We start from the raw sequence: 576716 nt of genomic DNA on the forward strand, positions 1-576716 counted from the left end.
ACATAAATTGTGTGAAAGTAAACCTTAAAGTTAATTCCCAACTCCCGATTTAAACCACTATAATATAGAAAAATAAGTATATAGGCAAAATTAGTTGATAATGACCCATTTTAGGTTTTTAAGCAATATAGTCAATTATTGATATAATAAAATAAAAAAAGTGATTTAGCAGTCTAGGAGGATTAAGTAAATATAAAATAAAATCTACTTTTGTTTTAATTTTTCTTCGCAGTCTTTATCTACATATTCAAACTGTATATAACGAACATAAACATATGTTTTATATAACAGCAGAATAGTATTGTTTCTTAGCAGACGGTGTGCTACCTATTTAAGACATTTTTCTTTCAATACAATCTAAAAAATAGCTTTGTCTTGTATATGTAATATTGTTACACTTCGTTTAAATAACTTTATTCAAACTCCAATATAATTTCAATACTTTAACAACTTTTACAAAACTGACAACTTTTAACTTCGAAATCTCAATAGCAACTATTCAGTATGGTGCAAATGAAAGGAATAAATTCGTTATTTCGTAACCCGGCGACTTTACGGAAAAATCCCGAAATAGGTCGATTTTTATTTTTAAATCATGATATTTTGGCATATATATCACACAAGTGACGTCATCCATCTGGGCGTAATGACGTAATCGATGATTTTTTTTAAATGAGAATAGGGGTCGTGTGCTAGCTCATTTGAAAGAATATTCAATTATCTATTCAGTAATATAAACATTAACATCGTTATTTATACAGGGTGTCCAAAAACAGTTTTTTTATAATAAATTAATTGACAAAAAAAGAAGAATGTATGTAATTTATTTAATTCAAAATATATTTACTACTGTCAGAAAACAAACAGGAAAAAATGTTTATTCGAAAAATTAACATTGATTTTCGCTTAAATTAATTGTTCAAACTTCCAAAAAGCAGGTACCGAGGCGGGAGCTGGCTTGAACATTGAATTTAAGCGAAAAGCAATGTTTATTTTTCCAATAAACATTTTTTTCTGTTTTCTGAAAACAGTAAAAAGTATTTTGTAATAAATAATATGTCAATAATTTAATTTAAAAAATTGTTTCTGGACACCCTGTATAAATAATTATGTTAATGTTTTCATACTGAATAGAGAATTGAATAACCTTTGAAATAAGCTAGCATAAGACCCCTATTCTCATTTAAAAAAATTATCGATTACGTCATCACGCCCACATAGATGACGTCACGCATGTGATATATTATATGCTAAAATATAATCTAAAAATAAAAATCGACCTGTTTCGGGATTTTTCCTTAATGTTGCCGGTTTACGAAATAACGAATTTATTCCTTTTATTTGCACCATACTGTATAGTCGTGTCGCCAGGGGGGTACAACGGCCTCCTTAATTCAGATGAACTTATCCAAGTTTTTTTATGTGATCCTATTTTGACCCGTAGGACACGAATTTTTTGGGTAACAGTTGATCCGGATGTCGATAAGATTGTTATAAACAAAGAAATTGAGGAATTACATAACGGCGATTTTTCGCAAAACAAAACCTTTTTTTTTGTATTTTTTGGGTGATTCTAAGCAAAAAATGTTCTTACAAGTTTGTTCGTAGGATGCATAGTTTTCGAGATAAATGCGGTTAAACTTTCAAAAAATCGAAAAATTGCAATTTTTGAACCCGAATCACTTTTGATTAAAAAATAAAATAGTAATTCTGCTTACTGCATTGGAAAGTTGTCAAATTCTATCGGTTTCGATTAATTGCATTGCTAAAAATTAATTTTTTTATTGTTAAACAAAGCTATAAACACGTAGTGTTTCCCGTGCCCAATGCATGCGTTTTAAGGTACGTAATCTACGTAGAAATTGTCTGTATGAGCGCCTACTCGTTCGAATTTAAATGAGAAATGCATTGAAAACATCATTCGAGCAATTATGTGTTTATAGCTTTGTTTAGCAAAAAATTAATTTTTAGCAATGAAAATAATCAAAACCGATAGAATTTGACTTGAACTTTCAAATGCGGTAAGCATAATTGCTATTTTATTTTTTAATCAAAAGTTATTCGGGTTCAAAAATTTGCATTTTTCGATTTTTTGAAAGTTCAACCGCGTTTATGTCGAAAACTATGCATCCTACGAAAAACTTGTAAAAACATTTTTTGCTTAGAATGACCCAAAAATTACAAAAAAATGTTTTGCTTTGCGAAAAATCGCTGTTATGTGATTCCTTAAGTTCTTTGTTTATAACAATCTTATCGACATCCGGATCAACTGTTACCCAAAAAATTCGTGTTCTACGGGTGAAAATACATAAAAAATACTTGTGTGAGTCCATCTGAATAAAGGAGGCCGTTGTACCCCCCCCCCCTGGCGACAGGACTAATATGGAAAATGTCAAACACATGTGTTTATTGGCTGTGAGTTTCGACGGTAGCGCAATCTCGCGGTTTGAAACTTATACTTTTCTGATAAAATTTATGTATGTGAAATATACAAAACGAGAAAAATAGATACTTATCTAGAAAGACACAAATTATGAACTGAAATATTATTGTAACCTGATTACTAAATGAATACACAGAATTAATAGTAAAATTAATTATGTTTTTTTATTTTATTCATTATAATTTTAATATTTAATATATAAGTTCGTGCGACTGGATGACTGATTACGCAAGAGACCATTGAGAAAAAGAATAAGTTTAAATGAATTATTTAACATTTTAAATGTTACCTCTGTTTATTTTTGTGTGCTTACTGATTTGCTTATTAAAATTTGTAATTTGTATGAATTGTAATTTGTTTGAATTCTATCAAAATGGATATTAAACATATTGGATTCAAGTCTTATTTCCCATGATATCCAATTTCAATCAGCAACACCAAAAAAGGAAAGGATTTAGTTGATGCAGGACATGTACGCAATGTTTCCGAATATAATAAATGCATCCAGTACTGTTATATTCAGTATTTTTACATAAATCAATACAACAGCTGCAATATCCTGTTTTCTTTTTTGAAAAATCCGTATTATCCGCCATTTCAGTTTATAAAGTTTATCAAATGCACAAAACAAAACTGCCAACTGCCACTAACACAGCGTTGCCACATTTTATTTAGAAAATCTACTGTAAGTTTAGCTTACTAAAATCTACTTATCAAAAACTAAAATACAATATACTATAAAACTTTATTAATATATTTGTATATAATTTAGAACTTTCTATAATAAAAATAACAGCTGACTAACTAGAAATTTTTTTATTTAGCTAATGCCTCGACAACTAATGGGCATTGGCATGGTGATGGTACAGTGGATTTTACCAATTAGGTAGCTAGTGTTATGTGTAGTGTGTGTGTTTAGTAAGTGTCTTGTTACTTTGCAAAGTCGATGTCATTGTCTTTGCAGAGACGCTAATTGTATCCGAACGTCTGCGGTCCCTCCGGTGGGTACCGATCCCACAAGGATAGAAACTATTTTCATTTATTAATTTATAATAAAAGAAAAATTCTCTACCCTGGTGAGATTCGAACTCACGACCATTCGGTCCTTTCGATCCAAAGGTAGGCGCTCTTACCACTGAGCCACAGAGGGAGTTTAACTAGAAATTAATATGACTGTTTGTAAACAAAAACCAAACTTTTTTATAATTTAACTGGGGAAAAAATGACCAACTATTATTAATTTTTATCAGTTTTATATTTAATATTTGTATATAATATTTTGTCATCCACTGATTTTAACATCTGCATGTCTGGATCATATTCTTCAAACAATTATTTCGCATGTTACATTAGAAACACGCAAACACAACATTTGTTGTTTTGCAAAGTTACATATATTATAATTTTAATATTTAGATATTTTAGTTTTCCATCGTTAGCTTCTAACAGGCTCACCGAATGCCAGAACTCTTCAATAACACCTGAAATAGGTACTGATTGCACTGCTACTTGAAATCTACAAGTTTGTTACACCAGAATCCAGTTTCATTTCTGTTTAATATTCATCATCTACGTCCTGGAGCTAGATTCCGTGCACTGTAGATATCTACACTTCGCTTTCTATGGATGTCAATTGTCGTGAAAATATTTGAATTTTTAGCTTTAATTGAATTATTTTCTAGTTTTGCTAGTTGATGCTGAAGTGACACTTAGTAAAACCAGAAAATATTTGAATTAAAACTAAAAATTCAAATATATTGACATTGATAGAAAGCGGTCGGCGGTGTTAGCGATTGTACACAGAATCCCACCCCTGTATCTTATTTTCGGTAATGACATTGGGAAATTGTAACAAAATGTCTAAAAATTAATTTAGAAATGGGGTAAATACTATTAAAAAGCAAATTTTATTTTTGTCATAAGGAAATGTTGAAATATACCAAAAATCTACTAAAAATTATTGCCTACTAGAATTTTTTAAAAAATATCAAAAATCTACCAAAAAAGTAGAAATCTACTAAATGTGGCAACGCTGCACTAACAGCGCTGGAGAAAACCGTCAAATCCCCTCTCCTCTACCCATGGCGCGCCATTTAAATTTATCAGATAAATGCACAAAACTGCCACTAACAGCGCTGGCGAAAGCTGTCAAATCCCCTCTACCCATCGGCTCATGGCCAATATAGATTTTCTGACGTTCTAGATGTCACCAGACATTTCTGGGTTATTCCATGACGTCTAGAACATTCTCGTACGTGACTACTTCTTCTTTCACGCTAAGGGACTTTTTCTATGTAGGATCAATCTACGGAACTGTCGTAACAATGCTCCCTCTTTTAAAGTTATTCGCCTCGAATAACAGGTCTATCAGGGTCTGGTTGAAGCCAACAGGGTGCATCAATTCCATGATCTGGGGCTAATCTCTCAATATGAACTACTTTGGGTTTACTTCTAGCTGAAAACTGGATGCGGTAGACTAGATCGTTTATTCTCTTCAAGACAGTGTATGGGCCTTCTCAGTTTCGTTGAAGTTTCGGAGAAAGTCCTTTTTTGCGTGTGGGATTGTATAACCATACTGGGTCACCTCTTTCGAAAATTGTCCAAGTAGCATGCATATCGAGCCTGGACTTAGCTTTATCACTTTGAAGTTTTAAATTGTTACGAGCAAATTCGTAGACTTTTTCCAATTTTTCTCTTAAGTTTTCAACGTATGTGAGGAATAAAGGTTCTTCTTCGTAGGCAGGCAATCTTCCGAAAAGAAGATCTTCAGGAAGCTTCGTTTCTCTTCCGGTGATCATCATCGATGGAGAATAACCGGTTGCTTCATGTTGTGAACTTCTGTATGCTAACAGGAATAGAGGAATTAAAGTATCAAACAAACAAACAAAAAACAAACAAAGGTATTGACAAATAGTTATATTATATCTTTCCATCATTCCGTCTGATTGTGGATGAAGAGGCGTAGTGCGAGTTTTCTTAATACCCAAGATTTTCATTAATTATTGCCATAATTCTGATTTAAAATTTCGTCCTTGATCAGAATGCAACTCTAAAGGAACTCCATGTCTTGATACGACGTGTGTTATGAATGCCTCTGCTACTGTAGTCGCTTCTTGATCAGGAAGGGGTGCAATTTCAGGCCAATTTGAAAAATAATCCATTGCAACCATTAAGTATTTGTTACCTCTCCCTGTCGTCGGAAGTGGACCGAGGATATCCACTGAAAGTCGTTCAAAAGGCTCTCCGGAAAGATATTGTGCCATTTTACCACGACTTCTTGTTTGAGGGCCTTTTCTACCGTTACATACCTAAGTCGCATTTCTTAGATCACTCTTCTACACCTCGGCGAAAATATTAATCCAGTAAAATCTGTCTCGAACTCTGGCCAGTGTTCTTTTGACCCCAAAATGTCACACGAAGTTCTTTCAACACACTTTTAATGTGTGATCTTGGCAGTACCACTTGTTGAACGGTACGTACTATTCGAAAGATATAGAGATTTTCATTGAGCCCAGTACGTCTTTATAGTTCCACTGTATTTTGATATTTCCTGCCAAATACGTCGTACTCCATTTTTAACCCATTCTCGTAAGTCGTTATCTTTCTTTTGGCTCTTTTAATGTTTTCAAGGGAAGTCTGATCATTATCTTCTTCCTGTTCAACTGTGGTCATACGGAGACTTACTTCTTCGGTTTCGTTCTCTTTTTCTTTAAGTCTTTTACAGCATTGGCATTGTCTTTCCAAACAGGGTCATCTAGAAAGAAGATCGGCATTATTATGGAGACACCCTTTTCGATGTACTATGCCGAAGTTATACTGTTGGATTCTCTCATCCACCGAGCCACTTGTCCTGGTTTTTTAAAATTCATTAGCCACTGCAAAGCGCGATGGTCAGTTCTGATTGTAAAGTTTCTGTTACAGAGGAAGGTATGAAAATGTTCAAGGGCTTTTATAATAGCTAGAAGCTCTTTTCTGGTAACGCAATAATTCTTTTCAGCCTTCCCTATTGTTTTACTAAAATATGCAATAACTTTTTCTTCGCCTTCTTGTTCTTGTGATAATACGGCGCCAATACCATGCTGAGATGCATCACAATCCAACCGGAATTTGCCATTTTCTTGTGGATAGGCTAGGATAGGTGCTGTTGTAAGTCGTTTTTTTTTTAAATCTACGAAGGACTTTTGACAATCCGGTGTCCAGCCAAATTCATTGTTGTTTTCGGTTAGTCGATAAAGGGGTTTAGTGATGCGGCCAAAATCTTTAATAAATTTTCGGTAATATGAACAGAGTCCAAGAAAACTTCTAATTTCTTTTTGAAGTTATACTTCTTTACCGGCGATAGAGGGTAAATTTTTATATGGGAAAACCTAGCGACCGGGCGCATGCGCATTATAACTTTGTTCTGATTGGATGTTCAAATGACATGTCAAAAATTATTCAATATGGCGGCTGTGGCACAGCTGTAGTTAGATTATTTATGGTTGTTGCGTTTTAAAATTTGTGTGAAAAGAAACAACAAACAAAAGTTAGTTAACAGTTATACTGCCTTTTAAATAGTTTTCATATACCTATATTTTTGGACTTTTGGACTATTTTGGACAAGGAAAACTCATTCTAATTTGGTAGGTAGTTTTTATTATAATCATATTGTAATTATACATTTGGATTAGGTTGAAATACATACATTTATTTTCTCAAGAATGCGGATTTTAGAGAGAAATCCCAAATTAGGTTCGATTTTTATTTTTAAATTATGATTTTTTGGCGTAGATTTATTTATCTAGTAGGTATGTAATGCTTTGATTTACATACTTAATTTGATTACCAACAAAAGTTCTACCAATCTTCATCTAATATATTGTTTTCTCACTGTTTTGTTATATTTTTATATTTTCTTCCACAAAATTTAAACTAAATAATTTAGTTTTCAAAACAACTGTCAAACAGTAAAACGTTCAGTTACCGTATTTTTCCACATGATAAATAATGTGGGATTGGACGATGAGTGAGTCTACGCTTCGATTACGAGTCAAAGCGGCACGAAATTCAAGCGTTCAATTCCCGATGCAAGTTTTATTTTTTTATTTTTTTATGCATGTTATGATTGTAAGTATATTTGTTATATAATTTTTTTTTTTTAGAAAATGCGTATTTAAAATTGTTGCCAACAATTATTATCGTTCAGAAATCATTTTTTCTTTGTGGCATTTTTCAATGTGTTTGTGTGCGTTTTATTCTTTTATTTTTTTTTAATTTTTGGTATTGTCTTAAAAATCACATAATATGTAGTAGAAGAATAACTTCTTGCGTGCGTACAAAGTACACACACATTCTTGTTTGTTTCCTGGTTTAGGCCAATCTTTAATAACTGAAATCTTCTCTGGATCCGTTTTAATTCCATCTGCTGAAACGATATGTCCTAGATAGTACGCTTCTCTTTGAAATAGTGAACATTTCTTATAATTGAGCTTTAAATTGGCATTTCGCAATCTGTCAAATACCTCGTTTAAGTTTTTCAGATGCTCATCAAAGGTTTTGGACACAATCATTATATCATCAAGATATACTAGACATGTTTTCCACGTAAATCTTCTTAAAACCATTTCCATCAGACGTTCAAACGTAGCTGAAGCATTACAAAGACCAAATGGTAGAACTCAAAACCTGTACAGACCACGGCCAGTTGAGAAAGCTGTTTTGTCTCGATCATCAGGATGTACTTCTACTTGCCAGTAGCCACATTTTAAGTCTAGGGTCGAAAACCATTTAGCACCTGATAAAGTATTTAGTGTATCATCTACTAAAAGCGAGTAGATCCGTCTTTCTTAGTTACTAAGACTACTGGTGAACACCAGGGGCCTGAAGCTTCTCCGATGATATCGTTATTTATCATGTCTTGTATTATGTTTTCGACTTCTTTTTGTCTAGCAAATGGTAGTCTCCGTGGTGCTTGACGAATTGGTCTTGCATCTCCAGTATAAATTCTATGTTGAACTAAACTAGTACGCCCTATAGAGTTCTTGGATTCAAAAATATCGTAGTTTTCATTAATAAATTCATTAACTTTTTCTAATTCCTGAGTTGTTAAGTGATCAACATTTTTGATTATATCTTTCGTCAGGTTAGCGTCAACTTGGTAACTTAAGCTGTATTATTTTTCAAATATTTTTGACACTTGAATATTTTTCCTATTGGCGTGTAGAGTGATAATTGTTGTTCTTTCTTAAATTTTAAAGGCTTTTTGGACAAATTAGCAACCCTTACTGGAATCATGTCATCTACATTCACGGGACACCTGGCTATCAAGATTACGTCATTAATAAGTTCCTCGCTTTCTACAACGCCGAAATGTAAACCTTCAGGTTTTTGACTCAGTTTCGCCAGGACTATCAAACTCACTTTCAGAATTTTGAGGAATTTCTGTATCTTCACTAACTATAACTCTTACTTGAGGTATCGATTCTTCAAAATTTAGGACGATTTCTTCATTTTCAATAAACAAAATTTTATTTTGAAGATCTATGATAAATTTGTTCTGCATAATGTGCATTCCAAGAACGCATTCATCTTTAATATCGGCTACAAGAAATATGTGTTTGATCAAGGTGTTACCAATCTGTATGGATGCCGATATTTCTCCATGAATTGGAATACTGTGACCTGAAGCTGTTTCCAGAACTAAGTTTGTTTTAGTTGGCTCCAGTTTTCCATTCAGAAATCCGGTTCGAATAAATGATCTAGTTGCACCGGTATCAATAATAAAGGTGCATTCTTTATTGTTAACGTAGCCCTTAAGTAGCAAATTCTGTTTATTTTTATTTAAAGTATAACCGTTGTATAACTGCGAATTTGGTGGCTTTTATTAGATACAGCCGACGCCCGCCCCTTAGTGTCGACTTTTATTCATTTCCCTGGCTATTGTTTGGATATCTGTGGTCAGTTGTGGGAGATCGATTTCTTAGATACCTATCTATCTCTACTAGTATTTCTAGTAGGGCTATGTGATGGGCTTCTGGATGTCGATCTAGGCGATCTTCTGATCTCATTATGGTATTCTTCTTTTCGTATTTGGGAGCGGCTTCTGCAATTGACTTGCAAATGTCCCATTCTTCCGCAGTTAAAACATCTTCTGTTTTGATTTTGAGCTTTTTGTTGAAGATTTTGCAGTATGTTTAACATTTGGGACAAAATAGGTTGTTGGATATCTGTGGTAGTGACTTCTTCATTTTCCCGAAATCTTATTTCTTTTAATTTTGGGCGAGATCTGGAAACACTTTTTGCTTCAAACTCTTGAGCTGAGATTAGTGCTTCATTTAACGCTTGTAATTTAACTATTCTATTATTAATGTGACTTCCTCTTCTTGTCTACGCTTCTCCTTTTTCTCTTTCTCTTCTTGCCTACGTTTCTCTTCATTTTCTTTCTATTCTTGCCTTGTCATTTTCCTTCTCTTCTTGCCTACGTTTCTCTTTCAACTCTTCCATTTTTAAAAACCATGCTGGGGGCCCGGTTGTGTCCATCTCTTTCTCAAAATTAGTAGATCTTGTATTTACCATAAAAAAATTACCTAATGTCTTCTTATCCCACCGCTGTCGCCAATGTTACACTTCGTTTAAATAACTTTATTCAAACTCCAATACAATTTCAATACTTTAACAACTTTTACAAAACTGACAACTTTTAACTTCGAAATTTCAATAACAACTATATCGAAAATGTCAAACACATGTGTTTATATAGATTTTCTGACGTTCTAGACGTCACCAGACATTTCTGGGTTATTCCATGACGTCTAGAACATTCTCGTACGTGACGACTTCTTCTTTCACGTCAAGGGCCTTTTTCTATGTAGGATCAATCTACGGAACTTTCGTAACATATAGTCATCCAGCCACTGTTGAACATATGCCTCTTTCTCCTGTTTAAAACCCTGTCTATCTTGCGCCGCTCTCATCCAGTTTTTATTTAGCCTTCTTAAATCGTCGGTCCATCTTGTAGGTGGTCGACCGACGCTTCTCTTGTCTTCCCTTGGTCTCCATTCCAATAACTTCTTTGTTCATAGCCCATCTGTCATTCTGGCTGTGTGTCCTGCTATCTCCATTTTAGTCGGGTTATCCTTTCAATGACGTCAGTCACTTTGGTTCTTCTAATGACCTCTTGGTTTTTTGTTCTGTCTTGCAGAGTTATTCATATATATAGTAAAAAACTTCACTGAAGAATTTATCACTTCATGCTAGTGAATTTGATAGCACTCTTCGGAGGTATAAAACAAACAAACAAACAAAATATACATGCCTATATTTTTTCGTGTATCTTGTCAGTGACATGACAGCCATTATATCAAGTTCTTTTTTAAATGTTGTGTCTATAGGATGAGGGCTGCTTCTTTGCATCTGCATCTTGCTAAATGAAGAAAAATGTGAGGATAGCAAAATGTAAAACACAAGTCATCATCATACACATATGCAGCACAATACACAAAAATGTTAGTCCCAACAATTGATAACTTATGAACATCCACAAACATAGAATCACACATTATACAATAATTATTACATTCAAAAATACACAGAATAATCAGAATTTGATGTATCATATTATTATACTATAAAACATCAACCCTTACATCTTTTCAGCCAACGCTGGCTGTCACCTAGAACAACATAGGTACTCGAACCTCAGTGTGTTGACGAGTTGAATGCAGTTATATAGAAAAATAAATATTCTAAGAACAATCTTCCACGTTTTTTCCTCAGTTCTGACATTTATTTGTAATACAATAGTAAAGAATAATATTTGACTTTGAAACATAGCCGAGATAAGAAATCTGTCTTTCTTTTTTGGAGCTTAAATATGTTACATACATGTAACAGATTTAACTATGTACGAAATTTTTAGCTCGCGTCTAAAAAGGTACATTTCAAATTAATTCGACATACCAATTTACCTAACCATTGAAAAATAGATCATTATCAACTCCTATTTAAAACAATAAACAAATAATTCAATACTATTCTTTTAAGGAACCTATACATATACATATCTCACATTCCAAAAATTACAATGTCACTAAAATGAAAAAGATTATACACTTAAGAATAAACATGAAAATATATAATATATGTTTAGCTTAGTTTTTTTGGTACTTACACTTATCAAGACTAAAACATGAGAAATTCGTCGAAAGTTTTTTTTTTAATTTCTAATAGAGTAACACACCTACAATGAAAATCCCTGGAAATACTACAATTTTTTAAATCCCCTGTATTTTAATTGCGTATTTCTATTGTCTTCATATGCAAATACCTAGTAATAAATACGTTTTTATCTAAAAATCAGTGCCAAACAAAAGTGTATGTCCGTTGATAAATATCAAATTGAATTCCATCTTTACCACGTTATAAAAGATATAATTTGCCAAAAACTGTTCCCAATACAGAATAAGGTCATTATATTCTTAAGACCTATTAAAATAATTCACGGAAGAGTGTATATGAAACTGAAAAAGGTATATAATTAATCCAGTTATCTGAAAAGTATTTATAATAAGAGGCACATTTTGGTCACTTAATTATTATACCCTGTTTTTAAACCAGGAGGAGTAAAGTCAAAGACATATTCACACCCTATAATGTCACTAGAAAAATCACCAAATAGATCTTTTTTTGGTTGATCATGTGGGCCTTCGACGGTAATCCATAAATATGATATTATACTAATACGTTGCTAAAGAGTTATAAATTATGAGATAAAAGCAGACTAAAAATCTAACTAATCTAGTTAAAAGAATAACGCAGAAAACACAAAAATAGCCAATACAACGTAATTATTAACCTATGAAATGTCAATAGTGTCAAAATTTCATAAATGTCAATAACGTCAAAATTTCATAACAGTGGAGTAAATTTGCCTGAGGTTGCACTAATTACAAACAAGCATTACGGCACGGTAAATTTGAATTACTCCTCCTAGTTTAAGAACAGGATAGGTATACTTAAAAAATATTAATACTATGATTCTGAAAAGACGAGAGGAAGAGATCTATAAAACTAGTATAATAATACTAAAGATTTCATTAAGTACAAAGAACATATGTCTACATATTCTTTTATCAAATTTTGGTTTTTGCCGTTAAAAATATTCTTTCCTTCAGTAGAAAAAACCGGAAATGAAATTATGTGAAAATTATATAGATCAAGAAACTTTTGGTGAACGGTAGACTCAGAAAAAGAGACTTATTATCAAGAGTAATGTTTAATTTTTGACTGTAATGGCAAAGGGCAGAAAAGAACTTTTAGAATTATGAAATCATTAATTTCCGAAGAAAATCTAGAGTCTAGAAATAAATACAATCAAAATTAAGTGTATGAAAATACGTACACAAACTATGAAAAGCAAAATGAACATCTCACGTTCATAAAAAAAGCCAGAAAATATAGATTTAAAAGATAACAAGTTTTGTCTGACTGGAAGTACAAATTTACGATATAGAACACGAGAGTAGAGAAATTAAAGCAAAAGTAATGGACGGAAACATAAATTATGAAAGCATAGTGAATTCAAACTTCATCGGAAAAAAAGTCTACAAAATATATATCAGCAAAACATAGATGTTAAAAAATCAAAGAACACGGTTAAAAAGGTAGGAGAAAAATATTGAAAAGAAATAATATGGGGCAGAACACCATGGATGGGTGGAATAACATAAAAAGTAAACATTTTGATCTGTGCAAGGATTCAAGAATTACTAGATTTGTAAGAGCTCAAAGATTTCGATGCTATATAGGATAAGTACTGAATATGAAGAAAGTAGAATACCATAAAGATATCTTTAGTAGATGTCAAATTGATCAAAGAGAAAGATTGTAAAACAATCGGATTATATTACTTTCCAATTAGAAAAGAAGCTACCTACAAAAAACATGGATAACAATACTATAAATGAAATAAAAATGACGAATAATAAATTAAATTAAATACACATAAAATATATAGTGTTGGTTATGCAAGAAATTGAAAGTAAAAATTTAATATTTTTTAAGGTTGAATGCATTGTTAAGTAATTGTAAAAATATTATGTGTTGTTAAACTTGACACTCATTTTTAGATAAAATTACATATAGCAAATAAATAAATTCATCTACAAGAATAAAGCAAAAAATATTTCAATTAAGAGGTCGAATAATATTACATAATGGGTTTGTTCGGAAAAATGTTCTGAATCGTTTATTTTATTAAATGTTTCTTCGGTAATAATAATAATAAGTAATAAATTTGACATTTGGCACATTTTTGACATCTAAGACTTTAAAATAAACGAATCAGATAAAACACAATTTATAATTTTTTTTTGTCTGCTATTGCAAAATCAGTCTTGTTATTAAAATAAAGTTTTGTCTTTGTTAACTTTTTTGGCTTTGTCAATACTTTCAAATCGCGTTTTAAATCACTATTCTAGACGATCACAATAATTATAGTTATCACATAAAATAAAATATGTTGTCGGTATTGATCATTATACTTGGTTTTTAATTAAGTCCAAAACTAGATAACTATTTTTTTTTAAATTTCTATCTTGTATATCTAATTTAAATATTTAGATTTGATCAATAATTAATTGTTCATAAGATTCTAGATGTCGTGTGTGTACAAACGACATCAGAATTGTTGCAATTAGTAAATGCGTGTATCTACTTTCAATAATACTATAATTTTTTCAGGTAATTATGATAAATACCAACTTAATAGCTCACACACTTAAAGAAACTAATCAATTAATTTCAACTGAGAGGAAATTCGTAGTGTTTTAAATCCTTCAGGCAAAATTATTGTTTGTGCCTACATATAGACTACTATGTCTTGAAAATTGGTAATCCTTCAAATGGGCTTTGTATAATAAGAAGAGCCCAACGAGGATAATAGGCAATCCCAAAAGTCCGCAAATTAGTTCACCAGTAATTGAAGGAGACCAAACTAAAATACCTAAAATTTGAATAAAGTAAGTATACACCTGTAATAAGGAATAATTTCTTGAACTTAATTTTTTAGCAACATAATGACTATATTTAAAGCATGCTATGATAACAATATCAATATTTCATCATTATTTATATAGTAATAGTTGGTCAGCCCAATAGATAAATTTGTTTGATTCTAATTGAGACAGTCACCAGATGTCATCACCATTTTTGTCAGGATCGCAACGTCACGCGTAACTAAGATACATCCAAATTGCATAGACACCAAGTTGGACACGATCCTATTCATAACACCCTAACTCGCATACATATTAAAAAAAATAAATATATGGAAAAATATATTTAGAAATTGAATTAATGATGCCATGCTACTATACATTATACATATAATAGTAATACACTTACGTCAATTTTTGACTGAAAATAATTTGCAAGAAGATTTTTCTGAAGATTCCAAACTTTAATGAATTGTTTATTGAAGAATTTATCTCAAAAAACAGGTGACTCGACTTTCAATACAATACTTGCTCGTAACATTTAAAAACTAGATTATATTTTTAAGTTAAGTAATAAAATACATTATTTTATTGTAATTTCTTAAGAGCGTAGGCGCAAAATTTAAGGCCAATGCTTTTTAAATGCATTAATTTTTTTCGAATCCTGGGAAAACTAATAAATATGTACATATTTTTAATGAAAGATTACATTATTACAGAGAGCCGGTAAATATTTTGGGAATTTTTCGTAAAATGCTTAATTTCAGAGTCAACATCAACGCGCGCAAAACGCGGTCCAAGATTGCAGCTTTAATTTTGAAGATTTCGTCGAGATATTTGGCACACATGTTCGTAATACAGTAAAGAATGGCGGTACAGAGCCCAATTTGAGAAATATGTTAGTATGTGGAAATTACTCTATAATTTGTGCCTCGGAGAGCACGTTAAGCCGTCGGTCCCCCTGGGCTAGTGTACATCGGCACTAGTTACTTGAAACAGAGTTAAAGTTGTAAATGGCGCCGGAACTGTCCGAAAGGATCTCCCCGGCAAAAATGCCATACGATATTCGTGAGCGGCCGTGGAGTAACGGCATAATCGCTGGCCTCATACGCCAGTGCACGTGGGTTCGAGCCCTGCCAAAGACAAACCATTTTCATTTCCAATAATGACACGAGCCGTCTCACCGTGCCTCGGAGAGCACGTTAAGCCGTCGGTCCCCCTGGGCTAGTTTACATCGGCACTAGTTACTTGAAACAGGGTTAAAGATGTAAATGGCGCCGGAACTGTCCGAAAGGATCTCCCCGGCAAAAATGCCATACGATATTATTATTATCTATAATTAAATACAATATTACACAAACGAGCCTATACCGCCATTAAGAAGAACAAAAAATACACTTTATTTCAAGTAAACTTTTTTAACCCATGCCTAGATTGGAATTACTAAAAATCACATTGGAATAATTATGTAAATGGTGTCACATTGGAATTTCTAAAAATCGATTATCTGTAACAAGAAATCGAACTTAATTAACTTGGAAACATTTAGTGCGCCTATGAGTATAATATAATTGTTTTTGATAGTAGAAGTGTCACTGTCATTGTTGACGACACATTGTTGCCGCACTGTTGAAAGTGCACAGGACTTTCGAAAAACAAAAATATTGATAACGCGCTAATGTTTCCTCTTAAACGCAAAAAAATCCAATTTTAGCTTTTTTTCGTGGCCATTTTTTAATAAGTTGGACATCGAATTAAAAAAAATATGAGATGAAAGCTTAAGTCACGTAATTTAACGCAGTTTAAAATATCCATTAAAAAATTATGATACTACAATATTGCAGTAAAAAGGTTACTCAAAATGTACCACGGAACGGCAAAATGTGACGATCACCAAAAAGGCAATGAAAACAAAAGTAAGCTATTATCAAGTAGGCACTTCCCGTTGATAACTGTGATATACAAAGTTCAAGATGAGTTGCTAATTCCGATGGTACTCCACAGAGGGCGCTGAAACGTTTAATAGTTATGCACTAAGGACGGATATGTTTGGGGCCGGTGGCGCCCAAAATCCCGACACGTCAGAATCACGACAGCCCAAAATCCCGACACGCCAGAATCCCGACAGGTTTGATTAGTTCCTTTTTAACATATAATTACATTTATTTCTGGTTTTATTAGAAATTTTATTTAGAAAATTAGTTCATATTAAATGGCAAATACTTTTGTTTAGCAACAAAAGATAAAAAACAGATGGCCATAAACAAAAAAACAGAAATAAATGTAATTATATGTTAAAAGAACTTATCAAACCTGTCGGGATTTTGGCGTGTCGGGATTTTGGCCTGTCGGGATTCTGGCGTGTCGGATTTTCGCCGTCGGGATTTTGGCTGTCGGGATTTTGGCTGTCGGGATTTTGGCTGTCAGGATTTTGGGGTAGACCCGTTTGGGGCAGTTTATATTGCAGATTCACATTTTAAATAATCCTATGATTTCATGTTTAAGTATTAACTAAAATTTTTCCGCTGAAAATACATGGGGTACTGATGTCATGTATTTCGTTCTTTGTTTTCACTCCTCAGAAACAGTATTAAATTTATCAAGATGTATAATGCGTTATGTATTTTATATTTTCCTTTTTTCTACGGTTAATTCTTACGTAAGGTTAGGTTAGGGTTAAATTAGGTAAAAGGTAAAAGCCATACCTAAGTTATCGTGTTATTATTTCACCTATGCTCCGAAAGCCGTATTAGTTACGTAAGCTTTTTATTTTGCCTAGAATTATTAGTAGCATTTAACGTGTCTTGTTTTGTTTATTTCTACTGCATCTTGAATTTAAATTTAGTATAATTAACTATTTAGACGGGAAATAAGCCACAATTAAATTGAAAAAAAAAATATTTATTTTTTTTTTCAATTTATTTGTGGCTTATTTCCCATCTAAATTATTAATTATAAAAATGCCACAAGGAAATAGCTTCAGAACAAAATTTAGTATAGATATATTATGTTTTCGTCACGAATCTCAAATCACCGTGTATGTATTTACCTAGCTAATGAAGAATTAGTAGATACTGTCATAAATGCTGACAACGGAAGAATAACTGTCGATCAACAAATAATATATGCTCGACGATTAATTACACCCAATGAAAGACTACTGATCTCTAATGTCTGTCCTAGTATTCCTCATACTTTCACAGAATCTAAACTTAAAAAATTAGGCCCAATTAATTAACTACAATTAATTTTTTACGAATAGGTACATCAAACCCAGAATATAGACTAATACTGAGATTTAGAAGACACAAATTTATCTCTCCTTTGGAAGCTACACTAATCCCTCCCTCAATTGTCATAGACTACAATCAAACATCTTATCGTATATTCTTGTCTTTAGAAAAACAGATGTGTCATTTTTGTAAACAATCTGATCATTTTGTAGCAAATTGTCCATCCTATACAAATCCAAATCAAAATTTAACAACAACAGTACCAACTACTACTGTATATACAGTAGTATAATACTCTTCCACATGATGTCCCGATCACATTAGTATCACCGAATTCCTCTTCATTTCAATATTCGACTACACCTTCTCCCTTAACTATACCAATATTAACTGTATCCCAAATATCGCCGATAACATCATTCCCAAGTTCTCAAACTACATGTACATTTACAATCATAACAACTACCCAGCTATCAACAATACCTAATGTTTCACAACCTCACACATCAATCCCAAACTCTTCCTCAACTTTTGCATGTCCTACCAATAGCATATCAATAGATACTGCTGATACACTTGAAATAACGAACACAACCAGTAAAGAAGCAAATGCATCTAAGCGCGGCCTTGATGAAATTCTATCACCACCTTTACAAGATCCTAAGGAGAATGTAAAATGAAAGGAGAAATTTCGCGGCCTTGATGAAATTCTATCACCACCTTTACAAGATCCTAAGGAGAATCTTACAAAACCAATACAAAAACCTAAAAAATCCAAAACTATTGATAATTCTGAGACTATTGCTGACAGTATGTAACCTGTAAAAGTTTTTATGACTAATCAACTTGTAAAACCGATATTAAATTTTGAACAAATAACTGATTTTTTTGAAAATGCCTTAGGATCTCCTGATAAATTGAGTCTATCTAAAACTTATACAGAAGACACATCTGCCTTACTTAACTTGTTAAAAGAAATCTATTCCCACATTACATAAAAAAAAATGAAATCGCGATGTACTAAAAGATTAAATTCAATAACTAAACAACTAAAACCCCCTATTCAACCTGATCAGCTTGAGCTCAGTGACTCCTCCTTAGAACCTTCTTTATAAATTAACTTTCAAGTCTATTCTACAATGGAATTTGAATGGGTATTATACCCGTTTAGAAATTTTACAGTTAATAATTGCTCAAAATTCCCCTACTATAATTTGTCTACAAGAAACTCATTTTAAAAACAATAAAGTTCATAATTTAAGAAATTATTTAAGCGTATCCAAAATTAGGCCAAATTAAGAACATTTTTAGTGGTGGCGTCTCAATTTTTATCGAGAATTCCTACGAATACTGCAAGAAGCTACTGCTAGAAGCTGTAGCGGTGTCCTTAGTAGGTCAAATAAAAGTTAACATCTGCAGTCTTTACTTCGCTCCTAATTCTGATCCAAGTATAGCACACATTTCCAACCTTCTAAGTCAGATTCCTACACCTAGCACATATTGGAAGATTTTAAGACACACAATTCATTATGAGGCTAAAAAAAATCACACAAATGGGAAGAAAAATAGAAACTATCCTAAATAATCTCAATTTAAATTTATTTAATGACGGCAGGAATACCCGGTATAATGCAGCAACAGGAGAGTTTTCAGCAATTGATTTGTCAGTTTGCGAACCAACCTTGCAATCTAGTTTATCGTGGGACACTTTAGACGATATATATGGAAGTGATCACTTTTCCATCTTAGTTAACAATCTGTTGCACCCTAAGTGTAATACACATTTAACCAAATGGTCCTTAAATAAAGCCAACTGGACAATGTTTTCAACATTGATTTCTTCATCAGCTGTGGATCTTAGAGCAATGTTAGACTCAGAGCGAGATATTAATGAGAAAACATCATTTTTCAATAAAGTCATCATTGATGCAGCAAATAAATCCATTGGAAAAAGTTTTTCATCCAAAACATTCACCTGTACCGTGGTGGAACGTGGCGTGCAAACAGAGAATCAGCTTTTAATAGATATAAACGATATAAAACTACTGAAAATCATTTGGAATTTAAAAGACTAAGGGCTAAATGTAGATTTATTATTAAAAAAAGCAAGCAAGGGTCATGGCAAAAGTTTGTCTCAGAAATCAACAGATCTACTCCAATTGGTCAAATCTGGAACATGATTAGAAGTATATCTGGAAAAAAGTCACATCACTCTATAGAGTACTTAATAAAAGACCACCAGACCTATACGTCCGAGCTCAATATATCTGAAATAATGGCAAATCAATATTGCCCTGCTTCCAGTAACTAAGTACACAGCGAATTTGGTAGAATTTCTAAAAACTATAAGCCTTTTTAATAAACTTTAACATACTACCTACATAAATAATATGAAAATGTATACTGTGTAATGTAATTAATATTTTGTATCTGTTTATTATGTTATGTTTTTCTTTATGACTTCATCACTTTTTTGTAATTTTTTTTCTATACTTTGTTATGCTACACTTCGTAATGCTAATAACCCTAGTGGTTGAAGCAAAATAAATAAAAAAAATATACCGGTGCCTTAGTTTAGTTATCCAAAACTGTATTAAGTTTTCTGATTCATAAAATAATGGGTTAAGTGCACTTTAGACTGGCACTGTATACTCATTCACTTCGCAAAGAAGAAAAAATAGCAAAAATTAACTTACATTTTTTTTGACAGGATGTGAATTTTTATATATGACAGATTAGATTTTTAGCGATGTTCTTGGCTATCAAGAAGAGACCGAATTGAAAGCATATTCGATGGTTTTGGTTAAGAATTTTGATTACTGCTATTATGTACGTGGCCGCAGAACAAACGATAAAATGTACACTTAAGTAAAGAGACTTACTAAAGTATGTAAGATAAACAGACATGTTATTGGATTGTCACGTCGCGTCGCATGCTTAATGTGTTTTCTGCGAATGTCCGTTTATTCTCTCTTTTAAGGAACTCGGGCAAGAAAGGAAAGCAAATGACACATGTTACTTCTAAACATTGTCGGCATGTATGAATAATATGAAAATCCCAATAATGTGTTATTTTATCTACAAATACTTACCAATGGTATGTGGCGAGACATGGAAAAGCGACCACCAAATTCCAACCAGAGGTAATGACGTCGACATAGAAGCAATGGTATAAACTGCAGACTGAGTTAATATCAAAAACTTAATGGACATTACTACGAACAATACATACGAACACATGAACAACCATGAGAATATAAATACGTTACCACACGGGAATTGTCCCATGTTGGGAGGTAATGGTTTCTGGAAATGGCAAGCAATGCCACTAATAGTGTGGTTCCAAAAGTCACTGGCATTTTCTCCCTGAAATTAAATCAAGTTGTATGTTATTAAAACATAAATATTTAACGTTAAATAGTCATTTTCTGATGGAAAAACTGATAATGCCAATTTCAGTATAATCCAACAGAGCTCAATAAACATTTATTATTATTTTTATTTAATAAAAATAAATGTTGTTTACCAATAATACGCGGCTGAATCATTGGTTGTCTACTATTAGCAAATGCTGTCATGTATTGTAAAAATACAACAAGAAATAGTCAATTCAAGTTCTATTCGTTTCCGAAAATTATAAGCACTTTGTACCTACGGTTAATGTTATAAAGAATAGGAAATGGCTATTATCGGTGGACATATTTATTAAAGTTATAATGTACAGTTATATTTAACTCTATATACAGGGTGTCCCGAAAAGAATGGTCATACCAACCCCCCCCCCCAAACTTTTGTGTATGTTACAATTAATTCATTATTGTGGTACCATTAGTTAAACATAACGTTTTTAAAACTTTTTTGCCTCTTAGTATTTTTTCGATAAGCCAGTTTTTATCGAGATGTGGCTTCTTTTTAAATATATTTACATAAACATTTTATGGGGGTTTTGTTCCTTTAAACTCCCCAAATGTTTGTGTACGTTCCAATTAAACTATTATTGTGGTACTATTAGTTAAACACAGTGTTTTTAAAACTTTTTTGCCTCTTAGACTTTTTTTGACAAGTCACCTTTTATCCAGACGTGGCTTCTTTTTAAAAATATACCTAAAAATGTAAATTATAAATAAATTTTCAGATTATTAACAGGTCTCTATAATCGTACTTAACCATATACAAATATCTGGTGGATTCGACAAATATTCAAAATATGTTGATAAACACGGGCTTATCGAAAAAGTACTAAGAGGCAAACAAGTTTTAAAAACATTGTGTTTAACTAATCGTGCCACAATAATAATTTAATTGGAATGTACACAAAAGTTTGGTGGGGTTTAAAGGAACAAAACCCCCATAAAATTTTTATGGGGTGCACAAATTTCACTTTAATTTTTTTTAAAGATGTTGCTGCCATAAGAATGCCACATGTCCATTTTCAATAAAAATCTCTTAAGAGTTTTCGATATATGAAAAAAAAATCGATTTTAATTTTGTAACTTCAAAGGGCTGTAACTTTTTTTGTGTGCACTATTGTATTGGGACCGTGCAAGTTCGGAAAAGCGACACCTATTTCTACGCTCTGTACTTTTATTCGCACTTTTAATTATATTGGCCAATCATATGCTCCTGGTTACTGGATAATTGTCAAGGCCACAGTCCAAAAAAATAATAAGAAGAAAAAATAAGATATAGGTTATTTTATTCAAACGTAAGCAATTGTATGTAGTAAATAAAATTAGGTATTAAAATGCAGTATTGCAAGCAAAATACAATTAATTAAATTTACCTTTATATAATAATTGCTTATCATATCAATATTGTGGAGCAATATATAATGTTTCTTCTTAAATGACCATAGGTATAAAATGTAAGTCAATTTGACAATTTCAGTTGACAATATGAATTATTTAAGAAAGTTGCAATATTGCTCCGCTGTTCGCGCACGATCGTTTAGCGTATCCCTTCCAAGTACTTGCACACCGCGAATATAGGTAAGTGAGGTTCAATCAATCTATTTTTGACCCCAGAATCTGTGGTATAATTTATGACCAATGTTTTCGGGACACCCTGTATAATATAATAATTTAACTATATACGTTATAATATACATATTTAACGCAATATAAAATAAGCACAATGTAAGTTATAAATTCCAATAAACACAAATGCACTACTGGCACTGTCATTTAAAAGATAAACGTCAAAATTCATAGTAAACAAAGTATAAACGTAAAAAATATACTGACCCATTGTTACAGTTAAAATCTTTTAACCCGGGAGCAGTCGCGCTCACTTTTGTCACGTAATCAGTGGCGCGTAGAGAAAAAATTTAACAATATGAATTCAAATACGAATTTAAAACAAATTTCTATTTTATAATATTTTTATTTACTTGTTATATTAAAAATCTCTACTTCTAAAAATTTTAAAGCTAATTGGTTCTCACCAGAGCCATAAATTCCACAAAAAAAATTAAAAAATAAAAAAAAATTAAAAAAAAATTCCCACGCATTACTACAATCTTCCTCGAGGCACTTATCAGTGGAAAGTTATGTTGCAAAATTGTTCATCAAGTTATCACGGAAAAGGATAACATGGTAGATTTTTTCTAACGACGCGGCTGCTCCCGGGTTAAAAAAATTTCGAAGTTAATTATTGATATAAATTACAATAATTATTGTATTAAATAAACCAGTTTAAGTAATTTTATTAGCAGTTTATATAAGATTAATGACTAGTATATTAAAAACGGCGTGCACGACGTTAACCTAACTTCAGCCCGTGAGTAATGACCGTATGAGTAATGAACTATTACTCACGGGTAAAGTAATGGGTGTTCGTTCCAAGTGACATGAAAACCGTCCTTCGCACTGCCCTCGTCATGCGCATTATAAAAAATTCGTTCCAAGCAAGCATGAACGATGATTCGTATCGTACACTATGTTGTTCTAAGCAATCCATGTACCGTTTCGGAATCGGTAACTGAACGGTCTTTTTGATGCATGCCTTCAAGCAGAAACTATTTGTACTGACTTGCGCAGTTAAGATTGTTTTCATTTTTATACATCATTTATCACTGGTCACTGCTATCAGCTGATGATTCAATAATAGAATAATTTACGCCATTATACCTGTGAATCTCGATTTTCGTTTACATAATTGAGGCGCTCAGAACAACAGGGGCCTAACCCCAAAAACGAAGTTTTGAGATAAATGCAATATTTGCATTCGTATTTACATTGTACTTATGGGATGGCGCTACAAATTATGTAGCGTCATTTAGCCAAATATAGAGGTAGGTTGTGTAGACCCATGTTGCTGCTTTTATTGATAAAAATATTTAATTTGTGGGTTAGGCCACTGTTGCTCTGAGCGTCTCAATTATTAAAGCTTGTCACGCACTGGGAGCTAAACTATAACCATTGTTTATACAGGGAGATAGTTGGTCAGCCCAATAGGTAAATATGTTAGATTCAAATTGAGACAGTCACCAGATGTCCCCACAATTTCTGTCAGGGTCGTAACGTCAAAATGCATAGACACCAAGTTGGATACGATCCTATTCATAACACCCTAACTCGCATACATATTAAGTAAAATAAATATATAGAAGAGTATACTTAGAAATTGAATTAATGATGTCATGCTACTATACATTATATACAGGGTGTAACAAAAATACAGGTCATAAATTAAATCACATATTCTGGGACCAAAAATAGTTCGATTGAACCTAACTTACATTAGTACAAATATGCACACAAAAAAAGTTACAGCCCTTTGAAGTTACAAAATGAAAATAGATTTTTTCCGATATATCGAAAACTATTAGAGATTTTTTAATGAAAATGGACATGTGGCATTGTTATGGCATAAACATCCTACAAAGAAATTATAGTGAAATTTGTGCAGCCCATAAAAATTTTATGAGGGTTTCGTTCCCTTAAACCCCCCTCCCAAACTTTTATGTGCGTTCTAAGTAAATTATTATTTTAGTACCATTAGTTAAACACAATGTTTTTAAAACTTTTTTGCCTCTTAGTACTTTTTGGATAAACCAGTTTTAATCGAGATGCGGCTTCTTTTTTAATATGTTTACATAAAAATTTTATGGGGGGTTTGTGCCTTTAAACCCCCCAAATGTTTGTGTACGTTCCAATTAAACTATTATTGCTGTACCATTAGTTAAACACAGTGTTTTTAAAACTTTTTTGCCTCTTAGCCTTTTTCAGATAAGGCACCTTTTATCGAGATGTGGCTTCTTTTTTAATATAGTTCAAAGTATACCTCAATCTGTAATTTATAAATAAATTTTCATATTATTACCAAGTCTCTAAAATCGTACTTCACAGTACACAAATATGTGGTGGATTTGACAAAATATTCAAAATATCTGAAAAAAAGTAACTTTTCGAAAAAGTACTAGGAGGCAAAAAAGTTTTAAAAACATTGTGTTTAACTAATTGTGCCACAATGATAATTTAATTGGAACGTACACAAAAGTTTGGGGGGGTTTAAGCGAACAAAACCGCCATACAATTTTTATGGGGTGCACAAATTTCACTATAATTTTTTTTAAAGATGTTCCTATCATAGGAATGTTACATGTCCGTTTTCAATAAGAAACCTCAAACAATTTTCGATATAAATAATAATAATAATAATAATAATAAAGACTTTTTATTCATTTGGTATGTAAAACAAATAAGCATATAGTTACAGCACATTGAAGAATATAGAACAAAAGCAAAAAAAGTTAAACCCTATTGGGATAACATCTGGCGAAGTCTAGCTAAAGCTACTCTTACTTAACCAAATGTTAATCCCCGACGCTTCTAATTAATCTAAAAATAAACCTAAACTAACTAATTAAAAAGGAACCTAACTTACAATTATATATATATATATATATATATATATATATATATATATATATATATATATATATATATATATATATAAAAATAAATAAGCAAAATCATTGGCTAATACTCGTAAAGTGAATGTGAATTTAGTTGGAAATATATAAAATGATGAAGGGTCATCATTCCATACATTTCTGTGCAACTATATACACCGGTGTTTCGGCCTATTTGGGCTTCGTCAGTATAGTGTAGCAAGTTAAAAAAGTTGTTTGTTAACTTGTAAAAGGATTACTACAAGAGCAAGAGGTATTATATAATATAATTACAAGCCCAAATAGGCCGAAACACCGGTGTATATAGTTGCACAGAAATGTATGGAATGATGACCCTTCATCATTTTATATATTTCCAACTAAATTCACATTCACTTTACGAGTATTAGCCAATGATTTTGCTTATTTATTTTTATATTTGTACTCGATTATCCAACATCATTTTATATATATATATATATATATATATATATATATATATATATATATATATATATATATATATATATTTAAAAAAGTCGATTTTTATTTTGTAACTTCAAAGGACTGTAACTTTTTTTAGGTGCACATTTGTACTAAGGTAAGTTGGTTCAATCAGACTATTTTTGGTCTCAGAATATGTGATTTAATTTATGACCTGTATTTTTGTTACACCCTGTATATGTATATAATAGCATGACATCAGTAATTCAATTTCTAAATATATTTTTCCATATATATTTATTTTTCTTAATATGTATGCGAGTTGGGGTGTTATGAATAGGATCGTATCCAACTTGGTGTCTATGCATTTTGACGTTGCGACCCTGACAGAACGTGTGGGGACATCTGGTGACTGTCTCAATTTGAATCAAACAAATTTTCCTATTGGGCTGACCAACTATCCCTATAGAAACAATGCTATAACATATATTATAGATTTGTTCGCGCAGCATGCCCCGAACGTGCCCTGAACTTACCCAGAGGGGGTACGCCTGCTTCGGGCATGCTGTGCGAATAAATCTATATTATATACAGTGTGTCAATTTGAAAAGTTGCCACTCCCTATAATTTGGTCCTTATAGAAAATCCAAAAATATGTAAAAACACGTCAAATTTATTTGTGAGGGGGACATTTTGTAGACCAATTTTCAACTAAATTACATCAACCCTATAGCGGTGGCGGACACAACCCCCAAAATCTTTAATGGAAAGGGGGTTGAGTGATACCTCATTTTGAAGGTCATTAAATTACCTTTTCAAATATACCACATGCCTTATATTTCTTTTCTGTAGTTTTGGAAAAATCTTGGACTCAATACTCTAAAAAATTTTGGAGTTCTGAACTCGATACTTAAGAGGATCGGAACGTATTTCCGGCTGCAATGCTATTCAAATGGGGATTCATTTTTTTCAAATCCTGAGAAAACTAATAATAATTTTTGAAAAATTTAAACGCAGAATAAAAGATTACGTTATTAGCGAGGGCCGAAAGTCCCTGAGAACTTCTATAATGTTTATTTTAATAAGTTACAGGGATGAAAAACTAAGAGAAAAGTTAGTGTGATTTTTAATTTCAAATATCTCATTCAAAATAAACTTTTTATTTATTCTAAGGGACTTTCGGCCCTCGGTAATAATTTAGTCTTTCATTCTGCGTTTAAATTTTTCAAAAATATTTATTGGTTTTTTCAGGATTTGAAAAAAATAAACATAATGCCGTGGTAATATTTTCCAAATCTATCTTTGTCTTACAACGCACTCAGCCGAATATAATATTGTCAGCATATATTGTCAGTCAGACACTGACAATCAGTGACAATTTTAAATATTTGACATTGCATCGGGAATATGTTGAGTTATTGATTAAATATTATTGATATATAGTGTATTTGATAAATAATTTATTTAAGACGTGAACTTAATAAAAAGTTATTTATTGTGTATTATTTGTGGAAGATCCACGCAGAGAATACATCAGGATAATATATATTCTGTGATCCAAGTATTTTGTTGTTAAAGATGTTCAAAATTGTAAGCGTTTCATTTCAATATATTATTAAAAAAATCACTTTAACACTTTTCCTCTTTTCTCGATTGAGTATTAGTTTTTGTTGTACAAATAAATTATTACAATCACTGAATACATAGTTAGTGAAAAAATTATCACATTTATTAACTGAATTAATAATTTGCAATTATAAAAATAACAGTTATCCAAGAACATTCAAAAGCCATCTCTTTAAATTAATGATGACATTTTCAAGTAGAATGACATTCTAGTAATGTTTACATATCCATACCAATGTGAATTTTACTACACGTCATTTGCCGTGTAAAGACAGAAAAAGTAGGGATTCACGTAAAATATTTGCGAATTATGTACCCATAGCCTTAATATATTTACGGTTTTATTTGATTTTTCCAAAAATACTTCAAAAAAACACTCTAAATACTTCAACGCCCCAAAAAAATTCAATTTGGAGTTCAATACTCCAAAAAAATTTTTGGAGTTCTGAACTCGATATTTAATATCTGTACGGTTTCACTTGATTTTTCCAAAATTACTGAAGAGAAATATAATGTATGTATGTGGTATTTTTGAAAAGGTAATCGAACGATTTTTAAAATGAGGTAACACTCAACCCCCTTTCCATTAAAGATTTTGGGGGTTGTGTCCGCCCCCGTTAGAGGGTTAGTGTAATTTGGTTGAAAACTGGTCTATAAAATGTCCCCCTCACAAATAAATTTCAGGTGTTTTTGTATATTTTTAGATTTTCTATAGGGACCAAATTATAGGGAGTGGCAACTTTTCAAATTGACACCCTATATAGTTTAGCTCCCCGTGCGTGACAAGCTTGATTCTTTTTTTTTCGAATTAATCTTAAAAATATGGTTAATTTAGAAGACAGCGATTGTATGTCAGATATCGATACTGAGGAAGATTTTGAAGTTGAAGTGATGTTTAATGAATATGTAACCATCTAGCAAACCATCAACACATTCACGTGGTACTGGTACTGAAAATGGCTCCGGCTCAACTCGAATTTGAAATGGTACACAAACACGTTCCAAGAGGGTTACGTACCGGTAATCGGTTCGGTATCGAAAAAAAACCGTTCAATGGCGATTCTGCGCAATAAAACAGTCCAATCGATTTCGTAACGGTTCAAGGGATCGTACAAATCTATTATTTATTCAAAAAAAGTGAATACTGAGCATGTCATTAAACGGTCGTAGAAAAATATTATTGTAAATTATAATTTTAACCTCGAGTAGCTGATAATTGAAGGGGTTAGAAGTAAAAGGGCTTAAGTGCACTTTTCTAAAAATATCATCGAAGTACAGATTCGCATACTTAAATAGTATTATAACTTGGTGGTAAAAGGATTCAAGCATTTCGCAAAGGATTTCGCCCTAAGTCGCATCTATCGCCATTACATTTACTTTAATGAAAACAGTTGCATTGTGCATTGGTAGTAAACAAGTTTAAGTGAGCTTGAACCTTTTTACCACAAAACTATTTTTAGTATTCCGTAAAACCCGCATGTTAATACAGGAGTAATTTCAAGTATGTAAATAAATATTACATTTGTACCGAGTTTTGAAGACTAATTATGCAAACGTATTATGCAACGTGCCAGTTGTAGTTACACTGTGGATAACAGCTGGGATAAAAATGATTAGTAGTAGTTAAAATCTGCACTTGCAATGTTTTACCAGTATAACATTTATCAACACATGTACCGATTCAAGTACATTTTTTTAATAATTGAAAAAAAGGAAGGATATAGTAAGAGTAATAATATAACCTTATATTTTTATTATTTTAGAGAACATTGTACACTAGACATATTTTACTTTAATGACTCCTAGAATTTTTAAACCTCAAGCAACTTTGAAGCTGATTATCTCAGAACTATCAAAACTGCACTTAAACCCTTTTACGTGTGACCACCTCGATTATTACAATTTTTTACTAATTAAAATAAAGAATGTCGTAGAAAAAGTATAGTATTCTACTCGCATGGATGGCTATCACTCATTAAATGCTCGTCGAATAATACTTCTTCTTCTTCTTCAGGCGACATTTCCGCTACGGAGGTTGGCAATCATCATAGCTATTTTAATTTTTGAGGCAGTAGCTCTAAATAATTGTTTTGAGCTGCATCCAAACCATTCTCTCAGGTTCTTCAGCCATGAAATTCGTCTTCTTCCGATGCTTCTTCTGCCATCTATCTTTCCTTGCATTATGAGTCGCAGGATGCCATACTTCTCGCCCCGCATCACATGTCCCAGATACTGTAGCTTTCTTTCTTTAATTGTAAGTTCAACTTCCTTCTCTTTACCTATTCTTCTCAGTACTTCATTGTTCGTAACTCTATCTACCCAGGAGACCTTCATAATTCTTCTATAGGTCCACATTTCAAAGGTGTTAAGTCGTCTCATTGTCTCTAGATTTAACGTCCATGATTCCACTCCATAGTATAAGTACACTGTATACGTAAAATTTTGTTAGGCGTACTTTAAGAGTTATTGTTAATCTTTGCTACATAAAGAATATATTATTTACAGATAAATACTACAGTATTAGTTATTTTATAATTATATATTGAATAATTGTATGCTTTTCTGTATGTACATGCAATAATACTCCGGTCAACTTACAAATCCGAGGTTACAAAAATTACCAGCCAGCTGAAAATTGGCAGGATTGTTCAAAACACCATCATAAATGAAATCTAAAAAGTCCTCATAAATCCGCCCCGAGCAAAAAAATTTACGCGGTGTCAAAGGTCGCCAAATATGGTTTTTAGCGCTTTTCAGCGAAATGGTAAGTTTTATCATAAAATTAGTTCTAACAAAAAATGCAGATTAGATAATTATCTATAAAAAATGTTTCATTCCCTTTTTTTTAGCCACCGTTTTTGAGATATAACGATTATTAAAAAAGTTGTAATCGTCATAAAATGCACACGTTCCACACCACCTTTGAGATAGTGTACTTAGCGCGTTTTATAACATGGTTTCCCCAGTAGGCCTATTCCACGGATCTGTTATGATTCTGTTTAATTTAAAGCTATTGAATAATTGATATTGGCAAGGGTTAAAAATGATAAAAGTTATAAAAAGCGGTATAAATTAAAATAAAGGGAAATTTATCCAACTGGTTCATAATTTTCTAATACTTCTGCTTCCTCTTCTCCTTGTTCTTCTTCTTCTTCGCCTTCTAGGTCTTCTTCTTCTTCTTGTTCATCCTGGATGACATATTGCATGGCTCCTCGATAGAATCAAATGAATTCTCAATTGTTGGTGATTCAACATTGGAGCACGACCGGTTTTGACAATTAATACATGCTACCGAACAAAACAGTTCAACTTTTCACAGTTGCAAAAAATTGTGTTCAGGAGTTTTTCCGGCGCAGGTGGGAGTAAAGTTGGAATTGGTTCTAATTAGTGTTGGAAAATTCTCGAGAATGAAAAATCGGAGAATATTCTCGAGAATATTCTCGAGAATATTCTCGATATGGAGAATTTTCTGAGAATGAACCACATGACGCACTTAAGAATATTGTTGAAGATGAAAAATAGGGTTTTACAAATCATGATATTATATACATAATTATGAGACGAAACAACAGTGTTCTTTGTATATAAAAAAATACAAAAACAACAGAAAACACAAAATTTCTTTGATAAAAAAAATGAAATTTTCTTCGTAACAGCAAATAATCGATGTGGTATGATAAAAGATGAGACCTCAGATTCAGAATCTATTTCTACCATTAGCTCATCCTAGTCATCTACAATCTGCATTTCAATGTACTGATGAGTTGTGGATTTTGTTTTTCACGAGTGGCCAGCTCAGTCATGGATTGGTCTACGTCTAACAATTTTAAATTGTGAGCAATAAAAGTTACCTTACGAGCTCGTTCAGCAGTGAGCCGGTTTCTTTTAGAGGAGTGGATAAAAAAACCATAAGTACTGAAACTTGTTTCAGTCGCTGCACTGGATGAAGGGATGCTTAATATATCAACTACTATTTTAGTTAATTTTGTTCCGAAACATGTACCTTTTCACCATTTGATTAAGTCTAGTTTTTCAATTGATTTTACAACGTATGGTTTTCCAAAAAATCCCTCCTTAGACGATAAAGTGCCAAATCTGCCATTATTTCAGCCGACTCATCACCATATCTTAAAGTTGCTAAATTATCTACAAACTCAGTTTTGTCAACTTGTTCTTCTCTGCTTAAATGAACACCATTCTAAATATTTGCACGTTAATATTGCACCAAAACAATAAATATTGACGCTGTAAACACCCTTGCTAGTGGTTCATGGGATTAGCAAAAACAGTATACCTACATATTTTTTAAATTATAATAATTTGACCCGTATCTAGTTTTTATTTTTGTTTAGGTTTTTGAAATGTTTGCCGACAAAATTCTCGAGAGAATTTTCTGGCCGAGAATATTCTCTTCTAACATCACTAGTTCTAATGAACTGTCGACTAAGTTCCATCCCCAGTCTTTTGGATCTAGCTGATCAGCCACACTTGAACTTGGTAATATACCCGAAAAAGATGTTGATGAGCAGCCGCTGAGGTTGGGAAAAGATTAGATAACTGCAGTTGTTTTTTATTTCGAGTATTTTTAAAATAGTAAATGATTTGTGTATGTGTAAAAGTGTAAAAATAGTACATGATTTTGACACTGCAAAAGTAGATAAACTTTTCGATGGTTATATTTCCGTTTGGTGTTGAGCTTTTCCAGGTTTAAAAAAAGTTTTTTCGATTGGAGATCGAGCATTGAGTACCTAATACGAGCAAGTGTACATCTTCATCTACAACAATAGTTGTATTTGTTAAATTGAATTGCTCTATTATGGCTGTTTCAATTATCATTACGTCAGCATCAATGCAAAAGTAGATAAACTTTTCAATGGTTATATTTCCGTTTGGTGTTGAGCTTTTCCAGGTTTAAAAAAAGTTTTTTCGATTGGAGTTCGAGCATTGAGTACCTAATACGAGCAAGTGTACATCTTCATCTACAACAATAGTTGTATTTGTTAAATTGAATTGCTCTATTACGGCTGTTTCAATTATCATTACGTCAGCATCAATATATTTTCAGCAGTAAACAGAAAACAACACGAAATAAGTTAAAAACTATAGGTTTAACACGTAATTTCGCTCCGGAGTAGTACTGAAGACTAATTAATACCTCGAGGGTGTCATTTACCTGAAGGATTTCGCCACCCAGGAAGATTACGATGTAATTTGCATAATAGTTATAATATAAGACTAAATTTGCATAAAGTTTATTGTGTATTGTAATGTTTATTAGAACTTAGCAATAAATATTTTGCCTACAAAGTTGGCCTTGAATATGGTGTTCAAACCCTTCTGAGAAAAGAATAGGTAAGGTGTTTAGATTAGCCGACGTACCGATAGAACGTGTTTAGAATAGAATACTTTGTCATATCAATTTACTATTTTTGTTGGGAATTAGCCGTAAAATTGAAATAATAAGTCTTATGATTTTCGCGTTATATTCACTTTGTAAAGATTTTTTTTGTTGGTGTTGTAATATAATACAGCTTATACATCGCATCCCTCGGTAGACCGCAAGCTGTATAGTAGAAACGCCCCGGTAGACCGCATACTATAGTAGCACCTACGATCCTAGCCACGCAGACAATTGAATAGGAGATGTTTCTCAAGGTTACACTGGCGTGTAAAATGAGGGACAGGGTTTCTTTTTACCCAGCATTATCATATTTTTAATATCTTTTATTATTATGTGTAATATAATAATATAAGATATTATAAATATGATAATTACCGGAGAACGGCAGTTCTCGCCAGTGGCGCACAATACCCCTACATGCGACACTATATATACACGAAATTTTCGATTTTCTAAATCTGACTGAATAGAAAATTGGGCCAAATCCCATCTTAAAGTATAGACTTTAAGACTCACCCATCCATATGTCAACTCTCCATTTTGGTCCAAGGGTGTAGATTTTACGGCCCTTCCCATTTAGGATCTGTTTTTTGTTCTCGTCCCCAAAACTCCCAAAAATTTAAAAAATTTAAGTCCCACCTTTGCGGATTCTGATAGTACCTACTAATCATTACCTTTCCAACGCATGTCTAATTTTGAAAATCGGTTATACCATTCAAAAGTTACCGAGCTCAGAAGTATGACTCAATTTTTATTTAAAAAGGGGAAAATTTTTGTGGATATGTATGTATGTATGTATGTGTGTGGAAAAGTTACACCGATCTGAATATTTTTCATTTTCAAGTTACATGGAGAAAAAGGAAGATTTTTAAGAAAATTTAAATATGCACTCTATAATTTGATCTTATTTTTTTCAAAAACCATTCATTTTAAACCCGCTCAACTTTTTGAACATAAAAATAACACTGTAGTTAAATGTATTGTAGAAGAAAAACGATGCATTTAAATTCTTGTGGATGAGGGGTTAAATATACTTCTCAAGTTTTTTCTTAAAATTCGTTAGTCATAAATGTTTTGCAGAATATCTCGCTTAGTTTGAATGTAATCGACATTTAATATTGCTTATTTTAAAGGACTTTTCAAGCACAATAAAAGGTATTGGTAGCATTATACACCTAAAATCGACCGTTTCTCTGTTATTTCAAGTTGAATACACTGATTTGAGCACGCACCAAAAAAACAAATTCTTTTTACCTACCATATCTCTTTTTGTGTTATAACTAGAAGATTGAAGAAGGAACGAATCTCTTTGTTTTTTTATGAGCTACAAAAATGTTTTATATAATTTTTTTAGTTAGATGCATTGTTTTTAAGGTATTCGCAAAAAACCGTTTGAAAAGGTGTTATAGAATAGAATAGAATATAGAATAGAAATATGCTTTATTGTCACTGAAAATACAAATTTTATGGACAAAGCTTAATTAAAGTCAGAAAAAATAAATAAATAATATCTAACAATAACAATAACAAATACAATTTTCTGAAATTTGATAAATCGTCAATATAAAAAAAAATATACATACATACAAAATATAAGTTAATAAAGTAAAGAAAAAAAAAACAAAATCGATATATTGCAACAATTTATAGAAATTGCAAATGAAATGAATTATATTTCAATGAAAATGGCCAATTTTCAACCACGAATAACTCAAAAAGTATTGAGTTTTCGAAAAAAATTATAGAACAGTTTTTGCTTAGAATTAGGTTCTCTAGCAACTTCCGTAGTTGTTTAACCAAAAAGTTTTCCACCCCCGAGAAAGGGTGGGAACCGCCCCCCAAGACAAAAGCACACATCGGTATAGGGTAGACTTTGAATAAGGAGATATTTTCAGGCTATTCCTAAAATTTCATTAAAATCCATGCAGTAGGATAGAATTCGGAGGCAATAACCTATTCTTGCTCTCATTGACTGCCCTACTATAGGGCTAAGAAGATACAAAATGGCATATTTTTGGGCATATATATCTTAGGTTCAAGGAGAGACAGGAAGACCACAAATACACCAAATCTTGTTGAGTTAATCTTTCAAATGGTGCCTGAGCGGTCAAGATCATACCTACACACGGCTTAGTATAGCCGAAAAACTGAAGAACTAATCTTTGAAAATTTTGGTTTTTCGACAATTACTCATTTCAACCTACGATTTGCACCAATAACTGAGTGTTTGTAGGGGGACTCTAGACGCATCTAACGGTGTATACCACATATCTAGGAAAATTCAAATTTTTAAGTTATATGCTTCATAAGTATGATCAAATCTATTTCTTATGGGAAAAACGGTTTTTCAAGCTCAATAATTCCTGTAATACCTTCAGTTATCATACTTGACCTTGGAAGCATCAGATACTACTTGTCAATACGTTTTAAACTCATGTTTAATGATCAAAATCGGTTAAGCCGTTCAGAAGTTATAGAGCTCCAAAGGTATAATCCATTTAATCATTATCGCCGAAATAGTTTATGTAGTTGTAGTGCTTACGACGCTAAATTGATAGCGCAATCCGAGTTCATTTACCGGCCATCCGAATATTTTTTTAATCTATTTCGAATAGAAAAAAATCTAGTGTACATTCGATGGACACTAAATCATTTGAGAGATAATGCCATAAACGCGACCATTTATAACGCTTAACGTGGAATCCAGAAACATTACATTTAACTTCATACATTTAGTTTACAAATAACTTTGAAAAACTCCTGATACAAGAATAAAAAACCGCTAAACGCCGTAGAAATGAGTGGTGCATACAATATTCCAGCTACAAAGGAGCTTATATGAGTATTAGGTACGTGGCACGAAAATGTATTTTCATTTTGGTGGAAAATAAAATTCGAGTTTTGGCGCGTTTTACTTCAAATTTAGCAAATATTATGGAAACGTCTTTTAAAATAATACTAGAATTTTATTTTCCACAAAAATGAACATACATTTTCGCGCCACGTACCTAATACTCATATTTATATTATCAGCTCCTTTGTAGCTGGAATATTGTATGCGTCACTCATTTTTACGGCGTTTCGCGGTTTTTTATTCTTGTATAAGATATACGTTAAGCTGACCGATACAATAATATGTTTACTTGTATTACAGCTGCAGTGATGTATATACGTGGTGTACTAATAAATATTATGACGATTATAACTCTTTTAACTCTTTGAATCGTTGTATTAAAAACGGTGGCTCTTAGGAAAAAAAGTATTAAGAAATTCTTTATAGATAATTATCTAGTCTACATTTTTTCTTAGAACTAATTTTATGAAAAAACTTACCGTTTCGCTGAAAATCGCTAAAAACCATATTTGGTGCCCTTTGACCCCGCGTAAATTTTTTTGCTCGAGGAAGGATTTATGAGGATTTTTAGATTTCATTTATGATGGTATTTTGAACAATCCTGCCAGTTTTCAGCTGGCTGGTAATTATTGTAACCTCACTCCTATTTTTGAGTCTACTAGGCCGGTCTATAAGTGGCCAAACTATTAGGGTCAGTTGATACATTTCCATATTTTTTAGTTTAAATTGTTATTTTGAGAACAGAATAGGTGTATTTTGAGAACAAAATAGGTGTGCATACTGTTTTATATTACTTTTTGTATTGTTTAATACTTTTTATGTGATAACATTATTACACCGCATTCTTTATGAAAGACGTCTTTTAAAACGCATTTGGTTCTATGCTGTTGTCGAGGTGACTCATGATGTTAGATCATTGTAAAAATTTTCAAATCGTTTTTAAACAACTGCAATTGGTAAAACAACACCTGCATATATCTGCATAAGGCTGGAGTCAAGTAAGTAAACTTTTTACAATATTTACCAAAAGGTGTGCTTTTGGTAGACAAGTGCATTCGTCAGACGACGCTCGAACTCGAGGGAGCAATTCCACTCCGACTGGCTTGTAGAAAGGGTTAAATATCCAATTAATATCCCGGTGTGGTCTGTTACCTCGGTAAAGGGTACAGGGAGCCTATACAGTGGGTCAAAGCCAAATGGAAGAAATTCATTATTTCGTTAATAAGCAATTTTGAAAAAAAAATCCGAAACAGGTCGATTTTTATGTTTAAGATTTTTTTGCTAGTGACGTCATCTATCTGGGTGTGATGACGTAATCGATGATTTTTTAATGAGAATAGGGGTCGTGTGCTAGCTCACTTGAAAGATTATTGAATTCTCTATTCAGGAATATAAAAATTAACAAAAATAGTCTATATAGGGTGTACAAACAATTTTTTTTAATTAAATTAATTGACACATAAAGAAGAATGTATGTAATTTATTTAATTCAAAGTATATTCTACTGCGGTCATACAACAGAAAAATATGTTTATTTGACAAGTAGACATTGCTTTTCACTTAATTAAATGTTTAAACTGCCAAGAGGCAGGTGAGTGGGCAGTGGCATTTTCTGTTTTATGGCAGCAGTAAAATATACATATTTTGAATTAAATAAATTACATAAATTCATCTTTTTGTGTCAATTAATTTAATTCAAAAAAATTTTGTTTTGACACCCTGTAAAATAATCATTATATTAATGTTTATATTACTGAATAGAGAATTGAATAACCTTTCAAATGAACTACAATACGACCTCTATTTTCATTTAAAAAAATAATCGATTATGTAATCACGCCCAGATGGATCAGCATTAGCATGATATAATATGCAAAAAAATCATAATTAAAAAAAATCGACCTCTTTCGGTCTTGTTTGGGCTTAATTAAAAAAACTTCTCCACGAAAAAATGAATTTATTCCTTTGGCTTTGACACATTGTATAACGTTGAATGGACTATGAGATACAAGCGCCTACTTGAAGCTTCACTACTATGCTTTGTTTTTAAACCAGGAGGAGTAAACTAAAAAGACAGATTAATATCCAAGAAAGTCACTAGAAAAATCACCAAATACATCTTCTTTTTTGGTTGATCATGTCGGCCTTCGACGATAATTCATAAATATTATATTATACTAATACGTCGCTAAAGAGTTCTAAAAACAGCTGTTTTTTATATAAAAGCAGACTGAAAATTTAAAAATTAAAGAATAACGCAGAAAACACAAAAATCGCCGATATAACGTAATTAACCTATGAAATGCCAATAGTGTCAAAATTTCATAAATGCCACTACTGTCAAAATTTCATAACAGTGGAGTAAACTTGCCTGAGGTTGGACTAATTACAAACAAGCATTACGGCGCGGTAAATTCGAATTACTTCTCCTGGTTTAAAAATAGAGCATATCACAGCTTAAATTATGGTTTAGTGCAGCCGATATGTGAAACAATTGTGCATTTAATGATAGAAGTATATAATTTGGACCACATATACTACACATATAAAGGTTCAAATTTAGATATAAGGCCATCTCAGATTTTGCCCGTTAAAAAAATGGCGGGCATTCAAAATGGCGACTATACATATGTGACTAATAACACGATAACTTTTGAACGAGACGTCAGATTTTAACCAAATTTGGTATGTATGTTCTTTTTTTGATGTATAAGATCGAGGTCTTGAACCGGAAGAATCGGTTTACCAGAAGTTGTGTTCTTCCTGGTTTTTATGTAAAAATATGTTGTTTTTTTTTCAATTCTTTCACCCTGTATGTATTAATTTTTCAAAAAGTTAATACCGCCATTAAAAAGAGCGTAAAACTATTTTTTAGGAAATATTTTAAACTTTTTAGTTATGTTAATTACCATTTAATAAATGCATAACGTATCTTCACATGTACCTATGTGCGGCAGATTCGTGGCAAATATAAGAATTATTGAGCATTTAATAGTAGAAACATATAATTTGGACCACATATACTACACATATAAAGGTTCAAATTTAGATATGAGGCCATCTCAGATTTTGCCTTTTACAAAAATGGCGGGCATTCAAAATGGCGACTATACATAATATGTGACTAATAGCACGATAACTTTTGAACGAGACGTCAGATTTCAACGAAATTTGGTATATAGGTACTTTTTTTGATGAATAAGATTGAGGTTTTGAACCGAAAGAATCGGTTTACCAGAGGTTGTGTTTTTACTCTTACTTTATGTAAAAATATGTTGTTTCTTTTTCAATTATTTCACCCTGTTTATATAAATTTTTCAAAAAGATAATACCGCCACTGGAAAGAGTGTAAAAATATTTTTTAGGAAATATTTTTAACTTTTTAGTTATGTTCATTACCATTTAATAAATGCATAACGTATGTTTACATGTACCTATGGGCGGCAGATTCATTTTGAATGCCCGCCATTTTTGTAAAAGACAAAATCAGAGACGGTCTCATATCTAAATTTGAATCTTTTTATGTGTAGTATGTGTGGTCCAAATTATATGCTTCTACCATTAAATGCATTATTAAATTATTATATTATTATTGGGTATATTGGGTATATAGGTACCTACACGTGAAGATACGTTATGCATTTATTAAATGGTAATTAATACAACTAAAGAGTTCAAAATATTTCCTAAAAAGTATTTTTACGCTCTTTTCAACGCCGGTATAATCTTTTTGAAAAATTAATATATACAGGGTGAAAGAATTGAACAAATAAACAACATACTTTTACAAAAAATCAGGAAAAACACAACTTCTGGTAAACCGATTCTTCCGGTTCAAGAGCTCGATCTTATACATAAAAAAATAACATATATACCAAATTTCGTTGAAATCGCACTTTTCGTTCAAAAGTTATCGTGCTATTAGTCACATATGTATTGTCGCCATTTTGAATGCCCGCCTTTTTTGTAAAAGGCAAAATCTGAGATGGCCTCATCTAAATTTGAACCTTTGTATGTATAGTATATGTGGTCCAAATTATATGCTTCTACCATTAAATGCACAATAATTCCTATAATATATGCACGAATCTGCCGCACATCGGTACATGTGAAGATAAGTTATGCATTTATTACATGGCAATTAAAATAACTAAAAAGTTCAAAATATTTCCTAAAAAATATTTTTAAGCTCTTTTCAATGCCGGTATTACCTTTTTAAAAAATTAATATATGCAGGGTAAAATTATACCTAAGAACAATTTTAATAAAAGGATAAACGATCTACTCACTTTTCCAATCTCTGGCAAAAAATCTGTCCAGAACATGGCTAATGTGAAAACGACTCCAAAAATATGTATCCACATAGCCAGATGAACCACAGACTGCTTTTTAGTTAGATGTGTGGTATAATTTGGACCATTACCAATAAACTGTGGTGGTGGCATACTGCTAGTATGTGGAAAAGAGACAGATCTTGACACGGTACTCAGAAATGTTGATGGAATTGTAATGTTTTGAATATCCTGAAAAATAAGTAATACATATATTAAAAACATACTATACTACTATCTAAAGTTGGATGTACATATAACAAAAAACATAAAAGGTATATACTATGTCTGTTGGAATAATTAGGAAAACGATATTACTACATTAAAACTCATTAAAGTGGTACTACAAATATATAGGTAAAGAGGTCATGGACCTATAAATAAAGATATCTTAATGAATAAAGAAAATCTTTATTTATAGGTCCATGAAAGAGGCATACTCGTATGTATAAAACTGTCTAATAACAACAAATTTGTCTAAAGGACTAAACCAGGGTTGATATTAGTCGTCCTTTCTTAAGACTTTTTAAAAAATGTACCCGTAAAACCACTAAAACGTAGGTTAAAGTCGATTTAAAGATTTATCAAAATCTTTTTGATAAAATTGTACTTTGTTTTTAATAAGCCTACCATTTTCTCTTAGGTTGTGGTCTCCAATAAATGCAGTAGGTTGCGTACAGAGTCACGCCGTAGGAAAATTGTTCATTTTCGTTACTTTTAACAAACTTTGAGGGACAAAAACTATCTTACAACCGAAAATAGTTAAACAAGAGAACAAATTCAAATTACGGGGTGTATTGAAGTGACCACTGACTTAGCCGGTTGTCTCCAATAGACGCCGTAGGCTGCGTACATCGTGTATTGGAGACCACCACCTTAGGGTTAACAATGCTACCATCGTGTATTCGGTTAGAACTAATAATATTGCAACCATATTGAATGTTAAAAAAGTGAATTTGCTAATGGTTTTGAAAACTGTACAGAAATATTTAAGTGCTATTTGGATATAGACTAGGATGACCAAACGTCTCGTAAAAACGGGATTTTCCCGTTTTTTAACGATGGTACCCGCGGTCCCAAAAGTCTTCCGGGGCGCCTAAATGCCCCATATTTACGTGGGGTTGATGATACACTTTTGTCGCGCCTCTCTTTGTCATTTTCGATTATTTTACTTCCACCTCTAAGTCAGGGTAAGAATCACTCCAACATTTTTAATGGCAAAGGTGATCAAATAAGATATCGTTTGAAAGCCCTTGCAATTATCTATACATTATTCTTTAAATTTTTTAATTCGGTCCAGTACTTTATTCGATTTATTACAAAAAAAAAATAATAAATTTTAAAATCTATATTTTTAGCTAGTTACGTAGTTCTCAGTTTACCAAATGGTGAAACTTGTTCTTTCCTTCATAGTGTTTGTATTTCTTTTTTCATTTTTCTTAACCCTCCGTTACACATCGACGACAGAACTATTCATTTGGGGTTTGCAAATAACCTATTAAACAACATATTGTTATACTAGTACTTTGTATTTTGTATCTGTTGTTTTCCAATAAAACATTTTCAAACATATTTTCATTTCTAAACACAATATAAAATAAAAAAGACTCACTCTAAAGAGAAAAAAGTTTTCACTGTAATGGCATATAAAATAACATGTTACTCTACATCCCACCAGACTGAAAATAATGGGAACCTTCTCTGGTTACACCTCCCAGACTTCTACAATTTGCAATCCATGCGGATGCTGAGACTAATAGTCTAGGCGCCAAATAGAGGTTACCGTGTCCTTTTCAATTCTGATGGACAAACTCAACGGTTTCTTATGGATTTTTGGCTGCTGATTACGAATTTCGAGGGTGGATTTCGATCCGAGTGGTCAAAAAATTGTTATAAACAATTTAATTGTTTATAAGACTCTGGCTCATAAACTAAAGGAAATAAAAAAGAATGTTTCAAATAAAATTTGTTCGTTGATAAAAAACGAAGAAAAAAACGTTTACTAAACGTAAATCCAACAATTAGAACTCAAGATATTGTAAAATTAGTGCACAATGCAAATTGCAAATTGGAAAATAAATATTTTTCGAAGCTTTAACGATCCTATCTCGGCTTCTATGCATGCAAATGAGCCTTAGATGGTCTAATTTTTAAGCTCTATTAATAGGCTTCCAAATAGAGTTTGTTAAATTATTTGATCTTCATTTGTTTTAAAGTTATACCCATTTGAAGTAATAATTTTCTTAAAAAAAATGTACATTAATTTTTTTATAAGGGTTTCAAGCAAAAAGCTATAAACATTTATACTTTAATTACCAATAATGATAGAAAAACTCAAAAGGAACATTTTGAACTTACGAAAATGTTTGTAAGTTTATTTTTGGCCAAGATATCGATATTTTAATAGTGCGCTCTGAGGCGCAAGATCGGCTCACCGCGTAAAGGTTCACGCGCTAACTTCTCGATGCAAATTATAATTTCTATGTAAATACGTTATCTTCATTTTTCATTTTTGAAGATCCTAATAAACTTTTATCATATAATTCTTATAATTAGGTCATCATACTGTACCTCGTATTACCTTTGATTCTATTTACTTTGTCTTCTATTTTTTGTACTAAATGAGAAAAAAAAACATTAAAAACTAATATTTCAGAAATAGAACTAAAAAGTAAGTTGAAATTATTTATTAATACTATTTTTACACACTTTTCGTTTCATGCATCTGAATCGAGATATACAGGGAATCTCAGCTTTTTGACATCTGCATAATAGGCTATTGATTATATTCAAAATAAGATAGCTAAAAGGAACTAGAACGTTAACGGGGTTTTATTACTTCATATGGTCAATTGACGGTTTATATATGAAAAAACCGCGGAGTGCTACCATTTAAAGGGGTGCGTTTTTGAGAAATAAGTGAATTAGTCCCTGGGCACAGGTTACATTAGGGCGAGTTCTATGCACTTTTGGTACAAACATATCTACATAAAAATTGTTCCTGGTTAAATTTCCTATCTAAATATCACTTTTTAAAGTCAATGATACTTTTTTTAAATATATTCAAAAGAAAAAGCACAAAGAAACCCAAAAGAAAGAAATTTTGTTTTTTGTCCACGAGGATATAGGTATAGGCATTGCTTTACAGAAAAAAAACCTACATATTTCTTCTTTAAAATGTTGTTTAGTAGAGGTAATTAAAATTTATAGTTTTCGAAATATGATTTTTCAAAATTCGCCACTCACAGCAATTTTGGGCAATTTTCCTTGTTATTTCGCAAATATTGTTCTGTAACTTTTTTCTACTTAACTTTAGGTATATGCAATGGTACACGTAATAGGAATAGAAATCAATTACCTTTAAAATGGTCTACTGTATAACATTGTACGACTTTTTTAAAGAGATTATGGTTTTTCAAGGTTTTATACTTTTAACGATTTTTTATAAAATAATATAAAAATAAAATATTATTATATAATATTATATTATATAAAATATAGTATAAATAATATAATATTATATTATATATTATACAATTTAAATGAACAACAAGATGATGATGACATAACATACGAAGAATACAGGGAAGCGATTTTAAAATTAAAAAATGGCAAGGGTGCAGGACACGATAATATTAAGGCTGAGCTAATTAAATATATGGAAGGAGAAGGATTACAATTACTATAGAAGATCATAAGGAGCTGTTGGCGTACCGGATGCATACCTAGAGATTGGACGCTTGCAACTATTCTACCATTACACAAAAAAGGCGATAAACATAAGTGTTCTAACTATAGAGGAATATCATTGTTGGTAGTTGCTAGTAAAATCTACGAAATAATACTAGAGAAAAAGCTGCGAGAAAATATCGAGGACACACTGGATGACAGCCAATGCGGCTTAAGGCCAGGGCGAGGTACAACCGATCTCATATTCACGGTGAGACAGTTATCAGAAAAAACCCTAGAGCATAACAGTAAGTTGTATCTCTGTTTTGTGGACTTGGAAAAAGCATTTGATCGGGCGCCACGTAACAAGATCTGGGAAATATTAAACCGTAGAAATGTGAAACCGAAGTTAATCCAAGCAATAAAGAGTATATATAAATGTACACGTAATAATGTAAGAACGAACAATTGCTCATCTCTAGAATTCTACACAAGGACAGGTGTAAGACAAGGTGGTGTTCTGAGTCCTTTGTTATTCATCACTCTAATGGACGAAATTGCAAAAGAATGCAGGGGTAAGGTAAAAAGAACTAGGGTTGGGGTGTATAAACTTCAACAAGTTTACGTGTCAGAGTTGATATATGCCGATGACCTGGTAATTGTGGCAAAATCAGAAAAAGACTTGCAAGTGAATGTGAATGTTTGGAATGAAGCCTTAAAGAAATTTGGGATGAAAATAAATATTGAAAAAACAGAAGCTTTAGTAATATCGAAAACACAAGAAAATATAAATGTTAAGTTGAATAATGAGACCATTACACAAGTTGGGGACTTCAAGTATCTAGGATCAACAATGAATGGGCAAGGAAATATAGAACCAGAAATAAACAGCAGGGTAATGAGTGCAACAAAATTATACTATGCACTAAATAAAAGTTTTATTAGGAAGAAAGAAGTAAGCCTGAAAACAAAAATTAAAGTATTTCAAACCGTATACGAGCCGGTGCTACTCTACGGTAGTAAAACGTGGACAGTGAACGACAACATGCGTAGTAAAATTCAAGCATGCGAAATGCGATATTTACGTGCGGTATCCGGGGTGACCAGACGTGATCGTATAAGAAATGAAGACATACGTGAAAGGTGCGGTCTTGGAAGGACCTTAGACAGACTTGAAACGAAACAGTTATCGTGGTTCGGACATATGGCGGGAATGAGTGAAGGTAGAACTGTAAAGAGGGTATGGAAAGCGGCATCTGACAACAAACGACGAAGAGGCAGACCAGCAAGAACGTGGAATGCAAATATTGGAAAGGCTTGCGGAAAAAGAAATATTGGGTGGAGAGAAGCAGAAAGACTAGCTACCGACCGAAAGGCATGGAGACGTCTCATTACTCCACTTACCTCGACACCGTAAGGTACAAGAGGACGGCTTAAGTAAGTAAGTAAGTAAGTATTATATATTACATATTATATGTTATATATTATATATTATATATTATATATTATATATTATATATTATATATTATATATTATATATTATATATTATATATTATATATTATATATTATATATTATATATTATATATTATATAATATATTATATATTATATAATACCTAATATAAAAAAAATATTATTTTTTTACATTTTTTACGATTATTTTTGAAATTTCTCATTATAACTTTTTTTCTTGAACATGAATATACTATACAGTGAGCACGTAAAGGTTGGAATAAATTTATTTTCTCAAGAATGGATGATTTTGGAAAAAATCCCGAAACAGGTCAATTTTTATTTTTGAGTTACGACTTTTTGGTATATATATCATACTAGTGACGTCATCCATCTGGGCGTGATGGATGACGTCACTAGGATGACTGACGTCATATGGAATTCAATATCTTCCTCTGACACCTCAGTTATCTTAGAGTTCACACAATTAGTACCCATGCACATGCACCCTTTGCAGAATATTGAACAACTAATTCCTATCTTCCTACAACCGCAGTTTTTTGTATATCCTTTGGTACATTTACATGCTATTTTTTTCAAGCAAAGCTTGTGGTGCAGGGGCTTTGACAGTAAATATTGGAATTAATCCATATTTTGAAGTTTGCCCGGCCGAGTCAAGTGGATCCAAAGTATTACCTATAAAAAATAAGATTCAATCATAACACACAATGACATAAAAAGTTATAATGATAAATTTAAAAAATAATCCTAAAATCAAAAATCGTTGCAAGTACTTATTACATTTTGAAAAAGCATATCTTATTCAAAAATAATCGTAGCATTTTTATAATATACCATTTTAAAGTAAACAGAATAAGCTTACTTTTTTATTATAATATATACCTAAATGTAGAAAAAAAAGTTATAATGGGAAATTTAAAAAATAATCGTAAAAATTATAAAAACTCGTTAAAAGTATAAAATCTTGAAAAAGATAACCTCTTTAAAAGAAGTCGTACAACATTATACAGTAGAACATTTTAAAGGTAATTGATTTCTATTCCTCTTACATGTACGTAGGCATATGCCTAAAGTTACGTAGAAAAAAGTTACAGAACAATATTTGCGAAATAACAAGGAAAATTGCTCAATATTGCTGTGAGTGGCGAAATTTGAAAAATCATATTTCGAAAACTGTAAATCCTAATGACCTCTACCAAACATTTTAATGAGAAAATATGTAAGTTTTTTTTCTGTGAAGCAATGTCTATACATATATCCCCGTGGACAAAAGTTATGGGACAAAAAACAAAATTTCTTTCTTTTGGGTTTCTTTGTGCTTTTTATTTTGAATATATTTTTGTAAAAAAAGTATCTTTGACTTTAAGAAGTTATATTTAGATAGAAAATTTAACCAGGAACAATTTTTATGTAGACGTGTTTGTACCAAAAGTGCATAGAACTCACCCTAATGTAACCTGTGCCCAGGGACTAATTCACCCATTTCTCAAAAACGCACCGCTTTAAATGGTAGCACTCCGCGGTTTTTTCATATATAGATTCATTGACCATATGAAATAATAAAACCCCGTTAACGTTGTAGTTCCTTTCTATAGTACATAATCAATAGCCTACAAGTTCTTAGAGCAATTTTTACAGTTACATGGTGGTACTAAGTCTGTTCTTGTAGGCACTAAAACTAAAACTTTCTGGGGCTTCAGAGTCTAATTATCTAATATGATATAGATATAATCAATATCATATAGATATCCAGTGGATAGTGGATAGTATCCACATAAAGTGGATCTAGTTCTTTTGCAGCATCATCAAGGCACGTCAATTGTGTGTATGCCGCCACAACATAAATGCTCGTTTTATATGCAATAATGGTGCTGCAAAATAACTCGATACATTTTTATATGGATATCATGTATTGGCCCATTTGCATGCCTAGAAGCCGAGTTATGATCGATAAAACGTCGAAAAATACTTGACTGCTTGACATAGCGCGCCATTAAAATATCGATATCTTGACCAAAAATAAACTTACGAACATTTTCTTAAGCTTAAATTATTCATTTTGAGCTCTTCTATCATTATTGTTAATTAAAGCATAAATGTTTACAGCTCAAATTTGCTTGAAACCCTTATAAACAAATTAATGTACAATTTTTTAAGAAAATTATAACTTCAAACGGGTATAACTTTAAAACAAATGAAAATAAAGTAATTTAACAAACTTTGTTTGGAAACCTAGTAATGAAGATTTAAAATGAAACCTTCTCAGGCTCATTTGCATGCGTAGAAGCCGAGTTACGATCGATAAAGCTTCGAAAAATACTTATTTTGCAATTTGAAATTTGCATTGTGCACTAATTTTACAATATCTTGAGTTATAATTATTAGATTTAAGTTTAGTAAACGTTTTTTTCTTCGTTTTTTATTAACGAACAAATTTTATTTGAAACATTCTTTTTTTATCTCTTTTAGTTTATGAGCCAGAGCCTTATAAAAAATTTATAAACAATTAAATTGTTTATAACAATTTTTTGACCACTCGGATCGAAATTCACCCTCGAAATTCGTAATCAGCAGCCAAAAATCCATAAGAAACCGTTGAGTTTGTCCATCAGAATTGAAAAACACACGGTGACCCCTCTGGCGCCTAGACTATAAGGAAGATGAAGGAATTTTACAATTTATAATTCACGTCCCATCTGCCCAGCGCGGTAAAGTTCCAACGAGAATGGTTCCCTTCGTACTCCAATCAGAATAAACATATAAATCAAAAATGAATAACCAATTTCAATTTCGTTGCAAAACGAAAATACAGCCGCAACATATTCCAGTCCAATCAGAGAGTGCAGCAAGCACCTCTACCGGTTTCGAAACTTATTAGTCTCTCGCAACGAACGAAATGGCATAGATGCCCTAGCGGCAACTGCTAGCAAAAGACTAAGTTTTCACTCTAATGGCATATAAAATAACATAATGTTACTCTACATCCCACCAGACTGAAAACAATGGGAACCTTCTCTGGTTACACCTCCGAGGCTTTTACAATTTGCAAGCCATGCGAAATGCCCCCTAAGGAAAATGTCAACATGTTAGTTACATATTTGGGTTAGTTATAACAGGGGAAAATGAAGAAATAATAAGAACACATACTTCTCAAAGTAATTTAAAAAAAAAACGTTTTTTATTGTGTACCTAACACATATTTTCAAAAAAATATTTTATAATAAGTGCCGGTATTACCCAGCTTGGAAAAAGTGGTCCCATTTAGTAAATACAAAAGCATCGTTTATGTCATATCCCCTCCCTCCCACATCACTGGTTTGGATCAACCGATTTTACCGAGATTAGTGTCATTAGAAAGAGTGTGGATGAATTAATTTACATCTACTATAAAATAATTGCATTTAGTTTTAATTGTCATAGGTAGAGGGTACTTTCTAATAGAAAAAATTAAAATTTGTTTTTCTTCAAAATGCTTAATGGAAACACCTATTTATTGTATTGTAAATTATAACGGAACTGGATTAAATTCGTAACAAAATGGCGCAAACCGCTTTTGTCGAACTCAAGATATGAATAAAAACGCATAAACATAAGTAAGTATAGTATTGACTCACCCTGTATTATAAATTAAATTAAAAAATAAGTCAGTAGGTACTTCAAATTTTTTTTATAGTAGAAGAATCTTAATGTTGATACCTATTTTGAGCATTGTTATTTCATACGATTAAAAATAGTTTTTTCGAAACTAAGTAGGCTACGACAATGAATTTGACGGGGAGTTCATATTGTTTGTTTATTGACAGCAGTCAAAACATTGTTGAGAAGTGTTATATTATAATTCGAATTGAAGATTGCACTTTTTTCAATAGATATTAATAGTAATATTAGTAACTAATTATCAGTACTAATAATTCGTGATGAGTACAGTAATACTCCGGACTTACGCGATAGGTGGGACCGAGCAATAACCGTGTAAGTCGAATTAGCGTAAGTCGGGGTATAATTTTGCATATGTATATATATATAAATTATCTTTAATTGGGGCCGAAAGCTAAAAAATAGCTATTCACCCAAAAAACGTTTATTAAAATCTTAAAATAAACACATATAAAATCGCCAATTGAACGTTCACATGTGTATTAAAGAACGATTAAAGCTATAGTATTTTTACTACAAAAACGTTATTACGTAGGTCAAAATTTTTGACGTAAGAGAACTGTCAAAACATTAGAATGTGACTTTTCATTATTGCTATGTTTATTATAAACACGGCAATAATGAAAAGTCACATTCTAATGTTTTGACAGTTCTCTTACGTCAAAAATTTTGACCTACGTAATAACGTTTTTGTAGTAAAAATACTATAGTTAAAGTTGCAGGAGGATGACCTGGTGTGCCGCCGACGGCATCACTGGAGTTTGTTTAGATTGACAATAACGTTCAACTTTCGGCATGAAATGATTACCAAACCAGTCCTAAAAAAGGAAATCTCTCACCCAAGCTTTATGATTAGACTTACAAATCACAAGGAAGTCAGTTTTAGATTCAATTTTTAATGCCCTTGCGATAAACTAGAAGAGGTTTTAATTTACAATGACTAGCTGGAATCGTGCCAGCTAACACTGTAAATTGATCTTTATCAGCTATAAAACCTGGATGGTTTTCTCTTCGTGTGGAAGAGAAGAAGAAAAAGAAGAGAATTAACTCTTTGCTACATAATAAAAGTTCTTTTAGGAATCTTCTTCCAGAACTGGATAGCAAGATGCTTCCTCTTTATCAGCACTTGCCGCTTCTCCGTTTTCTGCAATGCTATGCCAACTACAGTCACTTTTGAATCGGCTGAACCAACTGTTCTAGCTTTAAACTCTTCATCTTTAGCTATCTCCCCAGCATCCTCTTTCAGTCTCCCAAAAATCAGCATTCGTTAGGAGCACACTGTGTCCTGATCAATAGGGCAACTTTTTCACGGTTACTGATTATTACACCATAATTTGAACATTGTTTCCATCTGGGCTATAATACCGTGACGTATACAAACAATGGCTGAATTTAAAGATGCACTTTTCAAATCTTCATGAATTTTTTCTTTGCTCTTTATTATTGTTCTATCCGTAGATTACGACAGATCAAACTTCTTTGCTAATTCACCAAGTTTCACTTTTGTATCAAAATCTTTAACTATGTTAAGTTTTCATTTCAAAAATAACATGTTTTTATTCTTGTTCAATGCAGGAGAATCAGTTTTACCTCATTTGGATGACATTGGTAGTCTTTTGAGTCTTCGCAGATATAAAATAAAAAACCTCCGTATAAAAATAACAATACGCATTCCGTACACAACCGTAAATGAGAAATACGTAAGAAATTGTGTAATTTAACACTCTGAAGAAAAATCGAAAAGATTTGAAAATCGCATAACTCCGGGTTCGCGTAAATCGGGGTAGCGTAAGTCGAGGTATTACTGCCTCACGTATATATTCTGTAAGATATCCTGCCAGGAAACATTATGGCAAACAAGTATTTGAAAGAAAAGCAAGAAGATTAAGAGAAACTGGTAGTTTTCATCGTCCTTGTTTTAAACGACGTAGTAGATGTATGACCGAAGATAATTCAATCAATGATCTTGCTTTAATTCAACAGAATCCACATATAAGTAGTCGGCAAATCTCTATAGAATTAAACATACCCAAAACTACTGTTCTAAGGATTTTAAAACATCACAGGTTGGTTTTTCATATTATAAAGTGAACGTTTAGATCAGAAACTTAAAATTCCCTTTAAACTTTAAATTCAACTGTTATTTTAATATTTCTTAAAAATTTTCCGTTTCTTAAAAATACTTAAGCACGATTTATCTTGTGAAACAATTGTGGATATTTCAAGATTTTTTGAGTTTTAGTACCTAAATATAGTGGTTTCTTTTTCACCAATATTTATTGTTCTGTTTTTTTTTAGACTGCATCCTTATCATGTAGTTCTCCACCAAGCTGTACATGAGAGAGATTTTGATGCAAGGCTGGATTACTGCAATTTGATGTTAGGTCTGCTAGAAGAACAAAGGCATATCATGTCGAAAGATTTTGTGGACAGGCGAGGCTACGTTTAATAGTGCGGGTGGTGTTAATCTGCATAATATGCATTATTGGGCTGAAGAAAATCCGCACTAGATACAGGAGGTGCAGCTTCAAGGTAGATGGAGTCTTAATGTTTGTGTGGTATAGCGTTGGAAAGATCCTAGGTCCATATTTCTTTGATAGAACTTTAAATAGCGAAACTTATTTGGATTTTCTGGAAAATCAGTTGCCTGTTTTATTGGAAGATATTTCCTTACAAACAAGAAGAGATATGATATTACAACATGACGGGTGTCCTGCGCACTTTTCCAGACGAGTTCGAGATTATTTGTATGCAAGTTATCCAAATAAATGGATTGGAAGGGGAAGTATATTTTCATGGCCAGCTAGATCTCCAGACTCAACATGTCTGGACTTTTATCTGTGGCGAAGATTGAAGGACTTAGTGTACCAAACTCGACCAACCACGCGAGACGACATGAAACAGCGCATTATAAACGCAATAAATAGTATATCAACAGCTGAGATTGAAGCAGCTGTTATGTCTACGCGCGAAAGATTTCTTTGTGTGGACAACGATGGAAAACAATTTGAACATTTAATTGAACATTAAGTTTTAATGATTGAGATATTTTTGTATGGTTTTTCTTCCACATATTTAATTTTAAGTTATAATAAAGGGTGAGTCAATACTATACTTACTTATGTTTATGCGTTTTTATTCATATCTCGAGTTCGACAAATGCTATCAACATGCGGTTTGCGCCCTTTTGTTACGAATTTAATCCAGTTCCATTATAATTTACAATAAATAGGTGTTTCCATTAAACATTTTGAAGAAAAACAAATTTTAATTTTTTCTATTCGAAAGTACCCTCTACCCATGACAATTAAAACTAAATGCAATTGTTTTACAGTTGATGTAAATTAAATCATCCACACTCTTTCTAATAACACTAATTTCGTGAAAATCGGTTGATCCAGGCCAAAGTTATAGGTATTTATCCACAAATACTTTCCCACTTTCCCCCACCCTTTATTTGAAAAAAATAAAAAAAGTACTTGAACAACTTTGTGCAGAATTTAGGCCTCTTTCTAGTTTACTTATTTAACACTTGGTATAATTGGGCATATTTCACAAAAAACTGGTTTTCAAATTTTTCTTCACAGGTTACGCCCCTTAGCGGTTAACCCAGAAACTTAAAAGTTATTTCCTGCGATTTCTCTTGGCCACTTTACTAAGGAATTTTTTCTCCTAAAGTTATAACATGAATAGTTTCTGAAACATAGCCGAGAGATCGGCTTATTGGACCACCCGGTACATACCTTATGGGCCCACTGGCCGTACATTACACATTTTAATCAAATTTCATTATTTTTTCCAAATTCCAGTTAGGAGCGATCTAAACAAATGGCACAGAACAATTCTAACCTGGAGACCATACCAACACAAAAGACCCAGAGGCAGACCTCCTATGAGATGGTCAGATGATCTGAAACGGACAGCCGGGAAAAATTGGCTACAAATAGCGTACAACAAAAAACAATGGAAAGGAAGACTTGAAGAGGCTTATGTTCAGATGTGGACGTGAATGACTAGACGAAGAAGAAGAAGATAAATTATCGAAAAATATTGATACCTCTTGACGATTAAATGCCTTAATTCGGTTAATACCAGTTCCTTCCAGTTTTCTTAAGGTAATATTTTGTCTAGACGTGAATCCAGCGGCCCAGTCCTTACCAGCCAATTGTTTTTCTTGATTGAATGGGACATTGATATTGTTGGATTGTGCATAGTCATATGCACATCTCCGAACTTCAATGGGTGTTAAACGTTGAGCCAGCTTTTTAATTTCCAGAAACAATGTAAAATACGTGTGTACATTCGGATCGATGGACTAACAATGCTATATACAAACTATGTATATTACAATACTTGAAATATACTTAGTAGTCTATGAATTTACGTATTAGTTCATCAATTACTAGTAATCAAATCGTCAACACTTACGTTTGAAAATGCCAGTTCCTTATAGCGGCACGAGCAAAACACGATTTGTTCACAATAACCATCGGCACATACACACAGCTCGGGATTAAGCTGAAGACTGCGTCTGTTGTGCAGTGCTTGAAACCAAGCTATAGTCGATTCGCTAAACTCAGACACAACTTGCTAGTGATTTTAGCAAGTAATTTTGCCAATTTGGTAAAATTGGCAAAAAAAATAATTACTATACAATTAATAATTACTAAATAGATAATAATTTTGCCAAAATTGGCAAAAAACAAAAAAAATACCCGCTAAAATCACTAGCCAGTTGTGTCTGAGTTTAGCGAACCGACTATAGCAATGAGCATGCCGTTCGGTTTTTGCCGATTACCTCAGTGGCCGTAATCCCCCGCTGTAGCCTAATCGCCTTTTCTGATTTTCTAAAATTCCTAATTTTTTCTACTACTAGTACTATATTGACAAACCTTTAACATGAATTTGGTTTCAACTGCTGTAGGTTTTCTGCGCAATGATTTGGATATAACTTTTACTGCACCAGTTTCGTTAAAATTTTTACTAATTTTTATTTTTGATTTCATAGACAGAATAAATACTTTACCTGATCATTATTAGCTAAAATATAACGATCCAATAAAGTAAAATAAGCTGCAAATACAGCCAAACCAGCAATATAAACAGTTGTCCAAATTGCATGGGTCTGACCACTCCATGCTCCAGTATCCTCAGAAATCTTTTCTCGTTCATATCCTCGGCAACGAAATTCATCACACAATCCATAATCTACTGTTATAAATATACCCACTACTATTGTTGTAGCTGAAAATATTCTCTGTAGACCCATTACTAAAAAAAATATGTAAAAATTATACATAGGTACCTACATTTTAATGTACACATAAAAATTATAAATAAACAATATTTAAAAAATTATATTATTTATCAAATACTTTGTATAACGAAAATGTTGTAGATGAACACCTTAGGTACCTATATAAACAAAATACACAATTGTGCATTACTCCAGTCCACCAGAGTGTTATCTCTGGTAGACAGTTACCTATATATTTCATTTAGTTATCAATATCTGTATACAGTGATGAGTGCCCTAATAGCCCGCAAAATAGCGGAAAAGGTGGAAAATATTTTAAGTTATGAGGTAGTACGAGATAAGATAGTTCTTATACGTGGCTAGTTGACTTGTCATAAATATATATATGACGTCTAAAAACATTTTATTTAAATATCCCATGTTATTCGTTTCGGCTGACACAAATAAAGGTCAAATCGAAATATAAACGTCAAATAAACTTAATTTCAAACTAAAAGTGTGGCTTAATCAGATTGCGTAATGGTCGGCAGTTATCCCTGAACGATAAAAGTTTTTACTTTTTTTGTATTTGTCCCATATCAACTTCAAATTGTAGGTGAATTAGGGATTTTTCTTTATTCTGAGACGATGAGCTGGCCAAATACTCAAGTAGATGGAGGCCAATAAACGAAAAAAGAAGAAAAGACAGACATAACCTAATAAAACTAGGTTAGGAAGAACGACATGCGTACAGTATGACTGAAGTCTGACGTCTAAAGGTGGAAACTCTCAATAGTGGTAATGCAATTTAAATTAAATTATAGGTTTCTACCGATATTTTCTCACCTCTACTAGTTTTAAGTTTCATCTCTTTTTATTTCACAATGTTCGCTGCAATATTTAATGTATTGTCCTCAGACGGCCCTGCCTGCGTGAAAATACGGCCTCTTAGTGGCAAGTTGATGTTTTAGTCAGTTCATTTCTTGGCTTTAAAGAGTAAACATGTGATAACCTTAGTGATAAAAATATATACAGTCCATTCAAATCGGTAATTTCATTTCATAATTCGGAGAAAAGTTGCGTAGGCAGCCTAAACATTGGTTATCGAGCTGGATTCAATTACACTGATAGCGGCCTGTACAGTAGATACGATGTGAATTGAACCAGAGGACGTTTTGGGGTCCAGTCAATAATTCTACGGCGAGCATAGAAATAAAGATAAACCATTCATAAATATTTGCAATTGATCATTCCTTGTAGCAGTCCACATGGACACGGGTGTGGCTTATTACTTTCTAACGTATCTTATTGGGCAATACTGAAGTGTAATTGGTCAAATTGTTCGGAAATGCTTACACTTAAATCGTATCGTTATCTGGCCAAATTCCTTCTCATGTTTCAAAGGCGGCAAGCAATATAAACTCAATATAAACAGTGTCGTCGTCATAGCCTTACAATTATTTATTTTATTTGTATAATAAAATTGTTGTCTCATTTCGTTAGTCCTTAAATTAATAAGCACATTAAATTTCATTTGTATTATATACTTTTAATCATCAATTTTAAATTTTAATAACTGTAATATATGTTTATACAGGATGTTCCATATATTTTACAAGATTTGATGACGCGAAATTGCGCAGATTGGATATCGTAATTAATGGAATTTTGTTATAGCAATCATCACAGTGACCAATAAGAATTTTTTGACTATAATGGTCATCTTCAGTTAGTATGGGCTAAATAGTTTCTTATAATATAAGAGGTCTTTTGAACCCTGCAAATTCTTTTAGATTTGCTTTGTTCATACTATTTAAACCTTCAGTTGTTATATTTAACCGCTGGGTCTAGATACACGCTAACGTGTACGCAAATAAAAAAGTTAGGTACACGCTTAAACTTCATCAAGCCAGTGACGTCATTATTTAGCGTACGCAGTGACTGTATAATTTGGTACCTACACGCTATTTTGATATGTTTAGTGTTTGTTTGATAGAAAAATATTTGTTATTAAAGGGAAGGGAAGCAGAACTATTCAGATGTTTCAAACTTAATAATTGTAATAAATCAATGTATGTATACATACAGGGTGTAACAAAAATACAGGTCATAAATTTAATCGCATATGCTGGGACCAAAAATAGTTCGATTTAACCTAACTTACCTTAGTACAGATGTGCACGGAAAAAAAGTTACAGCCCTTTGATTTGAAGTTACAAAATGAAAATCGATTTTTTCCAATATATCGAAAACTATTAGATATTTTTTATTGAAAATGGGCATGTGGTATTCTTATGGCAGTAGTATTTTAAGAAAAAATTATAATGAAATTTGGACACCCCATAAAAATTTTATGGAGGTTTGGTTCCTTTAAACCCCCCCAAACTTTTGTGTACGTTCCAATTTAATTATTATTGTAGAGCCATTACTTAAACACAAGTTTTTAAAAACTTTTTTGTCTCTTAGTGCTTTTTTCAAAAGTCAGTTTTTATCGAGATATTTGAATGTTTATCAAATCCACCACATATTTGCATATGGTAAAGTACGGTTATGGAGACTTGGTAATAATATGAAAATTTATTTATGATTTACATTTTTAAGTATATTTTGAACCATATTAAAAAAGAAGCCACATCTCGATAAAAGATGCTTTATTAAAAAAATACAAAGAGGCAAAAAAGTTTTAAAAACACTGTGTTTAACTGATGGTACCACAGTAATAGTTTAATTGGAACGTACACAAACATTTGGGGGGTTTAAAGGAACAAAACCCTCATAAAATTTTTATGTAAACATATTAAAAAAGAAGCCGCAACTCGATAAAAACTGCCTTATCGAAAAAATACTAAGAGGCAAAAAAGTTTTAAAAATATTGAATTTAACTAATGGCACCACAATAATAATTTATTTGGAACGGACACAACAGTTTGGGGGGTTTAAGGAAACAAAACCCCCATAAAATTTTTATGGGGTGCACAAATTTCAGTATAATTTTTCTTTAAGATGTTCTTTCCATAAGAATGCTACATGTCCATTTTCAACAAAAAAACCTCTAATAGTTTTCGATATATTCAAAAAAATCGATTTTCATTTTGTAACTTCAAAGGGCTGTAACTTCTTTTGTGTGCATATTTGTACTAAGGTAAGTTAGGTTCATTCGAACTATTTTTGGTCCCAGAATATGTGGTTTAATTTATGACCTGTATTTTTGTTATACCCTGTATATAAAAGTATATTTTCAGGTTAGCAAAATAAATATCTATTTAGTTGACATGACACGTACAAAATATTGTTAAAATAATTTTTATACTCAAGTTAATTATTATAATCGCAAAATAAATATCTATTTAGTTGACATGACATGTACAACATATTGTTAAAATAATTTTTATACGCAAGTTAATTATTATAATCCACTATTCTAAATGGGAAATAAGCCACAATTTAACTAAAAAATGATTTTATTAACGTTTTGACGTCCTACCCGATGTCGTTGTCAAAATACAAATATTAGTCAGATTAAATAAATTATTAAAAGAAATTTTTTACTAAGCAAGAACATTATTATTTAATTTATTAATATTTTGTATTTTGACAACGACGTCCAATTTGGACGTCAAAACGTTAATAAAATATTTTTTTAGTTAAATTGTGGCTTATTTCCCATTTAGAATAGTTGATTTCAAAAATGTCACAAGGAAATAGCTTCAGAACAAGTTAATTATTATTGTGAAAGCTTTAGGTCTTCCTTTTATTTTAATTTTGGACGGTAATACTATGTCACTTATGACTAAAAAAATATATATTAATTTATAGTCTCTTATCTTTTTTATACTGTTTTAAAATTTTGTTAAACTCATTAACAGAACTAAATAATTTTCCACACTCCATAGTTAATTTAAAAACAAACACTAAACAAATAAAACATAAGAAATCTCTTTACTAAGCAATATTAAAGTGTAAACACAACGCGATTAAACACATTCTAACACTATGACTTACTGATACTCGCGGTATATTCTTACCACAGCATACACGCGGCTCAAGTTAGCGTGTACGCAAAAAACCAGTAACAGTGCACGCTAAATAGTGACGTAACTGACTTGATGGCGTTTCGCGTGTACGTAACTTTTTTATTTGCGTACACGTTAGCATGTACCTGAGTACCACTCAGTGCCACACTGACTCTGAGATTATGTAAAAAATTCTATCTAATGTTGATCCCAAACCCCTTTTTTCAGTGAGTAATAGATTATCGAATTCTCCCTAATGCATTACAGTTGGAAGTGACAGAAAAAACAACGTTCCTAGGTGATTATTATGCATTGAACTTGGACAATTATGTATTCGTTGACGGGTATTTGCATATTAAAAAATAACTTATAGATGTAAAATTGGTTGGCGATTACAGTACTCTAAATATATAGCTAATCAATGATACAAATAAAGATAATTTGACACAAAAGTAATGGATCGTGACAGCATTTTCGCAACATAGGCTCATTTGTGTAGGCTCATTTCTTTAGTTCTTAAATTAATAAGCATGGTAAGTTGCATTTGTATTATGTATTTTTAATCATCTTTGGTGTCAATTGCATAAAGAAATGAGAATAATTAACAATATTATTACTGTTTAACAAATTTTAGACCATAATTTAAAATAAAAGTTTACTCATTAATATCTATTGCGCCGCCTATGTTTTACAAAAGATGCCGACACTCGGTGTCGAATTTTGTTTTTATACTTGTCCAACTGACATCGTATAAACTGTACATTGTTCCAATAGCGCTAGATTCAAGTTACACTGATATGGTCACGGGAGCAGATTAGAAGTATTAATAACAAACCTAACTAGGGTACATCGTCAACGTGGTTACGTAATAAGTAAATAGTTTTATTTAACTTCAGTGAAATCAGCAAACAAGGGAAGGCTCAGACAGACGGCGCTTGTTGCAAGTTCAAAGGAAAAATATAACACTGGAGTTCGAAACGTTTAGAAACAGTTTACTTGTTTAGAAACAACAGACAAATAGCATATTAATACTGTTCCACTGTTTTGGATAAAATAATAATAGACTTAAATGTGGGGATTCCTCTTCGGACGAGTCGCTGAATTCCGAAACTTCATAGGCATAACTTCGGTAATTATTTCTTACTTTGTAGTTCTCCTTCTATATAAATGGAGTATAATTATTTTGCAAATTTTTCTGTTTTTTGAAGAACCGTATTAGACATTCTATAATAACAATAAAATTTTATTTTATTTACCATTTTACTTGGGAAATTTTTTTACATATTTTAATTTACAATCTGCTTCATCGAAGTTATAAGTAAATAGTTTGAATGTTAAATACATGAGGGAGAAGCTGCCCTGTGGCAACCCTCCTATTATAATTTTTACATTAGATCATAATATATTTATTTAATTTATTAAATCTGTTGGCCATAGTTTCTTCAGTCGTCTTGCGAATTCGGGAGGAGTGTTTAGCAGTCTTGCTTCATCATTTGGATGACTTCTCAGTCCATCAAGGTAGCTCTTTGTGATCCTTTGAATTTCTTCCTCTACCAAAGGTGTAGCTGAGTCCTCGTGTAGGGTTTTATTGCTTACATACCAGGGTGCGTTGAATATCATCCTCAATATTTTTGATTGGACTCTTTGTATTATCTTGACATTTGATGGCTTTGAGCAACTCCAGAGTTGAACACCATAGGTCCAAATTGGTTTTATCATAGTTTTATACAGGAGCAGTTTATTTTCAATATTGAGTTTTGACTTTCGACCAATAAGCCAGCTTATTTGTCGTATTTTGATGTTGATCTGGGTTTTTTTGGCTTGAATGTGCGGCTTCCATGTTAATCTTTTGTCAAGGGTTAGTTCCAAATATTTGACTTGTGTGCTGACTGGTAATTGTGTATCATTTAATGTTATTATTGGACATACATCCCTTCAGTTTGTAAATGTAACTTGGGTTGACTTCGTTTCATTTACTTTCACCTTCCATTTGTTGAGCCATGTTCCCAATTGGTCAAGGTGGATTTGCAGTTGTGCAGACGCGATAATGGGGTCCTCATTGACAGCGATTATGGTGGTGTCATCAGCGAATGTTGATATTTGGGTTGTTTCAGTGGTTGGGATATCTGCGGTAAATAATAGGTAAAGGAGAGGACTCAGGACGCTACCCTGCGGTACGCCTGATTTAATGGGAAAATATGTGGAAGTTGCTGTGATATATTTTACTTGGAAGTAACGATCTTCAATGTAGGATCTCATAATTAGGTAGTAGGGGGTTGGAAGAATACTTTTGAGCTTGTATAAGAGTCCAGTATGCCATACTTTATCAAATGCCTTTTCTACATCTAAGAATGCCGCTGTGCAATATTTTTTTCCTAATAGCAGTAACGATTTTTGTTATAATTCTATGAGTCTGTTGTGTTGTGGAGTGTCTCTCTCTCTAAAACCAAACTGGTGTGTGGGCATTTCTACATCTAGATTAATGTCCTTCTTCAGTCTATCTTCTGTAGTCTTTCGAGGATCTTAGACATTGTCGGCAACAAGCTGATTGGTCGATAGGATGATGTTTTATTTGGAGGTTTACCCGGTTTGTGAATCATTATTATTTGCGCAAATTTCCATGTGATTGGGAAATGTGTCAGTCTGAGTGCACTATTGTATAATATTGTAGTTAGCATGACCAATGCTCTTCTCGGAAGATGTTTCAGTATTAATCCTGTTATTAGGTCAAATCCGGGTGCTTTGTGGCTATTGCATTTTTCTATTTCTAGTTTAACTTCTGATGGACTGAATGGTGTTATTGGGAGCGTCATAGGGCAAGCACTATCCAGGAAGTCTCTTATTAAGTTTCCATAGTCATTATTCTCTGCTTGGTGTTCTTTAAAAATACCAGCTAAGTATTCTGCAAATGTTGAAGCTTTTTCCTGGTCTGATCTTCCCCAAGTACCATCATCTTTCTTAATTGGCGGGTTGTGGTCTGTAGGTCTCTTTAAGTGTTTTGTTACCTTCCATATTGAGTGATCTTCTTTAGACAAGGTACTAATGTAGTGTTCAAATGTGGCATTGCGTGCATCATTTAGCGCTGTTCTTAATTGTCTGGTTAGCCGATTATACAGGGTGTTTCATTAATAATTGTCCATATTGTAACTGGAGAAACCTTAGAACAAAATACGAAGATTTAACCTAAAACACTTAAATAAAATGTGGTCCCTTACTGAGTTACAGGGTGTTTTATCTAAAAATTTAAAAACTATTTTTGCTCAACATTTTAAAACTATTCAACGTATCCTTTTCATACTTGGCAGAAAGTGCGACTACTATACACCCAACTAAATTATGATAAACAAACGTTTCTAGCTACTACCAGAGGCGTACGACAGGGGATAGTGAATGGTTGACCCTTCTCAAATTCTACGCCACTGGAGGAATTACTATTTTAGTGCCGTTTTTAGATTCTCCAATACTTTCTACGTAAATAATATACTCTTCATTGGTAACGATAAAGTCATTCGTTTTCCAGATATTTGAAGTTAAATATGAAACGGCACAGTTATTTTGATGAATTTATGATATATGATTCGTATGATTAAAATTTAAAAAGTATTTGTACCCAGTACTTTAAAACTATTTGGCGTATCCTTATCATACTTGGCAGAAAGTGTAGGTACTGTGCACCCTACTAAATTAAGATAAATAAACGTTTCTAGCTACTAGCAGAGGCGTACGACAGGGGATAGTGGCTGGTTGACCCTTCCCAAATTCTACGCCACTGACGAAATTGCTATTTTAGTGTATTTTTTTGATTTTCCAGTACTTTTTATGTAAATAATGTACTCTTCACTCGAAACGATAAAATGATTAGTATTCGAGATACTTGAAATTAAAAATGAAGCGACACAATACATTAATCAAAATAACTGTGTCTTTCATTTTTAAGTTCAAAGATCTCGAAAACTAATGACTTTATCGTTATGAATGAGGAGTATATTATTTTCATAGAAAGTATTGGAGAATCCAATAATTAAACTAAAATAGCAATTCCGCCAGTGGCGTAGAATTTGGAAAGGGTCAACCAGTCACACTCCCCCGTAGTACGCCTCTGGTAATAGCCAGAAACGTTTGTTTATCATAATTTAGTAGGGTGTCTAGTAGTCGCACTTCCTGCCAAGTATGAAAAGGATACGTCGAATAGTGTTAAAATGCTGAGCAAAAATAGTTTTTAAATTTTTAGATAAAACACCCTGTAACTCAGTAAGGAACCACATTTTATTTAAGAGTTTTAGGTTAAATCTTCGTATTTTGTGCTAAGGTTTCTCCAGTTACTATATGGACAATTATTAATGAAACACCCTGTATTCGTGTTTGTCATTAATATTGTGGCTTCTTCGCCATCTACCTCTTGCTCTTCGTTTTTCGACTATTAGTTGTCTAATATTTGTCTAATATAACACCGGAGTGGTATTTGTGTTTTCTTGCTTTGGAGTTGATGGTGTAGCTCGATATGCAGCTTGCTGAATTTGGCAGGTGAAGTGGTTTATAGCTTTATCTATGTCATCTTTTTCTTTTAGTCTGATTCCAAGATTTATATTTGTGTCAAGCTGGTACTTGAATTCACACCAATTAGTTTTAGGGGAAGTCAACTTGGGTATTTCAGATCGTTTGATTATGTGGGTGCTGATTGTTGCTATGATTGGCGTGTGGTCAGACGAGAGATCCCAATTTGCTTCTATGTTTGTGTAGTTTGCTGCAATTCCTTTTAGGATGAAGAACTCGAGTAGATCTGGTAGTCTATTTGTATTGGATGGCCAGTATGTTGGTTGTCCCGTCGATAAGTAGGTGCAGTTTGTGTTGTTGATGGCATCTAGTAGGCTTCTGCCTTTTGGTGTAATGAGTCGTGAACCCCAATTCGTATGCTTAGCATTCCAATCACCTCCAACAATGAATTTGTTACTTAGCTTGTTGAATAGTTCTTCATATTCTTCAGTTGTGATTCTATGTCTAGGAGGGCTATAGAGGCTCGGTAAAATGTCATGGTTGGTATAGCAAAATTTAATGCGATATCTAACAAAGATATAAAATCATGTTTTCAGCGAATAGACAAAGATATCAATCGTATTTCCCCTTGTCCTCCCCACCACATTGTTCATGCACGCCCATCAGCGAATGTCAACACGAAACACGATTATTACCGATCCAGGTATTATACGTAAAATGCAGGGTTGCTATTACATATTTGAATTAAAACATTAAATTGATTCAAAAAATTGGACTGAACTGGGTGAGGATATTAAAAATTAAACACTAATTGACAAATACTGCTACAAAATTTCTCAAAATCATGAGAAATTTACAGATTCGCAGTTTTATTTGACGAAATTGTAACATAATTTCCAATAAAACACGATAATTTTGGCAACATAGTACCATAATCATTAATCCTGTCAGTTACTGACACCGCACCGCTTCTCCACTCTTCAAAGTTGTTGTGCTCAAGGGCGGTCATATATCTTAATTCAGGGGGGGGGGGGGCCATTTTGTACAATTAGATATTAGCTCTCAATTTCAATACAGACACAAAACGCAGAATGGGATGTTTTATATATTGAAAAGAGAAAATAACAATAACTCGAATGAAATGAAATTATAAACAAAAAACTAATACTCTACATGACGAACTCTATGTTTCGGCTCACTCCACTTTTAGCGAAACGTTCTATTATTATTGTCTTCGTTAATAACAATGTCCTTGTGGACATGCATTAGTGCAAGGCCAGTTAACCGTTCTTCACCCATATTGGCCCTCAGCCAACTCTTAAGTCTTCTCAGTCCTGAAAAACTCCTCTCTGCAGATGCAACACTTACTGGAAGAGTACACAATATTTTTAAAATTTTATTAATGATTGGATACATCATTTCATCACATTGTATGAGAGCATTTAGATCATCGCTCGGAATTTCCGATTCTTTGCTGTGTTTCCATCTCATTTTCCATAAATGTAGCTCTGCAATAAAAGTTGACTTCAGCACGTCTCTAACTGTCTCAAACAAACTTCCATATTTTGCAATCAAAATTTCTACGGCGGAATGGATGTCATCTTCATTTGAATGAATTAATATAGCAGGAACACATATTTGCAGATTAAATACATCCATGGTTTCTTGCTGGAAACGACACTCAATGTCGGAAATGATACTTTCAAGTAAAGGAATGTATATCGTTATTCGAAAGTATTCTGTGGAGGAATGAATATCTGGATTAGGTCGATTTTTCATGAATTTATTCACTCTTGGAATACATAAATCTATATTCAAATTTTCTAGACATGGCATTATTTCTTTAAGCAAAGCATTGAAATTTGTTTCTGCATTGTTGCGTTTGTCTTTCAAAACAAGCAGCGTATTTAGAACAGCATTCTGTGTAGAGCTTATAGCCAAATTTTTTGTTTGCAATAATTTGCTCAGAGGTAACGTTATTGCGAGTACTTCATTTAGACAAAACAAAGTGATAATAAAGCTGCAATTTGATGAGATCGCAAGTATATGCGTCCTAGCTTTACTGAAAGATTCTCTTTCGTTCCATTCGGAAATCAAATTCAAAGCTTGCAAAATTTTTTCAATCGATGCTTTAAACTGCAGAACGGAGTCGTGCCGTTCTACCCATCGCGTTTCACACAATCCAGAGAGCTGATCACCCAATGTTTGTTTGAGGACATAATTGCGTTTAGAAGAGGCTTTGAAAAAAGATATTATTTCCTTCATTACCCCTACAGCATTTCTCACACATTGAACGTTTGATGATTTCGACAAACTCAAATTTAAAGCATGATTGAAACATGGACATCGTACAGCTATAGATATTCATTTCTTTTTGAATTTCTTGGACGGCTCCTTGTTGTTTTGATGTCATTACGCTGCATCCGTCTGTACAAATTCCTACACAATTTTCCAATGGTAAACGAAATTTTTGAACTTGTTTTATCACTGATTTTCCTAAAATAGTACCATTCAAAACCGGTTCCAACGTATCGGGACTGAGCTCATAGTTCTCAGAATGACAATCTATGAATGACACAAAATCCTCCCGCACGTTGTTACCTTCTAAGTATCTAATAACAATCGACATTTGGGAAACATGTGCTATGTCAGTAGTTTCGTCAAACATAATGCTGTAATATTTAGCATCACTAATTTTTTTCACGATAACAGACAAAATTTCGTCTTTACAACATTCAATCAACTCATTTTGCGTTCTTTTGCTAATATATGTGGCACGTGACGACGTGTTTCTTAAATGCTCTTCTAAAGTTTTGTCTCCTGCTTCGATTCTGAATCGAAGAAGCTCTCGGAAGTTTCCCTCATTATTTGTCACATTGCTTTCTTCTAACAATGGCCCGTCATCTCTATGGCCACGGAAAGGTATACATTGTTTGGCTAAAAAAATTATAGATCGAATGATTGGTTTGAGCCGATTTCGATTATCCTCTATCTGCCTGGCTCGAGCACTATCTATCAAATTTCTTATATCTAAAGATCGGTTTTCGTAACATTTTATAAAATTATCGCTCGATAAAACCGCTTCAATGTGATATCGATTTGTATTATGTTTATCTAGCACACCATCCATTCCAAATAATTTTGCAAATTTTGTAACTGGTGTGGTAACCAAACTTTGCAAACTTGTTGCTTTATTTTTACCACCTGAATTTGCGAAGATAGCACAGTGCTTACAAAAAAGTCCTTTCTTCAAGTCCGAAAACGCAATCCAGTTATATTTTTGGAGATGATCGTATCTCAAGTACCGCTTAACTAACTTGTTATTTTTGTTATGTTCAGAAAATGGAAATGAGTAGTTTTTTTCCGGAACCCACGTATTTTTCAAATAATTATATTTTTGAAAGTCTCCCAAACCACTCAAACCATCAACAACTCGACCAATGTCGTAGTTACTAACTTCATTGGACTTTTCTACAGCGACTTGCTTTAGAGTATTTTCATTATTAACTGATGTTTGTAATGATACTGTTGTAAGTCGTTCTGGCACTACGAGATTCTGTTGAGAAGACGATGAGGAAGATGACCGGGATGACCCATTATCACCCACATCTTTAATTACTTTCTTCGGAACAACAGAAAAATACGAATTCAACGTATTCGTATTGTTTGCCCTCTTCATTTTCTAAAAAAAAAGAACATTTGTGACTCCGGCCAAATGAGAGATGGATATGCCCAGGTTTTTTCATTTGAGCCTAATAATAATTTGCAGTCACTTTTCGTTCAAATCGGAATCTATTAACTTTTGTATTTCGAAATAGCATCCTATATAGCGAACATCTGCGCTGGACGAGAGAAAACTGCAGAGTATTATTTACTCATTGCTGATGTATTCGTTCCGTTAGCAAACAGAAAATTATTCCTAACCTATCTATGGATTTTTACTCACCTGTCACCCTGGAATAAAATGATGATTACAATCCGGCAATATATATAGTGCACTGCACCTATGTCACCTCTATAACTACGATACGATAGTGTATATCGGGTAGACGATAGATACTTCAGAACGTTCAAATTTCTACACAATACACAACGATATAACTTCCATAAAAAAATATGTACATAGGCATTCTTATGTTTCTGTTTCTACACTGGACGTCGCCGGTGTCGAAATTCGCGCGGGAGGCGATGCACTTGCATTGGCGTAACCAGAGTTGAAGAGACAGGCATTATGATTAATTATCATTATTACAGATTGCAGTATCTAGGTATTTCAAAATCCGTATGTGAATCCATTCAAAATAATTAATTTACAGAGTAAATAATTTAAAATATTTTAACATAACATTATCCTGTGTTACTAGACAAGTTTATTTAAGGTGCATTGCCACCTTTGGGGGGGGCCATGGCCCCCCCCTTATGACCGCCCTTGGTTGTGCTTCACATAATGTGCTTAAAGCGACGCGAAGTCAGTTCGCTATTTCTTTTTAGAGGTAGACTTGGAGGTGTTAACATAAAAATTAGGAATTAAAATACTGTTTATACAGCTGAAGAACGAGTACAAATAATAAAATTGTACTGTCATCCGGACCGTTCAGTACAAGACACTATCAATGAATTCATTGTAACTTTTCCAAATAGGCCAATACCTACCTGCCGAAAAAACTGTATTGGCAATTATTCACCACTTTGGAAAGTTTGGCTGTACTCATGGCAGGTGTAAAACATGCTGCCCGCCAGATCAACCTCGCGAAAAGAAAATCTCTGAAGAACGAGAAACTAGAGAAATTCAGGTCTGTGCATTGGCAGAAGCGACGCCGTGTTCTAGTCGACAAATCGCCGATGAAGTTGATTTGATTGCAAGAACAGTGAGGAATATTTTGAAAAGAAATAAATACCATTGCTATAAAGTGCAGACGACTCAGGAAATATTTCCTGATGATCATTTTAAACGGATGGTTTTTTGTGTGATGGGGAGATGCAATAGAAATAATAATTTTTTGAAAAATATTTTATTTACAGATGAGTCCTTCACTATTCACAAAAAACATAATTCATCCGTTGTATGTTATTGGTCTCAGGCAAATAAGCATTTGAGTGTGTCTGTACGTACACAGTATCCACAAAAGTTAAATGTTTGGGTTGGAATTTTGGGAGACCATAATATTGGTCCTTTTTCATCGAAGGGAATTTAAACGCTGTCAAATATCTTGAATTACTGCAAAATCAAATTATTCCTGAACTTGTACATCTTCGAATTAACTTCAGCCAAACATGGTTCCAACAAGACGGCTGTCCTGCACATAATGCAAATGCTGTTAAACATGATTTATCTTTAACTTTTGGTAAACGTGTCAGTACAGACGGTACAATAAAATGGCCCCCTCGGTCACCCGACTTAGCTCGCCTAGATTTTTATTTTTGGGGGATGCTAAAGAACAATTTGTACGGGCATGAGTTCGAACGATCCACCAACTTAGATCAACTGAGAGAAAAGATTATCCAACTTAGCCAAAACATATCGGCAGATGAACTCAACGCCATGAGAAATGCGTTGTATAACAGATTTGGTTATTGTTTGCAACAATATGGTGGATTGTTTAAACATTTAGGTACTTCCCTAAGAATATAATTTAGTTTAGAATTTCTAATTGTTTGGAATTATTGTTAATTTCAACAGTAGTGTTGGAACTATTTTTTATTTCAACAGTAGTTTTATTTTTTATTTGATTTAATTTTTTTAGAACAAATTTTATCTTTTCTAATTCATTTTTATAGAACTAATTTTTATTTTAACACCTATTACCTCCAAAAAATCTTAAAGAAAATATGGTTTCAAAGATATTATTTGGAAAATACCAAATAATACCTATCTTATTTTTACATAAAAAACGTAATTTTTTCTCCAGTTTAAATTGAATTCAACACACGTTCCCTCAACAGATGAATGAATACTAAACTTTAACCTTATACAGGTTAATAGAAATAGACACAAGTTCGGCTGTGACCACACCCACCTGACACCTGACCACCTGTGAATGATATACACAACGTTGCCAATTAATATTTTTCTGAAACTTTTTTTCTTGTGGCATCTTAATGCAATTTACTATTGGAAATAAGGCACAATTTTAATTTAAAAGAAGTTTTTGATGTTTAGATTTCCACTTCGGAAATCGTTCCGAAAATACAATACATTAATACATTTTATTTATATAAAACGATTTCCGAAGTGAAAATCAAAACAAGTAATTAATTGGACTTCAAAAGTTCTAGGTTTTCACCTAAAGTGATCGAAAGTAGAACCTAAAGTCGATATTTGAAATCGACGCAAAGTTATAACTTTGCGTCGATTGATATAAGATTTCACTAATTTGGCGATTGAGTCATTTTTACTAAACTTTCGGTCATATTTATTGTTTAAACAGAAATTAGGTACTTCAAAACCGGAACTAAAGATTCAAGCTTGACGTTTCAATACGCGTCGATTGATATGTTACATGTATAATTTCTGCGACTATAATATGGCACTTCCGGTTAGAACTTTTTTAACCGGAAATGATTTAAACACTAAAAGTATAGGTTGTTCTTATCTTGCTCAGGTACGTCGAATATTATAGGTATCGCTTATACTGTTTCGGTGACTTTAAAACGGTACTTCCGGTTACAGCTCTAAAACCGGAAGTGCGAGGTCAAATTTGTCATCTTTAATACCATCTTCGAGTTATAAGCTTTCATTCGACACCCACTTGTCATTCTAAACGAAGGATATTTCGCGGACGGACGGACAGACAGTCATGAAACCGGAAGTATATATTTGTTCTCGTCTTGCTAAGGCGCGTCGAATAATATATTGCTTGTACTATTCCGCTGACTTCAAAACAGTAATTCCGGTTGCATTTCTAAAACCGGAAGTACTAGGTAAAATTTCTAAACTTTAGTACCATCCTTGGATTATAAGCCTTTCATTCAACACCTCATTTGTCATTCTACCTGGTATAATGACGGAGGAGTTGTGTTTGCGGTCGGAGGGACGGACAGACGGACATGGATAATTCAAACTTTTCACATTTTTTCAAAATTGGGTGAAAACAATATTAATTAGAGTAAGATTATTTTAAAGTACAATTGTGGCATATTCCCAATAAAAATAGTGAGCTGTCATTTAAATCAATTCGCCCAAATTTGATTGTCATAGAACATTGTTCAAATCCTGAAAAGACGACATGCAACAGGTCAAGTAAAAACAATAAGTTTGGCAACAACGTCAAACCTCTCCTCTCTAGGTACTTCCACTAATGATTTTTTGGACAATATTAGGCGGACCTAATATACCTACCTCTTTTTAAAGTAGCTGTTTTTCACTCCCTCTCACGTAAGGTCAATACCAACCATGAGAATTTGCCCAGTCGGTATATTGCAGCAATTTCGAAGTCCCAAGGCCTGGCATTTATATTAAGTATTGTTGCTTGTATCTTATCTGTTTTATGTTCCGGCATTTGATGATGTTGTATATTGTTCCTTATAATTATTGCGGATCCTCCATGGGCTGTTCCATCTGGGTGACTAGTGTGGTAGACTGAGTATTAAGGTATTTTAATTACGCTTCTTTCTGTGAAATGCGTTTCGGATACAAAGAGGATGTCTATTTTGTTGTCCTCTAGGAATTGGATTACTTCTGCTTTATGGTTTGCTAAACCATTTGAGTTCCACTCGACTATTAGAACAGATCTAATGAATTTTATTAATTAATGTTGTTAGCGTGGTAAGGATCATGCTGTTTTGATTCATTAGTTGGGTGAACATTGCTTTAAATTCGTTTAAGAATAAGTTCATTTGAGACCCTATGTCAGCTACTTGATTTCCTGCTCTTACTGCTTGGGCATAGGATTGGGTTCCATTCTGTTGTTGGTACTGTGATTGTTGACTCTGATACTGTGAAGTTGGTGCTGGGTTAACATTTTGATGTGGGTTCTGATTATTATGGGTTGACTGATTTCCGCGTTGTCGATTATTTCTTACATTTTGAAAGTCCTTGTAAATTACGCAGCCTCTATAGTTTGCAGTGTGTTCTCCGTTACACAGAGCACATTTTGCTGGTGTATTTCTGGGTTTTGTACATTCTGGCGTTGGATGACTTCCTCCACATTTCACGCTTGCGTAAGGTCTTGTACAGTACGCTTTTGTGTGTCCATAACGTTGACAGCGCTGACACTGTGTTATATTTTTCTTTTTGTGAGGGGGTTCAAAGCTGACTTTCATGTTGCCGATATGATCCAGTGTATAAATGTGTTTGTTGTTTTCTTTCAGTTCTAGGTCCACATAGAACATTGACAGAGGTGTTTTATTGACTCTGTGTAAGACGTTAATGATATTACGGACAGTATGCCCCGATTTAGCTAGTTCACTTTTTATTTGTTCAACTGGCATCGAATGGTGTAAATTTCTTATAACTACCCTATAAGCTTCATCTTGTTTTGCTTGGTATGTGTGGTGAACTATTTTACTGCTATTTAAATGCTGTATAAGTTTTCTGTATGATTCAATAGTTTTGGTGTTTATTTTTATTGTATAATTTTGGAGAGCTTTCGACTGGTAGTCTTCTGCTTTAATGACTGTTGATAGGTTTCAGTCATTTTTTTGATAGCATTTACCCTATAGATAAATATAGGTGGAGGTTTAGGTGTTACTGGTGTGTTATTACTATTGGTTAGGTTTTCTAATGGTTCAAATCTGTTGTTTGTACTCACTTGCATTGTTGTTGTGTTATCAACTTTGGGGTTTTCTTTCCTTTTTTTGGAAATTTTTTTGACTGTTTGCCAATCGTGAATGTTTTCTATGGTTTCGTCGTCTTCGTCGCTCGAGTTTTCCATGATAATTTCCTCTTCACTATTGGGAAGCATTTGATGTATTTGGTTGATCCATTGGAGGTGCAGGGAGGTTACGGTTATATTGGTGATTGTTTGGGAATGTGTATATATTTGGGGCACATTATACAACTCCCCATTTGGCACTTGATTTTGGTGGTACATTTCCCTAATATAGGGTGTCCCAAAAGTAGTGGAACGGTCGAATATTTCGCGAACTAAACATCGGATCGAAAAACTGAAAAATACGTTTTCAATCATTTTCAAAAATCTATCCAATGACACCAAACACCAACCCCCCCTACACCCACTGGAGGTGGGGTGGGGGGTAACTTTAAAATCTCAAATGGAAACCCCTAGTTTTTCTTGCAGATTTGGATTCGTTACGTAAAAGTAAGCAACTTTTATTCAAGACATTTTTTCGAACTGTGGATAGATGGCGCTATAATTGGGAAAAACGATTTATCCTGATACCATACGTAAATTATAGAAACGGTCTAATATCTCGAGGAATACACTTCCAAATGAGAAACCAAAAAACAAGTTTTTAATATTTTTCGAAAACCTATCGATAAACACCAAAAATGTCCCTCCAACCCACCCCTGGAGACGGGGTGGGGGTAAATTTAAAATCTTAAATAGCAACCCCCACTTTTTATTGCAGATTTAAATTCGTCATGAAAAATTAAGCAACATTTATTCGAAACATTTTTTAAAATTGCTGATAGATGGCGCTAATAAATCGTATTTTTCCAATTAAAGCGCCACCTATCAACAATTCTAAAAAATGTTTCGAATAAATGTTGCTTAATTTTTCATGACGAATCCGAATCTGTAATAAAAAGTGGGGGTTGCTGATTAAGATTTTAAAGTTAGCCCCACCCCACCTCCAGGGGGTGGGTTGGAGGGCCATGTTTAGTGTTATTCGATAGGTTTTCGAAAAGTATTAAAAACCTTTTTTTTTGGTTTTTCATTTGGAAGTGTATTTCTCGAGATATTAGACCGTTTCTATAATTTACCTATGGTATCAGGATAAATCGTTTTTCTCAATTATAGCGCCATCTATCCACAGTTCGAAAAAATATCTTGAATAAAAGTTGCTTACTTTTACGTAACGAATCCAAATCTACAAGAAAAACTAGGGGTTTCTATTTGAGATTTTAAAGTTACCCCCCACCCCACCTCCAAGGGGTGTAGTGGGGATTGGTGTTTGGTGTCATTGGATAGATTTTTGAAAATGATTGAACACGTATTTTTCAGTTTTTCGATCCGATGTTTAGTTCGCGAATATTCGACCGTTCCACTACTTTTGGGACACCCTGTATAGTACGCCATTGAGTTCAAAATTAATCACATAAATAGTCATTTAAAATTAATCACTTAGATAGTTTTTTACTTTTTATTTCAATAATTACCATAAATAAACTAGTCCCGGCCGATAGCCGAGACCGGCAGAAAAACTTTAATCTCGAGAGCGATATGGTAGGTACGTGTTTACTTCTCGGAATCCAAATACACACTACTTGGGAAATAAGCCACAATTTAAGTTGAAAATTCAATTTATTTCACGTTTTGCCTTCCACTTCTGAAACCGTTATCAAAATACAAAATATTAATATCACGTTCCAAAGTGGAAGTCGAAACGTCAAATAAATTGAATTTCCAGCTTAATTCCTGGCTTATTTCCCAAGGAAAATAGTAAGTCTCATAAGGTACTACAAAGATATAGCTTCGGACCAATGTTTACTTTATTTTGTGAGACAAATAAAAAATACCTGTCAAAACACACATGATAATTTAATAATTATACAGGGTGATTCATTAAGAATATCCAATCTCTGAGTTGTAGACTCTAGACCTCAAAATATTACGATTTAACCCAAATCACTTAAATAAAATGTGCCTCGTTACCGAGTTACATGATGTTTTATTTAAAAATTTAATAACTATTTTTACCCAGTACTTTAAAACTATTTGACATATCCCTGTCATACTTGGCAGAAAGTGTGGGTGCCGTACACCCTACTAAAGTATGATAAACAAATGTTTCTAGCTACTACCAGAGGCGTACGACAGGGGACAGTGAATGGTTTACCCTTCCCAAATTCTACGCCACTGGCGGAATTGCTATTTTAGCACAATATTTCGATTCTCCGATACTTTCTATGTAAATAATATACTCTTTATTCGTAACGATGAAGTCATTAGTTTTCGAGATATTTAAACTTGAAAATGAAACGACACAGCTATTTTGATTAATGCATTGTGCTCTTTTTGATTTTTAACTTCAAATATCTCGAAAACTAATGATTTTATCATTATGAATGAAGAGTATATTATTTACATAGAAAGTACTGGTGAATCTAAATATTGCGCTAAAATCACAATTCCGCAAGTGGCGTAGAATTTGGAAAGGATAAACCATTGACTGTCCCTTGTCGTACGCTTCTGGTAGTAGCCAGAAACGTTTATTTAACATAATTTAGTAGGGTATACAGTACCCACACTTCTTGGCAAGCATGATAGGATATTTGAAATACTTTTAAAGTACTGGGTACAAATAATTTTTAAATTATGCTGTAACTCAGTAAGGAGCCACATTTTATTATTTAAATGATTTGGGTTAAATATAAAATATTGGTATCTAGTACCTTAAAAGTATTTGACATCTCCTTATTATACTTGGCAAAAAGTGTAGGTAGTGTACACCCTACTAAATTATGTTAACTAAACATTTCTGGTTACTACCAGAGGCGTACTATAGGGGACAGTGAATTGTTTACCCTTCCCAAATTCTACGTCACTGGCGGAATCGCTATTTTAGCGCAATGTTTAGATTCTCCAGAACTTTCTATGTAAATAATATACTCTTCATTCCTAATGATAAAATCATTAGTTTTCGAGATATTTGAAGTTAAAAATCAAAAAGAGCACATTTCATTTTCAACTTCAAATATCTCAAAAACTAATGACTTTATCGTTACGAATAAAGAGTATATTATTTACATAGAAAGTATTGGAGAATCGAAGTATTGTGCTAAAATAGCAATTCCGCCAGTGACGTAGAATTTGGGAAGGGCAAACCATTCACTGTCCCCTGCCATACGCCTCTGGTAGTAGCCAGAAACATTTGTTTATCATAATTTAGTAGGGTGTATGGTACGTACACTTTCTGCCAAGTATGACAAGGATATGTCAAGTAGTTTTAAAGTACTGGGTAAAAATGGTTATTAAATTTTTTATTACAACACCCTGTAACTCAGTAACGAGTCACATTTTATTGAAGTGATTTGGGTCAAATCTTAATATTCTGAGGTCTAGAATATACAACCCAGAGATTGGACATTCTTAATGAATCACCCTGTATAGGTCTTAGATTTAATTTTTGGGTAATTACTTATGTGTTTAAATAAATAATAAATAATTAAAATATTATTTTGATACGCCTCTGAAAAGTTAATAAGAGAAATATCGGTTGCTCGCTTCAAGTACGATGTTGCCAATGAAACACCTTTAATTAAAAATGGTTAGACATAAGTGTCAAAGTCATGTCCAATAGAAGGTTATGTAAGATTTTTGTTCGTTTTTTTCTTCTTCTTTTATGGCCTTTGAGAGCTGTGCTTATTTAGCCAGCAACATTTCTTAAAATTAACGCCTAACTAAACCTACCATACACCAAAACTATTATATATATAGGGAGGGGAAAGTGAAGTTGGTTAAAAAATAAACTGTCGTTAAAACATAAACTAAATAAATAAAATATAATTTGAAAATAATTTGACAGTACAGGGTTATTCACTATATTTTGACCCCCCTGTTAACTGCTTTATTTACAGAATTAGAAAAAAATGTCAAATACAAAAGTTATTCGATTTTTAAAATATGATTTTTTGACATATATAACATATTAGTGGCGTCATCCATCTGGGCGTGATGACGTAATCGACTATTTTTTTAAATGAAAATAGGGGTCGTGTGCTAGCTCATTTGAAAGGTAATTCAATTCTCTATTCAGTAATATAAACATTAAGATAATTATTTATACAGGATGTCCAAAAAATTTTTTTTTAATTAAATTAATTGACACAAAAAGAAGAATGTATGTAATTTATTTATTTCAAGATATCTTCTACTGCTGTTAGAAAACAAAAATAAAAGTTTATTGCACAAATAAACATTGCTTTTTGCTTAAATTCAATGTTTAAACTGCCAAGAGGCAGATGGGTGGCAGCTTGAACATTGAATTTAAGTCAAAAATAATGTTTATTTGTTCAATAAACATTTATTTTTGTTTTCTGACAGCAGTAGAATGTATTTTGAATTAAATAAATTACATAAATTCTTCTTTTTGTGTCAATTAATTTAATTAAAAAAAATTTTGAACACCCTGTATAAATAATTATCTTAATGTTTATATTACTGAATAGGGAATTGAATTACCTTTCAAATGAGATGGCTCTCGACCCCTACTCCCATTTAAAAAAAATAGTCGATTACGTCATCACGCCCAAAAGGATGACGTCACTAGTACGATATATATTATGTCAAAAAATCATAATTTAAATATCGAATAACTTTTGTATTTTACATTTTTTTCTAATTCTCTAAATAAAGCAGTTTACAGGGGGGTCAACATATAGTGAATAACCCTGTACATTTAACCTCCAATAATATGACAGACGTCGCGTCCGTTACCATTTACAATCTCACCAAATATAATAATGGCGTCATTTAAACTAGTCACTAATTTTAGCGAATGAAATGCTCGCTTTAATAGGAATGGCATGTCAGAAAAATCTGATTATCCCCTATATATTTTTTCAAATTTAGAATATGACAACAATAGGAAAATTACGTGCATTCCTTATTGTTTGACTTTTCCTATACTTTAATTAAAATATAATTTATCTATTTACAATTTTTAACTTTTATGATTCGCGACTTTCAAAATTACGACTGGTCCTATTCACAACTTATTAATTTTACATTTTAAACCGTTATTTATAGTACCGCAAACATCCAGAAATTTCCTTCTGTTTCGCGATCCCTCGCTTGAACCTTGTTTGACAGGTAATTCGAATCCTCTCGAATGTAAACAGTAGGTAAATCGAATAATCTGGCATTTGCTATTAGGTAGATTTTATAGCGATCGAAGACAATTTTTTAGGTAGGCGAGACGTCTCGACCCTTATTAACCGTAAAGAGGTTCATGGTTTACAAAAGGGGTCCGACCCACGGTCCGACCGAAATTCGTTGGCAGACATTCCCAACAGTATTAATTAGCTCACAAGTCGTTGTTCTAAAGGCTTGCTTATATGCAGGCGGTTTGCCAACGTCGACTGCGCGGTTTACCTGTTTTACGTGATCTCACCATAATGCCGCCTTTGAAGTTTCACCCTAATACCAAGTAAAACAGGGGGAAAACAGGTAAACCTCGACGTTGACGTTGGCAAACCGCCTGCATATAAACAAGCCCTTAGCCTTACTGTTGTAGGTAACAGTTTAAGATGGTCTCGTACTACTTCTAGACGTGCGATAGTTCTTGTTGCACTTGTATCTACCAAAAACGATCTACATTTATTATTGATATGACCCTCGATGTACAACTTATGAATTCCAGCGGAGGACGTAATGTTAACAGTTACTATGGGGGCTCTGCTCTAGTTCTCGATGTCGGCAGTGGCCCCTGGCTGTCGACCCGCTCTAGTTTTCCGACTGTTATACGATCTTCTTACAATTATGGTGAATGTGACCTACGTCGCCGCAATTCCAACACCTAGGCCCGCGTCTCTTTGGCATCGCGTTACGAACTACTCTCCATACCATTTCCTCCAGACGTTCCAACGCAATAGCAAGCGCTTCATCCAAAGCTTCCGGTCTTGCTAGTCGTAAAGCTTTCTATAGTTCACTCTCTTTCAACCCATTGACGAAAGTGTCTACTGCAATTTCTTTCAACACACGAGCAATATCTGCTTCAAATTCTTGCAGACTTTCACTTGCCTGTTGAATTCTACTTCCGCAGTTGTGCTTTGTATACTTGTTGCAGATGGGCATCTCCATGGCGTTTTTCCAGACAAATGAACAAGGTCTGGTAACATTTTTCTGGACCTTAATATATTTGCAGCATCACCTCGTAGAGCAGCAGCCAAGGAAACAGCCTTTCCTTGTTCGGTCCAATGATTGGCGGTCGCAATAGCTTCAAATTGTCTAAGGTATATGGACCAAGAAGAATTCCCATCAAGTGGTGGCAATTTGAATCTCATATGATGCGAGGTATCGTCTCTAGGTCATTCTTATTTTACTACAGGTCTAAAACTACTACACTAACTGGAGCTTGCACTTTCGTATTGGTTATGATGCTCTCTAATCGTTTGATCTTCGCTTCTACGTCTAAAACTATTGCATTAACTCGTGGTAGCACTTTTGTACTGGTTATCATGCTCTCTAATTGTGGGATCTTTTGTTCTAACATTTCTACATTTTCTACACTTTTCTATATCTTATTGAATGTTATAGAAACTTCATCAAAATTCTCATGATGCTGTCTACTTACTTCATAAATTATTTGAGAAGTTTCATGAAAATTCTTTCTAGAAGTTTCTTCAATCATTTAAGAAACAGTTTCAAATTTCTCATCATTTTTTCATAGAAGTTCCTTCAATCTGTCTAGAAGTTCCTTCAATGTGTGTAGAAGTTTCTTCAATATTTCTAGAAGATTCTTCAATTTTCGTTAATACTACTTCTTTTGCTGATTGAAAATGGAATGCCATCAGGGCCATATCCATTCTTCTTGAGAACATCTCTCAGTCGTTCTTGAAGGATTTTTTTGGACCCGTTGATATCTTCATCCCTTTCTTCTAGTTGTTCACGCAACTGTTTCACTGAAACTTCTAGTAGGAACATTTTTGGTTAGGCACACACGTACTTTTTAAATGTTCCTTCTTTTTTTTTTTAAATTGTCTCTAGTCTTTCCGAATACCCCGATATAACCGTTTCAAAGTCCAAACGTCTTTTCAACAAAAGTCACTAATTTATTTGAATTAAATGTTTACTCCACGGACCTGATACCAACTGTAGCGAGTTACAGTTAAATAAAACTAATGGTTCGATTTATATGTGATTTATTTGTAACTTTTCAGTTTGAACTTATACACTAAATTTACAAAATATTATTTGTTATATAATATACAAAAATATAGGAATCCTCGAAAGTTCCAGAAGTTCCAGGAGAAAGGATCATCCGCCCATCTCTATTCTTACTAGTATTTCGACGTATTTCGCATAGTTTCTGGAGCACATATTTCTGTGGAGCACAGTTTCTTGAGTAGAAGAACTTTGATCGGACAGTGTGTTCCCGTGACTTTAATTTGCTCTATGAATAAGGAATACCGATGAGGAATCATCGAAGTCGAAGTATCCAAAGGAGTTTGTTGAGATAGTCATTGAAAGATGCCAAGATCTTGATCATGAACGAACAGAAAAAGTGAATAATAATTTTGTTGTAAAACTAAAACTAGAGACGTCTTATATTTCAATTCATACAGAGACTGTCAAAAACACCCTAACCGGTTTCAAGCTCCTAAGCTATCATCAGAGAGTATATATATATATATATATATATATATATATATATATATATATATATATATATATATATATGTCTTCATATCAAGGCGAGATCCGTTTGTATCATAAGCTATACAAGATGAGATCCGTTTTGCAAGGCGAGATCCGATTTTGGATCTCACCTTGTATTCACGTGTATATAGTGACATCTCGATGTAACAATGGTTAGGGTACAAGGAAATCGATTTTTGTCTGGACCTCATTTTGCATCCCTTTTGGTGAATTTTATATTGCAGTGGTTCCACTAAATCCGCTGTAGAGGGCAGCGCGCGCGATCCGTTGTGTATATGGTAAATATATATTTTGCAGACAACCCGAGATCCGGTAAATTTGGAAACATCGCAAATGAATTTCACGGTCAGCTCTCTCACTCGGCTTATGTCTAGCTTGAATAAGAATGTTTACATTATTTAAGGGCTCTGTCCAGAAAGGCGATTGTTAAATATCTCGAGAACTACACGGCATATCGAAAAAACGTTGGAATGCTTTTTGAATGGTTTTTCAAAATCTATATACTTATGCAATAGCAGGGTTCTTATTCTGCCTGCGAAAGCGGTGGGTGTAGCAACTTTGAATTTTCAACTGAAACACTTTATTTTTAATTAAATAGTTGAAATTTAGAATTAAAAATACACAACTTTTGTTTGAATCGATAATAGCTTCTTTAATCCAGTCGGAAGAGCTTCAAAATCGTCGTTTTGATGACATTTTTAGGGTTTAGGGGTACCTCAGGTAGTTAGCTTAAAACGTAAGAAATAAATTTGAATAGTTAATGTTTATTGATAAACAAAGCTCCAATTCTATTTTACTTCAACTCATTTTAAGGCTATTTCAATAAACTAATCGGTTCTTTTTTCAGTTTTTTGGTAAAACATTGTAACTTATAGACGAAAATTCTTAAAATCGGCTATTTTTCATTTAAATTGTCAATAAATAATTAAATTGGGAAAAAATTGGTCAGATTTACATAAATTTTGTTATTCCGTCCATATAGAAACTAAAACAATTGTTACGTAGTTACACTGAGTGTCATAAAAACCGTGTATTTTTACTCATTTCTTTGAGCTATTTCACGTAATATCGAGATATAAGTTGTATTTTTTACATAAGTTATATTAACGTTAAACTGACTTAATTTATAGTTTTATAAGCAACAATTAAGTATAGCGAAATTTATAAAACCTTGTTTAAATTGTTTTACATGCTCTATAATGCGGTTATCTTAAATTTTGTTTTGAATGTTTTTCTTCTTACTGGTAGACAAAAAATGGCAAAATGTGCATTTTTGACATCAAATTGTTGATAACCAACATAGTTACTACTCAAAATATTAAAAAAACTAACCGTCGGTATAACAGGTTACCTGGAAACCAGATGCAGAACAGTACCATAAATGTTTTAGACTTTTTAGCACTTTCTTTAAGTGAAATTTAAAATCATTTACCACCCATGTACACTCATTACGGAATCTGTTACAAGAATTTCAGCGATTTCAGCCATTTTTTCAAAATTTATTTGGATTTTCTCTAGTAATCCTTCCAAAAGACAATACATAAATGGTGAATACCTTTTACACCAACTTCAAGGAGGGTAATTTATACAGGTACATACCTGGAATTATTATATGGACCGTTCACTCTTGTTAGAGTATAGTTCGCTCAAATATGAGCTCTTTTAATCCATTTCACGCGGTAAATTAGTCCGCTTTTCCTTTAGGTCTTAGTTCATAGGTTGTGATGTTTTTTTGCCCTCTCTACTATCTTCTTCCACTCTCTCCGGTCCTGAATCTTTTCTCTCCAGTTTGCAATTTCCATCTTTGATATATCGTCTAGCAGTTGATCTTCCCATCTAATTTTTGGTCTTCCTCTTGGTCTATTTTTTACTGGTTTCCAGTTCATTATCTTCCTGATCAGTTCTTCTACCCCTCTTCTTTGTGTGTGCCCAAACCATCTGAGGCTTTGTGCTTTAATGAATTTTACTATATCTTCTCCTTCATTTATATTTATTATTTCATGGTTCATCAGCTTTCAATATTCCCCTGTTTCTGTCTTTACTGGGCCATGTTTCCTTATAATTTTTCTCTCAATTATTTTTAACTTTTCTTCGTCTTTTTTCGTAAGGCACATTACTTCTGCTCCATAGGCTATCACTGATCTGATTGCTGCTGTGTATATTTTTGATTTTGTTTTTTTTGCTCAGGTTTTTGTCCTTGAGTAGTTGGTGATATTTCCAATATACTCTATTACCTGCTTTAATTCTGTCGTTTATAATTCTATCGTTTATATTCTGTCTATACTCCTTCCGTTTTTGCCGTCCACCATCACCCCCAGGTATTTGAAGCAATCTACTCTCTGGAATGTATTTTCAGCTATCTTTATTTCTGCTATTCTGTTTACATTGTCTCGTGTGCTTATAAGATATTTTGTTTTATTCTGATTGATTATTAGTCCTCTCGTCTTTGCTTCTCTTACCAGGGTTAAAAGTGCCTCTTCTAGTCTTTTTTTATCTCGTGATACCAGTCCCAGTTCATCTGCATATCCTATGATCTGTGTTGAGCTTTGAATAATTGTCTTTTTCAGCCCCGTGTCCCTAATTACTCCTTCTAGAGCGATATTAAATAGTGTCGTTTGTCGTTGACAGACTGTCTCCTTGTCTTACTTCAAGTTCTATTTTGATGTCATTTGTATCGCCCTCATTTGTTTTAACTTTTGCTGTTGAGTCTTTTATTGTCATTCTAGTTAGTCTTATTAATTTTGCCGGTATCTCCATTTTTTTCATTTCTTTTAATAATTGTTGTCTGTATATGCTGTTGAAGGCCTGTTGGAAGTCGATGAATAGTATGTGTAATTCTATGTCATGTTCATATCTTTTTTCAATTGTTTGTGTCAGTACGTGTATTGCATCTATTGTTGATCTTCCTTTGATCTATTGTTCTAAAACCCTGTTGATATGGTCCTATAATTTTTTCTGTGTATTGATTTAGTCGGTTTCTTATAATTGTGGTCAATATCTTATACGTTGTATTCAGTAGCATAATTGGTCTGTAGTTGCAGCACTTAGTTGGATCTCCTTTCTTAAAGATTGGTGCGATGTGTCCGTTTTTTCATTCTATGGGCATGCTTTCGTCCTTCCAAATTGTAACCATTAACTTGTGCATTCGCTTCGTGAGCTCCTCTCCGCCGTTGATGATCAGTTCGTTGTTGATTTCATCTGGCCCTGGCGTTTTGTTTACTTTTAGTTGTTTTAATACCTCCATGAATTCCTAATAAGTAGGTGCGACTTCCTCTTCATCTCTGTTATCTCTTATATCCTCATCCTCTGAATATGCCTTATTGTCGTTTTTGTATAGGTCCGTGAAATGTTTTTCCCAATCTTTTTTGTTTATTTTTGTGACAGATTTTTTGGTACTGTGTTGGTGTTTTATCTATTCGAACAATTTCTTGTTGTCTTTATTATTCGTTTCTAATTCTTGCATTTGTTCAGAGATCCATGTGTTCTTCTTTCTTCTATAGAGTTTCAATGCTTCTTGTTTTTCTTTTCTATATTGGTCCAGTTGTTCCTGTTCGGCACTTTGTAGCCATTTGTTTCTTGCGAGGTGCTTCAGTTGACTTTTTTGGTGACATTCCTCATCAAACCATTCTTTCGATTCTTTGTTTTTTTGGAATCCTATTATTTGCTCTGCTGTCTCTATTATGCTGTTCTTTATGTTTTTCCATTCTCCTTCTATTTCTATGTGCTCGTACTGACCCAATTTCTGTTCCAGTTGTTCTGTATATTGTTGCTTTGTTTCTTGCGTTTTCAGATTGGCTATATTCCATTTCCTCCTTTTTCTTTCCTTATGATTATTTGCTTTGATTATTTTCATCTTAAGTTTTGCTATCAACAATATGTGGTCAGTGCCTCCATTTGCCCCTCTATATGACCTTACGTCTTGTACTATTTGTGTCCACTTTTCCGAAATTAGAGTATGATTTATTTGGTTTCCATCCATTCTTCCTGGTATCATCCATGTTATTTTGTTTTCTTTTTTATGTTTATGCCCAGTACTAACTATATATGTATTTGTTGCTGCTGCTAGGTTGTAGATTTCTCCTCCATTATCATTCGTAGTTTCATGAATGGTTTCTTTGCCAGCTACATTACGATTATAGTCCTCCTTTCCGATCTTTGCATTGAAATCACCCAATATTATTAATATGTCATTCCTCGGAATATTTTCACAGGTTTCTTCCAGGATGTCTTAGAATTCTGTTTTATCTTCTTGGTTTGCTTCTTCGGTGGGTGCATAGCAATTGACTATCGAGATGTGGGCTTGTTTATTTTCTTATGTAAGATATCCTTTCATTAACTGCTTTGAATTGTATCAGTTTTTCCCTCATTTTTTTGTTCACCATAAATGCCGTACCATTCGTTCCCTGTTTGTTTTCTCCCGAATAATACATGCTAAAATTTTTCTTCTCAATTTTTCCTTCTTTCTTCCATCGTATTTCCTGTACGGCTAGGATTTCTAGTTGGTATTTTTTCATTTCAAGAGCTATTTCTTGCATCTTACCTGCTGCCAGCATGGTTCTAATATTCCAAGAGCCCATTCTAATGGGTTTTGTTCTTTTCTTCTTATTGAGATTCTTTCTTTATTTTGTGTGCGTTATTTTGTTTTCGTTAACCGTTTGCATTTCCGAGTCTTTTTTTGCCATGTCAATATCATATTTCAGCCGCTGTTCTTCGTTTATTAGTTTTTTGAATTTTCTATCAGCTGTTCTCTCTCTTCGTCCCATATCTAGATTTTGCCATTTACTATTAATTTCTTGTAGCCGATTTTCGTTTGTTTACCTTTGCTTCTTTCGTCCTTTGCTATTTTAGTTATTTCCTTTTGTATTTCTTTTTCTTTCGATGTCCAATCGTTGTTTATATAGATACGATCTTTATGCTGTTTTAGTTTACGTTTCTTGTTTAGGATTTCCATTTTATCCGTGAGGGCTTCTGTTTCTATTGCGCATACTGTTTCTCCTATTTTTTTTGCACTTCTTAGTTTTATTTGTATTTGCAACTCTTGGGCTCTGAAATTTTCCATTTCTTCTTTTAATTTCTTATAATCATTTGTTTCTACTTTCAACCCAGTTACGATCAAGCTTTTCTTTTTGCTAAATTTCTCCAGTTGCTCCATTCATTCATGTAGCTGTTTTACTTCTTTTTTTAGTTTTTGTTTCTCTGCTTTTACACCCATTAACTCTTTATTGGTTTGTTGTTATTCTTTCCTTATTTGTTTTATTTCCTGAAGCATTTCATCGTTTTTATTCATTAGCTCTTTCATTATTGTAATCATAACATTTTCCATGTCTTCCTTGTTTTCGTTGCCTGCTTTGCTTGGTGACCGTTTTTTAATTTTACTTCTATTAAAACAATCATCCAAGTTTTCTCTTTTGCGTTTCGTTTCATCATCGGTTTCACTTCCTGTGACATTTTTTCCATTTTCTAGGAGTGCAGCGCTAAATACCTGGAATACCGATATTAGATTATCAACAATACTTAAAAAATGAAAGTTACCAATTCACCGGTAGTTAATGCGTTATTTAAAAATTAACTGCGCACCAGAGTTGCCAGTTGGTCTGTAATTAGGATGGGGATTAAAATAGATACGAATTCACCGGGACCCGGAAATATGCACACCCTGATATTCTAGTTACGTAAGCTCGTCCGATTGGCGCATGACGTTAACAACAGAGTAAAGCATAGTCCCGTCTATGCGTTCGTAATACGAACGCGAATGAAATTTGGGAATAGTACAAATGAATGAATTATGACTAAAAGAAACTAAGTGATTTTTATAGTTTAGAGGAAAATTATTAAACTATTTACTTTTATTCAAATTGATTTTCAGTTATTTGTAAAGTTCCCAGTTTCTTGATTATATTGGTATCCGGAAAATAAAAATATTCATATAATCGATATCTACTAAAATTATTATATTTCGTTAGTTTTCAAAAATTGATTAGTGGCCTACACATTAGTAAATATAATTTTTACCAAGGGGAAGAAAAGCCCCAAAATAAAACCATAAATTTAATGGATTGATAAAAAAACAAAATTTTTTACTTTTTAAATAATGTATTTCATCAGATTTAAGTAAGAGGCTTGGAAAAGACAAAAATAAGTTTTACAGTTTTCATGCCATGCAATTTATTTAAATTTTGTGCATGTGAAATAGACGTACATACAGCAACTATGTAGCAGTTTTCATAATTTTTCTTTTACGCAATGTCAGGTTGTTAAGAGACTTGTTTAATTCTTTAATTCGGAAGTACATCCGAGACCTAAAAAATAACTTGTTCGCTTTGTTAGAACAGTCTACAGTTACACTTTTGGACATACGGTTTTCTAAATAATTTTTAGTTACCAAAATGGAATCACCATTCATGTGGAAGGAAAAATTGTCTCCAGTTACTTAATATATGACAAGAGAGTGTCTGATGGTTTACATAAACCACACTTACTCAAATGATCAACCCACGTGTACGTTGAAACATCTTCGGATTGAATACTGGAGTCCTTCAATTTATGGCAGATATAACCAGCCAAATTCTCCAAACCATCATACTCGAGGTCACTAATGTTTTTTCATTCTAACTCTCATTGAAAACTTGAAAATCCACAACTGTTTCGTTGTTAGAATCCAGCCTTTGGATCAATTGTCCAGAAATTGGTAAATCTGGGATGTCGTCTGTTTAAACGTTCGAAAATTCGTTCCGTTGTCTCTCCTACCCATATATAACTTTTATAAAATAAAATAAAGCTTTTTGTTAACACTTTAAAAAAATTTTAATGGGTTTTCCCCGAAAAGAGCTTCATTTTTTGGTACTATGTATCACGTTAAAATATTTGATTTGGAATTTGAAGGATAAGATCGTCTTTTTTATGAGCTACAAATTTACTTTTACTGGTTCTATAGACTAAGAATATACCATTTTTTCGTTTTTTTTATATGCTACATTTTTTCCAAGAATATTTTTTCGATACAATACTTACTTTTTGAGTATTTGCGAAAAACCGCCGAAAAACGTGTTTTTTTTGTTGAAAAGTAAATATTTTTAGTCGCAAGTGACTCTAGTACCTACTACTAAATTAACCTAGTACCTAAGTTAAAAAAACTCTATAGAACAAAAGTTGCTTAAACTTAGTCAGATCTGTTTCCGGACTTATTTTAAACGTATATTTTTTCACCCTCCAAGTAAAAGCAATCAACGGCACAAATTCAACTTTGAAGTGGGGGATGGGTAGAATCTAAATCCAAATTTTCATGCAATTAGGAGTTGACCCTGAAAATTATGTGTGTTTCTTTTTATCTTTTAAATCATTTTACTTAAAATTATTTTTTAACTATCAAATAATAATTACATATTGAGTTATTTTATTTTTTAAACTTTAATAATATTTATAAAAAATTTTACTTTCTTGTAATGTATTTTTAAAACAAGCAATCATTTAAATAATTATTTTGTAACAATTTGTATTATTTAAGAATATAATAATTACATTTTGGTTTCGTAGTAAGTGTTTTTTAAGAATATTAATGTATAGTTTTAAAATATTGTATTGCAAATAATTATCATTATTAAATGGTTATTATTTGTCAAGTATTCTTTTTCTTTTTTCACACCCTGATGTATGTAATAAAACTAAGGGACTTTCTGAAAGGTCAATCGTAGACTTTAAATACACAAAAGAAGCGATACTTAAAAGTTACGCCCATTATATATCTTTATATCGTGGGAAATATACAATACAACACGAGCTCCAACCGCTCGACTAATACTCTTTAGAGCTGGCATCAGTGTGTGATCTCGCGTTGAACGGTAAATATCTAAAATTTCGTATATAAGTCCTCCCCTTTACTTTTCAGCGACGGATCTCGCTTCGCTGTAAATTTATCAGAAAAATTTAAGTACAAAAATATTTTCCCCTCTAAGTGTGCCATGATTAATCTGTTAATTATAAAGATACTTATGAACAATATACTCCAATAATTAATTTCCTATTGGTGGATCTCGGGTTGTCCTCGATTTAGTCGGATCTCGCCTTGATATGAAGACGTATATATATATATATATATATATATATATATATATATATATAAATAAATAAGCAAAATTATTGGCTAATACTCGTAAAGTGAATGTGAATTTAGTTGGAAATATATAAAATGATGAAGGGTCATCATTCCATACATTTCTGTGCAACTATATACACCGGTGTTTTGGCCTATTTGGGTTTCGTCAGTATAGTGTAGCAAGTTAAAAAAGTTGTTTGTTAACTTGTAAAAGGATTACTACAGGAATTACTATAATTACTATATTGACGAAGCCCAAATAGGCCGAAACACCGGTGTATATAGTTGCACAGAAATGTATGGAATGATGACCCTTCATCATTTTATATATTTCCAACTAAATTCACATTCACTTTACGAGTATTAGCCCAATAATTTTGCTTATTTATTTTTATATTTGTATTCGATTATCCAACATCATTATATATATTTATTTATATATATATATATATATATATATATATATATATATATATATATATATATATATATATATATATGTCTTCATATCAAGGCGAGATCCGTTTGTATCATAAGCTATACAAGATGAGATCCGTTTTGCAAGGCGAGATCCGATTTTGGATCTCACCTTGTATTCACGTGTATATAGTGACATCTCGATGTAACAATGGTTAGGGTACAAGGAAATCGATTTTTGTCTGGACCTCATTTTGCACCCCTTTTGGTGAATTTTATATTGTAGTGGTTCCACTAAATCCGCTGTAGAGGGCAGCGCGCGCGATCCGTTGTGTATATGGTAAATATATATTTTGCAGACAACCCGAGATCCGGTAAATTTGGAAACATCGCAAATGAATTTCACGGTCAGCTAGCTCTCTCACTCGGCTTATGTCTAGCTTGAATACGAATGTTTACATTATTTAAGGGCTCTGTCCAGAAAGGCGATTGTCAAATATCTCGAGAACTAGACGGCATATCGAAAAAACTTTGGAATGCTTTTTGAATGGTTTTTCAAAATCTATATACTTATGCCATAGCAGGGTTCTTATTCTGCCTGCGAAAGCGGTGGGTGTAGCAACTTTGAATTTTCAACTGAAACACTTTATTTTTAATTAAATAGTTGAAATTTAGAATTAAAAATACACAACTTTTGTTTGAATCGATAATAGCTTCTTTAATCCAGTCGGAAGAGCTTCAAAATCGTCGTTTTGATGACATTTTTAGGGTTTAGGGGTACCTCAGGTAGTTAGCTTAAAACGTAAGAAATAAATTTGAATAGTTAATGTTTATTGATAAACAAAGCTCCAATTCTATTTTACTTCAACTCATTTTAAGGCTATTTCAATAATAAACTAATCGGTTCTTTTTTCAGTTTTTTTGGTAAAACATTGTAACTTATAGACGAAAATTCTTAAAATCGGCTATTTTTCATTTAAATTGTCAATAAATAATTAAATTGAGAAAAAATTGGTCAGATTTACATAAATTTTGTTATTCCGTCCATATAGAAACTAAAACAATTGTTACGTAGTTACACTGAGTGTCATAAAAACCGTGTATTTTTACTCATTTCTTTGAGCTATTTCACGTAACATCGAGATATAAGTTGTATTTTTTACATAAGTTATATTAACGTTAAACTGACTTAATTTATAGTTTTACAAGCAACAATTAAGTATAGTGAAATTTATAAAACCTTGTTTAAATTGTTTTACATGCTCTGTAATGCGGTTATCTTAAATTTTCTTTTGAATGTTTTTCTTCTTACTGGTAGACAAAAAATGGCAAAATGTGCCTTTTTGACATCAAATTGTTGATAACCAACATAGTTACTACTCAAAATATTAAAAAAAACTAACCGTCGGTATAACAGGTTGCCTGGAAACCAGATGCAGAACAGTACCATAAATGTTTTAGACTTTTTAGCACTTTCTTTAAGTGAAATTTAAAATCATTTACCACCCATGTACACTCATTACGGAATCTGTTACAAGAATTTCAGCGATTTCAGCCATTTTTTCAAAATTTATTTGGATTTTCTCTAGTAATCCTTTCAAAAGACAATACATAAATGGTGAATACCTTTTACACCAACTTCAAGGAGGGTAATTTATACAGGTACATACCTGGAATTATTATATGGACCGTTCACTCTTGTTAGAGTATAGTTCGCTCAAATATGAGCTCTTTTAATCCATTTCACGCGGTAAATTAGTCCGCTTTTCCTTTAGGTCTTAGTTCATAGGTTGTGATGTTTTTTTGCCCTCTCTACTATCTTCTTCCACTCTCTCCGGTCCTGAATCTTTTCTCTCCAGTTTGCAATTTCCATCTTTGATATATCGTCTAGCAGCTGATCTTCCCATCTAATTTTTGGTCTTCCTCTTGGTCTATTTTTTACTGGTTTCCAGTTCATTATCTTCCTGATCAGTTCTTCTACCCCTCTTCTTTGTGTGTGCCCAAACCATCTGAGGCTTTGTGCTTTAATGAATTTTACTATATCTTCTCCTTTATTTATATTTATTATTTCATGGTTCATCAGCTTTCTATATTCCCCTGTTTCTGTCTTTACTGGGCCATGTATCCTTATAATTTTTCTCTCAATTATTTTTAACTTTTCTTCGTCTTTTTTCGTAAGGCACATTACTTCTGCTCCATAGGCTATCACTGATCTGATTGCTGCTGTGTATATTTTTGATTTTGTTTTTTTGCTCAGGTTTTTGCCCTTAAGTAGTTGGTGATATTTCCAATATACTCTATTACCTGCTTTAATTCTGTCGTTTATCTCTATACTCCTTCCGTTTTTGCCGTCCACCATCACCCCCAGGTATTTGAAGCAATCTACTCTCTGGAATGTATTTTCACCTATCTTTATTTCTGCTATTCTGTTTACATTGTCTCGTGTGCTTATAAGATATTTTGTTTTATTCTGATTGATTATTAGTCCTCTCGTCTTTGCTTCTCTTACCAGGGTTAAAAGTGCCTCTTCTAGTCTTTTTTTATCTCGTGCTACCAGTCCCAGTTCATCTGCATATCCTATGTCTGTGTTGAGCTTTGAATAATTGTCTTTTTCAGCCCTGTGTCCCTAATTACTCCTTCTAGAGCGATATTAAATAGTGTCGTTTGTCGTTGACAGACTGTCTCCTTGTCTTACTTCAAGTTCTATTTTGATGTCATTTGTATCGCCCTCATTTGTTTTAACTTTTGCTGTTGAGTCTTTTATTGTCATTCTAGTTAGTCTTATTAATTTTGCCGGTATCTCCATTTTTTTCATTTCTTTTAATAATTGTTGTCTGTATATGCTGTTGAAGGCCTGTTGGAAGTCGATGAATAGTATGTGTAATTCTATGTCATGTTCATAGATTTTTTCAATTGTTTGTGTCAGTACGTGTATTGCATCTATTGTTGATCTTCCTTTGATCTATTGTTCTAAAACCCTGTTGATATGGTCCTATAATTTTTTCTGTGTATTGATTTAGTCGGTTTCTTATAATTGTGGTCAATATCTTATACGTTGTATTTAGTAGCATAATTGGTCTGTAGTTGCAGCACTTAGTTGGATCTCCTTTCTTAAAGATTGGTGCGATGTGTCCGTTTTTCCATTCTATGGGCATGCTTTCGTCCTTCCAAATTGTAACCATTAACTTGTGCATTCGCTTCGTGAGCTCCTCTCCGCCGTTGATGATCAGTTCGTTGTTGATTTCATCTGGCCCTGGCGTTTTGTTTACTTTTAGGTGTTTTAATACCTCCATGAATTCCTGATAAGTAGGTGCGACTTCCTCTTCATCTCTGTTATCTCTTATATCCTCATCCTCTAAATATGCCTTATTGTCGTTTTTGTATAGGTCCGTGAAATGTTTTTCCCAATCTTTTTTGTTTATTTTTGTGACAGATTTTTTGGTAATGTGTTGTTGTTTTATCTATTCGAACAATTTCTTGTTGTCTTTATTATTCGTTTCTAATTCTTGCATTTGTTCAGAGATCCATGTGTTCTTCTTTCTTCTATAGAGTTTCAATGCTTCTTGTTTTTCTTTTCTATATTGGTCCAGTTGGTCCTGTTCGGCACTTTGTAGCCATTTGTTTCTTGCGAGGTGCTTCAGTTGACTTTTTTGGTGACATTCCTCATCAAACCATTCTTTCGATTCTTTGTTTTTTTGGAATCCTATTATTTGTTCTGCTGTCTCTATTATGCTGTTCTTTATGTTTTTCCATTCTCCTTCTATTTCTATGTGCTCGTACTGACCCAATTTCTGTTCCAGTTGTTCTGTATATTGTTGCTTTGTTTCTTGCGTTTTCAGATTGGCTATATTTCATTTCCTCCTTTTTCCTTCCTTATGATTATTTGCTTTGATTATTTTCATCTTAAGTTTTGCTATCAACAATATGTGGTCAGTGCCTCCATTTGCCCCTCTATATGACCTTACGTCTTGTACTATTTGTGTCCACTTTTTCGAAATTAGAGTATGATTTATTTGGTTTCCGTCCATTCTTCCTGGTATCATCCATGTTATTTTGTTTTCTTTTTTATGTTTATGCCCAGTACTAACTATATATGTATTTGTTGCTGCTGCTAGGTAGCAGATTTCTCCTCCATTATCATTCGTAGTTTCATGAATGGTTTCTTTGCCAGCTACATTACGATTATAGTCCTCCTTTCCGATCTTTGCATTGAAATCACCCAATATTATTAATATGTCATTCCTCGGAATATTTTCACAGGTTTCTTCCAGGATGTCTTAGAATTCTGTTTTATCTTCTTGGTTTGCTTCTTCGGTGGGTGCATAGCAATTGACTATCGAGATGTTGGCTTGTTTATTTTCTTATGTAAGATATCCTTTCATTAACTGCTTTGAATTGTATCAGTTTTTCCCTCATTTTTTTGTTCACCATAAATGCCGTACCATTCGTTCCCTGTTTGTTTTCTCCCGAATAATACATGCTAAAGTTTTTCTTCTCAATTTTTCCTTCTTTCTTCCATCGTATTTCCTGTACGGCTAGGATTTCTAGTTGGTATTTTTTCATTTCAAGAGCTATTTCTTGCATCTTACCTGCTGCCAGCATGGTTCTAATATTCCAAGAGCCCATTCTAATGGGTTTTGTTCTTTTCTTCTTATTGAGATTCTTTCTTTATTTTGTGTGCGTTATTTTGTTTTCGTTAACCGTTTGCATTTCCGAGTCTTTTTTTGCCATGTCAATATCATATTTCAGCCGCTGTTCTTCGTTTATTAGTTTTTTGAATTTTCTATCAGCTGTTCTCTCTCTTCGTCCCATATCTAGATTTTGCCATTCACTATTAATTTCTTGTAGCCGATTTTCGTGTGCTTACCTTTGCTTCTTTCGTCCTTTGCTATTTTAGTTATTTCCTTTTGTATTTCTTTTTCTTTCGATGTCCAATCATTGTTTATATAGATACGATCTTTATGCTGTTTTAGTTTACGTTTCGTGTTTAGGATTTCCATTTTATCCGTGAGGGCTTCTGTTTCTATTGCGCATACTGTTTCTCCTATTTTTTTTGCACTTCTTAGTTTTATTTGTATTTGCAACTCTTGGGCTCTGAAATTTTCCATTTCTTCTTTTAATTTCTTATAATCATTTGTTTCTACTTTCAACCCAGTTACGATCAAGTTTTTCTTTTTGCTAAATTTCTCCAGTTGCTCCATTCATTCATGTAGCTGTTTTACTTCTTTTTTTAGTTTTTGTTTCTCTGCTTTTACACCCATTAACTCTTTATTGGTTTGTTGTTATTCTTTCCTTATTTGTTTTATTTCCTGAAGAATTTCATCGTTTTTATTCATTATTGTAATCATAACATTTTCCATGTCTTCCTTGTTTTCGTTGCCTGCTTTGCTTGGTGACCGTTTTTTAATTTTACTTCTATTAAAACAATCATCCAAGTTTTCTCTTTTGCGTTTCGTTTCATCATCGGTTTCACTTCCTGTGACAGTTTTTCCATTTTCTAGGAGTGATTATCAACAATACTTAAAAAATGAAAGTTACCAATTCACCGGTAGTTAATGGGTTATTTAAAAATTACCTGCGCACCAGAGTTGCCAGTTGGTCTGTAATTAGGATGGGGATTAAAATAGATACGAATTCACCGGGACCCGGAAATATGCACACCCTGATATTCTAGTTACGTAACCTCGTCCGATTGGCGCATGACGTTAACAACAGAGTAAAGCATAGTCCCGTCTATGCGTTCGTAATACGAACGCGAATGAAATTTGAGAATAGTACAAATGAATGAATTATGACTAAAAGAAACTAAGTGATTTTTATAGTTTAGAGGAAAATTATTAAACTATTTACTTTTATTTAAATTGATTTTCAGTTATTTGTAAAGTTCCCAGTTTCTTGATTATATTGGTATCCGGAAAATAAAAATATTCATATAATCGATATCTACTAAAATTATTTTATTTCGTTAGTTGACAAAAATTGATTAGTGGCCTACACATTAGTAAATATAATTTTTACCAAGGGGAAGAAAAGCCCCAAAATAAAACCATAAATTTAATGGATTGATAAAAAAACAAAATTTTTTACTTTTTAAATAATGTATTTCATCAGATTTAAGTAAGAGGCTTGGAAAAGACAAAAATAAGTTTTACAGTTTTCATGCCATGCACTTTATTTAAATTTTGTGCATGTGAAATAGACGTACATACAGCAACTATGTAGCAGTTTTCATAATTTTTCTTTTACGCAATGTCAGGTTGTTAAGAGACTTGTTTAATTCTTTAATTCGGAAGTACATCCGAGTCCGAGACCTAAAAAATAACTTGTTTGCTTTGTTAGAACAGTCTACAGTTACACTTTTGGACATAAGGTTTTCTAAATAATTTTTAGTTACCAAAATGGAATCACCATTCATGTGGAAGGAAAAATTGTCTCCAGTTACTTAATATATGACAAGAGAGTGTCTGATTATGTACTTACTCAAATGATCAACCCACGTGTACGTTGAAACATCTTCGGATTGAATACTGGAGTACTTCAATTTATGGCAGATATAACCAGCCAAATTCTCCAAACCATCATACTCGAGGTCACTAATGTTTTTTCATTCTAACTCTCATTGAAAACTTGAAAATCCACAACTGCTTCGTTGTTAGAATCCAGCCTTTGGATCAATTGTCCAGAAATTGGTAAATCTGGGATGTCGTCTGTTTAAACGTTCGAAAATTCGTTCCGTTGTCTCTCCTACCCGTATATAACTTTTATAAAATAAAATAAAGCTTTTTGTTAACACTTTAAAAAAATTTTAATGGGTTTTCCCCGAAAAGAGCTTCATTTTTTGGCACTATGTATCACGTTAAAATATTTGATTTGGAATTTGAAGGATAAGATCGTCTTTTTTATGAGCTACAAATTTACTTTTACTGGTTCTAAAGACTAAGAATATACCATTTTTTCGTTTTTTTTATATGCTACATTTTTTCCAAGAATATTTTTTCGATATAATACTTACTTTTTGAGTATTTGCGAAAAACCGCCGAAAAACGTGTTTTTTTTTTTTTTTGTTGAAAAGTAAATATCTTTAGTCGCAAGTGACTCTAGTACCTACTACTAAATTAACCTAGTACCTAAGTTAAAAAAACTCTATAGAACAAAAGTTGCCTAAACTTAGTCAGATCTGTTTCCGGACTTATTTTAAACGTATATTTTTTCACCCTCCAAGTAAAAGCAATCAACGGCACAAATTCAACTTTGAAGTGGGGGATGGGTAGAATCTAAATCCAAATTTTCATGCAATTAGGAGTTGACCCTGAAAATTATGTGTGCTTCTTTTTATCTTTTAAATCATTTTACTTAAAATTATTTTTTAACTATCAAATAATAATTACATATTGAGTTATTTTATTTTTTAAACTTTAATAATATTTATAAAAAATTTTACTTTCTTGTAATGTATTTTTAAAACAAGCAATCATTTAAATAATTATTTTGTAACAATTTGTATTATTTAAGAATATAATAATTACATTTTGGTTTCGTAGTAAGTGTTTTTTAAGAATATTAATGTATAGTTTTAAAATATTGTATTGCAAATAATTATCATTATTAAATGGTTATTATTTGTCAAGTATTCTTTTTCTTTTTTCACACCCTTATGTATGTAATAAAACTAAGGGACTTTCTGAAAGGTCAATCGTAGACGTTAAAGACACAAAAGAAGCGATACTTAAAAGTTACGCCCATTATATATCTTTATATCGTGGGAAATATACAATACAACACGAGCTCCAACCGCTCGACTAATACTCTTTAGAGCTGGCATCAGTGTGTGATCTCGCGTTGAACGGTAAATATCTAAAATTTCGTATATAAGTCCTCCCCTTTACTTTTCAGCGACGGATCTCGTTTCGCTGTAAATTTATCAGACAAATTTAAGTACAAAAATCTTTTCCCCTCTAAGTGTGCCATGACTAATATGTTAATTATAAAGATACTTATGAACAATATACTCCAATAATTAATTTCCTATTGGTGGATCTCGGGTTGTCCTCGATTTAGTCGGATCTCGCCTTGATATGAAGACGTATATATATATATATATATATATATATATATATATATATATATATATATATATATATATATATATATAGACTTTAGTTTTTTATTGAGGTTGCAGTCATTTATTTCTAAGGGGCAGGGTAAGAGAAACTCTGTGTTATAATCAAGCTTTCGCAAAATTTATTTGCTTCGTCAGGATTAGCTAAAATTATTATATAGTTATAAATAAATACAACGAAATGAAAGAACATTGCATAAAAATTAGTACAAAAACTTACAACGTGAGGTTTGTTCCTTAATTTGACATTTCTACAAAACATAAAATATCTAAAAAAATCTTTATCCTAATGGTTTTCAAGTTCCAATGTTTTAATTTTTACAATTCATGATAAAAAATATGATTTAATAATTTAGTTCTAAATTTGACTAATGCCAGAAAGACACTTAAATAATGTCAAAATACGATGTCGTCAGCGTACCTTAGGTGATTTAAATATTGGCCGTTAATAATGATTCCATATTCTTCCCATTGTAATCTCTTAAAAATGTCTTCTAGTGCTTGGTTAAAGAGTTTCGGCGAAATCGTATCTCCCTGTCTAACGCCCCTTTTGATTTTGTATTCTGAATGTGTATTCTGTTTCAAGTTGGATCGTAGTTGTGGCCTTACTATATATATTAGAGATTAGTTCTGTATACCTGTAATCTACTCTGCTATTGTGTAGTGATTGTTTCACTGCCCAGTGTTCTATAGAGTCGAATGCCTTTTCAAAATCTATAAATGCCATATATATGGGTATTTGGTATTCATTCATTCATTTACATATTCATTTGGTATTTAATATATTTTTGGTTATTGGGTATTTGGTATTCAATATATATACAGTGGAACCCCGATAAGTCGGCCCCCGATAACCCGGAAGTCCGGCTAACCCGGACCGATTTTCATCAGATAAACATTTTGATTTTCAATATTTTGTATTTTTCAATTTAATTGTGGCTTCTTTCCAATCAAAATAGTTAATTATCAGACAATCCTTTCAACAATAAAAGTGTATGTAATATAATATTTGAGAGATAATCAGCCCTATTCTGTAACTTTTAACAAATCGAATAGAAATGACCAAGTCGAATCGTAATTACCCAAAATCGGAATGTTTGATATCTATCGCGTCATTTTTGTGTTTGGATCGGTATTCTGTAACTCGTATCGTAATCGAAATCTCTTGACTTCTATTTCACGCGGTTCTGAGGAGGTGGCAACCGCGCAGTAACCAGCGAAATTGTGTTCTGTGACCTATTTTGTTACTTGAAATATGACACCGTTGCCATTTCCTCAATGTTTTCATACTTTCTTCATACTATCCTCAAAGTTTTGAGAAGTAAATAAAATATTCGTGTAAATACTGGATGCAAAAAGCTCAAAAGAGGATAAATGGTTTTAAATTAAAGTTAATTAAAATTGATATAAAAAAGAAGATAAACTGATAAATAAAAAAGATAAGTGAAGATAAGAAGTATAAATGCTTTTAAATCAAAGATATTTAAATTGATGTTATTAATTCATTATTATTAATAAATTATTTAAAATTGATATTACTAATAATATGCAATCTTTAAGATTCGATTCCAGTTGAAATAACTGCTAAACAGCGTTTCCCAAAAATGGCATCTTTTCTATAATTTGTTCAGACTATGAGCGTTGACTGATAAATATACAAGTATACGCTGTGAGCTCGTACGTAGAAGGGATATTTACAAATTCTCGAGCGCCAGTAGTGACAAGTCTGTAAACGATTACTGGAAATTTGACATAAATGTCAAAGTGATTAATTTAAAATTAAAATTAAAAACATGAATTATAAAAAGTATTATTTTGTCAAAGCTGTGTTATATATTTTTACCTTAAATATACAATACGTTTTAAATACTGAATTTAAGTTTTTTTAATGTTCCGTAATATCTAATTATAAATTAATATATTAATCTTACCGCCATCTATACGATAATTGTGAAAGTATCCGAAGTAAGAAATTCATATTTTATCAATAGAACGTCAAAATGATTAGCAAAATCTTAAAAAAATCGATTATAATTTAATTACTTTTTTGCGTTGTAAATATTAAGCGATAACAATTAAATAATAAATTTAAAAATTACCAGTGAAAGTTGATTAGTAATCCGCCAGGAGCGACACCAGCGAAGCTCACAGCGTATACTGGTATAATATGTATTTATCAATTAACGCATAAGAAGTCTATCGTATGCTATTCTTGTGCATTATACCATTGATTGCAATTGTACAAGAAATATGCGAACAAAATATGGCAACAATGTGAATGGGAAACATTCAGACGCCAAGTAGCAAATAAATATGGTTAGGTCCAATTATTCATACTCGTACAACATGTCTAAATGAAATATATATAGTTCTCTAAACAAATAACACCACAGACTAAAAATTAAGCAGCTAAAAAAGGTACAAATACTATAAATAATTATAAATAAGTAGTATGTAATTAATTATTTTTATATATAAAATATAAACGTCAAAACAAAACAAAATGCGCTTGCGTCAACCACAATTCCGATAATCGAAATCTCATCTCGACAGGGTAAATGCTGTCGAAGTGATTTCTATTCACATTACGATTGTAGAGATTCCGAAGTAGTTATGGAATACGGATTTGGACTATTTCTATTCGACTTGGTCACTTCTATTCGATTTTACTGACTTCTATCATCGAAATGAGTTACAGAATAGGCATGATTGTGTCTAGACTCTCTGTGTCGTGTACTTATGTGTGTAATTTGAACACGAGATTAAAAATTACTCATAGTACACGCCCCAGAAACAACAGCCAGCTGTCTGTAGTATCGATTCCTTTTTATTTCAAACTGTCAGCATTGTTTAGGAAAGACTATTTAAAAAATTCTTTTATAAACAATGGTCTTTAGTATTGTGTGTCTTGTATTGTTTGGGTTTTTTTAGAATTGTAATGAGTAGGTAATATGTACTGTGCATATTTATAAAAATATTTCATGTTATTTCAATTCTAACGGAGTTTATCTGTAAGTATACCGTATTTTATTAATTTTTACCATATTCTCCGGCTATCTCGGATTTTCGATAACCCGGATCGGTCGTGGTCCCGATTAATCCGAGTTATCGAGGTTCCACTGTATCTATAACTTCTAAAATTTTAAAATGCACAAACAAGTAATAATCAAAAATCTAGTTCTTAACAACTTAAAATCAAATAAACAAATACCTACGAGTGTCTTTTTGACATTATTTAAGTGTCTTTCTGGCATTAGTCAAATTTAGAACTAAATTATTAAATCATATTTTTTATCATGAATTGTAAAAATTAAAACATTGGAACTTGAAAACCATTAGGATAAAGATTTTTTTAGATATTTTATGTTTTGTAGAAATGTCAAATTAAGGAACAAACCTCACGTTGTAAGTTTTTGTACTAATTTTTATGCAATGTTCTTTCATTTCGTTGTATTTATTTATAACTATATAATAATTTTAGCTAATCCTGACGAAGCAAATAAATTTTGCGAAAGCTTGATTATAACACAGAGTTTCTCTTACCCTGCCCCTTAGAAATAAATGACTGCAACCTCAATAAAAAACTAAAATCTACATATTATCAGTCAATAATACCAAACTTCTTTATATATAATATATATATATATATATATATATATATATATATATATATATATACATAAAGATGGTGGTATTCTTGACTGTAGATATAAATATCAAGTAGTGACTCTTGAGGATGCAGTCAGTCTATTTGGCCCACAAGACAAAGAAAACTCATTGACTTACTGTCAAGCTCTCGAATTGCTTTAATTATTTTTCAAGACATGTACAAAATTTCAAAATATAAAAAAATGATGTACTTACAATTTATTTTTCTAACTTACTAGTCGTGAGATTAAAAGATAAAGTTGAAACTTCACAAAAAACGACAATCACGCACATATTAAAATATTTTAAACAATCTATAAAACATTATGTTGTTTCCATGGTTCGTTGTTCAACATTATATGAATTGTTTACCATTTCTTTAGAAGGAAAGTAAAACCAGTAACGATAGTTGTTTTTATTATAGATATTAATTTGATGAAAAATAAATTAGTCCAGTCAATTGGTCTCCAGCATATTAGGAATTTTTAATGATGGAATGTAGATAGAAAATCAGATTATGATGTTGTGCCAAATGTTTGTTGATATGCTAATATGTAGCAATAAATGTTACTTAATTTGTCTATATCTGACTTTCTATTTATGCAGTTTTTATTTTTCTGGATGTGTCATTTCTACAAATAATCTCTTCTGTTCATTTTTCACCCTCTCTAAGATTGACGCTTGTGAAAAATTAAATGAATGATTTAGATTAATTGAGTGGTCGGCTAATGCACAAGCTTGCGATTTGTTTGTGTTAATATCACTTCCGTGAGAAATGATTCTGTTGTGTAGTGTACGAGAAGTTTCTCCTATATAAACCTTATCGCAGTCTGACGAAGGTATTTGATATATTACTTTTGAACTTTCCTTAGTTGTTAGTGGATCTTTAGTTTTGGTGTATAAATGTGCTATAGTTTTAACGTTTCTAGTAGAAATTTTTATGTTTTCGAATCCTTTAAATAATTTAAGAAGTTTTGGTGTTAAGATTGGAATATAAGGTAAAGATCCAAATATTTGTGGAGTTGTTGGTACTAAGGTATTTGTGTATATATATATATATATATATATATATATATATATATATATATATATATATATATATATATATAAATCCTACCATCATTGCTGCATCCTTTTACCATAGGTATGTTTGTGCGTCCACTCGAAAAATTGATGTATATCTATATTTTAGAACATTGTTGGATATCCTGCAACCATGGCTACTTCGGCATCAACTCAGTTTTCTATATACACTAAGAATAAAGGAGATGAGTTTTACTTTCACTGCGATAGCAATTTTGCAGCCACATATTTTGCTATCGTTGGAACGTCCAAATATACCATATTACAGCAAGCCGGCATTTCTGTGTCCGCAAAGGGTATCTTTGTTCATAGGGAAGCTATTTCTGCGTCCGCAACGTTGCCACTATCAAATACCTCGGTCCAGTTTATCATTTCATTTTAATGTGATCCTAAATGCTATTTGTGCTCTGTTAGAATATGTCCGTGTAGAAAAGGTCATTTTATTTTCTCAAGGTTGTTTGCTAGATAATGGGTACAATAACTTGTATCTTGGGTTGCAAGGTACAATACAAAGCATGCATTGTTTCCGAAAAACTCAAACTTATAGTTTTCTAAAACTTTTTTTGTTATTTTATATACATGTTATAATAAAAAGTTCTTTTCAAAGATTTAGCCGCTAATTGTTTATTAATTGTTTAAATAATAACAATTTTTGTATATAAATAATTTTAGAAACAAGTAAGTGGACTTCGTAAGTCTTAGCTTTTCACCCAAAGTAATCGCAAGTAGAACTGGAAGTCGATAGTTGAACTCTTCGTGTAACTTTGCGTCGATTAATATACGATTTTACTAATTTTGAGTCATATTTATTTACATTCATATCATATTTTGAGTGACTTTAAAACAGTACTTACGATTGCTTAACTCTAAAACCGAAGTCCTTTGTCAAATTTCTCATCTTTACTACTATCCTTGGCTTATTAGCTTTCATTCGACACCTCATTTGTCATTCTATCTGTATTAATAATGGAGGAGTTGTATTCGCGGAGGGACGGACAGAGAGTCATGAAACCGAAAGTATATATTTGTTCTCGTTTTGCGAAGGCGCGTCGAATAATCTATCACTTGTACTATTCCGGTGACTTTAAAACAGTACTTCCGGTCGCATTTTTAAAACCGAAGTCCTAAGTCAAATTTCTCACCTTTAGTACCATCCTTGGATTATAAGCTTTTATTTGACACCTCATTTGTCAGTCTACCTGGTATAGTGAAGAGGAGTCTTATTCGCGGTAGGACGCATAGATGAACAGACAGACTAGGTTAAATTTCTCACCTTTAGTACCATCCTTCCAGGGTCGCCGCCATAAAAAAATTAAGGAAGGGTCAAAATCTTTAAGTCGATTTTCTATTCTAGAAATGAATGAAAAAACAAGAAAAATTTATGTTTCAATAATCATCATAAGTGATTTATTTTCTGTTAACATTTCTGTTAACATTTTAACTAAACGTAAAATTTTGGATTGTCGTACAATATTGTAAAATTTATTAATTGAGACGGATTTGTTTTATCTTAAGCTGTAATTATCCTGGGAGTTCGACGGATCCTTCGCTTATAATCTATCATTTGACACATCATCTGTCATTCTACCTGGTATACTGACGGAGGAATTGTGTTAGCAGAAAGACAGAAGGATGTATTTTTATAATTATATGATATCACATTTTTTTAAATGGATGAAAACAATATCGTTGAATTCATCAGTTGTCTTTGATAAAATATGTTTCTTTTTTTGTTTTTGATTACGCTGAATCCGAATATGGCATTACAATTTGAAAATTCAAAAAATTTTAGCTATTATAAAGTATGTCTGCGTAAGTAGGAACCATATGAGAAACTTTTTTATTACCAATCATACGAAAAAGTTATTCTTCATAAAATGCTCTGCATAGTCTAAAATCTAAAACTCAACCATCAGGTATAAAATTTTATCAATTTTATACAACGTATGTCAAAAATATGAATTTCGTTAAAGGGCAAATATTTAAATAATAAAAGGTTTTGATATTTCAGAATATCAAAAATTGTTACTATGAAAATAGTTTGTAATTAAAACTACGTTTTAATGTGCAATTACATCCTTCTTATTGAAAAAAAAATTGCAAACTTTTCTCAAATTACGGAGTTCCAACATTATTTTATTTCAATTATGATAGATAACTATTTTATTGCCAATTTTACGAAAAAAGTTATTCTTCATAAAATACTCTATCTAGTCTAAAATCTAAGATGCAACCATCATATATCAGACTTTTTCAATTTTATATGAGGTATGTAAAAAAATTTTCGTCAAAGGTTATGTTCGGTCGTAACTACTATATGGGGTAGAAGTTTGGACTCTAAAAGTAAAAAATTGGAGGCATTCTAAATGTGGCTATATAGGTGTATTCTAAAAATTCCTTGGACGGCAAAAGTCTCAAACGAAGAAGTGTTAAGAAGAATTGGACATGGCAAGAAGCTTATGAACACAATTAAAATAAGAAAAACATAGTATTTGGACCACATACTTCGTAACGATAAATACTCTCTGCTACACGTCATCATGCAAGGAAGAGTAGAGGGGAAAAAAGGCTTGGGAAGAAAGAAGAAATCTTGGCTGAGGAATATCAGAGATTGGACTAAACTCAGTGTTGAACAGCTATATCACGTTGCAAAAGACAGAGAAGCGTTTAAAAAAGTGACCGCCAATCTTCATTAGAAGACGGAACAGTTAAGTACTTTTATAGTTCACCATAATTGAATATTTAACCATAGTTTTTAATTCCAAACAACTTTTCTTAATAACCATTTTTGATATTCTTCTTCTTCTTCATGTGCCTTGTCCGTTGCGGACGTTGGCTATCATCATAGCAATTTTAATCTTGTTTTCGGCGTTTCTGAATAACTCGATCCATGTTGATCCACTCGGTCCAGTTGGAGTATATGATATTTATCATGTCTCATAATATGACCGAGGTATTCAAGTTTCCGTTTCTTAATTGTGAAAGAGATTTCTTTTTGTTCGGCGCAATACATTTACGTTGGTGGTGTAAGTCGTCCAGGATATTTTGAGGAGACCTCAATACACCCACATTTCGAATGCCTCTTACTTCCTTATTAATGTCTCCGTTAGTATCCATGCCTCTGCGCCATACAACAAGACTGGAAATACATAGCATTTTAGCAGCCGTATTTTTAGTGGGAGAGATATGTCGGAATTGGTGTCTATATTTCTCATGTTGTTAAATGTTGCTCTAACCTTTTCAATTCTAGATCGTATTTCGGTTGTTTGATCCCATTTAGAGTTGACGACTGTTCGCAGGTATATATACGAGTCAACGTGTTCAATTGATTGGTTTTTTATTTTCAATTGTCTGGCAGGTTTTTGAGTTTTGCTGACCAGCATCCATTTTGTTTTATTTATGTTGAGGTTAAGTCCTCTTTCTTCACTCGCTCTTTGCACCCTGTCCATAAGATACTGTAGTTCATCGATACTACTGGCAAGTACGACTGTATCGTCCGCATATCGGATGTTACTTGTCAATTCTCCATTGATTTTTATGTATTCGTTTGTTGCATCTAGTGCTTTTTTAAAAAATTGTCCGGAGTAAATATTAAAAAGGAGAGGGGAGAGAAAACATCCCTCTCGCACACCTTTTCTGATATCAATGCTCTCTGTGGACGCATTGCCGACTTTTGCCCTGGCTGTCTGATTCCAGTAGAGACTTGTCACAATTCGAATGTCCTTATCATCAATTCCTATATTTTGTAGAATTTCAATTAGTTGGTCATGTCTTACATTGTCAAGGGCCTTCGAGTAATCTACAAAGCACATGTAGACGTCCTTGTTCATATCTCTACACCTCTGTACTAATACTTGCAGATAAAACACTGCCTACCTTGTGCCCAAAGCGTTCCTAAAACCAAATTGTGACTCGTTGATTTCCGCTTCACTCTTGTAGATTCTGTTATATATGATTTTGGTGAACTCTTGGTGATATGTGAAATATTTTCGATATTGTGAAATATAAAGGTACTTTACTGTTGAGCGAAAATTCATATTTTTTTACATACCTCGTATAAAACAATAAAATTTGATATTTCATGGTTGCATCTTAGATTATATACAATGCGAAGCATTTTATAAAAAACGAGGGATATAAACAGATTAGAAGCCTTCGAAATGTGACTTTATCGCCGTGTCCTAAAGATACCATCGACAGAGAAAGTCACAAATGTAGATGTCCTTAAAAGAATCAACCAAGAGCGCCAACTTTTCGAAAACATCAAGAAAAGGAAAACGGCGTATTTGGGTCACATTATGCGAAACGAAAAATACCAGTTCCTTCAACTTATAATCCAGGGCAAATTGAAGGCAAGAAAGGAATAGGACGCAAGAAAATGCCCTGGCTCCGAAACATAAGGCAATGGACAGGGATTAACGACATACAATCTCTGATACGCATTACAAGAAACAGAGAGTTACTGGAAAATGTGATCGCTAACATCCTTTAGTGGATTTGCATCTGAAGAAGAAGAAGAAAACTGCATGTGGATTCGGTGGCGAACTCCTTTTATATTTTATCGTTTCATTATTCCACCTTCAGCCAAAGTGAAGACGAAGGTTTCGCCGAAAGTTTTTAGCTGAAGATTTATGCTGACCGAAGCTGGCCGAAACCGATTAATCGGTCAGTCTCTAAAGGTTTCTTCTATTCAAGGAATTACATGAAATAAAGGAAATAATTTTCTGAACGTCCTGAATGACTTCTTAGAATGTGCTTAGCATCTAGCAATTTTTTTCCATTCTCTTTTTTTAGCTTTTTCGTGGCGTATATGGCGTGAGACGTAATATTGTTCTTAAAAACTAATCCAGTGTTATTAGACTTCTCTAAATTTTCTGGACACAATAATACCTATAATATATATAATCTTTATTACGGGTGAAACATATCGATTTAAAGTAAAATATTTTCTTAGTGGTTTTCCCAACATGCCTTCATCAGAGTCTACATCCGATGTATCAGGGATACTGTCTGAACTGTAAAGCTGACTACATTTAAGCATATTATTTCATTATTCGTTACAAAACTGTCCTTCATTGAAAAGGAAAGTAAAATAAAAAAATGTACCCATCAGTAAATATAATTAAACGCATCATTTTCTTATAAAAACGCAAATATTTTAAAGAATGCATTATTTTTTCCTTATAAAAACAATTTTAATTTGTACTTATTGAACTTATTTTCGCAAAGGCCTACCTGAGTTTTGTGATGACAATAAAGATTTTATTTTCGTTATCCATTTCTTCCGTTGATCCAATATCGACATTTAAAATACTTGTATAACGGTACTTCAGACGGTTAGCAATGTTGCCAAATTAAGAAGACGCAGAATAATCGAAAGAATGAAAATAATATTCACCAATGAATTATACTCGATTGGTTCATGCGCCTCCTGAAGGAGATATCTTGAACTAATGTATACACAAACATTTCATGCTAATATTATTGATGCGTCACTTAAAATCCTCAATAAGTTTTTTGCTGTGCATCACAACTCTATGAAAATTGGCCACATTACTTGTTTGGATTACTAGTGTCCCCTTATATCACCTAAGAGAAATTGGCAACGACCATTACCGAAATATAAGCGATTGTAATACTGCGTCCGTATATTGACGCAACAATGCGGTGGATGCAGCATTACATGCAAAAACATAAATGTATGGACGCATCAATGTCTGGAAGATGTATATATATATATATATATATATATATATATATATATATATATATATATATAAATTTCACAAATTTTTTGGGTATTGAAGTCAAATTGGGGCTTTAAAGTATATTAATTTATTATATTATAAATATATTAATTCGAAAGCTCGAATATTAGACAATAGTATACTTTAAAGCCCCAATTTGACTTCAATACCCAAAAAATTTGTGAAATTCGTATTTCCAATCAAGTCAATCAAAATACTACTTGTATATATATATATATATATATATATATATATATATATATATATATATATATATATAAGATGGTGGTATTCTTGACTGTATATAATAAATATAAAGTAGTATCTCTTGAGGATGCAGTCAGTCTATTTATTGGCCCACAAGACAAAGAAAACTCTTTGACTTACTGTCAAGCTTTCGAATTGCTTTAATTCTTTTTCAAGACATCTACAAAGATTTCAAAATATAAAAATGATGTACCTACTTACAATTTATTTTTCTAATTTACTAGTCGTGAGATTAAAAGATAAAGTTGAAACTTTACAAAAAAAGGACAATCACACACATATTAAAATATTTAAAGCAATCTAAAACATTATGTTGTTTCCATGGTTCGTTGTTCAACATTATATGAATTGTTTACCATTTCTTTAGGAGGAAAGCAAAACCAGTAACAATAGTTGTTTTTATTATAGTTGTTAATTTGATGAAAATAAATTAGTCCAGTCAATTTGTCTTCAGCCTCTTATGAATTTTTAATTCTCGTGCATTACACAGCAGAATCATTTCGCACAGAAGTGATATTAACACAAACAAATCACAAGCTTGTGCATTAGCCGACCACTCAATTAATCTGAATCATTTATTTAATTTTTCACAAGCGTCAATTTTAGAGAGGGTGAAAAATGAGCAGAAGAGATTATTTGTAGAAATGACACACATCCAGAAAAATAAAAAATGCATAAATAGAAAGTCAGATATAGACAAATTGAGTAACATTTATTGCTATATATTAGCATATCAACAAACATTTGGCACAACATCATAATCTGATTTTGTATCGTACATTCCATCATTAAAAATTCATAATAGGCTGAAGACAAATTGACTGGACTAATTTATTTTCATCAAATTAACAACTATAATAAAAACAACTATTGTTACTGGTTTTGCTTTCCTCCTAAAGAAATGGTAAACAATTCATATAATGTTGAACAACGAACCATGGAAACAACATAATGTTTTAGATTGCTTTAAATATTTTAATATGTGTGTGATTGTCCTTTTTTGTAAAGTTTCAACTTTATCTTTTAATCTCACGACTAGTAAGTTAGAAAAATAAATTGTAAGTACATCATTTTTATATTTTGATATTTTTGTAGATGTCTTGAAAAAGAATTAAAGCAATTCGAAAGCTTGACAGTAAGTCAAAGAGTTTTCTTTATCTTGTGAGCCAATAAATAGACTGACTGCATCCTCAAGAGATACTACTTTATATATATATATATATATATATATATATATATATATATATATATATAGAAAAAACAAAAGATGTAGATCTTTGAAACACACTCAGTGATCAAAAGATCCACAGATACTGGTTTAACGACCACTCGTACGAAATCAAACAAATGAAATAGAGAATGTGGAAAATATATATATATATATATATATATATATATATATATATATATATATATATATATATATGATTGTTAATATGTAATGACTGTTGGAATTGTAATAAAAATTTTTTTGGGGAATGCAGTCAATAAATTTTTGGGCTATTCAGTGAAACACTTTGAACTAGTCGAGCTTTCGAAAATTTTATTTTCTTTATCAAGACTATCTACAAATAAAAATGTTTAAATTTAGATAAAACTCAAAAAATAAAACTTAACTTACTGCTCGTGGTTACAAATTAATAATTATACAACTTATATAAAAACATAAAAATTTCTTAAAAGTAATATGTAAACGTAAAAGTTTTGATAGTATGTCAATTCGACATCACTCAAAAAAATGTCGTTGGACTACTATAATAATTCGATGGGTTGGGAAAGAAATTAATGACATAATTTGTTGTAATTTATGATAGAAGAAATAAAAAAAATATATTTTAGGTAGAATTATTAGTAATATTTCAACAAATTTTAATAAGACAAAATGTTATTATAAATGATACTTAATTTATCAATGTCAGATCTCTTATTAATGAAATTTGATTTTTTTATCCAAACCATTTCTTTAAATTCTCTTTTGCGTAAATTAATTTCCCTTTCTAAAATTGTGGTTTCTTGAAACATGAAAACATGATCATCATTAATCACATGTTCTGCCAAGGCACAAGATGGGACATTTCTCTTAATATCACTTTTGTGTGAAGTTAATCTAAGGGATAAATTCCGTGAGGTTTGACCAACGTAACATTTACCACAAGTGTTACAAGGTATAGAGTAAATAAGATTAGAACTCTCCATAATTTGTAGTGGAGTCTTCGTTTTGGTGTAGACTGTTTAAAGTTTTAATATTTCTAGTGGCAATCTTAATTTTTGGATTTTGCCTAAATAACTTAACCAATTTGGGTGTTAAAGTTGGTATATATGGTAGAGAACAATAAGAAATGGTAGGTAAACTTTCTAATTCCCTTTCCTGTTGGTCAATATTGTCTTCATGAAGTGTTCTATTATCATTAGTGCTAATTTGTAACCACGAGCAGTAAGTTAAGTTTTATTTTTTGAGTTTTATCTAAATTTAAACATTTTTATTTGTAGATAGTCTTGATAAAGAAAATAAAATTTTCGAAAGCTCCACTAATAAGTTCAAAGTGTTTCACTGAATAGCCCAAAAATTTATTGACTGCATTCCCCAAAAAAATTTTTATTATATATATATACAGGGTGTCCCGAAAAGAATGGTCATAAATTATATCACACATTCTGGGGTTAAAAATAGTTCGGTTGAACCTAACTTACCTTAGTACAAATGTGCTCATAAAAAAAGTTACAGCCCTTTGAAGTTACAAAATGAAAATCGATTTTTTTCAATATATCGAAAACTCTCAAAGATTTTTTATTGAAAACGGGCATGTATCATTATTATCACAGGCCCACCTTAAAACCAAATTATAGTGAAATTTGTCCACCCCATAAAAAATTTATGGGGATTTTGTTCCCTTGAACCCCCCCAAACTTTTGTGTACGTTCCAATTAATTCATTATTGTGGTACCATTAGTTGAACACAACGTTTTTAAAACTTTTTGGCCTCTTAGTATTTTTTCGATAAGCCAGTTTTTATCGAGATGCGGCTACTTTTTTACTATATTTACATAAAAAATTTATGGGGGTTTTGTTCCTTTAAACCCCCCAAATGTTTGTGTACGTTCCAATTAAACTATCATTGTGGTACCATTAGTTAAACACAGTGTTTTTAAAACTTTTTTGCCTCTTAGTCTTTTTTTGGTAAGTCAACTTTTATCGAGATGTGGCTTCTTTTTCAAAATATACCAAAAAATTGAAGTTATAAATAAATTTTCAGATTATTAACAGGTGTCTATAATCATACTTAACCATATACAAATAGGTGGTGGATTCGACAAATATTCAAAATATCTCGATAAACACTGGCTTATCAAAAAAGTACTAAGAGGCAAAAAAGTTTTAAAAATATTGTGTTTAACTAATGGTGCTACAATAATAATTTAATTGGAACGTACATAAAAGTTTGGGGGGGTTTAAGGGAACAAAACCCCCATAAAATTTTTATGGGGTACACAAATTTCACTATAATTTTTTTTTAAGATGTTGCTACGATAAAGATTCCTCATGTCCATTTTCAATAAAAAAGCTCTAGGAGTTTTCGGTATATTAAAAAAAATCCATTTTCATTTTGTAACTTCAAAGGGCTGTAACTTTTTTTGTGTGCACTATTGTATATAGGTAAGTGAGGTTTAATCACCCTATTTTTGACCCCAGAATCAGTGGTATAATTTATGACCAATCTTTTCGGGACACCCATATATATATATATATATATATATATATATATATATATATATATATATATATATATATATATATATATATATATATATATATATATATATGTAAAATATTATACGGGAAATAAATATTCTACCCTCGTCTGTGCTGCCATCTTGGGAACGTTTTCGCTGTCTACAGCTCATCAGCCAAGCTCTCAGAACAGACGAAGATGTAGAATATTTCCTCCGTATACCCGAGGCCGTAAGACAGCCATGCAGTCCTTATGGGACTAGCGCAATCTGAGTTAGTTAGAAGCAACCTACCTTGCTCGTTTCGGTACGAAACCGATCTGTGCCTCTACTTTGAGGCCACGAGATGTCACCTGGTATTTATTGAAAAATACCTACGGCGTCAAACAAGCAGGAAATAATCGCAACTTTCTACTTTTTAAAAAGTATGAAAATAATATGTAAAATATTATACGGGAAATAAATATTCTACCCTCGTCTGTGCTGCCATCTTGGGAACGTTTTCGCTGTCTACAGCTCATCAGCCAAGCTCTCAGAACAGACGAAGATGTAGAATATTTCCTCCGTATACCCGAGGCCGTAAGACAGCCATGCAGTCCTTATGGGACTAGCGCAATCTGAGTTAGTTAGAAGCAACCTACCTTGCTCGTTTCGGTACGAAACCGATCTGTGCCTCTACTTTGAGGCCACGAGATGTCACCTGGTATTTATTGAAAAATACCTACGGCGTCAAACAAGCAGGAATCGCAACTTTCTACTTTTTAAAAAGTATGAAAATAATATGTAAAATATTATACGGGAAATAAATATTCTACCCTCGTCTGTGCTGCCATCTTGGGAACGTTTTCGCTGTCTACAGCTCATCAGCCAAGCTCTTAGAACAGACGAAGATGTAGAATATTTCCTCCGTATACCCGAGGCCGTAAGACAGCCATGCAGTCCTTATGGGACTAGCGCAATCTGAGTTAGTTAGAAGCAACCTACCTTGCTCGTTTCGGTACGAAACCGATCTGTGCCTCTACTTTGAGGCCACGAGATGTCACCTGGTATTTATTGAAAAATACCTACGGCGTCAAACAAGCAGGAAATAATCGCAACTTTCTACTTTTCCCTAGGTAGAATATTTATTTCCCGTATAATATTTTACATATTATTTTCATACTTTTTAAAAAGTAGAAAGTTGCGATTATTTCCTGCTTGTTTGACGCCGTAGGTATTTTTCAATAAATACCAGGTGACATCTCGTGGCCTCAAAGTAGAGGCACAGATCGGTTTCGTACCGAAACGAGCAAGGTAGGTTGCTTCTAACTAACTCAGATTGCGCTAGTCCCATAAGGACTGCATGGCTGTCTTACGGCCTCGGGTATACGGAGGAAATATTCTACATCTTCGTCTGTTCTGAGAGCTTGGCTGATGAGCTGTAGACAGCGAAAACGTTCCCAAGATGGCAGCACAGACGAGGGTAGAATATTTATTTCCCGTATAATATTTTACATATTATTTTCATACTTTTTAAAAAGTAGAAAGTTGCGATTATTTCCTGCTTGTTTGACGCCGTAGGTATTTTTCAATAAATACCAGGTGACATCTCGTGGCCTCAAAGTAGAGGCACAGATCGGTTTCGTACCGAAACGAGCAAGGTAGGTTGCTTCTAACTAACTCAGATTGCGCTAGTCCCATAAGGACTGCATGGCTGTCTTACGGCCTCGGGTATACGGAGGAAATATTCTACATCTTCGTCTGTTCTGAGAGCTTGGCTGATGAGCTGTAGACAGCGAAAACGTTCCCAAGATGGCAGCACAGACGAGGGTAGAATATTTATTTCCCGTATAATATTTTACATATTATTTTCATACTTTTTAAAAAGTAGAAAGTTGCGATTATTTCCTGCTTGTTTGACGCCGTAGGTATTTTTCAATAAATACCAGGTGACATCTCGTGGCCTCAAAGTAGAGGCACAGATCGGTTTCGTACCGAAACGAGCAAGGTAGGTTGCTTCTAACTAACTCATATATATATATATATATATATATATATATATATATATATATATATATATATATATATATATATATATATATATATATATATATATATATGAACTTACTCAAGTTTTCGATGGAATTTTTGCCACGCTGAGCAGGCAGGAAATGAGATGCAATTCATAGATCTCCCCAAGCCTTCTTTGCTATCAGCATTCGTATGGTTTGCAATTTATAGAAACCGCGAATGCGTTACCAGAAACTTGGTCTCAATAAAAGTTTTATTTTAATATTAATTTTATTTTAATTAAAGTAAAACTTTCGATTCTTGTAAGCAGATGCCGCCACGGTATCCGTATCGTGTTATTTTGTTGTAATTCGGTGCTAGCAGTCGGAATTCTTTTAGTTCATTCAGAGAAAGTCATATACACACTCTGATGATAGCTTAGGAGCTTGAAACTGGTTAGGGTGTTTATGACACTCTCTGAATGAATTGAAATACATGACGTCTTTAGTTTTCGTTTTACAACAAAATGATTATTTATTTCTATTAGTTTACTCCTAACAGAAAATACGGGACCAAGTTTTCGTTGGAATTTTTGCCACGGTGAGCAGGCAGGAAGTGAGATGCAATTCATAGATCTCCCGTAGCGCTCTTTGCTCTCAGGACTCGTATGGTTTGCAAATTATAGAAACCGCGAAGACGTTACCAGAAACTTGGTCTCAATAAAAGCTTTAATTTAATATTATTTTTAATTTTATTAAAGTAAAACTTTCGATTCAGAAACAGTGATGTCTATGCCGATACAATTTCAAGATGTTTTTGCTATTGATAAGAAGGATAAGTACAAACTAAGATAGTAACGCATAAAATAAATACCGGAGACGCTTAGCCAATCAGACAACGGCCCAGACGACTTACATTTGCGAAAAAGATGCCGAAGAGATTATCAAGGATATGGACAAACAAGGGGTAGTTGAACCGTCAAACAGCCGATGGAATCACCAGTAGTTCTAGTAAAGAAGAAAGATGGTTCAACGCGTTTTTGTATTGAGTACCGCCAGCTTAATGTGGTAACTAAAAAAGATAGTTATCCGTGTGCCCAGAATAGATGATACATCGGATACTCTCTACAGTTCTCGTTGGTTTTACACACTCGATTTAAAAGTGGATATTGGCAAGGTGACATGGAGCACGCCGATCAGGTCTTTGGCAGTTTACGGTTATGCCTTTTGGTTTATGTAATGCTCTTGCCACGTTTGAAAGATTACTGGAGGCAGTTTTAAGAGGTCCAACATGGAAAACATGCCTGGGTTACTTGGACTATGTAATTGTGGTTGGAATATCCTTTGATGAACATGGCAATAATCTAATAGAAACCTTTCAACGATTGCGGGTAGCTAATTTGAAGTTAAGTCCGAAGAAATGTCACATGTTTCGACGAGAAGTTATGTACTTGGGACATATTGTATACAATAATGATGTAACAGCTGATCCTGAAAAGATTTCAGCAATTAATGATTTGCCAGTACCAAAAGATAAACACGAAATTAGAATTTTTCTTGGCCTATGTACGTATTACCAATGATTTGTCAAAGGATTTGCCAATATCTCCCAGCACTTAACAAAGGTCACAGAGGAGGGCAAAGAATATACTTGAAGTGAAGAGTGTCAAAAAGCTTTCAAACAATAACTACAAATGGCTCTGATCAGTGCAGCGATTTTAAGCTACCCAGTAGAGGCAGGAAAATTTGGAAAATTTGTAATAGGAGCTTTTCTCTCCCAAATCCAAGATGGAACGGAAAAAGTCATCGCTTATTTTAGCAAAGTCCTGTCAAAACCAGAAAGAAACTATAGCATTACCAGGAGAGCTGCCAGGCTTTGTGAAGGCTTGCGAACATTTCCATAAATACTTGTATGGCAAAAAGGTCCTTATTCGAACAGATAACACTGCTGTAAAATGGCCCATATGATTTCGTAATCCAGAGGGTCAGATGGAAAGATAGTTAGAATGATTACAAGATAGAACACAGGGCTGTAAATGTTCATTCAAATGCTGATGCCCTTTCGAGAAGACCATGCAGTGCAAATTGTAATCACTGTGTTAAATTAGATTAACCACATTCATTAATGATCAATGACAGCCTCAACGGTTACAAGACTACCAAGCAGATGATCCATGTAAAAAAGAATAATTGTAACTATTTATAATGGGAAATAAGCCACAATATTATTAAAAAATGATTTTTACTAACGTTTCGACGCCCAAATCGGGTGCCGTTAAGAACATTAAGAATATAGCTTCAGAACAACATAAAGAATAATTGGATTGGATGCGTCAAGGTGAGAGACCTGGATGGCAAGACATCAGTGCATTTAGTCCAGAAGTCAAAGCATACTGGAATCAATGGTATTTTATTGCCTGGTACTAAAAGATGATCTTCTGTACAGAACCTGTGAGAACGATGATAGTACAGAATATAAGCTTCGATTGATTGTACCTAAAAGTAAAGTGTCAGAAGTACTGCTTCAGTTGCATGACAGTGAATCAGGTGGACGCTTTGATATTACCAAGACTCTGCAAAAGGGCCGAGAACAGTTCTATCCAATGAACTGTAAATATGATGTAATAAGATGGTGTCAGAAATGTGAACTGTGTGTAACCAGTAATTGTCCAGTTTGTAAAAAGAGAACACCCATGCAACAGTACAATTTTGGTAGTCCTATGGAAAATAGCAATTGACATTGCAGGTTCATTTCCAGAAGCCGATGCTGGAAATAAATATATCTTGGTGGCCATGGATTATTTTACAAAATGGACCTAGACCTATGCGTTACCAAATCAAGAAGCTGCTACCATCAGAGGTACTTGTTAAAGAATTCTTCAGCCAGTTTAGTGTTTCCATCGAGATCCACTCCAACCACGGGCAAAACTTTGAGACAGCCCTCCTCCAGAACATTTGTAAATTGATTGGTGTCAATAAGAACATAACTACACCCCTGCATCCTCAATAAGATGCAATGGTCGAGAGGATGAACCAAACAATGGGTTAAACACCTGTCCAAAGTTGTATCCGAGCATCAGCAGGATTGGGTTCAGCACATTCATTTATTCCTAATGACTTACCGCTCGGCAATGAATGAAACTACAGGTCAGACCCCAACCTGCCTGATGTTGGGGCGTGAAGTTTGTTCGTCCTACGACCTAGAGTTTTTCTGCAGGCCTTCTGAGGAACATGTTGCAGGCGAAGAATATGTTGGCCGCCTGAAGTTACAAATGACCAAACAAACAAAATGACACAAAGAATGAAAGATCAATATGATTCTCGATGCAAGAATGAAAAATTTGAAGTAGGTGATTTTGTCTGGCGTTATATAATCCACAACTTCGTCGATACTTGTCTCTTAAACTACAAAGACAATGGGAAGGTCCGAATGAAGTTAAAAAGAAAACAAATGATGTAACATACTGAATTAAGAAGTGCCATAAGGTAAACCAAAAGTTGTTCATATAAATCATCTTGCACCATACCTATGCTGGCTCAAATGAAACAAACGAATCATGAATCATCCAAGGTGAGATGAAAGATTACGGACAGCCCAATTTTAACGAATTTATGTCAAATTACACATAAATAAAGAGTGCTAGATTCAGCGTAACCACAGAAGCTCAGTAAGTTCTTTTTAGCAATCTGGAAAATGTCTCTATAGCCCACTGTGTTACCCAAGACCTTGAGATGACTAAAGGAATATTGTCTGTATTTCCCTGCAAATGCATATTTTCTAAAGTAATCCAAATAGTGACCAAACACAGAAACAGATTAAAATCAAAAAATGTAGGAGAGTCACTATTTTTGCATTATAATGATTTATTAAAATAAGCAATTTTTATGTTTACAATTTATTTATTTTATTTTATATTGTATTTTTCTTTTGTTTTGTGAAAATAAAGCAGTTTTTATTATTTTTAATAAAATCCCAGTTAACCTAGTTTGGACTATTTTTATTAATAATAATAAGTACCGAAGACCATTACCATTACCTTTTAAATAGCAATCCCTAAAGTCACAAATATTGTACCCTAACTAAAGACTAATAGTACCATAAGTAACGAGTATAAACTACCGGATATTGATATTTAAAGTATAGAATTGTCACAAATGTTCAAAGTAATGAAAAATTCCATCACTGCTACTGCTATTCATGTGTATCAAATTTTTTAAATAATCAATTAGGAAGTTATTTTTGAGGATACATAAAATAAATAGAATAGATGAATTTGTTGTTTGATTCATTAGAACAACAAAGTAATAATTAGATGCTTCAGAAGTCAAACGGTGTAAGTCACATTCTCCATAAAAATGACTTATGAGATGTAACAGATATTATTATATATGAGGACCCTAGAACACAAGGGGTGTAAGTGCCAAAAACATATGTTCAGTTTTCAGATGTAACACTTCTTGGCAACTAAAATATTCACGTGGGGCCCGATATTTCGTTACACTGGCGCACCAACGCACTTGTCTTATCCGAGGAATTGAGCTGTGAATTTGAGGTTTGGTAGCAAATAACAAGCATTAATAAATACTATTTTCATATATTTCATTTTTATATTCAATTTTTGCAGTAAATCTATATATATATATATATATATATATATATATATATATATATATATATATATATATATATATATATATATATATATATATATTTTTTTACCAATGTTTCTTGGGTTTAGGTTCATAAAAAAGCTTGTCTATGATGTTATGACCATATTTATTGATATATTATCCGACGTTTCGGCAGGAAATCCATGCCTTTTTCAAGGATTGACTAAAACAACATTTATTGAAGGCTACAATACAATTTAAAAGAAAATCGACTTACCATGCAATCGTAAATTTAGTTTTGAAACAAGTACACAAATAGACGTCACAATTAAAACAATGTTAAAATGTTAAAGCATAGGAACGGACCCACTAAGTCATTGCGTTAAGAGAGTAATGAACTGTGTCAAAAATTATTATGGTGTCTATTGATGTTTGATTTTATGTTAAGTCAAAATAGTTGTCTTCGTCTCATAGGCGTGCTGAAATATTATATAGTTAATTTTAGATTAAGTTGAAATATACCCTATTAAGGTTTTTGACATCCCGTTTATCATTGACAGCTTTGTTATTTTTTTTTTAATTTCTATGGACTCTAGCAGTTCCCTCTTCTTTTTGTTGGGTTCACTTTTTAGGATTTTAGTTTTGTCGAAATCAAATTTGTGTTTCTTTTCGTTTTCATGTTTTGTGAGGGCTGTAATGTTATTTTTGTCATATTTGTGAGACCGAATTCTAGAGTTTAGTAGCTGGCTGGTTTGTCCGATATATACCCCATCGCAATTTGAACAAGGAATTTCATATACAACATGTGATTTTTTTGATTGCGGGGTTTTAGTTTTAAGTTTAGTAAAATTCCTTTTCAAGAGATTATATCCTTTGTGAGCAACTGTAATGTTATGCTTGGCTAGGAGATTCGAAAGTTGATCAGATAACCCTTGTATGTAAGGCAAAGACATATATTTCTTCTTTTCCTTATTATTTTTGTTGTTGTTTTTGTTGTTGTAAAATGTATGTAGTCGTGACTTGAAGGTGTTTTCAATGAGGTGATGTGGGTATGAATTAAGTGTTAGTGCTGTTTTTGCTTTTTTTATAGCATGAGGTCTATTGATGGGATCAGACAATCTGATGGCTCTGTCGGCTAGGCCAATAACTACTGATTTCTTCTGGGACAACGGGTGATGAGAGTTGAAGTTTAGGTATCTTGACGACCAGGTTTTTTTGGTGTACCATGAAGTAGTTATGATGCTGTTGTCTCGATGTAAGGTCAGGTCCAGAAAATTGATTTGACAATTTTTTTCAACTTCTAACGTGAATTTGAGTTTTTGATGGAAGTTATTGAACTCATTTAGCAAAACATTCATTTTGTCCTCTGGTGCTGCACTTAAACAATCATCTATGTATCGAAAGAAAAAAGGAATATTGAAATCTATTTTATTCAACACAATTTCCTCTAGGTGCTCTAGAACTAATTGAGCTATGGCGCTAGATATGCTAGCACCCATAGCGCATCCATCTGTTTGTTGGAAAATTTTGTTTTTATATATAAAATATGTTGATTTTAATGTCGTTTCGACTGCTGAAACAAATTCTTCTAGAGGGATGTCTGTAAATACTTTTATTTCATTCCACTTTTTTCTAATGATGTCTTTCGCTAAATCTATGGGAATATTGGTGTATAAAGATACAACATCGAGAGACACTAATTTATACGTTGTAGGTAAATGTATATTTTTGAGTTTGGATTTCAGGTCCTCAGCGTCTTTTAAATAGTGCGGATTTTTGTTAATTACGTTAGAAATAATGTTCTTCAAATATTTAGAAAGGTTTTCAAAAGGAGACTGAATACATGAGACAATAGGACGCAGAGGCATACCTTCTTTATGTGTTTTGGGTAGACCATATATTTTTGGAGCTACAGCATTATGTATCTTGAGAGACTTTGCGGTGTTTGGTGAGATGTAACACATTTTTTCCCATCTATCAACTAATTCGTTATTTCTTTTTTGGAAGATGTTCGTAGGGTCATTTTTCATTTCACGGTATGTTGTTTTATCATTTAACAGAGAATCCATTTTACTGTCATAGTCGTTGGATTCCATAATGACAGTTTTGTTTGTTTTATCAGGATTCAGAACAATTAAATTTGGGTTCTCATTTAGAAAGGCTTTGGTTTTTTTAATTTTCTTATGCAATGTTTTGTCTTCAAATGAGAATTTGTTTTTGTTTTTAAAATTAGTCAAAATATTGCAACATTTTGTTCTGATATCATCCTGTACATTGCTACTTAAATTAGAAATGGAACTCTCAATTGAACAGATAATTTCTGATGTTGGAATATCATTTTTATTACGGATAGGAACTGCAAAATTATCTCCTAAACTTAAAACCTCTTGTACGTCACTGGGAATATCTACATTTGTTAAATTTTCCAACCAAGTATCTTTCATTGTATTTTTATGGTTTTTATTATTTGATGTTAACAATAGCCTATTAATTTTTTGGATGTTTCTATCTCGTGTTTGACAAAAAATACGCTCATTATATTGTATGGATATTTCTTTAAATGTATTTAAAATATCAGCTGGTAATGAATCGATTAGTTTTGCTTCCAGTTTTTCTAGGTCCGAGTCTAAAGTTTTTAATGAAATAGTGGTATCCGCTATGATTAAATTCAATGTTTGTTTCACGAATAGATTAAAAACGTTACCAAATTTACGCGCAAGGTTTACAGAATTCAAATTAATATGTTCTATACGTAAATTTAAAAAATTTGGTATTAAATTTTCTGTTTTACATCTTAGTAGAAAAATTCTTCGATTTCTTAGATTTGTCTGTTTAGCCATTAATTTATTGTAGAATTTCATTTGTTGGACGGTTGTCCTTCCAAAATTGGTTTCAATACCACGATAGAAAGGCATAATTTAGTCCGAGTCTAAAGGCCACTTTAGACTCGGACCTAGAAAAACTGGAAGCAAAACTAATCGATTCATTACCAGCTGATATTTTAAATACATTTAAAGAAATATCCATACAATATAATGAGCGTATTTTTTGTCAAACACGAGATAGAAACATCCAAAAAATTAATAGGCTATTGTTAACATCAAATAATAAAAACCATAAAAATACAATGAAAGATACTTGGTTGGAAAATTTAACAAATGTAGATATTCCCAGTGACGTACAAGAGGTTTTAAGTTTAGGAGATAATTTTGCAGTTCCTATCCGTAATAAAAATGATATTCCAACATCAGAAATTATCTGTTCAATTGAGAGTTCCATTTCTAATTTAAGTAGCAATGTACAGGATGATATCAGAACAAAATGTTGCAATATTTTGACTAATTTTAAAAACAAAAACAAATTCTCATTTGAAGACAAAACATTGCATAAGAAAATTAAAAAAACCAAAGCCTTTCTAAATGAGAACCCAAATTTAATTGTTCTGAATCCTGATAAAACAAACAAAACTGTCATTATGGAATCCAACGACTATGACAGTAAAATGGATTCTCTGTTAAATGATAAAACAACATACCGTGAAATGAAAAATGACCCTACGAACATCTTCCAAAAAAGAAATAACGAATTAGTTGATAGATGGGAAAAAATGTGTTACATCTCACCAAACACCGCAAAGTCTCTCAAGATACATAATGCTGTAGCTCCAAAAATATATGGTCTACCCAAAACACATAAAGAAGGTATGCCTCTGCGTCCTATTGTCTCATGTATTTCAGTCTCCTTTTGAAAACCTTTCTAAATATTTGAAGAACATTATTTCTAACGTAATTAACAAAAATCCGCACTATTTAAAAGACGCTGAGGACCTGAAATCCAAACTCAAAAATATACATTTACCTACAACGTATAAATTAGTGTCTCTCGATGTTGTATCTTTATACACCAATATTCCCATAGATTTAGCGAAAGACATCATTAGAAAAAAGTGGAATGAAATAAAAGTATTTACAGACATCCCTCTAGAAGAATTTGTTTCAGCAGTCGAAACGACATTAAAATCAACATATTTTATATATAAAAACAAAATTTTCCAACAAACAGATGGATGCGCTATGGGTGCTAGCATATCTAGTGCCATAGCTCAATTAGTTCTAGAGCACCTAGAGGAAATTGTGTTGAATAAAATAGATTTCAATATTCCTTTTTTCTTTCGATACATAGATGATTGTTTAAGTGCAGCACCAGAGGACAAAATGAATGTTTTGCTAAATGAGTTCAATAACTTCCATCAAAAACTCAAATTCACGTTAGAAGTTGAAAAAAATTGTCAAATCAATTTTCTGGACCTGACCTTACATCGAGACAACAGCATCATAACTACTTCATGGTACACCAAAAAAACCTGGTCGTCAAGATACCTAAACTTCAACTCTCATCACCCGTTGTCCCAGAAGAAATCAGTAGTTATTGGCCTAGCCGACAGAGCCATCAGATTGTCTGATCCCATCAATAGACCTCATGCTATAAAAAAAGCAAAAACAGCACTAACACTTAATTCATACCCACATCACCTCATTGAAAACACCTTCAAGTCACGACTACATACATTTTACAACAACAAAAACAACAACAAAAATAATAAGGAAAAGAAGAAATATATGTCTTTGCCTTACATACAAGGGTTATCTGATCAACTTTCGAATCTCCTAGCCAAGCATAACATTACAGTTGCTCACAAAGGATATAATCTCTTGAAAAGGAATTTTACTAAACTTAAAACTAAAACCCCGCAATCAAAAAAATCACATGTTGTATATGAAATTCCTTGTTCAAATTGCGATGGGGTATATATCGGACAAACCAGCCAGCTACTAAACTCTAGAATTCGGTCTCACAAATATGACAAAAATAACACTACAGCCCTCACAAAACATGAAAACGAAAAGAAACACAAATTTGATTTCGACAAAACTAAAATCCTAAAAAGTGAACCCAACAAAAAGAAGAGGGAACTGCTAGAGTCCATAGAAATTAAAAAAAATAACAAAGCTGTCAATGATAAACGGGATGTCAAAAACCTTAATAGGGTATATTTCAACTTAATCTAAAATTAACTATATAATATTTCAGCACGCCTATGAGACGAAGACAACTATTTTGACTTAACATAAAATCAAACATCAATAGACACCATAATAATTTTTGACACAGTTCATTACTCTCTTAACGCAATGACTTAGTGGGTCCGTTCCTATGCTTTAACATTTTAACATTGTTTTAATTGTGACGTCTATTTGTGTACTTGTTTCAAAACTAAATTTACGATTGCATGGTAAGTCGATTTTCTTTTAAATTGTATTGTAGCCTTCAATAAATGTTGTTTTAGTCAATCCTTGAAAAAGGCATGGATTTCCTGCCGAAACGTCGGATAATATATCAATAAATATGGTCATAACATCATAGACAAGCTTTTTTATGAACCTAAACCCAAGAAACATTGGTAAAAAAATATATCAAGGTTCAAGAATTAAACTCAAACAATATATATATATATATATATATATATATATATATATATATATATATATATATATATATATATATATATATATATATATATATATATATACAGCGTGTCTACTTGAGTTGGAAACATATGGGAAACTTTTTTATTATTAATTTTACGAAAAAAAGTTATTCTTTATAAAAAGTTCTGCATGCCCCAAAACCTAAGATTCAATCATCAGATATCAAATTTTCTGAATATTATACGAGGTATGTCAAAAAATATGAATTTCGGTCAAACGTAAAGTACAGTGGAACCTCGATAACTCGGATTAATCGGGACCGCGGCCGATCCGGGTTATCGAAAATCCGGGTTAGCCGGAGAATATAGTAAAAATTAATAAATAACCTCCATTACAATTACAAAAACATGAAACACATATGCACAGTACACATCTAAATTACGTATAGTTGTATAGAGTGTAGAGTTTTGTTCATTTCTTGGTAAAAAACTCAGTCATACTGTAGAGATGTACCGACACCATAATATGGTAGGTCTGGATCCTGCGTACAAAAAAAAATTGATAAATAGCAAGCTGAAAATTTGTTATTAGCTTAAGGGTGTCTAGTCGGACAAACATTAATATATGGGAACACTGGAACAGGGGAAGTTTTAACTGTGAAACAGGTTAAAAATTTGGAACGGTCAGACCACGAAAACGGCACATGTATTTTTTCCGACAGAACAGACTTAAACTCTCCGAACAGAGATTAAACTCTCATGCAAAAATCAGACTGCTATTTATCACCAAATTGGCGTTTTAATGAGTGGAACATGTAGAATATGTCAAATGACAGGAATTATGACAGGTGATAAATAGCAGTCTGATTTTTGCATGAGAGTTTAATCTCTGTTCGGAGAGTTTATGTCTGTTCTGTCGGACAAAACAAATGTGCCATTTTCGTGTTCTGACCGTTCCAAATTTTTGACCTGTTCCACAATTAAAACTGCCCCTGTTCCAGTGTTCTCATATATCAAAGTTTATCCGACTAGACACCCTTAAGCTATTAATAAATTTTTAGCTTGCTATTAATCAACTTTTTTTTCATACGCGGGATCCAGACCTATGGTAGCATAATATCATATTATGATGCTGCAATAAATTTATTTTAAAGATTCGTCTTTATCAATCCTACCTAATGTTTCTAGTTTCTTTTCCATTGTCACTGCAACATTTTTACGTTTTGTTACCATTACGTAGACAAAGCAAACACAATCTGAAGCACGATTACATTACAGAACGGAAGTGATTAATAGGCTGTACTACACACAATACAAGAATTTTTAAATAGTCACGTCTTTTTTAAACAATGCTAAGACAGTTTGACATAAATAAAGAAAAAGGAATACAGACAGGTGTCTGTTCTTTCCGATAAGCTGAGACGGTCGCTCTGGCTGCCGCCGTGTGCATGAATCATTTTTACTATTGTACTTATGTGTTCAAATTACACAAATACACATTATCTCTGAAATATTATTTGGCCTACATACATTTTTATTTGATAAAATTGTTAAATTGTTTATTTGTTAAATTTTTGTCTGATGAAAATCGGTCCGGGTTAGCCGGACTTCCGGGTTATCGGGGGCCGACTTATCGGGGTTCCACTGTACCTTTATTTCTCTCAATATCGAAAATTCTTATGATAAAAAGTTGTTTGGAATTAAAAACTAAGATCAAATATGCAATTACATGCTTCTTATTGAAAAAAAAAATTTTTCTCAAATTTAAGGATACCCAACATTGTTTTTAATTATTACAAATATGATAACTCGTTTATTATTCATTTTACGAAAAAAAGTTATTCTTCGTAAAAAGCTTTGCATGGTCTAAAATCTAAGACACAACCATGATATATCAACTTTTATTAATTTTATACGAGGTGTGTCAAAAAATATGAAATTCGCTCAATATTATAGCACCTTTATATTTCACAGTATTTCAATTAGAAGGATGTAATTGCATATTGACACATAGTTTTTAGTTCTAAACAACTTTTTTAATAACTGTTTTCAATATTGTGAAAAATAAAGGTACTTTACTCTTGAGTGAAATTCATATTTTTGACATAACTCGTATAAAATTAATAAAATGTGATATCTGTTGGTTGCATCTTCGGCCTTATGACCTACAGAGCTTTTTATAAAGAATACCTTTTTTTCGTAAAAGTAATAATAAAAGAGTTATCGTATGTGTAATGAATCAAAACGAAGTTAGTATCAATAAATTTGAGAAAAATTTGGAAAATATTTTTTTCCAATTAGAAGCATGTAATTGCATATTTGAGCTTAGTTTTTATTTCCAAACAACTTTTCAGAATAAGCATTTTCGATATTGAGAGAAATAAAGGTACTTTACTCTTGAACGAAGTTCATATTTTTTGACATACCTCGTATTGTAACGGTTACCCGTTGCCCTTCAATAATTTTTCTTCGCCCGCCTATGGCGACTGAGCAACCAACAGAGGTCGCTCCTCGGACTTGCTTGGCGCTGGGCAAGATCGTAAGCGAGGGATTAGAGTGTGGTCAGTATACTCGCCGCGGACACGTCTCGAGATTTTATTCTCATTGTTTGTGACGGAATTGAAACAGTGGACACGTCGCGTTGCGGGAAATATAATTCTTTTATATGAATATGTTTCCAGATGTATTCAAGTTTAATTTATTAGTTTTCCCACATGTATTAGGCGTTCGATTTCCTTTAAGTTACATTTCATTTGGTTTCAATTCCGTCACAAACAATGAGAATAAAATCTCAGACGTGTCCGCGGCGAGTATACTGACCACACTCTAATCCCTCGCTTACGATCTTGCCCAGCGCCAAGCAAGTCCGAGGAGCGACCTCTGTTGGTTGCTCAGTCGCCATAGGCGGGCGAAGAAAAATTATTGAAGGGCAACGGGTAACCGTTACATTCGTCACAAACAATGAGAATAAAATCTCAGACGTGTCCGCGGCGAGTATACTGACCACACTCTAATCCCTCGCTTACGATCTTGCCCAGCGCCAAGCAAGTCCGAGGAGCGACCTCTGTTGGTTGCTCAGTCGCCATAGGCGGGCGAAAAAAAATTATTGAAGGGCAACGGGTAACCGTTACAGTATAATATTCAGAAAATTTGATATCTGATGATTGAATCTTAGGTTTTGGGGCATGCAGAACTTTTTATAAAGAATAACTTTTTTTCGTAAAATTAATAATAAAAAAGTTTCCCATATGTTTCCAACTCAAGTAGACACGCTGTATATATATATATATATATATATATATATATATATATATGTTATCTATTTTGGTACTTTTTGACTAATTTTTATATATTAAACTATAATTTCATGTTATGGGTCAAAAAACTATTACCAATCTCAATAATTTAATTATATATTTCAACATCTTTAATTTAAAATACATTTACAGTTGCAAATATTGGTATTTTTAACATTTGGAACTTTTTACCTAGTTTTTTTGGCTAATTTTTATAGTAGAAACCTTCACATTAATGTCCACATGGCATTTTTTCTGTTTTTTCAATTTGGCCAGTTTTTTTTTTTTGGTAGTTGTTCTTTAATTACTTTCTTAGTTTGTCGTAACTTTCCAAAACCCAAGAGAATTTTTCCATTCCTTGTCATATTTTCTGTACTTTTTATACGTACTATTTCTTCTACGTTCTTTTCATAGGTATTACTGTGTACTTTAAAGTGCATTTAAATCTTGTTTTATTACTTATTTTCAATTACTTTTTACTTATTCTTATATTTCCTAGTTGTTTTCATAAATTTATTACCAATTTTGTACAACTACCAAAAATTTTTGTCGTTTCCGTCGAACTTTTTATTCGGATAGTATATGGTACTTTACTTATATAATAAAGACTAGGACAATTTTCAAGTTCTTTTCCTTTCATTGAGTTGTTTTATTGTTATTCTTCTTCTTCTTTACCTATTCAGAATATTAATTTAAACCATACTTCTTATATTTGTTGAATCTCAAAAATTTGTTCGTAAAGCATCATATTTTACAATTTTAAACTTTTTGCATAATTGCACTTATCTAGTTATGATAAACATTATATTTAACATCTTTTTTATTTAACAATGCCCTATTTATTTATATATTATTATTTTATTATTCTATTTTGGGTGTTGTACTGATTTTTGATACAGATTAGCACGAAAGCCTCATCCGACACTTGTAAGTTGTGTATGACAGGTATGGCTGCATAGACACCTAGTGTATTTTTTTCCTAGGGTACATATAAGTTATCCATATTGTTGGGCCAGATCATAAGTGTCTGAGTTCCGTTTTTTTTTTGGTCTTAATGACTATTGATATACAGTTTAATGCTGTTATATTATTTTTAGGATGATGTCTTTTATAAATTTTTTCTTTTGGAGTTAAAACAATTCTATGCATATCTACTTTTAGAAATCTGGTGTAGAATTGTGGCGCTTTGAAGTATGATTGTAGTTTAGCTACTAGCATTTGTTATTTTCCATCTTTCCAAATCATATTTATGCATTTTTATACATATATTTTGTTCTCTAGTGTAGATCTCTGGTATGCATTTGATGAACATTTGTATTATGTATCATTGTCTCTCTTTCTTTATTAACTTATTGGTTAAGTCTTTTATGACTAGTTTTATGCAGTTCTTTCAAACCCTTTGGTGTAGAACTTTGTCTTATTTGGCTTTCCATATAGTTGGTACTTATTTTTTTTTGAATAGTTTATCTAAAATTGCACTTGCATTTCTTTTTATTATATTATACGTATATTATCTTTATCTAGTTATATGCTTTTACTTACCTTGTCATATTGATTATTATTATATTATTACCTTACTTTCGGTACTCGAGTTATCCGAGTAGGTACTTGTTATTTTGTTCCGAGATTCAGTTCTTAGTAGCTCCATTAGCTATTTATTTTATTAAGGATGTGATATCCATTATATTTACTTTTTGGTTATATGCCTTCTATATTATAAAAATACCAGAATATTTGCAATGTAATTTATTTTTAATATGTCTACATTATTTGACTGTGGATACTTACTTACTTTTGGATTATTAGTTAAATTTGATTATTTCTTAGACTTTATACTATAAGTCTTTATATATTTGAATTGATTTTATATATTTTTTTAAAGTACATTTATTTTTTTCCAGAGATAGATATTCTCTGAAGTCATTTATTTATAATAAATAAATATTTTATAGTGTGATGAATACTACAATTCATTGGGTAATATTTTTATTTTCCCCAGAGTAACATCTGAAAATTATTTTGGTACTTTAAAATTTTTTATGATTAATAATTTAAATTAACTATATGCATTGACTTAATGATTACTTTATTATGAGTATTTATTTTTGATTTGTTCTGAACGATTACTACTGCATATATTTATGTCTGGTTAGAACTCTGACTTCTTGTTTTCTTTGAGAAAAATTTCTCACCTGTGTTCGAAATGTTTCTGATGAGTGGAGGGAGTGTGTAACATTCCTGTTTTCTTTGAGAAAAATTTCTCACGTGTGTTCAAAATTTTTCTGATGGGTGAGAGGAGTGTGTAACGTTACAAACGTCACATCTTTGATATTTTATTTTTAAATAATTATTTTACCTTATTTCCTTTAATATTTCATTAATAATTATCTTCTTCTATTTGGTTTACCCATTTCCCCTTTAAAAATCGGTTGGCGCCCGTTCTATAATAGGCAACCCTATTTACATTGTATCATCTCTTGTGTTCCATGTTCGTTATTTCAAATTTCGTCCAAGGTTCGTTGTCATGTCATTTTTATGACAGTGACAACCCCCATCCCCATATTTTATTCTCCAAAATAGTGGTGGTAATGTTTTAAAAGGCAGAGCAGCTTCAAAAATAAATCATTCTGTTCCATCAAATCATCTTCCTCTTGGGTTTTTGGATAAAATCACTTTTCTCCCTTCGGGAGCTTCAAGCCATCCACACCGGTGATGGAACTAGGGCTATACCACAACAACTGACCATGAAATCTAGGCTGCAACATTCAACATCTTTCGCTGCAGGGGCCTAGGGCCGGATATCCGCCCAGGCCTACGAGAAGTCTACAACAGCAGTACCATTCGACATCAAGAAGTTACCATCGAGCCGAATACCAAAAGCCATAAGTATAATCCAGAATTGTTAGTTTTTGGCAAGAATTTGAATACATTTGTTAATGCAATTTACTAAGTCATTTTATTTATTATATCTTTATGAACAATAAACATGATTAGTTAAAAATTGTTGTTTTGTTTGCTTCCATTCCAATTTTCATAGTTCATATCTAAGGTTAGGACAAGACGAACACACACCTGAGTGACTGAGCTAAGCTAAGGGTGTAACGATGGCTATCTTAGTTGGTTGGAGTAATATTTTCGAATATTGTTTCAATTAGCTGGGGTAGTCCATCGCTTACTCGTTTCAACACTGTTGGCCAATAGTTAAGTGATTTGCCACAAGATCTCAGCACCCGACAAACTGATCACTTACATCCCTAGTGATCACTTACATCCCTAGTAAACACCAGGTTTTCTGTGTTTGGGAGTCCATTTTTGTATTTGTTTTTTTTTTATTTCCACGGGACAAGCCCAATACAGTTACAATTTTTTACAAATTTTGGAACAATTTAGTAGATACTAAATATAAGTCATATTATATAACACATAAAATTTAATAGTTAAAATAGTTAAAAGAAATAAATTACATACAGAACAAATTAGAAACAGACTGGTAAGGGTGGACAAAACAAAACAATTAAGAGGCAATATTAATTTGTTGCAAGTCGCGTATATATTGGTTATGTGTGGAACTAAAATTAAGCCTCTCAGTATTTTGATTTGCTAAACGTAACATTCTAGTTATAGGTTCATTGAGGCCATAATTACATCGATGAAATGGTACATGAAAAGTGGTTTCAACTGCATTTCGAGTACTGCATGAAGGAACTTTAAAACCAACCTTAGACAATAAATAATGACTATTTGCTGTACCATTTAACAAACTATACAGAATTTTCAAATCATGGTGATAACGACGTTCTTCCAGGGTATTGATATTTATATATGCTCTAATTTCTTCATAACTGTAACACCTGTTACTCCCATTAATAGCTCTAATTTTAAATACCAAAAACCTAAGGAATTTATTTTGAACTTTTTCAATTTTTTCTACATAAACATTATAGTAAGGGGACCAAATACTACAACAGTATTCCAGGTGAGGTCTAACAAGAGAACAGTATAACAATTTTAGGGTATTGGGACTTTTAAAAGGATAGCAGTTTCGTTTCATGAAGCCAAGCATCTGTAATGCCTTTGAAATAATAGAATCGATATGATCTGCGAATTTTAGCGATTTGTCAAACAGTATTCCAAGATCTCTTATTGTATTAACACAATCTAGAGGTGTGTTATCGAGTTTATATTCAAACGGAATATACGTTCTACCTTGATAAAAACTAATTTTATGGCACTTTTTGACATTTAGCTCCATTTCATTTTCTTGACACCATCCTTGTATTTTATTTAATTGAAATTGCAGATTTTCGGAATCGTCAGGACTAGATAATTTTGAAGAGATTTTTAAATCATCCGCAAACAAAAGCTTACCACAGTTTATATCTGCAATATCATTTATAAATATAATAAATAATAGCGGACCCAGATGTGAACCCTGACGGACACCAGAACTAACAACTACATCCTGAGATAGACAATCTTGGATCATTACTGCTTGGTGCCTTCCTATTAGGTAGCTTTCCAGCCATTCAAACAGTTTCCCATTTACTCCAGCAGCTTCTAATTTAGACAATAGGATGTTATTATTTACCCTGTCAAATGCCTTGGAGAAGTCTGTATAAATAGAATCAATTTGATACCAACCCTCCAAAGCACTTGACAACACATCTAAATAGCAAAGAAGATTTAATTCCGCTGATTTGTGTTTCTGAAAACCATATTGCTCATCTACTGGAAACAATTTGAAACATTTCGAGAGGCAGTCCGACACTAAGCTTTCAAATAATTGTGGAATAGTACTTAATATAGAAATTGGTCTGTAATTTGTAATGTCGGATCTACTACCAGCTTTATGTATTGGCATTAAAAAACTTAATTTCCAAGGATCAGGAAAGTAACCAGTATAAAAAGAATTAAAAATTTTCCACAATGGTCCAGGACCAGGACCTCTGTTCACATCTAACGACATCATTTTTTCATATACCTACTTGAGATATTGTAATATTACAGGAATTAATTGTTAAATTGGTGGTGGGAGGTAAAACGCGTTTACTGATTGTTTTCTCAGAATAAACTGATGAGAAATATAATGCAAAAGCATTTGCAATATCACTTGGAGTTGTATAAGTGATATTGTTCAAAGACATTTCATTTGGCAAACCCGTCCTCGTTCGTTTAGAATTTATGAATGACGTTAATATGAATGGAATTCTCAGTTTTTTCTATAAAGTTATTATGACAAGTTTTTGTTAGAGATTTACATTTACTTTTAAGGCTCGAGAATGCATTATAATCATTTAGAGAGGAACTAACTTTAAATTTTAAATGTGATAACTTTTTTTCAATTACTAGTTTCTTTAGTTCTGGCGAGAACCCTTTTGGAAACTTTTATGTTGACATCATTTTTTTGGCAAAAAAATTTCAAAAGCACGGTACATGACTTCATAGAATCTATTTATCATTTTATCTAGACTTTGATTTTCAAGAATTTGATCCCAGTTAATACAAGAAAGGTAATCATTCAAGACATTAAAATCAGTGTTATTAAAATTCAAATAGTAAGAGCTGTTCTGGTTTGTTGAGCAGTTATTACTACAATGAAAGGCTTTTATGGCAATGTTCAAGGCAGGATGATGCCTATCTAATGGAACTAGTTCCTCATCAGAAGCTACAACTTGAACAGAACTGTCGTTAGCAAATATCAAGTACAATACAACCCCACGAGAATTGGATATTGTGTTGATTTGAAATAAATTGTGAAAATTACATAGATTTGACAATATCCAAGCAGATTTAGTTTCATTAGGAGTACAATATTGACTAAAAGTAACATTGGAAGACAGTTCATCATTAGACCACATAATATTTGGCAGATTAAAGTCTCTGAACAAAAATAGTTTGTAAGATGGATACTTCTCACTAACTTCATCAACACTTTCACTGAATTCGGTATATACAGCTGGTTCCGCTTTGGGTGGAATATAAACAGTTCCAAATATTGCCATAGACTGACCACTACCAATAGTAATAAACACCTGTTCAATATTACTGCTGCTTACAAATAGGGCACTAGAGATTGACTTCCTGACCGCAATCAAAACACTGCCACCCCTAGTGTGGATGCTAGTTTCACTTGATCTATCTTTTCGGTACACAACGTAACTTTCCATACAAAGTTCAGAGTCTAGAAAATCAGCAGTCAGGTTCAACAAAACAAGGTGAATCACTGAGTCACTTTGATTTTTCTGCAAATTTACATATAAAATAAAGTTTATTACTTTGCAAAAACCTCTTAAAATTCAGCAAAAACATGACACGACAAATTGTTCCATTTGTACTTGAGTGACTTGTTGAAGGTTGTATAACCCAATTTTCTAAAAATTGTCACTTACACCCCTTGTGTTCTAGGGGAGTATAATGTCCTTGTTTATATTTATGAATATAATACTTATATTGTGATAAATATAGATGGTTTATTTATTTTTAATGACTCCTTATTTTTCTGCAACTAAGTACTTTCACAAATATCTTCTTATCTCATTTTAAACATTTATTGACTTACTGAGGCATTGAATTATTGAAAACAAGTTTAGCACAGATTCAAGAGAATTACAAAAATTATGACATAAAATTAAGATATACTTACATTTTCTGCAGAAGAAAAAGTAATATAAGAGAGAGAACACCAGTACAATGCCTTTTATGGGATCTTGTAAATGGCAAACAACTCTTTTTCTATCTAATGCATAAATTATCATAAATCCACTCAAAAAGTATACTCCAGACAGCTGCAGTAGTTTCCAAAACTTAATTGGGAAGCTTAAAACTTTAACATTCCTGTATTTTTCACAAGCCAATTTAGCTATAACCATGGTTATAATAAATAGTACTGTGGAAATAACAGTATTGGTTAAAATTAATGAATAAACATTGCCTTTAACATTTATGGAATCAATGTATAGTGGTAGAAGAACTAACATTACAGTTGTTGAAAAAATTAAAGTTAATTTTGTTGTTAAAAACTCAAGTTTTGTATGGCTAAAATATGACAAATTTTGAGTATAATTTTCTTCAGGTTTGTCTATAGGAAGACATTGATCTTCTGTCTCTGACAGAGATTCATCATCTGTGCATTGCAATAGTTCATCATGATCGTCCTCTTCCATCTAAAAGGATTATACAGATTAATATTAGTCTAAAAACATGTATAATTATTGATTTGAAATTATAAAAAATTTCTGTCCAAATTCATTTTAAAAAATAAAAACACGCGTAAGTAAATCATGTAGGACGTGTTAAAACACATATTTACAAACGTTGAAAAAATATATTTTTTTATTCCTAATGATAACTTGTCTTAGGCATAATCTTGTTTAAAATTATTATTTCTAGTATTATACAAGCCTTATATAGGTAAATAATAGAAACATAACGGCTGTCCCAAGTAGAAACACTGTAAGCGCCAATTCGAAGAATGTTCACCAGAGTAGAAAACATAAAGTGGTGAAGTGAAGATGGAATGTGATATGTGTTTCATAGCATTGTTAAATTGTGGTTCTACTCATTTATTTTGTTTTCTTTGGTAAATGGTAGATAACAACACCCTAAATCCAAAAAGGCAATAAAAGTGATTTTGAAAAAAATAGATATACAGTGTTTCTACTTGGGGCAGCAATTTATGTAATATTAAAAATTTAGTGCAACTTCTTAACACAAAAAAACACAACGTACCTTAAATGATTTATTATTTACTAAAAATCTCAACGTTATTAAACCTTTGTTGAATTATTATTTTAACAATTTAGAATTTATCAACACAAGATAGACGTCACTGTCACCTTTGACATTTAATAACAGAATCCATTGACAGAATCAATGTCGTCAACATCTGAAAATCAAAAGCACAGAATTTACTTTTCAACGGCTATGGGATGTTGGCACCTCATTAATCGAATTCCGTAAAAAAAATTACACCACCTAATGGCGCGTCCGCATTGGTAAATTTTTCGTGCGTACCAGCTGTTCGTCGCAAATATTTGCGTGCTCGAAGTAAATTGTGCTAGTGTGGACGTGTTCGTCGCATAAAACGAACGCAAGAATTTTCGACGCACACAACGCACACGATCCATCGGTTGTCAGTATTCGAGCGAAATCAAATGATTTGCGTCGCATTCGTTTTCCAGTGTGGACGCCGTTCTTGGTACAGTGCACGGTTATCTATTAGACTTTATTACGGTTGTCTTGTCCGACGGTGGTGGGGAGACTTATATTTTTGACTTTATACGTCACAAGAGTTTACATTCCCATATTTTTAAATGCTTTTCGATCATTGAATGTGTGTTATTGTGTATATAATGTGTATTATTTGTGTTATTATGAAATAATTAGACAAATAATACACATTTTATCTTATACCGGGTGGTGAATCGTAAAAAGGGCCATAGGAAACTCAATGTAAAATTCTGAATTGTTGAATTCCTGCTTCCCTAATTATTTTACATCTCAAAAGTCATGAGAGAATACTTGTAGAGTTAAAATCTGTATTAAAATCAAAAGTTAAAATTGTTCTACGATTTAAATGCATTCCAAAATTTTGAAAAATATGGTACATTTGCCACAATAGGTATGCGTGTAAAAGTAAGGCCACACGTTACTACCCAAGTAGCAATTTTTCGACACATTGGTTGTCAGTACAAACAAATGCACTGTATATAACGTTGGCCGAGAGCATTTTCAGTTGTTTCAGCCAACTCCCCTATCCCGACTGACATTACGATGTTACAACTAATACCTTTACAACGTTTACAACGTAATACCTTTAGTTATACGGGCAACTAATTTATTACCATTGTGACAACTACATATCACAGTTCAGTTTTTTCAACAATCGCAACGACTTAAAAACGTTATAATGCTAAACTAATTTACGCCCTGGCCGATTTGGGTTTTCTGGCCGACTCTGAAGTTGTCTGTCACGACCCTAGGTGTTGTTCTAGGTGTGTGACACCTTTGCGGCAACTTCAGAAGGAGAAAAAGAATTTACTTTAAGGCTGTATGACACTATGCATTTTCTTGTATCATTTCTAATATCGTTTCTGATATGTCAAAAAAATGCATAGTGTCATACACAGATACAAGAAACGATATCAGAAACGATACAAGAATTTGTGTCAGGCACAGATTCTTGTACAATAACTGCGCCAATTTCTGCGCAGAGAGCAAAAACGTAAAACCTGCTGGTAAAACTTCTAAATGTCATAATGGCGGCTGAAAATGAGATCATATGATTTATGTCTTGATGAATTTATTTGTGTTTTGTAGGTATTATTTATAAATATTTTATTGATACTTAATATACCGTTTGGTATGGACTACTGTTCTACTAATAACCATTTATTTAGAATAACTTTGGGTTTCATATTGCATAATTTTTTAATAGAGGAAAATACAATAAGTTCCAATTTGGATCAAACTGAAGATAATTATAATACAAATATTTTAGCACAAATATCAAAACAAAATAAAAAACACAAATAATCAACAGTCAACGTAAAAATTCTAGTTATTATAACATTAAAATATTTGTTTTTAAAAGTTTATAAATTTTATAAAATCCTTAAAATCAGCTGTAGACGCAGTACTACCATACCAAATACCAATGTAACGTGACAGGGTGACAAACAAAGCCTTAAGGCTGTATGACACTATGCATTTTCTTGTATCATTTCTAATATCGTTTCTGATATCGTTTCTTGTATACATTTTCTTATATCATTTCTTGTACGTACATTTGTGCCCTGTATGACACTATGCAAGTTCTTGTATCGAAAACTGTATGAAATTCGGCACGTGATTGGTCGAAATTTGGTTTGTCACCCTGTCACGTTACATTGGTATGGTAGTACTGCGTCTACAGCTGATTTTAAGGATTTTATAAAATTTATAAACTTTTAAAAACAAATATTTTAATGTTATACCGAGCCCTGCTAACGCGATAATTAAATACTCTTTCACTAGAACCTTTAGGGTGAAACCCTGCATAAGTTTTCATTATGTTTGTAGACAGAGGAAATGCATCATCTGCCACAAAAATGAATGGGCTTTTTACATCACTCTTTGGAAGCAGATTTTCCGCAGGCAAATGCATTGTGTTCTATTCAAGAAATTTATTGAATACAGTGCTACTAAACACACCACCATCAGAAATACGCTCTTGGCATCCCACATTGGCATAAATAAAATTATAATTTGCATCGACTACGGCAAATAAAACAATACTGAAGAATCCTTTGTAATTAAAAAATTCACTGCCGCTATTTATTGGGGCTTGCAATGATACGTGTTTTCCTCCGTTACATCTGTATTCAAGGTTCAATATATCGATATCATCCTTTTTCAAATCTTCCATCAGATTAATACCGCTATACCGATTTCTACTTTGAAGACTTGGTCGAACCCAAAATCTTCTTTTACGCGATGATTTACGTTTTTTAGTTGTGATAATAACAAATGCGGCAAAAACAATAATGGCGTCATGTTCGTCACACATTTTCGTTTCGACTGTCGACAAATATTCTGCCTACCTGGTGTGGACATCGAAGCTTTTTCGATTTGTCGGTCGACAGTGTCGATAGACAGAGTCGATCGACAATGTCAACTCAATGAGGACGCCGCTTCACGCCGCTAATGGTCACGTTTTTCTCACTGGCAGCAAAATCTCAAAAGAACCGTGACGTCATGAATCAGCTGTTTGCTAGTTTGCTCATAGTGAAATTTGTTTCATGGTCATGTCTGTTTACGTTTTATTTTTGAGGCTATACCTTTGCTTTAACCCTTAACTACAGACATCCCAATATTAGCACGTAATTACAGATCCATCCCCGGTATTTTTTACCGGTCATTATAAAATAGAGTCAAAATATAAAGTTAATAATAAAATACAAAAAAATAGCATTATGAGTTTTTCTGAAGTCTCTAGATATGGGAAAAAATGGTAGAATGAGTGATTTTAATAATATAATACAAGATTTTCAAGAATAATCTATTAAACCAGAATTTTGGTAACATTTTTGGTCTATTGAAACAAACGGCCATAAATGCTATGAACAAAAATTTAGACTTTTTTTTAACAAATAAACGTAACATAGAATCACAAAGGAAACATAAAAATAGCATTTACAAAAATTTTTACATCCATGAGAAAAAATCTGCAAGGGGTAAAATTATCACAGAATTAAATGGCAATTCCATTTTTGCAAAGTGGCCTCAAAATTTTTATCGTCAAATTTAACCTTCATTGAAGGTCCAGGATGACTTCCGCAGTCCATTTCTTTACTTTTTTCCTAAAAACATAAAAAAACAATATAAACATTTCGGATTTACAAATATAGTACTCATATAAAAATACTTACTTAAAACAGACATCTGGTAATTTTTACCGGTTAAGATTTTTGATGTATGCTAGAAAAGAACATATTGACAATACACACTACACGCTTTGACTAGCATTGTTATACAAACTACCCGAGAGGTACAGAGACACAGAACTTGTAAGTCGTGAGGTTACCATGAAATCCACATTTTGGGAATGCCCGCCGGTAAAAAATACCGGATCTCTGTAGTAAAGGGTTAATTTGTTTTTTCTATGGTTTTATTTTTAACATTTAAATGAATAATGAATATTTACTTGTGGTGAATGTGGTAATAATTATAAATGAGCATATTAATGTTTCTGTTTTAAAAAATGTTTTGGTTTTAGGTACTACTTTGTTTTAGTTTAATTACGTTATATTATTACCTACCCTAACAACACACAACATTCCAGGAATGTACTACCAAAGTTCTATCAATATTTGAATGTCCTGGACATTTAGGGAACATTCGGTGAACATCTGATTAAATTATTCCTGGAATGTTACCATAAGACATTCTGTGAACATACTACCAATGTTCCTATATGTTCATTTTCAAATTCACGGCGCATGTATTTGTGCATGGTGCTTAGAGAGGGCATCACGTGACTAAAAACGACCAATGACCTCACTTCGGACTTCGGCCATCTTGGCATGCATCTTGGCCTTGGCCGTTGGCCACCTTGCCGTGATCGTTGTTTGTTTTTATTTGTGCTTTTTAAGAATATTTTTTTAATTCGGATACTTTTATAATAACTTTAATAGTATTATTAACATAGTGCATAAAATCAGTTGGAGTAGCAGAAGCAATGTAGATAAAAAATCTGCAGGAATAACGTTTCAAAGGTTAGTACCTATGCAAATATGTAAACAAAGGCATGCCCCTATTTCAGAAAATATCCATTTATTATTTTAATAATTGCGAATAAGCCACAAACTTGCTTATTCCTAACTAAAATAGTAAATAGAGATAATAACAAACGGATTATTTGTAAAATTAAATTTTTTTTTGCGTTTTTGCTAATGTATGCCTTTATAAACAGGATGGTAGACCACACACTATAATAGTACCAACTAATGAATACACAGTATGAATAGTATAGTCGGTTCGCTAAAATTAGTCTCAGACACAACTGGCTAGTGATTTTAGTAAATAATTTTGACAATTTGGTAAAATTGGCAAAAAAATAATAACTAAATAGTAATTTTGGCAAAATTGGCCAAAAACAAAAAAATTACCTACTTAAATCACTAGCCAGTTGTGTCTAGGGAAACGACTATACTAATAAACAATTTCTAAGCTGCTTTTTATAATATTTTGTGAGTTCATTAATCATATTTTTTATTTAAAACTAAAATTTGTTAATAATGCTCAGTAATGCATATATTTTGTATTTTTAGCTTTCCAGAAGATCCTGCGAAGAAGGCATGAAGTATTGATCAGATTTGTTAATAGAGCAGTATGTTCAAAACATTTTTTAGAAAAAGATATTGACAGAACTTCACTTTCAACTGTTCGTTTGAGAGACCGTGCTGTTCCAATAGCTTATATCACACAGGTAATATGCTTAACCCAATTAATAATACAATTACAATATACAGTTGGAAAAATTAAAGAATAGGACTTTTCATTTACAGTCATTTGTTTCGAGATTCAGTCATATGTCGTATAATCCGTGTTGTATTAATATTATACACAGACTATATAACATATGACAGAAGCTCGAAACAAATGACAATCGATGAAAAGCCCTAAAGACGTATGACGTAGATATATTAATATATGTGATATATGACAGAAGCTCGAAACAAATGACAATGAACAAAGCCCTAAGCCAAAGGCTTTGTTCATTGTCATTTGTTTCGAGCTTCTGTCATGTATCACATATATTAATATATCTACGTCATACGTCTTTGGTTTGTATCATTGGTTATATCAATAACGTATGACGTAGATATATTAATATTATGTGACACATGACAGAAGCTCGAAACAAATGACTGTGAATGAAAAGCCCTATAACCATGAACGATCACATCAATCACTTATTTTGTATTTGCTGTCTTTTTCTATAAATCACAAACGTTTGTTATAGAAAAAGATCATCATCATCATCATCATTGGCTCGACAGCCCTTTCTGGGTCTTGGCCTGTTCCAGGATTCTTCTCCACTATGATCTGTTTCGTCCTTTTTTTCTCCAGTTTTTTATTTTTAAAGTTTTTATATCATTTTCTATTTGTTCTAAAATAGAAAAAGATAGCAAATACAAAATAAGTGATTGATGTGATCATTCATGGGTACAGGGCTTTTCATTCACAGTCATTTGTTTCGAGCTTTTGTCATAATTCACATAATATTAATATATCTACGACATACGTTATTGGTATATACAATAATACAAACCAAAGACATATGACGTAGATATATTAATATTATGTGACACATGACAGAAGCTCGAAACAAATGACAATCGATGAAAAGCCCTATTCTTTCATTTTTCCAACTGTAGATACCGTTGCTCTTCATTATCTACATCAGAGATCTAAGTTGACATTGTTGCCCAATAGGGCTTTTCATCGATTGTCACTTGTTTCGAGCTTCTGTCATGTGTCACATAATATTAATATATCTACGTCATACGTCTTTGGTTTGTGTCAAGGTATATACCAATAACGTATGACGTAGATATATTAATATTATGTGACACATGACAGAAGCTCGAAACAAATGACTGTGAATGAAAAGTCCTATTACAAAAAAATTTTGAATTCATTTTAAGTCCAATATATCACATAATTATTGCGAAGTAGATTATACAAGAAAACAGATTAATATTGAAGGTAAATAAATAAAAACATCAGAAATAGAAAACAAGAATTAAGTTATAATCTTAAGTTAAAGTAAATAATAAAAACAATAAATATAATAAAACAAAATACTTATTTGTTTGTGAAAAAGCTATTTCTTTGTGGCATTTTTGTAATTATTGTAACTATTTTAATGGGGAAATAAGCCACAATTTACTTGAAAAAATAACTTTATTATGGTTTCTACTTCCACATTGGACGTCGTTGTCAAAATAAAAAATGTTTTATTATTTTCTTTATTAAATATTATTTAATTTATTATTATTATTATTTATGCATATTATTACCTGTAAATATTTCTTCTGATTGTTAATTGTAAAGGATAGAAAAATTACCATTTATTTTATTTTCTTTTAGAATCAGCTGAGAGAAGTGGTCTACAAAAAACCAGGAAGGAAATGGAATATGTGGCTATGAAAGGCAAAAGAAAGGTTTACAAAGCAAATGTGACACATTTTTTTATATGAATATCAGTAAATTACATTAAAAGATTTTTTTTCAATAAAAATGTTTATATTTATCAAGGATGTATTATTTGGTATGGCCACATATCGTCAGTGATGTGACAATACCTCCTATCTGTTTTTTCATGAGATTTGTAAGATAGACTAAAAACTTGTTTGGGCCACCTCCTGTTTTCATATATTTTTTGACTTGTTTTGCAGTAAATTTAACTATCTATTTACTACAAAACAAGTCAGAACTTACGTATGAAAACAGGAGGTGACCTTAAAAATGTTTTTCGTCTCCTGCAAACCTCATGAAAAAAGATAAAGGAGGTATTGTCACATCACTGACGATATATTTCAGAGAATGTCTAAAAAATATACTGTGAATGTTGAAAGAACGTTCGTAGACATTCATGGAATGTTCCAACAAGACATTTAGTCTAAAAAATATACTGTGAATGTCCAAAGAACATTCATGGAATGTTCCAACATTCATGGAATGTCCCAACAAGACATTCAGTCTAAAAAATATACTGTGAATGTCCAAAGAACATTCGTATACATTCATGGAATGTTCCAACAAGACATTCAGTCTAAAACATATACTGTGAATGTCCAAAGAACATTCGTAGACATTCATGGAATGTTCCAACAGAACATTCTAAGAATATTTAAAATGCTGACACAGCACTTTCCTGGGACATTCGTGTGCATTTGGGGACATTCCAGGAATGTTTTCAATGTCCTGTGAGTACCTTCTAGGAACATTCCTGGAATGTTTTGTGTTATTAGGGTACTTTGGTTAAAGAAAAAGTCCATTTCTAAAATAATAATAATCTTTGTAAGGTGTAAATAAATTGTGTTTATTTTTTTGTTATTTAATTCTGGTTCTCTCTGTATATTTGAATTAATATAATAAAGTTTTTTTTAGATATGATATCTTTAATTTTTTTATTTTTACATAAAGTTAGTTACCTTTGAGGTAATATTTTTTATTAAATTAAATTGACTTTGTTTATATGTAATTTTTGTCATGTAGGTTGTAGGTGACTTTTTTTTTTCTTTGGAGTTGTATGACTGCGGGCCCTTCAAGGCTCATTCGCCGATTCACCAATTTTGCTCACTTATTTTACAATATATTTTCCTATACCTATCTACTTAACATTTTCTATCCTACTTATTCTACATACTTTATAAGGAATGACCATTGGTCAGTGGGAATACCACATCAGGCAAAACACAGATTTACTGATATATTATAATAGATTTTAATTTCGGTCTTTACGTTAGTTAGTTTATAATTTGATTTTTATATTTTTAATATGTTCTATAAATAATTGCATTAGTTCTGTATTATTAATTTGTGATAATATATATGTTAAATTTATTGGGTGTGTTATATTTTTACAATTGTATAATTTACTTATAAACATATTATAAGGGGATGAAGGATGGGGTGTGGGAGTCAGGATATATTATAGGGGTTTGCTCGTACTGGAACTTTAGCTGTAAATAATGGGAAGCACCTCACACATCGGAGATGAATAATAATAGGCACAAACTTTACTGTGAGCGGTAAAATCACCGAAAGAACCAGAAACAAACAGAAACAAACTACATTATTAAAACTAGATTACTAATAGTTCAATGGCTCGTCTCACTGCATAACAGGAACTGTTCGAGCAGTCTCCGCCATGTCAGCTGTCAGCCGTCGGGGAAAATCTACGTCACTTGGTCGGCACGGTTGCCAAGTATAATTCTTGTTACATCCTCCCCCTTTGGATCAGACGTAGAGTATGGCTGATACAAAACGGAATAACTGATTATTAGCGAGGGCTTGGAACAGACCTCGGCATCATACATGAGCATCTTGATAGCGCTTAGGAGGGCGCTTGGAACGTCTGGGTCTCTGTATGGAACAATCACTCTGCGTAGGCAACGAGGTACTACTTGAGTCGCTGGTTGTGGTTACAGGTACACCAGAACCTGTAGATTGCTGCGTTGTCTTAGGATGTCGTTTAGGGATAGCCCCTCTGCTTTTGGCTGCGACATCTTTCTGCAACGTGATTGAAGGTCGACCTCTACTACGCAACTCATGTAGAGGAGTTACAGGCGAATCGGAATCATCTTCCACAAAAGGATGGAGAGCAGACACGTGGTATTTTCCGATCGATACATGTGGGTGTGTTAGAGTTGCTAACTCGTACGAGGTGGGAGAAAGTTGGTTAAGGATAAGGTATGGGCCATGGCGACGCGGCGCAAATTTAGAAGACAGTCCTGCATCACTTTTACTAAGGATGTGAGTCTTTACTAGAACTTTCTGTCCCTTGTTAAACACAACGGTTTCGCGAAAATGTTTATCTGCATACAATTTCGAAGAGTCTTGGCGTAACTCATTATTTTATCGCGCACTTAATAAAATGTCAGTATGCCTGCGCAAGTAAGGTGTTATCTCGGGAATAACCGTTTCACTCGCGATAATAGCTCGTAAGTCTTTATGCACATCTGTGGGCGTACGTAGCTCACGCGCAAAGTTCAAATAGGCCGGGGAATAACCGGTAGCTAAATTTGGTACGGTATTCATAGAAAAACGTATACTGGGTAACACTTCGTCCCATTTAGTATGGTCCCTTTGAACTAAAATGAAAATCTGAATTTTGAGATCTCGATTTTTACGTTCCTCCGGATTTGAGGCAGGGTGATAAACAGAAATGAGTGATTGCTGAATACCTAGGCAGTATGTAAACTGTTGAATTATTTTACTAACGAATTGGGGTCCGTTGTCACTTATTATTCTACGAGGGGTGCCGTATCGTAAACATATTTCACTTATTAGTACCTTTGTGCACTCCTCCGCAGTAGCTTGTTTTAATTGGAATATTTCTATCCATTTCGTTGAAGTATTTTCCACGGCAAAAATCTATCTGTTTCCCTTTTCAGTCACAGGTAGTGGACCCACTAAATCAATTGCAACGCATTCAAAGCGTTGTGCCAACACAGGTGTTTGAATTAGACCTGCTGGTTTTAGATTCAAAGGTTTATACCTTTGGCAGTTGATGCATTTCTTTATATGCTTTACAACATCTCGCCTAATGGTAGGCCAGTAGTAACGAAGAGCAATTCTTTGGATTGTCCTTTCAACACCATAATGTCCTGCAATGGGCATGTCATGGCACTCTTTCAAAACTTCAGCTACTTTATTTTGAGGCACTACTAACTGAGCATCCTCACATTCAAGGTCCTGATTATACCGATACAAGACTCCTTGATTCATGATATATCCGCGATCAGTATATCGGTTGATGTCTACTAATTCAGGTTCTTCAGACTCAAGGCAATCAATGATTATTTTAAGCTGTGAATCAGTCAACTGTTCCTCTCTAAGTTTTTTATTGCTTATCGTTGGTACATCCATTGCGATAGTACAGAGGTCACAAATATCTTTCGTGTCTGGACCACAGATAGGCCTTGATAACCTATCGGCGATTCGATTCGTCCGTCCAGGAACATATTCGATTCGTAAGTCGTAACTTTGCACTTCTAATGCCCATCTAGCAAGACGGCCAGTAGGAGATTTTAGTGACATCAACCATTTTAGCGGTTGATGATCTGTTTTGACAATAAAAGGCGAACTTTCTATGTAACCCCGGAATTTATTAATTGCATATACTATAGCTAAAGCTTCTCGCTCTGTCGTACTATAGTTTACGTTCAGCCGCTGTGAGTAAGCGACTTGCATACTCTATCGGCTTTTCATTTTCTTCCTCCCCCTGGAGGAGACATGCGCCAAGTGCACAGGAACTTGCGTCTGTTTTAATTACAAAAGTATGTGTAAAAGTTGCTTGCTGCAGAATGGGAGCTTGCGTAAGCAGTCTTTTAAGAGTTTCATACGCCTGGTTTTGTGCCGGTCCCCAAACAAATGCTACATTCTTCTTAGTTAGATCCGAAAGAGGTTTGGATATACCTGCGAAGTTTGGCACAAAACGTCGAAACCAACTACAAGTTTGCAAAAATGACAAAACATGTTTAGCATTGCGTGGAATAGGCATTTCAGCAATTGCTGATATCTTCACTGGATCAGGAGCGATCCCATTGGGCGTAAGAAGGTGCCCTAAATACTTTACTGAAGAGCGCACAAAAGTACATTTTGCTCTATTTACACACAGTTTGAATACTTGTAATCTTTGTAACAAATATGATATATCGATGGCTTAGTGTGAAAACCTCGTATCTCATTTTTTTCGAAAATAACATTTTGGTGGTTTTAGTTTGAAAACCTTGTATCTCACGATTTACAACTGTTAGAAAAAATCCAAATACACTAGACTATTTTCTACAGCCGAAAAAAGAAACCACGTATATCAATTGCTCTCTTGATTTAGTGTGAATACCACGTATATTTATAACCAAGAATTTGGTACTTAATTTGAAGTGTTTGTTTGAGGGATTCGACTAGGAGAAATGTTTTTGTGAACAACAAGAGGTAGTCCTGCATACAGAAACATTTTATGAACCTTAAATCAAAAGATTTGTACTGTATCAACCTAGTATTTGGAGGTGTGCAATAAGCTACGAAAAATGAAAACCTCGTAAATAATAATATACACAATCTCATTTGAGATGAAAACCACGTATATCAAGATATACGAGGTTATCATAGTTACTTGGGCAAAGGCTCTATATACTGCAAGGTTATTTACGTGTTTTTCATAGTTAATATTTGTATTTCCAATTTAATAGCAACATTTAACACTTTTAGCTCTAAGCCAATATCAGATAGTTGTCTCAATGTGCTCAAATTAAAAATACATAACAGCAGTTTTTGTGTTTAGGTTATATTATGCAGAAAATCAGTTTTTTGCCTCTCCTGTAAAATTGTAATTTAATGAGATACGAGGTTTTCACACTAAGCCATCGATATATACTTTGTTTGATAAAATAATAATATCATCTAAATATGCCAAAATAGTAATACTTGGTAATCCGCTACGAAAACGGTCAATAAGCCTTTGAAAAGTTGCAGGCGCGTTTCGTAGACCAAAAGGCATACGATTAAATCTAAAAATACCAAGAGGGGTAATAAAAGAAGTTTTATCTCGATCTGATGGACGAACACTTATTTGATGGTAGCCGCTTTCAGGGTTGTTAACTCTACGGATTTTTCCGTAGATCTACGTATTTTCGAAATTATTTCGGATTTTCGGATATCGACCACATTTCTACGGATTTTTCAGCTGCAGCCATCAAGAAGCTAAAATGAGGATTTTTTACTCTTAAGGTGTCATTCTTCTTCTTTTTTGGTCTATCAAGTAACATTCTTCTTCTTTTTTGGTCTGTCAAGTGCCATTCTTCTTCTTTTTTGGTCTATCAAGTGTCACCATTCTTCTTTTTGGTCTGTGAAGTGTCATTCTTCTTCTTTTTTTGGTCTGTCAAGCATCATTCTTCTTCTTTTTTGTCTGTCAAGTGTCATTCTTCTTCTTTTTTTAGTCTGCCAAGTGTCATTTTCTGTCAAATTTCTGCACTACGGATTTCTACGGATTTTTGAAGCGCCATCTACGGAAATATTCAGTTGCGTTGTTAACAACCGTGGCCGCTTTTCAGATCTAGTGTTGTCATAAATAGTGTCTGTGTGGTGGCATGCAACATATCGTCCATCCTCGGTAGAGGATATCTATCTGGTACAGTTATTTCGTTGACGCGTCTGTAATCAACGCACATGCGAAAGGTACCGTCTTTTTTAGGAACAAGTACAGTTGGTGCAGCATAAGCTGAGTCGCTTTCATCAATGATTTCCATTTCCAATAAATGATGGATTTCATTTTTGAGTATCTCTGCTTTCTGAGGTGTTGTCCTATAAGGGGGCACAGCGATCGGAATATCACTGGTTAAATTAATACAATGCTCAGCAAATGGTGTAGGTTCATTATGTTCCATAAAAACGTCACCGTACTGATTTATCAAGCACTGTAAAGTACTACGCTCAGAAGTATTTAACTGTGAAGCTTCGTCCTGTCGTAAAGTAAGTTCAATAAGATTAATTGAAGCATTGCAGGAGTTAGGTTCCCGTAACAGTTTATGTTGAATATCAGGAGAATCAGCAAATGAGAATTTCATTTGAGAGATATTAATAATAATATCAGCATTTTTTAAGAAGTCTATGCCAAGAAGAGTTTTAGCTGATATGTGTTCAGGAAATGCCACAAAAGTTGTAGGTATGGATCTATCTAATAGGAGAACCAAACACTCAAAAATATGAGCTGTTACCGTGCGGCTTATACCATCAGCGAGCACTAAACTCATTTCCTTGGAAACATAGTGTAGACCATTGTTTAAAAAATGATTGTAAAGTCTAATTCCAGCTATAGTACATTTAGCTCCAGTGTCAACATATGCGCAACCACTCAAACCTAAGACACTTATTGGTAAGACGGGACGATTATTCAAATTGTTAGTTTCTGCTAAAAGAAGCTCTACAGAAGAAGCTGCTTCTGTGGTACTAGGATTTACAGAAATTTTACAGTTAGGACAATTTGTGCGAACATAACCAGGAGTATTGCAACCGTAACAAACTACACTGGAAGAACGTTGAGAAGGTACATTTGAAGTGCTAGGATTTGTATTTGGACGATTAGGAGGTACAGAGGTGCTAACTGAATCATTAGAATTAGATTGCTTAAATTTTCTGCATTCTGGCTGAGTATGGCCAAAATTTTTACAAAATGTACACTTAGGTCTGAATTTTGGTTTGACACAATTCTTTTCTTCATTCGATTGAGGTTTTTGTCGTTGATTAGAGTCGGTAGCAACTCAACCTTCCTTTAAGGATGCTTCGATTTCTCGAGATTCCCTTAAAAGTTCCTTAAAGTCTCGAAATTTATTCCTTGGTAACCTTTTTCGTATTTTACGCGCCATTAAGCCATAAACCATATCCAACTGAACCTCTTCGGTTAGGGTATAAGGTAATTGTACGAGCAAAGCTCGAATACGAGAAACAAACAGTTCGGTAGGTTCCTTAGGATTTTGTTCACGCGAGAATAATTCTCGAAATATTAAATGAGGAGGAAGTTTTCTCGAATAGGCATCTCTCAAGGCTTGTACAGCGTCTTCCCATGTGAGAATGGTATTTTTGACACCTTGCCACCATGTAGCAGCACTACCATTAAGAAGCATGGATAAATAACCACGAAGAGCATTTTCATCACTTATTTGGGAACAGTCCTTAAAAGTGATCAAATTTTCGAGAAAAGCTTCAACATCAGCGTTAACATTACCATCAAAGCGAGCAGTACATTTAACGAAGTTTCCTCCTGACGTATGTGTAGGAGTTCTATTAAGGTCTCTGATTTGTACCAGAATATCTTCAGATACTTGTTTGTTAGAATTAGCAAGTACCGAAAGTAATGAATCAAATTGATATTGTGACATTGTTACCATAGCGGGAGCAGAACATTCTCCTGCTGTAGGATTTTTTGAATTACCTTTTGACATTGTACAAAGTATAGCAGATAACCAAATATCACTAAATATGTAACAGACACAGGCAATAAAAGTGATTTTATTGTAAAAATTAAATAGTTTAATGTATATGCAATAAAAGTTATTTTATTGAGAAATCGTAATATAATTACATGCAATAAAGTTATTTTATTGAAAAAAGTTATACAATTATATGCAATAAAGTCATTTTATTGAAAAGTTATATAATTATATGCAATTAAGTTATTTTATTGAAAAGGTTTTATAATTATATGCAATAAAGTTATTTTATTGAAAAAGTTATATAATTATATTTTAATTTAAAATCCGAGTAAATTCGGTAAAATTTTAAATTTGGCAACAAAATGTTGAAAAAGTTTGAAGAGCTACGAAACAGTGTTCGACATAGGCAACACCGCGCAGAACGACAAGCAAGCGAACATAAATTCGAATAATCGAAATACGAAATCGATTCTCCGTATTCAGATCGTGAATGCAAAATCGATATATCGGTGAAAAATGAAAGTCGCGCAAAATGCATGCCACGCTATGAAAAATAGGGTTAATGATTTTAAAATAGTACTTACAGCAAAATTCGGGTATTAAAAGCACTTTAACACTTACGAAACAATGTCTATAATTCCTGGCCACAAAGTTAGGACGCCAAATATAAGGGGATGAAGGATGAGGTGTGGGAGTCAGGATATATTATAGGGGTTTGCTCGTACTGAAACTTCAGCTGTAAATAATGGGAAGCACCTCACACATTGGAGATGAATAATAATAGGCACAAACTTTACTGTGAGCGGTAAAATCACCGAAAGAACCAGAAACAAACAGAAACAAACTACATTATTAAAACTAGATTACTAATAGTTCAATGGCTCGTCTCACTGCATAACAGGAACTCTTCGAGCAGTCTCCGCCATGTCAGCTGTCAGCCGACGGGGAAAACCTACGTCATTGGTCGGCACGGTTGCCAAGTATAATTCTTGTTACATCCTCCCCCTTTGGATCAGACGTAGAGTATGGCGAGGTGTAGAAAGGAGTTAACTAGCAGAGTTGTCAGATGGTCATTAATACTGGAAGATTGTCAATACGAGCTAAAACACAGAAAGAGAAGGATGGCACGTAGACAAGTTAACCCTAATAGCACAAGAACGTCCAATGGACGTCCATAAGACGTCCTTCACGGACTTTAAGGACGTCCCTTGGACGTCCGTTTTCGTCCGAGGAAAGTCCTTTATACGTCCTATTTTGGTCCAAAAGTCGCGCTACCGAACGTCCATTGGACGTCCATCTAAGGTCCGAGGGGACGTAAATTGGACCTTAATCGGACGTAAATTGGACCTTAATCGGACGTCCTAGGGGACGTAAATTGGACCTTAACAGGACGTCCTAGTTTGGTCCAAAGCCACATTGCCAAATGTCCAATGGACGTCCACCTAACGTCCGAGGGGACCTAAATTGGACCTTAATCGGACGTAAATTGGACGTTAATCGAACGTAAATTGGACCTTAATCGGACGTAAATTGGACCTTAATCGGACGTCCTAGGGGACGTAAATTGGACCTTAACAGGACGTCCTAGTTTGGTCCAAATGCCTCGTTGCCAAACGTCCAATGGACGTCCATCTAACGTCCAATGGACGTCCACCTAAAGTCCGAGGGGACTTCGGTGGACGTCAATTGGACCTTCATAGGACGTCCCAGTTTGGTCCAATGTCGTGCTGCCGAACGTCCATCTAACGTCCTGAGAGGACGTTCGGTGGACGTCTAGCGACGATATTTAGACCTGTGGAGAATGTATTGTGGGAAATAAAAAATACATTTTTTAAGGAACTTATATTACATCTTATATTAAATTACAATTATTGGATATTACATTATTTACATTAAATTACAATTACACTTCTCCAAGAAATTAACGCACCACCTTAAAAATGATGCATTTTTGATGTCTCGAATTTCCTAAACCTGTTGTCCAATCTCAGTGATTTTTTTTATAATATTATAGCCTAGGCTACAGGTTACCTCCTTAAGCTTGTCATGAACGGGGAGCTATACTGTAATATATTATGTATATTATATCATATCACTCCCTATAGTCATGAGTGAGCCTGGAGACACGGAACTAATGGTTCCGTGTGTGCAGGCTCACTCATTACTATAGAGAGCGATGTGATATAATATATATTACAGTATATAGCTCCCCGTGCATGACAAGCTTAAGGAGGTAACCTATAGCCTAGACTATATTATAAAAAAAATCACTTAGATGGGACAACTGGTTTAGGAAATTCGAGACATCAAAAATGCTCAATTTTTAAGGTGGTGCGTAATGGGCTGTATATTATACATATATTTCAAATCGACACCTTGCTCATTTGGAGATAATGGACACTTTCTTAAAAAGAAGATATTCTATCTATGTATACTTATTATATAGTGTAATATTATATTATAATATTATAATAATCATTCAACTTTTGTCTAATTTTTTTTCATCCGCCTTCGCTTTCTGTCTTTAGATAATTCAATATTATAAATAGATTATAAAATACTGAGATAAATACTTTTTGCTTACTAGGTACAATAACCAACCCAATCTGTTTGACAAAAGAACCGTTATGGGTAGAGGTAATAAATTAAGACGAACAAAAGGCGACCGCGGTAGCGAAACTTTCCTTTAACAATTGTAATTCAAAATTCAAGGAAGTCTATACTTTATAGAAAATCAAAAAGATTGGCTAGAATACAAATATCAGTTTATCCACTAATAATTTTCCAACATAATCAGTAGTCATATTGATATCAAAGAGACCGGCTTTCGAATCAAGGTTGTCAGACATATTTCCTAAAATTCCCAAGTTTATATATTCTGAAAATGTTTTCCCTACTTTACTATTCAATTGTTATTCAATGCCACTGTTAGAAAGATAATATGAAAATATTCTTAAAAAATATATAAATTAGTTAACTAGGTACTTAAAATTTCAATGGGCCTTCACTAATAAATTGAAGCAACTTTGTATATATTATACTTTAAAGAAATTTTGGAGTATCGGCAACACTGTAGGCTGGACAAAATTAAGAAGCCCCTTTGAAATTGACGTTGCCATGTTGATGATTTTAACGAGATATTAAGAATTTGCTTTAATGTTAAAACAAGTTTAAACATTGAAAGTATCAAATTTTAAGTAATAAAAAACCAAACAGTGATGGTCACATCCATTACTTATATATTTCGTTTCAATTCAACAACAAAAGAACACAATTAGTTAGTTCTTCCCTACTCTGCCTATCGTTAAATTGGCATCGTATTTCGGCCATCGTTGGTGGCAACACAGCACAGCGGAATACCTGTGTCTCTACAAACAAATTTTGTTGTTGTCCATCCAACAGTGGCGGAGTTGTAACTGGAAGGTTAGGTTATATTTTGCTACTATATAAATAATTAATCGAATTAAAAAACAACGATTTGCACGTCCAATGTGAACTCGTTTCAAAAAAGAATATACTGGAATGACTGATAATGCAATTGTTTCGAGAATTCAGGAATTAACAAAAATCGAGTACCTATAAGACGATCTATAAAATTGTTAAATTAGGAACTGTTACATATCATTCCTTAAAACGAAAGCGACGAAATATAAAATTGGGTAGGGTTGACACCGCTGCAAAGGACGTTTATCAATGTTTATAAGACAGTGTATAACTTATTAGTTTATTACAAAGAAAATAGGTAGATATTCCATATTGTGAGGACGTTCCAATCTGAAAAAATTTATAATTCGATTTATTTGCAAATTCCTGTTCAAAAATATCCCCTTAAACAAATCTGAAGGGCGTCGAGCTAATTTTTTGTGCAGAATTTGTTTAAACTTTAAACCATCATCTTTTTTGCTCCAGAATAAAAATTTTTAAATTTTTTGGTCATTCTAAACAAGACAGGTACCTTGTCATTTTTCTCAAAAGTTGATAGTTTTCGAGTTATAGGCGATCTGAGAAATGCCAATATACGCATTTTAGAGGCTTAAAAAACTCATATTTAAATTATTATTTTTGAAGTTGTCAAGAGCTTAAATTGAACACATTCACTTTCAAGATTCTGAATAGTAATCGGGTCTAACTTCAATTTAGACCGTTGTTCTTTAAATGATAATTATGCGCGTCCATCCGATTTTATGCGGTATACTATTTAAAAAAACATTTTTTTTTAGATTTTGTAGGCCATTCTAAACACAAAATATTTCTTTTCATTGTTGTGAGAAGTTCATAAGAGATTTCTGAAATGGTATACGGCATAAAAATCGGATAGAAGCGCATAATTAACAATTAAAAAACAACGGTCTAAATTAAAGTTAGACCCGATTTCTCTTCAGAATCTTGAAAATGAATGTATAAAATTCAATTTAAGCACACGATAACCTCAAAAACTATAACTTACGTATGAGTTTTAAAGCCTCGAAAATGCGTATTTTTGCATTTTTCAGATTTTAAATCGTTTACAATTCGAAAACTATTAACATCTTAGAAAATTACAAGAAACCTTTTTTGTTTAGAATGACACACAAAATAAACAAAAAAATGTTTTTCAACAAAGCAAAATAAGAGATTTTTGAAATAGTATACGGCATAAAAATCGGATGGACGCGCATAATTAACAATTAAAAACAATGGTCTAAATCGAAGTTAGACCCGATTACTGTTCAGAATCTTCAAAATGAATATTTAAACTTCAATTTAAGCTCTTGACAACCTCAAAGATAATAATTTTAATATGAGTTTTAAGCCTCCAAAATGCGTATTTTCGCATTTTTCAGATATTAAATCGTCTATAACTCGAAAACTATTAACTTTTGAGAAAAATGACAAAGTACCTTTCTTATTTAGAGTCACCCAAAAACCTAAAAAAAATATTTTTTGGAGCACAAAAGGTGATATTTTGAATTTGTTTAAAAAATTGTTTAAACAATTTCTGCCCAAAAATTGAGAGATTTTCCTGAATATAATTATGCAAAAATTATATGATTTTTCTTGAAATATGCGTGTGATGAACTGATCCTGTTTCTTAATTTCCACGCCAATGGTCGGCAATGGCATCAAAGAATCTCAAAAGCCGACACTTGGCAAACTGACTTTGGAAAAAGAATACTTATACAGAGTGTTTGGTAAAGAATAGGCCATAGATTAACCTTAGATTTCGGAGGGTAAAATAGGTCGATTTAAGTTAACTTACGTTAGTACTAAAGTTGATAATAACCGAAATACAAGGTGTCAAATTTAAACTTTTATTTTATTTATTCTTGAATATTTCCTAACAAGCATGGGATAATATCACGAAATTTGGTAAGCGGGGTTTTTTTGGGACAAGAAATCTAAATTCAACACCAAAAATGATGTATTGCCCAGGAAATAATCAAGAATAAAATAAAAGTTTAAATTTGACACCCTGTATTTCGGTTATCATCTTTCGTACTAAAGTAAGTTAGCTTAAATCGACCTATTTTAAGCTCAGTAATCCAAGGTTAAGCTATGGCCTATTTTTTACCAAACACCCATAAGATTGAAAAATGTATGAAAAATATACCAGAAAGAATAAGAAATATATATCAAAGAGCATGAAAAAATATGTAAATGTAATAAAAAACGTAAATAATACCATTGTTTGGATACCAGTTTTCCTGGCTGGTGGTTTTGTCCATCATTCTCGGTGAGTTTGTCCTCTAGGCCATCAGGGATCGATAGGCTATGTCCAGACGGTGGTAGCAGCAGAGTCTGAATGCTTCCTCTTTGGCGTTCACTTACCAAGAAGTGACTGGCTGCAACGTGGAGCTCCAGTAGCTGTCTGGGGTTGATGGCTCCGAAAACTCCTCATCTGATCGAGGAATCAGGAACATAGACTGTTTCGACACTTCAGAAAAACTCCAGGAGCAGGAATCCTCAGGGTGGTAGATTAAAATGTTGTGCGCCTATGTCAAAGGGGCACATAATAATCCATTGGATGGGCTTATGCATTGATGCTCTAAATGGCCCGATGAGGCGGTCGGACTCTGTGTTATGTTGTGAAACAGCGTCTTCATAGTTTTACGTAATATATAGTATATGTATAAGTATATTATACTTTAATTCGTATATAATATAATTTCTTACATTATGAAAATCAGTGGTTAATGAATAAAACTCTACGCGGGAGCCCTAACGACGACAACGACTGAGAGATTAACTCTTCAACTTCGAACTGATATCGGTGGGTGAATCGAAAATCTATCGCCTATCGTTATAGTTTTGTGAACAGAGGAACCAAGTAGTGGGGGTGATTTTCAGACGTCCACAAAAAGTCCGTATTTCGTCCAGTACGGACGTCCAAAGGACGTTCGTATTTATTCCACCATCGGACGTCCACCATCGGAAGTCCGAAGGACGTATATATTTAGTTCACCGTATTCATATTTATTCCACCCGAAGTACGTCCAACGTCGGACGTCCAAAGGACATCCATTTATAGTCCATAGACATTAGGACTAAGACTGGACCTATTTTGGGCACGGCCACGTATATTCAACTTCAAAAAGATGCTCTTAAGATTCATTTTTAGTACAGATACATTGATAAAAATTATATTTTTGCTTACTAGAATTAATTAGCAAACTTATGTCATCTTGGTAACTAGAATAATAAAACATTGTAACAAATAATTTACAAATAAGATTTTCCACTTTACAAAAAAAACATGTTTAGAATATTAAACTGTGCAATTTTGAATTAAATGTAATTATCTTTTCGATGTAAACTATTTTATTAACATAATTAAGTTAATATTTTATTGAATTATTTTGCTATTTTATCCCGTAATTCGTATAATATGTCCAATATGGACGATCAGCAAACGTCCGTATTTCGTCCAGTACGGACGTCCAAAGGACGTTCATATTTATTCCACCCGAAGGACGTCCAACATCGGACGTCCGAATGACGTACATATTTAGTCCACCGAAGGACGTCCAACGTCGGACGTCCGAAGGACGTACATATTTAGTCCACCGAAGGACGTCCAACGCCGGACGTCCAAAGGACGTCCATTTATAGTCCATGGACGTTAGGACCAAAAATGGACCTATTTTGGACGTCCAGAGGACGTCGTGTGCTATTAGGGAAGTTTATACCCGATAGTGATGGTAATAAACGGGTACTGAGTATATATGAAGACATGGATACAGAACTACACGGAATTTGAGTCGAATTCCAGCAGGATGGTCGAATGTAGAATTGTAAATATTTTACCTTAATTTTGAAGACTCCTGTATATATTTTTTTCTTTAAATTATTAGTAGAAACACGAAACGAGCGGCCTTAGGAACAGCTGTGTGGGCGTATCTAATCGAAGGGTATTTATTTGTATTAGAGGGCAATTTAAAATCATATGTTCAGCATCACCTATTTCTCCACATTGACAATATGGATTGTCTCTTAAATGAATTTTATGTAGATATGTTGGAATCAATGCATGGTTAAATCTTAAACGGCATATTTGTCTCACTGCGTATTTTGGAAGAGTTGTCATTGCAAACCATGATCTTGATGGTATTGTACATTGAATTTCTTTATAGTACATACCTTTTTTAATTTCCTCAAATTCTTTGCTCCAGATTATTTTATATATATTAGTGCTAATATTTTTAATTTCTTCAGGTGTACATTTGTAGTTAATATATGTCCCTTCTTTTAGAGCCTGCTTAGCTAAGGAATCCACGAGTTCATTACCCATAATTCCGCTGTGTCCTTTGACCCACAATAGTTGTAGGTGACTTGTCGGCTGGGTTTTATTGGTGCAGTAAATTTTGTTCGCCACATCAACTTGGTACAATTGTTTCGATATTTTTGAGTGAGTCCAAAAACTGCTGCTTCATTTTGTTCTTATTCTCTAGGACAGCGGTTCTCAAACTTTTTGAGTCATGTACCACCTACAGTTCTTTTTATTATTTTTGGTACCACCTATATGATTAGATTGTATTACCAAGACTTACTAAGTACTACTATTTTAATTTTTCGTGTGTTTTGTGTACCACCTCAAATAGTGATATTTACCACCAGTGGTACATGTACCACATATTGAGAACCGCTGCTCTAGGAACACTAAAATTTCGACGGTTCGCTTTGTTTTTTGTGGTAATTTGACATGCTAAAAAGTCAGTTTCAATTTTTTCCTCAGCTTCAAATAGTAAGTATGTATTTCCAAATCTGTATGTTATTCCTGAATTGGTTGTGAATTTTTTGTACCTGACAAGATATTAAATAAAAATGTAACCATAATATATTTATAACAATTGATGAACTTATCCACAACACCTCTATAATATCCTCAACAGTATCCTCAACATCCAAATCAGGCATTGTGCAAATGTAGATTTAATGAATGGATACCTACCTTTAAATATTAATGTGCAATAAAGAGGAGAGAAGTATAAAGACAAAAAAATTAAGATTGGTAATTATTAAAAATATTTTCTTTTTATCAAATTTCTTACCAGAAAAATTATGTTACATGTGAGGATGCATGTTAGCAATAAGTTTTCTGCGAAGAAGGTGAAAATGTTACAGATAATCCACTTTATTGATAAATCAATATAAAAACAAAAGTATTTATGCACACATTACATTCCCTACAGGTTAACTGGCATTTGCAATCTCTGATCTCTGTTTACTTCCTTTATTTGGTAGAGTTCTTGACTTTTCGAAGACAACACGTAGCAAAATCATTGCTATGTCCTATGTGGCTTTTTGTAAATTTACATGTACACTTTCTGTTTTCAGTGACTTAAAGAATCATATCTGCAGGGCAGAAACTATCAATTTTGTTAATGCCCTGAGTTTTCAAATATCAGGTACGATTTTGAACCAAATAACTGTAGTACCCAGACCTGTTATATACATACTTGATGTTTTCCTGATGATAAAGATTTACTTCGAAGTGTAATAAATCTAAAATCAGTTTCATTTCCTACAGGTACCATTTTTCCATATTTCGAATTTTTCAAAAGTGTTAAACTTTAAAGTCTCCTGTTCAAGATCAATGTCATGTTTACCCATAACCCTCTACCAGGCCAATTTTATTTTCAATGGAAAAATTTAAAGCTTGATAGGTTTTGACTAAAGGAGTCAATCAATTAGCGCTAACCAAATGTTAGTGTACTAAGGTACACTTAGTGGTATACGGCCATAGGCGGAGTTGCATGCAGCAGGCATAAAAATAGCTGGAAAATGGCTAGAAATTAAACTGACTTTAGACGGGCTTGTCTTCTAGAGGGTTAAAATGAATGATGATATATTTTTCAAATGAACACTTAAATTGACATAATGAACATTTTTGCTGTTTATTTGATGTTTCATTTTTACTTACCTTCTGAATGCGATTTTTAAATGGTAAGTAAACAAGCTTTTTCTCGAAAAATTTCTACCACAATTGCAAGTGTACAAATACAAAATGTTTTGTCTTATATTTCAATTGCGATAGTTTCAGTTTAAGATTATTTTCATGATCTTTTTGTCACGTCAGATTAGAAATAAGCAAGTAAAGGAGTAGTATTTTAGATATAAAAAGATCTAGATACTTGTTTAGATATATCACTATACTGGTTGCTATACAAGTTGTTTATTTCTATTTTTAAAACGTTTGTTTGGGTGTATATGATTGCGGACACTACTTATTAGTAATTTTTTCTTATATGATCTTATCCTTAAACTAATATTAATCTGTAATAAATAAGCCTTTTTGTCTTTTTGTATTTTTTTGATAAATTGTTTGTATTGGGTGCTTTTTTTTAATGATATCCTCTGAGTTCCACAGCAAATTCCTCTGCAGCTCTCTACTTAATTTGAGAGCTATTTCGCTATAGACTGTCCAAGTTCCTCATTTTTTTGTTCTATCTTTTTTATATTATATTTTTTCGCTTTTTTAATATTGTATCAATTATTTACAAAGGAAGTTTTACTACAATTTAAGTTTAATATCTTTTTTTTTTGTTTTTTTTTGGGAGGTGAGAATCTTTAAAAGACCGTCTGGGAAGGTGTCCCAGGTGTGTCGGATTCGGTCCGTCACGCTTCACCGTGCCGAAACCGCCTATCGACTAAACTCACCTCCTCTTCCTCCAGCCGACAGGTCTGGAACCGCTCTTGGCGAGCATGTCTGACCCGTCGACCTTACTCATAACTCCCCCGGGCACTCTCTGCGTGCGCTCCGTAGATTAAGTGACCTCCCATCCGCCCCCCCCGCGGACAGCCCGCACAAAGACCGGCCGGTGAAGACGACCGTCCCGTGCAGCCCATGTGCAGGTGGGGCGACCGGGGTGCCCCCAATCCAACACGAACTAGCAAAAGGATACCAGTCGACAGTTACGAGCAACTCCAAGCATTCGTGCTTTCATCAATTCCTACTCACACCCATACCCATTCATTCTACAGTTAAAAGTAAGCAGTCAGTGAGGTTGGGTGTAAAGGTCCTCCCCCACTACCTGAGACAAGACAAAAACAGACTAAAAAACAAGACAAAACAGAAGGTAAACAAAACAAAACATTACAAGGCGGTCAGCATGGATCAGATGTAAAAAGTCCTCCCCCTGCTGACTACCGCTTATAACACGCAACACACTTCAGTAATAAAATTTGAGTAATTGAGTATAAAAAATAAAAAATTAGTAAAAACAAAATAAAATAAATACATAATAAAACTAATTAAAATAAGACAGACAGCGTAGGTTGGATATAAAGGATCCTCCCCCCACTGGCTGCCCTCTACGACACAAAAAAATAAAACGATAAAAAATAAATAGACGGTCATCCCGCTTGCAGTCGCCTTTCTTTCTCTTTGTGCTTCATTGTCTTCGTGACGAAAGCAATGATCAGTTCGAAATCTCTCTTGCTATTGATAGCTTTATCAATTAGCTCGTGAGGCTCGCCTAGAGGGGATCCCAGTTCCAGCTGCAGCTCGGTAGGTCCCGCCTGGTATGCAGGGCACACGAACACGACATGATGCGCATCATCCACTACTCCACACTCAGGGCATAGATCGTCCACGGTTTTCCCTATACGATGAGTAAATTTCCTGAACGATACATGTCCCGTCGAAAATTGTGTGAAATAGTAGCTGACGCGCCGATGCCGACACTCGTACCACATTACCACATCTGGAATCAGGGATCTCGTCCAGGCCGCCTTCTCGACTTCGGCTGCCCATTCTCTCTGCCACATCTCTAGACTTCTTTTCCTTTCTTGTGGACCTGAACCTATTGCTTCGTTGCCCCTCTGGTACATTCGGACTTTTTCTCTGGCCAGGATGTGCACCGGGACAGACCCAGCCACCACCTGTAAGGCAATTGTTGGTACGGTTCTGTACGCGCTGCACACCCTGATCAGAGGTTTCCTCTGTGTTCTTAGAAGCACGTCTTTATATTTTTTCATTCGAAGGACCTCGTGCCACACTGGGGCTCTGTATAAAACTATGGATAAGATGGATTGTGCCATTACCATTCTCTTCTGGGATCCAGGCAGGACCCCCTATATTTGGCATACATTTATTTAGTGTAGAGGTCCTTTCTTCTGCCTTCCGACATGCTTCTTTTACGTGCTGTCCGAATTTAAGCTTGTGGTCGAAAATAATTCCAAGGTACTTAACCGTCTTTTGGGGTCTTATTACGGAGCCTTTGTATTCGAATCTTATGTCATCTCTCTTTCTTGTTCCCCTCAATATAATGGCTTCTGTTTTCTCTACTGCTAGCTTTAGATCATTTCTCTCTATCCAATCCGCGGTCTTCTGTATTGCTTCATTTACTTTTGCATTATTCCCATATTCATGTCGTCTTCGACCAGTAAGGCTAGATCTTCCGCGTATGCAATCGCTCTCACTCCTCTCTGCTTGTTTACTTCTAGTACCCCGTTGTATAATATATTCCAAAGTAAGGGTCCCAGGACTGACCCCTGAGGTACTCCCGCGGTCATCTCTTTTTTCTTTTTCTTCTATATGCATACGGTTCTCTCAGATAGGTAGTCCTTTATTATGTTGGACACATACTCTGGAGCCCCAAATTCGACTATTCGGTCTACTATGAGACCCCAGTTTGCTGAATTAAAAGCATTTTTTATGTCCAACAGAACAAGAACCACCCATCTTTTTTTACTTGCTTTAGCCGCGTCCCTTATCCAGGTGCGGTGTCGACTGTCGATTTACCTTTTCGAAATCCATATTGTTGATTTGATAACACTCTCTGATATTCCAACACGCCTTCCAGCCTCTTCTTGATAAGCCCTTCGTAGAACTTACCAAAGCAGTCCAGCAGAAGGCATATTGGCCGATAAGAGGCTGCTGAATCGGGAGGTTTCCCAGGCTTTAGGAGTAGAACTAAGTTCCCCTCCTTTAAGTCCCTGGGAAACTCTTGCTTCTGCAGTAGGTTGTTGTATATTCTTCTGATCAAACCTGGTTTCTCCGTTGCTATTATTTTTATTGCCTCTGGTGGTAGCCCGTCAGGGCCGGAAGCTTTTCCTGTCTTCATCTCCTGACCAGCGGTTCTTATTTCCTCTTCCGTGAACTCCTCTACCATCGTTGGAAATATCTTGATGAAATTTTGATTATCCTTGGTAGCAAAGAGGAGCTCAGCTGATTCCATCCGCTGGTCTTCGTCGAGTCTATATGGGGCGATTATTTTCAGAGTCTTCATAGTGATCTTGTACGCATCGCCCCATATATCTTCGTCCAATGCTTTTATCAAGGCCTGCCAGTTTTCTTTTTTCTCTTGTCTTATTTTTTTGTTAAACGTTTTCTTTAGATTTTTATATATTTCCTTGAGCTCGAGGCTGCCCCGGCTTGTCGTATAATTCCTTCAAGCTCTGAGGCATCTGTCCCGTAGACTTTCTATCTCATCCGTCCACCAGTAGGGGAATTTTTTATTATCTTTTCTCTTCACGGTGGCCACCTTTGCTGCACTTTCCAGTGCTCTTCTCAGTTGGCCAAGGTCAGAAATCTCTTCTTCATTTATCTTACTGACCTCCGATAGGTACGTGGTTTTGTTGAAGTAAATTTCCGTGTGTTCCATCGGCCGCCTTATTCCCCCTTTAACCTTTATTTCGTATTGTATATACCGATGGTAGGTGAATAACTGATCGTCAAGACATCCCAGCCGTGCACTCTCCTGGATAGCCCTTCACTCGCGAACGTAATATCAATGTGTGTTCGGCTTACCCCTCTTAAGAATGTTGGTTTGTTATTGTTTAATACTTGGGGGCCAGCCTGGGCTATCCATTCATTCTATATTTTCCCCTTTCTGTCGTTTATGGGGGCACCCCACAACCTCGATTTCACGTTAATGTCCCCGGCGATCATCACTTATTTTTCGTTCGTGGCGGCGCTCATTATTTCGTCTACGATTGCTTTGTACCTTATCATAGGGATATTTGGGGACACGTAGCATGCCAGCAGGCTGAAATCCCTCAGTTTGATGAGGATATGATTTCCTCCCCTGACAATACCACGCACTCCCAAACCCCTATTTCTAAAGAGCACCGCCACATTCTTCCCATTATCCTGGACCCAACCACCGGCTGATGTTATTTTTTGTTTGGTTCCGGGACGATGAGCAAGTATATTTCTAGCTTGCAGGCTTTTGCGTGAACAAGGTCGTGAGCTCGGCGTGCCCTGCCCACGTTCACCTGCAATACCCGTATACCAGGTTGATCCTTGAGGTCCACTTTGGTTCAGTTCCCAGAGGTCGTTTCTGCGTCGGACTCACGTCTTTCGAAAAAGTTAAAAAGCATGAAAGCTAAAATAAATAAATAAATTAATATAAATAAAATAAACAGATACGTTATATAGATAAAATATGTAAAAGTAAAAGAATTCAATAAATAAAAGTTTAGTAAAATCGAAATAATAAAATAACATAAAATAAGTAAAACAGATAAAATAAATAAAATAAATTTTATAGATATAAAATAACACCTAGGTGGGCTGTATATGGGCCCACCTTCGTTTTCCAAGGAGTCCATTTTAAGTTCGTTTTGCGTGTTTTAGGGGTTCCCCTCTCCTCCCCTGCCGTATACAAGGGCTCGGTACGACGGACAGGCCATCCTGTTCATCCTATGCCCCTCTTCTTTGCATACAGAGCAGTACGGTTTATTACCGTAGCTTGCAACTGTATGTCCCGTTTGGAGACAATTATAGCAGGGCTCTCTTCCTTGCAATCGTAAGTGTTGTGCCCAAACTTTAGGCACTTAAAACACCTAACTGGGTTGTGCCTCGCCATTATTGGACACACGACCCATCCCATTTTTATTGAGCCGTACCTCCTCAGCTCTTCCGCTCTGGAGGGGCGTACGGCTATCATAGCTACCTGCTCCCCATATATGTTCGTTCGTTGAGTTTTAACTTCTATTTCTCTCTCAGGAACGCCTGTATAGCTCTTAATATTTCCTTTAGAGTTTCTTCACCAACCCCGGGGTCCAACCTAGTAATCGTAAAGAATGTCTCTTTTCTTCTGATTGCCGTGCCCATACCGTTAATTTTGCTGTCCAGTTCAGCCCTCAACTTCTCCACAGCCCCTCTTCCCTTTAACTTTACAAGTAGATCTCCCCATTCGTTCTTTTTAACTTGTCCACTTGTAGACCGATCTTTCCAATGTCGATTTTTTCTCTCATTTCGCTAAGAACTTCGTTATATTTTTTGCCCCCCCATCTTTATAAGGAGGGCTTCTTCTTGTTCTGCCTTCTTCTCTGCCTCGAGTTCCTTCCCTCTTACTATCATCTCCCATGAGATATTTTCCCTCCGCCCCACATATTCGACGGCTTTCCTTATAATCTCCTTTTTAAGGTCGTTACCGGCTACGACCCGTACAACCTCTGGTGTTTCATCCATCTCTTTCTTAATTTTGGTTATAGCCTTTTCTGCTAGGTCATATATATCGCCACCCCTTTATTTTTCTATTCCAGCGACGAACGTGTACCAAATTGTTTTTTTATTTTCTTTCCTCCTAAAGTTTTCAAGGAATTTGATTTCTCCCTCGTTCACTTCCTCTAGTGTTTCTGTCAAGTCCTCTCCCACGTCCTTTATTATATTTTCTACCCCCTGGTCCTTCGCATCCTTTTTTGTTACTATCAGACAAGTTTTCTTCTCGACCGTTTCTAGTAACCAACATTGTTCTCACTTTGTCTTTATATATACTTTCTCCTCCCATTTGCTATAATACTCATGAAGGTTTTTTTTCCTCCCTCCCATGTTTAGAGCCTTTTAATTTTTTCTTGCTCTTCTCTGTCTTTCTTGTTCCACTTTTAGCTTGCAGTGGTCGCATTTTACTTCTTGTTGTGTTTTTTCGGCTATACTGTCGTCTTCTTTTTTGTTGTTGGTGGATTTTATGACCCCTAACAGTTTTTTTAATTCCGTGTCCATCTCCACCTTTTCCCCCTTTTCTTCGCTTAGGTTAGTAAAACGTATAAAAGTTTAATATCTAAAACATGTTTATACAATAGTCAGTGTAACAACTCATTGTTTTCTAATGTTAATAAATAGTTTAAATTAATGGGATGGTGGACATCAGTCAAAGAATACAGTGGATTTAAGAGGATGGGTACGTATTTTCGGCTGCAATGCTATTCAAATGGGGATTCATTTTTTTCGAATCCTGAGAAAACTAATAAGTATTTTTGAAACATTTAAACTGAGAATGAAAGATTACCTTATTAGCGAGGGCCGAAAGTCACTGAGAACTTCTATAATGTTTATTTTAATAAGTTGCAGGGGTGAAAAACTAAGAGAAAATTTAGTGTGATTTTTAATTTCAAATATCTCATTCAAAATAAACTTTCAAAATAAATTTTTCAAAAATATTTATTGTTTTTTCAGGATTCGAAAAAAATGAACACAATATCTGTGATAATATTTTCCAAATCTATCTTTGTCTTACAACGCACTCAGTCGAATAGAATATTGTCAGCATAATTGTCAGTCAAACAGTGACAATCATGCCCCGCTCACTCTAATAGGGCTTTTCATCGATTGTCATTTGTTTCGAGCTTCTGTCATATGCTGTATAATCTGTGTATAATATTAATATACACGGATTATACGACATTTGACAGAAGCTCGAAACAAATGACTGTGAATGAAAAGCCCTATAAAAAACATGTAATCGTATTTATTTTCCTTCCATTTAGTCAGAGGCGCTGATGTCGGCCTTGTGATTGGTGGAACATGACTTTTGACAAATCCTGCGCTATCTGTGAATCTGTAATCTGTGTTCGTGTTCGTTCGTTCGTTGTCGTTCACTTATTTTATATGGTCGGTTATGTGATGTGTTTGTGTCGCCATAAAAAGCTGATATTCAGTCGTGTTTTTTGATATTTTTGTTATTTCATAATCGAGTACCTTTTTAAAGGTAAGTTTTTCTGATTGTAGGTACTGTTTATCAAACAGTTTTAAAATACACATTTTATTTCACGTTTTGTTGTTAGGTCTAATGGCTCCGTTCAGCTGTTGTGTGCAGACGGTGAAAAAAATCGACAAGTAAACATTTATTTAATCCAAATTACTCATATTTCTATGTAAAATGTCACATTATTGTTTAAATAAATAAGTAAGAAACAAAAGTTGTTTGTGTTTTACCTTTATTGTCCACTTAAATAAATAAAATATTAAATATTGGAAGTACCGTGTGGAGGCTATGATGTACCTAGCATGGAGGCTAGATTATGCCACTATTCCTATCCAATCAACAGCAAGAATGTTTAAAATTTCACACCTATCATGTAGAAGCTACAGACCAGTTATGTGGAGGCCAGATTTGTAGTATCCTTCCAATTAAACAGGTGTTGAAATACGTGACATATTTTTTAAGGGTAAGATCGCATTCTACCAAATCACACAACACTTTTTTCTATGGTGACAATCAGTGACAATTTTAAATATTTGACATGGCATCGGAAATATTTTGCGTTGTTGATTAAATAATATTGAAATAAATATAGTGTATTTGATAAATAATTGATTTAAGACGTGAACTTAAGGTGATACAGTAGCGATCAACAGGTAGCCAAAACGCGTTCCAAGATTGCGGCTGTAATTTTGAATATTTTTTCGAGATATTTGGCACACGTATTCGTAATATAATAAAGAATGGCGGTACAGAGCCCAATTTGAAAAATATATTAATATGTGGAAATTACTCTGTAATTAAATACAATATTAAAAAAGCGAGCCTGTACCGCCATTAACCTTTAACTACCCGCGCATCAAGTTATAAAATAACTACACGCGTGGCGTACTTTGTACGCCACAAGAAAATTCACTTAAAAACAGCGGATTTGTTTAATTTTTTTTGAAAAAATACACTTAGTTGTTTGTTATAAACCTTATTCGGCATCAGTGAATACTTGGAGTTCCTTTTCAGTAAGCCAATTGGGATTTATAACTGGAATCATGGAATGACTGGATTCCATGATAAATAAAATTACTAATAAAATTTTTTTTTAAATGTGATTTTTTACAGGAGATAAAGTATTGTTTACAAAGAAAAATATATTTTTTGCCATAATGACTAAAAAACAATTAAAATATGTACTTATATTACGACTTATATTAATATAATCCTGGGGTATATTGTCCACCACCGAAAACAACAAATAATAAAATGTAAATTACGATCTTTCCAGAACGCCGATTATAACGAAACTCAAACCAAATTGTAAAGCACATTCCAGTGATAGGTTAGAAAAATAAGCAAGGTCAAAAATTAAATTTTTAAATATATTTCCAGTAGAATTCTTATATCTGGCGTACAAAGTACGCCAGCGCGTGTAGTTAAAGGTTAAGAAGAACAAAAAAATACACTTTCTTCAAATAAACTTTTTTATCCGATGCCTAGATTTTGTGTCATTGTGGAAATACTAATGAAATAAAAAATTTTAGTAGTTCCAAAATGACACAAAATCTAGGCATCCGATAAAAAAGTTTATTTGAAGAAAGTGTATTTTTTGTTTTTCTTAATAGCGGTACAGACTCGTTTTTTTAATATTGTATTTAATTACAGAGTAATTTCCACATATTAATATATTTTTCAAATTGGCTCTGTACCGCCATTCTTTATTATATTACGAATACGTGTGCCAAATATCTCGAAAAAATATTCAAAATTACAGCCGCAATCTTGGAACGCGTTTTCGCTACCTGTTGATCGCTACTGTTTCCTCTTAATAAAAAGTTATTTATTGTGTATTATTTGTGGAAGATCCAAGCAGAGAATATATCAGGATAATATATTCTGTGATCCAAGTATTTTGTTGTTAAAGATGTTCAAAATTGTAAGCGTTCCATAGTTATAATATATTTTTAAAAAATCACTTTAACACTTTTCCTCTTTTCTCGATTGAGTATGAGTTTTTGTTGTACATATAAATTATTACAATCACTGAATACATAGTTAATGAAAAAATTATCACATTTATTAACTGAATTAATAATTTGCAATTTTACAAATAACAGTTATCCAAGAACATTCAAAAGCCATCTCTTTAAGTTAATGATAACATTTTCAAGTAGAATGACATTCTAGTAATGTGTACATATCCATACCAGTATGAATTTAACTACACGTAATTTGCCGTGTAAAGACAGAAAAAGTAGGGATAGCCGTAAAATATTTGCGAATTATGTACCGATAGCCTTAAAAACATATCAAGATTATTAAATATAAGAGAACAGCCCAAAATTTTGTGTTGTAGGTTATCCAACTGACCACAAACACATTGTGGGCTATTATATATAGTGGCTAAACACCCCTTTAGAGGTTACGCCCAACGAACTGTCAACACTGATGGAATCGCCATGAAGCAAATTTAATGGCGCCAGGATGAGATAGAAAATAATCAGGTAAAGGAGGGAAGATAATCGCCATCTTTCGTAAACAAACACTAGTCAGGTACGTTGTAGTTGTAGCAAATTTTACCTGACAAATTCTCTGTCTCTCTCATGTCTCTCTAGAAGTGCTAGAACCTCTGTCTTGTATGTTGGCGCCTATCTCGCTTCACTGTTGGAATGGGACGGGGCCATTCCATCAGTGTTGACAGTTCGTTGGTTACGCCGCTTGCGCTCTCTAGATCTATGTTTTGAGGTAGATCAGTCCTCATGTTCGTTATTTAATTTGCTCTGTTATTTTTCTCCACTCTTTCCTGTCTCTGGTTTTTCCTTTCCAATGTCGTATGCCCGCATTGTTGAGATCACTTACTACTTCTTGCAACCATATAGATCTTGGTCTTCCACGTCATCTTTTACCAGCTGGTGTCCATTCCAATATTGAATATATCGTCGTAGTTGATCCGGATCTCCATATGTGTCCTAGCCATTTTGCTCTTTGCTGTTTTATTTTACATACTATATCCTCCTTAATTTCTTCCAGTAGCTCAAGGTTCGTTCTTTGTCTAAATTCATTGTCATTTATTTTTATTGGTCCTAATATTGCTCTTAGTATTTTTCTTTCTTGTATTCTAAGGTTTTCCTCTTGTTTTTTTGTCATGCTAAGAGTTTCGGCTGCATACATCATCGTCGCGTCGGTCGAATTATTGTTTTGTATACTTTCATTAATAATATTCCTAAATATTTAAATTTTTCGACTTCTTCAAAAGTGTATTCTCCTACTCTAACCTTTCTGTTTTCAAAGATTTTGTCAAATCTCATTATTTTGGTTTTTTCTTGGTTTATTTTTAATCCCATTACTTTTCCTTCTGTTACCATTTCGTTTAACATTCGTTCCATTGTTTTTCAATTTTTTGTTATTAGCACAATATCATCAGCGTATGCTATTATTTGTCCTTTTCTCGTTCGGAGGGTGCCTTTGTTGATCTTCCTGACGACGTATTCTAGGGTAAGATTAAACAGAGTTGCTGATAATGAATCTCCTTGTCTCACCCCTTTATTAATGACAAATTCTTCTGTGTTGACTACTTGAGTTTTTATACTAACTACAGTTCTACTCATTGTCATTTGTATTAATCTTCTTAATTTATGTTGTATTCCCATTTCTTTCAGAGCTACCATTAATTTTGATCTTTTTATTGTATCAAATGCTTGTCGAAAATCTATAAAAAGAAGTTCAATTTCTATTTTATATCCATGAGCTTTTTCCATAATTTGTTTAACCGTATGTATGGCATCTGTTGTAGACTTTCCCTTAACAAATCCGCATTGATAGTGTCCTATGATATTCGTGGTAGCTTCGGTCAGTCTTCGTTGTATTAAGGCGGACATGATTTTATATGCTGTGTTTAATAGCGTCAGTCCTCTGTAGTTATTACACATCTGTTGATCTCCTTTTTATGAATCGTGATAATTTGTCCTTTGTACCATTCTTCCGGCATTTTTTCTTCGTTCCATATGTCTTTTATTAAATTTTATAATCTATCTTTTAATTCTTCACCACCATATTTTATAAGCTCCATATTGATACAGTCCGATCCTGAGGCTTTACCATTACGGCTGCTATTAATAATTTCCTCAACTTCCTCTTTTGTTGGTATTTGTAGTTGGTTTCCTAACATCATTGTCTCTTCTCTTCTCCTCTGTTTTCATTTAGGTCTTGATCTTGTTGTTCTGTTAATAATTCTTTAAAATAGTTAGTCTAAATTTTTTTATACTCTTCATCGTTTTCTGATACTTTTCCATTTTTATCTTTTATGCTTTTTATCTTTCCTTTAAAGGTTTTGTTCTGCTCACTAATTTTCTTATAGAATTCTTTTGTGTTTCTGTTCTTACTTTCTTTTTCTATTTCTTTTATCTTATCATCCAACCAGTCACATCTAATTTTCCTTATTTTTTTCTTACATTCATGCCTTATTCAATTGTATTCTTCCCTATAATCCTGTCTATTTGTTCTTTTCCACATTTGTCTCATTTCTACCTTCTTTTTAGCATGTTATGGCATTCTTCGTTATACCATTCTTGTCTCTTTTTGTTTCTTTTTATCCCTACGTGTACTTCCGCTGTTTCATTTATACATTTTTTTATATTTCTCCATTCTGTTTCTATATCCTTTGCAGGTTTAGATTGTTCCTTCAGTTTTTTGTTCATGTCATCAGCATACTTAATACTTATGTCTGGAGCATTCAGTTTTTCTACGTGCCATTTATTTGTTGTTGTCGTGTTTTTAGAGTTCTTTTGACTTTTTGTCTTACCTTTGCAGTCACCATAAAATGGTCTGTGTCTGCATGTGCACCTCTGTAGGACCTCACGTCTGTTACCGATGTTTGCTTCCTTCTTGTAATCAGAATATGGTCTATTTGTGACCATGTTTTTTGGTCTGGGGAAATCCACGTCACTTTATGGTATTTAGGATGTTCGAATTTTGTACTAATGATAATCACATTGGTACTAGCTGCTAGGTTACATAATCGTTAGCCATTGTCGTTAGTTTTTTCGTGTATTGTGTGCTTACCTGCTACTTGGTTATTGCAGTCTTCCTTACCTATTTGGGCATTAAAATCTCCCATTACCAGTATTGTGTCTTCTAGGTAAATTCTCCATTTCTCGTTCGAGTTCCTCATACAATTTGTCTTTTTCCTCCGCAGCAGCACTTTCAGTTGGGGCATATACGTTTATGATTTATATATTAAATGGTTTGGCGTTAATTCTCAGGTAAGCCATACGTTACGTGGTAACTCACCATCTCTATATATGAGTTTATGGTAATTTTATAGTCCCTAAAAATTCTAACATTTTATTTTCAACAATGGGTATTATAGGAGTAGCCCAATTAACCTCCTCATTTATAACTTTTATCATTTTACCCTCTGTTACTAATCTAATTCCTGTTTTACTAAACTCTCAATGGAATATGGAATCCTCCTTGGCTTACACATTTTAGGAATAGCATTTGGCTTCATTTTTAATTTACCCGTAGGACCTTTTATTTCACCAGGTGTAATTGAGAATAATTCTTTATACTTATTTAACAATAACTGTAAATCATTTTCCAATTAATTTTTAACCCTAATATTTCTCTCGCTTGCCTGGTGTTTTATAAAAGGTCAGTCAATTTCAATAACATTAAGCAAATCCCTTCCTAAAAGTGGTTTCCTACCACCCTTTCTACAATAACTAAAGGTGCTAAATAACTTTTACCTAAAGACTTAACATTAACCTCTGTTTTACCTTTAATAGATTTTCCTCCATATACCTTGAGTTTCGAATTAGATTTTTCCCACTTTAAATCAGGTAAATACATTTTAACATACCTTTCACACATCAAAGTAACATCAGCTCCACAATCAATCTTAAATAATGCACCAGTACCATTAATATTTAAATTTATTTCCCATGGATCTGGCTTTTTATTTCTCAGCTTCGTAATCTGCATAATAACTCCATTCTCTACTCCAGGCTTCTCTGCACAAAACTGCACTTCACTATACTCACTAACACTATCGAACACACCACCAAAGATGTTTTCGCTTTCCAGAGACATATCTACTTCAGAATACACTTGTAGCACTGAATAGCCTTCTTCCTTCTTTGAAGTACGTTCCTGTCCCTTTGCGCTGACTTCCTTCACTTTGCGGTGATTATTATTCGGTGATACTTTTATTATTACAAATCAAAGCTAGGTGTCCTTTTTTCCTACAATTATAACACTCATCATCCTTAAACCTGCAATTTGGCTTTATATGTCCGTTTTTCCACAACAATGGTAAACCATACTGGCATATTCATTCTCCTTAACTCGATATTTAATTTTGTTAACTTCTCTACACTCCCCTTTTTGCGCTACCATCTGAGTTTCGTTCCATGGTTTTGGCAATGGTAACAGCTTTCTGGAAGGTGAGATTTACTTCAATGAATAACTTCCTAATAATTGTTTGATTTCTTAATCCATGGACGAACTTATCTCTAAGGGCTCTATCTAGATAATTATTGAAATTGCACGTTTTTGCCTAAGATTTTAGAGCAGTCACATATTCCTTGATACTCTCTGACTCTTTCTGGACCCTTAACATGAATTTATAGGTCTCTGCCATTTCAGAATGGTCAGGTTCAACGTGTTCCTGCACCATTTTCACCAATTCCCCAAGGTTTAATCTTTTATCTCTTCTGGAAAACGTAACTCTGTTAATAATGACACAATGTCAAACCCTATATAGGTTAACAAATACTGGGGCCACTTATCTTCCTCGATGTTATGCACTCTTATTTAAGTCTTGAAAACTTGAGTATTGTAACAATCAAAGGAGCGATTCGTATGTATATACGACTTTATTAATTTATTTATACAAGTTCACTTTACAAATCTCTAGCGTAAATTAACTCTATTTTCAAAATTTATCGGTTATATATAGTTACGTTATTATGGAACAATCCACGCTCATCTCTAGCTATCAGCTCGTCACGCCTACTTGAGGTACGTTCTCGAACACTCTTTACCCCTCCGCCGGCACCGCGAACATTCGATAGCGTCATTCTTACACGGCTCAAGTTGTGTACCGTTATACGAGGGTCGGTCAAGAGTTCTCTTTGGTGTTCTCTCTCAAGAGTTCTCTCGAGGTGGTTCGTCTCACAGGGCAAAGCTGTTCCTCTACTTTAAGCCGGTGATTACAACTTTCACTGCATGACCGTATCGAGGAAGCATCTGTATTTGAACGAACTCTACCAGCCCTCTTCACGCGTCTCTTCGGCATCGTGTCACGAATCACCCTCCCTATTATTTCCTCCAAACGTTCATCTTTTCTTTCATCGCCTTTTTCCACGATTAGTACTCGATTGTTTCGTGAAGCTTGGCTAGCTGCTTCGTTTTCCAAGGCAATAACAAGTGCTTCATCTAAAAATTTCGGTCTTGCTAGTCGTAAAGCTTTCGATAGTTCACTCTCTTTCAACCCATTGACGAAGGTATCTACCGCAATTTCTTCTAAAACGCTGTCTGGCACCTCCGGATAAGCCAACCGCACCACACGAGCAACATCGGTTGACTCCTACTTCGCAGTTGTGCTTTGTAGACTTGTTTTAGATGAGCATCTCCATAGCGTTTTTCCAGACGAGTGAACAAGAACTGGTAACATTTTTCTTGACCCTTAGGAATTGCTTGACCTCGTCTTCAATGTTCAAAGCTTCAAGTGTCTGCAGCATCACCTCGTAGAGCAGCAGTCAAGGAAACAGCCTTTTCTTGTTCGGTCCAATGTTTGGCGGTCGCAATAGCTTCAAATTTTCTAGGTATATGGGCCAAGAAGACTTTCCATCAAATGGTGGTAATTTGAATCTCATATTATGCGACGTTTCGTCTCTCGGTAGTTCATCTTTCACTACAGGATCTAAAGTTACTGCATTAACTGACGGTTGCACTTTTGTGTCGGCTATCGTTCTCTCTAATTGTTTGATCTTCTCTTCTAGCATTTCTTTATTGTAGTTTGCACTTTTTGTATCTTATCGAATGTTCTAGAAACATCTTCAAATTTCTCGTTGTTCTGTCTAGAAACTTCTTTAATTACTTGAGAAACACTTTCAAATTTCTCGTTGTTCTGTTTACAAACTTCTTCAAGTTTCTCATTGTTCTTTCTAGAAGTTTCATCTATCTTTTGAGAAACACTTTCGAATTTAGATAAAATTGCTTCTTCCGCTGACTGGACGTGGAACGTCTCTGGGTCATCTCCATTCTTCTTGAGGACCTCCTCCAGTCGTGCTTTCAGGACTTTCTTGGACCCACTGGCATCTAACTCGTGCTCTTATAATTGTTCACGGGGCTGTTTTACGGAAAGTTCTTCTAGCAACATCTTTGGTCGGAACACACGTACTTCTCAAAATGTTTTTACACGTATTTCCGAATACCGAACAATTAACGCACTTTAATTATTCCCGACGAATAAAATTAAAAAGTCTTTTAAAGTTCATTTTTAATTTATTTACACCCCACACCGTTAACACCACTGTGACAATTAAACGAGCGATTCGTATTTATATGCGACTTTATTAATTTATGTATCCAAGTTTACTTTACAAATCTCTAGCTTAAACTAACTCTATTTACAAAATTTATCGGTTATATATAGGTACGTTATTCTGGAACAATCCACGCTCATCTCTAGCTATCATCTCCTCATGCCTTCTTGAGGTACTTTCTCGAACACTCTTTACCCCTCCACCCCCGCACAGTGGTGAATTTTGCCGAAAATCTGGCCAAAATGCAAAAATTCAAGTTTATATTCCGAGAAATTTTATATGAATCTTGCTCGGTAGGTTTCTGAGGATCATAAACTACCATTGAGGGTAGAACAATACAAGCATATCACATATTTTTATTAGTCTAAAGTTGGGATTGAACGAAAGCGGACAGAATAAAATTAAAGTGTGTTATACAATTACGGCATTGTTAGGATTTCGTTTAAAATTATAGACGTGTATTATTCTGTTATTTTATAATGGATGCTATTTCTGGAGGTAAGTGGAGTATTTCAATATACTTTTGAGATTCTTTTTTCTAACATAAACTTTATTTACAACCTATTTACAAAATGATGGCAAGAATGTTCAAACGTTTTCTGTTAACCAAGTTTTAAAATGGGAAAAGTAAAAAAGTCAGCTTTGGTCAGCAAAGATTTTTTGCTTAATAAATAACTCAGTATGTATATAAATATTCCTCAATAAATCATCTGCAACAAGTTGCAAACTTAGCGGAATTCTTCATTTGAAGAAACTGTAACATGCTGGAGAATTTCTACATTAAAAGACTTTCAAGTCAATGAAATTGCCCAATGGGAAGTTATGGACACAGAGAAGGAGGCTGTAGAGCATCTTTTAAGTGTTCACTTTCCAGGGTCGACGCAATTGACTGGTAATAGCAATCATCAAGCAAACAATAGCCCAACCAAAAGGGACTGACTGACCTCTGACGAGATCTTTGGTTCTCACAAGGTCAGATGGGCTATTGAAACTTTTGAACCTTATAAAACTACGGGACCGGGTGATATATTTCCTAAGCTTCTCCAGGAGAACCTGGAAATAATCATGGGTCCCCTGATCACAATATTTAGAGCTAACCATGCTCTGGGATACATTCCCAAAGCTCGGAGAAGGGCAAGGGTGGCGTTTATTCCCAAACCAGGAAAAACAGATTACACCTTAACAAAATCCTACAGGCCTATAAGTCTGACCTCATTCATGTTAAAAACCATGGAAAAATCTTGAATGAACACATCAAGAAAAACAATTTAAATGAAAATCCACTGCACCAACGGCAATGGGCGTATCAGGCAGGGAAATCAGGTGAAGCCGCCATGCACAATCTAGTGTCGGAGCTCGAAAGGAGTCTGCATCAGAAAGAAGTCGCCCTTGCTGCATTTTTAGATATAGAAAGTGCATTTGATAATACCTCAATCGAGTCTACACAAAGCGCACTGGTGAGGAAGAAAATCAACAACACAACACGCAAGTGGATTATTCAGATGCTTCAGAGCAGAATAATATCCACAGATACGCATGAAGATACCATAAATCTGAGGGCAACTAAGTGATGCCCTCAAGGCGGTGTATTGTCACCGTAATTATGGAACATAGTTATCGATGATCTGATTCATGGGCTAAGCGCCCAAGGAATCTGGATCCAGGGTTTCGCAGATGGTATCGTAATAGTAACTAGGGAAAATTTCCCAGCACTGTTGCATATCGGATGCGATATGCCCTTCACTACATAGAGAACTGGTGTCTGAAAGAGAACCTCTCCGTGAACCCTTCTAAAACTAAACTGGTAGTCTTTACAAATAAGAGGAAGCTTACTGGACTGAGTGAGCTGAAATTATTTGGAGAGGTACTGGAAAGAACCAATGAGGTTAAGTATCTAGGGGTAACCCTGGATTCGAAACTCAATTGGAATACTCGTATTACCAATATAACTAATAGGGCTAAGCGACTCTTCTGGAACTGCAAACGAGTTGTAGGTAAAACTTGGGGATTGAAACCAAAGGTGATATGTTGGTTGTACACATCAGTGATACGACCGACAGTCACTTATGGGTCAGTACTCTGGTGGAGAAAGACGGCTTTGCAATCTTGTGTGACCACTTTCACCACCCTACAAAGACAAGCGCTTCTAAATATAACAGGAGCCTTGAATATTACAGGAACGGCTTCATTAGAGACTATCACAGGTCTCCCTCCGCTGGAATTATATATTTCGGCGGTAGCCTTTATGACCATTCTGAGATTCAAAGCAAACAATACTTGGAGGCCAAATTATGCATTGAATAGCCACACAAACATTACTGGGACTATACTAGAGGAATCCATCTTTATGATGAACTCAGATATGATGACACCAGGACTAATCTTCACTGAGAAGATTAACACAATTATACCATCTAGAGAACAAAAAGTCCCATATATTAATGGGGATTTAATATGGTTCACTGATGGATCTAAAACTGCCCATGGTACTGGATCAGGAGTCTTTGGGCAAACATGTAACTATAATAAATCTTACAGCCTAGGTCAACATACAACGGTGACCCAGGCTGAAGTTTTTGCTTTGGTTGCCTGTATTGATGAAATCATTGATGAAGACCCTATAGCTAATAGAATCAACATTTACACAGATAGCCAATCGGCTATTCTGGCTGTAAAGAACCCTCTCACCAAATCAAAACTGGTGAAGAAACTGCAAAGATCTCCTCAATAACCTGGCAAAAGACAATAAAGTGTCTTTAATATGGGTGCCGGGTCATGAAGGGGTGCATGGGAACGAAAGAGCAGACATGTTAGCGAGACAAGGCTCGAGAGAAACTTTTGAAGACCCAGAACCTTTCTGTGGCGTCACTAAAGATGCTATGAAAAACGAGGTTCAGAAATGGCTGATAAAGAATCATCAACATAAACGAAGAACCACTCAAGGGCAAATCCAGACTAAAAAAATAATCAAGAATATTGATAAAAAACTCTCGAACAGTTTGGTGAACCTCATTAAACGAGAGATTAAAACAGTCACTGAAATGGTGACTGGACATTGCCGTTTAAAAAATCACCTATACAAACTAGGTAAGGTGAATGAACCATGGTGCAGAAAGTGCGAAAAACTGCCGTACACATACTATGCCATTGCAGTGTGCTAGGTGATGGTGAAGGCAGGAATTCACTGGTCAAATGAGGTTTGAACTAGAAGAGATCCTAAAACTACCAATAAGAAAACTGCTGGCCTTCGTTGAGGCCACAGGACTTATTAAAGTTTAAGGAGAAGAACAGGGTTTGGTACAAAGGTCTTATGATCAAGTGCCAGAGACTAACGAGTCTCGCCAGAGTTAAGAAGAAGAAGAAGAAGAAGAGGTACCTCACCCCTCGGGTGTGTGTATGTGTGTGTGTGTGTGAGAGAGAGAAAGAGATAATTATACTGTATTGATACTCTGTACGAAACGGCCATCGACCGAAGTCTCTCAGTCACCCTATGGTCTGAGAATTTAACAATTATTCATATTTAAGGAGATGTCTCCTTGTTAATTACTTATTTTTCAACAGACATTCAAATTGTAGAGAGTAGTTTATACTATGTTCATCATCATCATCATTGGCTCGACATTGTATTGTTTTTGGGTCTTGGCCTGTTCCAGGATTCTTCTCCACTCTGATCTGTTTCGTGCTTTTTTTCTCCAGTTTTTTATTTTTAAGGTTTTTGTATCATTTTCTATTTGTTCTAAATATCTCAGCTTCGGTCTTCCTCTTGTTCTTTTTCCTACTGGCATCTGTTTGAATATTTTGTTTGGTATTTCGCCTTCTTCCATTCTTTCTACATGTCCCATCCAACGCAGCCGTCCTATTTTAATGAATGTTATGATATCTGGATCCTGGTATATTTCGTATAGTTCAAAGTTGTACCTTCTTCGCCAAATTCCATTTTCTTTTGTGCCCTTATATATGTGTCGCAAGATTTTTCTTTCAAAGGTGGCTAGCAATGTTTCCTCTCTTTTAGTGAGTGTCCAGGTTTCTGAGCCGTATGTGGTTTATACTATGTTACTGTTCGATTATATTCATAGTTAGCTTATATTGTTAGTTCTTATAATCATTTACCCTCACTTCTCCAAACGACGTGTCGATTTTATATTTGATATACTTATATGCACATAGGAATCGTATAAAACTTAACTATTTAATATCACTAATAACTCCATTTATCATCTGCTACTTTTCGATTATTTTTTGAAGAATGGCAAGGAAACTTTTCATTGCTTCTTGATGTCACTAATACATAGCCTGTATCCTATTTTTGTGGAAAAAACACAAACCAGCCGTTTCTCGGGGGGACTTCCTGAGTTTGAATCTTCTATCGCCGGCGAGACAACCACGATGAAATCAAGATGCATCTAACCAACACCAGCCAACTGCATTAGACATGGTGGCCACAACATCTCGGAGCAGAGTCAATTGCAGAACCAGCAGTCAATATATCAAGAAACCACAGCTAAATACGAAAAGCCATAAGTATAATCTAAATAATTGTTAGCTTTCGGTAAGATTTTGTATATATGTTTGATTTAATAATACATAATTTAGTTCATATTTTTGATATGACAATACGTACTTACAACCTGAGAGATTGAGCTAGACTGGCATAAAGGATGACTATCACAGTTAATTGAAATATTATTTTACCATCGTATTTCAATTTTCTGTAATAGTTTATCGTTACAAACCTTTATTATAGTTATTTAAACAAATAATTAGTTTTTTCTACAATCACTTGATAAAGAAGACTTTTTCGCATGTCAATGGCAACAAAAAGTTGACGTTTACTGAGTACCGTCACCTTATCGCTCTAGCGCGTTAAATTTTGAAAAACACGCGTCGTCCGTAGCAACCATACCACCATACAATACAAACAAATTGAAAATTCATACTCATTAACGCGCGTCGTCCGTAGCAACCATAGATCCTAACAATAATAACAAATTGAATATTCAAACTCCTAAAGTTAATGATTTAAAAATAGTTTAATTTTATTAAGTGATTGTAGAAAAAATGTTGTAACAAGCATAAAGTGATATTATTGCTTTCGAGTAATTACCGCGCTCCGCTACACGTCGCGCGGGAACTATTACTCTCAAGCAATAATGTATCACTTTTCGCTCTTAATACATAAATAACTATTATATAGTTTATATTTGTTTCTTGTTATTAATTAACTTTATGTTCAATACAGTGGATAGTCTTAAAAAATTAATATACCTACCTGAACCAACCAAATATAACAAGTAACATACATACGTCAATTGTGTATCTAATGTTTCTTCAACTTTCATAGTCATGCCATTAAATCTTCATTGTACCAATAGTATCATTTTATGGAACATCGCTACTTAGAAAATATTTGTTCAAAATAAGGTCAACAAGAAATAAAAAGAGAAAATCTATTATGCCTTATATTCGTGATCTTAATGTATATGGTGTTCCAAAGAAAATATTTAAAACTGAGTTTTTAATATGTGTCCACATTATTAAAGCTGACTGTATTATCTCCGACATATTTTCAATAAGTGGAAATGGAGCAAATGCCGCTTCTGTTTCAGATATATTATTATCTTTCTTTGAAAATGTATACATAAGACGAGAAGGAGTATTACTTATAGTATGGATTTTGTGGAAAGCATCTATTTCAACAGGTGTACTTTGGTCTTTGTGCAAAGTTATTCCTTCTGACTGAAGGGTGTCAGTACTTTCTATCTCATACACGATTGTTCCTTCAAGTACAGTTAACGTAGCATTCTCTACATCGTCTTTGATAAAGTTTTCCAACGTAAATCCTAAAAAATAAGATCGAACAATGAAATCTTTTTAACCTTCGAGTGGTAACGTACGGTCCCTGACACCGACGTAATGGATTTTTCGCGGTAAAACTCAAATGCGCATATTTTTTGTCCGCGCGGCCAGGTAGCTTTCAAATTCTCATCACACTATTTAGTGTAGGAAACAGAGGTTGAACCTTGCAAAATGGACACAAGTCCGGTTTTATTTTTTTTTCTGTTATATCAAGGGATGCTTATTATAAGACTAACTTTTTCTGAAAAAAATTCGTCCCGGAACCCCCCTTTTCACCCCTTTAAAGGGGGTAATTTGTGGTTTTTGCGGAACGTAGCCCTTCCTGTACCTTTTACAAAAAAATTTTTTATAGAAATATGAAGAGAACTATATTTTCTACGATTTATTTCCCGACAGCATATGTCTATCATCCACCGCTTAGCGAAGGTGGCGCCCCAAATTTTACAAGTTTTAAAAAAAGAAGTTTTTAAAAAATATATATTTTTCCCTAACGTAACGGAAATTAAGAAGAAATCCTGCGGCAATTATTCACAAATAATTGATTGATTTTTTGGTATAGGTTTCACTTAAGAGTAATAGCCCTATTTTTAATTACAGGGTGTTACATTTTAAAAAGCCCCTTTTTATACCATCTGAACCATTTATGCTAGAGTAAAAAAACTTTCAGCGATTACCCATGTACTGGTGCTATTTACAAATTTGTATATTGCACCCTCATTTTTTCCCCGGAACCACCCCAAAAAAAGAAGAATTAATAAATAAAGTGATTTTCTTGGAATCCTTCACACGCAATGCCCTTTATTAATATGCTTCATATATCATTTTATGCACGTTATTATTACCCATGCATCGACACCAAAAGAGATTTCCTAGTGCAACCCCTGTAGCCAAAAAAAATAAATAAATGGGGGGGGGTTGAAATTTTTTTTAGTTTTTTGCTTTTTGATCCATATGGGCATATGCTTCATCAATAGTGCTTTTCAAAAATATATATGGTTATTGCAACATCCCTGCGGAAACCACCCCTGTCCTTGAAAATATACTGCAGAAACTACCCCTAGCCCTTGGCGAGCATGTTTTTACGATTTTCTCATTACCTATGCATTCTTTTTAAACAAAACTTATACAAGGTTAAAGACCACTATTTACTCTAAAAATTAGGCCCTATTCATTTTTTTCGTATAAGCAACCGTTACGGCACAGTGGCGCCGTAAACCTCATAATATATGCTTTGACGGGCTCCAGTTTTTGTTTTTTATTTCGTCATCTGTTCGTTTTATTGATAAAGTACTTATGTAAAATAAAACAACACAGTATAACCTACAAATTATGACCTATGCACATTTTACTTTCTTTGCGCCCCAAAGCCACAGTGGTGGCCCAAAATAAATTTTTGCATATTTTTGCCACCTACACGTATTTTATTACATTATTGCTACTTTAATAGCACAATATTCACCCTTAAGTGGTCACTAAGCAGTGGCGGATCCAGAGAGGGGTGATGGGGGCGATCACCCCCCTCTTAAACCAAGTGATATTATATTTAAAGATTATAAAATATTCATTTATTTTTATAAAAATTTAGCCAATTGGCACCCCCCTCTTAACGATGCTGAATCCGCCACTGTCGCTAAAGCATAAAAAGTACGCCATTCTTATAAAAATAATAATATAATATACAGCGTGTCTACTTAAGTTGGAAACATATGGGAAACTTTTTTATTATTAATTTACGAAAAAAAGTTATTCTTCATAAAAAGTTCTGCATGCTCTAAAACCTAAGATTCAGTCAAGATATATCAAATTTTATCAATATTGTACGAGGTATGTCAAAAAATATGAATTTCGTTAAAGGGTAAAGTACCTTTATTTATCTGAATATCGAAAATTCTTATTATGAAAAGTTGTTTGGAATTAAAAACCAAGATCAAATACGTAATTACATGCTTCTAATTGAAAAAAAAATTTAGAAATTTTTCTCTTTATGAATACCCAACGTCATTTTTATTTATTACAAATTAATATGAGAAGTCTTTTATTATTCATTTTACGAAAAAAAGTTTTTCTTCATAAAAAGCTCTGCATGGTCTAAAACCTAAGATGCAACCATCAGATATCACATTTCGCTCATGAGTATAATACCTTTATATTTCACAATATTTCAATTAGAAGGATGTAATTACATATTGAAACATAGTTTTTAATTCTAAACAACTTTTTTAATAACAATTTTCAATATTGTGAAAAATAAAGGTACTTTACTCCTGAGTGAAATTCATATTTTTTAACATACCTCGTATAAAATTAACAAAATGTTATATCTGATGGTTGCATATTAGGTTTTAAACCATGCAGAACCTTTTATGAAGAAGAACTTTTTTTCGTAAAATTAATAATAAAAGAGTTATAATATGGGTAATAAATAAAAACGAAGTTAAGTATCCATAAATTTGAGAAAAATTTGGAAATTTTTATTTTCAATTGGAAGCATGTAATTGGATATTTGATCTTGGTTTTAAATTCCAAACAACTTTTCATAATAAGAATTTTCGATATTCAGAGAAATAACTTTACCCCGGACTTTACCCCTGAACGAAATTCATATTTTTTGACAGACCTCGTATAATATTGACAAAATTTGATATATGATAATTGAATCTTAGGTTTTAGAGCATGCAGAACTTTTTATGAAGAATAACTTTTTTTCGTAAAATTAATAATAAAAAAGTTTCCCATATGTTTCCAACTTAAGTCGACACGCTGTATAAAAGTATTTCTATAAAAATAAATGAATATTTTTATAATCTTTAAATAGAATATCACTTGGTTTGAGAGGGGGGGTGATCACCCCTCCCTGGATCCGCCACTGCTTAGTGACCACTTAAGGGTGAATATTGTGCTATTAAATTAGCAATAATGCAATAAAATACGTGTAGGTGGCGAAAATATGCAAAAATTTATTTTGGGCCACCACTGTGGCTTTGGGGCGCAAAGAATGTAAAATGTGCATAGGTCATAATTTGTAGGTTACACTGTGTTGTTTTATTTTACATAAGTACTTTATCAATAAAACGAACAGATGACGAAATAAAAAACAAAAACTGGAGCCCGTCAAAGCATATATGAGGTTTATGGCGCCACTGTGCCGTAACGGTTGTTTATACGAAAAAAATGAATAGGACCTAATTTTTAGAGTAAATAGGGGTCTTTAACCTTGTATAAGTTTTGTTTAAAAAGAATGCATAGGTAATGAGAAAATCGTAAAAACATGCTCGCCAAGGGATAGGGGTAGTTTCTGCAGTATATTTTCAAGGATAGGGGTGGTTTCCGCAGGGATGTTGCAATAACCATATATATATATTTTTAAAAAGCACTATTGATGAAGCATATGCCCATATGGATCAAAAAGCAAAAACAAAAAAAAATTTAACCCCCCATTTTATTTATTTTTTTGGCTACAGGGGTTGCACTAGGAAATCGCTTTTGGTGTCTATGCATGGATAATAATAACGAGCACAAAATGATATATGAAGCATATTAATATAGGGCATTGTGTGTGAAGGATTCCAAGAAAATCACTTTATTTATTATTTCTTCTTTTTTTTTGGGGTGGTTCCGGGAAAAAAATGGGGGTGCATTATACAAATTTGTAAATAGCACCAGTACATGGGTAATCGCTGAAAGTTTTTTTACGCTAGCATAAACGGTTCAGATGGTATAAAAAGGGGTTTTTTAAAATGTAACACCCTGTAATTAAAAAAAGGGCTATTACTCTTAAGTGAAACCTATACCAAAAAATCAATCAATTATTTGTGAATAATTGCCGCAGGATTTCTTCTTAATTTCCGTTACAGTTAGGGAAAAATATATATTTTTTAAAAACATCTTTTTTAAAAACTTGTCAATTTTGGGGCGCCACCCCCGCTAAACGGTGGATGATAGACAGATGCTGTCGGGAAATAAATCTTAGAAAATATAGTCCCCTTCATATTTTTATAAAAGAAATTTTTTGTAAAAGGTACAGGAATGGCTACGTTCCACAAAAACCACAAATTACCCCTTTAAAGGGGTAAAAAGGGGGGTTCCGGGGCGAAATTTTTTCAGAAAAAGTTAGTCTTATAATAAACACTCCTTGATATACCAGAAAAAAAATAAAACCTGACTTGTGTCCATTTTGCAAGGTTCAACCTTTGTTTCCTACACTAATTTAGTCTTGAAAAATCTGTGGCCAAGTGTGGATAGTTCATATGTTATTTGACCTGACGGTGTGAGAGACCGAGGTTACCATTTATGTTATACTTAACGGTAATTTTTTGTTGTTTTTGGTCCATAGTCAGTTTCAATAATAGATATTAATTTTAGGAGTTGTATGTGAATATTGATTATGAAAGAGAACAAATCAGGTTGCAATAACTTTTTGACGAAATTGTTGCTAATTCCGAACCAGAACCGTACAGTGCGGTGCAGTGGAGTGTATAAAAAAATGAGGAAAAAACGGACAATAATTTCAGTTTGTGTTGGACATTTGTTGAATAATTTAATTTTTTTGTGACATTTCAACCCTTGTCGATATGTTTGTTGATATCTTGTATTCAAAAACTTGACATGCTTTTGTAAATTGTTTGTCAATTATGTTAGAAGCCTAAAAGAAGCCAATTTTTTTAATGCGCATTTTTTTTCCCGAATATAAATAAATATTGATCATTTCTTACTATATTTTTATTTAAATACAGGGCGAGGCAAATAAAGGGCCTATTAGAAATATTTCGAGAACTAAAGGCAACAGAATCATGAAAATTGGAATAAAGGAGTTTTGAAGGATGATTTTTTATTAAATGAAAATATTTTCATCCCTTTGCAACTTCCGGTTATACCGGAAGTTACTTATAACTTCGTTTTTTTTAATGGGACATCCTGTATGTTTTTACAGTTTTGGATTCTCTTCGATGTCTTCTTTCTTAAATTATGAGGTTTTGTAATATTATACAGGGTATTTTAAAAGATAATTAGAGGAAAGTAACCAAATATGGAATAGTGCCCTAATATGGAATTCCTTGATTTCTCCGAAAATATAAGTTGAAAGCGCACTACAAGACCATCCTCTATTTCAGTCGCTCTCTTTATTATCGTATTCACATTTCTGTGTCAGATGCGCAAACGATACGTGTCTGAGAGACGCGTTTTGTTTTATCATCTCGCAGAAAATTTCAAAGGTATATTCAACGAGTATTATTGGTTATTATGCATGAATACAGACTTGTTATGCCATTGCGTATATTAATAGTACCTTAATTTTGATATTTTTTGACCTTCTGTAATTAAAACATTACGACTTGAAAAAATGTTGATACTAGTTTGAACTAATGTACAAATTCAAATATGGACAGTCGTTTGTGCCTAATTATGGAATAGTGGATTAAGTGTAAGTGGGCTCATTATGATTGTGCTGGTCTAGACTTTCATACATGGATATGTGATGTCTGCAAGTGAATTAAGCAGCTACTTCTTTCATTTTTCACAATTTTCGTATTTGAATTTATTTGATCTCAGATGTTTATGTCTATTTTTGTTATTGATATGTTGGTTTATGCCTATATTCCATATATGGGTACCTATTCCATATTTGGTTACTCATTTGTGATTTTGTTTTTTTGTTCGATTTTTTTTTGTTAATTAAGATATTTAATAGAAGGCTTTTAATTACTATATAAAAATGTATGACTGATGTGTCATAACATTAAATTGTTTTCATTTCTATAAAGGTATTATTTTATTTCCTCAAAACAAAATGGTATTCCATAATTGGCGACTTTCCTCTACGTTTTTTTTATTAATTTCGTAGCAAAATTAATACCCTGTAGAATTGTAGTAGTTTGACATCTAAAACTCTACTTACGTTCAAATAATTTTTAATATACTCTACTATTGTTAAGAATCATTAGTATAGCTAAATTTTTAATTTTAGTATACAGGGTTGGTCGAAACTCGGAATGAGTATTTTCTGAGTTTTCTTAAATGGAACACTCTGTATTTTAGTATTGTAATGAAATGATATTTAATGGTACTTTTTTATTTCTTAAGCATTCCCTATACCTAACTGCTTTAATTTGTGCTTGATTGTTAATCGCACCAACAATCTTAACTAAGTAGGTATTTCGATAGCTAAACCATTATTGGTAATTTTAAGGACCAGTCTGGATTAATATGTATTGTTATATTCCTAATTGATATAAGAAATACAAGTTTATAATTATAAATTAAAGTCAAATTAAAATAAAGGTTTTCATTTTTCTCGACCACGGGCATGTAAATTTGGAACACCCTGTATAAAACAAATTATATATAGGTAGATTTTAAGAGAGTGATTCGGAGAAGTGTTTACGAACTCGGGAACAATACGACTCAAATAAACAATTAGAGTGATGTGTACAAAGAAAGTGTTCGCGGAAGGATTTGTCATTAACCACCGCTAACTAATACTCTAGTGAATAAGATAATAGGTCATTAAATTTGTAAATGTTGTATTAATGTAGAAAGTAAAATTGAAATGGGGAATAATATTTTTTCTTGAAATCCATTAAGACATATTTAGAAAGAGGAAAAGTTTGTATTGATGAATACGGATAATTGAAAGTTGCTTTGGATTGGTTGATTTTTTTTTTAATGCTGGAAGGGGAAATTTGGAAGTAGGAGTATGGATGAGAGATGTGTGGCAGAATGTTTTTGGCGATCGAAAGGCGAAGGCCAGTTTTCGAGAGGTGTGTACAAAAAAGTAAAACGCCGGTATAGTTAGTTTGTTTTTTTTTGTGAAAATTAAAAAGTAAGATATTGTGGAACGAGTGTTAGGCCGAGTCGAGATAGTATATAACTCCTTGAGTCTAGAGTATCCCGGTTTTGTTGAAGTGTTTGAAAAAGGTAGAACACGGCATCAGGAGAAGGAAGGAACGAGAGCTGTACGAGGCGTAGTTCCAGAAAGGAGCAGAGGCTTTACTGGGAAGCTGGTACGAGTCGTTTGATCGCAACCCAAGATAGGAGGAAACGTGTTTTGTGTGAAGACATTGTCAAATCATCAGTAAAGGTCAGTCTATTTTGTTATGACATGAATGTATGGTTTATGTATTAAATACCACATTGAAAATTGAGGCACACAATCATTATTAAAAATTTTTTCATCAAACCTAAATCAATTTATCACTGATAAATCATAATAGTTCATTTTAAATAAAATAACTTTGGAGACAAAGAGAAATAAGATTCCCATGTTTGTAAATGTTATATTAAATAAAGATAGAAAGATAAGATATAAGAAATATTAAGCATTGAATGCCATTTAGATAAAATAAACGATTTTATAATTTCTAATTTAAATTCATATGTGTGTATTATTTTACTCTCTTTTATCTATCCCGATTAGGAATCCACTGAGAAATATGTTGAAGCCACGAAAGTAAGTACAGTGGAACCCCGATAAGTCGGCCCCCGATAACCCGGAAGTCCGGCTAACCCGGACCGATTTTCATCAGACAAAAATTAACAAATAAACAATTTAACAATTTTATCAAATAAAAATGTATGTAGGCCAAATAATATTTCAGAGATAATGTGTATTTGTGTAATTTGAACACATAAGTACAATAGTAAAAATGATTCATGCACACGGCGGCAGCCAGAGCGACCGTCTCAGCTTATCGGAAAGAACAGACACCTGTCTGTATTCCTTTTTCTTTATTTATGTCAAACTGTCTTAGCATTGTTTAAAAAAGACGTGACTATTTAAAAATTCTTGTATTGTGTGTAGTACAGCCTATTAATCACTTCCGTTCTGTAATGTAATCGTGCTTCAGATTGTGTTTGCTTTGTCTACGTAATGGTAACAAAACGTAAAAATGTTGCAGTGACAATGGAAAATAAACTAGAAACATTAGGTAGGATTGATAAAGACGAATCTTTAAAATAAATTTATTGCAGCATCATAATATGATATTATGCTACCATAGGTCTGGATCCCGCGTATGAAAAAAAAGTTGATTAATAGCAAGCTAAACATTTATTAATAGCTTAAGGGTGTCTAGTCGGATAAACTTTGATATATGAGAACACTGGAACAGGGGCAGTTTTAATTGTGGAACAGGTCAAAAATTTGGAACGGTCAGAACACGAAAATGGCACATTTGTTTTGTCCGACAGAACAGACATAAACTCTCCGAACAGAGATTAAACTCTCATGCAAAAATCAGACTGCTATTTATCACCTGTCATAATTCCTGTCATTTGACATATTCTACATGTTCCACTCATTAAAACGCCAATTTGGTGATAAATAGCAGTCTGATTTTTGCATGAGAGTTTAATCTCTGTTCGGAGAGTTTAAGTCTGTTCTGTCGGAAAAAATACATGTGCCGTTTTCGTGGTCTGATCGTTCCAAATTTTTAACCTGTTCCACAGTTAAAACTTCCCCTGTTCCAGTGTTCCCATATATTAATGTTTGTCCGACTAGACACCCTTAAGCTAATAACAAATTTTCAGCTTGCTATTTATCAATTTTTTTTTGTACGAAGGATCCAGACCTACCATATTATGGTGTCGGTACATCTCTACAGTATGACTGAGTTTTTTACCAAGAAATGAACAAAACTCTACACTCTATACAACTATACGTAATTTAGATGTGTACTGTGCATATGTGTTTCATGTTTTTGTAATTGTAATGGAGGTTATTTATTAATTTTTACTATATTCTCCGGCTAACCCGGATTTTCGATAACCCGGATCGGCCGCGGTCCCGATTAATCCGAGTTATCGAGGTTCCACTGTAATTGATATTATAATTTAGTCCTGAGATTGACACTAAATTGGTATTTGATCTGTTTGATTAATGAGATAATCATTAATTAATTAATTAAAATAAATTACATCTGAGAACAGCATCAGATTTCAAAAATAAGATCACAACAGTATTTATTTCTGAAAAATTATTTGGGATTGAGTATTTTCACGGCCAACCTAATAAAATTTTACGTATTTTTTGTTGCAATTAATGTTTAGTTTGAATCACCAATAACTCACAAATTAAAGCAGTTAGGTATAGGAAATGCTTAAGAAATAAAAAAGTACTATAAAATATCATTTCACTACAATACAAAAATACAGGGTGTTCCATTTAAGAAAACTCAGAAAATACTCATTCCGAGTTTCGACCAACCCTGTATACTAAAATTAAAAATTTAGCTATACTAATGATTCTTAACAATATTAGAGTATATTAAAAATCATTTGAACGTAAGTAGAGTTTTAGATGTCAAATTACTACAATTCTACAGGGTGTTAATTTTGCTACGAAATTAATAAAAAAACGTAATTATCTTTTAAAATACCCTGTATAATATTACAAAACCTTATATTTTAAGAAAGAAAACATCGAAGATAATTCAAAAATGTAAAAATATATAGGGTATCCTATTTAAAAAAACCAAGTTATAAGCAACTTCCGGTATAACCGGAGGTTGCAAAGAGATGAAAATATTTTCATTTAATAGACCATCCTTCAAAACCCCTTTATTCCAATTTTCATGATTCTGTTGCCTTTAGTTCTCGATATATTTCTAATATTTCTAATAGGCCAGTTATCTGCCTCACCCTATATAGTTATGTTAAACATTAATTAGTCACATCAAAATATTAACAGAAAATCACAACCTAAGATATTCATTATTAAAAAAGTCGGTGTCGTAGCCCGACGTTACCAACTCTGTTACAAGAATTCACGTTACCGGCGGAAGGTTAATACTAATTTATTTAAGTAATTATACGTAGGAACCCCGCTGCTTACATACAGGGTGTAACAAAAATACAGGTCATAAATTAAAGTACCTACATATTCTGGGACCAAAAATACCTAACTTACCTTAGTACATATATGCACATAAAAAAAGTTACAGCCCTTTGAAGTTACAAAATGAAAATCGATTTTCTCGAATATATCGAATACTATTAGAGATTTTTTATTTAAAATAGGCATGCGGCATTCTTATGGCAACAACATCTTAAAGAAAAGTTATAGTGAAATTTGTGCACCCCCTAAAAATTTTATGGGGTTTTGTTCCCTTAAACCCCCCCAAACTTTTGTGTACGTACCAATTAATTTATTATTGTGGTACCATTAGTTAAAATCAATATTTTGAAAACTTTTTTGCCTCCTAGTATTTTTTCGATAAGGCAGTTTTTATCGATATGCGGCTTCTTTTTTAATACGTTTACATACAAAATTTATGGGGGTTTTGTGCCTTTAAACCCCTCAAATGATTTTGTACGTTCCAATTAAACTATTACTGCGGTACCAATAGTTAAACACAGTCTTTTTAAAACTGTTTTGCCTCTTAGTATTTTTTAGATAAGGCACCTTTTATCGAGATGTGGCTTCTTTTTTAATATGTTTCAAAATATACCTAAAAATGTAAATCATAAATAAATTTTCATATTACATATTACCAAGTGTCCATAATCTTACTTATTAGACCGGGCAGTATCGTCGTCCCCGCTAGCGAAATTATTCCGATTCGATTTTTTTTGCACAAACTTACTCAAAAAGAGGTCCTTATAACATATCCACAGGGTGCCGGCCATTGTCAAATAACTGTCAAAGTGTGGACACGAATTTTTATTCTCCGCATTTTAATAGTTTGATTTTAACGATACAAACGAGCAGTTCTCGGTGTATTGTGTGTTATTGTGTTAATTAGTGTTCTTTTTGTTAATTTTCTTTATTGCTTATAATAGGTAGGTTAGGTAAGTGATTAAAAAAATATATAATGGATGAGACCTCGGGTGGCACTTCGCCACCCGAAAATAAGGACGCAGAGGAGGATAGGTATGTAAGTAATTTTATAGATTTAAATAATAGATATAGAACTGAGGATAAAGGTCCATATTTTGTATATATTGAGAGTACTGATAAGCATTTGGAAGAATTTTCCCAATCCGGATTGGTCACGTTTTGTTGACTGACAATTATATAAAATCCGATGTTCTTGATATCAAATCGATTGGTCTTAATCGCGTTAAAGTTATTTTTAAGTCTTATGAAAAAGCTAATTATCTAGTTAATAATAAAATTATGTCTAATAATAACTTAGTAGCGTATATACCCAAATTTTTTACACACAAGAAGGGTGTGTTGAGGAATATTGACACATACTTTTCTGAGGAATATTTAAAAAATGCCATAATATCTAATAAAGAGGTGGTTCAAGTTCAACGCATGAAACGAAAGGTAACAGATAAAGATGGTAATATTTCATATGTAAACAGACAAATGGTTATTGTCCAATTTGTAGGAAATGAACTTCCTCAAAATATAAAAATTAATTTATGCAATTTCTCTGTAGAACCATATATATTCCCCGTTGTTCAATGTTTTAATTGCTTGCGATATGGGCATTCTGCCAAGCAATGTAAAACCAAATCTTCTCACTGTCGAAACTGTTCTAGCCTAAATCATACGTCAGACTCTTCTTGCGAAAAATTCTGCATTTATTGCCAAAATAATGAACACTGCTCTACATCCATAGATTGTCCAGTATATAAGAAACAAAACAATATCAAACAACTCATGGCCACGGAAAATATTACATTTAAAGAAGCTGAAAGATTGCATGATAATCCATCTTATGCCAAGATTTCTACAAATAATAGATTTTCAGTTCTTAATAATTCCACTAATTTTCCCTCTCTGCCACTCCCCAGTACGTCCCAAACTCCAAATTCCAGCTTTTTGCTACGTAAACCCATTGTTCGAAATACTTCACCCAAAAGACAAGTGAAAAAACGTAAGCCATCTGCTCCGAAGTCTCCACCTATTTCTCCGTCTCTGCCTACTTCTTCCCATTTTCAATAAAAAAAAAAACCAAATCTTCACATAATCCCATCATACCAAATCCTCACAGAGATGACTTTATCCAATATAAGGAAAAACTAACAAGTCAGATAATAACCGTAGTTAAACAAGTAGTTAATTCAGATGCATCCGAAACAAATTACAATTTAGAAGAAAATATTAGAAATATGATCTCCTCTATATTAAGTCCTTCAAATCTAATTCCAGAAATCGATATTGAATCTTGTTCTGATGATTCAATCCACTAATAAGATAAGTACACCCAATAGTAAAAACAATAAACAATGTAACAAGTAAAAACAAGAGTAAAAACATGGGGGACATGAAAGGAGCCTCCACGTAGATTGTGATCACTTGTGAATACAATCGGGCGTCCCCTGGAAACGAGTAATGTCGGCTAATCCTTTCAACACCGGTGCACCAACAACACAGATGCAATCAAAATCAAAACGGTCTTTATCAAGGCCATTTTTGATGACGACCTCAATTAATATTGAAGGACTATCAGCAGGTAAAGAAGACCTATTGTCTAATATGTGCAGAGAACATGGTGTCGATGTTCTACTGGTTCAAGAAACCCATAGAGGTACTGCAAGCCGCAGACCAAGGATTCGGGGTATGAAGCTCATACTGGAGAGACCACACGACCAATATGGTAGCGCAGTCTTCGTCAGACCAGATATCGACGTAGCATCCACATCTCTAACAGATCAAAATGACATCGAGATCCTCACAGTGGAGATAAACTCCTGTACAGTAACGTCAATCTACAAACCACCAAACGCTGACTTTGCTTTTGAGGAACCGAATAACTTTCAATCACAGCAAATCAAATTCGTACTGGGTGACTTCAACTGTCACAGTGTCGCGTGGGGTTACAACGAAACAGATTCCAATGGCGAAGAACTAGAAAAATGGGCTGAAAGCATGAACCTAAAACTTATTCACGATCCAAAGCAGCCTGCGTCGTTCAACAGCGGAAGATGGCGCAGAGGTTACAACCCAGACAATATATTTTTCAGCGACAGAATTGGAGACCAGGACAAAAATAGTTGGAAGCGCCCTCCCAAAGACACAGCACAGACCAATAATTTGTCTTTCCAACGCGGCAATCAGATACGAAATTGTTCCTTTCAAGAGAAGGTTCAACTTTACTAAAGCAAAATGGGAAAAATTCTCTGAAACATTGGATCAAGAAGTTTCCCAGCTAGAACCTTGCCCTGATTCATACGATAAATTTGTAGAAATCGTAAAGCAAGTATCACGGAAATTTATCCCTAGAGGTTGTCGAACTGAGTACATAGCGGGGCTCAATGAAGAATCTAAACCCCTACTTAAAAGATACGAACATCTATATGAAGAAGACCCTTTCTCGGAAGCGACAATACAGGCTGGGGAGGAGATGTTACATGCGATATCCGCCAACAGAACGGAAAGGTGGTGCAAGCTGGTCACGAGTCTGGACATGAAACAAAACAGCAGACGTGCCTGGAAGCTGATTCGGAATCTTGGCAACGATCCCGCTGCTCCGGCAGTCAACATGACAGAAGTCACACCCGATCAGATAGCCCATCATCTTCTAATGAACGGTAAGACGACATCAAGAAAGAACAAGGTGAGAGCTCAATGGAATATCGACGAAGAAAGAGATGTTCTAGGTACCTCTTTTTGTCTAGAGGAGATGAGAGGCGCGATCCATCAAATGAAAGATAATAAAGCGGCTGGCCTGGACGACATACGAACAGAGCAAATAAAGAACTTTGGACTAAAAACCGTAGAGTGGCTCGTAAAAATGATGAATTGCTGCATCCGTACATTACAAATCCCCAAAATCTGGAGAAAAGCTAGAGTGGTAGCCCTCTTAAAACCAGGGAAGGATCCGGCGGATACAAAGAGTTTTAGACCTGTATCTCTCTTGTGCCACCTTTTCAAGGCCTTTGAAAGAATGATACTGAACCGGATCGCAGAATATGTGGAGACTAAAATTATTCCAGAACAAGCAGGACTCAGGCCCGGAAAGTGCTGCTGCAGTCAAATTCTTAATCTCACCTAACATATTGAAGATGGTTTTGAACGGAAGGAAATAACAGGAGTAGCGTTCATAGACCTAACTGACGCCTATGATACAGTTAACCATCAACGGCTACTCGCAAAACTCTACGAAACTACAAAGGATTTCCGACTAACAAGGTTAGTGAAATGTCTCCTCCAGAATAGACGCTTCTACGTAACGCTCCAGTCCAAGAACAGTCGGTGGAGGCACCAAAAAAATGAACTACCACAGGGAAGTGTCCTCGCGCCGATTCTATACAACATATACACCAACGACCAACCCATACACCAACAAACAAGGCAATTTATTTACGCTGATGATACAGCGGTGGCAGCTCAGAGAAAAACCTTCAATGAAGTCGAAGTGAAACTGACAGATGCCCTGGGAGACTTAGCCCTATACTATGATAAAAACCATCTGAAACCCAATCCCACAAAAACCCAGGTATGTGCTTTCCACCTGAGAAACAAGCATGTCCGAAGGTCGCTGGAGGTGGAATGGCGTGGTCAGATGCTGGAACACAACAAAACGCCAAAATACCTTGGCGTCCGTCTGGATAGAACTCTGTCTTGGCATTATGTTTTTCGGCCGCGGAGTTTGGAGCACCAGTATGGGCAAACTCTGCTCACGCAAAGAACGTCGACGTGGCTCTAAATGAAACGGTCCGTATAATATCGGGTTGCCTGAAACCGACACCTATCGAAGAGGTATACCCCATTGCTGGAATTGCTCCACCACCTATCAGGAGGAAGGTCACGTCAGAGGTAGAACGGAAAAAGCAGGAGACGGACCGAAGACACCCCTTATATGACCACCAAACTCAGCCAAGCAGACTAAGATCTCGGAAAAGCTTCCTGAAAACATCAAGATCCATCCCCGAAGCGCCAGAGACGCGCCGAATACACCTATGGCAAGCGTCAGCTACCGCGACACATTTTCCTCCCTCAGAGGAAATGGCTGCTGGACACAATTTACCGTATCCGACTTAGAAAGCGCTAAACAGACTAAGAACCGGCGTTTCACGTTGTGCTAGTAACCTGAAAAAATGGGGATACCAGGAGGACGATACCTGCGACTGTGGCGCGGTTCAGACCAGCCGGCATCTGCTATCATGCACAGAGATGAGAGAGACCTGCACAGAACAAGACTTAATTATAGCAAATGACAGGGCCATCTATGTGGCCAACCATTGGAAATACAGAATTTAAAGTTGTTGGTGTTCCGGACACGGAAAGTAAGTAAGTAGTAAAAACATTAAAGTTATCCAATGGAATATTCGTTCTTTCTCTAAAAACCATCCAAGTTTATTAAATTTTTTACACAATAATCCTGTAGATATTATAGCTTTATCAGAAACCTTCAAAAAACCAAACCATTCTTTTAAACTAAAAGGGTATAAGATTATCCGACAGGATCGTGCAAATGGCTTTGGCGGTGTTGCCATTGCAGTTCGCCAAGACATTAAATTTATAAATTTTCCGATTACTTTTGCATATAAAAAAGATTTAGAACTTTGCGCAGTTAAATTTCCGTCCTTAAATATCATAATAGTATCGGTGTATAAATCACCTAAATTAAATGTTTCTAAATCAGATTGATCAAATATCTTTCAGCAATTTAATTCTCCTGTTATCTTCTGTGGCGATTTTAACAGCCATCATACACTTTGGGGATCTCATATTAATAAAGTATGTGGTAATCAATTAGTAGAAGCCTTAGATGACAATAACTATGTTGTTCTCAATAATGGTAAACCAACTAGAATTTCTCGTCCAGAAGAGCTACCTTCGGCGGTAGACATTACATTTTGCTCTGCTAGTTTGGCTAGTGATTGTTGTGTATGGGATGTCGTACCAGATGCGTTAGGTTCAGATCATTGCTTAATCAAATTTGAAATTATTAGGGATAGAGTTATAATAAATAAAAATCCAGCATCTAAATGGAATGATAAATTAGCTGATTGGTCTGCATACTCCACTATACTGGAAAATTCGTTAATTAGTACAAACCAAAATCTAAACTCCAATCTACTAAGCTTCTCTATTTTTATGGAAAAGGTCTCAGAGGCAGCATCCGCAACTATTCCCCAAAAAGAGCAAGACAACAAGTAACTCAACGTCCAATATGGTGGGATACCGAATGCTATGATATGTTTCGTCGCAGAAAAGAAGCCCTGGACCAGTATAAACGTGTCTCAAACTATACAAACTATTGTCAATATCAAAATGTAGCTAGTCAAACTAAATTACTATTTTCTAAAAAAGCTCGAGATAGCTGGATATCTTTCATAAGCAATATTAATAAAAACACGCACCCTACTAAAATTTGGCAATTTATAAAAAAATATCAAACAAAGGCTCAACGGGATCGGGCAGTATATCAGCTGATATGGTGGACGATTTTTTTGAGTTTTTTATTCCCAAATTTGCATCAAATAAAATCATCATCATCATCATCATTTGGCTCTACAACTCTATGTGAGTCTTGGCCGCGTTTACTACTTAGAATAGAATAGAAATATGCTTTATTGTCATGACAAATTGTACAATTTTATCGACAAAGCTTATAAAAAGTCAAGACAACAAAACAATAACAATCCAATTTACTAAAATTACATAAATCGTCAATATATTTACAATAATAACAATAATAATGAAGTTAAACAGAAGTAATCAATTGCAAAATTTAAGTAAATTGCAATTGCATAGTCTACCTAGTAATTAATAAGTTTAAAAGTTAAGCTGCTGCATATGACACCCAAATATAGACAAAAAAAAATGATAATAAAAATACTACTTGTGCAAAGGGTACTGTAATTTCTTAGTTATTGATTAAGAAAATCTTCTACTGAATAATATGGTCTTTCAGATAGGTAGGCTTTTGTCAGTTTACGGAATTTGGGGAAAAATGCTGCAGATTTAAGTTGTAGAGGGAGATGGTTGTAAAGTTTTTTTGCGGAATATAATATAGATTTCTTTACTAACTCAGAGGACGGGGTCGGCATATAAACGTCAAACGTAGAATTTCTCGTGAAGTAGTCATGATTAGGTCTTGGTGGAAAGACATGTAGATATTTACGAATTAAGCAAACAGTTTCTAAAATATACAAAGATGAAAGGGTTAAAATTCTGTGATCTTTGAAGTAACTTCTGCAATGTGTTGTTCTTCTGAGGCCAAACAGATATCTAATTGCTCTTTTTTGTAATTTGAAAATAACATCGAATTGGGCAGCTGTACCAGAACCCCAAAAAGGAAGACCATAACGAAGATGTGACTCGAACAAAGAAAAATATGTTATTTTGGAAGATGCTAAATTGAGTTCATTCGAAACAGATCTTATAGCATAGCAAGCTGAGGATAGTTTCTTCCTTAACAAATCGATATGGTGGGACCATTTAAGGTTGCTGTCTAAAAAAATACCAAGAAATTTCACAGAATCAACGGTACTGATCTGGCTGTTATTAAGAGGTAAGGGTTGAAGGACTCCTTTATAAGACAATGCTACTGTTTTATCTACGTTAAACGAGAGTAAATTAGAGTCAGACCAGGTTTTTATTGTAAGTAGATCAGAAGTTATAGTAGCATGAAGAGTTGCAATATTTGAGTTGCTCCAAGTGATACTGGTATCATCAGCAAAAAGAAATATTTTTCCATCGATTTTTAAACTAGTGATGTCATTAATAAAGATAAGGAAAAGTAGAGGACCCAATACTGAACCTTGAGGTACCCCACATACAATGTTTTTGAGACTAGAGTCTGTATCATTTGCTCTAACCAGTTGTTTCCTATCATCCAAGTAAGATTGGAACCAATCTAAAGAAATACCTCGAATTCCGTAGAAATTTAGTTTTCTTATCAAAATGTTATGATTTACACAATCAAAAGCTTTGGCGTAGTCACAAAAAACGGTGGCAGTGTGAAGATTATTGTTCAGTGCTTGATAAACCTCATGTAGTACAGAAAAGATGGCATCAGTGGTGCATTTATTATTTAAAAAGCCGAACTGATTTTGTGATAAAATGTTGTTTTCAACTAGAAAGGACATAAGTCGGGCTTTTATGAGTCTCTCAATAATTTTGGAGAGTACCGGTAGTAGTGCAACAGGTCTATAATTGCAGGTATTAGATATTTCACCACCTTTATGAAGAGGAATAATGAGGGCTGTCTTCAGGCACTCTGGAAATTTACCTTTCTCAAAGGAATCATTAATTAGTGAGATGAGGACTTCTAACACATTTTCTGGGAGATTAGAAAAATTTTTTATCGATAGACCATCAGTACTACAGGAGGATTTGCTTTTGATACTATTGATTGTTTGGATCAGTTCAGATTTATCGACTGGTTTTATAAAGAATGAATTCGAGACCTTTCTTGAATTAGGGAGATAAGCAATGGGATCTTGTTGTGGCAAAATAGTTGATGTAATATTTTTACTCACATTAACAAAGTATTCATTTAGATTTTCAGGGTCTGGAAGGGAAATTGTTTTAGCAGTGTGGGTTTTATTTCGAAGATCGTTTATTATGGACCAAGTTTCTTTTGCAACACTTTTTGAGCTTCCCAAACGGTTATGGTAGTAGTCTTTTTTAGCTGATTTTATAAGTTTAAGATAGGTTGCCCTGTACTTGGTGATATATTCAGTGATAGAAACGTTGGTAGTAAATTTCCTGATATAGAGAAGAGAACGCATATTCTTGGAAGATATTCGGATACCTTTAGTAGTCCAGGGTTTGCGATGTTTTGGCTTAATTGCAATTAAAGGAAATGCTTTATTGAAGATACAGACAAGCTTATCCAAAAAAGCACTGAAATTATACTTCCCTCCATTGTTGTCGGTCCTGAGCAGCTATTTCCCATTGCTGTACTCCCATTTTGCGTAGATCGCTGGCTACTGCGTCCTTCCATCTCTTTCTTGGGCGACCAACTGATCTTTTTCCATCGGGCCTTTCCCAGAATGTGGCGTTTAGAAGTCTTTCGTCACTTGATCTTAGTACGTGACCCGCCCATCGTATTCTCTTTGATTTAATGTAGCGTACTATGTTTTCATCTCCGTATATTGTCTGGAGTTCATCATTGTGTCTTCTTCTCCATTCTCCTGTTATCTCTTCTCTGCAAGGCCCATAGATAGTCCGCAGTATCTTTCTTTCAAGTACCAGCAATTTTGTTGTTTCCCGCTGATTCAGAGTCCAGGTTTCGCTTCCGTACGTTATTGTGGGACGAATTATTGTCTTATATACTCTTATTTTTGCTGGTCTTGAGAGTATTTTTGATTTAAGTAGGGTCCTTAACGAGTAATATGCCCTGTCTCCTGCAATAATCCTGGCTGCCACGTCCTTTTCATAGTTATTTTCAGATGTTATGATCGCTCCCAAGTATTTAAATTCTTTGACGACTTTAAAATTGTATTCATTAATTGTTACGTTTTGTCTAACCCTTGGTCTTGGGTTCTTCGTAACCACCATGTACTTGGTCTTGTCCTCGTTGACCTTAAGACCAACTTCCTTGGCTCCGTTCTCGAATAGGGTGAAAACTTCTTGTGCGTCTCTGGTGGATTGTGCAATTGTGTCCACGTCATCCGCAAAGGTTAATAGTATTTTTGATCCTTGGGCGGCAAATCCGTTTGTCAGTTGTGGCTGAGCTTTCCTTACTGCATGTTCCAGTGCGAAGTTAAACAGCAGGGGGGCGAGAGGATCTCCTTGTCTAAGTCCTGTGTCAATGAGGAATTCCTCCGACGTGTTGCTGCCAACTCTGATTCGTGCGGAAGCGTTCCCCGTGCTCACCTTTGCTAATCGTACCAGTTTTCCAGGTACTCCCATTTCTACCATAGTCTCCCACAATGCTTCTCTGCTAACAGAATCGTAAGCTTGTTTGAAGTCCACGAAGATTTGGTGTACATCGCGGTTGAATTCCCAGTTTTTTTCCAACACCTGGCGTAGGACGAAGATCTGGTCTATAGTCGACCTTCTCGGTCTGAATCCGCTTTGGTAGTGGCCTATTATTTCCTCTGCGTATGGAGTTAATCTTATAAACAGTATTATGGATATAATCTTGTATGTTGTATTAATTAACGATATTCCTCTATAGTTCCGACATATTTGTTTGTCTCCCTTCTTGTGAATAGGTATTATATGGCTTTCATGCCAGTGTTTCGGTATTTCTTCTCTTTCCCAGACTTCTCTTATAAGATGATATATCTCAAGAAGTAGTTTGTCTCCCCCTTTTTTTAGTAGTTCCGCCTGTATGCCGTCGGGGCCTGGGGCTTTATGGTTTTTTAGGGACAAAATTGCGGACTTTACTTCAGCTAGTGTGGGCCCTGGTATTTCAGGTTCGGCTAACTGATACTGTCTTCGTTGCCCTGTCGTTGTGGGATTTTCTGTATTTAAGAGTTGCTCAAAATACTTTCTCCATTGGCGGCTTATCTCTTCGTCGTCAGTGAGCAATTGTCCTGCATCGTCTTTTATAAATCTTGGGCTGTTGATCGTGTTGCCCGTCATTGTTTTTATGTCCCTATAAAACTGTCTAGACTGACCGGTTCTATGTTCCTCCTCGAGTTGCTGTATTCGTGCTTCTAGGTACTGTTTCTTTTTTCTTCTCAAAAGTCTTCTCGTTTGAGTCCTTACTCTGTTGTAGTCTTCCCTGTTCTCTTCTGTAGGTCGCGTTGGTAGCTCCAGCCTCTTGATTGCTTTCTGCTGTAAGCTTTGTTCGCACTCCTGGTCAAACCACTGGTTTTTCTTCTTGTTATTCTTTTGTTTCCCTATCGTTTCCGTTGTGGCGCTTTCTATGGCGTTTGTTATATTTTGCAATTTCTGGTCTATGGTCAATTCTGGTGTTGATGTCTCTTCTTCTTCCATTGTCTGCAATTTATTTTGGATCAGTGACTGATATTGGCGTTCATTATCAGGTAGATCGAGCCTTGAAATGTCCCATCTGTTTCCTTGTTGGCGTTGCTTTGGATGTCTCGTGTTTAGCCTTGTTCTCATTTTTATTCTGACCAGGAAGTGGTCAGAGTCACTTTCTGCTCCCCTTAAACTGTGTGTGTCGATGATATTGCTAGAGTGTCTTCCGTCGATGAGCACGTGGTCTATCTGGTTTCGTGTGATTCCGTCATTTGACACCCAGGTTACTTTATGTATATTTTTCCTTTGGAACTGTGTAGTTTTCACTACCATATTGTTGGCTACAGCGAACTCTGCCAATCTTGATCCGTTATCATTGGTGTTATCGTGTAAGCTATGTGTACCGATCACCGCTCTAAGATGGTCCTCTTTACCTAGTTTGGCATTTAAGTCTCCCAGTATGATTTTGACGTCGTGTCTGGGTGCCATTCTGTACTGTTGTTCTAGAATTTCATAAAATTCCTCCTTGTCGTCTTCATTTGCTTCTTCAGTTGGTGCGTGGGTTGAGAAGAGGGTTAGGTCAAATAAAATCGACTTCAGTAAATTCAATAGTAATGTAGCATGCAATGAATCATTTTATATGCCTATCAGTTTGGAGGAATTACGATTAGCAATCAAACAATCTAAAAGTACAGCACCGGGTTTTGATAGCATTACATATACAATGATTGAATACTTGCCTGAAATTGCTAATGGAATTTTTTTTTTTTTATTTAAAGTAAGCCGCATCAACCATATTGGTTATTAGCGGATGGATTTAGTGTATACAATAATGACTAAAAATTACATAATTATATGTGGTACAATATGTTACTGTCTCTTAAAAATTTCACAATATTTTCACTGGTACAGACACTAAAGATCTCCGTTATAACTGATGGTATGTTATAAGTTAGTCTTTCAGCACTATATTTGGGACACTCTGTTAATACATGTTTCACTGTTAACGGCACATCACAACTCGTACATTTTGGTTGAGGTTCCTTCTTCATTAGATATTCATGTGTAAGTTTGCTGTGTCCTAATCGAAGCCTGGTTAATACTACCTGAAAGAAACGGCTAGGAGTGTTGTTATTCCATCGTCCAAAATTTGGTTTTATTTCTTTCAACTTTGAAGATTTTTCTTCCCAAAATTTAGTCCAATTACATATAAGCTTTTGTTTGAAATACGGTTTGAGATCTTCTGCTAGTGGTTTCATTATCGGTCTGATATTTGGAGAATTTGCTATTTCTCGAGCGTTTTTATCAGCTAGTTCGTTTCCTTTAATGCCTATATGTGACGGTACCCACACGAAGACTAATGTTTTGTTCTTCAGCTGCTGCATCTTGTTTTTAATTAATTTAGCAATCGGGTTGCAGGTGTACATTTTTGATAGTATATGGAGGGAATTAATTGAGTCAGTAATAATAAGGAATTTTTCTGATTTGACTGTTTGTATATGGTTTAGAGCTCTGTATATTGCATACATTTCTCCAGTTATCACAGTGGATTCTGTGGGCAATTTGAAGCTTTTTATTGTGTCTCTTATGACAAATGACGATCCTACACCAGAAGTTGCTTTAGATGCATCTGTGTAAACTTGGATATATTCAGGGAAAGAAGAAAGTATTCTATTATAATTGCTTATAAATATTTGTGGATTGGTTTCGGATTTATGGTATGATAATAGTTGTAAATTTAAAGTAGGCAAAGGTATTAACCAGGGAGGTGCCGTGTTTACATTTGCTGAATGTGTTGAGGGAAAGTTAAAAATTTCAATAGAGTTTAAAATGTTTTTGATCCTTAATTGAAATGGTAAATGTGTCCTTATGTTGATATTAGATAACGATGACTGAATAAGAAAAGGGTTGTCAGGTTGTAATGATGATTGTTTTGAAACGTAAGATAAACTAAGTAATTTTCGTCGTTCATGTAATGATGGCTCTCCAAGTTCCCACTCGAGGCTTGCAACAGGAGTTGTTCTGTAAGCTCCAGATATTATGCGTAATGCATTGTTGTGTATAATGTCTAAGATTTTTAAATTTGACTTTGACGCTGAAGAATATGCAATACATCCGTAGTCCAATTTTGATCGGATTAGGCTTCTATACAACAGTAGTAATGTATCTCCGTCAGCACCCCATTGTTTGTTGGCTAAACATTTAAGAAGATTTATACCATTTTGACATGATATTGCCAATTGCTTAATATGTGATTTCCAACTTAAAGTTTCGTCGAATGTTAAACCTAAATATTTTATCTCTGTACATCGTTTCAATAACTTTGTGCCGAATTTTAAGGTAGGTATGTTAGTGTGAATAGGCTTTTTGGAAAAAATAATATATTGTGTCTTGTCAGCTGAAAAATTGAATCCACTCGTATTAGACCAACTATCAATTTTGTTTAGTTCTTCTTGTAAAAATTTGACCATGGAATTAATATTTTTTCCTTTGACGAACATTATCATGTCATCAGCATATAATCTAGCCTGTGCAGGTCTCTTGAGATTTTTTATAACATCATTCATTGCAATTAAAAAAAGTGTAGGGCTAATTACAGATCCTTGTGGTGTTCCATTGTCCTGAGACTTAATAGTAGAATGTTCTCCATTACTTCGTACTGAAAATTTGCGTTGATGTAGAAAGTTATTCAAAAATGCTAACATGTTTCCTTGAATTCCCCAAGTCTGTAGCTTTTTTAATATTCTGTATCGCCATGCCAAATCAAATGCTTTGTTGATATCAAAGTAAACAGCTATGCATTTCTGTTTGTTACAGAAGGCTTCATTAATTTGACTTTCTAAATGTAAAACATTATCTGTAGTGGATCTTAAGGGACGAAATCCAGCTTGTTCCGGTATGAGTAAATTGTGATGTTCCAAATGCCACATAAGTCTATTATTTATTATTTTCTCTAGCAATTTGCAAGTAGAACATGTAAGTGATATTGGCCTATATGATTCTGCTGCTGTTGCCGGCTTATTAGGTTTTAGAATAGGGATGACAATAGCTTGTCTCCATAAGTCGGGAAATTTTTGTTTACACCAGATTATGTTAAAAAGGTTCAATAGGAAGTCTAAAGCTTCGTTAGGTAACTGTTGTAGGAATATTGCGGGTATGTCATCTGGGCCTGGTGATGTGTTTTTTAACATTTGGACAGCTTCTAACAGTTCTGTTTTATTAATTGGAGTATTTATATCATCGTTACTAGCTACAACTTCTATTGGATTTGCTTCTTCTTCTTCCCGATAACGTAAAAAAATATTGTTGTAATTTTCATTTGTAGACTCTTGTCTGTATGTTTCAGCTAATTCTTCTACAATTTTTTTGTTTTCAATAATTAGGTTTCCATTTCGTTCTAGGTATTTTATTCCATTTTGTGTATTGACGCCAGCTATTTTCTTTACTTTTTTCCATGCGGATGACATGTTAGTATTCCTGTTAATACTTTGAACGTATTTTTTCCAAGACTCTTTTTTAGATCTGGTAGTAATTAATTTTGCATATGCCCTTTTTTTCCTTAGCTCTATCAAGTTCTCATTAGTTTTATGTCTTTTGAAAGTATTTAATGCTTTTTTACTTTGCTTTATTGCCAATTCACACTCTTCATTCCACCAGGGAACAACTTTGTTTTTTGCTATGTACTTTGTTTTTCCCATTGCAATTGTGGCGGCTTCAGTGATTAAGTTATTAAACAATTTTAAAGTTAAGTTTATGTCTTCTTCACTTCTAGGGATATTTGATATTTCTTCGGTAATTTTTGTTTTAAAGATGTTCCAGTTGGCTTGCTTAATTTTCCACTTTTGAAAAGGATTGGTTTTTGTTGTGGGGTTGGAAATTTTTGTTATTATTATTGGATAATGATCACTTCCATATAAATCGTCTACGGTTTGCCATGTATGATTTAGTAACGTCGATGGGTCAGAAATAGACAAGTCAATTGCTGAAAAATTTCCAGAAGCTGCGTCGAAACGAGTTTTAGCTCCATCGTTCATTATTGTTAAATTCAGGCTATTGATTATGTTTGCTAATAACTTTCCATTTTTAGTAGTTTTTTCGGAACCCCATAGGAGATTATGGCTATTAAAGTCACCAAGAATTAATTTTGGTGATGGAATTTGCATAATTAAGTCGGAAAGTTCATTTCCTTGGATATTATGGTTCGGGGGAATATAAATATTACATATGTTCATTTTTTGATTAGTAACTGTTGTTACTGTTACTGCTATTGCTTCTAAGTTTGTATTAATTGTGATTCTGTGTACTTGTAAATCGGTTTTAGTATATATTGCAACACCACCACTGGCATGATTTGTCTGTCTATTTTGATAGTAGACATTATATGACTTCAAGTCACACACATTGTTGTCTTTAAAATTAGTTTCTTGAAGACATATAATATCAGGAGAATATTTCCTAATTAAAACCTGAAATAAGGGTAGGCGGGTGTGAAAACTGTTTAAATTCCACTGTAAAATATTATTATACATGAATTATATTTTTATGTAAATAATTAGTTTTGAGATACATCACTGTCGAAGTCAGATGAAACAGAAAGTCGGAGCACTTCTTTAGTTAATTTTTTAGTTAGTCTAGTACATTTGATTTTCATTTTTCGATCTTCAGTCTGCGAATGTATTGCATTTATCATATCTATAAGAGATGGAATATTTTCGGTATAGTCTTTAGCAATGCTTAATGCATCACTACTACCGTGAGTATTCTCTAATAGGTCAGTGAATTGTTGACTATCGAGTGGGAACTTAGGATTGTGGTTGTCAATGAAATTGATTATGTTTTGGGGCAGTTCTCGAAATTCTAATGAGGGTTTGCCTTCCGACTTCAACTTTTTCTTTGGAGCTTTTGGGACAGGTTTTGTAAAGTAAGAGTTTGCTTCTGAGGAATTAGTAATATCTGGTGTATTTTCTGGACTAGATGTTGCATTTCGTTTAGAGGTCGTAGGATTAGTTATTGAAGTTGTTTGAACTTCAAAAGAAGTGGGTATGTCGTGATTAGGCTCATTGAGTATAGGAGTAATTGGTGTTTGTTCACATATCATTTCAAAGTTAGTAGTATTTGATATAGACTCACTTGAATTATTGCTGTCTGAGGGATTGTCTAGAGAGGAACTTTGTTGTTGTGATTTAGTATATGGAGTAGGAGCTTGGAGTTGGAGGCTGGCACATCGTGATGCCAAATGACCTGGTAGTTTGCACTTATAACATAATGTATCTGTTGTAAGGTATATGTGATATGTTAAGTCATCATGATAAATTTCTAATACTTCGGGAATTTGGAAATTATCTTCTGGAGGAGATATGTACACCTGCCTTCGAAAACTAAGTATGTGACTATACGCTGGATCAGGTGCTCCAATTCGTAAGAATGTGATAGGTGACATTAGCTGTAATCCAATAGTTTTTAACTTGGTTTCCAATAAATTATGTGGAATTGTGGGACTTACGTTGGATAGAACAAGTCTTTGTGATGGGGTAACTAGCTTTCTTACTGGTATTACTGTGTTATTAATTTTAATAGAATTATGTTCTTTTAAAAATTTGTCTACCACTGATTTACTTGATAAGTATACACAAACACGGTTGTTTGAAATCTTGGATGAAAATATAATGTTTTTTGGATCTACAATTGGTCCGAGTTCTAATAAGTAATCTTGTAGTTTGAGGCCCTCTATTGCAGAAAAGATAATTCCCTGTTCTTTGCTTGGATAAGTTATTGGTGAATGAGTCAATGCTGTAGAATATTTTTTAGTGTTTGGTGAGTTATCAGTATCAATAATACCATTGCTGTTATTATTATTCATTTTGGTCGTTTTCGATTTTTCGGTTTCATTAATTTGGCTGAGTACGGACCTGTTTTATTTAAAAGTTGACGAACAACCAGATTTTGATAATTGCTCTTTTTATTCTAACCAAATTGTTAGGTTAGTCAGAACAATGGTCAGTTTATTATCATGCAATCAAACAAAATGAGAGTTTTCTTTACTCACGTATGATTTCCTGCACTTAAATAATCACTATTATCACTTTAGTAGTAATTTTAACTTGTTAATTAACGATTTTTACTAATATTATTTCAGAGCTGTTTATAAAACCAGTTGCTGGTAACACGATCAGGTCTGGAATCCGCTAATGGAATTCTTTTAAATATTTTTAATAGTTGGTGGTTGCAAGGATTATATGACCAAAGTTTAAAAAAAACTGTAATTTGCTTACTTGCTAAACCCAACAAAAATTTAAGTCTACCTAACTCTTACAGACCAATTTCATTAATATCATGCATTACAAAAACATTTGAGAGAATTATCAAATTAAGAATGGAATTGCATTTTGAAAGTAATTGTTTATTACCTATTAATCAGTTTGGATATCGCAGAGGCAAAGGCACCTCTGAAGCATTAGCTCAATTAGTTTCCGACATTCAGAATGCACTTTCCGTTAATCTTATAACGGCATGCTTATTTTTAGATATTAAAGGGGCTTATGATACTCTGGATATTGATATTTTAACTGTTCAGCTCATAAAATACGGTCTAAATTATAAATTCGCACAAAGAATCACAGATTTGTATAGGGACAGGGAAGTTTTCATTCGAGATTCAGAAAATCACATTTACGGCCCTCGATTATTATCAGTCGGAATTCCGCAAGGTTCAGTCCTAAGTACAGTACTTTTTAATATCTATACTGCAGAATTGCATGACATGTTAAATGAAACAAATAATACAATTAAAATTATTCAGTATGCAGACGATTTCTGTATATACAGCAGCCGTAAATCATATAATGAGTGTTTATGCGATTTGGAACTGATAATGCAATGTGTAAAAAGGTGGTCTATGGCTTTTAATTTCACGTCATCCCCTGAAAAATCTAGGATCACCTTTTTCACTAGACATAGGTTAAGTTCCCCTACCAGTATAAATTTAAGTAATGTTGATATTAATGTATCCTCTCACCATAAGTATCTGGGCGTGGTTTTGGACAAAAAACTAACCTGGACACTCCATGTGAATCACATTATCAACAAATGCGAAAAAGGTTTAAACATGCTTCGTTGCATATGTAAAGCTAGATGGGGTGCCGACCCAAAGATAGCATTAATGTTCTATAAATCGTATATTCGGTCAATCATTGATTATGGATGCTTTTTATATGGTTCATCGTCAAAATCTAATTTATCAAAAATCGATCATATTCAGTATAAAGCAATACGTATAATATGTATTAGTGCGTTTAAGTCAACGCCATGTGCTGCAATTCTAGCAGAAGCGCCGGAACCTCCTCTAAACCTTAGAAGAGAATTCTTGTCTAATAAGTTTCTATTAAAGACCAGGACTTTAGACTCACATAAATTATTAAGTAAAATTAACAGTCTGACTGAATATAACTTAACAAATTCTTATTGGAGAATTAAAACTTCTCCCCCTCTTACAGATGCTTATCTAGAAACTAACAACTTTAGCATTAACACTAAACAAATATTACCCATATATAACCTTTCTATTGAGGAAATCGCAATCTTTCCAAAGATCATAAAACCTACATTATAGAAACTTACCATGCCAAAACAATAAAATTATAAAATTAATCTTATCTGAATTTTCTAATTATAAATACATCTATACAGATGGTTCAAAAACATGTAATAGTGTAGGTAGCGCTTATTATGTTTCTAATATAAAAAGTGGTAATTCTTTTAGACTGCCTAAATGTACATCTATCTTCACTGCCGAACTTTATGCTATTGAAAGAGCCCTAACTTACGCGGTTGAACAGAACTTTGGAGACACGGTTATACTATCAGATTCTTTATCTGCTCTTGAGGCAATATCACAACCAATAACCAAAAAACACAACAATGAGTTGTTATGCCATATTAGAAAGACAATCGCTCGATTTAAAAATAATAGTAGTGACTTGGTCTTTATCTGGGTAAAAGGACATGCTGGAATCAAAGAAAATGAGATAGTGGATGAAATGGCAAAGAATTCGGCAACTTTAAATGAAATAGTAGATTTAGCAATCTCCAGCGATTACATTCCAGAATTGCATAAAAAATTAAGAAAGAAATGGGAAACTATTTGGCTTAAGTTTGTACAAACTCCGAGGAATCCATACACTTACATATACCCACAACTTCCGCAAAATATCCCACATTTATTTGATTATCACGTTACTCGGTTTTATTCCACATCCCTAAGTCGCTTAAGATTAAACCATGGCAATTTTCCTGCACATTTAGCTAAAATAGGAATGCGTATCAACTCTCTCTGTTCATGTGATAACTACTCTACTGCAGATTTAAATCATATAATCTTTAATTGTGAACTTAATAAAAACCATACGAAAGCACTAATTGCTAGACTTCAGGAGCGGAATGTAAGTTTACCGCTGAATATTTCACATCTACTAAGCTTCAATACCAAAACTATTAATGATATTATCATACAATTTCTTAAAGATTCTAAAATAAAAATTTAATATGACATCTTCAATCTTCAACTTTCAAATATCTGTGGCAAAAAGTTTATCTAATGCCATCCCCTCTTTGTGAACACACACACACACACAAAGGGTGCCGGGCGGTGCCGCGATCGAAAAATTGTTTAATTAATTTTTTTTTAAACAAATTCACAAAAATAATTTTTTCATTTCGAGAAATTTTTTTTAGATAGTTTGAGACATTCTGAGCAAAAAATCTTGTGGTTTCTGTACCTTGTGATTTTTGTCTAAAATTGATTGTTGTCGAGTTATATGCGATTTAAAATTTGAAAAATGCGAAAATGGCCATTTTCAAGACTTAATAACTCGATTAAAAATTATTATTATGAAATTCAATAAGTGACCAAATCAATTTTCAATCCCCTTCTTCAAGGTCCTAAAGAGATTTTTGTCATTATTTTATTACAAAGCTGTTATTTTTAATTATTAACAATTAGCGCTATAGTCCAGGATTTATCGTAGCCCCCGTTAGTGAAATTATTCCGATTCGATTTTTTGCATGCCGTGGTCGAAAAATTGTTTAAACAATTTTTTTTTAAACAAATTCACAAAAATAATTTTTTCACTTCGAGAAATTTTTTTTAGATAGTTTGGGACATTCTGGGAAAAAAGGTATCTTGTGATTTTTCTCTAAAATTGATTTTTGTCGAGTTATACGCGATTTAAAATTTGAAAAATGCGAAAATGGCCATATAACTCGACAACAATCAATTTTAGAGAAAAATCATGAGACCTTTTTTGCTCAGAATAACCCAAATTATCTAAAAAAAATCGTTCGCACTGAACAAATGATTTTTGTGAATTTGTTTGAAAAAAATTGTTTAAACAATTTTTGGACGACGGCACCGCCCGGCACCCTGTGGATGTATTATAAGGACCTCTTTTTGAATAAGTTTGTGCAAAAAATCTAATCGAAATAGTTTCGCCACCGGGGCTACGATACAGTTGGACTATAGCGCTAATTGTTAATAATTAAAAATAGAAGATTTGTAATAAAATAATGACAAAAATCTCTTCAGGACCTTAAAGAAGGGGTTTGATACTTGATTTAGTCCCATTTTTAATTTCAAAATAAAAATTTTTAATCGAGTTATTAAGCCTCTAAAATAGCCATTTTCGCATTTTTCAAATTTTTAATCGCATATAACTCGACAACAATCAATTTTAGAGAAAAATTACAGGAGACCTTTTTTGCTCAGAATGACCCAAATTATTTAAAAATCGACCACAGCACCGCCCGGCACCCTGTGGATATGTTATAAGGACCTCTTTTTGAGTAAGTTTGTGCAAAAAAATCGAATCGGAATAATTTCGCTAGCGGGGACGACTATACTGTCCGGTCTATATACCATATACCATAAACCATATACAAATAAGTGGTGGATTTGACAAATATTCAAAATATCTCGATAAACACTGATTTTTCGAAAAAGTACTAAGAGGCAAAAAAGTTTTTAAAACATTGTGTTTAACTAATGGTACTATCATAATAATTAAATTGGAACGTATACAAAAGTTTGGGGGGGGGGGGGGTTTAAAGGAACAAAACCCCCATAAAATTTTTGAGGGGTTTCCAAATTCCACTATAATTTTTTCTTAAGATACTACTGCCATAATAATGCTACATGTTTATTTTCAATAAAAAAGCTCTAATAGTTTTCGATATATGTATTGGGAAAAATCGCTTTTCATTTTGTAACTTCAAAGGACTGTAACTTTTTTATGTGCACATTTGTACTAAGGTAAGTTAGGTTTAATCAAACTATTTTTGGTTTCAGAATATGTGAATAAATTTATGACCTGTATTTTTGTTACACCCTGTATATTATAATAATAATTTATTTAAAAATCGGAATATTATACATTGTATATTTTATATGTTAATTGTTGATTTGGGAGCTGGACTCCTCATTGGCGTGAAGGGGTTCTTTTAATGAAGAAGTCCTAGGTTGTCTTCATGTCAGCCGGCCATAATCCCTTTAAGCTTCGGGCGATTGGAGGTTGTACTTGATTCCCTTATATTTGTTCATATTATTCTTGATTCCAATTACAGTTAGGGAAAAATAATTTTTTTACAAACATCTTCTATAAAAACTTGTTAACTTTGGGGCGCCACCCCTGCTAAACGGTGGGTGATAGACATATGCTGTCAGGAAATAAATTGTAGGAAATATTATAATAGTCCTCTTCATATTTCTATTGAGGAAATTTTTTGCAAAACGTACAGGAAGGGCTACGTTTCGCAAAAACCACAAATTGTTCCCTTTATAGGGGATGAAAATGGGGGTAAATTTTTTAAGAAAAAGTTAGTCTCTTAATAAGCACCCCTTGATATACCAGAAAAAAAATACAACCGGACTTGCGTCCAGTTTGCGAGGTTCAACCTCTGTTTCCTACACTATATTTGGGATAACGAAGATCCACATGGAAAACTTTCAGCATGAACTGAGAAAAAATGTTAGGTGTCGAGTGTTTAGAGATAATTTAATAGTCCCTTTGAATTACCTGCAAATTTCAACGGTAATTCGTAGTTGAAATTACTTCAAATAGGTATCCTTTTTGATGAACTGGAAGGGTTACCATTAAAGCAAAGAAGAGATATATTATAATTTATGCAAGATGGCGCCCCACTACATTTTCCTTTGTTGGTGCGAAATTATGTGAACAATCAGTTTCGTCATAGATGGAGAGGGCGAGGAAGTAAGTTTCCATGGCCTGCTCGGAGTCCTGATCTCAATCCCTTGGAATATTTTTGGAGACATATGAAGACACAGGAGTAAGACAAGGAGATACCATCTCGCCCAAGCTATTCAACCAAGCGCTAGAAGATGTGTTCAAACAACTGCACTGGGATGGCTTGGGAATAAACATAAACGGGCAATATCTAAATCACTTACGTTATGCTGATGATATTGTATTAATAGCAGAAAGAAGTGAAGAATTACAAAGAATGATGGAAGAACTAGATAGAGAATCGACAAAGATAGGACTGAAGATGAATTACAGTAAAACAAAAACCATGACCAATCAACAAGAAGAACTAGTAATTACAGTGGTACAAACAAGAATAGAACAAGTAAAAGAGTATATATATCTAGGACAAATCACTAGATTAAATAAAGAAAATCAGACCGAAGAAATAAAGAGAAGAATAAGATTGGCCTGGGCATCATTCGGAAAACTGTCTTATATTCTAAAGAACAGAAAATACCCGCAATACCTAAAAACAAGAGTCTTCAATCAATGTATACTCCCTGTTTTAATATATGGCTCTCAGACATGGACGTTTATAAAAGAGAATATGGAAAAAATAGCAAAGACAGAAAGAGCCATGGAAAGACAAATGCTGAACATTAAACTATTAGACAGGAAAAGAAACGAATGGATCCGTAACAAAACAAAAGTGAAAGATGTCTCTACCCAAGTAGCAAAGCTTAAATGGAAGTTCGCCGGACACACCCTACGGCAGAAGGATGAAAGATGGACTAAGATGATTATACATTGGAGACTGTGGAACCACAAACGAAAAAGGGGAAGGCCACAGATGCGATGGTCAGATGACCTGAAGAAACACACTGGGTCAAAATGGATGCAAATTGCCCAAGATAGAGAGGCATGGAAGAAGGAAGAGGAGGCCTATATCCAAGGATGGATGTTTAGGGCTGATTAGATAGATAGATGAAGACACTTTTGTGTATGTATGCTAAAGAAATTAATACCCGACAAGAATGGTGGCAATAAATACAGAATGACGCAAATTTAATTAGAAATCAACCGAACATATTCCTTAAGGTTACTAGAAATTTTTCTGATATGTATACTTCAAAAATGTATTAAAGTGAATGAAGGCCACTTTGAAAATTTATTAGACTGATCCACTGTTACAGAAGTGTGTAACAATGGATCAATAGATCATGTTAATATTTTTTTCAATAGTTTTGTCTTATGTACCTACATTTTATTATGAAAATCGTTCCGAAAACTTACCAAGAAAAATTGTTTTAGTATAATAAAAATCATAGTTCTGATTTTTTACGAACTAAAACATTAATATGAAAAAATTCTTTGAAATGGAATTTACTGAATCTACTAAATTATTCTTCTTCTTTTTCATTTTCTATAGATATAATTCTGTCTGTTTTTCAATGTGCCTCCAGTAAGTTGTCGTTCCATCTTTTTCTTCCCACTAATCGCCTTCCTATTTGGAAACCATCTCTCGCTGTCCTTACTACTCTATTTATTGTCATTCGGCTTATGTGGTAATTCTATGCTACTCTTCTGTTTCTTACCCTATCATTAATGTTCTCCACCTTGCATCTCTGTCGTATATCTGTACTTCTAGCTCTGTCCCATAGAGTCTTACCATCGATTTTTCGAAGAGATCTTATCTCCGCTGTTTCAAGAAATCTTTTTTTCCTCTCTGTGTCAGGTAGTGTTTCTGCCGCGTAAGTCATTATTGGTCTGATGACCGTTTTGTAAATTCTGCCGTTCATTTTTTTTCCGATATTTTATTTCCCCATTTTGTATCATTCAGGCAACCTGAGGCTCTGTTTGCTCTATCCACTTCTGTTTCGAGCATTCCGTAGCTAGATTGAATGATGCCTAGATATTTCTACTAAATTATATAACTTTATTAGTAGTCCAAGTAATGAAGCTTAAAATAGGACAAAACCTCGCAATTTTTACAGAATGGATCGATTTGTTTGAAAATTTGAGAATTAGTAGTGGATAGTCTAAGGATCAAAATATACCTATATAATGCCAAAACGCGCTTTTACCATGGGGTGGTTGCCACCCCATCTCGGGGGTGGAAATTTTTATTATATTTTAACCGCAAGAGTTGGTAAAAACATTCATTATAAGTAAATAACGTTCTATATACTTTTTTTGATAAAATTAATAGTTTTCGATTTATTCGCTATCGAAAGTGTTAGTTTTATATCGAAAAATCAATGTTTTTAATCAGTTTTCTGCTAATAACTAAAAAATTTTTTGTTTTATCAAAACAACTTTACTTAACAAAAATTTACCTTTTGAAAAAATAAACAAAACCGTTTTTTACCTGGAGGTGGGGTGGGGGGTAACTTTAAAATCTCAAATGGAAACCCCCAGTTTTTCTTTAAAAGTAGGCAACTTTTATTCAAGACATTTTTTCGAACTGTGGATAGATATCGCTATAATTGGGAAAAACGATTTATCCTGATATCATAGGTAAATTATAGAAACAGTCTAATATATCTCACGAAATACACTTCCCAATGAGAAACCAAAAAACAGATTTTTAATCTTTTTCGAAAACCTATCGAATAACACCAAACATGACCTTCCAACCCACCCCCTGGAGGTGGGGTGGGGGTAACTTTAAAATCTTAAATAAATAAAATCCCACTTTTTATTGCAGATTCGGATTCGTCATAAAAAATTTCGCAACATGTATTCGAAACATTTTTTAAATTTTTGATAGATGGCTCTAATAAATCGTATTTTGCCAATTGAAGCGCCATCTATTAACAATTCTAAAAAATGTTTTGAATAAATGTTGCTTAGTTTTTCATGACGGATACGAATCTGTAATTAAAAGTGGGGGTTGCTATTTAAGACTTTAAAGTTCCCCCCACCCCACCTCCAGGGGGTCGGTTGGAGGGTCACGTTTGGTGTTATTCGAAAGGTTTTCGAAAAAGATTAAAAATCTGTTTTTTAGTTTCTCATTTTGAAGTGCATTTCGGGAGATACTAGACCGTTTCTATAATTTACCTATGGTATCAGGATAAATCGTTTTTCCCAATTATAGCGCCATCTATTCACAGTTCAAAAAAATGTCTTAAATAAAAGTTGCTTACTTTCACGTAACGAATTAAAATCTGCAAGAAAAACTGGGGATTTCTATTTAAGATTTTAAAGTTACCTCCCACCCCATCCCCAGGGGGTGTAGTGTTTGATGTCACTGGATAGATTTTTGAAAATGATTGAACACATATTTTTCAGTTTTTCGATCCGATGTTTAGTTTGTGAAATATTCTACCGTTCCACTACTTTTGGGACACCTTGTATAAAAAATAATATTGTATTTTTTAGGCAGGCCGCACATCAAAGAAACATGAAACGTAAATTACGTTTCATGGAAATAAACCACTGCTAAACAAATATATGTTCGGCCATTTATGAAACTCTCCGAAAATAAAAATGTGTCATGAGCATGAATCACACTCGTTTCATTGGTAGGCGGACTTTGAGATTTGTTTAGCAGTGTTTTCTTTTCATGAAACATGTTTTTCGTTTTATGTTTTATGTTTTTCGTTTCATGTTTCTTTGGTGTGCGGCTTGGCTTACTGTATTACATACGACCTATTCAACCTGCATAAAAAGGTTAAAGAAATGTCAGGGCTGCAGAAAAGAAACCACAATAGGTACAACTCTGTTAGATAAAAATGGAAATACTATTATAACAACTGACGAAAAGCTAAAGCGATCGAAAGAATATATGGAAGAGCTCTTCGACAACGAAAGAGGAAACCTACAATACATATTCTCCGAAAACAGAGAAACAATTGTGGAAATCACAAAGGAAGAAATATTGTATGCACTAAAGAACACCAGCAACGGAAAAAGTCCGGGGCCAGATCAACTGCCTATTGATATCCTTAAAATAATAAAAAATAAATACACGGATGTCCACTTAAAGCTCTTTAATGAAATTTATCAGTCGGGTGACATACCCAATGAATGGTTGACCTCAACATTTATTTGTCTCCCAAAAAAGAAAAAATCATAAGCCTGATGTCTCACATACTTAAAATGTTTTTAAAGATTCATAAACGCATTTACCAAAACACTTTATATGGATATTGAAGAAACCCAAGAGTGATCCAGAGATACTTAGATGTGAACCAGGATATGTATTTTATAGATTACAACAAGACTTTCGATAAAGTCCGCCACAAAGAGCTAATGGACGTCCTAAAAGCAAAACAATTACAATACAATGACCCACGAATTATAACAAATTTATATTATTAACAGCAGGCACACATACGCATTAACGCACATCAGAAGAGTTCGAAATTAAAAGAGGAGTGTGACAGGGGTGTGTATTGTCACCACTACTATTCAATGCATATTCTGAAGAAATAATGAAAAGAGCTCTTGAGGAAGAAACAGCAGGAATAAAGGTAAATGGAACGCAATTAACAACATTAGATATATTTTTTTTATTAACCCCACATTTATTACAATCTATCTATACAATCTAAACCTAAATGTTTAGGTAGATAACAGACAATAAGTAATAGACTACCGAATAGTTGCCGTTTTGACCAATAAGTAATAGGACTGACAATAATTAGGAATGACATGTAGGGAGGCATCCAGTGATGCACCCCTTTTTTTAAAACTTAGCCTACAACACTGACTATTTCTGACATAAACTTATACACATTAATTTAGTACCTATTGTTCACTTAACTCTAATTGAACTTTTCGTTTTTACCTACGAACAGTACGCGGTTTATTCACTAAATTTTTTGCTAACACGTTTGGATGCACTTTAAGTTTCTCTATATGTTTTTCCGCGCACTTTTGATGTCATCTTTGACGTATGGTAGTCCGGCGTCCCGGTGGATGGCTTCATTGGTTATGAACCATGGAACTCCTAGTATTGATCTCAATATTTTGGACTGAAATCTTTGTATGATTTCAACGTTGGAATGCGCGGCGGTTCCCCATAATTCTATCCCATAAGTCCACACTGGTTTTAGGATGGATTTGTAGATTAATATTTTATTTTCAGTTGATAGTTTTGATTTTTTTTCCAACAGCCAATATATGGTTCTTAACTTATGACCCAGTTATTTTCGATTAGTAAATATATGCTTCCTCCAGTTTAATCATCTGTCCAAGTACATACCTAGATATTTGACTTCATCCCCTTGTGGGATTCCTTTACCGTTTAAGTATACAGCCGGACATGTTTCCCTACGCGTGGTAAATGTTAGGTGTAGCGATTTGTTTTCATTAATTTTGACTCTCCATTTTGTCATCCATTGTTGAATTTTATTTAGATTATTTTGTAAGATTTCTCAGGCTATTTTGGGATTTTTGTTCGATGATAGTATTGCCGTATCATCCGCAAATGTGGCTGTAGTGATATGTGTATATGTCGGTAAGTCAGCAGTGAATATAAGGTATAATATAGGTCCTAGTATACTTCTTTGAGGCACCCCAGCGAGAATTTGTTGTATGTTTGTGTATTCATTCTCATACTTTACCTGGAAATTTCTGTTGGTGATATATGACTTTAAGAGTATATAGTAATTTGTAGGTAAATTCTGTTTTAGTTTACATAATAGGCCTTATGCCAGACTTTATCAAATGCCTGACTTACGTCCAGAAATACCGCCGAGCAGTACCTATTATTTTCAAAGTCCTCGTTGATTCTCTCTACAATTCTATGTACCTGTTGTATTGTTGAATGTTGTTTTATAAACCCAAATTGGTGTGGTGGTATTAGTTTTTTGTTTTCTAGTATAGGCATTAGCTTAGTAAGTGTCAGCTTTTCAAAAACTTTGGATACCACTGGAAGAAGACTAATAGGACGGTAGGACTGTACATTTTCTGGTTCTTTTCCTGGCTTTAGTATCATTGTTATTTGTGCTAGTTTCCACTGTGATGGGAAATGACCTAGTCTCATTATAGAGTTAAATAACTGTGTCAGAAATTGGAAGCCTTTCTCTGGGAGTTGCTGAAGAGTTTTTCCTCTAATCAGGTCGTATCCTGGAGCCTTTTTTGGATCGATGTTGTGTTGTATAATACTTTTTACCTCATTTTTTGTGAATCTTTTTTCAGGAAGTTCTAGTTGATAAGGTTTTGTGAGTATCGAAATAATTTCTTCTTCAGTTTGTAGTGAGTAATTTCATTTGGTGTAAAGACTTTTTTAAGGTGTGTCGCAAATGTTTCGGCCTTTTCTAGAGGACTTCTCGCCCATTGTCCTGTTTGTGTTCTTAGTGGTGGGACTGTATAGTTCTGCCTTCGTAGAGTCCTTGTAGCCTTCCATAACGAGTAGTCAGTAGCTTGAGTTGCATCTAGTTTTTGTAGGTATTCCTGAAAGCTTGCATTTTTTTCTGCTATTATCAATTTTTTTAGGTCTTTTTGTGCATTATTCAGGTTTGTTTTACTTTGAGGTGATCTTGATAATTGCCATTGTTTTCTGAGTCTTCTTTTCTCAATTATTTTTTCATGTATTGTATTGAAACAGTGTTTGTTCATATGTCGATTTGTAGGTAATGGTGTTGAGTTCCATGCTGCTTCCCGTAAAACTGTGTTAAAATGTTCTACTACTTGTTCGATTTGTTTATCTGTCTTTAGTGGGATGTCTAAATTGATTTGATTATTTACTTGATATCTAAAATAACTCCAATTTGTTTTGTTGTTGTGTAATATACAGCTCCTTTCTATTTTCGTTATGTTTTTGCTTAGTTATGATAACAGGTGAATGGTCAGAGGATAAATCGTAGCAAGACTTTGGTTTAAAGTATTTTTCATTTATTCCTCTCACTACAGCAAAATCGAGGAGATCTGGCATTTTCGCAGGGTCTGTAGGCCAGTATGTTGGCTCCCTTGTGGTTACTATATTCAGATTATCTATTAGTATTTCTTCTTGTAGTTCACGGCCTTTGGTATTACTTAATAAGTCTAGATCCCCACATTAGATGTTTTGAATTGTAGTCTCCGCCACAAATAAACCTAGGTCCAAGTGTATCAAAAAAAGTTTTAAATTCTGGTTATTTAATTGAATGTTTTGGTGGACAATATATAGCTGAAAAAGTTATAGGTCCTGCCCAGTCTTCTACAACTACATTTGTGGCCTGAATATGTGCTTTTTGATAGTGAGTTGCCTGGTAATGTTTGGTGTTGTTTCTTATAATGATTGCTGTCCCACCATGTGCAGTTCCATCTGGATGTGTTGTGTGATATATTTTATAGTTGTGAAATTTTATGAAACTTTTTTTCGTGAAGTGTGTTTTTGAAATCAGTATTATGCCTAATTGGTGATTAACTATAAATGCATACAACTCATGTTTGTGTTGTGTCAAGCCATTAGCATTCCATATGGCAAATTTTAGTTTATTAGCCATTAGTTCATTTTTGAGACAAGTGTTGTTAATAAGTTTAGCATGGTGCTCATTTGTTGGAGGGTCACGTTTGGTGTTATTCGAAAGGTTTTCGAAAAAGATTAAAAATCTGTTTTTTAGTTTCTCATTTGGAAGTGCATTTCGTGAGATAATAGACCGTTTCTATAATTTACCTATGGTATCAGGATAAATCGTTTTTTCCAATTATAGCGCCATCTACCCACAGTTCAAAAAAATGTCTTGAATAAAAGTTGCTTACTTTTACGTAACAAATTAAAATTTGCAAGAAAAACTGGGGGTTTCCATTTAAGATTTTAAAGTTACCCCCCACCCCATCCCCAGGGGGTGTAGTGGGGGTTGGTGTTTGATGTCACTGGATAGATTTTTGAAAATGATTGAACACGTATTTTTCAGTTTTTCGATCCGATGTTTAGTTTGTGAAATATTCGACCGTTCCACTACTTTTGGGACACCTTGTATAAAAAATAATATTGTATTTTTTACTGTATTACATACGACCTATTCAACCTGCATAAAAAGGTAAAAGAAATGTCAGGGCTGCAGAAAAGAAACCACAATAGGTACAACTGTTAGATAAAAATGGAAATACTATTATAACAACTGACGAAAAGCTAAAACGATGGAAAGAATATATGGAAGAGCTCTTCGACAACGAAAGAGGAAACCTACAAGACATATTCTCCGAAAACAGAGAAACAATTGTGGAAATTACAAAGGAAGAAATATTGTATGCACTAAAGAACACCAGCAACGGAAAAAGTCCGGGGCCAGATCAACTGCCTACTGATATCCTTAAAATAATAGAAAATAAATACACGGATGTCCACTTAAAGCTCTTTAATGAAATTTATCAGTCGGGTGACATACCCAATGAATGGTTGACCTCAACATTTATTTGTCTCCCAAAAAAGAAAAAATCATAAGCCTGATGTCTCACACACTTCAAATGTTTTTAAAGATCATTCATAAACGCATTTACCAAAACACTTTATATGGATATTGAAGAAACCCAAGAGTGATCCAGAGATACTTAGGTGTGAACCAGGATATGTACGTCTGTTTCATAGATCTGTTTCATAGACAAGACTTTCGATAAAGTCCGCCAAAAAGAGCTAATGGACGTCCTAAAAGCAAAACAATTACAGTACAATGACCCACGAATTATAACAAATTTATATTATTAACAGCAGGCACACATACGCATTAACGCACATCAGAAGAGTTCGAAATTAAAAGAGGAGTGTGACAGGGGTGTGTATTGTCACCACTACTATTCAGTGCATATTCTGAAGAAATAATGAAAAGAGATCTTGAGGAAGAAACAGCAGGAATATAGGTAAATGGAACGCAATTAACAACATTAGATATGCGGACGATACTTACATAATAGCGGACAACCTTCAAGACCTCCAGGAGCTAACGAACAAGATAATTGAGTATGGAGAAGAACATGGATTATCAATAAACATCAAGAAAACTAAATATATGAGGATATCAAAAACCCAAAATAATGATGAAATCCTGACAATTAAAGGTAAAAATTTAGAACAAGCTGAAAGCTACAACGATCTTGGCACAATAATTAATGACACAAAGGATTACTCCAAAGAAATCAAAGTTCTAATAGAGAAAGCAAGAACAAACTTGAATAAAATGAGAAAGGTACTTTGTGCAAGAGAACTGCAATTACACTTGAGAGTTAGGCTGGCAAGGTGTTATATTTTCTCAACTCTGCTTTACGGGATAGAAGCATGGCTACTTAACACGTCGCCTACTAAAAAATTGGAAGCATTTGAATTGTGGGTGTATAGAAGAATTCTGAAGATATCATGGACCGAGCATGTAACAAATAACGAAGTCATGGGAAGAGTCAACAAAGGAATGGAAATATTCGAAACCATCAAGACACGAAAGCTGCAATACCTAGGGTATGTTATGCGTAATGAGAGATACAGCATACTTCCAACTAAATATACAAGGGAAATCCAGGGCAACAGAAGTGTAGGAAGGAGAAGAATCTCATGGTTGCGTAACTTGAGGGAATGGTACGGATGCACATCAACCGAACTATTCAGAGCAGCAGCATCTAAGATCAGAATAGCCGTGATGATTGTCAACCGCCGTCGCGGAGATGGCACGTAAAAAAGAAGAAGACTGTATTTAATCTATATTACAATAATTACAAATCCAACCCTGTCCTGTCTAGTAGTACCTAATTCATCCCTACTTAATTTCATCCCTTCCAATACAGACAATTATTATACTTACACGTTTGCGAGGAAGAAAACACTCTCTTCTAGTACTGCCCGTTGAAGGGTGAAGTTGTATATCGAATGCCACTCATCTCGCGTTGTGGGTAACTTGCGTCTAGACAGCATACCAACAAATCAGGCGATTCAGTATCGATATCAAATTCAGATTGATACAATCGAATTGAATTTAGTAGCTCGGAGTGCTGGTTATGTCATTGGGGAATGGAAAACAATAACATAACCTAAATTAAATGGTGACATAAATAAATGGAAGAACTAACATTATTTAAATTAGTTGCAACACATTAGATTATGCATTTTAGGTAAAAAGGCATTGCCTAAAAAGCCGTGAAATTTCTTCCAACAGGTATTCAGTTGTCTCTCATAATCTATTTGTATCTCATGTTTTTAAACTTGTAGAATCAAAACTCTTAAGTAAATTTGTGCACTAATAACTGGAGAAAGGAAAAATGCAAGTGCATATTTTATGATAACCTACTTAGTCTACCAAGTACACTTTTTGACTTTTATTACAAAAAGATTCGATAATATTAATTTTAGGGCTCTTATTGTACATTATAGTCCAGTTATTAGATCAGATTTGTATACCTAGTTCCTTCCATTCACCATTTTAGTAACTGTTTTGGAAAACATGAATTTAACTGTATTTTAACAAATAAAATTAGGCTTAATATTACTGACCACATTATCAAAATTAAGCATATAATGGTGTTTTAAACATTGTCAGTTAATGATATTTTTTCATTTGTAAATTAGTCTTATTTTGTGTTTACAACTGTATTAAATAAATACCAAATTTTCATTTGTTTTTCATTATATTAATTTTATTTTTTATTATCTTTATTATTTATATTAAATCTACGAAGGTTGATTTAAATGTTTATTGTAATAATAATTATTTTAAGTAATTTATTTTAGTACAGGATTTAATAAAAAGTAAAACAAAAATAAAATTAATCTCAGCTTTATTAACATAAAAACAAAAGACTGTTAACAGAGTCATATTAATCACTTATTAGTGAGGGTATAACAATTTGGAAGAGAATAATTTATAGCAGTGTATAGAAATGAAATATCTGAGTGATTTCGAAAAAGCATACGATATGGTACATGGGAAGATTGTTTGGTAGACATTGAGTGAGTACAACTAGTGATGCAGTAAGTATAAGTGTGTAAGAATTAAAAAAATCCTTGGTAAATAGAACTGAATCAAGTATAGTAAAAATGACACATCATACAAGATACATGCAAGTAAACACATGATTACTTATTCACAGCATTCTCATAAAAAAAATAGAATGCTACAAAAAACATCTGTAAGAAAAATAAAAAAGGTTTATTTAAAAAGTACCTAACTGTTTTCTAGGAAAATTACAATAACACTATAGAAATTGAATGAACATATCACGCAGTTATTATAAGAATTTTCAAAATACCATTTATGAAATTAAAATAAGATGCATCATATTTTTGAGAGAGAACAGTATATACATATTATGGTTAAGATACTGTTTACTTGGTTTAATAGAGATAAAATAAGTATGATATCTATCGAGGTACATCATCAAGGAATACAGGCAGGTATACAGCGGATCACTTCCTAGTAAAACTTCCATTAACCGAAATAATTGGGTGGGGGTAGGCGTTTACAATAACAAGAATTTCGGTTAAAAATAACATTGTTTTTTGTATTCATCTTGTATCAAATTACATATTATTCTTGGTCAAAGTTGATATTAAAAAATACTATAAGGTCATTTCATAATGTGTTGTATATTTAATTGCTTTCCTTAGTTGTATGAAAACAATGTTGGTGATGTTGACAAATTAACATCGAATTGTTTCCATTTTGTGATAAAAATTTACTTTTTATTGACGAATTTATTGAAACTGTCAGCCGTTTCAGTTAACAGAGGTTTTACTGTACTTCTACTATGTGTTGATTTAGAAAAGGCGTAGGACACTGTTCCTCTTATAAAACTTAAAATTCCATACTTCCTATTTTTATTATTTTATTTTGAATATTCTTATCAATTCCCATTTATTTTAAGTCAAATCATTGCTTCTTCGGAACATACTTCTTGCAACATTTGTGCCATCATATCTCTCCTCTTTGCTATTATAACTATATTACCAGAAGAGGACACTGTTTGTTAGGCTCTTCATCTTATTGCAGTTTGATAGTGAATATCCCTATTTTACCCATTCATGGTTTGGCTACTTTTCCCATACATGCTTTTCATCGATTCTCGTTTGTTTCGAGCTCCTGTCATATGTTATATAATCTGTATATAGTCGGTTCTCTAAACTCAGACACAACTGACTAGTGATTTTAGTAAGTAATTTTGCCAATTTAAAAAAAAATAATTATTAAATAGTTAATAACTATTAGTTAGTAATTTTGCCAATTCTGGCAAAAAACAAAAAATTACCTACTAAAATCACTAGCCAGTTGTGTCTGAGTTTAGCGAACCAACTATATGTGAATTATACAGTGATGAGTGCGCTAATAACTGGCAAAATAACGCAAAAGATGGAAAACATAATACCAACAAAAAAAGATGAAACTAGTGGAGGTGGAGATTATCGTTATAAACGTAAAAATTACAATTACATTACATAGTTTCCCACCTTTTGACGTATCAGAGGTGTATGACAACTGTCACTGTGACAGTAGAATTTTATAAAATACTCCTATCACATGTCTAAAGGTAAGAAACTGTAATGTAATGTTAGGGGCTGTCCATTAATCACGTGGGGCTCGAACGGAGGGGGAGGAGAGGTCCATACAAATCACGAAATGTCACAATACAGGTGATATAGGTGGTCTTAAACCTCTCCATGTATCACCAAGGGGGAGGGGGGTTAAAAAATGTCAAAAAAACACCACGTGATTAATGGACAACCCCTTACTTATTTATATGTCTATAACGATAATTTCCACCTCCTCTAGTTTCATCTCTTTTTGTTCCACAATGTATTATGTTTTTCATCTTTTGCGGTTATTAGTGTGCTTATAACTGTAGGTATACAGATATATGTAAGTATATATGAATATTATACAATATATGACACAGGCTCGAAACAAATGAGAGTTGATGAAAAGCCCTATTTGGTAATCATATGATTTTTCCACTACTTGTTTTGTTCTGTGTGTTGCATCTTCTTTTATAGTTGATTGCACTTTATAGGACATATTGAGAAAAACTACCTCTAGAATTGTTATGTTCTCTGGTATTGCCTTACTTGTGTTTGTGTATCAGTTTGTGACACGTTTTTTTGTCTTCATATTTGCATAATTCTTTGCTATAATATCTTTACCTGGTGCTTTGTTGCATCATGATTTCATTAATTGAAGCGTTTATTTGAAAAACAACACTTGTCCAAAAATTTAAATTTTAGCAAATCAAGAAAAACTTCCCAGACATCTGTTGTTTTTATACAACTATCCAAATGTTCTATGCAGTTTACTCCCGACATCTGAGATTTTTACACAACTGAATGTGTCAGATGCATAAAGAATCTACTATTCTATGAGAAGAATACATAAAGTCGAATTTGCGAAAAATGTACATGTGTTGTTTTTCAAATAAACATTTAAATTTCATCTCTGGCGGGATCGTCTATTTCCACATTATTGGTCCACATCTTCTACTTTTTTCTTGTTAGTAATTTGTTAGTAGTTTTTGAAATTATTCCTCTTAAACTGACATATATTTTACTTCTTCAATAACTTCTTTATTTTTAATGCTACTTGTGTATAGTTTACAACTGATGTTTTGTTCTTTGGTTTTTTGATAGAACATTTTGAGTTGTTAGTTTAACAGTTAAAGTTAAGTTAATGATAGTTATTACTATCATTTTTGGTTTCAATTACTTTTTTCATCAAGTTTCTCTGATACCGCTTTGTATTGTTTTGCAACAAGTTGGGCACTCCATATTAAAAAAAATGAATTATGTTATCATTTATGACATAAATAAACAAAAGTAAATACATAAATAAAAAAATAATTATTGTATTTACTAATTTACTGGAAAAAAGAGGGTTGGTTAGGTTAGGTTTTGTTTATTTTATATTCTGTATTAAATACGATTCGATTGTTGACACTTTTCGATGTGATCGAAAAATCTAATTTGTATGAATCGATACCGATCTGCCTGATTTGTTTGTATGCTGTCTAGACGCTAGTGTTAAGGGTACATTTCGCTCTCTTTGGTGCTATTACTCATAGCGTACGGACCGGTTGTGCTACCCCGTACGTCACACCAATATTATTGTTTTGGATCTCTCTATAATGTGTTCGCTTTAGCTTGGCTACACATCTCCGCAAAATAAGACGGTCATTAAATATTAAAAAACCGTTAAACGATAAGAACAATTACACAGAATTTTGGTAGGACTTTTTATATACTTATTGATATTGTCAGTTGATATAAACCCTTTCATACTCCCACTTTAACCAGCAAACTACCTTACATTTACAGTCCACACAACTCTGAAATTAATAATAATTTTACATAATATGTACATGCTTATTCGTACATAGTTACGACTTTTGTGTAAAATGGAGAAAACTAAATATTCTATCGCATTGAGGCAAAAGGATGATATTTACTTAAAAAGTAACGAAGAATAAAAAAATATGCTGAAATGATTATTACAACAGCGACGTAGATTGTTAGGGGGAAAAGGAAGTAACTGTACCTACAGCACGCCTCTGGTAATAGCGGAAAACTGTATTTTAACACTAGCTAAAGTATCCTAACATGTGTAAACTCTTTGTCAAGTTTGTACAAAAAATATTGGAAGGTGTTAAAACAATGTGCTGAAATAATTTTAGAATATTTTTAATAAAACACTCTGTATCTCGGTAAAAAAGATTATTTTATTTAACTGTTTTCGGTTAAATCTTCGTATTTTGTGCTAAGGATTCTCAAGTTACTACATGGACGACTCTTATTGAAACATTATTAGACAAGGCGAAAACGGCGGGTTCTTTGGGAAAAATATTCCCATGAGATTTTTTTTGCATAATTACATTCGTTAGATATCCCAGAATAAGGTCCAAGAAGTCGCCCACGTAAAAAGTGGGCCAAATTTTTTTTAACAATTTTTTTTTAATCAAATTGCAAAAATCAATATATTTTGACCGTATAATTTTTTGTAGGTTGTTTGGACCATTCTGGATAAAAAAGGTCTCTTATAATTTTTCTCTATAGTTGATCGTTTTCGAGATATAAGCAATTTAAAATTGAAAAAATCGAAAAATGGCGATTTTCAAGACAATAACTCGGTTAAAAGTTATCATTATGAAAGTCAGAAAGTGACTAAATCAAAGTTTAATGCCCCCCCTACAAGATCCCGAAGAAATTTTTGTCATTATTTTATTACTAACAGCCGATTTCATAATCATTCGAAAAAGAGGACTTTAGTAGGTAAAAGCAGGCTTTATGTTAAAGTGGCCTTTAAAGCGGCTGTTAGCGATATTTGATTTCATAATTCGCTTTAAAGGATTCTTTTAGTAAAGTGTGTTTTAATGAAATTTTATACTGTTGGTTAAACTGAATTATGTTATATTTGAACTAAAATGGAAATAATGGCATTTTGTGACATTTGAATGTCATACATTTTGCAAGTTTGTAGGATACTTCTTCTATAATTTATTGTTTTTTATTACAAACAGTTACTTATTATTAGGTACTTAATTATTTTAATAATTATTATTACTTATTGTTATTACTATATCTATATATTTATTATTATTCTGCTTTTCTTTTTAATCACCTAATACTTACTTTTTAATTTTATTATTGTATAGGTATTACTATTATTTAATAATTATAATATACACCTACTATTACCAAATACTATTGCTACTACTTAATTACTCATCAATAAAAAATGAAATCTAAAAAAATGGACAGATGAGATAACAAAAAATTACTTTTACAAACTTTAGCAAACAAAGAGGAGGAACTTCTTGTTACAAAAGATAGAAAGCTATAGAAATACAATAAATAAATGTGAAGAATAAAGGAAAGGTCGGTACAATATTTTATTTGTTAAAAATCATTTAACTTATCCAAATAATTGAGTATCATGTACAGACAAGCTAATGTTCATTTGCATTGCATATTTGCAGAACAGAAGGAAAAAAAGGCTAGAAAGGGAAGAGGCAGAATATAAAAAAATAAAGTTATTGGATTTAAAAATAAAACTACCTAATAGGCATGGATCCCGCGCACCAAAAAAAGTTGATTAATAGCAAGCTGAAAATTTTTTAATAGCTTAAGGGTGTCTAGTCGTACAAATTTTGATGTATGGGATTACTGGAACAGGGGAAGTTTTAATTGTGGAACAGTTTAAAAATTTGGAAAGTCAGATTAAGAAAACGTCCCATGTATTTTGTCGGACAGAACATCCAATTGATTTGTTACCCTTTCATTAAACTCTCATGCAAAAATCAGACTGCTATTACTAACCAACATGATTCCTGTCATTTGACATGTTCTTCGTGTTCCACTCATTAAAATGCCCAGTTGGTAATAAACACCAGTCTGATTTTTGCATGAGACTTTAATGAAATGGTAACAAATCAATTGGAAGTTCTGTCTGACAAAATACGTGGAACGTTTTTGTAGTTTTACTTTCCAAATTTTTAACCTGTTCCACAATTAAAACTTCCCCCATTCCAATGTTCCCATACATCAAAGTTTGTCCGACTAGACACCGTTAAGCTATTAACAAATTTTCAGCTTGCTATTAATTAACTTTTTTTTGGTACGTGGGATCCAGGTCTATAAAAAAATGGGATAAACTACAATAAATAAAAAGTTCAATACATTCATTTTGCTTTTATTAATAAATATATTTACAATCTACCAAAGTGTTCATTTATTAACACAGTTATATTGTTTTCTGAAATATTTTCATTCTATTTTATCGGTTGTAATTATTCATCGTTTGCTTCATCTTAATTTTATTCACAGGAAAATTATCATCCATATCAATGGCAATATTATGAAGCACTCTAGTCTAGTTGCAACAATCAAAGTCATGTTTTCTAATTGTAGTCTCATTTCTAAGCGGAGTATAGTAAATCTTCATTTCCACAACCCATAGTTACTATATTCCTTGTTCGTCACTGTCACCAACCATTATGTAATGGCCAAAGATACCACTTTCAAAATTCAGGGGCTTAGGGTCACACAAACATAACTACATTAAACTTCTTATTTAAGATTCACATGAGCATATGTCCACCTGCTTTAGTTCTGATTTGCACATGCATACCTAGGTACATATAACGTTCAGTTACTGTAACCCTAATATTTCTGTAGACGAAAATAAAACAAAATGTAGCTACGTTTGTGATTCTTATCCAATGAATTTTGCTTCAGCCTACTATTATTAAAAATGTCTTATTTGATGGCCACAGTACAACAATATCTCTAATTTTAAATTTTGCATCACTGACTGAACATTAAATGCAAAAAATGATTTTCTGGACCTGAAAATTTCTGCATCCTGGACACCTGCAGAATCTATTTTAATTAAAGTATAACCCATTGCACTCATTATTCTAGGGAATACAGCAATCTTGTAAAAATCTTCAACAGCTTTCCATCTCTTGATGATTCTTGCAAGTAAAGGATACTACATATTTTTATAATTCTACTTGCTGAACCTCTGGACACTGCTCTAAAATCAGCTACATATTTAATTGCATACTTCCTGATGCATAAAATCACAGCCTCCTAAAGCTTACGAGGCTGTGATAAAATCCAACAGAATTTGTTGCATGGGAGTAATGCATCCACCTCTAAAATAAATAAACAGCATTGTTTTTACTTAATATCAACAAATTTTAGTCACTTACCTAATAGTAGGCAAAGTTATTTGGTTTTCTATTTAAGAAGGCACACAAAACTGTTTGTTTTTAACCTAATCTTTGGTAAAAATCCAGATCATCATATTATTATTGTTCAAAACAGTTTGTTCTTAATCTATTCTGGTTAATTTTTGGTCTTCTGAATACACTAAATTTCTTGAACTAGACGTTTCAAAATTATACATAATTGTGCTTTTAAAGTACAATTAATTAATCCTATTAGTAATAATATAATTATTATTATTGACTGTTATGTTAACCTTAATTAAAAGTTAAATACAAAAACAACTGTGTTTTCAACTCAACAAAAGAGGTTATGTAGACTTTAAAGGAGATTTTAGCAACTTAAAGGTCCGAAATCTGCACTTTAAAGTTAAAGACGGCTTTTGATAAAAAGGACCCTTTAACTTGATTATGAAATGAAAATCTCAAGTTAAAGGCAACTTTAAATTTAAAGCCTCCTTTAACTTCATTATGAAATCGGCCGTAAGCTGTTATTTTTGAGCGCCATGCACGTGGTAACCGCTCGTAAATGCTGAGAGTGCCAGAGAGATGCCACTCCGGCAGTCCAATTCTGCATCTTACTTGCACTCACATTTACGGCGTGCATGGCCCTCAATAGGTCTGTTCGTACAGGAATCAGAAACTATCACTGACTATCAGCAACTGCACGACGCATGCGTGTTTCAATATTAGCGTTCGCACAATTGAAACACGCATGCGTCGTGCAGTTGCTGATAGTCAGTGATTCCTGTACGAACAGACCTTATTATATTATTACTTAAAAATAATAACAGCTTGGTAATAAAATAATGACAAAAATTTCTTCGGGATCTTGCAGGGGGGCATTAAACTTTGATTTAGTCACTTTCTGACTTTCATAATAATAACTTTTAACCGAGTTATTAAGCCTTAAAAATCGCCATTTTTTATTTTTTTCAATTTTAAATTGCTGATAACTCGAAAACGATCAATTTTAGAGAAAAATTATGAGAGACCTTTTTTATCCAGAATGGTCCAAAAAGCCTACAAAAAGATGGTCCGGGCCAAAAATATTGATTTTTGCAATTTGATTAAAAAAAATTGTTAAAAAAAATTTGGCCCACTTTTCACGTGGGCGACTTCTTGAACCTTATTCTGGGATGTCTCACGAATGTAATTATGCAAAAAATCTCATGGGCATGTTTTTCCCAACGAACCCGCCGTTTTCGCCTTCTCTATATGTATATTTTTTCAATGTTTTAGGCACCATGATAAAAATATTTATTTAGATACCATTTAAATAATAACACATAGTTCCATTAATAATTATTATTGTATACAAAATTTGTATTACCTGGAAAATCAGCCACAAACATGACATCACTCGTGGGAGACCAAGAATAAACTTCTTCGCTGATTTTATCCATCTGTTCCCGAAAGTTGTTGTATTCGGTCAATAAAGGCAGTAACCATTCTACAGGTTGAAACGGTGACCAATTGGCTTTAAGTAGATCATAGTTTGGATTATACATCCTTTGTGTAAATCGCTTATTTAACGAACACCAGACATCTATGTAGACGGATATATTAGACGAAAGGCTCTCTTTCGGTTTGTAATTTGTGTCCAAGCTATCTAAAGAAACCAAATGTGAAAAATGTAAAGTTTGTAAATAAAACAGTTTATAGATGTTAGGGCAAATTTTATCAATAACAAATAAATCGGTGAATAGTGGTTGGTCGAATAAAATTGGTCTTTGGGTCGATTATATTTTTAGATAAGGCATTTAGCACTAAAATCACCAGAATAAATTGATTTTTAATCATTAAATAAATTTATTTTTATGTCAGGAAAAAATACTATAGTAGAAAATGGGTGGAAATGCATAATTGCATTTTAAAGTGTATACAATACATCCAAAAGTGCATAAACATGTCAAAATAAGCACATTAAGTGCTAGATTTTGTTACTCGGGGGTTTTGGGTACAATGAACATGAATAAACCATGATAACTAGGGGAAGGGGGGTATGATGGGGTAGCTAAGGAAAATAACAAAAATACAACATAATTACTGCGTTTATTACTATTACTAATTGATGGCACGTTACGTCATTAATCTAACCATGATTTGGTACAATCTTTGGAAAATCAACCTATCACATTTTTCAATAATTAGCCATTAATAAGAACATTATGAAAAACCATCTTGCCCCATACTATGGGGTATGATGGGGTAATGGAATTTTGGCATAATGGTGATGCTAATTAATTCTCACAAAACAAACAAAAATGTGTATTTGCTCCAGATCTTCATTGTCCACCCTAGCACAAGCATTGTGAGCTCAACATCCACAGATCTGGCAGCCTACCCAGGGTTCTGACGATGTCACTTTATCTATGGCTGTTTTCATAGCATCTCTCGACCACTCTCCTTTTTTTGTTTTTTTCTTGTAAGTACGTACCATGGTATTATCTAAAATAATAATCCAATGTTATTTATTAAGAAATTTAAATTAACCCAGACTTACCACCAATGTCCCATCATACCCCGCACCCAATACCCCATCTTGCCTCAAAAGGTAACTTTGAACAAAAAAAAATTTACTAATTAAATGTTTAACGTATTCACACAAACAATATGCCATTATCAAAATAAGAATACTAGTAAACAACGATAAAAAAGACATTAATGAGGTGATCATAATTACCTTAAAATAACGATGGTTGTCCTTGCACAAAATTAGATCAACGGCGTGCACTCTCATTCACGGTTTCTCTTGCAGGGACCGTTAGTCGAATGACTCTTCCTATTGAGTTACTGCATGCTATTCACCAACGTGTAGTTTCTTGTTTGTGTGCGGTACCCCGTCTTACCTCGAGACCCCGTCATGCCCCCCATTCCCCTACCCACGGAGCACAACGGACGTCATCTGGAGGTTCGAGAGTTATTAGCACTAAATTGATGCAAACATATTACATAAAGATTTTGGTGTTACTGAACACGAATATGTCATCACAACTGACCACCGAAGCATCTTGCGCCCAATCTCATTGCGAAGGAACGTCATTTTCTGGAGTTTAGAGTGGTTTCGGCATTAAATTGATGCAGACAGGTCACTCAGGGTGTATTTTGGGTTGACAAAAACGAATTCGCCATCATAAACGACACCGAGAGTATTTGGTGCCTACGATCATTGCTAAGGCACGTCATATTCTGGAGTTTCGGGGGTTTACGGCACTGAATGCATCTAAATAGATTACTAGGCACAACCAATCTTCGGACCACCTGCTGCACAAGGTCACTACTAAGGCATGTTATCTACTGGAGTTTAGAGCTTCTTGGGTACCAGGTGCACCAGGAGTCGGTTCTGATAGCGTATTCGTGTTCAGTGATCCCTAAAACCCCCCGAGTAATCTGATTGCATCAATTTAGTGCCCAAAAACTCTCGAAACTACAGATGACGTGCATTAGCAGCGAACGTGGATACCAGGTGCTCCAGTGGTCGGTTCTCCGGCAAAAAACCCCCGAGGTACAAAATCTTGCCCTTAATACACCTATTTTGACATGTTTATATACTTTAAAATTTCCACATATTTTCATATTGTAGACTTTTTCCTGACATCATCCTGAACACAATACGAAAAGTTGCAAGTCTCTAGGTGCTGTATTTAAAAATCGATTAATTTTTTCTAAATGCCCTGGTCTATTTATTGTGTTTCAATACCTATTTGTACTTTACAGTTATTTATTAGAGGAGTACGTTCTAGTATAATGATTTTTCTAACAACTCTACTCCTTGGTTTAAGCGCAGTGCAATTATTCACCACTGTAATCATATCCAAAATCTATAATTTGTTATTGGTTGATCTTTGTGTGATTACTAAAAATGTACAGAAAACGTGAAAAAACCAATAATTATTTGGAGACCGAAAAGAAAATCTAATCTGAATAATTGAGAAATTTAAAGAAAACAAAAAAATAGACAGTGTTTGGTCCAAACAGTAATATGCGTCATAGGAGAAAATTTCTAGTCCTCAAAAAACGGTATTTTGAGAACGATCTCCGAAATGGAAATCGAAATGTTACAATAAACTTATTTTTAAGGAAAAATTTTCGCTAATACCCAATAAAAATACTAAATTGTATTATAATGTGTAGCGTTTAAAAAACCAGCGAAAATATAATTTTTAAACCTACATTATTTTTACGATCTATATCCAAAAATATCTATTTCTTTAATTCAAGTTTTTTCATAAATATTTTAAACCGTCCCTGTACCTGCATATAAGCTTGAAACTTTACATTTTTTTATTTATTTAATGCGTAGATAAAACATCTGTGGTTGTTTCGTTTTGATATTTCTTGAAAATCTCTTTGGAGACACCTGAGTAAATATTAACCCAAGTAGTGGAGTCAATGAAGGTGGATATGAGTTATTACCTCAGATTTCATTGAACCTCCATCGATTTTCATAAAAATTGGTGAGTGGTTAAAGGATACCTCAAGCAACAAAGGTGACATAGTGCCAACTTGCGCTTTTTGCATTTTAAGGGTGAAATACACCCCTTTTTAAAAATTATTTTTTAGATTTCTGAAAGTGCATTCACTGTAAGTTTTCACTTCCTATTTTGTTGAACCTTCATCGATTTTCATGAAAATCGGTAAGTAGTTAGAGGATACATCAAGAAATAAAAGATATATATCATCAACTTGCGATTTTGCATTTTAGGGGTGTAATACACCCCTAACTTTTAAATTGTGAAAAATGCATATTTCCGTATTATGGCGCAAGTAATCTCGTTTAATTAAGAAAAATAAATATTTTTTTTTATATTTATGTGCATGAATTACATTTTTTTTTAATTTTTCAAACCTTATAGCAAACAAAAATCCGAAAATTAACAAGTCGAAAATCACGAAAACTTTATTCTTCTACATTTCTGAAGGTGTATTCACTGAATGTTTTCACCCACGATTTCTTTGAACCTTCATCGATTTTCATGAAAATTGTTGATTAGTTAGAGGATACTTCAAAAAACAAAAGTGATGTGGCATCAAGTTGCGCTTTCTGCATTTTAGGGGTGAAATCCCCCTTTTTTTTTAATGATAAAAATGCAGATTTCAGCATTCTGGCTCAAGCAATCTCGTTTAATTAAGTAAAATAAATATTTTTTTACATTTATGTGCATGATTTATAATTTTTATTAATTTTTTAAACCTTATAGCAACCAAAAATCAGAAAATTAGCAAATCGACAATCACGAAAATCTTTTATATTTCCAAAAAGCAGTCACTGAAGGTTTTCACCCCTGATTTCGTTGAACCTCCATCAATTTTCATGAAAATTGGTAAGTAGTTAGTAGTAGTTAGTAGTTAGATGTGGTACCAACTTGCACTTTTATCCTGGGGTGGATGTTACCCTTTCTCATGGGTGAACACTATTTTATTAAAAATAACCCCATAATTAGATAGAGGAGTAAATTCTAAGCAAATTTTCTTTTATCAAGTTTATAAATTTTTTATTTAAATAATATTTCATAATTTAATTATATATTATTGGTACAGTAAAACCTGACAATAACGGCCACTAAAAATAGAAAACAATTGGCCGTTATAGAAATGTAACCGCTAATGCTAGGTTTCCTTTTCCACAAATACATAAAATATAATTGAAAATTTATTTATTTTAGTAATTAAAGCAAATCTAATTAAATATAATTCTACAAACAAACGGAACATACTAAAACTAAATTCAATTTACTACAATATAAAACAATATCTATACGAAAAAACAACTACAAGAAAAACAGAATTTTTGTTTGCTTTATATTTTTTTAGATAAACGAAACATACTAAAACTAATTTAATATAAGTAATACATAATATAAATCAACATACTATAGCTACTACGAAAAATACGCTTATCACTAAAGTATCGTCGTGCTTCCATGCTATATTCAACAAAACCAACTTGGTAGGGCCTTTAATTAGATATCGCAAATCACTTTGGATGATTTTGTCTGCATATACATTATGTTTGAGGAATCCCTTTTTTTGTGAGACTGGATATAGGTCATTTCTCAAGTATGAATTCATATTCATGGTATGTCGTTGCTATACAGGGATAATAATCTGTGCAATGTTATGGTACAGGCTACGTTAAATATGAAGTAAATGTGGAAGATATACACTGGTTATTCATTTCAATTTAATTTGATTGTTTTTTAATCGTTTACAATATTTAAAATAATTAAAGACATAAAGTTAGGGATTTCAAAAATAAATTCAGTTCTCACTGGCAGGGTGGGAAATAATAAAGTGACATACAATAGCATTTCATTACAATGCTCATTACAGGCATTACAGGCTGCTCCGTTTGAGAAAACTCATACTCTCAAACTTTGAGAAAACACTCATTCAGTTTCGACCAACCCTGTATTAGCTAAAATTAAACGTTTTGCTAGATTAATAATTTCTAACAATAATACATTATATTAAAAATCACTTTCATATAAATTGATTTTCTGATGTCAAATCACTACAATTATACAGGGGGTGAATATTGCTATGAAATTTAAAAATAAAAACGTAATTATCTTTTAAACTACTTCGTATAACATCACAAAACCTGATATTTTAAGAAATAAAACATAGAGGAGAATCCAAAAATGTAAAAATATACAGGGTGTTCCAGTAAACAAAAGATAATTTTGTTTCACCCTGTCAATATGGGTGGCCCTGTATATTTGGAAATGTATTTAAATTCTGATATTATCTATGCCCCAATCTCACCTAAATAAACTTTTTTCGTATCTCCTACAACAAACGACTAATTGGACTTCCCACAACCTGTATACATACAAAATCTCCGCTATAAAATTTTTTCGAAGATAATGTTATTGGTTTTTTTAAAATAACTCCGTTAAATTTTGAAATATGAGATTTATCCAAAAACCATTACAAAGCTAAGTAAAAGTTCTATAACAATGTATTAAACATAATTTTCTAAATCCTTTATTTTTTTTTAAATACAAGGTGAAAGGGCCCCGGTTACATGGTTCTCGCAGTAAAATTTAGGTTTTAAATGTTTCTATCTCGGTTATTTTTTGTCGTAAAAAAATATTAAAAAAAGAAAAAGCTTAAATAAAGTTAGAACTAAAATTTTGTTCTCTACCATAAGTATATCGAGTATTTTTGGAGTTATTATCAAAAGAAAATGAAATTCACGAAAATTTGAAAAATTCTAATTTTTTTTAATCGTATTTTTTTTCAAAAATATGCATTCTAAACCGGTCAAAGTTGTTTAAGTTATTACTCATGTTAGAATAAATAAAGTTTTAAATGGGTTACTATAAATTTTAATTTTTGTGGAAATGACGTATGTTTCATTTTTCATTCTTCCCTAAAAAATTTGAAAGGGTCCTCTTATTTCCATCATAACTTGCTTAATTTTGATGCTATCGACTTCTTATATAGCTTTTTGATAGTTACCTTTAAGTACTTTATTAAAATTTTTAATATCTATATTGAACAAAGTGCATCGTTTTCCTGTTATTTAAGATTGAATACTAAGATTTGAGTACTCGCGGAAAAAAAATTTACATTCAATTGCATATAACTCACTTTGTATATATAATAAAGGATTTTTCGAATAAGGAACTTATTTATTTTTATATTTTCTTCGATTCTGGTAATAACAACTTTTTTGAAGAAACTTATGGTTTTTGAGTTATTTATGAAAAACTGCTTTAAAACATGGATTTTTTTCAGGAAAAATCAAAACTTTTGATCTTTAATAACTCAAAAACTATTGATTTATTGAAATAACTTTATATAACAAATTTTACTTATAATTTGTCCCTCTATCGATTAGTGGTATTATTTTTAATAAAATAATTTCCACCCCCGAGAAGGGGTGGCATCCCCCCCCAGGGTAAAAGCGCAAGTTGGCACCATGTCACCTTTGTTTCTTGAGGTATCCTCTACATACTTACCAATTTTCATGAAAAGCGATGGAGGTTCAACGAAATCGGAGGTGAAAACCTTCATTGACTCCACTAAAGGTTTGTTGGCTTGTAATTTCTGTAGTGGCACGGTGGTTATTCAGTCGTACGTTTTACTTTAATTGGTTCTTTTTGAGTAATGGCGCGAACCATGAGTTATTTGATTGGATGTAGAAATCATGCAACAGAGTTTTCAACCGAAGACGTAAGCTTCGGGTTGACGTGCGAGGAGAAGGGGAGGCTTAGCGTACGTTCAGAGTGGACGAGCAAAGAGCAAAGAGCAAAGAGCAAAGAGCAAAGCGGAGAAATCAAACTCATACTGGCAAACGGAGGTGCACAGAGTGCTAGCAAAGAGCAAAGCGGCGAAACCAAACAAGTTTGATTTCTTTGGTCCATGTAGTGAGACCGCTCCCGTCTGAAAAATTTTTTGATTCGGTTTCTTTGTCAATTCCTATTCAAAAATGTCCCCTTTAAACAAATCTGAAGAGCACCGGGCGGAATTTTTGGGCAGAAATTGTTTAAACAATTTTATCTACTCTATGTTATGTTACGTGTAAGTTTTTAGTTTGTGAAAACTGTCATTATAGATAGCAGTGCGTGAAGTGTTTAAAGTGAGCGTGAAGAAACAATGTATTTTAAATGGGACTTACTTTTTCGCACTGTTTTTAACACACTTTCATATAATCAAATATCCTTAACTTTGGCGTTGTCATGGTGATGACATAATGAGCAATAAATTACGACAAAAGTTTTTACAGTTTTGTGGTTTGAAAGAAGTTAGAATTTTTAAATGTCAAAGTTCTAAAAATTGTAGAATAGAAATGAATTCCAGTGACGAAGAGTTACAGTTTTTTTATTTGTTTATGGTAGAGTAGATAAAATATTGTATGAAACTGTGCATGAAGTACTTTTTGAGAACTTACGCGATGTATAGCACTCGCTCCGCTGTCGCTCGTGCTCTAAATATCGCGTGCGTTCGCAAAAAGCATACTTCACGAACTGTTTCATAAATACCTATTTTTAAACAAATACAAAAGATCACGTTTTTTGCTCCGGAACATATATTTTTAGACGAAGTAGTTTTCAATCCTAATAGTAAATTATTAATATTGAAAATATTAAAAATATTACTAAAAGATTTTTAAATTGAAAACTTATTGGTACACTTTCCTGGTGACACCTCCAAAACCAATTTGCAAGTCAAATGGATGCTGCAGTGAAGACGAGAGCGAAGGAATTCTACACTATGCAATTCACATCCCCTGTCTGCAGCTGGTAAAGTTCCAACGGAAAAATGCACCTAGTTAGGCCGCACCTACATTTGATCCGATTTTCTCCGATCAGATCAGATCCGACGTCGGCCGACGTCGGAATAGAAAATAAACCCATAGTATTAAATGGGGGTGCCTACATTGGATTCGTTTTCTCCGATCCGATCAGATCAGATCAGATCCGACGTCGGCCGACGTCGAAATAAAAAATAAACCCATAGTATTAAATGGGAGTGCCTACATTGGATCCGTTTTTCTCCGATCCGATCAGATCAGATCAGATCAGATCAGATCCGATATCGGCCGACGTCGGGAGTAGCTTCTCCTATTCTCATCGAGAAGTGTTTGGTTTCATTCCGATTGGTTGCAAGTTGAGTTGCAATTTTAGTTGCAAGTTGGTTGCAAGTTGGTTGCTAGATGGTTGCAAATTGGTTGCAAGTTGGTTGCAAACTGGTTGCAAACTGGTTGCAAACTGGTTGCAAACTGGTTGCAAACTGGTTGCAAACTGGTTGCAAACTGGTTGCAAGTTGGTTGCAAACTGGTTGCAAGTTTGTTGCAAGTTGGGGGTTGCGAGCTAACATGATTAAATATATTCAATGTCATCATCTCAACACATCTTCATCGGAACTTATTGTCGGTGGTCGGTGGTCGGAAGATTACTGAACCAATGTAGGCACCCTCGCCGGAAAACCGGTCTGATCGGATCTGATCTGATCGGAGAAAGACGGATCCAATAGGGCTTTTCATCGACTGTCATTTGTTTCGAGCTTCTGTCATGTGTCACATAATATTGATATATCTACGCCATACGTCTTTGGTTTGTATTGTTTATATACCAATAACGTATGACGTAGATAAATTAATATTATGTGACACATGACAGAAGCTCGAAACAAATGACTGTGAATGAAAAGCCCTATATAGGCACCGCCTGTCGGATCGGATCGGATCTGATCTGATCTGATCTGATCGGAGAAAATCGGATCCAATGTAGGCAATGTAGGTGTGGACTTACTCTACGGAGTAATACGACTATAAAATAAAAATGTATACCATTTTTATTATTATATATTTTTAGTTTTTTTGGGTTATTCTAAACAAAAAAGGTATCTTGTAATTTTTCCCAAAAATTAATAGTGTTCGAGTTATAGGCGATTTAAAATCTGAAAAATGCGAAAATACGCATTTTCGAGGCTTAAAAATTCATATTTCAATTAGTATTTTTGAGGTTACCAGATACTTAAATTGATGATTAAACATTCAGCTTCGATTCTGAAGAGTAGCCTTAATTTATACCGTTGTTTTTTAATTGTTAAATATGCGTGTTTATCAGATTTTTTTGCCGGTGCGGCGCGCTCTATTTCAAAAATCTCCTATTTCCTCCGAAAATAATTTTTTCTAGATTTTTTGGGATATTCTAAATAGAATAAGTTTCTTGACATTTTTCTCAAAAGTTAATAGTTTTAAAGTTATAAGCGATTTAAAATCCAAAAAATGACAAAAAAACTCATTTTTGGACTTTAAATCGCTTATAACTTTAAAACTGTTAACTTTTGAGAAAAATGACAAGAAACTTATTTTATTTAGAAAATCCCAAAAAATCTAGAAAAAATAATTTTCGGAGGAAAATAGGAGATTTTTGAAATAGAGCGCGCCACACCGGCAAAAAATCGAATAAACACGCATATTTAACAATTAAAAAACAACGGTATAAATTAAGGTTAGACGCGATCACTCTTCAGAGTCTTGAGTCTCAATGTTTAAACTTCAATTTAAGTATCTGACAACCTCAAAAATACTAATTTAAATATGAGTATTTAGGCCTCGAAAATGGGTATTTTCGCATTTTTCAGATTTTAAATTGCCTATAACTCGAAAACTATAAATTTTTGAGAACATTTACAAGATACCTTTGTTGTTTAGATGACCCACAAAACTTAAAAATATATGTTCCAGAGCAAAAAACGTGATCTTTTGTATTTGTTTAAAAAAAAATTGTTTAAACAATTTCTGCCCAAAAATTCCGCCCGGCACCCTTCAGATTTGTTTAAAGGAAATTTTAAAATATTTTTAAATAGGAATCCACAAAGAGACCGAATCGGAAATTTTTTCAGACGGGAGCGGTCTCACTACATGGACTACTGTGAGAGTAAAGAGCAAATATCCTACCGCTCCTATCCACACTGCCGAGTGGAAAAGAACTAAACTCTCGTCTAGCGTAACTACCCGCTATTAGCACTTCTTTGCTCTTTGCTCTTTGCTCTTTGCTCGTCCACTCTGAACGTGCACTTTTTGCTCTTTGCTCTTTGCTCGTTGCTCTTTGCTCTTTGCTCTTTGCTCTTTGCTCGTCCACTCTGAACGCGGCCTTAAGGCCGCGTTCAGAGTGGACGAGCAAAGAGCAAAGAGCAAAGAGCAAAGAGCAAAGCGGAGAAATCAAACTCATACTGGGAAATGGAGGTACACAGAGTACACAAAGAGCAAAGCGGCGAAACCAAACAAGTTTGATTTCTCCGCTCGCACTCTTTGGTCCATATTGTGAGACCGCTCCCGTCTGAAAAAAATTTTGATTCGGTTTCTTTGTCAATTCCTATTCAAAAATGTCCCCTAAACAAATATGAAGAGCACCGGGCGGAATTTTTGGGCAGAAATTGTTTAAACAATTTCATCTACTCTATGTCATATATTATTATGTATAAGGTTTTAGTTTGTGAAAACTATCATTATAGATAGCAGTGCGTGAAGGGTTTAAAGTGTGCGTGAAGTAACAATGTATTTTAAATAGGATTTACTTTTTGCACTGTTTTTGACACACTTTCATATAGTCAAATATCCTTAATTTTTGCGTTGTCATGGTGATGACATAATGAGCAATAAATTACAACAAAAATTTTGACAGTTTTGTGGTTTGAAGGAAATTAAAATTTTTAAATGTCAAAGTTCTAAAAATTGTAGAATAGAAATGAATTGCAGTGACGAAGAGTTACAGTTTTTTTATTTGTTTATCGTAGATAAAATATTGTATCAAACTGTACTTGTATAGGAATCCACAAAGAAACCGAATCAGAAATTTTTCCAGACGGGATCGGTCTCATTACATGGACTATTTTGGTATTTTTCCGAAAAATGAACCTCGGTAACCTGATAGCTGAAGTGTTATGAAACAAGTATTATGATTCAAAGAAGCCTGTTATGGGATCGGAAGATTCCCTATTCAAAGGACGACGATGACTTTTTAAATTTATAACTTTATGCAATTTTATAATTAAATAAATATTATCTAACTTAATAATTATTACTAGTTCTACAGTGTGGCAAAACCAAATGGAATAAATTCATTATTTCGTAAACCGACGACGACGATTTTAAGAAAAAATCCGGAAACAGGTCGATTTTTATTTTTAAAATATAATTTTTTGTTATTTACATACTAGTGACGTCATCCATCTCGAAGCTGAAATAAAAAATATACATGCGGACCAATGTAAAAAAGGTCATTTCATTGTTGTCTTCTTACCGGCGCGGCGTGAGAAATACAAAATAAGATTTACTATTTTATTTGGGCATAAGCCACAATTCGAGTTTGAAATCAAGTTTACTTGACGTTTCAACTTTCACTTCGGAAATCGTTATCAATATAAAAAAAATTCATAAATTAAAAATATAACTTTGTTTCTCGTGAAGCAACTCACTTGGAACAAGCAGAATATTATAATTGTCACCGGAAAGTGAAAAAGGTAACGCACAACTTGAAAAAACCTATAGATTTCAAACTTCGTTTCTGGTGAAGCAACGCAGTTGGAACAAGCAGATATATTATAATTGTGTCACCGGAAAGCGAAAATGGTAACGAACAACTTTGAAGAGCCTATAGTTTTCTAACTTGGTTTCTGGTGAAGCAACGGGGTTGAGACAAGCAGATATATTATTATAATTGTGTCACCGGAAAGCGAAAATGGTAACGAACAACTTTGAAGAGCCTATAGTTTTCTAACTTCGTTTCTGGTGAAGCAACGGAGTTGACACAAGCAGATATATTATAATTGTGCCACCGGAAAACGAAAAAGGTAACGCACAACTTGGAAGAGCCTATAGTTTTCTAACTTCGTTTCTGGTGAAGCAACGGAGTTGGAACAAGCAGAAATATTATAATTGTGTCACCGGAAATCGAAAAAGGTAACGCACAACTTGAAAGAACCTATAGTTTTCTAACTTCGTTTCTGGTGAAGCCACGGAGTTGGAACAAGTAGATATATTATAATTGTGCCACCGGAAAGCAAAAAAGGTAACGCACAACTTGGAAGAGCCTATAGTTATCTAACTTCGTTTCTGGTAAAGCAATGGAGTTGGAACAAGCAGATATATTATAATAGTGCCACCGGAAAGCGAAAAAGGTAACGCACAACTTGGAAGAACCTATAGTTTTCTAACTTCGCTTCTGGTGAAGCAACGGAGTTGGAACAAGCAGATATATTATAATTGCGTCACCGGAAAGCGAAAAAGGTAACGCACAACTTGGAAGAACCTATAGTTTTCTAACTTCGCTTCTGGTGAAGCAACGGAGTTGGAACAAGCATATATATTATAATTGTGTCACCGGAAAGCGAAAAAGGTAACTAACAACTTGGAAGAGCCTATAGTTTTCTAACTTCGCTTCTGGTGAATCAACGCAGTTGGAACAAGCAGATATACTATAAGTGTGTCACCGGAAAGCGAAATAGGTAGTCCCTGAAAAATATAGGTTCTTTCAAGTTGTGCGTTACCTTTTTCGCTTACCGGTGACACAATTATAATATATCTGCTTGTTCCAACTCCGTTGCTTCACCAGAAACTAAGTTAGAAAACTATAGGTTCTTCCAAGTTGTGCGTTACCTTTTTTGCTTCTCGGTGACACAAATATAATACATCTGCTTGTTCCAACTCAGTTACTTCACCAGAAGCAAAGTTAGAAAACTCTAGGCTTTTACACGTTGTGAGTTACCTTTTTCGCTTTCCGGTGACCCAATTATAATATATCTGCTTGTTCCAACTGCGTTGCTTCACCAGAAACGAAGCTAGAAATCTATAGGTTCTTTCAAGTTGTGCGTTACCTTTTTCGCTTTCCGGTGACAATTATAATATTATATCTGCTTTTTCCAACTGTGTTGCTTCACCAGAAACAAAGTTAAATTTTTAATTTATGAATGTGTTTTTTGATAATTTCAACTCAGGCGCGCCAAAACCAACAAACCACTCGCAAACTCGTCCAAATACGTATTGCGAACCATCAAAGCTTTTGTTGAAAAACCGACAGCAGTTAGATTGTGGTGCACCGTGTGCGTGCCGTTTGTGCGCCACTTGAAAACACGTACTAATCTGACGGACATGCTGCGCGCGAGCGGCTCGCACACCGAGCAGAGCGCATATGTATACCTGCCTTTACGATGAATTCTCTAACATTTTCCGCGAGTTAGAAAGTACCACGTTTTCAATGAGGAGTTTTCGAAAAAAAAAAAAAGGAAAATAACTTTCAGTGGGAAAGAACTAAACTCCAGTCTCGCGTAACTACCAGCTCCCACTCTGGTTTAGCACTTCTTTGCTCTTTGCTCGTACTCTTTCTTCGCTCCACTCTGAACGTGCACTTTTTGCTCTTTGCTCTTTGCTCGTCCACTCTGAACGCGGCCTTAGTATTTTTGAGGTTGCCAGATACTTAAATTGATGATTAAACATTCAGCTTCGATTCTGAAGAGTGATCGCTTCTAACCTTAATTTATACCGTTGTTTTTTAATTGTTAAATATGCGTGTTTATCCGATTTTTTTGCCGGTGCGGCGCGCTCAATTTCAAAAATCTCCTATTTCCTCCGAGAATTATTTTTTCTAGATTTTTTGGGACATTCTAAATAAAATAAGTTTCTTGACATTTTTCTCAAAAGTTAATAGTTTTAAAGTTATAAGTTAATAAAAAACTCATTTTTGGATTTTAAATCGCTTATAACTTTAAAACTGTTAACTTTTGAGAAAAATGTCAAGAAACTTATTTTATTTAGAAAATCCCAAAAAATCTAGAAAAAATAATTTTCGGAGGAAAATAGGAGATTTTTTAAATAGAGCGCGCCGCACCGACAAAAAATCGGATAAACACGCATATTTAACAATTAAAAAACAACGGTATAAGTTAAGATTAGACGCGATCACTCTTCAGATTCTTGAAGCTCAATGATTAAACTTCAATTTAAGTATCTGGCAACCTCAAAAATACTAATTTAAATATGAGTTTTTAGGCCTCGAAAATGCGTATTTTCGCATTTTTCAGATTTTAAATTGCCTATAACTCGAAAACTATCAATTTTTGAGAACATTTACAAGATACCTTTGTTGTTTAGAATGACCCACAAAACTTAAAAATATATGTTCCAGAGCAAAAAACGTGATCTTTTGTATTTGTTTAAAAAAAATTGTTTAAACAATTTCTGCCCAAAAATTCCGCCCGGCACCCTTCAGATTTGTTTAAAGGAAATTTTAAAATATTTTTAAATAGGAATCCACAAAGAGACCGAATCGCAAATTTTTTCAGACGGGAGCGGTATCACTACATGGACTACTGTGAGAGTAAAGAGCAAATATCCTACCGCTCCTACCCATACTGCCGAGTGGAAAAGAACTAAACTCTCGTCTAGCGTAACTACCCGCTATTAGCACTTCTTTGCTCTTTGCTCTTTGCTCGTCCACTCTGAACGTGCACTTTTTGCTCTTTGCTCTTTGCTCGTTGCTCTTTGCTCTTTGCGCTTTGCTCTTTGCTCGTCCACTCTGAACGCGGCCTTAAGCATCTGATTTCGAAAACATCCCACATCCCACGAGGTGGGCCCGTTGCCGGTACATTATCGGCTTAGAAATAAAACAATTTTGTTATCCCTGTTTGGATTTGTGCCTGTGTAAAGATGTTTTGTTTTGAGTAACCAAAAGAATTTCTTGTTCTGTGTTCCTGTCTAAAGAATGTGGAAAATTCTTTAATGAAAAGTCCTGCAATACTGCCCTTCCCCTTAAGAGTTTCGTGTGAAAAGCTGTCCAGTTTGTTTTTTCTTATGCCTCGTGTCAAGGACACAGATTGATGTCTGTTTGGTTAAGGGTTAAGTGTGACTGATACATTTTTGTAATAAGGTACGGTACAATTTTTTTTATAAAAGTGATGACTTTCGAGTAAAATTTTAACATTTAAATCTGCAGTTGGTGAAAATTTTTAATCCTTCTTTATAGAAATTACTGCTTTCAATATGGTAAAATTGGTAAAGAGAATAATAATTGTAAAAGATTAAATATATAAATTTTTTTGTAGCATTCTGTTAGCTGCCGTATAGACCAGTAAGGACCTGTTTTTAGGTGGATGTGAGAGGTGGCATTCGGATTTTTGCAGGTAAAGTTAGATGATAACTTAATAATTGTTAACTTAAAAAACGTTAATAATAATTGACTTATGCTCCTTCTCAAATCTGCCCGGAAAATTAATAAAATATTTAAAAATTTCAAAAAATTTCGTTTTTTTTTCTATTTTCTTTGCTTTCAACTTTAAAACGATTCATTTTGGAAAAAATCCTATAGAAATAAAACAAAGATAATTAAATTTTCTATCAGATACGATTGATTAAAAATGTCTTAATTTATTACCCTTGCTGCAAAATAGCAATTAATATAAAATAAGGGGGCAAAACAAGCCTGTCTTTATTCAATGTTTTTCCATCACTTAGGTTACACTTGGAACCTTCCTAATTCGCTTAGAAAATTTTTGTAATGTTCTAAAACCTTCCATCAAATTTCATTAAAATTGACTCACTAGATTTTGCATAACAATTTTGCAATCTAAACTTTTTTTAAAAAATTAAAATTTTTTAAAATCTTGCACAGCAAAAACTAGAACATTCAAAGACTTGTCAATTTTTTTACTTATAAAGAGGCACTCCACCTATCTAATGCACTTTACAGAATTGAAATCGGATCATTTAGGCGGCCTCAGCAATGTTTTAAAGTTATAAACAATTTTTTGGGCGTATAAACAATTAGAATATCTCGGTAATTGTTGGGTTAAATTGAATTCAGAAAACAATATTGAAAAGGACCGAATAGGATACTTATTATAAAAGAAAAACAGTTGAACAACGATGAGTGGTTCTTCAGATACAATCGGTCAAAGTTGACCCGCATTTACGACAAAGTTATAAACAATAGGACGATAATATTTAAACTATTATTTTTCTGTTTCGAACCTCTTTCTACACAGTAATTTCTATGACTTTAAGATATTTATAACATATGTATATTAAAATAATAAACAAAACCGGCATCGCGCGTGAAATTAAAAAAAATATGTTGAAGAAAAATGAATTTCAGAGTTTAAAATCGGTGACCTTAAAAAAAATGTATTTTCTCGGCTTCTACTGAAGCAATTTTCTTCATTTTTTTTAATTCGATGTAACTCGACAAAAGACATCTAAATAACGCCTTACTAAATCCCAAAGATGCTTTACTTTTGTTATATAGCAGTTTATTCGCGGTGTTTTGTTAATAGCGTTTTGTTAATCGCACGGTCGTTTCTCGTTTCCCTTTCCAAGTACTTGCACACCGCGACAAAACATGTTTTGTTAATAGCATTCATTAATTTTACATCCTAATTCTCAAAAAGAATGTTCATTTTTCCAATTGATTTTGTGAAGTTGAATATCACTAAAATATCCCAAGCCGTCCCTGTTTAAAGGTTTCAATTTGTTACGAAATATTGCGTAACGTTGAAAAGTACCCCAACTCCCCTTGAAAAAATGGTTTAGCCCATCTGAAGTAACTAAGTTTTTGTCGAGTAAGCACCTCTAAGGATCAAAATCGCTCGGTACTTGCGCGGTTTTTTTCCTGATCTGTGGCTTCAGAGAGAAGCGCAATTTAGTCCGGTTTGAAGATTTGAGGCGAGAAGACCCGCTTGCCGGTACTCACCCAACAACAGGGCGTTGCCCGTTGTCCGTTGCCGGTATATTACCGACAAATAGTGGTTGTTAGTTTTAAGTTTCCTTGTTTGCTGTGCCCTGTGTGGACCAATATAGTCCTCTAGTTAGAAGTTCTGTATTATCAAGTGATGGCGTCGCAATTGTCCTTGCTATGCCCTGTGCTCCCGCTCCTGCCTAAAGAATATGGTCCAGTTTATAAGTTCACGATTGATGTCCTGTAGAGATATTTTAAGTTCTTGTTTCAATTTTATGTCACCAGAGTTCCCAGAAATGAAGTCTCTATTGTCTTGAGCCCTGTTTTGAAAAATGAAGCCCACCCTGCCCGTAGATTGACACATGAAAGTGATCGAAGCGTGATGACAGGATGTTTGTGTTTGGAAGAGTGATTAAAAAAGGTATGAGACGTTTTTCAATTTTGTAAAAATTCCAAGTGGATATAAAGTTTGCTGGTAAATAATTAGATTTTTTAATAGTGTTTTCAACATGGTAAATTTTTATGTACTATTAAATAAATTGGCAGTGACATTTGACATGACATCTGTCAAATTTAGTATTGTTTTGATCTTGTTTTGATACACTGTAAAACGTTTTGTAGATCATAAAGATTTGTAGATATTTTACCATTGATTTTACCCCATAGTAAAGTCAATCACGTCAATCATTTCCTGTTTTTTTTTAAAGATTTTTAAAAAGATGTTTGAAAATACCGATTTTTTTGTTTAAAGGAAATTTAAAGTTTGAAGTTTTAAATGAACGTTTTTGAAAATGTACCTTTTCTTTCTGTAACCTTTTTTTTTGGAAAATTATTAACTAGATTCTAATACAAATAAAATAAGTTTTAGTGTGGAAGAAAGGAAGGAATGGCATAGAAGCCAAGAGTGAGAAATGATAGCCCAGCTTAACCCCAAACGAGGAATCTATGATGAATGTCCCCCAATTGGTATCCTTAAGTAGCCCATATGTCCAGTAAGTACCCCATATGTGAACCAGAGGATTTATTTCGAACGGCGTCCTTTTTTAAATAGTAGAAAAATCCTCTAGTCTTAGTAAGTACCCTTTTGTATTTGATTATGGTAGTTTAGTCTTCTTAACACCCCTCATCCCCCTAACGAATCTGCGACCTAGCCACCGCACAAGCAATGAGCTGCCGTCTAGCAAAGAGGCTTTATGTGTCTGTTCCTTCTACTAGCCCCATTTCAACCCCCCAGTATCTATGTAGTTAGTTCTTTTCCTGCCCCCATAAGAGCAGACATATGTAAAACGCATCAGTTATAATAAATTAATTTTAACTTTGTTATACAAATTAAAAAGTTTTTTACCGGAAGGCTTTGATTCCATTCCATAGCGATAATGTCATGGTTGGCATGGAATTTACAGTATTTATTATTAATTGATGGAATAAAGACTATTTAACTGTTATTGTAGATTGTTATTTAACGTAAGTTTTTGTGATAATTTTTGCTACGAATTAAGATTCGAGTTAGATAAAAATCAACATTTTATACAGGTACGTGTTTATTAAATAATAAATAAAAATACTTTTAATATTTGAAAATGATATTTCATAAGATTAATGATTATTATAATTGATTTCGTAACATTTTTGAACAGAACATGTTTTTTAACATTACACTTTAAATTATATTATTTATATGCATAAAAACATATTTTACAATACGATTTTCACAGTGTCTTTAAATCTATGCAAGTTTTTCTACTAATCTTAATTCTCGATTTATTATTAAAAGTATTACTTAAATATGAAATAAAAAACAGTATTTTTTAAAAAGTAAATAATATTTTTATTTTTAGGCATATAAACAGGCCTATCATGGACAAGGTCGCCGAGAGGGCGGTACAGCCGGTACATTTTACCGGGGCCCGGCGATGTAAGGGGCCCGGCGTCGACCAGACCAAAGACGTAATTTTTCCTGTTTTTTTTGCTCTTTACTTTATGTCCATAATATTAATCCTCGGATATATTTAACATGACCTTTAGTTGATTTGGTGTAAAATTTTAACAGCAATAAATCACAGAAGTCAAATGCTGCAGTGCAGTCAGATAACTATGGATATGGAGATGAAAAATATATCAGGGCTTTTAGAAGATTTACAAAAAATCAGAAATTGATGGAAGAATATAAAGGGTCAGAATCTAAAGGGATCCGGCCTTCCATTGTTGAAGAATCTAAATTAGTTACCAGCAATTATGGAATAAATCCAGAATTTACATCAAATAAAGAAAAACGGTGCAAGAAGCCTGTGAGATTTTTTGATGATTGCCTGGGATTAGTAGTGGACGCGACTGATTATTTTGAGCCCGACGCAATATTTCGCTGTGAACTATTTAATATTGTCAAATAATAAGCAATTTAACCAGAATATTTATAATGCGGCAAATGAAATTCATTCGCTATTTACCATTTTGTGGACATTCCGAGATGACGATGACAAGAATATTAAGAAAAAAACTGATATATTGCGCGAGTTTTATAAAGAAGACATCAGTAAATAATTGATAGATGAAATTTTTCATTTGAGAGCGATATACAAGGATAATATTGGTAAATTTAAACTTTCTCCAATCTTCTTCTTTAAGTGCCATCTCCGCGACGAAGGTTGGCAATCATCATTGCTATTCTAACTTTTGACACTACAGCCCGAAAAAGTTCAGTTGAGCTGGATCCAAACCATTCTCTGGGATTTCTCTGCCAGGACAATTTTCTTCTACCTATGCTGCGCCTTCCTTGAATCTTTCCCTGCAATTTCTCTAATAGATGTACTTAATAAAATTAAACATCTCAAATTAGATTCATTATTTCCTAACGTCGTTATTGCGTTAAGAATATTTTGCACATTGCCGGTGACAGTCGCAGAAGCGCAAAGATCCTTTATATAGTTTTCTTTCCCACATAAAGAATGCTGTGATATCTACAATGAAACAGGATTGGTTAACTCGCCTATCAACTTTGTGCATTGAGAATGATTTGCTAAAATCATGCGATTTTTCGAAAGTTATAGACATCTTTTTCAATCAGAAAACTCGAAAAGCACCTGTATTATAAATATTTTCACTATTAGGTATAAAGATAATATTTATGTATATATATTTCAAATGTTTCTTATTACATATTTTCACTATTGGTAATTTTATTTCTATAAAAGTTGAACAATTTTTTTCGCTCTTCACTTTTTGTCGGGGGCCCGTTCGTCACTTCTTGCCGGGGCCCGCTCATCCCTCTCGGCGGCCCTGACATGGATGAAAAAACCATCTGTCTTCTTTGTGGATATTCATTAGAATTACGTCCAACTCGTGTTATTAAAGAAAAATCCATTAAAAGATGTGTTATGGCAAGTTTTAAAAGACAAGATAAAAAACATATTCAATTGAAAAAGTTAAACTCTTTAGTAGTTCATGAATATTGTGCAAAGAATTATCCATCAGAAAATAAAGTATCTTTATATCTGAGCAATTTAAATGATGCTGATACAGCCCCCCACAACACGTCGTAGCCATCAATGCACGTTTGATTTTTAAATTTATGCTTAGTGCGTGGTGCAGATGCTTCTGATTAATTTATTAACAAACAAAATAAAAACAGCACTGATAAGCGAGATACTGTTGTCATTATTAATAATGAGAATATTAAAAATATTTTATTGAAATACTGCAATTATTCTTGTACTCAAATGGGAATTGAAGTTTATAATCGCTTGCTCTCAGAACCAGATTTAGTTGCTGCAGGTGCCAGATATCACAGAAGATGTTATAAAATATTGTCTAAGAAAACATCAACATCTGCGTCAGAGGACTCCCTAGCTTTAAAAGCTACTAAATTTATTGCTAATTACATAGTTGAAAATCGGAGCGAATGTCAATTTAGTATCTGTATTATAGGTCTGGATCCCGCGTATGAAAAAAAAGTTGATTAATAGCAAGCTGAAAATTTGTTAATAGCTTAAGGGTGTCTAGTCGGATACACTTTGATATCTGGGAATACTGAAACACTGAAAACGGCACATTTATTTTGTCCGACAGAACAGACTTAAACTCTCCGAACAGAGATTAAACTCTCATGCAAAAATCAGACTCCTATTTATCACCTGTCATAATTCCTGTCATTTGACATATTCTACATGTTCCACTCATTAAAACGCCCATTTGGTGATAAATAGCAGTCTGATTTTTGCATGAGAGTTCGGAGAGTAAGTCTGTTCTGTCGGACAAAATACATGTGCCGTTTTCGTGGTCTGACCGTTCCAAATTTTTAACCTGTTCCACAATTAAAACTTCCCCTGTTCCAGTGTTCCCATATATCAAAGTTTGTCCGACTAGACACCCTTAAGCTATTACCAAATTTTCAGCTTGCTATTAATCAACTTTTTTTTCATACGCGGGATCCAGACCTATTATTCTAAATGATTTTGACGGAAATGAATGGCCTGTGATGAAATATATACAAAATCATTTATTTAACATATTTGGGGATCAAATTATTATTCATTCTTCTAAACATGGGCCTTTGATTACATTCAGCGAAGCAGGTGGAACATTACTTTCTGAAGGTTTCTACAAAAGTCGGTTCTCTGATAAAAGAAAAGAACGAAAGAGAGTTGTTCTTGAAGCTTCAAAAATTATAGTTGATGACATTCGAAACACTTCATACGATGTAAATTCATATCCCTCACCCGATGCATTTTTGGATGACGTAGATTCTGATATTCCTGAAACTTTGAAATTAATGCTCGATACAATAATTAATTAGAAAAAGAAAAGTACTTTGTAAAACAAACTGCTATTGCCCATGCTATTCATCGTTTACCTCATCTCTTTTATTGGGATTAGCAGTTACATTAAATAAAAAGTAGTATGGATCGAGGGAACTTATAGATATTTTAAATTCTGTGGGATTTTGTGCATCTTATACTGATACTCAGCTTTTTGATTCTTCAATACTACAAAAACCACAAGAAAGAAAAAAAGATGGAACTTTTCTTCAATTTGTTTTGGATAATGCCGATCATAACATTAATAGTATTGATGGTCGAAATACTTTTCATTCAATGGGGGGAATTGAAATAGCAACGCCTTTAACTTTAGTCCGATCTAAAAACAGAATTGAAAAATTAAAATAGATTACTCCATCAAAAACAATTGGTGAATTTGGACATGTTGATCTTAAATACTTTAAAAAACCACCGAATTCTGGTTGGCAATCAGTTGTAATCAAAAACCTAAATGAGTTACAGCCGATAACAATAAATTCAACATTATCTAAAGAAGATTTTTTATGGATTTGTGGAAGAAAACATCATTCTGAGTATTTTATTGGATAGCACGGATTTATGGAACAAATAACTCAACATTTGAGTTACTCTAGAAGCAAAATTAATTTTTTACCTTTTGTAAATGCACCTCCAAGTAGCTATGACACTATATACACAGTTCTCTTAAATGCTCATTTACAGTGTAAAGCTGCAGTCCAAACTCATACATTTGTAACATTCGATCAGCCTTTATATCACAAAGCTCGAGAAATTGTGGAATGTTGCAACGAATTGTCTAACGTTATTCCTAGATTAGGTGGATTTCATACTTTGATGTCTTTCATCGGTGCTATAGGATTTATTATGGAAGGTAGTGGACTTAAAGAATCTTTCTCTCAGTTATATGCAGAAAACTCTATCGACAAAATTTTAAGTGGACATTCATATGCGCGGGCAGTAAGAGGGCATATACTAGTACACGGAGCTTTATCTCAATTGCTGTTATCTTCATTTAATATGGAAGCCAATGAAATTGAGTTTATCGAAGAAACTCTTGAATTAGATAAAATTTTAAACAATTTGGAATCAGAATATAATATCATAAATATCATTTTAATTTAATAATTAAATAATTATTAATGATTTAATCATAATTTATTAAATCACATTGAAAAGTTAGGAGGGACCGGACCAACTTCAAAATTGTGGATACAATATTACGACATGGTAAATATTTTATTAATGGAATTAATTGAAATTTAAATAACGAACATCGCATTTATTGGTTTTTTTTAGGTGAATATTGTAAATCAGTTTATTCATGCTGAAAGAAGTAGAAATTGGAATTTGCACTTGATGTGTGTGCACAGAATGATACCGTATTTTCATGCCAGTGGTCATTACTTTTATGCAAAATATCTCAAATATACTTGCAAGATATGTACAATCTTGAGGAAAAAAATGGATTCGACTGAATATTATAAATTTACACGAGAAAGTTACTTCACTGTGAGAAGGTCTGATACATTTTGGTGTGAAGTCTGGAGAGACATGTGCATTGAGCAAATTTTAATGCGCTCTATGAAAACAAAAGGTGGATTAACACACGGCACAGGGATGTCTGACTCAGTCTTATCAAAGTGGATTTTAACCATGCCTACTGCCGTAACTATATCTGATTTGGTACAAAACTTTTGCAAGGTATCTTTTGCTTCATCTGAACAACATGTAGATGCTCGGTCGTCAAGAATCAAACGGGACACAGAAGATTTAAAAAAAATGATAGATTTCTTTACCAGATGGGATCCATTTGCAGTTTCAGATGTACTTGCAGTACTTACTACTGGAATATCTGGTGATGAGAGCATTAATTGCCATAATGCCTTCGATGTTGGGTCGAAAATTATGGAAAGTATTGTTGGTAAAAATGTAGCTGAAATTAAGTTCCAAACGAAAAATAGAGTTGTACCATTAAATCAAGCATCAGTTTCCAAAAAGTTTAAAGATAAACAAATTATTATTGACCCAGCACTAATTTTCCAAAGAATGACTGTAGCCATGCATGATAAGCAAGGTGACCTTGAAGACTACTTAAAATATGAACTTGCACCATATCTTCTTTCAATTTTTAAAGATGGTCTGCTTCGTAAATCGGATAAAGCAAAATTGAACGACAATTTTCAAGAATTAACACAGATTCAGTCTACTCCCAATTGTGTGCATGTCATTGATGGCGGATTTCTCCTTCATAAAGTAGGTAGTTTGGGCACAGAAACAAACTTTTGGTATTATTTTAAATACTTACGCTGACTTCTTTAAGAAGCATTATTCAGCTAACAGCTATATTATTTTTGACGGATATCCTAAAACTCTGATAAAAGTACAAAAATGGCCGAAAGGCGTCGTCGACAAGCTAGGAAAATTTGTCCTGATATTGAATTTCAATCTACAACTTCGTGCACAGTATCCCAGGAAAAATTTTTCTCGAATAAAATAAATAAAAAGCGTTTTATAATTTATTTGCCAGAGAAACTTCGAGCAGCTGGATTTAATACTGATCAAGCTTATGAAGACGCTGATACATTAATTGTACAAACAGCTATAAATATAACATCTGATGACAAACCTGCTATTATAGTATCTGAAGATATGGACGTGTTGGTTATATTAACATTACGTGCACGTGCGAAAAAAATATTTATTTCTGGAAGCCCAGTTCTTAAAATCTGTTACTTTGGAAACAACAACTAGAAATTCCTTAATTTCTTTAGTTGGTTTTATTCACGCTTTCTCCGGCTGTGATACAACTTCGGAATTCTATAACCAAGGTAAAAATAAATAAATAAGACTAAACGACAAAAATTTGATAACTGAAGCTAAGGTCTACAATTTGCCAAACTCTTCACAAATTCAAATTAAAAGAGCCGCTAGAGTAGATTTGAATGAACTGAGATGCATAAGTTTCAAAAAGGAAAGTGCAAAAAAAAATTTTAATTTAACCATGCTCCCACCGACTGAATCTGCAGCCACTCAGCACTGCTTTAGGGTTTATTACCAAGTTCAGCAAAGGCTTGGTAATGAATTAGACCCAAGAGAGTGGGGCTGTGAAATGGAAAAAACAGGTTTAGAGCCAATACAAACTACCGATATACTCTTGCCTGATAGTCTATTAAATAAAATTATTTGTAAGTGTTTGAAAGAATGTTTAAGTCATGTAGTTGTATTAAGCACTGTTTGAAGTGCACCGATTACTGCTTTGGCTGCCATGGTCAAACTTGTAAAAATTCACAAAGTAATATCATTAATCTCGAAGAAGAAAATATTGATACTTTGATTGACGAAATTTATTTAGAATTAGATGAAGAAAATTTGGGCAATAATTTTCAATTTCGAAGTGATATTGATAAAGTAACAGGTCATTTCAGTCCACAGCACAAGAAAGCACGCCTAGACCAATAAGAATCCAAAAATTGAAAATAAAGGACCTAGGTATTTTTCTATGAAATGAATAAGACGTTTTAATTAAGTTCTACAAATTAAATGTTAACATAGAATTATTATATTGTTGTGAAGTTTATTTTGATAAATGTATTATGAAAAACATATTAAAAATTTTTGAATTTTTTTGAACAAAGGTTATTTAAATAATTATTATGCAGCTTTCAAATGAGAACATTTGCATTTATAGCGTTCAAATGTAAGTTTGTCTAAAAAAGAAGAGAAAACGTAGGAAAAAATATGTGGTTTTATTTTGTTATAAATAAATAAATTTATTTATAATAATGAAATTAAAGCATCTTTAGGATTTGGTAATGCATTATTTAGGTCTCTATATTCGAGTTACATCGTATAAAAAAAAAAGAAAATTGTTTCTTCTGATTTGGATACCAGTAGGTATAACTCCAACATTAATTTATAACAAAAATGATAAAAAAATCCACGTTTTTATTAAAAAGTCTTTATTCCGTTGTTATATAAATTACTATATAAATCATATTAATCGATTTTAATTACTTGTCGAAATATATTAATTAACAACAACATTATTATAATATGACATATAATAATATTGATTATACAGTACATTGTAGTGTATAATCAATAAAATAAAAATTATTTAATATTTTAGGCTAAAAATGACAAATGAATGTACTGATTAGTATACTAATTATACAATTTGGATTTTTTAATAAAGTATAAAGGTGATATAATACATATTTTACCTAAAAACAACAAATATGTTTTTAGTTTGTAGATACTTTATATAATTTCTTAAATTTTTAATTTTTTAATTTTATTTCATCTATTTTTATAATAGACCTGGATCGCGCGTACCAAAAAAAAGTTGATTAATAGCAAGCTGAAAATTCACGGTGTCTAATCGAACAAACTTTGATGCATGGGAACACTGTATATATAAAAATATTTATAAAATACATTATATATATATATATATATATATATATATATATATATATATATATATGATTCATATAATAAAAATTTAAAAATGATTTCTACCCAGTACTTTAAAACTATTTGGCGTATCCTTATCATACTTGGCAGAAAGTGTAGGTACTGTACACCCTATTAAATTAAGATAAATAAACGTTTCTAGCTACTACCAGAGGCGTACAACAGGGGATAGTGGCTGGTGGACCCTTCCCAAATTCTACGCCACTGACGAAATTGCTATTTTATTGTAATTTTTGATTTTCCAATACTTTTTATGTAAATAATATACTCTTAATTCGTAACGATAAAATGATTAGCTTTCGAGATATTTGAAATTAAAAATGAAGCCAAACAATATATTAATCAAAATAACCGTGTCCTTTCATTTTTAACTTCAAAGATCTCGAAAACTAATGACTTTATCGTTACGAATGAAAAGTATATTATTTTCATAGAATGTATTGAAGAATCCAAAAATTTAACTAAAATAGCAATTCCGCCAGTGGCGTAGATTTTGGAAAGGGTCAACCATTCACTTTCCCCCGTGCGTCGTACACCTCTGGTAATAGCCTGAAACGTTTGGTTAACATAATTTAGTAGTTTTTATAGTACCTATACTTCCTGCTAAGTATGAAAAGGATACGTCGAATAGATAGTTTTAAAATGCTGAGCAAAAATAGTTTTTAAATTTTTAGATAAAACACCCTGTAACTCAGTAAGGAACCACATTTTATTTAAGTGTTTTAGGTTAAATCTTCGTATTTTGTGCTAAGGTTACTATATGGACAATTATTAATGAAATACCCTGTATATAAACATGAATGTTTTTCTGTATTTACTTTATAGAGCCGTAAACTATGCATTTGATCATATTATAATGATCTTAAGCAAAGTTGTTGTGCATGAATCCGGCAAGGTTTCTGAGTTGGTGTAACTAACCTAAGTGAAAAGCGGGTTTACAATTTTTTTGGACAAACTGTTTTTTCTTAATGTTATATGATGTGGAACCAAAAGATACAAACAACTCTAAATTTTCACTTTTCTATCACCAACCGTTATTTTTTAACAGACATCTAAATATTTACCTGTTCTTTACAATATGTATATAAACATGAATGTTTGTCTGTATATGTCCTTTTAGATCAACCACGTCAGTAAACAATAAGCCTTTTTTCGACATAACTGAAAAGACGAGGTTTGACAGTTGAAATGTGTAGTATAAGATATTACAAAAAGACTACCGTCTTGGGATTCATAAATTTTTTAGTGGAACAATTTTTAAATAAACAGTCAAAACGTCAAACCTAGTTTTTTGCTCATAACTTAAAAACTTGTTTATTTAGAGATTTGACGTCCACAGGTAACTTTTTCAGAAAAAAAAGATAGGTACATCGAATGAGATATCCTACATGAAAATCGGTCAATAAACAAAAAAGTTATTGCAAAACGGACGACAAAATCGCTGTTTTTTAATATTGTTAATAACAAATTTATTGTTTATTAAAATATGTTTAAATATACCTAAACTTGAGGGCATTATGGTGTTTGAATGGTGTGCAAAAAAAGGTCCAGATATGTTAAATAGTTTTTGCAAAATGTTTATAAAATTTTTTGAAAAACTAGCAAATTTCTGAGGCTGGTCCAGTTAATTTGGCTGAATGGATCTCAATAATCCGGGGCTCAATTCCTTCGTTAAGATGTATACTAATAGCCTATAAAAAAAAGTAAAAAAAATTACATGTACGTACACAAAATTATTTGTTAATAAATAGCACTTTTTAAGCTTATAAACAATTACAATAATTCCGTAGAAATTAGATCAAATTAAATGGCAATAAAAAATTCGGAAAGCTGGTTAAAATACACAACTACTAAAAAAAATTAGGTCCTACGTCCCTTGGGGGCTGAAATAGCCCCCTTTTTTTTTGAAAACTCACTGTTACGTTAATTAACAACATTAAGAGCTGAAATTAACCAATCTTTTATAAGAAAAGTCAAAGTTTTTAACGAAGTTTTTAGCAAGAAAAAATGTTATAAATTGTTTAAACATAAGTTTTATAAACAAAGAGTATTTTGCGTTCCGACTAAAGTAAAAAATAGTGGGCGTAGCGGAATGAGAATAAATTCGCGCGCTACCATTCGCTAGACCGTTGTAGCTCATTTTTAACATTGACAGTATACCAGATTTAAAGCTTAATATTATATATATTTTGGTAGAAACTTGAATTTTATGAATATTCAAAAATATCTTACTCAAAAAGAGGTCTTTATAACAAATCCATAGGGAGGTACCGCAGTCGGAAAATTGTTTAAACATTTTTTTTAAACAAATTAAAAAAAATCAATTTTTTCACTTCGGACATTTTTTTTAGATTCTTTGGGTCATTCTGAGCAAAAAAGGTTTCTTGTGGTTTTTCTCTAACATTGATAGTTGTCGAGTTATATGCGATTTAAAATTTGAAAAACGCGAAAATGGCCATTTTTCTTCTTCTTCTTCTTCTCGTTGTCCTTATGCCCTATAAGTGCATCTGACTTTGGTATTACCTATCCATCTTTTACCCATTTCTTCCATGGCTTCCGGTCTCCTGCCATTTCCTTCATCTGTTGCACTGTTTTACCTCTCTTTGTCCCAATTTCCTCGATCTGCTCCATCCACCCCTTTTTAGGTCTGCCCCTTCTTCTTTTCCCCTCTCTTTTGGCATCTCTCACCTTCTTTACTAGTCTGGTCTCGTTCATCCTAGTTATATGTCCAAACCAATTCAGTTTTTTTTTCAATTTTTTTCTCTATTGGTTCCTGACTTAGCACGTTTCTGATGTTTTCGTTCCTTTTCCTGTCCATTTTCGTCTTTCCAGCTATTTTTCTCAGTTGCTTCATTTCTGCTGCATTTATGGCACTTTCATGTCTTTTATTTGTGACCCATGTCTCGCTTGCATATAGAAGAGTTGGTACTGTGATTGTATTATATACATGAATTTTTGTTTCCTGGCTGATTTCCCGTTTTCCCAGTATCGTATTATTAATCGCATAATATATTTTCGTAGCTTTCTTTGTCCTATTTGCAATTTCTAGGTCTAGCTTTCCGTCATTCGATATTATCGTGCCAAGGTACTCGTAGGCCGTCACCCTCTCCAATTCTTGTCCTTTACAGAACACTCGTGTTTCGCCTTCAATCTCCTGCTCCTGCTAACCTATTTTCATCGTCTTGCATTTGCTGATGTTTATTTCCAATTTCATTTTCTCTATTTCCTCAGTCCATACATCAGTTAGTCGCTGCATTTTTCTCGGGTTGTCTGCTAAGAGAACGACGTCGTCCGCATACAATAATTCTTCTATCATAACTGGTGTTAGGTGCGTGTAGCCTATTATTGTTTTTAAGTGGTTTGTTCTTCTTTTTACATTTTTAAATAATTTGTCCATAATTAATGACGAATAGGAGTGGGCTTAGGCTATCTCCCTGTTTTATACCCTTGTTCATCCTAAATTCTAGTGATCTGCTACCTCCCATTTGTACTTTTCCCACCACTCTGCTGTGTTTACTTTTAATTATCTCTAATAGTTGCCTCGTTATTCCCAGCTCCTCCATAGTATTCCACAATACTTTCCGGTCTACTGAGCTGAACGCTGCTTTAAGGTCTATGAAGGTCATATATATGTTTGTTCCCCGATCATTATTTTTTTCTATTATATTTCGTAGAATGCTTATGTTGTCTACTGTTTGCCTTTTGGCTCTGAATGCTGTTTGTTCGTCTTCAAGTTTTTCTTCCACCTCTGTTCTTAATCTTCTTTCTATTATTCTCGTATAGAGCTTGAACACTACTGATGAGAGGCATATATCTCTATAGTTTCCACAGGTGGATTCTTCTCCTTTTTTGTGAATTGGGATCAGTAGGCTTTCTTCCCATTCTCTCGGCATTTTGTTTGTTCCCCATGCTTCTCTCATTATTTCCAGCAACCACTTCTTTCCTTCTTTCCCTATCCATTTTATCATTTCGGGATCAATTTTATCTGCTCCGCTCGCTTTTCCTATTTTTATTCTACTTATCACTTCTTCCAATTCTTCTGTACTTATTTCTTTCATTTGGTATTCGTCTGCTGCTGTCTGTTCTATGGTTTCCTCTGTCTCTGTTTCTTCACTTTCTTCGCCCATATATTTCTCTTCATAGTATTCTCTCCATACCTCTAGTATCTCTGTTGTATTTGTCTTTAGTTTGTTGTGTTTGTCTTTTACTCCTCTGAGTTCTTTTCTTTTCTTTCCTCTTAGGCTTCTTACTTTATGCCAGAAGCATCTGTTGTTGTCTCTGTAATTTTGGTTTAGTGATTCACCGAACTTCTTCCAGTGCGAGTAAAATATACCATTGAACTGCCGGAATGCTGCATCTCCTTCGCACTCACCATGGATGGCCGCCTAATATGCTGTTAGTGCTCATTGTTATTAATTAACAATAACAGCTTAGTAATAAAATAATCACAAAAATTTCGTCAGTATCTTGTAGGGGGAGCTTTAAACTTTGATTTGGTCACTTTCTAACTTTCATAGTAATAAGTTTTAACCGATATTAAGCATTGAAAATGGAAATTTTCGCGGTTTTTAAATTTTAAATTGTGTAACTCGACAACAATCAATTTTAGAGAAAAATCACTACAAACCTTTTTCCTCATAATGGCCCAAATAATCTAAAAAAACTTTGTACGAAGTGAAAACAATATTTTTTTTAATTTGTTTAAAAAAAATGTTTAAACAATTTTTCGACCGTGGCATCTTCCGACACCCTGTGAATTTATTACAAGGACATCTTTTGAGTAAGTTTCTGCAAAAAAAAACAAATCGGAATAATTAACCTAACGGGGCGACGATATAGCCTGGACTAGTGGTCAAATTTTTAGAAAGCGCGGCTAGGCCGTAGGCGAGAGATTTGTCCGAGATGTTTAAGACAAATTAAAAGAGGAGTTGTTATTTTTTAAACATTTCGTCGTCAGATTTCGTTAGTTTCATGTTTACTTATAAAAGTTAGGTGACAAACTGTTTAGTTTATAATTTTAATTAATGAAATTTTTCTGGAAAATTTAACGTCAAAAAATGCAACAGGGAAAAAATTATGCGACCTTATAGACGAGTGGTATTCCCCCCAAAAAACACTTATTTCTCGAGATACTAACCACGATGTGGTGAATGGCTAATTTTGGTCTTAGTCTATGTTTTTGATGGTGCTGAAAACGAAAATGAGGTTTATTTTGAATTTTAGATGGGAACATTGTCAAAATCGCAATTTTACCATAAAAATAAAAAAATAATAAATCACGTTTTTCTTAGAATTAAAAGTTACACCATTTTTTTTCTATCAAACATTTTTTCTTTGTACTCTAAATTTTAAAATAAACGTAATTAAATAGCTAAATTTCAAATTTTGTCACTCAACTTTTGCGATTAAACTTTGCAATTCAGGATTCTGCACCTTTTACTTCAAACAATTTATAACTTTTATTATAGTAAGACAGAAAGATTGAAGCAGGTCCCATTGTCTTCAGAAAGGTGAATAATATATACTATAAAAATTATAGAAAAAAAATAATAAAATGGAACAGAGTTGTAGTGAGTTAAACGCAAAAAACGTGATTTTTTTTTTATTTTTAGGGTAAAATAGCGATTTTGACAATGTTCCGCCACGTAAAATTCAAAACAAACCTAATTTTTGTTTTCAGTGCCATCAAAAATATAAAGTATGACCAAAATTAGCCATTCACCACACCGTGGTCAGTATCTCGAGAAATAAGCGTTTTTTGGGATGTGCCGCTCGTCTATAAAGTCACATAACATTTTTCCCATTGCATATTTTGACTTAAAATTTTTTGGAAAACTTCTTCATGAATTATATTTTATTTCTTTGTTGGTTAAAATTATAAACTAAAAAGTTTGTCACTCAACTTTTTTAAATAAACATGAAACTAACGAAATCTGACGACAAAATGTTTAAAAATTAACAACTTCTCTTTTAATGTGTTTAATCATTTTGGACAAATCTTTTCTTCTTCTTCAGGTTCCTTCCCCTATTGGAGGTTGGAAATCATCATCGCTATTTTAACTTTATTAGCCGCACTTCTGAACAATTCTAATGAGCTGCAACCGAACCACTCTCTCAAATTTCTTAGCCAGGATATTTTGCGTCGTCCTGGGTTTCTCTTCCCTTGTATCTTCCCTTGCATAATTAACCTAACAATACGTACTTCTCGCCGCCCATTATATGACCCAGATATTGAATCTTTCTAATTTTAACAGTTTTTATGATTTCACATTCTTTCTTCATTGTTTGTAACACCTCTATATTAGTTACTTTTTCAGTGCACGATATTCTGAGGATTCTCCTGTAGCACCACATCTCAAAGGAGTTTAATTTTTTGATTTCAGACTGTTTTATTGTCCACGCTTCCATGCCGTATAATAAAGTAGAAAAAACGTAACAACGTAGCATTCTTGTGCGGATCTCTAGATTAAGGTTACGGTTGCAAAGTAAGTTCTTCAATTTTATGAACGTGTTTCTTGCCATTTCTATTCTAGATCTGATTTCTTTTGTTTGATCTCCATCTTCGGTTAGCCACGTTCCTAAATATTTATATGTTGTTACTCCTTCGATCGTTGTATTATTGATGATCAGGTTATCTACATTTTGTGGTTTTTTTTGAGAATATCATTGATTTCGTTTTCTTGAGATTCATTTGCATTCCGCACCTTTCACATGCATTGTATATATGTTGTATTATGTACTGTAGATCTTCCATGTCACTTGTAAATATGACCGTATCGTCCGCATATCTAATAATATTAATGCTATTTCCGTTGACCAAAATACCTTCCACAATATCCAATAAAGCTTCTTGAAATATCACTTCACTGTAGACGTTGAATAAGAGTGGTGAAAGTATGCACCCTTGTCGAACTCCTCTAAGTATACTTACTTCCTCTGTCAGTTCTCCTTCGACTCTTACTCTTGCTTTCTGATTTTGATGCAGATTCGATATAATTTGTAGATCTCTACTATCTATGTTTTTGGTCTTAAGAATACTTAAAAGCTTTTCATGTTGAACTCTGTCAAAAGCTTTTTTAAAATCTATGAAGCAAGCATATATGTCCTGATTCATATCCAGACATCGTTGTGTCAGAATATTGACTCCGAATAATGCTTCTCTAGTTCCTAGAGCCTTTCTAAAACCCATCTGTGAATCACTTATTTCTTGTTCTAATTTCACGTGGATTCTGTTATGTATGATTTTAAGGAAGGTTTTCAATGTGTGGCTCATTAATGCAATTGTCCGATAGTCATTGCAATCTTTAGCATTTGTGATTTTTGGAATCGTTACAAAAGTTGAGAGAAGCGATTATTTGGGTATGTCTTTTCTTATAAAAGATTGGTTAATTTCAGCTCTTAGTGTTGTTAATTAACGTAACAGTGATTTTTTCAAAGAAGGGGCCATCTCAGCCCCCAAGGGTCGTAGGACGTAAACTTTTTTTTAGAAGTTGTGTATTTTAGCCAGATTTCAGTATTTTTTATTGCCATTTAATTTGATCTAATTTCTACGGAATTATTGTAATTGTTTATAAGCTAAAAAAGTGCTATTTTTTAACAAATAATTTTGTGTAAGTACATGTAATTTTTTTTTTTACTTTTTTTTTTCATAGGCTATTAGCATACATCTTAACAACGAAAATGAGCCCCGGTTTATTGAGACACGTTCAGCCAAATTAACTGGACCGGCCTCAGAAATTAGCTCGTTTTAAAAAAAAATGTATAAACAAATTCAATTTCGCAAAAACTATTTAACAGATCTGGACCATTTTTTGCACACCATTCAAACATCATAATTCCCTCAAGTTTAGGTATATTAAAACATATTTTAATAAACAATAAAATTGTTATTAACAATATTCAAAAACAGCGATTTTGTCGTCCATTTTGCAACAACTTTTTTGTTTACTAACCGATTTTCATTTAGCTTATCTCATTCGATGTATCTTTTTTTCTGAAAAAGTTATCTGTGGACGTCAAATTTCTAAATAAACAAGTTTTTAAGTTATGAGCAAAAATCTAGGTTTGACGTTTTGATTGTTTATTTAAAAATTGTTCCACTAAAAAATTGATGAATCCCAAGATGGTAGTTTTTTTATAATAGTTTGATATAATAGATTGAACCTAACTTACCTTATTACAAATGTGATCATAAAAAAAGTTACAGCCCTTTGAAGTTACAAACTGAAAATAGATTTTTTTCAATACATCGAAAACTATAAGAGATTTTTTATTGAAAATGGACATGTATCATTCTTATGACAGGAACATCTTAAAACAAAATTATAGCGAAATTTGTCCACCTCATAAAAAATTTATGGGGGTTTTGTACCTTTAAACCCCCCCAAACTTTTGTGTACGTTCCAATTAATTCATTATTGTGGTACCATTAGTTAAACACAACGTTTTTAAAACTTTTTTGTTTCTTAATGTTTTTTCGATAAGCCAGTTTTTATTGCGATGCGGCTTCTTTTTTTATATATTTACATAAAAATTTTATGGGTGTTTTGTTCCTTTAAACCCCCCAAATGTATGTGTACGTTCCAATTAAACTATTATTGTGGTACCATTAGTTAAACACAGTGTTTTTAAAACTTTTTTGCCTCTTAGTCTTTTTTTGGTAAATCACCTTTTATCTAGATCTGACTTCTTTTTCAAAATACACCTAAAAATGTAAATTATAAAAACATTTTCAGATTATAACAGGTGTCTAAAATCGTACTTAACCATATACAAATATGTGGTGGATTCGAAAAATATTCAAAATATCTCGATAAACACTGGCTTATCGAAAAAGTACTATGAGGCAAAAAAGTTTTAAAAACATTGTGTTTAACTAATGGTGCCACAATAATAATTTAATTGGAACGTACACAAAAGTTTGGGGGGGTTTAAGGGAACAAAACCCCCATAAAATTTTTATGGTTTGCACAAATTTCATTTTAATTTTTTTTAAGATGTTGCTGTCATAAGCATGCTACATGTCCATTTTCAACAAAAAATCCCTAGGAGTTTTCGATATATGAAAAAAAATCGATTTTCATTTTGTAACTTCAAAGGGCTGTACCTTTTTTTGTGTGCACTGTTGTATATAGGTAAGTGAGTTTCAATCAACCTATTCTTGACCCCAGAATCTGTGGTATAGTTTATGACCAATCTTTTCGGGACACCCTGTATATTTTATAAAATTTTCCTCTATCTCACGGTTTCACTGAAATCCCTTTCATGTCGGTTTCTTGAGAAATTCCACTACTAAACATGAAATACACACTTTCTTGCGGACCACAGTTTAAAGCAGCATTTATCTTACACAGAGGACGTGGACGGGACGGGGTACTTTGAAGAATCATTTGATATGAAAAGCATTGGCTGGTTTACCTTAAAACGGAACCGTGCGAGACCGGGAAGTGCCGAGGACGTGCGATTTCTATTTTTCTGCGCGCCTTGCCGTCTACGTCCTGGTGTAACAAAAATCAGCCTTACAGTTTCGCTAGGGATACCATGAAAGTGAAGAAAAAAATCTTTAAAATTGATATTTTTTAAGAGAGCTTCGAAATATCCTCCTTTTGATTTCATGCATATGAATGGGAATGCATGCATATCTCACAAGGATTAAAAAAAGTGCAGAGTATCTATCCGCAAATACGTATCGTTAGTAAGTTAGGTTTTTCCGATCCTAAATTGGCTGCACCTCCAATTGCAATCCATAAAAAATTGAAATTGATAGACTTTCAAACATTTAATCATTTGAACAAATAATTTTTTAAATTTTTGTTGCTTAAATCGTTTAAATTTCATTCTAAGGGTAAGAACAGAACAAGTGGGTCGCGGTGGAGGTGGAGGTGGAGGTCGTGGTCGATGTCGACATCCATGTAAAACAAACACATTGTAATGAATAGGAGAGAACAGAGCAGGTAAGTCGCGGTGGAGGTTTAGCGTGATGCCATCCAAGAGGTTTACATCGATGCTTTTGAAAATAAAATGAGTTTGTTTTACATGGATGTCTACTGCGCGGCCTACAAGGATGCTTCCCTGTTATTGTTCCGTTCGAAGCCAAGTTGTCATTACCTGCGCTATCTGAGTTGATACTTTTTATATAATCCCTTTTTTGTATTCAGTTTATTTTTGAATTTCTAAAGTAATTAAATTCAGTAAATTTTTGAAATATGAAGGAGGATCTGATTATTTACAGCTGAAATTTCATCACTATCACCACTTAACTGACACAACATCGCAAAATCACAGTCTTTTTATCATTCAAATTTCATTAAACTACTTCACTTGATAGTGGTTCTAGCTCGACTGACAGAGCAGGTCACCTTCTTGCTATGTGCTGTCGATATCGACCGCGACTTAACTAGTGGTATCCACCGCGACCTACACCTCCACCTCGACCCACTTGTTCTGTTCTTACCCTTATTGTCCTTATAAGCGTTATTTTGGTTTCTCTTAACAAAGATAGCATTAACAGCATTAATATACTGATAAAACACAAATCGGACATTATTTAAATTTCCTATCTCGTCATGATCAACCGTCATGTTATTCGTATTTATTTAGATCTCTTTTCTCGTATTGTTAAATTGCCATTTTTACATTATTTGAAAAACTAGTAGATCGTGAATAGTGCATAATAAGGGCATATATCTAAAAACTATTGGCACTTAAACAACTTACCAATGTTAGGTATTATGTTTCTTTTTAAACATTGAGCATACTGAACACACATGTCAGCATGTGTTCCCCATCGAGTTCCATCTGTTAACGCTTGTGGATCTACAAAGTGTTCCCTTTGATTTTCGTTGTCCACAACTTTTATGATTATAACAGTATCCCATGAATGAACCATCATATCCCATGAGTACCCATACAAACCATTAGTCCAGTTGTTATATCCCTTAATAATAAAGTAAAATAAGTATTAAAATATGTATGCACTTTTAATTTCATTTTAATTAATATTGCTCGAACCAACAAAACTTAAATGAGCTAGTCATGTAATTAATATTTTTTAAACGATTCCATCAATTAATTGATTACCCAATTAATCACAGAACACGGAATTGAGAAATTGATGTATGACAACTAACAGCGGAACTTCATTAGACAGAGAGCTACATAGTATAACATGGTATAACACTATTAAGGATTCTACATATTATCATGCAGTCATCGTTTCCAGCACGTAGCGTTTAGTTTCCGAAAAATATTGATTTTAATGGTTTTAAATATGACCAATTCATATTGTCCGGAACGTATGGTATCAGACACATCTTTGTAAAATCAGGTTTTTAGAAGACTACGGTACGTGCCGGAAACGATGAGTGCATGATAATATGTAGAATTCTTTACCCTTATTTCTCCAAAAGCAGTAAGCGGTGCAGTATCATATGGGTTCTCTGCATTCGAGTTCAATTGTTGGATTTTCAGTTTCATTTGATTTGAAGCTGTGAACGCAGAAGGTTAAAAATAAAGAAATAATTAACATGATAAGCGCTTTAACCCGTAGATTCAAATGGTCGAATGGTATTTTGGGAACCATTTTCTCGTATCAATATTAAAGTTATTTATTGCTGCTCTCAAACATCGCTCAATTCCGACAGAGAAAACAGTTCAATCAATTATTAAAAACTTTGAAAATTTCGGTTGCATAAGTAAATAAAAAATGTCGTTCAGAAAATCAACCACGTCGAAGTTCGACCCTGGACGACAAAAATGTCGTCCAGCGAAGTTCGCGAAATGCATGTCTACTGAGCTGCTGAAGCAGCTTCTGAAGCTTAAGTTTAGCTTTAATGCATTGAATTTTAATTTAATGATATAGAATTTTTTTTCAATTGTTTGTTTTCTTATAAAAAAATATTCTTTAAAAATGCCTTTCATTTTAATTTAGTAATTAAAAAAAAATTATTTTGTTTTGTAAAAAAATAAGAGATGACATTATTTTTAAATTTTCTTAAAAATGTTTTCTTTTTTCCATATAACTCAAAAATGATAAAAGATACGAAAATAAAATTAAACACTACAGAACTGTAAGTTTTTTTAACAAAAATTTTTTAAATTTTTTTTACTGTAGATATTGACAGATATTGTGTCAGAGATATCACTATTTTAAGTTAGGTTGGTAGCGCGAGTATCACCTTTATTACGCCCTATAACCATTTATCTTTTAAAAACAAAAGATTTTAAATATATAAGATCAATGTGATTTTATACTGCTTTAAATTTCATATAAAATGGTTTTTAAATGCATACGGTATCTTTATGTGATCAGTGTGATTTATAGTGCCTGAAATTTCCTATAAAATGTTTTTGAATGCATACGGTATCTTTAAAATAAATTGAAGTATTGTAAAAAAGCGAAGAGATTTAAACTTCAATTTTAAACAGTATACAGAGTGACTGCCGGTAGCAGGTAGGAACTCCTTTTGGATAGTCCTATCAGGGAAATTGAATCAATCCCTGCCTTCTGCAGATTCCAGGTGTTTCCTGACCCGGGAAACTAGTACCTGCTAAGGGTCCCCTGTCCAGGGTCACGGATGAAGCCCACAACGGCATCCAGGGCGGAGAAGAAGGTCTCCACAACGGTCTAGAGGACGGAGGTGGCAGCCCCCTGGTTTTAGGGCTTGTATAAAATCGAACCTGGAAATCGGCAGCTGGTTTTTCAGTATCTGTATTGAGCGGAAGTCATTTAGGCCAGAACGGTCAATACAGAATAGTACTCGGTGCGGTGGCAACTACTTAAACAGCGTGTACACAGCGGTGTAGAAAGCCAAGGGAATGACTACTACACTATTTTTTCCAGGTTAATCAATATGTCTGAGGAAATAAACGATGGCCCCGAGTACGGGCGCTTCTTAAATGGGGCAGGGGTGCGAAGAATCTCCCGCTTGGCCAAATTTGATATACAGAGAAGTTGTAGAATAGGCACATGGAATGTGCGGAGTTTATATGAACCAGGAAAAACACACAATGCCATAAATGAGATGAAAAGGCTGCAAATATCAATTCTGGGTATCAGTGAAATGCGATGGCCCGAATCTGGCCAATGCCATGTGGATGATCATGAAGTATATTATGCAGGAGAAGAGAGTAATTACCATCGTCATGGTGTAGGATTCATAGTCTCAAACGAGGTTAGCAAATGTGTTAGGGCGGTATGCCAGGTATCTGAACGAGTCATAATGATTCAGTTGAACGCGAAACCCAGAAACATAAATTTAATACAAGTGTATGCACCGACAGCGGAAAGTGAACTGGAAGAACTTGACAAGTTCTACGCCGATGTAAAAACTGTTACCGACCAACTCAAGACTAGAGATCTCACCATTCTGATGGGTGACCTTAATGCTAAGATAGGAAAAGGCAGACAAAGTAATATTATTGGCTGTTATGGGCTGGGCGATAGAAATGAAAGGGGAGACTATTTCGCAGATTTTTGCAAAGAACATAATCTATGTATAATGAATACCTTTTTCAAATTACCTAAAAGGATATTATATACGTGGAAATCTCCAGCAGATACCCCCAATAATATCGTAAGAAACCAAATTGACTACATAACCATCAGTGAGCGTTACAGAAATGCAGTAAAGTCTGTAAAAACCTATCCTGGCGCCGATGTGCCATCTGATCACAATCTATTGTTAGCCGAAATAAAATTAAAACTTAAACGGATAAAACAACAACGATCTTCTAACAAACTGGATACCGATTTTACACCGGATGGGAAAAGTCACAGAAGTCGTCAGAACAGTTAAAAATCGAAAACTTGAATATTTTGGCCATGTTATGCGACACCCAGAGAGATATAATATACTCCATTTAATAATACAAGGCAAGGTAGACGGAAGAAGAGGGCCAGGTCGAAGAAGAACGTCATGGCTTAAAAACCTGAGAAAATGGTATAACAGATCCTCTGCATCCCTTTTCCGAGCTGCCGTTAACAAAATTGCTATAGCCAATTTGATAGCCAACGTTCGATAATCGAGCACGGCACATGAAGAAGAAGATTGTAAAAAACCAAACAACTTTTTTTCAGTTTTGGACCAGTATACGAATTTTAAAACCGATATTAATGGGATCTCGGTATACCGACTACTCACTTTTCACAGCTGCTGGTAAAAAGCACTGCTGTAAAATTGGCAGCACTCGTACCTACATTAGATGAATTGAACTAGCACATTAAAAGAGTTTATTACCAAATTCAAATTGGGCTACAAACTGCAAAAAAGGATGCACACTGCAAAAAAGGATGCACACTGCAAAAAAGTATCCAGCTTCCTCATGCACCTGCACCTAGATTGTCCTAGATTGGTTTTTTTTGTAAAGCTACATGTGGGGGATGTGCAGGTGTTAACTGCTAAAACAGTATTTCAATCTATAACAAAGATAATGACGGAACGAACGACAGTGATGTAGATTAGAATAAGATATTCACAAGACTGTTTTTCTTTAAACGTCTAATTTTTTTTTCTTATTTTTCTGCAGGTACATCTTTTGTATAAATTTTATTATATTTTTTTTGCAGAGATCATTTTTTTCTCTACTTGTATACTTTCCATCATGAGGAGTAGTTTTAAGGGATATAAAATTATAAAAGGATATTTTTATTGTAAATAACAACAAAGTTATCAATTTCATGTAAGTTAAGAGATAAATGTATTCTTTATTTTTTTATTTCACAAAGATAGGGGTTGTTTAAACGGTTGAAAAATAAAACAAAGAAAAATAACATTGACCCAAAATGTCGATAAAAAATTGTTTTAAATTTTATATTAAATGAATAAAAAATATTAATAAACCACTTTTTTACAAGAAGTTGGTGGTGGTAGGATGCTGTATTAGGGTTAAATTATATAGCCAACCAACAACAATGTCTTAAAATATAAAATTACCTTTAACTTCATCAAACGCTATTAAAGCCTAAAATGGATTTTAATTTACGTTACAACTAGTTTCATTCAATCTTGGCAATTAGGGGTAGTTTTCACCCCTAAGAAGTAATAAGCACATATCGGCATAGGGTAGACTTTGAACTAGGAGACAAGTAGATGCTATTCCCAAAATTGCATTAAAATCCATACAGTAGGAGGGGATTCGGAGGTAATATCTTATTTTTGCTCTTATTGACTGGCGTAATAAGAAAAGTGCAGGAGTTCTTTATAAAAATAAAAACCTCATTTTTATATTAGTGTTTAGCAATGGAATATAGGTTACGACACTAAGACCCACCGCATACATACAACTTTTAGTCGAACAACTATTTAGTTGTGTACCATATAAAGCAAGAAACCCATTATGAACGGCCAGCACGGCACAGCCCGGCACGGCACAGCACAGGCCGGCCCGTCCAAAAACCCATTTGTAACGGCCAGCGCGGCACGGCACCGGAAAAATGATCATTTGCCATAAATGATAATGTATTTTTATTAATAAAATATATACAGAGAGGGGCTAAATTATCGAATAAATTCATTTTCTCTAAAATGGACGGCTTTGGAAGAAAATGCCAAAACAGGTCGATTTTTACTTTTAAATTACAATTTTTTGGCATATACAGTGGAACCTCGATTATCCGTCACCTCTGTTAACCGTCAGGGTCCATTAAGTTATATTGTATACACAAGTAAAAATTGAGTCATCAATTCATTTTGTTTGAGCATTGCGATAAGCCAAACGAAATTCATTGAAATGTACACGTGCAGTTATGCCATCACCGCATTTTTTTATGTAAATAATTTTTATTCTTATTCAGGGCTCTGGATTAAATTTCAATTTAAATAGGTAATGATAAATGATACCATACTTTTAGAGTTCTATTTTTAGAATCGCAAGCCGAAAATAAAAATGTACCATTATGAACGGCCAGCACGGCACAGCCCGGCACGGCACAGCACAGGCCGGCCCGTCCAAAAACCCATTTGTAACGGCCAGCGCGGCACGGCACCGGAAAAATGATCATTTGCCATAAATGATAATGTATTTTTATTAATAAAATATATACAGAGAGGGGCTAAATTATCGAATAAATTCATTTTCTCTAAAATGGACGGCTTTGGAAGAAAATGCCAAAACAGGTCGATTTTTACTTTTAAATTACAATTTTTTGGCATATACAGTGGAACCTCGATTATCCGTCACCTCTGTTAACCGTCAGGGTCCATTAAGTTATATTGTATACACAAGTAAAAATTGAGTCATCAATTCATTTTGTTTGAGCATTGCGATAAGCCAAACGAAATTCATTGAAATGTACACGTGCAGTTATGCCATCACCGCATTTTTTTATGTAAATAATTTTTATTCTTATTCAGGGCTCTGGATTAAATTTCAATTTAAATAGGTAATGATAAATGATACCATACTTTTAGAGTTCTATTTTTAGAATCGCAAGCCGAAAATAAAAATGTACATCACACAAATTATTAGTTAATATCGGTTATGAGATGTTAGCACCTCATTGATCGAATTTCGTAAAAATAATTATACCATCCTTTTGCTCACGGTTTGTACAGCAATGATCACTAGGTTTCAGATTTTGATCACCTGTAGTTTATTTTTTATTAAGGGTTGATAATTCAAGGACGAAAAAAAAGATGTTGGCACCTCATTGATCGAAATCTTTAAAACAAATGACTGTATTCGATAGGAAATAAAGCGCTGAGCAATGATCACCTATTTTGAACATTGATCAGGCTTTTTTTGCACTGAAAATAATTATTAAAGTTGCAATAACATTACCACGCACGCGCAGTCCATTAAAAATTTTATATCTAACAGGAGCTCTGTTCTTTATTTGAAAAATTTTCAAGGACAGTCACTCTTCGGTCCGAGTAAAATTATTCTGTCTAAATCTTGACCCGAGGGGTAGCGGCGTGTAATTTGGGTTGCCTATATAAACATCGACGAAATTTGAGTTATTTAAAACGCTGAAAAGACTAGTTAGTGATAATAAAAACCGATATTTACTGCGGTTACATGATATTTAATATTAAAATATTATTGGATGTGGTAGAATGTAGACTCTTTGTATAATTACCAATTGAACAGTGAAGCTGTTAGATCAATTTTCCGATTCAATCATTTGTATCATTTCTACTGTTTACAGTTCTGTGTTTGTGTTTGCTTTTGAGTATGTATTTCATTTTCTTGACATCGAAAATGTTAGGTGTGGAAAGAATTAATAAGTGCGTGAAATGCGAAAAAGTGTATAAATATAAACATGATTTAAAAAGACATGTAAAAAGTTCGCATCCCGACAAATTGGATGCAATTGCCCCTTTAAAAGTGCTTAAAGGCAACGTCTATAAGTGCACACATTGTGATAAACAATTTAGATATGTCAAGTTTAAACTTTCATGTCAAAAAAGTGCACACAAATGTATCAGTTTCTGCAGAAACTAAAACATTTCATCATAAATGTTCTCTGTGTAATTATCATGCAACTTTTAAAAAGGACTTTATTAAATATTATGAAACTTCTCATAGCATTCCTATGCAATGCGATACAATAGAGTTTTCCAACCATGATGACTTTATTTCTTGGAAGAATAAAATAGAGCTTGAAACAAATGCTAGTGTAGTTTTATTGCTGAAAAAGTGAACTACATAATTGCCACCGATAATAAACAGGCCATTTCGCGATTTAAGGTTATCAACACAAATTACACGCCGCTAATATTCGGGTCAGGATCTAGAATCGAGTATCAAAATTGTTGCAAGCTTTTTACTCTTCGAACGAACCGTTTTCTTACAGTGTTGCGCGATTTTGAATAAGTAATAAATTATAAGTTCTGACCCAGAAAACTCAGAATTGATTTTTACATTATAATCAAACGAAGCGGTTATAGTTAAATTTGTTGCTATCTAGAGAATGTAAAGATTATTCGTGATAATAAGAATTGTAATAGATTTCTTTGTTGTGGATATTAGGACTATTTTATTCCAAGGAGATAGTCAGATCACACTATTGGCAACTGAGCATCTTAAAACATGTCTTATTATATGCATTGTTGTCAGGTCTAAAAGTTACTTTTTCTCTTAAAGTTTTTTATACCTACCTAATAATATTAGTATAATTATTATATTATATTATATTATATTTTGAAATATTTTTAGAAGTCGTGTTCTCACCATAGGTATAATAACACAATAGATTAGGCCAGGTCCGAAAAATAGCGTAACGCGGAGCAGTTCGGGTCGGTGGTCTATCTATCTCTCTTTACCGGCGCTTAGCTTTCTCTCTCTAGCATATGATGGCTGCCGCCTCTGTGTCACTCAAGGTTCATAGATAGTATGCAATAATCTACCTTGTGTGTCACTATCGTTCCATTACTCCCACCTCTTGGTAGATACGCTCACACTGGCACGACAGACAAAGATAGCTAGACTACTGTACTTAACCCGCGAGTAGTCACGCCGTTAGATAGAATCTCACATTTTATCCTTTTTCGCGATAACTTGATGAAAAATTTTGAAAAAATTTCGTAAGTGCCTCGAGGAAGGGTGTAGTAATACGTAGGATTTTTTTATTTATTTATTTCTTCTTCTTCTTCTTTTTGTGGAATTTATGGCTATGGGGACAGCCAATTAGCTTTAATAATTGTTAGAAATAATATAAAATAAAAATTTGTTGTAAATCCGTATTTAAATTCCAATTTTGAGATAGAATCTAACACGCGACTATTCACGTTACAGAAGTGAGCGCGACTACTTCCGGGTTAATATTGGCGTTACACCCAGAGATATGTCAAGAATAGATCTGGATAGGGATATGCTAAATAATGCATCGGGGTGTAACGTCAATATCAAGTACGGTGGTCTAGCTATCTTTGTCTGTCGTGCGAGTGTGAGCGTATCTACCAAGAGGTGGGAGTAATGGAACGACAGTTAAGGCCGCGTCCCACCATCAAATAATTTGATCAAACTGGTTTGAGCAAACTGAAAGTGACAATTAGTGACGTCACATCCTGAGTGTTCATTGTGGATAATAATGAAAAATTTTAATTTTAAATAAAGTACAAACAAGTTAGACAACTCAATACACAAAATTTGATCAAACTAGACTGATAGTGAGAGCACAGATTTTTAGAATTTCAAAAAAACTGCAATTGTGACGTCACTTTGACGTACTTCCGGAGTTTGCTCAAACTGTTTGATCAAATTATTTGATGGTGAGACGCGGCCTTTACACAGAGGCGGCAGCCATCATATGCTAGAGAGAGAAAGCTAAGCGCCAGTAGATAGAGATAGATAGACCACCGACCCGAACTGCTCCGCGTTACGCTATTTTTCGGAGTTGACCAAATCTATGTGTATAATATCTTTGGTTACCCCCCGATGCCACAGTATAGGAGGCCGATGCATTGAGTAGCATATCCCTAGCCAGATCTATTGTTGACATATCTCTGGTTCTCACTATCAAATAATGAACCGTGATAGTGCGACGTCAAAAGGTCCAAAAAGTTTCCAAACAAAGCAAAGGTTTGACGTCTGTGAATTGTTTATACACGTGATTTGTGTAATCCATTTTAATTTTATTTTATTTTAACAATAATCTGCACATTTTTTCTTAAGACACAATCCTTGTTAGTCATATCAATCATATTGCTTTTAATTTTATAAATGTCCTTACACAAAATCAAGGATTTACACACTACATAGTACTTACTGCTCTTCAGGTTCTTAACCAGTCCTATATGGAAATATGGTGGGAAATATACTATGAGCATTGATTACAATCACGAGTACCCACCACCCAACACATTACCATTTTGTAAAAATTAAACATCTTACAATAAGCAATATATTCCAATTATAAAAACCAAAACAAACACCACGTGTGAATTTTTGCTTTGTTTGGAAACTTTTCAGAGTAGCCAACATTGATTTGACGTCACGACTATCAAGGCCGCGTCTCACCATCAAATAATTTGATCAAACAGTTTGAGCAAACTTGACGTACTTGAGGAAGTACGTCAAAGTGACGTCACAATTGCAGTTTTTTTGAAATTCTAAAAATCTGTGCTCTCACTATCAGTCTAGTTTGATCAAATTTTTTGTATTGAGTTGTCTAACTTGTTTGTACATTATTTAAAATTAAAATTTTTCATTATTATCCACAATGAACACTCAGGATGTGACGTCACTAACTGTCACTTTCAGTTTGCTCAAACCAGTTTGATCAAATTATTTGATGGTGGGACGCTTCGGTCCACTTGATCAAACTGGTTTGAGCAAACTGAAAGTTAGTGACGTCACATTCTGAGTTTTCATTGTGGATAATAAGGATAATAATGAAAAATTTTAATTTTAAGTAAAGTACAAACAAGTTAGACAACTCAATAAAAAAAATTTGATCAAACTAGACTGATAGTGAAAACACAGATTTTAAAATTTTAACAAACTGCAATTGTGACGCCACTTTGACGTACTTCCGGAGTTTGCTCAAACTGTTTAATCAAATTATTTAATAGTGAGAACACGACTTAACGCTCGGTTTCATAATCAGATAAAGTAAACTTTAAATTTTAAGTTGGTACCTTTATCAATAGCTAAGGCCATGATACTATAAATAAAGGCTAAGGCTAATAAATAAATGGCTAAGGCTACGCCGAGGCCGGCGTAGCTAAGCGGTAGTGTGCTTGGCTCGCGTGCCGGTGGTCCGGAGTTCAAATCCTACCGCCGGCAAGAACAACTAGACATTTTTAAAATTTTTATAGGCCCCAGGTCGACTCAGCCTGAATAAAATGAGTACCTTGGGTAAAACCAGGGGTAATAATAGGCGGTTGAAGCGTGGCACGCTGTTGAAGGTGGTTGAAGGTGTTACCTTCCTTGTATACCGTAGGCCCTAGATATTCGCTCTGAGCGTTAACAAAGTGTCAAAACAAAATCGACCGACCTGCTCATGGTGGCGGTTTTTTGAAATTTTATCAGGACGCTTTGTGTATGTTTAAATGAGACATTTAAAAAAAATTCCTTGTCACGCTAGTGATATTATGTATTAATATAAACAGAAAATAAAAACGCACTTAATCTGATATAAATTCTTCTATTTCCAATATTGATTATCAGTTTGATTTTGTATACATAACCTCACTATCGCAGTTTATGTCAATAAATCTTTATTAACGAAAAAGAAAATATTTTTGTTGCACTATAAATTACAGTATAAATTAATAACTAATGAATTCTAACAATTGTAAATATTGTTTATTTATTAGGTATAATAAAAAGTGTTTTTCAACATTTACTCTGCGATAAAGTTTAAAATTCAAAACCTTCCAATGATTGACAGACGCCTAAAAAGACTTTGGCCAGAAGCAGAAGACCAAGCTGCTAGGTCAATTCCAGAGAGTCGTCAATGGACGACACCTGCCACAAGCCAAGAATTTATAAAATATTCAGTGATGAGCGCGCTAATAACGGGCAAAATAACGTAAAAGAGAGAAAAGATAACACGTTGTGAAATAAAAAGAGATGACACTAGTAGAGATGTAAAATTATCAATAGGAAGCTATACTTAAATTTATATTACATAGTTTCTCACCTTTAGACGTCTGTGACAGGAGAATTTTATAAAATTGTGTAACAGTGGCACTTGTCATACTCCTTTCATACTAAAATTGTCTAAAGATGGTGAAGTATGTAATGTAATGTAAATTTATAGGTTCCTATCGATAGTTTAACACCTCTGATAGTTTCAACTCTTTTTATTACACAACGTGTTATGTTTTCAATCTTTTGCGTTATCATGCGTAAGCAAGGTTTGATAATTGAATTGAGTTGAAGCTAGTTTCTATAATAAGAACATTCTTGCTGAATAGGTATACAGTATGATGAGTGCACTAAGAACAGACAAAATAACGCAAAAGACGGAAAACATAATACGTTGAGAGGTAAAAAGAGATGAAACTAGTAGAGGTGGGAAATTATCAATAGACATCTATAAATTTACATTATATTCATAGTTTCTCACCTTAAGACGTATCGGATGAGTTTGGCGACGTATAGGAGTCAAACTGTGGCAGGAAAATTTTATAAATTCTGTCATAATTTGACTCCGATACGTAGCCAAACTATCAATATAAGGTAAATTTCTAGGTTTTTATATATAATTTCCCACCTCTACTGGTTTCATATCTATTTATTTCACAACGTAATATGTTTTCCGTTATTTTGCCAGTTATTAATGTACTCATCACCGTATATTTTTACCACCAAACTCTGAACAATGTTATCTCGTTCAAATATTTTAATCTGTTTGTCCTTTGTCCAGTGTATGTTATTTGTATCGTTAATTTTAAGTAAATGTCTTCATTCTGGGAAGGTATACTTAGATCGAAAGTATGCTTGGGCAAGATAATATTAATAAATAACTATGCTCAATATTTGCATTTTATTTTTAAAAATAAAAAAATATACCTATATATAGGTGCATATTTGCCTTTAATCGGTTTAATAAATACATATATTATATATTCGATAGTTAATTTGCAAGTAAGGGGCTTATTGTTAAAATGTTAATAAATGGTGAACTTATATCTAATATGGAAAAAACATTAATCGAAGCCATCGAGATAAACTTCTAAATATTTACATTTATATGTAATATTTCAACCAAGTTCGTTGATTTAAATAAATATTGAAACTCAGGCAACACTGCTGATGGTAACAACAATTTGCATTAGAAGTAATTTTTTTCTCTCTCTGTTAATAGTTCTATCCCTTCTACTGGAGTATTATGAATGTACAAGTTGGCTAACTTGATAGACAGCTGATTATACAGTGTTGCCTTGTTGCCTAAGTTTCAGTATATATCGTTAAACCAATTATAATTTACTATTTTATTTGGCTATAAGCCACAATTTAAGTGTGAAATTAAATTTATTTGGCGTTTTATCCTAAGTTGCCATAAGAAAATAGCTTCAGAACAATACAGTATAAAATTGTTTGAAATAAGTTACGTTTTTAAGTAAATATTTATAAATAATATGTAATAATTCATCTCGATGGCTTCCATTAACGTTTTATTCACTTAGTAGGTATAACTTTCAGCATTTATTAACATTGTAATAATAAGCAGCTTACTTTGAAATTAACTATTGAACTTGTTATTTGAAAATTATCAATACAATTCTGATTGAAAACAAACATATTCTGTAACAAGTTGCTTATTTTGGAAGCTAGCTTATTTTCTGGGTTGCAAATTGCAATGCAATTATCAAACCTCGGTACCGTATCAGCGATTTAAAGGACGAATCCTGCTTTGTTTTATTTCTTATATTCATTTTTTTATATTTTGAAACAAGGTGGATAACAGAAAACAAACGTAATTTTTAAAATGTGGTTGCATTAAAAAACAACGTGTACTACTTATATAGGTATTTATGGACAAACTAGGGATTCCAAAAAGGTAATTTGCATGATAATAATGACGATTGGGTACGTAGATCTTATCAAACAAGAAAATACAGAACGATATTAAATATATAGATAGAGTGAGATCGACAGACAGAATAAGTCTTCTTAACAGACCTTGGCCCTGATTCTAAATCAAATTTCGACCAAAAACAAGTCGCTTTCAATATGGCGACTGTCGAAATTATTTGACACGGAGATGAATCATGGTACAATAAAATGAAACTTTATTGTACCATGGAGATGAATGAATGGCCAAAAGCGAGGTTAGGTTTAGTTTAGATGTGTTTTGTTTATTTCTTGCAAGGAAAACTAAATCAAAAGGTATTATAATATAGCTGGGTTTAATTGAAATTTGCTTGTTTTGAGGAATTAGATAGAATAGTAAATTAGAAATATAATAATTGAGAATGTCCACAACATGAATCATCAACTCAATGAAAGATGTGAGGTAATAATCTGGGAAAATTAGTAAAAAACAAGGAAAATTAATTACCAGCTATTTTATTGCTGGACATGCTGAAATCAAATCTTAAGATTTCCTATATTAGTAATATAGCTGTGCAAAGTCCACAGAAAGTGTGCTATTTTGTTTATAAACAAATTAGCACTCCGAAATCTTTTTTTTTATTATTGCTCTATAACTCCGAAAATTTTAACTTTAAACCAAAACACTCACATAAAAATTGACAGTAATTTAATTCTGCACATTGATAATTTATTCCAATTTCCTTCGACGGAAATTTTCTTCGGAAAATTCGGGTTTTCCAAACAAAATCTTTAATTTTCAACTAAAATTTGAGGGAAGTAATTATTTATCAATAATTAAATAATTTGGTGACAGTGACATAAATCTTTTTTGTTATGAGTGTCTTGAAGATATGAAAATTTGTATGTACAAAGAGGACCGGAATTAAAAGGTATCTAATGGTTCAAAGATTAAAATCCTGTTGTTTATAACTCTGTCGCAAATGCCGGTCAAATTTGACCGGTTATACCTGGAATCACTCCTCGCAATTCAATTTGTTTTTCTTCGAAAAGGACACAGAAGCCGTGCTCTTTTCAACAGCGTTAACTTAATTTAATTTAATCTAATATTTTCTGAGGGGTTCTATTTGTTTATAAGCCAAAAAATTGTTTCTTTATAACATTCCTGAGACCGCTCAAATGGTCCAATTTCAATCCTGTAAGGTACGTTGAATAGGTATAGTGCTTTTTTATATGAAAATCATAGTTATTCTGGTGTATCATAATCTTTCTGGTTATTATTTCGACCGAAATTTTTTAATTAACATTTTAATTATTGCTGAACTATTGGTTAGATTGTCGCCGGTCTCCTGATATACAGAGAGGGGCTAAATTATGGAATAAATTCATTTTCTCTAAAATGGACGATTTTAGAGAAAAATCCCGAAACAGGTCGATTTAATTTAATCTAATATTTTCTGAGGGGTTCTATTTGTTTATAAGCCAAAAAATTGTTTCTTTATAACATTCCTGAGACCGCTCAAATGGTCCAATTTCAATCCTGTAAGGTACGTTGAATAGGTATAGTGCTTTTTTATATGAAAATCATAGTTATTCTGGTGTATCATAATCTTTCTGGTTATGATTTCGACCGAAATTTTTTAATTAACATTTTAATTATTGCTAAACTATTGGTTAGATTGTCGCCGGTCTCCTGATATACAGAGAGGGGCTAAATTATGGAATAAATTCATTTTCTCTAAAATGGACGATTTTAGAGAAAAATCCCGAAACAGGTCGATTTTTATTTTTAAATTAAATTTCTTGGCATATATTTCAAACTAGTGACGTCATCCATCCGAGCGTGATGACGTAATTATTTTTTTAAATAGGAATATGGGTTCGTGTTGTAGCTCATTTACAAAGGCGTTCAATGCTCTATTCAGTATTATAAACATTAATATCATTATTTATACAGGGAGGCCAAAAAAAAATTTGAATTAAATTAATTGACGCAAGAAGAAGAATGCATGTAATTTATTTAACTCAAAATACATTCTATTGCTGTCAGAAAATAGAAAAAAATGTTTATTTTGCAAATAAACATTGCTTTTAGCTTAAATTAAAAGTTCAAACTGCCAATAGGTAGGAGGGAGGCTGTTTGTGATTTAATTTAAGCGAAAAGAAATGTTTATTTGTGAAATAAACCTTTTTTTCTATTTTCTGACAGCAGTACAATGTATTTTGAGTTAAATAAATTACATACATTCTTCTTGTTGCGCCAATTAATTTAATTCAAAATTTTTTTTGGCAACCCTGTATAAATACCTAATGATATTAATGTTTATATTACTGAATAGAGAATTAAACGCCCTTTCAAATGACCTACCACACGACCCCTATTCCCATTAACAAAATTATCGATTACGTCATCACGCTCAGATGGATGACGTCACTAGTATGAAATATATGCCAAAAAATTGTAATTTAAAAATAAAAATCGACCTCTTTCGGGATTTTGCTCCAAAATCGTCCGTTTTAAAGAAATGAATTTATTCCATAATTTAGCCCCTCTGTATAATCTACTATAATAAATCTTTCATGTCTTCAATTATTTAATTATTGATAAATAATTAGGTACTTCCCTAAAATTTTAATTGAAAATGGCAGATTTTTTGGGAAAACTCGGATTTTCTGAGTAAAATTTTTGTTGAAGGAAATCGGAAAAAAAATAACTTTGTGCAGAACTAAATTACGGTGAATTTTTATTTGAGTGTTTTTGGCTCAAAGGAAAAATTATAGGAGTTACAGACCACTAATTGAAAAAAAAAAGAAGATTTAGGAGTGCTAATTTGTTTATAAATAAAATAACACACTTTCTGCGGACTTGTCATACCCCATATTACTAATATATGCAATCTTAAGATTCGATTTTAGCAATAAAATAGCTGGTAAATAATTTTTCCCAAAAATGGTATTTTTTCGATAATTTTCCCAGACTATCAACAAAATCCAAGAAACCGAAGCGCCAACCCAAATTCTGAGCAGTCTCAACATGATAAGGTTAATATCCCCAAGAATCGCTATACTCTCCGGCTGTCATGGCGGTGTCGAAATAAAATTGCGACTGTCGAAATGAATTAGAATCAGGCCCCTTAAGCTGCGACAGAAACATCCTGTTATGGCTGTTACTCATCTCATACTAATGGCACCAGTGGCGCACCCAGGGGGTGGTTTGGGTGTTAAAACCCCTCCCACCGGCCACCAGTACATACAAAGAATAGTAGGAAAATGTAACTTGTCTTTAACAAACATACAAAAAAATTGCTGTGTAATATGTAAAAAAAGTAGAAAGAGGCTTTTCATCGATTGTCATTTGTTTCGAGCTTCTGTCATGTGTCACATAATATTAATATATCTACGTCATACGTCTTTGGTTTGTATCATTGGCAATACCAATAACGTATGACGTAGATATATTAATATTATGTGACACATGACAGAAGCTCGAAACAAATGACTGAATGAAAATCCCCATGAACGATCACATCAATCACTTATTTTGTATTTGCTGTCTTTTTCTATAAATAACAAACTTTTGTTATAGAAAAAGACAGCAAATACAAAATAAGTATTTAAGGTCAAATGTCTTCTTCTTTTTTTTTCTCAAAATGTCATTTTATGCGATTTTACATGATTTGGTGTTTATTTAAACAAATTTGCATTTTACATTGTAAAGTATCAATGAAAAAAAAAATATATTTTAGTAGAAGGGACTCAAAAATATCATTATATGGCATTATAACAAGTTATTTTGATGGAAAATCAGTTTTTGATCAAATTTTATAGTGTATAAAACGTTTAAATATCGTTTTTCTACAACCGTGTTAAAAATGCAATTTTTAGCACTCCATACGATCGTTATGCCACTTTAAGGCACTAGTGCTTTAAAATTTGTATGGCACTGCAGTTCGTATTGACCGTATAGGCAATTTTGATGTAATGTCAAAAAAATATAAAAATGGAATGTCAGTATCAAGTTCAAGTAAAAGTTTTTGTGGATATTGCCCTGTAATTACGTTTGTAGAAAAAATATTGTATGATATGCGTGTTAAAAAGTACATTTTTAAGGCACTCATGTGAATTGCAGAACTCGCTTCGCTCATTCTGAAAACTTTCGCACATGCGTGCCTTAAACGTGTACTTTTAACACTTATATCATAAATAACTATTTTTACATTTTCCTCCATTCCCAAAATACATTATAATCGATTTGGCTGAAAATATGCCCACAGATAGACTTTAAGTGGTTAGAATGATTTGAATTAGAAAAAGAAATAATCGTTTTCGTTTTGATTCAATTCGAGTCTCTTGCCATCCTCTGACACCGTGTTTCGGGGTCTCTACCCCTTATCAAAGAGGCTATGCAAGTAGACTGAACTGAATCAACTCGAAACGAAGAAGAACTGCATATATTAAAATATCTGCAGCAGAGTGTGGTTAGACTATCCTCTAACGGGGAATGACAAAATGAATAAAAATAAATTTCGACCAAGAGTCAGGATTCTGTTAACCGAGATACGATAGTACACTTCGCGTCAAAAAAAACTGGTACAACTCTTATAACCGAAAATCGTGTTTTTCAAGTTGTGTAAGTTGATCTTGTCACAAGTGTCATTCCAATTTCCAGGGCAAAGTTGCCAGTTCAACGAAAATATTATATCAAACTAGGTAAAAACGGGGCTGTGCGACAGACCGCATTTTTTAATACACTAAAAACTAAAACAATTGTAATTTTCCGTCATTTAAATTAAGTATCCATACATTGATTCGGTTTTTATTATAATTTATAAAAATATTTCAATTCAAAAATAATGATAGGTAATAAATCTTGGCATGACTTTAAATTATTATGTTTAATGTCAAATCGAGAGGTGTGATTGTAGGCCTTGGGCCCGCATATACAAATATTATTTATGACCACACCGTTGAAACTTTTTGTACTTGTTATTTGGATGGAGTCGGACAAATTTTGAGCTTGGCGCATTATGGTAGTGGGGCGTTTGTCTGTCAAGTGGTGACGAAGTTGTCAATTTTATGCAAGAAAAAAATTTATTACCACATTGGTCATTCTATTTTAATCAATGGATTTTATCATATAAACAACGAAAACAATTTTGTCGGACAAAAATATTGGGGCATATGACGCGTCGGACACGCTAAATATGTCAAATTTATGAAAATAATAAATTTATTACCACATCGATAATTTTAACGGTATCTATCATAAAACCTTTTTACAATAATGTGGTAACCTTGTCGGACAATTTTCACGGGGCATATGCGCAGTCGGACGCGCCGAAAATGTCAATTTCCTGAATTTTTTTTATTTACAACCATTTTTCCGACAGCATTAGTAGGTTATAAGTAATTATATTCTTAATCAAAAAAACAAAGCGTCGGACAAAAATATTGGGGCAACTCGACAGTCGGACAAAAAATTTAATTTTTATTAGTAAAGTATACTTTCAAATTATGCTGGGTTCGTGCATCCCTTATCTTTACAACCATTTTTCCGACAAAAGTAGTAGGTTACAAGTAATTATATTCTTAAACAAAAAATGTAATTGTCTGACAAAAATGTTGGGGCAAACGAACAGAAAACTTAATTCTTTTAGGCTATCGACGAGGAGGTATTATCAAAAAAAAATTTTAAAACTGTGTTTCTCGGTTACTTTTGAATCGATTTAGCTGAAAATTGGTACACACACTTAGTAAAGCATTTAAAAGGGTATGACGTAGATCGGAACCCAAAATTTTCCCAAAAAAATTTCGGACAAGAGGGAAAATTTTAGAAAAATTGTGATCTGATATTTGCGTACATACTCCTTGAACAACGACAAACATCGTTCTGTAGTTTTTTTTCTCGAAATAAAAAAAAATTTCCGACACAAGTATCAGGTTATAAGTAGTTATATTCCAAATCAAAAAATCTAAGTGTCCGACAAAAATATTGGGTCAAATCCAAAGTCGGACAAAAAATTTAATTTTTATTAATAAACTGTCTTTTAAACCTTTCTCGGTTCGTGCAACCCTTACCTTTAAAACCATTTTTCCGACAACATTAGTAGGTTATAAGTAATTATATTCTTAATCAAAAAATCAAAGTGTCGGACAAAAATATTGGGGCAATTCGACAGCCGGACAAAAAATTTATTTTTATTAGTAAAGTATACTTTCAAATTATGCTGGCTTCGTGCATCCCTTATCTTTACAACCATTTTTCCGACAAAAGTAGTAGGTTACAAGTAATTATATTCTTAAACAAAAAATATAATTGTCTGACAAAAATGTTGGGGCAAACGAACAGAAAACTTAATTCTTTTAGGCTATCGACGAGGAGGTATTATCAAAAAAAAATTTTAAAACAGTGTTTCTCGGTTACTTTTGAATCGATTTAGCTGAAAATTGGTACACACACCAAGTAAAGCATTTAAAAGGGTATGACGTAGATCGGAACCCAAAATTTTCTTAAAAAATTTTCCTACAAGACGGAAAATTTTAGAAAAATTGTGATCTGATAATTTGTGTACATACTCCTTGAACAACGACAAACATTGTTCTGTAGTTTTTTTTCTCAAAATAAAAAAAAATTTCCGATACAAGTATCAGGTTATAAGTAGTTATATTCCAAATCAAAAAATCTAAGTGTCCGACAAAAATATTGGGTCAAATCCAAAGTAGGACAAAAAATTTAATTTTTATTAATAAACTGTCTTTTGAATTTTACTGGGTTCGTGCAACCCTTACCTTTAAAACCATTTTTCCGACAACATTAGTAGGTTATAAGTAATTATATTCTTAATCAAAAAATCAAAGTGTCGGACAAAAATATTGGGGCAACTCGACAGTCGGACAAAAAATTTATTTTTATTAGTAAAGTATACTTTCAAATTATGCTGGGTTCGTGCATCCCTTATCTTTACAACCATTTTTCCGACAAAAGTAGTAGGTTACAAGTAATTATATTCTTAAACAAAAAATATAATTGTCTGACAAAAATGTTGGGGCAAACGAACAGAAAACTTAATTCTTTTAGGCTATCGACGAGGAGGTATTATCAAAAAAAAAATTTAAAACAGTGTTTCTCGGTTACTTTTGAATCGATTTAGCTGAAAATTGGTACACACACTAAGTAAAGCATTTAAAAGGGTATGACGCAGATCGGAACCCAAAATTTTCTTAAAAAATTTTCCGACAAGAGGGAAAATTTTAGAAAAATTGTGATCTGATAATTTGTGTACATACTCCTTGAACAACGACAAACATCGTTCTGTATTTTTTTTCTCCAATTAAAAAAAAATTTTCAGCACATGTATCAGGTTATAAGTAGTTATATTTCAAATCAAAAAATCTAAGTGCCCGACATAAATAGTGGGGCACATCCAAAGTCGGACAAAAAATTTAATTTTTATTAATAAACTATACTTTTAAACTATTCTGGGTTCGTGCATCCCTTATCTTTACAACCATTTTTCCGACAAAAGTAGTAGGATACAAGTAATTATACTCTTAAACAAAAAATGTAATTGTCTGACAAAAATGTTGGGGCAAACGAACAGGAAACTTAATTCTTTTAGGCTAGGGACGAGGAGGTATTATCCAAAAATATTTTAAAATAGATTTTTTCGGTTATTTTTGAATCGATTTAGCTGAAAATTGGTACACACACTAAGTAAAACATTTAAAAGGGTATGACGTAGCGCTGTACCCAAAATTTTCCCAAAAAAATTTCGGACAAGAGGGAAAATTTTTGAAAAATTGTGATCTGATATTTGCTTACATACTCCTTGAACAACGACAAACATCGTTCTGTAGTTTTTTTTTCCAATTAAAAAAAATTTCTGACACAAGTATCAGGTTATAAGTAGTTATATTCTATATCAAAAAATCTAAGTGTCCGACAGAAATATTGGGTCAAATCCAAAGTCGGACAAAAAATTTAATTTTTATTAATAAACTGTCTTTTAAACCTTACTCGGTTCGTGCAACCCTTACCTTTAAAACCATTTTTCCGACAACATTAGTAGATCATAAGTAATTATATTCTTAATCAAAAAATCAAAGTGTCGGACAAAAATATTGGGGCAACTCGACAGTCGGACAAAAAATTTATTTTTATTAATAAAGCATACTTTCAAATTATGCTGGCTTCGTGCATCCCTTATCTTTACAACAATTTTTCCGACAAAAGTAGTAGGTTACAAGTAATTATATTCTTAAACAAAAAATATAATTGTCTGACAAAAATGTTGGGGCAAACGAACAGAAAACTTAATTCTTTTAGGCTATCGACGAGGAGGTATTATCAAAAAAAAAATTTAAAACAGTGTTTCTCGGTTACTTTTGAATCGATTTAGCTGAAAATTGGTACACACACTAAGTAAAGCATTTAAAAGGGTATGACGCAGATCGGAACCCAAAATTGTCTTAAAAAATTTTCCGACAAGAGGGAAAATTTTAGAAAAATTGTGATCTGATAATTTGTGTACATACTCCTTGAACAACGACAAACATCGTTCTGTATTTTTTTTCTCGAATTAAAAAAAAATTTTCAGCACATGTATCAGGTTATAAGTAGTTATATTTCAAATCAAAAAATCTAAGTGCCCGACATAAATAGTGGGGCACATCCAAAGTCGGACAAAAAATTTAATTTTTATTAATAAACTATACTTTTAAACTATTCTGGGTTCGTGCATCCCTTATCTTTACAACCATTTTTCCGACAAGAGCAGTAGGATAAAAGTAATTATACTCTTTAACAAAAAATGTAATTTTCTGACAAAAATGTTGGGACAAACGAACAGGAAACTTAATTCTTTTAGGCTATGGACGAGGAGGTATTATCCAAAAATATTTTAACACAGATTTTTTCGGATATTTTTGAATCGATTTAGCTGAAAATTGGTACACACACTAAGTAAAACATTTAAAAGGGTATGACGTAGAGCTGTACCCAAAATTTTCCCAAAAAAATTTCGGACAAGAGGGAAAATTTTAGAAAAATTGTGATCTGATATTTGCGTACATACTCCTTGAACAACGACAAACATCGTTCTGTTGTTTTTTTTCTCGAAATAAAAAAAAAATTCCGACACAAGTATCAGGTTATAAGTAGTTATATTCCAAATCAAAAAATCTAAGTGTCCGACAAAAATATTGGGTCAAATCCAAAGTCGGACAAAAAATTTAATTTTTATTAATAAACTGTCTTTTAAACCTTTCTCGGTTCGTGCAACCCTTACCTTTAAAACCATTTTTCCGACAACATTAGTAGGTTATAAGTAATTATATTCTTAATCAAAAAATCAAAGTGTCGGACAAAAATATTGGGGCAATTCGACAGCCGGACAAAAAATTTATTTTTATTAGTAAAGTATACTTTCAAATTATGCTGGGTTCGTGCATCCCTTATCTTTACAACCATTTTTCCGACAAAAGTAGTAGGTTACAAGTAATTATATTCTTAAACAAAAAATATAATTGTCTGACAAAAATGTTGGGGCAAACGAACAGAAAACTTAATTCTTTTAGGCTATCGACGAGGAGGTATTATCAAAAAAAAAATTTTAAAACAGTGTTTCTCGGTTACTTTTGAATCGATTTAGCTGAAAATTGGTACACACACCAAGTAAAGCATTTAAAAGGGTATGGCGTAGATCGGAACCCAAAATTTTCTTAAAAAATTTTCCGACAAGACGGAAAATTTTAGAAAAATTGTGATCTGATAATTTGTGTACATACTCCTTGAACAACGACAAACATCGTTCTGTAGTTTTTTTTCTCGAAATAAAAAAAAATTCCGATACAAGTATCAGGTTATAAGTAGTTATATTCCAAATCAAAAAATCTAAGTGTCCGACAAAAATATTGGGTCAAATCCAAAGTCGGACAAAAAATTTAATTTTTATTAATAAACTGTCTTTTAAACATTTCTGGGTTCGTGCAACCCTTACCTTTAAAACCATTTTTCCGACAACATTAGTAGGTTATAAGTAATTATATTCTTAATCAAAAAATCAAAGTGTCGGACAAAAATATTGGGGCAACTCGACAGTCGGACAAAAAATTTATTTTTATTAGTAAAGTATACTTTCAAATTATGCTGGGTTCGTGCATCCCTTATCTTTACAACCATTTTTCCGACAAAAGTAGTAGGTTACAAGTAATTATATTCTTAAACAAAAAATATAATTGTCTGACAAAAATGTTGGGGCAAACGAACAGAAAACTTAATTCTTTTAGGCTATCGACGAGGAGGTATTATCAAAAAAAAAATTTTAAAACAGTGTTTCTCGGTTACTTTTGAATCGATTTAGCTGAAAATTGGTACACACACCAAGTAAAGCATTTAAAAGGGTATGGCGTAGATCGGAACCCAAAATTTTCTTAAAAAATTTTCCGACAAGACGGAAAATTTTAGAAAAATTGTGATCTGATAATTTGTGTACATACTCCTTGAACAACGACAAACATCGTTCTGTAGTTTTTTTTCTCGAAATAAAAAAAAATTCCGATACAAGTATCAGGTTATAAGTAGTTATATTCCAAATCAAAAAATCTAAGTGTCCGACAAAAATATTGGGTCAAATCCAAAGTAGGACAAAAAATTTAATTTTTATTAATAAACTGTCTTTTGAACCTTACTGGGTTCGTGCAACCCTTACCTTTAAAACCATTTTTCCGACAACATTAGTAGGTTATAAGTAATTATATTCTTAATCAAAAAATCAAAGTGTCGGACAAAAATATTGGGGCAACTCGACAGTCGGACAAAAAATTTATTTTTATTAGTAAAGTATACTTTCAAATTATGCTGGGTTCGTGCATCCCTTATCTTTACAACCATTTTTCCGACAAAAGTAGTAGGTTACAAGTAATTATATTCTTAAACAAAAAATATAATTGTCTGACAAAAATGTTGGGGCAAACGAACAGAAAACTTAATCCTTTTAGGCTATCGACGAGGAGGTATTATCAAAAAAAAATTTTAAAACAGTGTTTCTCGGTTACTTTTGAATCGATTTAGCTGAAAATTGGTACACACACTTAGTAAAGCATTTAAAAGGATATGACGTAGATCGGAACCCAAAATTTTCTTAAAAAATTTTCCGACAAGAGGGAAAATTTTAGAAAAATTGTGATCTGATATTTGCGTACATACTCCTTGAACAACGACAAACATCGTTCTGTAGTTTTTTTTCTCGAAATAAAAAAAAATTTCCGACAAAAGTATCAGGTTATAAGTAGTTATATTCCAAATCAAAAAATCTAAGTGTCCGACAAAAATATTGGGTCAAATCCAAAGTCGGACAAAAAATTTAATTTTTATTAATAAACTGTCTTTTAAACATTTCTGGGTTCGTGCAACCCTTACCTTTAAAACCATTTTTCCGACAACATTAATAGGTTATAAGTAATTATATTCTTAATGAAAAAATCAAAGTATCGGACAAAAATATTGGGGCAACTCGACAGTCGGACAAAAAATTTATTTTTATTAGTAAAGTATACTTTCAAATTATGCTGGGTTCGTGCATCCCTTATCTTTACAACCATTTTTCCGACAAAAGTAGTAGGTTACAAGTAATTATATTCTTAAACAAAAAATATGATTGTCTGACAAAAATGTTGGGGCAAACGAACAGAAAACTTAATTCTTTTAGGCTATCGACGAGGAGGTATTATCAAAAAAAAATTTTAAAACAGTGTTTCTCGGTTACTTTTGAATCGATTTAGCTGAAAATTGGTACACACACTTAGTAAAGCATTTAAAAGGGTATGACGTAGATCGGAACCCAAAATTTTCTTAAAAAATTTTCCGACAAGAGGGAAAATTTTAGAAAAATTGTGATCTGATAATTTGTGTACATACTCCTTGAACAACGACAAACATCGTGCTGTAGTTTTTTTTCTAGAAATAAAAAAAAATTTCCGACACAAGTATCAGGTTATAAGTAGTTATATTCCAAATCAAAAAATCTAAGTGCCCGACAAAAATATTGGGTCAAATCCAAAGTAGGACAAAAAATTTAATTTTTATTAATAAACTGTCTTTTGAACCTTACTGGGTTCGTGCAACCCTTACCTTTAAAACCATTTTTCCGACAACATTAGTAGGTTATAAGTAATTATATTCTTAATCAAAAAATCAAAGTGTCGGACAAAAATATTGGGGCAACTCGACAGTCGGACAAAAAATTTATTTTTATTAGTAAAGTATACTTTCAAATTATGCTGGGTTCGTGCATCCCTTATCTTTACAACCATTTTTCCGACAAAAGTAGTAGGTTACAAGTAATTATATTCTTAAACAAAAAATATAATTGTCTGACAAAAATGTTGGGGCAAACGAACAGAAAACTTAATTCTTTTAGGCTATCGACGAGGAGGTATTATCAAAAAAAAATTTTAAAACAGTGTTTCTCGGTTACTTTTGAATCGATTTAGCTGAAAATTGGTACACACACTTAGTAAAGCATTTAAAAGGGTATGACGTAGATCGGAACCCAAAATTTTCTTAAAAAATTTTCCGACAAGAGGGAAAATTTTTAGAAAAATTGTGATCTGATAATTTGTGTACATACTCCTTGAACAACGACAAACACCGTTCTGTAGTTTTTTTTCTCGAAATAAAAAAGAATTTCCGACACAAGTATCAGGTTATAAGTAGTTATATTCCATATCAAAAAATCTAAGTGTCCGACAAAAATATTGGGTCAAATCCAAAGTAGGACAAAAAATTTAATTTTTATTAATAAACTCTCTTTTGAACCTTACTGGGTTCGTGCAACCCTTACCTTTAAAACCATTTTTCCGACAACATTAGTAGGTTATAAGTAATTATATTCTTAATCAAAAAATCGAAGTGTCGGACAAAAATATTGGGGCAACTCGACAGTCGGACAAAAAATTTATTTTTATTAGTAAAGTATACTTTCAAATTATGCTGGGTTCGTGCATCCCTTATCTTTACAACCATTTTTCCGACAAAAGTAGTAGGTTACAAGTTATTCTTAAACAAAAAATATAATTGTCTGACAAAAATGTTGGGGCAAACTAACAGAAATCTTAATTCTTTTAGGCTATCGACGAAGAGGTATTATCAAAAAAAAATTTAAAACAGTGTTTCTCGGTTACTTTTGAATCGATTTAGCTAAAAATTGGTACACACGCTAAGTACTACACTTAAAAGGGCATGACAAAGAATTGTACACAAAATTTTCCAAAAAGATTTTCCGACAAGAGGGAAAATTTCGGAAATTTTTTTTAAAATTTTAGAATGTTCTCTACAAGGCGGAACCCGACATCCGACGCCCTGAAGGGCACTAAGGATTATGAGAAAGAAGAAGAAGAAGGAATGTTCTCTACGTTACGTCCTTATAAATATTATAAGGTGTATTTCTACAAATTTTCAGTTTGATCTATGTAGATCTAACCGAGAAAAATTGTTTATAGTTCGCTTTAGTCTCCTTGATGCTTATTATTTTTTTATATCCCAGAGAACGGCTGTTCCCGTACATGCGACACTATATTATACAAGAAATTTTCGATTTTCTAAATGTGACTGAATTGAAAAAATTGGGCCAAATCCAATCTTAAAATATAGGAAAAGAGATATATGTCCACCATCCATTTTGGTCCAAGGGTGTGGATTTTACGTCCCATTTACAGTCTGTTTTTCGTTCTCGTCCCCAAAACTCCCAAAAATTTAGAAAATTTAAGTCCGACTTTACAGCTTCCTTTAGTACTGAACAATACCTTTCCAAAGCATGTTTAATTTTGAAAATTCTTCTCTTCTTCTTCTTCTTCTTCTTCTTCCTTTTATATAGACATTACTCTGTCTGTTTTTCAATGTGCCTCCAGTAAGTTGTCATTCCACCTTTTTCGTGGTCTTCCCACTGATCGTCTTCCTATTGGGGAACCTTCTCTGACCGTCCTTACTACTCTATTTGTTGTCATTCGGCTTATGTGGTCGTTCCATTCTACTCTTCTGCTTTTCACCCCATAGGCGTAACCAGGGGGTGGTTTTGGGGGTTATAACCCCCCTTTTGGATGTACTTTGAGCTCTATACGCTTAACACAATTATTATTCCATACCCCCAGAGACCTTCAAGTAGACGTAACTCCCCCTAAGGATCATCCTGGTTACACCTCTGTTTCACCCAGTTATTAATGTTGTCCACCTTGCATCTCCTTCATATATCTGCACTTCTAGCTCTATCCCACAGCGTCTTACCATCGATTTTTCGCAATGTTTTCATCTCTGCTGTTTCTATAGCATTCTTTTTGTCCTTTCTGTATCAGGTTGTGTTTCTGCCGCGTATGTCATTATTGGTCTGATGACTCTTTTGTAAATTCTGCCTTTCACTTCTTTTCTGATGTTTTCATTTCTCTATATTGTTTCATTCAGGCAACCTGCGGCTCTGTTTGCTTTATTCACCTGATCTTCCACTTTTGTTTCGAGCTTTCCGTAGCTGCATAGTGTGATGCCTAGATATTTAAAATCCATGACTTGTTCTATTATTTGACCCTCCAGCTCTAATTTACACCTTATTAGATCTGCTGTTATAACCATGCATTTAGTCTTTTTTAGGGAAATTTACATGTTAAATTTTCTAGCGGTTATATTAAATTCGTGCAGCATACGTTGTAAATCATCTTCACTTTGAGAGATTAGTATTGCGTCGTCTGCATAGCTGATTATTTTAAGTGGTTTTTCTCCCATTTGGTATTCTTTTTTTGTTCTTACTTTTTTTATTATTTCGTCCATGATCAGGTTGAACAACAGAGGACTCAGGGAATCTCCCTGTCTTATCCCATTGTAATTTTGAAAATTGTATATACCATTCAAAAGTTACCGATCTCAGAAATTTTATTCAATTTCTATTTAAAAAGGGAAAAATGTTTTTTCTCAAAGTTCGCATCACCCCGTGGAATATTCTAGCATCTATAAAATACTAAAATTAATACCTAACTATAGCCTCATTCCTTCTCAACATTCAGTTTTTTCATTCATTCGTTTATGTTGGATAATAAAAAAGTTAAGGACTTTAATAACTAGCCATGTTTTTCATAGACAAAGTGTGTTTTTAAATGGCAAACTTTAAGGAGTAATTGTGCATGACAAAATAAAGTCAGTTTGCTTTACGAGAAAAACGTATGTCCACAAATGCATCGTTTCCGAGATAGGGGGTGTTGAAGTTTTTCTGACAAACTGACGATTTATTTATTGCTTTAAAACCAGTTGAGATATGCAAATGAAATTTGGTGGGTTTTAAGAGGTAGTTATTGCACATTTTTAACTACAGTTAAGAATTTAATATTCACCATTGGCGCGCATACGGGTAATATGAGCCGAAAAATACGTAATTTAATATGAAGTCAAAAATGTATAAAAATTAATTTTTTTTAATTTGTACCAAAACGCCCCATTATTTTTGTCCGACAAGTGATCCAATATGCATTACACATGTAACAAAACAGTACAAAATAAAAATAACATCTGTGGTAATAAATAAAAAAATTTCAGGAGATTGACATTTTCGGCGGGTCCGACTGCGCATATGCCCCGTGAAAATTGTCCGACAAGGTTACCACATTATTGTAAAAAGGTTTTATGGTAGATACCGTTAAAATTATCCATGTGGTAATAAATTTATTATTTTCATAAATTTTAAGTTATTTTTCGGGTGTAACTTCAATGATATTATGCTAAAAATGATGGTGTATCGCATATTTAAAATGCGTTTATCTCGAAAACGGTTGAGTTTAGGAAGATGAAAGAAGTATACCTTTATTAAGTAAAACTAATAGGAAAATAAAAATTTTAATGTCAAAATTATACAGAGTGAGGGATAAAAAAAATTGAACGTAATAAATGAGTGCTGAAAGGCATATGTGGCGCCCTCTGGGTAATGCATAATTTTTGGTAAGGAATTTAGATTTCTCGACCCAAGAAACCTCCAAATATAAAATTTCATGTTGTTATCTCATACCTATCAGGAAATATTAAATAATAAATAAAAAAAAAGTTTAACTTTGACACCCTGTATCTCGGCTATTATAAACTTTGTACTAAGGTAAGTTAGCTTAAATCGGCCTATTTTAACCTCAGGAACCTGAGGTTAAGCTATGGCCCATTCTTTACCAAACACCCTGTATGCATAAAAATTACTTCTTCTTTTAATTGTACCAAAACGCCCCATTATTTTTGTCCGACAAGTGATCCAATATGCATTACACATGTAAAAGAACAGTACAAAATAAAAATGACATCTGTGGTAATAAATAAAAAATTTTCAGGAAATTGACATCTTCGGTGCGTCCGACTGCGCATATGCCCCGTGAAAATTGTCCGACAAGGTTACCACATTATTGTAAAAAGGTTTTATGATAGATACCGTTAAAAGTACCGATGTGGTAATAAATTTATTATTTTCATAAATTTGACATATTTAGCGTGTCCGACGCGTCATATGCCCCAATATTTTTGTCCGACAAAATTGTTTTCGTTGTTTATATGATAAAATCCATTGATTAAAATAGAATGACCAATGTGGTAATAAATTTTTTTCTTGCATAAAATTGACAACTTCGTCACCGCTTGACAGACAAACGCCCCACTACCATAATGCGCCAAGCTCAAAATTTGTCCGACTCCACCCAAATAACAAGTACAAAAAGTTTCAACGGTGTGGTCATAAATAATAATTGTATATGCGGGCCCAAGGCCTATTGGTTTCTCGTAAATTGTAGGACAAAACTGCATTAAGTTGTGTAGAATACATAAAACACACTGGAAAAATGAAAAATTTAATTTGAAATTAATACAAAATGAATAACTTTTACAGTGAACAAGTGTGTAATTTAAATATACCGGGTGGTGAATCGGAAAACGGGCCATAGGAAACTCAATGTAAAATTCTAAACTGTTGAATTCCTGCTTCCCTATCTATTTTACATCAAAAGTCATGAGAAGTTATTTGTAGAGGATTGAAATCTGTATTAAAAACAGAAGTTACAATTGTTCTACGATTTAAACACATTCCAAAATTTTGAAAAATATAATGTATTTACCGCAGTAGGTATGTGTGGGTATGTTAGGCCACACGTTACTATTTAACTGACAGTGAGCACATTATTGACTGAAGAAAATATCTTTATTATTAATACTTTCTCCTTAACTAAGGGTATCTTATCAACTTTATTGTGTTTTAAACAAAAAATGATAAAATAATTTAAAAAATTGACAGTTCTAATTGTTAATATAATAAATTCATTGTCAACAAATGCAATCTTATACACATTATTGTATTGTGTGTGGCCTAGCTTTGGCGTATTACTCTGAAAATTGTATTATATTTTTACAAAATTTTGAATAATTATTGTTCATAGAACAATATTAACAGTTGTTTTCAATAGAGATTTCAATTCTCTACAAATAGTTTCTGATGACTTTTGATGTAAAATAATTAGGGAAGCAGGAATTTAACAGCTTAGAATTTTACATTGAGTTTCCTATGGCCCGCTTTCCAATTCACCACCCGGTATGTATTACAATTATTCGAAATATACATTTTAAACGTTATTTTTTTGTATTTAGATTTAGTGCAATTGCGTTATCTGTGATGGCAACAACGAAGTGATTCACGAACAATAATTGTCAGTCTGAACACAGGTTTACATTGGGAAAAAAAGTGTACCAGTTTTATATGACGCGAAGTGTACCAAGCGGCGCCGCTAGGAGGAGCATTGAATTACATTACAATACAAACTCAAAATACTCAAAAGTATAATTAGTCCAGTCGGGATAGCATTTGACCTTGCATGCCGAGCTGCTCAAAATTTTATTTTTCTTATCTTTAGGGGGGTCAAAAGTAGTCTAAATTTAAAATCGCGAATGAATTCCTCCGTTACGTTTGCCACCATCTTGATTTTAAAGGAGAACCGTTTTTGTACAATATCTCCGCCATTTTTAACTTTTCCACAAAAATGGTAGAAACTGAAATTGTTAAAAATAAATCGTATTTACAATTATTACAATTTCTTTTTAAAAATTTTTGTCGTGAGGTCGATATTTTCTGAGTTAATTATACTTACAGTAACCGCCTATATTTTTGACCATGATATTGCATGTAACTTTTTTATTATTGTAATATAATTCAAATCCTAACCACTTAAAGTCCTATGTTTTGGCTATCTGTGGGCAAATTTTCAGCCAAATCGATTATGATGTACAGTCGAACCCGCTTATTAGAATACCTCTTAAAGGAATATCCCGGTTTAAGGAATAGAAATTTGAGGTCCCGAAACATTTATAGTAGCAACCAATGATCGGTTATTAGAATATCCCGGTTATAGGAATACTTTTACTTGGCACAAAGGCTATTCCAATAAGCGGGTTTGACTGTATTTTGGAAATGAAGGAAAATGACGGTATTTTAACGTTTTCTACACTATAAAATTTGATCAAAAACCTGTTTTGAATCCAAATAACTTGTTACCTATACCTATAATGCCATATAAATGACATTTTTGAGTCCCTTGTATTAAAATAGTATGTTTTCCATTGATACTTTACGATAGAAAATGCAAATTTGTTTAAATAAAAATACAAAATCACTATAAAATCGCTTAAAATAACAATTTGAGAAAAGAAGAAGAAGACAATTCGACCTTAAATGTTTTATTTCTACATCTCTCAGATGCTATATATATACAAATTTTCAGACAAATCGGAGATCCAAAAGTTTTTTTGATCCAAAATTGAGTGATTTGAAATGGAATCACCCGTAATTATATGGTATAAGTTCTTGGCTTGTGGCAGGTGTCGTCCATTGACGATTGGCGACTCTCTGGAATTGACCTAGCAGCTTGGTCTTCTGGCCAAAGTCTTTTTAGGCTTAGGAGTCTGTCAATCACTGGAGGGTTTTGAATTTTAAACTTTATCGCAGAGTAAATGTTGAAAAATACTTTTTATTGTACCTATTATATTATATAAACAATGAAATATTATTCTGGTCCAGATAATAAAAATATTATTTATAACAATTATTAAAGCTAATTGGCTGTCCCCATAGCCATAATTTCCACAAAAAGAAGAAGAAGAAAAAAAATAAAAAAAGTCCTACGTATTACTACACCCTTCCTCGAGGCACTTACGAAATTTTTTCAAAATTACAAAATTTTTCATCAAGTTAATTATCGCGAAAAAGGATATAATGTGAGATTCTATCTAACGGCGCGACTACTCGCGGGTTAAGTACAGTAGTCTAGCTATATTTGTCTGTCGTGCGAGTGTGAGCGTATCTACCAAGAGGTGGGTTTAATGGAACGACAGTGACACAGAGGCGGCAGCCATCATATGCTAGAGAGAGAAAGCTAAGCGCCGGTAAAGAGAGATAAATAGACCACCGACCCGAACTTCTCCGCGTTAGGCTATTTTTCGGACCTGGCCTAATCTATTGTGTTATTATATCTATGGTGAGAACACGACTTTTAAAAATATTTCAAAATCAAAATTAGCCAAATCAATCCAGTCTTTCTCATAGTTATAAAATAAAAAAAAAGTACGAGTCAGAAAACGTTGGTTGTCAAATAAAATTAGAGGATGCCAGAAAAAAATTGAGTGCAGCGACTGTACAGGGCAATTGATTGTATCCCCCGTCGCATGGCGAAGGAAAAAATCACCAGTTTTATATAATAGTATCATTGCTTAAAAAAAGAAATTCCTTTTTAAAAAATGATAGTATAATTATTATAATATAATATAATATAATATAATATAATATAATATAATATAATATAATATAATATAATATAATATAATATAATATAATATAATATAATATAATATAATATAATATAATATAATATAATATAATATAATATAATAATTATAATAGTATTATTAGGTAGATATAAAAAACTCTAAGAGAAAAAGTAACTTTTAGACCTGACAACAATGCATATAATAAGACATATGTTTTAAGATGCTCAGTTGCCAATAGTGTGATCTGACTTAGTCTCCTTGGATTATATTAGTCCTAATATCCACAACAAAGAAATATATTACAATTCTTATTATCACGAATAATCTTTACATTCTCTAGATAGCAACAAATTTAACTATAACCGCTTTGTGTGATTATAATGTAAAAATCAATTCTGAGTTTTCTAGGTCAGAACTTATAATTTATTACTTATTCAAAATCGCGCAACACTGTAAGAAAAAGATTCGTTCTAAGAGTAAAAAGCTTGCAAGAATTTTGATGAGATTGAAGAGTGACTGTCCTTGAAAATTTTTCAAATAATTAATACAAAATTATCTGCTAATGACTAAACCCTGGAAATGTGTGTCCTTTCGTGAGCACTTTGTTAACTTTCAGATGGTATAAATATATTTCAGAAATACTAGCCGTAACATAGTAATTTAGCAAAACTCGGGAAGGCACTGATTTCACAGTAGGTTTAAAATTTTTACCGCGCTAAAGAACTGGGCTCCTGTTAGATATAAAATTTTTAATGGACTGCGCGTGCGTGGTAATGTTATTGCAACTTTAATAATTATTTTCAGTGCAAAAAAAGCCTGATCAATGTTCAAAATAGGTGATCATTGCTCAGCGCTTTATTTCCTATCGAATACAATCATTTGTTTTAAAGATTTCGATCAATGAGGTGCCAACATCTTTTTTTTCGTCCTTGAATTTTCAACCCTTAATAAAAAATAAACTACAGGTGATCAAAATCTGAAACCTAGTGATCATTGCTGTACAAACCGTGAGCAAAAGGATGGTATAATTATTTTTACGAAATTCGATCAATGAGGTGCTAACATCTCATAACCGTTAATATCTGTGTGTCACCGTAACAGTATGATTTTTATTTTTTTAATGTTCTGTTAACCGTCTTCTCGATTATCCGTCATACCCTTGGTCCGGTGCCCTGACGGATAATCGAGGTTCCACTGTATTTCATACTAGAGACATCATTCATCTGAGCTTAATGATGTAATCGATGATTTTTTTAAATGGGAATAGGGGTTGTGTGGCATCTCATTTGAAAGGGTGTTCAATCCTCTATTCAGTAATATAAACAATAATATCATTATTTATACAGGTTAGTCAAAACAATAATTTTTAAATTACATTAATTGACGCAAAAAGAAGAATGTATGTAATTTATTTAACTCAAAATACATTGTACTGCTGTCAGTAAATAGAAAAAAATGTTTATTTCACAAATAAACATTTCGTTTCACTTAAATTAAATCACAAACAGCCTCCCACCTACCTCTTGATAGTTTGAACATTTAATTTAAGCGGAAAGCAATGTTTTTTTGCCAAATAAACATTTTTTTTCTATTTTCTGACATCATTAGAAAGTATTTTGAGTTAAATAAATTGCATACATTCTTCTTTTTTCGTCAATTAATTTAATTAAAAAAGTATTTTTTTGGCCACAAATGAGATGCCACACGACCCATTTAAAATAATCATAGATTACGTCATCACGCTCAGATGGATAACGTCACTGGTATGAAATATATGCCAAAAAATTGTAATTTAAAAATAAAAATCGACGTGTTTCGGGATTTTTCTCCAAAGCCGTCCATTTTAGAGAAAATGAATTTATTCCATAATTTAGCCCATCTCTATATAGGAGAAAAATGTTATGTATTGTTTTAATTTTATTTTAGAAACGCATCATGTCATCTATGATATATTTTAAAAACTATCGTAAAATAAAAGTTTTTAAAAGACATAAACTACACAATTTTAATGAATATGCATCATGTTAAAAAAACGAATTCATGGTTAAAAGATAATGTACGTACCTGTCCATTGATCAAAATGTTCGGATATTTGTACCCATGCATTGTCCTTTTTCTTGCTATCGTGATAACCTGGGTCATATCATACAAAAATGGGTATTCTCTGACACTCTCAATTAAAAGTTCGTCCATATTATTTCAAAAGAAACAACGCGCTTTCAATTAAAAAATCAACAATATAATATTTTATAACAATTATGACACACTGGCGCTGACTGGCCGTTCAGAGGCCGTTCGACTCCAACGGATTTTATTCTGCTCGGAGAATTTCGGCCGTTCCGTTTGCGTGCTGGCCTGTGCCGGGCCGGGCTGGCTGCTCATAATGGGTTACGTTGCATTTAAAACTATACAAATGAATTTGGACTGTCCTGTGCCGTGCCGGGCTGTGCCGTGCTGGCTGTTCATAATGGGTTTCTTGCTTTAAGTCTGTAGGAATATATATATTGAAGTGCGCATACTGATTTGAAGTGCGCATTTTGATTGAAAAGTCGCAAAACTATCGATAGTAGGTCAATTCCTATGGCGTTAGATGGCTGTGCGCATACAATCGACTAAACAATTGTTTGACCATCGTTCAGTTGGGAGTAGAGACGGGCAAAATCAGTAACGGTTGTTTTTACCTGAAGCATTAATTATTTTTATTGCTATTCGAAATACAAAATAATTTTAGTAAAAACTATAAAACATGTCAATTTTTTACAAAGATTAGCAATAATAAATATAATTTTAACTTATAAAAACATAATACAACTCGAAACAAATTTTTCTTAAAATTTTTTCTATAAAAGTATAAAACGTCTAATTATTTTAAATAACGAAAAATATAAACTTTGTGGCTTAAATTATAATAATAATTAAAAAACATAAACTGAAACATATATTGTTTTTAAATATGTTGCAGACATTTATAAAAATGAATTACAGTCGATTGAAATGATTGAATTGAATAGTAGAAACTTACTTATTTCAGATTCATAGGTTAACAACGTGATTTGTTTCACTTTTGTTGTGGTAAGTCTTGTTCGTCTATCGGATATAGTGATCCCGTTTTTGAATAAAAATCTTTCGCAAGGTACAGAGGTATTCTCCTTTTCATGACCATTTTTCAGTGCGTCACAAATTTTAGAAAAAAAAAAAGGTAAGTCCGTGATAATACACATTTATGACATTTATTTTAACATGAAATTTTAGTTAAATCTGACACTTGTCACATTTTATTTTCAATTTGGAATAAAAGCAAATCAATTTTGTCTATTGAATTTATAAAATGGTATTTTCTTTGATTTGTATAGTCTTATAAATTGTACAGATTATATTGATAATATTATTATTTTATTTAATAAATAATTCTTTTTTGATTATGGCGCCATATATCGACAACTAGAATAACTAGAAGAAATGTTATAAATGTCTGTAATCACCGACGTGCCTTTTTTTCTGTCACATACAATTTAATGTTATAGATTTTTTACAAATATTGAATAAGTGTATTTTACAGTTTTTCGATTTGATGTTGATTTCGCGAAATATCGGGGGATTCGTATTTAAAATATTAAATTTACCCCCCACCCCTCTCCGTGGGAAGTCGTGTTTGGTATCATTCGATAGACTTTTAAAAAATACTGAGCACATATTTTTTAGTTTTTCGATCTGTCATTCATTTCGCTTTTTTCTTGTGAAACTTTGGGACTCACCCATTTCCTTACTCCGGGTCCAAATCGTCAGATTTTTGAAATATACACTCTCTTGCATGTACTTAACTTACCTTATCTTAATCTGACAATTTCGAGTTTTTTTAAGCATAGATTTTTTCGGGCTCCCCTTAACGAACTCCCCTGTGTTAAGAGCCAATATATGGTAGAGGTACATCTGCAGGATACCAGGTTTCTCCCCATATGATAATCTGACGCACTCGAGTAACTGCAAAAATCCCCGCTTGGGCTCCCCTACCATAGAGACACGGACAAATGAATCATTTTGTGCGGTAAAATTATAAAAAGTTATACAAATAATACGGAATTAAATGATATAGAAACACCTCGATTGGCTAAAAAAACTATTAATATAAAAAGAATAGCAAGTGCAAATTCAACATTTCAAGACAAATACTTTGAACTTTAAATAGTTATTTCATTTCATTCTTTACTGACAACGAAAAACTTAATGCACAAGTTCAAATTTTACAAGTATTTCAAACAATAAAAAATAGAAGAGTTAAGAACTTTACAGCTACTACTAGCTACTTAATTACACAACCTTCCGGATATTCGTACAATCAATAATTATTGTCCAACGTGCCGCGCCCATTTTAAGTATCAACAAACAATTACTGCCGTACTTTGGCAAAACCTAGTAGATACCTAACTATGATTTAGACCAGTGGTCGCCAACCTCTTCAATGTGTTGAGCTACTTTGTTAATTTTGGAATAAACAGCGAGCTACCCACACGGAAGCCACGTAACGCAATGTAAATGAAATAATCCACAGTTAATTTATCATTATATGTATTTATTTTACTATTTAACTGGTAATACATAATACATAGGTACTAATAAAAAACTAATAACAAAATAACTAATATTACTAGTACGTACTTGTTCATAGCTACATTCCTACCTATCAAACGAAGGTGTTTGAAAAATAAACACAAACTTTTATCCAGCCACAACGGCATGTCACGTATGATTTAAAAATAGTTAATAATAACAACAAAAAAGTAACGCACTATCATAAACATAAACATTGAAAAATAAAAAAGCACGTTCAATGAGAAGGCTCACACTCAGACTCATCGATAATTTTTTTAATGTTTGCCGTATAATTTGATGCAGCCATTCGAATACAATTATCCAAATGTTCATCTGTAGGTCGATTGCGATATTTGTTCTTAATAAACTTCATATTGGAAAAAGAAGATTCACACAAATAGGTTGAACTGAATAATGCTTTCACTTTCAAGGCAACACGACATAGAACTGAATATTTGTCTTTACTTACAATAGGCCAGATACATTTCAGTACTTGAGACTAACGATTTTAAGGCTAAATCATTTTGAAACTCAATGACTTCCATTTCTGCTGCAGCGATGTCTTCGCCAAAGTTCTGCATAACACAAGCTGCAAACTGTTGGATATCAATTTCCATAAAGGGTGAAACAACAAACTGCGCTACTAAAGCCATTTTATTGAAATCCTTAAAACGATTTTTGAAGTTACTCTTCAGGGTAGAAATTATTTCTACATGATATTTGTTGTCATAGGATTCTAATGGATTTTGAGATTTTTTTCTGAAAGAATAGGAAAATGCTTGGAATCGCTGTTAATTAGGTTTTGTTCCCAAAACTCCAGCTTTTTGATAAATGCTTTTATATCAGAAATCATTTCCGCTAGTTCTTTGTCTCTCCCCTGAAGCTGCAAATTAAGTTCGTTTAATTTCTCTGTAATGTCCACGAGAAAACCAAAATCTCTAAGCCAGATTGAATTTTCTAGTTCCGGAGTCGGTTCATCGCGTTATTTGAAAAATTGAACTATGCCAGATAGGACATCATTAAAACGTTTCAGCACCCGTCCTCCACTTAACCATCGGACTTCAGAGTGAAGGAGTAGGTCCCCGTATTGACAGTCAACTTCATCGGCCAAGGTTCTGAATAATCTTCTTTGTAACGCTTGAGCTCTAATCTTGTTCACAATTTTTACCACCAGTTTCATAACGTTGTTTAGTTTCAGGAAATTTCCACATAATGCTTGCTGATGGATAATGCAGTGGTAACAGAGAAATTGCGGAAAAGTTTCATCTTTACGACATAACGCCACCAGACCCTTATCACAACCCACCATAGCTGGAGCGCCATCGGTTGTCAAGCCTACCATTTTCGATATTGGAATTTTCTCGGAAGAAATAATATTTTTTAAATGAGAAAACAACTCCTGTCCAGTAGTGTGTCCTTTCAGTGAAATGAACTTCAAAAGATCTTCTTTAATCGTAAAATCACTAAAAACCATCCTGACGAACACGGCTATCTGGGCAGTGTCAACGACATCTGTTGATTCATCCAGTTGAAGTGAAAAATAAACACAGTTATCTAAGTCAGTTCTTAACTGTAAAAAAATATCATTGCTCATTACTTCTACACGTCTCATCACTGTATTAAGCAGGCCACGCACCGAATCGGCATAGAGCGATCGGCTCGGACCGGTCGGCTCGGAACGCTACGATCGGCGGACTGTACCCGCGCACTGACTCGGTCACCTCGGCGGCCTCGGCATCGGCAGTTTCGCAATTTTGCACGGCGACGGCAGTATCGTGTCAGCAACAGTGTGGTATAGATTGCAGTCTTTTTAAAAATTGATTCTTGTTCATCAGATTCTGAAGAAGATATTATGATTGCCTTGGCGTGCGATGAATTACAAAAACGAAAACCAAGATATTGGATTCACGATATTAATTTAAAGCGAGAAACTTATGGAGAGTTTTACCATTTGTTTCCCGACCTACTAGCAGATGACGAAAAGTTTTTTAAATATTTTCGAATGTCAAGTGCCAACTTTTATGAACTCATTGAGTTATTACTCCTTAAAAAGCGGGACACAAATGATCGAAAAGCTATATCTCCTGAAGAAAGGCTAGCGGTCACTCTAAAGTAAGTAGCACTACATAGGAGCCTTAAAAACGTCACTTTAAAGCACTGGGTGCTTTAAAAATTTTAAGGCACTGAAGTTAAAGTAGGTCTGGATCCCGCGTATGAAAAAAAAGTTGATTAATAGCAAGCTGAAAATTTGTTAATAGCTTAAGGGTGTCTAGTCGGACAAACTTTGATATATGAGAACACTAGAAGAGGGCAGTTTTAATTGTGGAATAGGTTAACAATTTGGAACGGTCAGACCACGAAAACGGCCCATTTATTTTGTCCGACAGAACAGACTTAAACTCTCAGAACAGAGATTAAACTCTCATGCAAAAATCAGACTGCTATTTATCATCAAATGCGCGTTGTAATGAGTGGAACATGTAGAATATGTCAAATGACAGGAAATATGACAGGTGATAAATAGCAGTCTGATTTTTGCATGAGAGTTTATTCTCTGTTAGGAGAGTTTAAGTCTGTTCTGTCGAACAAAATAAATGTGCCGTTTTCGTGGTCTGACCGTTCCAAATTTTTAACCTGTTCCACAATTAAAACCAGGGCCGGCGATAACGGGCCTGCAAGGGATGCACTGCAGGCGGGCGCCCCTCTTTGGGGGGCGCCAAAATGACCTTTTTTCTGTCGGTGCTATACAAAATACTAATTTAAAAGACACCGAAGGGCGCCTATGCTTCTTTTGCAGGCGGGCGCCTTATACCCTAGCGCCGGTACTGATTAAAACTGCCCCTGTTCCAGTGTTCCCATATATCAAAGTGTATCCGACTAGACACCCTTAAGCTATTAACAAATTTTCAGCTTGCTATTAATCAACTTTTTTTCATACGCGGGATCCAGACCTAAAAGTGAAATGTCAAATTTTGTTAAAAGTAAACGTCAAAATATTTATATTTCATTTAGTAACATTAATATTAATAGTACAATTTGAGCAATATGAAAAATGAATTTCGTTTGTAGAAAAAATATTGTATGATATATGTGTTAAAAGTACATTTTTAAGGCACTCATGTGAATTGCAGAATTCGCCTCGCTCATTCTGCAAACCTTCACGTGTGCCTTAAAATTTTACTTTTAACACTTATATCACAAATTACTATTAAATTTAAAATAATATTAAGATAAATATGTGGTGAAATAAATATTTATTACTTATCGGAGAGTCCTGTTTTTTTCGCTATCTCGCCCCAAGCGTTTTCTTTTCTATTGCTGTCATGATAATATCTATTTTGGGATCATATATAACATTACATATTCCCACACTTTCTATTTAGAAGTACGTCAGCCATAGTGCGTTTCTTAAAAATTATACACGTGTTTCTCGCAAGGCATAAAATACTACATACTACTAAAAACATAAACAACGGCGCCAACGGCATCGGACCATTCGGCGGGTTTTGCCTCTGCTAGCATTCTCCGCCGAAGCCGAAGCGATCTGACCGTTCCGAGTCGAACGTTCGTAAGCGGTGCGCGGTGGCTCATTTATTTCCATGTGTAGCAAAATCTGCCGATTGCTCTTAGCCGAGCCGATCGCTCTATGCCGATTCGGTGCGTGCAGTGTTGCCAGGTCAAATTTATAAAAGTTACTAGATTTCACTGAAAAAAATCACTAGAATTTCACTAGATTACGCGCATGCGCAATAACGTGTAATCATGCGCAGTAACACATTTTTCGTTACTGCGCATACTCGTAACCATACGGCTTTACTAGAATTTTCAGGGGATTTCCCTATTTTTGAATTATCCAGGTTAAAACGCAAAAAGACCTTACAATAATTATGCTCAAGTTATTATTCCAAGCAACCATAATTCAATTAATTTATAAATAAAGAGCTAAGTGATTTTCACTCAGGTCAGCCATTAATAGACCTGGATCCCGCGTACCAAAAAAAGTTGAAAATTTGTCAATAGCTTAACGGTGTCTAGTCAGACAAACTTTGATGTATGGGAACACTGGAACAGAGGAAGTTTTAATTGTGGAACAGGTTAAAAATTTGGAACGTCAGACTACGAAAACGTTCCATGTACTTTGTCGGACAGAACTTCCAATTGATTGGTTACCATTTCATTAAACTCTCGTGCAAAAATCAGACTTCTGTTTATCACCAACTGGGCATTTTAATGAGTTCAACACGAAGAACATGTTAAATGACAGGAATTATATTCTGGATAAATAGCAGTCTGATTTTTGCATGAGAGTTTAATGAAACGGTAACAAATCAATTGGAAGTTCTGTTCGACAAAATATATTATGGGGCGTTTTCGTAATCTGACGTTCCAAATTTTTAAACCATTCCACAATTGAAACTTCATTCCCTGTTCCAGTGTTCCCGTACATCAAAGTTTGTCCGACTAGACAGCGTTAAGCTATTAACAAATTTTAAGCTTGCTATTAATCAACTTTTTTTGGTAAGCGGGATCCAGGCCTATTATGATGAAACATAATATTTATTAACAAACAGTTTATTTCATCTGGTTGAAATAGATAAGACAAACGTGATTTTCTATAGTTGGGATAATGGATTAAGTTCACAGTCAAGGAAAACGGCACAACCATTATTTTTATTTATGTAATTTTTTAAAGCTTCTCTTGACACTTGAAACTCTTGAGTTGAGAAGAGAGTCGTTATCGTGAATTGACTCATCACTTTTAAGGATTACCATGTTTATGTTAAAATTATGGTATGTTATGATTAGGAATTAAATTGCCGTCACAAATTTCCGGAGATTTTTCTTTCTTTGCAAAGTAATTTTTAAACAATACAGGGAAGTATTAAATGAATTTTAATACAAAAGTATTAAAAATACTATTGAACATATTTTTTTTGTTATAATGTAGCAAAAATATTCAATATAATGGAAATTTCCAAAAATCACTAGAATTGTGTCTATTTTGAAAAGTTATCACTATTTCACTAGATTGTTAAAAAATCACTAGAATTAGTGAAATTTCACTAGACCTGGTAACACTGGGTGCGTGTGAACCTTTAGCAGAAAGTTGCATAGATTTTATAGCTGAAAGTATCTCGTCTTTATTTCTAAAGTTGGCAAATAACGAATCAGTAGCTTCTAAAAACGCCTGTTTTATCATTTCACCGTCTTCATAAGGTTTCTTTTTTTGTGCAATTATCTGGGACACACGGTACGATGCTTCAGTTGCAGCCTTATTTTTGTCGACTGTTCTTAAAAATATTGATTGTTGTCCAATTAACTGTTTTTTTAACTGTTTCAGTTTCTCCTTTCTGGCGGCAGAATGTAGTGGGAATGCTTTTTCAAAATTAGAATGTACAGTTTTATGATGTCTCTCAATATTTCCTTTTTTAGCAACGGAGACCGAAGTATTACATAACAAACACACATTTTTATCTTTAAGTTCTGTAAAAAAGTATTTTTCTTCCCATTCCGAATGAAAGTGGTATGTCTTTACCTTCTTACAACTGCTTGCCATAATATTATTTTTGTTGTTCTCTACTAACCCAACCGCTGGACGTTGGTTACGCGTTCAGTTTTAAACTAAGCGCAATGTCGCCGCGCCGTGCGTATTTATCCCGTTCAAAGCAATCCAGATCGTTCTCTAACACTAACGCGCTGGTCCGGCAGGTCGGTTCTATAAATAGCCGATTCTAGCTTGATGGCGTCAGCGACAGATCACTCACCGCAACGTTGCCGCTGTTTATGTTTAATATTATGACAATTAGATTTTTTTGTGGAATTTTCGGAAGCTTCTCTGATTTTTGCAGTTTGTATTTTTTAAATTAAAATCGTTGTGAGAGCTACCAGAATTGTCTCCGCGAGCTGCCGGTAGCTCGCGATCGACAGGTTGGCGACCACTGATTTAGACAATTATTCAGGAGAACAGATTTTGTAAAATTGGATTGCCCTTATTTCTAATAAAAGCTGAAACAAGACTAATTGAACAAATTCCCTTCGTTGGCTCAGTGTAGATGGTCTTTAAGTTGTGATGGAAACACCGAATAATAGTAGCAGAGTTTATTGATGAGACTTACACTATGGATGTTGACCCGGGGTACTTTGAGTAGAGACTTAAATGATGAGCGTTGAAGACAATCACTCGCGTTAATGAATTAATAATAATTGAATTTCTAGACAAGAGATCTTAGTTTTATATAAGTTTAAATTGGGTCAATGTAAACACGGGCCCCGCGTGATTTTGTGTATCTAATTAAGGTAAATTGTTTATCTTATGTCAGCAACTTTTGGCTGATGTCCAAATTATATTATTGATAATTGACCAAATGTGTATGTAATTTAATTAATTACGTGTGTGTGTTTAATAACAAATAAATGCATTCGATCTACTGGGTGATAAAATGATACTGTCCAATTTCGGATATGAATACTGAATATTTGATATTGGACATACTGCGGAATCGGGCAAAAACTGGCCCAAGTGTCAATACTCAAAGTTTACATATAAGTATTACATAAAATAGTCAAATTCAAACATGTTAATAAATAAATAGTTTAAGAATAATCAACAATCTTCCAACCGTACTCTAGCTATCAATGTCCGACTCTATCTCTAGATTAAAATTAGGGCAATTGGATGAAAATGTGGAGAGTGGGATGTCGTCCTTTGAAGTCGACGGTACATTGTTATGCCGATTACTACTTAATACAGGTACTTCCTGTTCGTTAGTCTGAGTATGTGGATTCCCTGAACGACATAGTCGTACAACAGGACGGTATTTCCATAACGTGAGTATCCCAATTATTACCATTATAGTGATGGTCCCGGTGGCTACAAAATAATGCCAATTAGATTCTGGAATCGATTGCCACTGCGTATGCGTCATTTCTTGTTTTAGACTTTCCTCCTCAAGTAACGCGTGACGTAGCTCTCCTCCTGGTATGTCCAGGTAGGTGTTTAGAGGCATGTTAAACCTGTGGGGTGTCCTCGCCACCAATTGGGCCACGGGAGTGATTGGCGCCTTCAGGTAGCTTGTTACCGCTCTCTCCATCCCACTGCTAGTGGGGAGTAATGTAATATTTTTCGTTTGGGCGATACATTTGGGTGAAAGTTTCAGGAATGTGACTCGTTCCAGTACTCTTTCGCTCCGATTTCCATCGCAAATAATGGCTATGTGTATCGTGACTGGCGTGATAACGAGCCAGAGGTTGGGGGTACCCATCTTACTCCATTGAGCTGTCTGTATTGTCCTGGCTACCACTGGACATGTGCTATTCTTAGATCGCTCATAAATTTCTTCAAGTATGCAGTTTGGTTGGGTATCCATGTTCCTTATAGCCGTTGGTGAGCACGCTATCTGCGTCTTTGTCAACAGTAAACATCTTTCCCTATCTTCTGCGGTCAATTCGAAGTAGTGCAGTGTGTTATAATCTACAACCAGTAGATTCCTTGGGGCGACAAATGTGCGCAACACCGACCCCTCAACGTTAAGTGGTATGGCCGTGACTTTCAGTATGCTGTACTTAATTTTCCCTGTCACTATGAAATAGCCGATGACTGTTATATATCTGTCGTCATGACTGACTTCTGTTTCTATAATGGGCTGTCGTCGTATTTCGACCCCTTGTGGCAGTATCTGCCCTGCTTTCTCTATCAATTTGGTTATCTCACCCGGTTTCACTATATCAATGAAGTGTCCGTGGTTATAGTGAAGGTTTAATATTCCCTCGTAAAATTGAGTATATTCGTTTATGAATTCCATAACTTGCAACGCTATCGTTTGTATTCGCAACGTGCTATATTCGGTTTCTAGTCTCTGTGCTTTGTCTTCTACTTCGTTAAGTCCTTTAGATATTTCTTGTAGGCCTGTGATTAGTGCTTTGTTAAACTTGTTCATTTGCTCGTTTATCCTGTTCTCTGTGTGATTGATTGATGTTATTGTTTCTAACATTATCTTCGCTTGATGCTGTGATCCCTTTATTAGCTCCTTTTGGTTATTGTCTAATGCTTCAATGTTACTGTAGGCTTCGTCATTGACTCCAAATACTGAGGTTAATATTGTTCCTAATATTCCTCTTCTTTCCCTTGCTTTTATTTCTACTGTCAACCCCTCGCTTACTGATTCCGCCTTTCTTTGTCCTTCCTCTAACTTCCCTATTATATCCTTACAATTCACGATTTTTATATCCTGACATAGTTCTCGTACTCCTTGTATCATATTTCCTATTAGTTGGTGCTCTGTTCGAATTCTTCCCTTTTCTAGTAACACCTTTATTCGAAATGTTCCCCGGTCTATAACGACCTCTCCAAGATCTTCTGTGAAAAATCCTGGTTCCGGATTATATATTTTATATGGTTCTGCCTTTATGGGTTTTAACATCGTTAACAACATTATAGCTACTAGTATTTTCTTCCATCTTAGTGCTGCTGCCTTCTTCGGCTTTTCCTGTTTCTCTTCTTCCAGTCGTATTAGTTTATGTATGGGTCTTTTTGTCAGTTTCTCGTTCGCCTTTCTCACTGTTACGACTCTGGTTAGTCCCTCCGCTCCAGGGTGTGTTTCTGTTACCCTCGCTAATGGCCATCTGCCTGGAGGTGTATCTTCTTCTTTTATTATAACTATTTCTTCTTCTTTTATGTTAGAGTGCGCCTTATGCCATCTATTTCTCTGTTGTAATTGGTGCAGGTATTCCTGTTTCCAAATTTTCCAGAAGTCTCTTTTTATTTTCTCCAATAATCTCCACCTCGTCGGCATCTTCAAATAAGTCTTAAGCTCTTCTTCCCGATTTGGTGATATAATTTCTCTCCCTATAAGAAGTGAGCTGGTGTCAGGGCTATTTTCCCTTCAGGGTCTTCTGCTGACCCACATAATGGTCTCGAGTTCATACATGCTTCTATTTGTGTCAGCACCGTACTCAATTCTTCATATGTTAGAACTGTTTCCCCGATGATTCTTTTCAAGTGATATTTCATTATCCGCACTGCGCTCTCCCATAGTCCTCCGAAATGTGGTGCATATGCAGGTATGACATGCCATTGGGTACCTAGTGCCAGTAATCCTTGTTTTATCTCGTCATCTATTTTTTGATTTTCTTTTTTCAACAAATTTGCTGTTCCTACGAATGTGGTTCCGTTATCGCTGTATACGTTGTTGCACTGTCCTCTGCGTGCCGTAAATCTCTTGAACGCCGCGATGAATGCATCCGTAGACATATCGCTTACTACTTCGAGGTGTACTGCCTTCGTTGACAGACACACAAATACTGAGATGTAGCCCTTATAGCTCCTCTGTCCTCTGCCTCTCGTGGTACTTATTTTTATTGGCCCGGCATAATCTATCCCTGTGTTAGTAAAGGGATGACTCGGGTTCACTCTGTCTTTCGGTAGATCTTCCATTAATTGTTGTGCTGCTTGGCTTTTATACCTCCTGCACCTTAAGCATTTTGCTAGATGATCTTTCACGGTTCTTCTGCCGTTGATTATCCAGTATTTCCTTTTTATATACTGTAGTGTTTGTTGTAATCCGCTATGTAGATTTTTTGCGTGACTATCTGCTATAAGTAACTTTGTTAATGCACTATCCTTTGGCAAAATTATCGGATGTTTTTCTCCGTACTTTAGATTCGTGTGTCTCAGTCTTCCGGTGACTCTTAGAATTCCTTGTCTATCCAGGAATGGTACCAATGACGCTAATTTATTTTTCTTGTCTAACTGCTGTTTCTTCTCCAGCTTCTTTATTTCTTGTTTGAAGTAGGCATGCTGTGTGTGCTTTATCACCTTTAATAGCGTTTCCTCTAATTCTTGGACTGTCAGCTGACTTTGTCCACTGTCCTTCTTTTTTCTGCATTTGTCTGCAAATCTCCTACAGTATGCAAGTACTCTTCTCATTCTTTCTAAATTTGAGAATCTCTCGCATATGTCCTCCTTTATCGTTGTCGTGTGCACCGTTATTTTCCTTTTGACTTCCTCCTCATTTGTCTCTGGTATTTCTTCTGATTCCTGCGTTAAAGTTTTGTTACTAGTCAGCCAAGTTGGTCCCTTCCACCATAGCTCTGCTTCTAATAATTCTGATGCTGTACTTCCACGTGAGAGGATGTCCGCTGGGTTTTCCTTCGTATCTACCTTATGCCAATTTTTCGGTCCTATAACGCCTCTTATTTCCTCTACTCTGTTGGCGACGAACATTTTCCACCTTTTTGATGATCCCCTTATCCAAGCCAGGGTTATCATTGAGTCTGACCATGCATATACCTCAATGTTTTCCCTATTCAATGCTTGTAGGGTTTTCTTCATTAAATTTGCTAATAGCACCGCGGCACACAACTCGAGCCTCGGTAATGTCGTTTTTCCTTTCAATGGTGCGACTTTCGATTTTGCTATCATTAGATTCGTTTTGATTTCTGGGCCTAACACCCTTGAGTAGATTACCGCTCCATATCCTTTCATAGATGCATCTGCAAATCCATGTAGTTCTACTCTGTTTGTCTTGCTTAAGTTGTTCCACCTGGGCAATATTATTTTCTCCAGATTTACTAATTGCGCCTGGTATGTATTCCACCTGCTTTGTTGGTTGCTAGTTAATTCTTTATCCCAACTGGTTTTTTGCTCCCATAATTCCTGTATGAACATTTTCGCCTGAATTACTACAGGTGCTATCCACCCTAGTGGGTCGTATAGTTTTGCTACTTCTGACAGTACGTGTCTTTTCGTTATTTTCTTTGCTGTCGTTATCCCTATTTTGAATGTGATTATATCTTCTTTAGGGGACCAGTGTATTCCTAACGTTTTCCGTACTTCTTCTTGTTTGAATGCCTTGGAGTCTACGTTCCTCATTTCCTCCGGTACGTTCTCCATTATTTTTTCTTCGTTGCTCAACCATTTTCTGAGAATGAAACCTCCTTTTCTGAACAGTTGTATTAATTCATTTTGGGCTATTTCTGCTTCCTGCACTGTCTCCGCTCCTCCTAGTATATCGTCTACATACATGTTTTCTTTTACAATTTTCGATGCCAACGGGAACCTAGCTCCTTCGTCTTCTTGTAATTGCTGTATTGTTCTCAACGCTAAAAATGGTGCTGCGGCCGTGCCGTATGTCACCGTCGTTAAGTTATATTCGTGTATTGGGTCCTTTGTGTCCTTTCTCCACAAAATTTTTTGATATTTTTGGTCTTCTTCTGCCATTCCGATTTGTCTAAACATTTTTTCCAAATCCGCTGAGTATGCTATCTTATTGGATCTCCATCGTAATAGTATATTTGTCAAATCTTGTTGTAATTTCGGCCCTGTGTGCATAATATCATTCAGGCTTACTGCCGATGAGCTTTTACTTGATGCATCAAACACGGCTCTTATTTTCGTTGTAGTACTGTCCTCTTTTCTCACTGGATGATGAGGTAGGTAGTACCCATCTCCCTGGTTTTCTGCTATTACCATATGACCTTGGTTTTCGTAATCTTCCATGAATTGTCTGTAATTCGCTTCTAACTGTTTGTCTTTTGCAAACTTTCTTTCTAGTTGCATCAATCTGGCGAATGCCTGCTGCTTAGATTCTCCTAGCTTTGTTACGTCTTCCTTAACCGGAATTCTCACTTCGTATCTCCCGTCTTCATCTCTTTTTACTGTCTGTCGATACATTTCTTCACATTCTTGTTCTTCTACTGACAAACTTGTTTCCTGATTTACTTCTTCTAATTCCCAGAATTTCTTTATTTGTATGTCCATCTCTTGTCTGGATATCATACAGCAAACTTCTGTTTTTGTAGTCTCCTTCTCTCGTGCTATCCCCGAAACTATCCATCCTAGTTTGGTGTTTTGACTCAGGAGTCCATTACTTATTCTGTGCATCCCTTCTGTCAATATGTAACTGTATTCTTTTACTCCTAGTAGTAAGTCTATTTTCCCTACCTTGTAATATCTTGGATCTGCCAGTATTGCATTTATCTCGTTATAGTCCGGTAGAATTATATCCTGTTCCGGTAAATTCCTTGTTATCTTCGGTAACACTAGTGCTTCTATTTCCATCTCGAAGTCACTTTCGTAATGAGTTTCGATTAAAAGTTTCATACTCCAATTGGCTGTTTTTTCTCCTGACGAGCCTATCCCGGATATGGTCGCCTGTATGGGCTTCCTTGTTGTTCCTAGCGTCGTCGCAGCTTGTTCCGTTATAAATGCGCATTGTGACCCTTGGTCGATTAATGCACTCATTATGTGTGAATCTCCTTTCGCATCTCTTATGCGTACAACAGCTGTCGCTAGTAATGCTTCACCTTCCTTATGGCTTGCACAGTTTACTGCATTCTGCCCTCTTTGGTGGTCGTTGATATTCCTATGCCCATTGGTATCTTGTGTATTTTCTCGCCTTCCGTTATTTTGTTCTCTGGCGTTGTATGGATTATTATTTCCTCCTCTGTACCTATTAGCTTGATACCCGTTTCTTCTATTATTCGAATCTCTTCCATTTCTTTCTTGTGTTTGTTCTCCTTTCGTTTCATTGGAGTTTCTTTTGTTGCCTGTGGTTCCTTTCTCATAATGCAACATATGGTGATGGTCTCCGCCACAGTGTCTGCACCTATATTGTACATAACATTGTTTTTCTTTTTTATGTGCTAGGCAGTTTGCACACAATCCTTTTTCTTTTATCATCCTGTTTCGGTCTCTTACATTGAGTTCCTGAAATTCTCTGCAGTTCGGTACTCCGTGATCTCCGTTGCATATCACGCAACGTGTTCTTGGTTTCCTCCCAGATCCTCCTTGCTTCTCTTGTCTTTTTTCTGACTCCAGCAGTTCCAGTGTCTGGAATCTTCGCTGTAAGAATGTTTGTGTCGATTTGTACGTCGGTATCTCTCTACTGTCTCCAACGTGGTTTTCGTACAGCCTCCTGGTTTCATTGTCCCATTTCGTTATGATAATTCGGGCTACCAATGGGCTCCACGCTTCCGTGTCTGTTCCTAACCCTCCTATGGCTTCCAGACTTTCGTGGAAGGTGTCATGTAGTGATTTCAATGCTCTAGCAGAAGATTCCTTTACTTCCTGTGCTAGTAGCATCCTGTCTATCAATTTAAACAATATCATCCTTGGATTCTCATATCTATCTTTTAGCATGTTCCAGGCCACTTCGTAGTTGGCCTCGGATATGTTTAAGTGTTGTATCATTCTGTTGGCTTCCCCTCTTAGTTGAGTTTTTAGGTACTGCATTTTTTCTGCGTTTGATAACTGGTCGTTTTCATGTATTACTTTAGTAAACAGATCGTGGAAAGTTCTCCACGTTTCATACCTGCCTTCATACACAGGGATTTTTACCTGCGGTAATGTCACACCGTCCCTCCTCTGTGTGCTTTCTGGCCGTTGCATTCCTGGCCTTATTTTCTTCAAGGTTTCCCTGACTCTCCTCTTTAGTTGATTTATTCTCTCTACTTCTCCATTATCTATAGCGTCTAGTTCCTCATTTACTGCTGCTTCAATTATTAGTGTATTCACCTTTTCCATGTATTCTCTTAACTCTGACTGCAGCTCTTCATCCTCCTGCAAATCTTGTTCATTTTCTGGCCGTAATAATTCCTCGATTCTTTGCTTCCTTATCTGTATCTCCTTTACTTTCGGTGCTTTTCCTCTTTTCAGCACCCTTCCATATTCTTCCAACAGGGTTTTCCCCTCAATATATGTCTTAAATACCTGATCATGGTATTTTGTTTCAAAATATTTTTTTTTCGTTATACCTCCTTCTAGCAGCTTTTTGTGGTTATTCAGAAATTTTGCCCAATATTCTTCTAATTTTTCCTGCCTATCCCGGATGTATTGTAGAGTCCTCCGCGATTGAGAATCCTTTATAGTATTAGAAACTAGTTTCACTAATTCTGCTCCTATCTCCGCTTGCTTAACGTATACACTTTCCATGGTTATTTTTATAAAATTTTAAATTCAGCGGTAAATATATTAAACAATATGAACTGTATTTTATTTATTAAGCAATGTACTTAAATATGCCTATAATGTCTGGCTAATTGGCTAGTCCAAGGCCATCAAATTCACACAAAAAAAATATCTGCTCATTAACAATTATATTAATTTTCTATACCTGTACTATCACGCTCTCTCGTAAGCCAGAATGTATATAAATAGAAATGTAATTGTATGCCCTTGTCAAGTTTGCAATTTTTTCAACGTTACTGTAGGTCGCTTGCCTGACTAAGTGATTTCTGTTTGTAAATAAACTGAATAGTATTACGATTTCACTAACGCTAAAATTGAAATTCTTTGGTTGGATAATGTAATGAACCTTTGTATTTATAAAAGATCTGTAAATGATATATTTAATATTACTACTGGAATCTTATTCAAATTTGGCAATTAGATATCTATGTGATTAATTTTTACAGAAGTAGGTAAAATATTTTCATTTTCTAAAATAGTGAAAATTTAAGTGAAATTATTATATAGAGTGGACTTTTATCGTTCTATAAATTACGTAGTATTTTAATTTTTTCGAAATAAAGTATTTAATTGAAATTAAAGCAAGCTATATGTTTATGAACGTTTCTTTTTTTTTTTTTTCTCAAATTATTTTTCAAATATATTTTTTGTCTCTTTATTATTTATATGGTATACATTCTAAAGTACATTATTTTACTATTGATAGAGTGGAGATTGTTGTTCTAGATTGTTGAATTATAATAAAAATACAAACTTGTTAAATTGTACGATTGTAACAGTTGGAAGATTTTGTAATTATTCAAAAACTTACGGTTTTTTTTTGTTTTCTTAGACGTCTAGGGTCCCTCGCTTCTGGTAGGCTCTGCAATCGGCTCTCGGCTATGGTACTGCTCTTAGCTCTGCAATCGGCTCTCGGCTTTGGTACTGCTCTTAGCTCTGCAATCGGCTCTCGGCTTTGGTACTGCTCTTAGCTCTGCAATCGGCTCTCGGCTATGGTACTGCTCTTAGCTCTGCAATCGGCTCTCGGCTTTGGTACTGCTCTTAGCTCTGCAATCGGCTCTCGGCTTTGGTACTGCTCTTAGCTCTGCAATCGGCTCTCGGCTATGGTACTGCTCTTAGCTCTGCAATCGGCTCTCGGCTATGGTACTGCTCTTAGCTCTGCAATCGGCTCTCGGCTTTGGTACTGCTCTTAGCTCTGCAATCGGCTCTCGGCTATGGTACTGCTCTTAGCTCTGCAATCGGCTCTCGTTCTCCCGGGTCTAGTGGTCTCTCTCTGAGGGTGTTGCTGGTGTGGACTGTATAGGCTTTCTCAAACTTCCTTGAAGTATTCTTTTTCTCGATAGGACCATGAACAATTCACCAAACACACCAAATAATAGTAGCAGAGTTTATTGATGAGACTTACACTATGGATGTTGACCCGGGGTACTTTGAGTAGAGACTTAAATGATGAGCGTTGAAGACAATCACTAACGTTAATGAATTAATAATAATTGAATTTCTAGACAAGAGATCTTAGTTTTATATAAGTTTAAATTGGGTCAATGTAAACACGGGCCCCGCGTGATTTTGTGTATCTAATTAAGGTAAATTGTTTATCTTATGTCAGCAACTTTTGGCTGATGTCCAAATTATATTATTGATAATTGACCAAATGTGTATGTAATTTAATTAATTACGTGTGTGTGTTTAATAACAAATAAATGCATTCGATCTACTGGGTGATAAAATGATACTGTCCAATTTCGGATATGAATACTGAATATTTGATATTGGACACTAATGATGGAAATCTATATACTTTTTAGCGAAAATTTCGATAAAGTAAGAAAAAAGTAACCTATGTTAGTCCTTTATAACTAAATCTTACTTACTATGTTTTGCTGCGGCTAAGATTGTGTTTTTTTAGAATTAACCAAATCGTAAAATATAGTATTTTTAGTTGCTAGTTTATGCTTAGGCATCTCAACTGACAATAATTATGTTCACTGAAACTGAAACAAAATATAGTAAGTCGATGAAATAAAACGAAAAAATTATTTTATTATCAAATTTATTTTTTTTAAATAAATTGAAATACAACTTAAGATGTTTCTAAAGTTTTAATGAAAAGTATGTGCGCTTATCATTGACAATAAACAATAAACTTAAACATGTAGCTTATTTTTAATATATCCAACATAATAATAAATATATGAAATATGTAAAAAATATAAATATATTATATAAATACTAAACTTATATACTAGACCTCGGATACTGTACATAAATCACGAGAATTATTGTTTGATGATAAATATGTTCAAAATATTTTTTTTCTTTCATCACTAAACAGTGGGCAGAGCGTTTTTAAAATCTTCTCTTTTTTATCCGTGTTTATCCCTATACATTCCGAACGTGGAGCGGATGGCATGTTTGGTTCAAATTTTGTCTTTAGAAAATCTGATTCGATATATACCTCATTGGACATTTTATTCTTATAAAAAAGGTTTTTGGAACCTTTAGGAAACTGAACTTGTTTAATTTTATCAAGTAATGGAATATTGTTGTTTTTACGTTTCTTACAACCATCTGTAAAAGGAAAAAAATCCGAGATATTGAGAGCTAAACATTTAGTTTTCTTTGAGGATTGTTCGATTATATTTAGAAGCTGTTGAAAATCGTATATATTGGGGTGCTTCTTCATTTGTGAACTAATTCGACCGTGTACTGAGTCGGCCGCCATGAAAGAATGGCCAGGCTCAAAATATTTGAATGTTATCTCATTTGGCCCCCATTCCGAATTTACAAAACAAATAATAGATGAATATAATGTCAAATTTTTGTTTTGGGCGGAGCAATTATCCACCCAAAATGTAAGCTTTGATACTTTAGAACTTAGGTTTTTTATGATATTATAATATACTGAAGTCACGTCAGCTGCACTTCTGCCTATGATGGCCTCGTGCCACATAACACAAATATTTTCGCCATTCCCTAATGAGGCAAATGTTTCGTTGAACACGACGAGCCTGAAAATACACAAATAAAAAAAATAAGTGCTATAATGAAACTATAATTTAAATCTATTTTGTAAAAATGGGGTGGTCCATAATTTTGATAAATAAATAAATAAATAACGTGGTATCAAGGATTGAAGCGTTTTTCAATGTATCAGATATCTGAAATATTTATGTAATCTAACAAAATGCAATTTAGGATAATTTGAGGTTCAGATGAATTCCTTTTTTTATGTGAGCATATTTATAATTTTGTAAGTATATTTTCTAGTACTTTATCTAAATAATAATTAGCAGTTTGAATGTAAATTTCATGCAAAGTGAAAAACGAACAAAAAATTATAATCCTTAAAAAAATCTTACCTTGATATAAAAAACGAGTTCTTGGTTGACATTTTTAGCAAAAGTAACACTTTCTGCATGTCAACACTAAAAATTCTTTCGTCCGAATCCAGATTTTTCTCCTGATCTGCTTGGTACGCCTGTCTGGCCTCTGTGTAGTGTTCTTTATGTTCCTGATAATATACACAATATTTACAGTTGCATTTCAAATTATTCGCATCATTGGAATGAGCCTCGTGGATTGTGCAAACCTCGCATTCATCTTGGGATGGCCTACAGAAACCAATATTTTGTTTCTTAAAAACGCTTCTATAAAGATCATATCCAATTTTATGATTGGTACAAAAATCTTTCCACAAAAAAGATATCGTCAGTTCTGAAGGCAAGTATCTTCGATTAGGTGCATGTTTTAAGTTATAGTGAGATACGACTGGATTGAAGCAATTTATATGATTTATTATAAGAGATTCATGTTCCAATTTTTGGCCGTTTAAATTGGACCGAGCAATAAGCCCTCTGTCGTCTTTGGTATTGGCAATTCCATTATCTGAAGTCCTTTTACTTCTTAGGTGAGTAGTAATCATGCCATCTGTTTTTAATCCCAATGTGTACAGAAACATATTTTTGCATGTTTGTATTTCCGTAATACTCGTAGTTTCACTTTTGTTATCAACTGCTTCCTGTAAAACTATCTTAACTGGCAAAAAATATTTTAGAGAAAAATTTCTTTTTGATGATAAAGCCTCCTGCATTCTGGTTTTTACATTCGACTGTTTAACATGTGAGTCTAGAAACAACCGTCATTCACCACAAGTCATTGTCCAAAAAGCAACTCTTATTTTATCTCTTTCAAGCAGATCAATTTTTTTTGAACAGCCCCTGCGGCATTTGTTATTACAGTGAGGTAATAAAGGATGTTTCTGAATTTGATCTATGATGATTTTCTTCTTATATTTGTCTTTGGTTGCACAAACTTTATCTAACATATCTTCAATCACTTGTGTACAAACAGAGAGTATGTCAGCTTCCTTTTTAGTACTTGCTTCCTCTAAAACCGGGCTATTGCAGACATTTTCTTGGATATTCTTCGAAGAGTCCTTGGCAGGTGCAGAATCTTGAGCCTTGGTAAGATCCAGTTTTGTACTCAAACTTACAAAATCAGTTTCATACGAATCAAATACATTTTGCAAATTAAAATATGCCTTATGCCTTTTATTTTCGTTCTCAGGTTCATAATCAGGATCCGCATCTGAGTCGTCAAAATCAGAGGGTTGTTCGGGTACATTTCGTAGAATATTATCTTGCGGAAATTTCTCAAGTAATTGATCCCTTGAATGGACATTCTTTGAAGTGCCGGGAACTGGGTCTAAAGGCTCTTTTAAATTATTGTCCTCAGAACGTCCTCTAAAAACAAATACAATCCTTTTTAAATGTGCAATTTTTCTTTATACACTCACATTTAAATGATATACCATGATAATAATGAATATCTCACACAAGTTTAGTGACGTCTTAAAATTCGATAATTTTATCACTATACCTAACAACCCCCTTACTAACAGCTCGTTTAGTGGCAGAAAAGTTGCGCATTTGTGTGCTCAAAACTATAGGTTTTTTTATTTTAATTCAACTCTTGTTTTTATTATGGTTTCTATATTGAATTAATGTTGAAAATACGTTTTTAAAATGTTTACAAAAAGCAATTCACCCGTGTGTTAATAAAAAATCAATAGGTACGGCCTAGCGCAACATCGTAGGCCCATGTTTTGACGCAATTTTTATTATCGCCGCTTTCTTTTACCAATGCCCTGAGAATTTGATGATCTTAGCTTCTATAATAAAGACAATATTGTGGTTTTTGAACATGCACATTTTCATATTTTCACCCTGTATATCCGTAGAGAGACCAATTTTAAATCGCAAAAAGCAACGAACGAATTACGGTTGGTCACGCATTAAAGTAGGTTCGCAACTTTTCTCCCATTTATACGACTATATAACCCTGTTTTAGATTTCTCTATTTACCCCCATGTACCTCATTTTAACCTGGACACCCAGTATTTCACCCATGTTTTCTCTCTATGCCCTGCACACTCAAGTAGAAAATGACCTATTCTTTAATCGATTTTAAAACAAATAAAAAAATAAACTTTCTATTTCACCACTATCACAGATGCTAATGGATAGAAAAATTATAGGAAATCATGGCGCTTACCTTTTAACACACAATGACACTAATAGTTTACTCCTATTTGAAAGATAATTATAATTATCCATTTTACTTTAATTGTTTACAAACGCTGCAGCTTTTTTGCCGTAATATGTAATACTCGCGGCTCTACTTAACTACCGAACCCAAAAAAACGTCTGTTCTCGTTGATTAACTACTGAGCTCTGTTAGTTATGCAGCAAACTCAAGAGAAAATGAAATGTGTAAAACCTAGCATATTGATATGCTACTATCAGTGGTCGTTGAAATGGTGAAAATAAACGTTGTATAAACTAGTAACTGAAAGTTGCTGTCTTCTGACAAGTTCCTACGCCAAAATTTTTAGGTCAAAATAATTATTTAAAAGCTAGTATCTTCAAACCACTGGCGCCAATATATTATAAATTTTGACGAAATAATTTTCCAAAACCTAGTAACTTAAAATACTAGTTTTTACATAATGCAGATCTTAGTAAAATAAAGAAGAGCGAGGTAGTAACTTTATTTGCTATGTTCTTCTCTAGGATATCTATGCTATTAATCGACTTACTAAAAAAAGAGATCAGCTGATTGGGTTAGCCTGTAGAAGGTAAAATGTAAAAAAAAATATACAATACGTAATTTTTAACGGGGATTTCAAAAATCATAAAATTTTTTAAAACCTAGTAGCTCGAGTTACTATGTTTTGTTAAAGTAGGGCAGAAAATTCCACACGGAATCATCAGTCATCAACGAATTACCTCCAACATGTTGGCACACTGAAATCTCCAATGCAACTATCGATTGTATGCGCATCCTACACAACTAAATAGTTTAGTCGAGAACAAATCGCAAACTAAATAGTTGTTCGACTAAAAAGTTATATGTATGCGGGGGTTATTACCTTAGTTATAAAATGAGAATACGGTAAAAACAACTGTAAACTACAATGGGACAATACGAGGCCTACTACCAGTTTGTGCTGCCAAGTAATTCTTGTGTTGTATTCTGGGGGATCTTTCTTTCCTTTTAATTGATATACACAATTATTGCTTGTTAACGAATCCAAATTTTTGTTGGTAAAAAACGACATAATCTTTTTGGGCCATGTTTCTTCGCAGAATAAGGGCATTGTTGCTAAACAAACATATGGAAACATGCCTAAAAATAAATAGCTAAAATAAAATAAACAATCTGATATATAACATATATACAAATAATTCTTTTAGACAATTTTTTCTGTATTTGACATAGATTTTCAGCGCAAAAACTGTATAAAAAACTTTTGGTAATATGGGATGAGCCACAGTTACTTTAGTAGTAATTATTATTACATATTTTACCTAAAAATACTTAACATTCGATATCCACTCCGGAAATCGTTCTCAAAAGATTAATAAAAGAATGTGTTAAAAAAAAGGTTGTGTAAAACCCCTAGATGTTGTATTAGGTTATGTCATATCAAAAACAAACACACTGAGGTTTCTAGTGCAGTTTTTAAAATGTAGGAAAGAGTTTGAAAATCTCACAATCACCATAAGGCTACGGCTCCACGGGCGAGAAATTGACGCTAGCAGTAGCCGTAAAACGAACTTAAGGTTCCGCGGAACGGAATAGGAATAGCCTAACTGAACCGACTACGCAGAAGTCCTGTAGTCGGTACAGTTCGGCTATTCCTATTCCGTTCCGCGGAACCTTAAGTTCGTTTTACGGCTACTGCTAGCGTCAATTTCTCGCCCGTGGAGCCGTAGCCTAACACATATTGTAAAATTTTCAAACTCTTTCTTACGTTTAACAAACTATACCTATGTTGTTATAGGTAACCGCCAGCTTTGGCTGAAAAGACGTAAGGGTGGATGTTTTATGCCACATATGATCCATGGAATTCTGTTTATTCTGAGTGTCTCGCAATGACTGTATGTATTATGTAAGAGTTTGTGGACGTTCATAAGTTATTTTAGCATGAAGGAAATAGACACAAAAAATAGGAAAATTAAACAAGCAGCCCTCATCTTACTAAATGAAGAAAAATGTGTAGCAAATGCATCAGCAGAATACAGAAGGTTTTGGTTGCTAATACCTAAAGAGGAAGGAGGAAGTAAACAATAAGCACATACCAGCAATAATAGAGGACAGGTAAATGTAAAATACAAGTCTTGATCATACACTATACATATGCAACACACAATACCGAAAAATATTTGTTCCAAGAATTGATAACTTAGGAACATCTACAAACACAGAATCACTTAACACAAACAATAGGGTGGATCGAAAAATCGAAGTTTCGAAAACTGTTTTGGAATAGTGCACAAAAGTTGCCAATTAATGTTACAAACCTAATCTTTATTTGCGATTTTTCAAAAAAAATTCATCTTCTGCCCTCTACCGGGGGTTGAAAAAATAAAAAAATTAACAATTCGATTGAAATTTGAAAATTGAATTTTAATTGAAAAGTTAAGTAATAAGTACATGTTATTATTATAAAAATGATATCCCATTGAAATATTTTTGAAATATGTCATATTTATTCTTCCACCCACTCCCTACCTTCCTCCTTAATTTTGATTATCTATTGTTTGTAGTCTCTTTTGGACTCAAATTTTGGCATATCTTTGCGCGAATCAATTTTTGCCTTGATAAAATTGTCTCGTTTTTGTGACCCTATAACTGATGAAGATACTTCAGTTACTAGCTTCACGATTCTCTCTACATATTGGGTGTGACAGGGAAATGTAGCGATGTCAATGATTTTTTCAGGAGATCCGGAAATAATATTTTTCAAATCCTCTACATTCAAACCTTGGCGCATAGAGGCCAAGTTATTTTATTGTTTTGTCAATCAATAAAATCAATATAGTCATCTGCTTCAAAATTAATTTGTGGAATAATAAAAGGTCGGATGTCAGATGAATTATGATTGGCCTTAGTTTTTGCATTTAGAATGCGACGAAGTGCAAGCTCTCTTATATGCGGGCGAGTGTCATGCAGCCTGCATAGCAGAAGATTTTCCGGATGTACAAAATAGGCATTTCTTTGAATTACAAGGTCTATAAAACTTTTAAAATTTTGCTTCAAGTATCAACTATGCTTAATTGTTTGTAAAACGTGCTTTGCACCATTCACACATGGTGAATTGCATTTGATCTGAAACCATAAAGGAGCATAAACCGTGACAATAAATTTGGTCAGTTCCTTTAATTCTAATGTTGGATTTTCAGTGCTAACATAAAGACGTATAATGCGATTCGCCAACGTTAGCCATCGAGAATGACTTAACTTTTCAGGGCTTTGGTTTAATAAATCCACAGAACATTCCACTGTAGAAATTGCGACACAAATTTGAAACAAAAATATTTCTGATCGGCACGTAAGTCAATTAAATCTACTTCTGGTAACTCAGAGTCCGGCATATTTTCGCAATACACTATTTGATTTCCTATAGTTCCTGCAAAAGCTCTTGGACTTTGAGTTTGACCGTCAAGCTTTTGGAAAAGATGCCATAAAACCAATTCATTAGCGTGAAGCTGACAGATAAATCTTTGTAAAGGGCGGCCTAACTTTAACTCTAGTTGAGAAATTATACCATTTTTTCTTCACGTATATACCACAGTTCAGTCATGTCCTACTACCACTAGTTCTTCTAGATTTTACCTATAACTCTCTAAAAAGTTCACAATACTTTGACAAATGCTTAGAGCCGATCCAGAAAGGGGTACTGTGTGACCTAAAAATATGGAGCCTGGCTCTTGAACTAATGAAACGTGCTCTTCAAGTGCTGGTTTTCTGCGGGGCTTGCCTTCAATATTTTCGATAGCGAAGGTTTTATCTTTCCTTCCGTCAAAATATATGGTCTTCAAAGTTTGGGGGGAGTTTTGCATAAAACCTTTTCTTGATTGATCTCTTGCTCTTCTCAGTTTGTTTCTTGAAAGTCCAAAGTCGCAGCACCCCCACACCCCGAAGATGGAACTAATAGACTAAACAAACCAGGGCCGCCAGAACCGGGCTTCTGTTAATAATGCCAAAAAATTGTTTTTTTCGTTTTTGAAAAGCCTGTAGAGGGCAGAAGATGTAATTTTATCCAAAAGTCGTAATAATACTTTCTTATTGTCGTTACTAAAGGTAAATTTTGGTGGGTATTCCAATTCAATTTGTCAATTTTTTTTTTATTTTGTGATTATTACTCCAACATTTTTTTTTCGTTTTTCAAAGGCCGGTAGAGGGCAGAAGAGGGCTTTTATCAAAAAGTTGTAATAACACTTTTTTATTGTCGTTACTAAAGGAAACTTTTAGTGGGTACTCCAAATAAATGTGTTAATTTTTTTTAAATATTGCGATAATCGATCCACCCTTACAAACAAGTATTGTAAATATACACAGAATAATCAGTATTTGATGTATCATATGGCATAAAACATCCACCCTTACGTCTTTTCAGCATTTATGTCTATAGCCTGACCCACTACGCGGAGCTCTATAATTTAGGTTGCCTATATCGCCGGTCCGGAAGAAGAATGACGTAACTACAAAAAGTCAAATTTCTCAGGAGAGCAAAAAAACGGTTTTTAGACATTTAAAATAGGGAATAAATAAGGAGTAATTGGTTTTAATTTCATTATCTTAATTAAATCCCTCCATTTTCAACCATATCTACAGTTGCGTCATTATTCATCTAAAAATTTTTAAATATTTAAAATAGTGATTAAATAAAGCGTAACCGTCCTGGAGCATCGGTTTGGCGTTTGTTCTCTCAATGATGGCTTTTCGTTTCATCCCCATTGGTTCGAATTTCATTATCTTAATTTAATCCCCTCATTTTCAACCCTATCTACAGTTGTGTCATTCTTTATCTTAAAATTTTTCTGTGCAAAAAAAAACGATTATTAATTATTTATTATGGCGTTTATTCTTAAAGCGATGGCTTTCATTTTCGTCCCTATTGGTCCGAATTTCATTATCTTAATTAACCTCCCATTTCAACCTTATTTACAGTTGCATCATTATTCATCTGAAACAACGTGTAAAATGGCGCCTCTTTTAATAACAACACAACTACCCGGTAGTTACTCAGCACATAGTTACAGTTCTGTCGCTTTTCTATCATCTGTACACAGTATTTTAGAAGTTGAATACGCAATAAATAGGAATTGACAAAATTTGTAGTTACGTCATTCTTATTCCGGGCCGGCGATATGAACTTGAATCGGGGAAAGAGGCCTTTTCATTATTTAAAAAATATTACATATAGGGTGTCAATTTAAAAAGTTGCCACCCCTATAATTTGGTCCCTATAGAAAATCTAAGAATATACAAAAACACGTCAAATTTATTTGTGAAGGGGACATTTTATAGATCAGTTTTCAACTAAATTACACTAACCCTCTAGCGGGGGCGGACACAACCCCCAAAATCTTTAATGTGAAGGGGGGTTGAGTGATACCTCATTTTAAAGGTCGTTCGATTACCTTTTTAAAAATACTACATACATATTCCTTTTCAGTAATTTTAATTTTTTTATAATTAATTTTAATAATTAAATATCCAGTTCAGAACTTCAAAAATTTTTTTGGAGTATTGAACTCTAAATTAAATTTTTTTTGGGTGTTGAAGTATTTAGAGTATTTTTTTGAAGTATTTTTGGAAAAATCAAGTAAAACCGCAAAGATATTAAGTATAGAGTTCAGAACTCCAAAAATTTTTAGAGTATCGAGTCCAAGATTTTTCCAAAAGTACTGAAAAGAAATATAAGGAATGTGGTATTTTTGAAAAGGTAATTTAATGACCTTCAAAATGAGGTATCACTCAACCCCCCTTTCCATTAAAGATTTTGGGGGTTGTGTCCGCCCCCGCTATAGGGTTGATGTAATATAGTTGAAAACTGGTCTACAAAATGTCCCCCTCACAAATAAATTTGACGTGTTTTTGCATATTTTTAGATTTTCTACAGGGACCAAATTATAGGGGGTGGCAACTTTTCAAATTGACACACTGTATACAAATCAATGTACCTAATTATAGTAACATTTAAAAAATATAGATAATTCTAATAAAATTTGTGATTTTTTCCATCTAATCGTTGTTATATTTAAGTCAAGCATAGCCACAGTTATAGGTATAGGTCACTCTTTATAATAATAAATTTTTCATCTAATAATAAAACACTGAAAACGTTTGTTTTCTATACTTCCACAGAATTTATTATAACTAAGTGACTACAGCTGTTTCGGCAGAGTGCCTTTCTCAAGTGATATAGTTTACAATGTGTTTGCCTTTTTAAGTCTTCAACTGAAGAGGTTGAGGAGTGGGGAGCTGTTTGTCTCGAGTTGGTCATTCAGAATTATATCTGTATTTTTCAGTTTATTAATTTCCATAGATTCTAAAAAAGATAGCATAAGGCCTTTATTTTGAATATGCAGAATTTGAAACTCTTCATTGAAAGAATGATTATGATCTAGAAGGTCAAGTGCGTATGTAGAAGTGTTTGTTTTTCTATTGTTGAATGCCCTTTTGTGTTCTGCTATCCGTTTGTCAAAAGTTCTGCCAGTTTGACCGATGTACGTTTTCGGACAGTCACCACACGTTAGTTTGTACACACCACTCTGTAGTTGCTTTCTCTTTCGGCTTTTATTGTTCTTAATATATTTGCTTAAGTTGTTGTTAGTTCTGAAAGCTGGTGTTATTCCTTTCTTTTTTATGTATCTGGCTATTTTTGTTGTTATCTTGCCAGTATATGTGAGAGAGCAGAAGGTACTGGGTTCTTTCTGTGGTGGTGGATACACTAATTTCAGGGCTTTCTTATAGAGTTTTTGATTTAAAAAATAACTGTTTGTTCGTTATAGCCGTTGTTTACCGCTATTTGTTTAATGATGTTTAGTTCTATCTCGAAGTTATTTTTCGTCATGGGAATTTCTGTCATTCTATGTATCATGCTATGGTAGGCTGCTAATTTGTGTTGTGTAGGATGGGATGATGAATTGTGTATAGTTGTGTCAGTATGGGTAGGTTTATGATATACGGAGAACTCATGTTTGTTGTGTAGTCTGGAAATCGTTACATCTAGAAAGTTTATGGAGTTATTCTGTTCTGTTTCTATTGTAAACTCAATATTATTATGAAGTGAATTAATATATGATAGAAATTGGTCAAGTTGTCTGTTAGTTCCTGTAAAGCATACTAGTATATCATCCACGTATCTTCACCAATATAAGAACTGTTTAAATACGGGATGTTTAGAAATTGTTGTTTCAAGATGGTTCATAAATATATCTGATAGCAATGGGCTTAGAGGATTACCCATAATAAGTCCTGCACTGTTGTTTGTGTATATTTGATTATTGAATTCAAAATAGTCTTGATTTATGCAAATTTCAAGAAGGTGTAAAATTTCAGATGCAATGATCGGATTTGTACTGTTATGGTCTAAAATATTCTTAACTAAAACAAAAGTTTCTGTAGGAGGAACACTAGGAAAAAGATTTTTTACGTCAAATGAAATTAGTCTGGAGTTGTTGGCCAATTGAAAATGTTGTATTTTATTAACTAGTTCTAAAAAAAATTTAAACAAGACGTATGGCAGATAAAAAATTATTCATGGGAAAAGAAATGTAATGAGTTGGAAACATATATAGGTGGTAGGAGAAGTAGAGAATCGTGGAGGTTTATCAAAACACTGAGATCAGATACAACAGAAAATGTAAGGCTTGACAACATAACAACAAATACATGGGAACAGCATTATAAATCTTTGCTGACTGAAGACCGCCCACAATACATACAAGAAGAATCAAACCCAGTAATAGTAGAAGGTGAAGAAATAACAATAACAACAGAAATGGTACAGAAAGCTATCTCACAATTAAAAAATGGTCGGGCACCTGGCCCTGACAATGTTCCCGCAGAACTAATAAAATCAGGTTCAAAGAAATTAATCCGAATGATCACAGAATTCCTTCACAGAATTATTAACGGAGAACAAGTTCCGAAAAGCTGGAAAGAGGGCTGGATCTCTTCAATACACAAAAAGGGAAGTAAAAGTGATGTCAACAATTATAGGGGAATAACTGTAACAAGCACAATGAGCCGTTTATATGGCAGAATACTGAAAACCATTATTTGCGAAGAATATCAACCCTATGAATCCGAAGAACAGTGTGGTTTCAGGGCCGGACGATCTACGATCGATAATATATTCTGTCTAACACAGGTTATGGAAAAAAGACTAGAACGTGGACAAGACACACATATACTTTTTGTCGACCTAACGAAAGCATATGACACAGTGCCCGTGAAAAAACTGTGGGAGGTTTTGGACAATACACACATATCTGCAACTGTCATCAAAGCCATACAATGCCTCTATAAAGATTCTATGTCAAGAGTAAAGAGAGGTAACCATCTGTCATCTAGCTTCCAAGTAACAAAAGGCCTTAAACAAGGGTGCTGCTTATCTCCCATTCTTTTCAATATATATACCGACGGTGCTCTCAGACTTTGGAAACAGAAATGCAGTGGTATGGGTATACCAATCGGAGACATAACATTATACACTTTGAACTACGCAGACGACCAGGTGGTAGTTGCCCAAGATAAGGAAGACTTAGAATATATGACCAGAAAATTGATGGAAGAATACAGGAAATGGGGTTTAGAGGTAAACATAAGGAAAACACAATATCTACACATCGGTAACCAAATACAACAGGAGGACCTAGATCTTGACGGAAGTGACTACATCAGGGGTTGTACAGAATATATATATCTAGGGATTAAATTAACAAATAGTGGAAGAACGGAACCCAGTATAGATGATAGAGTGACGAAGGCTAGAAAGGTTACTAGAGCCATAAACCCTGTCTTATGGCAACATAACATAAATTTAAATACAAAAATGAGGATGTACGACGCTATTCTGAAACCAATTTTAACGTATGGCTCCGAAGTGTGGCAAATGACAAAAAAATCCGAAAATAAGCTGCTTACCACTGAAATGGATTTTTTTAGAAGATCTGCCAGAATATCGAGATGGGACCATGTTCGAAATGAACAGATCAGAGAAAAAGTAGGTAAGCAGAAAACAATAGTGGACGAGGTACAACGAAACCAACTTACCTGGTATGGACACGTCCAACGAATGGGAGATGAAAGATTACCAAAAATTACAATGAGATGGATACCGCCAGAAAAACGGAAAAGAGGAAGGCCACCGACCTCCTGGAAACAAGGAATTACAAAAGCCATGTCAGAAAGAAATCTTCAAGAAAATGACTGGCTAGATCGACAGGCTTGGCGATTGGGTACCGGAAGGCGTAGAACGCTATAGAACCGGTTATATATATATATTAACTAGTTCTAGTGTATTTTTTACGGTGAATTTAGGTGAAAATTCAGTGTATTCTGTAATAATATCTGACAGTTTTTTTGAAAGTTTATAGGAAGGAGCTGTATAAAGCAACTACAGAGTGGTGTGTACAAACTAACGTGTGGCGACTGTCCGAAAACGTATATCGGTCAAACTGGCAGAACTTTTGACAAACGGATAGCAGAACACAAAAGGGCATTCAACAATAGAAAAACAAACACTTCTACATACGCACTTCACCTTCTAGATCATAATCATTCTTTCAATGAAGAGTTTCAAATTCTGCATATTCAAAATAAAGGCCTTAAGCTATCTGTTTTAGAATCTATGGAAATTAATAAACTGAAAAATACAGATATAATTCTGAATGACCAACTCGAGACAAACAGCTCCCCACTCCTCAACCTCTTCAGTTGAAGACTTAAAAAGGCAAACACATTGTAAACTATATCACTTGAGAAAGGCACTCTGCCGAAACAGCTGTAGTCACTTAGTTATAATAAATTCTGTGGAAGTATAGAAAACAAACGTTTTCAGTGTTTTCTTATTAGATAAAATGAACTTCCATCAAGTAACGGTCGAATCCATCAATTATAAATTTTTCAGTTTCATTTTTGAATCTACAAAAAAGGTGCACATTTGATTGATTCATTTATGCCTTACAATGTGAATTTTTTAGATATTTAATATAGCAAAACTTTATTATTTAAAAATTCTTTCATGGACGTTTGGTCAAAAACGATTTAAAGACATTTTTTTGTAATAAGTATATATTATCATATAAATCAATAATTTTTAGTTCTCAGCGCAGCCATATAAAGATAATCTATTTATGAAATGAAAGATCGTTCAAGAAAATCTCTGGTTTGTCAATTAATAGTTTTTGTTGTGCATTGATGTTTCCAATAAAAATGTGTTATACAGAGTGTGATGTCATGTACCTAGGTAAACTTTTTATGATGTCCATCGGACAAGTATAAAAACAAAATTCGACACCAAGTATCGGCTTCTTCTGTAAAATATAGGTGGCGCAAGAGAAATTAAATAATAAACTTTTATTTTTCAATTAAGAGGAACTGAGCAAAATGCAAAATTTTGACGCATGTCAAAATTTTCAATGTGTTTTCAATGTATTAATTTTTTTAGAATTATGAGAAAACTAATAAATATTTTTGAAAAATTTAAACGCATAATGAAAGATTACATTATTACCGAGGGCAGAAAGGAGCTGAAAACTTCTATAATGTTTATTTTAATAAGTTAAAGGGGTGAAAATAAAAGAGAAAATTTAGTGTGATTTTTAATTGCAAATATTTCATTCAAAAGAAACTTTTTATTTATTATAAGGGACTTTCGGTCCTCGGGAATAAAGCGGTCTTTCATTCTGAGTTAAAATTTTTGAAAAATACTTATTAGTTTTCTCAGGATTCGAAAAAAATGAATACATTTAAAATACATTGAAAATTTTGACCTGCGTCAAAATTTTGTATTTTGCTGCGATCCTCTTAAGGTCTAATATTTGTTAAACAGTGATACCGTAATTTGGGGTAACTTGAGACGATGGAATTACTTGAGACAATTTGGAGACACTATTATTTTTCGTCGATTTGGCATCCCGGTTAACATTGTTAGTGTTGTATTGATAGCAAAAGGTAGCTAACGTGTAGTTGTTGACCGTTAGTAATTAAATTATTTTGTCTTATCTAAGGTAAGTTGATAATCTTTTAATAAACGTCAACTTTAAAACTGCCAAATTTCATATAGTACATAACTTATATAATAATTCTATGACTAATATCCGAAAACAAGCAATTGTTTTAGAAAACGTAACCTCTAATATTAATATTGGTGTCCCGTAAATTTCATTGCGGCGTTGCGAAGTTTATGGCTGCTATAAAATATGAATTCTCAGCCTGACCTTGGCTGGTTACCCCACCACAAATTAGATACTGTAAAAACTAGTTCCTAACCTACCTACTTACCTACCTACCTACTTACCTATCTACTTACCATTTTTTCATTATTGTTTCAGGCTCAGGTATGGTTCGAACCCAAAAAAGAATTTTGGGATCTAGAAAATACCGAAATTTCTCGGAGGAGCAATTTCATAAAGCAGTGGAAGCTGTTAGGTCCGGGATTTCTTTGAGGAAAGCCGAAGAAAAATTTGGAATACCACGATATTCTATAAATAGAGCAATAAATGGAAAGAACACATGAAAGGTCGGTAGACCATTTGTTTTAAATGAAGTTGACCAAAATGCTTTAGTAATGTGTCTATGTTCAGCTGGGATTGGGGCTTTCCTCTCACACTACACGATATTAGACTCATTGTCAAAGCATTCCTCGACCGTTCTGGAAGAAATGAACATATATTTAAAAACAACATGCCAGGTAGAGATTTTGTCATGTCTTTCTTGAAGCGTCTCCAGAACACTTTGTGTAATAAAATGTGCCAAAACATAAAGAGATCTCGAGGCAAAGTCGACCATAACGCCATAAATATTTACTTTGATAAGTTAAATCAGTCAATGGAGGGAGTTCTTTCTCATTCTGTCATTAATTATGATGAAACAAATATGACAGACGATCCTGGTCGTAAAAAAGTTGTTGTTAGAAGAGGGTGTCGACATCCTGAAAGGATTATTGATTTTTCTAAGTCAAGTACGTCTGCAATGTTTGCCGCTGCCGAAGACGGGACACTTCTCCGTCTATATGTAACATACAAAGCTGAGAATCTTTATAATACCTGGACCGAACATGGCCCTAAGGGGACAGTTTATAATAGAAGTAAGAGTGGGTGGTTCACTTTAGAGATATTCGAAGATTGGTTTCGAAAAATTGCCTTGCCTTATTTCTCGAAGCAAGATAAAGAAGAGAAAAAGTAATGATTGGGGATAATTTGGCGAGCCATATATCCTCATATATAATAGAGGAATGTAAAAAAAACAACATAATCTTCATCCTACTTCCCCCAAATAGCACTGGACTTACTCAGCCGTTAGATGTCGCATTTTTCCCAGAGGCGGCTCTAGCCCATGTAGCGCCCGTGTGCAGTTGATGCCCTGGCGCCCTTTTAGTCCTTGGGCCCACATATAAAATTATTATTAATGACCACAACGTCGAAACTTTTTGTACTTGTTATCTGGGTGTAGTCGGACAAATTTAGAGCTTGGCGCATTATGGTAGTGGGGCGTTTGTCTGTCAAGCTGTCACGAAGTTATCAATTTTATGCAAGAAAAAAATTTATAACCACATTGGTCATTTTATTTTAATCAATGGTTTTTATCGTATAAACAGCGAAAACAATTTTGTCGAACAAAAATATTGGGCCATATGACGCGTCGGACACGCTAAATATGTCAAAATTATGAAAATAATAAATTTATTACCACATGGCTAATTTTAACACAATCTACCATAAAACATTTTTACAATAATGTGGTAACCTTTTATAGGTCTGGATCCCGCGTATGAAAAAAAAGTTGATTAATAGCAAGCTGAAAATTTGTTAATAGCTTAAGGGTGTCTAGTCGGACAAACTTTGATATATGGGAACACCGGAACAGGGGAAGTTTTAATTGTGGAACAGGTTAAAAATTTGGAACGGTCAGACCACGAAAACGGCACATGTATTTTGTCCGACAGAACAGACTTAAACTCTCTGAACAGAGATTAAACTCTCATGCAAAAATCAGACTGCTATTTATCACCAAATGGGCGTTTTAATGAGCGGAACATGTAGAATATGTCAAATGACAGGAAATATGACAGGTGATAAATAGCAGTCTGATTTTTGCATGAGAGTTTAATCTCTATTCGGAGAGTTTAAGTCTGTTCTGTCGGACAAAATAAATGTGCCGTTTTCGTGGTCTGACCTTTCCAAATTTTTAACGTGTTCCACAATTAAAACTGCCCCTGTTACAGTGTTCCCATATATCAAAGTTTATCCGACTAGACACCCTTAAGCTATTAAAAAATTTTCAGCTTGCTATTAATCAACTTTTTTTTCATACGCGGGATCCAGACCTATTAGGCCAATTTTCACGGGGCTTATGCGCAGTCGGATGCGCCGAGGATGTCAATTTCCTGGAATTTTTTTATTTAGTACATACCACATATGTCATTTTTATTTTGTACTGTTTTTTTACATATGTGTAATGCATATTGGATCACTTGTCGGACAAAAAGAATGGGTCCAAAATTTTCAAAAAATTTTTCGAAAGTTTCCCTCTTTACGGAATTTTTTTTTGAAAATTCGAGAAAAGAAACTACAGAACGATGTTTGTCATTGTTCAAGGAGTATATACACAAATTTTCAGATCAAAATTTTCCCTCTTGTCGGAAATTTTTTTGGAAAATTTTGGGTACAGCTCTACGTCACGCTCTTTTAAATGTTGTACTTAGTGTGTGTACCAATTTTCAGCTAAATCGATTCAAAAGTATCCGAGAAAAACTGTTTTAATTTTTTTTTTGACAATGCCTCCTCTTAAGGACGTCGATAACCTAAAAAAATTAAGTTTTCTGTTCGTTTGCCCCAACATTTTTGTCAGACAATTACATTTTTTGTTTAAGAATATAATTACTTGTAACCTACTACTTTTGTTGGAAAAATGGTTGTGAAGATAAAGGATGCACGAACCCAGTATAGTTTAAAAGTATAGTTTACTAATAAAAATTAAATTTTTTGTTTGACTGTCGATTTGCCCCAATATTTTTGTCGGACACTTAGATTTTTTTATTTAGAATATAATTACTTATAACCTATTTTTGTTGGAAAATGGTTGTAAATAAAAAAATTCCAGGAAATTGACATCTTCGGCGCATCCGACTGCACATAAGCCACGTGAAAATTGTCCGACAAGGTTACCACATTATTGTAAAGATGTTTTATGGTAAATTTTGTTAAAATTAGCCATGTAGTAATAAATTTATTATTTTCATAAATTTGACATATTTAGCGTGTCCGACGCGTCATATGGCCCAATATTTTTGTCCCACAAAATTGTTTTCGCTGTTTATATGATAAAAACCATTGATTAAAATAAAATGACCAATGTGGTTATAAATTTTTTTCTTGCATAAAATTAAAAACTTCGTGACAGCTTGGCAGAGAAACGCCCCACTATCATAATGTGAAAAGATCCAAATTTGTCCGATTCCACCCAAATAACAAGTACAAAAAGTTTCGACGGTGTGGTCATAAATAATAATTTTATATGTGGGCCCGATAACTATTTGGTAGACGCGCAGTCAAAATGGAATAGTCGAATAGGTACCTACCTAGTACTAGTACATAGGGTACAGAGGGTGTTATGTACGCTTATAATGTACACAGAAATCCAGATGCAAATAGTGCAATATAAATTATGTCGGGAGCCAATAGGTATTCACAGGGTCAGATCAACCTACCCGAATCTAATCTAGGATGAACTACGTATTTTCAGTATTACTAAAAAAACCAACAGCAAATTGTTAATACGGATAATTTTTGAGAAGCTCTGACTCCGCTGAAAGTCGCAATAATTGTGGTGGTAATAAAAGGAAATCTTCCTTTTAAATAATTTTAATCAAAAGAAAAGCCGCTTTACTTTATATTTACATGTTAACTTAAATATAATACGACATAATCCATTCCGTCAACGCTTATTTCGCAAAATTACCCCGCGACACGTGTACAAACGCCTTTGAAAATGCCCGGCAAGTCACAAGCAATTTGACCTTTATAGGCTCCACAAACTATTTCGAAATCATTGTCGATATGTCTTCAAACGAATCAAAAGATTGGCGCCCGTCCATTGGAGCGTTGGACGGACAGACGAGTGGGCGGCAATCTATAAATTGCGCCTAATTGCCAATGTAATTTTTCATTAATCGTTTTAAAGCCTATTTTTTATGTTGAAACAAAGTAAAGGACCCGCTCTTTAGCGCTCGGCGCCCCCAACATGTAGGCGCCCGTGTGCACCGCACACCCTGCACAATAGGTAAAGCCGCCTCTGAAAAGCTTCCAAGTTGTTTAGTTATTGGCTGAAGAGGATGTTTTTCTTGATGAGAGTAAATATTATCCTGGTCATTAGTCTCTTCAGTATTGTCTTCAATATTGTCAATCTGTTTTGCTTGAAATGAATCCCAGTCATCATCTGAACTGTCGTCAAATACAACCTCATTGCAACTGTCTTCGTCACTTTCACTAGACATAATTACTTTACTTGTCTTTTGCCTTTTCTTACTGGATGATGGTTGTTCTTTATTTTTTTTTTCTATTAATTGGCTTCTTTTCTTTTTTTCTGGCTTTGGTTTGTCTTCCAAAATTACTATATCCTCTTCACAGATTCCTCTACCAGCACGGACATTCAATTTCTTTTTTGTTTGTTTTCTTAAACCATCTGTCTCTTTCCTTCTACATTCTTCTAAATATTCTTGAAATGTAGTTACCCAGGCAACGGTATTCTCACTTTCTTTGCCATCCTCTACTGCCTGTTTACTTGGAAGCCTCTTTAAGACCTCTCCTCGATTTAATGGAATTAATCCTGCTCCTTTAAATCCACTTATTACGTTTTGTGAAAGACTTTTCTCTCCCATTGCCTCCAGACATTTTTTTAATAAACGAGGAAATGTATCTTTTGGCACAATTCCACGATTTTTTGTTTTCCAAGAATCTAAAGTTTCACGCCACTTAGTTTTAAGTGGGCGGAAAAAAATTTTAAAACTAAGTGGCGTGAAACTTTAGATTCTTGGAAAACAAAAAATCGTGGAACTGTGCCAAAAGATACATTTCCTCGTTTATTAAAAAAATGTCTGGAGGCAATGGGAGAGAAAAGTCTTTCACAAAACGTAATAAGTGGATTTAAAGGAGCAGGATTAATTCCATTAAATCGAGGAGAGGTCTTAAAGAGGCTTCCAAGTAAACAGGCAGTAGAGGATGGCAAAGAAAGTGAGAATACCGTTGCCTGGGTAACTACATTTCAAGAATATTTAGAAGAATGTAGAAAGAAAGAGACAGATGGTTTAAGAAAACAAACAAAAAAGAAATTGAATGTCCGTGCTGGTTGAGGAACCTGTGAAGAGGATATAGTAGTTTTGGAAGACAAACCAAAGCCAGAAAAAAAGAAAAGAAGCCAATTAATAGAAAAAAAAAAATAAAGAACAACCATCATCCAGTAAGAAAAGGCAAAAGACAAGTAAAGTAATTATGTCCAGTGAAAGTGACGAAGACAGTTGCAATGAGGTTGTATTTGACGACAGTTCAGATGATGACTGGGATTCATTTCAAGCAAAACAGATTGACAATATTGAAGACAATACTGAAGAGACTAATGACCAGGATAATATTTACTCTCATCAAGAAAAACATCCTCTTCAGCCAATAACTAAACAACTTGGAAGCTTTGTCATAGTTAGTTATGACTCAAATTTTTATCCTGGGGTAATTGAAAAGATTGACGGTAAAGGCGCAATAATAAGTGCAATGACAAAGACTTCACCGGAAAACTGGAAATGGCCCAAACCTAAGGATGAACTGTATTATTGCTGGCAGGGCATTTTAGGTGGTATTAAACCGCCTAAAGCCCTAAATAATAGAGGTATTTTTTTAGTACCCGAACTAAAATTGCTGTAATTAATTATTTTTAAGTAAAAGTTTTGAGCTCTCTGTCTTTTTTATTAACCAAAAAAATATTCTGAATGTCTCAATTTAACATAACACTTTATAATTATATTTTCGGTGTCCCCAAGTCCCCAGTTACTCTATGAAGGCGTAATTTGAGTCACTTGTTGAATTTATACGGCTGTCTCAAGTTACCCCATTCTAGTGTGTAACTTGAGACAGACATAAAAAAATTTAAAAAACTACTTACGACAAAATAAACAGAAATATTCTATAAACATATCATACCTATCAAATAGTTTTTGAACATTAATTTTTTCTCGGTATGTAATAAACTTCAGGTTTAAGTTAAAAAGTGTCTCAAGTTACCCCAAATTACGGTACTTTATTGTTAAATAAATATTATTTACCTTTATTTATGAAATTGACACAAAATATGATTAAAAGTACATAATATAAATGCAATTTAATGTGCTTATTAATTTGAGAACTAAAGATATGAGACTACAATTTGAATATAAAAATAAAATAATACTTGCATAAAAACGACTAATTCGTCTTTCAGTCGCTAGTTGATGTTAAACAAGTGTTAAAACATGGGCTTCGGTTTAAGCAGGTAAAAATGAGTAAGGAATCTTAGAAAAGCGTTCCCTGTGTTTCTTAATAAATTTTGTTTTCAAATTGTTTGATGAATAGGTATTCTTCGTTTTTATTTATAAGTTCCTACTCAAAAATTTAAGTTTATTAAGCAGTTACATTTCCTAGTGTGTGCTCAAAGGCGCGGGTCCCTGCGAGGCCCATCCGTGGTTCCGCAGAACCATGCTCAGTACTCCACTGTATTGAATAACGACGTATTAATTTTGCATTTAAATCATCTTCGTTTAAATCATATTTCCCGAAGCAGATTCTAGAAAAACTGTTATAATACGTAAAAACATATACATTAGGGTGGTCCAAAAAACTCAAGTTTTTTTTAGAGACCTAGGGACCCTCCCATTTTGTTATATCTAATAAAAGAATAAACTATGCCAAATCTTAACACTCTAGAACTTATGGAAAGCAGTGCTCAACAACATTTAGTTTTCATAAATTTCCGTAAAACACTTAAGCTTATCATTGCTATTGCTGCCGCACTTGAAAGCGGTAAATCCTGCGGATTTACCGCTTTCAAGAAGTTATGTAAAAAGGAAACGAGACGCAGCAAGACAGAATGTTTCAACACAGATTAAATCAAACTTAGATATCAAAGAACCAATTGTTGTTCATTGGGACAAAATCCTGCCCGACATTTTAGGTTCACAAAAGGTAGATAGACTACCAGTGCTAGTTTCCTATGCTGGTGGAAATGAGAAACTACTGGGGGTGCCAAAATTGGCTAGTGGAACAGGTTTAAACATTGGAGATGCAGTACTTAAAACTCTTAAATCATGAGGTCTCGATGATAAAGTCATTGGTATGGGCTTTGACACAACAGCCGTAAATAATGGTCTTAAGAGTGGTGCATGCACTTTCCTTGAAAATAAGCTGAATAAAGAACTTCTGCCGTGTCGCCAGCACAAAATGGAAATCATTTTGGGCAAAGTATTTGCGTTATGTTTGGGACTTTCAAGCTCTCCTGAAATTTCCATATTTAAAAGGTTGAAGGAATCATGAAATGCAGTTGATCGATCAGATTACACACCATTAATTTTTCCTCTTGGAGAAGCCGAGTTAAAAAACAGTGCCATCGAGTCCTTGCTACATCATATTAGTAAGAAAAACCAGCCTCGAGATAACTACCTCGAACTTATTGAACTGACGCTGTTGGTGTTGGGACAACCAATAGAAAAAATTCACTGGAGAGCACCTGGGCCTATACACCACGCTCGGTGGATGGCTAAGCTTATTTATGCATATAAGTTGTACCTTTTCCTAGGTCAAGGAGTTTACCATCTCACAAACAAGGAGAAAGAAAACTTAGACCGATTTATCCGTTTCGGTACACTTTTGTAGGGGAAAAACTGGGTTGAGGCTCCAATCAGCGCCAATGCAGCTTTCAACGACCAAATTTTTTGGAAAGAGGCTGGGAAATACAGCGTCATTGATGAAGATATAGCTAAAACTATCAAAAAAGCCTTGCAGCCACATTTGTGGTACCTATCTGACGAAATGGTCGGGTTATCACTTTTTTCCAATAAAGTGAGCCTTGAAAACAAAGTGAGCATAGTGAATAAGATGTCTGTCCAGGCACCGCCAAGGATGATTAGAGGAAATGCCGATTTCCTAAACGATGAATGTGAATTGGCAGATTTTGCTAATAGTAGAACAATGTTTGTTGTTTACTAAGCTGAACATTATGCAAAGCTTTTTAAACAAGCACCCAAGTGAATGGGAACAGGACCCAGAATTTAAAGAGGCAAAAAATACAGTAAATAAAATCAAAGTGGTCAATGACATCGCAGAAAGAGGTGTAAAACTATTTCAAGATTTTAACAAACTCATAACAAATGATGAGGACGAAAAACAGCTGTTACTGCAGATTGTAGAGGCTAATCGAAAACAAGTCCCGACTGAGCCAACAAAGAAGGCCGTTCTAGAAAGTCTACAGAAACCATGAATTTCCAAAGACAAAATTTAAAGAGTTCATTTTTATTATGGCCTTCAGTGTAAAATGTACTTATTTTAAACATGGGTTCCAATGTAAAATAAACAAATAAATTAGGTTTTTGTATCCCAACATGTCTTGTAATTTTTTCAAAAATCGATAAAAATATTCTTGTTTTCATTATTTAAACAGTATTGAGCACTGCCTTCCAAGTGACTTATGGCTTTCATATTTTGGGTTCTTACTTCTTTTATCAATTAGAAAATAATTGGGGGGTCCCTTGCCTTTTACATTCAACTTGATTTTTTCACATAGGATCTTGAACCACCCTAATATACATACATTCATAATATAGCAGAGGAGATGCATAATAATTAAACAGACTTAAATCTTGTATAAAACGCTGGAATAAACTGAATACACACATGGATAAAAACCAGGCTATGTGTAAGATTATAAAAGCGTTCTTATGAATATATCTCAAACTAGTATCTTAGTAGAATCTTACATAACTCTTACCTATACTGAATAGTCGGGAATTCATTAAGTGAAAACTAGCACAAAATAGGAATGCAACTGGTCTCGTAACATCTATAAGCATCCAAAATCCTATTGTTAAGTCCAATAAAAACCCAAACCAGTGGACAATAAAATATGCAATCTGTTCTGGATACAAAACCAAACTGAAACGAATTAATATTATTATTTGTCAATATCGTGTAAAAGTTTAGTGTAGTAACTACTGGATCATTTGGAAAAAATTGCGACATAGGCGACCATTTATAACGCTTAACGTGTTATCGAGAAACATTACATTCAACGTCAAACATTTAATTTATAAAAAACTTTGAAAAACTCCTGATACAAGAGTACTCAAAAGTGAGTGGCACATACAATATTTCAGCACGTGGCTGACAATGAGTGGCACATACAAAAGAGCTGATATGCTTATTACGCAGCGCGAAAATGAATTTTCATTTTGATGGAAAATAAAAGGCTAGTTTTATTTTGAAAGATTTTTCTATAATATTTGCTAAATTTGAAGTAAAACGCGCCACAAAAGAGTAACTTTGATACAGTTTCCATTTTGAAGCTCTTTTGAAGCGCGTCGTACTTCAAATTTAGCAAATATTATTGAAAAGTCTTTCAAGATAAAACTAGAATTTTATTTTCCATCAATATGAAAATACATTTTCGCGCCACGTAGTATTCATATCAGCTCTTTTGTAGCTAGAATATTGTATGCGCCACTCATTTTTACGGCGTTTAGCGGTTTTTTATTTTTGTATCAGGAGTTTTTCAAAGTATTCAATTTTTGACGTTGAATTTAATGTTTCCCGATAACACGTTAAGCGTTATAAATGGTCGCCTATGTCACAATTTCTCCCAAGTTCTCCCTTTTGATCCAGTGGTTAATACACTAAATTTGTTACAGGACAATCCGAGTTCATATCCCAACGCCTTCCTGATATCTTTTTTTCAATATACTCTTTGTGTTCATCAAATGTACATTATATTTTTTCTATTCAAAATAGATTGAAAAAAAATATTGGGATCGCCGACAAATGAACTCGGATTATATTTTGGAGCTCGATAACTTCTAAACGGCTTAACCGATTTTCATTACTAAACCTAAGTTTGAAACGTATTGACTAGTAGTATCTGATGCATCCAAGGTCAAGTGTGATACTGATAACTAAGGTATTACAGGAATTATTGAGCTTAAAAAACCGTTTTTCCCCATAAGAAATAGATTTGATCATATTTATAAAGCCTATAACTTAAAAATTCGAATTTTCCTAGATATGAGGTTCTAGAATCTCTAGAGTCCTTCTACAAAGGCTCAATTATTGGCCTAATTCGTAGATTGAAATGTTTGAGTAATTGTCGAAAAACCAATATTTTCAATGTTTAGTTTTTCCGTTTTTTGGCTATACTGAGTCGTGTGTATGTCTGATCCTGACCACATGGCCACTATTTGAAAGCTTAACTTAACGTTCTTGATTTGCCGTACTTACAGTTTTCCTGCTTCTCCTTGAACCTAAGATATATGCCCTCAAAAAATATACCGTTTTATAACTATCCAGTCCCATAGCTGGCTTATGGGTAATTAAAAGTCACAAACTACACCGGTTCTGAACCGACCCTGACCCCCTCTTAAAACAAAGAAAAAAAATTCAGATCGGTGTAACTTTTCCACACATATACCCACACATACTAAACCCACAAACATTTTCCCCTTTTTAAATAAAAAATCGGTCCTATTTCGGAGCTCCGATTTTCAAAATTAGACATGTGTTGGAAAGCTAATGGTCAGTACTATCAGAAGCCCCAAAGGTCAGATTTAAATTTTCAAAATTTTTGGGAGTTTTGAGGACGAGAACGAAAAACAGACCCTAATTGGAAAGGGCCGTAAAATCCACACCTTTCGACTAAATTCACATATGAATGGGCGAGTCTTTTTGTAAACTTTAAGATGAGATTTGGCCCAATTTTCAATTCAGTCAGATTTAGAAAATCGAAAATTTCGTTTATATAGTGTCGCATGTAGGGGAGTTGTGCGCCACTGACTGGAAAAGAAGCTACTTTTTAAATAAAATTTGCTTCCGACTTATTATATTATATTGTACAACAAGAGAGAAAAAAGATATATTTCTCACAAGCGCAGAAGTTTGTTGGCACGAGCCGAGGCACGAGGCGAGTGCCGCAAATCAAGCGAGAGAGAAATATGTCATTTTCTCTAGTGTTGTACTCTGTACTTTTTCTATGGATGCGTTTTTGTCAAGAGTTCAAACTTCAAAATTAAATAATTTAGGTGCCTTTAAGTATATTATATGCCTAAATTGAAATAAGATACATATACACATAGGTATTTAATATTCTTAATATTTATATACCTTATTTATTTAAACTTATAATTCACAGTTGAACAGTCTTAAAAGGTAATGTTTGATAAGTTTTGACAAGTTTGAACACATTTTGTTTGACAAAAATAATTGTGTTTGTATTGTGCATGTTACCATGGAAATGGCGATCATATGTATGTAAACCGGCGGTGAACCCGTGAGAAAAAATATTTCTCACTGCAATGGCCGACTTTTCTCACTGCCTGAGAAATTGTTCGTTTTGAATATATGTAAGTAGTGAGAGAAGTTGCACATTGTATAGCATCCATAGAAAAAAGTCTTAGTCTACAATAAGCTATTCAATGCAATTCTTTGACACCCTATATCAATCACACTTTCGTTACAGTTTTTTCTAAGTAGATTATACCATTGTAATCCACTAATAAATGATTGTCCATTGATTATTTCTTAAAACGCAGATGTATGCATAATCTTTAAAGACAGATTTTTATTAATCAGTTGTTTGTTTAGAACTTTAGAACATAAAACAACTTATTTCAGATTAAAAAGTCATTTACTAAATTTTACTAACTGCTATGTACTCGAAATATTTTTCGGATGCCATCCCATATTAGGACTGGATCCCGCTTACCAAAAAGAAAGTTGATTAATAGCAAGCTGAAAATTTGTTAATAGCTTAACGATGTCTAGTCGGTCAAACTTTGATGTACGGGAACACTGGAACAGGGGAAGTTTTAATTGTGGAACAGTTTAAAAATTTGGAACGTCAGATTACGAAAACGTCTCATGTATTTTGTCGGACAGAGCATTGTGGCAATTAAGAGGAAAGAAGGAGAAGAAGTTGTGAACTGATGTTTCAAAGGGAACAAACAAAAAAGAATCATGGCAGCAGTATTTCTTAAAAAAGTCATCACAAAGGAAAAAAAATCCTTATCATCCTCCAAAGGAAAAGAAAAGTCATTACAATCCGTAGTCTAATAAAAAAATGTGATTTTGAATGTAACACATACCAGAAATATAGCAGTAGAGACTGAACAGCAAAACATTCTTAGTACCTGATTGAATTGCACTTGGCAAAAAAAATAACATCTCAATTTTAATGGCAAGAAGATAGGCAAAAGAGAAGAAATATTTACAAAAGAGAACTAATGTTTATCTTCCTTAAAAGTTTAAGAGTTTACCAGCGGACGAATCCAAATCTCATCGACCTAACTGTCCCTCTCATAAGCTCAACAGGTCACTTAGTGGGCAAATCCCAGATCATTGTCCTAACCGTTCCTCTCGTGAGATTACCTCATGGCGGACAAATCCCAACTCATCATCCTAGCCATGAGAACTAATAAGGTCAAAACACAGATGGACAAGAACATAAGGAACCATTAAGAAATTGACAATCACCTTACAGATGATCATTGAATCCAATACGGTCGTTATCAAATAATAAAGAAAAATATTCATCATTCGTCAGCAAAACTACAAAAAAGATAAAATTAAAATAAAGAATAATAAAAATTCTTATTGCGTCAATCAACTATAGTACTAGAACTATCAAAGTGATTTAAAAAAACTGGGTTGACAAAAAAAAACAAACTCAAAATAGGCTAAACCCAAAAAAAATTGGTCTAATAAATAAACTTAGGACCACTAAAAAAGTCAACTCAAATCAACAGCATCGAATACTTATAATCATTGCCCGAAACTAGTGTTGCCCAAATGCAAGACCAAGACGAGACTTGGACAGTCTTGGTCTTGGTCTTGCACCAGTACAACTGGTCTTGGTCTTGGTATTGCACTCCCAGTCTTGGTCTTGGTCTTGGTCTTGCAGCAAGAGTCTTGCAAGTCTCGCAGTTACCCACTAGCATATTGCTATTTATTAATAAACAACTCACATTAGGTGGGTTTGAACCCACGATCTAAACTATCCCTGCCTATACTCTAACTAACTGGGCTATCTACCATGTCCCACGGGAGTCAGTCTGTTTCTTAATAAACGTTTGCATTTAATAACCTGACATGTGCTAAAATATGGTGAAAACACAAAAAATCAAACAAATGACCTAAACTTATCTAGACTGTATTTTAAAGAACATTATCTGTCTAGAAAGGGATTGATGGACTCTCACATTAGGTATATGAAATGAAATGGAATAAAAGAGTTCTACAATTTGCCATTTATTAAAATAAAAAATAAAAAAATACAAATTAAATTACAGCACAGTACGCAATAGCTTTGACACTATTATTAGTTGAAAATTTTTGTTTGCTATTAGTTGAAAATTTTAAGATTGACTTTTTTTTACAAGAATTAGTACAAAGTAATACACGCAGTTTAATTATATACCATTTATACAGAGTGAGTTTTATGTATGGAACGCCTCAAATATCTCGGAAACGACTTGAACGATTTTTATAGAATTTGGTGAGTAAAGGTCTTCTAATGCGGCCAATATTATAGTGGTAATTACAGATTGTTACCAGATCTTGCGTTTTTTTGGAAACATAATGAACTTTAGTATTTCGAATAGAACACCCAGTATATTATTGCATTTTGAACCATAATAACTACTAATTAATGTTCATGTAATATTTCCTACACCGAAATGCCGTAATTTCTGAGTTATTTCTATATTTATTTAAAAAAAAAAAAACAAATTATAAAAATCAATTGTTTCAGCCCTGGCAGACTTATTTTAGGTTCTTTGAATCATATGGAACAAAAAAGGTCTTTGTAGTTTTTGTCTAAAGTTATTCGTTTCCGAGTTATAAACAATTTAAAACTGAAAAAAATCGAAAAATGACGATGTTCAAGGCTCAAAAACACAAGTAATAGCTATTTGTATAACAAGGGAGGAAGTGCTACTTTTCCTCCCGAGAATGAAGATTACTGCCCGATGCGTAGCGGAGGGCAGTAATCATCCAAGGGAGGAAAAGGCATTACTCATTACTCCCATGTTATACATATGGTTTTCCCACCTTATAACAAGTCATTTTTTCATTCTTACTTATTTATTTTATGTAACTAACCAACAAAATTTATTAGAACTAAATCGAACAAGTAGGTACAATATAACTGTCAACTGTCAAATATAAGTCAAATTATTAATGTAAACATTGTTAAATCAAAATAACCATTTACTGTTTTTTACCATTCTGCAAAATACAGAGTGTTTTATAAATAAATGTTAAAATGTATAGATACTTACGTAATAGAAAATAGATATTATACAGGGCGTCAATAAGTTATATTTCATGAATGACATATGACGTTACTTTTACTTTTCCTCCCTAGGGAGGAAAAGTACAACTTTGCTCCCTACAATCAAGTCCGGAAAACTATACTTTCGGTAGAGGTAGATGGAAAAAAATATTATTTTCGAAATCTCGAAGTGCCTAAACTGAAGTTTAAACTATATTTATCAGTTGTCGATAAGTAATTTGTTTATTTCATTTTAAAAAACATTGTTTTTAGTTCTTAACCCTTAAATGCCCAATCGGGGTCACTATGGGACCCCAGACATACATTTTTGGCTATAATATCTTTATTTGAAACATTTGGCAACCGCGCAATCAGGTATTTGTGTGGACGTGTCTCCTACGTTTTCTGTTAGTATACCACGAACATTCGTGAGGTGCAGTGGTCTGTAAGAGAGATTTAGATAAGTGGGGTCTCGCTGTGACCCCGATTGGGCATTTAGAGGCACCAGAATATTTTTATTATTTTTAACATTTTTCGTCAGTTTACATTGAAAAATGGACCGTAAGAGAATGAAAATGACAATAAGCGACCAAGAACATGAAAAAATTATCCGAAATATAGAAGAAGGGATATCAGACTCCGATTTCGACTATGAGATTACCGACGAATCAGATAGCGAAGAGCAAGATGTTTTTGAGGAAAATGTTTCGGAAACTGAGGACAATTTAGAAGTCAACAGTGACGAGGAATCAGATGCAGAACCTACCGAAGTGGACGATAATATTAGTGAGGTTAGTGGTCTAACATATACATCCAAATCTGGAATGCAGTGGAATAGCCTACCTTTTGTGAGATCCAAGAGGCAACAAAAAAATATTATAAATGTACATCCAGGCTTAACAAACTATAGTAAAAATTCCAACACGTTTTTAGACTATTTCAATTTATTTTTGACCGAAGAGATGAAGAATGTCATATGCCTTCATACTAATGAAGAAGCTGTTAGGCGTTATCAAGAGTGGAACGAAAAACATCCGAATAACAAAAAAGAGTGGACGGTACTTACCAACAATGAACTGGATAGCTTTTTAGGAGCACTTATCAAAGCTGGTGCTTTAAGGTGTGGGAAAGAATCGACACGAGAGATATGGTCTACAGACACCTCAATACGCCGGTCATTTTTTACAGCCGCATTAGCTAGGAACCGATTTGAAGAATTATCGAGTTTCTTGAGGTTTGATGACAAAGTGACCAGGGTGGAGCGGAAGGAACAGGATAAGTTAGCGGCGATACGAGTAATTTGGGACATGTTCGTCTCTAACTGTGACAAAGCCTTTGAACCATACGAACATATAACCGTTGACGAACAGTTAGTGAGTTTTAGAGGAAAGTGTCCTTTTAGACAATATATAAAATCAAAACCTTGCCGCTATGGGATAAAAATTTGGGCTGCCGCGGATGTTAAAACATCTTATTTATCAAAACTTCAGGTGTACCTTGGAAAACTACCAGGTGGTACAATAGAGAAAAATCAGGGATTTCGTGTTGTGAAAGATCTGGTGGAACCATATCATGGCAGTTGGAGAGGAATTACAACTGACAACTTTTTTACCAGTGTTCCTCTTGCTCAATATCTTTTATCTAAAAACCTTACTTTACTTGGGACCGTCCGCAAAAATAAACCTGATACACCACCACAACTAAGTTTGACAAAAAGACCTGCGGAGTCGTCAATATTTGCTTTTACTAAAGAATTAGCTATGGTTTCGTACATACCTAAAATACACAGGATGGTACATCTTCTTTCAAGTCAACACGATAGTGATATAATTTGTCAAGACTCTCAAAACAAACCCTTGATGATTTTAGACTATAATAATACCAAGGGTGGTGTTGATAATGCCGACAAACTGATTAGGGAATATTCCTGTAAAAGAAGAACTGCTCGTTGGCCATTCAGGCTCTTTATGAATATTATAGACATATGTGCACTAAATGCCTATATTTTGTACATTGAAAAAAATCCTGATTGGAAGAAAAATAATTTTTCACGAAGACGTATTTTCCTGTTACAATTAGGGGCTGAGCTTGCTCGAAACAACATGGAAAAAAGAGCGAAATATATAAAACATAAAGCCTATGTAAAATCTGCTCTAAAAGATTGTGGCATACCAATGGTAAACCCAACTACCGAAGTTGCAACTCAATCCGTCCATTCAGCTAAGAAACGTGCTCGTTGTTACCAGTGTCCGCGAAACTGTGACAGAAAAGTGAATACCGTTTGCTCTTTTTGCAAAAAATTTATATGCCAGATGCACAGAAAAGAAGAAAAAACTATTGTATGTAAAAATTGCAACTAAAAGTTATATGCATATATTATTATTTAATTTTAATTTTGTTCGAATTGAAAATAATTTGTTTCTAGACAAGCCGTTAATTTTGTATGAAAAATAAATAAAAATTATTCAAATATGCTTAAAATTATTTTTAACCGTATTTTCCTTTTAGTCAGTGCTAAATGACGTTACTAAATTGAAAATTTTAGTGGGGTCCCTAGGAGACCCCACATGGGCATTTATGGTTATTTTCATATCACGGGCATTTAAGGGTTAATGCAGCCCGACCACCCATCCTCTCATGAGTTCTTCATTAACAATAAAAAAACAATGGCCAAATCACACATCGGCTAATATCTCTTTTTATATAATAATAAATATCTCTTTTTTTGAAATTTGAAGGTTTTTTTAACATTTTACCGTGCGCGAATAGGCTATATATTGTAGCCAGGCATTATCTTATCTGGTGCTTTTTCAGCAAAAAATTTTGTTTGGCCGATTGATCTAATATCTAATTGCACACCCTGCAAAAAGTAGGACGTTTAGTCTTTACGATATGGATAAGGAAAAACAATTGAGTGGTTGTCCGTAACAGTGAATATGGTATTTGTATTATATTTTTATCACCTTATAGGCGACATACTTCTTTAAAAGTTTCAATGCGATATTGTTATACACACAACACAAGAAGATTATTTTATGAAAGGTTGCTATTCTCAAAATCTAGATAATTGCTCAATTGTAATTAATTTCGGAGCGAAGGCGTCGTCTGATATTAGATAAGAATGAAATATTTTATTTTTACATTGTATAATAATTTATTATGACCTCTGAGTACGTATCCAATAAATAAGTGTTCATATTTTTAATTCGGTATGTATGTTCATCGTATTGTTCATAATGCGGATAAATCCATTTTTCCAAATTTTTGTTACATATTTTTTTGTATCTCATAGTGTCTAAGCATATACCCGAACTAATATACAATATACAAAAATACAGGTCATAAATTAAATCACCTATTCTAGGACCAAAAATAGTTATAATGAACCTAACTTACAGTCCGTCTAATTTACTTACCGTTGCACGTCATTATCTAGGCCACAGATCTAAGTTGACATAGTTGCCAAACTATGAAAATCCTAAATCCATTTTAAATCAAATAGACCACATAATAATTGTAAACGTGGATTATACAACAAAACAAATTAATATTCAATGTAAACAAGTAAAAACTTGAAACTTGAGAAATAGAAAACAAGAATAAAGTTACAATCTTTTAAGATTTGCAGTGCAAGCGTTTTTGCACTGCATTGTTAATAATCAGAAAACTGCTCCGAACTCTTAGCAGAAGCCGGTAGGTTTCTTTGTGTGTATGTCTACAATAACAACTAAAAAAGTTGTCAGATACCTGGATTATTCCAAGTCGTGATAAAATTAGCTGAAATTTATATTTTTATAGTAGAAGATCTTTTTATAGTAAAGTAAATAATAAAAACAGTAAATATAATATAACAAATACTTATAGTAAAGAATATAAACAAATATGAAGTGTCATCACCGCAACTGTCAAATACATGTTACCAATTTATGCCAAAATATCACCTGCGTTCGATTATAGTTACAGTGTATTCCGAACAAAAGTGCTTCATAAAAACGCTTTGTAATCCATTTATACAAATTAAATGAAACATGTTATTGTGTATTTCTTTAGGTTAGTATTAATAGAAATCTTCAAATATTATTTCTACGCGTATATAATAAAATATGTCTAGTGGCTGTAATTCCAATGTACTCGGCAAAGTGATTCTAAAAAGAACACACCTACCGCCTAAATATTTCGTGTTGGTATCATGCGACGTCACAGTCTATGACGCGGATGACGTGCAACGGTTAGTAAATTAGATGAAGTTAGTACAAATATGCATATAAAAAAGTTACAGCCCTTTGAAGTTACAAAATGAAAATCGATTTTTTCCAATATATCGAAAACTATTAGAGATTTTTTATTGAAAATGGACATGTGGCATTTTTATGGCAGGAATATCTTAAAGAAAAATTATAGTAAAATTTGTGCACCCCATAAAAATGTTATGGGGGTTTTATTCCCTTAAACCCACCCAAACTTTTGTGTACGTTCCAATTAAATTATTATTGTGATACTATTAGTTAAATTCAATATTTTTAAAACTTTTTTGGTTCTTAGTATTTTTTCGACAAGGCAGTTTTTATCGAGTTGCGGCTTCTTTTCTAATATGTTTACGTAGAGATTTTATGGGGGTTTTGTTCCTTTAAACCTCCCAAATGGTTGTGTACGTTCCAATTAAACTATTACTGCGATACCATTAGTTAAACACAGTGTTTTTAAAACTTTTTTGCTTCTGTGTATTTTTTCGATAAGGCACATTTTATCGAGATGTGACTTCTTTTTTAATATGGTTTAAAATATACCTAAATATGTAAATCATAAATAAATTCTCCTATTATTATCAAGTCTCCATAATCGTACTTAGCCATATCACAGATAAACATAACATATATGTGGTCATATACAAATGTGTGGTGGATTTGACAAATAATATGCAAAATATTTCGACAAATACTGACTTTTCGAAAAAGTACCAAGAGGCAAAGAAGTTTTTAAAGCATTGTGTTTAACTAATGGTACTACAATTATAATCAAATTGAAACGTACACAAAAGTTTGGGGGGGTTTAAAGGAACCAAACCCCCATAAAATTTTTATCGGGTGTCTAAATTTCACTATAATTTTTTCTTAAGATACTACTGCCTTAAGAATGCCACAAGTTCATTTTCAATAAAAAATCTCCAATAGTTTTCGATATATTGGAAAAAATCGATTTTCATTTTGTAACTTCAAAGGGCTGTAACTTTTTTATGTGCACATTTGTACTAAGGTAAGTTAGGTTCAATCGAACTATTTTTGATCCCAAAATATGTGATTAAATTTATGACCTGTATTTTTGTTACACCCTGTATTATTCCATAAAACGACACTCAAACTGCAAGACGCAAGAGTCTCGCAGGCTTGGTCTTGTTCTTGCCCAAGTATTGCACGGTCAGTCTTGGTCTTGGTCTTGCTAAAATAAGGCTGTCTTGGTCTTGGTCTTGGTCTTGCTAAAACGCAAGAACAAGACCAAGACTGCAAGACCAAGACCGATTTTGGGCAACACTACCCGAAACTAGCATCGCAACAAATATCCTGACATACAACATATCAGAGGGTCACGTTCCCTGTACGTTTCAGAGAGCATCTGAAGAAAACAAAAAAATTAAACCGCAAAAAACCATTCAAGTACCAGCAAACGGGTCTACCCCAAAATCCTGACAGCCAAAATCCCGACAGCCACATTCCCGACGGCCAAAATCCCGACACGTCAGAATCCAGACAGGCCAAAATCCCGACAGGCCAGAATCCCGACAGGTTTGATAAGTTTCTTTTTAACATACATATAACTACATTTATTTTTTGTCTTTTGTTTGTAGCCATCTGTTTTTTATTTTTTGTTACTAAACAAAAGTATTTAACATTTTATATGAACTAAATTTCTAAATAAAATTGCTAACATTGGTATATTATTAATTAAATTATTTTGTTTCCAATATATAGTCCACTAATATTATATGTATAATCAAATTCTGAATTCAAGTTTACTTTCATATAATAGATATTGTCATGTCACTTACAACCTTCCATTTCAATAAGTATAGCTTTTATATTATAAAATGAAGTATTTAAATAATATTTTTTCTTTTAAAATGCATAATAATAATTAGTACCCGTACTTATTAGTAAGTAGGTAATAATTTTTCAATTTCAATACTCTATAATATGATTTGGTATTGCATTTGAAAAGGAAACAATAAATATTCAAAATGTAGTAGTCGGAATTTTTACTTATGCGAGGATTGTTGCATGTCGGGATTTTGGCCTGTCGGGATTTTGGCCTGTCGGGATTCTGGCGTGTCGGGATTCTGGCGTGTCGGTGTTTTGGCCGTCGGGATTTTGGCTGTCGCGTGTCGGGACTTTGGCTGTCGGGATTTTGGGCGGCACCGCCAACAAACAAACATCTAAAACAACATCTGACCTCAAAAAGATATAAAATTAATTGATAGAAAAATCACAGCGATTTCACCGCTCTAATTAGTTAACAAAGTGCAACTAAAACAGAGAAATAAACGACGATTATCATCAGATTATCCTACCAACAAAATAATTGAAAAACATGAAAAATTGTAAAATTGAATAGAACAAATTCAAAAATTTCTCCCAAGCTCTCGTACTATGAGAGTACACGGATTACGAGGCCATCATAAAGATGATAAGTAATAAACAAAACAAATCAATCTAAATGTATCGACACATTCAACTAATTGATAAAACATACATATATAATACCTATATATGCTAAATATTATATAGGTGATACCTAAGAATTAATCTGCTAAAAGGTAATACACCGTCTCAAAACAAAACGTTAATTTAATTCGATAGAATTCTCTCTCTCTTTTACAAAATATATGCTTAGTATCTAAATTTAAAACTATTACTACTACTAAGTTTTTTTTACTCTGTTTTTTCTTTAATTTTTTATTAATATATTTTATAACAATTTTTTTTAGTATATTTTTTATTATATTTTTGATTTTTTTATTTAGTTTTTTTTTTCTTTTGTTTTTTTTGTATTTTTTGTATATTTTTTTTACTACGCTAAGACCTAAACCCAATTCAACCTCGCGGAGCTTTACATCTTCTTAGTAACTTTTTATTTTTTAAGTATGATTTTTTTATAATTTTTTTTATTCTTTTTTTTTCAGAGCTTTAATTTTAAACAATTAACATGGTTGTATAAAATTTTATAAACATTTAGATTGTTTGATTGTGAAAGGTATATAAGATTAAAAGGAAATTGTACATTAACTTGAATTAGATTGGTATAGAAATTTGATATTTCAATAAAATGTAAAGGACATTCTAACAGCATATGTTGTAGATCAGCTAGCTCTTCACATAAACATTCATCATTATCTATAAGTCCTACTTCTCTTTTGTAGACTGAAGTCAGACAGTGATTACTTCTTATTCAACAAATAGTTTTGATAAAGCCTCTGTTGTAAACTTGATTAAACCATGTCTTGATGGGAAGTGTAGGCTGGATTTTTTTGTAATAATTTCCTTTGTCTGAATTATTGTATTGTTCCTGCCATTTCGCCCGTTTGATAGATCTGATAATAGAGATTATGTCTCCCATAGGAAGTTGATAGTTTTGCAGAGCGGATTCCTCAGTTGTTGCTTTTTTAGCCAGATCATCTACTATTTTAATTCGATAGAAGCACAAACAAATAATTCACCTGATATTAGTATATCAAAAGAATAAGAAGAGTAGGTAAGAATATTACGAATTAAATGTCAATTGGATTTGACAAAGGGAGACATAAAAATTTAAATCTGAAAACCCTTTTCAGTTTTTTTTGAAAAATCAAATTTTTAAAATTAACAGCTAAGCAGTCCTTAGCAATAAAAATTTACAAAAATCTAGATAAGTAATTGACAGTAAATCTAGAATTAAGAATTGCTAAAATTTTCAATGTACCTTATATGCATAACAATATACAAAGCAATTTACAAAAATTTTTTGGTACGCATAATAAATTTAAACAATTAAACCAACATGTGTACAACAATATACAAGAAAATATTTTTATGAAATAAAATTTAAACAAATATATATTATCCCTTCTTCTGGTCGTAAGAAATAAATAATTAAGGTAGAATTAAAGAAGCAATAAATTTTTAAAATACTAGTTATTATTTTCACAAACAGAAAGCAAAGAAGTAGAAAAAACAGAGATTTTTTGTTAAATAAAATTCAACGAAAATATCTAACTCTCAGTTATCTCCTGGTAATATAAATAGACAGAAAGGTGGATAGAAAAATGACGATAAAAGCTGATAAAAAACATTATCTAGAAGAAGGAAATAGATCTCGTCCCACGTTGGTCAGCGCCAAATATATGTGTGACATTACTTAGTCGAACAACGTGGACAAAGAACAGAAGGCAAAGCCCCTGACGTTGGAGCGCCAAATATATGTGTGGCAATTAAGAGGAAAGAAGAAGAAGAAGTTGTCAACACACAATGGCCAGAACATCGAGGCCATGGGTGAAAAGGATATATACAAATATCTTGGAGTAAAGCAGGCGTGGAAAATTGACCATAAGCAAATGAAAACTGATATAACTACTGAGTTTATACGAAGGATAAAACAGCTGCTTCGTTTACAGCTTAACAGTAAAAATTTGTTTAAGGCACTAAACACCTACGCTTGTTTCGAGCTTAGCTATTCATTTGGTATTGTTAAGTGAACAAAAACAGATATCGAAAATCTTCAGCGAAAAGTACGAACACACCTCACAACGGCACAAAAACACCATCCTAAAAGTGCAGTAGAAAGAACAACATTAGCACGGAATCTAGGAGGAAGAGGACTTATGGATATAGGTGAGCAATTAGATAGACAAATTTCTAATTTAAGAACTTATTTTCAGATGCAGGCTGAGACATCGTGCTATCTGCGCAGTAGATGACACAACACCGATCAAACTGAGGGAACCAGAAATGCGCATAAACCATCTTACTAAGGACGAAAAAGTGAGCGCCTGTCGACAATATAGCGTCGAACTACTGGATGACATCAGGAAAGATGTTCCCTGAAACGGAGGGTTCATTACTGGCCATTCAGGATCAGGTTATACCAACCAGAAATTACTTGAAATATATCTTTAAAAACCCTCAAGTTCAAAATGACAGATGCCGATATGAATGCCAAGCCCAAGAAACCATCCAATACCTTACAGGGGGCTGCCAGGCATTTGCTGCAACTGAATACAAGGAACGGCATAACGCAGTGGAAAAAATCCTTCATCAGGAGATAGCTATCAAGCTGGGACTTCTCCAAACGGACCATCTCCCATATTATCAATACGTCCCTGAGAGTATGCTTGAGGATGGCAACTACAAGCTATACTGGGACTGCACTGTGCTCACAGACCAAACAGTGGCACATAATAGACCAGATCTCGTACTAGTTAATAAATTAACCAGACAAACAACACTAATTAATGTGGCGATACCTAACAACAATAATCTACGTAGTAAATTTACTGAAAAGATCGCCAAGTACAGAGATCTAGAAATTTAAATACGAAGGCAATGGAGAATGCAAAGTACCCAGACGATACCGATTATTTTGTCTACTACTGGAGTCATTCCGAAGACCCTCTTCGAAAGCATAAAAAAGCTGTGTCTGAATGAACATCTTTATAAGACCATGCAGAAAGCTGTACTACTCGTGACGGCCAGAAGTGTACGAAAATTTTTGGGAAATACACCTGCATTCCAAGTCACCTAGGGCTCGATAACACGGAAAGGGTCCCACCAGAGCTCAATCCTTTTGATACCGTAGGTATCTGGGATGAGTCAATTTTCCCCTTAGAGGGAGTGTGAGCCGTATGAGTAAATCTGGATAATAATAATAACTAATAACCTAATAACTACTCGCAACAGCCAGATGTGTACGAAAATTTATTGGAGATACACCTGCATACCAAGTCACCTAGGGCTCGATAACACGGAAAGAGTCCCACCAGAGCTCAATCCTTTTGATACCGTAGGTATCTGGGATGAGTCAATTTTCCCCTTAGAGGGAGTGTGAGCCGTATTGCTAAATCTGGATATTGTAATAATAATTTCTACCTTACATCCCCTGTTGTCTCCCAGAACCCTCATATTATTACAAGTTGTTACCTAGAGCATTATTTCACTTAAATATTAATTGCTTAATTATTATATATATTTTTTCTATGGATGCTATACAATGTGCAATTTCTCTCACTACTTACATACATTCAAAACGAACAATTTCTCAGGCTGTGAGAAAAGTCGGCCATTGCAGTGAGAAATATTTTTTCTCACGGGTTCCATACGTACAATCGCGGTTTCCATGCACAATACATACAAACACAAATATTTTTGTCAAATAAAATGTGTCAGATCAAAACTTACCAGGAATTACTTTTCAAAACTGTTCACATAATAACTGGTAACTATAATTTTAAATAAATAAAAGTATATAAATATTAAGAATATTAAATACCTACATATGTTTATAATAATATGAATTTTATTTCAATTTTGGCATATAATCTACATAAAAGCACCTAAATTATTTAATTTTGAAGTTTGAACTCTTGAAAAAAACGCATCCATAGAAAAAGTACCGTGTACAACACGTAAGAAAACGACATATTTCTCCCTCGCTTGATTTGCGGCACTCGTGAGGAATATGTCTTTTTTCTCACTTATATATGTACAATATATTATATTTTGTTATGTTCTTTATGTAATATTATCTCAAAAGCTATTTTAAAATTTATCGTTTTTCGATTTATTTTTATATTTACCTTTATGTATTAAATTTTAGAAGTAATATTTATATTTAAAAACATATTTACCTGAATGGGGTAAAAATCCAATGTTCTCCAAGATTAGCCATAGCGTAACCATCCAACCATTCCATATTCATTTTTTTCAAACCAGCCAGAAAATAAAGCAAAAAAAACTGATATTTTAATATAAAATAATTCCAATATGGCACGTCTCTATTTTTCAAAGACTTATCCAAGTATCCATCTAAAGAGCTAAAAAGTTTGTACAATAAAAAATAAAGGAAAAGAGATATTGTAATAAATTTGTGTACTCAATAGTATAAAATATATGGTGTCAGTATTTAGAGTATTATCATTTTTTTTTACTTATTACATACTATGCAGTTTTTTGCTATTTGCTACTTGCAAATAACAGGGCATATAAATATGCAGTAATATGATGCACAAAACAATTGAAAAATATGTACATATTTAAGACGGGAATTGGATGTCAATATCGACAAAACAAAGTATTTATTTATTGATGCAAAGGAAAAGAAAGTTCATTTCCTATGAAAAATAACCAAGAAATAGAAACGTGACAAGAACAGAGAGTAATTTGATCAAATTGGAATCAACTCCAGAATTATACAAGCAAAAAAGAACGATACGATATCTTCATAGTATTTGATACTGTAAAGAAATCAGGTATTAAAAAATAATAACCCTCTAAAAAATAATATCCCTCTATAAAATAATAAAAAATAATAACAACTCTAACAAATAATAACGCTCTTATTGGAATAACCTTAGTGCTAAGCGAGAATATTCTTAACACCGGGATATTTTAATAACAAATCGTTACCAGTTGAGGGCTAGTAGAAGTGTACAGACTACAGATTATTTATAATAATATTGCATAATATGAATGGACCGTTGTGGCCACTGAATAGTTTACACCCATTAATATTTAGTGGCCAATTTTTTGAATTTTTACCTCGTTTATACGCACCTTTTACGGTAAAGTTACGACTAGTGGCGGACCCAGAATAGCTTGATTAAAATTTAAAAATCAAAATAAAATAGATATTTTTCTATAATAAAATAGTATTTTTGAATAAAATTGAGTTAAAATTAATAAGTTTGTCAATTGCGCTCGATTTTGCGCGTGATTTAATAGTTATTTATGCGCGTGTTAAAAGTACACGTTTAAGGTACGCATGTGAAAGTTTGCAGAATTAGCGAAAGCGAGTTCTGCAATTCAGATGAGTGCCTTAAAAATTTTTAACACGCATATCATATAATATTTTTTCTACAAACGTAATTACAGGACAATATCTACAAAAATTTTACTTGAACTTGACTGACATTCCATTTTTATATTTTTTTGACATTACATCAAAATTGCCTATATAGGTCTGGATCCCGCGTATGAAAAAAAAGTTGATTAATAGCAAGCTGGAAATTTGTTAATAGCTTAAGGGTGTCTCGTCGGACAAACTTTGATATATGGGAATACTGGAACAGGGGCAGTTTTAATTGTGGAGCAGGTTAAAAATTTAGAACGGTCAGACCACGAAAACGGCTCATTTATTTTGTCCGACAGAACAGACTTAAACTCTCCGAACAGAGCTTAAACTCTCATGCAAAAATCAGACTGCTATTTATCACCAAATGGGCGTTTTAATAAGTGAAACATGTAGAATGTCAAATGACAGGAATTATGACAGGTAATAAATAGCAGTCTGATTTTTGCATGAGAGTTTAATCTCTGTTCGGAGAATTTAAGTCTGTTCTGTCGGACAAAATAAATGTGCCGTTTTCGTGATCTGACCGTTCCAAATGTTTATCCTGTTCCACAATAATTAAAACTGCCCCTCTTCCAGTGTTCACATATATCAAAGTTTATCCGACTAGACACCCTTAAGCTATTAACAAATTTTCAGCTTGCTATTAATCAACTTTTTTTTCATACGCGGGATCCAGACCTAATACGGTCAATACGAATTGCAGTGCCATAATAATTTTAAAGCACTAGTGCCTTAAAGTAGCATTGTTAACGCTCGTATGGAGTGCTAAAAATTGCATTTTTAACACGGTTGTAGAAAAATGGCATTTTGGCCGCGTTTAATAGCTTTTTATTTTATTGTTCCATACGCACAAAATTTTTGACAAGCAATTTGACATTTAGTATATTCGTACGACACTGCGATCTCACAGTATCACAATATAAAAATAAAGGTGTAAACTATTCAGTGACGTGACTGTAGGTACATATGTCGTAGTTTCTTAGAGAATCAGCCTTTTAGCTAAAAAATCCGCCACTTAGCTAAGAAGCGCTTCTTAGTGTTACAGTTACAAAGCCTCTACCAAAAATATATCTGTTCCCACCTCTATACATCGTTTAGTTTTTGTAAAGTTCGTTATTTTGAAAGACCAGTAATATCTAATTTGTCTTCATTTTGCTGTCGTGGCAAGCAGTCGTTTGTGAGAAGATCCATTGTACAAGGAATTCTTTGATTTTTTTTCATACCGGTAAAAAAAATTGTCACTTTAGTTTTCTAAATCTTAAACAATATTATATTGTTTCAGGGTTTGGTTTTCGTCTGGATTTTGGGTTTTTTATTTCGGATTTTGGAGTTTTGGAGTTAGGATTTTGGAGTTTCGTCTTATGGTTTTTGATTTTGGTTTTTTGTTGGCGTTTCTGCATATTTTCCGTACCTGGAAACTTTCCGTTTCTTCAAAGTAAATAGGTTTACTTTCTTGTTGGAGGCTGTGTGGAACAAGGGCGGATCCAGGACAGATTTTCGGGAGGGGCCATGAACTTTTTTTGAGAGGGGTACCGGAGGGTCTGGGGAAAATTTTTAAAGATGAGGGTTATAATAGTGAGTTTTAAGGCACTTTTCACAGACTTTTGAGTGCCATAAAGACATTCCAAACTTATAGTTCTTCCCCTCTTTCTGATTTTCACTAATTATTTTTATGTTCTCATAAGCGTCAATGAACTTGACAAAGTCTTCACTAATGTTGTTATTGTGTATGTATCTCACATTTAGAGAAAGCTGTTCCATGTGGGATCCGTCGGTCATTTCGTCAAACATGACAGAGTAATAATTTGCACTTTGAACCTGATTCATTATTTGTTCAATTATTTCTTCACCACAACATGTTATATGTTATTGATTTTGACTGGTGCTACTAATGTATTCTGCAAGGGAAGGTGCGGTGGATAGGTGTTGTTTGAGCCTTATCTCCTGATGCGATTTTAAACCTTAACAATTCCCCTCATTGTTAGGTCTAGCATCTTCGTCCAGAAGAAGAAGGCTATCATCACGATAGCCTCTTAGAGGAGTATTTTGTCGACTTAAGAACACTATAGACTCTACTATTAGTCGTATAGTCCAGGGCGCATCTGTTTTGAGATGGACGTTAAGAGGTGACTTATATTTTTTGAAGAAATTTCTTGGAATTCACTCCTATAATAATAATCGAGTTATCCTCCCACTCAAAAATGTCCGGAACATTGTTTAAATATTCAAAATGTCAAAAAATGAAGGAAAAATTCGATTTTTTTCTTCGTTTTTTGATTATAACTTTCAAAGCATTAACTTCCGAGAAAAGTTGTGTACACATAAAAGTTGCGTAATTAAATTTCCTACAATATAGGATGAGTTAAAAATTTTAAAAATTGTCACTCTTGTTGCAAAATAGCAATAATTGCGAAAAAACAATAAAAAACAAGTATTTGCATTTTACGATTTTAAACCATTTATGCTAAACTTAGGACCTTCATATTTTACTAAGAAAAACTTAATGATATAATAAAACAAGACAGTAAATTTCATTAAGATCGGATTAATAGATTTTGCAAAATAAATTTTGAAATCTAGCTTTCGCAAAAAAAATTCATTTTTTCAAAATGTTGCAGGAGGGAAAATAAAGCAGATAGCAAGTTGAATTTTTTTTTGCGTATGAAAGAATACTGTACCTCTCATTTGCGTTTTTTTTTAAATTAAAATCCATTAACTACCACCGCGTCAGGAATTTTTTTAAATAAACATTAATTTTTGGTGCCACGCGCAGGACAGAGGTGTTCGATTCACACAAGTTGATTTCCACCAAAATTTCTTGCAATTTTTATCTAATATATTATTATTTACTGCCGTAGTGGTTAACCTATTTTAATTTTGCAAATTGCAAATGAAAGGAACAGTATTCTTGTATATGTAAAAAATAACTAAACTTGCTGAGTGCTTCATTTTCAGCCCTGGATTGCAAAATTTATTTTGCAAAATCTATTAAATAGATTTTAATGAAATTCACCGTATTGTTTTCTTATATCATAAGGTTTTTCTGGGTAAAATATGAAGGTCCTAAGTGAAGCATAAATGGTTGAAAAATGTAAAATGCGAATACTTGTTTTTTTATCGCTTTTTCGCAATTATTGCTATTTTGCAACAAGGGTGACAATTTTTAAAATTTTTAACGAATCCTATATTATAGGAAATTTAATTACGCAACTTTTATGTTAGTATAACTTTTCTCGGAAATGAATACTTTTAAAGTTATAATTAAAAAACCAAGAAAAATATCGAATTTTTTCTTCATTTTGTGGCATTTTGATTATTTAAACAATGTTCCGGACCTTTTTGAGTGGGAGGATAACTCAAATATTATTATATGAAGTATTTTCAATCAATTTCTGCAAAAAAATATGAGTCACCTCTCAACGTCCAAATGTACTATTTTTACAGATGCGCCCTGGTCTAGTAGTCTTTCTCTATTTTCTTGTGCCTATTTAGACCTCTGAACGAAAAAAAAACTTAGAAAAATTTTCGTACCTCACCACGACATTAACACAAACCAGTATAGGATCAGAACCAACATCGAATTAAAAGCACTTTACAATGCCACCGATATTGTCCAAGAAATTAAATCACAGCGACTAAGATGGGCAGGCCACGTGCACAGACTTCATAACGAAAGACTTGTAAAACTGGTATGGGAGGAGATTCCTACAGGCAAAAGACCGCTTGGACGTCCTAGAATGCGATGGAGAGATAACATCCAAGCAGATCTCCGGAAAATGAACATTCCATTTGACCCTACGTTGATGGAAGACCGAAGAAATTGGAAGAAAGTTGTACAGTCAGCCAGGACCCACCCAGGGTTGTAGCGCTACGTGATGATGATGATTTAGACCTCTGAGAGTATATCTGGTTAATGACTGACTTTTGCAGGTTCAACCTGAACGCACTTCTTCTGGTATGACGTTTTTTCATGGGTTTGTATGGCTCCGTCTTTGACGATGAGTTTAGCTAAACATGTTAAAGGTTTCGTGACAAGACTTTGAGCTTTCATCCCTTTATTGTGACCATGTTTTTCGTTAGAAAAATAAAACGCAATCTGGATAAACAATATCTTTTGACTGTGCCAAAAGTACCAATAAACTCCTTTGTTCTAAGTGCTGGTGACCCAAGTAACGCTTCATTTCTTTTCTATGTGTATAGAGAATATGGAAATTGATACGATTTTGATGGCTACCAAGGTCGTTCTAAAAATTGTCACTTTGTAAAATTATTAACATTTTGATTTGCAAAACATCCTCTGTCATTCTTGAGGCTTTCGTTACTGCTTTTGTTCAATTCTAGTCCAGACAATATATTTATCTCCTATTTTGTACATATACATGTGTTTGAAACTAAAAGCATTTGAACTGCAAATATTTAAATTTATATTTTTTAAATTCTCGGAGGGGGCCATGGCCCCCATGGCCCCCTTCCTGGATCCGCCCTTGGTGTGGAATGGTGTATGGTTAGACGTTTCCGAAAATCGAATGGTTTCCTTCTATCGTACGTAAATTTATGGGTCACGTACCATTGAATTTCGTCTCTACCACGGTGTGGTGATTGCTGATGTGAATATCAGCCAACTAAAGTCTTCAGGGAAACTTTATCCAGGGTTTTCTATCGCTACTGGTCAAAAAGCGGTAAAATATATATCTCAAATATTCCTGTATGTTATTTTTGGGTTTATTTAAATTTCAATGAACAGCACAAACATAAAAACTGATAGATTATTCTATTTTTAAACCATCAAATCTTACTAGGACTTATATTTTCTTCTTCTTCTTCTCTTTTTTTTATGGCTTCGCTATGAGGCGATTCGCCAGCACTATTTGTTGGCGACCGTGATGTAATCTGGTTCTAAACCATATCAGGGCCGCTGACATTTGCGTGAGATGGTAGCATTTTTTCCTGACTTTTAAAAATTTGAGGTTAAGGTGTTATATACAAATAGGAAACACAAACACAGATTGTAAACAAATGGTAATAGGAACGCCACAGAGGAGAAACTGAAAGGCAAAAATATTAAACATATTAAATTAAGGTTGAGCATCATAAATTACAAATTAATTTTATTATAGTCAAGAAACTGTAAGATTGCACTGACCGACCTTTCGTTAGGGGATATTAAGATTGTATCTATTGAGATTGGTGTTTTGAATTTCATTGAAATAAAGATTGTGTATAAGTCCATGTTGGGAATAACATTAATGGGGCATTCAAAGAAAATATGGTTTAAATCCTCCACTACTCCGCATTCACATGCTGGACTGTCTATTATTTTGATTTTAAAAAGGTGTTGTTTAGTTAAGCAATGACCTGTTCTCATTCTTATTATTGTGGTGATATGTCTTCTGTTTTTAAATGTTAGGGTTGAGAACCATGCCTTAAAGGAAAAAGAGGTTTGCATTCTCATATACTGGTAGTTTTTCCTCCGCAGCATGGCTTCCCAATTGATTTTAAATTTAGTAATAATTTTTTCCTTTATGGAGTTTAGAATATCTTGGGAGTCTAATAACATAGCCAACGGAATATTTAAGCCTGTCCCTATTTTGGCTAGTAAATCAGCTTCTACATTACCAGGAATGTCAGAATGTCCTGGAATCCATGAGATTAAAATGTCAAAACCTTTCTTATATGCTGATAAGATGAGATTTTTTGTTTTGAGGGAGATTGAGTCATCAGTGGCTGATATTTTAGGGTTTTTAATTTTAGATATAGCATTTAGAGAATCTGAGAAGATAATAGCCTTCTTGATGTCTTTAGATATTATGATTTTAATTGCTTGGTAAATTGCCACATTTTCGGCTTTTGTTATAGATATCTCACCAGGAAGCCTAGAAGAAAACTTGAAGTTAATGTTGGGAATGTTGACTCCAAAACCTATTCTCCCATTACTTTTGGAGGCGTCAGTATATACAAAGGAGAAATCCCTATTGTACTTTTGGGTGAATATTGAAAATTTTTGTTTGATTGATGATTCATTTTTCTTAAGATTACAGTTTAACGTTTGTATTGGATTGATTAATATGTTGAAGTCCAAGTCATAACAAGGAAAGTTTGGATGTTTGTGTATTTTGTTTTGATAAGGGAAAAAATGTTCAAGGGCCATTACAAGAAGAGGTACGAGGTTTGCCTTGTGGAAAATGGGTTTATTTATGATTTTTCTACGTATGTTAAGAAGCGTCTTTATTACTGGGTGATTGTTAATTTTGATAATTTTAGATATGAATTTAGACGCTAGTATTAGACTTCTATGTTCCAGGTCAATCTGAGCAGATTCAGCTAAGATTGCTAAGCGTGGAGTGGATTTCATGCATCCCAGGCATATTCTGAGCCCTTCGAAAAATACTTTATTTAGGTTATTGCTACATTTCTGTGTAATTGGGCTGAACAGAAAGGAGCCATAATCTATATGAGACCTAATCAAAGCATTAAAGACCATAATTAGAATCTTGGGGTCTGCACCCCACCAAGCTCCACACAATGCTCTCAATATATTGATATTTTTCTTTGCTTAAGTACAATTTTGTCTATGTGAGGGTCCCATTTCAAGTTTTTATGAAAAGTGATGCCCAAGAATTTAACCTGATTTTTGAAGGGAATGTTATTGTTATTATTAAGAGAGATTATAGGGCGGTTTGTTTTGCGTTGACCTCTTGTGAACCACACAGCTTCACATTTATCAATTGAAATAGACAACCCATGAGCTTCTAGCCAGTTTTGAGTGTTTGTAATTTCTGGGATGATCTTATTTGTCATACTATGAATGTCTTTACCGCTAATATACAATAGTAAATCATCTGCATACCCACATATTTTCACTTCGTTAGAGAATAAATAGAAAAGGTCATGAATGTATATGTTAAAAAGAATGGTGCTTAAGGGAGAGCCTTGAGGTAGCCCCTTAGAAGTTTGGTATGGTCCCAAGAAATTGCCGTCATCAGCTCTTGAATATAAAAGTCTATTTTGTAGGATTTTAAGGATAAGGTTGATTAAAGCCAAGGGGAAGTTTAAATTTTTAAGTTTATTATAAAGGTTGTATATTTCAACATTGTCGTAGGCTGATTTAATATCTAGAAAAATGGCTAATACCGTTTGGGAAGATTCAAATGCTTCTAAAATCGTAGAGTGTAAAAGAGCTAAATTATCATATGTCCCTCTACCTTTCCTGAAACCTGATTGATTAATTTTAAATAGTGAATTGTGTTCCATAAACCATTCCAGACGATTTTTAATTATGATTTCGAGAGTTTTAAGTACACAGGATGATAGGACTATTGGTCTGAAACTCTCAGAGAAAGTAGGGTTTTTTTGAGGCTTTAAGATGTTAATTACATTAAATTTTTTCCATTCCACAGGAACAGGACCCCCACTCAAACAAAGGTTGTAAATTCTTAACAGTGTGTTTTTGGCTGCCAGTGGGAGGTTTCTTAACATCAAGTAAGATATGTCATCGATACCTGGCGCAGAACCTTTTTTATTATTTAACGCCAAATTATACTCATGGATTGAAAAGGGAGCAACTTCTTGGTTATCATATGACATATTAAAATTGGGATCAATGTTTATTGAAGACATTTTACCTAATATTTCTAATTTAATATTATCTGGCGGATTATCAACAACTTTATTATTGTGATAATTGGAAAATTTTTTAATTTTATTCCAAACGTAAGTGATATTGGATCCTCTATTTAAGGATTCACAAAAGTTTTTAAATTTGTATTTCTTTTTTGCTTTTAAGTTCCTCCTAGTCATAGCGATTATGCGTTTTGTTTCGATAAAATTTTCTATAGAGGGGGAATTATTAAAATTGGAGATTGCTTCTTTTCGTGTTTTGATCCATAAGGAACACTCTTCGTCCCACCATGGATTCCTGGGTCTACCATGTACCCCACAATTTTTGAAAGGGATTGCTTCATCTGCCGCTGTGTTTATGACTGTAAGGAAATCCTTATAGTCTTTGATTTCTGACAAGTTTTGCTTGTTTAATAATATGTTCTGGTAATAGGTATTCCAGTCAGCTTTTTTAGTGTTTCTTGTTTTGTATGGTTTAAGTAAGTGTCTTTCTATTCCATTAAGGTCCTCTATATTTAATTTAATGTATGTAGGAAAGTGGTTACTGTTACCGCAGTCTTGGATAACACCCCACTCAGACGACAAACACATACTGTTACTCACAATTGCAAGATCTATTGCACTGATGTTCTTATTAGAGTCTTGAAATAAGGTTGCTGAGCCATTATTTAACACTGTAAGGTCATTATCAAAGGAAAAATCAAAAATAACTTTACCACCTTTATTGCATACCCCTTCATCCCAAGCGGGATGGTGTGAGTTCAAATCCCCCATAATGATCAGATTATTTAAGGGTATACCTTCTACCATTTCGTTTAGTAAAGTGGCAGTGATTGCCATATTGGAACACTGCATTTATTGCATTAACACTTCTGATATTCCATTGTATTATTTTTAGTTTTGGGTTGTGAGACATTGTGGTGTATAGGAAGTTATAAAGAGTCAAAGTCTGAGATTGAATCTTGGTCCATATAGTCCAAGTTTGTCTGGGATAATATATTTTTGAGAATATTTAAATTATCGAATGTCGCATTATTGAGAAAATGTAGACAAGCGTTTCTGGTATTATATAAAGTATCTGAGTCAGAATGTTGAATATGTTGCAATGCACTGAGATGCCAGGCTAAGTTTTGTAGAGAGTTTGATGAGGGTTTTTCTGTGTTTGTGTTATATGATGTTGAGGCTTGTTGTTGGGAGGGAGAGTATGTTGATTTTTCGGGGCGTGAATTAGGGAGAAAGAGGTTTTCTTCATGAGCTTTCTTGTCGTACCCTTTTTGAATGACTCGTCTTTTGTTGTTTGAGTTAGAGACCACCTGTTGAAATGAGCGTTTGGTAGTGGAGGATTTGAAGTTATGAGTTCTTCTTTGGGAGGGCGTGACAGAGTCGTTGATGCTAACATTATTGTTTGGGATATTATTGGACTTCCTATTCCTAAGAACTGGGAAGTCACTGGCATACATAATAAACTTATCTTTTTCTACATATGTTTTTGTGACTGCTTCGTTAGCATCATAGAAAGTCATATTTTCGTATGCCATTAATTCTTTAATGTTTTTTTGCCTCAGGAATTCGGGGCAGTTCTTATCAGTGGCTTTGTGGGGTCCCTTGCAGAAGAAGCATCTGACTTCACATGCTTCAGTATGGGCAAGTTCACCACAGTTAATGCAACGATCTTTACTCTTACAGATTGTTTTAGTGTGCCCAAACCTTAAACAATTGAAACACTGAGTAACTGGTGCTACGTAAACGTTAACTAGTTTCGGCATGCCATAAAAGTTTACTATTTTAGGCATTATTACACCTTTAAAAGTAAAGAGTACTGTGCCTGTTGGTTCGTACGTGATTATGTCATTCTTGAATACCTTCCTATTGAGTCTTCTAACATTTAGTATTTCGATGTCAGAGCCTGTACTGCAACAATCCAACAATTCTTTGTCACCAATCTCTAGATCAATTTGTCTAACTATACCCTTACAAGTAACAAAATTAAAGGAAATATAAATTTTATAACCCTTGTCTAACAAAGTTTTATTATTTAGAAATTGATTAGCTGATTCAAAATTAATAAATTCAATTGCAATTCGATTAAGGCCTTTACTATGTATTTTTCGAATATCTTTTAATTTTAAATTGAAAATATCTCTAGCAATTTTAATCCCATTAAACGAACCTACTTTCGTATCTATGTTTGTTGATTCTAAATACACAAAAAAGGGCCCATTATCTTTTTCGGAGTAGAGGTTGATAATTTTTTGTTCCTGATGGGTTTTATCGTTCTGAGATAGGCTATGGGAGTTAGAAATATCGTTATTACTATTTGATGCGGAATCTAAAATTATGTTCTCGACGGGTTTGAGGGGGGACGTACCCCCCTGTTCGTTACTCATAATACAAAAAGCCAGTCAGTGCAAGTTTTGTAATAAATAATATATAAAAAAGAAAAATAACAAAATATATCAAATTAAGCCTATAAAAAGAAAGAAGTATTCAAATGATTAAGCTAATGCTCAACTTACCCAGACAAAAACAATTTGGGGTAGGTTAGGTACGTTAGTACTTAGGAAAGACCTCGTATTCGTAGAACGCGGAGCCAAGCGCTGTTCACACCACCAAGCACAGGTCAAGAATGAACTTATATTTTCAATTAGTTACCAACTATATGTATTACATTGCAACATTGTATATTTTCTTTTGTAAATTGTACTATATTTGTGAAAATTGTAATAAATAATTTAGTAGAATTCGTTTTTGCTTATTACATATCTCTTTCCAGTTTCACTTTAAAGGGTAGTTGGTTTAGGATGAAACAACATAAATTTTATATTAGGAAAGTTTAGTTAATCTATATTTGTTAATTTGCTGAAGAGTAAGTCTGCGCCCTCCATTTTAGATTTATTTTATTTATTTTAGTTTTATTTTTAGAAACAACATAAATTTTATATTAGGAAAGTTTAGTTAATCTATATATTTGTTAATTTGCTGAAGAGTAAGACTGGCGTCCTCCATTTTAGTTTGTTCAGGATCTCTGGTTTTATTTATCTAATTTCTGTTTTATTCTTCCAGCTCTCTCTTTCATGCCAAAAACGCCATTAATAATTGTCCTTATAGTAACTGGAGAAACCGTAGCACAAAATATGAAGATTTAACCTAAAATACTTAAATAAAATGTGGTTCCTTACTGAGTTACAGGGTGTTTTATCTAAAAATTTAAAAATTATTTTTGCTCAGAATTTTAAAACTATTCGACGTATCCTTTTCATATTTGGCAAAAAGTGCGACTAATAGACACCCTACTAAATAATGATAAATAAACGTTTATAGCTACTACCAGAGGCGTACGTTAGGGGATGATGAATGGTTGACCCTTCTCAAATTCTACGCCACTGGAGGAAAGACTATTTTAGTGCCATTTTTAGATTCACCAATATATTCCACCTAAATAATATACTCTCAATTGGTAGCGATAAAGTCATTAGTTTTCGAGATATTTGAAGTTAAATATGAAACGGCACAGTTATTTTGATTAATTTATGATATGATTCATATGATTAAAATTTAAAAATTATTTGTACCCAGTACTTTAAAACTATATGGCGTATCCTTATCATACTTGGTAGAAAGTGTAGGTACTGCACACCCTACTAAATAAAGATAAATAAACGTTTCTAGCTACTACCAGAGGCGTATGACAGGGGATAGTGGCTGGTTGAACCTTCTCAAATTCTACGCCACTGACGAAATTGCTATTTTATTGTAATTTTTTGATTTTGCAATACTTTTTATGTAAATAATATACTCTTCATTCCTAATGATAAAATGATTAGTTTTCGAGATACATATTTGAAATTAAAAATGAAGCGACACCATACATTAATCAAAATAACTGTGTCGTTTCATTTTTAACTTGAAAGATCTAGAAAACTAATGAATTTATCGTTACGAATGAAGAGTATATTATTTTCATAGAAAGTATTGGAGAATCCAAAAATTGAACTAAAATAGCAATTTCGCCAGTGACGTAGAATTTGGAAAGGGTCAACCATTCACTTTCCCCCGTCATACGCCTCTGGTAATAACCAGAAACGTTTGTTTAACATAATTTAGTAGCTTGTACAGTACCTATACTTCCTGGCCAAGTATGAAAAGGATACGTCGAATAGTTTTAAAATTCTGAGCAAAAATAGTTTTTAAATTTTTAGGTAAAACACCCTGTGACTCAGTAAGGAACCACATTTTATTTAAGTGTTTTATGTTAAATCTTCGTATTTTGTGCTAAGGTTTCTCCAGTTACTATATGGACAATTATTAATGAAACACCCTGTATATGAAGCTTTAGTTATTAGCTGTGAGCCTGATCCTTGTTTAATATCAATTTCTTTGGCTAAATTGAATTGTAACTAGGTTTGATTCGTACCAGTGTTGTGTTTTGTTTGATTTCCAAATGATTGGTTGAAACTTTATCTTGTTCGTTTTTGTTTATTACCATTTACCAATCTAGGGTAGGTGTGGTATGGTTTGTCGTGAAGTGATATTTAGTCTAGAGATAAATGCTCTTGTTGTTAAATGATAAAAACCCTTGTATAATGTACTTAGTTCTTGTATAGTGTTTGAGTTTCCTTTAAAAAATTATTAAGGTCTCTCATGTTTTTGTTTTGTGGTTTCGCAATTTGTGTTAAGTGAAATCGATTTTGAGTGTCGGCTACAATGCACTGTGGGTTCGATGCGTTGGAAATGGATATCTAAACTTTGGTTTTTCTTTGATAAATCCGAATCCTTTCGCTAGGTCTTAAGTGTTATTGTAGTATGGAATTTTGAGGTACCTATATCGGTTGAGTTTTAAGTCATTGCCGTTGTTGTCGGACTTACGAAACTCATGTTTTGCAATGTATCGCTTGAGTTATAAGTCATAGCCATTGTTGTCGGACTTATGAAGCTCATGTTCTGGAGTGTATCGTTTAAGTTATAAGTCATTGCCATTGTTGTCGGACTTATGAAACTCATGTTTTGAAGTGTATCGTTTGAGTTCTAAGTCACTGCCGATGTTGTCGGACTTATGAAACTCATCCTTTGAGGTGTATCGTTTAAGTTTTAAGTCATTTGCCGTTGTTGCCGGACTTACGAAACTCATAATGTGATGTAAATTCCATTATTTATATTGCAAGGTAACTTGCAGTATATACAGTCGGAAAAATTAAAGAATACCCATGAACGAACATAAAAAACACGCTGTATTTTCCTGTCGCCGTGTCACACGAAAAATTGGCCAGCGCAAGTACATTTTGCGCTGGGCAATTTTCTTTGTCAAACGGCAAACAGGTTTATGTTTTCAAAAAACTTTTGATAGTGTGTAAAAAATATTTTATTATCAGCTAAGTACTTTCGACACATAACGTGTCATCATCAGAGCTTCGTCCTCTTATAAAACCTTCATAGAAGAGCAATTGCTAAACGACACAATAAAAAACATGTATACTGGGCAAAAGCCACAGATATAGGGTATAATAACCTCTCAAAGTGAATAAAATCACATCTACTGAGGGGTTATTATACCCTATATCTGTGGCTTTTGCCCAGTATACATGTTTTTTATTGTGTCGTTTAGCAATTGCTCTTCTATGAAGGTTTTATAAGAGGACGAAGCTCTGATGATGACACGTTATGTGTCGAAAGTACTTAGCTGATAATAAAATATTTTTTACACACTATCAAAAGTTTTTTGAAAACATACACCTGTTTGCCGTTTTGACCTATATAGAAATGTGTACAAGTCTTGCAGTCTTTTCCAATTTTCTTTGTGACACGGTGACAGGAAAATACAGCGTGTTTTATATGTTGGTTCATGGGTATTCTTTTATTTTTCCGACTGTATTTTTTTGCAATATGTAATTGCTTTTTAGGATGTTGTCCTAAAGCGTGTAAAAATATATTTTGAGTTGTGTTATCGTGGAATCGTTTTTTGAATTCCGTTCAACTCTGTGCGTGGAGGATATGAGTATCGTACTACATTAATAGATTAAAGGTAATTAAGTTATTTTTAGTTTTAGTGCATTTTTATGTTTGTTTTTTTTTTCTTCTTCCATTGGATCTCAGATATTGTTTGAAATGCAAATTATGCTACTCCAGAATAGACAAGTATAGTTATAGGTATGTTGGTACTCTATTGGTTCATGCGCTGAGTGATATATTGAATAAATGAGTGAAAATTTGAGGACTTGACTGTATGAATATTTGAGAATTGAATGAATGTGGAAGCGACAGGCAAATTAAGTGATTGTTAAAATAAATGTTAGATTGTTTGAGTGCTGAATTCAATCGGGGTACATGATATTTACTGTGTTTATGGCTATGATTTAGTTATTTAGCTTTGGGTTAAATTATCGTTTATGTGGTGATTATCTATAGAGTTGATTTTAAGTTTGCTGTACGTTATGCATATTAAAATGGACCTGTGCTTTACTCCTACGTCGGTTTTTTTACTACTTTGATTCTATTGATAACTAAGAGTCAAGTTAGGATGTAAAATCAGTACATCCATAGTTCTCGTTTCTGATAGGCAGATCGAGTTTGTCAGGGTTCATATAAATCTTGTTAGTTGATTTATGTACATTTGTTTTTTTGGTATTGATTTTTCTCGTGGTCTTCAAAAAACAAATCATCATCACAAATTGGGTCTTATTTTTTTATGATGTTCTATTAGTCCGAAAGGTATAATTAAATTCATCTAATCCAAATGTCATTGCTTTGGAAGGTTTCTATTTTATTGTGTTTTATTTTTTTTGATATATTGCTTTCTTTCATATATTTCACTTTCTTTCCAGTATGTAAGGAAATTCTAGACATGAATGTCAAACTTAGTTTGGTTTTGTAGAAAAAAAGCAAAAATTTCTTTTGGGATTCTTCTTCTTTTTTTGTGGGCTTTTGGGGGAGTTGTTACAGTTACAAAGCCTCTACCAAAAATATATCCGTTCCCAAGTCTATACATCTTTTAGTTTTTGTAAAGTTCGTTATTTTGAAATACCAGTAGTATCTAATTTGTATTCATTTTGCTGTCGTGGCAAGCAGTCGTTTGTGAGAAGATCCATTGTACAAGGTAATAATTCTTTGATTTCTTTTTCATACCGGTAAAAAAAATTGACACTTTAGTTTTCTCACAAACACACACATGCTCGTATCAACCCCAGCCCCGGGGGACATGTGTGTTCCAAAGGAAAATTGGGACCCACATGTCCAAAGATCAAACCGGTCACACCCCGTAATGGAGTGGTACCTATCTGACCCCCAACCTATACCACCACCCCTCCCTATCGAAGGACATACCGAATGGGGAGGCGTTGAACTTAACGTTACTTTGAATGCCCTGGGTAATGGGACATCCTCTGTATTACTTCATGTGGTTAAGCCACCTGACTTTTAGGGGTAGCTAGAATAGTTTTTCTCCCCATTAATGACTTAGTTAATTTGTTACTTTACTTTGGAATTGTGTCCTAAAAAAATGTGTTCCGGATATCAAGGTACCGATCTAAATTGGTGTCTCGCTGTCCAGACCGTGTGTCCTCGGTCACTTCGCCGCCGAATTGGCAAAATAAATTTTGTTCTCCTCGACGGCTGAGCGCCCGAAAGGTGTGGCCATCAAGCCCACGTCTATCGGTACGTGACCTCGATGCTCAACTTCCGCGACTATGGTCCATTTGACCTACCTGAAGGGTACTTAGTGCCAGAAGGGCGACGTTTGTTCTTCGACTATCCTGTGGCTCTCTCAATTCTTCATTCTTAAGGGTTTCCTCTATATCCAGCTAACTGCTGTCTAGGCCGTCTATGTACCGTTATTTGGTTTTCGTCATAGTAAGTTAATTCTCTTAATAATCTGCTGGCGTGGTTCCTGATATTGTCGAATATTTCGTGTGCTCTTTCGTCTATTATTCTCAGAGCTTTCTTTTGTTGCATATGTCCAAATACGTATCTTAATGGGACATATCTAGGTACATTCAGAGCTTTCCTGATCATGTGGTTTTGGATGGTTTGTATTTTTTTCTTGTTGGTTTTACACGTGTGCTCCCATGTGGCTGAGGCGTGTGTCAGTGTTGGCAAAATTATACAATTTGCCATCCTAATCTTTGTCTTAAATATCAATTTACTCTTTCGACTTATTAGCGATGAAAGTTGACTCCTAAGGGCTTTAGCTTTGTCGATTGTTTGTTTTACGTATTCTGTAAAGGTTAGCCTTTATACAATATTACGCCTAGGTATTTGGCTTGATTTGACCATTCGATTTGGGTATCAAATACTGATAGTACCTCATTTGGTCTGCCTTTTCTTTTTTGGTACTTGACGGTCTGTGTTTTGTCAGGATTGACAGCTATTTATCACTGCACATACCATTCTTGTAGTTCATCAAGAGCTTTTTGTAGGTGCCTTGTTGCAAAATCTGGGTGGGTGCAGCTAAAAGCTATCGTTGTATCATCTGCGTATAGACTTAGCAACGATCTGGGTTCATTTGGGATGTCTGCCGTATATATGATATATAGATATGACGATAACACAGCCCTCTGTGGTACACCAGCCTCCATGGTCCCAACTTCGGACAGGGTTGGCCCTATCCGAACTCTTAACCTCTTGTTGGCTAGGTATGACGAGAGAAGACAAGTCATCGCCTCATTATAACCATATTGGTTCATTTTATACTTTAGTTTTCTAAATACTAAACAATATTCTATTGTTTCAGGGTTTGGTTTTCGTCTGGATTTTGGGTTTTGGATTTCGGATTTTGGAGTTTTTTGGTTTTTGTTGGCGTTTCTGCATATTTTCCGTACCAGGAAACTTTCCGTTTCTTCAAAGTAAATAGGTTTACTTTTGGTTGGAGGCTGTCTGGAATGGTCTATGGTTAGACGTTTCCGAAAATCGAATGGTTTCCTTCTATCGTACGTGAATTTATGGGTCACGTACCGTTGAATTTTGTCTCTACCACGGTGTGTTGATCGCTGATGTGAATATTAGCCAAATAAAGTCTTCAGGGAGACTTTATCCAGAATTTTCTATAGGTACTGGTCAAAATGCGGTAAAATATATATCTAAAATATTCCTGTATGTTATTTTTGGGTTTATTTAAATTTAAATGAACAGTACAAACATAAAAACTGATAGGTTATTCTATTTTTAAACCATCAAATCTCACTAGGACTTTTATATTCAATTATTTACCAACTATATGTATCATATTGTAACATTGTATATTTTCTTTTGTAAATTATACTATATTTGTAAAAATTGTAATAAATAATTTAGTAGAATTCGTTTTTGCTTATTACATATCTCTTTCCAGTTTCACTTCAAAGGGTAGTTTGTTTAGGATGAAACAACATAAATTTTATATTAGAAAAGTTTAGTTAATCTATATATTTTTTAATTTGCTGAAGAGTAAGACTGGCGCCCTCCATTTTAGATTTATTTTATTTATTTTAGTTTTATTTTTAGAAACAACATAAATTTTATATTAGGAAAGTTTAGTTAATCTATATATTTGTTAATTTGCTGAAGAGTAAGACTGGCGCCCTCCATTTTAGTTTGTTCAGGATCTCTTTCTGGTTTTATTTATCTAATTTCTGTTTTATTCTTCCAGCTCTTCTAATTTCACGCCCAAATTATTTCAGAAAAAAATCTGTTTTAATTTTAATCCTTTTTCTGGCTCTCGAATCCCACCTTCTTTTTAGTCTCTTGTTTCTCGAGCTACTTAGCCAGTGCTCTATTCTATTCTTCTTCCTTCCTTCTTCTTTATTCTATACTTTCTTCACTTTCTTTCAAATTGCATACTAACTTCGACTATCTTTCCTTTCCAAAGCAGAGTTTAGTGTAGCAATAGACTAATGAAATTCAATGTCTCCACCCTTTTTTTAGTCCTGTCGTCACGGGGGGTACAACGGCCTTCTTAATTCAGATGGACTTACCCAAGTTTTTTTTATATATTTTGACCCGCAGAATACGAATTTTTTGGGTAACAGTTGATCCGGATGTCGATAAGATTGTTATAGACAAAGAACTTGAGGAATTACATAACAGTGATTTCTCGCAAAACAAAACATCTTTTTGTATTTTTTGGGTCATTCTAGACAAACAATGTTCTGACAAGTTTTTTCTTAGGATGCATAGTTTTCGAGATAACCGCGGTTGAACTTTCAAAAAATCGAAAAATTGCAATTTTTGAACCCGAATAACTTTTGATTAAAAAATAAAGTAGCAATTCTGCTTACCGCATTTGAAAGTTTAAGTCAAATTATATCGGTTTTGATTATTTGCATTGCTAAAAATTTATTATTTTATTGTTAAGCAAAGCTATAAACACCTAGTGCGTGAGCGATATTTTCAATGATTTCTCATTTAAAATCGAACGAGTAGGTGGAGTAGCTACAAGTGCAAGCGAGTCAATTTCTACGTATCATGCGTTAAAACGCATGTATTAGGCACGGGAAACACTATGTGTTTATAGATTTGTTTAACAATAAAAAAATTTATTTTTAGCAATGCAAATAAACAAAGCCGATATAATTTGACTTAAACTTTCAAATGCGGTAAGCAGAATTTCTACTTTATTTTTTAATCAAAAGTTATTCGGGTTCAAAAATTGCAATTTTTCGATTTTTTGAAAGTTCAACCGCGGTTATCTCGAAAACTATGCATTCTACGAAAAAACTTGTAGGAATATTTTTTGCTTAGAATGACCCAAAAAATAAAAAAAGATGTTTTATTTTGCGAGAAATCGCTGTTATGCAATTCCTCAAGTTCTTTGTCTATAGTAATCTTATCGACATCCGGATCAACTGTTACCCAAAAAATTCTTATTCTACGGGTCAAAATATATAAAAAAAACTTGGGTAAGTCCATCTGAATTAAGGAGGCCGTTGTACCCCCCCTGGCGACAGGACTATTTCTATAAAGCTAAAACCGGGTCAGTTTTATGGAAGTTTTAACATTTTGCCTAAAAAGCTAAAATTGTCAGTCTCTTAGGTATAATGTATAACTAATATTTTTTTCAAATTTGAATTGTATTATTCTAACAAAGATAAGATATATTTATAGATTATTAATTATGGAGTAACCTTTATGTGAAATGATCTTTTGATATTTTTTAATAAATACGTAAACTAGAACTCATGAGTTTTAATATTTTCTGATATAATTTTTATCTATAAAAAATCATAATTTTATCGGCCGAAACAGACTCATGCCTTGGCTCTAAAATTGTAATATAGTTTTGATATAATAAATAATAGTCTCCCGATTTCTACCGCTGCTGCGGTTTGGGATTATAGCGGGTAGTCTGCTATATCTAGGGCTTACGTTATACAAGGAAGGTAACAGAGCCAGTGGTACGCTTCAACCGCCTATTTATTACCCCTGGTTTTACCTAAAGCACAGTAAAATCACTCTTCTGTCGGCGCTTTGATCTCAGGAAGTAAAACCGGCAGTACGCAATTGGTAATTCACACTTGTAATTGGTAATTAACAATGCGAGAGTGGAGCAAAAGCGACTGCCAACATTGCGCGGTCGCCATGCGCGACTACAGATTTTACTTCCAATTTTTCGGAGAGTGGTTCTACTGTCCCTCTTTATACTGTGCCCAAGGTACCTACTCATTTTATTTAGGCTTAGTCGACCTGGGGCCTATAGACATTTTGTTAAATTGTCTAGCTGTTCTCGCCGGCGGCGGCGTTGGGTTTCGAACCCCGGCCTACCACCATGCGAGTCAGACATCATACCACCTAAGGTACGCCGGCCCTAGTATAGTTTTAATAATGTAGGAAAAGTAAATAGCTATTGGGATTTTTCCATTGATTTTAAATAGCTAATTTAAATTATTGGTTTATATAACACAATTTTCGTCATACTGTATGTTTTTGATGGTGCTGAAAACGAAACTGAGATTTATTTTGAATTCTATGTGGTGGAACATTGTAAAAATCGTAATTTTACCCTAAAAAAAAATGAATTAACATTTTTTGCGTTTACCTCGCTACAACTCTGTTCCATTTTAATATTTTTTCTGAAATGTTTGCAGTATATAGTTCTAACATTCCTGAAGACAACTGTTTCAAGCTTTCAGTCTTATTCTGATAAAGGTTATGAATTTTTTTAAAGTAAAAGGTGCAGATTTGAGCATTGCAAAGTTTAATCGCAAAAGTTGAGTGACGAAATTTGAAGTTTAGCTTTTTAATCATGTTTATGTTAAAACGTAGAGTATAAAGAAGTTTTCTAGAAAGTTTTAGATCAAAATATTTTATAAAAAAAAATAGTGCAATTCTTAATATCGACACTAGAAATCTCCAAAATAACGCTTAATTTTCGTGATACTGACCATGGGTGGTGAATGACTAATTTTGGTTTTACATTATGTTTTTGACATTCAACTTCATACATTTAATTTATATAAAAAAAAAGCTTTGAAAAACTCCTGATACAAGAATAAAAAAACCGCTAACCGCCGTAAAAATAGGTGCCGCATACAATATTCCAGCTACAAAAGATCTGATATGAATATTACGTGGCGCGAAAATGTATTTTCATTTTGATACAAAATAAAATTTTAGTTTTACTTTAAAAGATTTTTCCACAATATTTGCTAAATTTGAAGTAAACGCGCCACAAAAGGGTTTCAAAATTCAAACTGTATCAAAGTTACTCTTTTGTGGCGCGTTTTATTTCAAATTTAACAAATATTATGGAAAAATCTTTTAAAATAAAACTAAAATTTTATTTTGCATCAAAATGAAAATACGTTTTCGCGCCAGGTAATATTCATATCAGATCTTTTGTAGCTGGAATATTGTATGCGTCACTCATTTTTACGGCGTTTAGCGGTTTTTTATTCCTGTTAATATTATACACAGCTTATACAATATGTGACAGAAGCTCGAAACAAATCACAATCTATGAAAATCCCTATTGTCAATCAATGAAAAGCCATATGAAAAGCTAACAAATCAATTGGATGTTCTGTCCGACAAATACTTGTGGTAGGGGAGCAAAGTATGCTAAATGTGCAGTCACTCGAGAGCTTTAGGGACCTATTGGGTTGTGAAGAGTAGGTCCTAAAATCGAAAAAAGTTAAGTAAAGTTTTCCATTTTAGTGGGCGCTTGCCATTTTTTTATTTAAATTTCCATTTCCAACAATCGTTTTTTCCGATTATAATGCCATCTATCCATAATTCGAAAGAATGTTTCGAATAAAAGTTACTTATTTTTACGTAAGGAATCCAAATCTGCAATAAAAAAATGAGGGCTCCTATTTAAGATTTTAAGGTAACCCCCCACCCCACCTTCGTGGGGGGTCGTGTTTGGTGCCATTCGATAGATTTTTCAAAAATATTGAATAAGTGTATTTTACAGTTTTTCGATCTGATGTTCATTTCGTGAAATATCGCGGGATTCGTATTAAAAATATTTAATTTACCCCCCACCCCTCTCCTTGGGAAGTCGTGTTTGGTATCATTCGATAGATTTTTAAAAAATATTGGGCACATATTTTTTAGTTTTTCGATCTGTCATTTATTTCGCGAAATATTCGCTTTTTTCTCGTGAAACTTTGGGACTCACCCATTTCCTTACGCCCGGTTTAAATAGTCAGATTTTTTAAATATACACTCTTTTGCATGCACTTAACTTACCTTATCTTAATCTGACAATTTCGAGTTTTTTTAAGGATAGATTTTTTTTTCGGGCCCCCCTTAACGAACTCCCCTGTGTTAAGAGCCAATATATGGTAGAGGTACATCTGCAGGTTACCAGGTTTCTCCCCATATGCTAATCTGACGCGCTCGAGTAACTGCAAAAATCCCCGCTTGGGCTCCCCTACCATTGGGACGTTTTCGTAATCTGACGTTCCAAATTTTTAAACAGTTCCACAATTAAAACTTCCCCTGTTCCAGTGTTCCCGTACTTCAAAGTTTGTCAGACTAGATACCGTTAATCTATTAACAAATTTTCAGCTTGCTATTAATCAACTTTTTTTTGGTCGCGGGATACAGGCCTATTATTTATTATGAACTTTATGTACTTACAAATACTGATTGGCAGAAGACCCCATTAGTAAAATGGATATTAGTCCAAACAGGTAACTGTGATTGTTCCACAATGATTTGTCCAGTAAAAATAGGTACCAATAAGGAACTCCAAACAATATAGTGCTTATTTGAAATTTATATCCAAGCATTATTCCAGCAGCTCCTTAAAAATAAAAAAATATTAATAATTAGATTTAAAATGTAATATTTACATAATACACTAATAAACTTATATTATCTACATAATCAAGTTATATAAGTTTCCATATTTAGGTATGCAATTATCCAAATTGAAAGGTTATTCAATAATTGAATTCAGTAATATAAACATTAACATAAATATTTATACAAGGTGTGCAACAAAAGTTTTTTGAATTATATTAATTCAGAGAAAAAGAAGAAAGTTTGTAATTAATTTAATTCAAGATACATTTTATTACTGTGATGAAACAGGAAAAAAATGTTTATTTGGCAAATAAATATTGTTTTTCGTTTAAATTCAATGTTAAAACTGCCACCCACCTACACCGAGAGAACAATTTCTTTTCTCCTAAAACACTGATTTATTTGAGCTATCTTTCTTAAAAGTTACCATATCATATTAACTTAAACATACCGCTTCACATATAAAGAAACTAGTTTTTTAAACACAACTCAATAATTTCTTACAGATAATTTCTTCAATACTAAGAAATGTATTAATCGTTACATTTTCATTTTCTTATCCTAAAGTTTTTGTTTATTAAATTGAAAACTACACATATTTTGCAGTATAAGAAATATATGTTAAGTTAATCCATATTTATATTTGTGAACAAGAAATTTTCTTGCAATCAAATAAATATTTTTGACCGCAAGAAATAATTCTTCAGAAATACCCTCTGTAGTAACTGTGGTTATTAAGAGGATCGGTACGTTTTTTAGGCTGCAATGCTATTCAAATGGGGATTCATTTTTTTCGAATCCTGAGAAAACTAATAAGTATTTTTAAAAAATTTAAATGCAAAATGAAAGATTACGTTATTAGCGAGGACCGAAAGTCTCTAAGAACTTCTATATTGTTTATTTTAATAAGTTACAGGGGTGAAAAACTAAGAGAAAATTTAGTGTTATTTTTAATTTCAAATATCTCATTCAAAATAAACTTTTTATTTAGTCTAAGGGACTTTCGGCCCTCGGTAATAATTTAGTCTTTCATTCTGCGTTTAGATTTTTCAAAAATATTTATTGGTTTTTTCAGGATTCGAAAAAAATGAACACAATGTCCGTGGTAATATTTTCCAAATCTATCTTTGTCATACAACCATAGAGGTATATATTAACATAGAGGGAGCCTACCTTCCGCGCTTCCTGACGACAAGATCTCATGGACTGATTTGCTACATCTCTTTCTAACACATTGTATCGAAAATCTATGATGACATTCAGTGTGAATATAGGCACGGAAGAGGAGGACAACTGTAGCAGCATTACTATGCGTAAGAGTGAAACAGCACTAATCCAAATAAAAAAGATGGTGTCGTCACTTCGCTCTAAATGACACTCTCTCTATGCTAATATATAACTCTATGCATACAACGCACTGAGTCGAATAGAATATTGTCAGTCAGACACTGACAATCAGTGACAGTTTTAAATAATTATTTGACATGAATCGGGAATATTTTTAGTTGTTGATTAAATAATATTGATATTTATATAGTGTATTTGATAAATAATTGATTTAAGAGGTGAACTTTATAAGAAGTTATTTAGTGTGTATTATTTATGGAAGATAGAAGCAGAGAATACATTAAGATATATTCTGTGATCCAAGTATTTTGTTTTTAAAAATGTACAAAATTTTAAGCGTTCCATAGAACACTTTTGCTCTTTTCTCGATTGAGTATTAGTTTTTGTTGTAGGTACATATTATTACAATCACTGAATACATAGCTAGTGAAAAAATTATCACATTTATTAACTGAATTAATAATTTGCAATTATACAAAAAATAACAGTTATCCAAGAACATTCAAAAGCCATCTCTTTAAGCTAGTTATGACATTGTCAAGTAGAATGACATTCTAGTAATATGTACATATCCATACCAGTGTGAATTTTACTACAAGTAATTTGCCATGTAAAGACAGAAAAGGTAGGGATAGCCGTAAAATATTTGCGAATTATGTACCCATAGCCTTAAATAAAAACTTTATAATTAATGCCGAAATGCTATACTTGCAAAGAGATTTTCTTTGTGTTTGGCAAGATAAGATGGCGTGCATGGCATTAGTTCATTTTCATAGATGGATTTTGGATTTGTTATTTGTTGGTTTTCTTTAAAATCTAAGGGATAGTTTGAAGGTACGTACATAGGTATATAAAATTAAATTGATTACCTAATTTAAGATGTAATAATAATATTGTTACATATCCGAATATGTAGTTCTAAAAGAAACATAATAGTATCTTTATATGCATTTTAGATATCTATAATGATGGACAACTCTGAAAGAAAGGATCTTATTATAACTAGGAAATAAGCCACAATTTAACTTAAAAAATGGCTTCCATTGACGTTTCGACTTCCACCTCGGAGAGAATAATAGGATAACTATAATATAAAGCTTCAGAACAATATTGAAAGGAGCTATAAACCAACTAGGGGCTTCCATAAATGGTAGAACTGTATACAGGTAAGTTCCTTTATAAAAATGTGTATAGTTATGTATAAACTATAATATGTTTCTTGAATGTATCGTCTTCTATATACAATCCTACAATTTAAGGTTATATCAAACATGGCGTGTGCTATATTTGTCATAAAGAAATATTAGTTAGTCTAAAAGAAACATCTTAACGGTTAAGAACTTGTATTGCCGAAAACCGTGAATTAGTTAATATGTATTAAATGACTTAAGATGTAACCTAATAATACTTTCCCGTAATAAAATTTCTTAATGATTAGGTTTGCTGTATCTTTTGGATTATATAAATAAATAAAATTACACTATATGCCTGCTTCAATGTTTTACATTGGTTGTATTTTTCTTCTTGTTTTACCTAAACAATGTCTATTGTGTGACTTAATATTATACAGATAAATAATTAATATTTCTTATACAAAAAGAAAAAAAAATAACAAAGATGGTAGGATAAATAAAGCCATGTTTGAACTAAATATGATTGATTATTATTTGCTGAAATGCCAAGAAATGTTTTTGGATTGTAGACTGTTTTACTGATACCTACTGTTCTTATACCAAAAAATTAATAGTTTTCATGTGGGCCCGTGTATTTGTTCTTTTTTTGTATTTCCTTTTATCAAAATAAGTATGTACTTATATCCTTCTAAAAAATTTTTTATTAAAATAAGTTTACTCTTTCTACATAACGGTTTTGTTTAGGTAATTCTTCTTCTTCAAGAGCCATCTTCGTTCCGAAGGTTGGCGATCATCAGGGCTATACGTATTTTCGAAACTGCTGACCGAAACAATTCGTTTTTGCTACAGCTATACCATTCCCGTAGATTCTGTAGCCAGGAGTTTCGTCTTCTTCGTATGGACCTTTTTCCTGCTAACTTTCCCTGCATAGGTTTAGGTAATTGCTGATATACAAAGTGCTATTAACAAAAAGAAGGAAAAATTAAGGAAGTTAGATTTGCCTCTCCATCCTTTTATTATTGTATAGAAGCCAGTGGTTTAAGAGTGGAGAAATTATTTGTATGTATTAATATCTAACGTTGTATATCCAGTTTTTATTATCTAATAAAGAATAATTTTACCTTAACAGAATGATTTATTTCGCCGTATGTAATATCACTTTATTTTTAAGAAATGTAACTTAATTCTAAATTTAAAATTATTTCTGCGAAATATATTTCTTAACATTAAATACATTAATTAATAATGGTAAGATAACAATATTCCTTACTAAGAAATATTATTTCTCAGAAAGAAGAGTTTTGTAATGCCAAGAAAATATATTCTTATGACAAGTATAATTTCTTTCTGACAAATGGGTTTGCAGTTTGCAAGAAAGTGATAGTTCAATCATGTTTAAGATCTATTTCTTTGGGTTAATTAAAATTTATTTGAAATATTTTAGCAAATTATATCTTACATACAAAGATATATTTCTTAGGCAATATGCCAAGTCGATCTTTCTTAAATATTAATAAAGTTTCTTTATGTCAAGAATTTTCTTCTCTCGGTGTACCTCTTATCAGTTTAAACATTTAATTTAAGCGGAAGGCAATGTTTATTTGTTGCAAAATATCTGTTTAAACATGTCAAATAATCTAAAGACTTCTTAAAGTCTCCGATTCTTACATTCGTAGACATTTATTTTTTTTCTAAAACGTTACATTTTTATAAAAATCAAAATAAATCAAAACACTCTGTATTTAGGTACCTACAGGGAAATCTTATCATCAGATAGAGGATGTTTGATAAGAAAAAATATAACGTTGATATACCACTCTTTTTTTGGAGCACACTGTATAATTTGCATTATTTTTAGTCTGTAGTGTAAATTTCTTTGTATATTTCTGTGAAGAACACATTTTTAAATATGAAGTCGTACAGGGTAAAGTGAATGGTTGAATTGCTATTTTAGCATACCTTTTAGATTCTACAATATTTTTTATGTAAATAATATAATACTCTTCATTCGTACCGATAAAATCATTAGTTTTCGTGATATTTGAAGTTAAAAATGAAAGAGCGCAATACATTAATCGAAGTAGCTGTGCCGTTTCTTTTTTAACTTCAAATATCTCGAAAACTAATGACTTTAACCTTAAGAAAAAGGAGTTTTTGTTGACATAGAAATTATTGGAGAATCGAAATATTGTGCTAAAATAGCAATTCCGCCAAAGGAGTAGAATTTGGGAAGGATCAACCCTTCACTCTCCCCTGTCGTACGCCTCTGGTAGTAGCCAGAAATGTTTGTTTATCATAATTTATTAGAGTGTACCGTGCCCAAATTTTAGGCGTCGCGCTGGTGCATACACTTTTTGGATGAAACTTACTAACATAATTAATTGGGGGCTGGGATATTCAGTTCCAACATACAATCGAAACAACCGATTATCAACTGTCAGCCACCTTGCGTGTGATACTTTCCCAGGTTTTTTAAGACTCAAATCATTAGGACATTTTCCCGCAGCAACTGCTTGACTGATTTGGTACAAGTATTTCTGATCGGTACTAAGGTCTGTTGTGTCTAATAATATTGATAGGTTGTTTTCTGTTGCGACAAAATCGACAACAGCCTTCTCTTCACAGCGTTCCAGAAGTTTCCCTATTGGCCCTGAAAAACCAAGTGGTCCACTGGTGCGTCCATCTAACTGTTGAATTAAATCACGTAGATCCCGTAGAGGTAGCTCATTGCAATGAAATAAGCATACTAGCCATTGAACTGAAGTGCCGCAGTATTTGTGACGTAGATGGTTGGACTGTAACTGTTGACAAATGAGCAATGAATTCTTCTTCATGATCATCTGCATCAGAAGAATTTGAGTCAGACAAGCTGCTAGTTATGGAAGGATTAGAGGAATAAATGGTGCATGCTTTAAGAACAATTTCGTCAATATTATATTTTTGAGAACTTGCCTTTGCCTTCATAGTTCTTTACATTTTCTTCCTTATTCCTGCAGATGCTGCAATATCCACCGATCCAATTGCCATTTTTCGACAGGATCGTTGATCTTAAAGACAAATTAGCTTAGTTTGTGATACTTTCTTGATTTTATCACAAGTACACACACACAGTTCCAGTCATGTTGCACTGGCAAGCCGCGATATTCAATAACTTTTTACACTCCTTTCGAAACTGGCAAATCTTTTCTATTTATGAATCAGATGCTTGCTGAGTTTTTGTGTATCTATCACTTTAATCATATCTTGAATGCACTTATGCGATAATGTTGGAGTAGAAGCTTTTATTAATATTTGTTCTACTTTCGTTGCAACGGTATTCAAGACGTCGCGTCGGCCATAGATGGATCTTTATGATTATTTGTCAACTTAAGTTTATTACGAATAAAGAGAAAGCACTTTAGAATGTCACACTTAGTTGGTAAAACACGATCATTGAAATTTTATCAGAGCCATATTATTTTTTTCGACAAATGTAATTTTTTTGTTTTTTCATTTTTCAAATCCAATATGGAACCTCAAGATATTTTTTTATTTCAAAATGCTCTCGCACCAATTGTTTTCATCACCTGACACAACTTTTAAACGATAGCCACAATAATTTTTCTTTTCTTTTATTTTTTGACCTTTTTCGTTCCACCCTACTATACATATACAGGGTATATGTATAGGGGTATACTTTTATCGAGATGTGGCTTCTATTTTAATATGTTTATATAAAAATTTTATGGGGTTTTGTTCCTTGAAACCCTCCAAATGTTTGTGTACGTTCCAATTAAATTACTCTTGTAGTACACAATGTTTTAAAGTCTCATAATTTTTTTTTCATAAGTCAGTTTTTATAGATATCTGGCTTCTTTTTTAAAAAATGTTCCAAAATATACCTAAAAAATGTAAATTATAATAAATAAATCTTCATATTATAGGGAGTCAATATAGGTACATAGAACGAAAACTTGCATTATTTCGAAAAAAATTCAAACAAGCTTACTTATATTTTTCTAAAACCTTTTTTGTTATTTTATATACCTACATAATATACCTATGTTAAAGCAAAAAGTTCTACTTACAGATTTAGCCGCTAATTGTTTATTATGTTTGTTTTTATATTGTTTGTGTTTATATTGTTTTTAAACCAAGAGGAGTAAACTAAAAATACATATTCACACCAGTGGCGGCTCGTACCACTTTAAGAAGGTAGTGCCACAACTCGGGCAGCCGCCAAAATTCTTAGTGACGGATTCACGATATTGTCAAAAAAAGGTATACTGACAACAAAAACTAAAAAAAATATGCGCGGATACTTTTATCTTATGTACATATCTTAAGTTTATTGATCTGAGGTGTCAAGCAATTGTCCAACATTGATCAAAACAGTTCCGTAAATTAATTAATAATAAAAACCTCTTAACCTACAACCAGCATTTACTGCTGATAGTGCTTGAAAATTGTTATTACGATTTAGTCTCTATTTACCAATTTATAAAAATAATACTATTTCATTATTCACACACATGCACAAATTTTTGTAATGTCACTTTTAAAGTTTACGATATATGAAGTTCATTCTTCTATTTTTTGGTTGCAAAGTTTTCAATGACTTTATAATTAAAATTATCAATACAATTTACAAAAGGCTTTTCTGCAGATAGCATACCTAAAGCACTAGGTTTCGATGTAAACATCGAAAAACAGCGTTCTGCTTCAGATGTTGATATAGGAATGGCAACTAAAATACTTAAAAGTTTAATAGTTTCTTCAAATGTGCTTTTTAAACCTTCCCTCTACAATAAAACCGATAGCGAAACAGCCCCAGAGGTAGTACTTAATTCGTCTCGCTAATACAGTACCTACTTCTAATTCAGTTTTAAACCGAGTTTTGCTTAAAAATTAAAATTGTCTCCATGGTTCATTAAGAAATGATTCGGAGAACTGATGCTTATAAGCAGAAAACTTCTCCGACATAAATAAATTAGAAGCAACTAAATGTCCGGAGAAGGTAGACCTTTGAAAGATCTGGTACTTTGAATAATATGAACCTTTAAGTCGTTGTCTAATTCGGCGCTAAAATTGACCAGCTTCTTAAATATGCCTCTATTTTCTGAATTTTCTTTTTCGTCGTGACCTCTTAAAGCTAACTCGAAAGCTCCACAACACCTTATAACATTTGTAGTTTTTTTTCTAGCGAAAAACCACCAAAAAAATTTTTAAAATACTAATCTTTATTGTCAATTAATAAATTAAACTTAATAAATAATCAAAATATCAAAATACCCACGATCATGATGCACTAAAAGTTTAAAATACAAAAACTTTTTAACAGAAAATATACATAATAAAAGCGACAAACCAGCACGTAAAGAAACTCAAAATAAATAGACCTGGCTTCATACCCTCGTGCCTGGCACAGAGATTCTAATGTTAAGGTATACTAATAGTCCAATATAGCACTTTCTCTGTCACTTACATAATGCTCGTGCCAGTACTGACTTCGGCGCGAAGGAGATTCTCCTGTCGAATACTCTCCGCTGTCGGCAGGGATTGTATTGCGCCCATAGTTGCCATATTTTATATAATTTATGAAGATCAAAAGAAATACACACAAAAAAATTAAAAAGTTTTATATGTTTATGGATAGTTAGCAAGGTAGTGCCATGGCTCTATGGCACTACCTCACGGGCCGCCACTGATTCACACCCAAGAAAGTCACTAGAAAAATCACCAAATACATTTTCTTTTTTGGTTGATTATATCGGCCTTCGATGGTAATCCATAAATATTATATTATACTCATACGTCGCTAAAGAGTTCTAAAAACAATAAAGAGTTCTAAAAATAACTGCTTTTTTATAAAAGCAGATTAGAAATCTAAAAATTAAAGAAATAACGCAGAAAACTCAAAAATCGCTGCCATAACTTAATTAACCTATGAAATGCCAGCAGGGTCTAAATTTAATAAATGTCATTAGAGTCAAACTTTCATAACAGTGGAGTAAACTTGTCTGAGGTTGGACCAATTACAAACAAGCATTACGGCGTGGTAAATTTGAATTACTCCTCCTGGTTTAAAGACAGACCATAATTGTTTAAATTTTTTTTTTTTGTAAGCATTTATTAACAATCAGAATTACATATTCTATGAGTTAATTTGATAACAAATACAATAACTTATATCAATGTAGTATTGTACACTAAAATGGCGTTATGAGGTACATCACCCAGCGGTTTCACCTCAGTTTCAGCGAAGATCTATGGGCCATAATCTTCGCAATCTTCTGTTGTTTAGTGGCTGCAGTAATGGTACTATTAATTGGTTGGGGTGACCTTCCAATTTCTCGTGGTGTCTGTTGGCTCTTTCTTGAATTACTGTGCTGACTAACGGGATGTTTAGGTCTGTATGAAGGGTGTGGTTGGAAATGTACCACGGGGCATTTGCGATGGTGCGTAGAATTTTTGATTGAGATCTTTGGATAATTTTTGTGTTTGATTTGCTGGCACAACTCCATAGTTCTATATCGTACGTCCATATTGGTTTGATGACTGTCTTATAAATCAGCAGTTTGTTCTCAATTGAGAGTCGAGATTTTCTACCTATAAGCCAATTAATTTCTTTCACTCTCAACTCAATTTGTTTCTTCTTCTTTAAAATGTGTTGTTTCCAGTTTAATTTAGAATCAAGATGAAGCCCCAGGTATTTGACGATGTTCTGTTGTGGTATGTTGACTTGATTAAGGCTAATATTTGGGCATTGGTCTTTCCTTAGTGTGAAAGTTATATGTGTTGACTTAGTTTCATTAGCTTTTATCTTCCATTTCTTTAACCACTGTCCAATTTGGTCTAGGTGTTCTTGAAGTTTTAATACTGCAGCTCTTGGATCCTCTTCAGTTGCAAATATTGCTGTGTCATCAGCGAAAGTTCCAATGGTGGTTTGTGGAGAGGTTGGTAAATCGGATGTGTACAGTACATAAAGAAGTGGACCCAATATACTACCTTGTGGGACTCCTGATTGAATTTTGTTACGGTTTGATAGTTCATCCTCCACTTTAGTTTCAAATTCTCTGTGATTTAGATATGATTTTAATAAGTCGAACTATTTGTTGGGTAGGGATTTTTTGATTTTATAAAGTAATCCTGGGTGCCATACCTTATCAAATGCTTGGCTGATGTCCAGAAAGGCTCTGTGCAATACTCTTTATTGTCCAAAGCTCTATTAATTACATTTGATATGCGATGGCATTGTTGCACTGTAGAATGACCTTGTCGGAATCCAAATTGGTGTTCTGGGATCCAGTTTTGGAATTCTAGGTCGCTCATAATTCTTTTAAGCAACAGCTTTTCAAGAAGTTTTGACATTATTGGCAGTAGACTTATTGGGCGGTATGATGAAACATCCGTTAAAGCTTTACCAGGTTTCGCTATCATAATTACTTGGGCAATTTTTAGTGATATAGGCCAATAATTAAGTCTTAAGATTGCATTTAGTATACATATACAATAATTTCATTATACCTTTTTTAGGAAGTTGTTTTAGCATTGTTGCTGTTATGAGATCAGTGCCTGGTGCCTTCTTTTCATTCAAATGATTAATTTCATCTTTGATCTCCTCGGTGTAATTAAAGTTAGTCGCTATCGTTGATTAATTGGTAAGGCTAGTTCCTGCTCTACTTCTTGTACTTGGTCATTGTCGTGTGGCTTGAAGACTTCAATTAGATGTTCAGCAAATAAATCAGCTTTTTCTTTGTTGCTTTTTGCCCATGGTCCTGGTGGTATTGAGTTTTTCCGAATTGGAGGTGAAGTATTTATTGGTTTATTTTTGTTTTTGATTGGTTTCCTTATAGAGTTATCTTGACGCGAAAGGTTTGATACATAGTTTTCAAATGAGTTGTTTCTCATCTGTTCTATTTTATTTAATATAAATTTAATATAAATTGTTTAAAAAATAACAATTGTTTTTATAAATAATTTTAAAAATATCGTTGAATTCATCATTTTACTTTAATTATTTCTATTTTGTTTTTGATTATGCTGAATCGGGATCTGACATTACAATTTCAAAATAAAAAATTTTTTTTGAGCTCTTATACAATCCCTATGTCTGCGTAACTAGGAACCATATTAAAAACTTTTTTATTATCAATTTTACGAAAAAAAATTATTCTTCAACCATGAGATATCAAATTTAATCAATTTTATACGAGGTATGTCAAAAATTTGGATTTATATAAAGAGTAAAATATCTTTATAATTATTTCAGAACACTAAAAATTGTTTTTATGAAAAGTTGTTTATAATTAAAAAATATGTTTTAATATGCAATTATATCATTCTAATTGAAAAAAGAAATTCCAAATTTTTGTCAAATTACATATAGGTACCTAGCATCTTTTTATTACAAATATCATAACTACTTTATTATAAATTTTACGATAAAAAGTTATTCTTCATAAAATGCTCCAACTGGTCTCAAATCTATGATGCAGTTATCAGATATCAATTTTTTTTTCAATTTTATACGGGGTACGTAAAAAATTATGAATTTCGCTAAAGAGTTAAGTACCTTCATATTTCACAATATTTCAATGAGAACGATGTAATTGAATATTGAAACATAGTTTTTATTTTCAAATAAGTTTTTTTAATAACAATTTTCGATTTTGTGAACTATAAAGGTAGGTACTTTACTCTTAAGCGAAATTCATATTTTTTGACATAGCTCGTATAAAATTATTAATATTTGATGATCTTCTTAGATTATATATGATGCAGAGCATTTTATGAAGAATAACTTTTTTTCATAAAACTAATAATGAAGTTTTTAATAGGTTCCAAGTTACGCAGACATACTGTATGACCTCAAAAAAAATTTTGGCTGAATATTTGTTATCGTTTAAGCTTCTTATTAAATGTATTTTTGGTAAGTTGTGCAGAAAAAAGCTTTGATGACTTTGTATAAACATTTTTTAACTGATCATTTTCGGTTTTTTTATTCCATTTTTTATCTTTTTTAATTTTCTCAAAAAGAAGTTGTTTATTTTGTTTTTAATGTAACATAATTTGGTGCATTTTAAAGACTACAACACCTATAGAATTGTAATAAATCCGTTTAAACCTGAGTAATATCCTCTTAAAGTGGTAGTAATTCTGTAAAACTACAAAGTTTTTAAAAATTACATTTTTTGAGACGTGCGTCGGTCGTATCATTTGAATTAAGTTTTTGAGATTTTTTTGAATGAAACATCGTTTGGCAAGATGTTTGAAAAGTAAGTTGTTCAAATTGTAAAGTTTTATAGGTAAAATTTTACTAGTTACACATTTTTAAATCATTTTTAAACAAAATTCATGTAAGTCCCATTTTCCGCCAACATCATGCTATGCCCATATTTTTTTATTGGCCGGGTACTGATAAATTGTACTCGGGTACAGAGTACCGGGTAGGGTACTTTTCATATTTGAGAAACGAGTACAAAGTACCGAGTACATTGCTCAAGTAAAGTAATCAGAGTACAATTCCCCGAATTTCTCGGGTACTTAGGGTAACGGGTACAGTTGTTGGCCGGTCACTAGTGATTGGCCACTTTCACAAAAATCCGAAATATTAAGATTTTTAGAAAGTATAAGGAAATAAATGTATTTGCATTGCAATTCGGCAACATTGCTATATATTTGGTCTAGCCATTATCTGTCTCAGTTAATATTGTCTAGTTGTGACAGCGTGTGTTGTTCGAAGCTTAACAGGTGCATCCAGTTTTAAGAGTTTTTTAAAGAATTTGTTAAGGAAGGCCATTCATGAGGTGAGTTATCTTGGCTAATAATATTGTGTATCTGCTTATATTAATGTTTTGTGATGATTTAGTGGGGTACATCTTACGTTATCGGTGGTTTTAATTGTAAGGTTATAATTTTTTGGCGGTAGATTTCAGTGGCCAAGCACTGTATCTTAAATATGTCCGCATTATAATGATTGGCCTACCGGCCAATTACTGTACCTACTTTAAATTAAATTATTTATTATAATTTAGGCTCTTTTAGCTTAGTTTGGCCCAACACAACATATTTCAAGCATTTTTTCTTATTTTTTATGGCAATAACTAGTAGTTGGCCGACTGCCAATCACTAAACCACAGGGTGGCCAATAACTGTAATGTGTAATAAGAATATAATTTTTGTCCGGATTCGTTTTTATAAACAATTATTTTAGTTGTTATAAAATTAATGCCAATGCGGGCAATCTGAATCAAATTTGAAACGTCCGTATTGTAGATAACATTATTAGATACTATTAAAATATTTTTATTTTTAGAATAAAAAATGCTAAATATCCGGAAAGATAAAACGTATCACAAAAAATATACAGAACAAGATCTTCAGTCTGCTTTTCAGGCCATAGAAAATGGCATGAGCCAACGGAAAGCCGCTGAACAATTTAATGTGCCAAGAGCAACACTGCAGTCTAGAGCAAGCGAAAAATTTAATGAAAAAACTAACCTTGGTCCCAATCCTATTCTTTCTTTGGAGGAAGAGAATCGTTTAAAGAATTGGATCGTAACATGCCAAGACAAAGGTTTTCCAGTAAGAGTGGAAAATATACAAGACTCGGTTAAAGGTTTTCTTGATGCAAATCCACGTGCTAATCCTTTTACTGACAATCGGCCCGGAAGAGGTTGGTATAGATCCTTTTTAAAGAGACATCGATATTTAAGCGAGCGAACTCCAGAAGCGGTAACAGCAGCAAGTTCAGTTGTGTCTGAAAAAGATATAAGAAAATGGTTCACCGGTGTTCAAGAATATTTACACCGTAAACGTTACATTGATATTCTTCAAGACCCTTCACGTGTTTTTAATGGGGATGAAACCTGCTTCCTCTTGTGCCCCAAAAATAAACGAGTGTTGGCTGTAAAGGGAAGCAAAAATGTATATCAAATAGAACATCACTCCAAAAGTTAATTTGACGGTTATATTTAGGTTTGAAGCATCTGAAGAAATAACAGCACCAATGATTATTTACCCATACAAACGACTTCCTAGCAATGTTATAAATTCAGTTCCTCGAGAATGGGGCAGAGGCTGTAGCGATACGGGATGGATGAAGAATGAAAACTTCTATGAATACATAGGAAACGTCTTATATAAGTGCCTAGTTGCAAAAAATACTAAATTTCCAGTTATTTTGTTCGTTGATGGACATAAAACTCACTTAACCATTCAAACCATTGAATTATGCTCAAAGTTACAAATTATTTTAGTGGCATTATATCCCAATACGACCAGAATTATACAGCCTGCAGATGTTGCTGCATTTAAACCATTAAAGGAAAATTGGAACCGGGCAGTATTAAAGTTTAGACGAGAAAACCCAAACGAAAAGATACTATTGTCACAGAAGATACAATGACTTTAGATATTCAATCAACATCAGATAATCTACCTTTAGTAAATCAAGACAACTCATTATATAAAGAAATTGACACCTCAATTGACAAATTCTTTTTTGGCCAAAAACCCCAGAAAGAAAGGGTAAAAAGCAAACAGAACTCTTGCCTTTCGTGCTCACTTCTTCAGATCGTCAAAATGCAGAGACGCGTAAAATTGAAGAGAAAGACGAACAAGAAAAAATAAAATTAGAACGAAAACAAAAGCGAATTGACGCAAAAGCAAACAATAAAGGTAAACAAAATAAAGAAACCAAGAAGAAAGTAATAAAAAAAATTGCCACAAGAGCCAATTCCGAGAGCAAAAAATGTCAAAATGTTGTGAAGAATAAAGAAAATGTTACACTAAATACAGGTGATATTGTAGATACAAATACTTTTAAATCAGACACACTTCTTGATCATACAATTAAAAGCACTACTTTGAGAAGTGGAGTTAGAGTACATATACCAGAAGTGATTAACGCCAAAGAAAACCACGAACTGCCACGAAACCAATTTCCTGATTCTGTAGAGGAAAACGCTATTCTGCCCTCAATTGATAACGTATCTTTTGATGTCTCCAACAATAAGAATTTATCAAATTTGAGGAATACTTCCCAAAGCCAATGTACAAATTTGGAAACCTGCAAAGAAAAACGTGCTGGTGAGTCGGCTAAAAGAAAGTTGTTTTTCGAAACAGAGGGATATCCAGAACATGAAAAAATACAAATTCTCTCCGATATATTGGTAAAACAATCAGACAACACCAACATATCTGTAAATAATAATCTTTTGTATACAGGATTGTGCTATTCTTGTTCCTAAAATATTTCTAAATCAAAAGTTGGAATAAAATGTTTATTTTGTGTCAGAGGCTCTCATATGGGTAGTTGTGTTAAAAAACAACAAGAAATTGAAAATCTAAATAGTTTTGTGTGCCCTAACTGCACAAACAAAAAAAGAAAATTAGGAATTTTATGAGTGGCCATTCTATATGCCAATAACTGTGTAATTTTGTATGTTTTTAAATTTGTGTTAATTTTTTATGTACATTATTATTTTTACTAAAATAACCTGAGCTTTTATAAAATTTGATGTTTCATTGTTATTGAAAAACCCTTACAAAATATCTCACATTAAAATATACCAATTTACAATTTTAATTCAATTTGAAATCCCTTAAGTGGCCAATCACTGTACCCGTTACCCTATTTCGAGTACATTCGAATACAGAACCCGAAAAAAGGTAAGAAGATAATAGTTATCTCTGCATTATAACGTACAATTCCAACTGAAATAAAAAAAATAAGAATCTTCAAAATAAATCATCGATTAATAATCACTATATCTTACACCTGTTACACTCACTGATTAATTTTATTGGCTTTTAAGATAACTAATTTTTCAAAGTTTTCATCAGTTAGAGCATTTGTTCCCTAGTGTAATATAAAGGCAGAAACGCATTAGAGAGTCGCGGATAGTCTAGCTCAGATTCTTTACGTTGTTTTTAATCTTCATGAATATTTGGAAGTCACGGACGCGACGAGGACATGATTCAATTTTTAGTGAGAATCTCACGTCTTCTACTGTCTTGTTCGCGACTCTCTAATGCGTTTCTGCCTTATCCATCTGGGCGTGATGACGGTTTCTATGATTTTTTTAAATAAGAATAGGGATCGTATGATAGCTCATTCTAACGGTTATTTCATTCTCTAGTCACCAATATAAACAATAACATAATTATTTATACAGGGTGCCCCATTTTTTTATTTAAATTATTTGAGACAAAAAGTAGAATGCATGTAATTTATTTAATGCAAAATACATTTTACTTCTGTCAGAAAACAGAAAAAAACTTTTGTTCAAAAATGTTCAAACTGCTAAGAGGCGGGTGGGTGGCAGCTTTAATTGAATTAGAGCGAAAAACAATATTTATTTATCAAATAAATATTTTTTCTGTTTTCCGACAGCAGTAAAATGTATTCTGAATTAAATAGATTACATACATTCTTCTTTTTGTCTCAATTAATTTAATCAAAAAAATTTTTTGGGCACCCTGTATAAATAATTATGTTAATGTTTATATTAATGAATAGAGCATTGAATAACCTTTCGAATGATCTATCATACGACACCTATTCTCATTTAAAAAAATATTGATTACGTCATCACACCCAGATGGATGACATCACTAGTATGATATGGTAGGGGAGCCCAAGCGGGGATTTTTGCAGTTACTCGAGCGCGTCAGATTATCATATGGGGAGAAACGTGGTACCCTGCAGATGTACCTCTGCCATATATTGGCTCTTAACACAGGGGAGTTCGTTTAGGGGGGCCCGAAAAAAGAAATCTATCCTTAAAAATACTCGAAATTGTCAGATTAAGATAAGGTAAGTTAAGTACATGCAAAACAGTGTATATTTAAAAAATCTGACGATTTGAGCGGGGCGTAAGGGAATTGGTGAGTCACAAAGTTTCACAAGAAAAAGGCGAATATTTCGCGAAATGAACGTCAGATCGAAAAACTAAAAACTACACGTTCAATATTTTTCAAAAATCTATCGATAGATACCAAACACGACCCCTCGCAGAGAGGGGTGGGGGGTAAATTTTAAATTTTAAATACAAATCCCGCGATATTTAGCAAAATAAACATCAGATCGAAAAACTGCAAAATACACTTATTTAATATTTTTGAAAAATATATCGAATGGTACCAAACGCGACCCCCCACGGAGGTGGGGTGGGGGGTTACTTTAAAATCTTAAATGGGAGCCCCCATTTTTTATTGCATATTTGAATTCTCTGCATAAAAATAAGCAACTTTTATTCGAAACATTTTTTCGAATTATGGATAGATGGCGCTATATTCGGAAAAAACGATTAATGGAAATGGAAAATTAAATTAAAAAATGGCAAGCGCCCGCTAAAATGGAAAATTTTACTTAACTTTTTTTGGTTTTAGGACCCAATAATCACAACCCAATAGGTCCCCAAAGCGCTCGAGTGACTGCACATTTAGCATACTCTGCTCCCCTACCAATATATATGCCAAAAAATTATAATTTAAAAATAAAAATCGACCGGTTTCAGGATTTATTTTTAACTTTGCCCATTCCCGAGAAAATGAATTTATTCCAACTCAAATGTCCTCACTGCAGGTTACACCCACTTACCTGCATTTTTTATTACCTTAGTTTAACTTAGTCTATCTTTTCAACAACAAAAAACAAAATAAAAATTCCGCGTGATTCGCGTCTGCTTGACTTGACGGATGGACTGATACTGAAAACAGCCTTTTTGGTGTGTGAAAAGTTTAGACTTGCAAAAAGTACTCAGAAAATGTACTCGTTATAATAAACGCAGGTACCGGGTATTTTAGCCCATATGCTACTGGTACGAGTACCGAGTACTTTATTGAAAATTTACTGGGTACTGAGTACCCAAAATGTACTCAGAGTACAAAATTTGGGTACTTGCACCCGGGTACTGCCCAGCTCTGGATAGCTTTAATGATCTTTTTTCATTTCCAATTGGTAAAATTTAATTTGATTAATTAGTTAAAAAATTATAATAATTTAATACAAACGCGCGCTGCGTCGAACGCTACTATACAGTGCGCCAATGTTTGTGAGAGGGGTGACTTAAGCGTTATAAATAAAAAACTATAGAAGCTGTAGATTGTATTTTAGAAAACTCTTTAAGTATATAAGGGTAAGAACAGAACAAGTGGGTAGCGGTGGAGGTGGAGGTGTAGGTCGCGGTCGATGTCGATATCCATGTAAAACAAACACATTGTAGTGAATAGAAGAGAACAGAGCAGGTAAGTCGCGGTGGAAGTTTAGCGCGATGCCATCTAGTAGGTTTACATCGATGCTTTTGAAAATAAAATGAGTTTTACATGGATGTCTACTGCGCGGCCTAAAAGGATGCTTCCCTGTGACTGGTCTGTTCGAATCCAAGTCGTCATTAACTGCGCTATCTGAGTTGATACTTTTTATAATATAATCCCTTTTTTGTATTCAGTATATTTTTGAATTTCTAAAGTAATTAAATTCAGTAAATTTTTGAAATATGAAGGAGGATCTGATTATTTACAGCTGACATTTCATCACTATCATCACTTGACTGACACAACATCGCAAAAGCACAGTCTTTTTGTCATTCAAATTTCATTAAACTACTTCACTTGATAGTGGTTCTAGCTCGACTTACAGCGCAGGTGACCTCCTTGCTATGTGCTGTCGACATCGACCGCGACTTAACTAGTAGCTATCACCGCGACCTACACCTCCACCTCGACCCACTTGTTCTTTTCTTACCCTTCGGTTTTTAGTTGAAATTGAATTGAATTTTCTGAATTTTTCAATGATCCAGTCAGTTTTTTTTCTAAAATTTATATTTGCGTAGGTATTTAAAAAACAACTAATTTCGCAGATTTTCATTTGTTTAATAAAAAGTGAGGCACCCACTTTTGCAGTAGAACTTTTTGATATGTTGTTTATTAAACATTTCTTAATGAAATTAGAAAAAGTGTTATCTTGTTGGATTTTCTCCGAACGCAAAAACTCCATTGACTCCCCTATTATTATTACCAGGTCTCTGGTCTCTGGTTCGTTGGATAAAATATTCTCATGAGATTTTTTTGCATAATCACATTCGTGTGACATCCCAGAATAAGGTTCAAGAAGTCGCCCACGTGAAAAGTGGCCAAATTTTTTATAAAAATTTTTTTTAATTAAATTGCAAAAATCAATATTTTTGGCCAGGACAAATTGTTTTTAGATGTTTTAAACCATTCTGGACAAAAAAGTTCTCGTATAATTTCTCTCTAAAGTTGATCGTTTTCGAGTTATAAGAAATTTAAAATTTTAAAAAACGAAAATTGGCGGTTTTCAAGGCTTAATAACTCGGTTAAAAGTTATTATTATAAAAGTAAGAAAGTGACTAAATCAAAATTTAAAGCCCCTCCTACAAGATCCTGAAGAAATTTTTGTAATTATTGTATTACTAAGCTGTTATTTTTAAGTCATAATAATGAGCGCCATGCACGTATTAGGCGGCCGTCAATGTGAGTGCGAGAGACATGCCATTCCGGCAGTCAATGGTGCATCTTACCCGCACTCACATTTACAGCCGCGTCAATACTATCTTACCGCTCATTAATAGTAATTAAAAATAACAGCTTAGTAATAAATTAATGACACATTTTTTTAGGATCATGTAGGGTAGGCTTTAAACTTTGATTTAGCCACTTTCTGATTTTCATAATAATAATTTTTTTTCTACAACCGTGTTAAAAATGTAATTTTTAGCACTCCATACGAGCGTTAAAAATGCTACTTTAAGGCACTAGTGCTTTAAAATTTTTATGGTACTGCAATTCGTATTGACCGTATAGACAATTTTGATGTAATGTCAAAAAAATATAAAAATAGAATGTCAGTCAAGTTCAAGTAAAAGTTGTTGTTGTTTATTTGGGTTTATATGACTGCGGACACTAAATCCATTCGCCAATTTTTCTATTTTTTATTTTATTAGTCATTTTTTCGTATCTTATCCTAAAACTAATACTAATATTAACCTCTAATAAACAATTCTACTAATAAATAATTATTTTTGTAATTTTTTTTTAATAATTTTTTATATTGTATTTTTTTTATTTATTTTTTTCTAAATGATGTTCTCAGAGTTCCACAGTAAAAACTGCAACATTCTTCTTTTCTTCTTTAGCCCTCTACTTCATTCGAAAGCTTTTTACTATGGACTGTCCAAGTTCGTCATTCATTTTTTTTTATTATATATTTTTTTATATATTTTTTTTTTTATTATTTATTTATATTTTTTTTATATATTTTTTTTTCTTTTCTTTTTTCTTTTAATATATAACAATTTACAAGAAATACTTAAACTATATTTTACAATTACAACTTAAGTTTAATATCTAAAATATGTTTATACAATAGTCGATATACCAACTCATTATTTTCTAATGTTAATAAATAATTTAAATTAATGGGATGGTGGACATCAGTCAAAGAATACAGTGAATTTAAAAACATTAAAAACAATTTAACTTTATTAGAAATAAGAGAACAGGTCAAAATTTTGTATTGTAGGTTACCAAACTGACCACAAATACATTGAGGGCTATCAGCTATATTAAGTTTAAATACATATGATGGTGTAAGACAGTGGTTAAATCTCATTCTGCATACGGTTCTTGTCATATCCTTTGTCGACTTCATTTTAGAAAACTAAGGTTTATCTGTGATATAGTTTCTGATTGATCTGTAGTGATTTCCTGTATTTATGTTCTCATCAATATACCTTTCTTTCATTCTTTCTTAAGCTCCTTGAATAAATCTGATTCAATATCTCGAGACGTACAAAGATAATGTGTTAATATTCCTTTTGTCACCGCGTTTTTAGCCAATTCATCTACCATTTCATTTCCAGTTATTCCACAGTGGCTTTTAACCCATGCTAACTTAACAGACTTTCATTGTTGCTGAAGTTCTTTAATTTTATTTATTATATATAATTCAATGTAGTTCACTTTTGATTTAGCATTTATAGCACTAATTTTACTTAGAGAACTTTTACTGTCACTATAAATTATAAACTTTGAATGATTTATATTAGATAAATATTTTAGTGCTTCCATTATCGCTATTAACTCAGCTGTGTATATACTCATAATAGAATTTAGTTTGAACATTTTGCTAATTTTATTACTGCTATCCCACTAGGCACACCCCACACCTTCAATATTTTTTGATGCATCTGTATATACCATACAACAGTCTTTGAACATTTGTGAACTGTCGGATATAAACACTAATTTTCTTAAAGATAGAGGCAAATTGCTATAGTCCCTTAAAAAGTATACCTGAACTTGTTCCATAGTATTAAAGTCAATATTATAATTTGGGTTTATGTCATATTTATAAAGTTGTTTATTATATATTGTCATTTTTGAATATAAATCTATTATATTTAGAGTTTTCTTTTTTATCCAATATTTTTCTGTCAAGTCTGCTAAAAACAGTTGATGTATTTTGGTAATTAAATTTGGCTTTTTTTCATACAATCTAACTAAAAGGCTGATGCCTAGTTTTTTTCGTCTTATATCCATCGGTATTTCACAGCATTCAACTTGTAGATTATTTATCGGTGTACTTCTTAGGGCTCCTATACACAATCTAAGGGATTTATTAATGATGTTGTCTATTTTATTTAAATGACACTGTGACGCGTCACTGTATAATATTGATCCGTAGTCGAATATAGCTCTTATATTATTTTTAAAAAACAACAAAGAAATATTTGGATCTGCTCCCCAACGTAAGTGTGATACGAATCGAAGAAGGTTTATTCCTCTCTCTGTTTTTTTAACTATATGGTCTATATGTTCTTTCCAGAGAAGCTGTCTATCCAGAGTAATACCCAAATATTTAACATAACTTTGTACTGGATAGGAGATATTGTTTATTAAGATGTAATTAGGTATTTCTTTTCGTTTTCTTGTAAAAATACATAATTTGGTTTTGGAATCAGATATATTTAGTCCATGTAATTCACTCCATATTTTAATATGTTTGTCTCCTTCTTCAATGGATTTGACTGCATTTTCTATTTTAAAGTTTTCTTGATAAATAACTATATCATCTGCAAATTGTAAAATTTTTGTTGACTTTAAATTTTTTTCTATATCAGAAGTGTAAGTCAAATATAACAAAGGGTCTCCTCCTTGAGGTAAACCACCCATCGCTAGTCTTGGACCAAATGTGTTATTATTTACCGATATATAAATTTTTCTACAGTCATACAATTTTATTATTTTTTGACAGAAACATTCTGGCAGACCTATTTGTATCATTTTGTTATATAGTATATTTAAATTAACGTTGTCGTATGCTGCTTCAACATCTAATAAAAGAGCGATTACTGAAGAATTTTTCGTAAACGCTATTATATCTGTTACCAAATGACTCACAGCTTCCACAGTAGAATGATTTTTTCGAAATCAAAATTGTGTTTGTGATAATTTATTGTTTTTTTCTAGCCAACTTTCGAGCCTAAGTTTTATCATTCTTTCCAGTGTTTTTGTTATGCAGGAGCTCAATGAAATACCTCTATAAGATTCTGCTGAATCAGGATTCCGATTTGTTTTGAGAATAGGAATCACCCGGTACTCTCTCCAGTTATCTGGAATGTCTTCTGATAGCCATATTTGATTAAAAAATTTAATAGTGTTTCTTTCCCTTTTTGATGTAAATTGGCCAACCTAATATAATGTACATTATCTATACCTGGAGAAGTATTTTTCTTATTCTTAAGGCTTATTTCTAATTCACAGAAACTAAATGGAATTGAAAGTGGATGCATAGAGTTTTTTCTTTCCATTACATTAATTTTTGAAAATATATTATCTGGACATAATTTTCTTAAAAACTCCTCAACCCATTCTCCTTCAGTCACTGGATTTACTTGTGGTTTAAAAATGTTTTGTAATCGTTTGGCTTGATTCCACATATCTTTAATTGGTGTATTTTTGTTTAAAGTTTTACAAAAATTTCTCCATGCATTACGCTTACTCTCTAATACAACTTTTTTGGTTTTCGCTACACATTTATTATAATTTATATAATTTTGTATATTAGACTGTAGTTTAAACTTGCGTAAAGCTAGTTTTTGTTCTTCTATTACCTTTTTACAATTGTCATTCCACCAAGTTTTTCTAAATCGTGGATTAGTCCCTGTTCTCTTCTCCGGTATACATATCTTACAATATTCGTTTAATTTATTTAATAATTGTTGGTAACTTAAATTATTATCTATTTCCATGAAATTATCAGTGATAGAAGAGAAAAGAGACCAATCCGCTTTATTTATGTTCCATTGGAATTTTGTATTTATACATTCCGCTTTATTAACATTAATATTTGACTTAATAACAATAGCAAAATGATTTGATCCTAATGTCTCGTCCACAACATCCCAATCGAAAAAATGACTAATATTTGCTGAGCATATTGTAAGATCTATTGCAGATTTATTATTGCTATTCGGTCTACGCATCAAAGTTTCTTTACCATTATTTAAAATTACAAGATTACAGTCCTCAATAGCTTCTAACAGATTTTTTCCTATAGTGTCTACAGTACTACAACCCCAAACATAATTGTGGCTATTAAAATCACCACCAATTATAAAAGGCTTCTCTAGACTATTAAAAAACTTTTTCCATTCATTTAGAGTGATTTTAAGATTTGGTTTTACGTATATTGAATAAATGTTTAACTTTTTTCCGGATTGAATTTTAATTGATATGCTATTGCACATTATGTCATTAATATGGTGAAAAGTAGGACTGTTGTAAAATTTTATTAATTTTTTCAAAAGGATGGCTACTCCACCATATCCATCATTTCTATCATTCCTAAAGACATTATAACCAGTAAAGTTAATAAAATTACTTTTTTTTAACCAAGTTTCTGATATCAATCCTATATCTATTTTATTGTCATACAAGAATTTTTCTAAATAACCCTTATTTGTTTTAATTGATCTCGCATTCCATTGAAGAAATGAAACGTTAGCCATCACGAGGTAATAATAATTGTGAAATATTGTTTTTTAATAATTCCAACGTTTTTTTATCTAAATTGTGATTAATTTGATTTAATGTTGCTGAAATAAAGTTTACTATTATTTCTCCTATATTATTTTAATTATCGTTTTGTGTTTGTGTTGTGTTAGAATAAATGGGATTATTAAAATTATAACAAGGCTGACTTTGTATTCTTGGTGTTTGCAAAATTTTCCTGCGTGTTCCCATTGTTTTTTTATCTACACTACTAGAATCAATACTACTTGATCTTTTTCGTTTAGATATTGTATATTTATTTGAAGTATTTTCTTGGTCTTTACTTACTGTTGAATAACATTTTTTATATTTATTATTAGCTTCATAATATGTTATATTTTCATTATTCATAATTTTTTAATATATTCCTGTTTTTGTCTTTCTGTACAATCTGCTCCCTTGTCAGTAGCGCTGTGTTTTCCTTTGCACAATACACAAAGTAAATTATTCGGATTGGAACAATTAGATTTGTTGTGTTCTTCGCCACATCTTTCACACCTATCTTTTGCTCTACATTGGGCACTTATATGCCCAAATCTAAAACACTTTAAACATTGGATTATTCTGGGTGTATAATTTTCCACCTCGTATATCATTTTTTCTATTATTACATTTTTTGGTATAGACTGACCTTTAAAAGTGACAATTACGGTTCGTGTTTTTACATAATTAGTATTACCATTATCTTGAATCACTTTCCGCATAATTCTTTTTACATGTAATACTTCGAATTTAATTCCAAATCTAGGTTTAATTAATGATAATAAATCATTATCTTCTATCTCTTTATCTACCAATTTTATAACACCTTTCTTTTGAGTAAAAAACGTTGGAATATATGCCTCATACTCTTTGCTTTTAAGAATTTGAGAATCAATTAATTTATTAGCACTAGCAAAATTATTTAGTTCTACCTTGATTTTATTTCTACCAACTACTGTAATTTGTGTGATATTATTTTCAATTTCAGGTACTGCACTTAAAATCAAACGGGCCGTGCCGATCCTGTGTAATCGACCAATGTTACCGTTTTTATTTTCTATGTGTACTATATAAGGTGCATTATCTCCAAATTGATATCTATGTTTTAATCTTAAATTTATTACTTTATTTAAATTTTGCTTACCTGACTTATCTGTTTGATTTACATTTGTCAAAGTTTCATCGTTATTGGAACTAAATTTGTTACTTACCTCAATAGTGCTACTTGTTTGGTTTTGTTCGTTTGTTACCTTATTATTTATTCTATTGTTATTTTTATTAAATTCCTCATATTCCATCATCCCATCTCCTTCCATTTCTACATAAAATTTACCTTTATCTGGAGGTTCGGGTGGTATACCTTCCGTATTATTTGTTTTCTGAAATTTAACTTCTAGGCGCGAACTTTCACACTTTCTTACAGATCACTGGTTTAGTACTTCTTTATACTACTCGTAATACTCAAAAAGTTAAGAAAAAACCTTAAAAATTAATCATTTTTAGGAGAACTTCTAAATAAACTGCCTTTCAATTTGACGTTTATTTGACATTGCAAGTAAAAGTTTTTGTAGATATTGTCCTGTAATTACGTTTGTAAAAAAATATTGTATGATATGCGTGTTAAAAAGTACATTTTTAAGGCACTCATGTGAATTGCAGAACTCGCTATCGCTCATTCTGCGATAGCTTTCACATGCGTGCCTTAAACGTGTACTTTTAACACTTATATCATAAATAACTATTATACTCCAGGCTGTGGGTGAAAATAGGTCGATTTCAGGATATAATTCAGGAATTTTTGAAACCTATCAGGTGTTGTAAAGGACGATGCCAGGAATAACTTCTACTAAAATGTGACCAAAAATATTGTGAGCTTTTTTTGTTATTGCTATTTTCATTTGTTAAATTTGCAATTTTTAAAGATTTTTAATTTTGCAGCTTAGGATATTGATTCTAGGGAAAAACTTTTTAATAGAAAGTTGTAGTAAATTAAAAAACCTACAATTTGAGCTATGGTAAATTTAATTTCGTTTATTGGTTATTGCAAAACAGCCTGCGAAATGTCCAAAATTGCCCTTTTTTACAATTGCGCTATTTATTGTACAAATAATTTTTTTTATTTTTTAAAGCTTTAAAATGAAGATCTTTTAATTCCAAACATAAAAAAAATTGTAGGGCCGGATTAACGAATTTGTTGCTTAGATCTTATAAATGGTTTATCCCAAGAGGTCAAATGTCGAAGGCTATAACTTTTTGAAAAAAAAATCGTAGAGAGTTGGTGAAACAACCAATCTCCTTCTAAAGACTTATGTTTTCATATTCTGATGTAAATAAATGCGTAAAACATTTTTAAACCTCTAATTTTTGTGTTTGAAACTAAGGGGTCAAATTTCGTTAAAAACATTTAGAGCTGAAGCGGCCCTGTACATTCTATGAGTTTTTAACTTACAGATTATTGTTGCTAAAGACGAAACAAAGATTTATAAAAAATAAAAAATTTCTACCACCAACTGAAGCCGAGCTAAATGTTGGGCTTGAAAATAAGGGGGCAAATTTCGTTATAAACATTTAGAGCTGAAGCGGCCCTGTACATCCTATGAGTTTCTAACTTACAGATTATTGTTGGTGAAGACAAAATGAAGTTTTATAAGAAAATAAAAAAATTCTACAACCAACTGAAGCCGAGATAATTGTTTTTTTTTTCTTAAATCGTAGTGCCTTTATTTATAACAATTAAGAAATTATTTTACAGTCATTGACTAAAGAATAACTTATATTATCTTAAAATAAAAATTTTTATAAAATGTAGTTACATTTAATTATTAAAAATTATTTTTAAAATCGGTGCTTTTGCGAACCTCCAAATTTTGCAAATCGCCCGGCTCGTTTCAAACCCGCGCGCTCGGAAAATTTTTACGTAACTTGTATTAAATTTTGATCGAAAACAATTTAATAATATTACCATTATAATATACAGTCTATTTACCACTGTATTTGTTTTTCTTGATAAACTTTTATATGTGAAATCCCATTTCTGAAGAAATAATATTACAAAAATGATAAATATATATGAAATATATAACTACCTTTTTAATTTTTTCATTGTTATATAAATATAATAATAATAATGTTACTTCTTATTATACAATATAAAACTTTTTCTTCTTGTAATGACTAACCGTTTTGGATGTTGGCGACCATCATGGCAATCTGTACTTGCACACTAAATCGGTACTGCTGCTCTAAAAAGATTTGTAGTTGTTGTGTTGAACGACGTACGTAAATTTTCTAGCAAGGTAATCCTTCGCCTTCCTGGTTCTTAGTTTCGAAATGGGGTTTGCCAAATTGCCATGATGGTCGCCAACATCCAAAACGGATAGTCACTACAAGAAGAAAAGTTTTATATTGTATAATAAGAAGTAACATTATTATTATTATATTTATATAACAATGAAAAAATTAAAAATATAGTTATATATTTCATATAAATATATGTATCACTTTTGTAATATTATTTCTTCAGAAATGAGATTTCACATATAAAAGTTTATCAAGAAAAAAATACAGTCGTAAATACACTGTATATTATAATGGCAATATTATTAAATTGTTTTCGGTCAAAATTTAATACAAGTTACGTAAACATTTTCCGAGCGCGCGGATTTGAAGCGAGCCGGGCGATTTGCAAAATTCGGCCGCTCGCAAAAGCACCGATTTTAAAAATAATTTTTAATAATTAAATGTAATTATAGTTTATAATAATTTTTATTTTAAGATAATATAAGTCTTTTTTTAGTCAATGACTGTAAAATAATTTCTTAATTGTTATAAATAAAGGCACTACGATTTAAGAAAAAAGAAACAATTATCTCGGCTTCAGTTGGTTGTAATTTTTTTTGTTTTTTATAAATCTTCGTTTCGTATTCAGCAACAGTAATCTGTAAGTTAGAAACTCATAGGATGTACAGGGCCGCTTCAGCTCTAAATGTTTATAACGAAATTTGCCCCCTTATTTTCAAACCCAACATTTAGCTCGGCTTCAGTTGGTCGTAGAAATTTTTTATTTTTTATAAATTTTCGTTTCGTCTTCAGCAACAATAATCTGTAAGTTAAAAACTCATAGGATGTACTGGGCCGCTTCAGCTCTAAATGTTTTTAACGAAATTTGCCCCCTTATTTTCAAACCCAAAAATTGGAGGTTTAAAAATGTTTTACGCATTTATTTACATCAGAATATGAAAATATAACGCTTTAGAAGGAAATTGGATGTTTCACCAACTCTCTACAATTTTTTTTCAAAAAGTTATAACCTTCGACATTTGATCTCTTGGGATAAACAATTTATAATATCTAAGCAACAAATTCGTTAATCCGGCCTTACAATTTTTTTTTGTGTTTGGAATTGAAAGATCTTCATTTTAAAGCTTTAAAAAATAAAAAAATTATTTGTACAACAAATAACGCAATTGTAACAAACGGCCATTTTGGACTTTCGCAGGCTGTTTTGCAATAACCAATAAACGAAATTAAACTTACCATAGCTCAAATTGTAGGTTTTATAATTTACTACAACTTTCTATTAAAAAGTTTTTCTCTAAAATCAATATCCTAAGCTGCAAAATTAAAAATCTTTAAAAATTGCAAATTTAACAAATGAAAATCGCAATTAAAAAAAAGCTCATAATATTTTTGGTCACATTTTAGTAGAAGTTATTCCTGGCATCGTCCTTTACAACACCTGATAGGTTTCAAAAATTCCTGAATTATATCACGTTTTTTCACCCACAGCCTGGGGTATAACCGAGTTATTAAGTTTTCAAAATGGCCATATTATCATATTCGAAGTTTTCAAATTTTAAATTGCTTATAACTCGAAGACGATCAACTTTAGGGAAAATTACGAGAGATCTTTTTTGTAAAAAATGGTCCAAAAAACCTAAAAAAAATTGTACGGACCAAAAATATTTATTTTTAAAATTTGATTAAAAAAATGGTTAAAAAAAATTTTGACCAATTTTCGCGTGGGCGACTTCTTGAACCTTATTCTGGGGTGTCTCACGAATGTGATTATGCAAAAAAGTCTCATGGGAATATTTTTTCCAACGAGCCCGCCGTTTTCGCCTTGTCTAATAATCTTACTTTACCATTTAAAAAATGTGATGAATTTTACAAATGTTCCAAATATCTATGTTCCAAATAAAAACTGGCTTATCGAAAAAATAGTAGGATACAAAAAGTTTTAAAACCAATGTGTTTGACTAATTGTACCACAATAATAATTCACTCCCCCCCACCAATAAATTTTTACAGTTCACTATTATTTTTTAAGGTTTTTATGACATAAGAATGCCACGTGTCCATTTTTAATAAAAAATCTGTAACAGTTTACGATCTTAAAAAAATTCGATATTCATTTTGTATTTTCAAATGGTTGAAACTTTTTTTATGTGCTTTTGTACTAAGGTTTTCTAAGTTCAATCGAAACATTTTTGGTCCCAGAATATGTGATTTAAATTATGATCTGCTTTTTGGTTACACCCTGCATATATAGGTATAATATTATTAATATTCTTGTTCTCATGATCATTTTTCAGTGCGTCATTAATTATGACGTCATATACTGTATTGGGTGTGTCGAGACTTATTTCATGTAATTATTGACGAATCTGACAGATGCCAGAATCGTATTTCGCCATAGGTGAAAAGCTTGTGGAATTAAACTAATTAGTAATTTAGTAGATTTTATTTTTACACAATATGTTAACATGTAGGTATTTTTTATAAAGGGGAATAAAATTAAAAAGTAAACAATATTGTTAATTAAATTTATAAATATGGAAACATTCAAAAATGACACAAAACTCTCCATAAACTGTATTTTTATCTTCTTCTCTAGGTGCTGTCTCCGCTTCAAAAGTTGGTAATCATCAGAGCGATCTTTATTTCTGAAACCGCGGCTCTAAATAATTCATTGTTATTACATCCAAACCAGTTCCTAAGGTTCTTCAGCCATGAGTTACGTCTCCTTACTATGGATATTTTTCTTGCATAATAACCTGGAGTATAAACTAACTTCTAACGAATTAAATTCTAAACCGAAATACAAAACTAACTTTTAACGAACTAAATTCTAAACCAAAACACAAAATAATGGACAAAAACGTTGTGAAACACAAGGGAAGTCGAATTCGAAATTTCAAAATGATAGGTACACAAAATACTGACCTGAATAATAACCGTCATTTGACTCTTTGACACTTCTAAAAATTGGCCAAAATGGACGAAGTTTTCGTCAAATGTTCGTAATACGTGTATTTGATTGGCTAGAAAAAACGCGCATTCTAAATATCAACGAATCAAACGTAGGTTAGGAATAGACATCTTATGTATATAACCATTGTAATGCTGCATTATTTTTGTGTTTAATCACGGAGCTACCGCTTTTTCCGTCTCATCAAATTTAATGCATTAGAGAGAAATCGAAAAACTGTGACGCACTGAAAAATGATCATGAGAACAAGAATATTTAAACAACTTATGTGTATTTGTGGCTACAGAGTCACAATTTCGTAAAATAATAGTAACAGACAGATAAATAAGCAAATAATATATAAAGTTGAAATACCTAACCACATTAATAAATACAGCAAACTGATGCATTGATATCCGGGATTTTTTAATATCGGGAATAATGGAAAGTGGCAATCATTTGGATGGCCCCATCTCAAATCGATAATTGATCCTCCCCTTTCTTCTGACAAATCTATTAACATTAGCAAACCTAAAATATAACATATATATTAAGCAAGTTATAAATAAATTATAATCATGTAATTCTTAAAATAAATATAAAATAAAAAAATATGAAAAAAAAATTTTTAAGAAACGCTTTTCTTTAGTTACGAGTTTACGAGCGCCCAAAATTAAAAATATTATAAAAAATCAACTAAAAAGCAAAAAATAAAAAAAATTCAAAAAATCTAACACATTTGTTAAAGAAAAGCGTGGCGCGTCTCCATCGAATAAACGGTTTTCGCCCCACGCTTTTCTTTAACGAATGTGTTAGATTTTTCAATTTTTTTAGTTTTTTGCTTTTTAGTTGCTTTTTTATAATATTTTTAATTTTGGGCACTCGTAACTAAAGAAAAGCGTTTCTTAAAAATTTTTGGTTCATATTTTTTTATTTTTAACTTTTTAGTCTTACACTTTTCAAACATTAAAATATATCGTCATGTTTATTAAAATATGTATAAAACATAATAAAATATGATATAGGTACAAACATGAAAAGTAGTCGGAATTGGCAAAAACTTTACTGCATACATAAACAATTAACGTAAAAAGTGAAATTATGTATAGTTCATATAACTAGCTACAATCTGTAAAAGTTTCAAGTTTCTTCATTTTAAAAAACAAGAGATTTTAATCATTTTCCGTTAAAATCTTTTTTTATTTAGACAGTTAATAAATATAAACAATTTTTTATTGATTATTCGTGTATTCTTTCCGCGAATTCATATGTCTGCAAATTTTTAGTCATTTGCATTGAGTAAAAAGTAGTCAAATTAACATCCAAAGATTTTACCCAAACTATTGAACTAAAGAAAAGCGTTTAATTAATACGCCAAAACGAATGCGTTTATTGTAGCACAAAACCTCTCTACTGGTCGTTTTTCTAAGACTACGATAAAAACGGGATTTTTTTTATTTCGAGATTTGGTTGAACGTGGCTTAGTGTGAAAACCTCGTATCTCATTGTACAGAAAATTTTACATGAGTGACTTTAAACTGAATTTCTGCATACTCTAACCCAAAATATATATGAAAAATATATGTGTAATGATCTAAACATACTCAGAATCAAAAATATGTAAACATAGTTTTTTTGTTTTAAGTTATAGTATGCAGAAATTAAGTTTAAAGTCTCTCCTGTAAAATTTTCTGTGAAATGAGATACGACGTTTTCACACAAAGCTATCGTTTTGTTTCGTATCATATTGAAATTTGACACGAATAATAGGGGAGCAAAGTATGCTAAATTTGCAGTCACTCGAGCGTTATGGGGACCTATTGGGTTGTGATTATTAGGTCCTAAAACCAAAAAAAGTTAAGTAAAATTTTCCATTTTAGTGGGAACTTTCCACTTTTTAATTTAATTTTCCATTTCCAACAATCGTTTTCTCCGATTATAGCGCCATCTATCCATAGCTTGAAAAAATATCTCGAATAAATGTTGCCTATTTTTACGTAAAGAATCCAAATCTGCAATAAAAATTTGGGACTTTTATTGAAGATTTTAAGTAACCTCCAACCCCACCTCCGTGGGAGGTCATGTTTGATACCATTCGATAGATTTTTCAAAAACATAATGAAATTTTATTTTGCAGTTTTTCGATCTGATGTTTATTTTGCGAAATATCGCGGGTTTGAATTTAAAATTTTAAATTTACCCCCCATGTTTGGTACCATTCAATCGATTTTTGAAAAATTTTGAAGACGTATTTTTAGTTTTTCGATCTGACGTTCATTTCGCGAAATATTCGCTTTTTTTGTAAAACTTTTGATTCACGCATTTCCTTACGCCCCGCTCAAATCGTCAGATTTTTGAAATAAACACTCTTTTGCATGACAATGTACTTAACTTACCTTATTTTAATCTGACAATTTCGAGTTTTTTAAGGATAGATTTTTTTCGGGCTCCCCATAACGAACTTCCCTGTGTTAAGAGCCAATATATGGCAGAGGTACATCTGCATTGTACCAGGTTTCTGTCCATATGATATCTGACGCGCTCAAGTAACTGCAAAAATACCCGCTTGGGTATTTTTGGGTAACTGCAAAAATACCATAAGAGCCGATTTTTGTATAAACAAATATGAGCGTTCAAAATTTGAAATTTCATAGCTTATCTATGAAGCATAACGCAAACAATTAACGTAAAAAGTGGAAATTATGTATAGTTCATATCATTAGCTACAATCCGTAAAAGTTTCAAGTTTCTACATTGTAAAAAACAAGAGAATTTAAGCATTTTCCATTAAAATAGTTTTTTTATTTAAACAATTAATAAACATAAAAAAAAATTTTTACTGACTATTCGTGTATTCTTCCCGCGAATACATATGTCTGCCATTTTCCATTCATTTGCATTGAAGAAAAGGCAGTCAAATTAACGTCTAAAGATTTGATGCAAACTATTGAACTAAATAAAAGCGTTTAAAAATCAGATATCATTAGTCTCATGTTCATAAATGTTGGATGGCCACAAGGAAGATGGTTCATATTAAAAAAATTATAAATAACGAACTAAAGAACAGAAGAAACAATGGCCTTAATTATGGCCTTTATAGACTTTGCTAAAGCCTTTGACAGCATAAAATAAATTAGCTCCTAAGATCATTGGAATAATCAAAATGATGTATCAGCAAACAACATGTCAGGTACTGCATAAAGGGCAAATGACAGATAAAATAACAATAGAAGTAGGTTTAAAACAAGGTTGCATACACTCACCTTTGCCCTTTAATATATTATGTGTTATCATATACTGGAAAAAACTATTGAAAGAAAAAACGGGATCCCTTGGGAACCTTCAGAAAAAGAAACTAGCAGATATGGAATACGCAGATGATATCTGTTTGGTAGCGAACACAATAGATGATATGAAGAGCATGTTAAGGAAGCTGGAGGTAAAATAGGCAGAAGTGGGTCTTAAAATCAACACGAACAAGACAGTAGAGATGAGAATAGGAGTATCTAACTGTGACAAACTATACATTAACCAAGAAGAAATTAAACAGTTTCAAGAATTTTGCTACCTAGGCAGTATAATAAGTGCAAAAGGTGGAGCTCAAGCAGATGTTAAACAGAGAATACGAAAAGCACAGTATGCCTTTGGAACCCTCGCAAATATATCGAGATCAACACAGATTAGCCAAAATACTAAAATAAGACTATTTAATATTAACGTGAAAATTGTGCTACTTTATGGAAGTGAAACATGGGCAATAACTGGCGGAAATGTAAATTAAATCCAAGTTTTTGTAAATAGATGTCTACGTAAAATTCTAAAGGTATATTGGCCCAATACCATAAAAAATGTAGCACTATGGAGGAAAACCAAACAAGAACCCATCAGAACAACAATAAAGAGGAAAAGATGGAACTGGCTGGGACACACCCTGAGGAAAGAAAATGCAGACAATAAAACAAGCACTCAAATGGAGTGCAGTAGGACGAAGAAGCAGAGGACGCCCGACCAAAACATGGAGGAGTACTATTGAAGAAAACTACAAAAGTATGAAGAAAACCTGGGGAGAAATAGCAACCATGACCAGAAATAGAGGGGAATGGAGAACCTTCGTGGATGCCCTATGCTCCTTCACGGAGTAACAGAATTGTATATATATAACGAACAGAAGAAACAAAAAAAGAAATAGGAGTCTTATTATCATTTACTCAAATCTAAAAGTATCTAAAGGACACCGCACACATCTTATGGAAAATATAATGTCGCTCAAATTCAATCAAATTTACATGCATAGATTCCTCTCGAATTAATGATCATTTCATATAATTGCGCCAACTCTAAATTTTCAATAATAAGATCTAAATTGCTATAAATAAATCTGGAATCAAATGGGTACGGTACGTAAGTTAGAGAGAGAGAGAGAGATAATATTTTAAAATTCGGTACTCCATAAATCTTCTCCGGCTATTAAGCCTCTTATCTTGTAAATAATAAATGAGTTTGAAATAAGAAGCCGAAGACGAGACATTTACGGCGATCATTGACATTTAGTGCCGGGTAATAAAAACACATTTTAATTATTTTTACGTTGTTAGATCCATTAGAAATATATTGTTTTCGTTATTAATTTTTGTTCGGCATTTTATACCTTAATTTAGAAGCTGATTTAGATAAATAGAGGTTTTTTTATAAATACTTTTATTTACTTTCGAACCTGGGGTAGTTGTTGAGAACGGCTAGTTTCGAGTTAAAGTTGATCGTGTGTGCATACGAGGTGTAACGAAAACTATCATGTTTCACCTCTGGTTTCGGTAAACGTGTGTGTTTCGAAAAAGTTTGCAGTGAAAAATGGATAATATATATATTTATCAATCAACGCTAATAAGTTTAAAAGTTAAGCTGCTGCATATAACACCCAAATATAGATTAAAAATACTACTTGTACAAAGGGTACCGTAATTTATTAGTTATTGATTAAGAAGTTCTTCTACTGAATAATAAGGTCTTTCAGATAGGTACGTGTTTGTCATTTTACGCAATTTGGAGAAAGATACTGCAGATTTAAGTTGTAGAGGGAGATGGTTGTACAGTTTTTTGCGGAATATAATAAAGATTTCTTTACTAACTCAGAGGACAGGTTCCGGTGCATAGACGTGAATGGTAGAATTTCTCGTGAAATAGTCATGGATATGTCTGGCTGGAAAGACTTGTAGATGTTTATGAATTAAGCAAACAGTTTCTAAAATATATCAAGAAGAAAGAGTTTAAGTCCTGTGATCTTTGAAGTTGCTTCTGAAATGTGTTAATCTTCTGACGCCAAACAGATATTTTATTGCTCTTTTTTGTAATTTGAAAATAACATAAGATTGGGCAGCTGTACCAGAACCCCAAAAAGGAAGACCGTATCGAAGATGCGACTCAAACAAAGAAAAATATGTTATTTTCGAAGATGCTAAATTGAATTCCTTCGAAACAGATCTTATAGCATAGCAAGCTGAAGATAGTTTCTTCCTTAACAAATCGATATAAAGGGACCATTTTAAGGTTGCCGTCTAAAAAAATAACAAGAAATTTTACAGAATCAACGGTACCGATCTGGCTGTTATTAAGAGGTAAGGGTTGAAGAGCTTCTCTACAAGATAAAGCTACTGTTTTATCTACGTTAAATGAGAAAAAATCAAAACCAGACCAGGTTTTCATTGCAAGTAAATCAGAAGTTAAAGTAGCATGAAGAGTTGCAATATTTGAGTTCCTCCAAGTGATACTGGTATCATCAGTAAAAAGAAAGATTTTTCCATCGATTTTCAACTAGTGATGTCATTAATAAAGAAAAGATACTGAATATTAAGGTACATCACATAAAACGTTTTTGAGACAAGAATCTGTATCGTTTGCTCTGCCCAGTTGTTTTCTATCATCCAAGTAAGACTGGAACCAATTCCAAGAAATACCTTGAGTTCCGTAAAAATTTTTTGTTTATGAAAATGTCGTGATTTACACAATCAAAAGCTTTGACGTAGTCACAAAAATTGGTGACAGTGTGAAGATTATTGTTGAGTGCTAGATAAACCTCATGTAGTACAGAAAACATGGCATCAGTGGTACATTTTATTATTTAAAAAGCCGAACTGATTTTGTGATAAAATGTTGTTTTCAACGAGAAAGGACATAAGTCGGGCTTTTATGAATCTCTCAATAATTTTGGAAAGTACCGGTAGTAGTGCAATAGGTCTATAATTGCAGGTATTAGATTTTTCACCACCCTTATGAAGAGGAATAATGATGGCTGTCTTTAGGCACTCTAGAAATTTACCTTTCTCAAAACAATCATTAATTAGTGAGATGAGGCCTTCCAACACATTTTATGGGAGAATGGAAAAAAAATTTATCGATAGGCCATCATCACTACAGGAAGATTTGCTTTTGATACTATTGATTGTTTGGATCAGTTCAGATTTATCAACTGGTTTTATAAAGAATGAATTCGAGACCTTTCTTGAATTAAGGGACCTTTCTTGAATTAGGGAGATATGAAATGGGATTTTGTCGTGGCAAAATAGTTGATGTAATATTTTTAGTCACATTCATAGATTCACAAGTATTCATTTAGATTTTCAAGGTCTGGAAGAAAAAATGTTTGAGCAGTGTGGGTTTTATTTCGAAGATCGTTTATTATGGGCCAAGTTTCTTTTGTAACATTTTTAGAGCTTCCCAGGCGGTTTTGATAGTACACTTGTTAGATGATTTTATAATATTAAGATAGGTTGCCCTGTACTTGGTGGCATATTCAGTGACAGAGACGTTGGCAGTTAATTTCTTGATGTAGAGTAGTGAACGCATATTATTCTTGGCTGATATTCGGATACCTTAAGTAGTCCAGGGTTTGCGATGCTTTGGCTTAATTGTAATTAAAGGATATGCGTTATTGAAGATAAAGAAAAGCTTATCTAAAAAATCACGCAAATTATAGCCTTTTTTTTTTTTTTAATGAGGTGGAAAGATTCGTAAATCGACTAGGGAAGGTGTCCCTAGTACTGTTGGATTCAACCAAACCAGAGACATACGCCGACGGCACGGTGTCAAAACTAGGTGACAGAGGGCCCCCTTCGGACATCTCTGCCAGGTCACCTACCAACTAAAACCACCCCCTCTTCGACCCGAGGTATCCCTGGACGAGTTCATTAGCGAACGAAACATGGGGATACCCCGCGCAGACCGGATTAAAGGTGCCCTTGGAGCTATTTATTATATCTACAACACTTACCTAATAGCGGTGAGCGTGTAGGGAAAAGATCTAGTTCCCAAGCGAAGGAACTTGGAAACATTGAGAAGAAAAAAAAAAAAAGAGAAGGTAACTCGATACATTTTTATACAATAAAGAAGAAAGAAAGAAATAAAGTTTTTATTTTTTTTTATTTTTTTATTTTTTTTTACAGTTGACCGCTATGAAGGAGGTAGACTCCCTCACCCAGCTTGTTCTAATCTTTCCATTATAGACTTTCTTTTCATGATGCTTGTTATATTGTCGATTATACACTCGAAATTCTCTTTGCTGGTCATTGCAATCTGCATGATGTTGTTGGGCGAGATAGCACCAAAACTATTCTGCAGCCTTTGTTGTTCTACGACGAAAACATTGCACCGGAAAATGCAATGTTCCGCATCGTCCCTCTCGTGACACGTGGTGCATATATCATCGTTGGTTTTTTTGATGCCATATGTGTAAGACCTAAAAGATCCATGACCCGTCAGGAACTGAGTAAAGTAGTAATTTACCCGTTTAAATTTACAGTTGTACCAAGCTACAACATCGGGGATCAGTGTTTTGGTCCAGCGAGCCTTCGTGGTCTGTACCTCCCATTCCCTTTGCCATTCCATTAGCATGTTTACTCGTATGGTCCTTCTCACCTGTTGTAAGTGGCCATCGTGTGCTTCATACAGCATTTGTCTCTCTTTGGCTAACAGGTGAATAGGAAGAGTGCCCGCTATCACCTGTAAGGCCAGCGTAGAAGTGGTTCGGTACGCGCTCACCACTTTTAAAAGAGGCTTCCTTTGGGCCCTTGTTATGATATCTTTGTACTTCTGGTATTTTAGTACGCTGATCCAGACGGGGGTTCCATATAGAAGGGTCGACTGCACCACTTGGAGGTACAAACTTCTCTTGTTGCTGCTGGGCCCTCCAATGTTAGGTATTATTCTCTGGATAGCTGCCGTCCGTTCGTCTGCCTTCTTAACCACTCTTAATAAGTGTTTCGTGTATCTTAGGCCTCTGTCCAGGTCAATACCCAAATACCTCGCACAGTTCGTCGGCTCTAGTTGGCTACTACCTATTTGGAAGGTCAAGTCCGGCCCATTTCTTGGAGCTTTAAGGATGACCACTTCTGTCTTGTGACCTGCAAGTTCAAGATCATTATTTTCCATCCACCTGTTCACTTTCTCGCAGCATTCGTTTACGATTTCCACAAGGTCCCAGTACATGTCGTTGGTGACCAATATAGCAAGGTCGTCCGCATAGGCTACTGCCATGTTGTTTCTACCGTAATCGATATTTAAAACCCCATTGTACAAGACATTCCACAACGTTGGACCTAGTACAGAGCCTTGAGGTACGCCGGCTGTTAGTTTCATCTCAACATTTTTGGCCACTGATACATGTCTCTCGCTTAAATATCTTTTTATAATATTGATCAGGTATCCCGAGACATTAGCGGTTTCTAATTTAGTAATAATATGGGCCCAGTTGGCCGAGTTAAAGGCGTTCTTTACGTCAAACATTACTAAAACGGCCCATCTTTTTCTGGTGTTCTTCACAATGTCTGTAATATGCTTGACCGCATCTATAGCAGATTTTCCTTTCCTGAAACCGTACTGTCTGGTTGAGATGATGTCTTTTTCTCTCAGCTCTCTTTCAAGACGGTTTTTAACAATATTCTCATACAACTTTCCTAGGCAGTCGAGTAGGCATATCGGTCTATAGGCGGTGGCTTCTTCCGGGTCTTTGCCGGGTTTGAGTATTAGAGTTAGTCTCGCGAGCTTGAGCTGGTTAGGAAACTCTTGTTTTGTCAGCAGCTGGTTCAATATGGCTCTGATAGCGTCTGGCTGTGTTTTAACTATTAGTTTTATCACCTCTGGTGGCACACGATCGGGTCCTGGGGATTTACCTACTTTAATGGACTCTGCTGTTTTGATGAGTTCCGCATTACTTATTTTCTCCGGACAGATATGTGGATTGTACGTATGTTCAATGCCGGGCTTGTTGGGAAAGAGAGTGTTAGCTATTTCTATTCTTTTCTCATCGCACAGATTGTATGGGACCTCGAACTTCAGCGTTTTGGTGGCTATTCTATAGGCATCGCCCCATACGTCATTTTCCAGTGCCTCGCACAAGTCTTGCCAACATGTGCGCTTTGCGCTCTTTATAAGTTTGTTTAGTTCTTTCTTGACGGATTTATATTCGTCTTTTGTCTGCTGGGTCCTGTGTCTCTGGGCGATTCGTCTGAATCTAAGGCATTCTGTCCGTTTCGACTGAATTTCGTCATTCCACCAGTAGGGTACGGTGTATGAGGCGGTTTTGCTCCTACTACTTAATTTGTATGCCCTAGTAATGGAATTCCTGAAGGTGGGAAGGTGGGAAAATTATAGCCTACGTCTGTAGAAGGAAATTGCCACTCAGAGGTTAAGCATAAATTTTTTAAATTACTAAAGTTCCGGGTGGAAAAAATCCTGCTTAAACTTCGGGTTTTCAAGGAGGGTTTTCTGAGAATATTCAACTTCGTATAAACTGCTTCATTAATTTACAGATAGTTTAGCATTAATAATTGTAGAGCGGATATCAAGGGGTGAGAAATCTGAGACATTATAATCAATTATTGTATAGGAAGTTTTTGTAATCCTTGTGGGAGAATCAACGTGCATTGTTAGACCATACCATTCAAATGTGTTGACCAATGATATTTTTGTAGCACAAGCAGAAGCATAATCAATGTTGAAGTCCCCGCATAAAATTTTTCTGCTTTTATGGGGCAGGTCATCCAACAAATTTAGCACATACTGAAAAAATAGTTCCACGGAACTATATAAAGGCAAATAATATAAAGATTAGGATTCTTATTGTAAACTAAGGAAAACTCAAAGAAGGCTTCACTTAACAAGAAAGTCATATTTTGTTACCAAAGAAAAATCATTATTCGTGGAAACAATTAGTGCCCTATGAGCTGAGCTTGGCCGATCATACCTAGCAATTGTGGTTTATTTTTCTACAAAAAAGACTCGTTTACTTCAAGCCAATGCTCTGAAACGGCAACTACCTGCAGAAATCCTAATTCATCTGGAAACAAAAACAATTCATCAGTTTTGTATCTTATAGAACAAATATTAATCACAACCACGCGAAAGTTGTTATCACTAAAATAACTTGAGGATTCTAGTTCCTCCTAACACATCGTAATGTTTAAAAAATTCGTTTTGAAGAGACAGCGGAATAGTAATTTCGGTGACATTCCCTTGATTGTTGTAAGTGGATAATTCTTTCATTCTCTCAGAAGTGAGAAAGGGTCTAAAATAAAAGTAGCAAGATCAGCTTTCACCTCATCTGGACCAATTTCATAGGCATTTTTGAAAAAAAAATATTTCGAAATATGTGTCTCGACTGCAGTGGTCATTAACAAAGGTACTATTTACACTTATATTTATATTTTTAATACATTTGCATTAGGTACAATGTTAGCTACAATACATTTTTTAGACTACATTTTTTTAATTAAATTGTATAACTTTGTGTTTTTAAAAAGTTTAACACAATTTTGTATCTACTCTTTGAGATAAGTATCTTTTAGGTTGCTACCAAGATTGTAGTTACTTCTAGCTATTAGGTATGGTTGAAAGTCAAGAAGTACATGTTTTGCGGAAGTTGTGGTGTTGCAGTACTGGCACAAAATCTGATTGCTGGAATTCATGAGGTGTTCATGTGTAAGGCGTATATGTCCTATCCTAAATCTCCGAATAATAGATTTGTCCTTTCTTTTCATTGGTGGAAGTTGATAGTAGAAAATGTTTAGTTGGAGAACGCTTAACTTGGTGGTTTGACTGCTCCTTTTAGATCTGATGATGTTTGAATCTCCGTTGTTAAGTTTAAAGAACAGGCTTGTTTTGCTGCTAGATCGGCTTTTTCATTAACTGGAATACCAACGTGTGATGGAACCCACAATGTTGTTACTGTAATTTCATTAGTTTGAATACGATTGCATATGGCAACATGGATTAGTTATGGACTTAAATAAACTAAATAAAAGTGATTAAATTATGATAATAATAGGAAAAAAGTGCATACGGACTTAAAAACAAGTATTAAAGTGATACAATATGTGGAAAGTGAAAAAATAGAGTCCCTTGATGCAACTGATGACATCCCTGATAATTTTATAGCCGACAAAGCTGAACCGGTAAGTAAATTAACATTAAAATACGAGATGAAAATCGCAAACATTCAATAAGATGTCTCCACGCGCCTAATTAAAGAACTGGAAAGGACTATTAGTAATCAAGATTTACTTATTAACCTTTTACAAAATCCTGCAAATTTGGAGGTTGAGCATGAATAAAATATGTACTAGTAAAGAGAACAGCGTTGCCGTACCTTCTCTGGAATCCGTCGCTACGGGAAATGGCAGAAAAATCAACAGCAAGCCAGAGATACGTCACAATATAACAGTTACAGACTATCAAGTCTCAACTGCATTAATGCAAGTAAAGCAAAGTATAAAAATAAATAATATCCAAACATTACCTAGGTCAAAATGTTAGACAAGCTCGATCAGATGGAAAAATCGTTGGCAACAATAGCGACAACGAGGACCTAGCATCAAAAGAAAAGTTGTGGGTGTACGCTACCAAGTATAAAAAATCTTACACTACGGAAAAATTGTAAGATTACCTATAATCAAAGTTCCCGGGGCATGAGTTTTCGTGTAAATTGTACGAAAACAAGGTAAATGATTCAAACTCGTTCAGAATCACGGCTAATGCGGAGCTTAGAGATACTCTCTTTTCTTAGTACTAAATTTTAGAGAGAATTTACGAAGTTGTGTACGGAAGCATCCAAAAGGCTTAGTACTAAATCAAATCAAAACAAAATACCTAGTATGCTGAAGAAAAAATCCAAATAATAGGGCAAGCTTAGATATTGGTGAATATGAGTTTAAAAAGGTAGAATACTTTAGATATCTTGGGGTCTTATTTAATGGAACTAATAATAGAAATATCATAATTAATTAAAGAATCGAAGCAGGAAACAGTACCTACTGGGAATACAACAACTTCCTCAAAGATAAGTAGCTTACTCAGACTACTAAACTGAAAATTTACAAAGCACTAATTAGAGCATTAATCACATATGGTGCTGAAGTAATGTGTTTGACAAAGAAAGAGGAAGAAATATTGAGGATCCTAGAAAGGAAAATAATTCGGAGACTAGCAGGCCCACTAAACTTAGGTATTATCAATTTAGAAAACTCATGAACCACGAAGTTAGAGAACTTTTGAAAGGAGAAGATATCGTCAGATTTATCAAGGCGCAGAGACTCAGACGGATGGGACATATAAAAAGGAGAAATCCAGAAGCCATTATTAAGAAAATTACCAAATGGAGACCTGAATCAGGAAGACCACCAGGAAGACCCAAAACCAGATGAAAGAACCAGATAGCCGAGGACCTTAAGAAGATGGGAGTTAGAAAATGGTTAACCACAACCAAAAACAGGAACGAATGGAGAAAAATTGTAGAAGATACCAAGTCACACAACCAATTGTAAAACCAAAATGTTAATGCGGATTGATTTACCGAGACAAATGAATCAGAAGAGCCCAAAGAGGGCGGTAATCACTCCGCTAGGAGTGTAGATGACATGATTAATTACAAATATGGATTTTAAATCACTTAATATTACGGTGTTTGACCAGCTATCTCTGATCAATCTGCGCAGATGTTGAAATGGGATCAGATACCAAAAGCAACACCACTGCGGGATGAGGTAATAACACGTAGAGTTTCCAACCAGCTGTCTGTTGCAGAATTTAAGTTTCTATTAGGAAGAAATAGAATAGCTAATTGCATTAAGTACTGTTGACAACAAATTTGAAGTTTTTTGGGATGATTTTATGTATGTATTTAATATGTGACCCGAATTAAAACAAGAAATAGACAACCTTAACATGTGAATTGGTTACGCAAGAATTCAAATTTAATAAGTAACGAATAGTATAGAATTAAAAAGAACAATATAAATAATAAAATTATACGTGAAAAACAAACTCATTTGTCCAACTTAATAAACAACTTTCAATATAAAACGAAAACAATTTGGAAATTTGTCAACCAAAAATTAGGAAAAAACAAAAACCACTTCATTCCAGAAAAACTTAAACATAACAGACGGCACTATGAAAACAAAAAAGATGCTAGTAATAGCTTTGCTTTTTCACCAGCTCGGTGTTATCAATAATTATTGTAGGTACCAAATAACAGGAATACATGTACGATTAGCAAATACACACCTGGTGGGTCATTCTTTTATAGGCTAGTAATTAAAATTGATATATTGGAAATTATAAATACTTTTAAAAATAAGAGATCTACAGGGTTTGATAATGTACCACTGTTCTTGTTGAAAGAAGGTTCTGATAAGATCGTCCCCATTCTAACCGAATTAATAAACTACTCTGTATTGTATCTACAGAAAAATTTCCAAATTAATATACTAAAGATGGCCAAGGTAGTTCCAGTTTACAAAAGAGAAGAAAAAATCTCCTGTCCAACTAGAGGAATAACTCTTTTAAGTGTCTTTGCAAAAACATTTGAAAATGCGGGTTATAAGAAAATTATGCCTTATTAGTGCAGTCACTGAAGGTTTTCACCTCCGATTTCTTCGAACCTCCATCGATGTTCATGAAAATTGGTGAGTAGTTAAAGGATACCTCAAGGAACAAAAGTGACATAATGCCAACTGGCGCTGTTATCCTGGGGGTGGATGCCACCCCTTCTCGGGGGTGAAAATTATTTCCTTAAAAATAATACCACAAGTTGATAGAGGGACAAATTCTACGCAAAATTTGTTATACATAAAGTAATTAATAAGAATCAATATTTTTTGAGTTACTAAAGATCAAAGATTTTATTTTTTCGTAAAAAAATGCATGTTTTAAAGCTGTTATTCAAGTATAACTAAAAAACTATAAGCTTTTTCAAAAAAGTTATTTTTACCAAAATTAAAGACAATAAAAAATGGAATACAATTCCGACTTAAAGAACTACCCTAATGTTAATTCAAAGTAAGTTATGGGTAATCGAAGGTATATTTTTTTCGACGAGTACGCAAATCTAAGTATTCAAGGTTAAATAACGGGAAAACGATGCAGTTTTTAAAATATACCTACTAAGCAATGGTCAAAGTACTTCAGAATACCTATCAAATGAGCTCCAGAAAAAGTTAATAGCATAAATATTAAGCAAGTTATGATGAAAATAAGAGAACCCTTTCGAATTTTTTTGGGAAAAGTGAAAAATAAAAAATACGTCATTTCCAAAAATATTAAAATTTATAGAAATCCTTACAAGAATTTTTTTACGTTAGCATAAGTAATGAGTTCAAAAATTTTGAACGGTTTAGAATGCATATTTTTGAAAAAAATATATAATTAAAAAAATCAGAATTTTTCAAATTATCGTAATTTTTATTTTCTTTTAATAATAACTCCAAAAATACTCAATATAAGAAAAAAATGACATATAACAAAATTTTAGTTTTTTCTGTGTCAAATATTTTACTGTTTTTACTATTTTTGTAGGGTACAAAATAACCGAGATATAAACGTTTAAAGCTTAAATTTTGCTGCCAGAACCATGTAACCGGGGCCATTTAACCTTTTATTTTTAAAAAAGTAAGGCGTTTAAAAGATTAAATTCAATGTGTTTTAAAAGCCCTTAGTTTTAGTGTATAAGTGGTTTTTAGGTGAATCTGATATCTCAAAATTAACGGAGTTATTAAAAAAAAACAATAACATTTTTTAGAAAAATTTTGAAAAGATAACTTTTGAAAAATTTTTAGAGCATACATTTTACTGCTATCAACTTGTTCAGCGGCTCATTTGACAGATATTTTTAAATACTTTGACAAATGCTTAATAAGTTTATGTTATAAAATGGATCATTTTCCCGTTATTTCAGCTTGAATCCTTAGATTTGGGTAGTCGCCGAAAGAAATATACATTCAATTACCTATAACTCACTTTTAGTTAACACTAAAAGGTTTTCTGTTAAGGAATTTATTTCGTTTTTGATTAGCTTTAATTTTGGTAATGATAACTTTTTTGAGAAAACTTATAGTTTTTGAGTTATTTATAAAAAATCGGTTAAAAACATGAATTGTTTTCACGAAAAATTAAAATCTTTAATGTTTAATAACTCAAAAAGTTTTGATTTATTTCAATAACTTTATATAACAAATTTTTCTTAGAGTTAGTCCCTCTATCGAATTATGGGGTTATTTTTAATAAAATAATTTTCACCCGCGAGAAGGGGTGGCATCCACCCCCAGGGTAAAAGCGCAAGTTGGCACCACGTCACCTTTGTTCCTTGAAGGTATGTAAAAAATATGAATTTCGCTTAATAGTTAAGTGCCTGTATAGTTCACAATATTTCAAGTAGATGGATATAATTGAACATTAAAACATAGTTTTTAATTCCAAACAACTTTTTTTAATAACAATTTTCGATATTGTGAAATATAAAGGTACTAGGTTACTCTTGAGTGAAATTCATATTGTTTGGCATAGCTCGTATAAAATTATTACTCGAAAAATTCGATATCTGATGGTTGCATATTAAATTCTATACGATGCAAAGTATTTTATAAATAATAACTTTTTTTCGTAAAACTGATAATAAAAAAGTTATCAATAGGTTTCAAGTTATGCAGACATACTGTATAAGAGCTCAACAAAAACTTTTTGTTGAACATTTATTATTGTTGAACATTTATTATTAAATGTATTTTAGGTAAGTTTTACAGAAAAAAAAGTTTTGATCATTTTGTATAAACATTTTTTTAGCTGTTAATTTTCGGTTTTTGTATTACATTTTTTATCTTGCTGAATTTTCTCAGAAAGAAAGTGTTTTATTCATGTCTAAAGTAAAATAGTTAATAAAGTAATATATAGGGAGCGGATTTTATGCTAAATGCATATTGCATGCATATTTCGCATACTTGAGAACTTTACTAAACTTTGCATATTTTTAAAAAAACATGCATATTTTGAGCCTATTTAAAAACATTTAAGTAAAAAAAAAATTTAATTTTTTTAATTGGACACAAAATATTTCCCCGCACAGGCTGTCGTATCTATTAATTCGAGAACTACCTGAATAGAGACGGCTTATTCACTGCCTTTTCATTTTTTCCTAGAAAATACCCGATCTTTACACAAATTACTTATAGTGCGCCGGACGCCGTTATGAAATGATTGTAGGAAGTTAAAATGATGAAGGACGGTTTACCGGGAAATCCGAATTTTATTTACTGTTATTATATTTAGTAGGTACAATTTGTATCCCAATTTAGTAGCCACCTATAATTCTGGTGATTCTTTTAAATCCCCTATTGTAAGAGAATTTACACTTTTAACCATAGTTTTACGATTTTCTAACGGAAATTGAAATATTCATGCTTTAGATCAGATCCCGTCTTTAAACGGCTTTAAAACTTTCGAGGACATTTTATTTTTTATTTTTGTTAAATTTTTAATGGAAATTTTGAAATTGATTTTGGTGCAGAATTTTCTGCTTTAACAAGTTATTTTAAATACGCCCCAATTACTTCTGTTGATGTTGAAAGGAGTTTTTCAAGTTATAAAAATATTTTATCTGATCAAAGAAAATATTTCCTCGTAAAAATTTGGAAAAACACATTGTAGTGAATGATAATCGAAGATATACAGTGATGAGCGTGCTAATAACCGGCAAAATAGCGCAAAATATGGAAAACATAATACATTGCGAAACAAAAAGAGATGAAACTAGTGGAGATGGAAATGATCGTTATAAACGTATACATTAACATTACATTACATAGTTTCCCACCTTTAGAAGTACCAGAGGAGTATGACAACTGTCACTGTGACAGTAGAATTTTATAAAATACTCCTGCCACAGACGTCTTTTGCGCTATTTTGCCGATTATTAGAGCGCTCATCACTGTATATAATGATATTGTTGTTTTATTTTAAATAGGTAACTATTGGTATCAGTTTTTGTAGAAAATGTGAATAAATTGCATATATAAAAAATAATGATTTTATGTGAAAGATAATAAATAAGATTGCCGCCCACCTCCTATAAAAGAACCCCCTAGAATATAATAGAACAGAAAATTTGTGGTTTTTCCAAATGCGCATTTTTTTAATTTTTGTGCATATCTTGCGCATATTTCGTAATTTTTTACTACATATATATGCGCATATTTCATCAAAATTGATCGCATATAAATCCGCTCCCTAGTAATATATTTACTTTGAGAGATTAGTATTGCGTCGTCGTCTGCATAGCAGATTAGGTATTTTAAGTTTCTCTTGGTCGATAAAAATCTAATTTTGTTTTCAGTCTATTTGTTGTTCTTGTAAATAACTTGTACAGTTGGTGTAATAGATTTTGGGTCGGTAATTCTCTAAGTTTGTTCAGCATGATTTTGTTGGCTGTTGTATAGTTTTCTATAGAAGTCTTCTACTACCCTTAGTAATACATCTCTCCTGGTGATCATATTTCGGTCTTGATTCTTTAATTTTATTATTCCTTTTTACCATTTGTTAATTTTCTCCTAAGAACTTTGAGGCTCTTTTTATCTTCAATTGTTTGTTTGTTTTGTTCACTTTTATATTTTCGGTTCTCCGCCCTAATAGATTTTTGTATTATTTTGTTTATCTCTCTAAGTTCATGGTCATCTTTAGATCACTAGCGACCAAATGAAGAAATGATACGATACTCAAGCCGAAAAGGGATGTTTTCAGAAGAACCACAAAGTCTGGCTCTATAATCGAAAGAGACCACGACGTAGATTAAAAAGTGGAAATACACCAAGTCCAAGAAGCACCTCCCTCACATTTGAGGAATTCATGGGGGCGTATGGAATACCGCTAAAGCAAGACACGGTGTTCCCACTGAGAAAAAGCAAGATCTATTGGCACTTCCGGATGACTACTCACTGACCCATACCATTTTGGCCAGTTTTAATATTAGTGTCGTATGGCACTTTTGCCAGGAAGATCCATTCGAACAGGCTCCGGTGCCACTGCATCTTTAACCCTGTTAGTAGATAGTGTCGATGCATACAAGCCCAGGAGGACCGACGGCTTAACGTACTCTCTGAAGCACAGTTAACGGTTCGTATCAATTTTAGAAATGATTATGTCGTTGTACCTCTCTCTTGTCATTTCCCCATTACTGAGAATCGTGATTTCTTCAAATATTCCTAACAATGTTTCTCGATTGGTCTCTATCTTCAGCTGCTCTAAGAGCTTCGCAGAATGATTTTCCAGCTGAATTCTTAATTTGGTCGGACCATCTAGTTGGTTATCGTCCTCTGGATCTTCCCCCCGAAACGTTTCCAGAAACAATTAATCTCATTAATCTCTCCAAACTGTCGTCACCTCTGCGAACCACGTGACCAAATAATTGCAGTATTCGTTGCAGGTATATTGTGGACAGCCTTTTTTTAATCTTGAGTTGGTTAAGAATGGAAACGTTTGTGCTATGAGCTATCCAAGGTATGCGCAGCATTGTTCTCTAGCACCACATCTCAAAGGCATCAATTTTTTGGCGCTCGCATGCGCGAAGAGTCCAAGTCTCTGCTCCGTATAGAAATATTGAGAATACAAGGGCATTTACCAGTCTCATGTTGATATATTGAGAGATAGATCTGTCTTTCCAAACTTTAGTTAGGCGACTCATCGCATTTTTTTCCATACTGATACGTCTTCGAACTTCTGCTTCACAGTTACCATCGTTAGTTATACTAGACCCGAGATAGACAAAGGTGTTTACTATCTAGTACTCCTGTAACATGTTAGTCAGTTGAATAGTGTCGAATCTGTCAACCACCATTATTTTTGTCTTAGTTTTATTGATTTTCAGACCAACTTTATTGCTTTCGTACTCAACTCTTTGCAGGAGATCAAACATTTCTTGCTCATTTGCTGCTATAAGTGTAGTGTCATCAGCGAATCTAAAATTTGAGATTTTCCTACCAGCTACTGTTACTCCACTGGCCCATCCTTTTAAAACCATCGTCATGACATGTTCACCATAAATGTTAAATAAGTCAAGTGACAATACGCATCCTTGTCTAACACCTCTCTCGGTCTTGAATTGGTTTGAGAACTTATGATCTAGTCATACTGTCGCTATATTAGACTGGTACAGATTTTTAATAAGTGTCACCAGGTGCATTGGTGCGCCCATTTCTATTAAAATTGACCACAGATTTATCCAGCTTACACAAGCAAATGCCTTTTGGTAGTCAACGAAGTATATAATCATAGGTACTTGAAATTCTCTAGACTTTTCAATGAGTTGTCCCAGGTTCAGGGTTTGTTCCCTTGTACCTTTACAAACCCCGCTTATTCCTGAGGTATTTGGTAATGTAGAGAGGTTTTGAATCTGTTTTTGATGATGTTTAACAAGATTTTACTAGCATGTGTTTTTAGTTTAGTTTGGTTTGGTTTAGTTTTAGGAATTAAACAAAAACATAATGAGAATGTCAAAAACGAAAATGGAGAACTGATGATAAACTTCTGCACAAATAACGAACTTCGAATAAACAACATCTTTTTTGACCACAAAGACCAACACAAATATACATTCAATAATACCCGTGGACAAAGATCTATGATAGATTATGTTGTAACTAACAGAGATATACATCCATCAAAAATAATTGACGTAAGATGCCTCAACTCAGCAGATTTAGGTAGTGACCACAGCCTAGTATTATGTAAAATTAGAATCACCATGAAATGCTTCAAACCTAAGAGAGTGGCACCAATACAAACAAAAATCAAAGTCGAAGGACTAAGTACGGAATCCACGGAGTACTTATATAGAAAAAGAATATTAGAGAAGATTGCTGATAATGAAATACTAGAAAACGATAACATCGAGGAAAGCTGGGAAAACTCAAAAGTAACATAATTAACGCAGCCACAGAATCACTTGGAGAGAGGAAAGTAACCAATACAAATATATCAAAAAAGAAAACCCCATGGTTTCGAGAGGAAGTGAAGATAAAATGTGAAGAAAAGAAGAAAGCGTTTTTACAATACAGAACACAAGAAACACAACAGGCATACAACCACTATAAAAGAATTAGAAACGAAACAAACACCCTAGTCAGACAAATAAAAAGAGAACACTGAGGACAGAATATCGAATGAACTCCTAAAGTATGAAGGACAAGACCTGACCAAACAATTATTAAAACTAATCCAAAAAATAATAGAACAAAACAGAATACCACAAGAATGGAGATCAAGCATCCTAATACCTCTCTTCAAAAAGGGAGAAAAATCGGACCCGGAGAATTACACAGGAATTAATTTATTAAACACAACACTAAAATTAACGACCAAAGTGATAACAAACAAACTGAATAAAATTATGACATTAGCAGAAGAACAACAAGGTTTTAGGTCGGGAAGATCATGCACCGACGCTATATTTATAATGAGGCAGATTCAAGAAAAATCGTTAGAATAAAACAAACCGGCATACTTATGTTTCATGGACCTTAAGAAGGCATTCGACAGGGTGAAATTATAGGACGTTATCCATTTATTGTACGCAAGAGAGATACCTTTAGGAATAATTAAAACGATCGAAAATATCTACTAGAACAACACAATAAAAGTAAAAGTAGATGATGAACTAACTGACCCAATTGAAGCTGGCAATGGGATAAGACAGGGAGATTCCCTGAGTCCTCTGTCGTTCAACCTGATCATGGACGAAATAATAAAAAAAGTAAGAACAAAAAAAGGATACCAAATGGGAGAAAATCAACTTAAAATAATCTGCTATGCAGACGACGCAATACTAATCTCTCAAGGTGAAGATGATTTACAACGTACGCTGCACGAATTTAATATAACCGCTAGAAAATTTAACATGTTAATTTCCCCAAAAAAGACTAAATGCATGGCTATAACAGCAGGGTCTCGATTTTTGACCCTTCGCTTCGTTATCGAACGTATTCGCTTCGTATCTGTTTAGTATACGTAGCGCATACGTTCCATAACGAAGCGAAGGGTCAAAAATCGAGGCCCTGATCTAATAAGGTGTAAATTAGAGCTGGAGGGTCAAATAATAGAACAAGTCATGGAGTTTAAATATCTAGGCATCACACTATGCAGCTACGGAAAACTCGAAACAGAAATGGAAGATCAGGTGAATAAAGCAAACAGAGACGCAGGTTGCCTGAATGAAACAATATGGAGAAATAAAAACATCGGAAAGGAAGTGAAAGCCAGAATTTACAAAACAGTCATCAGACCAATAATGACATACGCGGCAGAAACACGACCTGATACAGAAAGGACAAAAGGAATGCTAGAAACAGCAGAGATGAAAACATTGCGAAAAATCGATGGTAAGACGATGTGGGATAGAGCTAAAAGTGCAGATATACGAAGGAGATGCAAGGTGGACAACATTAATAACTTGGTGAAAAGCAGAAGAGTAGAATGGAACGACCACATAAGCCGAATGACAACAAATAGAGTAGTAAGGACGGCGAGAGACGGTTCCCCAATAGGAAGACGATCAGTGGGAAGACCACGAAAAAGATGGAATGACAACTTACTGGAGGCATATTGAAAAACAGACAGAGTAATGTCTATATAAAAAGAAGAAGACGAAGAAGAAGAATTGTTTTTAGTGACAGTGTGCGGTAGTTTTCACATCAGTAGTAGTTCCCTTTTTGTGTAGCGGGATATAAATTGAGGTACACCAATCAGATGGCCATTTTCCTGAATTCCAAACAGCGACACAGATAGAATATCGTTGTCCACGGCAGTATTAATGACGTAAAAGAGTTAGTATCCGTCTGTTGAAGGAAGTTGCAGAACTTTAATGCCAAATGACAGTCCTCGGAAAAGCTTTGAAACATCTATCACGTCACCTTTTCTCTCTGGTAGCAAAAGACACTACCCATGACCAATCCACATAACAAAATGTATGGGAAGCATAAGTTCAATTGAGAGATGACGTGCTGGAGTTTAACGTGCAGATGTTAGCCATGCCAAGGCTCCAGTAACGCTAGTGACTCTACCTAACGAGTATTTTAGGGTTGTCCAAAATATGGAGGAGGAAATTTTCTAAGAGACTGAAATCCAGGTATTAGTTTATTGCAACCCGCATGACTAGGTACTGGTGCGGAGCGTAAACCATCCCTTTTCAATTTTACAGTTGAGTCCGGGAATCTTTACCCGTGCGTCATCATTTAAAGCATACGAAATAAGTCGATGATAAGTCGTAAATTGAAATTTACTAAACGCAACAGCAAGTGAGTGTAAGTGACTGTAAGTGACTTGCTGTTGCGTTTAGTAAATTTCAATTTCCGACTTATCATCGACTTATTTCGTATGCTTTAAATGATGACGCACGCAAGAGAGGGTCCAGTTGCTATTTCCACTCCCGACAAGCAGAAGTAACTATTTTTTAAGGAGGGAACAATGCAACGCGATTACCTAACCTACTCTCCCTCATAGAATCATCGAAAAAAATCGAGTTCATTGAAGGAAGGTCCATACGCGTCACGTAAAAATTTATACGATGAGCGAGCGTCGGAATGTCTGTAGAGCTTTCTACTTGTTCGAGAACCACGTCAAACCGGCTTCCAATGATATAAATACAGACTAATTTACATTTTTAGTAATTTATTGCCCGATAATTATGTAAACCGTTCATTTGATTAATCAAATTAATATTTATAAACTATATTTTTAGTAAAGTGCTTTTTTAGTAAAGTTTACGTGCTACGAAAAAGCATTTGACAGCGTGGAAATGTGGGCAATAGAAAAAGATATAAACAACTGTAGAATAGATTCCAGATAAAGAATGCTAATATATAATATATAATATAAAAAAGCAACAATGACAGTACAATTGGAAGGAACCATAAAACCCATACCAATTAACAGAGGAGTGCGACAGGGAGATGTTATTTCTCCTAAACTATTTACATTAGCACTGGAAGATGAAAACAATGGAATGGACAAACATGGGAATAAACATACATGGAAACAAACTAAACCACCTAAGATATGCAGACGATGTAGTGGTAATAAATAGCATCAAGTTTTGAAGAACTACAAACCATGCTAACCGAACTAGCAAATGAATCCAAACAAATAGATCTAAAAATGAATTTTGCAAAAAAAAAAACAATAACAAACAAACAAGATAATAGAAATGTATTCCTAAACGACACCACAATAGAAGCGGTTAATGATTATATATATTTCGGACAGATAATAAAAACAAATAAGGAAAACCAAACAGCGGAGGTAAAAATAAGGGTCAGATTAGCCTGGGCAGGATTTGGGAAATTAAAATGGGTCCTAAAGAATAAAAAAAATACAACAATACTTAAAAACAAGAGTGTTTGACAAGTGCATACTCCCAATTCTCACATACGCATGCCAAACATGGACCTTGACCAAAGCAAACATGGATAAAATAATGAAGACACAAAGAGCCATGGAAAGAGCAATGTTAGGAGTAAAATTAATGACAAAGAGCAAAACAATTGGGTAAGGAATAAAACAAAAGTCAAAGACGCAGGACAACAGATAGCCTGGCTAAAATGGAGCTTCGCAGGTGATAACGCTGGACAAATGGACAATAGATGGAATACCACGATACAACATTGGAGACCATGGACAGGAAATAGAGCAAGAGAACGACTCCAGACGACATTAAAAAGATAGGAGGAACGCACTGGAAACAGAAGGCACTAAACAGAAGCGAATGGAGGAAACTGGGGGAAGCCTATGTTCAAAATTGGACGAACTAAAGAAAGAGCAAAAGAATAAGACGAAGAAAGTGCTTTTGTCAAATGTTGATTACCGTCTCTAGGATTAGCATGGTAGTATACGTTTGTATCATGAAATTTAAAGTATTCGAATTGTATACCTACACTATATTCAACCTAATTGGCACGGCATAGTGAATACGGTATTTTTTTTATTAAAAAAAGATTACTTTATACAAACACCCAATATTAATGGTAGTACATGTAAGTTTCTAAAATGATTTAAACAAAACTAATGATTAAATGGTAAATTAAATAATGTTGTTCTGAAGCTGAAGTTGAATTTTCTTATGGCAATTTTGTAATTAACTATTTCTAATGGAAAATAAGACACAATTTTACTAAAAAAATGATTTTATTAACGTTTCGACGTCCAAATCGGATGCCGTTGTCAAAATACAAAAAATATTGTTGAATTAAACAAAAATGTTGTTGCTTAGTAAAAAATTCTTCTAATAATTCATTTAATCTGACTCATTGATATCGGCAATTCAGACATATATTATACATTTTAAAGTAGAAGACTTTAAAATGATATTGCCAATATTTATGAGTTGCGTTTCTGCGACTACTTTACTGAAAGATAGTTTATTCGATTACATGAAATCAACCCAAACTCAAGAATATCCGTCACAAAAAATCATAGCATGTGATCTGTCTTTAAAAAGACAACCACGTGCAATGGTGACAGTAAAATTCTCGCTTTAGAGATTCCATAGTAAGTCACGAGGGAAAACCAAGAAAAAACCTCGTGATACTATCCCGACATCGTAAGTATTAGGTCTTACTTTAGTTTACTCTCAAAACTAATACCAAATTCTGACCTTAATATGTACAAATGTTATTTTAAATTATAAATAATATTAATAATTTATAGATATATAAATAATATTAAAATATAAAATATGTACTCGATTTGTTATTGACTTACTAATCGTGGTATTTTCTTTCTATTGTTTTCCTCTTTTAGTATGGGTAACCACATCCTACTGGATTCCAACGAGGAATTTGCAACACAATTGGTTTCATTTAGCATAATTAGAGCCGCTTCTTTGATTTTTCTCTTTTTACTATCTGTTTCTTTCAGGACTATACTTCAATCACTCCACTGAACTCTATGTTCATTATCCCATGCGTGTTGACATATTTGAGATCTATCAAATTATCTATTTTTAATGTTGCATGTGGTTGTCTTTTTAAAGACAGATCACATGCTATGATTTTTTGTGATGGATATTCTTGAGTTGGGGCTGATTTCATGTAATCGAATGAACTATCTATCAGTAAAGTCGTCCCAGGAACGCAACTCATAAATATTGGCAATATCATTTTAAAGCCTTCTACTTTAAAATATATAATGTCTGAATTGTCGATATAAATGAGTCAGATTAAATAAATTATTAGATGAATTTTTTACTAAGCAACAACATTTTTGTTTAATTCATTAATATTTTTTGTATTTTGACAACGGCATCCGATTTGGACGTCGAAACGTTAATAAAATCATTTTTTAGTAAAATTGTGGCTTATTTTCCATTAAAAATATTTAAATTAAATAATGCTAGAAGCTAGTAAAAATCGGAAGACCTATTAAACCACTTGGGATAGGAGCATGATAAAAAAATTCTGCATACTCACCAAATAAAAATCGTATAATTCCCAAACTGGACGGATCAGCTGGTTGGTACATGTAGATAACTATATCCTTGTATTGCAAATGTTTAATCCTTGTCCAGCATTGTTTAAATTTTAACTTCAGACTTAGTGAGTAATTCGCTGTGCTGAGTGTTACTTGCATTTTCAAAATACCTGAATGATATCACAAAATCATGTTAATTGCGAACATTCAAGATTTAATCATTTAAAAATATAGTATAATAATTCCTGATTATACTGACCTTTGACATTGGAGATTTACTCTAGTTTAGGTTTTAGTCCAGTCATTTACTCTCACTCCTATAAATCAGTTGAACATTCTAAAAATAAATATTTATATATCTACATAACCCAAATAAAACCATGTCATTAATCATAAATCATTAAATATTATCTAATTATTACGAAACCTATTATTATAATTTGAATTTTCTAATTTTATGATATATTTGTTCTATAAATAATTTAGTACAGTTATTGATACAGTTATTGTGATTAGTAAACTAATTTTATCAGTTATATCAGAAAGAAATAGAAGGGATTATGCGCTAGTCTTTTTTATGAAACACATAAAACTAGCATTAAAACGGTCAAAAATATGATTGTCTCTGAGCAATAACTTACAAGTCTGAGAGTTATATATATATATATATATATATATATATATATATATATATATATATATATATATATATATATATATATATATTAAAACAAAAGATGTAGAAGTTATTGGTTCAACGACCACTCGTACGAAATCAATCAAATGAAATAGAGAATGTGGAGAAATCCCCTTACGAATAATTCGCACATCCACCATTTTGGATTTATATATATATATATATATATATATATATATATATATATATATATATATATATATATATATATATATATATATATATATATATATATATATATATATATATATATATAACAGCGCTAATAGGCCTTATAGGCCTACGGCTTCTAAATTCTGGTTAATATTTCTCCATTCTTTTTGGTCCTCTGCACTCTTTCTCCAGTCCTTCACCCCGATTTCTTCTAAATCCCTCTCTGCAGCCTCTAACCATCTCTTCCTTGGGCGACCTTCTCTTCTTTTTCCCAATGCTCTGTCATTCAATATTCCTTTGACGTTTCTATTTTCTGGCATTCGAGTAATATGTCCCAGCTATCTAACTCTTTGGGCTCGTATTTTTGTCGTTATGTTTGGTCTCCCATACATCCACATTACTTGTTCATTTGTTCATCTCCTCCAGGTTTTCTCCGCTATCTGTATACCTCCAGAAATCTTTCTCAGGACCTTCCTTTCCCATATCTGTATCTTATTCTCCTCTTGTTGATTCATTACCCACGTTTCGCTCGCATAAAACACTGTGGGCCGTATTATCGTTTCGTACATTCTGATTTTCGCGTTTATTGATACATTTTTTGCTTTTAGTATCGTGTTTAAGGCACCCACAACTCGACTTCCCTTCAATAATCTTTTATCTATTTCTTTTTCTTCCCTTCCAGTATTGGTTACAGTCACTCCCAGGTATTCGAATTCTGATACTTCCTTAAATTTATATTCATCTCCTTCTCCTTTCATTTTTATATAGTCATCCACTTTATTTATATCTTCTTTCATTACCATGTATTGTGTTTTTCCTTGGTTGATTCTAAATCCATACCTTTTTGCTTCCGTTTCGAACTTTTGGAATATTTTTTGGAGATGTTTCTTTGTTCTTGTTAGGATGACTAGATCATCAGCGTAAGTTATAAACTGCTGTCTGTTGTTAAATATGGTACCGCTTGTGCTAATTTTTATCCTTCTTACTATGTGCTCTCGTAACAAGTTAAATAAGTCTGTGGATAATAATAATAATAATAATAATAATAGCTTTATTGCCCAACAGTTTTCCATTTATAGGACAAATACAGAAAAAAAATCACATAATTCATTAGTATATCATCTACAAAGTAATAGTAGAGACCTAATCTAAGTAAAGAGAAGCCATTTTTAACAAATCATTAAGTGAGCACGAAAAAATATCACAATGATTGCAAATACTATTATAATTCTTACACATGACAAAAAGTGGCGATTTAACTAATATATTTGTTCTTGCTCTTGGACACTTAAATAAAACGTTTGATCTAGATCTAACTCGAGGAACGTTGAAATTAATTTGTGCTAATAAATCACTACAGTCAATACTGTTATGTAATAATTTATACAAAAATGTTAATGAACTAATTTCTCTCCTTAATTCTAAACTAACCATGTCAACTCTACAACATAATGTATTATTATCACATCCACGGTTAGGATAGATTCCATCAATTTTAAATATCAGATATTTTATAAGTTTTCTCTGTACTTTTTCAATATCTTTTGTATAACAATTATATATAGGATACCAAACTAGACTGCAATATTCTAATTTTGGACGCACTAGAGAATAGTATAATAATTTTATTGGTGTTATGTTGGTGAAGTTTCTGCAATTCCTAATAATGAAACCGTACATTCTCATAGCTTCAGAAACTTTTTGTTCCATATGCAAATTGAAAGTTAACTTGCAGTCAAAAATGACACCTAAGTCTTTGAGGCTGTTACATTTTTCCAAAACAGAGTTCTGAATTATATAGTTAAAGTTAATTGTCGTCAATTTCCTGCAAAAACTCACTACTTTACATTTTGCAGAATTTAATAGTAGTTTGTTATTAGTACACCATGTATCAATAGCAGTTAAGTTACGCTGAAGTTCTAAACAATCGCCAATAGTGTCGATCTTACAGAAAATTTTCAAGTCGTCCGCAAAACACAATTTTTTACAGTTAATTTCTTGAAACAAATCATTAATATAAAGTAAAAATAATAACGGTCCTAGATTGGAGCCTTGCGGAACACCAGACTTAGACAGAATTAAATCTGACTTAAAGCCATTATAGAATACATACTGTCTCCTTCCTATTAAATAACTACCAAAGAATTTAATTAAATTAACAGAAAATCCTAAATTTGATAACTTGGATAATAAATACGGATGAACCACCTTATCAAATGCCTTCGAGAAATCTGTATATACGACATCAATTTGTCCTTGTTCATCTAATACTTCAGAAATAAATTGTGTCATCACTACCAGGTTTGTGACGGTAGATCGTTTATCTATGAATCCGTGTTGAAAAGGTGCAATATAGCCGCGAACACACGGATATATACGATTATACAGAACAATCTCGAAAATCCTTGAGAAGTTACACAACAGAGAGACAGGTCTGTAATTAGATATATCAGATTTAACTCCATTTTTAAATATAGGACATACTTTTGACTCTTTCCATATTTCAGGATATTTTCCAGTTTCCAAAGACAAGTTAAACAGTTTTTGAAGCGGTTTGACAAATATTCGTGTACAATCTTTAACTAGAAATGCTGGAATCTTATCTGGACCAGTCGTCATTTTATTTTTTAATCTTTTAAAAGCTTCCAGAATTTCATTTTTCTTCAAATTTCAAAAAATTAATGGTTGGTAAATTAAAACCCTGAACGCTGATGTCATCTGGTTCATTATTGTCAGTAGATACATATACTTTTTCAAAAAATGTTTTTAAAAGCGTTGACAATATCCTGGGGATTATCAAAAGTATTTCCCTCATAGCACATTTCACCTGGAATTCGCGATGACTTATTTTTAGTATGTACATAAGACCAAAATGATTTTGTTTCAATGGTAATACTGTCTTGAATGTTTTCAATGTAATTGTTATATGCAGTTTTAATTTGCTGTTTAATAACTTTGCGCAATCTTTTAAATTCTATGTGATATATTTCGTTTCCTGTTTTTCTATACTTTTGACGGTTTTTGGCTTTGAGTTTAATATTTTTAATAATATCTGAGTGATACCAATTTGGATACTTATGTTTATAATTTTTGTATACCGGAACATATCTATCAACTATTGTATACAATATATTATAAAATTGCTTTAATGCTATATTTACATCATCGTAATTATCTAAAAAGTCCCAATTAGTTTGTAATAGTTCAGAATACAGAGAAGTGAAATTTGCTTTCCGAAAATTATACATTTTCGAATTAGAATTTGGTAAAAACCTAATTTCCTTTTTTCCCAAATTATTAATCTTTATCATAAGTGCAGGATGATGACCATCTTCTTTAACCAGTGAAGAATTATCATGAATAATATCACATTTCTCTGATGACATTACTAAATCCAACAAACGACCTAAGTTATTAGGCACATCATTGTATTGAACTAAATTAAATAAACTTAAAAAATCTAATACAGTTGATGTTTTTTTATCTAATCTGCTTTGATCTACAAACTTGGGTACATTGAAGTCACCTAATATAACAATGGTTTCATTAAATATATCCAGTTGTTCTAAACATTCAAAAAAGTATTCGAAGTCTTCAGAACTTAACTTATCAATAATATAAAGAACTAAAACATAAAATTTTCTATAACCAACACAACATTTTACAGCTAACATATCGATTAGGGGAAACTGTAGATCGTATGTGGATACATCGATAACAGACGATTTAATCTCCGTCTTCAGCGCTAATAAGACGCCTCCCCCAGTGGTTTTATCTACAACATCAAATTTTCGATCCTTTCTATACACATCGTATTGATCAGGAAACAACTCTAGACTGGACACATCCTTGTTCAACCAGGTCTCACTTAAAGCAATAATGTCATATTCACCCTCACTTACACTAGTATAAAACTCTGAAACTTTAGAGTTAAGACCACGTACATTCTGGTAATAACATATAAGTTCACATCCTACAACACTGTCGGGCTCTATTGGTTTAAAGGCACTACCTTGGGTATACCATTCATATACTTGATTTTGAAAGATCCATTTCCACTCGCATTCATGTTGTTTAGTTCAACCTTTACATTGTTGTAATAATTAATTTGATTTCTAGTTCGATCAAATGACATTGACACATTTTTGTAGTTCCCATTTCTTAGAAATTTAGCTTGCCGTATTAAAGCAAATACATCATTTTCATCATCTAATATGACCTTAATTGGTCGAATTCGCCCTTGGTTAACTTGCCCAAGTCTGAAGAGCTTAATGTTGGCAGTATTCACATTAGGACTTACGCTTGAGATTATTTTTTGAACTTCAGACTTATCGCTAATCTTACGATGATCCTCAGATAGTTGTTGATCCTGTTCCGGCACACCAAAGAAAATAACATTTCGTTTTCTTTTATTTCGTTCGTTGATTTCTTGTATTATTTCTTCCATTTCTAGTGGGTTCGAAGAAGATTTCAAAATCTGGTTATCATTTTTTAGGGCTTGTATTTCAGCCTGAAGTGAGAGAATTAATGATTTTAAGTCCTTAATCTGATTACCAATTTGTCTACAATTTATGCAAGACCAGTCACATCCCTTCTCTTCATCATTAATCAGTTCAAGCTCATTTGCACTAATGTTAACACAAGTATGTCTAAATACTTTAGTACACACCGAGCATTTTAACATTAAATTTGGTTTGTATGATTTGCTGCAGCAAGAACATATTAAATTTGACGGCATATTTCCGAAAATACAGCTAACGATACGCTTATGTTCCTCCAAATACTTTAAAAAAACAACAAGAAACAAAAAACAGACTGGAATGTGTTACCTTACTTTATGAATTCTTGTAATTAGCAAGCAATTAAAAATTATAATATACCTGTTCCAAAACACTAATTGCAAATCACTTTTTAGACTAGTAAAAAGAAATCACAACAAATATCAAATATTAATAGGTTGATTCGGTTATTAAAGAGATTCGATGTTGCTTCGATCGTGTCTCAACTACTACTGGGTAGAGGGTTTAGTCCTTTATTCACTGTGAATTGTTTTGAAAAATCTCCTTCCATTGTTATCCTGTTATTTGTATTGTTGAGCGTCATTCTCACTAATTTAACCAGCTTTCCTGATATACCTAAGGATCTCATTTCTTCATATAGCATATTATCTCGGTCTACTCAGTCGTAAGCCTGTTTAAAGTCAATGAACAACATGTGTAGTCCCAAATTTTGTTCGTAGCTCTTGTTGTGTATTAGTTTTAATAAACATATTTGATCTGTTGTTGATGTTCCTGGTCTAAAACCTCCTTGGTATTTTCCAATCATCTTATTTACCTCCTTTTGCAATCTATTTCGGATGATTTTTGCAAGTATTTTATAGGCCACTTCTAATAGCGATATTCCTCTATAATTTTCGCAACTTGTTTCATCACATTTTTTGTAGATTGGGCAGGTGAGTGCATTGTTCCATTGTTGCGGCATTTCCTCTTTTTGCCAGACTGTTAATATTAGTCGGAAAATTTTTTCTTGCAGCTTTTCTCCTCCTGCTTTAAAAATATCTGCCGGAATTCCACTTTCTCCTGCGATTTTGTTATTTTTTTGATTCAATATTGCTTCTTTTACTTCTTGTAGTGTAGGTTCTTCTTCACGTTGTTGTTCTGTGTTATCCTGTTGATGTTGTTTTATTTCCCGGGGTTCTGCTTGTTTATTTGCATTTAGTAGTTCTTCAAAATACTCAGCCCATCTGTTCAATTTTTCTGATGTTTCTCCTAAAAGCTCACCGTCTTTACCTCTATAGTAACTTGTTTTACTCTTGGTAATTCCTCGGGATTTTTTTACTTCTTGGTAGAAATTTCTTATTTCCGTGTTTAAGTATGATTCTTCTATTGTTTTCAACTTTTTGTCAAGATGTTCCCTTTTCTTTTTTCTGCAGACTTGTTTTACTTCTCTTCTTGCCATTTTATGTTTTTCTGTAGTATCCTGTGTATTATTTTTGTCTTTTTCTATTTTTGCTTTATTTCTACGTATCAATGCTATTTTACAATCCTCGTCAAACCAGTCTCTTCGTTTCTCTGCTTGTACTTTTCCTAGACATAGTTCCGTTGCTTCTGTCGTCGTTATCTCTATATTCTTCCATTCTTCATCAATATCTTCTGCGGTGGGGTAACGAAGTCTTTTATTTATCTCTGCCACAAATCTGTTTGCCGTTTTTTCTTCTTTAAGTAATTCTATCTTGTATGTTAATCTTTATTTTGCTGTCTTGGGTTTCTTGGCAGCTCTTTTTTAAGTTTGGCTATAGTTAGAATATGATCGCTATTGGCATCTGCCCCTCTGTAGCTTCTGGAATCGGTAATTGCTCTGATATGTTTACTTTTTATTAATACTTGGCCTATCTGGTTTTTGCCCTTCCATCTGCAGATATCCAAGTTATCTTATGAATATCCTTATGGTCAAATCTTGTGCTTACAATTTTCATTTTATTTTCTGTTGCAAATTCAATTAATTTTTTCCCATTTTCATTTGATTCCTTATGCAAACTTTTCCCAACCGTTATGCTTCCAAAATCGTCCATTTATAAAAAAATTAATTTATTACAACCTTTACGTGCTCACAGTATCTATTATGACGTACCTATGTTATACTTACTATTAATATCTGGTCAGCACCGATTGAGGACCAATTTATTTCTCTCTTATATCGTGGATTTCGTTAATAAGATGCTGCCAAATTTCAAATATAACAATGTTCTGATACACAATTAGTCTGGGCTGATTATCGGAGAATAGGCCATTTTTGGGAAAAGTTATTTACCAGCAATTTTATTGCTGGAATCGAATTATAAGATCCTATGTATTAATAATATAGGTATGCAAAGTCCTCAGATAGTGTGCTACTTTTTTTATAAACAAAATGGCGCTCGAAAATCGTGTTTTTTTCAATTATTGCTCTAGAACTCCGAAGATTTTAACTTTACAACAAAAACACTCAAATAAAAATTCACCGTGAATAAATTATGCATAGAGAAGTGTTTTTCCCGATCTGCTCCGACGAAAATTTTCCTCGGAAAATGCGGGTTTTCCCAACAAAATCTGTAATTTTCAAATAAAGTTTTAGATAGGTAATTATTTACTAATAATTAAATAATTTGGTGACTTAAAAGCCTTCTTGGTTTAGATTATAGTTCCAGAAGCTGGTGAAAATTAAACGAATATTTTAGCAACAATTCAATTGTTAATTAATAACTTACGGTCGCAATAATAACCAAAATAATTATTATACACTGATCAAACTTTGAAATCTTTTAAAGATGAGATACCTATTTAACATTTTGTTGACAAAATATAATTTTTTTATTTTTTTTTGCATAATCTTTAAATGTTAAAAAAAATACTTATAAACAAATTAACGCTTCTCAGAAAGTTTTAATTATATTATAATTTTAAAAAATAGCTAAAATGCGCATTTCAAATATCTTGAAAATGAATGCTTTAAAACTTTTTTGCAACCATTGGCAAAAAAGTTATGAAACAGCAAAGTAAACATACGATTACTACGGTGTTAATAGTTTTTTTAATTCTTTCAAAGCGTAGAAGTGAGTTTAAAGTACAAGCTAATTATTTATAAAACAATATCGATTATCAGCTTAATGGTTATATTTTAATTAAAGATTATAAATATATTTTTTTGTAATTTACACGCGCGAAAGTAGAATAATACAGTACCGTAGCTACCCGCCCACATACACAACTCGCGCGAGTTTAAGCGTGTCAGTCGCTTCGAGTGAACATTTTATCTCCGGCTCTGTATCAAGCCTACTTTCGCGCTAAAAATTACAAAAAAAGTAATTTTAATCTTTGATTAAAATATAACCATTGCACTAATTTTTGACATTCTTTGTGAGTAATTAGATTGTACCATAGACTCACTTTTAAGCTTTGAAACAATTAAAACAAATTATAAACAATGGAGATATCGTATATTTATTTTGCTGTTTCCTAACTTTTTTGCAAATGGTTGGAAATTTTTTTTAAAGCATTCATTTTCAAGACCTATGAAATACGCATTTTAAGTATTTTTTAAAATTAGAATATAATAAACAAATTCTAAGAAATGTTAATTTGTTTATAACAATTTTTTTTAAACATTTAAAGATTATCCAAAAAAATGAAAAATTTATATTTTGTCGACAAAATATTAAATAGGCATCACACCTTTATAAACTTTCTAAATTTGATCAATGTCTCATAATTATTTTGGTTGTTATTGCGACTGTAAATTGTTAATTAACAATTAAATTGTTGCTAAAATATTCGTTTCATTTTAACCGACTTCTGAATTTATAATCTATACCAAGAAAGCTTTTATTTCACCAAGCTATATAATTATTGATAAATAATTACTGACCCAAAAAATTTATTCGAAAATTCGAGATTTTTTTGGGAAAACCCACATTTTCCGAGGAAAATTTTCGTCGGAGCAAATCGGGAAAAACATGCCTCTATGTAGAATTAAATTGGGGTGAATTTTTATTTGAGTATTTTTGGTATAAAGTTAAAATCTTCGGAGTTATAGAGCAATAATTGAAAAAAATACAATTTGTCGGCGCCATCTTGTTTATAAAAAAAGTAGCACACTATCTGTGGACTTTGCATACCTATATTAATAATATATAGGATCTTATAATTCGATTAAAGCAATAAGATTGCTGGTAAATAACCTTTCTTTGTAATTTACTAATTAGACCAACGTATGATAACTATTTTTTTTTCAAAATTTAAAGATTATGCAAAAAAAAAGAAAAATTTATATTTTGTCGATAAAATATTAAACAAACATCTCATCTTTATAATCTTTATAATTTTGATCAATGTATCATGATTATTTTGGTTATTATTGCGATCGTAAATTGTTAATTAACAATTGAATTGTTGCTAAAGTATTCGTTTAATTTTCACCGGCTTCTGGATTTACAATCTATACCAAGAAATCTTTGATGTTACTAAGATATTTAATTATTGATTAATAATTACTTACCTAAAACTTTATTTGAAAATTATAGCTTTTGTTAGGAAAACCCGCTTTTTGCGAGGAAAATTTTCATCCGAGCAAATCGTGAAAAACATATCTCTATGCAGAATTTAATTGCGGTGAATTTTTATTTGAGTGTTTTTGTTGTAAAGATAAAATATTCGGAGTTATAGAGCAATAATTGAAAAAAAATACGATTTGTCGGCGCCATTTTGTTTATAAAAAAAGTAGCACACTATCTGCGGACTTTGCATACCTATATTATTAATATATAGGATCTTATAATTCGATTTCAGCAATAAAATTGCTGGTAAATAACTTTTCCATGAATTTTGCTAATTGGCCCAGAGTAAATAAATACAATGCACGCACAGGCACACAGCATGATCTAGTATGCAATAATTTACTTTTACCGACTGAAAGAGTTTTCCAGAAAGCTTCGTCTGGAACCATATTCCAATGAATCCCCGATCACTTCACTACCACAATCAATGGCTCTATATTATACACTATTCTATTGCAATGTTAAAATTCTCCCCGAAAGAATTGATTTAATCAGTAAGATGGCAAATTCATGTTGTATTTGAAGCCAACATACCTCAAATTTTATATATTCATGTAATCAGCACTTGTCTCTTAACTTCTTAATTTTCTTCGTGATTTTCATTTTGTTGTTATGTATAGTCTTTTTTACGTCAAAATAACCATTTTGTTTGTGGCTGAATTTCACTTTAATTTTTAATATACTTTTAATATATTTATTATATTATAATGGCAGAGCTGTTGCAAGTCATAATCAATAAGCCACAAAACAATTTATAATAAATATAGTAAATAAGAATAAGAAATAGATTATGAATATCAAAAACAGGTCAAGTAAGAGAGTACAAAACTCTTCTCCTTGCAAAACAGTACAAAAATTTGAATTTGAATGAAATCATAATAAAACATCTTATCTTATACCTAATATCAAACCGAAAGATAAAGTTAAACTAAACTAAAATATAATCAAAAATTAACCGATATGTTATAATCAAACACCGAAGTTCCGCCGCACAGTGTTCAAAATTGAAGGAAACGTGATCGAAAGTCCAAAAAAAATAAATCTGAGAATGCCGAAATTAAGGGGTTTGTTTGTACTACTCATGACGCAACTTCTCAGCCAAAATTGATTTTTTAAGTTTGCTGGAGCCAGATGTATTAATGATCAAAAATACAAAATTCAATATAATTTTTTACATCAAATTTAAATCCTCAGAATATGCCTTTTACTTTGATTATTACTTCATTTATGTGGATAGCTAATGTAAAAGTAATTATTGCAGATAAAAATACATACTTTAAAGATTAAAATGATATAGTCAGCTTCACGGAAAGGTGATTATAATTTTGATATAATCGGCTGTCTAAAAACCTATACAATTTTTGATAAAATTAATGTTTGACAGCGTATTACGTTTATTGTGCCATCTTGTGCCACGTTAAATCCTTCACCAAATGAAAGATTACAATGTAAGGAATAAAAAAAAACACAAACTGCGCAAAGCTGCGCAACTGAGTATATGGCGCATTTCATCGAGCGCTCCGCGCGTTTGGTCTGAATTAATTGCATTCGTACGTATTGTTTACATGTATGTCAAACACATGATATTTGTTGGGGTTGCGAAAAGAGATTTTAGTTTTGATGAAGTAGTGTTTTTGCTTAATAGAGAATATTGTACATTAGTTTTATAAATAGCTATATTAACAATTTATTGAAGTTATATTTCTTTAGGCGCGATTTGGAAAAATGTTGGGATTTGGAGTAAATATAAATGTGCGCGAATTCATCAAAAATTGTTAGCTCTACGCGCAGATACGTTATAGGGTTTTTCAACGCTTCTCATTTGTTTCGAGTTTCCGCCATAATCTGTCGCATAATCCGTGAATGTTAATACACTAAGCAGCAAAATTAACGCACCTGTAAAATGGGACATTTTTGATGTCTCGAATTGCCTAAGCCTCTTGTCCGATTTGAGTTGTTTAATATGTTATAGCATTATTCTTTAACAATATCTCCGTAATAATATTGTTGCTAGACGGGTAAGATGTCATTGTATACCGGGTGTACCAATAATACTGTGTTTTTTTTCTAAAAGTATTGAGTATTTCTTACCACTTATAACACTGTTAAAATATATATATATATATATATATATATATATATATATATATATATATACAGGGTGTTTCATTAAGAATGTCCAATACCTGAGTTGTAGATTCTAGACCTCAAAATATTAAGATTTAACCAAAATCACTTAAATAACATATGGTTCCTTACTGAGGTGACAGTGTAGGTACTATGAAATTATGTTAAATATCCGTTTCTAGTTAGTACCAGAGGCGTACGAGATAGGGGACAGTGAGAGGTTGACCCTTTCCAAATCCTACTCCACTGGCGGAATTTCCATTTTAGCGCAATTTTTCGATTCTCCAATACTCACTATGTAAATAACATACTCCTCACACCTAACGGTAAAATTATTCGTTTTCGAGATATTTGAACTTAAACAAGTAACGGCACAGATATTTTGAATAATGTATTGTGTCGCTTAATTTTAATATATCTCGAAAACTTATGATTTTATCATTAATAATGAATAATATACTCTTCAGTCTTAACGGTAAAATCATTGGTAATAGAGATATTTGAAGTTTAAAATTAAGCGGCACAATACATTAATTAAATATCTGTGCCGTTACATGTTTAACTTCAAATATCTCGAAAACTGATGACTTTACCGTTGCGAATGAATTGTATGTTATTTACATAGATAGTATTGGAGAATCGAAAAATTGTGCTAAAATGGCATTTCCGCCAGTAGCGTAGAATTTGGGAAGGCTCAACCATTCACTGTCCCCTGTCGTACGCCTCTGGTAATAGCCAGAAACGATTGTTTAACATAATTTTATAGGGTGTCAGTACCCACACTTTTTGCCAAGTATGAAAAGGATACGTCAAATAGTTTTAAACCAATGAGCAAAAATATTTTTTAAATTTTTAAATAAAACACCCTGTAACTCTGTAACGAGCCACATTTTATTTAAGCGATTTGGGTTAATCGTAATATTTTGAGGTCTAGAATCCTACAAATCAAATTGGAAATTCCTAATGAAACACCCTGTATAATGATATTTTTTAAGTAATTCACCCTCTAATGAAGGGATGAAAACTAAAAAAAACGACCCCTGTTATAATATACTCGTTATACGGTATAATACCTCAAATATTCCAAGTTTTCAGACGGATCACTATTACAGTTTAAACAAATTTAGTTTCGATCACGTTTTGACCAATTTTGAACACTGTGCGCCGCTCCAAGGTTTGACTAGTCAATAATCAGGTCTGACTAACGGTCTTAGTCAAACCCCGAAATAATTTGGCATTTTCGGCCTTTGACTGAAGTGTTTTTAGTCAAACCTTGAAGTGCCTAACTTTTCAGTCAAACGTCGAAACAAAATTAATCTTTTTCGGGCTTTGCCTACACAAACCTAGAAGCGACTGACAGACTAGGTCAAACGAAACTTCGGGCGTTGACTAGAACAGGTATACGAAACAAAGAGATTGTGGACAATATAACGAGAGTTAGAAAATTAAGACGAGATGTGAAATGGAATAACTAAATAAGAAAGAGAAGATGAAAAATAACAAATTTATGAATTCAGGACAGCAAGCTCCTAATAGTCTAAGAGCTAGTGAACCCTCCGACTAACAGTCGCCCTGTAAGCCTAGAAATTTGTCTAGTGATAATTCATAGCACATCAATGCTAAAAACCATGACCTGGCATGCATCAGCCGTGCACGTGTATCTACCAGGTGAATCGAAAGTGCAAATTTAGGGGGTAAAATAAACTTTCTCCTGTAAAGTTTTTTAAGTATGTATTTAAGTGAGTCATTTAGAAGAAATATGTACAATGACAGGCGATTCTGAAGAGCATAAGACATTGCCGGGCGAGGGAAAAATGAGGGGTTTTTCCTAAAATTATCTTTTTTGCATCGAACAAAGTTTTTTTAGGTTTTTTGAATCATTCCAAACAGAAAAGGTCTTTGGTGATTTTTCTCTTAGGTTAACAGTTTTTGTTATATAAGCGATTAAAAATTTTGAAAATTGCGAAATCCGCCATTTTTAACCCTAAATCGGACATTTAACTAAAAATTTCAATGTTACCAAGGTAGGTAGATATTCTTTAAACATTTATTGATGAAATCCCGAAAAGTTTTTTGCAATACAATATCGAAAACCCCTTTGTTTTTTTTAATTGCTAATCAAGCGGGCGCGACACTGTAGTATAAGTGAGGACGATTGAGTTTGCACAAATTCATTATCTCGAGAAAGGGCAAATTTAAAAAGAAATCCTCAGACAGGTCGATTTTTATTCTTAAATTAGGACTTCTTGGAATATATATAATACTAATGACGTCATCCGTCTGGGCGTGATGACGTAATCGATGATTTTTTTAAATGAAAGTAGGGGTTGTGTGATAGCTCATTTGAAAGGTTATTTAATTTTCTAATTTTTTTAATTAAATTAATTTAGACAAAAAGAAAAAAAATTGTTTGTACACCTTGTATAAATAATTATGTTAATGTTTGTATTCCTAAATAGGGAATTAAATAACCTTTCAAATGAGCAATCACACAACCCTATTGTCATTTAAAAAAATCATCGATTACTTCATCACGCCCAGATGGATGACGTCACTAGTCTTATATATATGCCAAAAAGTCCTAATTTAAAAATAAAAATCGACCTGTCTGAGGATTTCTCTTCAAAGTTGCCCATTCTCGAGATAATGAATTTATGCAAACTCAAACATCCTCATTTTTACTACAGTGTCGCGACCGCTTGATTAGCAATTAAAAAACAAAGGGGTTTTCGACATTGTACTGCAAAAAACTCTTCGGGATTTCATCAATAAATGTTTAAAGAATATCTACCTACCTTGGCATCATTGAAATTTTTAGTTAAATGCTCGATTTAGGGTTACAAATGGCCGATTTCGCAATTTTCAAAATTTTTAATCGCTTATATAACAAAAACTATTAACCTAAGAGAAAAGTCACTAAAGACCTTTTCTGTTTAGAATAATTCAGGAAACCTAAAAAAACTTTGTTCGATGCAAAAAAGATAATTTTAGGAAAAACACCTAATCTTTCCCCTCGCCTGGCAAGGTCTTATGCTCTTCAGAATCGCCTGTCATTGGACACATTTCTTCTAAATGACACACGCCTCAAACACATACTTAAATTTAAACTTTACAGGAGAAAGTTTATTTTACCCCCTAAATTTGCACTTTTCGATTCACCTGGTAGATACACGTGCACGGCTGATGCCTGCCAGGTCATGGTTGTTAGCATTGGTGTGCTATGAATTATCACTAGACAAATTTCTAGCCTTACAGGACGACCGTTAGTCGGAGGGTTCACTAGCTCTTAGACTATAAACATCAATCAAAATAAGAAATCCAATATATTTTTTTAAAATATATCTAATATAAATAATAACTATACTAGAAACGGTCAGACGGGAAAAATGGGCTACAAGTAGCGTACAACAAAAAACAATGGAAAGGAATACTTAAGGAGGCTTATGTTCAGTTGTGGACGTGAATGGCTAGACGAAGAAGAAGAAGAAGAATTAAACTAGAAAACTAGTAATAATAAAATACTAAACTATTATAATATTTTCTCAAAACGTTATATTTATATTTAATAGTAATGAAAAAAGTTCTTTGTTAAGTGAATGAAATTTCACAGCAAGTATCTTACCTTTCAATATAAATTTATGAACAGTTGGTGTGTTTGTAGAACAAAAACAGACTCTGAAGGAAAATTGGAAGAGTTTCCACCTTTTATTATCTTATCCGAAAGAAAAACAAACGATGAACAAACAAGGTCGACGCTAAAGATAATTACGGGGGTGTGGATTTATTTCAAAACATGTTCGTCAATGGTTTGATATTCGGTGACGGTAATACTAAAAGACAAGCGGTTTCTTAATTATTTATTGTCATGTTGGTTAAATGTCATTAAAACCTACTAACAACCAGCTTCATATAAAAAGTGCCTAATATTTCTATTTATTATTACTATGTTTGTTTAATGCTTGTTTGATCGTTCGTAGAATATTTTTGAAGTTGTATTTCTGTATGCGTTATTAGGAAAATTATTAAGAGTGAATTTTTGTAAAAACGACAGTATGAACTACGCGCACACAGACAGTATGAAGTTAGTGGCTAAATTTTTCTAGTTACGTGTGTATCAGTGCAAGTAAAGTGATACAATATATTGGCGCTTTTAGTAAATATATTTATTATAATGTTTGTGTCTTTAGACTGATCTTCGGGAATAGGATAATAAATATTAAAATATAATGAAAAGAAGATTAAAAAACAACCTTAATATTAGTTTGTCTAAATATCTATCTAAAAATCTGTATGTCTAAAAAATCTCTCTAAATAATTCATGTTGGCAGACGAATTAACTGTCATGCTAATTTGAGACATTTTGATGAAACAAAAAAATATGTTACTACTAACACAGGACTACTAAGCTACTAACCACTTATTTAATTTATATTAGGTCGAAATATTTCATAATTTATATTAGAATATTGGATTATAATGAAAGATTGCTAAAATTGAGCAAAATTGCAAATTTTTTACGTTGTAATGTTATCATTTGGCCATATTGTTTACGAAGCTTAGATCGACATAATAATATTATGTCAGTATGTCAGTATGTTATCACAGCGGCTGAGCGTGCAGTGCAAGGTTGCCAATTTTTTTGTAGGTTTCTCTACATGTGCTGATCCATAAAATAAACGTTTTTGGTGATTATGATACCGTTTTAAAAAGGGATGACTGACCGCTTGGGAAAATCTCATGTTGCAGCCGTACTTTTTTTAGAATTTTTGGTATTATTTTAACTATCAAAAACAGTTTAATATAGGGCCGTAACTACCATTGGGGCAACCGGGGCAGTGCCCCGGGGCTCCCGACCAAGGGGGGCCCCGTGCATAGATTTTAACGAGGAAAATAAAAATATGTATTTTAAAAGCCGATCCCAACGAAATATTTTCAACTGACACAATTTTAAAAAGACCGCAACATAGTTTTAATTTTTCACTGGGGAAATTAGTCTTTTAGACTAAAATGCAATTGGAACAAAACAGGGCCCCTAAGGCCTGAGCTAAGCTGGGGCCCCGAGACCTTAACGTAAAAATTTAAATTATTACTTAAGAAATTAGTTATTTCGGCGTAATAAAACCTAAACTGCAACTCTCGAGCTAAGCTGGGGTCCTCGAGACCTTTCGTAAACATATAGATTGTGACTGAGGAAATTAGTTATTTTGGCGAAATAAAAACTAAAATGCAACTGGAATAGGGACTCCAGGTCCCAGATACTTTGTCTTAATTTATTTACCCCAGACCACATCTTGGTACGTGAAAGCAACCACATATTGAAAAGAAAGGTACACATAAGATAAAATGAGCACATTAGGATCAGTCCCACCAGTACACTGACCAGCTTCATTGAGTTTGCTTGGCTCACACTGCACTAGCTTAAGGCACCTTAAGGTGCTTTTAAATCAAAGTGAACACGAACGAAGGAACGAATTCGTAGGTGTTCGCTTGGTTATTCGTTCGCTACAAAGTAAGACCATTTACATTGTAGCGAAGGAACGCATTCGTTGATAATCCGTCCGCAATGTCAGGTACAGATGTAGCTGTAATCATTAGCGCTGCTAATTTTATAGTTATTGCAGGACATGCTAAAAAAAAGAAAGGAGAGAGTGTGGTGTTCACATACGAGAAAAAAGCGCTTTCAAGAGTTTAAATATCAAACATTTTTCCTGACTCCCCTTGCGCTGGGGGTAAATTTCCCAGACCTCCCGGTAGGGGGCCCCCAGATCACATTTGCCCCGGGGCCCCCAACATCGTAGTTACGGCTCTGGTTTAATATTTAAATAGAAATACAATTAAACTGTTTCAAATATACTTATTTGGTTGAACTCGTAATAAGAGAAGTATAACTTCTTTACGTGCCTACAGAGTACACACTCTTTTTTTCTTCTTCACATATTCAACATTTTGTTCGTAAACTTTAACCCATTAACGCCCAAGTTTTTTTTATTTAAAAATCTTTACTTTTAGGGTTAATTTGATGAAAATGTTAATAATTTAATAAAAAAAAACAAGTTTTTCGGTTTTCTGTCTTTCTTTAAAAAAATTATATGGTGTTGCCATATGGTAACGCTGGGCGCTTAAGGAATTTTTAGGATCGTTAAAACCAAATTTTTTAATTGTTTTTAAATATTTATTTGAGAATATTTTCATCGTCTGGTGTGGTATCCTGTAAAACAATTAACACACAAACCAACGTTGCATTTTTTACACATTGTTCATCCAGATGTCCATCTGTCTCCAGCACATCGCCTTCTACTGCTTGATGTAACAAATGGTCGAAGCGATCAAAACGAAGATCTGGCAAGTTCTGTCTATGTAGACTAGGTCTTCCTGTATATAAGGGACGACTTCCATATCTTGCGCGAAGAACTTGGGCCAATTCTCTCCTAAACGATAGCAAGGATATTTTTTTTTTATTCTTTTTTTATATAAATGCCATGAATTATGGACTGCAACATCCAACAACCATGTTACAATTTGCCAGTACCATTTTTTACTGCAAATTGCTACTCGGTAGGTTGAAACACCTTGATCCGTCCAGTCGGTACCCACCATATTTTGTTGTATTCAGCAATATGTGAGGCCGACTTACTAGAATGTGGCCTTTTTCTTCATGAGAAAATCTTTTTATTGTGCCCAATGCTGAACCACCACAACTCGTAGATGCTATTGTAACAACAGAGTTATCTTTCCATCGTACCGTAAGCGCCCACCGCAACCATATGGTAACGGCGTACTTTGACTATTCCTACCGAATTCGCTACATTTAATTGTTGATAAAATACAACAATTTATAATAAGTTGGGGTATAATAAACTTAGATTTTTAAATATGCAAATATAGTTACTAGAAGACCATCAAAAATTGCTTACGCAAAACGGACGTCCATCTTTTTCTATAAATTTAAACCACACTGTCATATGATTATCTCTCGACGGTTGAGAAAAGGCTAAAATACGAATCCGTTACGTTTTATGTGTGCCTGAAGTATTCCGAGAAACGATAGTTCTCAAAATATGTGGTTAACTAATTCCATGGGCATACCACAGAATTTTTAAAAATCATGTGTTTTACGTTACCATATGGTAACGTTGGGCGCTAATGGGTTAAATACGATCCTTCAGAACCGCCAAACTTAAGGCGGCTATATACCTCCCAGTTTTAACTGCACGATTTCAACTCAAACACGTTCAGTTTTGTGCCTACACACATAGGTTTTAACTGAATAGTTCGACAGTTCGGTTGAAAGTGAGCAGTTAAAACTCTGGCTCTGAAGCCGCCTTTAGTTAATTTTAATAAAAGATGTTTTATATTGTATCATCACTTAAATTGTAAATTCTTTGCCAAGTTGATTATCATAATTTCTTCATGTAAATTAACATAATGTCACAAATATATAATATTTATACAGTGCGTCCATAAAGTAACGCATAAATTCATTATTTCATAAACCAGAGACTTTAAGGAAAAATACCGAAACAGGTCGATTTTTGTTTTTAAATTACGATTTTTTGGCATATATGTCATACTAGTGACGTCATCCATATGGGCGTGATGACGTCATCGATAAATTTATTAAATGAGAATAGGGATCATGTGATAGCTCATTTGCAAGGTCATTCAATCCTCTATTCAATAATATAAACATTAACATAATTATTTTTACAGGGTGTCCAAAAATTATTTTTTTTTAAATTAAATTATTTGATACTAAAGATGAATGTATGTAATTTATTTAATTCTAAATAGATTGTACTGTAATCATAAAACAGAAAAAATTTTATTTTAGAAATAAACATTGTTTTCCGTTAACGAAATGTTCAAACTGCGAAGAGGCAGGCGCGTGGCAGCTTTAACATTGAATTTAAGCGAAAAACAATATTTATTTTTAAAATAAATAATATTTTTTTCCTGTTTTCTGACAACAGCAAAACGTAGTAATTTGTTTTTTAATTAAATTATTTTATACTAAAGATGAATGCATGTAATTTATTTAATTCTAAATAGATTGTACTGTAGTTAGAAAACAGAAAAAATTTTATTTTAAAAATAAACATTGATTTTCGCTTAAACGAAATGTTCAAACTGCTAAGAGGCAGGCGCGTGGCAGCTTTAACATTGAATTTAAGCGAAAGCAATATTTATTTTTAAAATAAATAATATTTTTTCCTGTTTTCTGACAACAGCAAAACGTATTTTAAATTAAATAGATTACAAACGTTCTTCTTTTTGTCTCAATTACTTTAATTAAAAAAAGTTTTTTGAACACCTTTTATAAATAATTATGTTTATATTATTGAATAGAGAACTGAATACCCGTTTTAAATAAGTTATCACATGACCCCTATTCTCATTTAAAAAAATCATCGATTACGTCATCACGTCTAGATGGATGACGTCACTAGTATGATATATATGCCAAAAAATCGCAATTTTAAAAATTAAAATTGACCTGCTTCGGGATTTTTTCTTACAGTCGCCGGTTTACGAAATAATGAATTTATGCGTTACTTTATGGACTCATTGTATATTAGTTAATATATGTCCTACTGCCACCACCTCACAATCCAACACACACTTCGTTGGAGGTGAGAGCATAGCTGTGGCGGGCTAGCTTTTATACAGTGGAGATGAGGTGGATTCCCAATTTAACTAATTTGGTGTTAAATAGGCGCCAGATCAATTCATACCCGAAACACCAATCTAGTGTACCTAAATTCCAGAATTTGTCAAAATAATAGGAATAATACAACTTTAATCACTGTTTAATCGCACAAATTCATCATTCATATCCGATATTAAACAGTATATATTTATCACCCCGTATATCACATGAACCCAATTTGTTATTATGTTTACACATGTGCGGGCTACTAATTTCGTTAACTAGTTTAACGCAAATCGTAAACAATAATTTGGGCAATTGCATATTAAGTTTGCTGACTAAATAAAATCCTTTGTGTGTCAGACGCCTGGGTTGACCCAATTCATCTTGCCGCTACGAAAAAGTATATATTAGAATCATTCTTTCGAGTCAATTTAAACAGACCAGATGTGGCTTTAAATTTATTCCTTTGATTCACTTCAAAAAATCAACATGTAGCCTCATCAATGATTATCAATTTAACCGTAAAACCAGTCGGGCAGTAAATCTACGTCAATCAGTAGAAATTTAAGGTCTCCCGGGTATAGTGTGTAGTTAGAGAAATAAAGTTTCAACTTTTATTTGGTGTTTCACTATCGGCGATCGAAGGTAGAGCTAGGCCGATATTATACAGACACTTTAACACATTTACTGGATACTTTTCATAAAATTATACTAACTAAAAAAGTGAACCAAATAACGACCCCTGATCACTGGGTCAGGGGTCAAAAATATGATATCTTACGTTTCACCATTCACGGAAAGATCGAAGGTAACGGTGGTCCTGGCAGAAGAAGAACATCATGGCAGAAAAATATAAGGTAATGGTACGGAAAATCGACTATATCCTTATTTAGAGCTGCTGTCAATAAAGTGACGATAGAGAATATGGTAGCCAACATGATTTCCAACGATCGATAACGGTCATGGAACTAGAAGAAGAAGAAGATCACTAGGTAAATTAAATAGGCGTAGCAACAAAAAAAAATATCGACGTATATAACGAAGGACGTAATTTATAAACCTCGACACGCAATCGTAGAGCCCTGACAATTATAAAGTCGATTACGCGTAGCGCAAAAGTAACCGTCGACTTTCCGATCAAGTGCTGTGTACATTAAAAGACATTAACTCACTAAATAGATGGTTAGTAAAACTTAACTAAATCTTATCAAAAGTAGGCAAGGTGGCGACCAAAAAAAAATACCAAGTCGCAAGAAACAACCTTAAAATTTCCAGTATGTATATAATGGTGGGGGAACCCAAGCGGGGATTTTTGCAGTTACTCGATCGCGTCAGATTATCACATAGGGAGAAACTTTGTACCCTGTAAATTTACCTCTACCATATATTGGCTATTAATACAGTGGAGTTCGTTAAGGGAGGTCCGAAAAATAATCTATCCTTAGAAAAACTCGAAATCGTCATTAATATAAGGTAAGTTAAGTAGGTACATGCAAAAGAGTGTATATTTTAAAAATCTGATGATTTGAGCGGGCGTAAGAAAATTGGCAAGTCACAAATATTTACAAAAAAGGGAATATTTCGCGAAGTGAACATCAGATCGAAAAACTAAAAAATACGTGTTCAATATTTTTCAAAAATCTATCGAATTATGCCAAACACGACTTCCCACGGAGATGGGTAGGGGTAAATTTCAAGTTTTAAGCACAAACCCCGCGATATTTCTCTAAATGAACAATAGATCGAAATATTGCGAAATACACGTATTCAATATTTTTTTAAAATCTATCGAATTGCACCAAACACGACCCCCACAGGGGTTGGGTGGGGGTTACTTTAAAATCTTAAATAGGAGGCCCCAATTTTTGTTGCAGATTTTTACGTAAAAATAAGCTACTTTTATTCGAGACGTTTTTTCGAATTATGGATAGATGGCGCTAAAATCGGAAAAAACGATTGTAGGAAATGAAAAATTTACTTAAAAAATATGGAAAGTCCCCCACTTTATGGAAAGCCTAACTTAACCTTTTTAGTTTTAGGACGCACTCTTCACAACCCAATCGGCCCTCATAACGCTCGAGTAACTGCAAATTTAGCGTACTTTCCTCTCCTACTATAAAAACATTATTAAACAAAAATTAAATCATTAAATATAAATTAACGCAAAGTTAATAATTAAATTCCTCAAATTCAAAAACGATCAGCAAACTGCTCAACTTTTAACCAAGTAGAATAAACAAAGTAAAGATTTTGACTTATCTGAGTTCCAGTTCTTCCCTAATGGAATGAATTTTCTCCATCCACTTCCGAAGACTTTTTAACTCACCGCGCACAAAACTCTCCAACTTCTTAGAAAATACAACGTTTCTCCGGAATCTTACAGTTTACACAAAAATAAACTCTAAATAAAAACCCTAAAATAAAACAAGCCTTAATACCACTAATAAAATCCACAAGCACCTTTAAATCCCTCCGGCGCAATGTAATATGGAATAGCTTAAACAAAATAGATGGGTCTTCCAGCGTTTAGTGGATCACGTGTCTTCAGCACAACTCCAATAAAGAAACTCCTTTCAGTATACTGAGCACGCGACAATCACTCTTTGGTCTTAACCCTTATCCGGGCAACACATTTTACTTACGTAACCGGGCAACTCGGGTCCGTTGCGCCCACCACTGTTCTTTAATGTACTAATCATATTTACCCATATATTATGTCTAATATTCATTTTTGATTTTTTATTAAAGTTAAATTTTAATTCTCTAGATTAAAAAAAGGTGCTACTATAGTACCAATGCGGTCTACCTCGAGGGTGCGATCTACCTGAAGGATTTGCACAAAATAATGAAATGCAAAAAAACTTTTGTAGAAAAAATATTTATTTAAAAGTAATAAAGATTTGGAGCCAAAGAAGACTTAATTAATAAATAAATAAAATCTTTTGTAAATCTAATAGACCATTTTATTTGAAAAGAGGGATTGGTATTTACGCATACCCTGGAAAAAGATTACGGTGTTGTTGCCTTTCATTATTATGTGAAAACCCTTCTGAGGAAAGAGTATAAAAGAAAAAATATAGTAGGACATTAAACCTTACTCCAAAGTATACATACATTATGATTGTTGACAATCAGGTGCCCTGAAGTTAGTAGGAGTCCAATAAAGGCATATATCTCTATAGAGTCGCAATATGTCCAGTTCTCTATCCCAGGACTTTTTCAGCTTCTTTATCTGTACACTTCACTATTTCGTTTAAAATTTTTTCGTCCACAAACAAACAAAAGGAATCAACAGGATCATCCACACTTTGACCAGGGGCTAACATTACTTCGTGCACTTTGCTTTTTATTATGTCGCAGGATCGCCTACGTCCTGTCGGTTGTGGTTGACTCTTCAAGTTAGTTCCATCCTTAGTTTCAAAAATTACACACTCTGAAATCTGGGAACTGCTAGCTACACATTCTTCTTCATTATCACTCAATACTACTTGCTGATCATCCTCTTCACTTGCTTCCGAAAGATGATCTTCAATTTCAGAGTTACTTTCAATGCCAACTACTTCAGGAGATTCTTCATCATCGGAATCCCATAAATTATTAGCAATATCTTGCAGTTCTGCAGCTGATAATGGTTTTCGGGACATTTTATTCGCACTATCCACTTTCACTGTAATTCAATATAATTTTACTGGCTTAGTAGTTGTCGACACTAACATCGGTATCAAACGACTGATAGCAGATGCATTATTTATTTCAAAATATGTAGAGGTACCTACCTAAAAGTACTATTTCATTCCAACAATCATTATCAGTTTTTACAATTTATTTAAAATAGATATAACACCTATTTTAAGCATCTCTTTGATGTCCACATCAATGAGATGTTTAAATTGTTTGTGCACGTTTAGACTTTATTATTGGATTTCCGGAATCATAAAAGTCTTTTACATAATCCACAAAAACATTACCTGACTGCCAGATTAACTTCTGTAACAAAGATTTAGACTTTAGGTATAAATACAAGTAGGGCCCGACAGGCCCGTATTGCCCCTTTACGTGACAAAATTCTTTCGACGCAATAATTTCAAAAATGATAATGAGTATTTTGAATGGCTCGTGACTATGTTGAAGGAAACACACTTCTAAAGAAATTCAGTGATGCTGAAAGTTTCAGTTTATGATAAAAGAATTGGCGTCTCGGGCCCGCTGGGCCCACCTTGCCCGGATAAGGGTTAAACAAAAAATTACCAAATCGAAATCGAGATAACACCAAAGCCGTATTGTATCCCAGAAAGGGACTAAACTAGTGATATATCAGTCAAATAAATTCTACTAACTCCAATAATCACTATACTTAATTTACAATCAAGATGCAGTAGAAATAAACAAACCAAGAGACGTTAAATGCTACTAGGAGAACTCACGAATCATAATGTACAATATATATACATACATTGTAAATCCCAAATCACGACTTCCAAAGTTCATACATTGTAAATTATGATTCGGGAGTGTGCGTGAAGTAACAATGTATTTTAAATGGGATTTACTTTTTCGCACTGTTTTTTGACACACTTTCATATAATCAAATATCCTTAACTTTCGTGCTGTCATGGTGATGACATGTGAGCAATAAATTATAACCAAAATTTTTACAGTTTTGTGGTTTGAAAGAAGTTCGAATTTTTAAATATCAAAGTTCTAAAAATTGTAGAATAGAAATGCATTTCATTGACGAAGAGTTACAGTTTTTTATCTGTTTATCGTAGATAAAATATTGTATGAAACTGTACGTGAAATACTTTTTGCGAACTTACGCGATGTATAGCACTCGCCCCGCTAACGCTCGTGCTCTAAACATCGCGTGAGTTCGCAAAAAGCATACTTCACGAACTGTTTCATAAATAACTATTATGAATATATTGTTAAATTAAACATCTTGTAGATTCTTTCAATTTACTAAAAGTTGTATCACTATAAGGTACGTTTACATGAGAACCAATGCGCGTTTCCATTACGTGCGATTACAGAAACATACATTTTACTCAGGCCGTTAGCGTACGTTAGCATGTGAACTGTCTGAATAAAATGTATGTATTAACCTTCGGAGTACGGAGATTATTTGACTTACTTAGATTACGAAGATGGGTCAAGCGTGACCCATTCTCATTTTATTTATAAGGATGTTTTAAATAGTCAGTATTAATAAACAGTATCTTTAATTCAACAAAAAACAAACAAGCATAACCATTATAATCCTAAATTATTGTATTTAAATTTTTTAAGATGGGTTCCCATGGGTATATACTAGTTCGCTCCGGCGGCCAGATTTTAATACCTTACAGAAAACGGGCATAGGTAAATTCGCTCCGGCCATATATTTGAATACGTATACCCGTAAACAGAGACGGCTGCGATTTACGTGTACCTACAAACATATTAAAAATATTTTTCGAAATCCGAAAACCGGGTCAGGACTGACCCGGCATCATAGATGTTACGAAGAGGAAAAACTGTAATTTGCATGTTCACGAATTATATACGAAAAAATAGACTGAAACAAATAAGGAGAACTTACGATCAATCGGATTTGTAAAAAAATTATTTCATAAAATATTAAGAAATAAGTGAATTTCGGGTCACGCTTGACCCAGTCTTCGTACTCCGAAGGTTAAGAGCACATAGTAGCGATCAACAGGTAGCAACAAATGCGGTCCAAGATTGCGAAAGTTCTGCGAACTTTCAAAAGTGAGGCAACAGTGCGTCGGTAATTCGACACTGACAGTGACGTTTATACTATCAAAAACAATAATTTTTATACACATATGCGCGAAATGTTGCCCAGTCAGTGACGTTCGATTTCTGGTTATAAAAAAATCGATTTTTAGTAGTTCCAATGTGACACAAAATCTAGGCACGGGATAAAAAAGTTTATTTGAAGAAAGTGTATTTTTTTGTTCTTCTTAATGGCGGTACACACTCGTTTTTAATATTGTACTTAATTACAGAGTAATTTCCACATATTAATATATTTTTCAAATTAGGCTCTGTACCGCCATTCTTTATTATATTACGAATACGTGTGCCAAATATCTCGAAAAAATATTCAAAATTACAGCCGCAATCTTGGAACGCGTTTTTGCTACCTGTTGGTCGCTACTGTATCACCTTAATAGTTGTAATCGCGCGTTATCAAAACGGGCGTTAAGTGCTTGTCACGGGAGCGTACCCGTACGTTAAAATAGTATATTAAGTTGTAATTTGTTACAAATTGTATTTAAGGGGATAGGCGCAAAATATCGCCTGTCAAAATTTTCAGTGCGTTTTAAGTGTATTCATTTTTTCGAAGCCTGAGAAAACTAATAAGTATTTCTGTTATAATTACAAATATTTCATTCGAAAGAAACTTTTTCCGCAAATCGCCAGGAAATTTTGACATTCCTGTCAAAATTTCTTGAAGAAAAAGTCAGGACTTCCTTACTGTAAGGAAATGTCATTTCCTTACTGTAAGGAAATGATATTTCCGTACAGTTGTTAGTGTTCTACATAAATGATAGAAAACACATTGCTTATAAGGAATTAATTTATATTTTGAAAACATCAAGTCATTGCTGAATACATTTTTAAGATCAATTTGTTATATTTACAGTAATTTGACAGTTAGTACAATTATTGAACATTGGAGGAACACTCTTAGAACTATGAGAAACATTTTGGACAACATGCAGGGTGGAAGGGTCATTTTGTTGAATATTTTGTACATAACACCAGCAATTAAATTTATAAGCGTCAAGTTTGACAATTCAACCTCAATACGTTTCCATAGTAACCCAAGTAATTTTATTAGGAATTTCAAAGCACCATTTATTTGGGAATAAAATTATCGCGTTTTTTTTAAATCAATCAATATCTGTCGAATTTTAAACGATTTGCGGAAAAATAGTATGTTTACCTCGTAGGAAAAGCCACATTCCTGGACTCTGTGTTGCTAAGTCTCGGCTTGCGCCTCGACTTAGCAATCTTCACAGTCGTCCAGGAATGTTAAGCTTTTCCTACCCGGTAAACAATGTACTATTTATTTATTCTAAGGCACTTTTGGCCCTCGGTAATAACGTAATCTTTCATTCTGTGGTTAAATTTAAAAAAAAAATACTTATTAGTTTTCTCAGGATTCTAAAAAAATGAATACATTTAAAACACATTGAAAATTTTGACAGGCGACATTTTGCGCCTTTACCCTTAAACGTATAACGAAGCATCATTGAATGCTCTTTCTTATACAGGGTGTTTCATTGGGAAACGAAAATACTTGAATGGTGAATATCAAAAAAATATACCAAGTATGTACAAGAACCGCTTCGTTGACTTCTATTCACAAGTATTTTTCTTTCCCAGTGAAACATCCTGTATGCTTACAAATTCATATACCGCGAACTTTACCGCGTTGAGCAGATGGGACGTGAATTATAAATTGTAAAATATCCTCATCCTCCTTTGTCTCAGCATCCGTTATGGCTTGCAAATTTTAGAAGCCTCGGGGGTATAACCAGAGAAGGTTCTCATTGTTTTCAATCTGGTAGGATAAAGAGCAACATTTTTGGTGACGTTTTATGTGCTATTAGATTGAAAACTTACGTCTTTTACTAGCAGTTGCCGCTAGGGCATCCATGCCATTTCGTTCGTTGCAATTCGTAACTGCATGCCGGGGTTTGTCCTGGTTGGGTCAGAGAGAGCACCATATATGCCTCCTGATGAGAGACTAGTAAGTGTCGAAACCGGTAGAGGTGCTTGCAGCAATCTTTGATTGGACTAGGATATGATACGGCTGTAGTTTCGTGTTGCAACTAAATTGAAAATGGTTATTCATTTTTAATTTACATGTTTACTCTGATAAGAGTGCGAAGGGAACCATTCTCGTTGGAACTTTACCGCGCTGAGCAGCTGGGATGTGAATTATAAATTGTAAAATTCCCTCATTTTCCTTTGTCTTAGCATCCGTTATGGCTTGCAAATTTTAGAAGCCTCGGAGGTATAACCATAGAAGTTTTCCATTGTTTTCAATCGGGTAGGATGTAGAGCAACATTTTTGGGGAAATTTTATATGCTATTAGATTGAAAACTTACGTCTTTTGCTAACAGTTGCCGCTAGGGCATCCATGCCATTTCGTTCGTTGCAATCTGTAACTGCACGCCGGGGTTTGTCCTGGTTGGGTCAGAGAGCAGAATATGTGCCTCCTGATGAGAGACTAATAAGTTTCGAAACCGGTAGAGGTGCTTGCAGCACACTCTGATTGGATTAGGATATGATGCTGCTGTAGTTTCGTGTTGCAACGAAATTTAAAATGGTTATTCATTTTTGAAATTCATATACATTTACTTTCAAAACTCTCATATAGAAGTTAATTATAAATAAAACTTCAAAAGAAAAAAAATATATCCCTATCAGAATGTTCTATTATAGTTCTTCCACTGTAACTTTGCATATCGTCGTCATTCGTGATATAGGAAATAAACCAAAATATGTGAAACAAACGTACGTCCGTTGTAAGAATTACAAAATGGCTAATATTACAATGGCCGTTTTAGTCCGTCTTAGAGAACAGAAAAACCGACTTAGAGAACAAAATAGTCGAAAAACAAAACTATTTAGAAAACAAAATAAAATAACAACAAAACGATTTGAAATTTAATTTAGAAAGACCAATAGTTGAGTTAGAAAGAAAAAATAATACCTAAGCTCCTTTATCTAATATTGTTTCAGTTACTATTGTCAAATCAGAATAAACAGCTCCATCATCTCCCATAGTTGAACCAGGTACAATGAGAAATAGCAAAAATTTTAAAACCACCCACCATCGAGGGCCAAAGAGCATGGATGCTCTTATTGGACTTATCGATTTCAATTTGAAGCTGCAGCTAGAGCAAAAGACTGGACTGAGAAAAAAATTGCAGCTTTCTTGGTAGTGTTGCTTCGAGGACAAGAAGCAACGGTCTTACAATTTCTTCCCCAGGGTTCAATTAATTGTGACTCTTTTGTTCAAGCTTTAGAGACAAGATATGGCCAGCAGCATTTAACCCTTCGTTAGCCGCGCGGTCTACAATCGTAGACCACTCTCCTTTAAGTGGTCGCTAATTGCCGAAAACTGCACATACGCCCCCATCCCACTTAGTAGCTGTCACTAATACTTCCAACTTACTCTTCAGTTTGCTAAACGCCGCCGATCTCTTTGCATTATTTTTTTACCATTATTCAAAGAGCACTGGTCTACAACCGTAGACCGCGCGACTAAGCGCGTTCCAGTTTTTAGTTGTATATATAAAGCTAATATGTAGCCTGCTGTGTATATAAAGCTAATAACATGAATAAAAAAGTTTCAAAAAGCGACTTCATTGAAAACTAAGCATGGGAACTAATCCACCGCAAATTGAATATGGTTCAACTATACCTTCCCTGCTAAGAGAACTTAGACGACGAGCTCGCGTACTACTTCGGAGTTCAAGAAGTGTTACCCCCCCCCCCCCTCTAATATTCCAATATTTGTGCCCGAATTTGCAATATGTCAACAAGAAGGGCATTCCAAAGGTGTGACAAAGTTGCATGCAAGGATCATCTCAGGGATATTTGCATTGATTCCAAATTTTTAACCTGTTCCAAAATTAAAACTTACCCTGTTCCAGTGTTCATATACATCAAAGTTTGCCCGACTAGACACCGTTAAGCTATTAACAAATTTTCAGCTTGCTATTAATCAACTTTTTTGGTACGCGGGATCCAAGCCTAAAACCTCGCAAAGTGATTTCTTCCAGGTTTAATGAACAATATTAAGGTATCTTGCATCTAGTCTGATTAATGATTTTCATAAAAGTTTGTTATTTTTTAGAAAAAAAAAATGCATTTATTAACACGTTAAACGCTACGTGATGCAACATACGGTTCACAACCGAAAGAGGCGCCCAGGCTCTGTGACTCAACCTATGGGCTTCAGAACTTTTTGCTTCCACAGGCTTCCACTTTTTGCTCTGAGAATCTACTTACGGCTAACGTATTACATTGCGGTGTATAAAACACTAAAATATTGGGCCTGATGGTCCCAAAACCAGCTATGAGCTCATATTTTGTTCGTTTCGTTATCAAGTATGAAGAAACTAGAAATTTTAATTTAAATATATCTTTGCTATTAAGGAAAATACATTCTTATCAACAAAATAAGTTTAACACTATCTACATTATTGATGACATTTATGAACTTCAACCAAACGTATTAAACCATAAAACTTTATGCATTTTTACAAGAATACCTAGACTTTGGTGTCTGCAACTGAGCTGTTGAAAACCAGAGTGGTCCAAGTCAAGAATTTTATTTTATACGCTCTCTTGGTGTATTATTATTATATACTATATTATTACATATTATATAATATTGACATGTATTACAGTAGCTTCGTCTGTGAGTGGGTGGATGCACTTAGAAATGCATCAAGTCAAACTAGTTTGATTTTATTTAACAAACTTGTCTTGACTTGAAAACCAAACTTTTTCTGTAAAAAAGTTTGAATTGACTTGATTTCGATATCTTTAGGTTTGACTTGAAATCAAACTACTGCAAACAGTTTGAAGTTTGAATATAATATTGCGCAACGTGTTTATTTACAATTCTAATTGAGAGCGTACCGACTTTTGTTTTGACTTATTTGGATAGGTCTGAATCTGTACTCTGCTACTCCGCAAATTAGTTTGTAGTTCATATTAAGATTAGTTTGTCGTTCATATTAAGAAGTATGTGCTTGGCTTGTTTATTACGTTCATTTTGAAGTGTGTGCTTTGTGAAATAATATCTGAACCTGAATATTTTTCTGCTCAGAACAAGTACCAGATCAAATTGAGTCTGATTTTGAATGTATCACTTCTCTTCCACTGCAAAAATTATGAGAAAAAAATCTGTAGTTGAAGTAGAATTAATTAAGAAAAATAAATATACTGATTTATTTGATAGTGAGGCAGGTGATTTCAAAACAATGAAAATTGAAAAGTTCATACTTGTATTATGTAAAAATAAAGAACAGTGTTATAAAATGTCAATTAGTGAACTAATTCTTTAAGACGACATTGCACAGTCGCAAAAATTCATTAAACCTACTCTATCAAAAATATAATATTTTGTTGTTCCTTTAGAAATTTTTGTTCAAGGGGGCGTTCAAGTATCGTAACACAATTTTACAACCTCCTTATCCCATCTGTACCTTTTCATCTTTTGTTGTGAAGAAAGGTCCAGCTATTTATTGCAAACATGTGTTACTGTGCTTGATGTGGTAATACAAATTTTAAGATTTTTTCACTTGAATACTATTGTCCTATTGTAACATGAGCGGAGCGTGAGGGGGCAATATAATAAAATCCAGGGGTTCTATGTAAAATATAAACGAAAGTTGAAAAGTTGGGAGATTATGATTCCGTAGTTTTTTTTATTTAAGTTAAAAACAATGTTATGTAAAGCGCTGTTCGAAACCCCCTCCCCCCGTATAACGCGCCGTAACGTTTTACATGACCCCTCCCCCAACTTCATCATCATCAGTAGTTCGACAACCCTTTTTGGGTCCTGGCTTGTTCTAGGATTTTCCGCCATGCTGTTCTGTTCCTTGCTTTGTTCTTTCAGTGGGTAATCTCAAGTGTTTTCAGATCTTGTTCCACTTTCCATGTATCTAAGTTTGGGTCTTCCCTTTGACCTTCTCCCTATTAGTGTTTGCCTCATTATATGTTTTAGTGTTTCGGTTTCCAACATCCGTTTAACATGGACCATCCAGCGCAGACCTCCGATCTTTATGGATGTTATGACGTCGGGTTCGTTGTATGCTGCGTATAGTTTAAAATTATATCCTCTGCTCCATACGTCATTTTCTTTCACCCCTTTATATATGTTTCTGAGGATTTTTCGTTCAAACGTACCTAATAAGTTCTCATCGCTTTTCGACAGTGTCCTTGTCTCTGATCCATATATAAGGACCGGTTTTATCAGGGTTTTGTATATTTTGCATTTGGTTTCTCTCGTGATGTTGTTAGATCTTAGATGTTTAATTATTTCATTTACTAACTTGCGTTACCCTCCCCCAACTTGCTTTACGTAATACTTTAAAGCTTCCAAAGTAGATTAAAGTACACTTGGTGTGATAAGAAAACTATCCAAAGAATTCTTTTTTTAATCTAGTGACACTCAAATATAAAAAAGTTATATCGATAAAACGAAACTTACCAGCAAACAATTCTAAGCATACCGGAATCATTTTCGAAAAATTTACCCTATTTTGATTATAATAGCTTCCTGTATCAAGATACTTTTAAGTGGCACTCATTGTATTATTAATTTTCTTATCTTAATTGGCAACTAACATGTCAATCTCGACAAAAAGTATATCTGTTACAGTTCAAGTTGATTCTCAGTTAGAGTTGACTCCAACTAGTTGGAGTCAACTCCAACTGAAACGAGCAGTAAAAGTTGATTTTAAAAATTTAAATCAACTTTTACTAGTTGGAGTTGACTCTTCCTGGATCGATTCAGTAAATGTTGATTATACGAGAATCTCAAGTGCATTTTTGATGAGTGTGCGTTTCTTTGTTTTGACGGTTTCAACTACTTATTAGTATAGCCTTTAACGTCGCCCCCGTTAGGTAAATTATTCTGATTCGATATTTTGCACAAACTTACTCAAAGAAATACATCCGTAGATCCGTATAACAATCCTTATAACAAATACACAGGGTGTCACGCGGTATCGCGGTCAAAAAATTGTTTAACCAATTTTTGTTAACCAAATTCACAAAAATAATTTTTATCTACTCTATCTCATATTATGTAAAGCAGCGGTTCTCAATCTGTGGTACATGTACCACTGGTGGTACATATCATTATTTGCGGTCCTGCCAAAGACAAACCATTTTCATTTCCAATAATGACACGAGCCATCTCACCGTGCCTCGGAGAGCACGTTAAGCCGTCGGTCTCTCTGGGCTAGTGTACATCGACACTATTTACTTGAAACAGGGTTAAAGATGTAATTGGCGCCGGAACTGTCCGAAAGGCAAAAATGCCATACGATATTATATATTATGAAAGTCAGAAACTAAAAAAAAAATCAAAAATTAAAGCTACCCCCTATAAGATACTGACGAAATTTTTGTCATTATTTCATTAATAAGATATTATTTTTAATTATTAACAATGAGCGCTAAGCGTGTATTGAGGCGGCCGTCAATGCGAGTGCGAGTGAGATTCACCATTGGACGGCCGGAATGGTGCATCTCTTTAGCACTCACCATTGACGGCCGCCTAATACGCACTTAGCGCTCATTGTTGATAATTAAAGATAAAGCTTAGTAATAAAATATGTAGTGACAAAAATTTCTGCTGGATCTTGTAGAGGGAGCTATAAACTTTGATTTGGTCACTTTCTGACTTTCATAATAATGGATTTTAACCGAGTTATTAAGCCTTGAAAATGGCTATTTTCGCATTTTTCAAATTTTAAATCGCGTATACCTAGACAACAATCAATTTTAGAGAAAAATCACAAAATACCTTTTTTTGCTCAGACTAACCCAAATGATCTAAAAAAATTGTTCGAAGTGAAAAAATTATTTTTGTGAATTTGTCTAAAAAAATTGTTTAAACAATTTATCGATCAAGGTACTGCCTGGCACCTAGTAAGTAGATTTGTTATAAGGACCTCTTTTTGAGTAAGTTTGTGCAAAAAATTCGAATCGGAGTAATTTACCTAACGGGGGCGACGTTACAGCCTAGACTAATTTGAACATATTCAGTAACATTTAATTTCTAGAATCGGCTGTTGGTGTGAATCAGAATCAACTTTTACTAAATGGCATTGGGAAGAGTATACTTTTCCTAGTTGGAGTCTACTTTTACTAGTAAATGTTGAATATAAATCTTCATTTTATATTTATAATCAACTTTTACTGAAACCAGCCGTTAGAGTCGACTCCAACTAGTTGGAGTCAACTCCAACTGGATAATCAACTTGAACTGTAACATATCTACTAAATAAATTATTTTTCAAACTCTTTCAAAATAGTTTGACAAACAGTTTGAATTTTCAAACCTGTACGATTGACCAGTTTGACTTGACTTGAATTATTTGTCAGAAGGATTGACTTGAGTTTGACTTGAAATTAAGTCAAATTCAAGTCAAGTTCAAACATTCAAGTCAAACTTGTGCAACTCTAGATGCACTAACATTTTTCAAATTTTTTTGCAAAATAGAACACTGTCAAATAAATAAAATTCTTGACGTAAATGTAAAATGAAATTCTTGACTTAGACCATTTTGGTTTACAAGGGCTCAACTGTGCCTTGTTTTGACGTTCCCTGGTACTTATTTTTTCAGAACATGTAACATATCTACGACGGTATGTATTAGGATTTTACTTCCTCAAGAATGCGTTATTCATCATTATTGATGGTGGGTTGTTTGATGGTATACTATATGATCTCGAATATTTCCTCTTTGAATAAGATAATAAATAATTTATCTTTGGTTATATTCTTTTATAATGTACATGCACTTACCATAGATGTACCCAACAACTCCAACGAAAGTTTCCGATACCATTTTATCCCTTTTTTTTAACGGTTATGAATAAGCATTTAGTTGATTGGACATATCAATAAATGCTTTGCTATCGTTATCAAATAAGAGTGTGTTTTTCAATTTCCTTACCTCGTCTTGTAATTTGCTATTTATTTGCTGTGTGGTTTGTACTCAGGCAAAGTACTTATATCTCATTTATTTTGCTACTTTAGAACAACCACTCCATTATGTTCTTTTGCCACAATCTCTCTGTAAAGTGCCAACCACGTGAGTTTCTCACTTTATAAGCTCTTGAGCGAGGAGCGAGAACACTTGTACAAAGATTGTCGCAAAGAGAATTCTGCCTTGACCAACAGTGGTTCTATTAGATACATTACAATTTTTGTTAAAGCACTTACACTTGCATCCTTATCTTTTCCACGATAAACTCTAAGATCATAGGTATAGCCTCGTTTACAACAAAGTTGAAACACCTTTATCCCAAACTTGTATCTTTTACTTTTATGTAGTGTTTAAAGCTCAAGCGTCCCCTAAATGGAACTTAATTTTCATACATACAAATTTTGCGTTCTGGGACATACACATCCCTAAATTTATTTGTCAAAAGCTGTAGCAAAGGACTCAATTTTGCCAAACGATCGCTAGCAATCGCGTCTTCATGGTTAATAAAATGAAGCATAAGCAGAAGTAGTATTTCAAAGCGTTAACTCAAAGGTGCTCCAAGGGGGGTAAGTTAAATCCTAAATACGTATAAGCACAAGCACATAGTAGATGCCCTGCTTTCTAATAAAATCTGAATCAACTTTACTTTCACTTTAATTTCAAAGCAATTTCTTGACATCTGTTCAACAGTCCTTATATAATAACACAGCTCAGAGTATTCAAAACGTGCAACCGCATTTAGTTTCACAACCGATGCAGCCTTCTACTAGTGCAGCACAATATTATCCTGTAGTACCTGTTCAATCGCAATCCCAAGCTGAATCTGCACCAGATGATTGGAAACACGTACACAACAAAAAAAGAAATCGAATTGATAGCCCGGAAAAATATATTAGAGCAACAAAACAATCCAAAATAGATGATTACTGGTTAAACTCACCAATATCGACCTCCAACAAATTCTCTGTATTACAAAAAGAACAAAACGATGCAAATCAGGATACAGCTACAGAAGAACAAAACGATGCAAATCAGGATACAACTACAGAAGAAAACCAGAGCCAAAATACAAATACAACTACTAAAACGCCACCAATATTTGTCTACAGTGTTAAAAATATTACTCCGCTTACCAAACTACTACAAACGATTGCAAAAGATGCTTATGTATTAAAAACTCTCGCCAATGACCAAGTAAAAATAATGCCTCAAAATAATGAAGTCTACTCTGTCATAACAAAAGCACTAGAAGACAAAAATACTGAATTTCATACCAACCAACTCAAAGAAGATCGCTCATTCAGAGTTGTACTAAGAAATGTACATCCATCTACAGATATCAACGAAATTAAGGCGGAAATCCAAAGCGTAGGGCACGAAGTCATAAATATCAATAACATTCGTCAATCAGGTACTAAAAAGCCATTACCACTGTTCTACGTTGAACTAAAACAAGCCGAGAATAACAAAGATATATATGAGATCGACTCATTGTTGAACTATAAAGTAATTTTTGAACCTCCACATAAAAAGCGTGTAGTACCTCAGTGCATAAAATGCCAACGCTACGGCCACACCAAAAATTTTTGCTACCTTTCTCCAAGATGTGTTAAATGCGCGGGTAACCACAGATCTGATCAGTGCTCTTACAAAGAAAGAAACAACCAGGTGAAATGCGTGCTGTGTGAAGGAAATCACCCAGCAAACTATCGTGGGTGCTTAGTCCACAAAGAGCTGCAAAAAAGAGCATTTCCACAACTGAGAAGCAAACCAACAAGTCAGCCTGTCCAATCAAACCAACACTTAGTAGTCCCGAATGTAACCTATGCTCAGGTAGCAACCGCTGGTAATCAAATACCATCAAATACAGCTCCCAGTCTTCAACAATCCACTGACATGCTCGAACTTAAAAATATGATCAAACAATTGGTAGAACAAATGAGCACAATGTTAAACCTCTTAACCGCTCTCATTGCTAAAAAACCCTAAGATGGAGGCGTTTCTAAAACTAGCTTCATGGAACGCCAATGGCTTATCACAACATACACAGGAAATCAAATACTTTCTACACCTTCATAAAATAGATATACTGCTAGTATCCGAAACTCACTTTACACAAAAAAGTTACCTTAAAATTCCAAACTATACTATATATACTACTAATTATCCAGATGGATCAGCACATGGAGGCTCTGCTATTATAGTTAGAAATACAATAAAACATCATAATGCTGGCGAGTACCAAACAAATCATATTCAAGCGACCAATATTGTGGTTGAAGACTGGGATGGACCACTTACAGTATCTGCGCTGTATTGCCCCCCACGACACTCTATCACAAACGAACAATTTAAAGATTATTACAATTCACTTGGGAGCCGCTTCATAGCAGCAGGGGACTATAATGCCAAACATACCAGGTGGGGATCAAGACTAATCACTCCGAGAGGTAGAGTTCTCTTAAATATCATAGAGTCAAATAATATGGATTATTCATCAACCGGCGAACCAACATACTGGCCCTCGGACAGAAATAAAATCCCCGATTTGGTCGATTTTGCTGTAGTTAAGAACATCCCTAGGTCTAATATAAAAGCTACATCATGCTACGAATTATCTTCTGATCACTCGCCTATACTATTCACAGTTGGAACCCAGGTACTTATTAAAGAAATATCCCCCTCACTTTATAACAGACGCACACACTAGCCAAAATTCAGATCTATCCTGGAGAACAAGGTGTCTCTAGACATTCCACTAAAAACCAAAGAGGACATTTTTCTTGCTGTGGAACAACTAACTACAAATATCCAATCAGCTGCCTGGCAAGCAACACCAACAATACAAAATAAATGCATAATAAATGACTGCCCACAAGTTGTCAAAGAAAGAGTTTTGCTAAAGAGAAGACTGAGGAAAAGATGGCAACAGACCAGAGATCCTGCTGATAAGCGTAGATTCAATAGTGCATCAAGGGAATTAAAAAAGCTCTTCGAAGATCTCAAAAACCAATCACTTCAGTACTACTTGGAAAATTTAGATTCCACTAAAGATACCGATTATTCGCTATGGAAAGCCACGAGAAAACTGAAACAACCCCAGAAACCGTCACCTCCAATTAGAAAATCGGACAGAGAATGGGCTCGTAGTGCACAAGAGAAAGCAAGTTGTTTTGCAGAGTATTTTTCCGAAGTATTTACTCCCAATCAAGTGAATTCACCTGTGGAAGTAGACGTATTCTCATTTCTTCAAAGTCCATATCAAATGAGTTTGCCTATTCCGAAATTTAAGTCGTCCGAAGTCATCTTGGCTATTAATAATTTAAACGATAAAAAATCTCCAGGGTACGATTTGATCAGTGGAAAAGTATTGAAAGAATTACCTATCAAATGCATAAAACTTATAACGTTTATATTCAATGCCATATTAAACTTAGGTTACTTTCCTGATCAATGGAAAGTGTCTCAGATAATAACCATTCTAAAACCGGGGAAACCTCAAGAAGAAACTACATCGTACAGGCCAATCAGCCTCTTGCCAATCACGTCTAAAGTTTTCGAAAAACTATTAGTAAAAAAACTCGAACCCTGGATCAAAAATCTAATTCCAGACCACCAGTTTGGATTTCGATCCCATCACTCAACAATCCAACAAGTTCACAGAGTGGTAAAATATATAAATGCTGATTTTGAGGCCAAAAGGTACTGTTCAGCGGCATTTCTTGACGTTAGGCAGGCATTTGACAAGGTATGGCATGAAGGCCTCCTATACAAGCTAAAAAAGACATTACCGCACAGCTTTTACATTCTTCTTGAGTCATATTTGTCAGGTAGGTGTTACTTTATTAAATACCAAGATGCAATTTCCAAACTCTATTCTATCAAAGCTGGCGTACCACAGGGTAGCGTGCTGGGACCTACCTTATATCTCTTGTTTACCGCAGATATACCTCCACCTCTTCAGGAACCACTAGAGGAGAGACCACTTACAGAAGAAATGATGCTAGGAACATTTGCCGACGATACTGCAATCCTAGCCTCACACACAGACCCTATTTATGCCTCGCATATCCTTCAAGCGTATCTAGACAGAGTACAAATTTGGTTTTTGGAATGGAAAATTAAAGTGAATGAAGGAAAATCTGTTCAAGTTACATTTACAACACGAAGAGGAACTTGTCCTCCTGTAACTTTAAACAATCACCAATTACCATCAGCCAACGAGGTAAAATATCTTGGTATTCATTTGGACAGAAGTCTCACATGGAGGAAACATATCTGGACCAAGAGAAAGCAACTAGGTCTCCAATTCAGAAATATGTATTGTTAATGGGCCGTTCATCAAGACTATCTCTGGATAATAAATTGCTGCTCTATAAGGCAATACTTATGCCAATCTGGACATATGGGTTGGAACTATGGGGAACACCCAGTCACTCCAACATCGAAATCATCCAACGCTTCCAATCAAAAACCCTCAGAACCATCACTAATGCACCTTGGTACATCAACAATAGAATTATTCATCGAGACCTTAAAACTGATACGGTACAAGAAGTCATCACAAAACGTAGCGCTGCTTACATTGCCAAGTTGGAGGATCATGAAAACCAGTTTGCACTTAACCTCCTAGACAATTCCCAAGAACAGCGTAGGTTAAAGAGGTTCAAACTATTGGACTTACCATTTAGAGTAAACTTTTAAACTAATGAGTTAGTAGTTATGAAATGTAATTATTTTGTACAGAACTTTATAAAAATTGTACTTTGATTTTGCCAGTGGGTAAAATCTTTCTTGTCCTTAGTCAATGTAATTACTTTTGTTTATTGTTGACACTCAACAGATTGCAAAATAAATTTAAATAATAAAAAAAAATCTGTTCCGAATTTTTTTTTTGAATATAACTTAGTAGGGTAAAACGCCAGTTATTGGACACGAGACAGTTATTGGACATTACAGTGTTAACTTGCGATTATAAGATTTATGCAAGTGCTAGCAAGAGTATATTTCACTAGGTGGCACTACTCGTTTCTATATTACGTATATTTTTATGTCTATGTTCTGCCTTTAACGGGTTCTGTGATTTTGGCGGTAAATATTTTTAGGTTATGTGAGTGAAGTGACATTTTTAAGCATTGTGTTAAGCATCTGTTCTGACTTTTTTTTAAACTACGTGTTATTTTTAAGGTAAGATTGTAATTTTATTTAAAAGGGTGTAGTAAAGGCACTTATAGTCCCTAAGGTAGATCGCGTACAGTAATAGGGATTTTAATTCGGATTTAATTACGCCTGTCCAATAACTAAACTAGAAAACTTGCTAAATTCTATTATGGGACACCTCTCCAATCACTAGATAACTATACTTACCACATATTTCTACAATTTTCAACGGTTTTACGTATAATTAACTGGAGATAGCAGTAAAATTAATTAAGTAATATAATCGATTTGACAGTTACTGGACAGCTGTCCAATAACTAAATTTGACCGTCCAATCACTAAATTGATTTTTTAGGATTGTAGTAAAATGCCTAAACTTAGAAAATACGTTAAGATTAAAATTATAGAAGCTGTTAAGGATGTCCAAAATGGCACTGAATCGTATAGAACAGCTGAAAAATAAAATGGGATTCCGAAATATGGAATCCAAAAAGTTGCTAAAGGCATTAATCCTAAATGGGGTGTGGGCAGAAACGATATTGGTTTGGATGACGGCAGAGACATTCTATCAGTATATTGCGAATGTTTTTTACCCCCACCTAATTGAAAATAATATTAAGCTTCCAGTTATTCTTTTTGTAGATGGGCACAAGAGTCACTTAAGTTACCAATTAAGTCTATTGTGTAATGAACTGCAGATTGAAACTTCATCCTAACGCCACAAGGATTTTACTACAACCATGTGACGTTTCTATTTTCCGTCCACTAAAAGCAGCTTGGCGGCAGTCAGTGAGGTAATGGGAAGAACAGCATCCAGGAAGGGTAGTGAATAAGGTTGTATTTGCTTCTATATTGGAGCTAGCTACAAAAAAGCTGTAAAACTGAAACAGTAGTAAATGGTTTCAAGGTTTGCGGCTTGTTTCCATTTAAAGCAGATGCTATTGACTACACAAAATGTTTAGGTAAAGAAGTAGTAAAAAATTTAATCATTTCAGATCATAAAAAGAAACCCAAGATGGACTATAATACTTTTGTAAATATCTTAGGTCCTGAAAAAGTTCATAGCTTAGAGAATTTAAAAGAAAATCGAAAGAATAATCTACCTAGGAGCGATAATTTGAATTTGTTGTTCAAAATTTGGAATTTTTTTGAACATGACCCAAAATATTCGGATAATCTAATGGTTCTTAAAAATAGAGACAGAAACATTAATATTATTCAAAATATAGCTATCACATCTCCCGTTAAAAATACTGAAATAAAAACATCAGAACAAAGTGGTATTGAAAATGGAAATAATATTTCTGTGAGTAGTAGTACCAATGATATCCATATTTAACAATATAAAACTAATGTTTATGACTTACCCTCTACAAGTAAAATTATTGTTAAACACGAATTGTTGGGTAATTTTTTAACTTCTCCTACTGTACCGGAAAGAAAAATTAAACTTAACGCGGAACGACTTTCTTTTGCTATTACATCTGCAGAATATCAAGAAATGTTACGAAAAAAGGAGGAGTTAAAAGAAGAGCAGGAAAACAAAAACAAGAAAGGAAACGGAAAAGAGAAGAAAAATTAACATCATTGAGGATGATTATGCATAGGGTATAAACGAGTTGACAATAAATAGATAAAGAATTAAACAATAACATCAGTAGAATAAGAGAATAACGGACACAGGAGTCATTAATATAGCAAGGGACAAATAATCACCAGATGGTACAAGTAGTATCGGCCAACCGCTCAAGAAATGGAGCGACAATCTTTCATACAGACAACAACACGTCAATAGAATAGCAAAATTGTTTATACAAAGGAAAAACAAGAACTTGTTAATCTCAAGCTAACGCATTCTGATACGTATGAGTTTATCCTAGCTATAGTAGTATCTTATATGTATAATGAAATGATTGCCATCCTTCAGAAGGTGGGTATTGATGATAAAGGTCTATGCATTATTAAAAATCTTTACTGTCATCAACGTGCAAACATCAGGATTGGCCGGGACACGTCTGAAGAACTTCAAATACGAAGAGGATTAAGGCAGGGCTTCATTTTGTCCCCACTAATATTTAACATATATTGTGAGTTTGTTTTCATTAAAGCAGTCGATAATGGTCAATGTTACGATGGCGATGGCAATGACGATGGCGATGACACAGTGTTAATTGCGAGCAATTAGGAAGAAATTCAACATTTGATTAATAGGATTACCACAACGTGTGATAAATATGGACTCAAGCTAAACACCACAAAGACAAAGGTGATGGTTGTCAGTAAGACGCCAATACAACCGGAAGTAGTAATAGTTTATGGTGAACAATTAGAGAGAACTAACCTAACATCACCTACCTTGGTTGTAATCTAAATGAGAACTGGGATATGAGCAAAGAAATTGGAATACGTATAGAGAAGGCCAGAGCTGCATTCTTTAAGATAAAGAAACTTTTATGTGGAAATAACATTACTTTGAATCTGAAAATTAGTTTAGTGAGATGTTATATGTTCTCTATCCTTTTGTATGGTGTCGAAGGTTGGACTTTAACAGACACACTTCTCAAGAAATTGGAAGCCTTTGAAATCTGGGTGTGTCGGAAAATCCTACGGATAAGTTGGGTGGATAGAGTTCGTAACGAAGTTGTTTTGCACCGGATGGGACAAGTGACGGAAGTCGTCAGAACAGTCAAAAATCGAAAACTTGAATATTTTGGTCATGTTACGTGACATCAAGATACATTTATGATTTACTCCATTTAATAATAAAATTCAAGGTAGACGGAAGAAGAGGGCCAGATCGAACAAGAACGTCATGGATTAAAATCCTGAGAGAATGGTTTAACAGATCCTCTGCATCCTTTTTCCGAGCTACCGTCAACAAAATTACTATAGCCAATTCGATAGTCAACGCTCGATAATCGAGTATGGCACATGAAGAAGAAAAAGATATAATGAAACCAACCGATTTTTGATAAAACACTAAGAGCCGAGAAACTTCTTATTTTCTTAATCTTAGCCTGAGTTTCACCGAATCATAAGCTATTTTTCATTTAAAAATTTTAATTATTGCCACCTGTTAAATTCTTGTTTACCTGTGGGTAGAGTTTTATTTTCAGAGCTATTTTCTATCTTTTATGATAATTCAATTCAAATTAAACTGTGGGTGTGCACTGAATAATTTTAAACATTTAAAAACAATTAAAGTACCCATTTAAGTTTATACTAATTATGAAACCACCCTCGATTAATTGTTAGCAGATTTTTATTATTATTTTGTTTTAATAACGTTCTTTATTTAAACATAAACATATATTTTTAGTAAAAACAGGTAGTTTTTAAATATTACCCCTTGCAACTTATAGCATTACCCGTCCATGAGCGTTTCCATAGCTACCCTTAAACAAGTAATTTACCTTCAATCGATAGATGTAATTTGTTTTTGATCTGAGCAGATAGGGGATGGGGTACAGAGATTTACGGCCAGGCTGGCATTATTAAGTCCCTTAAGGTCTTAACAAACAACCGGAGAAATGCATTTAAATAAAAAATATATGTTAACAAATCTTATTGTCAGTTTTTGAGATGTAAAACAATATTCTTCTTCTTAACGTGCCCTATCAAGTCCCCTTGACGTTGGCGATTAACATGGCGAAACTGTCTCTGTCTCGAGTTATTCTAAATAGGTGTTCTGCTTTCTTTATTCCTGTCCACTCCCGGATATTCTTCAACCAAGAGGCCTGCTTTCTACCAATTCCTCTGCGTCCTTCGATTTTACCCATCATAATAAGTTGAAGAATATTATACCGGTCTCCCCTTACTACGTTTCCAAAATAGGCCATCTTTCTATATTTGATGTTATCAAGCAGCTTGCGGGTAGCATTTGCTCTCTTAAGGACTGCCACATTTGTCAGCATAGCGGTCCATGGTATTTTCAGAATACGTCTGTGAAGCCACATTTTAAAGGCCTCCAAACGGTTAATGGTGGATATTTTTAATGTCCATGCTTCGACACCATACAAGAGGACTGACCAAATGTAGCATTTAATCATGCGCTTTCGAAGTTGAAGTTGCAAGGTATCATTACAGAGAAATGACCTCATTTTTAAAAATGTCGTGCGGGCTATCTCTATTCTACATTTTATCTCTTTATCTGGATCTAGTTGTTCAGTAATATGGCATCCAAGATATTTAAAACTGGGTACTCTTTAGATTATATGACAATCAACATATAACCGTGAATCTTGATGGGCCAAACGGCTAAATACCATGTATTTTAAAATCCACGAGGAAAATAAACTTCCTGTAGCTGGCTGTATACCATAAATCACAAAAATACCAAGTTTCTTGTAAAAGGTATATATTAAAATACCCTAAATAAGGGTCACAATACAAAACGTTTTCGGATTAAGGAATCCATCATCACTGTTTAAAAGCCAAAATTTGCATGCCTGAGCCACCAAAATGTATAGGGTAAAAACCCTTTAAATGTAAATAATAAAGATATTTTACATATTTATATAAAATTCATCGGATGTTATAGATAAACCTGGATGTTACCCAGGGCAACACAGGACTCTCCCCACGTGGTTGGAACTTTTTTTGGAGAAAACCTCACATATTGGATTTCAGTTGGCCATTAAAATCCAATATGTGAGGTTTTCTCCAAAAAAAGTTCCAACCACGTGGGGAGAGTCCTGTGTTGCCCTGGGTAACATCCAGGTTTATCTATAACATCCGATGAATTTTATATAAATATGTAAAATATCTTTATTATTTACATTTAAAGGGTTTTTGCCCTATACATTTTGGTGGCTCAGGCATGCAAATTTTGGCTTTTAAACACTGATGATGGGTTCCTTAATCCGAAAACGTTTTGTATTGTGACCTTTATTTAGGGTATTTTAATATATACCTTTTACAAGAAACTTGGTATTTTTACCATGTATTTTGTTTTTGAACAGTTTATATATAGGCCAAACTCTCTTCCCACTGTGTCAATGGCATTTAAAAGGTGTTGTAATTCATTCACATCATCACTTAAAATAATTGTATCGTCTGCATATCTGATTGTATTTATCAGAATTCCATTAACCTTCACACCCCATTCCAAATTATTCAGCGCTTCGTTAAATATTCTATCTGAATACAAATTGAACAACAGTGGGGACAGTATACAACCTTGCCTGACACCTCTTTGTATTTTGCATATTTCTGTTGATTTTCCATTTATGCAAGCTGTCGCTGTTTGACGCCAGTATAATTTTTCTATGATTCGTACATCTTGACTATCAACTCCTTTATCCTTTAATATTTTAATTAATTTGTGATGTTGTACTAGATCAAAGGCCTTCTCATAGTCAATAAATACAGCAAAGATTCCTTTGATCTCGGCATTTCTGCAATAACACATTTAGTGCAAAGAGTGCGTCCCGGGTTCCCAGTCCATTTCTGAAGCCAAATTGTGTTTCATCCTGGTCTTCTTCACATTTATCTCTGATTCTACTGTGGATGATACGTAGAAAGATTTTCAAGGTGTGGCTCATAAGGCTTGTCATTCTATAGTCGCTACAGTTTTTCGGACGCTGTTTTTTTGGTAGGGTTATGAATTCGGACTTTAACCAATCTTCAGGGATATCACCAGTCGAATAAACATCATTGAAAAGTTTGACTAGTATTCCAATGTTTTCCTCATTTGTGAGCTTTAACATTTCTGTAGGTATGTTGTCGGGACCAACGGCTTTCTTGTTTTTTGCCAATTTTATAGCATGTTGTATTTCTGATTTTAGTATTTCTGGTCCTTCACCTTCATCTAAAGTGTCCAGTTCTTAGGGTCTATCATCATTATACAGTTCATTTATGAAGTTATACCAGGTAGTTCGAATTTCGTGTTCGTCTATTATCATTTTTCCCGACGAATCAGTTATAGTATAGTTTTCTTATAATAAAGACCAGCTACTTCTCTAACTTTTTTAAACATATTAAACGTATCATGTTTTTCATTCAACTTTTCTAATTCCTTGCATTTATTCTCCATCCATTTTTCTTTAGCTACCTTTATTTTTTGTTTAATTAGTTTCTGTTTTTCTTTGTATTCTGTTTTGTTATCTTTCACTTTTCTTCTCTGCTCCATCAATTCCAGGATTTCATCAGTCATCCATTGTTGTTTTTTGTGCCTCTGCATCGTTGTTGTATATTTTTCCATTACTTTCCAGGTAAGATCTTTAAACGTGTTCCATATTTCTGTATTGTTTACATTTGTTGAATTCTTTAGCTGATTATTTAGGTCATTTTCTATTAGCGTTTTGTTGGATGCTGATATATGTAATTTTGGTGTTTTGGGGCTTTCTTCAACTTTTTTGAGCTTCACTTGGATGTCAGCTATTAGAGGGTTATGGTCTGAACCGATATCTGCACCATGTCGTTGATCTCTTGACACCATTCTTAAATCTCTTGTTTACCAGAATATAGTCTATCTGATATCTAATTATATGAAGTGAGTTATCTCCTGGTCCCTTCCATGTATATAATCTTCTTTTGTGTAATTTGAACCATGTATTTGCGATTATCATGTCATGTTCTTGACATGATATTATAATATGTATATGAATATTATAATATATATATTATACAGGATGGTGCAAATGTTTGGAATAAATTCGTTATTTCGTAAACTGGTGACTTTAAAGGAAAAATCCCGAAACAAGTCGATTTTTATTTTTAAATTATGATATTTTGGTATATATATTGTTGAATAATTTTTATGGGAAGAATTTAGAGAATTAATTTTATGTCAAAAACCACGAGACCGTAAATTTTCAATGCCCAGTATATAGCCAAAATTTGAAAATAAAATAATTTAGCATTAAGCAGTGTTTTGGGGAAGAGTAAAAGTTTAGTGATAAAATTTCTACGAACGGATTAATACATTTCAAAACAATTAACTAGAAAACGGTAGTTTTAGAAAGTTAATGTGCCGCTTTGGAGTTGAACAATAGGCAATGTTTCTAAATGGTTTCCAAGAAAGAAACGATGGTAAACAATTTTGTTTAGTTTAGAATAGAGGGTTTTTTTTTCTAGAATGTAAGTAAAATTAATTTTAATATCTCCTGGAAATTGACAAGACAGAAATTTTGTATACAATACTATTTGTTCTTAAGAAAAAATGCAAAAATATCATAATTTAAAAAGAAAAATCGACCTGTTTTAGGATTTTTTGGTAAAGTCACCGGTTTACGAAATAACGAATGTATTCCTTTCATTTGCACCATACTGTATACGTATTCTACCATATGTGGTAATGAGCTACAAATAAAGTGTAGTAAGAATGACGTTTACTTTCATTGCATTCTTTCAATAGATGCAATACTTCGAATTTTGCTACTGTCGTAATTAGTTATACAATTACAATTATAATTTTATGGCATTATTTTTATAACAAAACAATTGCGCCAATTCCTTGAGGGTATTTTTAAAGGAAATGTTAGCAATAATTTCCTTTTATGTCTCCTTTATAATAAAATTAAACAAACATACATATAATAATTTTTAAGCTCACGAATCTAATATTACTAACCGATAAGAAAAATAATACTAAACTAAACCTAAACTAAATAACACTAAACCTTGAGTACTAATAAAAGTTTACCATAAACCACTATTACACCTTTCAGTACTTATTCTTTTTAAATACTATACAGCTTAACGTTATTCTTATGTATGACTATATGTTTACCCTTTTTATCAATAATGACGTTAGGTATTTTATCTTTAGTTACAATATATGGACCAGAAAATAAAAAGTTAAGTTTTGAGTTTGGCTCATTTTTGATTAATACCTTATCTCTCGGTTTATAAGTTATTTTACTCGTTTTGGCATCATATACTTTTTGTCTGCTGTGTTTTGTCTATGATAGTGTTTCTCTAGCCTCCTTTGCAGCTACTTTTGTAGTCAAAAGGTTACTTGTGTGTACAAAGGTTATATTTCGTTTTGAACATTTGTCGAAAGTCTACAGGTTTTCCCTAACACTAATTTAAATGGCGTATAACCCGTTGGTGAGTGTACCGAAATGTTATATGAGAAACAGAAACGTTGTACCCATGTACTCAAATTTGTAGGGAATTTTGATAGTTGTATCCTAAAATACGCATTTAAATGCTTGTGAGTGTTTTTTAATGCTCCAATTGTCTCGTGGTGATATGCTGTGGAGTTTAGTTGCTCTATTTGCAATAATGAGCATGTTTCCTTCTTATATACTCTTGCCATAAACTCCAGAGCCTTGGTCTGTGACCATTCTTCTGGGTACTCCACACCTCAGAATAAACTTTTCTACCAATGCTGTAGCTACTGTTTCGGCTTCTTTATTTTTTATTACATACAACAATAAAAAACAGCCAAACGCCGTAAAAATGAGTGGCGCATACAATATTCCAGCTACAAAAGAGCTGATATGAATATTACGTGGCGCAAAAATGTATTTTCATTTTGACGGAAAATAAAATTGTAGTTTCATTTTGAAAGATTTTTCCATAATATTTGCTAAATTTGAAATAAAATGCGTCAGAAAAGAGTAACTTTGATACAGTTTTGCATTTTGTGGCTCTTTTGTGGCGCGTTTTATTTCAAATTTAGCAAATATTATGGAAAAATCTTTCAAAATAAACTACAATTTTATTTTCCATCAAAATGAAAATACATTTTTGCGCCACGTAATATTCATATCAGCTCTTTTGTAGCTGGAATATTGTACGAGCCACTCATTTTTACGGCGTTTAGCGGTTTTTAATTCTTGTATCAAGAGATTTTCAAAGTTTTTTATAGACTAAATGTATGAACTTGAATGTAATGTTTCTCGAGTACACGTTAAGCGTTATAAATGGTCGCCTTTGTCGCATTATTGTCCAAATGATCTAGTAGTTACGACACCAGACTTGTGATAAGACAATCCGAGTTCATATCCCAGCCATCCTGCCATCCTAATAATTATGGCCGGCAAATGAACTCGGATTGCATGATCAAACTTAGCGTCGTAAGCACTACAACTACATAAATCATTTCGGCGAAAATTGGTAAGTGGATTTTACTTTTGGAGCTCAATAACTTCTGAACGGCTTAACCGATTTTGATCATTAAACATGAGTTTGAAACGTATTGGCAAGTAGTATCTAATGCATCCAAGGTCAGGTATGATAACTGAAGGTATTAAAGGAATTATTGAGCTTGAAAAACCGTTTTTCCCATAAGAAATAGATTTGATCATATTTTGAAGCATATAACTTAAAAATTAGAATTTTACCAGATATGAGGTATACACCGTTAGACGCTTCTAGAGTCTTCCTACAAACGCTTAGTTACTGGCGCAATTCGTAGGTTGACATTCTGAGTAATTTTCAATGTTTAATTTTTCTGTTTTTCGGCTATACGGTGTAGGTATGATCTTGACCACTTAGGCACCATTTGAAAGCTTAACTCAATACTATTGACAAGGTGTATTTTCGGTTTTCGCGTCTCTCCATGAACCTAGGATATTATATGCCCAAAAAATATGCCATTTTGTATCTACCTAGCTCTATAGCTGGCTTATGGGTAGTCAAAAGTCACAAACTACACCGGTTCTGAATCGGCCCCAACCCCCTCTTAAAACGCAGAGAAAAAAATTCAGATAGGTGTAACTTTTCCACACACATACATACATACATATCCACATTTTCCCCCTTTTAAATAAAAATTTAGTTATGTTTCTGAAGTCGGTAACATTTGAATGGTATAACCGATTTTCAAAATTAGACATGCGTTGGAAAGGTAATGATTAGTGCTACTAGAAGCCGCAAAGTTCGGACTAAAATTTGTGAAGTTTTTGGGAGTTTTGGGGACGAGAACGAAAAACCGATCCTAAATGGGAAGGGCCGTAAAATCCACACCCTTGCACCAAAATGGAAAGTTGACATACGGATGGGCGAATCTTTTCCTAAACTTTAAGATGGGATTTGGCTCAATTTTCAATGCAGTCCGATTTAGATAATCGAAAATTTCGTGTATATAATATAGTATCGCATGTAGGGGCATTGTGCGCCACTGGCAAGAACTGCCGTTCTCTGGTAATCCTTCTATGTATTTACTTAGCTCACATTGCAGTGTCAATATACAGACAGTGAGGACGTTTGAGTTGGAATAAATTCATTATGGGTTTTTGGCATATCGACGGTGTCATTCTAATACCCCGTATCTGCCAAAAGAGGTTTTTTATAGTAGGAGTTTTTTCTGTTTTTTACAATACCCCGTCTCTTCAAAAATATTCGTATAAAAATTACAGCAATATACCGTATCGGGAATTGACTATGCCCTACCATGCGATATTATGAATACAGACTGAAATTATTATGATACGGGGAATTTCTTATTAATTTTAGAGATATTCAGTTACGGACCCGTGTTGAGCTGCCCCCCCCCACTTGCAAAAATTAAAAAACAAATAGCCCTGATTTATGAGCTATTTATGAGCTTTCATATTAAACAAACTAAAAATTTTGAGCTCCTTCCACTGAGCAGGAATTTAATACTTTAGTGGGGGGGGGGCGGCTGAGTCAGCCCTACTTAAAAATAGGAATATTGAATCGGTTTTTGCGGCAGAATTACGAGCTATTTATGAGCTCTTGAAATTATATAGTTTAGATTTTTGAGCTCATCCCCTTCACCCCCAAATAACCCTTTAATTGATTTAACTTGAGAAAAATGCTGAGAAAACTTAAAATATATCGTATTGCGGATATAATTCCTATAGCTTATATACTCTAAGAATAAACTAAAATCACGTGCATATAGATTATTGAGCAACAACCCCTTCGCAAGAAAACCACCCTATCTTCCCGGCTTAAGAGAAGGTTGTACTTAAAATGCATTAAATTAATTATTTGGAGACTACATATCATTTAATAATTTATAAGCTCCCAAATTACGTGCATTTAGATCAGTAAATTTCAATTTATTTTGTACATATAGTGCAGTCACTGAAGGTAAAAATCAACGATACCTTCAATTTCGGTGAACCTTCATAGATTTTCACGAAAATTGGTCAGTGGTTAGAGGATACCTCAAGAAACAAAGGTGACATGGTACCACCTTGCGCCTTTACTCTGAGGGTGGATACCGCCCCTTCTCGGGGGTGAAAATTATTTTATAAAAAATAATTGCACAAATCTATAAAAGAACAAATTATAAGCAAAATTTATTATATAAAGTTATTAAAATAAGTCAATACTTTTTAAGTTATTAAAGATCAAAGATTTTAATTATTCGTGAAAAAATGCATGTTTTGAAGCGGTTTTTCGTAAATCACTGAAAAACTGTAAGTTTTTACAAAAAAGTTAATAGTAGTTTAATTCGTATAGCTCACATTCCAAGAATAAACTCTTAAATCACGCGCCTTTCGATTACTGAGCTGCAACCCCTTCGCAAGAAAACCATCCCATATTCGCGGCTTAAGAGAGAATGGTACTTTTAAAATAATTTAAATTAATTATTTGGCGACTACATATCGTTTAATAACTTATGAGCTCGCAAAATATACGCATCTCAATTAGTGAATTGCCATTTTCTTTCTATAGTGCAGTCACTGAAGTTAAAAATTAACTATGACCTTGATTTCGGTAAATCTCCATTCATTTTCACGAAAATTTTTGAGCGGACAGAGGATACCTCAAGAAACAAAATTAAGCAATTTATTATATTTTTTATTAGCTTCAATTTTAGTGATGAAAACTTTTTTGTAAAAACTTACAGTTTTTGAGTTATTTATGAAAAATCGCTTTAAAGCATGCATTTTCTTTCACAAAAATTAAAATATTTGATCTTTAATAACTCAAAAAATATTGATTTATTTTAACCCGGCACCTGCCATGTGGGGTGCTACCAGCACCCCATAACATATTTTCATCAAATATTTGGTATTTCAAATTTGTTAACCGTCCTGTGCGTCATAGTAGCTTTCAATAATATTATATAGCATAGATCTGTTTGTGTTTGAAGTGGTTATTTAGTGTCATTCTGAAATTGTAGCTCTAAATTCTAATTGGGGTGTCATCATCTGGCAGTAAAATTTTTTTATGTTTTTGATAAACAGGTCAGATTTACATTTTTTTATTGTAATAACTGATCTAAATTATTAATATATTCTCTATACTCAATAAATTTTAATTTTCTTAGATATTTTACATCACTTCATTTATTATGGGTTGGTACTTGCTAATTTGCTTATATTCTTTTTCTCATGATCATCTTTCAGTGCGTCACAGTTTTTTGATTTCTTTCTAACGCATTAAATTGTATGTGACAGAAAAAAACGCACGTCGGTGATTACATTTCGTCGGTGACATTTATATAACATTTATTCTAGTTATTCTAGTTGTCGATAGATGGCGCCATAATAAAAAAATAATTTATTTTTAATTAGATAATAATATTACAAATATAATCTGTATAATTTATAAGACTATACAAATCAAAGAAAATACCATTTTATAAATGCAAGAAACACATTTGATTTGTTTTTATTCCAAATTGAAAATAAAATGTGACAACTGTCAGATTTAACTAAAATGTCATGTTAGAATAAATGTCATAAATGTGTATTATCACGGACTTACCCTTTTTCCTATCATTTGTTACGCACTGAAAAATGATCATGAAAAGGACAATAACACCTTTTTAATTTTATTTTTTAACTTTTATAATATATTAGTAGCTAATAAGTTAATAAAACATGTTTTTTTATATTCTTGTGTAACTCAACACATTATTTTGTTTATAAACAAGTAGATCACAGAAAATTTTTAAGGGGTGCTATGAGCACCCCACGTGGCAGTTGATGCCTTGCAAAGCCACGTGGCAGGTGCCGGGTTAATAACATTTAGAATTTGTCCCACTACCGATTTGTGGGGTTATTTTTAATAAAGTAATTTTCACCTCCGAGAAGGGGTGACATATACCCCAGGCTAAAACCGCAAGTTCTTATTGTCAATTCGTGAAAATGAATGGAGATTGACCGAAATCGAAGGTCATAGTTGATTTTTACCTTCAGTGACTGCACTATAGAAAGAAAATGGCAATTCAATAATGGAGATGCGTATATTTTGCGAGCTCATAAATTATTAAGCGATATGTAGTCGCCAAATAATTAATTTAAATTATTTTAAGTACAACTCCCTCTTAAGCCGGGAATATGGGATGGTTTTCTTGCGAAGGGGTTGTAGGTCTATAATCAAAAGGCGCGTGATTTAAGAGTTTATTCTTAGAATATAAGCTATACGAATTAAACTACTATTAACTTTTTTGTAAAAACCTACAGTTTTTCAGTGATTTACGAAAAACCGCTTCAAAACATGCATTTTTTCACGAATAATTAAAATCTTTGATGTTTAATAACTTAAAAAGTATTGACTTGTTTTAGTAACTTTATATAATAAATTTTGCTTTTAATTTGTTCTTTTGTTGATTTCTGAAATTATTTTTTATAAAATACTTTTCACCCCCGAGAAGGGGCGGTATCCACCCTCAGGGTAAAGGCGCAAGGTATTACCATGTCACCTTTGTTTCTTGAAGTATCCTCTAACCACTGACCAATTTTCGTGAAAATTGATGAAGGTTCACCGAAATTGAAGGTAATCGTTGATTTTTACCTTCAGTGACTGCATTATACAAAATAAATTGCAATTTACTGATCTAAATGCGCGTAATTAGGGAGCTTATAAATTATTAAATGATATGTAGTCGCCAAATAATTAATTTAATGCATTTTAAGTACAACTTTCTCTGAAGCCGGGAAGATAGGGTGGTTTTCTTGCGAAGGGGTTGTTGCTCAATAATCGAAATGCACGTGATTTAATAGTTTATTCTTAGAGTATATAAGCTATAGGAATTATATCCGCAATACGATATATTTTAAGTTTTCTCAGCATTTTTCTCTTAAGTTAAATCAATTAAAGGGTTATTTGGGGGTGAAGGGGATGAGCTCAAAAATCGAAACTATATAATTTCAAGAGCTCATAAATAGCTCGTAATTCTGCCGCAAAAACCGATTCAATATTCTTATTTTTAAGTAGTGGGGGGCTGACTCAGCCCCCCCACTAAAGTATTAAATTCCTGCTCAGTGGAACGAGCTCAAAATTTTTAGTTTGCTGGAATATGAAAGCTCATAAATAGCTCATAAATCAGAGCTATTTGTTTTTTAATTTTTGAAAGTGGGGGGGGGGCAGCTCAACACGGTCAGTTACGGGGTATGGTATTAGATGACCTGTATTAGAGGTTCCTAGAATTTTTTGTTTAGATTGGGGTATTGTGTATAGATGGATAACTGTTTTGTTAATCGTTTGCCGTGAAAATCAGAAATTCAGTTTTTGTTGCAGATACGGGGTATTAGAATGAGATCGTCGATATATATCATACTAGTGACGTCATCCATCTGGGCGTGATGACGTAATTGATAATTTTTTAAACGAGAGTACGGGTTGTGTGATAGTTTATTTGAAAGGTTATTTAATCCTCTATTCAGTATTATAAACGTAAACATAATTATGTCCAAAAGGGATGTCCAAAAAAATTTATTTTGGATTAAATTAATTGAAACTAAAAGAAGAATGTATGTAATTCATTTAATTCAAAATACATTTTGGTGCTGTCAGAAAACAGAAATAAATGTTCATCTGACAAATAAATATTGTTTTCGCTTAAATTCAATGTTAAAGCTGCCACCTACCAGTCTCTTAGCAGTTTCATCATTGAATTTAAGCGAAAAGCAATGTCTATTTGTGAAATAAACATTTTTACCTGTTGTCCGACAGCAGTAAAATGTATTTTCAAATCAATAAATGGCTAATATTTTTTTTGTCAATTAATTTAATAAAAAAAATATTTTTTGGCCACTCTGTAGGTATAAATAATTAGGTTATTGTTTATATTACTGAATAGAGAATTGAATAACCTTTCAAATGAGCTATCACACAACCGTTACTCTTATTTTAAAAAAATCATCGATTACGTCATCACGCCCAGATGGATGACGTCACTGGTATGATACATATATGCCAAAAAATAATAATTTAAAAATAAAAATCGACCTGTCTCAGGATTCTTCTCCAAGTTCACCCATTATCAAGATAATGAATTTATTCCAACTCAAACGTCCTCATTGTACCGGGTGTCCACTTATATTTTCCCCCAATTTAACTGCCTGTAACTTAAACGCCTCAAGACAGAAACAGTGGCTGTTTCTCCATAAGTGCACATGTGCACTTATGGCGATCGAAACTATATTATCGATCGCTATGTAAAAAAATAGTTCAGAGAAATAAGGAAAAAAAATATCGTGTTGGTGACACATCCCCCTCCAGGCTGAAACCAAATTTTTCGAGTAATATGGTCATCTATAATAATAACCTATATGTTTCCTGCAGCCGATTTTGATGATATACATAGTTATAAACAAATGAAGATCAAAAAACGGTAAATTTTCGCTTTTTTCGTCTATAACCAAAAAGTTAAGTATTTTAAACAAATTTGAGAGTAATAAACTCATAAACCGTATAAAAATCTTCAATATGGCATTCGCTGAATATGTCTATCCTTATTGGTTACTTAGAAAATTGCCAAATAAATCATAAATTTTGAGTTTTTATAAATATTCATAACTTATGTAAAAATTAACTTAGAACCTTCTTATTACATGGAATGCTGAGACTTATGCTGCTTAAATTATACCCTAAATTCCAAAGCAATTGGTCAAATAGTTTAAAAGTTATTTAATTTGTTTATCGAAAATTAATTTTTTTTGCAACACTGTAAGTCAGAAAATGATGAAGTTACAGTAATATTTTGGATAGTTTATGAAAGAAGAAAATTTACAGTATTAATTTAATTTAAAAAAAATGACAAAAAATAATTATAGATATTGCAAAATAATTTTGCAAAAACATGTGAATTAAAAAAATGGGGGGCTAACTTTGTCCCTAAATGTCCTAGATCAGTTGTTTTTCTTTCTAAATGTGTATAAAAATTCAGTCTTTCTAAATATGAAAAAATAATTTTTCTACGGGTAACGGTTAAAAAGTTATTCTAATTGTTTATAAGTAAGCAAATAATGGACATGTTTTTGCAAAATAATTTTACACTGTTTAAAATTATGTTTTGTCATTTATTTTTAATTAAGGTAATAGTATAAATGTTCTTCTTTCATAAACTGTCAGAAGTATTATTGTAACCTCATAATTTTCTGACTTATAGTGTTGCAAAAAAAATGAATTTGGGAAAAATAAATTAAATAACTTTTAAACTATTTGACCAATTGCTTTGAAATTTAAAATATAATTTAAGTACGAGAAGTCTCGGCATTCCGTGTAATAAGAAGATTCTAAGTTAATTTTTACCTATGTTACGAATATTTATAAAAACTCAATATTTATGATTTATTTTGCAATTTTCTAAGCAACCAATAAGGTTGGACATATTCAGCGAATGCCATATTGATGTTTTTTATACGATTTATGAGTTTCTTACTCTCAAATTTGTTTAAAGTGCTTAACTTTTTGGTAATAGACGAAAAAAGCGATAATTTACCGTTTTTCGATCTTCATTTGTTTATAACTATGTATATCATCAAAATTGGCTGCAGGAAACATATAGGTTAATAATATAGATGTCCATACTACTCAAAAAATTTGGTTTCGGCCTGGAGGGGGATGTGTCACGAGAAAAACCTTATTTCTCTGGACTAAAAATACATTATTTTAAATGCGAGAATTCACGAATATAAATACCAGGGAGCGAGGGTCGGAGCGAGGATACAATCCTTTGGTCTCCGTAGTGAGCACAACTTTAGAGGTTGCTTGGTTATGATAGAGTGCTTATGCCTTTGGCAATAGTCGCATCTCTTCACAAATTCCTCGATATCTTTTCTTAATCCGTTTCAAAAATAATATTTCCTTATAGTTTTGTACATTATATTTATTCCAGCATGCCTTTCTGTTAATAACCTGTGAAAATCATTAATTTTAATTCTTCTTAACTTTTTATGTGCTATATTTTGTTTGTATAGTACTATAGATATTTTGATATCTTTTTCTTTAAATATTTTAGAATCCTTTCTTATCTCTTCAATAATTGGCTGATTCTTATTATTCTTTACTAGCAATAGTTCCTTCATATTCTTTTGTGCGCACATTTGAATCAAGGCTCTCCACGATGCTCGTAGTGCAGAAATTAATAGAGGTTCTTGATATGTCTAGTTTCTCAACGACGCTCGTAATGCAGATATTGATCGAAAATCTCGAATCAGATTAATAATATCGTCTTCTTCGTTATACAATATACTATCCTCTGTATGTACTTTAGCAGAATCTAGCTTCATTTCTTTGCAATCGTCCTTGTCTAGCAGTTTTACCTCTAACACACTTTTTGGGAATTTCAACAATTCGACTATCCGTTCGTCCTTCGAATTGGCGATTTCCTCCTGATTTTTCATTTGTGATCTCGTCATCCCTAATACACTTTTCCCTGTGACCTTATTTAGTTGCTTTATTTAGTAACTTCTATTCACGATAAGGCGTCCGCTGTTACATTTTCAGCTCTTTCACGTATTAAATTGTAAAGTTGTCTTCTTACAACTTCAATCTAAATTTGGTTAACCTGCTAGAAGGGTTTGTCATACGAAATATGTACACCAATGATCGGTGGTCTGTCAAAATAATAAATTGTTTATGTGGAATGTAATGTCTCCATTTAGAAATGCTCCATACTGTTGCCAGTAATTCTTTTTCTATGGTCGGATAATTTAATTCCGTTTTATTAAGTGTTCTACCGGCATATGCTACCGGTTTGTCATTCTCGTTTGACAAATTTGCTCCTAGTGCGAGGCCTGATGCATCTGTCCGTAGAATAACCGTGTTTATCTCCGATAAATCTGGGAATTCCATTACTGGGGGGTTTAATAATGACGTATTGAGGCTTTCAAAAGCTTTTTGGCATTCGGTTGTCCACTCCAATTTTACATTTTTTCTTAATCGTCTATTTAGCAGTGAGGCTATTTCTGCAAAATGATTGATGTTTTCTATAATAATTTGCAAAGGCTACGAATCTTCTGGCTTCTTTTAAATTTTGCGGTATTTATTTGAAATCTTGTGGCCTAAGTATATAGTATAGTATAGTTGATCCAAAAGATGGCATAACCCAGACATCCAAAGTGAAAGTTATCCTTCAACACCAAATTGTTCTATATGGTCCACACAATGTCCAGAAAGAAGTCACACCATTTTGAGCGTCGGGTTTGGGGGGGGGGGGAGAGGGGGGAGAAATCGGTAAATTCGTAGTTTTTTACGTTTTTCGTCAATATTTCTAAAACTATGCTGTTTAGCATGAACAACCTTCTATACAAAATTGTTCTAAATTTAATTTTAAATAAAAAAGGTCCTCTGCATAATCTTTCTAAAATGCATGGTTCCAAAGTTACGGAGGTAGTATAGTATAACTGGTCCAAAAAAAGGCCTAACCCAAACATCCAAAGTAAAAACTTTCCTCCAACACCAAATTGTTCTGTATGGTCCACATATTGTTCAGTGAAAAGTTACACCATTTTGAGCGTCCCGTTTGGGGGGCAGGTGGGGGAGAAGTCGGTAAATTATTAGTTTTTTACGTTTTTCGTCAATATTTCTAAAACTATGTTTTAACGTAAACAATGTTATATACAAAAATGTTCTACATGAAATTTATAACAAAAAATCTTTTATACATAATTGTTATAACAATCAACGGTTCCAGAGTTACGAAGGGTGAAAAGTCGAGGTTTTCTATACTTTTTATATTTTTTGGGCAATGTATGGTATAACCAGTGCTGTTTTTGTGACGGTACGCGCCGGTACGCCGTACCGGCACCTCTTGGGACAAAAAATTAAAAAAAACAACCAAATTATAGACAAATTCATGCATTTTCCTTGCTCCCAAATACCTTTAAAACGCCCTTATTGAGGCTAAATTTAAAAAGTTTTCCCGGGGGCAGTCCCCCTTATGAACCCTCCCCAGACCCCCCGGAAACTTGCGTACCGGAACCTCTATTGTTACAAAAACAGCACTGGGTATAACTATACCAAAAACCCAGACATCCAAAGTGAAAGTTATCCTCCAACACCAAAAAAACTCTATATAACAAAATTTGCTTAGAATCAGTCAATTTATCCATTTCCGGTCTTATCTTGAACGTATGTTTTTTCATCCCCGAGAAGGGGTGACTGTCACCCCCCAAGTAAAAGCAACCAACGGCACAATTTCAACTTAGAAGTGGACGGTAAATAGAACCTAAATCCAAATTTTCATGCAATTCGGGGTTGCCCCTGAAAATTACAAGGTATTGCCGTATTTCCCGTTCATTTACTGGGCTAATGCGTTTCCACCAGAATTTGACGCTAATAAAAGGCAGGAAAAAGATAACACATTTGTTATTTTAGTGTATTTATTCTGTGTAGTTAATAATTTTAAAATTCCAGGTTTCTTGAATAAAATAAAAAACCAAATATATTTCATTAAATACTTTATTACCTATGTCATAATTAATAGATGTAATAAACAAAATATGTGTTAATATTTCTGTGTTTGATATAATGACTTTGATTAACAATACCCGCTGGTAAAAAATATCTATTCTCAGAAAACTTTCAATGAAAACAGGTAATGAACTTTCAATGAAAACTAAATTACAAATTGTATGAAATCTTCACATAATCTTCCGGGGCGATTATCTTATCATATTGTCCCCTCGTAATTTCCAATATTTGCCAAGGTAGTGAATTCCAATCCTTTTGTGAATCACGGTACTCAAGGTAGCCTGCTTTGCATATTTTTTTATAGTTCTTTTGTTTAAAAAAAACTTTAAATACTTCTTCTTCTTCTTAAATAAATGATTTTTCTACCTTGTTATGTCATTACGAAGCGAATGAGTTGTGGCTATCAAAAAAATGTGCAGATAGAAAGGTTAGATAAATAACATAACAGGTTTAGCATAATACAGAGAAATTAAAGAAACAGCTTGCATATTATACAAAAAGAGAGGTATTGGAAACATGGAAACATAATGGACAAAAACAAAATAATAATTAAAACTGCAGAGAAAATAAATAAATAGGCACAATTTATAAAAGAGCTACTGAAGGCGACGAAAAAATGGAGACCATGTGAAGAACAAAGAGGTAGAAATGGACTTACAATTACCAAAAGAGAAATTGAAAAAGCTTGAAATTGAATTACTAAAACGTATGGGACCGGATGAACTATCTACAGACATTTACAAGTAAAAATTACTAACAGACAACTACATACATTTAGATATACCAGTAGAATTATTCACCGAAATTTAATATAGGTAAAACAGGGGAAATTTCGAAAGAATGGCTAATAATTATCTGAGGTACGGAATGGCTCTGAAAAAAAAAACACAAATCATGATTTTCGGTAACAACAAAATTAAAAACGAAACAATCCACGTTAATTAAAAAACCTTTAGAAAAAGTACCCAGATACAATTATTTGGGATGTGAGCTAACTGAACAATGGGACCGTAGCCTTAAATAAACCAACGCATTGAGATCTTATCATATATAACTCAGATCTTATCGACAGATGCAATAAATGACGTCAAAGATAGAATAAATAAAATATGGAAAAAACAATGGAAAAATATTTCAAGCATATCAAAAAATTTATATTTTTCTTTACATCAAGAACTTCCTCCGCCACCTGAATACATATTTAAGTATAACCTGCCAAAGCAAGATATTTCTACTATCGTCAGATTAAAAACTCGACACGGAAAATATGAGGCACATCTGCACAAATTAGGAATAGCTAATTGATCAGTCTGTGTTTGTGATAATGTTTCGATTAGAGATTTGAACCATATTTTCTCTGAAAGCAAAATTAACGAGAGATATATAAATCAATTGTATTCCAATTTACGACAAACACAAGTTCATTTTCCAATTAGTATAGAATATCTACTAAGTTGTCATAAAATGGAAATATTTAAATTGCTCATAAACTACTTGAAAGAAACAAATATAGTCATTTGAGTCAGATAGGTGGGAATATAACAAAACTAATAAATTGAGATAAAAATAAAATAAAAATCTGTGGCTAACGGACCCGCATCCAAGCCATTTTTTCACACACACACACACACACACACACACACACACACACACACACACACACACACACACACACACACACACACACACACACACACACACACACACACACACACACACACACACACACACACACACACACACACACACACACACACACACACACACACACACACACACACACACACACACACACACACACACACACACACACACACACACACACACACACACACACACACACACACACACACACACACACACACACACACACACACACACACACACACACACACACACACACACACACACACACACACACACACACACACACACACACACACACACACACACACACACACACACACACACACACACACACACACACACACACACACACACACACACACACACACACACACACACACACACACACACACACACACACACACACACACACACACACACACACACACACACACACACACACACACACACACACACACACACACACACACACACACACACACACACACACACACACACACACACACACACACACACACACACACACACACACACACACACACACACACACACACACACACACACACACACACACACACACACACACACACACACACACACACACACACACACACACACACACACACACACACACACACACACACACACACACACACACACACACACACACACACACACACACACACACACACACACACACACACACACACACACACACACACACACACACACACACACACACACACACACACACACACACACACACACACACACACACACACACACACACACACACACACACACACACACACACACACACACACACACACACACACACACACACACACACACACACACACACACACACACACACACACACACACACACACACACACACACACACACACACACACACACACACACACACACACACACACACACACACACACACACACACACACACACACACACACACACACACACACACACACACACACACACACACACACACACACACACACACACACACACACACACACACACACACACACACACACACACACACACACACACACACACACACACACACACACACACACACACACACACACACACACACACACACACACACACACACACACACACACACACACACACACACACACACACACACACACACACACACACACACACACACACACACACACACACACACACACACACACACACACACACACACACACACACACACACACACACACACACACACACACACACACACACACACACACACACACACACACACACACACACACACACACCCACACAACGCATATTGAGATCGCCAGATGCCAGAAGTAATCAGTATTATGCAATGGAAGTAATCAGTATTATGCAATGGAAAACTGTGTGTCAAAATTTTAACTAGAGTATTGAGAGGCTACGATGTGGTGCTATCGAAGAATGTGGAAAATATCATAGACACAACACGTATCAAACACGAAAACATTAAGAAATATGAAAAAAGAAAAATAAATATTCAACACTATGAAGGTAGGAAAACTTAGCTACTTTGGTCACATACTCATCATTCTCTTTGCCTTATCCCTATGCGGGGTCGGCTTCCCTAATTGCATTTCTCCACACAATTCTATCTTGGGCCATATCACTGTTAATCCCCTTTACCAACATATCCTGCCTTATCGTCTCCCCCCAGATCTTCTTTGGTCTTCCTCTCCTACTCCTTCCAGGAATCTCCACTTCAGCTATTCTTCGTATTGGGTGGTTAACGTCTCGACGTTAAACATGACCAAACCATCTTAACCTATGCTCTCTCATTTTGGCATCAATTGGTGCCACACCTAGACTTCCCCTAATATACTCATTTCTAATTTTATCCTTCTTTGTCACTCCACTCATCCATCTAAGCATTCTCATTTCCGCCACATGCATTCGCTGTTCCTCTTTCTTTTTCACTGCCCAACATTCAGTTCCGTACATCATAGCTGGTCTTATGGCTGTTTTATAGAATTTTCCCTTCAGCTTCATTGGGATTTTTCTGTCACACAACACACCACTCGCTTCTTTCCACTTCATCCATCCAGCCCTAATTCTACTGCATGCATCTCCATCTATTTCTCCATTACTCTGTAATACCGATCCTAGGTACTTAGAACTATTGCTTTTTACAATCATTTCACCATCCAAAGATACCATTTTATATGTAGTAGCTCCATCTTTAAATGAACATTCCAAATACTCTGTTTTTGTCCTACTAAGTTTTAAACCTTTTTCCTCCAGAGCTTGTCTCCACTGTTCCAGTTTTTGTTCTAAGTCTCTTTCACTATTTCCTACTAACACGACATCATCAGCATACATTAAGCACCATGGAATGTTACCCTGTGTTTTCGCTGTTATCTGGTCCAAAACTAATGAGAATAAATACGGACTAAGCACAGAACCTTGATGCAATCCTACTTTTACATGAAATTTATCAGTCTCTCCCACACCTGTCCTAACACTAGTCGTTACTCCCTCATAAATATCCCTCACAATCTTTACATATTCACCAGGGACTCCTTTCTTATTGAGTGCCCACCACAGAATCTCTCGAGGAACTCTATCATATGCTTTCTCAAGATCAATGAATACCATATGAGCGTTTGTTTCTTTACTCTTGTATTTTTCCAGCAACTGCCTTATAATGAAAATTGCATCTGTTGTTGATCTACCCTGCATAAAGCCAAATTGATTCTCGGATATTTCGGTCTCTTCACGTATCCGTCTATCAATTACTCTTTCCCATATTTTCATGGTGTGGCTAAGCAGCTTTATAGCCCTGTAGTTTGTACATTGTTATATATCTCCCTTGTTTTTGTAAACAGGTACCAGTATACTGCATCTCCATTCGTCTGGCATTTGTCCAACTTCCATAATTCTATTAAATAGACCTGCTAGCCACCTTGTTCCTGTATCTCCCAATGCTCTCCATACTTCCCCAGGAATATCATCTGGTCCTACCGCTTTTCCTTTCTTTATTTTTTGAAGCGCTTGAGCCACTTCCTCGTTGGTTATTTTGGTGACCATTGCTGCTGCTGTCTCCGTTGACTCTACAGGCTGTCTGTCAAATTCTTCATTTAATAAGATGTCAAAGTACTTTCTCCATCTCTTTTTGACATCCCTTTCGTGAACTAGTATTTTATTATTTTCATCTCGGATACATCTAATCTGATTAAAATCTTTTGCTTTCTTTGCTCTCTGTTTGGCTATTTTATATATCTTCGTTTCGCCTTCCCTGGTATCAAGTTGATCGTATAGGTTTGAATACGCTTCTGCTTTAGCTTTTGCTACTGCTACTTTCGCTTCCTTTTTGGCGACCATATAGTTTTGAAGATCTATGTCCAATCTGGTTTCTTGCCACTTTTTATATAATTTTCTCTTCTCTTTTATTTTTCCTTGTACTTCATTTGACCACCACCAAGTCTCTTTATCCTCAAACTTCTTTCCTGACGTTTTCCCAAGTATTTCAATAGCCGTCTCTCTAATAATATTGGCCATTTTTCTCCAAATTGTGTTAGGGCTTCCTTTCATGTTCCAACATATTTTTTCTACTATTCTTTCCCTGAATAGACCTTCCTTCTCATCTTTTAGCATCCACCACTTGATTTTTTGTGGGCCTCTCAGATATTTTTGTTTAGTTTCGCTTTTTACTTCGATGTCCAGAACAAGCAGCTTATGTTGTTGGCTTACTGTCTCACTAACTATTACCTTGCAGTCCTTGCATTCACGTATGTCTTCTTTCCTTATCATGAAGTAGTCTATTTGGGATTGATGTTGTCCACTTTTGTAGGTAATAAGTTGAGTTTCTCTCTTTTTAAAGAATGTGTTAACAATCGCGATATCCAATGCTGTTGCTAATTCTAGCATGTCATCTCCAGCTTCATTTCTAGTTCCAAAGCCTAATCCCCCATGTTTTGTTTCATATCCTGTCTTGGCTTGGCCCACATGTGCATTGAAATCACCTTCTATTATAACTTTCTCCTTTGCTGGAATATCACTCAGTACGTCTCCTAATTGGTCATAGAAAGCTCTTCTTTTATTCTCACCCAGACCTGTTTGAGGAGCATACACACACACAACATTCAATACCTCTTTATCAATTACAAATTGCACTGACATCATTCTATCACTCGTTCTTACAACTTCTACTACGTTATCTTTCAGTTCACTATCAGCAATTATACCAACTCCATTTCTAGTGTTACTACTCCCTACATACCACAATTTATATCCATCACATAGTTCTTTCGCCCTTTGTCCTTTCCACCAAGTTTCTTGAATACAAGCAATTTGAACTCTTCTTCGTTTGAGCGCATCCAGTAACTCCAGACTCTTACCTGTAAGACTACCAAGATTCCAAGACCCTATCCTGATTTTTCTAACCTGCAATGGTGTTCCCCCTGAGATAGTCCTCACCCGGAGATCCGAATGGAGGCTCATTTTACTTCCGGAACATTTTACCTCAGGAGATGCCATCATTTCAGTATAAGTTTTTATTGCGTTTGGAGACGGTCTTTTCATTATTATGGCCTGAAAAGATTTTTGGATATTTGATGCCTGAATGCCTTTTCTATCAGCACCATACCCTGCCCTGCACGTTTAGCCAATACACCACCAATGCAACCAAAATGCAGTATTACCCCACACCCGCCTGCATTTTTCTGTATAGGCCAGGGTCCCTACTGTAAGGACTGCCCTATAAGCCAATGTATTGTTGCCCGTATCCCGCCACTAGGAGGCACCTACTTCATTCGGGGTACTTTGGTCACATACTAAGAAATGAAATTTCAAACAACTTTTCATAATAACAGTTTTCAATTTTTTCAAACTTTTTTTCGTAAAATTAGTAATAAAAAAAGTTTCCCATAAAGAGGTCTTAAGATTTTCACCAACTCTTCAAAAGATTTGATTGACATCCGTTAATTAAAAAAAATATTAGAGGAAAGGCTGCAAATATGGGCTGGTCTTGTAATATGGGCTAGGTGGGTTTCACAGCTCTTCGTTGCAGATCTCTACATTTTGACTATTGCAAACGGTATTTGACGAAGTTAAACTATCACCGCAGCGATGGCGCCAAAGTGGTAGATATTTTCCAGTTTATAATAATTGTTTGTCAGTTGGTGTGAGTGTCAAAACTTTTTCGGGTAAGTTGATAAATTCCAGTATTTAAAAATAAACACGAATTTCAAAAAAACGTTTGTGTCACGTTGAAGCTCTATTATTAGTCTTTGATATATGCTAATGAGTTTTCTTCAAATTGTCTACTTTTGGACATAACCTCTTTTGTCCTGCAAAGCAAGCGTGTTTGCAATAGGGATGGCGGTTTTTGACAAAACACCGGTTTTCGGTTATACCGGTTTTATTTGCTTACGGTTTAACCTGGCGGTTATAACCGGCCAAAAAAAACCAGTTTTTGGAAAAACCGGTTTTCGGTTTTTTTAATCCAATAGGTTACAAAGTTACATTTACAATACACTTCAGTTTGCGATACTCCATTGGACTCGATATCAATATTATCAAAATTAGTACTATCGAAAGAACATGTATTACTTTTAACACGTTTGTATATTTGTAGAATAGGTACATTTTAACTCATTTAATAATTCCTGTATGAGTGTATCGTTTTGAAAATGTAGCGAAATTCTTAGATATTCGTATTCGTAATCAGTAATTCGATATTCATAGTCAGAGCATTATTTTTGGTAATCAGAAAAAGTCATTCACCCACTTTCAATGTCAAAAGTTAAGTGTGAAAAATAGATGATGTTTGTGTCTAATTCAACCAGATCACTTCTTATGTAAATATTATGATTACCAATACCTTTTCAAGGAAATATTATAATAAAACTTAATAATTGTTTCTGGCTGATGTGTGATTGCACTTTCAGTTTGCTTCTGTATTTTATAAAGTAAAATAAAATTTAAATTATGGTTTTGTTAGGAATAATTACTTGAGAATATTAATTATGATTGGGATCCGAAATAATACCTAACCTAATCCTAATCACCGTAAAAACCTAATAACCGGTTTTTACTTTAAAAAGAAAAAAACGGTTACAACCGGAACAAAAAAACAACCGGTAAAACCGGTTACTGCGAAGTAAAAAAACCGGTTTTAGGTTTAAACCGGTAGGTTTTTCCATCCCTAGTTTGCAATATGGGCTATGCCACTGTTTTCATTATGGGCTAGTGGCCCATATTTAGAACAATGTAAAACATACTTCAATTGTTTCAGGATGTCAAAACAACAGCTGAAAGAAGCTAAAAAAAGAAAAAAATGGGATCAGAGATATATGGAACGTGCAATTATAGCTGTCAGGCAGCACGAAATGGGTACGCTGAAAGCTGCAAAAATGTTTAATGTCCCACGTTCTCCGTTGCAACGTTCTGCAAGAAAACTTGAACTAAAGCCAGTTGAAGCTGCTCAAATAAAGTTAGGGCGTAAATCTGTCTTAGGGAATGATCTTGAGGACGAGTTAGTTCGTTATATTTTGGAAATGGAAGCTAAATTTCATGGATTAACTAGAAAAGATCTTAGGAGGATGGCGTACGTCTTAGCTTCCAGGAACAATATCAAACATCCGTTTGGAGGTAATACGGCAGGCAGAGCCTGGCTGAGGCTTTTCCTGCAACGCCATAAAGAGCTATCAGTACGACGACCAACGGAAACATCATATTCACGAGCAAGAGGCTTTAACAAAGAAAATGTCGCATCCTTCTTTAATGTTCTGGAAAAAGAATATTATGACAAACAATTTTACCCACCTGAATGTATCTTCAGTGTGGACGAGACAGGTCTTACGGTTGTATAAAACAATATTGTACAGGTAATAGGCCGAAAGGGGAAACGACAAATTGCATCATTAACTTCTGCTGAAAGGGGCTCTCTGATAACCGTCGTGATGTCGATGAGCGCTGCTGGCCAATTCATCCCACCAATGATGATATTCCCACGTAAAAATATTAACCAGCAACTGATGAAAGGAGCTCCTCCAGGTTCCATTATGGCAGTACATCCCAGTTGATGGATACAAAGCAATATTTTACAATATGGTTTCAACATTTCATCGACACAGTGAAACTCACACAAAAATCACCAGTCCTGCTGGATCTATCGGGTTGCTATCCGAAACAAATATTAAATAATTAATGACAGAGACATTTTTTAGAATTATGTATTTTGTTTAATTTATTACTTGTAGCGTAATTAAAGAATGAAACATTCGACCTATGTTAAAATAAATATCTTCTACAGTCCAGAACTAGTTTCCTGCACACTATCTTTATTTATTGTAAAATCAGAACATCTACTTCTTGTCCTACGTCGCATAGGTCCCAATCGGTGTACTTCTAGTTGCTGATTATCACATAGTGGTCAACGGAAGGAAGGATTTTGACTTCGTTGGTTTCGAAACTCAGAAATCAGCTGCATTCAAAAACATTCGTCTTTTAAGATTAAAGTTTTTTGTAGTTGTTATATAACTTGAACATTTATTCCAGCTGTATTCAAAAATGAAATAAAATAATGTCAAATCCAACGACGGCAGCGACTGTTTCTTGATACACTGTAATTGGCAGATAGATAACTTATCCAATGTGTCTGCACAGCCTTTGGTTGAATTTTAAAAGCCGATAATTTCAGGCAATTTCGTTTAACCAGTTTTTCAATTATAGTATCATCATGATGCAAAGTAAAAAGGGGGATTACATTTTTTGATCTGTTCAAAACAGAAACATATGACACAGTCGTTATATCATCTTTGAAGGCAAATTGTGAATTGCGAATTTCTCTTCCTCGTGTGATCAGAAGTGCTGTTGGAATTTGTTAAAAATTATAGTACATCTTAAAAAACATCAAAATATCATGTAGTTTACCTCCAGAAAACAAAAAAATTAAATTTTTATTATCTAGAAAATGATTCAAATTAAGAATCTTTGAAGTTTTGTCTAACGGCTTGTTTGTCTTAAGCATATGAATGTCTTCAGAAAAAGATTCTTGTTGTGAATGTTTTACGAGTATATCCAGAGCATTAGATAATTCAGAGGATGTTAAGCTACCAGATAGTTTGTGATGGTTAGGATTACAATTATTATGAATAAATCGGAGGCAATCTGCCATAGTACGTTTTAATCGACTAAAAGAAGAAAACCTTTCAAAGGAAATAAGTCTGTTTGCTCTAGTAGAGACTAGAGCATTAATTTGAGGTTTTAATTCTGGTATAGGACCTGGTATGCATGGTTCAGAAATAGGCCATGTATACTGTGGTTGACTTAACCAAGAAGGTCCTGACCACCAAAAGTGAGAATGAATAATTTGATTGGGACATAATCCTCTTGTCAATAAATCCGAAGGATTTTGTTTGGTGTTTATGTAAGACCATGAATTAAGATCAGTTATTTCTTGAATTTGTTTGACCCTATTGGATACAAAAGGTTTTAAGAGATGTATTGAGGTTTTAATCCAGGATAGTACCACAGTGGAATCACTCCAAAGATGAGTAGAATCAAAGTCAATAGCTATAGAAGATTTAACTTGGTCGAAAAGTTTAGATAAGACTAAAGCTGCACACAGTTCTAGCCTTGGTACAGTTAAAGTTTTGAGCGGTGCTACTTTAGATTTAGCAAGAAGTAAATAAACATGGATATGACCATTAGAATCAATGCATCGAATATAGATAGCTGCTCCATAAGCTGCTGTTGAAGAGTCAGAAAAGCCATGAAGCTGAATATTTGAATAATTATTTGAAATTATGCATCTTGAAATTTTTAATACCTCTAGCATTGATAGTTCACTTACAAATTTGTCCCATTGAATCTGAATGGATGTAGGTACCTCTTGGTCCCAGGATAATTTTAAAGACCACAAATGTTGAATAATGATTTTAATGATGATGATACAAGGTGCTAAAAGACCAAGAGGATCGAATATGGTAGATATAATAGAGAGCATTGATCGTTTTGAGGTTGAGTTTACTTTGTTATGACTTTTAATATGATAATTGAGATAGTCATTAGAAGGTGACCACTAAAGTCCAAGAGTTTTGATATTGCTTTCATCTGAAAAGTATACGCGATTTGATATTGAATCATATAGAATTTTAGGATTTAAGCCAGTTAAACATTCGGGTTTGTTTGACACCCATTTGCATAATTTAAAGCCTGACTGCTCCAGTAGAGATGCTACCTCATGGCATAATTTATTTACTGAGTCTCCACCAGACTGAAAGTCATCGACATAGAAGTCATTTAAGATAGCATTACTGGCAGACGGATATTCTGTTTTGTGATCAATAGCTACTTGTTGCAAGCAAGGCTCTTATCGCAAGGAAGCTTGCCGATGCTGTGCCATATGTAACAGTATTTAGATTGTATTCAGAGAGCTCATCAGTAGTTGATTGTCTCCAAAATATTCGCTGAAAACATCTTTGATCTGGATTTATTAGAACCATGCGGTACATTTTTTCAATATCACTGCAGACAACTACTTGATGTTTTCGAAAACGAATTAGGATATATATAAGATCATTTTGTATTTTAGGCCCCCCGATCTGGAGATTGTTAATAGAAATGCCATTATCACTTGGGGCAGATCCATCAAAGACTACTCTCAGTTTAGTAGTAGAACTATTTTCATTCAAGACTCCATGATGAGGTAGATAATAACATTTGTCTGCTTGGTTTTGAGGTCCGATTTTAGACATGTGTCCTAATTCATCATAGTTTTTCATAAAATTGTCATATAAGGTTTTAAGTGAAGCATTAGATAATAGTCTGCGCTCTAGTGCATAAAATCTTTTTAAAGCTAAGTCTTTAGAATCACCAAGTAATAAAGAAGGATCTCCTTTGACAGGAATGTTTACTACAAATCTACCTTCCCCATTCCTAGTGGTAGTTTTAGTGAAGTATGTTTCACAGTATTCTTCTTCATTATTTATACATTTGGTGTTGTGAAAAGGTTTTTCTATTTCCCAAAATTTTGTTAATTGAGATTGAAGATCAGAAGTATTAGTTAGAAAGCATTTTGTAGGTATGCTGTTTATTATTCGAGATGGAATAGTTCGAGAAATGATCCAGCCTAAAGCTGAGTTTTGAAGAATAGGCAATTTGGGTCCTAATCGGATGCTACCATCCCTGAGAAGTTTGTAGAATACTTCTACACCTAGCAATATGTCAATATCAGATGGTTCATAAAAACCTGGATCAGCTAAGGAGATATTAGAAGGCAATTGAATTAATGAAGGATCAATTGGAGTACTTGGTATTTTGCTACAGATACTTGGTAATATCAAACATGATATTGTATGCTTAAACTCACTGCATAAAGACGAACATGATATAGTACATCGATATTTTACAGAAGTAGTTACTTGATTTATACCGAAATTATTTGCTTGTGTATTGTACAAAGGTATTTTAAGTTTATCACACAAATTTTTGGATATAAAATTTGATTGACTACTTGAATCTAAAAGTACCCTGCATACATGCAAATTATCTGATGAATCTTTGACATTTATTAAAGCAGTTGAAAGAAGTACATTATTTATATGTGCATGATTGCAGCTAATATTAGAATTATTTGTGAGCTCTAGTGTGGAGGCAATTGTATCCTCTGTATTAAGATTAGATTGTTGTGGGCATATAGTTCCCTGATTAGCAGTTAAATTTGAGTTTGAAAATGTAATAAGCTATGATGCTTAAGATTACACTTTTTACAAAAGGTAGATTTACAATTTGCTACTTTATGATTGTTTCTCAGACAATTAGTACAAAGTTTCAGAGCTTTAGCTTTTTCAAAATTATCATTTGCATTTAATTTGAGAAAATCATTACAATTAGTAATCCAATGATCACCATTGCATAAAAAGCATTTATTATGATTGTTGGTAGATATAAATGATTCTCCATAAGATTGTGGCTTTGTATATGAAGTTGAAGATTTGTTATTAAAGACACTATGCTTAGGAGTATGCCTGAATTTGATTAATAGACCTAGGGCCAAGGATGCGTGTTTAAAATAAGAATTTTGAAATGATTCTCTTTCGTCACTTTGTTCATCCTGTTGATCGGGTTGGATCAATAGATCAATTTGCTCTTGCAAGTCATCAAATGTGTTTAATAAAGAGTTTTGTCGTTCTTAACGGGCTTTGATTTCAAATAATAGAGTTTTATCAGGTATTTGATCACCCTGTGATTCGCTAATTGTTTGCTGAGTGTTTATAATAAACTTTTCGAACAATGAAAGTTTACTTTTAATTATACCACGTTGTTTGATAAGATTTTTTAGGTTTGACATTTTAATTATCTAAATGACGTATTTGTATGTCAAAATGCCTATCAAATGAAGAATAATATACTATAGTTAACAAATATAAAGCTTTCCAATATAATATTGGGTAAAAAGGAAAGATCTCACCCTATATTTACCAATAAATGTCCAATTATTCTCGATCCTCCTGGTATTGGAAAATTTAGGGAAAGTTTGTTAGTATCAAATAACTCACTACTTATAATGTTTACGGTAGTGACTGAAAACTGTCTTCTGGGTATTTTCACGTTGGAACTGACTCACTTTAGATCAAAATGTTCTGCTTCTTTACTTGTATTCCATGTAATCTGCAATAGACGTGGAACGTCGCGTAATTATTTATTGAATCGTAAATCCGGTGCGAATGGCCAGATTTTATGTGCAGGAAACTAGTTGTGGACTGTAGAAGATATTTATTTTAACATAGGTCGAATGTTTCATTAATTACGCTACAAGTAATGAATTAAACAAAATACATAATTCTAAAAAATGTCTCTGTCATTAATTATTTAATATTTGTTTCGGATAGCAACCCGATAGATCCATTTACCGTCGGCTATAATCACCGCTTCACATTCTAAATGAATCCACACGTTGATGAACGGGATTGGACACTAATGAAATACTAAACAGATAGGAAGACATTTTACATTTGTATGCGATGTCTTACTCCAATTTTTTTGGAAAAAGCAATAATGACATGTTCAAATTTGCCCTATTTGGAGGAGTTCTAACTTTTTTATTTTTCGATGTGTCTCGGCAAACATTTTTTTCTTTACTTTGTATAATATTGGGCTATAAGTGTCTTTAGAGTTGTGTGTTCAATAAGATGTTTCATAATATCCGAGTGTATTATTGTTCACCCATGTTTTTTGAGTGGCATAATTGCAATATGTTGCACAAATGATGTTTAACTCTTAAATATAAAACTTTTACAGTACATTGTTTAACTTATTTGACTCAGAAAGAATCAAAAAACCAAGATTAATCATTTTAAATGATCAAAAGTTTAAAAATTTTTTAATTCCTGCGTTAGTTAATTTGGGGTATGACATACCCCGGAACATCTCGTGCTAATTTATCTGTGCACACTGACGCAGGGTTACTACTTCAGACAGTCATCGATCAGAGACTAAGGTACGTAGATTCTTTTTGGGTGAACGAAATTTGGGCTGTAAAATTCTGTAAAATCGAGCATACCACACATCGAATATTAACTAAAAATACGAGGAAAACATTAACATTAAATGTTAGAAATGAGGTTCTACAATAATTAAATAAATACCAGTTTATTATAAACTACGCCTTACCGGCCTATTACTGGCCGAAATACCCACATGTCTAAGCACAAATGAGTATATAAATTATTTCTTGTAATACAATTTGCTCCCTCCTATCCATTTATATATATTTATCGTTATGGTTGTTGCAATAGAACATGGTAAAATCATTTTTTTTAATGTATTCTTATTATTTGATTTCCATTTTTTATATGACGTTGTCCGTAGTTTTTGTGGCATTTTTATAAGTACAATAAAAAGTCTTAACCTAATGGAAATTTTATTGAACGCGCAGAGGTAACACTAATTTAAATTGACACTAGTTTTTCACAAAAATTTACAGCCGAAATGCCACATGGATAATGTTTGTTGTAATAAAAAATATAATTTTTTGATCCAGTACATTGAATCTGTATTGTTGTAACCATTATTGGAGACTATAGAATTTCTCAAATATAATTTTTTGTAGATTCGTTCACGTCCAACGTACAGTAGCAACAGATAACATTGTTTGGAGACCAACGCCCTGACCTACCTAAATGCATACCTGTAGCAGCAGTTTTGCTTAGTCCCCGCAGCTTTCCATTTTCATCGTATGTTGTAGCGCCGAGGGGATTAAAGGATTCTGCAAATTATCATGCAGTCATCGTTTCCAGCACGTACCGTTTAGTTTCCGAAAAATATTGATTTTAATGGTTTTAAATATGAACAATTCATACTGTCCGGAACGTATGGTATCAGACACCTCTTTGTAAAATCAGGTTTTTCGGAGACTACGCTACGTGCCGGAAACGATGAGTGCATGATAATATGTAAAATCCTTAAATCTCAAGCGAACTTGTTTCTTGGAACTAGTTGTTGCCAGATAAGTAAAGCGTTTTGATCTATTTGTTTATATTTGATACATGCATGTGATTATTATTATCAGTTACGGATGTAAGCCTTTTTTATATGCATATAATCAGGTAAGGTACACTGCCTAAACAGTTTTTGTAATCAATAAAAGGGGTTGTTTTGTTAAATAAAATATAGCATTTGAATAAACATAAAGTAGGTAATGGTCAATAATAGTCATAAATAAAGCGATAAAAGGATTTTCAATAAGGGAAGGAATTTGGGATATTCATAATATTTAAAAATATAAATGTCTTTGATCGGACTCATTATTTTGATAATTTTATTATATATCTCCCAGTATTTATGCGTAAGTATAATACTTGCACATATATCTGGTTTTTAGGTTGTTTAGAACACTTATTAGTCTCACCTTCTCTGACGTTTGCTATGTAAGGCATTCATTTATTTTGGTAACTATAGTGGCTCTGTGCTTACGTTTCATACCTTATCTAGTCTAGGATTATTTTAGATAAATACTAACCTTAGTGTAGGACTCTTGCTATCTCCCGGACACTGATTTGTTTTTTTTTAATATGTAATACCATTTACCTGGCGCAGTAGTGGTGGTAATTTATTTTGTGTGATCGTTTGGTTTTAGAGTTCTTCAACCCCCCCCCCCTCCCCAACTACTGTTTGTCTTAAAGTGTCTGCATATCTGTATGTATATAATTTAATAGATTTTTGTTAATCCCTCTTCAATTCTCAAGCTAGTCTTGAGTGGCGCCCACCTTTAGTTTTATTAGGCAACTCTGTATCTCTACTTATCGTATTTCTCATACCATTATATTTCCAGTGGTCTTATCTCGTTGCACTAATTTTTGTATGAAAAGGTCTCATTTTCTCCCTTGTTTATACAGGGTGTCCAGAAACTCTACGGACAAACGAAGACAGGAGATTCTTCAGATAATTTTAAGATAATTTAACCCAATTCACTTAGTCCGAAAATGCTTCCTAAGGGAGCTAGAGCTCTTTGAAGATGGCATCTTGTAATTAGTTTTTCTTAAATACCTCCAGAACGCTTCTATTTAGAAAAACAAAAATTGGTAAGAGATACACAAGATATAAATCTAATCCATCTATTGCAAATTTCTAGTACCGATCATAGGCGTCCGTTTTGGGTAGGGCAACGGTTATTTTATCGCATAACTTTTTTATCTTTAACTTTAATGCAATTCTGATACTGGATTATGAAATTATGAAGTATTCTAGTACTAAAAGGTACTCTTGTTTTAAATCGGTAGGACACACCGTTTTCTAGAATAATCGATTTGAAAATTTTTCGCTTTTTCAATAAAAAAAAATTCAAAAAAAAAACTGTTTAGAAAGACGAAAACTGGTACATTTATTTATATTCCAGAGATAAATCGATTTCATTAATTGCGAATTTCTAGTACTGGTCATAGGCGTCCGTTTTGGGTAGGTCAACAGTTATTTCATAGCATAACTTTTTTGTCTTGAATTTTTGAGCATTTTTGACACCACTAGATTATTAAATTATAAGGTATTCGAGTACTAAAAGTTACTCTTACTTTATGTTGGTAAAATACTTCGTTTTTTGTTGAACAGTTCTTTCAATTTTTTTTCAAATTCCAAAAACGAAAAACTTTCAAATCGATTTTTCTAGAAAACGGTGTGTCCTACCGACTTAAACCATAAGTACCTTTTAGTACTAGAATACCTCACAATTTAATAATCCGGTGTTAAAAATTCATAAAAGTTAAGGACAAAAAAGTTATGCGATAAAATACCCGTTGCTCTACCCAAAACGGACGCCTATGACCGGTACTAGAAATTTGCAATGGATGAAATCGATTCATCTCTGAAAAGTAAATATGCATAACAATTTTCGTTTTTCTAAATAGAAGCGTTCTGGAGGTATTTAAGAAAAACTAGTTTCATGACGCCATCTTCAAAGAGCTCTAGCACCCTTAAGAAGCATTTTCGGACTAGGTGAATTGGGTTAAATTGTCTTAAAATTGTCTGAGGAATCTCCTGTCTTCGTTTGTCGGTAGAGTTTCTGGACACCCTGTATAATTTCATTATCCAGTATCTCTGTCTTTCTATCTCAAATCCAAACTTCTGTGTAGTAAAGCTAGCCCGAACCCTCACTTAAGACTTTGTATCTTTCTGGCCGTTTAATTTATTATTCTGAGCTAAGCCATTCTTTATATGTATCTTCAATAACATCTCTCCCTTCTCTAATTCTCTTCTCTAATTTGTAAGTTCTTACTCTTTCCAAATCACAATACAAAGAGTATTGTGTTACACAGTCTGCAGTACCAAGTCAGTAAACTAATGATTTCATTTCGAATTATGGGGCTTAAATAATAATTCATCTCACTTTTCGGCTTTAAAATAAGTTTATTTAAAATAGGATCATAATTTGATATTAAACGAAAGGTAAATATGTACATATACATAGATAAAATTTATAGATAAAGAATAGATTACAAGAAAATGGCAATACCCAAACAATAGCATCATTCAATTTTCGCTTATCCACTGCAAGACATAGATCTCCCTCATAATTTTCCATCTATTTCGATCTTGTGTCTCTTGCTTCCAATCCCAATGACAACGTTTTAGATCATCAATCCAACGTCTTGGTGGACGATCTCTGCTTCTATAGGCATCATCCTTTGGTCTGAATTCTAGTATTCGCTTTGTCCATCTATTATCTGTCGATTGAGCCACGTGACTTGCCCAGTTCCATTTCAGTGTTGATACTCTGTCTATTGCATCAGCTACTCCTGTTCTTTGTCGTAGCTGGTGGTTTACGATCTTGTCTCGAAGTAAACCAAACAATATACATTGTTTATCGCTTATATTTTATACAATCGCTTACAAACATTGCAATTTGACATTATATAGTGCCTGACACACAGCCAACGGTGAATGAAAAATGAAAATTAGCTTAAACAAGGAAACTCTGTTCTTATGGTATACTAGATAAAAAATACATTACACGAAATTGCTTATACCGACAACAATACACACTATTTTAAAACGACCTTATAGTGAAATTGTAAAATATTTTCTTCAATTTTTTAAATGGAGTTTTTGTGTCGACATGCCGGGGCTCCTGAATGACGGGACCCCGTATAATTGATACGGCTGATACGGCGGTAGCTACGCCTCTGTGCTAGGGATGGCGGTTGTTGACAAAAACACCGGTTTTCGGTTATACCGTTTTTTTTTTCACCTGCAGTTTAACCTGGCGGTTATAACCGGTCAAAAAAACCGGTTATTCCAAAAACCGGTGTTAGGTTTTTTTAGTCATAGCCAATACCAAATAAGTTACATTTACATTGAGCTTTAGTTTGCGATACTACATTCGAATCGATATCAGTCCATATCAGTATAGAAATATCAGTATAGAACTCATCAGTGTTGTAAAATCGGTTTCAGTCAGCTTAAAGTTTCTCATTTATGCAAGGGGGCGAAAAATTTTCCCATTTTTTCTCTAAATTCAGTATTTTTTCCACTTATCCGGTTTTTAACGGTTATTACTTTAAACAGAAAAAACCGGTTATAACCGGGACAAAAAACAACCAGAAAAACCGATTATTGCAAAGGAAAAACGGGGTTTAAGTTATAACCGGTAGTTTTTTCCCATCCCTACTCTGTGAATATTATCATATAATTCAATTCATTCTTAATGTTGCTCTGAAGCTATTTCCTAGTGGCATTTTTATAATTAACTATTTAGATGGGAAATAAGCCAAAATTAAAATGAAAAAAATAATTTTATTAACGTTTCGACGCCCAAATCGGGTGTCATTGTCAAAATAGAAAATACTTCTAATTTAAACAAAAATGTTGTTGCTTAGTAAAAAATTCCTCTAATAATTTATTTACTCTGACTCATTTATATCGGCAATTCAGACATATATGATACATTTTAAAGTAAAAGACTTCAAAATGATATTGCCAATATTTATGAGTTGCATTCCTGGGACGACTTTACTGAAAGACAGTTCATTCGATTACATGAAATCAACCCCAACTCAAGAATATCCGCCACAAAAAAATCATAGCATGAGATCTGTTTTTAAAAAGACAACCAAATGAAACGGTGACAGTAAAATTCTCTCGTTAGAGATTTCTTAGTAAATCACGAGGGAAAACCAGGAAAAAACCTCGTGATACTATCCCGGCATCGTAAAAGTATTTGGTCTTACATTTAGTTTACTCTCAAAAACTAATACCAAATTATGACTTTAATATACAATATAAATATGTTGTTTAAATTATAAATAATATTAATAATACATAGAGATATAAGTAATACTAAAATATAAAATATGTACTAACTCGATATGTTATTGACTTACTAATCGTGGTATTTTCTTTCTATTGACTTCCTCTTTCAGTATGGGTAACCACATCCTACTGGATGCTACCAAGGAATTTGCGACACAATTGGTTTCATTTAGCATAATTAGAGCCGCTTCTTTGATTTTTCTCTTTTTACTATCTGTTTCTTTCAAGACTATACTTGAATCTCTCCACTGAACTCTATGTTCATTATCCCATGCGTGTTGACATATTTGAGATCTATCAATTCTATAGAGATCTATATCTATGAGATCTATCAAGAGATAGATCTATAGAATCTATATAGAATCTATCATAGAATCTATCAAGAGATAGATTCTATGAGATCTATCAAGATTCTATATTTTTAATATAAGACTGATGTTCACTTATTCTAACGTTTAATGGTCTTGATGTTTCACCTAAATAAAATTGTTCGCATTCACAAAGTATTCTATAAATACAATTCTTTGTTTTTTCTAGTTCATTGTTAGGTTTAGTTTTAGATAGAATATATCCCAATGTGTTTGTTGTTTTGAATGTTGTTAAAATGATGAATTTATTTCCTATTGTTTTCAGTTACTCGGATAGTCCTTTTATATATGGTATTGATATTTTTCTCGATTATTTCTTGTGAATGTTGTAGGATCCCGTTCTAAGTTGTTTTGTTCCATTCGATCCAATCTTGACAATTCCTTATAATTTATATACGATAAAGGGTAATCGTTTTTTAATAAAACATATGTTAACAATTGTTTTTTTTCTAAAAATGAATTTTCGATAGAGCAAGTAATTTTGGCTCTATCATATCAGGATTTAATGATTCCCATTTTAACGTTTATGTTTGATTTGATTATGTGATTTGATTTGTAATTGAGGTATCTGTTGGTGTCTGTTGGTTTTCTATACACTTGAGTCTCATATCCAATATCCTTCTTTGGGATTAAAACATCGAGGAAAGGTAGGGTGTTATTATATTCCTTTTCCATTGTAAATTTTATTGTCTCTTCTTGATCGTTTATAATATTTAGGAATGTATCCAACAATTCTGATCTATGAGGCCATATTGAAAACACATTATCTACATATCTCCACCATACTGTGGGTTTAAAATTTTGTTTAGAAATTATATTAGTTTCGAAATCCTATATAAATATATTAGCCAATAATGGAGATAAAGTAGAGCCCATTGCTAGACCAAAATTTTGTTTATAGAATTCATTATTTAGTTGAAAATAGGTATTACTAGTACATAATGTCAATAACTCCATTATAGTTGATACATTTATAGTGCAGCCGATATGTGAAACAATTGTGCATTTAATGATAGAATCATATAATTTGGACCACATATACTACACATATAAAGATTAAAATTTAGATAAGACGCCATCTTAGATTTTGCCTTTTACAAAAATGGCGGGCATTCAAAATGGCGACTATAGATATGTGACCAATAGCACGATAACTTTTGAAGGATACGTCAGATTTTAACCAAATTTGGTAGAGGAAAGGATGCAAATATGGGCTACCCATTGTGTTTTTCTTTGTAAAAAAAGAATAAAAATTCTATTTTATTTCCAAAGGTACGTAAGAATACCTACATTTAGTTACTTATAACCTGCACAAAGTCCAAATTGATTAAAAAATATACAACTGTTTTAAATGTACAAATAATGAAAAATTGTACTTTTGCGCCATTTGAATAATGATCCTAAATATGGGCTACCCCGAAAAATGTGTCTTAAATTTGTGTGAAGTGAGATAAATGTGTGACAAATATATTTTAATATCTAAAATACAAAAAGTCCATTAAATAACTCATAGGCTAAAACTATTTGCAAAAGTCACACACATAGGTATTCTTCTTTTTCGGCCCCAGCGCACTCGTTATGTACCCAAAAATGACACATGAAGCACTTGACCGATATTTCACCAAGATTATCCTCTGAAAAAAGTGCTTCGCAAAACATACACGTTACGTCAGCTGCGTCTTGTGGAGGCTGTGTAGAAGGAAACTCATTGTAATCGCTCTCATCATCTGCAGGCACATATTCCTCCTCATCCTCGCTACTAGAACCCGATTTCTTTTTTTGGTCCTTTGTGACTTTGGTAACCTGCTTTCGTTTTCCTTTTTTATTTCTTTTCCTTTCCTTTTTTCTTTGCCTTTTCCTACTTCGTTTTGCCTACATTGCTACATTGTTCTAAATATGGGCCACTAGCCCATATTGTAAACACGCTTGCTTTGCACAACAAAAGAAGTTATGTCTAAAAGCAGACAATTTGAAGAAAACTCATTAGCATATATCAAAGACTAATAATAGAGCTTCAACGTGGACACAGATGTTTTTTTAAAATTCGTGTTTATTTTTAAATACTGGAATTTATCAACTTACCCGAAAAAGTTTTGACACTCACACCAACCGACAAACAATTATTATAAACTGGGAAATATCTACCACAGTGGCGCCATCGCTACGGTGATAGTTTAACTTCGTCAAATACCGTTTGCAATAGTCAAAATGTAGAGATCTGCAACGAATAGCTGTGAAACCCACCTAGCCCATATTACAAGACCAGCCTATATTTGCAGCCTTTCCTCTATATAGGTTCTTTTTTTGATGTATAAGATCGAGGTCTTGAACCGGAAGAACCTGTTTACCAGAAGTTGTGTTTTTCATTGTTTTTATATAAAAATATGTTGTTTTTTTCAGTTCTTTCACCCTGTGTGTATTAATTTTTCAAAAAGTTAACACCGCCATTGAGAAGACCGTAAACATATTTTTTAGGAAATATTTTGTACTTTTTAGTTATGTTAATTACCATTTAATAAATGCATAACGTATCTTCACATGTAGGTACCTATGTGCGGCAGATTCGTGCAAATATTATAAGATTTATTGTGCATTTAATGGTAGAAGCATATAATTCGGACCAAATATACTACACCTATATACGTTTAAATTTAGATATGAGGTCATCTCGGTTTTTGTTCCTTTTACAAAAATGGCGGGCATTCAAAATGGCGACTATATATATATGACTAATAGCACGATAACTTTTGAACAAGTCGTCAGATTTCAACCAAATTTGGTATGTAGGTTCTTTTTTTAATGAATAAGATCGAGGTCTTAAACCGGATGAACCGATTTACCAGAAGTTGTGTTTTTACTGTTTTTTTTATGTAAAAATATGTTGTCTCTTTTTGAAATCTTTCACCCTGTATATATAAATTTTTAAAAAAGGTAATACCGCCATTGAAAAAGTGTAAAAACAGTTTTTAGGAAATATTTTGAACTTTTTATTTATGTTAATTACCATTTAATAAATGCATGACGTATGTTCACATGTACCTATGGGCGGCAGATTCATTTTGAATGCCCGCCATTTTTGTAAAAGACAAAATCTGAGGTGGCCTCATATCTGACCTGGCCTCGTATCATATACATATCTTTGTATGTGTAGTATGTGTGGTCAAAATTATATGCTTCTTCCAGTAAATGAACAATAATTCTTGTTTTATTATTTGCACGAATCTGCCGCAGAAAGGTGAAATACATGTGAAAGTACGTTATGCATTTATTAAATGGTAACTAATATAACTAAAGAGTTCAAAATATTTTTCAAAAAATATTTTCGCTCTTTTCAACGCCGGTATTACGGTTTTGAAAAATCAGTGTATACAGAGTGAAAGAATTGAAAAGATAAACAACATATTTTTACAAAAAAATCAGGAAAAACACAACTTCTAGTAAACCGATTCTTCCGGTTCCAGAATTCGATCTTATACATCAAAAAAATAACCCATATCCGAAATTTGGTTGAAATCAGACTTTTCGTTCAAAAGTTATGGTGCTATTAGTCACATATGTACAGTCGCCAGTTTGAATGCTCGCCTTTTTAAAAAAAGGCAAAATCTGAAATGGCCTCATATCTAAATAATCTAAATTTTAATCTTTGTATGTGTAGTATATCTGGTCCAAATTATATGCTTCTACCGTTAAATGCACAATAATTCTTATAATATTTGCATGAATCTGTCGCACTTACGTACATGTGAAGATAGGTTATGCATTTATTACATGGTAATTAACATAACTAAAAAGTTCAAAATATTTCCTAAAAAATATTTTTACGATCTTTTCAATGCCGGCATTAGCTTTTTCAAAAATTAATATATACAGGGTGAAAGAATTGAAAAAACAACAACATATTTTTACATAAAAAATCAGGAAAAACACTACTTCTGGTAAACCGATTCTTTCGGTTCATTAGCTCTATCTTATACATAAAAAAGAACCCATATACCAAATTTGGTTAAAATCGGACTTTTCGTTTAAAAGTTATGGTGCTATTAGTCACAGATATATCGTCGCCATTTTGAATGCCCGCCATTTTTGTAAAAGGTAAAATCTGAGATGGCCTCATACCTAATTTTGAACCTTTATGTGTAGTATATGTGGTGCAAATTATATGCTTCTATCATTAAATGCACAATTCTTATAATATTTGCAAAAATCTGCCGCACTATTAGTGTTGTCCTAGTTGTCAATGTATTATCATTCTCTAATTTCGTTTTGAATATGTTTAAAGTTTTATCTAAATGCATTTGGTTGTCTTTTTAAAGACATATCACATGCTATGATTTTTTTTTGTGCCGGATATTCTTGAGTTGGTGTTGATTTCATGTAATCGAATGAACTACCTTTCAGTAAAGTCGTCCTAGGAACGCAACTCATAAATATTGGCAATATCGTTTTAAAGTATTCTACTTTAAAATGTATAATATATGTCTGAATTGCCGATATAAATGAGTCAGATTAAATAAATTAGAAGAATTTTTTACTAAGCAAAAACATTTTTGTTTAATTTAGCAGTATTTTGTATTTTGAAAACGACACCCGATTTGGGCATCGAAACGTTAATAAAATAATTTTTTTCAATTTAGTTGTGGCTTATTTCACATTTAAATTTTAAATAGTCAATTCATTCTGTTACTAAATTTACGCCATTCGAAATTATCAAAGAGGATATAAATAACCCACATCCATTCGATAACAATGAGCATCTTATTTTATCACAAAATGTGCAAAACCATTAAGAAACATGCAACATATTATACGGAAATACGGAATAATAGGTACATGAAAGGAATGCCAACGTAAAGTCTCAGCAGATTGAAAAACGCAATTTATCGAGGTCAGACCCAGATGAATACACAAATAAAAACAAAGCATACATTAAGACTATAAATGGCAGTAAAGCACCGAAGTTTAAACAAACAACAACTACTGTTAATAGGCTATTGATTATATTCAAAATAAGATAGCTAAAAGGAACTACAACGTTAACGGGGTTTTATTATTTCATATGGTCAATGGACATCTATATATGAAAGAACCGCGGAGTGCTACCATTTAAAGGGGTGCGTTTTTGAGAAATGGGTGAATTAGTCCCAGGGCACAGGTTACATTAGGGTGAGTTCTATGCACTTTTGGTATAAACATACCTACATAAAAATTGTTCCTGGTTAAATTTCCTATCTAAATATCGCTTTTTAAAGTCAATGATACTTTTTTTTACAAAAATATATTTAAAAGAAAAAGCACAAAGAAACCCAAAAGAAAGAAATTTTGTTTTTTGTCCCATAACTTTTGTCCACGAGGATATAGGTATAGACATTGCTTTACAGAAAAAAAATCTACAAATTTCTTCTTTAAAATGTTGTGTAGTAGAGGTAATTAGGATTTATAGTTTTCGAAATATGATTTTTCAAAGTTCGCCACTCACAGCAATTTTGGGCAATTTTCCTTGTAATTTCGCAAATATTGTTCTGTAACTTTTTTCCACGTAACTTTAGGTATATGAAATGGTACACGTAATAGAAATAGAAATCAATTAGTTTTAAAATGGTCTAATGCCTAACGTTGTACGACTTTTTTTTAAAGATATTATGGTTTTTCAAAGTTTTATACTTTTAACGATTTTTTATAATATAATATAAAAATAAAATTATATTATTATATGATATTTTGTATATTATATAATATTATATTATATATAGTATATATAATATAATATTATATTATATAATATATAATACCTAATATAAAAAAAAAATTTTTTTTACATTTTTTACGATTATTTTTGAAATTTCTCATTATAACTTTTTTTTTCTTGTACATGAATATACTATATATTTCTGAATAAAGAGGGCTTACTTTCTGTTCTTTAAAATGGTGTATCATCTATATTTAAATAATGGAAACCGAGTGATTCTTTGATATTTTTTTACCTGTATTATTTAAAATTATTTCTTTTACAAAAATTACATAAACATTAGTCTTAGAAAACATCACTTTAGTTAAAATTATTTAAACGTTGACATTTAAAAAATTTGAAAATCAAAGTCCATCTCTTCGTTAGCAGTAGCTTCAATATCTTCCTCTGACACCTCAGTTATCTTAGAGTCCCACAATTAGTACCCATGCACATGCACCCTTTGCAGAATATTGAAAAACTAATTCCTATCTTCCTACAACCGCAGTTTTTTGTACATCCTTTGGTACATTTACATGCTATTTTTTCAAGCAAAGGTTGTGGTGCAGGAGCTTTGACAGTAAATATTGGAATTAATCCATATTTTGAAGTTTGCCCGGCCGAGTCAAGTGGATCCAAAGTATTACCTATAAAAAATAAGATTCAATCATAACACACACTCACGTAAAAAAGTTATAAGGAGAAATTTAAAAAATAATCCTAAAATCAAAAATCGTTGCAAGTACTTATTACATTTTGAAAAAGCATATCTTATTCAAAAATAATCCTAGAATTTTTTATAATACACCATTTTAAAGTAAACAGAATAAGCTTTCTTTTTTATTATATATAATATATACCTAAATGTAGAAGAAAAAAAGTTATAATGGGAAATTTAAAAAATAATCGTAAAAAATATAAAAACTTGTTAAAAGTATAAAATCTTGAAAAAGATAACCTCTTTAAAAGAAGTCGTACAACATTATACAGTAGAACATTTTAAAGGTAATTGATTTCTATTCCTCTTACATGTACCATTGCATATGCCTAAAGTTGCGTAGAAAAAAGTTACAGAAAAATATTTGCGAAATAACAAGGAAAATTGCCCAAAATTGCTGTGAGTGGCGAACTTTGAAAAATCATATTGCGAAAACTGTAAATCCTAACGACCTCTACTAAGCACCATTTTAAAGAGAAAATATGTAAGTTGTTTTTCTGTGAAGCAATGTCTATACCTATACCCCCGTGGACAAAAGTTATGGGACAAAAAACAAAATTTCTTTCTTTTGGGTTTATTTGGGCTTTTTCTTTTGAATATATTTTTGTAAAAAAAAGTATCTTTGACTTTAAAAAGGTATATTTAGATAGGAAATTTAACCAGGTACAATTTTTATGTAGACGTGTTTGTACCAAAAGTGCATAGAACTCACCCTAATGTAACCTGTGCCCAGGGACTAATTCACCCATTTCTCAAAAACGCACCCCTTTAAATGGTAGCACCCCGCGGTTTTTTCATATATAGAGATTCATTGACCATATGAAGTAATAAAACCCCGTTAACGTTGTAGTTCCTTTCTATAGTACATAATCAATAGCCTATAATGACACTGGGCTGTTATTGGAAACTGATCTCGCAAACCAAGATCAAATAGAAAAAACTGTTTGCAGGTTCAACAAAATGAAAACGATAGGTAATTGTGTTGACCTTGATACAACTGATATACCGGAGATCTCACCAGGTTAAAGGTGAGATGAGAGTGACAGCGATATTAATATAACACCCCTCGAAAACCTTTTGCACCCGATTTAATTAGGCGCATGTAAATTAATTTGTAGTAAACATACATTTATCCATTATATAAACTTAAACGAAATAGTTAGAAAGGTAGAATCTCCTTAAGATAATTTTAAAATAATAAAAACTAGTGCACACTTAAGGCCAGCGTTTTTTACCCGTGCGTCATTAATACCTGGCGAGATAAAACACATATTTTTTATCCAGCATCATTCTCTTCCACGCATGTAACTAAAGACAAACCAGCTACCGCCTGTTATTAAGTAAAAATGCATGTTATTTTGATGAACGCTCTAGTCTCAGTATATTGAAAAGAGATAGGTACCAAAAACACGCTTAGGAATGTTTTCAAATTTTAAGTACATTTTGAAGTTTTTTATATTACACAAACAGTTTGTTTCACAACTAATTTTATATTGGGGTTTAAAATTTTATGGCAAGTATTTTATTTTGTTAAGAAAGTTTTGTTAAGTGACAGTTAAGGAATAAGAATATAAGGTTGTGTTAAGTTTCCGCCAAAGTGTATGAAATGACAAAAAGAAAATATGTTATTGAATTTTTTTGTAAATTGTTTATTTATTTATTAATCACTAATGACATTAATGGTTATGTATGATATAAGTGTTAAAAATACAGTTTTAAGGTGTGCATGTGAAGGAATTCTGCAATTCACATGAGTGCCTTAAAAATGTAATTTTAACACTTATATCATACAATATTTTTTGTACAAACGTCTTATATATCAACAATTATAATTTATTCATTCTCAATTACAGGCCAATACCTACAAAAACTTTACTTGAACTTGACTGACATTCCATTTTTATATTTTTCCTGACATTACATCAAAACTGCCTATACGCTCTGAGCTTCGCTGGTGTCGCTCCTAGCGGTTACTAATTCAACTTTTACCGGTAATTTTTAAATTTATTATTTAATTGTTATCGCTTAATATTTACAACGCAAAAAAGTAATTAAATTGCAATCGATTTTTTTAAGATTTTTATAATCATTTTGACGTTCTATTGATAAAATATCAATTTCTTACTTCGGATACTTTGACAATAATCGTGTAGATGGCGCTAAGATTATAATAGATTATTTATAATTAGATATTACGGAACATTAAAAAAACTTAAATTTAGTATTTAAAACGTAAGTATATTTAAGGTAAAAATATATACCACAGTTTTGACCAACTAATATTGTTTATAATTAATGTTTTTAATTTTAATTTTAAATTAATCACTTTGACATTTATGTCAAATTTCCAGTAAACGTTTACAAACTTGTCACTACTGGCGTTCGCGAATTTGTAAATATCCCCTCTACGTACGAGCTCACAGCGTATACGCTGTGAGCTTTTACACTTCGCGTCAAAAAAAACTGGTACAACTCTTATAAGCGAAAATCGTGTTTTTCAAGTTGTGTAAGTTGATCTTGTAACAAGTGTCATTTTAATTTCTATGGCAACGTTGCCAGTTCAACGAAAATATTATATCAAACTAGGTAAAAACGGGGCTGTGCGACAGACAGTATTTTTTAATATACTAAAAACTAAAACAATTGTAATTTTCCGTCATCTCAATTAAGTACCCATACATTGATTCGTGTTTTATTATAATTTATGAAAATATTTCAATTCAAAAATAATGATAGATAATAAATCTTGACATGACTTTAAATTATTATGTTTAATGTCAAATCGAGAGGTGTGATTGGTTTCTCGTAAATTATAGGACAAAACTGCATTAAGTTGTGTAGAATAAATACAACACACTGGAAAAATTAAAAACTTAATTTGAAATTAATACAAAATTAATAACTTTTACAGTGAACAAAAGTGTGGAATTTAAATATATGTATTACAATTCAAAATATACATTTAAACATTATTTTTTTGTATTTAGATTTAGTGCAATTCCGTTATCTGTGATGGCAACAACGAAGTGATTCACGAACAAAAATTGTCAGTCTGAACACAGGTTTACATTGGGAAAAAAAAAGTGTACCAGTTTAATATGACGCGAAGTGTACGTAGAGGGGATATTTGAAAAATTCGCGACCGCCAGTAGTGACAAGTCTGTAAACGTTTACTGGAAATTTGACATAAATGTCAAAATGATTAATTTAAAATTAAAAATAAAAATATTAATTATAAAAAATATTAGTTGGTCAAAGTTGTGGTATATATTTTTACCTTAAATACCCAAGTAGCAATTTTTCGACGCATTCGTTGTCAGTACAAACAAATGCACTGTATATAACGTTGCCCGAGAGTATTTTCAGTTGTTTCGACCAACGTCCGCTATCCCGACTGACCTTACGATGTTACAACGTTAAGTAATACCTTTAGTTATACGGTCAACTAAATATTACCATTGTGACAACTACATATCACAGTTAAGTTTTTTCAACAATCGCAACGACTTAAAAACGTTATAATGCTAAACTAATTTACGCCCTGGCCGATTTGGGTTTTCTGGCCGACTCTGAAGTTGTCTGTCAGGACCCTAGGTGTTGTTCTAGGTGTGTGACACCTTTGCCGCAACTTCAGAAGGAGAAAAAGAATTTACTTTATAACCTTATTTTTGTCTTATTAGTATATGTTTTATTTTGCTGGAAATTTTCGATTTATTTAACAACCTGTATATTTGTTTTTTAATAGCTGGTTTCCATTCCATTGTCCATTGTTTTATCAATAGATTTGATAACCTTAATCTTTAAATCTTTGTATCAGCTTTGCTAGACGGGGTTGCCAGGTCAGTTTTGACTCTTTCAGTAGTTTTGCTTTCACAAAATCAGTAGATTCTTTTTAGGTCATGTAAATACAGTATACTTATACAGTAATCTGCATATCCGTCTTAACTGTCCCAAGAGGAATTCCAAAAAATTGGAAACCTAATTATTCCAAAACAACAACTGGTAATTACCATTTTTTAGCTAAAATCTACTAAATGAAAAACTAAAATATACTTAAGGATTTTTGGGATATATTTGGGATTTTTGATAATAAAAACAACAGCTAACTTAAGGGGATAGGCGCAAAATGTCGCCTGTTAAAATGTTTAATGTATTTTAAATGTTTTCATTTTTTGCGAATCCTGAGAAAACTAATAAGTATTTTGAAAAATTTAAACGCAGAAAGAAAGATTACGTTATTACCGAAGATCGAAAGTCCCTGAAAACTTCTATAATGTTTATTTTAATAAGTTACAGGGGTGAAAAAAAGACAAAATGTAGTGTCATTTTAATTCCAAATATCTCATTCAAAAGAAACGTTTTGGTTTTTCTAAATAATGCAGTCTTTCATTCTGCGTTTAAATTTTTCAAAAATACTTGTTATAGTTTCCTCATGATTCAAAAAAAATGAATAGGTATATTTAACAACTAGAATATTTTGTCATCCACTAATTTTAACATCTGCATGTCTGGATCAAATTCTTCAAACAATTGTTTCGCTTTTAACATTAGAAACACGTGAACACAACATTTTGTGTTTTGCAAAGTTACATATGTTTAGATATTTTAGTTTTGCATCGTTAGCTTCTAATAGGCTCACCGAATGCCAGAACTCTTCAATAACACCTGAAATACTGCTTGCACTGTTACTTGAAATCTGCAAGTTTGTTACACAAGAATCCAGTTTCCAGTTTCATTTCTCTGTAATATTCATCATCTACGTCCTGAATCTTATTTTCGGTAATGACATTGGGAAATTGTAAGCAAATTACTGAAAATTAATTTAGAAATGGGGTAAATACTATTAAAAAGCAAATTTTATTTTAGTCATAACAAAATGTTGAAACATACCAAAAATCTACTAAAAAATATTACCTACTAGAATATTTTAAAAAATATCAAAAATCTACCAAAAAAGTAGAAATCTCCTAAATCTGCCAACGCTGTTAAGGAGAATGTTACACTTTTGACACTGGTCACATGACCTCTCTGTAACCCAATAAGAGGGTGGGTTCTAAAATGGTTGGGATAGTCAGCGCGGCCGGGTTTGGTTGGCGATTGGACTTCTAAGTTGTCTTATCGGTCTAGGGTTGGTAATAAGGTATTTTTTTAGTAATATTGGTAATATTGTTTAATACACCATTTTGGTTTTACTTGAGATTTTTGGGATGCAAAGAAAATGAAAACACAGAATATAAAAAATGCAGGCATTTTCTGATACCTTTAAAAGCACCATCAATACATTAAATTTATACAGAACATCTTTAACATAAATTTTGACTTTTTTATTAAAACTTAATTTTTTTAAATTTGCATATTTTTTGTCAAAAATGTCGTAAAAAAGTAGCGCGTGTGTTTTTTAAAGGTGAAATATCCATATTTGACGGTAATCTGAGATGCGTTTATAAATTTAAGATCAGGTAATTTTGTTTAAGTCCTTTATGTATTTATATAAATTTAAATACCTAATACGATGTCAAAATAGTTACCTTTTTGGTTTTCGCATTCACCATACAGGTGTTAAAAATATAGGTAAAAAAACATAACCAGTCTGACTCCTTGAGCAACCATTGCACGCGCAGGTTCTTTTTATAGTCGCTTCAGTTGTCTTATGCAACGGTTACGAAACGATGTTGCTTCATAGGAGGTTGCCTAGGCAACGTCAAGACAACTCAAAAATCGTCCACCAAATTAGTGCAGAATAGGGTCGTCTTCTAGGCAATAACAACGTTGTAACAAAACGTTGCCACGCGGTAGACAACGTTGTCGCGTCGACCAATTGCTACTTGGGTATATTTACGTTTTAAATACTGAATTTAAGTTTTTTTAATGTTCCGTAAAATGTAATTATAAATTAATCTATTAATCTTAGCGCCACTTACACGATAATTGTGAAAGTATCCGAAGTAAGAAATTAATATTTCATTAATAGAACGTCAAAATGATTAGCAAAATCTTAAAAAATCCATTGCAATTTAATTACTTTTTTGCGTTGTAGATATTAAGCGATAACAATTAAATAATAAATTTAAAAATTACCGGTGAAAGTTGCATTACTAATCCGCTAGGAGCGACACCAACGAAGCTCAGAGCGTATACTGTCAATACGTAAATCATAACAACTAATAACATCTACTTTTATTGTTGTATATTCTAACAAATTTTAATAGTTTTTTTCTACAAACGTGTTAAAAATGCAATAATAGAGTTTAAATTAAATTTTAAAAACCTTCTAAAAAACCTTTTTCAAATTGCGCAAGTTGTATTGTTAATATTAATGTTAATAAATGATGTATAAAAATATTTTGACGTTTGTTTTCAAAATTTGACATTTCAATTTTAACTGCAGTGCCTTAAAATTTTATAGCACTAGTGCTTTAAAGTAACATTTTTAACGCTCCTATGAAGTGCTAAAAGTTGCATTTTTAACACGTTTGTAGAAAAAATAATTTATTAATCTACTTCAAATGTAGCTGTAATTCTGCACCAAAATTTTAATGCAAAACTTTCATTTGACATTTTATTTTTTTGATAACGTTAAATTTTAACCCTTGATCGGAGCAGTAGCTACTTACTGTCACTTGCTGTTGCGTTTAGTAAATTTCCGACTTATTTCGTACGCTTTAAATGATGACGCACGGGTAAAGAACCCTGGACCCAAGTGTGGTAAAAGCTAATGCCTCAAAGCCTATTTCATATCATGGATTGGCAGAAAACACGTTAGAAAGATCAGAAGATTCAATGAATACATAAGAAAAAATTAGAAAATATCCATTCCCATATTTGATCAAAAAGATGCCTAATTGATGGCATAGGTAAAGTTAATAACCACTTATTTTAATTATTAGATCCTGATGACGGAGATATAGATATTATAAAGCAACAAAAATCATCGAAAATAATCAGAAATAGAGAGATAAACTTACAAATATCTTGTATAAAAAAACTAATCGATCACTACAACAAATCTCTAGAAACACTTATCTGACAAAACCAAGAAAACTTGAAACGTAACTTACAAAAATTACAATCAGAAATCGTATGCTCTAACAGTAGTTTAGGAAATTATACATATTACTTTTTAAGGTACCATAAGTCAGATAAATTTGGATTGACAAAATATGACAGATTTTATTGAGAATAAAGCTGTGTCGGACTGATTGAGACGCCACTGTATCGATAAACATTGCAAATTATTTGCTCCGCTATTTTCTCCGTATTTCGGATAGTAACGAGCTTTTTAATTTACAAAAGTGTTTTAGGGAAAAAGTTAATATTAATACTTAACAGTGAGAGTGTTAGTGAACAAATAAACCATCGAATAAGGACGAAAAGATAACAAATTGTGGGAATATAAGGTGTTGTGACGTCGATTGGTAGAAATTACCCATCCGCAAGGTTGAATTGTGGGTAATTTTTGGCGCCGGTCGATAGGCAACACATTTTACACTAGACCTGTACAGTAATTTGCATACATATTCCAAAGGCCTCATTTGCGAGTATATTTAGCACCAATTGATAGACAACATATTATACATTAGACACTAGGAATTCTGGCACTGGGTGACTGATAATCCACAAAAACAACTAAACAACTAATCGATACCCAACAAAATAAAAAGTAAACAATCAGATTTTTATCTACATAATTGTTGATAAATAAATTCACAAATTAATATAATCCTTAAAAATGGCCAGTGGTGGAGGTGGAGCAATTAAGAAGACGGGACCGGCAAGAGTGGAGTATGAAAGCAGCAGCGAAGAGAACGGGAATAAGAGAAGTAGGGATGGGTACGATGCGGAAGATTTATTCAGAAAAAGCAAGGTAACGAGGAGAACTCCGACTAAGAGTGATAACCAAAATGAACAGATGATACAAATGATGCAGACAATTATGTCAAGAAATGAAGATATGATGATTGAACTAAAAAACTTGCGCAGAGAGCAACAAGAAACCTTGGATTGCGTCAGACAGCTGGAGAAAAAGAATAAGGAGTTAGAAAAACGACTCAATGAAGCAAATGACAGAATAGAACGAATTGAGAAGGATAAAAGAAAAAAGAACATAATAATTAAAGGATTAACTCTCGATAGCAATGATAACAGGTCTACTAAACAAAAACTAGAACAGTTTATTGAAGCAAATCTGCAAATAAAGGTTAAACTGAGGGAAGGAAATAAAATTGGTGATAAATCATTTCTGGCAGAAATGGAAAATATGACGGATAAAATCTCGGTATTAAGGAACAAAAGTAAACTTAGAAACATAACAGGACAAGGAGTATATATAGAGTCTGACATGACAAAAATGGAAAGAGAGATACAGGCTATAATTAGGAAAATAGCGAAGGAGGAAAAAGATAAGGGTAATACAACAAAAATAGGGTATATGAAGCTAAATATTAATGGAAAAGATATGAAATGGGATAAGGATAATGGTAAACTGACAGAGAGCACACAGAACAGCCAGAGAGGACTCCCAAAAAACTAAAAAGGAATGCAGAAACGACTACAAAAAGTATAACGACTAAAGCAACGGACAAGTACATGAGATTGGAAAATGATAATACGAAGTATAAACAAGATAACGAGGCAAAACAAAACCATAAGTCAGAAAAGCCAAGAGATCAAAAGTCTGACTACGTAGAGAATGATGAAAAAGGTAAAGAAATGGGTGAAGAAAAAAGAAGAGTGGAAAAAGGGAAAAAAGAGAAAATAAGAATGGCAACATGGAATGTACGCGGCACCTATGAGGAAGGAGCCATGAAGGAATTAGTAAAAGAAGTAGGGAGATATAAATTGGATATTGTAGCGGTACAAGAAACAAAACAATTGAGGTCAGAAATATCGGAATAAAAAAATGTGGTTTTTTTCAAAAGTGGAGGAGCAGATAGGATGTTGGGAACAGGTTTTATTATAAGAAAAGGTCTAAAAGAAAAGATTATGAGTTTTAATCCCATATCGGAGAGGATGTGTTATATACGAATAAAAGGGGAAAAAAGAAATATAAGCATTTTAAATGTACACGCCCCTACCGAAGAAAAAGATGAAGAGATAAAAGACATATATTATGAAAAAATGGAGATGGAATATGAAAAGATACCGAAACATGACGTCAAAATTATAATGGGAGATGTAAATGCAAAAGTGGGGAAAGAGGCAATCTACAGAAATACAGTAGGAAAGCATAGCAAACACGACGAGTCAAATGACAACGGACAGAGACTGATAAGTTTTGCAATGGAAAAAAATATGGTGGTAAGAAGTACACAGCTACAGCGGAAAGAGATACATAAGGGTACGTGGACATCTCCGGACGGAAAAACCGTTAACCAAATTGATCATGTAATGATAGAAAAACGACACGCGGAATTTATTACAAATGTCAGAAGTATGAGAGGAGCAGACTGCAGTTCAGACCATTTTTTAGTAAAAATTGAATGTAAAACTAAAGTAGAAGAAAAAATAGTTGTAAAAAAGGATGCAAAAAGAACAAAATCATACGAAGTAGCTGAACTGAAAAAAAAAACAACCAGGCAAAAGTATCAAGAAGAAATAGAAAAAATGTTTTTGGAAACAAAGAATGAAGCCACAGATGTAGAAGAAAGATGGGAACAAATAAAACACATTACAAAAGAAGTAAGCAGAAAATTGATACCCAGAATTAAAAAACAGACAAGAACTAAGGAGTGGTTTGATAGGGAGTGTGCAGAGCTGTCAGAAGAGAAGAAAAAGTTAAGAATACGTATGTTGACCAACCCTAACGACAAAAACAGAGAAGAGTATAACCACGTACGAAAACAGTTAAAGAAAAGTTGCAGGAAGAAAAAGAGAGAATCCAATGAAAAAAAGTTGCAGGAGATAGAAGAAAAATTTAAAAACAATGAAATAAGATCATTTTATCAAGAGGTAAAAAAAGTAGAAAAAGGTTACCAAAGCAAAACAAGCTACATAAAGACCAGAGAAGGAGAGCTAGTAAGTGAGCCGGGAAAAGTTATGAAATAATGGAAAATGTATTTCGAAACGTTACTAAACAGTGATAATGAAGATCAGGGAGAGGACGAAGACAGAACAGAGGGTGCAGATATAAGAATAGCCGAACCATCCAAAGACGAAGTGCAAAGAGTTGTAAGCAAATTGAAAAACAATAAAAGTCCAGGGCCAAACGAAATAAGTGCAGAAATGCTGAAAGCAGGGGGAAGAAAACTACTGGAAAAGGTGTATGAACTGATAGAACTTACATGGAAAGAAGAAAAGATGCCTGAAGAGTGGGCCAAAGCCTGGATAATCCCATTACATAAAAAAGGGGATGCAACGATGTTGCAGAATTACAGGGGTATTGCTTTGCTGGACGTGTGCTATAAGATATTTGCTAGGATTGTAAGAGAAAGATTAGAGGTATACGCAGAGAAACTAATAGGAGAATACCAAGCAGGCTTTAGAAACAATAGATCGACGACAGAGCAAATATTTAACATAAAAGAAATCCAAACAAGCTGCTACGAACATAAAATGGTTTTATATGCACTATTCATAGATTTTAAGCAGGCCTATGACAAAATTAATAGGAAAAAAATGTATGAAGCCCTACGGCAAATGGAAATACCAGAAAAGCTAATCAAGTTAATAAGGATTACCTTAAATATGACATCTAACGAAATAGTGTGGAACAGTCACAAATCGGAAGAGTTTATAGTCAAAAAAGGACTTAGACAAGGTGACCCTCTATCAACTGTGTTATTTAACCTAGTTTTGGAAACAATTGTAAGGAACAGCAGAATAGAAACACAAGAAACGATCTACCGTAACGAACATCAATGCATGGCCTACGCCGACGACCTTACACTGCTAGCAAAAACTAATACCGAATTAAAGAAAATCATGAGAAGATTAGTCAGAGAGGCAAAAAAATTCGGCCTAGAAATAAATGAAGAAAAGACGAAGTATATGGTGCTAGGCAACACAGAAAGAGAACCTGTAGATATGCTAAAGTTAACAGCGTTCGATGGAAAAGAATATAAATTTAAACGAGTAAATCACTTTACATATCTAGGTGCCATTATAGATGAAAAAGGACACGAGCAAAACGAACTAAAGCACAGGATAGCTAAAGGTAACCGAAAGGTCGGCAGTTTAAAAAAATTATTAAAGTCAAATTACGTATCAAGAAAGACGAAAATTAGAATATACCAAACTGTAATAAGAGCAACAGTCACCTACGGATGTGAAACATGGGTACTAAACAAAACAGAAGAAGAAATGATAGAGAGATGGGAACGCAAGGTACTGAGGACTATTTTCGGGGGAAAAAATACGGCAGATGGTTGGCAAAGAAGAACTAATGAAGAATTAAGGATGCTTTACAAGGAACCAACTATAACAAGATACACAAAGGCACAAAGAATCAGGTGGGCAGGTCATGTCGAGAGGATGGATAGGTCAAGAATGCCAAAGAAGATACTATTAAGAAAACCAGTTGGGACAAGGAGACGAGGTAGACCAAGAAAAAGATGGCACGAAAAGTTTCAAGAAGATATAGGATCGATGGAAATTACAGACTGGAAAGAGAAAGCGAAAAACAGGATACAGTGGAGAAACATAGTGCAGCAATTTTTACATAGTCATTAAATCAAATTATATAATAAATATAAGACATTAGTATATATTGTTATTTGTATTATGTAAAATTGTTATTGTTAAGTTGTAAAGCCCTAGGCCTCCAAGGTCTGTAGAGCATGTTAAATAAATAAAAAAAATGTAGCTGTAATTCTGCACCAAAATTTTAATGCAAAACTTTCATTTGACATTTTATTTTTTTGATAACGTTAAATTTTAACCCTTGATCGGAGCAGTAGCTACTTACTGTCACTTGCTGTTGCGTTTAGTAAATTTCCGACTTATTTCGTACGCTTTAAATGATGACGCACGGGTAAAGAACCCTGGACCCAAGTGTGGTAAAAGCTAATGCCTCAAAGCCTATTTCATATCATGGATTGGCAGAAAACACGTTAGAAAGATCAGAAGATTCAATGAATACATAAGAAAAAATTAGAAAATATCCATTCCCATATTTGATCAAAAAGATGCCTAATTGATGGCATAGGTAAAGTTAATAACCACTTATTTTAATTATTAGATCCTGATGACGGAGATATAGATATTATAAAGCAACAAAAATCATCGAAAATAATCAGAAATAGAGAGATAAACTTACAAATATCTTGTATAAAAAAACTAATCGATCACTACAACAAATCTCTAGAAACACTTATCTGACAAAACCAAGAAAACTTGAAACATAACTTACAAAAATTACAATCAGAAATCCTATGCTCTAACAATAGTTTAGGAAATTATACATATTACTTTTTAAGGTACCATAATTCAGATAAATTTGGATTGACAAAATATGACAGATTTTATTGAGAATAAAGCAAACGGAATTATGCTTTCGAAATTAAGCTTATTCCATAGTACTCTGGGCTAATTAGCAAAATTCATGGAAAAGTTATTTACCAGCAATTTTATTGCTGGAATCGAATTATAAGATCCTATATATTAATAATATAGGTATGCAAAGTCCGCAGATAGTGTGCTACTTTTTTTATAAACAAAATGGCGCCGACAATTCGTATTTTTTTCAATTATTGCTCTATAACTCCGAAGATTTTAATTTTACAACAAAAACACCCAAATAAAAATTCACCGAAATTAAATTCTGCATAGAGATATGTTTTTCACGATTTGCTCCGACGAAAATTTTCCTCGCAAAATGCGGGTATTCCTAACAAAAACTATAATTTTCAAATAAAGTTTTAGGTAAGTAATTATTAATCGATAATTAAATAACTTAGTGACATCAAAGATTTCTTGATATAGATTGTAATTCCAGAAGCCGGTGAAAATTAAACGAATATTTTAGCAACAATTCAATTGTTAATTAACAATTTACGATCGCAATAATAACCAAAATAATCATGATACATTGATCAAACTTATAAAGATTATAAAGATGAGATGCTTGTTTAATATTTTATCAACAAAATATAAATTTTTCTTTTTTTGCATAATCTTTAAATTTTGAAAAAAAAATAGTTATAATACGTTGGTCTAATTAGTAAAGTACAAAGAAAGGTTATTTACCAGCAATTTTATTGCTTTAATCGAATTATAAGATCTTATATATTATTAATATAGGTATGCAAAGTCCACAGATAGTGTGCTACTTTTTTTATAAACAAAATGGCGCCGACAAATCGTATTTTTTTCAATTATTGCTCTATAACTCCGAAGATTTTAACTTTACACCAAAAATACTCAAATAAAAATTCACCCCAATTTAATTCTACATACAGGCATGTTTTTCCCGATTTGCTCCGACGAAAATTTTCCTCGGAAAATGTGGGTTTTCCCAACATAATCTCGAATTTTCAAATAAATTTTTTGGGCCAGTAATTATTTATCAATAATTATATAGCTTGTTGAAATAAAAGCTTTCTTGGTATAGATTATAAATTCAGAAGCCGGTTAAAATGAAACGAATATTTTAGCAACAATTCAATTGTTAATTAACAATTTACAGTTGCAATAACAACCAAAATAATTATGAGACATTGATCAAACTTAGAAAGATTATAAAGGTGTGATGCCTATTTAATATTTTGTCGACAAAATATAAATTTTTCATTTTTTTGCATAATTTTTAAATGTTTAAAAAAATTGTTATACACAAATTAACATTTCTTAGAAATTGTTTATTATATTCTAATTTTAAAAAATACTTAAAATGCGTATTTCATAGGTCTTGAAAATGAATGCTTTAAAAAATTTTTCCAACCATTTGCAAAAAAGTTAGGAAACAGCAAAATAAATATACGATATCTCCATTGTTTATAATTTGTTTTAATTGTTTCAAAGCTTAAAAGTGAGTCTATGGTACAATCTAATTACTCACAAAGAATGTCAAAAATTAGTGCAATGGTTATATTTTAATCAAAGATTAAAAATACTTTTTTTTGTAATTTTTAGCGCGAAAGTAGGCTTGATACAGAGCCGGAGATAAAATGTTCACTCGAAGCGACTGACACGCTTAAACTCGCGCGAGTTCTGTATGTGGGCGCGTAGCTACGGTACTGTATTATTGTACTTTCGCGCGTATAAATTACAAAAAAATATATTTATAAGCTTTAATTAAAATATAACCATTAAGCTGATAATCGATATTGTTTTATAAATAATTAGCTTGTACTTTAAACTCACTTCTACGCTTTGAAAGAATTAAAAAAAAATTATTAACACCGTAGTAATAGTATGTTTACTTTGCTGTTTCATAACTTTTTTGCAAATGGTTGCAAAAAAGTTTTAAAGCATTCATTTTCAAGATATTTCAAATGCGCATTTTAGCTATTTTCTAAAATTATAATATAAAAAAAAACTTTCTGAGAAACGTTGATTTGTTTATAACTATTTTTTTAACATTTAAAGATTATGCAAAAAAATAAAAAATTTATATTTTGTCGACAAATTGTTAAATAGGAATCTCATCTTTATAAGATTTCAAAGTTTGATCAGTGCATCTTAATAATTTTGGTTATTATGGCGACCGTAAATTATTAATTAACAATTGAATTGTTGCTAAAATATTCGTTTAATTTTCACCAGCTTCTGGAACAATAATCTAAACCAAGAAATCTAAGTCACGAAATTATTTAATTATTGGTAAATAATTACTTATCTAAAACTTTATTTGAAAATTAAAGATTTTGTTGGGAAAACCCGCATTTTCCGAGGAAAATTTTCGTCGGAGCAGATCGGGAAAAACACGTCTCTATGCAGAATTTAATCACGGTGAATTTTTATTTGAATGTTTTTGTTGTAAAGTTAAAATCTTCGGAGTTCTAGAGCAATAATTGAAAAAAACACGATTTTCGAGCGCCATTTTGTTTATAAAAAAAGTAGCACACTATCTGAGGACTTTGCATACCTATATTATTAATATATAGGATCTTATAATTCGATTCCAGCAATAAAATTGCTGGTAAATAACTTTTCCCAAAAATGGCCTATTCTCCGATAATCAGCCCAGACTATAGTTCAATTATTTCGAGTCAAGAAATTCAAGATATGATTAAATATTTGCACAGTAGTTATCAACCTTCTCAAATTCCAAAATTTACCAAATATGTTACGTACTACATGCTATTAGGGACACAAGTAACTTTTTTATTCACACTTCCTATCCTAAAACCAAATAACTATAACCAATAATTCAAAAGGACAAAATGTACTATATACTCATACATACCCTTATTTGGCACGAACCTCCGACAAGATGCACCTATACAAAGACGGATGCCCAATTTTAGAAGAGATAATATTATTGCAAAGAAGATACAATACTACAAGACAATAATTGTACCTTACGTTTCCTTAATGGTGAAAGTTCAACCCAATCTTTTACGACAGAAGTAACTTCAAAAATGCATTATCGAACAAGTAACTAATAATTATTGTAACTAAGTATTGATAATGTCATATTATGTCATACACATCTGAACGAGTCCAATCAAAGTGTAAGAGAGACCAAATTTCCGAAGTACACAGTCCATCTCTCATCAGTATATCAGAAAATTGTGAAGTGACAATCAATCAATTGAAATTCAATAACAATATTAAAATTCACAGAGGGAAAGCTCTAGTTTTACCAAAAATAAAATATTTTTCTACGAAAAATCTACGAAAATTCCAGAGCCATAATATTACCAACATTGACTTTGAAAATCTTTATGGAATTAATAATATGGCGAAACAATTAGTACCAACTAGAGAAACAAGTACTACCTTGCATACAACCCCATTGGTGACAATATTAACCATAGCAGTTTTTCAACAGAAAACAAGGGAACGAGATTGAAATATAATTACAAAATAGAATCCAGAAACCAACATCCTAAAAATAATTCCATTATTAAAAAAAGTTCATCACTTGAATTCCATTATTTTTGGGACTCAGTGAGGGAGGAGTTACGCCACTGGATTCTGCAGATTCTAGGATACGAGAAACAACGCAATCTCTCTCTCTCTCTCTCTCTCTCTCTCTCTCTCTTGTCGTTTCCCCATTACTGAGGATTGTGATTTCTTCCAATATTCCTAACAATTTTTTTCCATTGGTCTCTATCTCCAGCTGCTCTAAGAGCTTCGCAGAATGAGTTTCCAGCTGAATTCTTAATTTGGTCGGACCATCTAGTTGGTGATCGTCCACTTTATCTTCCCCCCGGAACGTTTCCAGACACAATTAATCTCTCCAAACTATCGTCACCTCTGCGAACCGCGTGACCAAAGAATTTCAGAATTCGTGCCAGACATATTGTGGACAGCCTTTTTTAAATTCGAATTTGTTGTATATAGTGTTGCATATGTTTAATGTAGGTAAATATATGATCGTAAGTTGGCTACAGGTGACAAGGGAGTGGTCTTGTCACTTGACGTTGACATTTTTAGATTTAGATATACTTGTAATCTTGTAAACAATACACACATGGAGTTCTTAATAAATTATAATAAAACAAGATATTTATTTATATTAACAATATACCAGATATAACAGAATTGGTTTAGAATGGCAACGTTTGTCCTATGAACTGTCCAAGGTATGGGCAGCATTTTTCTCTAGCAACACATCTCAAAGGCATAAATTTTTGACGCTCAAGTGCGTGAGGAGTCCAAGTCTCTGCCCCATATAAAAATATTGAGAATACAAGGGCATTCATCAGTCTTATCTTGATATTTTGAGAGATAGATCTGTCTATCCAAACTTTAGTTAGGTGACTCATCGCATTTTTGGCCATACCAATACGTCTCCGAACTTCTGCTTCACAGTTACCATCTTTAGTTATACTAGACCCGAGATAGATAAAGCTGTTTACTATCTGGTATTCTTGTAACACGTTAGTCAGTTAAATAGTGTTGATTCTGTCGACCATCATTATTTTTGTCTTAGCTTTATTTATTTTCAGACCAACTTTATTGATTTCGTACTTAACTCTTCGCAGAAGATCAATCATTTCTTGCTCATTTGCGGCTATAAGTATAGTGTAATCTTCTTCTTTGAGTGCCTCTCCTATCGGAGATTGGATATCATTAGGGCGATTCTAATTTTATTTACTGCTGTTTTGAACAATTCGTTAGTGGTACAGCCAAACCACTCTCTCAGATTTCTCATCCAGGACATTCTTCTACGGCCTGAATTTCTTCGTCCTTGGATTTTTCCTTGCATTATATTTTGTAAAAAAAAGGAGACCTGAGCAAATGCAACAATTGGCGTGCAATAACACTACTAAGTGCCACATCCAAAGTGCTGACCAAAATCATTTTGGAAAGATTGAAGCCGGAACTAGATAAAAAACTGAGAAACAACCAAGCAGGCTTCCGTTCCAACCATTCCACTATTGATCACATTTGCACCCTTAGAATTATCTTGGAACAAACAAATGAATGGAATAAAGATATAGATGTGAGTTTTATCGACTTCGAAAAGGCCTTTGACCGTGTAAATAGGGCACAGATGTGGAAAATCCTTAGATTATATGGGATACCACAAAAAATCATAAACTTTATTAAACTCTTCTACGAAGGATACAAAGCCAAACTAGAACATTCAGGTGAAGTAACAGAAGAGATATCCATAGAAAGTGGAGTCAAACAGGGTTGTGTACTATCCCCTACCCTATTTCTTATTATGATAGATTGGGTAATGAGGAAAGTAATCGACGATCGAACAGGCATCAGGTGGAACCTTTTCAAACAGCTAGAAGATCTCGAATTTGCAGATGACATCTGCCTTATAACTGAACACCGAAATCATATGCAAGCAAAAATTGACAAATTGGCACAGTACTCCGACACAATCGGACTTCGAATAAACACAGAAAAAACTAAACTTCTAAAAAATAATAACCATCCAAATAATAAAATAATGATAAACGGTAAAGAAGTAGAAGAGGTAGACAAGTTCACATATCTGGGATCTGTCATGGAAAGGAGCGGGGGGTGTAAAAAGGATATACAGACGAGAATAACAAAGGCGCAACACGCATTCAACGCTTTAAATAAAATTTGGCAAACAAACGAAATATCGGAAACAACAAAAATTAAAATCTTTAACAGTTGCATTAAAAGTATACTGCTCTATGGAGCAGAAACATGGAAACAGGACGAAAATACAACTAAAAAACTACAAACATTTGTAAACAAATCTCTAAGAAAAATCCTAAAAATATACTGGCCAAATAAAATAACTAATACAGAACTATGGGAAAGGACAAAGCAAACTAACGTATCTACTACAGTCAAGGAAAAAAAATGGAAATGGATCGGCCACACTTTAAGGAAAGACCAAAGCAGCATAGCAAGACAAGCACTTGAATACCAACCAGAGGGAAAAAGAAAGAGGGGCAGACCAGACAACAGCTGGAAAAGAACAACAACGAGAGAACACGAAAAAATTGGACTAAGATGGGGCGAAGTCAAAAAGAGAGCAAAAGATAGAAGAGAGTGGAGGGAATTAGTTCACAATTTATCCAGAGAATAAAAACAAATGAAGATGCGCTGTCCCGGCCAGACAGCAATCTTACACTTTTGGCCAAGAAACGCATAAGCGCCCAATACTCCACAAGGAGGGATGGAACGAGAGAGAGAGAGAGATATTTTGTAGGAATGTGTACTTTTGTCCCCTCATCAGGTGGCCTAAATATTCAAGTTTTCTCTTTTTTATATTCAGTAGAACTTCTGGTTCGTTATAGTGTCATCAGCAAATCTTAAATTGGAGAATTTCCTACCAACCAACTACTGTTACTCCACCGGTCCATCCTTCTAAAGCTATTCTTACAAATAGAGGGACTTTCAGATCATTATATTATATCTTTTGCTAAGCTTTTGTTAATCTTTTGTCATATTGTAAGTTTGTCCGTCATACTTCTGTTGTTTCGTATTTTGAAAATAGTTTGTTAATTTGTATTTCGAAAATAAACAAATTTTTACCACTTCTTCTTGAATATCAAAGTTATATTAATTATAAAATTATTTTCGTGACGCTACTCGTGCGTCATGGGCACTGAACGTGTTAAAGAAATTTCAGGAAAAAGGTAGTTGGTAATATGTAGTGTAAAGACTTATTTTTCGATATAATTACATCTATTTGGTAACAATTTTAAATAAAATAATGCAAACATAATATTCTAGAAAACTAAATACCTATTCTCTCCTATGATGAGTATCTCCATATATTAAAAATAGTTTTAAGACCTAATGTATAGAAATGCATTTTAAATTACAAGATAAGGTAAGAAAATGTAAGTCTTTAGTTTTTTTCAGAAATAGTTCCTAAAGTAGTCCTCATTGGTTCTTCTGACTTATCGTCGAAACTCGAAGCTAAAGGATTTAGAGTTATATTAGGTCGATTTTTGACAGGACCTTCGAGAAAGAAAGTTTCCATCGATCCTTTACCTTTAACATTGATTGTACCTCGACATTTGGTTGGATAACCTTTTGCGTGTAGAATCTGGTTTACTTCTTTTGTGATCTGAAAAAGAAATTTAAGTTAATTTTTAAATTTTAGTAATTGTTTACAAGTGTAATAAAAATGAATAGAAATAATTATATAACTAATAAAAAACTCACACAGAAGTAAAAACTTCTATAAAATGGTTTATTAAAAAACTTCATAAAAAGTCGTGCAAAACGTTTTCGTTCTAATTCAGAATATTTTCAGTGCATTCTGCTAAGTAGTTGAAACTAGCACACTAATTAAAGTGGTAACATCATAATATATGGTTTACTTGATAGATTAAAAGAAAATATGGTGAATACCAGTCGATGTTAAAGGATTAAATTCAGTACATGCTTAAGGGGCAACATGCTTCCCTGCTCGAAAACTAGGTACTTGCCAGTTCAATGGGCACAGACCAACTCAAGTTGGCACCAATGAAAACGTGCTTGAAAATTCCGACACCAATGAAAACGTAGACGACATAATGCTATTGTAGAATTAATTATTTATATGGGAAATAAGCCACAATTAAAATGAAAAAAATAATTTTATTAACGTTTCGACGCCCAAATCGGGTGCCGTTGTCAAAATACAAAATATTACTAAAATAAACTAAAGTGTTGTTGCTAAGCAAAAAAATTCTTCTAATAATTTATTTAATCTCACTCATTTATATTGGCAATTCAGACATATATTATACATTTTAAAGTAGAAGACTTTAAAATGATATTGCCAATATTTATGAGTTGCGTTCCTGGGACGACTTACTGAAAGATAGTTCATTCGATTACATGAAATTAACCCCAACTCAAGAATATCCGTCATAAAAAATTATAGCATGTGATATGTCTTTAAAAAGACAACCAAATGCAACGACAGTAAAATTCTCGCGTTAGAGACTTCATAGTAAATCACAAGGGAAAACCAGGAAAAACCTGTGATACTATCCCGACATCGTAAGTATTTGGTCTTACATTAATTTACTCTCAAAAAATAATACCAAATTCTGACTTGTAACATGTTTAAATTATAAATAATATCAATAATACTAGATATATAAGTAATACTAAAATATAAAATATGTACTAGCTCCATATTATTGACTTACTAATCTTGGTATTTTCTTTCTATTGACTTCCTCTTTCAGTATGGGTAACCACATCCTACTGCATTCTACCGAGGAATTTGCGACACAATTGGTTTCATTTAGCATAATTAGAGCCGCTTCTTTGATTTTTCTCTTTTTACTATCTGATTCTTTCAGGACTATACTTGAATCTCTCCACTGAACTCTATGTTCATTATCCCATGCGTGTTGACATATTTGAGATCTCTCAAATTCTCTATTTTTAATGAATGAATTTTTTAAAATTTATTTATTTAAAAAAAAATATTTAATTTAAAATATTTTAATGCATGGGATAATGAACATAGAGTTCAGTGGAGAGATTCAAGTATAGTCCTGAAAGAATCAGATAGTAAAAAGAGAAAAATCAAAGAAGCGGCTCTAATTATGCTAAATGAAACCAATTGTGTCGCAAATTCCTCGGTAGAATGCAGTAGGATGTGGTTACCCATACTGAAAGAGGAAGTCAATAGAAAGAAAATACCAAGATTAGTAAGTCAATAATATGGAGCTAGTACATATTTTATATTTTAGTATTACTTATATATCTAGTATTATTGATATTATTTATAATTTAAACATGTTACAAGTCAGAATTTGGTATTATTTTTTGAGAGTAAATTAATGTAAGACCAAATACTTACGATGTCGGGATAGTATCACAGGTTTTTCCTGGTTTTCCCTTGTGATTTACTATGAAGTCTCTAACGCGAGAATTTTACTGTCGTTGCATTTGGTTGTCTTTTTAAAGACATATCACATGCTATAATTTTTTATGACGGATATTCTTGAGTTGGGGTTAATTTCATGTAATCGAATGAACTATCTTTCAGTAAGTCGTCCCAGGAACGCAACTCATAAATATTGGCAATATCATTTTAAAGTCTTCTACTTTAAAATGTATAATATATGTCTGAATTGCCAATATAAATGAGTGAGATTAAATAAATTATTAGAAGAATTTTTTTGCTTAGCAACAACACTTTAGTTTATTTTAGTAATATTTTGTATTTTGACAACGGCACCCGATTTGGGCGTCGAAACGTTAATAAAATTATTTTTTTTCATTTTAATTGTGGCTTATTTCCCATATAAATAATTAATCATAAAAATGCCACAAGGAAATAGCTTCAGAACAGCTATTGTAGAACTCTACGCCAGACTCTTCTGGAAATATTGGAAAACCCCACGGTCATCCCAAAATATTCCAGTGCGTAGCCGGTATGTTATTCCTTGCCCAAAAATACTTTTATCCCGAATAGTAGTGGTCAGTTGCTGCTGGATTACACCAGGTTGACTAGAAGCTCTAAACAGTGAGCAACTGTGTCTGGAGGCAACCGTGACAAAAGCCTAGAGGGCAAACCTCTATAAAAAAATCCGTAAACACACGGTGTTAAATCATCCTTGCCTAAGTAGAAAATGGCCTAGCGTCAGACGACCACAAACTCCCGGAGAACTGGCGAGCCTCCGTTGTAATTCAAGTCTTAGCGTGGTAAGGTCGTACTGCCTTGCCAGACAGTACAATTCGTCCCTACTCGTGGTAACTATATGGATAAGTATTTAATCATGCAGAAACAAAAAGAAAACAAAACGAAGGGACAATGGAGCGAGTCACCAATGGTGGTGCAGCTGGAACGAGCTAAGAATGCAGTGACATAGTGTATATTAGCGATGAAAGGAACAAATAAAAGGTCCACAGCGAAGAGGAAGAGAGAAAGGAGAAAATTATGATCTTCGGAAGAAGAGCATCTGTTGGAAGAACCCCCGGTCAGGGGTAGGGATCTAACCAAGAGGGATCTTCCAGGGGAGGCAACCTTTCAAACAAGCTCATTCATCTTGCAGATGAAAGACCTAGAGAGGAGCACGTAACTGCAAGGACACATGGCAAGGACAGACGTAGCCGGAGATAATATCACAAAGGAGGTCTGGAGGTATACCGTCAGCATGGGTCATAGTGACGTCAAATTCGTCTCTATAGGGGAAAATAGAGACGAGAACACCAATGTTACGATCGGTTTGATGCGGATCGCAGCCAAGAAGGCGCTAAAAAGAGAACATATATTCCCATTGGCTGGAACTCGTGCAATATACGAGAGAGACTGCATGTCCAGTGATTTGATGCATGCAGTTAAGGTCTAGTGAAACCTACTGCAAGAGAGAAAGCAACTCCTGCTACAGATCTGACAAGAGACGGTACCAGACACCAAAGTATAGTAGTGAGGACTCTTTTTGGGTCACTTGTAAAGAATTCGGTCACAAAGCCGACAACTTACGGTGTCCGAAGAATAAAAAACTGATAGTGAAAAAGCGGGGCCTCAAGGGAGACCCTTCCAGAAGGGATTATTATAATTCACATAAAATTGTTGTTGCCATTAATGTTTTGCTTAAATAATCACGAATAACTCACAAATTAAAGCAGTTAGGTAAAGGAAATGCTTAAGAAATAAAAAAGTACCGTAAAATGTAATTTTAATACAATAGGGGAGAGCGGGTACAATTGTAACATTTTTTACTTGTAATTTTTTATTTAAAAATGGGTACCATATAAGTGGGATATAAAAATAGGGGAATATAGGTTGAACATTTAACTTCAATTTTCAATTTTCTTGTGTAAGTTTTATTGATTAGGTAACTAGAAAAATGCATCACTTTAACTTAACAACAAGTGTTACATCTGTACCCATTCGAGGGACGATTTTAACACATAATAGACGGAGAGCTAGAGCCGAAAAATCATCGTCATTAGTAATATGGAGTTTGTCCTATGAAATGCGTCCATTGTATATTGATAATTATGATCCCTTGCAGGCTGACACCTCATTGGATACAGGAAGTAGCATTAAGGGGTGAAAGGAACTAGTGCAGTCACTAAAGGTTTTCACCTCCGATTTCGTTCAATCTCCATCGATTTTCATGAAAATTGGTGAGTAGTTAGAGCATACCTCAATCAACAAAAGAGACATGGTGCCAACTTACGCTTTTACCCTGGGGGTGGGCCTTCCCTTCTCGGGGGTGAAAATTATTTTATTAAAGTAACCCCAAAAATCGATAGAGGGACAAATTTTAAGCAAAATCTGTTTTATCAAGTTATTAAAATAAGTCAATATTTTTGAGTTATTAAAGATCAAAGATTTGAATTTTTCGTTACAAAAATACATAGTGTAAAGCGGTTTTTCATAAATAATTCAAAAAAATAAAGTTTTAATAAAATAGTTATAATTACCAAAATTAAAGATAACAATAAATTGAATAGACTCCTTACTTAAAAAGCTTTTAGATTTAAATAAAAGTGAGCTACAGGTGATTGAATGTATATTTTTTTCGGCTAGTACTCAAATCTAAGTATAAATATTCAAGCTTAAATAACGGGAAAACGATGCGTTTTATCAAATTATGCTTACTAAACACTTGTCAAATTACTCAAGAATGCCTACCAAGTGAGCTCCAGATGAACTTAATAGCGTCAAAGCTAAGCAAGTTATGATGAAAATAAGAGAACCCTTTGGAATTTTTTTGGAAAGCGAAAACTAAAACATAGGTACGCTATTTCCATAAAAATTAAAATTTATAGTATGGTTTAACTAGACCCAAACCCAGACATCCAAAGTAAAAGTTATCCTTCAACACCAAATTGTTCTATATGGTCCACATAATGTTCAGAAAAAAGTCACACCATTTTGAGCGTCGAGTTTGGGGGGGAGAGGTGGAAGAAATCGGTAAATTCGTAGTTTTTTATATTTTTCGTCAATATTTCTAAAACTATGCGATTTAGCATGAACAACCTTATATACAAAAATGTTCTACATTAAATTTCAAATAAAAAAGGTTCTATGCATAATCCTTCTAAAATGAACGGTTCCAAAGGTACGGAGGTACTATAGTATAATTGGTCCAAAAAAAGCCTAACCCAAACATCCAAAGTAAAAGTTTTCCTCCAACACCAAATTGTTCTATATGGTCCACATATTGTTCAGTAAAACGTTACACCATTTATAGCGTCCGGTTTGGGGGGGGGGGAGATGGGGGAGAAGTCGGTAAATTAGTAGTTTTTTACGTTTTTCGTCAATATTTCTAAAACTATGCTTTAGCGTAAACAATGTTCTATACAAAAATGTTCTACATAAAATTTGAAACAAGAAAAATACATAATTGTTATAAAATCAACGGTTCCAGAGTTACGGAGGGTAAAATGTGAAAGTTTTCGATACTTTTTTTTTATTTTTTGGGCAATTTATAATATTATTACTCATGAAAGAAATTTTTTTTAACAGGATTGTGTTTGTAAATAAAATTTGCTATTTCATTGGCCGATGGTATGTTAGTGAAAAGCTCTTGAAGAAACGTCAACCTCACTATTCAAAATCTTTATCAATTGCCCAAACAATATAAAAAGTATCGAAAACCTCCACTTTTCACCCTCCGTAACTCTGGAACCGTTGATTTTAACAATTATTTACAGAATATTTTTTGTTTTAAATTTTATGTAGAACCTTTTTGTATAGAACATTGTTTACGCTAAAACATAGTTTTAGAAATATTGACGAAAAACGTAAAAAAACTACTAATTTACCGACTTCTCCACAATCTCCTTCCCCAACCGGACGCTAAAAATGGTGTAATTTTTACTGAACAATATGTGGACCATATAGAAGAATTTGGTGTTGGAGGAAAATTTTTACTTTGGATGTTTGGGTTAGGCCTTTTTTTGGACCAATTATACTATACTACCTCCGTAACTTTGGGACCATTCATTTTAGAAGGATTATGCATAGAGCCTTTTTCATTTCAAATTTAATGTAGAACATTTTTGTATAAAAGGTTGTTCATGCTAAACCGCAGAGTTTTAGAAATATTGACGAAAAACGTAAAAAACTACAAATTTACCGATTTCTCCCCCCTCTACCCCAAACCCGACGCTCAAAATGGTGTGACTTTTTTCTGAACATTATGTGGACCATATAGAACAATTTGGTGTTGAAGGATAACTTTCACTTTGAATATCTGGGTTATGCCATCTTTTGGATCAGCTGTATCATAATACTATTATAGTAGGCCCATAAAACTGTCGATATTTTAGCATAAATAATAACTTCAAAAATCTTGACCGGTTTAGAAAGAATATTTTTGAAAAAAAATGATTTAAAAAAATCATAATTTTTCAAATTTTCAATTTTATTTTCTTTATAATTACTCCAAAAATAATCGATATACGTAAAAAATCCACGAGAATAGTATATTGTGCAACAAGTGCAGAAAGGTACTAATTTCTCACGAGTTTGAAAAGTTGCGGTACGAGCGCAAGCGAGTGCCGCAATTCAAACGAGTGAGAAATTACCTTTCTGCACGTGTTTCACACTATACTTTTTCTACAAGTACAGTTTTTCCTAAAAATAAAAATCACAATTTCCAAACGACGATTAATTATAATAGGTACCTATGTGATAAATTTTAAACTGTATTTAATTAATACCTACTAATCAATATAAATTCCTTATACCTAAATAAATTGCACAGAAATCAGTTAAAAAATTAATGCACTGCCTTAATTTGTTTAAATTTAAACAATTATTACACATTATTGACATTATATTTATGCAGTCACGGATTTACACAAAACCTACTTCATTCTACGTCTCCTGCACAGGTTGCTAAATCCTTATTGGTTATTTGATAATTATAAAATGTTTAATAAGAATAAAATTGTAAAATAAAACAGTTGTAACATCCATAATTTAGTTTCTATGCTATAGTTAAATATAATAATTGTCTTATAGGTTATATATTTGTCTAAAGTTTAACCACGGATGTAAACAGAATATAACGTTACTCAGAATGAGGTAGTCAACTGTGCAGAAAAGAACTTTGCGGCACAGAAACGTCACTTTGCGGCACAGAAACGTCACTTTGCGGCACAGAAACGTCACTTTTCTGCACACTAATGTCAAATATCTTATACTGTGAGAAAATATCAAGTTTGCTAACATAAAACCGTGCAGAAAAGTGCACTTTGAATAGTGGTTGTAGAAAAAAGAAGTTTCCTGTAGTTGGCTGTATACCATATATTACAAAAAACAAGTAAGATGCTTTATAAAAGGTATATTTAATAAAATTCCCTAAAAAGGGCTACATCACAAGCAGAACTACTTTTCAATCTGATAACAGATCATCATCAGTACTGACAAGATGCTGACATGCTAACCACCGTAATAAAAAAATATTAGGGCAAAAACCCTTTTAACTTGATCAGTCACGGAAATATGGAAATATTATCAAAAGAAAATGAAATTTATGAAAATTTGAAAAATAATGATTTTTAAAATCTTGTTTTTTCCAAAAATATACTTTTTAAACTGGAAAAAATTTTTGACGTTATTACTTATCTATGCAAAAAATACAGTCTTATAGGGACAACCATAAATTTTTATTTTTTCTGGAAATAGCCTAGTTATGTTTTATTTTTCACTTTCTTGCTTAGCTTTAACGCTATCAACTTCAACTACAGCTCACTTGATAGGTATTCTTGAGTACTTTGGCAAGTATTTAGTAAGTATATTTTATAAAATGCATCGTTTTCCAGTTACTTAAGCTTGAATACTTAGATTTGAGTACTAGCCGAAAAAAATATACCTACATTCGGTCACCTATTACTTATTTTTAAATAATTTTTAAATGGTTTTTCTACTAATGGTAGGGGAGCAAAGTATGCTAAATGTGCAGTTACTTGAGCGTTATGGGGACCTATTGGGTTGTGAAGAGTAGGTCCTAAAACCAAAAAAGGTTTCCATTTTAGTGGGGATTTTCCATTTTTAATTTAAATCTCCATTTCCAACAATGTTTTTTTTAGATTATAGCACCATCTATCCATAATTCGAAAAAATGTCTAATATAAGGATTACTTATTTTTACGTAAGAAATCCAAATCTTCAATAAAAATGGGACTCCCATTAAGATTTTAAAGTAACCCCCCACCCCACCGTCATGGGGTTCGTGTTTGGTGCCATTCGACAGATTTTTCAAAATATTGAATAAGTAAGTGTATTTTTCAGTTTTTCGATCTGATGTTACACTGGAAATAAGGCATGGTTACAGCGCATTCGACTTATAATCCGAATAATTGAACGATTACATATATTCTCAAATCATGGTTTGTCCCTTATTTTTGGTTGCATATTCTTAAAGAACTGTCCCTTTACTCCTAATTCATATTTTTGCTGCCAATTTTCCTTTAGTTCCTTTCGAAAAATTGGAATAAAGTCAGACTCTGGTATTTTTGATACGAGTATTCTTCCATTTTTCGCACCATTTTTTCCTAAAGAATCCACTTCTTCATTTTCATCTATACCTGAATGGGCTTTGATCCATGAAACATAAATTTGTTTTCCCCTACTTAATACGTTGTGATACAATTCCAAAATATCAAGTAGTATATAATTTAAATTATGATTTAAATAAAGATTTTTAAGTTTTTCTACAGAACTGTTAAAGTCTGTGAATATAACACATTTATCGTCTTCCTGTTCTAAACACATATTAATTGCTAGTTTTAAGGCAATATGCTCTGCACTGAAAATTGACAACATTTCTGGTAGTTTGTATATTAACTTAATAATTTTTTTTTAATTTAATTCTCCATTTCCAACAATCGTTTTTTTTTAGATTATAGCACCATCTATCCATAATTCTAAAAAATGTCTAAAATAAAGGTTATTTATTTTTACGTAAGAAACCCCACCCCACCGTCATGGGGGTTCGTGTTTGGTGCCATTCGATAGATTTTTCAAAATATTGAATAAGTGTATTTTTCAGTTTTTCGATCTGATGTTCATTTCGCGGAATATCGCGGGATCCATATTTAAAATTTTAAATTTACCCTTCTCCTCTCCCTGGGAAGTCGTGTTTGGTATCATTCGGTAGATTTTTGAAAAATATTATGCACGTTTTTTTTTGTTTTTCCATCTGTCATTCATTTCGCGAAATATTCTCTTTTCTCTTGTGAAACTTTGGGACTCACTCATTTCCTTACGCCCCGCTCAAATCGTCATATTTTTGAAATATACACTGTTTTGCATGTACTTAATTTACCTTATCTTAATCTGACGATTTCGAGATTTTCTAAGGATAGATTTTTTTTCGGCCCCCCTTAACAAACTCCCCTGCATTAAGAGCCAATAGGTGGTAGAGGTACATTTTCAGGGTACAAGGTTTCTCCCCATATAATAATCTGACGCGCCCGAAATAATCTATTCCATTTTTTATTATCTTCAATTTTGGTAATCATAACTTTTTTGGTAAAACCTATAGTTTTTGAGTCATTTATAAAAAACCACTTTATACCATGCATTTTTTTTAACGAAAAATTTAAGTTTTGATCTCTAATAACTCAAAAATATTGTTTTATATCATAACTTGACATAACAAATTTTGCTTAGAATTTGTCCCTTTATCGATTTGTGGGGGTATTTTTAATAAAATAATTTGCACCCGCGAGAAGGGGTGGCATCCACCCCATGGTAAAATCGCCAGTTGGCACTATGTCACTTTTATTTCTTGAGATATCCCCTAACGACTCACCAATTGTTATGCAAATCGATGGAGGTTCAACGAAATAGGAGGTGAAAACCTTTAGTGACTGCACTAATTTTCCCCTTTCACCCCTTATTGCTGCTTCTTGTATTCACTGAGGTGTTAGCCTGCAAGGGATCATAATTATCAATATACAATTGACGCATTTCACAGGAAAAACTCCATAATACTTATGTATGACGGTGATTTTTCGGCTCTAGCTCTTAGTCTAAAAAGGGGACAAATGTAACAAGGTCAAGATCATCGAATTTTATCCAACTTATTCCCAGAATAATTATTTATAAACAGGTCTCTTGTAAAACAATAAAGAAGTACATATTATATAAAGACCTACTTATTATTACTTAAACTGAACATATAAATCAAAAATGTATTCCAAAACACACACACTCGTATACAATATATACATATAGGATTCGTTAAAGACAGTCGTAATAAAAGTACGTGTGATGTTTAACAGTTTTAATTATTAAAATGAATAACTAAATTATTGATACTATTAAATTGACGAAATGTAAAAGTGTTTGTGTAATTGCGACTAAAATTTTACGAGTTCTTGTTCTTACAAAAAGAAATGTATTTAGAGATAAGTAATTGCGTCTAAACAATATTATAACCGGCTTGTCATAAGTAAGTCTTAATGCATATTTTTACGTCTTATCCCCAATAACACGACTGTAGCGGTTTTCATCTTAAAATCGACTGACTCTGGCCTCTCTAAGCTAAAACAAATTCTCTTAATATCTCTAATCTCCTTTTTCCCGTTTTAACCTATTAATATTGGATCAAAGTATGTATGTACCGACTTTTCCCAATAAACGAAAACTATAAAATTAGTCAAGGCGACTACTGTTTATAAGTCCGATTTCAAACGATTGAAAATAAACAATCTTCTCACTAAACTACCCGTCGATTAGATACACTTCCACATCTGTCCTTTACCCGCTCGTTTCGTGTTTGTACTAATAATTAAAGAAAAAATATATACAGGGGTCTTAAAAATTAAGGTAAATTATTTACAATTCTACATTCGGCCATCCTGCTCGAATTCGACCCGAATTCCTTGTAGTTCTGTATCCATGTCTTCATATATACTCAATACCCGTTTATTACCACCACTATCGGGTATAAACTTAACTTGCCTACGTGCCATCCTTGTCCTCTTGTTGTGTTTCAGCTCGTATCGACAATTTTTCAGTATTAATGACCACCTGACAACTCTGCTAAGTTAACTCCTTTCTACACCTCATCTTCGTAAATGCGGAACAATCTGTATATTTTTTAAATATGATTCCGAGTAGAAGAAAAAAACGAAATGTTTTCATTGCTTGAATTATAGCTAACACTTCTATCTCATAACTCATATATTTTTCCTCGGCTGGAGTTGTTCTCTTGCTAATATAATAAATTGGGTGAAGTTTATGATGGTTTTCCGATCTTTGTAAAAGACACGCTCCATATCCATAACTGCTGGCGTCTGTATGCAATTCTGTAAATATCTCTTCTTGATAAATCTCTAACACAGGTTGATTAATCGGCAGTTTTCTATATATAATGCTCCTAATAAACCCTTGAAACACCGTAGGCCTATTACTCAATCCAAACTGACATCGACTCTCGTTTCTCAGCATCTCTCAATCTTCATCAAATTGTTTAATTATTTCCTGTTCTATGATTTCCTTCATCCTCAGATCTTCTTTGTTCTTCATCTTCGTTCCGAACAGTACTTCAAACGAATTTATGCTTCTTTGATAAGTTGCATTAAAGAACTGTTGCGACTTATAAATGTGTTTATACCATTTCGTCGGTTCTTCTAGACTGTGTTTAGTTAATAATCAGCCCTGTGATGTAACAAACCCGTTATAAATAACGTGTACACGTTACGTTAACATAACGTTTAAGTATAACAGCCTGTATAACGTGTTGCAAAAAATTAGATGTGATATACATGTTTTTAACGTGCACTTTATCCAGCATATTATTTTCAAAACGTTAAAGTATCGTCTTGCGCGACAAGAGTAACAGTATACAGAAATTGAATACGTTAGAGTAGGAAGGACAGACATAAACATGCAGCGTGCAACGAAGTACGCATCTTGTTCATCGCACTCGCACATCTGACATCTGGCCTGGCACTTGCATTGGCATTGCACCAAAACCAAGACCAAGATGACTCAAGATGTTATTTGAAATTCCCGGTCCTCGGTCCGTGAGGTGTTCTTTCTATTGTGCATGTTATTTAATTTTTGCTTGTCGTGTTGTTATGTAATAAAATGACTCAACAAGGATTGAAATAAACTACAAAACGAACATACAAATGGATTTACCCAATCTGGCCAAACTGGTCTCTATAGTCTCTATGTTTTCTTAATTTAAGTATATGAATAAAATGTTTTTGTTTACAAATAACATAACCTCAAAAAATAATACACTATTTCTAAAAAATAACTTTAACAAACCTTCTAATAGCATCATAGAATTATTTTAATAACCCGACGTTTACCATCTGACAAAATTCTGGACTAAATTGTCAATTTGTTATATTTATTTATTCTTTATACTACACGTTATTTTACAACAAGAGGTTAAATAGGCCCCGTTAAAATGAACATGTTATGTTACCAGATAACGTTTTTGAGAAACGTTATTTGTCATACATCACATCAATTTGTAGAATTTAACGTAAATGCAGGATAACGTACACGTTATTTATAACGTGTTTGATACATCACAGGGGTGAATACTGGGATTAACGTTCTATTGATACGTTCTATTTTTCCATTGCCCCTTGGTACGCCTGTTGTAATTTTTACATGTTTTATATCTTCACTTTCGCAATAGTCTTCGAATTCCTCTATATCCGTCTTTATTTTTGTATCTTCTGTATGGTTCAGCTGAAAATCATTATTGACTGTCGTCTCGCTAATTATTGTAATCCTCCTTGTAAAAGTAACTACTCTTTTTTTAGATAAAATTATTTCATCTTCGGTTATTGTAACTTCTGCTTGTCTTAGTATATTGTTTCCGAGAATAATTTCAACGTCTAGTGTTTCTTTTGGAATAACATGAAACAAAATATTAAAATTCTCTCCTTGAATTTCTACCATTTTATTAAATGAACCTAAAGTTTTAACTCTCGTACCTCCTAATCCGCTTAAATCTAATACGTTTTGTGAAAGAATCACGTCATCAAAATATTTTTCATAAATATCCTCTCTTACTGAACTGATGTCACTTCCTGTATCCAATAATGCACGTAGTGATAATTTTCCAACCTTCAATGTTACCGAGTTTTTATATATAAATTAATAACATTTACATGTCCAGAAGTTGATGGTTCCTCTTCTCTGTCATTGCATCTAGAGGAGATATGTAAAAACTGATGGCATCAAAAACATTTCACTCCCTTGTCCGTGTCCCTGACTTCCACAATTGAAACATTTTTCTTTCTTTTTATTCCTACTTTGAGGCGCTCTTCTTTCATCTCGTCTTACTTCCTCGTTCGTCCACGTCTTTTTATGCGTCTCGGTTTTAACTGATTTTTGCGTCGTCTGTTTTTTAATTAACTCGTACAGTTTAATCTTCTCTTTAAAATCATCGAAATTTTTGGCACCATAAAGTATTACTTTATTAGCAGGGTCGTCCATAATTCCCTCAGTTATATACTGAATTATGACTTCATTTTCGATGTTTCCTCTGCTACCGATTTCTCTCATTTTTAGTACAAACTCCTGTGCGCTTTTACCTTGTTTCTTCTTTCTATTCATCAGCATTTTGCGTATTTCGGCACTACTTATTTTGTTCTCAAACTCTGTTGTCAGTCTTTTCTTCAGGAGCGTCCAGCTATTAACTCCTTTCTCTGACTGTATATACAGTTTAGCTATTCCTTTTACAGATCGTTTAGCAAAAATTAGCATTTACAAATCATTCCATCCCATCAGATTGGAAATTTTTTTAAAATCAGCGATCCATTTTCCTATGGGATAATCGTCTTTTCAGTCGAAAGTTTTTATACTGTCTTCTACGTCTCTAAAAGTTAAGGCAAATAAATTATTCAGTGTACCTCTCGTCATTTTGTTTGATTTTGATCTATTCCTCGTATATAAATCCGTCGTACTTTTATCCTCCATATCGTCATCATTATTATCGTCGTCGGCAACGTCTTTACCTTCTTCCTCGTGATAAGCGTCTTTATCACGTCGTTATCCTCATTGGAGTCATCGTCTTCGGTAACGTCTTTACGGTTTTCCTTGTGATAAACGTCTTTATCACCGTCATCGTCGCTAGCATCTTCGTCTTCATCGTCATTCTCGTCTTCAAAATTGAAGTCGTTTAAAAATGAACAAATACGTTCAATCACGTCGTCCTCTGAACCAGCGTAGTTCAGATCCAAAACATTGCAAACTGGTACCAAGTCCGGCATATTTAGTTTGTTTTTCACGTCGTCTATTTTTGTAGAATATTCCTCGGATTCTTTATCCCACACAAAATTTGTAAAATTCCGCAAGTTCTTCCTAGTTTGTCGCGGCAACCCTTTATCACCGTATGCAACAACATACAAGTCCTTAACAGCACTTAGTGCCGAATTTCTAAGATTTAAATTAATTTTTGGAAAATCGTTAAGAGTTTGTTTAGACTGCATTTTAAAAAGGGATATAATAAAAAAATAAAAAGTTAGATTATCTTTTAACTACAAAGTTAGATTATTTTTTCCTGTATGCAAATTTTATTAATGTGAACTGTAGAATTGTAGTCGCTTTTACTTCAAAATTATCAATATTTACTACAAATAGTAAAAAAGTTATGATTTATTAAAATAAATGAACAAAAAAAAAACAATGAAAAAACAAAAAGAAGTTAATCGTTAAATAATTTATGATAGTTTTTTTCTCAACATTCACTGTTTATCGTCAAAGTTCCAGTTCACAGTTCCTCGAAAAAAATAATCTTTGGCCAGGTTTCTACTTTGCACCCACCAGAATAAATTCTCTTGACTACTTTTAAAATATTGGAACAAACACACCTGATTTCTCCTTGGTAATCTGCTTGCTAAGATTGCGTCTCGTCGTCGTCGTCGTCGTCACTGCCAAACAGCGTCGTCTACACTCTACTAGCCTGCTACTCCACCAACACAACCACTCACCAACAGTTCACACAGTCCGAAAGTCATCAATTGTTTAAAAAAGTCCGAAAGTCACCAACAGTTTCCACGTTTCACGAACAGTCATAAACAATTTAAAAAAATTACGTCACGTCACTTGAGCCGATTTTTTAAATTACACGTCACTTTACGGTATTTCGCGAATTTTATAACGAAATTGTCTTTCTTAGATCCGCGATTGAGCCGCCAAAGTGTAGGATTCGTTAAAGACAATCGTAATAAAAGTCCGTGTGATGTTTAACAGTTTTAATTAATAAAATAGATAACTAAATTATTGATACTATTAAATTGACGAAATGTAAAAGTTTTTGTGTAATTGAAACTAAAATTTTACGAGTTCTTGTTCTTACAAAAAGAAATGTATTTAGAGGTAAATAATTGCGTCTAAACAATATTATAACCGGCTTGTCATAATATAAGTACGTCTTAAAGCGTCTTTTAACGTCTTATCCCCAATAACACGACTGTTGCGGTTCTCATCTTAAAATCGACTGACTCTCGCCTCCCTAAGCTAAAACAAATTCTCTTAATATCTCGTCGATTAGATACGCTTCCACATCTGTCCTTTACCCGCTCGTTTCGTGTTTGTACTAATAATTAAAGAAAAAATATATACAGGGGTCTTAAAAATTAAGGTAAAATATTTACAATTCTACATACATATATAATTATATTACATATATTAGTTATTTATGATATAAGTTTTAAAAGTACAACTTTAAGGCACACATGTGAAGGTTTGCAGAATGAGTGAAGCGAGTTCTGCAATTCACATGAGTGCCTTAAAAATGCACTTTTAACACGTATATCATACAATATTTTTTCTACAAACCTACAAACGTTATAAATTTATAAAATACTGTAATGATACGCCGATAAGTCGAACACGCATCGACACTTGGAACCGTGCGATTCTCACAAATCGCGCAGAAAGCGCCACTCAGTTCTACTTCTCCGAAACAACACTGGCAGAGGGATATTTAAGGAGGTCACACGCAGAGATCCAGCAGTCTTGAACGACAGTTCTGGGCTCCACAACCAGCCGAACGAGGTGAGCTAGGCAGGCCGACCTAAGTACCGAGGCACCGTGTTGAAGTGATCTCGCGCTAAGGCAGGCCAATTCGAGCCGCAAGGTGGACCGTGGTGAGGTAATTTTCGGCTCATAAATAAACGGTGGCAAGCGTAGTGAGCGAGCTCCCGATAAATTTATATATTTGAATAGCGTGTAAGAACATGTCATATTATTGTTAATTCTGTTGTTCTTTTCCATACGTATCCGGAGGAGGACTTCGCTGCGACGAATAGAATGACATATATTATTTTTATTTATTTTGTAAATAATTAGACTGAATATATTTATTTTGTTTTAACCTGTGTTTTACTGAGTCTGTCGTCATAGAAGAAATATCCATCACAATACAATATTTTTGTTAATTGCTGAAACCTATGACCCGTAAAAGGTAGAACTGATTTTCTACACTCGAGGGGAATGTCTAAAAATTCCTAGCGAAAATATTATACCGTTATATAAACTTGTTTTTTCTTCTTCTTCTTCTTTGAGTGCCTCTCCTGTCGGAGATTGGATATCATTAGGGCGATTGTAATTTTATTTACTGCTGTTTTGAACAATTCGGTTAGTGGTACAGCCAAACCACTCTCTCAAATTTCTCATCCAGGACATTCTTCTACGGCCTGGATTTCTTCGTCCCTGGATTGTTCCTTGCATTATATTTTCTAGGAATGTGTACTTTTGTCCTCTCATCAGGTGGCCTAAGTATTCAAGTTTTCTCTTTTTTATATTCAGTAGAACTTCTGGCGCTCGTTATTCATTTGTAATTTTATCCACCCAACTTATTCTTAGTATACGGCGGTAGCACCACATCTCAAAGCTTTCAAGATTTTTAATATTCCTCTGTTTAAGAGTCCATGACTCAACACCGTAGAGCAAAGTACTGAATACATAGCATTTTAACATTCTAGTTCGTAGATGAATACTAATATCACGATTACAAAATAATTTTTTTATTTTTATAAAAGTAGACCTGGCAATTTCAATACGTCTTTTATCTCGTGATTTTGGTCACCTGTTTCATTGATAAGGGTTCCCAAGTATTTGTATTCGTTTACTTTTTCAAGTTGGGTACCGTTTATTGTGATACTAGTGTCATTTATTGGATTCTTACTGAAGGTCATATATTTGGTTTTTTTGACGCTCATCCTTATGCCGTAGTTATTACATATCTCATTCATACTTTTAACTAGATGTAGATCCTCCGCTGTTCTTGCCATTATCACAGTATCGTTTTTTCTACAAACGTCTATCGTACAAATGCAATAAAAAATATTAAATTAAATTTTAAAAAACCTTTTTCAAATTGCGCAAGTTGCACTATTAATATTAATGTTAATAAATGAAATACCTATAAATATTTTGACGTTTGTTTTCAATATTTGACATTTTACTTTTAACTGCAATGCCTTAAAATTTTTATAGCACACAGTGTTATAAAGTAACGTTTTTAAGGCTTATATAGAGTGCTAAAAATTGCATTTTTAACACGTTTGTACGTTTGTAGAAAAATATATTGTTATGTAATATATTACCTTATTATAATATACATAGTAATACAAACATATATAAATTGTATGTAGGTATAAGGGTGTTTGGTAAAGAATGGGCCATAGCTTAACCTTAGATTCCTGAGCTTAAAATAGGTCGATTTAAGCTAACTTACCTTAGTAAGAAAGTTGATAATAAATAAAATACAGGGTGTCAAAGTTAAACTTTTATGTAGTAATGAAACACAGACTTACTCACAATCATTTAATTATACTTTGACGACCGGTTTCGATCTCTACATTATACAGATCATCTTCAGGTCGGCGTTACAAGTAGGTAAATGCTACAATTAAAGAAAACCAGAGTTAGAACATTATCTGGTTGCACAAGTGTTAACAGAAAGCCAAATTCGAAAAAATTTTTTGAAATAAAGGTTTTCAACTGTTGACATTTCAGAATATTGATACCTACAAATGCACACCTATGAGTTAAAATGCTCATAAGCATATATGAGCAAATGGGTGCATGTAGTTTGTGAATATGTGTTGAAATTTAAATTATTAACAATTAAAAACAAATTAAACCATTAAGCAAACTTAAATATGCATCCAAACTCAAAATAATAATAACAAATAGATAGTAATATTGTTCAAACCTACTTACATGCCGTTACAAGGGATGAGTTGCCACTTAGTTGTTATCATATTAATTCGTCCAACTTATGCTAATTGGTTTGCTGGGAGGGTTATACGGTAAACAGACATGTTACGCGGGTCAAAACAAAGTAAATTTAAATTTAATTTAAATTTACTTTTACTTTGTTTTGACCTGCGTAACATGTCTGTTTACCGTATAACCCTCCCAGCAAACCAATTAGCATAAGTTGGACGAATTAATATGATAACAACTAAGTGGCAACTCATCCCTTGTAACGGCATGTAAGTAGGTTTGAACAATATTACTATCTATTTGTTATTATTATTTTGAGTTTGGATGCATATTTAAGTTTGCTTAATGGTTTAATTTGTTTTTAATTGTTAATAATTTAAATTTCAACACATATTCACAAACTACATGCACCCATTTGCTCATATATGCTTATGAGCATTTTAACTCATAGGTGTGCATTTGTAGGTATCAATATTCTGAAATGTCAACAGTTGAAAACCTTTATTTCAAAATTTTTTTTCGAATTTGGCTTTCTGTTAACACTTGTGCAACCAGATAATGTTCTAACTCTGGTTTTCTTTAATTGTAGCATTTAACTACTTGTAACGCCGACCTGAAGATGATCTGTATAATGTAGAGATCGAAACCGGTCGTCAAAGTATAATTAAATGATTGTGAGTAAGTCTGTGTTTCATTACTACATTTAATATGGACTCACATATGCAACCCATTCAATATTTAAACTTTTATTTTATTTATTCTTGAATATTTCCTGTCCGGCATGGGATAACAACACGAAATTTGGTAAGCGGGGGTTTTTTGAGACGAGAAATTTAAATTCGCCACCAAAAATATTGTATTACCCAGAGGGCGCCACATACGTATTTCAGAGCTCATTTAATATGTTCAGTTTTTTTAAGCACCCACTCTATATACTATATCAAAACTTTTATTCTCTTAATATTTTTACCTAAAAAAGATATACTACGTTCATCTCTCTAAACTCAACTGTTTTCGAGATAAACGCATTTTAAGTCTGCGATACAACATAATTTTGTGCATAATATCATTGTGGTTATACCCGAAAAATGTCTTCAACGCATAATAATTTGTGCTAGTTCTCATATTTATGTAATTGCATCGCAAATTTCATTTGAAGAAATTTGCGATACATTTTGTAATTTTTTATGGTTTTAAGTTATTTTTCGGGTGTAACTACAATGATATGCAAAAAAATATGTTGCGTCGCAGATTTAAAATGTGTTTAGCGAGTGTGCAAGTTTAGCGAGATGAATTTAGTATACCTTTTTTAAGTAAAAATATCAAAAGAATAAAAATTTTGATTCAAAAATTATGTAGAGTGGGTAGTAAAAAAAATTGAACATATTAAATGAGCGCTGAAAGGCGTATGTTGCGCCCTGTGAGTAATACATCATTTTTGGTGCCGAATTTAGATTTCTCGTCCCAAAAACCCCCGCTTACCAAATTTCGCGTTGTTGTCCCATCATCATCCAGCCTCAAAAGTCCATTGCTGAACATAGGCCTCCTCCCCTCGTTTCCAACCCCATCTATCCTGCGCCGCCCTCATCCAGTTTTTATTTACCTTTCTCAAGTCGTCAGTCCATCTTGTAGGCGGTCGACCGACGCTTCTCTTGTCTTCTCTTGGCCTCCATTCCAATAACCTCTTCGCCCATCGCCCATCTGTCATTCTGGCTACGTGTCCTGCCCATCTCCACTTCAACCTGGCTATCCTCTCGATAACGTCAGTCACCTTTGTTCTTCTTCTGATTTCTTCGTTTCTGATTTTGTCTCGCAGAGTTATTCCTAACATTGACCGCTCCATTCTTGTGTAATTCTCCAATTCTCCTATTCTGTGTATTCTCCAATATTTTCATCTAACAACGTAACTACCTCACTTTCGCCAAACTACGGTCAACATTCAATCACCAAACACTTTCTCACCTGCAGTGTTGCCAGCTCTATTCGACCAAAAACAAGATGTTTATTTATAAGCATTGTTACATTTGTACCGCGTTACAATTGTACCCGCACTCCCCTACTAAAATCCGTTTAAGAAAACTCAGAAAATACTCATTTCGAGTTTCCACAAACCCTGCATACTAAAATTAAAAAGTTCGCTATATTAATAATGTTTAACAATAGTAGACTATATTAAAATTTGTTTAAATATAAATATAAATTTTGATGTTACATTACTACAATTCTACAGGGTATGAATATTGCTACGAAATTAACAAAAAACCGTAATTATCTTTTAAACTACCTCGCATAGTATTACAAAACCCTATATTTTATGAAAGAAGCCAAAGAGGAGAATCCAAGAATGTAAAAATATACAGGGTGTTCAAAAAAAAGATAAGTTGGTATCACCCTGTCAATATTGGTGACTCTGTATATTTGAAAATATTTTTAAATTATGGTCCTACCTGTGCCCTAAACAATTTTTTTCGTATATCTTACGAGAAACGAGTAATGGGACTTTGTCACACTAATGCCCCACCCTGTATGTGGAAAATGTAAATGAGGGCATAAAAATAAACGGTGAGTTAACCGACAATATAAGATATGCCAATGACACGTTGATCCTTGCCAGTAGCATAGATTAATTACAACAGGCAATGGAAAGGGTTAATTCGTGATGAATACGGCCTGAGCCTCAACTTCAAATAAGACAAAATGGATGCTGATAAGCAAAAAGTAACAACCCGCTCGAGAATTACGAATAAACAACATACTAATTGACCATGTAGAATCGTATGTATAACTTGGCACAAACATAAATGCAAAATGGGAAGAGACCACAGAAATTAGGGCGAGAATAGAACGAGCAGGGAGATACTGGATTCCATCAAATTAAGAAAACTGCAATACTTGGCACACGTGGTGACAGATATAAACTCCTAAAATTAATAATGCAGGGAAAGATTCCATAGGTAGAAGAAATATATCCTGGCTGAGAAATCTCAGAGAATGGTTTGGATGCAGCTCAACTGAACTTTTTCGGGCCGTAGTGTCAAAAGGTAGAATAACAATGATGATTGCCAACCTTTGTCGCGAAGATGACACGTAAAGAAGAAGAAGAACGAACTATAAGCTTTAGTTGAATCTAGTGTAGTAAATCATAAATTCTAAATATTCAAGTTATAGGTAGCACTGCTCGGGTGAGATAATAATTCAAAAACCGAGTGAATTAGTATTATGATTATTGTTATATTATTATTATTTTATATTTTAAATGTGTTTAAACATTTTCTATTGGTCGTCTGTTTCTTTTAAGTGGCCAATATGTTCAAACTTTTATAGTTTCACCGTGTATAATTGAAACATTGGGAAATATATCGAGTAATATTTTAATTATTAGAGTCCAGTGAACTTTTGCAACCTAAATAAATTGCCAAATCATGGTATTTCCATTTGAACTCCCTAAGTTTTGCAATAGCTTGATTTAACTGTAGTTTGCAAGTTCATTGTTGTTGTTACCACTCAAGTTATTGATGATTTGTATATTGTGATGAGATTATAAATTAGCCAAAGGAACTATTTTGAGTCGCAGTCTATTTAGTATAGTTACCTCGTTAACAAGTGCGTAAGTCATTGTTTGAAGTTACCACACTAGAGTGTAATTATCAGTAGCTTTCATTAAGAACAGTCTAATATAGAAAGTTATCTGACCAACAACTATAGTGTAATTATCAGTAGCTGTCAATAAAACCATATTTTTACTCCACACTTCAAACATTTATTTACCATCGTCGATCGAGAAGAATCGGACAAAGGGGCATTAGAAAACAATTCGATCCTGATATTTACATCGAATTGTCCACAGACATCAGAAGAGGCACATGGAACGTAAAAACCACAAAAAAGGCACAGGAAGAAAAAATCCAGAATGCAATACAAAAATGGCTCACATGAAATTAAATATTCCGGGAATCAGCGAGATGCGTTGGCCAGGTTCAGGAACCGTAAATATCGGAGAGCACCGCGTATACTACTCTGGAATAGGATAACGGCAAATATGAATTAGGTGTCAGTATTATATTGACAAAGAATATGCAAAATCTGTTGACAACTTCATCCCAGTCTCAGCAAGAGTGATGTTCATACAACTGAAAGCAAGACCAGTCGACATCAATATAATTCAAGTGTATGCACCTACAACAGAAGGAACAGAAGAAGAGTTAGAAGAACTATACCATAGCATTAATCAAGTCTTGAAAAGGTTGAAAAAGGAAGAACTAACAATTGATATGGGTGACTTCAATGCCAAAGTTGGGGCCAGCAAAGCATCATCTCTTTTTTTTTATTGTTGTAATATTTACAATCTGTCCTTAACTAAGAACAATAGGTAAATTCTTTGACAAAAATTGAAAATTTGACCTGTAGAGGGAGATCCAGTGATCACCCTCTTTACATAAATTAAATTAAAACAAGTTAAAAGTTTAGTTATCACAGATCATTCGAATCTTCTTGCTAGGTCCACTACTTTGAATCTCTTCAGGCGTCGTACATCATTGTGGTCATCAGTGAGGTTGTTGGCTAACTCGTTTGGATGAGATTCTAGTCTCTTGGAATATTTTTTGTAATATTTTGTTATTACTGTTTTTATGGATGGCACATTGAGGTCTTGCTCTATCACATAGTTTGGCACGTACCAAGGGGCATTCAGCATTGTTCTAAGGACTTTGTTCTGGAATATCTGCAGTATTTCTAGCTTAGTTTGACTGGCTGTCCCCCTAAGTTGGATACCATAGGTCCACACTGGTTTTAATATAGATTTATATATCAGCAGTTTGTTTTCAAGAGATAGTTGAGATTTACGACCGATGATCCAGTACATTTCTTGGAATTTTATTCCTAGTTGTTTTCTTTTTGTAAAAATGTGTTTTTGCCAAGTTAATCTCCTACCAAGATGGATTCCTAGTTACTTGACAGTATCGGTTTGTGGGAGTTGCGTTTCATTTAGTGTTAAAGATGGACAAGTTTGTCTTTTCATGGTGAAGGTTACATGGACGGATTTACTCTCATTTGCCTTTATCTTCCATTTTTTAAGCCATCTTTGTATATTATTAAGGTCTTTCTGAAGGATTCCGGATGCTGTATTTGGATCATGGTGAGAGGCTAGTACAGCAGTGTCATCAGCAAAAGTTGCACACGTTGTTCTGTTACTTGTGGGTAGGTCAGCAGTGTAGAGCAAGTACAATATCGGTCCCAAGACACTTCCTTGTGGTACTCCGGCTTTTATTGGTCTTAGGCTTGTGTATTAATTATCCTGCTTGACTAGGAAATGTCGGTTGGAAATATAGCTTTTTCGGATTTGACAAAAAGGATGGGGAAGGTTTTTCTTTAGTTTAAAGAGCATACCAGCATGCCATACCTTGTCGAAGGCCTGACCAATGTCCAGGAATGCAGCAGAACAATACCTTTTATTTTCTACATCACTTCTGATGTGTTTTACCAGTCTATGTACCTGTTCTGTCGTTCCGTGTTGTGTTCTCAACCCAAATTAGTGTTGGGGAATTAGTTTTCTTTCTTCTATAACTGGGGATAATTGTTTAAGGAGAAGTTTTTCCAAGATTTTTGATAGAACAGGTAGCAGGCTTATTGGTCTGAGTTGGTATGAAGTCACCTGAGTTTTATTTTTCCCTGGCTTAGGTATGAGAATAATTTGAGCAACTTTCCGTTGTTCTGGGTAGTATTAAATACTTGCGTTATAAATACTTTGCATGTCAATTGCTGCAGTATTTTCCCGTTGATCAGGTCATACCCTGGAGCTTTTTTTCGACTGATTTCATGCTGGATAATATTTCTAACTTCTTTAGTGGTGATTTTTTGTATAGGTAAGTCCATCTGGTAGGGCGATTCCAAGAAGTCATTTATTTCTTCCTCTGTGTCACCATCTTCCATGGGATGTGGCTGGAATACATTTGTGAGGTGATTTGCAAATGCTTCGGCTTTTTCTTTATTATAATGCTCCAGTCTGTGTTGTTACTGTATAGTGATGGTTGTTTAGTACTCTTTGTTATTTGTGCATACCATGTCGCGATTACGCTAGAGTGGTCAGAGGGTAGATCGTAACAAGATTCTACTTTTGCCAATTTAACATTAATTCCGAGTAGATCAGGTCGAGTAGATCAGGTATTTTTGCATTGTCGGTAGGCCAGTAAGCTGGTTCCCTTGTGGTGAGATAATTTGCATTGGTCGCGTTTATAGCTTTAAGAAGTTCTCTGCCTTTTGTGGTAATAAGTCTGGATCCCCAGTAAGTATGCTTAGAATTAAAATCTCCTCCTGCTATAAATCTATTTCCTAATGTTTTAAAGAAATTTTCAAACGGCTCCGTTTTGTTATTGTGCTTTGGCGGACAGTATTATAGCTGATACTGTTAGTGGGCCTAGTTGATCTTCCACAACAATGCTGGTGGCCTGTAGATAGTCGCATTCATGTTTTTGTATTTCGTAGTGCTTTAGTTTATTACTAACTATTATTGCAGTGCCTCCATGTGCTTTTTCGTTGGGATGTTGCGTATGATAAATTGTAAATCGTGGAATATTAATGTGGTTTTTGGATGTAAAATGAGTTTCTGTAATCAGCATTATGTCAATTTTTTGTGTGTTAATAAATGGTTTTAATTCTTCTACATGTTGACTTAAGCCATTGGCGTTCCATAATACTAGCTTTAGTATCTGAGTCATTTCTGGTTGAGAATCATGGTTAGGAGATTGAGCATAGTGCTCATTGGTTCCATTAGTTTTTTTAACATGTCTTTCAGTTCTGACATGTCCGTGTGGTTATTAGTTTGATTTGGTATAATATGTTGTGTAGTAGTTTGGTTGGAGGCTTGCGTGATTAACGGCTGGTTGCGTTGCTTGTGCATATGTTATTCCAGGTTGCACATAGTTGACTGTTGTAGTTCTATCTTGGTTTGTCCTCGCGTTATGTCGTCTCAAGTTAGGGAATTTAAGTTTTTGTAATTGTTTGTGAACTTCACACCCTCTATAATTTGCGGGGTGGTTTTCACCACAGTTAGCACATTTAACATTATTGTCTCTGGTTTTCCTTGGACATTCTTTAGTGTAATGAGGTTCTGCGCATTTGACACAGCACGGTTGTTTATTGCAGAAGTTTTTTGTGTGGTTGTATTTTTGACATCTACTACATTGCGGAATTATTCTCTTGACATGCGGTGCTTCGAATTCTACTATGGAATGCATTACTTGTTTAATGTTATAGATGTCCTTGTTATTATCTTTTGTTTCTAGATCAATGTAGAACATAGGCAACGATTTTTTTGTTTGGTTATGTAGTATATTCCATATATTTATAACATTATGGTTTTTGGTTTTAAGGTCTTCTTTTATCTCTTCTACATTTGTCGTGGGGAGCATGCCTTTAAGAACCACTCGGTAGTGTCTTTCACTTTTAGGTTTATAAGTGTGGAAGTCCGTGCTTTTTGTTTTTAGAGCATTTATTATGGCGGTGTATGCTTTGTCTGATTTTGGTTGAATTTTTATTGGTTCGTTGTTGCGAAAACATCATCTACAGTCGGACCATTTAGACTAGAAAACCGGAACGATAGGTAAGATACATTAGAGATTTTTGTGGAAGCAAATCAATTAGTAATAACGAACACCTGGTTTAAGTTACACCCAAGGAAATTGTATACCTAGAAATCTCCACAGAATTCTCTGGCAAAGATTGTGAGAAATCAGATTGATTACATACTAGTAAATAAGAGGCATGGGAACAGTTGTACATCTGTTAAAACATACCCGGGGACAGACATAAATTCTGATCATGTACCAGTTGTAGGTAATTTCAAAGTCAGAATGAAGAAGGTTACAAGTAAGCCGATGAAGAGGTATGATTTTAGAAAACTAAAAGATCCCAATGTTTAACTGAAGGTGAGTGAAAACCTCAATACAAAGTTGCAAAAACGCAGAAATGCAGGAAGTAAAGATGAAAGTCTGACCATCATACAAGAAACAGTGAGATAAATAAAAGTACAACTTCAGGTGTAAGATAAGTTCAGAAAGATATAGAGAAACGGACATCGTGGATGACCGATGAAATCCTTGAACTTATGGATCAGAGAATAAAAACAAAGAAAATATCAAAGAATATAAGAAAATACATACCATCGTCAGAAGAAAGACAAGAGAAGCCAAAGAGAAACAAAAAATAGAACAATGTCAAGAAATGGAAGAGTATCAGTCAATATGATAACTTCAATGTCCATCTAAAGGCGAAGGAAATAGTTGGTAAGTTTCGAAAATGCAACAACGGAAAAATAACAGAAAATGAAGGCAATCTTGCCATAATCAAAGAAGATAAAAAGAAAGTACAGAAACAAAACTTTTGGAAACTTTTCCCCGACCTTAAAACAGGATAAGAACCCATGATTAAAGAGAATTTAAGTCCCGAAATGCTACCAGAAGAAGTAACGGCAGCCATCAGACAAATGAAGAATGGAAAGGCACCGGGACTTGATAAAATTCCTGCAGAACTGCTGAAGCTATGATGCAGAACATATAAAAATAATAGCTGAAATATTCAATGACATATACAAGGCAGGAAAAATACCACCACAGTAGCTCAGATCTGAGTTTGTGAAGACTATAGGACCATAAGCCTAATGAGCCATCTGCTTAAGCTATTTTTAAAAGTCATCCACAATACAATTCACTGAAAGTGCGAAGAACAAATTACGCCCAATCAGTTTGGATTTGTGAACGTCGTTCGTACGAGGAGGCTTTATTTAGCGTGCAGATGTTGTTTCAGAAATGCAGAGATATCAGCTGTATTATTTTTGCATGCCTGATTGACTCAAGAAGGCTTTCGGTAGAGTCAGACATGAACAAATGATGGAAGTGCTGAAGAGGAGCGGGATTGACGGAAGAGACCCAAAAATAATAGCTAACCTATATTGGAATCAATCAGCAGTGCTCCGAATAGATGGAGAATATATAGATCAGGTCAAAATCTTAGGGGGAGTGAGACAGGGATGCATAATTTCACCGCTGATATTCAATATGTACTCAGAGTACAATGAGGAGGTCTTTAGAAAAACGAGGAAGAACCGAGAGGCAATAACCACCATCAAATCTCAAAAGTTGGAATACTTTGGACACATTATGCAAAATGAATCCAGATATGCCCTCCTACAAGCCTTCTTACAAGGAAAAATATTTGGAAAGCGAGGTCCAGGAAGAAGAAGAACATCCTGGTTAAAGAACCTCAGAACCTGGTTCAATACAACATCTGTGCAGTTTTTCTGCGTTGCTGCAGATAAAGTGACCATTGACATGATGATAGCCAACATTCGTCACTGATTGGCATATCAATAAGAAGACTCAGAGCACATTTTTGTAGTTTCGTAAAGACATTGATGAAGGCATCTCAATAAATGGAGTCAAGCTCATTAACCTGCGGTATGCAGATGACAAAATAATGTTTTCCAAACCATAGAAGGGCTGCAAAACTTAATGAACAAAATAACGGAAACAAGTAAAACATATGGACTAGATATAAACACCAGCAGAACCAAGCTAATGATCATCAGCAAGCAAAACATAACTGGAGCAAATCTGTATGTGATCCAAATGAGAATTGAACGTGTCTCACAATACAACTACTTGGGAACTATAGTCAATGAGTCGTGGGGCAATACTCAAGAGATTAGATGTCGCATCGGAAAGGCAAAGAGTGCATTCTTGACTATGACCTCTGTGTTCAAGAGCCATAATCTAGCCCTAAAAATAAAAATAAGGCTCCTTAAATGTTACGTGTACTCAGTGCTTTTATACGGACTAGAAATGTAGATATTGAAGGTAGGAACTCTATCGACACTGGAGGCTTTTGATCTATGGTAGTACAAAAGTATTCTGAAGATTCCATGGACGGGCAAAGTCACCAATGAAGAGGTACTACGGAGGATGAACACAACCGCAGACTTAGTCAATATCGTGAAGGGCAGTAAGCTGCAGTACTTGGGACATATAATTAGAAATCGAGGCAGGTACAAGCTAATCCAATGCATTTTAAAAGGTAAAATTGCAGGAAAAAGGGCCCCAGGACGAAGAAGATTATCCTGGCTTGCTAACCTGAGAGCATGGTGTAGAAAGACCTCAACACAAATATTCCGTATATACTTTATTTCACGTTAAGAATAGAACGTTACGCTTACGGATATCAGTATTGCCAATACTCTCGCGCATGGGTGGATACTAGACTGCCGATATACGATTCATTCTAGTCAGTACGGCGTGGCATCGGCGCGCTTCTATCGCTTATAAGAAATACATGGGGATATTTCCGAAATGTTCTATTCTTAACGTGAAACGTTCTATAGCAACCAACAAAGTCATCATAGACAGAATGATCGCCAACGTTCGGAACGGCTAGGCACCCTAAGAAGAAGCTTTTGTTGTGAGTCCATTAAGTTTGTAGGATATGTTGTAGATTCACAGGTTCTTCGTACTGATCCTGATAAAGCGCCCGTCAGCCGTGATTTTTCTGTGGCTAAAAATACCACCCAGGTCCGTAGCTTGTTAGGGAATGGTTGGTTATTAGCGCAGAAACAATGATTTATTTTACAAGTAACATTATATTTTATTAAAACAAAATAAAAAAGGAAAGGTTTAACGTAGTTTATTGCTAACTTAATATTTTATGTACCCTACGCATATAGGCATCAGAAATAAAAATACTTTGTCAAGTCACTGTTCACATCATGTCCGTGGACTATACAATTTATTTTTTGAATTTACGGGAAATACTTTATATGTAGCTTGACCTTTAGCATTTCTTTAACAAGTGGGTATATCTCAATCAAGTTACGAAAAAAAACATAGATATTTAATTAATCTTACTTATTTTATAACTTGATGGTAAGACCTGCCAATTTATTAAGAATGCCCAAGTACGTAAAACCTGACATAATGAAACATGTTTTTAATACATACCTTTAGTGTCTATCTTAATAATTATTAAATATTTTCAGGAACTTTCTGTTGAATATTTTTATATACAGTGCGTAGTTTTTTCACAATATGTAAATTAATAAAAGTGTCACTCCTTTTACTTAAATGTAATAAAAAATTTAATAAAAAAACCATTATACAGTAAAAATTTCGATAGTCATAAGATATTATGCCTTTTCGATTGACTTCCCTGCTGATATTCCAGTTGAAAATTATCTGCCAGTAATTTTTCGACTTTTCAAGTCTTTTTCGGCTTTGTTCCTTGGGACTATATGTATTACTATCAAATAATCCAAATTTTGTGGTCTACAAATACTACTACAATACTACTACAATATACAGTCTTCTCCAAGGATGCGGTCTACCTGTACATAAAGCTCTATAATATTGTGTACTGATCGCAATCTGAAAATTCCTAAAGGATTTGCGCAAAATATTTAAATGGAAGAAAACTTGTAGAACAAAATGTTTATTCACAAGCAATAAAAATTTGGGGGAAAGTATATGTAAAATGAAAGAGACTATTAATTTACAAAAAAATGCACCCGAACTAATTATTTAAAATTTATATGTAACCTAATTACACACACCGGCAAAATTAGCCGAACACCTTAAAAATGGGACATGTTTGATGTCTCGAGTTTCCTAAACCACTGATCCGATTTGAGTGATTCTTTTAGTATGTTATAGCCTTATTAGCCTTATTATTTAAGAATATCGTTGTAATAATATTGTTGCTAGACAGGTAAATATCATTTTATACCGGGTGTACAAATCATGCTGTGTTTTTTTCTTAAAGTTTGGAACACCCTGTGGAATATTCTAGCACATGTAAAATATTAAAATTAACACTAGTTTGTAGATTTAGGCTTTCTTAACATTTTTCTTTTTGATTCATTTACTTATGTGAGATAATAAAAAAGTTATGTGCGTTAACAGCTATCCATGTTTTTCATCAATAAATCCTCATAGTAGGGGAGGAGAGTATATTAAATTTGCAGTTACTCGAGCTTTATGGGAACCTATAGGATTGTGAAGAGTATGTGCTAAAACCAGAAAAAGGTTAAGTTAAATTTTCCATAAAGTGGGGGATTTCTATCCATAATTAGAAAAAATGTGTCGAATAAAAGTTGCTTATTTTTACGTAAAGAATCCAAATCTGCAATAAAAATTGGGGGCTCCTATTTGGGATTTTAAATTAAATCCCCCACCCCACCTCTGCGGAGGTTCGTGACACCCCACGGAGAGGGGAGGGGGGTAAATTAAAAATTTTAAATACGAACCCTGCGATATTTCGCGAAATGAACATCAGATCGTAAAACTGCAAAATACACCTATTCAATATTTTTCAAAAATCTACCGAATGGCACCAAACACGACCCCGACAGAGGTGGGCTGGGGGGTTACTTTAAAATCCTAAATAGGAGACATATTTGCAAGCTACAAATTTAGCATTCTTTTCTCCCCTACTATGAGGATTTATTGATAAAAAACATGGCTAGTTGTTAAAGCACACAACTTTTTTATTTTCCAACATAAGCAAATGAATCAAAAAAGAAAATGTTAAGAAAGCCTAAGTCTACAATCGAGTTTTAATTTTAAAATATTGTATATACTAGAATATTCCACAGGGTGTTCCGAACTTTAAGAAAAAAACACAGAATGATTGTAACACCCGGTATAAAATGACATGTACATGTCTAGCAACAATATTATTACACCGATATTCTTAACTAATAAGGTTATAACCTACTAAAAGAATCACTCAAATCGGACAACAGGTTTAGGAAATTCGAGACATCAAACATGTCCCATTTTTAAGGTGTTCGGCTAATTTTGCCGGTGTGTGTATTTACAAAACGATACAGACCAATTATTGTTAAAGAACAAATGTATGCATATTAATAGAGTAAGTTAGTTATTGATTTTAGCTTGAAAACGCCATGCAGGCACCCTAACGAAGAAGATTCTAGTGTTATTTATATAATAACAAAGAAATAAGTTTATTACATATCCCTGAAAATGTTTATTATACTGCATAGCAATAAACATTTTGCTAACAAATGGTTTGCTGCTTTTTATTACTGTATGCAAAGCCTTCTGAGAAAAGATTACGGTATTGTTTAGCCGCACAGGTAGACCGCATCCCTCAGTAGTTCACAAGCTATAGCATAAACGCGACCGTATAGTCCAAGAGCTAGTGAACCCTCCGACTAACGGTCGTTCTGTAAGGCTAGAAATTTTTCTAGTGATAATTCATAGCACACCAAGGCTAAAAACCATGACCTGGCAGGCCTCAGCGGTGCACGTGTAACCTCTACCAGGTAAATCGAAAAGTGCAAATTTAGGGGGTAAAATAAACTTTCTCCAGTAAGGTTTAAATTTAAGTATGTGTTTGAGTAAGTCATTTAGAAGAAATGTGTACAATGACAGTCGATTCTGAAGAGCATAAGACCTTGCCAGGCGAGGGGAAAGATTAGGGGTTTTTCCTAAAATTATTTTTTTTGCATCGAACAATTTTTTTTAGGTTTTTTGAATCATTCCAAACAGAAAAGGTCTTTAGTGATTTTTCTCTTAAGTTAATAGTTTTTGTTTATAACCGATTGAATATTTTGAAAATTGCGAAATCGACCATTTTTAACCCTAAATCGGACATTTATCTAAAAATTTCAAAGTTGCCAAGGTAGGTAGATATTCTTTAAACATTGATTGATGAAATCCCAAAGAGTTTTTGCAATACAATATCGGGAACCCCTTTGTTTTTTAATTGCTAATCAAGCGGGCTCGACACTGTAGTATAAGTGAGGACGTTTGAGTTGGCATAAATTCATTGTCTCGAGAATGGGCAACTTTCAAGAGAAATCCTCAGACAGGTCGATTTTTATTTTTAAATTAGGACTTTTTGGCATATATATAAAACTAGTGACGTCATTCGTCTGAGCATGATGACGTAATCGATGATTTTTTTAAATGAGAGTAGGGGTTGTGTGATAACTCATTTGAAAGGTTATTTAATTCTCTATTCACTAATGTAAACATTAACATATTTATGTATAGAGGGTGTACAAAAAAAATGTTTTATTAAATTAACTTTGATTAAATTTGACAAATTAATAGAAGAAAAAATGTTTTTGTACACCCTGTATAAATAATTATGTTAATGTTTATATTACTGAATAGAGAATTAAATAACCTTTCAAATAAGCTATCACACAACCCCTACTCTTATTTAAAAAAATCATCGATTACGTCACCACGCCGA

At 33.3% G+C, this 576716-nt stretch overlaps 3 protein-coding genes and 2 long non-coding RNA genes across 14 annotated transcripts in view; 1 reads left to right on the top strand and 4 right to left on the bottom strand.

Annotated features, from left to right (window-relative positions):
• Nucleotides 1–2198: 2198 nt before the first annotated feature.
• LOC126878981 (uncharacterized) lies at nt 2199–133586 on the bottom strand. The gene is made up of 6 exons (XM_050641844.1): nt 133462–133586; nt 132377–132896; nt 54027–54271; nt 40157–40390; nt 20741–21014; nt 2199–14423 (listed from the first exon to the last, which is right to left on the bottom strand). Exons 2-6 carry the CDS (start codon nt 132894–132896, stop codon nt 14257–14259), a joined length of 1440 nt encoding a protein of 479 aa, XP_050497801.1. The 5' UTR covers nt 133462–133586; the 3' UTR covers nt 2199–14256.
• Nucleotides 133587–178332: 44746 nt separating this feature from the next.
• Nucleotides 178333–438631, bottom strand: LOC126878982 (vitamin K-dependent gamma-carboxylase). Of its 2 annotated transcripts, none has more exons than XM_050641846.1 (10): nt 438548–438631; nt 438288–438458; nt 412894–413049; nt 382576–382741; nt 359687–359872; nt 343273–343436; nt 324182–324369; nt 266579–266798; nt 229736–230014; nt 178333–178727 (listed from the first exon to the last, which is right to left on the bottom strand). In XM_050641846.1, exons 2-10 carry the CDS (start codon nt 438445–438447, stop codon nt 178345–178347), a joined length of 1902 nt encoding a protein of 633 aa, XP_050497803.1. In that variant the 5' UTR covers nt 438448–438458; nt 438548–438631; the 3' UTR covers nt 178333–178344. The 2 variants fall into 2 exon arrangements, with proteins under 2 accessions (XP_050497803.1, XP_050497802.1); XM_050641845.1 differs by having other exon boundaries at nt 324113–324369.
• On the top strand, nt 282446–298410 carry LOC126878984 (uncharacterized). Its single transcript, XR_007695923.1, has 2 exons — nt 282446–282579; nt 298082–298410. It is a non-coding gene; the product is annotated as an uncharacterized LOC126878984 (long non-coding RNA).
• LOC126878983 (uncharacterized) lies at nt 365717–371170 on the bottom strand. The gene is made up of 2 exons (XR_007695922.1): nt 371043–371170; nt 365717–365954 (listed from the first exon to the last, which is right to left on the bottom strand). It is a non-coding gene; the product is annotated as an uncharacterized LOC126878983 (long non-coding RNA).
• A 105342-nt stretch (nt 438632–543973) lies between the features above and the next one.
• LOC114330194 (adenylate cyclase type 5) overlaps nt 543974–576716 on the bottom strand; it is a 1795244-nt gene continuing 1762501 nt past the window's right edge. For all 9 annotated transcript variants that reach the window (XM_050641848.1, XM_050641851.1, XM_050641852.1 and 6 more), the window contains one exon: nt 543974–544388. In XM_050641848.1, the coding sequence (XP_050497805.1) occupies nt 544167–544388 (222 nt within the window). In that variant the 3' untranslated portion in view covers nt 543974–544166. The remainder of the gene's footprint in view (nt 544389–576716) is intronic.

The sequence above is a fragment of the Diabrotica virgifera genome, chromosome 1 (genome assembly GCF_917563875.1).
Source record: "Diabrotica virgifera virgifera chromosome 1, PGI_DIABVI_V3a".
In the NCBI taxonomy this organism is placed as follows: domain Eukaryota; kingdom Metazoa; phylum Arthropoda; class Insecta; order Coleoptera; family Chrysomelidae; genus Diabrotica; species Diabrotica virgifera.

Coding starts and splice junctions, on each gene's coding strand:
- LOC126878981 (XM_050641844.1), bottom strand. CDS start 132,896: ATGGAAGAGGACGATCATGATGAACTATTGCAATGCACAGATGATGAA. Junction 54,272..132,376: donor CTTTTTCTTCTGCAGAAAAT/GTAAGTATATCT, acceptor TATTTTTTTTAG/TAATGGGTCTACAGAGAATA. Junction 21,015..40,156: donor TTTTGCCAGAGATTGGAAAA/GTGAGTAGATCG, acceptor ATTTAATTTCAG/GGAGAAAATGCCAGTGACTT.
- LOC126878982 (XM_050641845.1), bottom strand. CDS start 438,447: ATGCAAGTAACACTCAGCACAGCGAATTACTCACTAAGTCTGAAGTTA. Junction 359,873..382,575: donor TCTTCTGCCAATCAGTATTT/GTAAGTACATAA, acceptor CAAACTTTTTAG/CTCTTTAGATGGATACTTGG. Junction 266,799..324,112: donor ATTCTCATTTTATAACTAAG/GTAATAACCCCC, acceptor TTTATTATTAAG/GGATATAACAACTGGACTAA.